General features: G+C 38.0%; 32 protein-coding genes and 1 long non-coding RNA gene across 62 annotated transcripts; 14 read left to right on the forward strand and 19 right to left on the reverse strand.

The window, feature by feature from the left end:
- Positions 1-1,629: 1,629 nt before the first annotated feature.
- On the forward strand, positions 1,630-11,372 carry tmem269 (transmembrane protein 269). 2 transcript variants are annotated; one of them, XM_056732847.1, is made up of 7 exons: positions 1,630-1,832; positions 3,519-3,582; positions 7,579-7,726; positions 7,957-8,054; positions 9,040-9,183; positions 9,397-9,597; positions 9,950-11,372. In XM_056732847.1, exons 2-7 carry the CDS (start codon positions 3,558-3,560, stop codon positions 10,057-10,059), a joined length of 726 nt encoding a protein of 241 aa, XP_056588825.1. In that variant the 5' UTR covers positions 1,630-1,832; positions 3,519-3,557; the 3' UTR covers positions 10,060-11,372. The 2 variants fall into 2 exon arrangements, with proteins under 2 accessions (XP_056588825.1, XP_056588826.1); XM_056732848.1 differs by having other exon boundaries at positions 1,632-1,832; positions 4,923-7,726.
- A 761-nt stretch (positions 11,373-12,133) lies between these two features.
- On the reverse strand, positions 12,134-15,748 carry si:ch73-206d17.1 (tyrosine-protein kinase STYK1). 3 transcript variants are annotated; one of them, XM_056732836.1, is made up of 10 exons: positions 15,591-15,747; positions 15,209-15,301; positions 14,875-15,021; positions 14,546-14,731; positions 14,007-14,065; positions 13,734-13,808; positions 13,408-13,625; positions 13,274-13,314; positions 13,070-13,166; positions 12,134-12,985 (listed from the first exon to the last, which is right to left on the reverse strand). In XM_056732836.1, the coding sequence occupies exons 2-10, from the start codon at positions 15,252-15,254 to the stop codon at positions 12,817-12,819; spliced, it is 1,038 nt and encodes a 345-aa protein (XP_056588814.1). In that variant the 5' UTR covers positions 15,255-15,301; positions 15,591-15,747; the 3' UTR covers positions 12,134-12,816. The 3 variants fall into 3 exon arrangements, with proteins under 3 accessions (XP_056588814.1, XP_056588812.1, XP_056588813.1); XM_056732834.1 differs by having other exon boundaries at positions 13,884-14,065; XM_056732835.1 differs by having other exon boundaries at positions 13,884-14,065; positions 15,209-15,748.
- A 982-nt stretch (positions 15,749-16,730) lies between these two features.
- Positions 16,731-117,959, forward strand: magi3a (membrane associated guanylate kinase, WW and PDZ domain containing 3a). 6 transcript variants are annotated; one of them, XM_056732808.1, is made up of 22 exons: positions 16,731-17,694; positions 77,827-77,943; positions 82,844-82,963; positions 90,130-90,336; positions 94,339-94,507; positions 95,905-95,984; positions 96,286-96,376; positions 98,239-98,354; positions 102,356-102,547; positions 105,009-105,575; positions 107,815-107,846; positions 108,543-108,780; positions 108,858-108,952; positions 109,286-109,478; positions 110,045-110,242; positions 110,977-111,162; positions 111,354-111,450; positions 112,003-112,108; positions 112,576-112,713; positions 112,843-112,981; positions 114,919-115,014; positions 115,612-115,745. In XM_056732808.1, exons 1-21 carry the CDS (start codon positions 17,388-17,390, stop codon positions 114,972-114,974), a joined length of 3,444 nt encoding a protein of 1,147 aa, XP_056588786.1. In that variant the 5' UTR covers positions 16,731-17,387; the 3' UTR covers positions 114,975-115,014; positions 115,612-115,745. The 6 variants fall into 6 exon arrangements, with proteins under 6 accessions (XP_056588786.1, XP_056588787.1, XP_056588782.1 ...); XM_056732809.1 differs by having other exon boundaries at positions 96,319-96,376; XM_056732804.1 differs by lacking the exon at positions 114,919-115,014 and having other exon boundaries at positions 115,612-117,959.
- Positions 117,960-118,748: 789 nt separating this feature from the next.
- Positions 118,749-128,697, forward strand: LOC130409127 (lysine-specific demethylase 9). The gene is made up of 7 exons (XM_056732813.1): positions 118,749-119,368; positions 120,024-120,652; positions 122,736-122,873; positions 123,822-123,964; positions 124,054-124,221; positions 124,322-124,430; positions 124,834-128,697. Exons 1-7 carry the CDS (start codon positions 118,774-118,776, stop codon positions 125,401-125,403), a joined length of 2,352 nt encoding a protein of 783 aa, XP_056588791.1. The 5' UTR covers positions 118,749-118,773; the 3' UTR covers positions 125,404-128,697.
- On the reverse strand, positions 128,220-140,295 carry ptpn22 (protein tyrosine phosphatase non-receptor type 22). Its single transcript, XM_056732812.1, has 28 exons — positions 139,868-140,295; positions 137,716-137,824; positions 137,418-137,494; positions 136,604-136,699; positions 136,414-136,452; positions 136,058-136,129; positions 135,677-135,736; positions 135,403-135,545; positions 134,561-134,627; positions 134,410-134,487; positions 134,217-134,297; positions 133,936-134,051; positions 132,684-133,192; positions 132,507-132,596; positions 132,286-132,357; positions 132,126-132,197; positions 131,926-132,053; positions 131,352-131,379; positions 131,190-131,267; positions 130,869-130,940; positions 130,719-130,784; positions 130,477-130,607; positions 130,167-130,194; positions 129,900-129,962; positions 129,688-129,818; positions 129,530-129,560; positions 129,143-129,253; positions 128,220-128,697 (listed from the first exon to the last, which is right to left on the reverse strand). Exons 1-28 carry the CDS (start codon positions 139,967-139,969, stop codon positions 128,636-128,638), a joined length of 2,712 nt encoding a protein of 903 aa, XP_056588790.1. The 5' UTR covers positions 139,970-140,295; the 3' UTR covers positions 128,220-128,635.
- Positions 140,296-140,429: 134 nt separating this feature from the next.
- Positions 140,430-143,333, forward strand: LOC130409142 (uncharacterized). The gene is made up of 5 exons (XM_056732841.1): positions 140,430-141,246; positions 141,403-141,735; positions 141,811-142,122; positions 142,203-142,329; positions 142,517-143,333. Exons 1-5 carry the CDS (start codon positions 141,189-141,191, stop codon positions 142,650-142,652), a joined length of 966 nt encoding a protein of 321 aa, XP_056588819.1. The 5' UTR covers positions 140,430-141,188; the 3' UTR covers positions 142,653-143,333.
- A 450-nt stretch (positions 143,334-143,783) lies between these two features.
- On the forward strand, positions 143,784-147,357 carry LOC130409529 (membrane cofactor protein-like). Its single transcript, XM_056733560.1, has 7 exons — positions 143,784-143,800; positions 145,042-145,121; positions 145,205-145,393; positions 145,543-145,719; positions 146,448-146,639; positions 146,867-146,940; positions 147,129-147,357. Exons 1-7 carry the CDS (start codon positions 143,784-143,786, stop codon positions 147,144-147,146), a joined length of 747 nt encoding a protein of 248 aa, XP_056589538.1. The 3' UTR covers positions 147,147-147,357.
- Positions 147,358-148,679: 1,322 nt separating this feature from the next.
- On the forward strand, positions 148,680-161,574 carry LOC130409129 (complement receptor type 1-like). Of its 6 annotated transcripts, XM_056732816.1 has the most exons (15): positions 148,680-148,838; positions 149,373-149,474; positions 150,155-150,343; positions 150,448-150,547; positions 150,660-150,739; positions 150,823-151,011; positions 151,163-151,339; positions 152,220-152,411; positions 155,533-155,727; positions 156,952-157,140; positions 157,988-158,011; positions 158,331-158,360; positions 158,481-158,544; positions 159,632-159,698; positions 160,161-161,574. In XM_056732816.1, exons 2-14 carry the CDS (start codon positions 149,411-149,413, stop codon positions 159,693-159,695), a joined length of 1,557 nt encoding a protein of 518 aa, XP_056588794.1. In that variant the 5' UTR covers positions 148,680-148,838; positions 149,373-149,410; the 3' UTR covers positions 159,696-159,698; positions 160,161-161,574. The 6 variants fall into 6 exon arrangements, with proteins under 6 accessions (XP_056588794.1, XP_056588796.1, XP_056588797.1 ...); XM_056732818.1 differs by lacking the exon at positions 159,632-159,698; XM_056732819.1 differs by lacking the exon at positions 156,952-157,140.
- Positions 161,575-161,843: 269 nt separating this feature from the next.
- On the reverse strand, positions 161,844-166,854 carry atp6ap1b (ATPase H+ transporting accessory protein 1b). Its single transcript, XM_056732827.1, has 10 exons — positions 166,698-166,854; positions 166,378-166,504; positions 164,534-164,608; positions 164,253-164,446; positions 164,099-164,130; positions 163,876-163,961; positions 163,497-163,738; positions 163,302-163,352; positions 162,960-163,188; positions 161,844-162,647 (listed from the first exon to the last, which is right to left on the reverse strand). Exons 1-10 carry the CDS (start codon positions 166,826-166,828, stop codon positions 162,438-162,440), a joined length of 1,377 nt encoding a protein of 458 aa, XP_056588805.1. The 5' UTR covers positions 166,829-166,854; the 3' UTR covers positions 161,844-162,437.
- Positions 166,855-167,649: 795 nt separating this feature from the next.
- gdi1 (GDP dissociation inhibitor 1) lies at positions 167,650-173,590 on the forward strand. Its single transcript, XM_056732828.1, has 11 exons — positions 167,650-167,933; positions 168,686-168,793; positions 168,894-168,993; positions 169,329-169,463; positions 169,559-169,757; positions 169,895-170,026; positions 170,130-170,229; positions 170,330-170,501; positions 170,906-171,050; positions 171,426-171,480; positions 171,575-173,590. The coding sequence occupies exons 1-11, from the start codon at positions 167,889-167,891 to the stop codon at positions 171,725-171,727; spliced, it is 1,344 nt and encodes a 447-aa protein (XP_056588806.1). The 5' UTR covers positions 167,650-167,888; the 3' UTR covers positions 171,728-173,590.
- A 154-nt stretch (positions 173,591-173,744) lies between these two features.
- On the reverse strand, positions 173,745-187,318 carry itih6 (inter-alpha-trypsin inhibitor heavy chain family member 6). Of its 2 annotated transcripts, none has more exons than XM_056732811.1 (18): positions 186,385-187,318; positions 185,343-185,378; positions 183,517-183,671; positions 182,020-182,130; positions 179,730-179,977; positions 179,436-179,602; positions 179,229-179,345; positions 178,812-178,983; positions 178,365-178,633; positions 176,759-177,911; positions 176,602-176,634; positions 176,488-176,505; positions 175,864-175,917; positions 175,516-175,536; positions 175,266-175,316; positions 174,969-175,082; positions 174,512-174,892; positions 173,745-174,177 (listed from the first exon to the last, which is right to left on the reverse strand). In XM_056732811.1, the coding sequence occupies exons 1-18, from the start codon at positions 186,463-186,465 to the stop codon at positions 173,915-173,917; spliced, it is 3,444 nt and encodes a 1,147-aa protein (XP_056588789.1). In that variant the 5' UTR covers positions 186,466-187,318; the 3' UTR covers positions 173,745-173,914. The 2 variants fall into 2 exon arrangements, with proteins under 2 accessions (XP_056588789.1, XP_056588788.1); XM_056732810.1 differs by having other exon boundaries at positions 179,436-179,605.
- Positions 187,319-187,434: 116 nt separating this feature from the next.
- On the reverse strand, positions 187,435-200,800 carry pfkfb1 (6-phosphofructo-2-kinase/fructose-2,6-biphosphatase 1). Of its 3 annotated transcripts, XM_056732825.1 has the most exons (15): positions 194,317-194,573; positions 194,100-194,229; positions 192,397-192,522; positions 192,175-192,271; positions 191,978-192,044; positions 191,781-191,855; positions 191,447-191,503; positions 191,239-191,360; positions 190,932-191,139; positions 190,520-190,666; positions 190,328-190,432; positions 190,113-190,242; positions 189,969-190,031; positions 189,722-189,786; positions 187,435-187,718 (listed from the first exon to the last, which is right to left on the reverse strand). In XM_056732825.1, exons 3-15 carry the CDS (start codon positions 192,479-192,481, stop codon positions 187,659-187,661), a joined length of 1,281 nt encoding a protein of 426 aa, XP_056588803.1. In that variant the 5' UTR covers positions 192,482-192,522; positions 194,100-194,229; positions 194,317-194,573; the 3' UTR covers positions 187,435-187,658. The 3 variants fall into 3 exon arrangements, with proteins under 3 accessions (XP_056588803.1, XP_056588802.1, XP_056588801.1); XM_056732824.1 differs by lacking the exons at positions 194,100-194,229; positions 194,317-194,573 and adding an exon at positions 200,651-200,800; XM_056732823.1 differs by lacking the exon at positions 194,100-194,229 and having other exon boundaries at positions 194,317-194,574.
- Positions 200,801-202,193: 1,393 nt separating this feature from the next.
- Positions 202,194-203,832, reverse strand: si:dkey-78k11.9 (P2Y purinoceptor 1). The gene has a single exon (XM_056732842.1). It carries the CDS (start codon positions 203,735-203,737, stop codon positions 202,793-202,795), a length of 945 nt encoding a protein of 314 aa, XP_056588820.1. The 5' UTR covers positions 203,738-203,832; the 3' UTR covers positions 202,194-202,792.
- Positions 203,833-204,528: 696 nt separating this feature from the next.
- On the reverse strand, positions 204,529-208,881 carry ccn5 (cellular communication network factor 5). Its single transcript, XM_056732840.1, has 5 exons — positions 208,749-208,881; positions 207,519-207,732; positions 207,088-207,336; positions 206,134-206,363; positions 204,529-205,761 (listed from the first exon to the last, which is right to left on the reverse strand). Exons 1-5 carry the CDS (start codon positions 208,818-208,820, stop codon positions 205,477-205,479), a joined length of 1,050 nt encoding a protein of 349 aa, XP_056588818.1. The 5' UTR covers positions 208,821-208,881; the 3' UTR covers positions 204,529-205,476.
- A 7,562-nt stretch (positions 208,882-216,443) lies between these two features.
- On the forward strand, positions 216,444-228,968 carry ada (adenosine deaminase). Its single transcript, XM_056732837.1, has 11 exons — positions 216,444-217,175; positions 220,844-220,905; positions 221,168-221,284; positions 223,057-223,200; positions 223,353-223,468; positions 223,857-223,981; positions 224,876-224,947; positions 225,699-225,800; positions 226,466-226,533; positions 227,034-227,163; positions 227,444-228,968. Exons 1-11 carry the CDS (start codon positions 217,125-217,127, stop codon positions 227,546-227,548), a joined length of 1,092 nt encoding a protein of 363 aa, XP_056588815.1. The 5' UTR covers positions 216,444-217,124; the 3' UTR covers positions 227,549-228,968.
- A 686-nt stretch (positions 228,969-229,654) lies between these two features.
- pkig (protein kinase (cAMP-dependent, catalytic) inhibitor gamma) lies at positions 229,655-246,585 on the reverse strand. 2 transcript variants are annotated; one of them, XM_056732849.1, is made up of 3 exons: positions 246,286-246,585; positions 232,927-233,105; positions 229,655-230,431 (listed from the first exon to the last, which is right to left on the reverse strand). In XM_056732849.1, the coding sequence occupies exons 2-3, from the start codon at positions 233,075-233,077 to the stop codon at positions 230,349-230,351; spliced, it is 234 nt and encodes a 77-aa protein (XP_056588827.1). In that variant the 5' UTR covers positions 233,078-233,105; positions 246,286-246,585; the 3' UTR covers positions 229,655-230,348. The 2 variants fall into 2 exon arrangements, with proteins under 2 accessions (XP_056588827.1, XP_056588828.1); XM_056732850.1 differs by lacking the exon at positions 246,286-246,585 and adding an exon at positions 243,247-243,427.
- Positions 246,586-246,681: 96 nt separating this feature from the next.
- Positions 246,682-249,909, reverse strand: ttpal (tocopherol (alpha) transfer protein-like). 2 transcript variants are annotated; one of them, XM_056732838.1, is made up of 5 exons: positions 249,872-249,909; positions 249,051-249,539; positions 248,617-248,810; positions 248,413-248,523; positions 246,682-248,150 (listed from the first exon to the last, which is right to left on the reverse strand). In XM_056732838.1, the coding sequence occupies exons 1-5, from the start codon at positions 249,888-249,890 to the stop codon at positions 247,872-247,874; spliced, it is 1,092 nt and encodes a 363-aa protein (XP_056588816.1). In that variant the 5' UTR covers positions 249,891-249,909; the 3' UTR covers positions 246,682-247,871. The 2 variants fall into 2 exon arrangements, with proteins under 2 accessions (XP_056588816.1, XP_056588817.1); XM_056732839.1 differs by lacking the exon at positions 249,872-249,909 and adding an exon at positions 249,613-249,852.
- Positions 249,910-250,709: 800 nt separating this feature from the next.
- On the reverse strand, positions 250,710-256,872 carry hnf4a (hepatocyte nuclear factor 4, alpha). Its single transcript, XM_056732826.1, has 10 exons — positions 256,685-256,872; positions 255,242-255,416; positions 255,009-255,103; positions 254,356-254,462; positions 253,952-254,107; positions 252,829-252,916; positions 252,566-252,718; positions 252,204-252,440; positions 252,002-252,121; positions 250,710-251,698 (listed from the first exon to the last, which is right to left on the reverse strand). Exons 1-10 carry the CDS (start codon positions 256,797-256,799, stop codon positions 251,556-251,558), a joined length of 1,389 nt encoding a protein of 462 aa, XP_056588804.1. The 5' UTR covers positions 256,800-256,872; the 3' UTR covers positions 250,710-251,555.
- Positions 252,604-273,711, forward strand: fitm2 (fat storage inducing transmembrane protein 2). Of its 2 annotated transcripts, XM_056732846.1 has the most exons (3): positions 252,604-252,741; positions 271,576-271,645; positions 271,870-273,711. In XM_056732846.1, the coding sequence occupies exons 1-3, from the start codon at positions 252,708-252,710 to the stop codon at positions 272,450-272,452; spliced, it is 687 nt and encodes a 228-aa protein (XP_056588824.1). In that variant the 5' UTR covers positions 252,604-252,707; the 3' UTR covers positions 272,453-273,711. The 2 variants fall into 2 exon arrangements, with proteins under 2 accessions (XP_056588824.1, XP_056588823.1); XM_056732845.1 differs by lacking the exon at positions 252,604-252,741 and having other exon boundaries at positions 271,462-271,645.
- Positions 266,686-268,513, reverse strand: r3hdml (R3H domain containing-like). Its single transcript, XM_056732774.1, has 6 exons — positions 268,480-268,513; positions 267,716-267,846; positions 267,249-267,363; positions 267,009-267,115; positions 266,802-266,917; positions 266,686-266,722 (listed from the first exon to the last, which is right to left on the reverse strand). Exons 1-6 carry the CDS (start codon positions 268,511-268,513, stop codon positions 266,686-266,688), a joined length of 540 nt encoding a protein of 179 aa, XP_056588752.1.
- A 298-nt stretch (positions 273,712-274,009) lies between the features above and the next one.
- Positions 274,010-278,796, forward strand: LOC130409144 (protein lifeguard 2-like). Its single transcript, XM_056732844.1, has 11 exons — positions 274,010-274,180; positions 275,129-275,213; positions 275,484-275,649; positions 275,741-275,794; positions 275,965-276,015; positions 276,280-276,319; positions 276,553-276,590; positions 276,979-277,066; positions 277,159-277,254; positions 277,393-277,446; positions 277,625-278,796. The coding sequence occupies exons 1-11, from the start codon at positions 274,166-274,168 to the stop codon at positions 277,775-277,777; spliced, it is 840 nt and encodes a 279-aa protein (XP_056588822.1). The 5' UTR covers positions 274,010-274,165; the 3' UTR covers positions 277,778-278,796.
- Positions 278,797-279,153: 357 nt separating this feature from the next.
- On the forward strand, positions 279,154-285,372 carry senp1 (SUMO specific peptidase 1). 2 transcript variants are annotated; one of them, XM_056732814.1, is made up of 18 exons: positions 279,154-279,752; positions 280,039-280,100; positions 280,174-280,373; positions 280,614-280,698; positions 280,782-280,965; positions 281,094-281,241; positions 281,350-281,468; positions 281,679-281,965; positions 282,070-282,133; positions 282,209-282,247; positions 282,377-282,461; positions 282,547-282,690; positions 282,921-283,052; positions 283,225-283,428; positions 283,539-283,618; positions 283,758-283,842; positions 283,939-284,034; positions 284,125-285,372. In XM_056732814.1, the coding sequence occupies exons 1-18, from the start codon at positions 279,616-279,618 to the stop codon at positions 284,185-284,187; spliced, it is 2,214 nt and encodes a 737-aa protein (XP_056588792.1). In that variant the 5' UTR covers positions 279,154-279,615; the 3' UTR covers positions 284,188-285,372. The 2 variants fall into 2 exon arrangements, with proteins under 2 accessions (XP_056588792.1, XP_056588793.1); XM_056732815.1 differs by having other exon boundaries at positions 280,192-280,373.
- A 355-nt stretch (positions 285,373-285,727) lies between these two features.
- rbms2b (RNA binding motif, single stranded interacting protein 2b) lies at positions 285,728-305,964 on the reverse strand. Of its 2 annotated transcripts, none has more exons than XM_056732831.1 (14): positions 305,833-305,964; positions 298,776-298,939; positions 293,971-294,029; positions 293,566-293,657; positions 289,828-289,985; positions 289,538-289,617; positions 289,307-289,416; positions 288,944-288,990; positions 288,721-288,814; positions 287,542-287,592; positions 287,347-287,457; positions 286,989-287,069; positions 286,810-286,897; positions 285,728-286,684 (listed from the first exon to the last, which is right to left on the reverse strand). In XM_056732831.1, the coding sequence occupies exons 1-13, from the start codon at positions 305,902-305,904 to the stop codon at positions 286,817-286,819; spliced, it is 1,200 nt and encodes a 399-aa protein (XP_056588809.1). In that variant the 5' UTR covers positions 305,905-305,964; the 3' UTR covers positions 285,728-286,684; positions 286,810-286,816. The 2 variants fall into 2 exon arrangements, with proteins under 2 accessions (XP_056588809.1, XP_056588807.1); XM_056732829.1 differs by having other exon boundaries at positions 285,728-286,687.
- A 5,583-nt stretch (positions 305,965-311,547) lies between these two features.
- Positions 311,548-396,025, forward strand: lrp1ab (low density lipoprotein receptor-related protein 1Ab). Its single transcript, XM_056732791.1, has 89 exons — positions 311,548-312,124; positions 327,894-328,016; positions 338,995-339,132; positions 345,291-345,410; positions 345,527-345,655; positions 345,748-346,002; positions 356,402-356,564; positions 357,221-357,443; positions 358,145-358,334; positions 358,472-358,615; positions 358,722-358,958; positions 359,076-359,256; positions 359,355-359,586; positions 359,780-359,969; positions 360,184-360,312; positions 360,463-360,603; positions 360,759-360,884; positions 361,042-361,158; positions 361,367-361,447; positions 361,539-361,706; positions 363,638-363,820; positions 364,090-364,287; positions 364,671-364,916; positions 365,083-365,280; positions 366,889-367,093; positions 367,177-367,341; positions 367,482-367,726; positions 367,822-367,953; positions 368,602-368,829; positions 368,919-369,093; positions 370,128-370,222; positions 370,322-370,465; positions 370,582-370,725; positions 371,084-371,209; positions 371,303-371,434; positions 371,551-371,685; positions 371,778-371,907; positions 372,013-372,139; positions 372,243-372,394; positions 372,545-372,669; positions 373,241-373,615; positions 377,462-377,651; positions 377,781-377,985; positions 378,143-378,332; positions 378,798-378,923; positions 379,002-379,130; positions 379,225-379,344; positions 379,426-379,539; positions 379,613-379,762; positions 379,866-379,988; positions 380,105-380,221; positions 380,321-380,449; positions 381,208-381,330; positions 381,430-381,570; positions 382,075-382,262; positions 382,352-382,535; positions 382,934-383,019; positions 383,125-383,244; positions 383,331-383,518; positions 383,619-383,824; positions 383,910-384,098; positions 384,194-384,342; positions 384,465-384,558; positions 384,645-384,761; positions 385,747-385,866; positions 385,959-386,081; positions 386,161-386,286; positions 386,372-386,488; positions 387,135-387,241; positions 387,364-387,496; positions 387,640-387,762; positions 387,935-388,057; positions 388,149-388,280; positions 388,359-388,496; positions 389,300-389,419; positions 389,537-389,814; positions 389,888-390,066; positions 390,716-390,822; positions 390,924-391,043; positions 391,191-391,367; positions 391,451-391,591; positions 391,707-391,874; positions 392,042-392,203; positions 392,320-392,491; positions 392,589-392,690; positions 392,844-392,914; positions 393,159-393,252; positions 394,265-394,409; positions 394,488-396,025. Exons 1-89 carry the CDS (start codon positions 312,028-312,030, stop codon positions 394,626-394,628), a joined length of 13,641 nt encoding a protein of 4,546 aa, XP_056588769.1. The 5' UTR covers positions 311,548-312,027; the 3' UTR covers positions 394,629-396,025.
- Positions 396,026-397,067: 1,042 nt separating this feature from the next.
- Positions 397,068-433,155, reverse strand: fmnl3 (formin-like 3). 3 transcript variants are annotated; one of them, XM_056733027.1, is made up of 27 exons: positions 432,616-433,155; positions 419,963-420,046; positions 419,084-419,164; positions 418,716-418,792; positions 415,256-415,339; positions 414,735-414,869; positions 414,219-414,327; positions 413,649-413,725; positions 412,979-413,072; positions 410,963-411,037; positions 410,768-410,878; positions 410,522-410,671; positions 408,623-408,724; positions 407,711-408,053; positions 406,439-406,531; positions 406,152-406,276; positions 405,867-406,069; positions 405,540-405,774; positions 405,234-405,302; positions 404,105-404,185; positions 403,897-404,026; positions 403,661-403,821; positions 403,484-403,585; positions 402,835-402,927; positions 402,568-402,691; positions 401,020-401,144; positions 397,068-398,874 (listed from the first exon to the last, which is right to left on the reverse strand). In XM_056733027.1, the coding sequence occupies exons 1-26, from the start codon at positions 432,727-432,729 to the stop codon at positions 401,053-401,055; spliced, it is 3,144 nt and encodes a 1,047-aa protein (XP_056589005.1). In that variant the 5' UTR covers positions 432,730-433,155; the 3' UTR covers positions 397,068-398,874; positions 401,020-401,052. The 3 variants fall into 3 exon arrangements, with proteins under 3 accessions (XP_056589005.1, XP_056589007.1, XP_056589006.1); XM_056733029.1 differs by lacking the exon at positions 414,735-414,869; XM_056733028.1 differs by lacking the exon at positions 401,020-401,144.
- Positions 433,156-434,141: 986 nt separating this feature from the next.
- esyt1a (extended synaptotagmin-like protein 1a) lies at positions 434,142-444,926 on the reverse strand. The gene is made up of 31 exons (XM_056733666.1): positions 444,396-444,926; positions 442,839-442,880; positions 441,786-441,920; positions 441,617-441,690; positions 441,459-441,531; positions 441,216-441,305; positions 441,055-441,110; positions 440,616-440,736; positions 440,166-440,342; positions 439,676-439,758; positions 439,303-439,351; positions 438,993-439,082; positions 438,807-438,908; positions 438,651-438,722; positions 438,437-438,523; positions 438,192-438,341; positions 437,927-438,082; positions 437,672-437,848; positions 437,498-437,580; positions 437,345-437,393; positions 437,150-437,239; positions 436,984-437,079; positions 436,776-436,847; positions 436,608-436,694; positions 436,323-436,469; positions 436,025-436,152; positions 435,812-435,910; positions 435,358-435,489; positions 435,170-435,275; positions 435,039-435,088; positions 434,142-434,934 (listed from the first exon to the last, which is right to left on the reverse strand). Exons 1-31 carry the CDS (start codon positions 444,750-444,752, stop codon positions 434,907-434,909), a joined length of 3,258 nt encoding a protein of 1,085 aa, XP_056589644.1. The 5' UTR covers positions 444,753-444,926; the 3' UTR covers positions 434,142-434,906.
- A 1,090-nt stretch (positions 444,927-446,016) lies between these two features.
- LOC130409520 (uncharacterized) lies at positions 446,017-447,186 on the reverse strand. The gene is made up of 4 exons (XR_008904861.1): positions 447,075-447,186; positions 446,936-446,962; positions 446,399-446,421; positions 446,017-446,318 (listed from the first exon to the last, which is right to left on the reverse strand). It is a non-coding gene; the product is annotated as an uncharacterized LOC130409520 (long non-coding RNA).
- A 711-nt stretch (positions 447,187-447,897) lies between these two features.
- pa2g4b (proliferation-associated 2G4, b) lies at positions 447,898-452,124 on the reverse strand. The gene is made up of 13 exons (XM_056733137.1): positions 451,919-452,124; positions 451,153-451,281; positions 450,966-451,071; positions 450,806-450,875; positions 450,620-450,712; positions 450,239-450,302; positions 450,085-450,163; positions 449,918-449,996; positions 449,688-449,821; positions 449,299-449,393; positions 448,961-449,088; positions 448,801-448,854; positions 447,898-448,622 (listed from the first exon to the last, which is right to left on the reverse strand). The coding sequence occupies exons 1-13, from the start codon at positions 452,004-452,006 to the stop codon at positions 448,557-448,559; spliced, it is 1,185 nt and encodes a 394-aa protein (XP_056589115.1). The 5' UTR covers positions 452,007-452,124; the 3' UTR covers positions 447,898-448,556.
- Positions 452,125-453,166: 1,042 nt separating this feature from the next.
- erbb3b (erb-b2 receptor tyrosine kinase 3b) lies at positions 453,167-470,835 on the reverse strand. Its single transcript, XM_056733451.1, has 28 exons — positions 470,367-470,835; positions 465,813-465,964; positions 465,548-465,728; positions 464,098-464,217; positions 463,940-464,002; positions 463,706-463,824; positions 463,461-463,602; positions 462,885-462,998; positions 461,970-462,087; positions 461,265-461,338; positions 461,077-461,167; positions 459,876-460,090; positions 459,614-459,746; positions 459,436-459,529; positions 458,714-458,871; positions 457,816-457,869; positions 457,594-457,735; positions 457,072-457,191; positions 456,886-456,984; positions 456,611-456,796; positions 456,362-456,517; positions 455,967-456,042; positions 455,726-455,872; positions 455,540-455,637; positions 455,201-455,377; positions 454,970-455,041; positions 454,559-454,820; positions 453,167-454,406 (listed from the first exon to the last, which is right to left on the reverse strand). The coding sequence occupies exons 1-28, from the start codon at positions 470,443-470,445 to the stop codon at positions 453,532-453,534; spliced, it is 4,317 nt and encodes a 1,438-aa protein (XP_056589429.1). The 5' UTR covers positions 470,446-470,835; the 3' UTR covers positions 453,167-453,531.
- A 1,038-nt stretch (positions 470,836-471,873) lies between these two features.
- Positions 471,874-510,745, reverse strand: si:dkey-151g10.3 (serine/threonine-protein kinase WNK3). Of its 7 annotated transcripts, XM_056732438.1 has the most exons (26): positions 510,273-510,741; positions 504,082-505,148; positions 490,294-490,466; positions 489,944-490,164; positions 488,274-488,431; positions 487,879-487,967; positions 487,578-487,797; positions 487,138-487,441; positions 486,864-486,988; positions 486,470-486,691; positions 482,632-485,679; positions 482,194-482,234; positions 481,967-482,096; positions 481,764-481,880; positions 481,555-481,650; positions 481,427-481,475; positions 481,142-481,294; positions 479,322-481,009; positions 478,941-479,193; positions 476,697-476,782; positions 476,106-476,434; positions 475,743-475,972; positions 475,434-475,532; positions 475,178-475,359; positions 474,023-474,529; positions 471,874-473,575 (listed from the first exon to the last, which is right to left on the reverse strand). In XM_056732438.1, exons 2-25 carry the CDS (start codon positions 504,769-504,771, stop codon positions 474,056-474,058), a joined length of 9,177 nt encoding a protein of 3,058 aa, XP_056588416.1. In that variant the 5' UTR covers positions 504,772-505,148; positions 510,273-510,741; the 3' UTR covers positions 471,874-473,575; positions 474,023-474,055. The 7 variants fall into 7 exon arrangements, 5 of the variants coding, with proteins under 5 accessions (XP_056588416.1, XP_056588417.1, XP_056588415.1 ...); XM_056732439.1 differs by having other exon boundaries at positions 471,874-474,529; positions 479,082-479,193; XM_056732437.1 differs by having other exon boundaries at positions 471,874-474,529.
- An 889-nt stretch (positions 510,746-511,634) lies between these two features.
- On the reverse strand, positions 511,635-515,877 carry fam3a (FAM3 metabolism regulating signaling molecule A). The gene is made up of 10 exons (XM_056733211.1): positions 515,553-515,877; positions 514,713-514,765; positions 514,510-514,617; positions 514,396-514,419; positions 514,154-514,277; positions 513,573-513,631; positions 513,416-513,466; positions 513,244-513,328; positions 512,660-512,786; positions 511,635-512,411 (listed from the first exon to the last, which is right to left on the reverse strand). The coding sequence occupies exons 2-10, from the start codon at positions 514,723-514,725 to the stop codon at positions 512,313-512,315; spliced, it is 690 nt and encodes a 229-aa protein (XP_056589189.1). The 5' UTR covers positions 514,726-514,765; positions 515,553-515,877; the 3' UTR covers positions 511,635-512,312.
- A 494-nt stretch (positions 515,878-516,371) lies between these two features.
- On the forward strand, positions 516,372-521,749 carry idh3g (isocitrate dehydrogenase (NAD(+)) 3 non-catalytic subunit gamma). The gene is made up of 14 exons (XM_056733212.1): positions 516,372-516,452; positions 516,815-516,862; positions 517,177-517,188; positions 517,310-517,407; positions 517,665-517,780; positions 517,884-517,944; positions 518,134-518,266; positions 518,629-518,762; positions 518,846-518,948; positions 519,356-519,502; positions 519,760-519,854; positions 520,053-520,113; positions 520,532-520,656; positions 520,862-521,749. Exons 1-13 carry the CDS (start codon positions 516,387-516,389, stop codon positions 520,631-520,633), a joined length of 1,176 nt encoding a protein of 391 aa, XP_056589190.1. The 5' UTR covers positions 516,372-516,386; the 3' UTR covers positions 520,634-520,656; positions 520,862-521,749.
- An 11,430-nt stretch (positions 521,750-533,179) lies between these two features.
- avpr2aa (arginine vasopressin receptor 2a, duplicate a) lies at positions 533,180-540,843 on the forward strand. Its single transcript, XM_056733835.1, has 7 exons — positions 533,180-533,505; positions 533,929-533,982; positions 535,982-536,352; positions 536,432-536,677; positions 536,875-537,021; positions 537,514-538,114; positions 539,052-540,843. Exons 3-7 carry the CDS (start codon positions 535,984-535,986, stop codon positions 539,240-539,242), a joined length of 1,554 nt encoding a protein of 517 aa, XP_056589813.1. The 5' UTR covers positions 533,180-533,505; positions 533,929-533,982; positions 535,982-535,983; the 3' UTR covers positions 539,243-540,843.
- The last annotated feature ends 5,224 nt before the right edge of the window (positions 540,844-546,067 follow it).

The raw sequence follows: 546,067 nt of genomic DNA on the forward strand, positions 1-546,067 counted from the left end.
GGGACAGACCACATCAACTATATCCGCATACATTTTGCTAAATATATTAGCACATTGGCATTGTGTACACTGAATACTACGTTGACTACATTTATAGAATTTTTTTGCCTCGGGAGTAATATGAATATATAGATCTATGAATATAAGATATGTCCGCCAGCTCGTTCAAATGTTTAAACATGCCGTTATTTCACCAGCTAGACAGCAAATGCGTTTGACATTGAAATGAATGGGCGTCAGTGCAGCGTTTGGAAGTATTAGTCACGAGTTACTTCCGCGTTCCATTCTTCCAACGGACGTCTATGCGAGTGTCGTAACTCTGTTTTTCAACGACTCAAGAAAGAACTAGAACTATGTTGGCGTCATTTCCGGTGGAATATTCCAGCGAACCCTGTTATGCACAAAAAGTATAAAATACCAAGAGGCGAAACTCAATTGAACGATCCATTGCAACACTCGCGCCCAGCAGCAGCTCTTTGCTTCCGCAGTGTCGGGGTGAAAATGACTCGGCAGTCCAATAGGTTTCGCTGCAGCTATGGCAATGACAGCTGCTTTGTTTAAGAAAAACTTTTAATTAGTTGCAATTCAACCGGAATAATGACAACACATAATAAAGCACTAGATTAGAAGACATCAATTCCTTTTAACAGTTTGTTTGACAGACTTTGTGTACTTCATGTCAGTCTCGGTTGAAATTCTGTTAAGTCAAGTATTAGCATGATAAACCCTGAATTAATACTAACATATGAAATATCATGAAATAACATATGCATCAGAATTTTGGACAATAAATAATTTTACCAAGAACATAATTATATATATATATAAAACTGGAACATAACAGCTTGACTGTTTAACTGTTTTGGCAGTATTATATTAATGTCCCTTAAGAAACTGTAAATAAAACCTTTTTAATGTAAAAAAACAGTCACTGTAGACCTACAGACAAAATTATTTAATTGTTCAATTACGTCAGACAGCAAAATCATGTTCTATGATCATTATCATCATTGTGTTTGTCTTGTTCCAAGGGATTAAACGTACAATTTATATTTACGACCTTGTGTAGTTCCACAACTGATGACATAAGACAACACAACATTAACTGTGGGTGAGGTCATCTTAGGTTACAAAAACGTCACCGTTTCTCAGGAGGTACGCAAAAGTAAGTCATCATTTAAATGAATTCAGCAAATAAATGTAATAAGCTCATTCTAAAGTAGTTTCATATTCATATAAATCATTGTGGTTTTAATGACTAGGAATTCCTAAAATGACTTAAGTTTACTACTAGAGAAAGGAACAGTTCAACTTAGCAGGTGGATAAGACAGCACCCCACTTCAAAACATACTACTTTTAAACTTTTGTAAATAATCACACGCCATGCTTTTTGGGAAAACGATGAAAGGCAAGACTTGTACTGTCACATTGATAGTTTTTGCAGTGGATTGCCGAACATTACTTTCTATTATTCCACTATGACATCTCTTTTGGGAGCATTCCGTATGTGTCCGCGTCCTCCAACTGGCATTTTCACCCCAAGATGGCGGCTGCGCTACCGAAGCGCCACCTAGTGGCTGTTCATGAAAAAGCACCAGAGTTTCGCCTCTTGGTCTTCTATACACGCTGCTTTGCCTTTAAAAAGAGCCGCGCTGAAAATGGTCAACGCATTGTGTTTGGCAGACAGTGGTGTGTGTTTACTCTGTCACTCTTCTATTAAAGGTTGATTTTTTTGGGGGGTAATGTTGAAAATATTGTGTTAGTGAAGTTAACACCATCAAAAGGCGTGTCCACGTTCATTTGAGTCGAAGAGCTTGTTGTTTAAAAGGAGGTAAGTTTTTTTTAACATAAGTAGAATCGTGGTTTAGATATGCTTTTTAAATAAGACGTTTTATAACAAAACAAATGTAAATATTATGAACTGTAACTTCATATTAACATAAATGCATAATAATATGGTTGTGTGCGCATGTGCTCCGTTAAAGGGCTTTATATTTTAACTGCTCTAGAATATATCTTGTACGATATAATAAAGAGAAAGTATTTTTCATTGAAAGCATTATTTAATACAGTGTGCCTATAATAAAGTGAATAAAGCATTCAAACGTGTATTTTTCATGCACAAAGGTAAGTGCGTAGGGAATTGAGCACACGTCAAGCCAATTCCTATTTTTTGCTTGTGGGTCTTAACTCGAAAGTTATATTAAGAGACGACTGGATTTACTGTGTATTTTCACAGCAGAATAAATGCTTATGAAATTCAATTTTATTTCATTTTAAATAAAATAAATCATACGACTACTTTTGAACTGTGGGCTATCTTAACATATACATAATGCGTGGCTACTATAGGTTGTACATCACTCGTGAATATCGTGAGTACAAAATGCGTTCAGAATAGCAGGTGCGTCTCTCTGTGGTTTATGTAACTAACGTGTTGTCCTGTGTTGTGGCTAGAAGGGACGGAAGTGATTCAAAATTTCGCCATAAAAGAACAATAAACTAAATAAGCTAACGCCTACACCACACCTACCCAACCTTAAACCTGACCTTACAATAAAAAAATGTAATTAAATGTGGTCAAAGTGACAAAAATGATGCTGTTTTGAAGTGCGCGTGCCCAGTGGAGGTAGCTGTTTCCCTTCCAGCCACTACATCCGTGGTACTTAGGCAGCAGTCAACGTGCACTTTAGTGGGTGTGTTCGATTCGCGATGCGCTCCACAGTACTGTGATGTCAAATCTACTCTGCTAGATCTGCCCAGAGAATGATGACGAACCGATGATTCGATTAAACATTTGTATTTATCTTTTTTACTCTATCAGTGTTAATTACTTCATAAATTGATGACGCGAATTATTAGCTGCGCTTTAAATGTGATTGTTTGAAATCGTGATGAGTCGCTAGAATATTATTACGGAGTGTCTATTTAACTTAAACTGTTGTAAAAAGTCAATTTATTCATTAGGTTTAGGTTAGGGGTGTAGGGCTTTAATATCTCAATAAGTTGCCATCATTTTAATATTTTTTATAAATGTACACTTATTTACAATATATTATTATTGCATAATGTTTAATGCACAACAATACTGAGGTGAAAACAGTAACATTATCTGCCGCTTTTTATAAGTAGGCCTACCAGAAGCATCTTACTAGTCCTAATATTTCTACTTTATACAAAGAAAATAGGCCTACAGCTATTTTCGGTGAGTGTAAATAGCACATTGCTTAGAAATACTGCTATTTTCAGTGTAAACAGAACCTACTGCTATTTAAAGGGCAAATACGCTCCCATATTATTATGTTGGCTAATAATCATAATAAATGACTTGCACAGAGTACACTATTAGAATGTGATATTATTCATTACAACTAAAAAAGATAGATCCTTTAATAAAATCAACAGTGGTTTTATTTGAATAAAGTTATGGTAAGCATGTTTTCGGCTGACTGAGTATCAACAATAGTATTTAATTTTTCTGACGGCCCATTGTAAACATGTTTTTGCATTGGTTTAGTTGCTGTGCTGTTTTGCTTGAAGACATTTGGAAACCAGCATGATCTTCCTAACTCCAACATCTGGTATGTAGATTAAAAACCGAACTACTATTAAAGAGACATATTCTGCTGTTGCTTCTCATAGTTGGTTTTCATGTTTCAGTAAGAAGTGTGCAAATTGGCTTCTTGTGGTTAGTTATGAAGCAATGTCTGTTTGACATCAGACTGCAATTTTGTGATGTTGTTAAAAGGGTTTTCACTTTCTGAATTGTAGTTGTTTATAGTAAACTGTATAGCTGTAGATGTTAAGAAACCATTAACCACTGCACTTTACAAATGGTGCTATATAGCACTAAAAGTGGTTCTTGGCTCGTAATCAAAGGAGAACCACTTTAAGTGCTGCATTGAACCACATCTTGGTGCTTTAGTGGTTATTCAGAGGTTCTTTAGGATGACTGAGGGGCTAAACCGGTGAAGACCCATACACCACCGCTTCCGTATAAAGAACCTGTTAAGCCCCGGGATGGTTCTTCAGCGGTTCTATATACAGCACCTCAGTCATCCTGAGGAACCGTTAAAGAACCTTTGAAGATCCATTGAAGCACCAAGATATGGTTGTTTATACGAGCCAAATACCACTTTAAGTGCTATATAGCACCATTTTTTAGAGTATTGTGGTATTAATAAATGTTCCATACAGTAGTTGCTTTGGCTAGCAAATGTTTTCCAATGTACGTTATTAAACTATGTTCCAGAAACACATTTTCCTTCTGGGATTCTGTCATGTGGAATGGAGGAACCAGACAAAAATACTTTTCAAATGTTTTCAAAGTTCACCTGACTTCAGTCATTCAATTGTTTTACGCTTTGGACAATGTGAAATGTATACTCTAATACTAAAGTCCATTAACAGGTAGTTTATTATGTTCATGTGTCCAGTTCCAAAAGTCTTCACACCTACCTCAACGGAAATATATTTATAACTGCACAAAAATGTTTTGTGTACCAAAGTTTGTTTTTTTGGACTACTTCTGGACTACTAGTAGTTCTCAGTCCATTGCTGATGTATTTTGTGCAAGGCATTTTGTCTTGTGTGTCTGTTTATATACACATAATGCACCATCCTGACTTCTACCACCGAAACACTGTATATAGTGATCACTTTACTTTTAAAGCAAACTTACCTTCCATTGCGGTGCATTTCCTTGATTTTATTTGAAATACTTTCGTAATAATACTTGCTGAAAATGGAAATACATATCTCACATGCTTTGATAACCTGACAATCTTTATGAAAAAAAAACATTTAATTACACAATGGGGAGGTCTAGCTGCCTCTGAATGAAAGTAAAAACAAACCTTGACTTCTATGGTAAATTCTGTGTGTTGGCATGTGCTGTGTCTCATTGACTGTTTTCTTTCAGATGAAGAATCGCTTGAAATCGACTGGCTTTGGAGTCACATCAAGTTCAGGGTACAAAACGCAATAGTAGGAACCCCAACTTTGACAACTTTCTTGATGTCTTTGTAAATGCTCGGCAATATTTTAAGTAATGTAGCAGTCAGCTTAATATACTTAAATGACAATTCACGAGTTCGCAAATGCAGATAATAATGCAGGTTAAAAGGTATGCGTATATGGCGTGCTGTCCAGCGAGAGGGCTCCGAGCCTGGCAGTTTCTTACAAACTCGGAGTACTCTCCCCCTGTCCGGGGAGAGGGCTCGAGCCCGGTGTTAGGCTGAACCCAGAGCGCTCCCCCCACTGTCCTGCGGGAGACAACGGGCTCGTGGTAAGGAGCCGGGGTGGTGGAGGGATGCTTGAAGACTGTAGAGAGAATGCAGGTAAGACAGCTTTGTCTATTTGTAGTAGTTCTCTCTTGAGCTGATAGGGCAGATGGTGTGATTGCTGATGGCAAACCAGCCGGGTGGGTTATCTGCTCGTGCTCCTCCCTAACTTTGTTAATTAAACATCACACATTGTGCATGTCTTCTTGCATAAACGTATGCTTGTTTCACAATGCACAATGAAATCTTGACGTACAAGAACAAACGTTGGGTCTGTCATGCACACAAATATCAAAGTGTCCTTTATATATCCGATTTCTCCACATCCACATCTGCAAGCATGGAGTTTACGCCTTTGTCCTTATACAGCAGACTGAGCTTATAACATAATGAATTTAACATAAATTACACTTTGTTAATGTTTTTAGAGAGATGCTCACTGATTTACTCCATTACAAAGACTTCTTTGTCTGACTTCATTGAAAATCTCTACAGCGTTTCAGAAGCAACAGTCTCAAGCACTTGAATCTTAACAAGACCTACTAGCTTTGTGTTTTGATAACATTTAATGCAAATTGTCTCTCTCTTTGGAATGAGACGAACAAGATAGTGCTATTTCAATAAAAAACCAAAATTTACCTCGAGAGTTCAGTTTGGTAAGAGATTAGCACTGTTTGTTGTCTCATGTGCCAAGGAGCAGAGGGCAAGTATCCAGCTCTCTGCATTGAACTTGGATCAGAGTGTCATTTGGCAACATGCTGATTTCTGTCTCATTGCTATTTCAACCAATTTATATACAGTAAGTATGCTAATAAATGACAGCCATGCTTATGTGCGCAAATGAGAGTGTGCATCCTGAAGATCCGATTTGGTAAACAAATCGCAATTGTCTGCAGTGTGAACGTGTTTTCCTGGTGACCCGGTTGTCAGTTAAGATATCTACTGCAATAGTTGTAGATCAATATGTGACGTGTGCTTTGTGAATGAAAAACAGCACTAAACCTAAAACCTCTTTCTTTGATCTGTTTTGAAAACTATGTTGGTATTTTTTAATGAATTGAGGGTTTATAGACAGGGACAGAGTCCCTGTAGATTATTTCTGATAAGCAAAATAAATAGGTAAATTACAAGCTAGCAAATTAAAATGATGTCTAGCAAGTATGATTTGGGGAAACTAGTATAAGATTCAGGGGCGGATCGTCCATCTGGACCACCGGGAGTTTTCTTGGTGGGACGCCGCTCATGTTGGCAGCCTCAGGAAGGCGATTGCTAACAGACCGGGGGGACAGGAACATAATCGTAAATGGATAGAGGGGGACGCCCCTAAAATGCGACCACCAAAAGACCAGATGCAGGGGAACCGAAACGCTTTTGCAAACGGACGGGTGTGTGTTCGGCTGCTCTTGGCGTAAAAGTCCAGGGCAACTTTTTAGTCCTAGTCCCCCCCTGAGAAGAACCTTTACTTGGCTAAACTTAAATGTGACAAACTTACATGACCTATTCAATAAACACAGACCGAAAGTTAACTTGTGTGTGTGTGTCCAATGAAGACGTCTTCAAATCAAAGAGTAGTTATTGGCTATTTTATTAAATTGTTTTGATCATACAAATTAAATGGTGAGTATTGTATCCTTTTTGTACTAGCAAATTATGTTTGCCAAAAACACACCGTCTAGTAAAAAGTTTTTTTTATCACTCATTCAAATATTTATTGTAGGTCTTTTACTTTTGCTATTAATTGAATGGTTTATATAGTACAGTAAAATGTTTGGTCTGTGATGGATGACGTCTATGGAAAAGTTATATTTATAAAATATAATATAATTAAACCTTACAATTGTAAAATTATTGCAAACTTATCTGATGTCGGCATAGTTTTTGTTTGTTTTAGCTAATTTTTAGGGGAGCTTGAATTAGAGCTATGGTGAGGTTACATTGTGTATTTTATGTGTATATTATGTTTATGACTTTGTTGTTTCTCATGCTATTATGCCAGTGTTATATATTTGTGATGAGGCTTGGGTAGAGGTTATTTAAATGAAAGCATAACCAAATAAATGTTTTAGAGAGGATAAGTAAATCATTACAAAAAGGGCATGTGTACCTGTACTTTAGCATGATAAATGAGACTTGGTATGAATAAAGTGTAACAGGTTGCTATATTTTCTAATCCAGCTGGTTATAATTTTCTGAAAAAAAGTTATGTCATATTTCTTTAATATACTGTCACAAAGCCCAAACTCTTCAGCCAATAGAAGCTCTTGTGTAACTTCTGATGTTTCTTCTTGGTCTCAGCCTTTTTCCAGGATGCTACCAAACTGCTCCTGAACGAAAAACCTAACTGGGTGCATCTAAAGGAGTTTGCCCGTAGAAATGCTGCCAATGCTCTCTCTGTTGCCAACCTGGTCATGGGAATGGCCTCAATTCTCTGCAGTCTCAACGGGTAGGCATTTATGTTTGATTCTGACTGTTGTTTTTTCGTAATCTCATTTGAAAAATGTATTACTGTCTGTATACGACCGAATGCAATATTATAAATAATGTGTATAAAAACAATTTACAAGTGTAAGATTTCAGTCAAAAGGTTTGGCCCCAAATGTATTTGTTTTTTCAGCATACATGTGGTATTGGACTTTATGGTCTCCATAAATGGACCAATGTTGTTATCTGCAGGCATCATCATGCTGCATGCTGGCTGGTCCTGATCGGTTACCTTCTGGATTTGGCTGATGGAGCAGTTGCTAGGCAACTTAATGCCTGTTCTGCACTAGGTGAGTAGGACTGAGTGTCCTCAAGGATAAGTGGAATTAAATGGGGACAGAAGTGATTGTTGACCACAGTTTAAATAAAAAAACAGAAAATGCTTTCACATTTGTCCTAAGTTTCTAGTTATTTGATTCCTAAGCATCATCAAAAAAGTGTTTTCATATACCTAAGCTGTATTCTTAATGCTATGTTAAAAATGTGATGAAAGGGATAATTCACTCAAAGATTTAAATAATTTGATCATTTAGTCACACTTATATCATTCCAAAGCTGTATGACATTTTTCCTGCAGAACACAAAAGAAGATATTTTGAAGAATTTTGTTAACCAGATGACATTGGCCTCCATTGACTTCCATTGAATGGACAAAAAAACACGAAGACATTTCTCAAAATATCTTCTTTTCTATTTTACAGTCACCTACCGATTTTAAATGATGCGAGAGTAAATAAATGATGACAGAATATCTTGGGTGAGCTCTTTAGCTAACACATAATAAATATGAAGTACAGCTATCTTAAATGAATTTGTAATTGTTCATTATATTCAACTTTTTCATGTATTAACATTTTATACAAAACTAAACAAGCAGTCATCTATCTCTCTGGACTGGGAAATCATGTGATTATGAGCGTGTCCACTCGGCTGCCTCAAAAAACTCTCACTATGCCAAGTCACTTGTCCTCCTATGCTTTGTGTCCCGCTCCGTTGTTTTGCATGACCTCACACACAGTGTTATTTTGCTGCCCTGTTGTGTCAACTGAACAGTCATTTTGCGATGAAGCGGCCTAATGCTGGGGATAATGCACTGATTGTCTGTTTGATACGGATGCTTTGGACCCCCTGCATATCTGACATTGTTATCGTTTTTCACCATGCTGTTGACATTCCAGGCCACTTGTTTGAACCCACAGCCAAACGGGGATGAAAACATTCCCCCTCCCACCTCATTGGAGTGAATCTAACGTGTTTTTTTATTGTGTATCGCAGGTGCAAAGTTGGATGATTTCGCTGATTTTACAACATTTGGAATTGCGACATCATTACTTTTAAGGACACCCAATCTGCTGGATAATATTCTGTGCATGTTTTACGCGCTGTCAGTCTTTGTTCGCCTCTGCTTTTTTTCTAGTGGTGAGGAACTATAATTTAATAAATACATGCTCATCACACTAAAATCAGAACCACTGTAGTTGCCACACCCAATTGTATCACATGCATACTATAGAAGTTCATCAGAATTATTTTAATAAAAAAAAATAGACATATACCATCAATTTAAATACATACGTTATAAAACATTGAATAGATTGGCAGAATGTATCTAAAGGGGTCTGTTTTTTGCAGGAATTCCCTTTATGTACCGTGGCCTACCATGCATCTACTCATCTGCAATTCTAGCTTGTGTTTCTCTACTAACTGGAGGAAATATGACGGTGCTGAGAATCATAGCGGTGGCTATGATTCCTTTTATGGTGAGCCAGACGTTTTACCCACATGACCGAGTACTTGAGTCTCAGGCGTGGAAGAAGGTGGTCTACATTGGAGGTAAAGCTATTCAGAGAATTGTTTAATTGTGAGGCAGGATTCAAGATTTGTAAGGCAACAAAATTGATTTAAGTTTACATTTATGCATTTGACAGATTTGTTTAGATAAAGTAGGACCAATTTTACAACATTTGAAAAGTTACGACAGCACACAGTATCTGGTTTTGTCAGTTCTTACTGCGTTTAGGAATCTTTGGCCAGGGCAAAAAGATATCTCTGGGAGCCTAAAACCAGATATATATTAGCGTGATATCTGATTTATGATATATTTTATAATCAGTACCATGAATTACCTTCGTTTTTTGGTGACAAAACAAAAAATGTAAGCAAAATTTGTTCTCTTTCACTATAGGAATTGCCATGGTGTTTTGCTTCTCCTTCCCTCCAGCATGTGTTTACTACTTGTTATGGTCCGTTTCCTACATACTGTTTCCAACAGCCCTGTGGAGCTCCAAAGTGTAACTGGCCGGAGAGGCCGATTCCTAAAGCCTCCTTACAGCTGAGGAAGGACTGTGCAGCTTTTTTTGGAACCCACAGTGCTTCATGCAAAGGAAAATCAAACCGACTGAGAAACATATTTTTATTTCAATCATTTTAGCTGTGGGGTTGTATACCTCATGCCCTGACAAACTTTTAGTGAGAGTTATGGACACCTTCATTAGCTGCTGTTGTTTTTTCAATAAGGAAAATAAATGGGAAATGACCTCTGTCGTACACATATTGACATCTGTATGAATAATCAGAATGTTATTTTGTCTCATGAAACAGAGGTTGCAGGGTGCTATGCATGTTGCGCAGTTTGTCTGTACTAAATCAAAACCGTGGAGGCATGAAGCAGGACACATATTCAAGATTCAAAATTTGCTGTGGAATTTATATTTGTAGAACTGCTGCTTTTTTGGTTGTTGTTGAAGTAGATCAGAACAAGTTTTGGGTTTTTTCATTGTGTATATTTTAAGATTTTTATTTTGTGTACTGGATTACTGATAAAAAGGAAAGGGAAAACGGTTAGATAGAGAATGATCAGTGTGAGAGTATGCACAAGTCAAAGCTTAAATATAACAAAACTATCTGCTTTCTTCTAATCACATTACATTGGACTTTTAATGAACTGTGATAATTAGAATTATTTCAAAAGTAACATGAAAGATTCACTGAAAATGGTTTGTATCCATCTGACTTACATGTGAAACACTACAATATGATTAAGGCAGTGGTTGTCATCATTTTTGTTTTTTTTTAATGCCTGGTTAATGTGTGCTTGGTGAAATACTGTATTTCCTGTATTGTATTAAGTAGGCAATCATGCAATCAAATTTCAAGAACATGGCAGTTGGTGTAATTTGACAAAAAATTTAGCATCCCAAAGTATACTGCTGGGTTATTTTTGGCCTCTGTTTTGATAGAACTAACTGTGACTATGCCAAAAATTTTAGACCCCACAGATCCAAGATTTAGATCCAGTTCATTAGTTTGTACACTATGCATGGTGTACGATGTCTCTTTATCGGGACAATTACTTTGTTACTCAAAGATAGTCAACTCTATTGTGAGTTAAACATAATACAGAGACAAGAGACGGAGGGGGGGCAACGTAAGACAGGAGAATCAAATGAAAATGGTTTGTTGGGAAATTTCCGTTGCCTTTTCATTCAACCCTTTACGGTTTACATGTTCACTGTGAATATGGAACGTAGCAATTTAAAATGAAGGCATTGTTTTGTTTTTATGTGCACCACTTGTGGTTAATTTTTATTAAAATGTAGTGGTGTTCAGCGTTGTCTCTTATTTTATTATATTTTTTTTATTTCCCAGTATAGCCCTATATGAAATGTGGGCAATTTGAATTTTGATGCAGTACAACGAAAAAAAATATGTTCGAAGTATCTAATTATGAGATCAACAGCATTTAAGTTTCACTTTGATATGTCCTTACCAGTGTTGGGTGTAACTAGTTACTAAGTGATTAGTTACTGTAATTTAATAACTTTTCCCGTGAAAATGTAATGTAAGGAATTACTCTTATTTTATCTGTAATTTAATTACAGTTATACTTCTGATGTAATTGAACTAAATAATGTGTAATATTTTCTTGATGGTGGATAGACATCAAAATTCTAACTCCAGCTTTAAAATTTATGCTTTAATGTATACTTCTCACATTTTTATACTTTGGTCAGTTAATAAGAATAATTTTTGTAGTTATTTATTAATAATTTGAATTAATCAAATCTGTTTCATGTTTATCCTTGAATCACTTCTAATCAAGGTTTATGTAGCATATAGAAAGTAATTTAATACTTTTTGTAGAGAATAATTTGTACAGTAATCATATTACAATATTGAATATGTAAATAGTAACTTGTAATTATTTACTTTTTCAGAGTAATTTACCCAACACTGGTCCTTACTCAGTCAATGTTACATAATATCAAGATATTTAGGCTACATATAAAGCATGAGCTGAATGTATGTATATCACTAAAAAAGACTAGCTTGGTGGTTTTTAAACGAAGAAGAAAAACTTCTGTTAGTATGAATTAATATACAGCTTCTTTTGAACTTTTTATTTCGCTCTTAGGGAAGATAATCAAATTATGTATTTTTTAAGTATGCCTATTGAATGTGTCATGATATGTGTGACAGTTGAAGCTACATTTACACTAGTAGTAGTCATTGACTTTGGGTACTAAACAATTAGAGCAAAGCTAAAATACATTTATGAAAATAACAATGAAGAATTCCTTAACTTTGTCACAAAAGTTCACCACTAGAGGCCGCTGTGTTGTTGGCATTACTGGTCATTACCTTCCTTAATAGTTTCAAGGAAAGTGGCGACATCTAGCGGTGTTGTGAAACATTAGAAAAATTACTCATGATTTTGTTGGTTCAACTTAAAAAAAACAGGAAACTTAGTTGAACCAACAAAAACAACAAATTTTTAAAGTGTGTAATGTCAGTGGAGATTCTTTCATTATTTACTCACCCTCATGTCATTCACAACCTGTAATATTTTCTTTCTTCAAGAAGATATTTTGAAGAATGTTAGTAACCAAACAATATTGACCCTTGACTTATAAACACAATATCACTGAGACATTTATCAAAATATCGTCATTTGTGTTCTCCAGAAAAAGATACATACAGGTTTTAGATTACACGAGGGACAGAATATTTGGGGGTAAATTCATATTCACTGTTGGTCTCTGAATGTCCCACTCATGACAGGCCTGCTTTTCTCTTGTATTCACATATATCTATTGGCGGTTCAGAGCAAAGAGCTTTTGTATCTGTGAGGTGGATGTAGGAATCCAGAAGTCTCATAATGCCAGAGTACACAGGCCGGTCCTTGAAGTTCCACATGCAGCAATACTTAATGAGGTCATATCTGCAAGAAATTATCATATTATATTTGTTACTTTGGTATCAACTGCTGGAAATTTAGTGCTGACAAAAAAGACAAAATCCTTACAACGGAGCTCCACAGTTGTCTGGTCTTTTTATTCTGTAATGAGCTAAAGTGTGGGGAAGAACTTCAGACGGTTCCAGGTCAGGATAGGGAGGAGAACCTTTAAAAAAAATCATGTGATAAAATTCTTTGATGAGTAACGCTTGTTTAATGTCACAAATATAAACCAGTCAAGAACATGTTTCATAAACAATTTAATAATATTACCAAGGGTTGTCAACTCATAAAGCAGGATTCCAAATGACCATCTGAAATAATAAAACAACCTTAAAATATCTCAAACATTTTCAGCACTTTTTTCAAATCATTTTTCATAGTATTTAACATTTTGGCAGATTTACACATCACTCCTGTCTGTTACGGGAAGCCTCATTATCCGCTCCGGGGATTGCCATTTCACTGGCACCTTAGCTTGCAGTTCCTTATCCACTGTCTTTGTCTGTCGGCTCTTAAAAGCAGAGTTCAAACCCGAGACTTTAACAGAAAACCCTGAGCCGATTAACATATTCCTGGCTGCGACATCCCCATGGAGAATCCTGTGATATGAGTGCAGATAGTCCTAAGAAAAAGATACAATCTGTATGTTCTCTCAAGCGTAACAAAGAGTTATTTTATGTTACTTATATATACTTATTATATATATGTCCACATGGTAGATGGTACTCACCAGACCTGTTGCTACCTGTTTAGCTACCATATAAACAGATCTCTCTGAAAAAGACTGCAAGTTATCAGGTCTGCCCTGTATAGTAAGAGTCAGATTAAGATGTCAATCAGTGATCATCAGCATGTGCAAACTCTCATCAAACAATTTTACCTCTCGCAGACTCCATAGGAAATGCAAAAGGTTTCCTGGAATGCTCGCCTCCAAAATGAAATACATGGGCGTCCGTTGTGTCTGGCAGTATAACATTTTCACTATGTTCTCATGTTTACTTACAGCAGAATGGAATAGGACCAAATCCACAAACTCCTTAGCATCGTGTTGATTTGTTCTGTCTGAAACGTGAATATAACATAGGCGATCATTCAGTGTAACCATACGCCACAATTCTTATGTTCTCAATTGAAAATGCTATGCTTTTACTATGAAAGAAAGTCAAAACCCATAGAGATAACCTTAATAATTTGTATAACTTAAGTGGTATATAGTGTTTTACTATAGTAGTATCTGTTATATTGACTAAAGTAAATTGATAAACTTTAATTAATTCTATAGTATACTTTACTATATTGCTTTTTTATTTAAAATCTAAAGTGAATATTATAGGAATTTTAGTACAGTTTACTATTGTAAATACTATAGTCAACCACAGCAGTACAGCATGTGGAAGCGAGCATATGGAAAACAAAGAAAAGTACATCAATTCATTGTTTAATTAAATCCTTTTAGAATGATTTATTTGTGTATGCACTTCAGAGACCAAACAGAGGAAGGTCATTTGTCTAAAATGTTGTTGTCTAGAGCTTTCTCTGTACCTTTTAGAGTTTTAATCACTACAGCGGTGGATTGGTTCTCTTGTTTTAGCTGACCCTTGCAGATGGGTCCATAGCGGCCCGTTTGAAAGACCTCGACCCCCTCCAGGACGCAGTGAGCAGGAATCTCCCATGGACCCAGTGAATCATGAACAGGCCCAGATTCTGTGTTCAAGGTTACAGGTTCCCCTTGTGAGAGATTATACAGCAGACTTTAAACAACAAAGGCAATAACAAGAACTACACAAACAATTGTGGTTGAGAGAATAAGACGTGTCTATTTTAAATGCAGGTTTCTTATAATATTGATGACCGTAGATTTTTCCTCATACCGTTTTCAATTGTAGGGTCCGAGCTGGTCTGAGATGATAATCTTTTGCTAACAAAGCTCCATATTATTTGAGACACAACTATCAGTGTGCTCAGAGCCAGCAAGCTTGGAATAATGATGAGTGCAAACGGACCTGATCCTTCCTCATCTGTCCGTTCATGCAAACACAAAATAAAGACAGCATGCTGACTATTTCATGCTCTGACAAATGTGAAAATGTATTTGAAGCATGTTACGCTCAATTACTTTGTCTCGAGAGCATCCGGTTTAGATTAAAATATTTAAACACTATACTTTTTACTTTAGCACCGAGAGGAAAGCAGACTTATACGTACAACAAAATGGGTCAGAGGAGCTGTTGCATTGAACTTGTACAGCCATGTGTCACTTCGCCATTTGCCACAATTGACAAAAGACAATAGCTTAACCTGACGAATAAAAAGTGCAAAAACATCATGTGATTTTGCATATTAGAGCATTATGGCCCAAGATTTAAACTTCGTTGAACTAACATGCATAGTAAATCAAAATTGATATCATTGAGGCGAGTTTTTCTCCCTCCTTACCTGGCCATGACTTCTCATGAATGGCAAGTTGTCCATAAAAGCTACTTATTTGCATTGTAAAACACACTATACAATTAAATATGCATGTATCTAATCAACTCAGCCTTGTATATTATGTGAGAAGACACCAGCAAGGACAGAGCATCCTTACCTTTCTTGCCTTTCTAGGATCGAGGTGGCCAAATGAATCCTATAAAGACCTCTCTGGCTGCTTCTGGTAGAGACCACAGGTAAGTCCCATTTCTTATGCTCCACTTCTACCTTAAAGCTTAGCTGGATTTGTTTTGACTTTCAGAGCAATGACCGTGATGGCGACTGCACACCTCAGTTAATGATTGACTTAAACACTCTACACAATTCTTTTAACTGTTGCCATGAGCTTTGTGTTTCAAAATTGAGAGTGGTCCTGGTTAAAGTGTGTGTGGTGGTATGTTCATATTGCATAAATGAACGGGCCTATTATTAATTATTTCACGTATATAAATTGTCATGTTATTTACAGTTCTCTTTTTAGCAAACTGAAATATGAGTTGAGACAATTTGTAAGCACTGTGGCACTTAAAGCAAAACTTTAAATATGCTAAAATGTAAAAATAGCACAAGTAATCACTATTTTTTATATAATATTTTAATATTGTGATTCTTAGTAACAGGTGATTTGAAGAGGTACAGTACAAGGCACAGATGTCGGAATATTTGTTGTGTGCGCAAGTTTAGACTACAACAGCAGGTGGCACTATCATACAAAATCAAGGCATTTTTAAATCCGGAAATGTATGTTGTTTTATTTTATTGTGCTTTATCATACTTTAAAAATCCAATCGTTATGCACTTCAGAGAATGCGCCACATCGCACAAACTGATTTTGTAAAACACTACACTTATGCAAATGCAAATGTTCTGCAAACATTTGCGTAACAGGTGGTGTGAATAAAAAGCTGCACGTGAATTACACACCTGTGTTTCTGACAAGATCAATAAACAAGTTTGTTTTCATAACACATCCTGCTACCATAATCTTCAATTATTGTTTTCATAATCTAAATCCGCGCAGAGATCTGCATAAGAGTTTTACAAAAGTGTAAAATATAAATAGCCATTATTCTTTATTTATTCATTTCTTTACTTATTGCTTAATGAAGTCAAGCCTTTTATATGAGAGCTGAGAAGTATGGTAGAGCGACGTTACGTTTGGCACGGTGAGAAAGTACGAACTCCCGCCCCGTCGCTCTCATTGGCTCCCCTGCGTTCGTTCGCTCCGTGCATCGGCGTCAACGTGCGCCACCGATAGTCAATGCCTTCGTTTGGAAGCGAGGTGAACGCTAAAACGACTGCAAAGTTGTAAAGCTGTGCGTAATATCATCACAGAACGGACACCGGGCACTGACAGCTCTGCGTAGGAGAGGACGTTTCCCGGAGAACTCAAAGGTCGCTGGATACCGGACGATCATATAGTTAGCCGGGTATTCCCGAACCAGGTATAATGTTGTTCCTCGTTCGTTCCCCGTGAACGCGCCGGTTGCTGATGTCATTAAAACAGGTGCGCGAACCCAAGTTAACAAAAGGGTCGCCCTAGGATTACATACGGATGTCATTTTTGTCCGATGCGTTTCATTCATCGCCGATATTACGCAGCGATTTGAGATTGTGTTCTTTTCGTATGGCGGGATAAAGCCTCGGATGGCAGCGTATTTCCTCGTTTTTCTTTCCTAGAAAGCGTTTGCTCGGAACATTTGACTCCCGATATCAGTCGCTAGTCCTTGGTGAGGAGCAACGTAGTTAAGATTTTAAGGTAAATTTGTGCGATTTTGACTGGGATGCGTCACCTCTGAAGTTTTGAATACGTTTTACCTATTCGACCAAGAGATGGGAATCGGACCGATCTGCATCACCGCGCTCTGAACGGGAAATTAAAACTTGTTTTGTTTAAAACACTTAAGGATTAACCATGTCCAAGACGCTGAAAAAGAAGAAACATTGGTCCGGTAAAGTCCAGGAATGCGCTCTCTCGTGGGGTAACGCCGGGGAGCTCGGCGCCGTGCTGGAGATATGCGGCGGCGCCGAACACGGAGAGTTCCCGCACCTGGGACAGGTGTTGTCGGACGCGGTCGTGTGCCATGTCGGCAGGCTGCCTTGTCCGGGAGACGTGCTGCTGGAGGTGAACGGCACGCCTGTCAGCGGATTGACGAACAGAGACACCCTCGCCGTCATCCGCCACTTTCGCGAGCCTCTCCGTCTGAAGACTGTAAAGCCAGGTTCGTTTATTTGGTTATGGTTTTATTGTTGGGCACGTGCCGATACCTCACGTTCTGTTTAGAAAGGCTGCTTTCGATAAGCCGCAGTCTTATACAGCTTTACGTTTTGTTTTGCTTGAACTTAGAATCTGTCTTTGATTAAATGAAACTCCCAAGTGGATTTAAGCGAATCCATTTATCATAGTTACCACAATGAAGAGGAAATTGAGCCTATCCATCATGGGGAGGTTTTGGTGCCGCTGGTGAGGGAGATGAATGCTTTCTGTTTTTTATAATTGTCTCTTTATAGATGCATTTCATCTGTTAAAATGTGTTTTCTGCTCAAGATACGTCTGCTGTTTTGTTGGAGACGTGTAGACGATTTACAAAGGGCACGAGACCTGAGCTTTCAGGACAGGTGTAGGCATCAGGTGTGGCTGTACCTACGGATAAACAGTTAAGAGCAAGAATGAGCACTATCTTGTTCTTAGGGTGTAACCTCTCTGGTTCCCTTGCAGAGAAGAGAAGAAGAGCAACGGCAACAATAAAACCTTCTAATGGTTTAATGTCTTTAACAGAAGCGATAATAGTCTGGTGATGAGATTTCATGTGGCGAATGGGAACCAATAGAATAGAGTAATTCTTACTGGATTTTGATCATCTTGTTTGGGTTAAGTATATTATGGGTTTCTTGGTATTCTGGTGTCACTACCTAACTAGCTCATCCCAGTCCAGAGCATCATGATGCCATAGGTATCCAACCAATTCAGCTGGAGATTTTGTAAACTCTTTAAACATTTAGTGCCGTCTGTAATCCTCTTTGCCTGCAGCGCAGATGTCGTCTGACTTCTTGGCCCCCCTTTCTGCCCACCGTCCACCTCATTTAACATGTTATACTGCCTGAAGCATCACCATTTGGCTTCTTTATGCCATTACAGTGCTGTTTTTAATATGTTTGTAATTAATGTGTGTGGTTGTTATGAGTGCTGTTTAAATCTGTCGTGAGTGGATTATAATTATTAATATGAAAATGAAGCAGTTCTCGCATTTCATAACGGCTGTGAATTGGCATTAGTTCAGGCGTTAGTATTGGAGGTCTCCGTCTGATTATTTTGAGGTAGTACGAGTTTAAATCTGCCAAAGCCTGCAGCTTTGAACTGAATCCAAGTCTAATTGATTCAATTATTGTGTTGGGTGCTGTCTGGCTACTGACTCGGCAAGAGAAGAGTGGACACCTGAAATTGTGTATTTTATGAAAGTCCTTACGCAACAAAAACCCTGTTGTTTGATAAAAAAAAAACATGATTTTGGAGAATTTGCTCTTTGATGGTATCGTTGTTCAGAGAAACAGTTGGTCCTGGCCAAAACTCATATCTTTGGTTGCGCCAAGGTTGGTATGTCAAGAATACATTGTCACAGTGTTTGTGCTTCTTCAAATGGCTTGACTGTAGTTATCAGTAAAATTGCTTATAGGTGAACCATGAATGCAAAACTGTATCAGCACATCAGCATCAGTCATTTTCCAGCTCGTTTTTATAAAAACTTTTCTATCAACTTTATTAAATAAAAGTCGGGTTTCCAGAAAGTACCTGTGTGTGTGGGTGGGTGGGTGGGAGCGTATTTTCTTACAGTCCCTCAGTTTATGTTTAATTCATACCGTCACTCAATCATTGATGAGTCCACTACGCTTCATTGAAGAGGTCTGCTTGGGGATCATGTGTTACCAGGAGACTGCTTAAGCTTAAATTTGAGCCCCAAGTAACACTGCCAGTCTGCCACAGTGCTCCACACAACTGATATGAAGCCTAAGAATCTGTATTCGAAGGGTTTCTTCATGGCTCCCTTCTGAGTCTAGTGGTCAGACAGCTGCAAACACGTCAGTGGACGTGTTCCTGGCATCTCCTCTGTGAGAATCAGAAAGCAAAGGAGCATAGTTTTAAGTTACAGTCAAGTGGTGCTTAAGATGGTAAGAAAACAACAGATGGAAGTAGGAAAAGGAAACCGAGCATTACCACCAGGAGATGGATGGCTTAATTCCTAACTGACGTATATGAACTGGCCTCTCGGTCTTATTTTTTGCATTGTTTGGCTGTCAGAAACACCTGTAGATTTCATAAAGTAAAATGTGTTCTTTTTTGGGTGGGGGAAAATTTTGATTCTCATATGCACCGTGGTGCAAACGAAGAATTGTAAAAGCGTTTTAAACATGTTTTTTGTCTGGTATTGTTCAAACGAACAGGTGGTCCTGCCCCAAACTCACGCCATTGGCTGAGCTGAGGTTGCTATATCAGGAATTCATTGTTTCACAGTGTTTATGCTTTTTCAAAGGGCATGCTTTAGTTTCTTAAATATTTTTCTTGTAGTTGGACCATTTATAGGAGAATTGATCAAAACAAGATTATGAATTTATCCTTAACGTAAGTGTATAATGATTTTGTTAGACAATGTGCCAATTTGTGGAAGTTAACACGCAGTTTTAATGAGTCTTGTTAAATGACTATTTTATACTTGTTTTTATGTCAGACAACACAAACAGAAAATATGTCAATGAGAACGGCTTTATGGTCTACTTTGATGCATTAAAATACAGTATGTGACAGTTCAGAGGTTATAGGCAAAAGTGTGTGATCACCACCAGATTGGTGGTGGTTGAGGAGATGCCCCTTACCACGTGAAAGCACTTTGAGTGCACTGGCAGAAAAGCGCTATATAAATGTAATGAATTATTATTATTATTAATTATATTCAACATGATGACATCAGAAATATGCAAATTAGTATTTTGAATTGAGTCATGACCCGAAGAATCGATTCTGAATCGACAGGTAAGTGACCAAACGACTCCCAACCTTATTTTCTATCATTCCCCACAAATGCAAGATACACGTAATTAAGTTCAGTTAAACTTCACAGCCACTGTTTACTGTAAACAGATGCATTTTGTTTACTCATTGAGTGCTAAACATGACTTTATAGGGGAAATTACAGTTTGCTTTGCCAATTATTAGGAAGCACTTGACATACGCTCAGGGTCTCCATTTATGGACCCTTTGGTCTAAATTAAGCTTTATTTTTGCAACTTCTTACATCTTCCTTTATGTGAATCTAACGCAGTTGTTGCGCATGCTCAGGGTCATAGAAGATAAGAGAAGTGTTGTTTTAAATGTCTAAAGCATAGTTTGTGAGTTGTGTGTGGCGGTTTTATGATTACATACCGAAATGCAATTTGATATGGCTAGGTCAAGATACAATCTGCAGACGTTTCACGTTATTGTGTTTTTGATTCTGGTTTGGATTTGAGGATGGTGCAGTCTGTCTCCTTAATGCAGTTTAACACTTCCTTTAGTCTCTGAAAGCATCATTCTTGCAAAAATATTTAGGAATCAAAGTTTTCTGCAACGTTTTCATCGAAGTTATGAAAGGAACCTGATCCTTTGTTATTACTGCTGTAGACTCTTTAGGTTTTTAAAAGAGCCGAGTGTAGTTTGCTGTGTTGAGGAGAAAAATTTACTCCGTACTGTGAAACCTCCTATCAGTTCCTCTTCTGCCCAGTGGACTTGCCAGTGGTTCATAGTCATCACTTCTTTTCCAGTGTCATCTGTCTCGTTGGTGTGAAGCTTCTTGGCCTCCTACATATTCTCTTGGACCTGTCATCTCCTCCTCCGTTTTCCTGCTCTTCACCCCCACACCTTCTTTGTCAGCCGTGGCGCTCACACATATTTTGTGTAATAGTGGTTGGCAACGAGGTCTATGAAAACTGTAAACACACAAAAATCTGTGCTATGAGTGATAGTTCAGCCAAAAATGTTAATTCTTTCATTATCATCTCAAACTTGTATGACTTTCATTTTCTGCAGAACAGATAAGGAGATATTTTGAACGCTGATAACCAAAAAACACCGGTTCCCATTGACTTCCATTGCATGAACACAAAACCACATTGTCATTTTTTTGTGTTCCAAAGAAAAAATGTTGTTTATCATTTGAATTGAAAGTTGTATCGACTACGCAGCATAATTATGCTTTTTGTTTTGTCTTCGGACCTTTGGTCCTTATTCACTTTCATTGTTTGGAAAACTTGGAAAAACTGTTCTTTTACTTTTTGAGGGTGAGCAAATGATGACAGAATTTAAACCTTTGTGTGAACTACATCATTAAACTAAAATGTCCTGTGTAGTCATCAACTTTTCAATTCTGCTATGAATATCCTCACCGTAGTTTTGCATTCGTATCAAGCAACACTGATGTTACACATCCTGACCAGATGAACGATTGTGGTCCTACATCTGTGAAATTACGACTGAAGCCATTGTCTGAGTGTGGCCTTGATTAACCGCAACGGTGCAATTTCCACACATTGTGTTAATGTGCGGAGGAAGAGTGAGAGAGGGTATCATTATAATGAATCACAGACTGACTTACATTAGTCCTTCTGTCATGATGCTGTGTGGCATGATCAAGCACCAAATGTCTTGTCGTTGGATTGTCTTTGTGTCAAAACTTTACTTGTGTTGATCATATTCTCTTTTTTTTAGCAGTGACACCACTTTTATTTGTTAGAGAACACACTTTAATAAACAGTAAAACTCTATTGTTGAATTCAATTGTGTTGCTTATTGTTAATATTCGGTGAGTTTCCAGCTTTGATTCCATGTCACTCTTGTTTGAGTTACTTTGGGTGAAGTCAGACTTATGCTGGTTGGTATATGGAGTACACAGGGTTTGTATAACAGAACGTGGTCTGTTGAAGTGTTCACAGTTTAAAATAAGTCTGTCAAAACCAGCTGCTGTGGCCATTTAACTTGGACATTGTTTCTCACATATACCTATAAAATCATAGCACAGCTGTTTTAGCAATCTGGTGAAGTCTGTGTTTCTCACTGTGGGCTTTAATGCTCATTGTTAAGTCACCTAAACATATTCGTTCTTATTCTTAACGTTACATAAAGCACACTAGCCAAATAGGATTTTCTTTTTTGTGGTCTTCTGTTGGTTTTGCATGTATCTTACTATTGCAGAAAGTATCTTTTTGGTTTTTAATTTAAAGGTTTATTTTTTTGTGTGTATTGTTCACACCTTTAAACCTACTTCAGTCTTTAATACTTGTTTTATCTAGAGGACTAGCTTTCCAGTTTTGTGCTGATCTTTGAAGGGCCAAGAATTTTAATGGTATTTTTTCATAAAACAGTGCATTTCAAAGGCAAACATCAACCGCGGTAGCTACTTTCATTCTGTCAACCTGTAGACGGACCAGGCTGGTGCGTAATTGGCTGTAATATTTATGGGCTTTAACTTAATTTGTAAAATTAGCATTTTACCTGAACACGCTTTCTAAATTCAGCCTGCACTTACCGAATCTGTCATATGGCGTAAATGACAACGCTTTCCTTTCGCACTTCTTGTGTGGAATAATTCTGGAATCTAGTCACACGCACCCAGCCGCCCATCCATGGGGGATGTGCACGCCAATATCCAAGATAGGAGCATCTGCTCGGAATATTAAAGCATATCTCCAACCTCTCCTGGCAGAAAGCGTCTCACGCTCTCCTCTTATCAGGCTTCCTGTCAGGCGAGCTGAAGAAGGTAGAAGACTTCTGTTGTTGCACTTGTCTCTGCTTGTGATGTGGTGGAACATTCCACCATTCCGGCACTGTTTGTCTGCCAGAGACTTAATGACGAGTGATGACATGGAAATGGGAAAGCGCCTGCGGGAATGAATCACATCTGTTAGCCACTGTTTATCTTTTTGTCGCATTGGAATGGCTAAGATCACAAGGTTATTGGAAATGACATTGAGTGATTTCTATGGATTGGTCATGATGGTGGACTATTTGTCCAACAACCAAATGGCCACATTTAAAAATGAACAAATGCACTTTTGTAATGCTCTGTTCTCATACTTCTATAGATTGTGTTACCTGTGAATTGAACTCGACACCTTGGTGTTGCGAGCACAACTTCGAGCAACCATGCTAATTGAGATACTCTTTCTGTTTTCATGGATCTTTATTATGCCTGCGCTGGCATGTAGCGCACACCACCAAGGAATGAAAAGTGATGGCCTTTTGAAATCTTAATGCCCACAAATAACTTGCCCTTCTCTTGAGCGCTCCGTGTGTGCGTAAGCATGTTTTTGCATGAAAATGAGAAATTAGGACAGGAATATGGATCGTTCCTCTCTAGTGGCCTTTTGAGATGAAAAGTAATTACACTGATAGGATTTGTGTGGTCCTGAGGGTTGTATAGATGGTAGCTATTTGAATGCTCACTTTGAGCATCCCGACATCAACAGATGTTTCCTGCCGCTCTGTGTGTACCGTTTGCACAGGTGCTTTATTTGACTTTATTTATAGAAGGCTTTCTTGCCATATCTCTGGCTTATTTCAAATGATTGTGTGAGGTTCACTGCTGATATCATCTCTCACCTGCATAAACATCCCCCCTTTCACCCCCGTGTTTGTCGGACTGCAGTGAAGGACAAGGATGGGAATCTAAATTTATGTTAAACTCATACTGAGCGTGTTATCGCCGCTAATCTCAACACGGCTGCTGCGGCACTCGACTTAAAACTGCAATGTTAAGGTAGAGCATCCTTTATTTGTGTTACTGTTGAGAGAGTGCTGCTGTCAACAGTAGTATTAGTTGTTGTTATTATTATTAATATTATTACTAATCCAAATTAATAATGAATAATTATATAAAATAAAATTATAAAAATTAAAATTATTATTCGAGATCTTCATTTGACATGTTGTTTTAAGAGTACGGAAGTCGGTGATCTGAAAATTTTCAGTTAAAAATAAAAAAAACGTCTTATGGAGCAGATACGTAAATAAGTGTCAATATCTGTCTCCTTATCGCGACGCTCAGTGAAAAGCTTATAATAATGATTTATATCTTGAGCTGAAAAATGTCATCTTAGCGTCATTTGTCTTTCACACACATAAAGAAGTACGTAAAGTAACCTGCAATTTTACGTTTCTAACATTAATGGCCATATCGTGGAAAAAGTTACAAATCACAACTTTAAATGTCACATCTCAGACTGCATTATAGCGGTAGCAGTTTTTGAGTTATCAGTAGTCAATCTTAATCTGAAATGGATGTCCCAGGGACAATCTTTAGATGATGGTAACTGGTATATTTTTTTCTAGCCTTGCCGACATGGAATAGACGTTCCACTTATCTTATTCCGGCAGCTCATCTCTTTCGCTCAACGCCCTGCCTGCATGAGATTAGTACACCACGTCCTCATCAGAATTCACGGACGGCTTGATCTCTGCACGGGCTATTCGGATAGCCGAGATGGTTAGGTCTGTTAACAGCTTATTGATCTGGGTAGCCTTGTCCTCAGGCGTCAGCCTTCAAACCCTGGCTTTGAAGTTCAACTAAGGGTCGGGTGAAAAACGACCAGGACCTTTGTATTCCATAGTGAATGTTCTTAAAGATGAGTGCAAATGTCTTTTTCACATGAAGCTACAGAGAACATGTGTTAGCGGCCCACTTCAATGTCATTTATTTGCATTAATATCATCAAAGTAAATGGCTCGCTTCAAAACTGAGAATGCTCACGGCAGCCTTTGATGCTGTGAACAATCGCTGAAAGTTCAATGAGATTGTGTCTCTTCTTTTCAGCGTTTCTTTTGTAGCCTTGTGGATGTGTTTGCACTAAGATAATGAACTCTTTACTTTGTCTTTTTTGGTCTTTACTTGATGAACTGTTGAGTCATGAATCACTGCTTAGTTTGTTAGTGTTTTGTTGACAGGCAGTTTTATGTAGACATCTTGTGGAACGCATTGCGCTGTATCTCTCAAGGTTCATTCTCTCTTGATATTTTGACTGAATTCAAGAGAGTTTCCAGTTGGGCAAAAATATCAAAATTTTCACATCCACCGACGATCATCCAAGTTTTCAGTGACATGATGATGAAGGTGAATAAATGATGCCTGGATTTTCATTTTGGGGTCAAATATCCCTTTAAATCTGGCATGACCTAAATAATGGATTTTTTCAATTTTGTGTATATTTTTATAGTAATTTTTTATGTCATGGTTATGTTATCTGATTTTATTTGACCTTCATTTATTATAAAAACAGAAATCTCAGTTTAAAATTTGCATCCTCAGACAAGCAAAAGTTCTCGCAGTGCACTAACATAAGCTCTCATTGATGTAGTGTCATTCTGTCTGGGTTTAAATAGCAGGTTTTTGTGGCCATTCCTCGCTCGGCGTGCCTCTGCTCTTAACAAGCCCCCGTTCACCTCCCTGGGCCATCGTCCTCTTTAAAACGGATAGGAGAATCTCTTGACTGAGACTTCTTCATATGCTTTAGATGCTTGAATAGCCACGGGTCCAGATTTTCCTTTATTTCAGAATAGGCTTTCTGGTTTGACATCTGTGGTGTGCAGTACACACTACTAAACATTTTTCAGTTCTTTAAACAAGGCCTCTGATGCATGTATGTTTCCCTGGCATTAAAGACTCTGAAGTGCCTTGAAATGTGCATCTTTGTTCAGTGCATTGACGTACATTTTTCTGAAAAAGAAAATTATGGTTTTGCATAAGTGAGTTGCTACACTTTTACATTTAAGCCATTAGTGGCGACTGGTGGTTGATTCTCTAGATCTTAAAGAGCTTTTGATTGGTCAGATAATTTGATGAGAAGCCGAATGATGTCATAAAAATTGATATTTTTTGCTTATTAAAAAAAATTGTTGATGTGAGAGTGTAAGTTTTGTATGTATGGCCTCTTCTAAATGAACACAAAAATTGAACACCAAATAGGTGAACAGAGTAGATAGTTTGAAGAATGTAGGAATGCAAGCAGTCGTGGGGTACTTTGACTACCATTGTTATTTTTCCTACTATGGTATAATGGTGGCCAAGAACGGCTTGGTTACAAACATTCTTCCAAATATCTTTCTCTGTGTTCATCAGAACAATTACATTTATACAGATTTGGAACAACTCGAGGCTGAGAAAAAGATGATTGAATTTTTTGGTGAACTTGTCCCGTGTGGTTATGTTTTTACAATATCCATGTGTGGTTTAGATTTGTATCCAGTGGGTTTTCTTCTAAAGAGTAGATTGTGATGTTTCAAATGTGTTGTTGCTGTGAAGTATACAAGCGTGGTCAAGAATTGACAGAATGGCTCCTGTTGCGAAAAGCATTATTTATAGTAATGCACATAGTTAAGTCTGTATGACATGAACCAATGACAGCACAACAAGTGACATATTAAATGGTTCAAATAAAGAATGACTGGTGCATTGAGAGTCCTTCAGATTTATTCTGTGTAACACACTGATGTCAGCATCTATCTGCATATAACTAATGTTTGTGTGAATCGAGAATTGAAAATAACAAAGGAATGTAAAGAATGTCTGTGTATACACTGTTCCAGGGGGAACAAGCTCACAATGGTGTATTGTTAACAGGTGTTTGTTCTGGATGTGTCATACAGCACTGCATTCCTCCGTGTGGATTCAGACCCTGAAATGAAGCTACTACTTGTTCATTGTTTCCATTGTAAGTTGCAAGCAGACTTGCTTTGGTTCAGTCAGGTTAACTCAAGGCTGAAAATTCCCTCTTAGCTTGCCGTAGTGACGTGGGGGTGTTTCAAAACATTAACAGAATGTTGTCAAACTTCAAGTGCGCTTACATCACGCAGGAATGTTGACCTTTAAGCAGGAGGAACGTGAATTTGCGCTCGCTCCCTTTGTTTATAGAGTCTCGATACAAAGGAGCCGTTTGTTAACTAAAACATTCTTGCTTTGACCTCACAGCCGTAGCTGGATTCTAAAAACACGCTCAAGCCCGCATGGGAGGGTAAAAAAAGCATTTTGTCTCTCTTCGATGGAAATGTCTTCGATTAGCTGTTTTAAGCACCGGCTCATGAGCTGCCATCGCTCACTGGCTGCAAACATCAAGGGAAAATGGCCAACGTCAAGAAGACTGCAAATGAGCTCCTTGGGGGAGGCTCACGAAATTAGGCCTCTCGCCGATTTAACACTTTTTCAATTGGAGAGCTATAGATTTGCAAGCACCTCCTAGATGATGGATAAAGTTGAGATAGTTGTTGACAGCCAGCCCCCCCCGAGAGAACTACAACCTGCCTGACCCAGATCCAAGGGTGTAATGAGAGGGGTTTTGGACATCTGGCACCTTGGACTAATTCTGGGTACTACTTGAATATTGACGATTTCCGTTATAATTCAGTCCATTAGGGATGATCTGAAAAGAACTGTGTTTCTAAAGTTGGTTTAGTCACAGCACTGTCTAATGCTTATGTGCTTGTGAGTCTTTTTGTGCAAAAAAAATCTTGAAATTTGACATTACTACTTTTCAGTCTCGTTTCCTTTCTGTGAACACAAATCTTCTTATGAATGAATCATGATATTAAATAAGCGGTAGGTCTGTGTGAATCCAGGCTCTGTGTGTACGGATCGGGGTGAATCTGACTCCAGCTGCCTCTTTTTTTTCTCTAGCAGATGCACGGCAGCTTGGGTCTCGCTGGGAGAGAGTTTTTGGGCAGCTGGAGCAGACCTTGGCCCGCTCTGTTCCTTTCCGCCAAACTGCCAATTTAGAAACGACTGGCTGACAGCAGCAGACTTCTCTTTGGGAAAAGGGTAGTCGATAAGACATTATGGACAAATTTATCAGTGACTACTTTGACAAGCAGCCGAGAACTGATTTATTTTTCTTATTACTTTACCATATTTTTATTTTATTTTGATGATTTGATGATTTTATTTATTTCATAAAAAATTAAATGCTTTGATATATATATATATATATATATATATATTTTTAAGTATAAATAAAGAAAAACGGAAGATAACCACGATATAAACCTGTTGCCGTGAGCTATTAATGCTGTTTGCATCCCCACAACTCTCCAGCATACATAATGAGAAATGTGCTTATGATTTAGTACGCAACAAAGCGTGTTGCTTGTCTGCTGGCTAATTATACTCAAGGTTTTATCCTAACATCATCACAACAACAAAGCAATCACTGTCGCCAAGAGAAACTCTTTTACCAAATTTATGAAGTGCCACCGCTATCATGTAGACCTGCCGGCTTGCTTACCGCTTCTGCCTCATTACAATTAACACTGTTTAGATTAGCTTGAAAGACTGGAGACGCATCTTAGCCCACAGTACCTTCGGACCTCCCTCTTCGTATTGCTGTGTGTCGGGCCCTCCATTTGTTTATCCAGGTTTATAGACGCGTTTTATCGCCGGTTCCACAGCCAGCTCTGTGATATGCAGATACAGTTTATAACCAGCGTAAGTGTCTCAACTCACCGCCGTAAGCAGAGGTTTATATTCAGAATTGGTGATCGAGGGATGTAAACATTGCTCATGCTTATTTTAAACACGGCTGTTTGTTTTGTTCAAATAATTTTTTTTCACGTCAGCCATTTGTAGTTATAGTTTGGTTTACCACACTTTTCAAGATGGGTTATTAATTATTAGTTGCTGTTTTATCCTTTTCCCCTCTGTCATCTTGGCTCTTGATCCCAGTAAATGAGCCCAGGGCGGGTCAGCTCAGGGGTCAGGGCCCTGACCGTATCCCTTTACATGGTTCTCACTGTCACCGCTCGGGTCAGTTGTATTATTGGGAAGCTCCTCCATTCATTTATCTACCTCCGGCTTGTGATATGAAGCAGCAGGGCACATAAGCATCACCAGCTCTTGGTTTTCCTCTCTTTACGATTTCTGTCTTTTGTCTTCTCTTTGTTCTTCTTCTCTTTCTCACTTATCTTCTCTGACCACTCATCTCTCACCCATCATTTATATCATTGTCTTCTTTTTAGCTCTCTTGTGCTCACTCATTCTCTCTCTCTCTTTAATTTCACTATTGTTTATTGTTCTGTGATGTGGGGAAGACAGGAAGCTGAATAAATTGGGCTTTTGTTTCAGGAGTTGAAGGGGGCTGTTTATATGGAGGAGGATTGTATGGTGATGGAGAGAGGGAGATTGTCACACAGGAGACAGTCTCCCTCCCATTAATGATATTGATTACTTGCAATTAAAGGAATAGTTCACAATCAAAATGAAAATTTTGTTTATCATTTGCTCACTCTATTGTTATTTTAAACTTGTGTGATTTTCATGTCTTCTGCAGAACACGAAAGACGATGTTTTAAAAAATGACTGTAACCAAAATCAGTTTTGTCATTAAAACCGACTTGACTTCTATTGTATGGACACAAAAACAAATGCAAGTCAATGTGGACCAACAGTTTTCTGTTACTGACATTCTTCAAAATATCTTCTTTTGTGTTCTGTAGGAGAAAGAAAGTCCTGCAGGTTTGACAGGAGGGTGATCTGTAGTCATTGAGCAAATGATTACAGATGTTTAAATTTTGAAGATTTTTATGTTGAATGGTTTTATTTAAAATGCAGTAAATCACAAAAAAGATGACTTGCCGGCTTGACCCAGAGAGATATATGTGGGTGACTTAAGGTCAAATTCTGTGTTCAGCATGAAAGCTATATTAAAGCATGTTCGGCATGACCCAGCAGTAGAAATAAAATGACTGCGTATATTTAATTTGTATCCGAGGCAGCCCAGCTGCTTTTTATTCTGTGGAAATGAAATGTCACATGCGAGCGAACTTAAACGTTGTCGTTTTGTAACAGTGCGTGTCCTGTTTTCATTGGTTGCACACAAGAATGATCAACATACCGATCAAGTGAACGGCGGTTCCTGTTCACTTGCATTGGTTTCGTGTCTATACAATAAAAGTGAATGGGTACCACCGTTGTTTAGTCACAAACATTCTTCAGAATATCTTAATTTGTGTTGAACGGGAGAAAGTCAGGTTTGAAATGACAAGAGGCTGAGAAAATGATAAAGGAATTGAAATTTGATCATCCCTTTAAAGCCAAATTATGTGTAGAGTATTTTCATGTTACAGAAGGGTGAATGTATGAAGGTTTTAGGGTCGTTTTTGGTTCATAGCCGTGTTGTCTACAACGATCCTTCCTGTTTCGACTGATGGATGAAAAATGACGGAGGCTGAAAACTAGCTGCTCCAGTTTGTGGGTTTCGGGGAGTAACTGTAAGTATTGTGTTTCTGCACAAAGCCTGTATTACCAGATCGCTCCATGGTCTCTAACAAAGCAACATCATTCCTTTTACACTTGATGGAAAGGGAGATAAATGTGTTGCAGACTTTGCACAGAGAGTTGCTGTACCCATTTTAAAGGAATTAAATACAATCCATAGCTTTTTGAGGAAAAGAACTACGCAAACTAACCAATTACTGCAACATGTTCCATTCCATTTTAGTTATATATATCCCATTATAACTGTAATTATAATCCCATTATAAATCCAACCACAGTTTAACCTCTGCAAATCAGTTCACTCCATGTTGCTTGCACTCCGGGCGACTGTTTTCTGCGTAAGAAATAGATGATTGTAATTAAATCTTAATACGGTAAATATTGCCTGTTGTTTATATAAAATCTTTCAGTGTAAGCGCAGATTTTTTTTAATATCCCAGTTTTGTTACAGATGGAATGAGTGCAGACGTTGCACAGTTTGGAGTAAAATTTAGCATTTCACAAGAACAACCTTATCAATATAGTTTGACATATGTAGAGCTCATAGTCTATATGGGTGTTTGAGCCATACATGACTTCTTCAAGCAGATGTGAACAGATGAAGAGCTTTGAAGAGAAGCCAATTAGAATCCTTTGTCATCTTCTCTTGTATAACTTTGCAGCTGCCCAGCAACGCTCAACAAATCCTGCCATGGACCCTGGACCTCCTTTGAAGACCATTAGGGGCTGTGTCCACCAAGGCGCAATTACGCTGCTCTAAACGGCAGGAGCTTGGCTGAAAACGCCCGCTGCAGATGCAGCGTTCTGCCAAAAGTTGAGCATTTTTCAACTCTGGGCGCCTGTTAGAACGCCGGCGCTGATTGTGGTAAAGAGGGATTGCACCAGCGTTGAGCGCGAAAAAAAAGTCAACTGATGGATTATTTTAAAAGCATGCCGTTTCCGTTGAGAACAATTGAAAAAAACACATCGGCCGCTGGCATAAACGCCTCGGTGGACACAGCCCCTTAATGCTGTAAAGCAGCTTACCTTGTAAAGTCAGTTGACTCTGCAAATTGTGACTTCTCGCTATAGGTTTAATAGACCAGTTCACATACTCACAGATCAAGGCTCTGTGTTGTCACTGGAATGTTAAATAGTCTTTTTGGTTAATTACTACCTTAAGTATTGGATGTTTTAATTATTAACTAGTGGTCACAGCATGCAATATTAGCCACGGCTTTAGTTCTGTATCTGTTGTCCTCACAGAATATTTATGACAATTACTTATGTTCGCTGTTAGAATCGGATCAAATCTCGCTCTTCGGTTATTATGCTTGTTGCATTTCATTTATAGTTAATGCATCTCGCCATGCCAAGCAGCAGCGTGGTTTTAAGCCCACAATGAGTCATTTTACTACCTACACGCTGTTGCAGTTTGGGCTTGTGTAAAAGGACTTGTGAATGGCTGCTGTTGTTTATTGCGCTGTTGTTTGGTCAGCAGGGAGCACAATGAAGTGAGCTATCTCTTTGTCAACAATGTGCAGTGGACAGAGCGCTCACCGACAGCTGCCATGGCTATATTAACCTTTTCTAAAAGACAATGTGTAGATGTTTACAACATGTGCCATGTGCCATTTACATGCAGATTGTGTTTTTGGAGTAAGGCATTCGTGTGGGCTCTGTGGGGTGTTTCTTGTGCCGTAGATTTAGTTTGCTAGCTATTCATTATAGGAACAGAGATGTTTTTTGGTTCCACAAGTAACCGTTGGAGGTCCGTGAGTGCTTGGAAATAAGTCACAATTTCCCAGAAGATTCAGTGCTGTTATGTTTTACTTTAACGTAATGAAGCTAAATTGGATTTTGATGGAGCTGTTTGACTCTTTAAGTCAGTGTAATGGTACAAACATTTAAAATGACTTTCATTTCAAGTCTTTACTCATCACTAAAGCTCTGTGAAGTATGGAGTAAACAAATGGGTGGCCACAATTAGATAGTAAATAGATGCTTTATGTGAATGGATTACATTTAAAGAAGCGGAGATTTATTTAGTTTACAAAAAACACTAGTTTGAACTATAAAATGGCCATCGTTGAGCTGGTTTTGTCTAGTTGTAACATGAATTGGCTTTGTGCCAAACAGAAGTAATTACAAACCAAAGGCGCCTTGTAAAATCCAACAGGTGTCCTGCAGACAGAGATTTTTAGGAATGGTTGGAATGCACTTGTGTGTATTACTGGAAAAAACATTAAAGCTTCCTCACGTTGCTGCCAAGTTTTTTTTTTTTGGATTTGTGGATGCCCCATTATTTACAAGCCATGCTAATACAGTCAATGTTTGAACGTGGTTCTCCATCGCTTTGGGTTCCCCACGGCCGTCTTTAGAGAGCTCTTCCAGAGCCAGTTTTCAATGTGCTGGACATGGTTGTTTGTCTGGGCAGGCTGTGCCTAAATCTCATTCTTCAAGTCTGTCCTTCAATTGGGCATGTGTTTACAGATAAGACCAGATCCTATAATGCTGCTCAGGGCTTCCGAAAGTGCAGTCACAGTTTAGTCCGAAGTGTTAAATTGGCAAACAGAGCGAAAGGTATGACGACTGTCTGAATTGTGAGCGTTCAACAATATTTGTGAAATACTCTTTTGCGTGGATTAGTGGCATGTCAAAAATCGGTTTGCAGTCAATATATATTAAAGCATTATGAATATCTCATATATTGCTGTATTAGCGAATTTAAATTATTAAATGTATTTGCTAAGTTTTGTGTTATTATTATTATTATTATTATTATTATTTGTAAAAAAAGTGTGTTTGTGTACTGTGTAAATGTACTGTTTATTTATATGTAGGCTATATATTAATACCCCAAAATACATGTTTTTAATTAAGGTACATGTTTAGTATTAATAGTATGTCTAAATATTAGAGATGCACAGATATGTCGGCCAATAACAGGTATTGGTCAATAAAAGCAATTTTCACATTATCGGCCATTTGATCGTTTAAAAACAGAAGATGATCAGGGCCGATATATCCTGTCAATCAAAAGAGAACAGGAAAATGCAATGTGCTGTGTAAATAGAAAATATGAAGAAACATCACTATTTTGATGTTCAATATTAACAGTCATTATTTTAATTAATAACATCTAGAAAGTAAAAAAAATATGAATTTAGTCGTCAGAAGTGTGTTGGCATTGGCAGATATCACTCTGAATAATCGCTATCTGGACAAATTTTTGTAATGGTGCATCTCTATGAAATCTAAATATATAGTTAAATATAAATTTATAAAGATTTATAGATTTTATAAGCATGTGTGCATTTATTTATACATATAAATATACACAACACACATTAACACATTTATTTTTAAATCAATTACTGATGATTAATCGATTTGACTGCACTCATTTATTTCTGGCTCAGGCCTAGAACAGATGCATATAAAGGTGATGCTTTGCACCTCCAGCTCTATTGATTCCTGTGTTTATGCCGGTCTGCAGTTCGGTGGCCTGCTCTCGGTCAATACTGCAATAAAGTTTTAACTCTTGATTCCCAAGTGGTGCACTTGTGTTGAAGGACATGTCCGTATGGTAATTGTAGCCCATTGGTAACCTGCTGGTCTGGTTAAAGTGTTCTGAGAGAGAGAAAGAGACGCCCCGCCAGGCAGAACATAGCACTTGATGTTGTTGTGTTTGTGTTATTGCTAACAAAAGATTGTGGAATTTTGATTGAGGATTTGAATATGGGTCAAGGGGCACTGGTTGCAAGAGGCAATCATTCTGTGATTTAAGTAGCGTGTGATAACATGCGTGTAAGAGCCTCCTGTATGTTTCATGGCACTGTTTGGTTTACCTGGGGGTTAATGATTGATGAGGCAGAATTTAATTGGCTAGCAGGTCAGGATGATCAAGTGATGCTTGGTTGTTAGATATCACTAAACCCTTCACTAAAAAGACAAGTGCATTTATCAAAACAATAGATGTTTTGTGCGTATTTGTGTCCTTTTTTTCTCCTCATCTAACAGGAAATGATGGCAGTGAGCTGGGAATGTTGCTGCAATTAGCATAAGGCATCATGGCCCCCCTTTGTTGGGCTCCACACACATAGGATGTAAGACAAACACGGCGGACCTCACCAGATAAGCAGCTATCATCGCACACTTGATTTGCACAGTGTGTGCTATTTATGTTTTGTACAAGGTCGTCATATTAGAATGCTAGATTTGACTTCGGGTCACGCGCAGACCGGTCACCTGGAAAATCTGCAGGTTTATCCTGAAAAGAATACCTGAAGCCATTAGCGCGCTGATTTGGAAAACTGTATGCAAATAGATTTACAGGAGCACACTAGTACATTGTGCTTGACCAGTGAACCATCATGTCATTTTTCTAATGGGAGAAAACGAAGACCTGTTTAATTTACTGAAATTGAGGTGTGTAGAGTACAAAATTGTCCTCTGCATATAGTGGCCATTAGCGATCAATATCACGGTTTCATTTAAGATGGGGTTCATTATGGGAAAATAAAGGGGTCTTTAGAAAGCTAGTACTTGGAGAGAAGGTACAAGCTCATTATTGATTTTAGTGGATGGCTTTGTGTTAGTTCTTATGTTTGCAATTTCATGTTCCCAGAGCTGTTCCCAGAAAGCCAATTTAGGGTTGCAGTTAATTATTGTAAATGAATCACCAATAGTATTTGTATATGTGCAAGGACTACAACCTGCTCATGTTTTGCCTTTCCCTGTGTGACTATAATGGCAGAGAACCGACAATTCAGTACACCTGTACTTCTATAGGGTACATACATGATAATCATTGGCGAGATATCGATTGTGTTCTTAATTGGCTTCTTTCCAAGCTGCAGATCTGGGCACAAACTGTCAAGGGAACGAAACAAATCGATAAATGAATCTTTCAGGTTTGCAGCTGGTAAGCAGTAACCAACAAGCAATTTAGAAGCTAAAGATTACCGCCCCATGCTCATACTTCACACTTGCTTAACCTTTAAGATTCTTTATTTCAATTAGTTTTGGTGCTGGGTAACCACTGGAGCTGCTACAGCCTTTTTCTACTTAAAAAAATTAATCTGGGTTGAGCTAGTCTCATGTTTTGTCAACTTTTCACTGTAAAAATGAAGATTAGCGAGTTAAAAGGCATTTAAAAGAACAAAAAGTTTCCGCAAAAATCATTATTGTATCAGGTCGGTATTGAAAAGTCACTTTTTAATTTTACGCAAAATTTGATATCCGGTTATATGTTATTCTGTGGTGTTTTCTCTACCACATTATACCACAGTCTCACTTCTCTCCAGAATGCGATAGATCCGCTCAACCAATCACAGCACACCATTCCACCCATTGTAAACAGTTATGGCATCCTAGTTTCCCTGATCTACTTTGTGTTCAACAAACAAACAAAAATGAATAAATTTGACTGCATTGAACCTGATCTGGTTTCTGCTGTGGGGAAGAAACGTAAACCATCGAAATCCAATCATTTACATGAGGAGATTAAGACGAAGAGGCACTAATTTATAGCATTAATAAGATGACCCGTTGAATTCTTTTCAGGAGCGATGACAGATTGAATGTATTTCCAGTCCAGTGCCAGTATGTAAGATTAGGATTGTTTTGAGTTCAGAAGCTGTCATATGTGGATATGAAAAGTAACTTTTGTTGATTCAATGGTAATTTTTTCATAAAAAAATGTCATGGATTTATTGAATTTTGGGGGAAAATGATCAGTTTTATAATAAATCTTTTAAAATCAAAATCTGGATTTGAATTTTTACGTTACCAGAACCTAACGATGCTATGTGAAACTATGAAACAGAAAATAGTGGTTTTCATCTTGCAACTTTCTTGGTAAAAAAACTTTTTACTCCAATTAATCAAAATTAATTTTTTGTGTTTTGGAACACTATTCATATATTCATAATTTTAATAAACAATGTAAATGTTACCGTAAACATTACATTTCATATTTTGTATAATAACTGTAAAATGTACTGTAGGCTAGTTTAAAATGATTACATAAGTATATTTTAGTGTGATTTATTTTTTAATAATATGCAGCATGATTGTACATTTACTTTTGCTGTAAATATTGGTACATTTTTTAAGGTAAAATGTTTTAGTCACCCTATTATTTACGAAGGTGTACGAGCCTTTTTGATGGCTGCTGACTATTAAACACGGATGTGATGAATGTGGAGTAATGATGATTTGCTTTTAAAGGTTAACATCTGAAGGCTTTTATAGATTGAGAGATCGAGATCCATTTTAGACAAAGGCTAACAAAAAACTGAAAGGTGAAAGCGCAGAAACAACAGGTGCAGGTTGCCACAGCAACAGCATCACTTAAAGGCACCCGTGGCTTTAGGGAGTGTCTGACTGCACGGTCGCAGTAGGATGTGACTGTTTTACAACCGGTCCAGCTGGGCCTTGCTTAACGTTATCCTTATCTCAGAGGAGAAGTGGCAGTCAGCACTGCAGTCGAGCCTGCTGCTCACTCAGCAGATCTCAAACACTTCATGTGGATAAACGCTTGGGTCTTGCTCCCAGTCCACTGGAGGCCAATATCTGTGTTCTTAATCCCCCAGCGCACCATCCGTAGTCACCTGCTGAGTATTTAGGCCACATCCGTGGAGAAATGTGCTGGTCTCACCTAAATGGCAGGTTGATCGGCCATAGTTCTCCAACCTGACGTTTCTATCATTAGGTCTATTGATCTTGGATGAGTGCCGACTAGTCTCAGGTGGGAAGACAACCTAGGTATTTATTTCTATACTAGTAGCAGCTCCGTAAACGTAATTGCATCTTTCTCAAATGTAGCTTATTGTAGAGGGAAATGCCAAATATCCCATAATAAGGTAATTGGGTGGTAGAAACAGGCAGAACTGAATTTAAGAGTCTGGGCTTCTATAATCTTTGCTAACAGGTAATAAATGGATTCTAATGGCACTTGTACATAATAGGAGATGCATAACACAATTTTTACCCTTTTTAAACAGATTTTCTGTATCTAATAAGGTTTCTCCCCCGTTTGCTCTTTAGACACAACACATATGTTCTGATCTGTTTGGATAAGAAGCTTTGGAGTCTTGGGCTAATTGGCTCAGATGAATGGAAGCAGGACACACACCAATATGTTACTTAGTTATAGGGTTTTTGAGGGGAGTTTTGCCTTGTTGCCACATTAAAGGATTAACAATGAGTAGCTGACGTTTATTTTTTGTGTCCTTGTGCCCTCTTCGTGACCTTTCATAATTAAGAGTGTGATGATCTATTAAAAATGAGTATTGTTCAGGCAAAAAGTCATACTTTACTCTTTCCTGTTTTATTTCACACTGTTGTGATGCACAAAAGCGTAAATTTGTTTCTCCTTTGCCTCAAGGCTTCAGCGTCATGGTGAAGTTTCCCGTTTCTCTTTCTGTCGCTTGGCATCGGGCTGACGCTAACATAATTACTATACCAACTGTTGTAGATACAATGACAAGTCAATTGTGAAGATTGATTCGTTCACACTGCACACAATCCCAATTTGGTTGTCAAAGTCGCAGCGCATTAGGAAAAATGTATTTTGCTTTTGTCAGCCACTCTGTTGTGTTTGGCGTAATTCATAGATGGGCTGATTTAGACCCGAGATGGACAATGCAGGCTTGCACAATGCACATTGACGAAAACATTTGGCACGTTAGCTGTGCATCGATTTTCCCCGGGAGTTCTTTAAAAAAAATCTAAAACATGGGAGCAAAGCCAATTTTCAACTGGATTACATTAATCCTACTGGACATGTTTTTAGGTCAGGCAAAATCTGAAAGCTCCAATCTGGCCGGGACGTTTGGTCCAGGAAGTTCTCCATATAAACAGGTTTCATCCGGTCAGATCCATTTAAATATTTTTAAGACCACAGGGTTTCGTAATCAACCACCAGCGGGTAAGATTTGTGGGTTGTGTAACATACCCCCTGGCACCACCTGTTTTTAGATCATAATCATGATGTGATTTTGGCTCATCATCACAGGAAAGATTCGCTTAAGGAGCTTACTTTAATCTAACTTTATGGCCTTCGGTTATGGTAATACCGTAATTATTGCATGTTGTAACCAAATGCTGCAGTTTAGCTTGGATAACTTGGAGGCTGAGAAAATGCTAATTGGGGTGTACTCTTTAAATTAAGCTTGGCATAGGCGTTTTTACTACAAATGAAATGAATATCTGTATTTTTTGCATATCCATTCAAGGTCAATTTAGCTCAACAATCATTTAAAAAAACACTGGAATGAGAACTACCCGAATCTTTTTTTTCATATCTTCACTCCTAACAGGTTCTACCACCCTATTTTCCATGCATTAAAAATGCCACTGTTGCCTGTTATGTGTCAGGTTAAGTCACACAATTGCTTCCCTGACTGCACGTGCAAACCGGATTATATATTAAGGCTGTGAATTGACCTGTCATTGCTTAAGTCAGTCATTAGGTTATTGATTGATGACACTTCTAACAGAACCTGATTAGCTGTTCATTGTCCGTGTTATAATTGAGCCCACCTCTGTCCCCCTCAAACAAGCGCTTCCAAGGTAACAGTCTGTCTTTGTGGTGGTGAAATGTTTGCGAGATCTGTTTGTGAGTTGCAGTATTTAACCTGTTGGTTCAGAGAGAACATGACTGTTCACTTTTTCCCACAATTGATGTAGTTTTTTAACTGTGAACTCCTACAAATATGTTTTGTGGTCCTTTAAGCTTAAAAAACTTAAAGGGACGGGTCAATTAGATAAAAATAAAAAAAATCTTCATTTCTTACCCCTCGAGTTGTTCCAAATCTGATAAATTTTGTTGTGCTGATGAATGGAGAGAAGGATTTTTTTGCCACCATTGATTACTATAATGGGAAAAATGACAATGGTAGTCAAAAGTGCCCCAGAACTGTTCGCTTTCCTACATTCTTCAAAGTGTATTCTTTGCGTTTAACAGAACAAAGAAATTTATAAAGCCATTTTTCCTACTATGGTGGACAAGAACTGTTCGGTTACAAGCATTCTTCGAAATATCTTTCTCTGTGTTCATCAGCACAAAGAAATTGATGCAGATTTGGAACAACTTGAGGGTGAGTAAATGATGACAGAATTTAAATTTTCTGGGGGGACTGTTCCTTTAAATTTAGGGGTGGGGCTTCAGCATTGCTTTTTTCTACTAGTTGTATGTTTTTTAAACATCGTACAAGTTTATTTGAATTGGCCACTTTGTAAAATAGTTCCTTCAAATTCTTGTGAGCTCAGTTTGGTTTAACTATACATGAGCTGTATCGATAGGGCGGTGATTATACAAAAGACAAAAAACTGTTGCATGTTTGAAAGGATTGATTTGTCTGTAAGATATAGAAGGTTCTATAATGACCCTGTGTGTGTTGTTGTGGTAGTACAGATGTCTCAGAGCGTCCGTCTCGGTGACGGGCCCCTGCAGACCCAATCAGGCCGTCCCAGCAGAAGAAGAGGTTGGGAAAGGTAATTGTACTGTTGCCCTGACCTCCCACTTCCCTATCTCTTCCCTCCTGTTTGTAACTCATCACTGTCCCCAGGCATTCATCTTTCTCCAAGTTTAACTGCCAACCTCTGAAATGTATTCTCCAGGCGTTTCTTGGAGCTCAAACTCATTCAACACCTCTGCCTTTCATCGCAGGTGGAAAAGATAAAGGTCCTCGTTGTTTTTTCTGATTCGTTCTGCAGGATGGCTTTGTTTATAAGGAGCACTAGTGTAAATGTCAGCGGATGAGTTAATTGTCTCATTATCAAGCTCATTTCTATATGACCCTCATTAATTTAAGTGCTGATGAGATTCTTCTGACTTAAATGTGTGGGCTTGTGTTGATGGTGGAGGGAGAGCATGTTTTTGGTGTAATTTTGGGATTGGCAGGACTGTGTCTCTAGCGGTTACTGCATCGTTTAGAAAAACACTTGGTAGTAATGAATACTTGAGAGACCGCTGGCTTGGTAATATGGGACAGGGGTGGAAGCTTGGAGGAATTTGTGACAAAGCTGTGCCAAATACCATTGTGCTTAGTTTCTTGTTGAACTTAAAACTTGCCAGTAACTTGCCTGAAGACAGAATCTTTTTAATTGCAGTGTTATTCTTGATCCTTGTAGAGTAGTGGTTCCCAACCTTTATTCCTTGGGCCCCCCCACGTACATATATGACAATCGGAGCCTGGACGAGAGCCTTGAGGGAACACGCACGTTGCACCGGTCTCGCATCTCTCACGGAGGAGATCAGAATAATAAAAGGCAACAGGAGTGTACGACGAGAGAGGACCAGGCCTGGATTTATTTGTTGTGTTTTATTATGTCTGTGTGGCCGGCAGTCGACCGTGAGGGAGGGGATTCTACTTTCGTTTTGTGGTTCGTTTATTTTAATGAAAGTTGTTAAATGTTTGCTGGTTCTCTGCTAATTTTCCTTTTGATTTTTATGTTGACACAAACGTTGACGCCTGACAGAGGACGATTCTCACGTGAGTCTCATAGCGAGAACAGCCAATGTCAGTGCTTCCAGCTACCGCAAAGACCTGTGTGAATGTCTGCCGATGGAGCCGGAAATTGAAATAATTATTTTATATAAGATATAATTATTTTTGACTGCGTAATCTTGGCATTGTAAACACATGATTTGTATATAACATGACTAGTGGAACATTTTATGCAACTTTATTTAACCTCAATGTATGTCAGCTCCCGCGCCCCTCATGTGAACTCTGGCGCCCCCCTAAGGGGGACGCGGACCGCAGGTTGGGAACCACTGTTGTAAAGGAACGCAGTCTCATCGTAATGCATGTTTTTTCATTGGCCTGATGACATGCTCAATGCCATTGTTTTCCTTAGGAACCTAAGGGGGTAGCTGGGAGTGCCTCCTGTTGTTGAGGAACCTTCCTTCCAGGTTTTGTTAGCTTTCTGAGGAAATCTGCTGAAGAATATGCCCGTCTCTGGAGTCATTCATTTCTTCAGTTTCTTTTTTTGTTCTATAGAGTCCCTTGGTTCTTGTGTTTTCTTTGTGTTGATGCACGGTGTGAATGACATTTTGTAAACCAGTTTGCTTTTATCTTCACTTTGGAAATCTCTTGTGTTGAAATATTAATAAGTCAGTGTATTTCAAGTGCTTGATTATACAGTTCAGCGTGGGGGCCAAATTTGTTAAAGTTGAAAGTGGATCAAAGAGATTTAAAAAAAACCAAGCTTCAGATCTTTTTTGTTTGCATAGATGAAGAAGGCAGAGAGCTTCCATCAAGACAATTTGTGGAATCATATGCATTGCTTATTATTATTTATTTTGAGTTGCTGCAACTTAAAAATAAAGTTCACCCAAATATTCATTTACCCACCTTATTGTCATTTTTAACCTGCATGACTTTCTTCAGTAGAATGCAAAATTCGATTTTTCTTGAAAGATGTGGGTAAACAAAAATAGGTAATTTATGGGTACAATTTGTTATCACCAAGATTTTCAAAAAATCTTATATACTTGTCATATTCATTTCTTCCAAAAGATCCTCCTTAATCTACCACATTGCGCCTTTAAATGATTGGTAGGCTATTTTGTGCCATATATTTCACAGCTTTGTCTGGGACATGTTCTAAAATTTGGTGCTATCTATGAGCTGTCCTTTTATGTAGAATAATGGTGTGTAGTTTCTTTTGAATTCAGAATATGAAATGGGAATGTGTACTGAGTGGATAAAATACAGAAGATTAAAGTTGAACTGTTCTTACTTTCATAGCTGATAAATATTTCCTATTAACATGCTCAAAATTTTACCATCTATACCACAATGCAACTGTCCCTCTGGCTTTGGCGTCTGTGATGTCACTTCCTCTCCCATAGCTATAATTAATGACACGTGATGCTTTCCTGTCGCTCATCTCTTATTGAAGGTCATTCCTCACTTTGCTTTTAAGTGTATTGTGAATTTCCCATGCCCTGCAATTCCCCCCCCCCCCTTCATGTGACAGAAATGTATGGAAGCTATCCAGCATAAGAGCCTCACCAGTTCCTTATGATGCACTTTGCACCCTCATTCTTGCTGAATATACAAAGCACACTTCTTCTCCTTAACCTTGATGTCCACAGAGCCCATTCGCTTTTGCACATCAATAGTCTTCTGCGGTCTTTGTTCCACTCATCTCCATTTAACACACAGCCGGCTTTCTTAGGATTAGCTCCATAAACCTGCCATGGCTTCTGTCTCTCATGATGTTGAATGGTTCACAACAGAGGACAAATGGTGACTCTTACATAAATGCAGTGACTTGCGTCATACGGTTGGTTGCACGTGCGGATCCGTACCGCATTGTAAGTATCAGGGCAAAATGTCTGACATCTGCGAAAATCACAGAAATGCGTTTACGTGCGTCTGGAATGCACATCTGAGTGATTTACTTTATTGATCAATGGTGAGAAAGCTACTTCAATTTTTCTCATATTCTCTTACATGTTTGAAGCGTTTTGCTCATTCCGTTGCATTTGTAACCTTGAATGGATGCGTGGGAAACGGGTCTGTGAACAAACCTACTTTCACAGCGTTTTTCTAGAGTCAGACTGGTGCATATGCAGCTGTTCAGAATGACGTGGTACGTTGACCTGAATCATTATTGCTATTCAAAACACAGGGCTCTGCTCAGCGGTTTCTTCCTGTCTGAGAGCCAGATGTTGGGGGGTAATGTGACTTAATGGCCAGCGCGAGAAGCGTGATTAGAACACACCATTTGAATCAGTCACACTGATGAATCATGGCGCGGAGGAGAACTGGGTTTACCTTTGACTTCAGGGCGTCAACCCTGCCTCTGCCTTCTGACCTCTTGAGGGAATCCATCCAGAAATAAAAATTCTGTCATTTATACATCCTCATGTTGTTTAAAACTTGTATATGACTCAAATGGAACACAAAAGAATATATTTGGAGAAATGTTTTAGTGGTTTTGTGTCCATACAGTGTTAGTCAATGGGGAGCCTATATTGTTTGATTTCCAACGTTCTTCAAAATATCTTCTTTTGTGTTCTGTAGTAGAAAGAATGTCATACAGGATTGGAATGACATGAGGGCAAGAAAATCCAATGAATAATTGTATTCTTCCCCCAAAATGAACATTTTCACCTACTCGTATTGTCCTAAACTTGTGATCCCGAGCTTGTTTCAAGTTTGATCTTCATAAATGTACTGTATCAAAGAACATGCAGGGCTGGGGAAGATAGCGCTTAGTTCAGGGTAATTGGATGGCAAGGCGACTGGATGAGGCAGCCGTGTGTCATTTCCTTTTCAATCCCCTTTCAATTTGTCTGTTAATTTACAACAAAGCCAACAGCAAAACATGAGATTGAACCTTTTTACGTTAAGCACTGTTAAGCATAACATTTTACAATGATGACCAAATGACCTTGTCTTAATCCTTGACTAATCCTGCACCAGTAGCTAGCGAGGATTCTTTTATTATGTCCGAATTATTCATGCTCCAAATAACTCGATTGAAGCCTATTGTATGTTAATCTCAGTGAAGACGGTTCACATGCTCAACCAGATTGTCTGAGCCTTGTTTATATTGTACGTTTAGAGCAGCGTTTGTAAGCCTTTTCAGGTTTTATATTGGTTGTTTAGTACATGAGACTGCCACGTTTTGCGCTTTAAAGTCCCAGTTAAAATAAATTACAATTCCTATTTGTTCACAAAATATTGCAGCTTTTATTGTAAACTGCTCTTTTTTTTGTGCCCTCATAATCTGAAAACGCAGTTCTGCACTTTAGTGACCATCCATCTTAAGTAACGCATGTTGGACACTTGGGCGGAGTCCCATTTCAAACTCCAACGGTCGTTTAATACATCCAACAATTCACAATAAAAATGCAAGAGACGGCCACTATTTTTCTCTTTCGAAATTCCGTTGCGCCAAAATGAGGAAGTAAAAACGCAACCTTACGGTTCCAGAGACTTTAAGTCATTGGGATGCGTGAACTTTGTAGATTTTGTTCCCTTTTAAGTTTCCTTGCGCTTTATTCATCTATTTAGTTCACAATTGATGATATTTTTGTCTTCCTTTTCAAACAATAGCATTCATTTTGTCATTCAATTTTTCAACATGTCCATGTTTAGTTCAGATTAAAGTATAAATGATTTTTTTGTTGACGGTCCTTTTAAATTGAACGCTGCAGTGAGAGATTTACTGTAAATCCACCCATGTATTAACTACACAACACAAAGGAAGTCTTGTCATAGGCCTCCTTTTGTTTGCCCGGTGCTTTTGTAACACCCTGTACCTGGAATTTGAGTTATGTTCAGCCAGTGGCTAAAGGAGAGGAAGCCGGCTGGCCCTTGTTTACACATGCGCTTGTGTTTATTTTGCCATATGTGCGGAGAAACATGCAGAACACATTGTATTATTACACGTTTTTGGAAAATATACGATAGAAGTGAGCTTGATCTTTCTTCCATATCTGCTCCTCCTCCTTCTCACCCTGATCTTTAATGTTGTATTTTCCCCGGGATGTGAATTATTCATTCTGTCACCAGGTTTGAGACACTAGTATACTGTTATGTTCTCTATGATTAATCGGAGCGAACGTTGATGGAATTGAAAGAATGTGCAACTGATTCAAAGCGTGAAATACTCCGACGGTTAATGGAAAATTGCCACAACTCCGCAATTACAGAGATGCAATGCAGAAAGATTGTGGCATGATGTACCCAGCACCAGAGAAGAAAGACAATGAGAATATCTGCCTCTGAGAGGGTTATTTAAGGATGTGAAAGTGGAATGTGGAGGTTTGTTTCATTTGAATACGGTCCATCTGGAGCGCATCAAGGGTGTGTGAGCAGGCAAAGCAAATTTCCCACAAGCGCCAAGTAAATGATGCTTTTTGTGTGACACGGAGCGGGCTGGAAATATTTAGTTCAGCTGTGCGGGTCATTTTAATCTTACTCTGTTAAGAAATGTTGGATTGTAACGCTGCTATCTCGAATGTTTTATTCAAGGAAGAAACTTGAATGCACTCCTGTACAAGTTTGAGATGAATATTAAAACAAATGGTTCACGTGAAAGTTAAAGCTGTCTGCATTAACTAAACCTCGAGTATAACTTTCATTACTATAATGCAAGGAGAATTCAGATGCAACTCTATTCCATGTAATTCAAGAATTGCATCAACTCATTGATTTGAATTTCTTTTGCAAAACAAAAATATATGTTGAAGCGTCCCCACTGAATATAGACAAAATTGCTGAGACATATCTCAAAATATCTTCCTTTGTGTTCCACAGAAGAAAGAGCAACATACAGGTTTTGAGTGACATGAGGTTGCATTAACAGAATTCTATTTTTGGGTGAACCTATGCCTTTAAAGAATCATAAAAGTCATCTATATAACTGATTTACATTCGAAGTCGTCTTAAATGTCATTTGCTAGAATAAAAAAAAAAAAAGGAAATGTCTTGATGCATACATGATAGAACATTATACACTATAAGAATCACAGTTATGTGAGTTGATCACAAATTGTTCATTCTTTGGTTAAAGATGCTGCTAAAGTCATAAATGTATGACATTTAGCAGCATCTAGCTGTGAGGTTAGGAATTGCAACCAACGGCTCACTCCAACCCTCCCCTTTCGAAGACCTAAGGTGGCTGACACAGAACTGAGATGTCTTTCAAGGTTTGCTTCTTTGCGAGGGAGATAACGTATTTAAGAAATGTGACATTAAGTCTGTCGAGCAGTTTGTCTGTGAAGGGCTAGGGGACCCGCGCGGTGTGTAGGTAAAAATAGCTCATTCTAATGTAATAAAAACACAACACTTCATCATGTAAGGTCTTTATACACTTATGAAGACATAGTTGTGTAAATTACATTGCATTTCTGTAAATATATCCTCCAAAAAATTGACTTATTGGACCTTTAAACATGGCTTTAAACATAATAAGGTGTTATATTGCATTAATAATATTGCATAATCATTTTCTTACCTCAGAGTACCACCATTTAGTTAATAAGTCAAAGAAAATGATGCTGTCATGTTCTGTGCTGTCAAGTTTCAGGCTCTACACTCATCATCTCAGGAAACGGCAATCCCTTTAAAGTTATCGCTCTGAGGATGTTCCTCATTCAAAGCTATTAGATTCGCCTGGATTTCGTTACTACGCTAGGACAGGTTGCAGAGGCGTAATTGACCCCCACTCTATCATGTTACACAAGTCCCACGTCTCGACACTGCCTTTTCCGCATGGCTTATATCTCTGCAGGTTTCAGTCCTTCTTTACAGGTATCTTTTTTCCATTAAAGGGCTTTCAAAGCAAACCTATCTCTGCAGACACAAGTTAATTAAGTGTATCGTTTCTCTGGCAAACCTCTGGAGTTCTGCTGGCCCGAGCCTTGATTTATGCCCAGCCTTGTGGACTGGCTTTATACACTGCAGCATGGCTCTGCCTCTACAGCTCTGTTCTTATATATCCAGCCTGCAGATGTGACAGAAACCGACGAGATGCAAAGTGTCCAGGATTGCTGTGTTTTTAACTTTAAAATGAAGTTTTCACAAGGGACTTGTTAGCACAGTTTGGTGGTGTGAGAGCTAAAATTGTTGCATCATTGTTTGAGCGTGCGAAGAAAACAAATGCAGCTGAAAGTGCATTATAAATGCAGATTTTTGTTTATATATGTTGCTTCAGATTTAGGCAGATATATTTGTTTTGTGCATATTCGTCTCCTGTAAGGAGAAAGGTTTTTTTTTTTTTTTAAATGTTTTAGTTTTTTTTATTACATCAAGGCATTGAATGTCTAAACGGTTTCATTGGACGCACACTCCTAGCTTGAAGTAAATTCCGGTCTGTATTTGTTAATCAGTGGCTAGGGGCTAATAACTATTTATATTTTAATACATTAAAATATTAATATTCATTAATATTAATATAATTGTATAATGTTTATTTTATAATGTCTCAAATAAACATTTGTTTGAATGGGTTGTGTAACTGTGTCGCATTTAAGTTTAGCAAAGTAACGGTTCTTCCACTGCTTACCCAAAATAATACTGGCTAGACATACTTTTAACTTGCTAGCTAATGTAATTTACTTATTTCTTCTGCTTGTTTTCAGAAATAATCTGCAGGGACTCTTTGCAGAAGTATAAGATAATTTATACTTTCATGGAAGAGCAATGGTTTAAAATCTATTAATTCTACAGATTGGAACTTATGTACAGGACTTAGGGTTGAACAATACATAAAAATGATAAAAATATAAAAAATCCATATATGCAAAATATGTTTTATGTAGGCCTACTGCAACATTGAAATCTTAGCTGTTGTGGTTCTATGTTTTTTTTTTCTTTTTTTTTTTAAGTATATTGATTTTACAAACTTATCTCAAAAATAACACACTGCACCTTAAAAGCATTGTCATACCACCCATTGCATTATTTAGCAAGTTATTATTCAATATTCTTCAATATTGTGCAAGCCTAACCGGAATCAGTGGTTATTTTATAGTCGAATAAGATTTTCATGAAAAAGAAAGTTGAATATTTTCTCTACAAATGAACGACGTCTTGAAGTGCCATCCCAAAAAGGAAAACGATCGCTCTCATGAACCTTCTCTGGATCCGTTCAACATTTGTGCAAAGAATCGGCTGAAAACGCATGTCTTCCGTCAGCGCCTGACCAATTTGTTCTGACTTCTATCGCTTTTCTACTCTTTCTACCCTTAATAAAAACGTAACTTTGTATACTGTTGCAGGCTACTGAATATCAGTATATGAGACAAGTTAAAAGCGTCTGCTGAATGACTAAATGTAAATAGTATTTAAAGAAGTTTTAGTTGTTGGCCAGATAGATCCTCAGGGTCTTGATGCAGCCCTTTACTCCCCAGTTTCCTCTCACTCATTAGACAGTGTTGAGATCCTTGTAAACATGCCTCCAGATGTCCAGCCTCACAAAGGGCATCAGCTTCGCATTGTGCTTCCTGCTGTGGGATCTTTTATTCCCTCCTGTGTGACATCATGACCTGACAGCAGAGGTCAGAGAATCACATCTCTCATATTGTAGTGAATCCTTGTTAAATCACATTGTATTTCCCATCGTCATCGGGAATCCGGGCTCTCAGAAATCCAGAATGTTTTAGAGGAAGTGGTTGCAGTGCTGGCAACTCGAAACATAACTGCAAAGTGGAACCAGAGATGCAAGTTAGAGCAGGTCATTAAAATGATGGGTTGTGTGGATCAGACGTTTATGAGAAAGTGAATGACAGAGTGACCTTATGAAATATAATTTTGAATTAAAAACCTTTTTTTTTAACTGTGCTAATGAAAGTTTGTCTGTGCATGAAAGCGACGGCTCGGGGTTTGGTAAACCATCTCTATTAGATAATTTCATTTTTTATAAAATGCCCACTGTGGATTGATTTCTGATATATTTATTCACGCTTCCAAGGCAAACTAAGTTAGTAAGCATTTACATTTAGCTTATTCGAAAATATGACTGAAATAGATGGATATTGTATGGATATTATGCAAGTAAATGTTTTCTTATGATTCTGAAGTCTTGCACTAGGCAATCTTGGTACTGCGTCTTTTCCAGTGTAAGCGGATCAGTCAGCATAGTAAAAAAGACTTGAAAAATCTCTGTTCACGCGGTTTATTATTAACAGTCCGCAGGGGCCAGAGTCGAGTCAGAAACTGAGCTGCAAGGTCTCACATGAAGGAGTCCGGGCTCCCACACTAGCAGGGCCCTCGCAGCACACAGTTCACGGCCCCTGAGGCACGCTACTGTTCTATTGTTTGTGTTATTTTTAGCTTGACCTCAAAGAGCTGAACTTTGGGAGCTGGTTAGTGCTCACCAGAGCACGAGGAACATAAAAGATAGACCCGGTCCCATAAGCTTATGAGGATACGCACACTGTGTTGACATATAAAGGGGCCATGTCCACCAAAAAACTTTTTATAATATAGTTATTGTAGTTTTGTTTTCATTTGTATTGTAGTTTTGCTTATATTTTAAATTAACTTTTATTTTTATATTGTCAGGAGTTTTACTTGTCAATTTCAGTAAATATTGTTGCTGTCCATATTTCGTGATTTTAATTTTTAGTCTTTTGTCACGCTTTATGGTTGCCACTAAGTTTTGCAATAACTAAGCAAAAAAAGTATTAAAAAGTGCTTGTCAACCTTTGCAACAAAGTATTTAATCATTTTTCCATTTCCTTAAAACGGCTTATTTCGACCTTTGAGGATTTAGAAGAACAGCAACAATATGCTTTTGAAATTTTCTTTTATCTTTATTTATTTATTTGTAATATGTTAATTATAATTGTTTATTATTTCCGTTTCAAGGTTGTTGTTTTTTAATTATTTTAATGCCTCAACTTATTAGACTGCTGATGCAACATTTCAAATTTTCATGTTTTTTTTAAAATAATATTTATGCTGATATTTTTTTATTTCAGTTGTCAGAAATGTTTGAATAGTTTTAGTTTTGTCAAACTCAAAGTACGTTTGTCATAATAATGTTGATGATTGCTCGACGTGAGGGGATTTTTATACAGTAATTTTGTGTTGCAAAGTTCAAGTTTGGCAAACTTTGAAGATCAAATCACAACGTGACCTCTCGGTACAAAATGTTTAAAAATGGAGGAATCGCTCCCGCCCATCTTGAACGAATTTCGCATGCTCAAAGTCTAGTGTGACCGTGGAATAATACACAATCTGACTCGCAGCATGTGCTATGATACGATGCAGGTATTTGAGTGATTGGTTTTAAATTGAAGAAACCTTCACTATTAAAACTTTGTACAGTCAATAAAAGTTACACAGTCTTAAAACTTTGTAGCAGTCAATGGTTCATTGTATACATTCATTGGTAAAATGTGAGGTACATCCCTAGTAGTGCTTTTTGTTGTACTTTCCATAGACTGTACCCGCTCCACTCTGTCTGTGCAGGATTGAGTTTCAACCTATTCAGCCCCGGCTCGAATAAGCCAACCTATTTCCATACGCTTGCTTTATTTCTGCCGAGAGAGACACCGAGACAGGCTGATCTTTTATTTGTATGCGGGTGCTCCGGTCCTCTGATTACTTTTCCCCAGGGGTCGACGGAGTAATATGAAATTTGTCTCAGCAGGTGATCGACTAGAAACAAACATTCAATAAGGCTTTGTCACTCACATTGTGAGTCCCGGTGGAACGAGAGCATCTCTGGCCACATGAGAAATCGAGGGAAAACAAAGACTATGCAAAAAAGCTTTCTTTAAGAATGAAAGGCATTGTTCTGGCACCCTGTGAAACAGATAATGAAGAGGCTTGGATGATTATTTGATTACATATAAACAACAGAGCACTTTTCAGGGGATATGAGGCTTTTCGAACAATGCTGTATTTTGCTACGCTGCTGCTTTTGTCATCTTGCGTTCTTTGAGGAGACCAATTCAGTTAGCATGTAAGCACAATAAGTGGGACGGGGTATGATGAGGGACACAGTGGATGGGAATAGGAGTGGCACATATGACATCTCTATTCCAGCGTATGGTTACGATCACCTGCAGGGGTGGAAGGGGTGGCCATCTTGTCTCAGAATAAAAATGGGATACACTGGGACTGGGAGAACGGCTGGTGAGGACCACTGAGAGAGTGACTTCTTCTGTTTTGTTAAATCACATCAAACAATAACATTTCAATATCCACTTCTCGCAGCTAGTGGCCACACGTTTCAATTTTGCCGATCTGCGCTGGCTGTGGCGAAGATCTTGTATTGTCTTAAATAATTGAATGCAGGCCTGTAACTCAATAGCATCTTGACCCAAATGTCTTCCAGAATTTGAAGCCGAAGATGCCCAGATTCTCCCAGAATGACTTGTTAGATAATTAGCTAAAGTAATTAATGACTGAACGCATGGATGATGCTCCTGCGGGGTCGGGGGGGTCAACGGTGCTTAAATTCCCAGCCCAACTGTCCTACTATTGCAAAGGACAAACTGAGTGTGGGTGGATAGATGCATGCTGTATATTTCACAAGTCGTATTTAAATAGATATTTCACCCCAAAATAAAATGTTGTCATGTATTCACTCTCACGTGGTTCAAAACCTGTACACGACTCAGTGACACAAAAGAAGATATTTAGAGAAATGTCTCAGTGGTTTTGAATCCATACAATGGAAGCCAATGAGGGTCAATGTTGTTACTATATTTTGTGTTCAGCAGAAGAAAGAAAGTCATACAGGTTTGGAATGACATGAGGTCGAATACACGTCGCATTTATAGACCTGCACCAAACTGAGGCTGAATTTTGGTTTTTTCAGAATGTGGCTCAATGTTTTGCTCTTTTGGATATTCATCTTTGTTCAGCTCTGTGAAAACTTTTCCGCCCCATGAAATTTTCTCTACCTCTTTGAAAAAATGCTTTTTTTTCTGTTCCTGAACACATTTAAAACTCACAAAGCTATTCATGTGAAGCTTTAGGCACAAGATTTGCTATGTCCTCTAGCTGAAGCTACAACAGTGAGAGCCGTTTTCAAGTGAATATGACGTTTCAGGATGTGTGTAGTTTTCATTCTTTGCGCTTATAGCATTCCCTCAATGAGACCTATGATGTGTGTTTAATGCCCATCTTCCATCAGGTTCTAGTTAATATCACGCTCACCTAACAAGCTTATGTTGTTTGGAGAGCTCTGGTCATTTTTGTCTCTGAGGCATCACAGCAAATGTGAATTGTTACACATGACCAAAAAATACAGATTACATTAGATCTAATCAGTCATGATGTTTTGATAATCTCTCTGCTGACATCCGTGTTTGTAATCGTGCGTAATCGATGTCACACATGGCCGACTGTTAATGGTTTGAATCTCTGCGTATTCTTACACTTTCCAATTTTTTTCTATTAAACTAAATTAAACAAAACCAAATAGAAGTCAGTAACACTGAAGCATTTTCATCAAGTTCAATTTAATATGAAGAGTGCACTAGCAATGCCAAATTGATGGATTCAATCCCACGTGCTTGCACATAGTAAGAAACAAATGTATAATACAATGCAATGTTAGTCGCTTCGGATAAAAGAGTCTGCCAAATGCTTAAATGTAAATGTCAACACCTATGAGAAAGCCGTTTATGGGTCGATTTTCCTAAAGCTGTGAATCTGTGGCATTATTAAAACATTGCATAAGACATTTGCTTTACATTTGCTTTCCCATCAGGAAAAGTCACAGTGAAATTCAAGCTATTGAAAACGGCAATGTGATGCGATTAGGAAGCAATTTGATTCAGACTGTGCATTATCAAAATTTCCCCATGATTTACTCACCCTCGAGGTATCCTAATATGGGTTTCTTCTTGAAGAATAATTCAGTCAGAGTTATGATACTACGTATCATTTTGCTTCCAAGTGTTGGAGTGGAAGTGAACGGTTGTTGACTGCTCCAAAAAGTGCATCTATCGATCAAAGAACTGCTCGACACGGTCTAAACAAAAGTCTTCAGTGCGAATCGATGCATTATATCCATATCAAGAGCGCTATAAACATGGATGTCTAGCGTCCGTCATCTCTCGAATGCACGTGAACAAGAGGCTTGTTTTTCCAGCAAATGACGGTGACGAAATCTCACGGCAGAGAAGAGGCTATCCTATTGGCTGATAACGAAATCCAACGTTCGTCTCCGTAATTTATGACATGCCTGCGTCATCTGGCAGAAAAACATTTGAGAGATGACTCAAGCATAGATTCGCTTCAGAAGACCTTTGTTAAGACCACGGTGCCGTGTCGAGCAGGTCTTTGATTGTTGGATACACTTTTTGGAGCTTAAAAACACCCTTTCACTCCCATTCTACCGCTTGGAAGCAAAATGATAGGTGATATTATTACTCTGACTGGATTATTCTTCCAGTAGACAACCATATTCGGTTAAGATACCATGAGGGTGAGTAAAACATGGGGAAATTTTGATTTGATGGTGAAATATCCCTTTAACCCAAATACAGCACTAGATAAAAATAAAAGTTGTCGAATTAAGTCTACAGTTTCTCCACTGCCAAAAGCCAAGCTCTTGTGGGAAATAAATGACGTTCATACTTGATGTATCACGTTTCAAGTGGAACAGCGGTTGTAAAATCTAATGAGGATTTGTAGATGTCTGTTTTCACTTGTCGAGCAGTTGAGTCACTGTTTGTTTTATTAATCATCCTATTTCATCTTTTGCCGAATCAGCTAAACTCACATAAACAAGTGCAGATAGATTCAATATTTTATAATAGTTTACAGAGCATGAGGCATAACCGCACTTCAAAAACAAGAGATCAAACCGCAGCGCTTATGTGTTTGGTTTCAGTGAAGTTAGTATTGCTTCTCTTTGATATTAGTCAAGGACTCTTTTTGATGTTTGACAGTTCTTTGGTCTAACTTAAGGCATGATCTGATTCTTGACCCAATCCCTCGATCCCTAATAGCACATTTCTCCATCATGGCAGATGGTTGACATTAGTTCATTGCAAAATGGGGTAGTGATGTAATCCCCTGTAGTTCATTAATTCACTCTCATGTCTTTAAAAACCTGTATATGACTTTTTCTGTGGAACATGAAGATATTTTGAGGAATGTTTTGTGTTCATACAATGGACGTCAATGGGGGTCAGTGTTGTTTGGTTACCATTCTTCAAGATATCTTCTTTTCTGTTCTGCAGAAGAAAGTCATACAGGTTTCAAATGACAAGGGTGAGTAAATCGTCACAGAATTTTCATTTAAACTATCAATTTAAAGGCGGGGTGTCCGTTTCCGAATTACCCTTGTTTAGACAAAGTCAGACCGAGTACCAAAACAACCTGGCACTTCTCACAAAAATAGTGGAAGGCCACTTCCTGGTTCTGATTTCATCTAACGGAGCTTTATCGATGAAGAGGACAGCACTGTGTGATTGACAGAGCAATGTCAGGCTCTTTGAGTAATACCGATAAACAGCGAGGCAGCTGTTTGCTACGTCTAAAGAGGCATCAGACACTTTCCAAAGTGGATGCTCGGCCCACCAGGACTTGAAATCACAGATGTGTGATTTGCAATAGTTAATCGAAATAAATAGACAGACAATGTGCTTTGTTAGTGTCCTTCTTATCTTTTGTAGAAACAACAGATTATCTATCCTCCTGATGCCACACAAGCCAGTCGGCCTCCCAAAACACATGTTAATATGTGCGGCGGTAGGGTGTAATTTCTCAGTGTTCAGGACTAGTGGTAATGAGTTGTTCAGGTCGTGTTATCTGTCCTTGCTCTGTGATTGCAGCTGCTGGCCGTCGAGCAGAAGGCCTTCCATCTCCCTCCAGAGTAATTAGTGCTCGCTAAATGTTGCACGGTTCCCTGAATTACCACCTTATACAGCTGGTAAAAGTCATTTCAGTTGTGCTTAATTTCTACCTTTGCAATGAACATTTAAGTGTAATGTGCAATTTTATTATTGCTTTTTTGTCTGGGTTTATCGTTTTAAGCTAATGGCAGTTCAAAATAGAGATGCTCATACTGTATTTAAACTGCCGTTGGGTACTAAACAAGAGCAACAGACGTTTCTAAAGGACATAACCTATTGTACAATTTCATGTTGTGTAATATGAATCTTCAGCTGTGGAAAAAAGAGCAATTTAATCAGCAATTTTACATGTATTGTAGCCATTCCAGTCAAATGGTTGTTGAATTTCCACAAAATCAAACCTCAGGAGTGACTTAATGTAATGAGAATGACTGACAGACTTGTTTTTTACTTTTCCAAAACGCATGTAAAACTATTACAGTTGTATTGCTTAAAAGTGAATATGAAGTTGTTTGCTTAGCAGTATTTGAGGTTTGAATATCTACAGAGCATCTTCTCTGTTATATTGACCTGTTTCTCCATTTTTCATTTTCTGCAAATAAATGCATATAGAAAAAAACATTATTAGAAATTAGTGAGAAATATTCTTAGCAGTTATCATAGTGAAACAAAAATGATCATTATATCTAAACACATACCTATAAATAGTACATTATAAAGATAAGCTATTTTGAAATGTCTCTTAATTTTTTCCGCGACTGTATGTGCCAAACCTATATGACTTGATATTTTTTTTTTATATTTCAAAGAATGTTGGTAACCAGACAACACAATGGACACAACTGTGACATTTCTCAAAATATCTTAATTTGAAGACTCTTATGTTGGTTTTAAATTTCATTACGGTGAATAGACAGAATTGTTATTTTTAGGTGACCTGTCCCTGTAAGATTTTTCTAATGATTAATTTTAAATGAATCTCTTATGATCTCAACCGAGAGCTTGCAAAACCAAAAATGTTTGTTCATTTCCAGGAATACAGATACTGACCAAACATAATCTAAATGCAATGCAAGTCGCTCTAGATAAATTTCTCCATTAAATGCATAAAACATTTTCTGTATGTGTGTTCAAACGGAGGCTTCGCTGAGATTATGTGCCTAATTTAGGAAGTATTCAAAAAAAAGTGCAGCACCGGCAGAATTTGAACCGCAAAGGTCACTTTGAATGGCATATAAACTCACTCCATTCCATAATGTGAGTTTTATATGCTTTGCATGAAGGACCTTTGTTTCCTCTATGGGACTCGACTCAATTTCTGCACCGCCATCATTGACTGTTTCAAGTGTGCTGCCAGAATAGACAAATAGTGATATCTAAACTGAATTACATTCTTGCTGTGTCTCATGTTTACGCCCGGAGGAGGCTGAGAAGGCGATAAGGAAATAAGTGACCTTCGTGTTATTCTGCTGTTAATGAATGGACCGTATACATCTTAGAGATACAAATCCGATTTCTCCTATGGTTTTTCAATTTGTTCCAGCACTAGACATGTTTGGACCGGTTGTGTTGTGGTTGTTGATGCCTTTTTTGTAGAGAAATATGACATTGAGTCTTTGTACCCTATATGTATTCATAATATATGTCTATATACTGTGCACATTAATTTAAAATGTATAAAAATTGTGCATGCTTCAATAGTTTTCCCTAGGCTTTTTTGAGTGTATCCCTGAATTATGCCGGTATGGATCGCTGAATATCTGACAAATAAGATTATTGCCATTTAAATGAATTGAATGTAATACAATTTTAATGGTGGATCTTAGTATTTTATGACCACTGATCTAATGGTGGCTGTTTCCTTTCTCTTTCATGCACACATGCGGATCTCCGATGCCCATCATTGCAGGTAATTGGATTTTGTTTATTCACAAACTCTGCATCAGGCACTCTTTCCTTACGCATGCTGTATGTAAATAGCTATACGACCAAGAACTGAAGCTATTTATCTTGTGAATCGGAAAATGGCTAATGTAACGGAGTCTGAATGACAGATTTTACTCCTTGCGAGAGCTATTGACTAACTGTGAGGGAATAATTGAAGTCTCGAGTCTTTGGTCATAAAGAATTGAACACACACGGCTTGTAGTCGCAGACAGCCTTAGATTTACACCAAGTAGCAGCCTTTTGAAATTATTCTGTAGCCATCTTTAAGAAACGTCTGAAAACACATCTCTTCTGTCAACATCTGACTGATCTGTTCTAACTCTATTTTCTTCTCTACTCTTTAAAAAAAAGATATGAATGAATGAATGAATGAATGAATGGTTCTGTATACTGTGTTAGGTTATATGACACCAGTCTTCTTTTTGATTGCACTTATGCTTTTGTTGTACTTATGCTGTCCCAATTGCTTCCATTGCCTACCCCACCTGTAAGTCGCTTTGAAAAAAGCGTCTGCTAAATGACTAAATGTAAAATGTTAATGTAAATGCATAAAAATATACCTAAATGCCATTTTTAAATTAGAGTTTACCTACGATTGACTTTTTTGCTACACTGTAAAAAAATCCAACTCGCAAAATGTTCTCCCTCCAAAGATAAATAAGTAACTTGAACATAGAATTTTTTAGTTTAATGAGACAAATTATTGTTTTACATATACTGGACAAAATTAGCCAAGACATGTTTCTAACAAAGATTATTTTGTGATTGTATTTAGATTCTCAAGGTTTTGTCCAAAATGCGTCAGAAAGTTTGCCCAACTTACAATACTGTGTATTCTAAACAAACTTTATTGCAAGAGTTTGAAAGTTCCAAAGATGCATTGCAGCATTTTCAATTCTGATTTTCTTTAAAAGATTAGTGTTTTAATTCTTGCTGGCTTAATTTTTGCTTTTATATCATTTTTACTGTTAGTTATCTGTTGTGTTTAGAGGTTTTTAATGAATGATGGTTTTCGAACGTTACCATGGTTGAGTTGTATGTGTTCAATGTTGAGGTGTAAGTGCATAAATGCACTCAACACATACTGTTTAAACAGTTATTTGATCAAATTTTTGGTCTGTTTGAGGCAGAAAACATGTCCAATTCTAGTAAAAGACAAATGCATTTGTTTATTTATGAATAATCGATCTATTTTTTCTGTTAATGTTCAGCCTACAAAAATATTAAGTTCTGTTGTTCATAAGTTAACTTGACTATGTTATGACAATTGATGCCCGATGACTCCTGAGATAGGCGCAGGCTCCCCGTGACCCGAGGTAGTTCGGATAAGCGGTAGAAAATGGAATGGAATGGAATGTTATGACAACTAATGACTTGAGTTGGGAGGACTCAAGTCTCTTGTTTGTTGAGTTAACTCAAAAACGTGCTTGCGATAGGTTGCCTTATTATTTTAAGTTGAAAACATTTTTTTTGCAGTGTTTATTTAATCAATCATATAATTGGCAGTCTAAATGTAGCTCTCTCCTGTAGATGTTATTTCCATCTATCATCCACATTCCTAAGAAACATCTCACGTCGCCCTCTTTAGTCTTTTTTTTACCCACGTCTCTAGTGAGGAACATCGGTTTGAGATTTCTGCTCTCCAGAGCCTGTAGAAGCACTGGTGTCAGACAAACCTACACATAAGCTCAGAGATCCTCTACGGACCGAGCTCCCGTCACACAATCTCCCCTGAGATCAGGTCTGCAGCCAGCCATCAAAGACAGACATCACGTACCTGCTCTGAGATACAATACAGGAGAGGAGCAGGAGATGAAATTTGTCTACCAAGATTTCCTCAGCATCTATACAGCGTCTCCTTATGCCTGTTGTGCACATATGCAGTCTCAAATCATTTAATTTCTGTTCCTGTTACAAGGTTATTACTAAAGTGAGGGAATCAGATCATCACGTTTGTTATCGGTGTATCTTTTACTGACCTGACATGCATGAGCAGATAATAAACCCCGACGTGAGATGCCTGAAAATAAGTTAGAAGACCAGTTTTCAGACTTTAAAGGATGAACTTTCTTTTGATCTGTAAGCTCGTATAGATCACACTCTTAAGAATGAAGGTGGCATGGAAGAAACCATTTTGGTTCCACAAAGAACCATTCAATCAAAGGTTCTTTAAAGAACCTTCTCTTTCTTACCTTTTTATAATCTGAAGAACATTTTTACTCCAAAAAGAGCCTTTTGCGAAACAGAAAAACCTTTTAATGGTTGAGTGAAGAACATTTCTATGGCATCGCCTTCATTTCATCGCCTTCAAAAACCTTCATTTTTAAAAGTGCACTTGTAAACACTGGTCCAGCAGCACTTCTGGTTTTGTTTTTTTATTGTAATTTTTATTTGACATATAATATCTAAGAGATAATTGTTTAAAATTTCGATTTGGTTAAAGATGTTCTGTTAGTTGCATTTTGTTTAAGTGTCTGCGCTCACCCGAAGTTCTTGAGGATCAGAGTTGGGTGTTGTTTACATCTTCCAAACAGTCTACACTACACTCTTAAAAAAAGAGTTTTCTCAAAAGGTTCGTCGATGACATAGAAGTCGATGACATCTTTGTGGCGAAAAAAGGTTAGAGAAACATAGTTATTTAGTAAAAGAGAAAGAACCAGCTGATTCAGTTTGTTAGTTGTCATTATAAGCTATCAAAACGAAACAGTTTTGTGAGTCATTTCGGGCGACTCAAAACGACTAATTTTGTTCATTTGGATAAACATCGCTTGCTCTTTGTTTGTTATCATGTAGCACAGCAAAAAGGTCACGTTGTGACATTTATTGATGTCGTATTATTTTGTCAAACTTTGACGTCTCTCTCTAGACTCAATTCAGACATCAAACATACAGCTCGGCTGTAGATTCAGTAGCAGAAAGAAAGTTTTGCTGTTGATGTTGGCCTACGCTTCTTTATTGAACAGCTTCTATAGAGGCAGCAGTCACAGACAAACTTCAGCAGTCTCCCTCACACACACACATCAGATTGATTTTCCTCACCCCTTTGATTGCTTTTCTACCTCTTCATCTAGTCATAAGTCTTATCGTTCCACCACCATCCTTATGGGAGCTGAATTTATCCAGTAAAAACAATACCGAAGGAGGCATTCACATGCTAATCTGACTCTGGTGGAGTCTTTTCTCTTTGACAGGTTTGGAGTGCATCATTTCTCAATTATACAGACGTACAACTCTTTTAGCTGAAGACGTTCCTTAGTTTTCCCTGATTCCTGTCACGTAACAACAGGATACATGTCATTAGCAAGAAACAAATGTAATCATAATTTTAATAATTAAGATTAAAACAAAGCTGTTTTTTTAAAGCCTGTGAGATGTTGAAGCATTAGTCTCTCTAGACTGAAAAGCATTGAGTACACAGACTTGTTTCCTCACTAGACTTCAGGTTTATAAAGACCCTGAGGATTTGAAAGATTATGTTTCCACCTCTTTATTTTTTTTATTTATTCCTTTGTTGAAGGTTAATCTAGCGCAGAAAATCCTGCCAGGACCGACGCTCGACTACAAAGTGTTTAGATTGCAGATGCAATTACTGTTTCTTTGCAGAACTATAAGAACTGTTATTGTTCACATCAGCGTTCCCATTCAGGGCAGCAGATGATTGCACCTGAACTATCAAAGCAAGTTGAATACGGTCTGCGCCAATTGATTTATTATTTTCCTTGCAAACAGTAAGAAATTTAACAATCTGGAGACATAAAGACTAGCTTAAAGGAATTGAGCCCTTAAATAAATCATCTCACCTCAACAGGATAATCTAACAGGTTCAGTAACAAGTTTCTTTAAGAAAAAAGAAGAAGCTGATGATGCATATAAACTAATATTGGCTCTCGGGTACTGCCAACGTTGCTGTGAATGGTCCGTACGGCCTACAGAATAGCTCAGAGTCTACTATCATTAAAGGATTAGTTCAATCGAATATCAAATGAGAAATTTGTTAATTATTTATTCATTCACTTGTCGAACCCATATGCTGTTATTATTTCGGTGCAACACAAAGACAAACGTTATGCAGCAACTTCTGCCAACCAGTCCTAAAACAACAGTGACCGAGTTTTAAAAATGCCCAAATTAACCATGAAAGTGTTAATTTAATGTGTACAGTTAATATAAATATATAACAAATATGAACAAAGGACTGTTTTGGAATATGTTTTTGGAATATTGTTTTTTTTTATCGTTTAACCAGGATTATAGGATTATTCTGTAATATTATTTTATTTTATTATATTTCTGTTTTAAAAGAGTGACCGTGACAAAAAAAACCAGCATACAGTTCCACATATGGAATGACACGAGGGGGAGTAAACCGCTACTGAATTTTCATTGAATTCAGCCAATGGTGGCCAAGAACTAAAAGTTTGGCTAAAAGCATTCTTCCAAATATATTTCTCTTTGTTGATCAGACAAAAAAATACAAATACAGGTTTGGAGCAATGAATAATGACAGAATTTCAATTTTTGAGTGAACTGTCCCTTTAAGTGTCTGTGAACCAACTTGGACTGGGTAGAGAACACAACCCTTTGTTTTTCTTTCTATAGCGGTTGGAATATTACAAGGATGCACCATGCAGTGTCCTGAGTTTGTTTCACCACAGCTGGTTTAGTTTGCAGTGTAATGCGTCCTACCTTTACCTCTCCCTTACAGTAATGATGTGACACGAGAGTTTGTTATTTTTAGGTTCATGCAAGCTTTGAACGTTTATTAATAGCAGTAAATGTAGGTACGGTTCAGGTTTATTATCAACATCAAGAGCTGCCGATTGTTACGTCACTTCCATCGGATCTGCACAGAGGATACGAAAGCATTTAGTTTGCTCGTGCTGAGTGAACACACTCCAGAGCGAAAAGGGACACAGAAAATTTGGCTTTCAAATATTGAGCTGCCAGACTAATATTTGCTACAAGACCAAGAATCTAGTTCGGAAACCGTTTTGAATGCTATGCTTCTAAAGGGTCATAACATAAGATATTTTTGGCAATGAAACTACTGTATTTTTCTGAACTCAAAACTTGAGCGGGTCAAGGAGGAATATATCCAAAACCGATATAAAGAAAATTAAAACAATTGATTATAGCACCATCTGAAAGCTTCTCCTAATTTTGTGATTTGTATTTATTGCTATAAATCTATATTATTAGTTACCCTTTATGTTTGTTACTTGCAAATATCTAACCAATAAAAAGTGCTTGTCAACACAGTATTTCCTGATTCAAACATTTCAGTGTTTTTCCATTTCCTCAAAAACTGCAAATTTGGACATCTGAGGTTTTAGAAGGACGATATTATGGGGAAAATTTAATACGACATGCCCCTTTGACCACTGTTGTCCACGCCTTCAACCAAACTTTGAATTAACATGCAGTTACACATGGGCAGGGTTGGCTAAAAATGTGCAAATTCCTATCGATGTGCCTCATGTTGCCTCTCTCCCACTGTGCCTATTAGGAATATTGGCTTTAAGTGTTTGTCTTCCTGATCTTAATAGCTCTCAAGGTCTTCTATCCACAATGTCTATGCGCTCGCCTGCCTGTTCGTCTCCATGGTGATTAATCTGGAGGAGAGAGGGGGAGCCCTCGCTTACCTCTGTGATTTTGGCAGAAAGGTTCAAGATGGGCTTGGAGGGTGCCTGTGGCCCTGCTGATTTGTAGTTTTCTCCTTGCCCTCTTGTCTGTGCCCTGGGACTTGGGCCTGATAGACGAGACGGTGATAAACTGCATATGATTTACAGCCAGTACAGGTAAAACTAAACTTCAAAGGGGCTTTAGGATGTATTAAAGGCAAATTTAATAGAAAGGCATTTGTTTTAGGCTGGTACGAGATACAAGCCACATTTGCGAAACACTATTTCAGCTTTTCTCCATCTAGGTAGATAGGGAGCCGTACTTGAAATATCTGCCTAGGGGTATTGTCAGGATGTCTTGGCAGGACTGACCTGCTTTTGAAAGGATCTGGAACTAGCTTTGGCAGATTTATGCTGGACATTATTCACGAATCACATTCATTCAGCTGAAGCATCACTCGCGACTGACATTTGAAGTGCAAAATGGCACGAAAGAAAGTAGTAGAGCAAGAACATGGGCCAATTTCAAGGGCATTAGGAAACCACTGCAGGTCAAGACGTGTTATAGCTAAGATCTTTGAATGTGTGAGACTTCACAGGTCTTTTAAAAACCTGTGATCATCTCTGAACGTTTCATTCTCTATGATGTTTGGAACAGCAGTAATGGTGTTGCTGGTTATAGTCATCTCTGCAGATTGTTGGAATTGGTCTTCTCATTCATATATACCACCTGTTTTGTTATTACTGTGACTTCATTTATGTCTGGCCAGTATTTTCATCCGGGATGGATTGGGAAACCACAGAGAAATTATCGTAAATAATTTAGTACCCGTTAAAGGGACAGTTCACCTAAAGTGAAAGTTCTGTGATGGTTTACTCACCCTCTTGTCATTTCAAACCTGTATGACTTTCTTCAACAAGAGACAAAAGAAGATATTTTGAAGAATGTGGTAACCGAACAATGGCGGTACAAATTCACTTGCCTTGGTTTTGTGTATACAACAAATATTTAATATATTAGAATATACAGCTGTGATAAAAATTAAGAGACCATTCCAAATGTTTATTAAATCAGCATTTTAACATGTATTGTGGTCAGGCCAGTGTCAATTGAATTGCAAGAAAATCGAACCTCAGGAGTGACAAAGTCATCCAACAGCAAGAATACTAATGATAAATAATTGATGATAAAAATCATGTTATCACATGAAAAAAAAGATGTACTGATGTACAAATATTACTATTATGTTGCTTCAAAGTGAAGATGAACTAGAAAAAATGAAAAGGATCTGAAAAGATAGAGATCTTTTCTAGTAATTCTAGTAAAAAATAGTAAATTCAGTGACACTGAAAATGTTTATATTTGATATACTTTGTTTCTTACAAAAGCTCACTATACTTTATTTAAAAAGTCTAGCATATGTAGCATGCTCTAAACATCTTCAAATGAACATTTGTGATATGACTCCGCTATCCGTTAAACCACAGCTTACAATCCGCAGATGGTTTTATGCACCCTCATAACTCTCAAATTGGAAACACCACTTGTACGTTGCCAAAACACGTTGTTTCCCGGCACTTACAACGATACTAAGCACCTGTGACTGCATGCAACAGCCGGTCGCAATAATATTTTGAATGCTGTTTCGCACATGCTAATTCTTGCTGCCGCATTTCATCCCCGTGCCGTGTTTCAGCTTGAAAACATTTAGAGCTGGAAGGCAACATCAAACCCGCATGAGCTTGAAGTTGATTCCATGATTTACTGCATCAGCAGTAATCTCTGATGCTGTGCGAAATGGAAGCGGCACTTTACTTTTCATTAATGCCTTTGAGGGCGTTGACCTCTTTCTCAGACTGCTGCCTGTTGTCTTATATGGTGAGCGAGAGAGAAAGACCTTGCTGTTGTGGCCTCTATAAATTCTCGGCAAACAGTGTATAGTGAGGTGGCTGAAAAAGTGAGATATAGTGGGTATTCTTCTTTGGACACCTGTTCATGCCACTATAAATCTGAGACATTGGAGGGCATCCAGAAGGTCCGGCAAGGCCTTTCAGGGCGAGGTTATCTTCTTCTGCCAGAGATAATATAAAACTGTTTCATATGGAAGCTGCTCTATTCAAGATTACATTTTCACCTTTAAACCCCATAACAAAATTCAGCTCTGGACTGATTTGTGTAGCGAGGCTCTTCACATTTCTGTTTAGTTCTTGTTTTTGAATCGAGGTGGCAAATAGGATGCAGAATTGAAATTGATTATTATTGTTATGATGTAAACTTCTGCTTACACTACTGAACAAATAAATAAATCTTGTTTGAGGAAAGAAAATAAATAGTGGGAAATATTTTAGGGTTGAATTACTGCTGTTTTTCTGTTGTCAATATAAAACTGGAGTGTAGTGTTAGGCCAGTTCACTTCATCATGAGTTAAATGGAGCTTTTTCATAAAAAAATTATTTCGGTGTAACCGTTTAATATTTATTTACGTCTGTATTTGTTTATTTTTATCTTTATTTACTTTTTTTGTTTCTTTTTCTTTTTAGGTATTTATGTTTATTTTGTTTTTATTTTTGCCAAGCTATTTTGTTTAAAGTCAAAGTATTTTTTATTTCTCATTCATTTTCTGTCTCTCTTTATTTCTCCGTCTCTTGCTTTCATGTGAATTAGAAACATCTAGAGCAGATAAAATACAGTAGTGGAGTTCAGTTCTTTTTTGCACCAGACATTTGCCAACAAACATAAACTTATACAATGGAAAAGTAATAGAAAGTTGTTTGACTTTAGAAATGCTTCGAATGCATTCTTCACCCTGTACCCTAAATACCATCCCCTTGGTTACAAAATTCAGAGGAGAAGGATGGAGGCACTTGAGGGTTATATGTCTGTTACTTTCTCCTTTCTCTGTCTTTCATCTTAGATCTTTCCCACAGTTAATCCTGTTTGGTAATATTTTCAAAGAGAGAGGATTATGTTGTAGTGAGCTATGAATTTCGGCACAGTTCACTCACAGTAAATTAAATTCATCATTGTTTCCTAAAGGCTTGCATTTTTCCCCCTGGGACAATTTCTCAAATAAAATCCAGTGTGCTGTAATTTAAGCCTAATGGGTTCTGCTCACCTAGGAGCTTTTATTTTCCCATTCAGAATTTTACTGATGAGACGTGATTGTTTCAGAGGCTCCCTCATATTCTGGAGAGTGAAAGTATACGTGTTATCTTAACTAAAGTATAAAGAGAACATAATCTGTATAGAGACCGAGTACCCGGCCTGCTGTTTCCTCAGCTAGACAACCTAGTAACGCACATGGAAGTATTTTAATGCCATTAGTCTTTGAGGCAAAAAAGCATGTTGAATTACCACTAATCAAAAATAAATCTGTCGCATTACCAGTGCTAGCATGTTTAGAGTCTGCAATTCAATACGGTTGTATAGTTAAGCTGTGAATATTTCAAATTGAAACATTTCGCACACAATTTCACAGTTTAAAAATTCAATAAAGAAAATTCACCTTGTTTCTTTAAATTATATATATTTTTAATTCAATTTCACTGTTTAAAATGCCCCTTTTAAATTTCATTAAAAAAAATTCAACTATTCAACTTTAAAGTACAACCTTTAATATTCGACAGACAATTTTCAGGCCATATTATTTCGGTTCAAAAATTCGCTTCCATAAATTCGGTGGTTCAAATTCGGCTTGAAATTCAAAATTTCACATCTGGGAATCCCAGGAGAAGCAATAGAGAGCCAATCCACCGAAGCATGATGCCAGCAAGCGGTGCAAGTCGGTTCTGACGAAGACCAAAGCAAAAAAATGCAGATCATTTTAATATGCTGGCCGCACAGTCCACTCATCTCCTCCATTAAGTGAATTTATTTGTTCTCATGGACCTCTTGTGCATTATCAAGAAAATATTTATACACGTATAAAAGGTTTTATTTTTAAGCTGAATACTTGATTTTTTAATTAAATTTAAAAGGTGAATTTTAACAGTGAAATTGGGTGTGAAATTGTTTCAATAAGTAATATTCACAGCTTAACTATGTAACCGTATTGAATTGCAGAATCTAAAATGCAAGCACTGGTACTGGATTTATTTGTGATTAGTGCTAATTCAACATGCTTTTCGCTTCAAATACTGATGGCATTACAATACTTCCATACACACATGTCTTTGTTTTTGAGTGAGCAGTGTTCTTATTTTTGGCCTACAGATCCATAGTGGACTCAGTGTAGTGTCGTAGAAGAGAAGATCAGTGTTCTCTTTGCAGACAGACAATCCGTGAGAATCGATAAAGCAGAACTATTAGACCGCAGGTGTGTAGAATCATCCCCGCTTTTATATGGGGGACCCTGTGTCATGAGAGCTCTGATAACATGTAATAGGAAGATGAAAGTACGGTGTCACTTTTAGTCTCATTGGTAAAATTGCACCCATGCAGCTTCTGTGATTGAAGCTGTTCCTGGCGTTTCATGCGGTGCTTATTTCCTCCAATAATGAAGCTTATATGTGTTTGTGTCAGACAGTGTTAGAGAGTATCAGAGAATAATTGGAACATACGGATGATGGAAAATCTCAAAGCAATATCTGTGACCGAGTATGTGGTGTGAAAACGGATTATCAAATACTGCTTGTGATTTTCTTTTAAAATGTTTTAAAATTGGCTTTGGGAAATTATCAGTGTTTTAAGAACGTTGAACAGCATGTGGAGAAAACCAACAAGAATCTTGCAAAACCGCAAAGCGGATGTGAGCTAAATGAAATGTGCCCACCCAGTGGGTAAAGATTACCTCATTAATATACATGAGGCAAGCTGATAAGGTTTATTATGTGTTCCCCCTACACACAGTTTCTATACCCCTGCTATAATCAACGCTACAAATGTGGAATCTGAAATTTGAAACAGTTTTATGGAAATAAATTAAGTTATTTTTTTCTCTTTTCTGGGTGGGAAAAGATGACATGGCTTGAAAATTGAATTTGTTTATTTGTCCGAAAGAGACTTGCACCTTTTTAGAAATGTACACTCCAGGCCTGGTAATGATTTATTGTTTGCCGCTGATCGATCCGACTATTTAATAGCTCGCCTTTCATTTTCCAGAGGTCTGATTCGATTCAGACTTTTGCAGTATTATTACATACAGCTCTGATCACCTGCTTTTGTCAATATGTGACTTAGCCCGTCATAGTTTGCTGAATAATGCCATGTATTAAAGAGTAAAATAGCTAGAGGTATCTTTGTATAGATTTAATTATATTAACATTAAATTATATTAACATTTAACAAGACTTTTAACAAGGCTTTGCATCCACATTGTTCGGGAAAAAGAGAGTTTGGTGATGTCAGCCAAAAGAGAAAATTTGTTTAAGATGTGCCCCGTTTTTCATATTTTGATGAAAGATTGTGAAAGCTTTATCCACTGATCAAAATCAGTCATGTAAAGATTTTTTTCATAATTTATCTCACCCTCATGTCATTGCAGACCTGCATGACTTTCTTTCTCTCTTATGCAGAACACATAAGAAGATATTTTGAAGAATGTTGCTAATCAAACAACAATGACCCCCATTGACTTCCATTGTATGGACACTGAACCACATTTCTCAAAATATCTTCTTTTGTGTGAAAGAGTCATACACAGGTTTTGAACGAAATGGTGGAATAAATTATTTTTCTAGCTATGAGGTTTCACAATTTGGATTTCACTGCATTTTACATTTACAGAAGCACAGAGGATAGTTTTTTTTCTCTAGAACTGGCCTGGATACAGGATTCCTGTCTGAACTCTTTAATTTACTCTGGTGTTAGGGAACCACCCCTCAACGGCCTCTGAACTTCTGTGCTTCCCAGGAGCACAAGACTGATGTGAGCTGGACATCGAGATCCATTGCTACTAGCCCTGGTTGCTTCACAGCAGCCAACTGGTGCGTTTCTCTAGTGTGCAGTTACCGTGCCAGAGAGGTGATGGATGGCTTTAATGAATCTGAGTAGCCCCTCAGAGAACTGCCACATCCCAGCCGAGGTGAAGAGGGAGATTTGCGACTGCGAGATTCAGTCAGTCTGACAGTGGAAAACATTCCTCTTCCTCATAGAGTCGTGCTGGAGAGCAACGTGGCGCGTTGCCACGAAGAAAAGACACTGTGTGGTTTTGCGATTAATACTGTGGTTGTGTGCACTCGGTGAGCTCAGATATAAGCACGGATACGCTCAGATGCACGTGAGCATGATGCAACTTTTATTCACTTGCATTGTATTGTGTGTAGCTGATGCAAGGGCCCGTGAATCCATAGATCTAGTTATACAAATTGGTGTGGTAAAGACTCTTAGAGAGACACTTGAGATGGCCCACAGGCATTCAGAGCATATTCAGAAGAGACGGAGAGAGGAAAGACAGTCTGACACCACAAGTATTGCATCAAATCAGGGCAAGAGGACAGCTGAGTCATGGATTCACACGCAACAGTTGGTCGCTGGTATGAAACGCAGAGAGTTCAATTGGTTAGGAATATTATTAAAGAATATTTATATTCTTTATATAGAAAATAATATAGTTGTACCTATACAAAGTCTGAGACCTCATTGAAAATCTTAAACCTTTGTTTGGATAATTTTTTTTATAAAATTATACATGAGTATTTGACAAATATACCATGAATCTGTACTATGGTGTGACATGGCAAAAATGTAGAAAACAAATAAATAAAGCAATAAGCCCCACGAAGCAGTGGGTTACAGTGCATTTTATAACAGCTAAGGGCATTGTGACACGAAGCGTAGTGCCTAAAACCCTGTAGCGGTTATAAAATGCACTGTAACCCACTGCTTTGCGGGCTTAATGTTTTTATAAAATGGTTATTCCATATACGTAGCAAGGTTTCATAAAAAAAGTACATTTTCATAATAAAAAAATAAAATAAAGAAAAGGATATTTAGGCTATGTGGTGCCGTTATTTATCAGGGCATTTTATAATGGATTAGAACTCCGCCCATCCAATCAGAATCAAGGACCAGGACTGAGAGTTTTATAATAATATATTATTTTCTATCATTTTTATTTATAATATAACATGAGAGATGTTTATCTTCATTGTTAGTTTTTTCAACATTTTTGCTGTCTCCACTATAGGACACATGTACAGTATATTTGTCATCTAGTCATGTGAAACATAAAAAACATGTATAGTATGACATTGAATGTTCTACATTATTTCTAATGAAAATTTAAGGGCAAAATGGGGACGTTCCAAATTTCTTCCAAATTTTTAGTCTTAAAAAATTATGTTATTAGCATAAGTTGACTGTTTTTTTAATGAAAATGTTAATAAAAAGAAATGACTAAAATGCCAGGTAGAAATTTCCACTTGTGATCTCACTGTAATATATATATTTTACAATCATTTTTGGATAGAAAGAAACTGTGAATAGATATAATATAAATATATTCTATAATAGAATAAATATTCATATCTTCTGACTTCAAGTGTGTTTGAGTGCCACCGCTGTCTGTCTTGAGAGAGATATCCAGCCTTCTACGTCATGAAATGATAATTCTCTCCCTGTTTCAAAAGCATGTTAAAAAATCATTTCCTAACCGCAGCAGGAGCTCTCGTATAAAGACATCTTCAAACAGCGCAAACCCAGCTTTGATTCTCCTCCACCTATCTATGTCACTTTAGTCTTCCTGTGTTTCCTCAATGATACATGCAGAACCTTTAAGAGCTCCTGGATGTTCTGCTATCACAGAGCTGATGGGAAAGAAGTTCTGGATGCTGCTGTGCACTACAAAGCTCTAGAGAGGAGGCAGCCTACCGGCTCGAGATCTTTCTGTTCCTCATGTCTTCTCATATGATGGTTGTTTCTTTCATATTTGGCTTTCTGTAACACCAGGGGAAGGGTTATGAATATCAGGAGTGCAGTTATGAGTGTTCTGAAACTGAAAGTAGGGGAAAAGTTGCTGGATAAGGAAGAAGGTGGAAGTAACATAAACATAAAAAAGTGTGTCTGACAGCTTGCTGCTCAGTTGGTGAGTGAATATAACATCAGTGCTTTGTGCTTTTTTAAAGTGCTTTCAATGCAAACTGGTTTTAGAAAGGGTTCAAATGCACCATATTGTCATGTTTATTGATCTTATCCAAATCCAGCAAACTACAGAAATAAGCATTTGTGCAAAATACTTATTGTCCTACGTTGAAATAAAAAGGATTGTGGAATACCATTGGCATTAAAGAATACAAATGGGCTACCTACAATATCTGACCAAATGAATTTATCTTAGTCATACAATGTGCCTTTTTGTCTTTCAACCTCAATATATTGCTTTGCAAGCAGCATTGTTTAGTTTTGGTAACAGACGGTGACTATTTGAGTCCTCTCTCTCAGTTTTTGTCCATTTGGTCAGAGTTGGCGCTACGCTGGGCATGATCACTGCTGGCTCATCGGCACGCTGGCATTTCACTCTGATACTGTGCCCTGAGGGTGCTGTTGTTTTTAGGGTCTGTGTGGGAATTATGGGCTTTTAGGATACTGACTGGTAGTGAAACACTGGCACTTGTGATGCAGACCTGTTTCATCTCAAGTTAATGTCTGTGGTGTTGTGGAAAACGTTGAAGCTTTAATTGCCATCAAAAAGTCTACAGTAATAAATCGTATCGTTTTACAATGTCTGTAGTTGTAGATTTTCTGTGTATTAAAAATACACTATGAATAAATATTTTATATTTTTTGTGGATTGTCCAGTAATAGTCTTGATTCAATTTACTTAACATTTAAGGCCCGCAAAATTCATTGATGAAATATAATACTGTATGCGTACATGGAATAAATATTTTATAAACAATTTACCAAAAGTTATTTGTCAGACTAACTTCAGTATGCTTTATTCATTATAAAGTACACCTTTTGGATGCTTTCTGGGTATAAAACTAAGTGGAACATGCCCATTGTTCATGCTGAAATCTGTAACTTTGATTTATTTTTGTTAAAAAAAAGACGAATGAATTATTTAGCAAGTACATAATGTTTTGAAAACTGTCTCCATATCTAACAACGATTCATGTAATCTTAAATAATTTGGTTTACAAAAATGAACCGTGTTTTTTATAGTAAAAGTTTAGTAACAGTGTGGGTTTTTTGGGGGTTGTTTTGATTACAATTAGCAAAATCACGGTTTTGCTACAGTATCTATGTATTTGTTTTAAGTGTAATAATACCATGGTTCATTTCCGTTAGAGAAATTTCTAAGTTGAGCTGTCACGTCGAATTTTGCGAGGATTGTCCGTTTGTTCACCTATAGGTGAAGATGAAGTAAGATGCAATTTTATGTTACAAAGATTGAGACAGAGGCAACATTTGCAGAATGCAGCTCTCATATGATAAACTTTGGTTAATGAACATAACATAAATCCAAAATAAGATATTAAAGAGGCTCTAACACACTGGGTTTCTGCCAATCTCATATTAATCTTGAGTACTTATAGAGTAGTATTGCATACGTTGTATCTTCGAAGAGTATTGAGTTTGATCACATTTATAAAAGATAGATACAGCTGTACGATTACTTCCAAAATCATACGGCAAGTGTGGGGGGGAGGGGTAGGCTGAACTAAAGCACATTGTCAACAAAACACAGACATCAGTTTTACTCACCGAATGCGGTTCATGTCCAGCATCTTTTAGCGGCTCCATATATCAGTTTCAAACAATCTCCAAATCCAGCATATATCAACCATTTATATAACATTCATCATCCAAATGCAGTGAACCGACAAACACCTGAACATCGCAAACATACGCTCTCGCTCTCTCTCGTGCACACAAGTGAAAGAGACGTCTGCGCATGCTCCTTCTCCTGCTCTCCATGCTGCTGCGTAGGCATGCCGCGCGCTGGGTGTTTTTACAGAAGAATAACCAATAAGGCACTAAGATTTAAAAAAAAAAGTTTTATATAGTCAGAAAAAAATCTGAAACCTGTAGGATCGCTGGGGGATCTGATGTTGAGCACAGAAATACTATGTTTTTTGACAAGTTCAGCATGTTAGGCATGAGAAGACTGCACGTTTAACATTGTGAAGTAGTCAGAATGCATGACACATCGTTCCAGCACCCCTTTAACAAAACAAAAAAATCACGTTGGGCCGGTTTGGTTTTCTCACGAAAAGGAAAGAACCTCTTTTTTTTTTTAATTAAATCTGAAATTCCCAACCAAAATTTTAAGTCTGCTGATGCACACTTAAGCTCTTATAAGCTAACAATCAATGGCAGCAGGACTCAAGTTGCCAAGCGGCTCTTTCTGGCTGTTAATTAGCTCTCCACTGGGCTTCCCGTGAATCTCCGCTGCACCGCTGTCATAAAACGGCCTTGTTAGTTCCCGGTGATGGTTTATCTGTGGCATTTATATGGCCTGTCCACTAATTGAAAAAGTTTCTGTGTGTTGATTTTTTTACAGCGGTGTTATGTAAGTGGTTTTCTGTACTGTAACTGCGCATTGTCTGTTTGACCCAGAAGTGAATGGCGTATGTAGATGTATTCTTATTGACGGTCATGTGAGAGCTGCACTTTATTTGTAGATCTTTTGTTTAATATTGTCAAATATTAGAGGAGCTGTGCCTGAAGGTGTGCTTGGAGGTGCTGTGGAACGTGCAGATGTGTTGTAGATAAGTTGCTTTCAGTTTACTGTGTTAAAATATAGGCACAAGGCGGCACGCTGGTGCATGACGTTCCTATGAGCCGTTTCAGATTACAGTCTTTGTTTGCTGTAGGTTCACATGTCTAATAATAAATATATAGTTGAATATTAAAAATACAGTCAACTGAATTGTGTTTAATGCTGCATTACATTTATGTGGCTAAGCTTTTATTTAAATGTTATTTTTCCATCCAAATATTTTGTGCTTTATAACAATGTCTGGTAATAGTGCCAACACTTTCCAAGTGCCAAGTGTTTTATTTGACTCAATTGAAAATGTGACTGTTAAAAATCTATTGACTGAAATATAATACACATAATTATGTCTTCACTGGTGTGTAAACACCTTACATAATGAAGCGTTATGTTTTTATTACCTTAGAATGAGCTGTTTCTATATCTACACACACTGCGGGTCCCCTTGCATGGAATTCGCCATGTTGTTACTACAGTAGCCCTAAACGGAACTACTCTACGGAGCGCATTTTTAAATATGTTATCTTCCTTTAGCGAAGAATTTAAAATGTGACAATCCACCGTAATGCTTCGAAAGAGAGGGGGTTGAAGTGAGCAGTTGGTTGCCATTCGCAACCTCACCACTAGGTGCCACTAAATTTAATACACTGGACCTTTAACATTATATTTAACTTAAATTAACAGCCATTTGTCAATTTTCCAGTTGACGAAAACGTGCCAAAAGTAGAGACTTCAGGTAAAAATGACCAAATTAATTTCTATTTCTATAAGACACTTAACATCCAGCCCTCACAGCCTCATTTTCAAACACTTCAAATTGAGTATACCGTCCAACCTGACTGAGGTCTATAGACCGTGATCAAACAGACTCCCTCTCTGACATTATTAACTTCCCTCATAGCCAGGAGGACAATAGCTTTTGTGAGGCGGATGACGAGTTAGTCAAGGAAAGCAACCCAAAGAGGCTGATGTGTAGTTAAAATCAAGTACATCTTGCCAGATCTTGTACCGCAAACTGTGAGCAAGAGGTTAAATAAAGAACCAAAGAGCCGTTTTAGTTCCTCTGAGACTAGTCGTGTTTTTTGTGTCCACCCATCATTTCCATGGCTGACCTCTTTCACCTTGATCGAAATGGCCGTAATGCCTTGATGATGAGGCACAAAAGTAGCTATTGTGTCCCTTGGGCACCCTGGCGGTACAGTAACTGGAACTTGGTGCAGCCTAGCGGGAGACATGGAGGGTGACACCCAAGAGACATGACACAACCCGCTAATGCTACCTGACAGCGTAGCAACAAAGAGCGCCCTGTTCTGTAAACAAAGACCGAGACGACTGTGTGTGTGTGTTTGGGTGTGGGGGTAGTTCAGTGTGTATGTGTGTGAGAATATTTGTAAATTATATATAAATGACTTGGCTTGATTCGAAACTCATTCTCATAAGAATAAAATAAGAACTGCAGTCCTTTAAAAATGTTTTTGCGAGTGCCCCCCCGGCATACTCCATATGGACTTAACAGCTAGTTCATAGAAAAATGCATTTGGGACAAAGAGTAGCGCATTCGGGTTTTTATGAATTGCAAGCGTTGAGAATTTTGCTAGGGAACACACGGACCACATTCCAGCGTGCTACAACGTTTCGAAGAACGATGAAGCAAGGCCATTGTGGCCTGACCTAAATTCTTCCCATTTATTCTGCTTTTACAGCATCCAAAGAATAACACAATGTAGCTCTTGGACCTTGTCAAGGGTCTTGACTAAAACATGATTCGAAAACCATTCCTAGCTTCGAAAGACACAATGCATAAAGAGCCCGTTGTTTCACATACAAGTTCGCATTTAGGATCAAAAACAATATGAACTTTACATTTGCATAACAAGATTGAAGCTTATACAAGAGTTAGCTTTAAGCTGCCGTAGACAATTGTTTTATTTTACTACTGAATACTTCTGCCAACCATGGGTAGCATTATGACTTCTCAAGTGCAACTAGCATAAATATATTTCACTTTGTGTTTGCTGAATTGTTGTATGAAAGCAGAGTACTGCTGAAGTGGAATGCAAAACTGTGCTCGATGCATTGACGTTATTTAACTGAAAAAGGAAGTCATGGGGTGGGATATATTGAGTGAATCCTCCCCTTTTAAAATAGCCAGTAGCGTTTAGCTTACCTCACAACCAAGAATCTGATGAAAAGCTAAAGTGCAGAATGATGTCACAAACTTTGCTCCAGACTCATTCGTATAATGACCTCCATAAGGCCAACAATTATACTAAAAGTCCCCATGAAATTAAAATGGATGTTTGAGCTTATGATTTCCAGGTGTTGGTGGCCAAAGGCAGTGATATCAGCGTTCATGGAGTCCGGGGGGCTTCTAGACACTTTTAAGGACAAACAGTATGAGTCACAGAGAGCAGCTATTGGTTCCAGCTGGACTCAACAGAACTGGTCCAACAAGCCGAACCAAGACGCTCACTATAAATCATGTTTAATACTATTAGAAATGAGGAGCGTGTGATGTTGAGTGCAAAATGAAAAGCTGTAATGTCTTACTAAACAGCCACGGAGGTGGAATTAATACCAGAACTCTAAATGAGAATTATGGACCTCTCGAGTGCATTTAGATTGAAGCAAATCAGCATGCGTCGAGTCGACCAATGGGAAGAGGCCGATCTGCAATCACAGCGAGCCTGTCGTATCGCTCCCCGTGAGAGAGAATCGCTCGGGGAGAGACTTGTTGTGATTACATTGCATTCTGAATTAGCAGGAGATATCACAACATGTTTGCGTTTATTCATTCTTAAGACACAAATGGCCTAGTCGCCACCTCGCTGCTAAGGGAAGAGAAACATTATTGGCTAATTTAAAACACATGGTGTCACACCGTTTGTGAGAGGGATAGTCTAATAAAAAAGGAAAATTATTTAACATTGGCCCCCCTTGACTTCCATTGTATGAACACAACCACTTGACATTTCTCAAAATATCTTCTTTTGTGCCCCACAGATTTATTTTTATTTTTTATGGTATATTATTGATAGAACTGCACATGCCATAATGCCAGTATCGTATCAACCCCATTTTTCAAGTATGAGGGGCTTCATGTATAATTATAAAGGAGTGCCAGCATGTGTGTGTCGGGGGCCGCGCTCTGATTATACGGGTCTATGAAGCTCGGCAGCTGCAGGGCCAAAACAATGCTTATTGATGCAGCAGGCATGTGACTGGCACCGTTTCAAAGCACATCCTCCCCACCCAGAGGAGAAAGCGTGGCGGAACATCACGAGCTCCGCGATACCAACAGCTGGAGACCGACGCTGCTTCGGCTAGGTGGCGCCCCTCCCTCCGGTGTGCTAGTCGCCCGGGGGAAACTCTGCTCCTGCTTTCTCATTTGGGCGGGTTTCTCATCCCCTCGGATGACTTGCGTCGCCTACACCCTTGCCTGAACTCCGCCTAAACTCCTGAGTTTCCAAAAAGTAGAACCTGGATTGTTTTTTAATGCTCGTCGTGCATTCATACATCTGGATTCTTGTCGAAGGAAGCCAGTAATTACATTTTTGTCGTGTTGAAACACATGGACCTCCTGCCGAGATCTTGTCTGCTGCAGCATCATAGGGTTGTCATTTTTTTTGAGGGAAGAGCGGGATGGCTTTCGCTCGTTTAGCCTGATTTAGTCATATTCACCTCATTTTATATTGACAACGTGTTTTGTGCGGCACCCACACGCTGTCTCTAAAGAGCAGGATTAAACAGAATCAGTGCTCGTGGAACTTGGCGGAAAGTTTCCGCACAGTTGGAAACGCCCGTCATTCTTAAAATTCCCCTGCTACGAGTGTGTTTGTTTATTTTTTAGCTTATATAAGTGTGCTTTAAAGGACTATAAAGAGCACTCGGAGCTCTCTTTAACACATTGTACTATGTTTTAATCTGTTCCATAGAGAGATTTTCGATCACAACAGTTCTGAACGAATTTGCATATTCAATCTGTTTTCTAATGAGCGTAATCGATCCTGGTTACATTCTTAAAGGAAGAGGTCACCCAAAATTTCATTTATTTATATACCCTTCAAAACCTTTATGTGACACTAGGAGTTGTGTCCATACAATGGAAGTCAATGGGGTCCCAATGGTTCGCTTCCCAATATTCTTCAAAATGATGTTATTTTTCTTTTCTACATAAGAATGAAAGTCATACAGAATTTTCTTTTTGTGTGAACTGTCCCTTTAAAACTGGTTGTGGGTCATTATGATTGATATCTCATTGCATATAATTTTTTTAGTAGAAACATCAAGGTCTGTCACCAAAAGGAACATTTTAAATTACATCTACATTAGATGCTTTCTTCCAATCTTGCAGTGCATTAGAAGTATTCATTTTATCAGTGATTCCTGTATTGAACACATGACACGTTGGTCTTCCAGTTGAGCTGTCTCTCAGAAACACATTACAGTTCTGAAGTCAAATGCATTGTGATGTCAGTTTTTGTGAATAGTAGACCTTATCTCCTAAAAGAACTCCTCCTCAAAGTACTTTAATTGACCTTAATGACTTTTGTCTTTGCAGGTAAGGTGTTGAACACGGATCTGCGTCACTACCTAAGCCTGCAGTTCCAGAAAGGCTCCTTGGACCACAAGCTTCAGCAAGTGATCAGAGATAACCTCTACCTGCGCACCATTCCCTGTGAGTCACACGCTCTCTGATCCTGCTACTGTCTCTCTATAGTCTCTATAACTCATTACAGGTGTAAGTGCAGGTCACGTTGAGAAGATTCCAGCATAACACCATCTGATCCGTGTCTTGACTTGCATTTAGTCCTGCATTTCAATGGGTGCCGTAAATGCTGATCGTGCTAATGTCATCACTGTATTTTCCATAGTCACCTACAGTATATACTTCATGCTTCAGCGCCGTTCTGTCTTCATCCGGGCTCACCTGTTAGTTCTACTGCATTGCATAAAGTGGTTTTTAGTTGTTCTTTATTTTCTGTGGTACACAGGAGTGGTTAGATGTTTTGGACTGATTCCCTCTTCACTTATATTGTATGGAAAAGGATGCTGTATGTAAATGGTGACTGGGGCAGTGAGTCTTTAACATTCTTTTTATTTTGTGTAGAAAGGATGAAACAACATAAGGGTCATTTTTTTTGTCCTTAAACTTGCCTTTATGAGCTTCACAGATGCTTTTTTCTAGGTACGCAACCTAAAAATGAAAAATCTGTCTTTTCTTTTAACTTTAAGTTCTGTGGGACACGAAAATCTTGTCACTCTTTTTCATCAAAAAAAATCACCTTTTAACTTTAGCCTATATGAAAAAGAGTATCCAGGATATTCTTCCAAAAATTGTTCGGGGGTGTAAAATAATGGAGTATACAGTTTTTAGACTGTAAGTCTGATAGTCAGAATCAAAGGAGTACGTTCACTCCAAAATAAAATATTTAATTAATTACTCACCCCTGTGTAATTCCAAGCCTTTCTTTTTTTGTAAAGAACACAACAGAAGATATTTTGAAGAACGTTTGTCATAACAACATTGGCCCCCGTTGACTTCCATTGTACATACTAAAAACACGGAGACGTTTCTCAAAATATCTTTCGTGTTCCACAGAAGAAAGTCTCGAATACAGGTTTTCAAAAGCATGAAGTTGAAGAGATGATGACAGAAATGTTGTTTTTGGAAGAACTATCACTTTAAGGTTGTTAAATCTTAAAGTGTAAATGTAGCCCTAATACCACATAATTATTTTACAATGATATGAAGTAATTGTACGTTACTTATTCTCGTAAACTCACTGGAACAAAACGGCAACCATCTTTGACTTTTTGGCATCATTGCCAACACGCAACTACATAATCACCAAATGTGCTTTTCTTTCGTCACTGAATTTATGTTCTGGCCTTTAACCAGTGAATTAGTGAAACACATGCCTTCATTCCTCAAACATCTTTAATTACAGCTTTTCCTCTTTGTAATCTTTTAATTTTATGCGGTCTGTCCCAGGTGGTTTGGAGAATGTTGGTGTGGTTAGAACAGTTTTTATTAAACAGTCCTGCACCTGGCACAAGTTTGGGGATTGTAATGAAGACCAGACTCGGGCAGATGTTTCGGTCTCTCTGTGGATCAGCATTGCATAAAACACAAGCTCGGTGTGTGGGCTGACCTGTAATCTCTACTGTCATTAACATCCGCAGTCCTTGTGACGGGCCATCCGAACTCATGACTCACTATTCTTCATTCACGCTTTTTCACTTCAGCGTAACCATTCACAACAGGAAGAAAGCTAGATGATGGACAGATCTAATTATATTTAATAGTGCCGGTAGTAGCAGGTTTGTCAGAGCGAACTGTCAGAGTTCATCTTCCAGACTTCAGTCTTGTAAAATAATCGAATTATGATTTAAATGCGAGTTATTAATCACAATAACGTGGAAGGACAGCGAGGACCGCCGTGTCTTTTACCGGAAGCAGTGTTTAGTACGTTGCTGGACTGTAAAGGCAAATTTCCCAGAACTCAGATTCTTTTAATGCACAACTGTAAATCTTGCTTAGAATAACAATAAAGATCAAGTGAGTGAGGGATTTTGTTTTTGGTCCTCCAAGACTCTTTACGGAAATAGAGCGTTAGTTTTTCATTAGAACAATCAAACATGAAAAGAACGTTCTTGGAGCGTTAGTTTTTGGTTCCCATAAACAATAACCAAAAGGAAACCAAAAACTAAAGTTAGGGGAACGTTCTGTGGTTCTAGGATTCTTGTCGATTATGTAGAGAGCTCCAAAATACTGACACTGTAAGATTGGCTTAACTTGTTGTGTGAGTATGATTGTCTTTCATTTCTAGATTCATTTTACAATGCTAGTTGCATAGACAATAGACATAACACATTTCACCTTTAAAGGGATAGTTCACCCAAATATAAAAAATATTTAATCATTTATCTTATCATTTCAAAACTGTATAACTTTCTTTCTTCCGCAGAACACGAATTAAGATATTTTGAAGAATGTCTTTAACCGGCACCTATTATTTGTTTTGTGTCCATACAATAGAAGTGAATAGGTGCCGGCACTGTTCGGTGATATTCAAAATATCTTCCTTTATGTTCTGCAGAAAAAAGAAAGCCATACAGGTTTGAAATGACAAGAGCGTGAGTAAATGGTGACGGAATTATTTTATTTTTGGGTGAACTACCCCTTTAATAAAATTCTAGGCCTGTATGAGTTTCTGACTACTGTAGCCGTCCAAGCCTTTGCTTAAAGAACTCTTATGGAACGGAAGCTTCACATTTGTCCCTCTGAAGACAAGGACAGAAAAGTCATAAAAGCCGCATCGTTGGAAATAAAGGGAAAAGGAGAGCGCCCCGAGTCCAAATTGCCACATAATCCTTGAAGCTCGGCTCCCTCCCTTCCTTCTGCTGCTGGCATTAATATCCGTTATAGCCTGACGGTAACCCCTCTTCACCTCATCCACAGATAAAACAAGGAATGCAGAAATGAAAAAGTGCTTTAGGTCATTGATCTTGAAGGATTGGTCGGTGCACCTGAAAAGATTTACAACTTTGCTTTTAGACTCCTAAACATGTAAGAAATTTCAAAGCTGACCATCAGTTCAATAAAGTACGAGGATAATTTATCACGCCCTAAATGTCAGAAAATAAATACTTTAAGGAAGATTGAGTGTGGGATGTGCTTCCCCTTATTATAAAATTATAGTTTTTTTGTCACATCACTATGTGCGAGTTTACATTACAGTGTAAACAGTACAGTTCTGTGTCATAATATACAGTTTTAATGCTGAAATGTCAAAGTACACCTTTATTGTAAATTCTGCCTTTAAATTATGGAAATGTGATTATGCTCATATTCAGGATAAGATACCTTGAGTTTATGAAAACAAGAATCATTTACAGCAAAACAATACTTATAAAGAGACTGTGCATTAGTAAATTATGTAAACCCCAATAATAAACAAATTATTCATAATGTTCTGCAGCGCTGCGTGTTGAAGTGTGCCAGGCTGTGTGCCACCGTAAGGGCTGGTTGGTAATGTACTTAGGCAGCTGGCAGTGTTTCATGTGGTTATGTGCAGAACTCTATAGCTAATTGTTTTTTTTTATCCTCCTCCAGCAGAGAAACTGTTTGTGTTCCACAGGAACCGGTGTGTGACTGTCAGTCAGGTTTGACTTTATAGATGGAGCAAGCAAAGTGTAAAATGTGTTTATGATTGGAAAAGGAGACTTTCACAAGAGCACTAAATATTCTTTGGAGATCTGGGAATCTCTCCGGCATTGTTTGGTTACGTGCCTTGATTGGTTTGTGTTTTAAAGGTGCACACAGTGGACAATAGAGGTTAACCTGGGTCAGTCATGCTGCTTGGTTGTTCAAAGAGAGAGTTTCTGTGTTCACTTCCTCCTGCGAGAGAGAATAAAGAGTGTTTATATGACAACGATGGAGAAGTTTTTTCATTGCGTTTTTAAAAGGTTTCACGTACACACAGGACTCCATTGTCAAAACAATCTGTATTAACACAAATGCTGCATTGAGCATGTCAGCGGCCAGTGGGTGGCGATGTCTCTTTGTGAAGAAACACTACATGCCTGCGCACACATGCATAGCCAGTTTTATGCCAAAGGTGCTTTTATATCCTATAAGATTGGTGTATGTACATAATGTGTATCCGTTGCTCGTAGTGGTGCAGTAAATCTACTTTTTGCTGGAGAAACGTTAATACGTATGTTGCGTAGCACAAGAGACACAAGAGACACAAGACCGCCATCATTGTTTTGGGCGCTCGCACATGCCTTCCAAATGAACACGTTATACGCATGTGTGTGGCGTCAGCGTGCTCATAAAGTTCCGGCCTCGCAGTTTTCGCAGAGAAAATATTTTGTAATAATGCAGCATTGGTGAACAAAAAATGTGTGGGGAACATATTTTGTAGTTTAGGGGAGACCTTGTTTAGGTTTCCACTTTCCAGCACATTTTAAATTCCCTAAATATTTTGTTTTGGAACCAACATTTGGTATCACTTGTGATATATTTTTTTTACATAACATAATATTCAGATGATCAGTGCCCTGATTTCTTGTATTTAAGGCTGGGAAATGTAGCTTACAATGTTCCTGGTTTTCTCATCTTGGACAGTTTAAGCAAACACAACTAAATATTGTCATTGTAAAGTGACACTCATGAAGGTCAAATGCATGTTAACCACAATAAAATGTTATGAATGTAATAGTTCACCCAGAAATGTCATTACCGCGAAATCATCATTGTTCTTAATCTGTATGATTTACATTTTTTTATGTTCCATATAAAACATGAAAGCATTTGCAGGTTGCGTCTTGTGTTAAATGGGAACTGGAGCTTTCAAGATTTAGAATGATGAAAAAACACCATAAAAGATTCATTTAAGTGATTCGTATGTGACTCATGCACAATATGACGTATAATGCCATTTGCTTAGCATGATGAATAGAAAGTCTTTTTTGGGTAAAGACAACTCTTTTTTTTTTTTACATGCACTGTACAAAGAAGCATTTTCACCTACCATTTTGTGACCCTTTGTCATGTTTGTTTTTGGTAGGTACCACAAGGCAACCTCGGGAAGGGGAGGTTCCAGGAGTGGACTACAATTTCATCAGCATGGGGGAGTTTCGTGTGTTGGAGGAGAGCGGGCTGCTGCTGGAGAGTGGAACCTATGATGGTACGGAAAAGTGTGTAGGAACAGAGAGTCAAGGTTCATTTCTGTGGGCATGATGTTATACTGAATGAACATAGCTTAACTAACTTCATTTTTTGAAGGAAAGCACTTGCACGCACTGCAGCGAAAGGATTTGAAGTGTTGAAGTTTTATGTCGGCTTTAGGTTTTGCATTAATGAAATGTACGTCAGTTGTGATCTGCACAATATACTAAAAAAAGAGAAGATCAATCACAGTTCAGTATTTAAATAAATGCAGAAAAGGATTATGGTGACATTATCACCCGTGGCTAGATTTAGAATGGCATTGTATATGAAAGTCAGTGGGAGATTTTCTAACTTTAGTCTTGAATTTAATATGGGGTTTTGATGAAGCAACCTGAGGAAGAGAAGGAAAGAGATGAAAGGAATAACAAAGTACCGCCTTACCAGCACTATAACTAGGTCATCTCAGTTGATGTTAGAACATTGCTTTCTTTTATTCTTAATGTATTGCTCTTTAATTCGATGCATTAGCATAGCAGACGTTCATGTGGGTTACATTACCGTGTAGCCGAAGCAATCAGTTACTGATTCATAACGTGTTTATATGTTAATGAAGAGAGACAAGCTTGCTGATCGGTGCTCTCGGGCGTTTGTTTTATTTCGCAAACAGCTCCCACTGACTTTCAATAGCAGATGGTGTATAATATCCTGCGATTTACATCTCTCTAATCCTGCAAGCTTTTTCGCTGATCAACGGAGTACTATAAGTGTGCGGTGAAGTGTCAGCCTTTGGGCGCGTGGGAAGGTGGCTGGTTTGGTTAATGATCCCGGGTGAGTCGCCGGGTGGCCTTGTTTAATGGGATGGTTCAGCTGTAGTTCCCAGGGTAAAAGTAAATCTGGTCTATGTAAATGTCACGGGGAATGACTTTTACTGGGGCGTTTCCTTGTACATGAAACATTTGGCTTGTTTCTTGGACTCGTAGGGTTTCAGAAGGATGGTGTTACACTCGTCAGTTATGGTCAGTAGTTTCGTGTCCCCCCCGTTAATAAAGTTTCAGATGAATATTATGCTTGTAACATACATGATTTAAAGGGCATGTTAATGTGTTTATAATATTGCTTGTATATAGGCTTGTTCAGAGTACGTAAAGGTACCTGTTGGGCAAATAAGTGTTATTATAGGAGCATTTCACTTCAAAATTGGCCCCCATTGACTTTTTATTGTAATTTTTATTCCTACTATGGAAAGTCACATGATATCGTGTATTTGCATATCACGGCTATCCTTTTGAAACCTTGCAAAATTGAACCAATAAAAGTATTTAAGAGTGCTTGTTAACATCAACAACACAGTTTCTAATCATTTAAAAGGTAAAGCGTATTTTTCCATTTGCTGAAGAAGAGCAAATTTGAACATCCGAGATTTTGGAAGGTGAAAAGCAATTATCTTTTTCAAGGTACAGTGACCCCCGAAATGCATATAAATGAGCTTCACTTTGAAATGTGTGAACGGTAATGCATTAGAAAACAAAATGCGTATCTGACAAAATAGCGTTTATTAAAAAGAACCTCGCTTTAAAAACCTTTTATCAAAATATATAAAAATCAAAATGACAAAATCGTAGACATCTTGTTGTGATGTGAAGAACTACACATGTGTAAACTAGGGACTTGTAACCATTTTGCTACTAAAGAACATTTCTACCGTATGTGCCCCCTTACATCTCTTTCTCTCAGCCTTTCCTGTCCTTACAAAGCTCAGTGGGGAAACAACAAGGATGTTTTATACTTGGTTTATTTTATGCGTGTGAAGCAGGAAGTTAATCCTCAGACTTTTTGATCTCTTGTAGTCCTGAGGTCAGATGCCTCTCCACACTCTTAAAGGACTCCAGCAGCATTCACCAATTACCTTCAAAATTCAAGGTCTTGGTCAAGCAACGACTCTGAGCTGGATGGTGTTTTGTGTTCATCCAGCTCAGAGTAAGGGAAGTTATTGACAGGTGAACATGATGTAATATATAGTAACTGGTTTGCTCACCGCTATGCTGACAATACTGAAGTTTTAAGGTGTAAACTTTCAGTGTCATGTTCCAATGCCCAAAACACTCAATTCGCGCCATATCATTCGCCGCAGGATATCCCATTGCGTCTTTGCATTGACTTGCCATGTTAATCACTCGTGCTTAACGCTTCTTTCACGTTTGGTTGGAACACACAGTAAGACTGTGTCCTGACAACTAGTCCCACTGACTTGTTCTTAGTTAGGGCAAATTAGTCTTACCATATGTAGTATTCTTAATTGTGAGCAATTGTTGCCCATTTTCAATCAAATGATACTTCCTCCTAACACCTCCAGTACTGGTTCACAAACCAAGATGGCTTGACTTGACTCCTCTGACTCAAGTACATTAATAATTATCCCATAAACCAGTTACGATCAATGGAAGATGTTAAAAGATGTTCTTTAGCAGAAATTGAATTTATTTTATTATACTGCAAGCTGCTCCGAGTGGGTAAAGGTTAGAGTCTTCGAGAGGAGTCAGATCACATTTAATGCAAGTTTAAGATTGTGTGTTGTGTACCGAGAGAGTTAACATCATCCAGGGAAAATTTCAGTGACAGGTCTGTATTTGTAGTGCTAGTTGATCGTCATGGGTGAATCGTCGTCCTCCGTCAGTGCATCTGGGACGGCGGAGACAACATGATGTTATTTATTTGACACGAAACACTCACATTTTAAATAACTACCTGCTATCAGACCGTCTCTCTCATTTCTCTTGTGTGCTATTCAGTGTGAAAGGAAGGTGGTTTCAAATCACCCCTCTCCCTCCGACAGCGGCCAGCCATCACCCACAGATTAATGTTAACAAATATCACAGATCTCGGTGGACGACCGTCCCCTTCGCTGCGCCGCGCGTGTGTGTTTTTATGCTCATTAATCAAGGATGGTGCATTGCGCTGTTTGTGAGCGATCCATCATGCTGTGGCCGCTGTTTGAGAGGGGACCCTGACGGCTGTGACATGGCATGATTGTGGTCATGATTTGATCGCTCTTGTCTACTGCGAGGCATGCACAGGTATAATTAAGTCAAAGCCTGAAAAAATGACTTTACCGTGCCTTACTGATCTAGGGGTATTAGTGCAAATTATCCCAAATGTGTGGATTGCATTATTCTGATCCTTGTGTTCTAATTCATGTAAAATAGTGATTTTGTTGCTTGTTAAAAAACATTGTAAAATGATTTACTCTTCTAGATGACTTAAAGGTGCAGTTTGTAACAATTTTGCAGTAAAATATCCAAAAACCCCTAGGCCATTGTTATATATTTTGTTTAGCGGAGTACTTGCAATTAGGGTTGTCACAGTACCATAAACATGTCGTACGATACTATTCTAGCTGAAATATCCAAGTAGTATCACGATACTGTGCCATGTTCATACAAAAAGATACAAAAAACACATATTTAGATTAAACATTGTGTATTAACTATAGTAAACTGTATTAGACTTTTCACTAGAATATGTTGTTGTATTAACTGTAGTAATTGGATAAATTGTAGCAAATACTGTAGTATACTTAAATATTTACTATAGTAAGACTAGTTTCTACAAATTTAAGTAGTTTACTGTTTTTCACGTGGGAACTAATTTACATGTGGGACAAATTTCATTGATACAGCAGTCTTTATAAATGGAAATATTAGGCAGAACTAAGACGGCCACTAGGTGGCGTTAATTTTTTCACGCAGTTAGTGAATCATTTAAGCAACTCGTTCAAAATGTTAATTTGAATCATTATCACGTCAGAGTCATTCAAAATGCACATTCATTTAGTAGATAAACGCAGCAAAAAGGCAGATTTAAGTGTTCAAATAAATATTACTGCGCATATGCATCATTAACTACGGTACTACGATACTACCGTTTCAAAAATAGAGAGACGTCATGGGTATTTTGAAGCTTTAGCATCGCAGTGCTACCGTAGCACCGGTTTACCCTGCAACCCTACTTGCAATACCTCAAATGTTTCCAACTTCTTGCAAATCGTAAGAAAATCGGCATTCTAAACAGTAACACGGGGCTGTGCAGTCGCCTGTAAATGGCGTCATATCCGCGTAACCCTTTGTTACTGCCTTTACTGACGTAGAAACTGCATTACAACAGTGTCGTGGACAAATGCGGAAGTAGTGTCAACAAGCCATTAGCTTGTTTCGAGCAGTCACTTATTTATGGACCACAATTATACGTAACATTTATAAAACTTTATCACTTTACCTCACCCGCGAACATGAATTCTCGTTCCCGTCTGAATGCTCCTTCACGGCATCATCACACTACGCCATTGTTGTTGTTTTGATCGTGCGCCATCTAGCTGCAGTTTTTACAAACTGTATCTTTAACTATAATTTAATATGAAAATTTAATTTATCAGTAATTTTATTTTTGATTTATAGAGCTGTGGAAAGCTGATAGCATGTAGTTATTTCAAATGTGAGTGTTTCGTGTCAAATAAATAACATTACAAACATAAGCAATACAATATATGAATACCAAAAAGACAAACTATTACAAAGTTTGTGAGTAATTTCAGATTAATTCTTAAGAATTTTGTTGTTTACTATTGTCATCTTATTTTTAATATGCTGTACAAGTTGTATCGACCCATAAAGACAAATAACCTATTTTAATAACAAATTAATTATGTTCTTAAACATGACACGCATGTTAGCAGTTATAATATCATGCAACATTTTTTGTTGTTTGAAATTGTTGTTTTTCAACGCGAGTTATATATAGTACATCTTTACATCATAAAATCAATGTGAGTGAATCAGCGTTTGCACATGTCTCACTCTCTCTCGATGTGTTTAGTGTGCACTCACAGGAAGCTGTGTTTAAATTAAAGTGCATTAGTGTATACTTCTGTTGTACACAGATGTTTACAACACAGTTCTCTAAAAGCACTGTCCATCTTGTAAGTGCTTAGATGTCCACAAATGTCTTAAAGAATATACACCTGCGGTACCAGGTTGTAGGATAGTCACTCATGCTGCTTTTAGCAGTTTTATTTACTAGGTGATTATTTTATAAATACATTTAATGTGAAATCTTTCGCATTCTTGTTTTCAATGCTTAATTGTTGAGTTGGCTATTGAAAAGGGACTTCATTGATAAATCCTCTGGCTGTTATTTTATCAAATATCAACAAATACAGCTGTGAGTGAATTATTAACGCAATAAAAATGTGTTTAATTGAAATAAAGCATTTATTTTAGGAATACATTAAAGGCAAATCCTTATGGTGAGATTTTGCTAAATTTACTAAATGTAATATGTGACCTGAAACAAAATAAATGATTCAACGTGTTCTTTATTGTGTCGGCTCTCAGCGGTGTCTTTGTGATGATGGTTGGCTACAATTTTATCATTTTTATTTTGTCGTCTTTCAGATGGGAATTGTGCTCTGTTTAAAGCAATAACCTTTTCTTATTTCTATCCGGTCCATGTCCCTGATCGTCTATAATGTGACGGCATTCAAGTAGATTGGGATATCACAGTATTTGACAGCGTAATGTTAGTACATGTACAGCTCTCCGGATCCCGAAGCTGTCGAGAACAGCAAATGAATCAATAATTCTCAGAGCTCTCGCTGTTTCTGTCCTTCTTTCTCATTTGGTCGGGTAGCCTGTGTTATTGTGAATTGTTGAGAAAGTAGGTCAGCAGCTTCCACTAGAGAACGACATAGAATGATACATTGGTTTGTATTCACATGTGGTCTGGTGATACCTTTCATACATCAGGCATGCATCCAGGACTCTAGAGAATATACTTATGAGACAGACCTATAGATGAGCATAGATCAGTCAGGCTATGTTCAAATTGCTTTATAGCACCGTGTTGAGACTTATGTACAATGGTTGTGTATTTATTTGTATGGTTGTGTGCAATATGTAAAGTGGATTTTTGTTGGCATAGTTCAGTGAACTCTTACAGATATTTCCTGCTCGGCGTGTATGGAGCACTGAAAACTACATACAGCGGAGACTGTGAATTAGATCACAGCTGTAATCTCCAGTGAGGGGCCGTTTCCAATAAATAAGAGTAAAATAGCAGAGCACTGCGTCTTGGTCCAGTGGAGCACCGCAGGGTGCCGAGCTGCAGTGTTGACGAATAACAAACAAGACTTATGAGCCTTACTGAACAGTGCGAGGCCGCAGGATATACTGCAAGTTCAGTTGCATTACGATGCTGTTCTGCAAGTTCAGCGACCAGCGAGTCTGAAAGACAAAGTGCTTTAGGAAGATTTTTCAGTGTGCCTGAGGTTTGGTTATTTATACACAACACACTGCATATGACACATCTATAAATCATGTCTCGGAAAACTGAATTACCTCAACCCTTCATTGGCTGAACAGTCAGAGCAAGTGCTGAGACACGTTCAGGTGTGTGGCCATGCAGATGATTCGAGTTTGTGTCCGAGTTGTCGTTTTTTAGTTTTGTTACCAGTTTTTCACACCATCTTTTTTGTGTCATTTTTTTCATAATAAAACTACCATCATTAATATTACTAGTACTATGATATTGTTACTTATTATAATTATTAATATCAAAATTTAATGTGCCCAAAATTAAAATTTTAATGTATGTAATTCTTTCACTTCTAACAACACATTAAAAACAAATAAATATATTATATTTAAAATATTGTAGTATTTTGTGCCTTATAATAATTGATTTATTACATCAGTGTAGAATCAACTGTATAGGTTCACAATCAGATTTCTTATAGTTTTTTTCCAGTTTATCAATACTTTGAATTAGCTTTTATTTTAAAGTTATAGTTTTTATGTAAAGTCAAGTCAAACTTTATTTATAAAGCACTTTTTCGAACAACAAGTATTTGCCAAAGTGCTGTACAAACATAAGCAATACAATATTAGAATATTTAAAAGACAAACTATTAAATCGTTTGTAAGTCATTTTAGTTTAATTCTTAGCAATTTAGTTGTTTGCGTTTGTCATTTTATTTTTAATATGCTGTACAAGTTTAATTTGTTTTTATTTCATTTCGTTTTTAAAAATAGTATTTAGTCTGATATTTTATATGATTTCAATTAACTGAAATCTTTGAATAGGTTTAATTTTGTCAACCATTATAACCTTTCTATAATCTTTTTTCTTTAGGAAATTATTATGGCACCCCAAAGCCACCAGCAGAACCCAGTCCAGTGCAGCCAGACCTTGTGGACCAGGTCCTGTTTGATGAGGAGTTTGACACCGAGGTCCAACGCAAGCGCACCACGTCTGTCAGTAAAATGGATAGGAAGGACAGCGCAGCCCCGGAGGAAGAGGACGAGGAAGAGAGACCGCCTATAGTAAATGGCCTGACAGGTGAGACGGTGAAACCAGCCATCAAGTACATTAACTCAATAAGTTTTGAACATAATGTATGTAGTTTCAGTATTGTGCAGTATAAATTATCCGGAAGGGAATAAAAAAATCAATACTGTATAAATGGGTACAGATGCGACTCGGCACAGCTGAAAGATTTGTAACTTTGCAAAGCCAGGGTTGGAAAGTGATTTTTTTGCAAGTCTATAAAACCAGGTTTTCAAATGTGTAATTTTTAAGTTTTATGGTAATTCATTTAATCATATGATTGGTGCCATGTTTTTCCCTGAAATTTTGCAAGTTGAACAATTGTATAATTGTATAAAGACAGATTTTGCCAAGATAGTGTATAACTAGTGCATAAGATTTGATGCTGGTCACTTTTGGGAACGTACAAATTACATCACTGTGGGTTTCATGGATGTGCAGTCAGTATTTGGTAAACTGAGCTTGAACATGGATTTTGAACAAGCAATTGAAGTAAGTAAGAAAAGGCCCTTAAAGGTCCAGTTTGTTCGCTTAGTGCTACTGTAGAAACAACATGGGGAATTCCATGCAAGGGGTTCAGTGGAGTATGTAGATAGAAATAGCTCATTCTAAGGTAATAAAAACATAACACTTCAGTATGTCTTTATACGGCTCTGAAGACATAGTTATGTACATTATATTGCTTTTCTGTCAGTAGATCTTCAAAGATGACACACTGGACCATTAAAGGGACAATTCACCCCAAAATGTTCAAACCATGGAACACAAAAGGAAATGTTAGCTTCAGTCCCCTTACCTTTCATTGTACGAAAAAACAGAACAGCGTCAACAGTCTTTCTCACCAAAGAAAGTATTTTTTCTTTAACTGTAATGGGTTGGAAACATCATTAGGGTGAGTAAGTAATGACACATTGGATGAACTACTTTAAAGTAGACCGCATGCCTTGTCTACCTGAGTTACCGCAGCGATAAACCAGTGGAATAAAACTCATGTTGAATGAACGAGCGTACGCCTGGTATCACTTCAAGTAATGAGCATGTTGAAGAGGGCGTTGTTTACTGTGAGGCATAAAAGTGTTTTTGACACTAATTGTACCAACCACTGCACTCTTCTACCTTCTCATTAAAAAGCTTTCTCGGGCTTATTTTTTGTCTTTAACAGTCATTTTTTCTGTATTAACGATTGAGATTTTGGATAGATTTGGCAGAGACAATAGTGTGCACTCCTGCCACCCACATGCTGTAAGGCTGGTGAAATTGATATATTAATAAGTGTTTGTTTTCAGCTCTCTGTTGATACACAAAGTCATTCTAAAAATATAGTTAATAATAGTTAAATTAAAAACAATCCAAGATTATAATTTTTTAAAATGGCGTCATAGCATGTGTTTTTGGGAACCTCACGAATAAATAGTACATTATAGTACTTTGACTGAAAATGCTCAATGATGCCTTTGTAGCTTCTATTAAAACCGAATAAAGATTAAACTATTTCAGTTTTATAAAAGCCTTTATATGTACGGCAGCAGTGCTCTGTATTTCATCTGGATGCTCCAGTGAATTCACAAAATAAAACAACCACAGTTGCTGATGTACATCTGTTGACAGACAGAAGCACTTGATTTATTTTAGAATGATGTCAACTGAGCAAGATTTAAACTTGTGACTTTGCACATCAGCTCATGTTCAGGTAAAACTGAAATCTTAGAAATGTTCCCTGTGTGTTATCGTGATAGCTCACCATGGGAACTGCTGTCGTATCCCATAATAAGTGGCTTCCCTTCTTATACTCTTAATGTAACAAGTTTTCTCTAGATTTACTTTTGTACAGAATTAATGAGTATTTCATAGTTTTTTGACAAGTCCACAGATAAAATCTCAAATTATAATTTTATTGAAGCCTACATGAAAACATAAATAAATAAATCTGTCATCATAATTGCAAAGAACTTTGTCTGGGATTTAACCTTCTAGTCTTTCTCATACGTCAACTATTACATTCATGCCAACAAAACTCTAATCCTTATGTTACTGAAAGCTCTGGAAAACCAAAATAATCGTGCAGTATTTCAAAGGGTCAACAGCGAAAAATCACTTCACCACTACGGCAAAACAAGTTTCCTGTTGAGCTACGAGAAGTTTTGTTGGCTGTGTTCGTCTGCGTGAATCCATTTGGACCAGATGCCTCACAGCTGTTCTCCATTACGGTTGTTTAGTTTTAAAAACCCTCTGGCACAACCAATTCCCAAGTACGAGAAGCAAATGGCAACAGCATCTAAATTTTGCCAAGCGCAAATTTCGCAACCCGTTCTTTGCCGCGGGTCCACATCCAGTGGCATTTTCAGTTTTGGGCCGTTTTGTGTTTTAACAGAATGTTGCTTTATCCAATGAATTGTTGTTATGTTTGTATATAAACATATAGGATAGATACGGCCTCCAACAACTTTACATGAATATAAACTCATATGGCCTCAGGCTATAAATACTGTGTGGGACGCCGGTAATTGTAGGACGTGAATACATGCTTTTTCCATAGCCTTCTTTGGAAGCAAACCTTCACTGTTAGCATAGCACAAGACCACTTTTAACACATCGTGTTGGTCTGCTTTGTACGCAATTTTTTTAGCAAACACACAAGCAAGCAGAGTTCCTTTTTATTTCTTTCGCTGCCCTCTTTTCTGTGTTCATTGATCTCTACCTCTTTCTTCACTTACCCTCTCAAGCACAAAAGGTCTCATACGATACTTGCTTTCGTGCGCACATTTTCATGCGAGCGCTTGTGTCGTAAATGATGCCGCCATGGTTACGGCACAGAAACCACAAGTGCTGATTCATCTGGCACCCGTGCTGCGTCGCCAATAGGGAATCATTAAGATGAGGGGGCTTTGATCATGAATGTGTCAGCAAAATATTATCAGACTTGTTATTCGGATATGTGCATTTTCCCCTTACATGGTGCAAATGTGTAACTAGTATATCTACGATGCGATTATAATTATTATTATACTTAATATTATGTAAACAATTATTTGTTCTGCCAAACACTAGGAAAGATATTCAAAAGAATGTCAAGTAACCAAACCGATTTCATCCCCGATTAACTCCCATAGTATTTATTTTCACTACAATGGCAGTACATTTGTTTTGGTTACTGACATTCTTTTTAAGATATTTTACATTGTGTTCATCATTACAAAAACATGTATAGAGGTTTGCAGCAACCTCTGTGTGAGTAAATGATGAGAGAATTTTCATTTTTGGGTGAACCAGTTTAATATACATAAGTCAAAATCTGCTTTATTGTCTATTCTGCCACATGTACAGTACATACATATAGAGGATTGAAATTGCGTTACTCTCAGACCCATGGTGTAAACAAATAACAAATAACACAGAATAAAAAAAAATATAAAAGTAGATTATACATATATGTCAAATATTATTGCAAGCAGGGATATTTAAAAACGGATAAGATAGGTAAAGGGATAAGAAGATAGGAAAAATAACTGCATGAATTTAATAATTTGTGTCATTCTGTGTACGGTACTGAAACCCCTGGTTTGTTGTTTTTCTGTGTTCAATTGAGATATATAATCTATAGCTTAAGTCTCATAAGAAGGCTGTATTTCAGTCTGGTTTGGTTAAAATGCACGTGGGTCCTAGAGTAAACACACTATGAAAGAGGTGACTTCCTGAGGGATCCAATTTCTCCCATTCATCTCCTCCCCTTTATTTCAGCCCTGCCTCTTTGACATGCAGTATGCATGTCACACACACAAAGACAAACACAAAGAGACACACACTTTCGTCTCAGATATCAGCTTCACGGAAGCATTGGTCAGCTTTGGCCCTGCAGCTCTCCTAACATGCAAATCCTGTGGCTCATGTTGTCTGATTCTGTCGCTCACAAGAAAGTTGGAAACCTTGTTCTGCTGTATTACTCATGTATGTTCTCTCCACCTCTTTCTCTCTCACTCTGTCCCGCTCACTGGTTTGTTTTCTTTCCACTCACAGAACACAAGGAGGGACCCGAGTGGAGGAGGGCTGTGCCCAGCTACACACAGTCCAGCAGCGGTATGGACTTTCGCACCTGGAACAGCCTGCCACGTGATGAGAGCCAGGAGCCATTGCCCAAGAGTTGGGAGATGGCCTACACGGAGACGGGGATGGTCTACTTTATTGAGTGAGTGTCTTTTTCGTTTATAGAAAGTACAATCTTTTTGACGGCATTCTGCCAAGTTTCTCATTTGAATTTATGAATCATATTCGAGTTAACAGGGGTACCACCAATGTTTATTTTTTAAGCAAAGAAATATTTCTGGTTCCACATTTTTTATTGTTACTGGACTAACTGGATCACGGGAACTCCTGCACCCCACATTAGACACTGTTTGAAACCGAAGCAGCTCTTTTCTAGCCCACTTACATTGAGGAAGCTATGCTAGCTTGTGTTTTTCCCAGTGTCCATTACCTGTGTCTGTGGTCACAGCCGAACATCTCTCCAGTCCGCACAAAAGAAGAGAGACCCAGCAGATCAATAGTTTATTCTCAAAGTGCCACAAACAATCGGCTAAGTGAAGCCCTCCCAGAAGGCCTTGCTTCCATGAGCGTGTCTGTCTGCGTGAGTCTCGGAGGACGACCTGCACCTTGTCATTAATATTTCAGGTTTTCGTTTTAAAGTAGACTCTCCACCCCTCCCGAGAACAGACAACTTGAAGTGGTTTTTGAAAAGGACTCGATAACGTTTTAATGTGATAGGTGGCATTTTCCTCTTTAAAAAAAATGCTGAGGGAAAACAGACTGTTTGTAAACAGTCACTGAGCAGCAAATATTATATATATATTATTATTAAGAAAAATAGCAGACCCTCGAGAAAATTAACGATGGTTTTATTATTGTAACAGAAGTAACTGTGATTTGGTCTTTAGCATATGTATTGTGATAGTTTTAGTACAAATATATGCTCGAACTAGGTTTTAATATTTTACTTTTTATCTTTAACAGTTTTAATCAAAAACCAAGTTTAATTCTGTACGTTTTTTTTTTTTAAGTAATCCATATCGTTGCTGTCCTTCCGAAACCTTGGATGCCCAAATTTGCTTTGTTCAGGAAATGGTGCTTTTAAATACTATGTTGTCTAGGTTGACAAGCACTTTTATTGGTTAGATATTTGCAAAAAACGGTGACAAACAAAAACGTGACTTTTTTTATCAAGAAATATGTAAATACACGGTTTCAGAAGGACAGCAGCGATATGAGTTGTCATGATATTCAAGGTTTGTGGGATTCAGAAATGCCACATTATCGACAGCAAAATGGACCGCCGTGTCTGATCATTTATTTTTCAATCATGTAAGCGAATAGAGGCTGTGAATTTATTTTACAGCGAATTTATTTGACAATAATTTCACAGTGTTTGTTTTTTTCTTTTGGAGCTTGACAGCTGGTTTCTCAAAACAAATTCGGAGCGTTTCATTTTCATTAATCGGCTCCTTTAGATTGGTGTAATGTAATAAAAGAGCACGCTTACTATGCCTTCCAGGTGTTGGTTTTACTTATGCTTTTCCCCCTTATGTGTAGTCACAATTCCAAGACCACGACCTGGCTCGATCCACGACTGGCAAAGAAAGCCAAGCCTCCAGAAAAATGCGAGGAAGGAGGTAAGACAGCCTTCCGTTATGAACCAAACATAAAAGTACACAGGCTGAGGCGCTAGACATTAGCCTCTATCTGTCCCGTAAAAAAAGCCTATCAGTGTGTCATGTCATGAGAGTGCATCCCCACACCTCTAACATCACAGGAAAACATTACAGTCATTTCTCTCTTATGATGTCTTCCAAAAAACATGTCAAAATTCAGGCAGACGTCTTTACTTTCCTGATGTTTGGCATCTCATAAATAGACTGTCAGAAAATCAAACCCCCTAGAGTTTAGAATCTGTGTGATTTGCATCTGTTTTAGCCGCCTCTGATGTGCCTGACTGCTTCTCTGTAGAGCTTCCATATGGTTGGGAAAAGATTGAAGACCCGCAGTATGGGACTTATTACGTGGAGTGAGTATGCTTATATTATTTATGGCCTTGTAAGAATGATGGATGGCAGATTTCTGTCCACAACATCTTGGTTTACTTTACTAATGTTTTTTTGTTGCTAGTTTGCATCTGTCTTTTTGTTTTCTATGCATATTTAAAAGAAAATCCTGCTTTTAATTAAATTTTGTAGTAGTAGTTTGTATGTAACTGACAGAAACATAAATCAATTTGGTGTAAAATTGTCAGGTTCGGAAACGCCAGACCGATCAAGATCATCTATCGATCATCATATTTGCCCGTTTTCTGCTTTCAAAGCATTGTGGGATATCACATTTTATGAAGTTAGCTGGCAAGACAGCCAAGACGCGTCAAAGCAAAGGACGCCAATACAACGTTCGTGTAAGGTCATCACTGACACTCCACAATGTTTTTGCAAGAAGGTCAACAAAACATTGCTTCACGTTGTTGTCAAGTGAATATGGCATGACACAACTTCTCATTATGCATTTCTCAAACGATCAAAAGCGCGAACTTTAGCAATCCGCTCGCTCTCTGTGGATTGGGTGGATAAATCTCAGCATGAGTCATACACAGCGAAAACGCGAACCGCACCTTTCTTCTGCACATTCACAGTATGCAGACTTATATACCGAAGTATCCGCGGCTGTTAAAAGCTTTCCCGAGGCTCACACGAGAACAGCAGGTACAACCGTTAAAACAAAACCACATAATACAGACGGAGTTCAGTCCTCAATTTACATTCGGCCCGGGGGGGTGGGAGGGGCCGACGCTTAGGATAAAACTGCAGGGTACAGCACAAACCTCTGCAGGAAGCAAAAGTGTGTGAAGCTTGTGTCTTTGGAAATTCTTGCCAAGGGAATATTAATGCATTTTAGCAGCTTATAAACAAGGAAACAAATGTGGTGTTGTAGAGGAGATTGAATATGCACAGCGTCATAGAGGAGATGTAGAGTGTGGCTTTGTGTGGTACGTTTTATGATTTATTAAGAGATTCATTAAATATTCTGTTTATCTTTCTGAAGTGTAGAACGTATTTATAAAATATAAACAAGATAATTTATACTAAAAAGGCATTGCCTTAGATGATATAATGTCTGTTTTCTGAGAAGATTAAGTCATTTATTTTTCTAATTTTGAGCATTAACTGAACAAAAGCGATTAAATCTAACCAGGAATTTATTTTAGTATCTCTAAAGGGATAGTTCACCCAAAATTTAGTCATTTTGGCATCATTTACTCACCCTCTTGTCTTATCAAACCTGAATGGCTTTCTTTCTTCTGTAGAACATAAAAAAAGTATATTTTGAGAAATGTTGGTAGCCAAACAATGGCGTTACCCATTCACTTCTATTGTATGTACACAAGACCAATGCAAGTCAATGGGTACCGCCATTGTACAGTCATCAACTTTCTCAGAAATATTTTCATTGTGTTCTGAGGAAGAAAGAAAGTCATACAGGTTTGTGAATTTTGACAGAATTTTCTCTTTAACTATGAACTATCTCTTTAAGATTTAAAGCATTGAAGGGTTTTGTTCACTAAATGTTGACCACACAATTTAATGTCGCTTTTTCCATCTCAGTATGTTTATTTTTACTGTTCATTCACCAATTTTTTGTGGTGAAGGAAAAAGTGACTGTTTGGTTAGCGATACTTTGTAGACCGCAAACAGGAAGAGTTGCATGCGCACATCGCTTCACCTTCTGGCTCTGAGACGGTTTTGTTTCTCATTCACCCTGACTGTTTGCATAAACAGATAGCCATCGCTAATGTTCCTTCCTCAATGCATGTTTGTGTAAGCGAGTGTGTCATTGTATCTGTCGTGTTGAGTTCTTTACACTGACTCTCACTGTTTCCTTCAGCCACATCAATCAGAAGACTCAGTTTGAGAATCCTGTGCTGGAGGCCAAGAACAAAATCGTCCAGGAGTCTCCATCCAGTCAGCCAACAGCAGCAGCTGCAGAACCAACGCCCTTAAGTAAAAACAGAAACTTTTCTCTTCATTATTCTTTCAACCTTCTTACCACCAAGTTGTTTCGTAGCAAACAATATCAAAACCAGTAAACTTTACAGTCTGCTTGAGACCAGCCTAGACTTAAAGACATTTTTTCAGTTGGGGTGACAGAAAACAATAGGACAAAGAGGCAAGAGGAGATCAGGAAATGATAAGCAGAGCACATTTTGGCATTTCTCCTTAAAAAATCTGTTGTACACCGTGAAGATTAATGCAATGGATTGTGGGACTTGGAATAGGCTACTTTACTATTTGTTTCCTGTGTGGTAATGCTATAGAACGATTAAGAGCATGAATGGTAATAACAAAAGTTGACATTGAAGGCGGATGTCCGATAGCCGTTGTTGATGTTCAAATCACCGAAACATACACACCTCTACCTCTACCCCCATCTTTCACTTTTGTCTGCGCTCGGCTTTATTCTGCAGAACACAAAAGAACATCATTTGATGAATGTTGGTTACTGAACCCCGGTAGTGCCCATTCACACGCATTGGTTTTGTGTCCCTACAATAGAAGTGAATGGATGCCAGCGCTGTTCGGTTCCCAACTTTCTTCGGAATATCTTCTTTTGTGTTCTGCGGAAGAAAGGCATACAGGTTTAAATTGACAAGAGGATGAGTACATGAATTTTTGGGAGAACTGTCCCTTTAAGGACTCTTTATTAGACAGTATGTGTAAGACTTGTCCTGCTGCACATAATTTAGTTAGCAAGCAAAGGGTTTTCATTCCAGCCTAATATAGTATTTATTCAACAAACCAAATGGAATTTGACATCCAGTGATCACTTTGCAGTTTTGTTTTTCGGCAAAGAGCGGCTTTAATATTTTGATAACCACTCTTGTCCTCGACAAAAGAAAACGTATGAGTTTTAAGGGCCTGTGTCAATTAAAATAATTTATCTGGGAATGGTACGACTTGATTGTACCAACTAAACTTAGACAAGTGCACTCTGACAAATATTGTAATTTAATGGAATAATTTAAACCAGTGTTTGGGTCCATATTTTCCCCAACAATGGATTGTAATAACCCAGCATTTAGATTTCAGTGTGTGATTTTTACCCCAGCAATTTTATCAACTAAAACGTCACGATTTTTGATCCAGTCTACAGTGCGAAGGGGATTCACGAAGTGAAGCATTTGCATCAGAGGAACATCAGCAACATCTGTGCTCGATATGATCTCGGCTAATCCCAGAGGCTCAGAGATTCTTTTCTCACATCCAACAGTGCTGTCATCTGACGCGTGTGCGTGCATGTGTTCAGTTCCACTCACCTACACCATGTTTGTTCGTTTCCGCTCACGTTGATGGTGTTCTGCTGTGGATTTAACATTAAACATCCTTGATCTGTCTTCTCATGTGACATTTAGAAGTTAAGTGTCAGGACTTGAAGCACAAATCCTCTCTTTAATAAACGCAGCACACGTGACGTGAGAATAAGCGTGGGCCAAATCAATGGAAATGATTCTATATTTTGAGCGCACATTGCGTATTGGATTGCAGGCAGCCATAGAGACACAAAGATTAGATGAGCTTAAAGGGAATTCTGTTCTCATCTATTTAAACCACAACAGCGAGCCATTAGAAAGATGGAAAGGCAGTTCTGCCCGGTCATTTGTTTTCTTCCACCCTTGCATCATTTCCAGACTGACCTGAACGATTGCATTGGCCTCTGTCGGTCTGCTTAACACATGACTGAGTTCAGATTCAGGTTGTTCAAGGGTAAAGCGGTGAGAAGCAGAACTCGCCTGTTTGTTGTCTGGACTCCCTTCGTCTCTTTGTCTCCTGTGTCCTCCGAACACTGATTTTGCCCTATTCCCTACGGAGCGATGGTGGTGGATGTCTGCTCCGTCTCATTAGTTGTCTCACACGTTGCCCCGCTATGCTATGCTATGCTCTGTTTGCTGGCCAGGACAGTTTAATGAGCATTGGGCAGGAATGACGGCACTGTTTTGCTTTACAGATTTGATCAGCTCGCTTTAGGCACGGGAGTTTGAGCTGCGCCGAATAGAATATAAAAAAGAAGCCAGAATATAATAGAGTAATAATAAGACGTTGTAATACGATGTTATTTTAGCCACAATAATGATGCAAAAAATGTATGAATCATGCATTTTGTTCACAGACATTTCATACTACACCTTTATTATATTCCGACATCGGTCTGCTCCAGGAAAGATAATGATGCATGACATGCATAATAAAGTAAACATAAACATCAAGCCAACCCTCCTCCCCTTTCCACAATTGCTTTATCGATTAATTGCGAAAACGACGCAACAGGCGGGAGAGAGAGATCTAGGATGCAAGGATGGCTGCAGGCCTACCATCATGGCACAATAAACTGTGACGCTCACATGGGCGCTGTGCTATATGGTTCAAATATGTGTCACGGTTATTATAATCAACATAATCCATTTTCCCTGGGCTAGTCCAACTCATCAATGTGGTTATTATGCAAATCCAATTCCCACGACACATGGTGAGATATCCAGTCCGGCTCTCCTAATGAGATTGATGTGGTCTCATCTGATGCTGTTGGCACTCTCAAATGAGCCAAAAATAAATCATACGGCTGCGTTATTTGAGTTATAAATGGCTGTAATTAGACTACGAGATGCCATTTACTGTTGATCCAGAATCAGCATGTTGAACATCTTCATCTTAAGAAAACAATTACAGGAAAAGGTCAGAACTGATCTCATGCTAACAGAATTATGTTGTTTGGACTCTTAAAAGGTGTAAAAATCTAATAACAAAAGGAGATGTACACAAGAGTAGAGACACTGAAACAGGATAGTTAAGCCAATTTTTTTTCTCATGTCGTCCCAGGTATAAATGTTCTTTTGCTGGACACAATTTGAGTAATTAAAAAAGTGCATATGTCCATCATTAATGTAATCCTCATGACTCCAAAGTATTCATATGTCTTCTGAAGGGAACATACATTTTTTGAGCGTATTTAGGAAAGATAGGTCACGTTAGTTTTTGATCATGTATAAATAAGAAAACTACATTTGTAATGGCGGCACGCCGGCTACCCGAATCTCAGCATCGAATCTCATTGGTTCTCATGCGTCTCATTTTTGGGTGAACTAATCCCTTCAGTTAGTTTTGTTGTTGTTTGTGTGTTTGCTTTTATACTTGTATATGATTTCATCAGGCATCAAGCGTTTTCCACAAGTTTTAGACGTTAATGGCCCCTAAACAATACACACCTTCTGCAAACATTTCTTAATTTCTTCCAGATGTAGTGGGGACATGTCCCACCCGCAAATTATGTCTATGCACAGCCCACAAGTGCATCATCAATGTGGCTTAAATCCAAAATTCATGTTTAAGTTCAATCTTAACTTAATAGAGGTTTAATGTGAAGGGGTCACCATGACAACATCATTCCTGCAGTTTGCAAATTTGCATGCTTCCACTAAACCTCACAAAATTAGATTTAGAAAAAAATAGATTATTCGCTCATCCGAGGATGTTTCATCAGATGAAAACTCTGTTGCTGAATGCTTTAACAGCCTTTGAGTTGTATTTCTTGAGCTGTTATTAATTAACAGAGTTCTTAAGCAGAACAATCCTGTTAATATGTTCGTGGTTGTAAATGGCGAGCGGCAATTTAGAAAGCGAGTAATAAATTAACTATAATGATAAATTGTGTTGTATGTGGATATAATTCACTCAGTGGACTACATTCTCTTTCTCACGCTCTTGCTCGGTCTTCCTTTCTCTTTGTTGAATTATTAAATATAAATGACTATTAGAGTTCAGACCCCCTTTGAGTCTGTCAAGTCTTTTGAGGACGTTTTATGAAGTTTTGTCTCATTTAAAATATATATACCTTACTCTCCATAGATGTTACAGTAGCAAAAGGGAGTCAACCCTATATTTACACTTATGGATGTTGTTTTTATACAACACATACTTTTGGCCTCAACGTTCTTTATTCTCTCTCTTAGATGAATCCGGTTTGAGAGGATTTACACGAGAACCGTCTCAGTTACAAGGGGATATTCTGTGCACGACCCTGAAGAAAAGTCCTCTGGGATTCGGGTTCACCATCATCGGTGGAGATCGGACGGACGAATTCCTGCAAGTGAAGAACGTCCTGAGAGATGGACCGGCTGCGCATGATAACAAAATCGCTTCTGGTAATTCCTCTCGGCTCCTATTCATTTAGTTCAGAGGCAGCTTGTGCTTATTTTATGAATATTGATAAGTCATCCTTCAAGCAGGCAGCTCATTAATTGGATCTAAGTACCTCTAACCACATCAACAACCCGGCTCGTTCATGTCTGTCCCTGCAATCTTAAATTGTACGACGTGTGGTGCATCGTGGGATACTATTTGGCCAGACTCCATTGCTTGGAGCATTGCCGGGTTGCCAGATCCCCTGTAAATAATCCTGCGAAACGCAGCGTGATTGCATGGATAATGGTAGAATAAATCTGTGGGTGAGCATCAGGGGAACTGGTGGTCCTGCCGCGTCGCATCTTGTGATAATTGCAGAGCTTAGACTAACACTATTACAATGTGAGGAAACAACTGCCTCTGTGCTCGAGCTCCCTGGAGTCTTTAGTCTTACATAGAATTGGGAAGTCATTTAACCAAGATATATACGTGTTGGAATCTACACATCCTTCAGCCAGGCACACTCATTTCCTTATGCAAATGTATACGCTTTGTCAACAAGCCATTAAACCATATATGGTTGGTTATCAGGTGTTGTCCTCTGTTTGATATTATAACCCTAAATTTTCTATAAGTTTATTGAAGGAATTTTGAGTGCAGCTGTTATAACACATTTTAAAGTAGGCCTATGAAACTCGTATGTATATTTAGTATTAGGCTAATATCTGCTACTAAGTGCTTCAAACTAATTTTCTTTATCTAAATTCTTTTTTTTAGATCTTACGTCACTGACCTTGTAAACATTAACTGATTATAGTTCTTAAATATGGTGATTGCATTAAAGGTCCAATGTGTTATGCAATAAAAAATACATAACTATGTCTTTAGAGGTATATTAAGACCTTGCATAATGAAGCGTCATGTTTTTATTACCTTAGAATGAGCAATTTATATCTGCATCCCCTTACATGGAATTCGCCATGTTGTTTCTACAGTAGCCCTTAATGGACAAACTGCTCTACAGAGCGTGTTTCGTAATTGTAATCTCCTTTGCAAGGAAGCGAAAATGTGACATCTTAGTTGTGTGTCAGCCACCTTAGTGATTCGAATGGCGGAAGGGTGGAGTGAGCCGTTGGTTGCAATTTGCAACCTCTCCACTAGATGTCGCTACATTATTATTTTAACCTGTATGCTAACCAAAACTCTGTTTACACTGATAGTCCAAAACTGATCTTTGTGCGTTTCTGATTGAAATCTAATCATATTTGCAAGTGTAAATGGCAAAAAAATCAAAATCCGATTTATGCAAATCAATTTCAAACCGCTTTCATTTGTGGGTAAAAATTCTGTTTCTGTGTTTTTAGTTTGTCTTATGTAAATACGCCCGGAGCTGTTGATGAAACAAGGTTGTTGTCGGTGTGCCAATGAAGTAGTTCATCTCTGCGGCTACACGTTATCATATTGTAAAATCATATCGCAAAACCCTCCATGTTGTTTTTGGTGTAGGCCAATGTCATAGTCGTAAAAACCAATGCATATATTCCGTAAATCATATTCCAATTAGATAAACCAATCAGATTTTGACTGGCAGTGTGAACGAAGGTGTTGGGTTAATCCAGCCAGTCAGATCGGGGTTGAGGATTTCATGCCATTTTTTTACTTAACAAAACAAAACATCTGTGGGTGGTCAGTCAGTGTGCTGAAACACTGCACGTCCTTGCATGACACCTCTGCTGCGCCACTGACAGGATTTACCCAACATGCCAATATAATGAATAGCAGGAAAACACAGATAGAACTATTCCTTGTGTAAAAGAAAACAGGTTCTGTGGGTTGCAAATTAGATGCAGTTCACAGATGGAGTGGTGCTGTATCTGCAGACCTGCTCTGCATTGATCATATTGCTTGCTGAGCTAACAATCCATGCGGCGAGGCGAGCCTGGAAGGATGCCATTGATTGGTTCGGGGTAGAAAAGGATGCAGGAATCCCTTAACGCCCTCTGCATAGATCAATAGACACACTTACCAATAGATAGACTGAACCAACAGGCCGGATCATTGACTTCAGCTCAACTAATGGTTATGTGGGCACTGACTCTTTATCACTGCATTTCATACTAATAAACACTTCTCTGTAAGACGTAGGAGCCAGGACAAAACTCTTGCTTATTTGTGGGAAAACAATTCTTATTGAAATTATTAACAATTCTTATTAAAATTCATATTGAAATTATTGACTCAGTGGGTTGCAAACCCGCTGTGAGCTTTCTATTGTCTGAAGGGAGATGCTGAGGCACTGTTTATGATGACAGTGACATTTCTGGAGGGATTTTCTGTTTGTTTGTTTGTTTGTTTGCGTTGCAACTATTGCATTGGCTAGAAATAGTTTTGGCAAGTTGCATAATTTTGCTATTTAGAGAACGCAACATCCCTAGCATGTTTATTTAAAATGTATATCATTTGTCTTCCTCCCTTGTTTAGGTGACGTCATCGTGGACATAAATGACACATGCGTGCTTGGCAAGACCCACGCAGATGTGGTGCAGATGTTCCAGTCCATTCCCGTGAATCAGTATGTTGACATGGTGCTGTGTCGCGGATACCCGCTGCCAGAGGATACCAACTCCAGCGAAGAGGGCACCGGGGACATGATGCCCGTCGTGCCAGGGATGAACGGTCTGCCCATGCATTCGGATGGCACCCCCTCCCCCCAGGACCTTCATTACATGAACACTGATGGAAGACACCCAGCGATGCCCAACGGCCGCTACCCGGAAGCGGGGGAGTCCACCCTGCTGCAGCCCGAGCTGGTCAGCGTCCCTCTGGTGAAGGGCCCGAGCGGATTTGGCTTCGCTATTGCGGATTGTCCTTTGGGACAGAAGGTGAAGATGATTCTGGATGCCCAGTGGTGTCGAGGTCTGCTGAAAGGGGACGTTATAAAGGAAATCAACAGGCAGTATGTGCAGACCCTCAGCCACGCGCAAGTAGTGGACATCCTGAAAGATTTGCCAGTGGGCAGCGAGGTCAACCTGCTGGTGCTCAGAGGAGGTGAGTGTGGAAAACGTGATGAAGAATAGGCTTGTGAAACAGTGTAACATCATTGATTTGCGTGGTCAGCGAACTTACAGTAATGTATTATACATTATGTGCGGATTAATATAATGGCTTCTTTGAGGTTAATTACTTTTCTTGTGAAAGCTTTTAGAGCAAAGTTCTATAGCAGAATCACTTCCTTCTCATTGAAATCATTGTCGAGGGTTTATTGATCGCTCAAACTTTTAAATCTCCGGAGCTCATAACCAGCTGTGGCTGTAGACTCCCAGATCAGACACTTTCTAAATGGCAAATCTTGAAGATGAACCAAGTGTCAATACAGAGCAGTATTCATGATAGGGTGAGTGTAGCAAAATAATTTCAATTACTTCGTACTGAATACTAGACATGTGTCAGCATTCAATAATAATGTTTATCATCATTTCGCTCAATATTATTAAGTAATTATAATTCTAGTTTTCTATAAATCAATATATATAATTAAATGTAAATTGTAACACACAGTACATTTTCACAAAGTTGTGTTTAGCTGTAATTCTTACTGTTTCTTTATAAAGTTAAAAATGCTGAATACAAAAATCATATATATTTTTTACCATCGACGGTAATTACAAACAACGAAAAAATATTTTCACACATTTCGGTATTATTAGTCATACGCAGAAATGACAAGGTACTGGCATAACAAATGGCATTGTCCAAAACTTTTTACATTTGAGTGTTTTTATCTTACTTATACGGTCCTCACGAAGTTCCAGATGTAGTCACCCATCGTCGCTTCATCCCACCTTCCCTGTGCGACAGAAAGAGGTTTTTTGACAGTGACAATTAGAAAATATTTTTTTAATATGTGAAATTTGTTACGTTTTTTATTTGCTATACACCAATATATCGTAATAAATATTAGAAGCTCAACATGTACTTCAGCTAAATATTCACGAAAACATTGATGCTACATGAAAATAAATATTACCACAGTAATTATCACTATAAAGCAATATAAATAAGTTTAAAAAAAAATTTACCCTTTAATTTATTTGTGGATTATTTAAATGCTCTTAAAAGCATAGTTCACCCCAAAAATGTAAATTATTTTATAATTTACACATGCATATGTCATTCCAAACCTGACTTTCTTCAGCAGAACGCAGAACAAATTATTTTAAACAATACTAGTGTCCAAACAACATTGACTTCCTTTGTAGGAACACTAAATCACTGAGACATTTCTCAAAATATCTTCTTTGTGTTCACAGAAAAATTAAAGTCTGGTTTTGAACGACATTTGTTATACTAAGCCTCTCACTTGAACTTTAGTTTGTGCTGACCAAGATTATCAATAGTTTATATAAAACCTCTGATCTCATGCTGTTCACCACAAAAAAAAGTAATGAGCCCCTAAAAAAGTGAACTGGAGGTTATATTAGCATTCACAGCAGTGGGCACATACAGACTGTACACATCGATCTATATTACGTCTGGTCTGTGTTGTGTCTGGAGCCCAGGTGAAATATCAGCTTAAAGTTTCAGCTGTCACAGCGGCCCCGCCAGACTGTGGTTACAAAGGTCAAACATGTTTGTAAACCACGCATCATCTTGGACTCTTGCGCAAACGATGTTATAAATACCTAAAGAAGAGGTAGATGTTCTTCAAAGATGGCGTTTCACAAATTAAGGAAGATTTACGTGTGTTTCGTGGGATTCATGTTTGTCGATAGTTGCACATACAATACACACACATTACCACACATTGTATATGGTATTTCTAAACGGAATGTGGATTATACTGCCACTTAGTGGCCACTCTTGATTCTAGTTTTTGTTTCAAGTATTCAAAACAAAAACAAAAAAGTCATTATTTGCTCCGAAAATGAACAAAAAACACCACAAAAGTGGTGATTTTTATCTCGTGGAGATTGACAGCTCCTGGTCACTATACAGTATACTGCCATGATATCTTAAGGTTTTAAACAATATGAGGGTGAATAAATAATGCCATAATATTTCCAGAATAGCTCCAGTACTTTTTGGATTTTTAAACATTTATACATTTTGGTTTAACTGGTTCGTCATTTCCACAAAGAACCCTGGAATTGAAATGCCTTATACTTGCAAACCTTTAATATTGCCATTAAAGATTATAAATGTAATGTCCAAGCATTTAATTTCCAACTTACTTACATTCTCATCTCTTTATTACCTCACCTCTTTCTATTTCTGTTCTCTCCTGCAGGTCAAACGTCTCCCGTGAAGTCTCTGAAACCTGTGAGTTCAGCTAAATGTCTTTTAATTACTCAATCTCTGGGATTAAATTCAGACGCACATTAGGGAATTGTGATTTAATGAAGCCGCGTGAAACAGAGATGAAACGGGGGAATTACTTATCGGGCTCGCTGGCGTTCCTTCTCGGTTCCTCATAATATCCTCGCAGTCGTACATTATTCACGAAGCCAGTGCCAAACGCTGTAATGTGTTTTAAGAGCTTGATGTGGTTAATAACCTCAAGGCAGACATGAGCATCTGAACATCTCCGCAGTCAACAGGCCTTTCGGGAGCTTTTCTCATCACAAGTGTTTCCCATGTTGATCTTTATATAGGCATTAATGTACGGTCCTCTATAACATCATATTACATTTAGCTTGATCACACGCATGCTTAAAGACGTGACTCATAAAGACATACTTTTATCGCTCTGTGTTTCCAAAGGATGCGAGAGTAGGCAGAATAATGAAGATGTTTGCATGATGGGTACACATGAACCGTGAGATGCTTCCCCTAGTATGAGAGTAAAGGAGTGGGCGTTGACATTGCTATGATATATTTCACCTTTTTAATTGCTTTAAATGACAGTCATCTTTTACGATCTTTTTCTTCCCCAAAAATGTGTTAAAAATATTCCCAATGTGAGAATACGGTGAAAGTAAAGTATTCAGGCTGTGTGTTTCCTTCTTTTTGGTTCAGATCACTTCTGCTATCCCCATAACCCAGAAGCAGGACATTCCCTCAATTCAGAAGCCAGACATTCCCTCAAATCACAAGCAGGACATTCCCGCCAGCTCCCTCGGCACCGAATCCCCCAGTCCGGCTGAGCCCGCCCCACAGACCCTCCCCTTCCCACCTCATGCCGTCCGCTCCAGCTCACCTAAACTGGACCCGTCCGAGCTCTACCTCAAGTCTAAAGCCCTGATGGACAGCAAGCGTGAGTTCAGCTTCCATTTGGGCTTTTCAGATGTTAGCATACAAATGAAGAAATTAATATTTCGATGTAATCTTCAGCTCTCAACACTAAAGACCTGGACGTGTTTATCAAGAGGAACCAGGAGACTGGATTTGGCTTCAGAGTGCTGGGTGGAGAAGGGCCGGATCAGCCGGTGAGTCTTTACTTGACCTGGAATGCTATTCAAGGTGTCCTCCATATCCCTTGATCATTTTTTGCTTGTTTGTCACTGGGTTTTGCAAATATTTAACCATTAAAAAGTATTTTAAATAGTGCTCTGACAACACGGTATTTAATCATTTAAAAAGTACAGTGTTTTATCTATTTTCTGAAAAACAGTGAATTAGGACATCCAAGGTTTTTCGAAAGACACCAACAATATATCAATTACATAAGTATTTTTGCTAGACAGAATAATAGGGATAGTCGTAATTTCATGTGCAGCATGCATGGCTGTAAATCACGTGACCCGCATTTATGTTATCAGGTCTACATCGGTGCCATCGTACCTCTGGGCGCTGCGGAGAAAGACGGCCGGCTGAGGGCCGGCGATGAGCTCATCTGTATCGACGGCGTTCCAGTCAAAGGCAAATCTCACAAGCAAGTCCTGGAGCTCATGACCAACGCCGCCCGCAACGGGCAGGTGATGCTGACGGTGCGCAGAAAGCTCACATATACAGGTTTGTACGGCTGTGGATGTATATTGCTTTCAAAGTTGTACGTCCTCCGGGGTCTCATTCATATCCGCGACTGATGTCTGGATAACGTTTCGCTCCATTAATTCTGAGGGAAAGGGCTAGTTGAGCTATAAAATAAGAACCACAAAATCAAAATTTAATGGCTGGTGGTTTCAAAGCACAAGACTATTTATGTGTTAGCAAAACAGTGATTCAGGAGCACAGAGAAACCATGAAAGAATTCATTTAGGGAGCCATTATCATGTTTAACTGAAAAGCAAATTTTCAACTCTTGCTTTGTTTCAATTGGATTTAGTTTGCTTTCTACATATTTTGATTTATATTGTTGCGGTTTACGAAGTTATCGGCATTTTTTGTGTTTGCTTTTATGGTGGTCCTTAAGGGGATCTGATGTGAAAACATGATTTAATCCATTAAACTAAACTAGGAATGTTGAATAAATGCTACATTCTTGCGACCATTTCTGCAACATTGTAAACAAAAGTGTTTGGTATATATATGAGCATAGATCTATTCTCATTTGAGTCTTTCACTTTGCCATGTTCCAGCAGAAAGAGAGGAAGATAATATGGCGCAACCTCAAGCTCCACACTTTCCTGCGCTAATGAATGGGTCGCCCAAGCCGCCCCACATCGAGGTGCCCGGCCACGGCCACCCTCAACCCTACGACGTCACCCTGCAGCGCCGAGACAACGAAGGCTTCGGATTTGTCATCCTCACATCTAAAAACAAGCCTCCAGTGGGAGGTCAGACGTTCTTTTCAAAGCATTCCCCCATAGCTACCATATCATCTGTTTCTCTTCTTTGAGTTCTGGTTTTGCCGTCACCTCCAGACAGTGCACCTTGTTCTGCCTTGTATTTGACGCTATCTGCAGACACGCAATGACATTTAACATTTTTGGCTGAGATCTACATTGTGCCTTTCATTCAGTTGCTCAAAGGCGTGTGAAATACCTGACGATGAAAAATCCCGAATAATTCCATCAAGGCTAACTTTGCTGTGAAGTATTACAATAATAAACACAGAGCTATTAAAAAAACGATATTGTAGAACATCGATGCTTGAGGCTGTTACCATTAGATTTGAATTAGTAAAAAGGATGTGGACGTTCGGAAGAATTATTGTGGAAATTATAGCATAGAAGTAACAATAGAAGATGTGCAAGAACCCGGAGGTCATGGTCAATTCCTGCTTGAAGATTTACCGTGTAATATGCAAAGTGATTGTTTTGTAATAATGACCTGCTGACTGTAAATGACCTGCTTTTTATAAAACAGTTAGTTTCGGTAGCATTATTTTATTAGTTGCTTAAGTTTGTTGGCTAATAAATGCCAACATTTGTTGTCTAAAGCAAGTTTTTGACAGATTCCTAAAATATTTGGGTTTTCTCATTATTATGACATGTGGTCTAATAAATGTAAGCCCTGTATATTCAAAATTATGTAAATGTAATGTTTATTGATCTCCTTTTATCTTCAGTTATCCCCCATAAGATCGGTCGCATCATAGACGGCAGTCCCACCGACCGCTGCGGTCGGCTCAAAGTGGGCGACCGCATCTCCGCCGTTAACGGCCAGTCAATTATTGAGCTGTCACACAACGACATCGTGCAGCTTATCAAAGACGCCGGAAACGCCGTCACTCTCACGGTGGTCCCCGAGGAGGGTGAGTTTCTGGGAATTTTCATTATTTTTTGTGCACAGTTTAGCTGGTGTAAGGAAGCGGTAAATTGGGTATTTCTCTATCGCTCTGACAGAAACGCTGTTCAAGCATTTCGCGAGGATTTAAAGTCTGGACAGAGTTCAAAAAAAATTGTACGCGTGTCCACCACGCTGATAATCCTATTTATTTTTCAGAACACAGCGGCCCTCCGTCAGGCACCAGTTCGGCAAAGCAGAGCCCAGCCGCTCAGCACAGAGCTGTGGGACAGCAGCCTGTCAGCCGAGATGACAGGTACAAGCTCCATCCCAGCAGTTCATTCAATCATTGTAACACACACACACAAAATGCCGCACTATATCCTCCATAGGTTGGGAAAAAAAGAGATTGAATGTCTCTGGTTTTACCGGTAACACTTTACAATAAGGTTGTGTTTGTTAACATTGGTAAATTCATTAACTAACATCACACCATGATTTTGAAAGTATCTTTGTCGTAAAATCTCGTCAGTGTCGTCATTTTTCAAACCTAAGAATTGAATAAACTCTGCAGAACACAAAAGAAGATATTTTGAAGAATGTTGGTAACCAAGCAACATTGGCTCCCACCGACTTCCATCGTATTGCAACAAAACCGTTTCTCAAAATATCTTCATTTTTGTTCCACAGATTCATGATGTTTTCAATGACATGAGTGTGAATACAATGCAGATTTTTGGTGCACTATATTCCTTTAATAGCCTGAATTGCTTGTCTTATAAGTGAGCAAAACCGCTCTTAGCTCTTCTGTGACGCTTTCGAGTCAGATTCGTTCCCTAAAGCAGCGTTTAATCATTTGCTGATGTAGGAACGGAATGGAGACTGAGGACAGGAAGGACACGGCGGCCCGAGCCGAGTACAAATCCTCGCCTCAGGGTGAGATGGGACCTGTCATCACCTCAGGGCCGAAGCAGGTGAGATTTACAGGAGACAGGAGCTGTTCGACAAGCAATGATTCGTGTTAAGCTCGCAGTAATAGAGTTCACTGATTATTATGCGACTCTGGCAATCGGCTGATTTTTATGCAGCACGCGTCCGGCGGAGGTTAAATTAAATTCTTAAAGTTTCAGATGGAACATTTGGCACCTTTGGATTCAGTACTATGCACTTATGAGTTATTGAAGACGCTTAATGCAGAATAAGCCGAATATAGTGGTAATGACAGAGCTGAGAAATGCAAATCAAGTGTCGTTTCTCATTAGCGCGGATAGGTGTGGTAGAATAGTTTGCATTTTCACGAATATTAGAATGTTATGTAACATTTTGGGGTTTTTAATGAAAGCAAGGAAGTGTTGATCAATTGCATAGTTAGTTTAGTGACTCACTTACGTAATGTGAACTGTTGGAAGGATTAAGAACTCTGTTTCTCTCTGTTTGTCAGGGCTGTTTTCCGGTGGAGTTGGAGAGAGGACAGAGAGGATTTGGCTTCAGTCTGCGGGGAGGGAAGGAATATAATATGGGTCTCTTTATCCTCAGATTGGCTGAAGACGGTCCTGCTCTAAAAGATGGCAGGATACATGTGAGTTCTCCCACAAACTTATTTGTACTGCTAAATGTGTTTGAGCCCACTCAAATTCTGAGAGCGCATATAACATTAGTTCTGTTTTTTCTGAAAGTGACAAATACATCTTTGTTCATGTCATCATAGGTGGGAGATCAGATCGTGGAGATCAACGGTGAACCCACGCAGGGCATCACACACACACGGGCTATTGAGCTCATCCAGGCTGGAGGAAATAAAGTGTTGCTGCTTCTGAGGCCTGGACTGGGCCGGGTGCCTGATCATAGTAAGTGTGTATATAACCTGACTGCAGATTCTGCTCTTAACAAAAGCATTACAGTCATAAAAAGAGCTCTCGACCACATCTTCAAGTTTGTGTAGATGTGCTGAAACACTCTTTTGAATTCTGTCTGCATCATATAGCGAGAAAATCCGTTCCCCGTAGGCCGGCAGATACTCTTTTGAAAGACGAATCAATTTTTTGAGACGTGTTGGATTAGTACAGCTGTTTCAAAAGCCATTTGAATTTTTGGTGGCAGCGTCATTTTTCTTCACATAACCTTTTTAAGACACTCCAATAGCTATTGATGCTACATTAATACCGTTGTTTAGAAAATTATGTTGACGTCAACTCTGCCACAAAGAAATTAAACGTTATTAATAATCACTTAGCTTTACAAAACTAGGGATGCACCGAAATGAAAATTCTTGGCCGAATTTGATGTGAAACACTTGGCCGAAGAATACCGAATATGTATTTTTTTGTTGCAATTTGACCATTTATTTAGCCTATTTTATCACATTATATTTATATAAATAATCAGAATATGCTTTTTACTTTTTGTATTGCTTTTCAATAAAAATAGAAACACAACTATTTAATTTAAAATATTTATTTAAAACTGAACATTTTATCAGCAGACAATCGGAAAACTAAATCACAATATAACTTACAAATAAATGACGAAATATTTGGTCATCTTTTAATGGCTCTTCTTGAATAGCCATAGGCCATAACTGTCTGCTAAAAGACTGTAACTGTATATTTATTAACTTTAAATGCAACAAAGTGGATGAACCCACAACAAATGAAAGATGATGCACATCCAAGCACCTTTTGCGTCTTTTTCAGAGTGTTTCCACACTGCCGACATGTTTACTGCTTTAGTTAAGGTCACGCGTCTCTAACTAAACGCTCACGTTACGTTGGCTGGGTCAAAGTTCGGTAAAAATGCTTCGGCCTTTTCACAAATTCCCTTTTATGCCAAATTCGGCCGAATATTTTCGGTTGCCAAACATTCGGTGCATCCCTAATCAAAACATTACATGCATATTGATCACTTACCACAAAAGTGGATATATGAAGTGATATTGATTTTGGAGCAGCATTGGCAGCAAAACATATATATAGAATTTAAAATAGCATATAGATCACAAATGTATTAACATCGCAAGAGATAACACGAAAATAAATCATGGTGGCACTACAAACTAATTATATCAGTTTTTTCTCAGTAAGTGATGTCATTTTTAATGGGTTAATGACAAAAAATCAATTTTAACCAAATATTTGCACAAAGTGAGATTTTTGAGAACCTTGCTTTGATTTTTTATATAAAGCGGAGATATTTTATATACAGCCATGCAGAAATTAAGAGACCATTCCTAATTTTCAGGATTTATAGATGTATTGTGTCCATTTCAGTCTGTTGAGTTTCGAACAGAGACAAAGTCACACATGAAAATTGCGATAAAAATCAAAAATATTTTGAGGAACTTTTCCTAAATACATGCAAAAAAAATGTGTTATACTGCTTAAAAGTGAATATGAATTTGAGGTCTGAAAAAAATAGAGACCATCTTTTCTGTTATTTTGACTGGTTTCTCCGGTTTTCATTTTCTGCAAATTTGTATTGAAAATTTGGAAGAAATGTTGTTAGTAGTTTGCAGAATAAAAAAGAGACTATAATAACCTAAACACATACCTAAAAATAGTGAATTCAGAAAAACTGAAAATAATTTTGAGATTTGTCACTTAAATCCATCCATGGCTGTATGTTTGGCTTACACTAAATGATCAAATACTTTTAGTGGTCAATGAATTTAGGGTGTGTGTACTAAGACCTTTCCTCTTTTGATGCAATGCCTGTCTCAAACGCTGTCACTCATGCTTTCTGTCCTGCCACCGGTCTATGTACCTCTTTCTCTCTCTTCCTCATCCAGGTCTGAACTCTTCCTCCTCCACACTGTGCTTCCACATGAAACCAGAACATCACTAAAGGCTTCTCTGCCTTTCTTGGTCTGTCCCTAATCACTTTGGTAAACTTTGCATTCGTCCTTTACGCTTCTCTGTTTATGTTCTTTATTTCTACATGTATTTCTTGTACTAGAAAGATGCATCTGTGTAAAGAGAGTTACATCTGTGGGCGAGTGAAACTAAATATAATCTTGGCACAAGACAACAGTACACTCGAGCGATAGTGTCATCCTACACCTAAACTACCTCTGAGAATATGAAGCCCATATCAGGAGCTCCTGTCATTGTTTCATTCTTTGGTTTCTATAGACATCTCACAGTCTCACGTCTGTAGCGTGACTTCTTTATCTTGAGAGAAAATTGAAACTTCACTCTTTGTCCAACTCTCTTTCATAGCCGGTTCAACTGCTGATGTGTGTCACGGTATCAGGAGGACAAAAGCCACCGAAGGCTGAACACTTTGAAAAGTGTGACAGTTTAATTGAGAACGTCTCTGCTGGGATGCATTTCAGAAGACAGTTATATTACGTTCAGCCTAGCTGTTTACAAAATCAAATACGCATTGTTTATAGTAAATTGTTTATGAGTATAAACAATGTTTCATCCCATTTGCTGTCATTTCCATGTTAACTTTCCCTTAAAAAAAATTTTTGTTTCAGATGTTCAGAAGGATATGATGACAGGTCCATCTCCAAACTCTCCGAGATATTCTGCATCCAATGAGCCGTCAGCACCAGCATCTCCCCCATCCTCCACCTCTCGTTCGACTGAGATCAACCCCTATACATCTGAGAACCTCCTCGACCCGACAGCTGCTTCTCATGGGCTTCAACAACTTGACAGAGACGCCAAACACCAAGCTAGAAAGAGTGACTCAAGCATGCCTCGTGACAACAATGACAATTTTGCCACCTCCCAAACGCTGGATAGATCACGCTCGGATGTGAAGGAACGTTCGCGCAGTCCGAAAAAGAATGTGGAGAACAAGAACGGTCTACAGTATCTTGATGCTAAAAAGGAAAGAAACCCTTACGGGCACATGGAGAGACGAGATCGATCCCCTAGCCCAAGGAAAAGGAAAGGCGAAATTGGGATCAGACAGGAAGTGACTCAAAAGGGCGTTAGTGGACAGAACAAAGATAGGAGGTACAAGGAAGAAGACACGCAAAGACAGGACAGAGAAACGGGCGAGACCAAGGTTGAGGTTACACGAGGAAGCAGCGATGGATATCAGAGGGACCAGGTAGCAGAGCCTCAGAGATCTCAGAGCGGTACCCTCAACCGAAAGGACCAGAGAGAGAGCAGGCTCAAAGGATCAACGCAAGAGGCCATTCAAGAGTCTACATCTAAGAAAGCCCCTATAACCCCGGGACCCTGGAAGGTGCCCAGCTCGGCCAGGGTTCAGCCTCCCGTGCATGGAGTCTAATGCATTGGCGGTAAAGTTAGAAGTTTGAAGAGAATCAGGATTGTGGTGGTTAAAAACAGTTATCACTGTGTAACTTTCGGTTTTTTGTATGTTCCTATCAAATAGTATCTACACTGTTGACATGCGTTGTTTAATCAGTGTTCTGAAAAGACTGCTTCAACTAACAAAATGAGAGCCATCGGTTTTGTTTTGTGCCAATCAGACTGCAGCTACGTCTCTCGGTTCCTGTGAATCCCTGTCGGGTTGGTTTGAAATGTCTGGAAACAATGAAGGATGTTTGTTTTCTGTGAAGGTTTAGAATGTGGTGTACAGTGTATAACTCTGTATTAATTCTCCAACTTTTGTTTTCCCGCATGTCCTTTTGATTTTTTTATGATTCTTCAAGATCCAGTCCAGGATTATGTTCATTGTAGGCTTGGCAAGTGTTGCACTGATTCATTTTCTTTCACGATCGACACATATCTATCTTTAAAAGACCAGACACTTGTGGTTAAGTATATTGTTTACTATCTGTGTGTTTATGAAGACGCATATGTAATTTATTGAAACAAATATTACGATATAAACATATACATGTATAGAGATATAGATATTTGTATCCATTCTGAGCCAGGCCACTTATTAGTGTTCCAGCTTGCTGATAATACTTAAGGCTTCCTACCAAGTATAGACATGTATTTTTTCAGTGCTGTAGCTTTTACAGGTATTCTCGGTAGACCGTTTAGCAAGGTGTGTACATTTGGGGTGAATTCAAGCGTTGGGTCATATCATTAAAACATTAAGCAGAAGAAAATATATCTTTATATTTTTGCATATGATCCAATCTAACATATATTATTTTCCTATTCTCTTAAGCACATTTCACTTTCCGATCAAATATATTGACATTGTTTTCTCAATAAGGTCAATTTTTATTTGAAGTGTCTTCTCACATCTGTACCTTACAGATCATCCAGATGTCTTACACCCAAAGGAAATGTAGCTTGGTCTAGTCTATATAACTTGTCCAAACATGGTAGATTTTATTAATGGGGCTCACAAATATTCTCACAGGTTCAAACTCAAGATACAACAGAAATTGTGTTGACTGATCTGGTGTGTGATATCTGTTTTTATCCATTAACAGTATTTTTACCTGCATCAAACAGTGAGTATCTTAGTCATAAATGCAGAACAGACATCATTTAAACATTACATACGCTACAACGGCCGAGCCAATCGATAGTGACCATGAAAAAATGTGAATACTTTCCAAACGGATTGCTTCTCGATTAATAATCTCCGCGGTTTTTGTAGCTTGTGCATCTCATGAGGTTGTATGAATGATATTGTGGCCTTGCATTGCTTTATCTCACACAAAAAGCCTTGTGGTCTCTACATTGTGGTAGTTGTAAATGTTTATAAAACAATGTACAGCACCTGTATAAAAACTTGCCTTTGTGAGGGGTAAAAAGAAATAAAAAATAGAAATCGCTCCATTATTTTTTTAAGTAATCGAGAGTATGAGAATATATAGAGAGTGGAAATGAATCCGGTCATGACGGTCTGTTCATGCACTGATGAATAAAGATTTACTGATTAAAAAAATCTGTTTCCTTTTTAATGCTTGAATTGAATCTTTTATGGGGGTCCCTGTGTCTCCACCATGAGTTTTTTTTGTCAGGTCAAACAATATTATATGAGCGAGATAAATTACTTTTCTTAATCTAATTGGCTTAGAATAGAATTTGATATAAAGGGTGACTAAAAATTGCTCTTGAAGACTGAAAAAAAAATTAAATGTATCCCATATAGAAAATCCATGCCAGTTCTAATGCCATAAATCATTTTTAAAAACTGCAATAATGATATAGTGTTTAAAATTTGTATGACTTAATGTGTCCAGTTTATTTAAGGAATAAATTCTAGTCTATTTTACCTCTTATGGGGGTCCCTGATCCCCTCAAATCGAGCGGAGCCCTAATCCCTTTAATGCCCATTTTTATAAAAAAATAACCATTATTTCACTACACGAACGATAGTTTAACTAAGATATTTGTATTAAAACCAAAGTAACCACAAAAGTCACATTCACAATAGTAAATTACCATAATATCTGTGGTAATTTTTATTAAATAAATTATTTAATAAATTATTAAATCCGCCCAAAACATATTACACCACACACTATAATATAACTCATCAACGGGAATACGGATCCACCCTACGCCTGAAGATGGCTCCAGCATGACGTCAGCTACCGGACAAGGTGCGTGCAGTCGCGCACGCATCCCTTGAAGACCGACGGAAACGTCACAAACATGGCGATTGTGCGCATGTGCGCAATGACCACGAGAACTACAAACGACAGTGCGCTGATTGGCTACAGTGCGTAAAACTACAGATCCCAGTAGACATGCGCAGAAAGTCCCTTTTAGAGCCTTTTAAATTTACGGGCAAAATGGCTGCACAGGTCGAGTTGCTGCGCGTCAAAGTAGAGGAGAAGAGCAGGGAGAGCTTTGACAAAGCTATCAAAGACAAGAAAAAGAAGAAAAAGCGGGAATGTTCGCCGTCCGACGACAAGCGAGAGAGGTCGGAGAAGGAAGTGAAGAAAATGAAGCTCCATCACCATCAACACAACCTCCAACATGCCCAACAACGCGTACATCCACCGCACCAACAGCAGAACAGTCAAGCGCGCAACTTAATCGGCAAAGAGCAAGCACCTGTGCAACATCGCCTTAACCACGATCCCCCCCATCACGGCGCCAAGAAGGAATTGCCCCCCGGCTGGGCTCCGCGGAAAGTGACGCCAGCGGCGCACGTCCCGCAGAAGACATCGGTGGCCGCGGTCCTGCCGCCTTCCCCGCTGTTCACTTTCACGCCGCTCAAAGTAGCGAAGGCCAAGGACCCCAACAACAAACCTAAACGCGTCGATAAGGACGCGAAACTCAAGCCCAAGAAGGAAAACGCCGAGGCGAACGTGAAAGTGGGGGAATGCAAGAAGAAAGGTACGTTTGACGCCGTTTGCACGTTAGACCGTTTTTTAATCTGGCCGTGTTCCACCTGAAGTCTGCAGGGAAAAGTCTCGTTAGCCTCCGCTGCTAACCCGTGACCGAGCACGCTCGCGTGAACGCCCCCGGTACCACGAGCGCCGTTTAAATGTATTTACTTAGTGTAAACATTATTATTTTATTATGAGAGTGCATTTATGCGTGTTATTAGCTGAGAATGTTTGAACTGATAGTATTGTATCTGTAAAAATTGTAAGACTTTTATATTAATATATTATCTCTTGTGTATTAATGTTAGTACATTTCTCTTAGAAGTGCAATGGCGTTCTTGATGTTTGTAATGTCTGCCAAAATTAGTGTTATTACGGTAATCTAACACACAAAATACCATATTATTTGCACATTAAATATAGTAATCGTTTAGTTTAGTTTAGTTTTTCTCCTCTAAAATGTCAAACCATCTCGTAGAGTTGGTGTCAATGCTGTTTTATTTAAAAGCGTAAACCAATGAGAAAAAGTCTCAAGCACTTTATTGTGTTAGCTATATTTTATTGTACATTTAACAATTGTCCACAGTTGTATTGTTTCTTGGTCAACAATGTTTTCAGAATAGAGAATGAAGGCATCGCTGACAATCTTTTGATCTTTTCAGAACTCCATAGTGAAAATGGAAAAAGTCAGACGTTGGAGGAATACCTCCTTAAGAAAAAGAAGAAGAAGAAGCGTAACCGTGAAGACGAGCGTGGCAAGAAGTTACGAATGCACAGTAAAGAGGTCCAGACGGTGTGTTTTGGACTTTCAGGCGATCCTCCAACTTCTGAAGACCCTGTGGGGGTTAAGTACCTCAAAGAGGAAAAGCCATGTCACCCTGGCTTAGGTGAGTACCACACTCCCAAAGGTGTCAAGAAGCCCTTCCTCACGCATCACGACCACTTCATCCGCAACTCGTGTCTTCAGACCAACTCCTGTTTTAGTAGACTCATACATGAGGAGAAACAGCCCAACGGAGGGGCTTTGGTACTGCACGCTTACGTCGATGAACTGTCTACACTGGATCCTGGGGACACTGAAAGGTTTGCTCAGGAGTTTCTGGATCTCGCTTTTGCTGAAAACCCTAAAGGAGCAGCTCGGTATGCTCTCGCTGTGGTGCACGGAGCAGCTGCCTACCTGCCTGATTTCTTGGAATACTTCGCATTCAATTTTCCCAACACGCCGGTGAAAATGGAGATCCTTGGCAAGAAGGACATCGAGACCACCACTATCGCTAACTTCCACTCCCAGGTAGGCTGGTTCTGTGTGTTCTTTATTGAAGTAAATGCTGTGTTTTATTGGATGGGATCTTCAGGCGTTGAGTTTGACTTCAATAGAAGATACATCATATTTTTAATACTGAGCACGTTTGTCGAAGATTGGCAACACATTTATCAAATACATTTGTTATTTTGACTGTTTGCAAATAACATTCATTACTGAGGTCAGGTGCTACAGAAAGTTACAGTTCAAAGTACATTACCGGTCTAAAGGAAACGGTTCACCTAAAAAAAAATGACTTGTACTTTCTTTAGTTGAACACTAAGCAATCGTTTATTATTTAAGTGCTGTCGTGTTGTCTTATATGGTTTTTATAATAAAAAAGCCCATTCTCCATTTATTCCAACATTAAAGTACACACTAAAAACTGTTGTGTTATAAACACTGTGACTGAACACATTTTGTGTTCCTTTTAACTAAAGATTTTGTTGCCCAAGCTTTTATTATATTTTACATAAAATTAAACAAAAATATCTTATAAATAAGGAAAGTGCAAAAAAAGCTCATGCCCGGTATCACAGACAAGGCTTCAGGCAAGTCTCTGACTAAAATGTATGTTTGAACTGACTTGAACTAAAAATAACTCGCCCTGACATATCTTAAAATACGATGGTGCAATTGCTTGTCTCGGGATGCTTTTTATAACCAGCTAACTACATTTTTGTCATCATTTACACAACTTCTTGTCATTTGAAACCTGTATGACTTTTATTGTTCTGCATAACACAAAAGAAGATATTTTAAAGAATATAGTTAACCGGCACCCCTTCACTTGCATTGACTTACTCAACTCAACTTTATTTATATAGCGCTTTTTACAATTTTCATTGTTACAAAGCAGCTGTACATGAGACACATTGAATACAAGAAAAACAAATAAAGGCATATACCTGTGAAAACAACAAAAGACAGACATAAAAGTGCTCCACACACACAATATGCATACATACATACACACATTGACATAGACGCACACACGCAAACACACTCGCACACACGCACGGTGAAAGCACACATTTGAGATAAGGAGAGAGGACACTTACAGTGTCCATACTATGAAAGTGAATGGGTGCCGGCATGGTTCGGTTACCAACATTCTTCAAAATATCTTCTTTTGTATTCTACGTCAGAAAGAATGTAATACCGGTGTGAAATAACAACAGGGTGAGTAAATGATGACAGAATTTTCATTTTTAGGGGAACTATCACGTTAAGTCTGTGAACCTGAATGAAAATTTCATAAAACATACAAAATGTTATTATTTAACACATCCTTTTTGACTTCATGGGTTGATAAATGTCTGAAAAGCAACAACGTGTTTGTTAGAGAAAACATAAATTTAGCACTTGTAAGCTCAAAATATGAATAATTCCAGCACGTTGGTAACATTAAATCTTATTGGCTCTTGCATGTCTCATGACTAGTTGTCATGTTTCATAATGAGACAATTAAGGTTCAATGATATTTAAATTTTGCACTCTGGTCTGTTCTGCTCAAAATATTAATGGTGTTGTCTCACAAACATATCGTTTCCATTGACTTTTATTAAACCCACCAATGCAGTTCTTAAATGATGGAATGAATGGTTACAACAAGATAAAATGTCTGCAGTGCAGTTTCATATAAAATTCATTGTTGGTGTAAAACTGAAAAACCCGAACATCTGGATTTGCATGTGGGTGAGTCAATTATGAGAGAATTTACATTTTTAGGTGAAAAAAAATCTGCTTGTTACTCAAATCTAAACTTTATTACTTCTCTTTGTATTCTCACTAACTAAATCATTTGACATTATTAAATACATTTTAATCAAATGCAGAAGGTTAGCATACTTTCTAAAGACAATATCATTTTTAAAAAGTTGTTTAAGGCTTTTTTCAGGCATCTATTAGCACAAGGTGTAACCGTAAATCTGTTTATTAACTAAATACACCCATCCCATATCCTTTAATCCTTTAAATGAACGGCGGCTTTTGGTTCGGCTTATAAACACATTTCAAGTGTATCTAAAACATTGTAAAAAGTGTAAGTGGGAATGTTTTAATCTTGCAGGTGAGCCGGACATACTGCTCTGGCACATTCAGAGCGGGTCCCATGAGGCAGATCAGTCTGGTCGGTGCAGTAGACGAGGAGGTGGGCGATTATTTCCCAGAGTTCTTGGACATGCTCGAGGAGTCTCCATTTCTAAAGGTTAGAAAATGTTCTCTCACAGAAGAGTGAGTGTAAAAGGCCATGCACACCGATAGTTTCACAGTGCAAATGCCGCTGTGTCATGTAATGATGTGCCAAGGGAGATTCTAACATTTGGTTTCATATAAATGAAATTAGTATTTAGGTGCCTTTCACTTTTCTCTTTGACATTTTTGGTTTATAATTCATGTCTATTAGCTGTAAGGTTCATGCCTATAAACTAAATATTTGATTCTCACTAAACCACTGAAATATTTCACATTTACATCTATGCATTTGGCAGAAACATGATGGCAGTAAAGACTTGAATTATAAAATATACAATTCGGTAACACAAAAAATTCTTATAATGAAGATAAGTGTGTTTTAAACACACACAAAGAGATTTACATTACGTTTGATTTTATGTAAAGAAACACATATACTAGTACCCTTTAAATGGCAAGTTAACAAATTACTTTATATATTTCTAGTTAAAAAAATGATATTCTCCTGTATACACAACCTTTTTCCCTTCTCATTACCGATACAGGTATTTTTACACAATATTCTATAAAATACAATTCATTTATGTCTTCTTGCTTCCAATGTTGACCAAATTTGTAAGACACTTAAAAGCATCTGCTAAATGACTAATGTAAATGTATTATTATATATGATTAATAAAAATAATGAGATTAACAGTTTTAAATGGTTTCGGTAATGAGAATTTTTAAGGTCTTTTTTGTCATATTTTTTTTCAAATTGTGTTAAACGAATGCCTCAAAACATGTCATACCTTGTTTTAAATGAATATACAGGGAATTTGTTGTCACAAGTGTTTTTAAGAAAATAATGTTTGACATCTTAAAACCAATATTGTGTGAGAATCACCCAAATAACTTGTCTTGTTCACAAATAATTTACCCTTTTTTTGTGTGCTCGACTTCATTTTGTTTGTCCGTGCAGATGACTTTGCCATGGGGAACTCTATCCAGTCTAAAGCTTGACTGCAGGTCCCAGAGTGATGATGGTCCCATAATGTGGGTGAGACCTGGAGAACAAATGGTTCCTACGGCTGACATGCCCAAATCTCCATTCAAAAGGCGAAGGTATGCTCTCATAAAACAGCGCTTTCTCCAGACATTCAGCTATTTTTGTACCAGCTGAGCTCACGAAACCCTCTTCTTTTTGTTTGTAGATCTATGAATGAGATCAAGAACTTGCATTACTTGCCGAGAGCCAACGAACCACGTGAGGTTCTGTTCGAGGATCGGACGAGAGCCCATGCGGATCACGTTGGCCAGGGCTTCGACTGGCAGAGTACAGCAGCTGTGGGTGTCCTGAAAGCCGTGCATTTTGGGGAATGGTGAGTAGGTTTAACCATCTGCTATGCATGTGTGTGCAGAAAGCCACGTCTTTGTAACAGAAGATCAAATGGCCTTTGATATGGCGCTTTGTTTCTCTAGGAGTGACCAGCCACGAATAACCAAAGATGTGGTGTGTTTTCACGCTGAGGACTTTAATGATGTCGTTCAGAGGCTTCAGCTTGATCTGTATGAACCACCTGTGTCACAGGTAAGAGTTATTTTCCCAAAAATATTTTTATGCACTTGAAAGAACTCTCAGCTTATAGAGGTTTTACGTGCTTTTATGAGAAACATTTTTTTGACTGTCAAGAATTCAATTCCACAGATGAATGACATGCTTTGTTTTGGAGATAATATTTATCGTGAAGTTTTAAAGAATATTTTATTAATCTGCTGTTTAGCAATAACGTGTAATTGATCCTAATGTCAGGAATTTTAAAGTTGCGCTCAGGCCTTGGAGAGTCAAACTGCAAAAGCAATTTCTATTTTTTTATTTTATACAACACAAAATTCATGAAAATTTTCTGGTCAAAGTCTCTTGGAAACCTTTATCTGAGAGTAGGCAGGTCTACTTATAGGTCAGCAATCCCATAATGCCACTCTCTCTACAGTGTGTTCAGTGGGTGGACGATGCCAAACTCAACCAGTTGCGACGGGAAGGTATCCGCTACGCTCGCTTGCAGCTCTGCGACGACGACATCTACTTCATCCCCCGTAATGTCATACACCAGTTCAAAACGGTCTCGGCCGTGTGCAGCCTCGCGTGGCACATTCGCCTAAAGCAGTACTACCCCGAGGAGGCGGAGTCTAAAATGGATAAGACCACTGACCTGTGCTCTACATCCTGCCCCCCCCCATCTGCCTCCCCCGTTCACCCTGATGCCAAAGTCACTTCATGTGCTCGGCTACAAACGGACTCTGCTCAAGGTGGGGTTGCCAAAATGGACGAGCTGGTATTCCAGCGGCCCACAACGCCGCCCAGAGAGTTGCAGCCTGCACCTCCGCAGTCTGCTAAATCCGCCCACTCTCCCCGTTCGGGGGTCGGCGCCGGTCTCGTGGCCCGCCCTCTTTTCCCCCCAACACCAGAGCCAATGCTTCCACGGGTTCTCGCCGAGCCTGCTCCCGATTCCTCACTCAACATCAGCAACACCCAGTGCCGGTCCACAGATTTCCCTAATTGACTTCCCAATCGTTTCTTGCGATGAGAGGCGGGAATTTCTTTCGCCTCATGGACTTGACTGACATTCCACAGTGTAAAAACTGATTATTTCGTCTTTGCCTAAAGTGATGAAGACTGTATATTTTTCTTTTTTAGATTTTGGTGAAGAGATGCGAGTCCTTTTTAGGTTTTTCTCAGCCAAAGTATTTAATTTGAGATATATTTTTGCTGATAACTCAGTATTGTTTTATATTTGTTTATATATAATATAAGTGAGAGGAATTATCTCTCCAGAGACTTTTCATGTCGTTTCCTGGGCTGTCATGTGTATCACGTTGATCTTCTAATTGGTTTTTACAAAAAAAGTGCCTGTCACGAGTGGAGAACAGCAATCTTGTTTTAAAGAAATAAATAGTCTTATTTTTCCCGCGGCTTACTCTCACTATGAAGTATTTAAGCGAGAGCGTAGATATAATTTACAAGCAGAGAGATTTGCTTTTTACTTGCCATCCTCTGGGTTTTATTATTCCGCTACGCGTGAAGGAACCACGTCATTATTTTGAATAATTAATACATAGAGGCGATTATTCATGAGAAACCTGTGCATTCGATTACCTCACATGAATGCAGGATTTAGGATTTGGCCTCTACAGGTGGGTTTTTCATTTCATTTTGTTTGTTTTAATTATTTATTTTTGTTCAGAATAGTCATGACGTGTCTTTTAATATCATTGTCTTTCATTCATTCATCATGCTTTCTGTGTGTTTTATTTTATTTAAACGCCATTGTACTCTTTCAGATTTGTTCTCCTGTTTTTATTTCGGAAAAGCCAGACATATGTCATTTAAATATGGGTATGTAGTCACGTTATCAGAACATGGATTGTAAACGTAAAACCAAACCTGCGCTCAGGGGCAATATAGTGATGCCTTTTCATTCGATGAAGTTTTGTTTACTGCTTTATTGTGAGTTGACACATGAATTTGTTCATTGTTATATCTAGCTGTTGAACCTTTGCAAAGCTCAACAATAACTCTTACCTGTGCATTGCTCTGAGTTTTATAACATGCCCTTAATTTATAACTTATTTTGATTTTACATGTGATCTTTTTAGAAAACAGATATTTTAAACTATACTTTATGGGTTACACTTAAGTTTTTGTCTTTTTTCGTTTGTCCTTGTCATGTCACTTTTTTTTAATCCCAAACGATTAAGCCTTTTGCTTTGGCCAATTGCTTTTTTTTTTTTTTTTGAAAAATAGTACAAATATGACCTCAATATACATCAACAAGGTATGAATAAATGTTGTCTTTAATCATTTTTATCCGCGTACACGAAAGCTGTTTTTCTCCATGAAAAGCATTTGATATTCTTTATAACAGAAGAAATATGTGCTTTTGCATAAGAATTGTTTCTTATGTATTTGACAGGCATTCTAGGGTGACTATGCTATCCAAATTAAGGCTAAAATACAGTACAAGACAGTACAGATTTTGCCCAGATTTTCAGTCTGGACTTGTTGCAGAAAGTCTGTGCCTGTCTGCAGATTTGATCAGTTAGTGTGTTTCTATCTGAAACTTTCCAAAATTCTTCAAGTTTATGATGTCTAATATAAAAAATATCTGAACAGATATTTAAGTCTTGTAGTGTATTCCAGCCATTAGTCTTGGAAGAGTGCAATTTAGGTTCACCTTCAAGTGTAGTTTTGTGTCCATGATTTTGTTGCACATGTTTATGTGGTTGTAACATTTTTTCTATAATGGAATGAAGTCTTAAGCAAGCATTTATTGTTCTGAGGGTTTGTTCTGCTTCCGGCGCCAAGTGATGCTAGTGAATGATCTGAATGTATTTTCTCACCAGCAAACTATGAGGATTATGGTTTGAGCAAAATGAAATCAAATGCATCCAGTGTAAATTAGTGCCTTTAAAGTCTGGAATTGTCTACTGTTATAGTAACTGATGCTATACCAGTTTTGAAAAGCAGTAATCGTGATGGTATAAGTCTGGCAATAAGTAAAGATTGGGTATTAATTGGTGTCTCTTAAAAAAAAATTAAACCCAGTTGAGTGTTACAAATTCGATGATTCAAGAAGGTCACGGTTTATTGGCCACAGAAGATAAGTACGTATGAGGAAAAATGGCACCAAATTCCCTTAAGAGATTTAGCAATTGTGCAATATACATTTTTTGAATTTATATTATAATTATAAAAGGATCAAAACTAGTCTTGGTTGCATTTACAAATAGCAGTTTATCTTCACAATCAATGACTGAACTTAGATAGCCAAACCAAATTGATTTTGACTATGTAAATGTCATATACATCCATATAACTGAAAGCTACATGTTTATGTTCCCTGCTCAGTCATACATTAGCTATGCTTTCATAGCTTTCAAGGGGATTCATGATATAGTAACATGATGATGTTCTTCTCAATTTTGGCAGCAAGTATCTTTTTGTGTTGATCAGGTTTTTAATTGTTATTTGTAATATAGGAAAAATCCACTTAGGGATCGAGGCATGCTCTGTGTGAGTTTGATTCACCATTTGCTCTGTTTGATATTTGTACTCAAGTTTATAATTTCATTGATTTTTAAGGACAAATTGATGGTCAATTATGATAGTGAGAGTAATGTTTTGTAAAAGCTAAGTTACATTTAATAGAACTGTCATGTGGATCTTTTCGATCGTGTATAAATGCAATGGAATGCATAGACCTTCTCTGTATTTTTTTAAATAAACAATTTTATGAGTCTACCCAGGTGAAGCCATTCTTAAAGGGACTTTGAAAATATGGGAATGAGAACGTCATAAACACTGTCACAGACCATAAACTTGACTAAAAAGTTAACTTTTTATCAATAACAACAGTTAGTTATTAAGGCCAACATTATGTGACATAAAACGGGCAGGTAACCTACTTCTGTATTATTTGTACATGTTTAATTTTTAATACAGTTATTGAGTTGCTACAGTACTATTCATGTATACATATTTAATAGATAGAAAAACTGCATGTGCAACACACATTTACTATAATAAAAAGCAAATATTCCTGTATAATACCTTTACAAGAGGTCGTAATGATAAAGTCATTTACATAGGCACAGTGTTTGTAAATGTCCACTTATTTTATGCTTTCAACTGTTGGGGTACTGTTCCTAAATTTTCAGCTCTCCTTTTTCTGAGACTTAAATAAATCTTTTACAGGCAGCCATGTTACTGATAACTGTAATGTGCTGTTACTTCAACTAGACCCATGTTTCCGGCTTTTTCCGCGGCCCCTTCGGCTTTCCAAAACGCAATCCAAAAGCTGTGGAGTAAGCCAAAAGAGAGTTTTCGGTGTCATTTGAAGGTGTCAACATGAAGTGTGAGAATGTAAAATCATCAATTTCCTGGCACTTTTATTTGTTAGTAACGGTCCGTTTTAACTTGGAAATCAAAACAGGCAGATAATCGATTTGGGCAATATTTACACTCGCCCAAACAATAACCATATTTATCAGTTCTTTTAACCAATTCTTTTAGTTGACCAAGTTAGAAGGTTTATCATTTTGGAAATAGCCCGAAACAAAGATAGATCATTTTTGAATGACTTAATAAATGTAATGTAGTCTATTATCATTTAAGTAAAAATGGCATTATTTCCTCTTAAAATAATTAATCACTTTAATCTTTTGAGTACATAGGTTATAAGACACTTACACAAAAAGAATGTGTGAAATATCAAAGATGATAAATAAGTTTAAAATGCTTACAAAATAGAAATCCAGCTGTGGCACCATAAGGTGGAGGTGCAGACTGACGCGGGACTGGAGATGGACCTGTGGGCGGAGCTGGGGGTGGAGCTGTGGGCGGGGGCATTTTTGCTGCAAAGGACAATTACATCAGTTATGTTCGACTTTATTTACGACCAATTGTCATTTGACATTATTGCTCTCAAATCAGTCTTGCAGTACTATGAGGTCATGCTCCGATCAGTCTGTGTAACACCGCATGGAGTTGAACAAACGTCTATAACTTTTCCAAAACATTTCTTATACTTTTACATAACTACGTTTTAAAACCACAGAATACATTTTCTTTTCATTTTGTTCATTTCAATAGAATTAGCTACATCATCATACAATTAATTTTATACATACCCTTCTGTCTTCCTTTTAAAAACTTAATGCTCTGTAAGAAAATAGAAAGTATTTGTTAAACATTTATGTATCCGACGGTCAGTCTATCCAAACTGAAAGTGCATTCATTATATATTTGAACTATGTTTATTATGTCATTGGAGACTTTAGAGTTAAACCTTGGTCCTGGCCTTGCTGACCAGTGAAGTTTTCTCTTCTCCTCTGTCCGACGGGTTATATGCAGGTCCGGCTGCAGCTTGCTTGCCGATGTGTGCCACCTGGAGCTCAACTGCATTGGGCACAGGAAAAGCTAAAAAACAAAGGTAATCTTGGTAATGCCGTTTTCCGAACTGAGATCAATCAGTGTCAAGACATCTAAGCTGTCACTCACCTTGCCTTTCAGTTGCCATGGTTACAGGGACTTGTGGAGTCATTGGAGCCACAGATAAAGGCTCTGTAGAAACAAACACAGCTGTGCACACAGATCTTATAATAGAGCAGCATGTTTATCTCACAAACATTACGCTGCAATGGAGGTCAAGTTTACTTGCTTAAGGATGTGATGATATTGTTGTTTTTACCACTCCATGAGATATTATAATGACAGGTAGTACGTACAGGAGGTACAAGAAAGTACACAACGGAAACATAGGCCTACCTTGGTTTAAACTTTTAGTTCTGACGCTCTGTTGGAAAATGATATATATATTAGCTGCCAAAGTTGAAACGACTGTTAGGACTATCAGTAGTTTATCCAACCAAGCATGTATAACCCATACAATACCAAATGAAAGAAAATTGAATATTACATTCTATTCTTTAAAACTACATGAATATTGAAGTATGTAATCATCCTTTCTAATCATTATAGGGGACATTAAAGTTCCTCTAAATTAAAGAATCGTCCGTTTATTTTTGTTAATATATTTATATCATTTCTCATAATATAAAGGATAGTGAGAAATAACCTTGCTTCGACTCCAAGAATATTCCTGTAATAATCTGGGTTGAGAACTTCCTGACCATTCAGATGAAGTCCCAAGTCTCAGTCTCTGCTGCTCGGTCTCTTTTGACAGACAGGGGGCGCTGTTGAGATGCACTTTAAAGAAAACAGAAACTTTATTTACCGTGCCACTTATACAAAATGAAGTTTTTATGTAAGCTGTAAACTGATGGCATTTTCCCTTTAACGGATGAGGTCATACTGCACCTTTCTCGGTGGGAAAAATGAAAGATTCGGCCGTTCTTTCTGGAAGTGGAGGAGTTGTTTCACGTTCTTTATAAAAAGAATAGAGCAGGTGCGTGTTGAGTTCAATGCAAGGCTAGATTCATTTTTGTTTTTTGTTAAATGGAATCGTACCTTTATCTGAAACTAAATCAAAAGTACAAGTGACCTGATCACGTGGTGGGTTGGTGTGAAGCGATGCAGATTCTGAAGTCAAAAAAAGAGAAGTAGAGTTTACTAAAAATTATTCAATCAAGATTGAAATTGCTGGAATTTCCAACTTCCTCATGTGTATTCTCAGCATGTGCAGCCTCTGTACAGTCTAGAGTCAAACACTAGCAGGGAGGTTGTACATATGAGTTGCTTTATAAAAGAAATAAGTAAACATTCAAAACAAACCACTTAAATTGATATTGTAAGGGGAACTCAATGAAACACTTGAAATGTGAGTCTTACCGGGTGAATGTGAGAACAGTAGAGGAGGAGGGCTGTGACTTTTCATTGGAACGGGACTGAAAAGAGTAGACGGTGGTGCTGTAAAAAAAGCTTTCATGAGAACAGTTCTGCTGGTCATGGGCAATAAAAATAAGTAATCTGCTGCTCTTATATTAGACTTACCAGGAAGTGACATTCTAAGTTTTAAGCTCTAAAAAAAGAAAAAAGGCCTGTTACTTACTTTCATTTTGTTTCAAATGTGCTATTTCTAAAATGCTGAGTTACCATTTTTAGCGGCCTCAACATACGTTATGTGGTTCAAACCTTACCTGCGGTAGAGCTCCACAAATAATCTATAACTGTTGAATGGTTTTAATTTAATTTACTAAATGAACATAAAATAAAATATTAATATTAATGAAATATAGCAAAACTTAAATGCCATGGTTAAACTATGGTGACTGTTGCAAAACTGTGATTGATCAGATTTTTGGTCTGTTTTGAAGGTTAATTTCACAAGTGTTTGTTCGTAAATGAAAAATGTTATGCAATAGATTTGTGGTTTGTTCTAGTTATATGGCAAAACTATTAGATAGATATAAATGGAATTGATATTCAAGCTGCCATCCGTCCTGGTTGAAAACAATCAAAACTGTACATAAGTGTTGAGTCATTTTACACAAAGTAACCTGCAATTTTGCGTTTTTATCAGAGATGGCGATAGAGATAAGGCTTTAAGAAGTCACATGAACATCACCTTGCTCCTAGACCAGGTTCGACTGAAGTCCGTCTGAAATTCGTTCGCTTTTCCGGACCATTCTGAAGATTTCCCAAATCGCAATACAACAGCTTGTGGCTTTTCCTGCATCACATTTTGCACCAAATCTGTTTGACGAGACGAAAAATTAAATAAAGAACAAACAAGTTTTGAAAATAAATCGTCTAGCGAAGCCATACCCTCATCCATGGCCATTTCAAAGGACTCTGGAGTTCTCTCAGGCAGCGGGGGTACAGGCGAGGGCGGGCTGGCTTTGTGCAAGAAATGTCCTGGATTATTTACAAGTATACTGCACACATCTGTATAGTTCTGTGATGGTCAGGGCTGTAAAATACTTACCACTTTTGTTCAAATCTGAGTCTGAGTTGATCGGGATATTCAATGTCAACAGATCGCTGGCATTACTGATATCTTGAAACAGAAGATTTTGGTGTTAGTTATATCTTCTAAAATATTACACGATTCTTCAAATACTTGATTCTGACTGGTCAATTGCTCCATTAATGTTTTTATAATGCGTACAATATGTGCAGCCTCCAAAAAAATCTTTCGTCATTTACCATTAATTTCATCCGCCAGTATAAACGACTCCAGAGTCCTCTCTGGTAAAGGAGGAGGTGTGTCTTCATCGGACGTTGGTGTTCTTGCACCTAAAAGATAAAAAAACAGTGTTTGTGTAGCAGCGTTTGAGGCGACACTGTGGTCACGTGTTTGATTCACTTTTTCAGTTTCCACACCTAAGTCATTGTAGTCGTATTTCGGCAGGTGTTTATGGAGCTCTAAACAAGTGTCCTCAATCCAGATTTCAGGTGTAACATTGGGACTGTGTCCAGTTGGTGGAGATCCAGGATCAAAATAAGGATCTTCAACAGTGACACAAAGGCCGCCGGGTTTTACAGGGTTGAGGTCTTTTACAACAAGTCTAAAATCTGAGTTCTCTGCCCACTCGGCCATTTTAGGACTTGCTTTCAGTTCTTGTACTTGGCTGGCCGGGTAATTAAAACAAATAGCTTCCAAATGAGTTTTAAAACTGGTGGATGGCTCCGTTCCCTCCGATCCACAGGTTGTGACGTCCATTTGAGGAGTTTGTATTATGAACGGCTTTGTCCATTCACTCATTGAGTTTGGCATGTGTAAAGGAGTTTGATTGAAGAAAGCACCACCTTGGCAGAGTGATGGTGCACGAAATTCTAGCAAAGAGTCGATGTTGTGTGTGTCATTCTTTGACATGTTCATCTCATGACTCCTATAAGAACAGCAAAAACAACAGCAAAAATAGCTTTTGTTATGAGGCATCATGATCCCAGGACACAGTAAGACAGTAAATTGTAACTAAAGTAAGATTGTTGTCGAACGATGTATCGTATTATGATTCTAGATGTTGTGATTTCTAAAGCACTATGTCGAAATAAATATGGTGGCACCATATTGCATTGTAAACGTAACCTGTTGTGAGTTTGGGGCTGGGCTTTTTCTTTGTCTGACAAATAGCATATTCAGGAAGTATTGAATTTCATATCTAGAAGTCACATTTATCCTTGTCACAAGTCAAAAGTGCCCCAACCCAGAAAATATATATTTTTATTTTTCAGTGAAACCAATGTAAAATGCAATGTGTTTAATATTTTTGATTTTAACTTATTTTGCATTAGGATTAAAGTCTAACTTTTTTTAGAAGAGTGCGAAACATTTTGTTTCCAATTATTTGATTTAAAATTGTATAAAACAAAAAAAGGATGTATAACAATCATAAGCCTTCTTTCATAATTTTTTCATATTGAGTACAAATATGATAAATGTGATGTGTTTGCGCGCGCGTGTGTGTTCACATATTACGTGCTACAAATTTGTAGCATTCCGAAAGGATACAATGTTTTTAAATGTAACATTTTTTGGTCAAGAGTGACTGAAGATGACCAGAAGGTTAAAACTTTCATTATTATTTCCATTTTCTTTGTGGAGTGGTGAAAAACGCAGTTTTCTTGCTACCTGTGTTTAGTCTGCATCAATCCTCTGAAGTCTTGTCCGGTCTCTGACTCTGGTTCACTGAAATCTGACAGTTCACTTTCACTAGTTGTGTGAACGGGTGAGGAGGGGGCTGAAACCTGATTGACGTAAAACGTTATTAGATGATTCAATAAACCCAAGAGTGTGACCAATGTTCTGCTTACGGCTTCAATGTGTCATAAATTAGTGCAAAATACAGAGACAAATTCCATAACCTGTGTAATTAAATATGTGTGTTGAGTAATAATGAAGCCACATCTAACCTCTATGTTTGATTCATCCATTATCTCCAAATATCTATCAAACAGCAGTTTGATGGTTTTGTAAACAAGCTCATATTGCTCCTAGGAGAGAGAGAGAGAAGTCAAATAACGGAAACACTGCAAAGATGATAATCTCTGCATTTTAACCTGTAAATATAATAATCTTTTGATGATTGCATGACTAAATGGATACCTTGGTTTGAACCACAGAAGGCCGCTGTGTACGCATTTCTTTTACCAGGTCAAAGATGCTCAAATTCTCTGGAACCATCTAAACAAAAGCAAATAAGCTCACCACACTGTCTGTTTAAGAGCACTTTCAGAAGGGTGTTTTGAAATTATACCTGTCTCTTCAGTAGATTCCAGATGTAGTCAATGACACACAATACACCTGTTCTTCCACAGCCTGCGCTGCAAATCCCCAAAGAGTCGCAAGAAGATAAGCCAAAGTGAAAACACAATGCTCTTTTTATCGCTAAAGTAACTCAGATTACTACAAGGTTTAAAATCAGCTAAACAACACTGCACTCTGGTTTTATGTGTCAGCACACTCAAAGGAACAGACAGATAAAAAAACAATAGCAAAACGTTGTAATACATTACTTCATTTTTTTCTGATAGTTTAAAAATGCATAATAACATTTTCTGCAGTCCCCAAGCTTGTATGTCCATTTGACCTTCTTAAATTGTTCTTACGGATGGTGTAAAGCTTGGTTAAGTTCATGGTTGATTGGTTAAGAGATTTCCAAAGAATTGTTTTCTAAACATTATAATCAAATCAAAATCACGGCAAATGGCCCATGCAAAATTTAATAGAGACAATCAGCATTTGCACCTTTTCTTGACTCAAATCTTCTTCAATAGTCATTAAAGTATCTGTAAACACACACAGTGGCTTCAGTAGCATTAGCTGTCATTTTAATACTTCGCCGAGAGACGACGAGTATTTGGGTTTGTCTGTTGTTGGTCAACCACCTACACATTTCCTGTTACAAAATGGTGGTGGTAGCATGGGGTCTGAGAATAAAGCTTGTTTCTCTTTGACAGAAAGCACTATGTTGAGAATCTGTTTCAACAGAAAGCACCTATTTGATTAAAGACCATATTTAAGACCACAATAACAACGTTTGATCTTGGCTTTCATTACAGACATTAATCTCATACGATATCAGTTTAAGGGATTCACCTGCAGTGAATGCAGATCGGCACGTCCTCGTGATCTTGGTAAATGCGCATGTCCTGCAGCAGCTGCAGTATTGCGGGGATGGAGTCGGGTACTCCGTGATCCGGCCAGTTCACGAAGTGAAGCTGCTTCATTGAGCGAGACTCCTGAAAAAATAACAAGGGTTATACGTCTCTGCACTTACGTATTGGTGAAAGAATATATTTTTATAAATATCTGCATTTGGTGAATAACAACAACATGAACATGGAACCGTGAACTTCCAAGGTTTACTTACTTTTTTATATGTCACTTTAAGCGTCCTTGTGATATATTCTCCCTTATTTTCGTCAGACTCCTAAACAAGATCACATGTGTAAATGACTGGGATGCTCAACACATGGTATTTTGGATCAATTTTGTCAGTACATGCACATTTTAACTACACCTACTGTTCAATTCAAACCTTAATGTTGCATCATTAGTATTTATATATTCTTTTAATTCATAAAGACCAACTGTATTGCATTATTGTGACATTTTGTTAAAAACGCTTTTCTGAATGATTTTTTTGGATCATGGTGTTTGTATTTTTTTAGATTATGAACAGCCAACTAACACATAGTACAAACATAAGGACAGGAAGTGTGGTGTGAGTTGAGGAGGAAGTGTCTCTTACATATTGTATGGTGAAGGGCTCACATGCAAACACATCTTCCTTTGACTCCGGCCAGTAACGCTCACATTTTTTCTGAAAGAAAAAGAAAAGCAGAATTCATCTTCAACCGTACCCTTTCTGAGCTGTAAAAAAAATGATATGCAGAAACAACGGTGCAAAACAACATTGTAACTAAGCAGGTTGTGAAAGCGTGTGAGGTCGAGATAAAAAAGAAGGTAGAAGAACTTTGTGCTTGATAAATTGCTTCACCCCCTTGATGCAAAAAGGATGTGGTTATTAAAAGAGACGTTTTCTTTTCAGAAAAAGTGACTTTCACAATTTTCCTTTAACAAAGTTTATACTCTGTTACAACTTACCCGTCCCATTTCAAACTCTCGGCAAGCCATCACCACCACCTGCAGAGAGAGTTATTATTGAGGCATTACAGATTTTAACTGTTTTGAGGTTTAAAGTAACATGCATGGCTGGCTGACCTCTTCTGAGATTAAATGATACAGGAAGTGGCATTTGTGTGAAATGGTCTTGTACTAGTTGACAAACGCTCACCTGCACATTGTATTCCCACAGCATTCTCCAGAAGTCAAGCACTGTGTTTGGAAGTGGACCCTGTGTGGCAATATATGCCCTCGGCCCCATGACCCCCTGCAAAAAGCAATATCATAAACATGAATACATTTGAATAAACCATACAATAATAAATGAAAAAACTGTCATTTCAAAATTATGCTCAGTTTTCTGAATTTATGTGTTTAGGTTTGACGTTTATTGTTTCATTCTGTGAACCACTAACAATATTTCCCCCCTAAATCTCAAATAACAATATCGTCTCTATTTGCACTTTATTTGCAGAAAATGAAAACTGGAGAAACAGGTCAAAATAATAGAAAAGATGATCTGTATTTTTACAGACCTCAAATACTGCAAAGAAAACAAGTTCATATTCACTTTTAAGCAATACAACGGTTATATTTGTACATGTCTTTAGGAAAAGTTCAAAATGTGTTTTTATGTGATAACCTGGATTTTATCACAGTTTCAGGTGTCTTGTCACGCTATCAGTCTTGCACTGAGATTACGTCAATCCTGAGTTTTGTGAGAACCGTGAGAAAGATAAATTTACATTAACATTTATGCATTTGGCAGTCGCTTTTATCCAAAGCGACTTACATTGCATTTTCTTATACATTTTTGTTTTCTAAGTACAAGAATCCCCTGGGATCGAACCCACAATTTGACGCAATGCTCTTACCAGTGAGCTACAGGAAAGCTATTTAAAGTGTGTGCAAACCTTTGACTGTTTGTGATAGTTATTAGATATAGGATGTTGGCAGGCTTATAGTAAAAATAAAACAGAACTTACCTTAAGAAAACTAGCATTGATGTAGTCTGAGTCATGTTTGGATGTTTGTAGGGAGAGCTTTACTCTGCTATGATCAACTGTGCATAAAAATAATCAAATATATAAAAATATAGCAGTCATCATACACAGACTTGTTACTTTAAATAAGTATTCTTTTGATAAACTATTATTTCACACAGCACATCATTAAAATGTGTTATTATTGTGTTTGTCCTTCACATTATAAACCAACCAAATGGATTGCAAAATCACAATCTGTTTTGGGTTTTGAGATGTAAAAATAGTATGTCATACTCACATGGTACAATGTCTTTGTATCTGTTTTTCTTAACATTATCTTGTTTGTCTGCCGCTATACTCGGGTAAGTCCTCTCTGCACGATACTTAGTAGACTGCCTCTTTAGTTTCTGTTTTGACCATATTACATAATATTGTTATACTTTTATTTTTATTAATCTTGTTTTCATTCTTGTACTGATGTGATTGGTTGGTTAAACCACATACATTTGAGGAAAGGTTGTATTTCTAAATAATCGTGGGCTTAAATGTTAATATTAAATATATGAAAAATGAACATTCTTTCATCGTTTACTCAGAACACAAAATACTAACTCCTGCAGAACACAGAAAAGTTATTTTGAAGAATGTTGGTAACCAAACAAAGGCAGTACCCATTCCCTCGCATTGGTTTTGTGTCCATTCATTTAAATTCAATGGGTACCTTATTCGGGTACCAAGGTTCTTCAAAATATCTTCTTTTGTGTTCTGTGGAAGAAAGAAAGTCAACCCGGTTTGAGATGACAAGAGATCACCGAATTTTTATTTATGTGTGAACTATCCCTTTAATTCTGTTTTTATACTAAAACCTTATAAACTTAACCTTAAAATGTTGTGTTCCAAACACTCCCATTCAACATCCAACTAGTAAGCTAAAAAAATCTGCATGAAGTTCTTGATAAAATTGGCCAAAACAACACATTTGACAAGATTTGCGTGTGAGATGAGCCGTTTCTCTCCTTTGTCTCTGATCAGCATGCACCTTCACCCTAAGACTTTCCAACCACATCTTTTTTCACAGTACAAGAAACATTTTTACTATACGTGTCCAGCAAACGCAGAGCAAATATAGTGATTTGAGTAATTATCATGGGATCTCTGAGCTGAATTACTCGGGGCTGCACATGAGGAACAAGCCATCACTGCGTGTAAAAGCCTCATGTTTTAATGAAGTGTTTTTCTATCATTGCACAGTAAGATTAGACTTTCTAACATTTATCTACACGTGTGTCTGGTATCAGTGTTTACTGTGGCCAGGATTGAGAACTGCTAGTTCTGCTCAGACTTTTTCGCCCTGCCAAATATACAGTTTCTCTTCCTGCTCAGAGCTAGTATTAGGACTCCATTAATGAATTACTTTTGGCAGACATTGGTTGTGGTTCACACCGCAGACTTGTGTGCCAGCAGTCCAGTTTGATAGAGACAATAAAGCCCATACCTAAATCAATGTCCTTCCACTCAAGAGTAGAGGAGGGTCTCAGCCTCAGACCCCCACAGTCAATGCAAGTATACTGCACGCTTTATGCACACATTTTAAGTATTAAAAGGGATAGTTCACACAGAAATCAAAATTCTGTCATCACTGATTCACCTTTGCATCATTCAAAACCTGTGTATGACTCTTTTTTTCCATGGAACACAAAAGAAGATATTTTGAGAAATGTATCATGCCAAGTCAATGTTGGACAATGTTGTTTGGTTACCACCATTCTTAAAAATGTCTTCTCTTATGTTCTGCAGAATAAAGAATGAGATGTGTTTGGAATGACAAGGGTGTGTAAAGAAAGAAGTTTTATTTTTGGGTGAACTATCCCCCACGTATATATCACATGATAGATGACCGTGCATTATAATGTTAAAATTATAACCATCAAAAACTGTAACTACTTCATTTTTCCGTTTGATGGAATGGATCAGCCAATCACAAGCAACTTCCTTTCTGTCACCAGAACAGTTCTCATGGAATGATGGTTGACTTCCATGGGAAGTCTTGTCTTGTAGAGACAAATCTAAGCAGGATTTAATGACTGGTTTTTGTCCATAGAAGTCACACTTTGGAAAATGTCTCATTAAGCAAATACAACTGATAGATTAGTCTACTAAAAAACAATAAGCTCGAAGTGAGGCTTTGTGAAAGAGGAAGTCCACACTAGCCCTTTTAAGCCAGTGCATCAACGCAATGGTCAGACATTTTGTGGAGTACAAATGTACTATGCACATCACACAGCGCACATTCAGCAACACATATGAAGTATAATGGCATGTTATTTTATCGCAAACGTATATTTTCCACCTCATCAGTGTTTGCCTACTGAAATGAGTCACATGCTTTTTATAATGGAACCCCGCAGTGCCTTTTGAAAGAAAAAACAAATGAGTCAAGACAAACTTACCAAAAACTCTCCAGCAAAGCCGTTCTCTGCCCCTTCGTCTTCTGCTTCCTTACCGGTGATTTGGGCCAACAAGCCCCTCAGAATCTGAGTCTGGGGGTCCATGGCATGGTTTGTGACAAAGAAACGTCTTCTGTCATATCAGAGTATAGCGGTGATCAGTGGGCTTCTGAAAAGTGCCCATGTTTCAGTTTGTCTCGCTTGTCGCTCTGCTCTTGAGTTGAGGAACTGCGATCTGTCGTCACGGAAGCAGTGACAGCAACAGTTGACAGGTTCTGTGGTCAAATGTAAAATATCACTGTGGCCCTCTCCTCCCTCGATCTCTCACTTTGGTCCCTTTCTCTTTGATACGTGTCGTTGCTTGTCATTCTTTCTCTCATTGTGGCCTTGTCTCTTTCTGTATTTCTTGTTTTTTTCTGTCTCCAATACTTTGAAGCAGAAGGTCCTCGAGCCCTTCTGCCCCACACAGGAAGCTTTTGTGGGTGGGTGTTTGTATATGAAAAAAAATGGCAAGGGTGTCTGTTATTGCTGATGGCTGTCAAGCCAGTTTGATAACATTCACAACATTGAGGAAGAACTAGAATTTGAAGCATGCTAAAATGAAGTCAGACCAGAGATGCCCTCAGGGAAGCAGTCGCTTGCAAGAAATATTTTGGAGCTGTGTTACATATGTCATCATAAACACTTACCCATATTAACTATAAATAAATCATAATATTTAAGACCTGATAGTTAATTATGTGAGCATTTAAGTTGAAGACCATTCTCTTATACCAGTTTGTTACGTTGGTGTATGAAAGCCTATCGTGGGATTCCATCTAGTGGGTAAAAGTAAAAGTGCAGTGTCACATTTTTTTCTTGTTCTGTAGTTTTGAAGGTCGATACTTTGAAACAATTCTCTATTATGGCTTTTTAAGGATTCGATAAATGCATTTAACAGAATGATGAGAATCTAGAACTTCACATTAGAAGTTCAGAAGTCTAAACATTAGACTACATGAACACGAAGGAAATATGTTTATTGCATGATTTTTGTTTTATATTTATTTACAGTATTTTCCAATCTCACCTAAAGTATTGTGTGCCTCTGTATTCTTTATTTATAATTTTGATACATTTTGGCATGTTACAAGGTGAGCCCTGCAACACCTGACTATTTTAGTTGAAAGAAGGATGTACTTCTTGTAAAACGAAAGGTGACTTTTGTCAGCAGGCTACATGGAACGTAAAGAACACATTTGCAAACCACAGTTTTGTCCAACGCTGCCCAACATCCTGTTTGATTCTTGCTAAGGTACATCAAACTGCTCACAGCAACGCATCAATGCTTCAACATTTATCTAAAAATATGAAGGTCATGTTTATACTGCTTTCAGTCCAGGGTAAGTCTCTTATGTATTATGTATAAAGGGTTTTAATGTTATTATCCGTCTCATTTGAATTTGCATTAGTTAGAACATATTTGTAAATGATGTACGATGGAAAAAGAGCGTTTTCACATAAATTATCATAGTTCATTTTGTTTTATTTTTGTCTAGTAAGTGTGCAGCTTCAGTGTGATAAAACAATCATTCGAGGCACAATAGGAAGCACTTTCTCTGTCTTCTGCACCTACAAAACAAACCAGTTCAGATTTAACAAGAAGTACTGGTGTGCAGGAGACTCCAGAAGCTCATGTGAGGTTCTGATGGACACCGATGGATTTTCTCTAGTTAACTACAGAGACCGTGCTCAGATCATTGATGCTGTTTCTAGAGGTTTGACTATTCGTTTAAAAGATTTACAGTTGGATGACACTGGAACCTACTGGGTTGGGATTGATAAAATCTATGCTGATATAATGCTCAGGATCCAAGTTATAGTAAGAAACGGTAAGACTGTGTTTTCATTATGTGAAGTGTGAAAGACTTCAGAATAAACTGAAAAAATTCTCTACTTCGTTTCAGAGGCTGTAATAAATCCAAGCGTTTGGCCTCTTAGTTTTGTAGAGATGACATGTTGGGGACAACCTGTTACGTTTCGATGTAGGAGTGAGAGAGGAACGGATGTGCGTTACACTTGGTACAGAGTAGGACACCCTAACAACATTGTCCTCCATCATGCCACTGATATGAATTTCCAGTGTTCAAACAGCACTGAAAATACACAGTTTTTCTGCTCGGCTTATAATGATGTCAGCCGCCAGAACAGTGAAATATTTACTGTACAACACCTGCAGCCTGCAGACCAGGGCTGTATGTATCTCATCACATCCAAAAGTAAGTGTGACTTGTAATTTTTATACACTGTATTAATTGCCTGGTGCAACTTTCCATTGTTTTCTTTCTTTCCCATTTAGCTCTCAGTAGCTATGAATGTATAAGAAGCACAACATTACCCACAACAACCATGCAAACATCCGAGAATCTTTGGACCTCTGCCACGGCTTCTGTCTTCACAGTTAATCGAAGAGTACGTTTTTCATGGTAAGAACAGTTCAATGGTTATATGTACTCTTTTGGGGTTAAACACAGTAAAATTAAACATTAACAGTTCATATTAAATACGATAATGGCTGTAAAAACGTAATTTTACGTTGGTAATTATACTAACACATAATGCTGTTTCCCCTCTGTAAAAATATACGTATAAATTTGGTTGTTGTTTTTGTAGGTCTGGATTGCCATTGTGGTATGAATGTCTTCGCTGGCTTTTCTCTTCAGCTATGTTCACTGTCGTATGTGCAGTGCACATTTGGACAAAATCAAGATGCAGGAGGGTTCAGGGCAAACATCACAAAGAGATCTGACTCAGAACCATAATTCTGTATTGCATACTCTCTATTCCCTCAATAGAAACCAAGCCCTGTTTTATATCACATTTATTATGAACTACAAGAAATTTGTTTATTTTTGTGTTCATCTACCTTTACATTGTTTTGTAGAAATTCATCCTGTCGATCTCTCTGAAAAATATGTCATTAAAAATACGCATTTTATAACTATGTGGGGATTATTTGTGCGTGGCTTTGGATAAAAAGCTGCTGGCTGTTATATCCGGATCTTGACCCTAAGTCCTCATACTAAGTCCTAATACTAAAGATAAAATTTGTGGTCTAAAAAATATGGTGAAAACTTCCACAAAAGAACAAAACATTTTACAGTAAATACCCTTCAAGACACATAATGATAAAATAAATACACCGTGAGTTAGTAACATCACACCTCACATAGTATTGTGACCCTTTACTTGGACTTGATGAACATTTGCATCTCTTGGTTGACGAATTCTGTTCAATGTTTGAAGTCAAATTGCCTTACACAACAAGCATACTGCCCCATAAAATTCCCCACAATATAAGGGTGAGGCAAAGTTTGTGAAACATCAGTACACTTACTCAACAGGAAATGATTACAGGACACACATGATTCCTCTACATTTTCAAAGTCTCCTTAAAAGGAAGACTACAATAAACCAATTTAGTGAATGATATAAAGGCTGAGTCACAAAATGATATTCAGTGAAGCAATCAGATTTAAAATGATAAGGAAACAGCGAAAGAAATAAACCAACACATGAATAATTGTATTGTTAATGTTTGACATCCCCCACGTGAGTCAGAAGCCCCACCCCCGTTGAAAACGACGTGCTCTGCAGTGGGTTGAATTGACGGAAATGTTATCTACCCTGAAAATCGCCTGACCCATTCTGACATAATATTTATACAGGCTTTTATGTTGATACACTTGAGTTGAGAAATCTCTTCCCAAGAGGTAAGACTGTGCTCTCAGCATGTAGCGTAGTCCACCATATCTAATGTATACAGGAGAGTTAAAATGTAAATGACAGCTGTGATCTAGTGTACGTTAATTTAACGTTATATGTGAATCTGTTTCATCAGAATTTGGTTTATTAACCTAAATTTCATTGTTTATACTTAATGATTATTGTTGAACGGTAAATCAGAAACGCTGTGTTTCGCGCCCGCGCTATTTTCGAGTGCGTGACCACTTGTCTCAGCTCAACTTTATTCGCTAACTACACACACCTTCTCGTACTTGGTGACAGTTAATACAATAAAACCTTGACAGTCTGCTAAATTAATTTCAATGAGTGTGTTTTGAAATAGGAATGAGTCACGAATTTCGAATATTCGATTAGTTTTTTAATCATAGAATTTCGAATAGTGTGTGCGATCTTAAAAAAATCGCCGTGTTTTCACGCGTAACGTGTTCATGTAACCAAAGGCTGGCGCTGCCAATAATGACGCACCTTAAACCTAAAGGCTGTCAATCAAGAGACAGGAGAGGAAACTTTTTCTCACAACAATTGTTAACGAAGTTACGCACACTGTAGACCCGCGTGGTATGACGGGAACGATAAATTGAGACGGTGTCAAAAAATGTGTTCTGTGTGGGGGTCCTTTAATAAAATAAAAAAATAAAAAGTGCCAAAGCTTGCTTATCATGGATCAACAACCACGATGCACAATCATTTGAAGGCGAAGCACCCAGCAGATCCATCCACACGTCAGAAATCAGTTGCTAGTTTTATGGTCAGACAAACCAATTTGGATGCCAGACGGGCGAGCAAATAACGGGTTTAATTACTAAAATAATCGCTTAGGATATGCTTCCGATCGGCTTTGTCGGAGGAGAGGGCTTTAAAAATCTTATGGAGTTTGTACAGCCCGAGTTTACTGTAAATCTAGAAAAACGACCACTGCCATACTGGAGAAACTTTTTCATGACAATAGAAATGGAAGCATTTTGAACTGTTAATTCATGAAATCGTTCCGGACTGTCTATAAATCCCGTCATTCGGTTAATATGTTTAACAGTGTTGGGTAAGTTACTCTGAAAAGTAATTAATTACTAGTTACTCATTACATATTCAATAGTGTAATTAGATTACTGTCCACATTACTCTGTCCAAAAAGTATTTAGTTACTCATTACTGATTACTTCTATATCCTTCATCAACCTTGATTAGTTAAGTGATTCAAGAATATACATGAAACGGCTTATTGAATTCATTCAAATAATATTATTAACTGGTCAAAGTATTACAAATGTGAGAATTATACATTAAAGCGCAGATTTTAAAGTAAGACTTTGAATTTTGAAGTCAATTATAAAAATATAAAATTTAAATTGTGTGTTGTTTAATATTTGATAGTCAAAGGGTATTTTTTTCAGATATACAATTAGCAGTTTTGGGCCAACTCAAAGAACATGTCGAGCTAATGGCTGGGATGGTAGAGATCTTGAGTGTGAAGGTTTGGACATTTGAATGTGATCTATTGAAGAAGAGCACATATCTATTTATTCTATCTATAATCATATCATTCTTTCTCTTAAGCGGTGAAATGTCAGTCACCTCAAGTAATAGAAAATGGGCGGTATGATGAGCAGGAAGATCCAGATAGAAAATATGAATATGGAGATGGGGTGTACTACAAATGTAACCCTGGGTTTAACCTGATTGGAAGTGATGTAATAAAATGTTCTGATGATGGAGAATTTCAGCCAGAGCCACCAAAATGTATTGGTAAGTTATTGTTGAATGCTTACAAAAAGTTGTCACTAGACTTGTTTTTCTGTTTGGGGTATATCCCACAATAATTTTACTTCTTAAATGTATGAATGTGAGAATAGTTCATATTAATTAAAGCTTTGATGTGTTTTTTTTTTGTCTAGTTGTATCATGTCCAGCGCCTATCGTCCCAAATGGGATACGAATCGGTGGAAAAGCACCTCCCTACGGTCTGAATAACTTTATACAGTACAAGTGTAATGATGGCTATGACATTATTGGACAAGATCATATTACGTGTACAGCAAATGGATGGAGTTCTGAACCACCGCAGTGTATTGGTAAGACTACAGTATGGACTATGCTGCCCTACAAAGGCAAAGTGCAGTAACTACACAAACACTGAAACTGAGAAAAATGCCTTCAAAGTTTTCACACCGGCCAGTCATTGTAGCCAGTAACTGCAGTTTTGACAATCTTGTTTCTCTGAAACGGAACAAAATACCTCTTATTATTGCCCTTTGGGAGTGTCACAATTGATTGATCGTCGAAACATGAAAACTTCTTAAAGAAAAAAGTTCACAAACATAAGACATTCTGTCTTTATTTATCCATAGTAGAACACAAAAAAAGATATTTTGAAGAATGACAGTAAGCAAACAGGGCACATTGTAATTTTTCCTACTATGGTAGTCAGTGGTGACCAAGAACTGTTTGGTTACAAGCATTCATTCTCTGTGTTCAACCAAACAAAGACATTTATACAGATTTAGAACAACCCAGGGGTGAGTAAATGATGACAACTTTTTTATTTTTGGGTAAGCTCTCCCTTTAATGCTGGGTTCACACCAAATGCAAACAATCGTTCAAAGTTTATTTTTGCATGAGTGATGCGATCTTACAAATATTTTCAACCTTTTCAACGCGCGTTGGCATCTATACGTGTCTGTGCATTGATTTTGTATGTAATTTACTCGCGCAAAACGCTTAATTCGCGTTTGGTGTGAACCCAGTGTATGTCTTGTATCAGACCATTCTATATATATTATTTTTTATTTCCACAATGTAGGGTACTGTGAACCGCCTGAGTTTAAAGAGGATGTCATCATATCCAAAGCATCTGAAGTCACTCAGAAATACCATGAGGGAACCAGCGTAACATATGAATGTAAACCTGGGTATAAACAAGAGGATTTGAAGGCTTCTAATAAAATTACGTGTGAAAATGAGAAATGGTCTCTTCTGGAAATGAAATGCATAGGTAACTCCTGCACTTACATGCGCGTCTTATTGTTTCAATGCTTTTTTTTGTGGAACACAAAAGCATATGTCTGGATTCATATAAAAAATCATGTGTTTGTCATAATGCTATGTTGAGTAAATTATGAAATGGATTGAGTTTGGATGAAGATTTTACTTTGGAGAAAATACTTCATTACTTTATAAAGCATATTTCATACTTTTACTCCATTACATTTCAAAATCTAGACACAACATCCACACAAACATCTGAGAATCTCTGGAGCTTTGCCATAGCTTCTGACCTTCTGAATTTTTTCAGGGTAAGAACAGTTCCATTGTTATATGTACTCTTTTGGGGTTAAACACAGTAAAATTAACATTAACGGTTCATATTAGATACGATAATAGCTGTAAAAAATATATATTTTACGATGGTAATCATACTAACACATAATGCTGTTTTCCCTCTGTAAAAATATACGTATAAATTTGGTTGTTGTTTTTGTAGGTCATGATTGACGTATGAGCAGTGCACATTTGGACAAAATCAAGATGCCGGAGGGTTCAGGGCAAACATCACAAAGAGATCTGACTCAGAACCATAATTCTGTATAGCATACTCTCTATTCCCTCAATAGAAACCAAGCCCTGTTTTATATCACATTTATTATGAACTACAAGAAATATGTTTACTTTTGTTATCATCTACCTTTACATTGTTTTGTAGAAATTCATCCTGTCAATCTCTGTGAAAAATATGTCATTAAAAAAACGTATTTTATAACTATGTGGGGATCATTTGTACGTGGCTTTGGATAAAAAGCAAACGGTAAACGTAAAGTGTGACATTTTTAAGAAGGAATGTACAACATTGAATATGGTTACGAAAAAGGTTTAAAATTATTTCCATAACCATTATTAACATTAGAATTGATTAAAGTACTCTAGATTCCTTACAACAATGGCTTAAAACAGTGCTTAAATATCCTATTTGGCTCCTGGCTGCTATATCCGGATCTTGACCCAAGTCCTAATACTAAAGATAAAACTTGTGGTCTAAAAAATATGGTGAACACTTCAGCAAAAGAACTAATCTGAACAGAACATTTTACAGTAAATTCCCTTTAAGACACATAATGACAAAATAAATACATCGACTTACAACCTAAATGTTACTTATAACAATTTACTTTCCAAACAACAATGCTAAAGCACTGGTATGACTTGGCAGGCAAAGCATGCAATTAAGTGGACATAAATAGGAGCCTACTCATTATGGAAAATGAAAGTTAAAACGATTATATTGTTTTTAGATGGTGCTTTCATGCTACTTTGTTCCTGTAAGAGTCTTCTAAAATAAAAACAAAGTATTTTTCTGCATGCTTTGTCTGTCAGCAATGGTAAATAAAATGAATTTCGGTTGCAGTTACATCTGCTGGCCACTGGATGAAGTAAACCCCATAGATTTGAATTTAAATTCTTGATAAAAAGCATCTTCCTTTTAAATAGGTTTAAAACTGTGGATAACGAATTGTAAATTCTTTTGAGGCATTTAGGTTATCTTTAACTTAACTTATTTTACTTGAAGCAGTATACATTAAACTATGCCCAGTATGTTAATCAACACCTGGTGTTTAGTACATTTTTAGTTAATAACATCACACCTCACATGGTATTGTGGCTCTGCACTTGGACTCAAAAAACTTGATGAACATTTGCATCTCTTGGTTGACGAATTCTGTTCTATGTTTGAAGTCAAATTGCCTTACACAACAAGCATACTGCCCCATAAAATTCCTCACAATATAAGGGTGAGGCAAAGTTTGTGAAACATCAGTAAACTTACTCAACAGGAAATGATTACAGGACAAACATGATTCCTCTACATTTTCAATGTCTCCTTAAAAGGAAGACTACAATAAACCAATTTAGTGAATGATATAAAGGCTGGGTCACAAAATAATATTAAGTAAAGCAATCAGATTTAAAATCATAAGGAAAATGCGAAAGAAATAAACCAACGCATGGATGATTTTCTTGTTAATGTTTGACGTCATCCACGTGAGTCAGAAGCCCCGCCCTGTTGAAAACGACGTTCTCTGCAGTGGGTTGAATTGACGGAAATGTTATCTGCCCTGAAAATCGCCTGAGCCATTCTGACATAATATTTATACAGGCTTTTATTGAACACTTGTACTGAGAAATCTCTTCCCAAGAGGTAAGACTGTTCTCTCAGCATGTAACGTAGTCGACAATATCTAATGTTTACATGAGAGTTAAAATGTAAATGTCAGCTGTGATCTTGTGTTTACGTTAACTTAACGTTATATGTGAAAACACAGACTTTGGCTTATTAACCTAAATGTAATTGTTCATACTAAATGATTATTGTTGAAAAGTAAAGCGGAAGCGCTGTCCGTCGCGCCCTTCCTTGCTATTTTCGAGTGCGTGACTACTTGTCTTTTAGCTCAACTTTAGTCGCTAACTAAGCACACATCTTCTCGTACTAGGTGACAGTTAATACAATAAAACCTTGACAGTCTGCTAAATGTATTTTAACGAGTGTTGTTTGAATTGTCGTGAGCTCTAGATCATTTAAAACCCGTATGTGGATTATTATGCTAATTTAGCCGCTAAGGCTAACGGGCTGTATTGTCATAGCGAGTGTTGACGTTTGGTTATTCTTTGTTACTTTAACGTTACTTTAAAAGGACATTTGCTTACACTGTGTTTTCGTTTCATTTACTAATAGCAAAAAAGTTGTTGTTTGGAACTTGATATTCACATACGATGGGATATAAGGTGCTCACTGTTGCGATTTTCCTGTGTCTTATGAAGCGTGCTCATGTGAGAGGTGAGTGTCTCTTTGTATTTGATCTAAATCACCTGCCATGACATTTTTGGACTTTGTGCTTACACTGATGAATAAGATTAAGACACATGATCCTATTCAGGGCCACAGTTGCCCTTAATCTTAAAACATGTCTACGAACACGCATGACTTCTAGTCAGCAGCTGGTGTTTTTGACCCCAATTACCTCATATAAATAAAACTCCTTCTGTATTAGTCAATTATTTAACACTATAAAAGATAGTGTTGTGTAGTCTTTAAAGCATTCGACAACAGTCGTGTTGTGTTCTCTGTGCTCACCTTAATGGTGCTTATTTGTTTTTTGCATGTTTACACAAAACAGTTTCCTTTGTTTTAGTCTTGTAAACCCAGTTTACAAGAGTGGTTTTAGTACCATTAAATTAAACTTGTTAATGGAAATGTGAATGTGAACATTTCCCATTGTGCTGAAAAACTGCCTTGTGAAATAGCTAAATTCAAAAATCACTATTTATTTTCTATGCATGCGTCAGCATTTTGAAAAAAGACTTAAGTCGGTTTACATGAGGCTAAGTCAAAATGAAGGTCAAAATGGAGTTCTATCCAGAACGAGTAAATAAAGATATTAAGGATTGCTCGCAGAGCTGGAGCTAAACTTTGTCTTCTAGGTTTCTAACCACCTTCTCTGTCATTTGTTTTCATAGCACAATGTTCAAAACCTAATTTTGAAGGGAACGTGGTCTTATCAGACAAAGACATCTCGACAAACGAGTTCCCGGATGGATCCAAAGTAACGTTTGTGTGTATAACTGGATACGTAGCAGTTGGAGGAAGATCTAGATCGGTTACATGTAATGGAAACAAATGGACAGAACTTGCTCTCAGCTGCACAAGTAAATACATATTTATCTCTGCTATGTTTCTATTTTCTTTAGTTTGTTCATAAGGGTTATGGAAACAAATATAGATCACTGGTGAATAACTTTATCCATTGTAGGAAAATCTTGCGGAAGTCTTCCAGACGTCATTAATGGGAAATATGAAATACCTAACGGTATTTTGTTTGGTGACTCGGTTACAGGTGTTTGTAATACAGGGTAAGTGAAACATGAGGTTAGTTTTTTTATGCAGTGTGTTGTAATATGAAAAAATATAAAATTTAAATTGTGTGTTGTTTAATATTTGATAGTCAAAGGGTAATTTTTTCAGATATACAATTAGCAGTTTTGGGCCAACTCAAAGAACATGTCGAGCTAATGGCTGGGATGGTAGAGATCTTGAGTGTGAAGGTTTGGACATTTGAATGTGATCTATTAAAGAAGAGCACATAACTATTTATTCTATCTATAATCATATCATTCTTTCTCTTAAGCGGTGCAATGTCGGTCACCTCAAGTAATAGAAAATGGCTGGTATGATGAGCAGGAAGATCCAGATAGAAAATATGAATATGGAGATGGGGTGTACTACAAATGTAACCCTGGGTTTAACCTGGTTGGAAGTGATGTAATAAAATGTTCTGATGATGGAAAATTTCATCCAGAGCCACCAAAATGTATTGGTAAGTTATTGTTGAATGCTTACAAAAAGTTGTCACTAGACTTGTTTTTCTGTTTGGGGTATATCCCACAATAATTTTACTTCTTAAATGTATGAATGTGACGATAGTTCATATTAATTACAGCTTTGATGTGGTGAATTTTTTTGTCTAGTTGTATCATGTCCACCGCCTATCGTCCCAAATGGGAATCGAATCGGTGGAAAAGCACCTCCCTACGGTCTGAATAACTTTTTACAGTACAAGTGTAATGCTGGCTATGACATTATTGGACAAGATTATATTACGTGTACAGCAAATGGATGGAGTTCTGAACCACCGCAGTGTATTGGTAAGTCTACAGTATGGACTATGCTGCCCTACAAAGGCAAAGTGCAGTAACTACACAAACTTAGAAAAATGCCTTCAAAGTTTTCACACCGGCCAGTCATTGCAGCCAGTAACTGCAGTTTTGACAATCTTGTTTCTCTGAAACAGAACAAAATTGAACCAGGAGACTGGTCAAAAGACAGAACAGATGTTACAATGCCCATTTCAAACCTTATCTTAATTTAGACCCAATGTGTAGCTACTGCACTTTGCCTTTGTAGGGCAGTATGGATAACCACACACACATACCTCTTATTCTTACCTTTTGGGGGCGTCACAATTAATTGATCGTCTGAACATGAAAACTTCTTAAAGGAACAGTTCACAAAAATAAGACGTTCCGTCTTTTTTATCCATAGTATGAAAAATGTTTGTTCTGTTGAACACAAAAGAAGATATTTTTAAGAATGACAGTAAGCAAACAGGGCACATTTTAATTTTTCCTACTATGGTAGTCATTGGTGACCACGAACTGTTTGGTTACAAGCATTAGTTCTCTGTGTTCAACCAAACAAAGACATTTATACAGATTTAGAACAACTCGGGTGAGTAAATGATGACAACATTTTTATTTTAGGGTAAGCTCTCCATTTAATGCTGGGTTCACCCCAAACGTGAACAATCGTTAAAAGTTTATTTTTGCGTGAGTGATGCGATCTGACAAATATTTTCAACCTTTGCAGAACACAAGATTGACGCACGTTGGCGTCTAAACGTGTCTTTGCATTGATTTTGTATGTAATTTACGTGCACAAAACGCTTAATTCGCGTTTGGTGTGAACCCAGTGTATGTCTTGTATCAGACCATTCTATATATATTAGTTTTTATTTCCACTATGTAGGGTACTGTGAACCGCCTGAGTTTAAAGAGGATGTCATCATATCCAAAGCATCTGAAGTCACTCAGAAATACCATGAGGGAACCAGCGTAACATATGAATGTAAACCTGGGTATAAACAAGAGGATTTGAAGGCTTCTAATAAAATTACGTGTGAAAACAAGAAATGGTCTATTCTGGAACTGAAATGCAAAGGTAACTCCTGCTCTTACATGCGCGTCTTATTGTTTCAATGCTTTTTTTTGTGGAACACAAAAGTATATGTGTGGATTCATATAAAAAATCATGTGTTTGTCATAATGCTATGTTGAGTAAATTATGAAATGGATTGAGTTTGGATGAAGATTTTACTTTGGAGAACATACTTCATTACTTTATAAAGCATATTTCATACTTTTATTCCATTACATCTCATAAATGCATGTTTTTTTATACAGAATTTAAGTACATCTAGTACATTCCAACTTTTATAATTAAAAATACTTAAGGACAAGCTCACATCTACTGCATTTACCTCTGATCTTTTTCTTAAGTATTAAAAGGTAAAAAACAAGATTTATTCATGAAATGTAGTTAAGTAAAAAATATTTGATATGCTTGCTTAATATAGTGAATTAAAAAATTCCTAAATAAAAAAACTATTATAAATTACAATTATCAAAAAAGTTACTTGAGTAAAAACACTTAAGTAATGTCCACCTCTGATACTTGGTAACATTTCCAGGCTAAGCAACATTAAGATCTGGTAAGAGAGAGCTACAAACCCTTTTTGAGACCCAGTTTACACCTGCTATTAGGATGCGTTTAAGGGGTCCTGCATTAAGACATCAATCAATCATTTTGACATTCTGGAGGTCTGTAGTGGTTCTTATGCCAGAGGGGCATCTTTATAGTGCTTGGAAGAACTATTAACAGAAGTACATGTTTTTCTATTATCTTGTTGTTTACGTTTCTGTTGGCCGGCTTGCATCACTTCAGAGTATATACTGCCAGTGGATGGCTTAGGGTGTAACCAGAGGGTCTTAACTTTTTTATCTCGTGAACAAGAATTGATCATTTCACAATTAAAATGCAAGTAAAAGTTTTTGAGGAATACTTGCTGCCTATTCAGTTTCTATTAGCATGTTTCCTGCCCAACGCTTTCAGCTTTGTTATTGGTGGTCCAGCTATGAAATTGTAGAAGGTCAAGAGACTTATTTCAACTGACATATTGACAATCAACTTTTATGGCAAGTTCTGCCAACCACGAGGAATGGTATAGAAAAAAAATTCTTGCTTCATCCAAAAGGATATCATTTAGTCATCAAAAGGTAAGTTCTTTAGGATCTAATAGGCCGCTGTGCCAGCTGATTTATTCTCGCCACTTCTGCCAGTATTTTCTTGGTGTGTGTTAATGTTAAGCTTTGAGAAGATTCACTTGTCAATGTGAAATTGACAAACCCTGCAATCATTTAGCATGTTTGCTGCATATTCATTTTCCCAAATAAACCATAATAAAGTTTATTTTGGTCTCTTACATACATTTGATAGGCTCGCTGTTCTCTGCCTGCTCAAGTGTCTGTGTTTTTGCTGTGAGCGCTGTCATCATGCATTTACCCTCATCATGTTCAAACCTGTATATGACTTTTCTGTGGAACACAAAAGAAGATATAAAAAAATGCCTCAGTGGGTTTGTGGCCATAGTGGTAGTCAGTGTTGTTTGGTTACCAACAAATATCTTTGAAAAAGAAAAGCAATACAGGGTTGAAATGAAATGAGGCTGAGTAAACAATAAAAGAATTAACTGGGTTTTATTTTGGCGACTTACTCTTTCTGGGCAGTTTGCTTGTTGCTTTTCTAAGTCAGAACTTGCCTCTTGGTTATTGGTTATTGAAGAAATTGAGAGTGTGCTCATTGTGTTGTACATTGATTTCAGTGGTGTATTTTTACTGTTGGATCTGTATGCTAACAGGCTCCTGCACTGTTTTGTGGTTGTAGATCTGATTTAGGATCAGTCTTAAAGGTCTAATGTGTAATATTTTGGAGAGTCTATTGACAGAAATGCAATATAATATACATAACTATGTCTTCATAGGTGTATAAAGACCTTAAATAATGAAGTGTTTTTTGTTACCTTAGAATGAGCTATTTCTATCAACATACACAGCGGGTCCCCACATTCGCCATGTTGTTTCTACAGTAGCCCTACACAGACAAACTGCTCGAAAACAGGACAACATCTTTGTCCTGTGAGGGCCGCAGTAGTGCTTCAAAAGGGAGGGCTGTAGTGGACTGTGCCGTTGGTTGTGGGTTACCTCACCACTAGATGCTGCTAAATTTCATACACTGGACCTTAAAAAGACAAGCAATTAAACTGAGTGTTTATTTCAGAACTAATAGTTTTGTTACTAATAGTTAATAACCGCTTTCCTGTGGCTCAGTGGTTAGAGCATGGGTTCAACACCAGGGTCATGGGTTCGTTTTCCAACATAGTCAGAAACAAATGTGTAGTTTAAAACAATTTAAGTTGCGTTGGATAAAAGCGTCTACCAAATGCGTAAATGTAATAGGCTAAAAGTTCTACTAACATCTCAAGGTACCGTACACATTACCATAAACTGCTCTCTCTTACTTCATCTCAGTGTTTTATTTCTAACTCTTTACAGTCGTGACTAATGAGGAACAATATAATTTTGTCAATTATGAGTAAAATTCTATCTTGAGTTTTTACCTTTGCTACCTACTAATATGATTCTGGATTAATCTACATCATGTATTTTGTTTCATTCATCAAGTTCTCTAAGCATCTCAGAGTTAGCTTCTGAATTTCTGAAGCACCTAGGACACATTTTTTTTTTCTCTTATGGCTATTGCACATCGAGTCTGAAATTTTCGCACATTAATATAATAAATACGATCTTATGTTGTGTCAATCACATTTACACTTTTGTCCGTCATGAAAATATTTTGACTGGGTTTGATTTTCTGCGTTTTTCCGCATACGTAGGAAGCATTTTGACAATTCAGAGACACCGTACAAACGATCGCCAAATACGAAAAAACGTATATGAAAATTTTGGACTGTATGTGCGAAGACCTTTCGTCTTGCTGTATGCAAAATAATGGCAGTAAAAGATTTGTTCAACTAAGCATTGAAAGCATTGTAAAGTGATGTTGCCTATAGACAAAGTCTTAATCTTTTGATTCAGCCAATCGTCAAAGGTTTACTACAAATTGAAAAATGAACCAAGTAATAATAAAAGATATAACTAGAATAGTACTGAATTTGTTACTGGAAATTCGTGTCAAAACCATTTTTGTGTTTCCCTTCATAAAGGAGTATTTTGTAAGCATCCTGTGATTGGAAGGAATGTAACCATATCCGAGCCATTTGATTCAGAGACTAAGTTCCTTAATGGATCCATCTTAACATATGAATGTAAAACTGGTTATGAACCAGTTGATTCAGAAGCTCCTAAGTATGTTACCTGTCAGGACACCGAATGGTCACCGCTCCATCTCAGATGCGAAGGTAACCGCTGCCCTTACATGCAGGAAAACAGACAACTTACGATCCCCATTTTAAAGTTGGTGATGTTAGGTATCAATTAGCATATTTTGGGCGTCTTGCTTCAGACTTGTGTTTACTCTATAAATTGTAACATAGTCACAGTTAGGGCTGAACGAGTATTGGTCAAAGGATAATTGCAATTATTTTGCTCAAATTTTTAATCACGATTAATAAACACAATTATTTTTTCAGTTCAGAACTTTGCTTTTATATTTGCTTCAGCATGTATATCAGGCCTATACTTATAGCCAATTAATGTTATAATCTGCTGCCTGCCATTTTAAAGCATGCAATCAATCTAAACACTCCACCACAAAAAAAATACATTTAGTGACCTTCAGAATAAAAGCTTGCTAATCAATTTTTATTTCTTGTTTTTTTATAAATCATTACTAACGGTCAGCTATAATTTTTGTCAGTGGGTTTTGCAAAAAATGTATTGAAAGGGTACAAATGCAAAGTGGCAGTTTAAAAGATACAAGCTTTGCAATGAATTTCTGACCTTATCGGGAGTTTTGTGTTTGCTTTTAAAACATTATTATCACAACGATTATGCTCAGGAATCATAAATCGTTATCACGATTAAATAACGATTAATCGTGGTTCGTGCAGCCCTAGTTACAGTATTGTTTGTCGAAGTCGCCTTTAGCTCCGTTCCTGTTTTCTTCTCAAACCTTTATTTAAACCTCCCTGTATTGATCTATACTTGTAAATAAAATCAGTTGAATTAATGAATTACTTCACCCAAAAATACTGGGAAAAATTGCTTTATAAATTATATTTGTTTCGTTTTTGAAGAATGTACGTAAGCAAACAGTTCTGGTGCACTTTTGACTACAGTTGTCACTTTTCCTATGGTAGTCAAATGTGGCCAAGAACTGTTTGGTTACAAGCATTCTTCTCGAAAATCTTACTCCATGCTCATCAGAACAAAGACATTTATACAGATTTGGGCAACCCGAGGGTGAGTAAACAATGACGGGTGTTTCATTTTTGGGTGAACTATCCCTTAAGGAAAAAGCATGAGACCAATTAAAACAAAAATGCTAATATGATAATGCTGCTATAATAATGCTTTGACCTGATTGATTCTTCATAATCCAAACATTTTTGTGACTTAAAGTGGCTCTTTACAGGCTCCATTTTTAGATGACTGTATTATTTGTGTTTATCTCCGCAATATAGGGTATTGTGGACGACCTGAGCTTAAAGAGAATGTCATAGCCAAACAATTAAACTTGGCAAATAAATTCCGTGAGGGATTCAGACTAGAACTTGAGTGTAAATCTGGTTTTAAACCAGTTGATTCAAAAACTTCCAAGATAATTACATGTAAGGACACCCAATGGAAAGATCTGCCCTTCACATGCTCAGGTAACTACAGCCCTTACTTGTGCTTCTAGTTGTTCTGAACCTTTGTGGGTATATGTAGAAACAAAAGCACTTGTTTGCCCCAGAAGAAGCTGTTAGATACCTGGTTTTGAGTTTTTTTGTGTAAAGCTTGAAATAGTCAGCTATGTCATCAATTACTTTTTTCCTGTGAATACTTAATGTTCTGTCTGCCGATGTGATACTTGTGGCAATATTTGGTCATATTTAGTGTTGTCTGTCGAACTGACAGTTTAGATTGACAATCACAGTATTGCTTCTGAGAGTGTTGTATTTGGGACTATCCTAACTTTGCTGTGTTGTATTGTTCGTATTACAGTCATGCATCTGTAATGTTCCACATGTGTTGAGTTTATTTCCTAGGCAAAGGTTTCAGACAATGATACTGTCACTGTTGTCATTCATTTTAAAGTCAAGCATCACTTGAGGGTTCAGATAGTTTCTGTAACATGGTCCAAAATTACTAGTATAAATGGTATTGTGCAAAAAATAACATTATGGGCCTTATAATGATAAAATAATAAAAGTAGCATGATTTTATCTCAGTGCCTTTTGGCACTGTTGGTCTGCAAATACTCAGAATCATTGTCAAGGGGCTTTGGCATTTGACATTTTTTAACACCTTGATAAAATATTGACCTGAATTGTACATGTCAGAAAGTTTTTGCGCTCTCTTACATGATTTCAATGTTGTTAAAATGATCTATGTTATCTGCTTAACGTGTGCTTCTTATGGAAATAAGAAGATAAAGAAAGTGATAGTGAAGTGACATGACATGTGATGTAAGGTTTCGTACACTGTAAAGTTGAATTCTTTTCCTTTTTTTTTCAGCCGATTCTGATCCTACTTCCTCAAGTAAGTCTCATTGCTCTGTTAAAAAGTTTATACTTGCATCCTTAGAATAATGAGTTCAGTTCACATTCATTCAAGAATTATCAGAATTACCATAATTATCTATAAGGCGATTGTTTGTTTTTTTGCGTCCCAATTAGAATTTCATCATTTTGTAGTACTGCACTGTTTATTGAAGATGTGATTTGATCACACGTAGTTCCTGTTCTGTATGAAATATCTGCGTTTTATTTTTAGGATGCTAGCATGACAAGACCATGTCTGTACCTTTATTCTTAGAATATAGCTAATTGATGTAATTTGTTATTTTTCTATTTTTCAGATGGACTATCTGCCGGTGCGATATTCGGGAGTAAGTATTGCATTCAGCTCATTAGTTTGCCAACTAATTGCAAACTTGTATTTTTATCTTTTTACGATTGTGTTTTTTATTAGCAATGGAAGAGATGTAACTTTCTTTTTTCTTTAACAGTTGTGTTGCTTTGTATGACTGTGGTTGGGTGTCCATTTTTGATTGTATATCTCAAGAAAAAGAAGTAAGTTGAATTTAACATTTTATCTCCGGTGGCCTGCATAGATGCTTGTCAGATTTATTGGCTGTTTTTTTTTTTTACACCAAACTTTGACACTTTTGAACTTTGTTATACCACTTACACTGGGTCTTAACCAGACATGACTATCAGTGACAAGCATAAAGCCATCTTCTCCATGTAAATCAGTTTCTGTCCTATTCAACCCCATTAGCAGCAAGTTGTGTAAATTAGCAATACAAGCTGTGCAGTGTATTGATAATTATATGATATGTAGATTTTCAGAAGTAGCCCACATGTCCTGAACGGCTGTGATTTTCTCTCAGCACTTTCAAGGCAAATTGCTTGTCATTAAAGTCCTGTATCATCTGGTCAGTACACTGTGTTTTGAAATGATCAAATAAAACCATACATTATTATAGTAATAAACTTTTGACATTAAGGGTTGCAAAAGGTAAAAGGTTTGGGGAAAATTACCAGAAATGTTCCATGGGAAATGTAGGCTTTTTTATATTCACGTGGCTTTCGTATTACGCTTCAGTGTGAGCCGTTTATTTTTTACACCCAAAAATTCTGTCTTCGTGTACTCACCCTCAAGTTTTCCCAATCTGTTTACGTTTCTTTTTTCTGATGAACAGAAAAATAAGATATTTTAAAGAATGTTGGAAAGCAAACAGTTCTGGGGCACTTTTGACTACTATGGTAGTCAATGGTGGCCAAGAACTGTTTGTTACAAGCATTCTTCCAAATATATTTCTCCATGTCCATCAGAACAAAGAAATTTGCACAGATTTGGAACAACTCGAGGCGAGTTGATAACGACAGAACGACAAAATACCATCATAAAAGCAGTCTGGCTAAAATCTGGATTTTTTAATCCTGAAGTTCCCTTTAGAATATCTTTTGGAAATTCTTTTGTTGCAACCCTATATGTTAATAGACTTTGTTTTGTTTTGTTTTGCTGCTTTGTTTGGGCGCTGAAGGCTTTTATGTGTTTGACTATGGGGCTAAGGTTTCCTGAGTGGATGGTGGGGTGAGGTTTAGCATACTTGGCTATTTTGCACATTTTGACCTCTAGACTTTTGGGTTCCAGCTCAAAACATAACTATTCACAAAAGGTGGCGACTAGAAATGAAGACAGAGATTTACCACTTTGAATGGTAAGAAAATAGGCAACTACGTGAGTTTATTCCTAAATTGTTATTTAGAGGACAAGAAGTGAATTAATAGAATGATCACATGTGTGTTCATCGTGACAGTGCCCTTTTCCTTGAGTCGTATGCTGTTTCACATGTAAAAAGGGCTTTTTGCGTAGATATCTTAAAAACACAAAGCAAAAACAGCTTGGTTTTTTGAATGTTATAAAAAATATTTGATTTTTCCCCCCTTGAAATACTGTATGCTTTATCTGAATTTGTCCATCTACAGCCTGACGCATCTCATTTTGACTAACAATAACTTAATGTGTCATGTACTTTTATATTTGGTTTTACTAAAACCACTGGATGCACATGGGAATTATGCATGTTGCATTGTTCCTCGAAATATTTAACATGATTTTTCATTCCTCCTCAGCACATGAATCTCCTTAAAATCATTCACCTTATTGTATTCTTTTACAGATCTGATAAAAAACCTGCACAAAGTGCTTGAGGAGAAACAATCTTTACCACTAAGTGAAGATACCTCAAAATGTATCGTTCACACAAGCACGTTTCAGGACTCCTTTCTAACACAATCTTCTCTAGAATAATCAGACACTGTTGTGTGGAGTGCCCTAGCTTGTTTTCACTTCATTTTTCAAAGTTAATGTGTGCATTCTCTCTCTATATCCTGGAAAAGATCTCCACACAAGTCTGGGTAACTTTACTTTTATTAAGTGTTATACAACTTACAAATCTGATTTCCTGTATAACTCGACAATGATTTTGTGATTACATTTCTTCCTGGAAACCAAGTCAAAATGCTACTTACTCAGTCTAAAGCTATTTAAATTCAACCCCTAGATCATATAAATACAATAAAATACTGTACATAGGAGTTTCATTTGGAGAAAATAATGAAAGTAGTGCATGGATTCATGCAGATTGTGATTTGCTGTGCAAAATTTGGTTAATCCTATAAATGTGTTGAAAGTGCATTTTCCGGCAAGTAGAACAGAACATAAATTTTCCATTTTGCTGTGTTTTAGCACTTAACATTATCCATATGCCACTGTACATAGAAAGGCCACAAAACAGTTACTTGTTGTTAGATCTATTAGAGCAATGATGAAGGATGTTCTTCTTCTGTTTAATGCGAGTCTGTTTGTCTATTTGTGTAATTTAAAGTTGTTGAATGAACATATTTAATGCCAAATAAGACCATTTTTTCCCCCTGTACAGTAGTTTTATTATTGGGTCTTTTTGTTTTCGAATTATTGTATAAGAGTTGGTCTTAAGCATTGTAAAAATGAAACAAATTGTGATGAATAGTGCCTATTTACAGTGACCAGTTCTAGGACTGTAAATTCTGGAATTATTAATATTCATAAAAAAATAAAAGAAAAATCAATGTAGCTCAGGCATATTCACTTTAACATGGATAGAAGTTTTGTTATTCCTTTTTCAGTATTTAAACTTACCAAGCAAAATGTGCTGGTCATGCCCCTGTACATTTGCAATCTAGCAATACCTGGCGTAGGTAGATAAAAAAATTAACTGAATTCACTGAGCTGTGTGTGTGCTTTTAAGGTTTTTATAAACTTGTGTGATTATTTTCTACTGAAGACTTAAACCACTGTTAATCTATAGCCCATATGATCATTCACTCGTTTTAAGATCTTGCAGTTCTGTTGCTTATGCTGCCTGGGACACTGGCACTGAAGAGGCGGTATAATATCTTTGGGTTTGAGTGTCGCTTGGGGATCCAGCTGTTCCTTTATATTAGCAACATAATTGTTTCCTTCATAATCACTGTGGACCCAAGAAGCAACTAGAGCCAAACATCTGTACGTCATTGATTGTAAGACAAAATAAAGATATGCTTTCCATTGTATTTTGACTTGAATTGTTTCTTGTATAGACTGCTCAGACCAATGCAAATGTTAGTTGCATATTTTAGAAAGCATATTTTCATTGTTTACAATGAAATTGCTCCATGTAATTCTGAAACTTTTTTGCAAATGTTATTTCAATTTCGAGGTCTTGCAGCATTTTAATTCAGAACTGTTCAGGTAAATCACACAATGCTGCACTTGATCAAATTCTCTGCTTAGTTTGACCATTCTTAAATTTTATCTGTGAGAAATGGAAAAAAATGATAAAAAAGCTTATTGGTTTTGTAATTAAGCTTTTTATTAAAGAGATGGTGTTAGAAGTCCGTAGAATATATTTTATGCTCTGTAAATTGTCAAAATAAATCTCTGCACGTTGAAAGGCACAGGCTTATTAATTTTCAAAATCAATAATCAAAAATGGTACAAATTAGTGATTCCCAATAATATACAATTCATTTTTTCCAAAAATTCATAACTTTACGACAAGAGAATGAAACCCCACCCCTTTATCTAGTACATTTGGTATATACATATTGGCAAATCTCATAATTACAAATAAACACACAATTCAACCATCCAATTTAAAAGACAAATGAGATAAATAATAGTACAAAAACAAGTTGATCACAGAAGCCAAAATGTAATTTCATTTTACATTAGCTTGACAGAGCAACATGTGTATATTAAAACTAATGTATCAAACCTTTTGAAACTGGACCATTCACATGAAAAACAAGTGAAAATTATTCTCTTACCACTTCTTACAAGCCAACAAAATAAACATACACATTTAAAACATTCAAATACCTAGATCCTGAATTAACTTACAAAATCAATAAATGGCTGTTTTTCCTGACTCAAATCATTCATTTAAAGGCACTGATATAGCCGGGCCTTTTGGATCGTCAAAGCGGTCCATGGTGCGAACTTGCATGATCATGTGCAGGCCGTAAGTGAGGATCAGGACCATGAGGAGAGTGGTGATAAGGCCCATCCAAATCCCTGGAGTGAAGAAACCTGCACAATCACTGGCATATGAAAAATTACCAGATTGAAGATTGAAGCCTTGGATCTGTTGAAAACAAATGACATATATATGTTATTCACTCTACTGATGTTGACCCAACAGAAGCTATGTAATGTACGAGTATCAAGCCATTTTATCTCTGTCAAACAACTCATTTATGTGCAACAATCTGTTTCAAAGAGTACAAATACTTTGGCACTTTTAAATATTTTGTCTGATCAAAGGGCTCTTTTTAGGCTGTGATCGAGGGCAAAAATGACATTCAGTTTTAAAATAAAAGCCATCTAATTCCGTTATGCTGACAAGAAAATGCCATCACCGATATACAACTTGTTTGAACAAGACCTGAAGCAGTACCTGAAAATCTGTGAATGACAGCCTCCAAGGGGTATCCCTTACAGTAGGAACAAGCAGGGGGCTCTGTGTGCTGCTCACATTCTGGCAATGGAAAGAATACTCCGCAGGTGAATAGATACCACCACTACCATTAAAGACTGATGTCTGCCCATCATGCTCTATCACCAACTGCTCCATGACGCTCCAGTAACGAGCAGACACTGGAAAGAGGCTGTTGCGCATGGAGAAGCTGGAGGTTTGGGAAAGAGATCAAGTTCAAATTCGAGTGTGTATATTCAGTGTCATTGGATTTAATCTTGCGTCTATCACTAAAATTTGACAGATTATGTGTTGAATACTCACATAAGGCGAAAAGATTTGGCCCCAAAAACATTTTGGTAATTTAGGACGAGTCTGAAAAATAAAGGCAATGCATTAAAAATAATGCATTGATTTAAACAGAAAAGTACTTTTCTATTCTTCTATTCCATGTATAAAAGTCACACACATCTGGTTAGTAAATGAAGAAACAATTTTGTATTTTTTTTCTCTTCTGACCTTGAAAGAGTTTGGTTGCAAGTTGAACCGTTCAAGGTGGCAGAACCATTAAATGCCCCTGGGGCCAGATCAACGGACTCTTTATCATTAGCAACAGTGAGGTTTTCAGCCCATAGCATTATACACGGCTGTCCTGGTATGTTTTCAAATGTAACCGGAGGTTTCACAGATGGCTGTGGTGGAGCCTGAAGTAATGAACGTCCAATGGCACTTTCTTCCATTATCGGAGTCTCCTGAATGATCTACAGAAAATAAATCACAAAGGTCTCAGCTGGACGTTTTTACAGTTCAAATAAATGTAAACACCGTTGTGAATTGAAGATGAACACCATGTGTGAAGAGGAACTGTGAAGAACCTTTAAGGGCTACGATGACTTACAATGGAAGGCTTCAGGCTGGTGTATACGGCTGTATAAGGCACACCATGAGATTCAAACATGCCAAGAACCTCTCCGATGATTTTATCTAAAAAAGGACAGACATTACATAAACTGTACTTTTTTTAAACACTTAAAATTTTGATTAAAACGAACTCAAATATGCAAAACATTATCAGTGGATTATGATGATTTGCTGAACAAGACAGAAATCCAACAACTCACCATTTTTAAGGAGCATTTCCTTTGTCTCAGTACTGACATTTGAAAAAAAAACAAGGGAATGTTAACTTCCGGTGATTGCTTTGTGAGAATAATACTAATAAGATAACACTTTGCAAAAGCATTTAGAGCTGTGAATGTTTTATAGCACGTTTACCCAGCGGTGTAGGGGAGGTGGACAGCCAGCAGTGAAGGCTGGGAAGCATTTAGCTGAAATTCTTCCAGAGTGCTCGGACCGATGTGGACTGCTGGGATGCCCAGCTCTCGCTGAAAGAGTTCCAGTACTGAATCTGATGCTGACCAGACAAGAGAAGGCAACACCAGGGGATTGGACGATGCCTGAAGAGCTGCCTATTTAAGAGAACCGATGACTCATGTTTAACTTTTAACATGTTTAATGCTTGAGAGAGCTCTTGAAAATATCAAGAGAATACTCACCTCTATGTTGGAAAAGGCACTATCTTGCTTGTTCCCATACACGCCGCCGTAAACAGTGAAGTCATCTACACTAAGCTGTATAGTCAGGAAATTATTCAAAAAAACACTTCATTGTAAGACTGCAGAATTGTTTTTACAATTAATGTACACGTACAGTACAGTATTCAATCTAGACATGTATAAGTACAGTATGTGTATTCCTGGGCTCGTACACATGACATACACACATAGCTATAATAACAATGTTCTACCAATGGAACCACTGTAACATTATTTTCTTTACATATGGACAACAAAACCAATCTTATGGGTCAATATTTAGAAATTAAGATGTTTACATTATCTGAAAGCTGAATAAATGAGATTTCTACTGATGTATGAGTTGTTAGAATAGGACAATATCTGACTGAGATACAACCATTTAAAACTAACGAATCTGAGAGAGCAAAAAAAATCAAAATATTGAGAAAATCGCCTTTGAAGTTGTTAATAAGGGGCACTGTGGCAGGCCATACACTCACAAAAATTAAGTTTTTATATATTTAAGGTAGTAAATTTACAAAATATCTTCATGGAACATGATCTTTACTTAATATCCTTATAATTTTTGGCATAAAAGAAAAATCGATAATTTTGACCCATACAATTTCTTTTTGTATTTTACTCAAAATGTTCCCGTGCTACTTAAGACTGGTTTTGTGATCCAGGGTCATATATGAGCATTATCACTCTTTATAATCAATTATAGTATACAATCAATAGCCAATAATTATTACATAAAACTGTGGATCACAGTGTGCACTCCTATAACACTTTTGCCCATCACATATTGTTCAATTATTAAATGCATCCCGAATAAAAGTTTGTGTTTAAATCATATATCTCTATGTACTTATATACTAATACAGTGTAATAATTTTCTTTTTATAAAAATATACAAATACATGCATATATATATAAGAAAAATATACGAATTAAAATTTTAAAGTATTGGTAAATATAAATAAGTAATAATTTTCTATTTATAAAAACATACAAATACATGCATATATATATAAGAAAAATATATGAATTAAAAATTTAAAGTATTGGTAAATATAAATAAGTAATACATTTCTATTAATAAAAATATACAAATACATGCATATATATATAAGAAAAATATATGAATTAAAAATTTAAAGTATTGGTAAATATAAATAAGTAATACATTTCTATTAATAAAAATATACAAATACATGCATATATATATAAGAAAAATATATGAATTAAAAATTTAAAGTATTGGTAAATATAAATAAGTAATACATTTCTATTAATAAAAATACACAAATACATGCATATATATAAGAAAAATATATAAATAAAAAACATTTAAAGTATTGGTAAACATAAATAAGTAATACTTTTCTATTTATAAAAACATACAAATACATGCATGCATATATATAAGAAAAATATATGAATTAAAAAAACATTTAAACCACAGTGGAAAATATAAATGAGTACATGTAAATATTTCCTAAATATGTATACATGTATGTGTGTGCCTTTATAAATGCAAAATGGATTTGCAACTACAAACTTTTATTCTGGATGCGATTACTAGAGATTAATGTTTTGACAGTCTTTTTAGCATATCACAGATGTACACGGGTAATGAAACACTGGTTTGTCCCGGGGAAAGATTGATGGGGAAGTAAAATAGTTGCTCAGTGTCACACTATACTGACAAATCCAGCAGCTAGAGGAAAAATACAGAGAAGGGGAAGCTGCTGTACTAACACCCTAATTGCTCCACATTGTAATCTTATTGCCAATGCCTTCAAAATAGAAGTTCTTACCTTATCTTGTAGAAAGAGTAAAACATTATGTGGAGCAGAATCTAATGCAGATTTTAAATAAGACACAAGATGTCCATCGGACACTACATGACCGGCTGGGTCTTGGGTGAGATGTGGCAAGCTGTACCTGTAATGACAAAGTTGCTCATTCAATAAAATAAAACACACACAAGGTAGTCAATGATCATGTAGTCTTGATGTCAATTTATCTGCCTAAACACATCGTACAACAACGTCTGTTGACTAATCTCTGTAGTGTATAGACGATACACATGTAAAATGACACAAACTAATCATATAAAGACAATCATGTAACATACCCGTCACTGGTCCACATGAGCAGCGGCACTTGAGCATAACAGCTATAAAATGAAAATATAAATAACAAAACTGAAGCGAAGGCCATTGTTGAAAAGCTACTACACCGCGTTTCAACGTCAACTTCCGTCATTCGGTTTTAAAGAGTCACGTGAATAGCAGAGCAGCGATTGTCATGTGATCACGTGGTTCGGATCATGTGATTCTCTGCTGATTCTGTCCGCGATGCTCATCCGTGCTGCGCAAGTTTAACATTATATGAATGAACCACAGTTGAGGTGAACTCATTTATCGAAAGGGTTTTTTTAAATGAGGGACCAAAAAGACTCCCAAAATCTAAGGCCATAATTCATTCTTGTGAGGAGATAGTAATACAAACTCGTCTGCTTATTCGTACCTGGAGTTTATCACATTGCACGAAGGATAAAAAAGCATTTTTATAAAAACAATATTGCTCCCTACCACATGTAGTTATAATTTGCGCTGCGTGTTTATTTCCATACAGAGTTAAAACACCTGGACCGCAAAGCCCACTTTTATAGACTGGAATGGCGCAGGTGATTACATCATATCTTACTTTAAAAAATAGAACTATTAGAAAAACAGAAATCATATGTGATGACAAAACCAAGTGAATAAACATCATACTTATATTCATTACGTTAATGCGCGTATGATTTAAAGGCGTTTAGACGATGTTGTCGGCGGAGGAATATCGTGCACTGTGGCTGTGACTGCGCCTGGTGCCGTTTAGCTCTGTGTTTGGAAACAAAAGTCCCCAATTGTAATAAATAACACTACACGGGTTGCAAATCATCACTTCTGTTTTTAAAAAGCTGTACTTAAATATGGTTTATAATCATCATTCATCTACGGTTTACCTCAACATTCACCTCTGTTTCGGGGGGGCGGACTATATTGTTTCGCGCATGCATCAACGCCGCTGGATCCGGTGCTACTACGGCGGTCAGGGCCATCTTTGGTTGTATTCGCCGGGTGGACCTCAGTCAGTGATCAATTGCGATAGTTATCAAATTAAGCCAGCGATAGGTGTCTGCAAGCGGCTCGTTTATTTCCATCAAGTCAACTACCCCTTTAGATATTCTGCGTAAATATTCAACCGCATCAACACCGTTTTGAAGATTTTCTCCGCGGAAATTTGACCGAAGACGGGAGATCCACTGTAATACAACATGGATGAGGAATATGATGTGATCGTATTGGGCACCGGACTTACAGTGAGTAAAGTCTCGTTAAATGATCGTGTGCAAAACCAGAGACGTCACCCGGGGCTACTGAAAGAGATCAAGATCGTGCAGACGGATGCTCGGGTGCGGATCGTGTCCTCACAGATCCGACTTTACGAATAGATGCGTTAAATGAACCCGAGGGCCTATTGCTGACGCATCCTCTGGACCACAGCACCGTAGCCGATGTGTGACAGCATCCCCTCCGCACAATTCATCCCAAATTGATCTTCTGGGATCTTCGCCGACATTTTCAAAGCGTTTGAGGGCGCATCTTTGAAATGACATGATGTTATTAAAAAATAATGACTGATTCTCTTGTTCGGTCACTAAGGTGTGGCATCAGGTATCCCGCTCGCTCGTGCGTCGCTACAGGGAAATTTCTCCGTTTATTGTAGATATTTTATTAACGGTGTTCAGCCGACGGTGTGACTCGTTTAGTCTCGGTGCTTTATTGCTTCAGTTCTTATTGTAATATTCACAGCGTCTTTTCTAACTTGACGTTAAATAAAAATGTTGTAAATAAATAATGTTTCGTATACAATAATATAAAAAGAACAAACAAATGCTTTAATAAAGCTATTTCCTTCATGGATGAGAGTGCAGCTGATCTGGGCTGGGCTCGTAATGTGGGATGGGTGGGGTGACTCGCATCCCTGTGTTCAACGCGGAAGTCAACAGATGAATAGAAACGGAGAAAAATACACTGACTTGTTTCAACTAAACGATGTTTATACATACAGGAGTGCATCCTTTCTGGGATCATGTCCGTGAATGGGAAGAAAGTGTTGCATATGGACAGGAATCCATATTACGGAGGTGAAAGTTCCTCCATCACACCCTTGGAGGAGGTGAGGGTGCCTGACCGTCATTCTTAAAAGCACACACATTTGATCATTACGAATGCCAGTTTTTTATGGATGCTCTCACATTTAAATGTGTTTTTTGCAGCTCTATAAGAGATTTGGGATTTCAGACAGCCCCCCGGAGTCGATGGGCCGGGGAAGAGACTGGAATGTTGATCTAATCCCTAAATTCCTGATGGCCAATGGTATAGCTAATCATACATTTATTGTCCGTAATTGTTGTCCTTATTACAAATGTCTTACACATGAATGATTTAACTGTTTATTATAATTTTAAAAATCATGTATTTAAATGAAGAATCCACTTTATCTCATGTACTCAATGCAATGTTTGTATTTGATTCTGAATCATGGCATCTATATGACCTCTTGCATTGTACATAAAAATACTGAATGCACATTTAAGTAACAGTTGTTAGCGCGACCAAATGTTTTATTGAATTAACTGTCCTCCTATTAAGGAAATAGGAGAGTTGTAATTGTGTATAGCATCCTAAAATTGTTTTCTATCTTCGTTAAGGTCAGTTAGTTAAGATGCTTCTATACACTGAAGTGACCAGATATCTCGACTTTAAAGTGGTCGAGGGAAGCTTTGTGTACAAAGGGGGGAAAATCTACAAAGTGCCTTCAACTGAGACGGAGGCTCTAGCTTCAAGTAAGTGCAGGTGTTACATTTTAGAAGGTGTTTTTTAACAATAAATCAAGAAATGTATAATTAACAAAATGATCATATTGGTTTGTTTTGTTTAGACCTAATGGGAATGTTTGAGAAAAGACGTTTCCGGAAGTTCCTAGTTTTTGTGGCCAACTTTGATGAGAACGACCCCAAGACGTTCGAGGGTGTTGATCCCAAACTCACAACAATGGGAGAGGTGTACAAGAAGTTTGATTTAGGACAGGATGTCATAGATTTCACAGGACACGCCTTGGCCCTCTACAGGACAGACGAGTAAGTGTCACTAATGTTATATAACCTCCTTGGGTGGATTCACAGAACTGTGGCACCACTTTTGCATACAGAATCACCCACAATGCAATTCATAATTTTTGGCATAATATCAATGACAATATTCTTTCCTTTTTCAGTTACCTTGAGCAGCCGTGTCTGGAGACCATCAATCGGATCAAACTCTACAGTGAATCTCTGGCACGCTATGGGAAGAGCCCTTACCTGTACCCGCTTTACGGATTGGGAGAGCTGCCCCAGGGATTTGCTCGGTCAGTCATTCAATGTTAATATTTGTTCATACCACTGAGTCATTCTGAAGGAATTAAGTTTTGAGTGTAATTGTAAGGTTTTCTTCCTTTTACACTTAAACAGGTTAAGTGCAATTTACGGTGGAACCTATATGTTAAACAAACCGGTGGATGAGATAGTTATTGAGGATGGCCACGTGGTGGGCGTGAAATCTGAAGGAGAGGTGAATATCAAGACAAGCATTTTGTATATTAATTTATTACAAAAATACTTTGAATTATTACAAAGTAATAATCTATGTTATTTTTCATTGTCTTTTGTAGATTGCACGCTGCAAACAGCTCATCTGTGACCCCAGCTACATCCCGGACCGTGTGCAGAAAGTAGGCCAGGTGATCAGAGTCATCTGCGTCCTTAGTCATCCCATAAAAAATACCAATGATGCCAACTCCTGCCAGATCATCATTCCTCAGAATCAAGTGAACCGCAAATCAGGTTAGTAACAGAAACTTCCCTTTAAATAGTTTTTATATTGAATAAAATTGTGCTGTAGAATCAGTAGTGTTGCAGTTATTATCAGCATTTTAAGATTAAAATATCGAGGCTGTCACACTTTATATGATCATAAATGCATGTGTTAGCATACCATCGTTCCTGTGTTATTGCTGAAGTGATCGTTGCTCCAGCAGCAACAAAATCTAACATGTATACCTTGAATGCATTAAGTTGCTCTAGATAAAAGTGTTTTCCAAACGAATAAATTAAAGATGTAAAGATGTACGTCTGTATGTGTCACCACTAGAGGGTGCTGTCTACGTCATGCATATTTAAAAGTTAGCTGGATGGTGCAGCTTTAAAAACACATAAATTGAACGTATATTTTTGTTGTTTTAACATAGATATCTACGTGTGCATGATCTCCTACGCTCATAATGTGGCGGCTCAGGGGAAATATATTGCCATTGTAAGCACCACTGTGGAAACCTCGGATCCTGAAGCTGAAATCGAACCCGCTCTGGAACTTCTTGAACCCATTGACCAAAAGTCAGTTTACCTAAAAGCTGCCTTTTCTGTTAATATGAAGCACTTGTATAGCATGCTGGACCTGATGTTTTGAAAAAGTCCTTTGGACTTCATGTGATTTGTGAAAGTTGCATATACATTGATAGGAACTATAGATCTGTAGAAGTAGACACAATTGATGGCTCATGCTTAGATGTTTGAAATACATTTTAGAGACAAATGTTCCTTAAAACTAACATTTTACAAAAAAAACGAATTGGGATAATAAAGGAATAGCCCTTCAGTTTGGTTTAACATGTATTCCTGGTGGCACCTCATTGTTGGTTGAGAGATGTAATGACAATAAGGAATAATATATAATGTCAATTTATTATTATAACCTTGTCATTTTTGCAGGTTTGTGGCCATCAGTGATATGTATGAGCCCACAGATGACGGTACAGACAGTCAGGTGAGCTTCACTATCATTCAGTCATTTCTTCTGGACATCAGTCAGTCATGTTCAAAAAATCTGGAAACAACCCGTGTTGATGTTACTTTTACAGGTATTTGCATCACGGTCTTACGATGCCACCACTCACTTTGAGACGACCTGTAACGACATCAAAGACATCTACAAGCGCATGACAGGAAGTGACTTCGATTTTGAGAACATGAAGCGTAAACAGAATGACGTCTTTGGAGAGGATGAACAGTGAGAGGCGTTGATCTCTAGGAGCAGAAGGGGAGATAGGTCAGGCTGAATTTGATTTACATGGGCCGGGTTTGGAGAACACAAGAGATTTAAGAATGTTGTGAATCTTTTTCAACTGTCATTATCTCCCAGAATGCTCTTTGTCTTGAAGCCCCGCCCCCGTGTATTCCGTTCAGATTCACACAGTTCAGCACACAGACACAAATGCTCTATTGCTCACATTCCATAATTCACCTCTCTGCACTACAAAGTGGGCGACATGCTAGTTTAGAGTCGCAATTTGCATCGTTTCATGCAAATATCCTGTTGAAGTGAAACGTGTCTTTTTGTCCTGAATATTGCCCTCGACTGAAGCCCACACATGTGAAAAACTGTGACTATTGAAGGAAAGACTAAATGAATCGCATCCACTTTAGTGAAACATACCCAAACTCAGACTGTTAGTCCCAAACAGAAACAGCTTCATACTTCAACAGTTTTCCTGTATTTAGGTTTCCTGTGTAAGTCTTTTAACACTAATAATTCAACACTCCAATTCGACACCTGGATGCAATATGAAAATTGACATATTCGACATATTTCAAGTAAAAAAAACAGCTGAATGTTCTGAAAGGAACTGACAGTCCCTTTGGTGTGTATCATTTCAGTAGATCTAACTATCACTGACTGCTCTTTCATGTTATTTAATTGTCTTTTTTTGGGGGTGGATTTTTCTGGACAACTAAATCAAATGAGGTGCATAATATGCAGTATAGAAGTGAATTGTAAGCCATTGACTTGTAACTAACATTTTGTCTTTGTACTAACTTGAAAAACCACACACTTCTTATTGATCTTGTTCTAAATTCCTCTTTCTTCTGTAATCCCGGACGTTCATAGTCTTGAATGATGACAGATACGGACATCTGTTATTTAATGGAAATGTTTGTGAAAATTTGAAACAAGACGATCTTGAGAGCAAGCATGAGCCTTGAATTTAAGAGCGTTGAAGGAATTGTGGAAGGAATGGCAAAAATGAGAATTTATTAAGTATCATAATTGCTATTCTGGCTTTTGGACACCTGAGAACACAGACAGATATTACGCTAATATTTATTTGTTATTAACACTACATCTCTCCTTGTGAACATCTACATCTTCTCATTGTACAACGCAAACTACATCATTATCAACGACTGACACTTTTACACTCGGCTGTTAGAAACCACAACACAAACTTTGAAATACTGAAGCAAGATTAGTCATGTTCACCATCATTGATATCTGTTGTGTAAAATGTCTTAATCATGCTTATTTCTATTTTCTATTGCCATGAATAGAAGTTGACAGTAGTCTGCTGGACCAGCTGATCATTGCTGTACTGCTTTCAGTGTAGAATTTACAAGCACTGCTTTTGTCATGTGTTGTTTTTCATATTCGCCTTGTTCAGAAAAAGCCTCTGACAAAATCTTTGTTTGAAATGGAAAACAAGGAGTGAGTGGCAGTTTCATTACATTCTTGAAATTTATCGGGCCAAAGTCACTTATGGCCTTATTGATTCACATAGAATCCTATTTAAATCGTACATTTTCTTCCTTAGTGCACAAAATTTGCGATAACTGGAATCCAATAGAATTAAGAATTGCTATGTTTGGACATTATCGTTTGCACCTCTCCAGCATATTCTCTCATATGTTTGGATAAACTGTTTTACTTTTCTTTTGTACTGTATTTATTTTTGCTTCGTCTTTCATTTTCATTGTTGAAACGATAACTAAACATCTAAAAAATCTGACACAAGCTCGATGACTATAAGTTGTGAATTTCATCTCGTGTTTGAGCAGTCTTGTGTAACAAAAATAAATATGAATAAAATGAAACAAACTTGCGTTGGTTTAAAATTGTTTTTGTACATGTTCAATTTTTTATTTCTAACCAAAGACGAGCGTCTGATTTTAAAGACTAATTTACAATAGTTTAGTATCAGTCTATATCTTCACAAAGTGATATTTTGCTATATTATTTTAAATACAGAAAATATATGAAATTTTATCTTTTATTTAAAATGGATGCATATATACACATATTTATGCAAACTTAATAGAAGCTTTGAAATCTTTGCTTAATGTTTTAAATCATTTTAATCACAGTGAGAATACTATTTTTTTGCACCACCTCTAACTCTGGAGATACAGAAACATGGAGGGATTATTTACAGGTGATCCACGACGTAGCTCTGATAGGAACTGCCCAAAAGTCTCTCTACATCTACCCTTGATACGACCCAACAATGAGCCGAGTGTCGTTTTCTGGATGAATCCTTCAGGTTTTTGTCCTGTAGGGTGACAGGAAAATGCTCATCTCCTTTCTTTAACAATCCCATGGCCAGTGAGCCGTTCTTATTTGTTTGGGCGTGATGAAAACCAGCATGGTCTGTGACCTTTATCACCTCTATGTGGTTTTGTAGAAACTGGCCTAGAAGGGAGAAAATGTGAAATCAGGTTAAGGCAATTAGACCATCACAATATGTCATCATTAAATAAATCATAAACATGAAACATAAAAATGATTCCAAAACCAAAGGAATTAGCAACAAAAATAATAAAAAAAGTATTATTTATATAAATAATATGACAAAATATTATAAATAAAAATTAAATTAAATTAAAAACATTTATTTTATATGTTGACAAAAAATGGTGCTAGTAACCAACAACCATAGAATTAAAATTCAGCAAACTAATCAAAACTGAAAATACAAATTAAACCACAAAATCCCTTACTATTTCAATAAGAAAATGTTGCCTACCCAGCAGCCCTTGACTTCGGTGAGAAAGCCCCGTGCCATCAGTAATATAGAAGCCCAGGTGCTCCACCTGAAAGTATTTGGGGTGATTATAGCGATGGAATAGAACGAGAAACTTCACCTCGGTCCCAAGATCAATCCAACAGCTGTGGCGTTCATTCAGTGTTATTCTCAAGCCTTGTTGTTCTAAAGATCCTTGCTGATTGGTGGGCAGCATCTCAAGCCCCTTCCCTTTGATCTCTACTTCCACTAAGTCCACTGTTAATGTGACCATATAGCCACTATTGGCAGTAGTTATGGTGATTCTGTCAAAGAACGTTCGAGTACCATTCTCCATCCCTTCCTTAGGAGGAGCCAGCATCAGATGCCCATCCACAATAATACCTGGGTATTAAAACAGGTCAGAGCAACAGAATCTAAACATTATAACAGTCATACATTGCAAGATATAGATTTATACCATTGTCTGGGTCCTCCAGGAGGCGTAGCACATCATCAGCCCTTCCATCAATGGTAAAACACAAGTTCTGGTGCATTTTTGGGAGCCGAACAACAAAGTGAGGGTCTCCATCAACTTTAAGTGACACATGATGATTAGTTTACATCAGACATTTCTTAATTCGACTTCATTCATTTCATGTTTTAAACTGTATAACAATTACAATGTGATAATTATTTACTCACCTGCTTTTAACAAGAATGTTTGGCGACAAGGAAATAAGGAAAAAGGACAATTTCATTCAGTGTAGTGTCATACCTGATGAAGAAAATACTCTGGCTGAGCTTAAATTGAGTGAGTCGTCTAGGTCTGTTAAAAAGTAGATTATTTATGTGTTAATATAACAGATTTTATTATTATTTTTAACATGAATAATAATAAAAAAAGTAATAATTTTATATAAATAATCATAAATAACATTAACATATATAATACATTTATTATTTTTTATATAATTCTTATTCATATTGTTATATTAATAGTAAATGCTAATAAATGTTGTTCTCACCAACAACCTCAGCATCTGAATCTGTACAAAATGAACCAAAATAATCATACCTCAAAGTACACTGTAAAAGTCTTACATTTTAAAGTGCAGTCAACTTGGTTTTTCAAGTAATTTCAACGTAGTATTGAAGTGGTGAGTTGCAGTAACTTATATAAAAGTAAAAAGTGAATTAATATGGCTTAATTTATTTCAATTAAGTGAAATAATGTAAAAGCGATTTACATTTTTAAATTGTACGTTAAAATAACTTGCACAGCCAACTTGATTGTATTTAAAAATTTAAGGGAGCAAAAAATATTTCAAGTGTAGTTAATAGATGGAGCACAGATTCAAGGGTTTTCAACTTACATGTATCATAATGGATGTTGTAGTCATAGTCGTAATCTTCAGATGCACTGTAATCTACAAATCAATATCACAATGAGGCACCTTTGGCCATATTAAAAGAATAGAGTACGGCAGTGATGACGTATTTTTGTATGCAAACCCTGGAAGCAAGTTTTTTGTTAAATTGCCTTAAATAAGATCTGTGGTTAACAAAACCTCAAAATATTTTAGATTTATTTTATGACATAAAACACTCATTCGCGGTAGACCTATCACAGCAGACTAGGGTAGTAAAGAGGAGGGGATTAGATCGATGAATCACGGAACGAATCATTTGACAGTCAGTCAAGAAGCAAGGCAAGAATAACCACCGATTATTACAAAAATGTTTTTACACCTATGTACTGTACATAAACTTGTTGTTGGACACTCCATAAACCAAAGTAGGACCTTAAAAATCCCCAATTATGTACTTTTTTAAGAACATATATATTTTTTGCGATCTATTGGAAAAATGCATGGGCTTTGTGCTCGAGGGAACCAGTGCGGCACCAACTTCAGGGTTAGCCTAAAAAAATACGTCATCTCTGAGGAACTCTATTTCGTGCAAAACGACCATAGATAAACCTACCATAGATGACCTACCTTTAACAAGAGCGATATCTGTACAAGAGCAGGAGGACATAAAAAATGTAATTTATATTTCTGACACTCTAGCCTGATACGTTAAAATACAAGATATTAACTGGACAGTCATACCTTTCTGTTGAATATGGATGATAGAAGAGACGTCTGTCACACAAAACAACATTATATCATATCAATTATAGTCATTCATTTAGCTGACGCTCATATCACAAGCAACTTATACTGCATATCAAAGCTTCATATCAAGCAAACTTGTGAAGAAACTCACCCAATACACGAGAGGCTTCCCACAAATTGGGTGCATCTGTCATTCCAGGCATAGGCATAAAACTCGGAGCCATCAGTGTGGCCACCTCCAGCTCAACATCTGAATCTGTCGTGGATGCTGTTTTGGTGTGTGGTGTCTTTGGGTTTTGCTGAAGTCCTGAGGTAGTAGAGTTCTCAATGTCGGTTATTGATGACTCCTTCACAAACGGTGCGGTTTTACCTAAGGTGGCTTGTGTTGTGGTTTTGACCGGTTGAGAGGAAGAAGTGGTCTTCACTGTGCTGGGTGGAGTCTTCAAACTCTTCAAAGTGTTTCTAACTACACCTGAGGTTGCTGGGGTTTTAATGGTGCTGGGAGGAGAGGACGGTTTGCTGGAAGGTGTGGTAGGAGTTGTGTTAGGATGCACTGTAGTGGTCTTCTTCAATGATAACAGATGGGAGAGAGAGGTGTTGGGTGGTCTTCCAGTGGTATGAAGCCCTGAGGGTGGCGGTTGCACTCGTACAGATTTCGTGTCGGTGGGTTTGCTTGGTTTGGTAGTTGAGGAAGAGTTTGATTTTTTGGGAGATGTCTGATTTGTCACATCTGCCGAACCTGATACGATACCATCTGCAGTCTTGCCAGTTGTAGTCGTCACGGAAGAACTAGTTGGTTCTGGTTCATCGATATCCGGTTTTACCACCACCAAAGACGTGACGGGTGTAACAAAATTGTACTTTAGAGACAAATTGGTGGCTTTATCCACAAGGAGACGCTGTATGAGCAAATCGGTGGTGTTCATTTTAGCCACCAGCAATTCCTTAATAGTGAAGTATGCCCAGAGTCGATGCACAAAGCTGGGAATACCATCCAGCGCCTGCGGACAGCCCAGATATGTTGTTGTATTTACGACTGCTTGAGTCAACGGAAGCTCGTTCTCCATTTTCACCTTTTGCTTTGAGTCGCTCGCTGTCAGCGTAACCTTCAGATCTCGTACGCCTGGCTTAAGTCGTCCTGTAACCACCAGTTCGGAGCCTTGGAAGTAGTTGGGGAAGAGAGTACGAGTGACATCATAAGCCTGATCATGCAGATAGAACAGCTGGATATCTGAGAGGAGAGGACTGGCAACTTCATCGTAGAATCCTTTCAACTGATTGGCTGCGTCTTCATCCTCATATACCTAGTTAATGACAATTATGCAATTTGGAAACATGAATCTGAAGTGGCTTACAGTAACATAATTAAAGGGATAGTTTACCCAAAAATAAAAGTATTCAGTCTTCATTTACTTACACTCCTGTCAAACCTGTTTGACTTTCTTTCTTCTGCAGAACACAACAGAAGATATTTTGAAGAATGTTGGTAAACCGTGACTTGCATTAGTGTTGTGTCCATATAATAGAAGTCAATGGAGACCAACTGTTTTTGGTTACTAACATTCTTCAAAATATCTTCTTTTGTGTTCTACAGAATATAGAAAGTCAAACATGTTTAAAAGGTCAAGAGGGAGAGTCAAGGTTGACACAATTGTTTGCTTTTGGGTGAACTACCCCGAAACATTTATCCATTTTTGTAAATATTGTCACGGTTTTCTTGTATTTTTAGTAATAGTGTAGATCCCGTTACCACTTACCATCCGAGCCATACCACGATTCTCCATGGCCAGCCTCCTCAAAAGAGGAAAATCAGCATCGTCTCCAAAAGCCAGGCCAAACAATGAAGCTAAACCCAAGGCGTTCTGTGCATTTTGCAGAATCACATCTGGTTCCGTCATTCCAATAGTAGCTTCTCCATCAGTCAGAAAGATGATCATGGGAACACGGTGATCAGTGGGTGAAGATGAGGGCGAGGTAGGATTCAGTAGTCGGGCCGCAGACAGCAGAGCTGCGTTGATGTTCGTCCCTGATATGGTGCGAGAAGAAATAATGTCGTTTTTAGTTGAATGTTGAAAAGATTTGCGGCTCATGAGTTTGTTTAGACGCTGGTAAACTGGAATTTAAAGTTGCTTCGCTAAAGAACGCATGCCAGCATAAATCAAATTGGTCAACAAGGTAATATGAGATAAAGAGAAACCACCTACAGCCGTCTGCGATTATGTTCCTGACGAATTCCCTGGCATCTCGCACATTCTGCCGCGTGGCCCGGACGGTGCGTCCTTTTTTCCAGGTGTGGACCTTATCTGAGAATGTGATGAGATTGAAGTAATCACCCTCACGCAGGTCGCTCAGTATGGTCATCATGGCTGCCTTAGTCTGCAGTCAAATATTACAAAGAAATACATCATTCAGTGAAGATTTAAAAGTTCAAGTCATAGGATTTGTAGTAGTTGTCAACCATAGAACATCGGCTTTCATTGACTTCCATTCTATGGACACAATACCACCAAGAAATTATTCAAAATACCTTATTTTGTTTTCCACAGAAGAAAGATTCAACATGAGAGTGAATAAATGATGACAGAATATTTTTTGCGGTTGAGATGCGGTTGAGATGCTACCTGTTTGATTTTTGTGCCGATCATAGAGCCACTTATGTCAATGACAAAGATGACGTCTTTAGGAACCACTGGAAGACCTCGGGGTGCGAAGAAATGAACAAAGTAGCCATCATCTACCTGGAGAGAAGAACCGTGATAACATTACTATTCCAGATGGCCACCAACCCTCATTCTCTTAGCACCAATGAGGTGAATAAGTGTGAAGACCTGGATGTCACCCATGGGGTCTTTGAGTTCCACGTCGTATTGAATGATAAAGTCTGCATGGAGACCTCTGGTGGAAACGTTTCTCTGTTGCTGCATGTTGGGATTGTAGCGCACATGTGCACATTGGGGATTCTGCTCGACCTGAGTTGAAGGGGGAGGTTCTGCATCTGCTAGAAGATCAGTGAATCAACTTATCAACAATACTTGCATTTACACTGAGGAAACAAACATAGCCTATGTTGCATATCAAAGCGATGAGTTTGGTTAGATCTTTGGAGGTTTCTTTCAGGGTACCTTGAAAATTGTTGGTGAGCAGTCGACTGGTCCGTAGTGGCAGAGCTCTGACAAAGCTGAAGCCCGTTCTCTCCGCTATGCTGACATCCAGAGAGAGGTTCTGCACGGGCTGCCCAGGCCGCAGACCAAGAGTGAGCTCATAGCGTCCTAGTCGACGTGACAACAGCTCCTCGTAAGACAGCGAGAAGGACACACGAGCCCCGGGTGGCACATTGACTGCAACACGAAATTTCTCGATCTCCCGTTCCCTTCAAAATACAGATAACGATACAAATAATGATATTATTGAATTCATCCTTCATTTTCTTTACTTTATGTTTTCTCTTTTTTGAACAATGGATCACACTCAAAATAGGGGTATAGAGAGTACAGGTATACTTAATATAATCAACCGGAAGTTGCGATCGTTTTTATTTCCGTGTTTTGACGCATGTTCGAGTGAAATGGAAATTCTAATAAGAAAAATAGTGGGCATAACTTTCGTCTTTCTCTGCGATTTGATCCGATGTATAAAAACAAAAATTGGACTCACATTTGAAGGGGAGGAGTTAATGGATGCTCCGCCCAAGCCGTCTAACAATTAAGATAGATAGTTATTACAGGAAGGAAATGCTTTTTCAGATTTTAACTAAAGATTTTGAGGGCACACACATTTTGAAAAGAAAAGGACCCACATTGATAAACTATTGACAATAAACACTGCAATAATTCACGAAAAAATAGGTATTGTCATTTTTTACTTTACTGGGACTTTAAGGCTTAATTTTAAAAGGGTGCTGAATCATTTATGATATCATTATATGTGTAGAGTTGACAAAAAAAATCAATAATCATTGTTTTTAACATCATGGTTATTGTCAATGCCTGTATACTGTGACAGGTACACTGACTGTATACTGTGTGTGCATCATAATAAAACATTATGTAAACCAAGTAACATCTGTTAAAAAAGGTTAGATCTATCCAGGAAAAATGTATGGTATCAGCAGTTTTATCAACTTTTCTTATGTTTGTATTTAAATTTTAGACATAAAAAGACAATTTATAACACTCAGTGAGATTATAGACCTAAAAATTAGGGCAGTAATACAATTAATCGTGATTAATCGCATCCAAATATTTATATTAATTTTGCAATTATAAACACACATGTACACATATTTAGGAAACCTTTACATGTTTTAATTTACACTCACCTAAAGGATTATTAAGAACACCATACTAATACTGTGTTTGACCCCCTTTCGCCTTCAGAACTGCCTTAATTCTACGTGGCATTAATTCAACAAGGTGCTGAAAGCATTCTTTAGAAATGTTGGGCCATATTGATAGGATAGCATCTTGCAGTTGATGGAGATTTGTGGGATGCATCATGCTCCCGTTCCACCACATCCCAAAGATGCTCTATTGGGTTGAGATCTGGTGACTGTGGGGGCCATTTTAGTACAGTGAACTCATTGTCATGTTCAAGAAGCCAATTTGAAATGATTCAAGCTTTGTGACATGGTGCATTATCCTGCTGGAAGTAGCCATCAGAGGATGGGTACATGGTGGTCATAAAGGGATGGAGATGGGCAGAAACAATGCTCAGGCAGGCCGTGGCATTTAAACGATGCCCAATTGGCACTAAGGGGCCTAAAGTGTGCCAAGAAAACATCCCCCACACCATTACACCACCACCATAATTGCATTAATGAGAAATTGAACAGGTGTTCCTAATAATCCTTTAGGTGAGTGTATATTTACAAATATTTAAATTACATGTTGATTTACCAATGATTTAAATGATATGTAAATGTTTGTTAATTTTTAGATTTTTCTTAAATATATGCATGAATGTGTATGTGTTGATAAAAACAAAATGAATGTGCACGGTACACAGATATTATATTATGTAAACACAAACTTTTATCCTGGGTGCGATTAATCCCGACAGGCCTAATAAAAACGAATGTGGGTTGCATATCTCAGGTCACTTAGTTTTAAAACTATTCAGAAATGTTTGAGCTAAAAATGAAAACGATTGCAATCTCTAATGTCTGAGCAAGTGTGAGCACTGTCTGAGACAATGAAAAATGTCTTCTGGAGCTCTAAAAGAGACACATGTGGAATGACGTTGGGTGAGTTTGTGGATTTTAATATGTATTTATTTATCAAATCGTATTCTTGTTGGAAGGTAAATGAAATGTGGTCTGTTCCAGTTTCTAGCGGAAGTCCGCTGACTGTAATATTGCCAGAGAAACCAAATCCAGTCCCACTGGAGAAGGTATTAAATAGATTTTGGACTCACTTAGTGGCAACAAGTGCTGCTGTTTTCCCCTGCTTCTTAGCTGCGTCATACATCTTCCTGGCAGCATTTCTCATCTTCACCTCAGACACATAGACTTTACCATTTGATGTGCTGGTGGGGGTCATTGGAAATAAAAAAGAAGAATCATACCAGAAGCACACGTTCAAGTTCATTCCGACAGTCTTAAAACTTTTTTTGTATAATGATGTCTTACAACATATTCAATAAAGAATGTTCTTCTCACAGGTAGGTTTACCCATCAAATTCAAACACACACAAACAGGTAGCGACATTGACGAAGAGGTGAGCGGAGAAGGTCATTTCCCTCAGCAAACACAGTAACTGGGAAACTCTGGCATTCACAGCAATTCCTCTCACGCAGAAGCATAAACACTTAAGAGTTCACCAACACTGGGCTATGCATACAGTCTCTGTTTGTATTTCTCTATATGAGGGTCAGGGAAGGAAAACGCTAAAATAAGGTCTGCCCCTTTAAGCAAATACATTTAAATAAAAATCAACAAGAACCAACCAAAATAAACCAGCAAGCTTGAAAAAGACCTTGTTTGTAATAGAGCGAGTAAATGGACAGTTTAAGGCACAGTGGAAAATGAGGCGCCGGCATGTATGTGTGGCGATGAGACGTCTGGGATAGCTGTGCATGTGACATAGGGAACACACAGAGCTCTCAGTAATGTTACAGAGCTTTTTTACAGCAGCATTGAATGCACTGCAAAACCTTTTTTGAGTAAAGTGTTGAACAAATGTGTATCCTGAGTTCACTTTGAAACTTTGCTTTGTGAATGGGTGTATGCGTGCATTCTACATATGTACGTGTGTTTATGTATATGTTCAAGTGTGAGTGTGTGCACTTTGGCCAGGTTCCTTGGTAAACCATGCTGGGTAAAAGTGAACAGAGCCAGTTTCCCTCGTTTTCTCTATTAGCTTTTCTTGACAAAGCCTGCTATTCATCTGCCCTGAACGTTCTTTACTTTTGACTTACATCTGTTTCCAAATCCGGTCCCCGTGTGCTTTATCAAGCTGTTACGGAGACTTATTTGTTGGAATTTGTTTACTCATAGCACTTTTCTTTGGGGAAAGTGGCTTACACTTATGAAAATAGGTGATTTACTCACTAGGTCTCTTACAGAGGTTTCTCAGACGAACATTTTATGGACGTAAACGTCAAATTATGTTAACTTCATGAAGAGTTATTTTGGTTAATTATTTCTGTATATCTGATTTCAGCATCAAAACTGTTTTGCCCTTTTGATCACAAAGCATTTCTTTCCACATGAATGAATCATTAGTACAATTTCAACCCTGCTGTGTTTATTCATGATAAAACTGCAAACTTTAGCCAAATGATATGTCTTTGATTGTAATTTAACTAATTGTCAGGGGCATGTTTTTCCCTAATCTGTTTTTCAAACATAATTTAGCGGCTGAACCTTGGAAGATATGCAAAATGCCAGACAGAAATGTTGTGTAACTCACATGGTAAAGTTGGAGATAAATGTGGATGGAGTCAAATCCAACTCAAAGGCAGCTTCTTTAGTGATGTGGAGTTGGTTCCACACTGTGCTCTCCACTGTGGTTAAAGCATAGCGAGATACTACAGAACACCGCACATGGTAATCTGTCACCTTTAGCTATAGGGGCATAACAAACACCAACATGGCAATAATTCATTACTGTATATACAATGTGAAATAAAACAGAGTACGGGAGACTAGGATTAGTATTCACATTTTTCACCCATTTAAAATAAACTTGAAGAGATGACTAAAATTTTTAATATTTATATTATTTCCTCAGAATAAAGATTAATTAGTTAGTTAGTTAGTTAGTTAGTTAGTTAAAGAAACATTCCTTTAAAAAGCAGATAACAGGTGTTTTAGCTAAACTAATTTAAACCATTATTTTGATAGGATAATCAAAATAATAATTTGATATGAAATAACAATTCACAAAAACAAACACCTTATAGTTAATTAAGCCCTTGTGACAACTTTGTGTGACAAAGTTTTATTATTAAAAACTTATTGGAGTGCATGATCATGTTAAATAACTTTAACGGTACTGATTCTGTTATTACTTTATGATCTTTTAAGGTTGAATAAAATGTATCCGTCGAAGAAAAACTTACTTTAAAGGCTATAAATAGCATTCTACTGTTGATTTATTAACACTTTTGAACTTATGTCAAAGCTGGGTATCCAGTAGATTTAAATCTGTTTACTTGAACTTGATTCAGACCACATTGGTCTGACTTGAGAAAAGCCGGTCTACCCGAGATTGTACTCTCTTGATGGCAGTGCATGCAACAGAGCATTGCACAAAGCTACATTTTTATAAAAGGATAACGTTACAACAATGCAGAGACATATTTATAAGATCAACAAACCTCAGAATAACGTCAGAGATTTTATCCAGGGCCTTAACCTGTTTCACTCTGGGCTATTTTGGGGATTTCCGCCTAAATTTGACTAAATGAACACCATATCCAAATACAGTGGTATACATATTTGGTGTCATATTCCAGGAAACCCCTCCAAATTTCCTAAAGCACTGCTGAACGTGATAAACATTATTGTATGTGCTGTCAGTTCTATGAAAAGACACATAAATAAAGGCGCTTTTTGATTTTTTTAAGTGTATTACTCTGAGCCTGAGAGTCCAAGGAACCTGTAAACAATTGTTCTTGATTCCAAATGGTCTCAACAAATAAAGGGAAAAAATCTTATTTTTCTCTATCATGTGGAATTGAATTATTATTCTAAAGCAACCCAAGTGTCCTTTTTACGCAATTTCCGCAAGAATTTGACATAGCCAATTTAACAGACCCATAACCACAGTGGTATAAATTGAATATTTTTGTGTAATTTCACATTAAACCTCTCAAAATTGTATGTAACAAGAAAAACTTGGTGTTAGGTTTGCTCGTGGTGAACGCATGCTACTTTTGTTTTGGTCCACCTCCCCTGTTGCGCATCGCCATATCTCAGTCTCTGATTCGCCTATTTGATCAAATGATGGGTCTACATAGAGGTCAGAGTTTGAGCTTCCAATTAATATGTATATCATGTGGAAAGATAGACCATCAGATATTTTACTGATTTTTTAACTTTCCACGCGTTTTGTCACGTTGGTGACGCAGCACGTTGATGGGAGACATTGGAAAACGCGCAGACGGGTCCGAAGAGTTAACGAAGTAAAATTATGAATTGGTCTTCTGCTTTTATTGCTGCTATAGCTCAAACAAACTCTGTTTCACTAAAGTTTTATATAAAGCAAAATTGTACTGTTATTGTTATACTTACTGTTGGTTTTGCTGTTGAGGCTTGACGTCTAATTCTCTAAAAAACACAAAATAATACATTAAGTACAGTGTTTTTGATAGCTTCTGTCTTACTAAACGTGATGCATGCACATTAAAACATTTTAAGGAACAATATGAAAGAAACTCCAACTAAACATTATAACGAAAAATCTGTGTTTTGTTAATTAGTGTCACAGGGATTCATATTTATTCATAACTTAGTAAATTAAATAAACAAAATAGCGTTTTAGGGGCAAAGAGCTATATGAAGAAATACTTTCAAACCTACTCAGTTCATTCACAGATGCCGGTGGTTTGGTCTTGATCGTACATTAAAATGCACTGAATCAAAGCCATTCATAAAACGGGTGGAAATGTAAATAAATGTACACAGGAGGCAAATCATTTTACACGCAATATATTGCTGGGTCAATACATTACCACATCTGCGGTAGGTTTCTGTAAATGCAAATAAATAGCTGAACATTGCACAGTAACAGTCTTTTTTACAAATAATTGCTTTCACAGATTGGCCTGTTTCATTACATTTTGCATCACAACTAAACAGTTGTTAAAAATCCTTACAGAAAGTTTTCGTTTAAACATATGCTTGACATGTTAAGGTCTCTCAATGAGCTTCAAGAATAAAACAGTAACAGCAATTTTCTCATTTAACCTAACTTATAAAACGAATACAAAATGCATTGCAGATATCTAGTTTGCCTTTCATAATGTGGACCCTACGGAAATCTCGTATTAAACTCAACTTATTTTAGAACAATGCTGTTGTTTTTTAACGACATGTTTCTTTGAGTTTTTATTCGTACTATTAAACGCGCACGTTCTTATCGTTCGTGCGTTTTTACGCGTAATTATGTCATAAAGCGCAATTAAAGCACCACTATCGGTCCCTCGACATAAACTGTATTCCACATTCATTTCTCCAGATAAACACAAACACAAACAGACCAAAATATAATATCACAACACCGTTATAACTTGACAATATCAATAATGATGCTGTTTTAAAAAAAATGACATACCTGGAAAGGGACTGTCCGGGCGCATCCAAAGGAACCAATGGTCAATGCGATCAAAACAACTGCATGAACACTTAAATCCATTTTGCCGGTGTCAAACACTGCATTCAGTTTGGACTTCGAAAGTCAGAGCCACTGTTTTACCCCTAAGACGACTGCGTAGTCTTTTACAGACCACAGAGTTGTTTATAAATGGAGTAGTAATGCCCCCTCCCTTACAAAAAGATCCTAACATTGATACGGAAGGCCAAATAATGCCATCGAGACGTATGAAAACATTTATTTGTAACCACGCAGTGACTTTAAGCACAGGTTTTTCTTGGTTTCTAAAGTTCAAGGTTTGGTCTTTTCACGCGTACGTGGTGGGAATTCCGCAGTCTCGCCACGGTTTTGGGGGCCAAAAGGACCACAAAATATTAACCCCTGAATGACTACAATTCTGAAGGAGATTTTTGAGAACCAGCCAGTTGGTCACCAGCATATTGTTTTACATCAAAGATTAGGACAAGTAGTCCTAAATCAGTGCAGAAAAGTGCTTTTATCTGATATTTTGGTGGGGACGTTTATTTACAAATCTTACTTGGCCTGAAGACTCTGATACTTTAATATATAGCAAAGAATCAGTTATAATGCCTTGAGATGATTAATGTTATTTTTGCATTTTATTTCTGTTGTTTTTTATTAGGTTGGTTGCTGTCCATGGTACTAGTGAGTAACTGAGTAAGCTCCTCTATAGTTTTCTGAATAATCTTAAATATCTAATTGTTAACACATTATTCATTGAATAATAAATAATACATATTATCAGCATTCTTTTAATAATACTTTTTGGTTGAAACAGGCACTTTAAAAACAGCAGAACACAAGAAAAATGTCTCAAGTTAGGATCAATGGTACGATTATTTACAATATGTAAATGTATACTGTAAATGTTTCATTTAACATCCAGTGCTTTCAATACTGGAAATTTAAGCAAAACCAGATAACCTTTTGTACCAAGTGATCAAAGTCATGTGACATAGGCTTACACTTGATTAATGGCCTAGAAATAAGTTAAGAATCTTAAATGTTTGTTTTTTAATTTGTTTTATTACATCAATGATTTAAAACCCTAAAAAAACACAATGTTTATAATGTTGACGAATGTGGATGGAGGATTCTTAAATCTTTTAAAATTTCACACCAACTGTTGACACATATTCTGGTACATGTCTTTGATTTGGCAAAAAAAAGTTCCTGCATTGAATGGCTTCACTGTCACAGTTCTTCCCTTCAGGTCAGAGATGATCAGGGACAGTCCGGAGTGCTTCTTCTGTATTTCTTGTTATATTCACATCCTAGAATCCAAACAGTAAACCCAGTACATTTACATCTATGCATTTGGCATACGCTTTTATCCAAAGTGACTAACATTGCATTATACTATACATTTGTTTCTAATTATCTGCAATCCCACGGATCGAACACCTGACCTTGGCGTTGTAAGAGCGTACACGTGGCTCAGTGGTCAGAGCATGATGCTAGCAACACCAAGGTCATAGGTTCGGTCCCAGGGGATTGCACATACTGTGAGGGATAATTTGTTGAGTCCCATGCTGATTTTGTAAGTTTGAATGCTTACAAAGTAATGAAGGGTGTATAATTTTTATGGTAGGTTTAATTTAAATAATAGAATCTGAATATTAATAAAAAAAATCAGGGGGAAAATGTATATAAAGTTTATACATTTATTTGCATTTCAGTAAGGAAAATAAGTATTTGACCAACCAGCAATAATTCTGGCTCCACAGATTGGGTATGTGCCTATATGGACCCCAGCTTAGTCCCGTCACTTTAAGAAAGTACTCCTAAATAAGCTTGTTATGTATATAAAAAATGCCTGCCAACAGAATCTGTATCTTCCATTTCAACCTCTCCACCACCATGGTCAAGACCAAATAGGTTTCAAAGGATGTCAGGGACAAGATTGTAGACCTGCACAAACCTTGAAAAGGCAACAGAAGCTTGGTGTAGAAGTAGACAACTGTTGGCACGATTATTTGGAAATAGAAGAAATACAAAATAACTATCAATTGCCCTTGGTCTGGAGATCCCTATAAGATTTTCCCAATGGGGTAAAGATGATCAATAGAAAGGTCAAAGATCCGCCCAGAACTACACGGAAGAAGTCTGTTAATGATTTCAAGACAGTTATGACCACAGTTAGCAAGCAAGCCATTGGTAACACTCTATGCTGCAATAGATTAAAATCCTGAAGCACCCATAAGGTCCTTCAGAAAAGGCTTTGGAGAAAGTGTTGGAGACCAAAACTGACTCCTTTTTTTGGAGGGAGAGAAAGGCTGACTATGACCCAAAGAACACCATCCCTTCAGATAAGCACAGTATTGGAAACAGTATTTTTTAGGGCGTTTTCTCTGCTACGGTTACAGGATGACTTCACCACATTGAGGGGCTGAGGGACGGGCCCATGTACTGTAAAATCTTGGAAGAGAACCTTCTCCCCTTAACTAGATCACTGAAGATGGGTCGTGGATGTGCCTTTAACATGACAAAGACCCAAAATATATAGCCAAGACAACCAAAGAGTGGCTAAAGGAGAAGCACATTAAATGTCCTAGCCAGTCTCTTGACCCTAGTCCTATAGAAAATCTGTGGAGGAGGCTAAAACTCCAATTTGCTGAGCGACTGCCAAGAAACCTTAAAGATTAACAGAGGAGAGGACTAAAATGTATCCTGACACGTGCAAACCTGTTGACCAACTATCAGAAATGTCTGACCTCTGTGCTTGCCAACAAGGGTTTCTCCACCAAGTACAAAGTTATGTTTCGCCCGGGGATCAAATACTTATTTCACTGACTGAAAAGCAAATCAATGTATAAACTTAATAATACCTTTTCCCCTGATTCTTTTTAAAATTTGTCTCTCAGTTAAAATAAACTTTCCATAAAAATGATAGACCCTTAATATTTTGGTAAGCAGGCAAACTTACAAAATCAGCAGGCGATCAAATAACTATTTCCCTCACTGTAGTCAAAAACAAATGTGTAATACAATGCAATGTAAGTCGCTTTGGATAAAAGTGTCTGCCAAATGCATAAATGTAAATATATAGGGCTTTTAGGGCTATAGGGCCTTTTTAAAATGTAGCACTCTTGCAAAGCAGCTTTACACTTGTTACAAAACTGTACATATACAGTCGTATAAACACAATTAAAAAACAGGAAATTAAATCTATAGAATGCATGGGATTATTGCAAGTATTTTAAAAAGATTTACACTGGTGTTGCTAACTGAAACAACTGGATTGTTAATTGAAAAAAACTGGAGGTTTCTGACTTACGGAAGGTTTATCTCTGTGTGTATTCACTGCTTTGACGTTCAAATAGAACGACTCCACTTTGCATCCTAAGACATAAATATGATGTACAAAGATGAGTATGCACTCCTTAACATCAACAATATATAAAATATATACAGTAATGCTCATCAATTTAACTCTATTTTTCTTCTACTTGTTTCTTCTTCTCAAAAATCATCTTTTAATAAGAAAAATACATAGTTACAGTGCAGTGTAGCTGTAGACTCACCATAAGCTAGTGGAATGAGTTTGAGAACAGTATGCAGAGGACACTTCAGATAGGGAAGATTATCTGTGAGGAGATCAGACGTATACTGTAAAGACAATAAACTGAGGAACTGAGTGTGTTTTACAGTCAGTAAGTGTTTCAAACCTGCGCTCTTGTCCAGAAAGTAGGCCAGAAGACAACGCATGACTGCCTGGTGGCAGATGACCAGAACATTCTCCTGTCTCTCAAGCTCCATTATGACGGGCTCCAGGCGGTGCACCAGGTCTTCATACGACTGCAAAATACACAATTTTGCAAATAAGCAACACTGATTAATGTGACGTTCAGGGTAGTTGTGGCAACATGTGATGTGGACTCACTTCACCCTTTGGATATCGGTAGCGGTATTTCTCCTTGTCTCTCATTGCAAACTCCTCTGGATAATTCTCTTGAATCTCCTCATAGGTCATCTCCTCACAAACGCCCTTGAATGATCCGCGAAAATCAATTAATCTATGATAAGCAGCGTTTTATTGCATGTAACATAAACACACGATACATGAAAAGCTTACAGCATCGATTTCATTGAGGGCCTTCCACTGCTCGTACGTAACGCCTAACGCCTCTGCTGTCTGTACGGTTCTTTTCATGTGGCTGGTCCACACCTTCAGGTCCTTGATGGCCTGACCCCTGATGAACTCTGACAAGGCTGTAGCGTACTAAAAGATAAAAATATAAAATCATTAAGACTCAAAGAAGATCTGTAAAAAAAATCCAGCGAAATCGCACAAAATCAAATCACACAATGAAAAATTTGATGATCTTGTTTTATAATAAAAATCCAAGATAATTCAGGACTATTCCAAACTTACTTTTTAAGAATCATTCAGTATAACGCAAATATAAATACACTTTTACCCTTGAGCTGTACGGATCCAGCTGTATATGCTATATGCTTCGAAGAGTAAATGCGTTCAAGATCACCTTTTGGCCCTGTGAAGAGAGGTCTGAATCTCCACCAATTTTTCCGAGTAGGTTGAGCTCACTCTCACCGTGCCGGCTCAGATAGATGGAACGAGGAGTGACGTGGATGTTCATGAGATAATACACTATGCGACTCTGTATGTGGTCCTGGACCCGGTTCACAAGGTACCTTGAACCCGCATTAAAGATCTTGATGTAGGAGATGTGTCTGTTAAAAATGGATGTCAAAGTAAAGAAAAAGAAACAGATGAGTGCATGTAACAAAACATAAAGGTTCTGCTGTAATGTTGCATGCAATTGAGTGTACTTGTCTTTTTCCTCGTCTAGGGACACATAGGACTTTTTGTAACAGTCAATACGCTTCAGAAAGTCCACCAGCGCTTCCTCTTTGTCATAATTTTCATAATCTGGGCTGCTTATCTTTACTTGCTGTTAAAACCCAACAAAAGGACAATTTGATTAAGTTGTTCTCAACAATAAAACAAAACCGTGACCGGACAGTTGTGTAGTCTTACCGTTATATTTGCCTCAATGATTTCTGGGTCATCACAGATGGATTCAATGAAAAACACCTGGACAAGACATTTGTTAAATGGTAAATGTGCTACAAGCGGTTTTATTTGGAACGCCAAATTTACGTCCTGAAAACCTGACAGGTGAAAGAGTAAAATATCGCCACCTTCTGTACAAATTCCACTTTACAGTACAATATGACTATTGACAACCATAAACAGCCAAGTGTAAGCTTCATGTAAAACACGAAACCATAAATAAAATGAAAGAGATGGAGTAATGCGTACATTTAGACACATTAAAGCTTTGGTCAATTTAGCAAAACTCTGCACCTGCCTTGTAGCCCTTCTCCTTGGCAAAACTGATGATGATTCCTCTTCTCTCTCTTGTAGTGTTGGTGGCATCAAATACCTTTAAAGAAACAAACCAACTTTAAAATTGAATACTAATCCAAAATGTATCGGGTGAGTGTAAAGTTGCTTTATTATATTTACATAACATATATAAAATAATGCATATTTTTCTTGACTCACTGCTACTTGTCCCTGGTGCTTACTGAAGTAAGTAGCAACGTCCTTAAGAGCATTTGAGGCACAGGCCCTGAACACATGACACACATACACAAATGCTGTTTATCTCTATATATTAGGTGAAAAAGGACTTTATCTTGACACATTAAAACTTCTAAATGTAAAGCAATGTCATTTTGCATGTGAACTTTAAGTCTTGCCTGCGGATTTTCATGGCCTCTTCATTGTCTGGACAGAAAAATTCATAGTTTCTGTATGTCTGAACGGCCTCTCTTCGATACTGACCCACATTAAAGACTAAATAAAAACATGCATCATATGAGACGAACATACACATTTTTCAGGTCTCACACTTACAGTGCTTATATAAGCACTGTATATTAATACTGCATGTCCCCAAGCAATTCGAACAATGCAATTACCTTGAGTTGTGACACCAATCCAGTTGAGGTACCGGGTTAACTTTTTAGAGATGTAGGTCTTTCCCCTGGCTGGCAGTCCAACCATCACAATCACTGTAGGGCAGTTTGTGAACTGGGGTCTTGAGGCTGTTGATCAGATGACGTTTAATATCAATTTTGAGTACAGGTTTGATCATTTCAGAGTTGGAGATGTGCTTTACTAAAAACATGTGAATATAAAATATCAAAGCACTCGTTCTCGGAGACCCCTTCGTCTAGGAGAAATAAGAAAAGAAAATGAGAAGAGCACAGCCATCTTTGCCAAAGGAACATACAATAACAGGAGAGCTGTATAAATGATTCAGATATAGAGGATGTAATTATTTTTTTCGGCATTTTAATTACTTCAAAACCACAAATGAGGGCATGGGCCAATTATCCCGATAACACAAACTGGATGTGCTGAAAGCGGTGTTGCCAGATTGGGCAGTTTCTGCCCTATTTGGCTACTTTTGAACGGAGAAAAATGCAATGGGTGGGTGAAATTAGGGAAGCTTACGAAATTAAAAACCCACCCGAGCAGATTGACTTTTCTTTGCTTTTGATTAGTCAAGTTATTTAAAAACGTTTGAAAAGAATGTGTAGTGCAGTCATAAATACATCATTACTTAACACAACCCTTATTGGATCAGTTTAACCAATCATGTCTGGGATAGGGAGACCTCACCTGTCAATCAATCTACAGTTGAGATCATGTGATGGCTCGTGAGTGATGGGGTTTTGGCGCGATAAAGGACCAGATTTTTTATATTGAAACGAACGCAAAATGGCCCTAATACGACTCGAAGACATTGTAAATATGACTATAACTGAATTCACAGCAGTTGAATGATTTAATACAAATCTAACTGAATATGAGTTTCAACAAACGTTACTTCTGTTCATCATGGTCGTCCTTGACAGCTGCTGGACTTGCTAAATTTTGCATTATATGTTCTGCAATATATACTTTACGAAAGACGTACTGTAGTTCTGTCAGATGTTAAGGCAACTCTCAAAGGTTAGCGCATTGAGAGGTTAACTCTCTTTAATGCCACATTTGTTCCGTTAGTCCTGTTTTCCTGGTTTAATTATTTTTTCATCTTGTCATAGTTCGTTTTAAGGAAATAAAAGGGTCATTATCATCGTTGAATGACATTGCAATACATTTCTATCACATTATTTTGGCAGTTAAAATCCGGGCTTGTTTTTCTTGGAATGGGCGGGTTTTATCGAGTCTTTGGGCTGATAATCGTCCAACCAAACTGGCAACAAGGCTGCAACTCTCAGAGGCGACATTATGACATTATCCCCTTCTACACCTCCGTCTCTCTCTGTGGGTCTCTGGAACTGTCAGTCATCTGTGAACAAGACTGACTTCATCCATGCTTTTGCTAGCCAGTCTGACATTAATAGGTCTGAACGAGACATGGATTCGTCCTGAAGACTCAGCCACACCCGCTGCTCTCTCCACAAACAACTCTCACTCTCCCCGACAAACTGGAAGAGGAGGAGGCACATGTTTGCTATCAACAATAGTTGGAAATATTCCACACTGTCTTCTCTATGCAGCAACGATTCATTTGACGCAGTTAATATCACACGCTGCTCAGTGTTGTTGTAGTTTTACGCCCCAAAGGTCCTTCAACTTCATAGAAGAGTTAGATGTGCTGCTCTCATCATACCTAGAGAAACCCTTTTGATATAAGCGTCCACTAAATGACTTAAACACAGATGTAGAATGCAGGGGGTCAAAGTTCACAAAGCCAGGTTGATCATCTACAAGACATTACTGCTTTCCTTACACACAAACAACTGCAGAGAAGAAAAACAAAGCAGTAAATAAAAAGAGAGAAAGAAGATAAGGAAATGGCAGGTGATCAAAAGTGTTCCTTCACTCACACCCTCTTCTTTGGTTTAGGGAAGTCTTCATCCAAGGCACCCAGATCTTGTGCACGGGTGTCTGTGTCAGCTCCTGTTCTGAGGACATCTCGTTGATCTGTGTGTTTACAAACTATGAGCACATGGTTGAGTTCCCATAAATTGCGTTCGACCTCATTTGTTATCGACCTCACGCAGCGCCGTGCAGAACGAGATTAGCTGCTGCGCAGACGAGGGAGGAGTTGAAAAACGAACCGCCAAGTCGGACACCTGCTGCTTTCCGTAGTGACGTTAGCGCCGTGTTTACTTTTCAAACGCGAATGGATGAGATAGTGGATTTGTCCGATAAACAAACATTTTAAATAATAAGTAGAAACCATGAACACTTCATATTGCGTATGTGATGTGCTGCTTAACACTGTGTGACTACATGTCATGGTAAAAATAAGCATCGAATTACCAACGGAGTTGAATCAGTTTTCGTTTCATTTTCATTTATTAGACGACACAAAATAACATATTATGATAAAACGAACACAGTTTAAGCTGTTTTATAAACACGAATTAATAAGTATTAGTCGAACTGACGGTGTTAGAATAAACCCGAAACGCACGTGATTGTAGTCATGCGGTGTATCCAATCATGAAACGCTGTGACGTCATCACAGCCTGAGATCGCGGCCCTTTTAAAGGTCTCATGAACTGGCCTTGTTTATTGTTTTACGTTTGTGAATAATGGAGGCTGTTTTGAAGTGCTTTGGTATAATTTCGGGTGCTGGGTGATATCTATAAGTTACCGGGAGTCTTGTTTGTTTATTTATGATGGAAACTCTCGTAACATTTGAGGTTCGGGATCACCGGTCTCAAGTGCAGACAGGTGCGGTCATATATCATTAAACACCTTACAACTATAGGCTATGCAAACTGTACGCAAAGCCTTGCCATCACATCCGGGAAATAAGTCATTCAATTTGAGTAAAATCATCCCGTGCGAATGCGTCACTTGAAATACTGACGTGGGGAGGTCATTTATAAATCACAGGAGGTCAACAGATAATACTGATGTCCTGCGATAACTGTGAATGGTGCTTATGTGTAACCTAACATTATGTCTCGAAGCAAATTCAGTGAAGAAGAACCAACTACAAAAACTGCTATCCAATCAAAGCAGAAGTTTACTTATAAAGTCTTCAATGCGGAATGTCTATTATGGCTCAAAACCAGTGTAGAAAATGGCCTATTACTTGATGATTTTGATTTTCTTTAATGTGAAAATCACGCAGACATTATAACTAGACCTCATACAAACAATAAAAAAAGGCCAGTTCATGGGACCTTTAAAATGTGAACTCTGAATTGATTTACACCGAGATGTGAAACTTTGAGTTCTGGTTTCAGAACAGCTGGGGTGTATTCCAGAAAGCTGGATATGTGACATGCCAGGGTAAATATAAAGGTTAGTTAGCTGATAAACCCAACTTTCGGTTCCAAAAACTACCCAGGTACATACCCAGGTAACTTTCTGGGTATGTAAGTAACCATAGCAACTCACTCTCTGAAGATAATTTGCTCCGGAGCAGATTATGTTCCAGGTTTAGTTCATTTTAAGGAAACATTACTAAACTTCAGAGGTTGTCTGAGCGTTTTGATGAGCGTCAAGTGGGCGTGAAAGCACCGATTACGTATAATATATTATAATTTTACATTAATATTACAACTGCATTTCCAATCTCACCCATCGGAATTCAGCATTCACAATTTTTTTATTTTTAACTTTATTATTTAACCTTTTAAAATGAAATAATCTTTAAATGAAATAATGTAAACTGTTTACTGTTATTACTTTATGTATTTGTGTTAAAAACTGTATATACTTTGAATTAGATTTAATAAAACATCTCCAAATATCACTGGATAAATATACACACCTCACAGTTGTAGGATGTTTATAGAATTTTAACTACATAGCGATTGCATATCATTACTCTTGTCCACTTATTAGACAATATTTGATACACTGGGTCAAAGTTATTTGTGGCCTAATGGTAAGCGAGCCAAATTAAAAACTCAAAGGTTGCAAGTTCGATTCACAGGCTTGCAGGTTTCCAAGGCTTCATTGAGTTACCATGGCATATTGTTCACATATTTAAATTCTTATTATAATTTTAAATCCATTTACATAAAAAATACATAAAAAAACTTAATGTTGTTCATAGTGACTGTATTCCTTTAAAATGTCATTTTCACCCTCAGCCTCCTCCTACAGTATTGAATAATTCTCTGTTTCCACCTCTTTCAACATTTGAAAAGCCATGGCCTTTTAGCAAACAAAGTCAAAAGAATAAAAATGTAAAAAATGTCAAAAAATACAAACACTAAATGTGTTTGTATTTGAAAGGGATATACTGTATATATGCTACATGACATATTCGACATGTGACTGGACCTAACATTTAAAATGTTTGACCAATGTAGTAGTTTCTAGAATTAAAATAGTCTCCATTAATATTAGTACATCAGCAACTTTTGCAAATAAAGCTGATACAATGCAAAGTCCGTTTTCAGAAAACCAAATAAACTTTTATTTTTTAAGAAACATACAAAAAAAGGTTTAATACTGCCTTTAAAATTAGCAATGTTATCAAGTATACATACGTAACACAATTTTGGCAAAATACCATGGTAGACACGTTAAAGTAAGTTAAAAACATCTCAACAAATCTACAGTTTATGTAACAAAGATAGCCATGATGAGTAAATATTTATAATATTATAGTATGAAAAAGTTAATATATTTAAAATATATATATATATATATATATATATATATATATATTTAAATAAATAATTAATTCATACCTTTTATAGTTTAATAAACACATAACTTAAACAATAAAATTTTATGAATTTTAATCCCGCAATTTATATACTGATGCAAATTTAAGTCTTCTGTGAAAAACATCTGATTTATTATGATGTTTTACAGTAAAAACGTTAAGCTTCCCGGCTGTTTCCATGGTGACTCGTGAAATCTGTAATCCTCACAACGTCTTCATGTTGTTTCTGTAAACACGCATTAACTCTAGGTATCTTTTAATCTTTATGATTAAACTTACTCTTCAAACGTGTTCTGGAACTGACATACCCAGAGCAAGCAAGGTTTGGGGTTAATCAACTCAGAGTTCTGGGTTTAGCTGACAGTAAATCAACCCTGCTTTCTGGAATACTCCATTGCTCCCGATCAGGCTAGTTTCACAACGTTACTATGGTTACTGACTCTGAGTATGAGTAACCTCTCTTTAAGAAATGGGCTTGAGTTATCCTGCTTTCTCGGGTTTGACACGCCTCTCATACATTCTGAAACGGAAAACCCAGAGTTTCCCACATTTCAGAGTTAATATACTCAGTTTTGCTCTCAATATACTCAATATACTCAATATACTCAATATACTTCACTATTGTTGTCGCACTAAACACTGCGAGCCAAGACGAACAAACTTTCTGGTGAAATGGACATCGTCATCTTTGATAACAGGTACGTTGGACCTTCACGCTGCACTGCACAGACATTAATGACCTTAAAGTACCGCGAGAGCCATTTGAAAGTATACGGCGTAGGCTATAACACCTCATAAGGACTGAACACAGCTATTACATTCGATCACAACTTTGGTTGCAGTCAGACAAGGTTGACAAGTCTTGTAACAACCTGAAAAAATTTACCTCAATAAGCTTGCCTCACCCAGATAAAATAGCTATCTTTGTATTTTTAGGTATGGACCCTAATAAACTGGTGGTGATTCTGGTGCCATGGGGATATAAATCTATAAACTGCAAAATATTTGACCTATTTCAGCTCAAAAGTCAAATAGGCTTTACAAGTAATTTGAATTTAAATTATATTAAACTGAAATCAAGTTCTTTCGCAAAACTTCTCAGATTAAGTTGCAATATTCAAAACTTCAAAAGCCAATAAAAATAAACAATTTAAGGCAAATTGTCAAGTACAGTATTTTTTTTACAGTGTAAAAGTAAGTTATGTGACTAGCTTTAAGCCAGTTAAGCCCAAAGATGTATCTCACAGAACGTGAACACAATGTCATGTCATGGTATTCTTGGTCTTGCGGCGGAGTCATGACATAGCCTTAGGTTTTATGTGGAGAGAGAGATTTTTGACCTTTCGGCCTTCTATATTCTCTCTCCGGTCCTCGTCTCTGTTTCCGCCATCTCGTTTCCTTGTTATCTTTTCTTGAGTGTTTCATCACCTACACCTGTCCCCTTGTTAATTATCCTTGGTCTGTCCCCCTATATAATATCCTCGTGACTATTGTCCTGTGCTCTTTCCTTGTTTTTTGTTGCTTAAAGTATCTTGTCTTTCGTTTTATGCCCCCTCGTGGGAAGTCTTTGATTTTGTACTCTGCCTTAGTTCAGTTTTCCCCCATCGTTGGTTTTTGTTTTGTTCTTATTTTATTATTAAAATCTGTCTTGTGTTTCCACCTTCATCGTCTGCCTGCATCTGGGTTCTTTCCCCACCCCATTCCGTGACACACACACCTTTAAAAATTGTGTACCAAGTAATACAACACTGTTATCTTCATTTGAAAGACCAAGGTCTATACGTGTGTATATCATGATAAGGTCTTCAAAGTGCTTCATGCGGATGTTTTTTTAAGCTTTTCAGGATGTGACAAAAAACAAGATTAACAAAATATTAGAGACAATGATCATATCTCCTGTTTCTGCTGGACGTACAGATTCTGCTACAAAGGGAAGTAGTAAATGTGATGATGAAAATGAACAGGCTTACTGAAACAGCAAAAAAACTAGTTCACACTGTGGACATTGCAATGCATATCATTCAAATCTGGGAAATAATTTCAACACGATATTAATCTGTGGAAGACAGACACGTATATAGATGCTGGTTTACAGTCTAGCTACAAATTGTAAATGGTTTGTTAAGAATTGTATACACAGATGCGGAAAAAATTGAGAGACCATTCCAAAATTATTTTCAGTTTTTACAAATTTAATATGAATGATCATTTTTGTTTCATTCTGTGAACTGCTGACAGTATTTCTTACAAATTTTAAAATAGTTTTGATTTGATTTCTGGTTGTTGCAGAAAATGTTAACTGGAGAACCAGGTCAAAATAACAGAAAAGATGCTTTGGATATTTGCATATCGCAAAGAAAACAAGTTCATATTCACTTTTACAACAGTGATATTTGTACATGTGTTTAGAAAAAGATACAAGATGAGAATGTATATGCAGCATGTGAAACAGATTAAGTTGTCAAAAGGTCTAAGTAAGGTTAGAAATTTGATACATGTACTGTTTAAGGTACTCCGGGAACTTGGTTGAGAAATACTGTACTTTTTAAAATATCTTCCCATGGAAATGATGTGGGGGTCAGTCTTGTGAAACAGGAGATCAGTGTTGAGCAAGCCTATATGAAGCCAGTTGTTGAAATGGCCGGGACTCTATTCGGGTATTATCTAGAATTTCATATACATAAGCATAGTTGTTGGAGGTTATTCCTGTATGTTACGTGGCTAAATGATGGAAGTCCATTACATTTACATTTGATAGGCCTACAGCAGAAAAACATTCAGGCTCAAATAATAACCATTCGGAAGGGGAGATAAACAGAAGAATACAATGAGAATGAAAAGGGGAAATAAACTATACATGATAAGGCAGTGGTAACTTTAAAAAAACGTCACCCATATAAATAAATTGTTTGACATTTGCCTTCAAACATCAAGATGATTCTTAAACACAGTGCGGTTGCCAGATTCTCACTGTCTCTCGTGTGACTGTTTACATGCATCGTGTTTGGCTTTAGCCAGGCTGTCCATCTGTTTTGTTGTCATGTTGTCCAAAACAGCTTTCCTTAAACCCAGGACCGGTATGAGGGCTAAAAGACAAAAAGATCTGCTGTTTTGCTTTTAGCTGCTCATGCTGCTAAATGTTATGTATGTTTATTTGTGTTGGAAATGCAATAGGACTCTTGCCTCTTATAGCTTTAAGTTATTCTAGTTATGTCTCAAGCTTGCAGTGTGCAATTATTCAACATTTACCTACATCGCAACACTGATATGTGACACTTTTGCCCCTCTGTGACATCTTTACTAGATGTCATACGTAACATCTATGTCCACACGTGCAACACGAGAAAGAAATAAACAAGTGACCGCGTACGGTATTATGTAGCAGGTCATGATTCAATCATAGATTTTCTATATACACATCTTTGCCGTTTCTTAATCTTTGCACTCATCTGCTGCCAGCTCACTTACTATTAAATATTTCCCTGACAGACAGTTTAGTCATTGTAATCTGTACTCGCCTGCACTGTCGCAACGGGTTCGCCGGCGAAAGTCCTTTGGTAGTGCATCCATCATTCAAGAAGACGAGCAGAAAAGCGTAACTGTTATTCCCAGAGTGTTATGGACGCCGTGGTATAGTGCACATGTGTTTCAGATGGTCATTTTAATGTAACTGAACCTGAGGAGCTGGTGTTTTGCTCCCAATCCCCCCTGCCTGATGACACACAGACATATGATCTGTGCAGCCTGGCCTTGTCCTTTAATGTCTGCCAGAACATGGGTTCACTAGCTCGACCAGCACGGATCTCAGAGGTTACGAAATGTTGCTGGGTTTTAACCTTTGGTCTCGTTGTCAGCCAACTACTGCACCCCATCATTTAGTTTACCGTTTCACAAATACATAACACTACAGATGGCTCAAATTTAAGAAGCTATTATTAGGAGTTTGTATAAAAAGAAAAGTAATAAGTCTGTGTGTGTCGTATAATCAAATTACTACTGTTGGAATTTATGCAACGTTATCAAACCGTAATCCATTAGATAGACTTCTTTTTGTATGTATTGTGTCATTTCTCAGAGACTGATTGTATAATTTGAAGGGTGCCAACTTAAAATAAAGTTTATGAATACAAATAATTTGTATTTTGACATATACATACAGTAGCTACTAATTAAGAACAAGAACTAAGAATTGTATTCGTTTGTCTTGATGTGCCGCTTAATTTAAGCATAAATGAGTTTGTATTTCTACGATACAAACAGTTAAAATAAATTCATGTGCACTTGATGTCTTAATTTTGAGTGCTACTTAATTTTTAAGTTCCTGCATACTGTGGTATGACAAACAGTTTTTTAATGCAAACATGCGCTGTCAATTATTATTAATCGCATCCAGAGTAAAAGTTTGTCTTTACATAAAATATAGTATGTCTGTGTACTGTGCATATTAATTTTTAATTTATAAATACAAACACGTACACACAAGTGTATACATATTTAGGAAATATTTTGATGTATTTTTTTTTATATTTACAAATAGTTATTTTTATATGTTTACATATAGGCATGTCTGTATATGTGTTAATAAATACAAAATTAATATGCACAGTACACAGACATATACTATGTAGACACTTTTTTTGACAGCCCTACTTGAACCATGTAGGCTACAGCGTGAAAGTTAACATCCATGCTTGCAGAAGGGTGTGATAGGTGTTATAAAGCCTTGCCATATAACCACAAAATAATTGAAAACAAAGTTGAGAATCAGCAATTTAGCTCACTTGTCGCTTACATGTCACATAGAAGACTTGATAGAAAATGTGACCCTGCCTCTGAAATCCAGCCTAAAATCTGAAAATTAATGAGAAAATTAGCATCAAAGTTTGATTTCAACCATTCATTTTACAATGATTTCATTTTTTGACATATAGATAGACTGTTCTTTACATTAGGTAAGATTATTTTGTGTAGAAAACACTCTACAGAAACATAGAAACAGAAAATAAATTATTTAGAATTTGTTTTATTTTACACTTACAAAGAGTAATGAACAAAATGAAGAAACAGAAAATACACATAAAAATGGTTACTATAGTTAATCCATGAACCATAATTCTACAGTAGCCATACAATAGTTACAAAAAACTATGGGTAAATTTTTTACTAGAAAAAACATGGTTAAGTTTATGGTACATTCAACTTGTTTTTAAAGTCAAGAATTCTTTTCAGTTTTTTTTTTATCCTTTGTAGACTTCAAGTTTATTTTAGTTTGTTACATTTGGATGAGTATTTATTCCCAGGTTTACTTTTTATTTCTTAGGAAAGAAGAGATTTATTTTCATTTGACACAAAATTAGACAGTGCCCCTGTTTTCCAGTATTTGAGGCACAGCTTGAGCTACACCTAGGCTGTTCTCAGGAAACACAAACCGTTACAAGCACATTTCCTGTCACACGATGCAAATGATGCACAGTGACGGTATCTAATGTGGAACAGTGAATTACAAATACAACCAAAATAAATGCGATAATAATCTGTTTCAATCAGTTTCATTCACTGATCGTAGACAGGATAAGCAGACATGACTTCAAGGCAAGAAAAACTGAAGTTATGACAGAAAGAATCCATTCATCAGATGGTGATGCACTCATCTTCCTTAATTATGTTCTTGAATTCCTCCAGTTTGCCAGGCTCCGTTTATGCCGCATGCAGCAGTTCATAAGCAGTTCATCACTGTTGAAGAGGTAAACCAGTGGGTTTATGGCACTGTTCATGCATGCCAGTCCATTTCCAATCTGGTTGGCAATGTAAATACTGGAATACCATTTGTGACATTTGCCCAGTAACTTGTAGATTCGAGTTACCAGGTTGAAGTTTCTGAAAATATGATAAGGAATGAAACAAATAGAGAACAGCAGTGTCAAGACCACGACCAGTCTAAGACATCTCAGCTTCAAAATGACATCCGTTTCTTTCTTTGTCATTAGAGTAAAAGCCACATGTCCATAGCAGCACAGCATTATTAATAAAGGAATCCCAAATCCAAAAACCGTCCTTCCGATGCTGTACTTTAGGTAATCTTTAATATAGGCGTCTGAAGTAGTGTCAAAGCAACTCGTGTTGCTGTTGTCGGTTTTTATAAAGAACAAATCAGGCAGACATTGAAAAAAGACCAAAAGCCAAACCAGCGAAGCAATCATCACTGAATGTCTCGCTGTTATTCTTCCCTTGACTCTTAAAGTGTGAACGATGCCCAGATATCTGTAAACGCTGATGCACGTGAGGAAACCAATACTGCCGTAAAGGTTCATACAGAAACAGAACCTCACGATCTTGCAGAAAACATGTCCAAATGTCCATTGACTGTTCGATGCATAGTAAAACACCAGGAAAGGCAAAGTCAAAATGTATAAAAGGTCAGCCAGACACAGGTTGAGGACAAAGATATTTACGTTACCCATTTTTTGCCAGTTCTGATACACAGATTTCAGACCAAAACAGTTGCCAAGTAGTCCAAGTGTGAAAACGGCAACGTACACTGTGGGTAAGAATCTGTGTGTAAAATCAAAATTAACCTTTCCGCACGTAGAATAGTTTGACTCCATTGTTATCACCAGAAGTAATTTAACGCGACACGTTTGTGGAAGTCAGATATTCTCACATGTGGAAAGCTTTCAGGAAGTGTGCATGGTGAGTAATGCATTACTTGAGAAGGTAAAACAAGAGTTAGATGGCAAATAAAACTAGGAACTAGCCTTTAGAGATTATATGTATTTTTTCCATGGAAAATTTCAACACAACTCTTACATTATTATATCTATAAAATAAATCATAATGGCACAGCAACCCCCCCTGTAAGCTTAAAGCTAATTCTTGCCTGCCCTTCCTTCAAAAAAACAAGTGAGGGCAGTCTAACACTTTAGTTTGTGAGCATCCTCAAGTCTAATGCTCATGCTATTATTCAAGTAGATTGTATAATAAAAATAAAAACTCATCAAAACAAGAACGTGATAATGATTTTGTGACTCGAGAAAACTAAAACAAATCAAAGCTGTTATATTTTAGTGTCTTCAAAGGAGCTATCACCTTGCTTGAATTTGCAGAGTTATCATTTATGAGCCAGTTTCTTCAGGTCTTACCCTGAGATGTTTTTTAAACAATATTGAATTGGTTCCCATCTTTTCCTCATTAAGTCCAAATCATCAATTTCAAAAAGTGTTTATAAATACAATTTTAGTTTTCTAAGGAGAGAAGTTATGTTTTCATAATTATATTTGTGTCTACAAAATTTTCAATGGTATTATACTGTACATAACACATAATTGTACATCTGCAGTTAAAGAGCACATAAAGAAAGTTTAAGAAAAACATACAACGCAATAAAATCTTTATTGTTGAAAAGGGGTTGATGTGTGATTATGGTTGTTTATTTACAGTCTATCCAGATTTACATTTTTGACCTGTGATGTGGTGAGTTCTGGGATGCAACCTGAACCAAATTCCCAAACAAATTTCCAGTATTTTAGATTCCTTAAATCAAGGTATTAAAAGTACATCTCATACTAAAATAAAAGTATTTACAAATATGTACAATAAGTATTTGCATTCATTGGTAAACACCAAGACTAGTGCGGGTCCAAATACAAGCGTAATACAGATAAATGTGCCAACAGGCTAAATGTCACATCACACATAACCAATTCATCGCTAGTCAAAGACCATATGTGACCCTGGATCACAAAACCAGTCTTAAGAAGCACGGGAACATTTTTAGTAAAAGACAAAAATACATTGTATGGGTCAAAATTATCAAATTTTCTGTTATCCCAAAAATCATTAGGATATGAAGTAAAGATCATGTTACATTAATATATTTTGTACAATTCCTACTGTAAATATATAAAAACTACATTTTTGTGAGTGGATGGCCTGCCACAGTGCCCCTGATTAACAACTTTAAAGGCAATTTTCTCAACATTGTGATTTTTTTGCACTCTCAGATTCCTGAGTTTAAGACGATTGTATCTCCGCTATATATTGCCCTATTCTAAAAACTCATATATCAACAGAAATCTTAATTATTCAGCTTTCAGATTATGTACAAATCTCAATTTTGAAAAATTGACCCATAAAAGTGGTTTTGTTGTCCAGGGTCACATATGGAGTTCTGCTTGAAATGCACCCCTAAATGCCCCTTGATGATTTCCTTTTGTTATTTCATATTGAGCGAAAATATATATTTTTCAAATGATATCTTTCAATAAGTTAAGACATGAACGCCCAGCACATCTACTATCTACTAAACCCAAAGGTATGAGACACAGGGCTCATATGTGGAAAATGTCTAACCCCGGAAAGATATTCCTCTATATGTTCCAATAGCTGAAGAAGGGCAGTTGTAATGGCACATGCAGGAGTTGATGGTCATGACAGCCTGATTGAACATTTTGCCCCCAGGGCAGCGGAAAGTGACCGTCGTGGTGCCAGTGTGGTGTGGAGTGCAACAACGGTTGTCTGTACACTGGCCGCAATAACGGGGCATGTAAGACTGTGTACTGTAACAGCCCTGATGGGAAAGCAGCAGAGGTCTCGCTGACCGGTAACTGGGCTGACATTTTCGTCTTGACCCCTGAAACATAGAATAAGCAACTAAGCTAAAAATTATATAGCCTTAATACAAATAAAATTGCTAAATTTCAGCTTAATGGTGTTAGCCAAAAATTCACAACACAAGACACACTGTGGTCGCTAAAACTGTTTATCATTGTTCAATATGAAACTTTATTGCTGGTTGTATTGAGTTTTCCCTTCTAAAATAAAAAGTCTATTCTTCTTTCTTAGAAATGCGTGATTATATGGTTAATTATTGCATTTTACTATTTGCAGTATTATCTATTAACATCAGATTTTTGGATCATGACCCATCACTCAAGAACTGGATTAAAGGAAGTTTTGCATGCAAAAGCCTCCCGCCAACATTACAGAACAGCTTTGGACTCACCTGTGGGGTTCTGTGCAGAACAGACGGACATGGTCGGATCGTACACAAGCGTCTCTGCATCTCAAGTCGGCAGGCTGGGTTTTGATTGGACACCCGTGTTGATATCCCAGACCCACAGGTTTGTGAACAAGCACTCCATTCTGAACTATGGTCTACACAGTTGGAGCTCGGCCTGGTTTGAAATGTACCAAAGTTTGGAGGCACGGACTGCTCTGTGCTGGAAGCTGATGCTAAACCAAAAACAATTCAATTATTAAACGTTTATATATGCATTCTGATCTCAATAAACCTTGTATTTTGAATTGAATTATGATCCTCTCTTGTTACAGTTAGATAATCGGTAAGAATGAATACCTCCCACCCTCCGAGATAAAAATCAGCTATTGTTGGCAACACTCCTCTAAATTTCTTAAGTGTGCAGAACACTTAAAAAGAACAAAATGTACCATTCTAGTGGACGTAACTTAGGGGACATTTCCTTTTAAATCTTTTCTGCTGGCGTGTCACTCTATGTCTGGCTTTTTGGGGTTTATTGTTGCGTTACAAAGACATGAGTCTATAGTTATGAATCATGGAAAGTTGCTTCTGTAGCCAGCTTGTATTTGTGCTTTTGGGCTCCATCTTGGCCAGACACGTTCAAATAAATAGTCAAAATCCCGGAGCTGGAATGTAATTCTCAGATAGCGATTGGAAGAAACATTCAAAACATTTATGCAAAATCCCAAAAGATGGAAGGCATCTTATGGAAAGCCTTCTGCCATAAACAGTAGGACGCATGCTGATTAATCATTACAAAAACACATTTTTAAAAGACGACTAAATTCATGACTAAAGACTTTGAGATTTTCCCTGATAAGATGTGATTACATGAAAAACGATATAAGATGAATATCCTATGAGTCATGTAGTTGGAATTTGTTAGCTGGACACAAACACAAAGCAACTAAAACAAACCTCTGAGAGCATCCTCAAGCACACTGTTGTCCATATTTTCACACACCCACTCTTTACAGCATTTTCCGGGTGGTTGAACCCTCCGTGGGTGAGGGCAGTCTGGGCTCGGCAGACGAACGTCCTCACCGCACCGGGGCACGCAGGTCACCCCTCCACCTGAACAGCGACACTGGAGGGCACAAGACGGCTGAAATACCTGCCCCTCCTGGTAAAAGACTCCATTATGCTCGCATCCCAGTTCCTTCTGACCTTAAAACAAATGATCATACGATCTGAATGTTGTCCTGAAATACTGATGTGGTTGACTGCTTTTAGGTAGAGTATGTCAAAACCACATAACACGGTCAGTCACCACATGAACATCTGAACTAAACAATACTACTCCGTATATTGTAATAGAAAATAATAGAAAAACTTGTTTTGGCACTCACTGACACACTCTCCAGGGTGATCGGGTAAGCTGGCGCTGTAGTCACATTGCAGACCCCTCTGGGTGTCACACAGATATCGTTCAGTGCACGCCTCACCCTGCTGCCGGGCACACATCCTACAGCACTGACACCCATCCGGAATGAGAGGAACCCCCTCTGGACACACTGGTACAGGGGTACACTGACACGGCCCACCGCACTGCTGGCAGCAAACCTATGACAAGAGTAGCATCCTTCAGAGAATTACAGTCACACTGTAGTGATTTGAGGGGATAGTTCCCCCCCCCCCTTAAAATCTGTTATCATTTATTCCTTCCATGTATGTGACTCTTCTTCTGAAGTAAAATCAAAAAAATATATTTGGAGATAGGTCTTAGTGGTTTTGTGTACATGCAATTGAAGTCTATAGGGGGCAGTGCTGTTTTGTTACCAACATTCTTCAAAACACCCTCCTTTGTGTTCTGCAGTTGAAAGAAAGTCATACCGGTTTAAAATGACATGAGGGAGAGTAAATGATCAAATAATTGAATTTTTATTAGATGTTCTGTAAATCTTTTGATCAATCTAGTGTATTCAATGCTTATATTTGTATTGTGTAACTCGAATAAAATGAGAGAGTTCACCCAAAAAGTACTCACCCTCGTGTCATTTCAAACCTGTTTGACTTTCATTCTTCCACAGAACGCAAAAGAAGATATTTTGAAGAAAGTTGGTAACCGAACGGCGCCGACACCCATTCCCTTCTCTTATATGGACACAAAACCAATGCAAGTCAATGGGTGCTTGTTAACAACATTTTTCAAATGTCAAGAGGATAGACAGAGTTTTTAATTTTGGGTGACCTATCACATTAATAGCATTGATTGTTTTTATATATTGCTTTGGATAATTTTGATTTTGATACTAATATTAGGAGAAACATCTGATGGTAATCAAATAGCCTACAGTAGGTATTTCCAAGCTCTGGGAGCATTATAAACATGCTTTCAATCATAAAACAGTGTTACAGCCAACCAACAGGTTTAAAACTATGAGAATCTACCATTTGTACAGAACATTCACTGCTTTTTTAATATCAATGCCCCATTACACACAGTTTACACAGAAAAAATTCCATCCACTGACTGAATTTTCAAACAAAACCACCACTCCCACCCCACCCACCCACCAAAAAAACAAATCACACAAATGTCTCCAGCAAAACATGCAAATGATGAGAGCAAATCTTACCTGTGAGCCCAGGTAGAGTAACATTGCCCATGCAATGAGTTTGTTACTGTCTCTCTCTAGATTCCCCATCATGCTCTGCAATGTATGTTTCACCACAATGAGATTTTCGACTTGTGTTACTGTTTGCTCACTGCCTGGCTCTGTGCACATGCACTTTTATAAAGTCGCCCCTATGATGTCATAGCCTGTCTGTAAACAGCGGCTGGAGCAGCATCAGAAATGTTTCAAATTCCACATATCCGTTACCCATTTCCACAACCAGGAATTACATTTTCCTCTGCTTGTCTGCTCTGGCGTGCAAGGTGAAACAATAAAACATACTCATTTGGAAGAGAAAACACACAAGACTTGTTTTGGATCACATCAGAAACTGAAGACATTAATTTGAAATTAATTTGCACATTGAAAGTATTTGAATGATGGTTATTGTTTATTGAATCACTATAACAAATATTTTTGAATTCTAAACAGGATCTATATAGATACTAATGCATGGCTTTAAAAAAGGTTTAAGCTTTGAGTATACTTCTATTACATGAGGTGTTCAGATGGGGAAAAATGCAGGATGACCATATGTGAAAGACTGTTTAAAAATAGATCTAAATAGAAATCTTTTTAAATCTTGTGTTGTAAATTCAGCTGGAGCACATATGGGCAGCCAAATATAGCAAGTGATGTGACTATTAGTCCAAAACCCTTTTCTGTTTATTTTATTACTTTAGAATGTAGTGTAAAGGTCAGTTTTAGGGATGAGGCAGCAAGGTTCTCTCTTTGTTGTTCAAAGACAGTCATTCGTATTCAGTGTGTTTTCTGCTGTGAAACATGAAGACTGCCAGTCAAAGTAATCAAAATATTATGAACCTATAAACGTTTTTGTAAAAACATTCATAAAAGTCCAGAAGAAACATGTTAGGGACAAGCATCTGAAATTAGAAGGTCAGGAATGCGTGAATGTTCTGGGAAGATGATTCACAAAATATTTTCTAAATGTTTAGAGATTAACTGGGCAAGACAAGCAGATGTAGAAGAAAAGCTTTCTCTTTTACTTCTCAAGTCCAGACAGCTGCGTTTACACGTACAGTTAGAAAGCATGTAGATTTCCAATTCTGTCTCATGGAAAAGTTGTCACTTACATGAGTTTAGCTTTCATTGCCTGCCAGTTGACTTTAGTTTACAGGAATACAGGATACAAAACTGGCGGATTCTGATTCTAGTGGATGTAACAGAATAATTCATCTGTGTGCTTTCATTTAACACCTGCTTTGGTACAGAATTAAAATCCCAGTGAAACCCTGAAAACTAAATGACAGCAATTTTATATTTAACGTAATTGTTGTCATTATAGAAATAAGAATTGCAGTGCAACTGTTTATTTGCTGATCCTTGTTGTGCTAAAATGACACAATCGTTTCAGTCATATGCAATTTTCATTCTTCCTATTATATAAGAAACTGGAGCAATCCCCGATAACACGGTTTATCTGGTTTAACCATATAAACTGAACTTTAAACATTTTTAGGGTTTGCCAGATACTAGACTTAATGTTAGAAAAACCTTTGTGCCTTTGAGGTTTGAAGAATTTGGCCACATCTGCAGATTCGGTGCATGCGTCATAGTTTCTGTAATAAGTTGGAAAACTAGAAACAGATTTTTACTTTGTATTACTTCTACTTCTAAATACAACATATCAAACATCAAAAAACACATCATGTTCAACGACCAAAATATAACAAATGCAAAATATTAGAAATAAAGAAGTGTAACATGAGATATCTTTGGCATGCAAATGTATTTTGCATAACATTTTGCATTACAAATTTTCAGTTATTATTTACATTTCGATCTGCTTCTCACACAAAGCTATCACATGGCTTCAGAAGATCTCTGAAAATAACTGTCTGCGTTACTTACAGTTGTATTCAAAATTATTCAACCCCCACCGAAATTGATTGTTTTGGTCGGTTTGACATTGATTATGATCATTCAGTCATCCTGCTTACAATTAAATTAAAGAGGAACGTGTAGGTCAGACAAATATAACATTTATAATGAAATAACCACAAATGTCTTTTCTGAGCTCACATCATTATCATTTTTATTCAACCCCCAAGTGACATTCAATTTTAGTACTTAGTACAACATCCTTTTACAGTTATAACAGCTTTTAAACGTGAAGCATAGCTTGACAAGTGTCTTGCAGCGATCTACGGGTATCTTCGCCCATTCATCATGGGCAAAAGCCTCCAGCTCAGTCACATTCTTAGGCTTGCGCACTGCAACTGCTTTCTTTAAGTCCCACCAGAGGTTCTCAATCGGATTTAAGTCTGGTGACTGCGATGGCCACTTCAAAATGTTCCAGCCTTTAATCTGCAACCATGCTCTAGTGGACTTGGAGGTATGCTTGGGATCATTGTCCTGTTGAAAGGTCCAACGTCTTCCAAGCCTCAGGTTTGTGACGGACTGCATCACATTGTCATCCAATATCTCCTGGTACTGAAGAGAATTCATGGTACCTTGCACACGCTGAAGCTTCCCAGTACCTGCAGAAGCAAAAAAGCCCCAAAGCATGATTGACCCCCCGCCATGCTTCACAGTAGGCAAGGTGTTCTTTTCTTCATAGGCCTTGTTCTTCCTCCTCCAAACATAGCGTTGATCCATGGGCCCAAACAGTTCTAATTTTGTTTCATCAGTCCACAGAACACTATCCCAAAACTTCTGTGGTTTGTCCACATGACTTTTGGCATACTGCAGTCGACTCTTATTCTTTGGGGACAGCAAGGGGGTGCGCCTGGGAGTTCTGGCATGGAGGCCTTCATTACGCAGGGTGCGCCGTATTGTCTGAGCAGAAACTTCAGTACCCACATCTGACAAATCTTTTCTCAGTTCCTCAGCAGTCACACGGGGACTTTTCTCCACTCTACGCTTCAGGTAGCGCACAGCAGTCGAAGTCAGCATCTTCTTTCTGCCACGACCAGGTAGCGTTTCAACAGTGCCCTTTGCCTTGAATTTGCGAATGATGCTTCCTATGGTGTCTCTTGGTATGTTTAACATCTTTGCAATCTTCTTATAACCATTGCCCTTCCTGTGAAGAGTAATCACCTGTTCTCTTGTCTTCCTGGACCATTCTCTTGACCTCACCATGTTTGTAACCACACCAGTAAATGTCTAGAAGGAGCTGAGTATCACAGTCATTTTAAAGCTGCCTAATTGGTGCTTATTAGGTTTTATTGCTGCTCCCTGATATCCACAGGTGTTTTCAATACCTGATTGAAAACACTTCATTGAACCTCTGTTCTTCAGAGTGGTAGTCTTTAAGGGGTTGAATAATTATGTCAATGAAGAATTCACAAAAGAAACATTTACTACTGTATTACAAAACTAATTGATGTCATTTTAGTTGCTTATGGTTCTTTAAGAAGTCCTTGTAGGATTTCATTCTGAATACAATTACAAATGTACACTAAATTCCCTAAAACCATTTACAGCATTGGGGGTTGAATAATTTTGAACACAACTGTACATGATGGTCATCCTGTGAAGCTCATACCCTCTGTTTCAAATCTACTTTCATTGTATAGCAAGAGGCAAAGATATTCTGATAAACTTCTCTTTTGTCATTCCATAGAAAATGGGATGTCAAGGGTTGAGACCTACATGAGGGTGAGAAAATCATGAAAGAATTGTTTGGGTGAACCATGCATTTGAAGAAAGACATTTTTAATATATTGTTAGTTTACATCGAAAGACATGGATTGTTCAATAACAAAAGCTCCCTGTGTACAGAAAAGTAGTACAGCTTTCAGGTTAATTTCAGTTTCTATTCATTTGAACAACCCCTTTCTCACACATTAACCTCAGATCTGACCCAGATGTGATGCCAAATGTAGACAAATCACCTGCTAAACATCAGATCCTGTTCTGTGATGGCTGTTCCAAGCAAACTATGTAGATGTATGTAAATACAGCAGTCTTAAAAGAAAAGGCCTTTGTTTGTGATAAGACCAAGTTCCTGAGACGGTGTCATGAAGTGACATTTCCTCTGCCAACCACAAGAAAACTGTCAGACAGCACACACATAATTTTTGTATTGCAGCAGCTTTGGGAAGAGACTGCAAGTGAACTATACCTGTATATATATTGAATCTGCGAACTCTTTTAATATAAATATTCAGAGTCACTGCATTTTCAAACAAAATGCTCCATTAAATAATCGTATACTTTTAACAAAATTATACTGCAATAATACATAAATATATTATACAGTATTTTTGCCTTGTTCACCTGACCGATCTCTTTTCTACTCTTTAAAATAATAAAACCATACCTCTGTATACTGTGGTAGGCTATATGGGACCAGTTTTTTATTGCATGTATACTTTTTGTAGTCTTTAAGGTGTTCCAATTGCTTCCATTGTTTCCCTCATATGTAAATCGCTTTGGATAAAAGCTTCTGCTAAATGACTAAATGTAAAATGTAAATGTTTTCAAGAACAAATATCGAAAATACTTAATTCAAGATACATTAACATGGTGGGCAGAATACATATTTAGTACTGTTTCCTAAAAACAATTATTAAAATGAAGCGAGTTGCATCAAATAAGAAAAAATATCTGCCAATGGGGGTAAAAACTTTAATTAAACTTAATAAAGATACAGAACGTATTTATTTTTCTTCCCCACTGGCAGATTTTTTCTTCATGCATAAACTTAATTGTGATTTTCTTCAGAAAACTAAAGTTTACTAAACAAAACGTATCTCAAAAGTCATTTTTAAGTGGACTGCAATGGGAATCAAGACAAAACTACAAAAATCAGTTTTTTGCACAGCATTGGACATTCACAGAATGAGGGTGGATTACAGTTTTCAATAGCTGGACATAGACCGATACAGTATTAATGACGACCACATTTTTATAACAGCTCATAAAATGGTATTCCTGTGGGAACACGGATGTTGGTTTTTCAAAACACAATCCAAAGTAACCTAAGAAAAATGATTGAGGTCCATATCTTTGAGTTTAGTTAACACTGTGAAACCTGTTAACTGTCGGAGGCCTTTTCAAGCCTACACATGAAAACGCATGTTGGAACTAATATGGCAGTAACTCATGAATTCTTTCTAAGACAGACTTACGGTTGGTCTCGTTCGAAAAAAGAAAAATCACACACACACAATTTTTTTTAATGTTTTTCTTTGATTAAAAAATACATTTAAAAAGTCGCATAAGGATAACAAAAAATCTAAGCACACTCTTTATAAAAAATAATAAATTACTCTCCCTACATAAATTATTTAAAAAATTAACTAAAGAAATCTGTATTCTAGTCTTAGACCTTTCCAATGATATATAGTTTGTAATGATTCAATTAGAAATTACACGAACAATATTGACACAAAACTTAGGTGTCCCGTATACGGAACGGGTGACAGTTATCAGGCTACAAGATCTTTAGAGAAATGGTTTTAAAGAAACCTGAAATCAAAGATTTAAAAATGTTCTACAAGACTTAACATTTCACATTACTGGAGCTTGTGTCTTAAAATAAGTAAAAACAAATAAATGAAGGATAATACATGGATTCATTGTAGCAGCTACTTACTAGTTCCTAACATACTGTTTAGCTGGAAAGGAGAAAATCTCGACAACCGCCAACCCACTGAAAGCCACTTGCACAAAAAGTAAGAGACATATAATAGAATGCTGATGCATGACATCTCAAACGAAGAATAAGTTAATAGTTAAATGAAGCACTGAACATTAAATAACCACATTGATTTTGTTACAATTAAGGTGTTTTGATTATACCCAGGATTGAATCGCAAGTACAGGGGAAATACAGGGGATTTCACGCAGACATGAATAACAAATGAAATTCTTAAACTGTTAGATAGGGGGTGTTCTGCAAAAAGCCACAAAAGACAGAAAACCGATTGAAATAAATTGCCTCTGAATAAAAGAATGTTTTGATATCTTCCCCCAAGCTTTACATCTCCATGTGTTAAAAGCACACAGAGTAATGAGGGATTTATAGAAATCATGGGGCGACCACAATTTCAAACAGTTCCAGCAGACTGATGTATGACACATTTAATGGGATGTTTTTGCTGGTTGTGAAACAGAGAAAGGCCCATGTGGCTTCCTGCAGCGAGTTGTTGGATGAGGCCAAGTTAAACAAGCATTGATGTTTGGGAACATAAATGTTAACTGTTTTAGCCATGCGGTCATTGTAATGCTGCATTCTTTCCAATGCGTCACATTTTGCATGTTAAAGTTAATTAATTAATGACCTTTTCTGTAGATCTATAAGTAGATCACTGGATCGGCAGCCCATATTTGATCCCCAGAGAACACATTTATTTATAAATATATAAGTCCACTCTTCAAACGTTACGTGCAAATATGAAGTAAAATCCCAATAATATAATGTGTGTACAAATGCCGTGGACCTGTACTTATGCAGCGTTCAAGACAAGAAGTAGGATATTTACTAGATTTACTTACATTTAAAGTATTTAGAAACATTAAAACAATGTTACGGCATGTCTGGAAAAATTGTCCGTAGGGTGTGAGTGCGTGAGTGAATGAGTGAGTGTGTGTGCCCTGCGATGGGTTGGCACTCCATCCAGGGTGTATCCTGCCTTGATGCCCGATGACTCCTGAGATAGGCGCAGGCTCCCTGTGACCCGAGGTAGTTCGGATAAGCGGTAGAAAATGGATGGATGGAAAACAATGTTACCAATAACTTAGCAGCATTAAAACATTACAACTAGGCTTATCTAACAATAAAAGAGCCCGTCACGCTAGCAACGCTTAGGTCATGGGTTCCATCCCAGGCACGTACTCCAATACTATACTGTACGATTTGAGTCCCTCTGACCCTTTTAATTGCATTTTATCTATTGGGTCACCAAAATCTATTTTTGTATCAATCGAAATGTCTCCTTTAATACGATTTAAAAACACGACATAGATTTCATATTTATATAAGAAATAATCTTGACGTTTTCCGTTGACGCCACAAAAATAACGCAACGTAAGGCGCTTTGGACAAAAGGACAAATGCATAAATCTAAATGTAATAGTGGCCAATAAAGGCCTGCTTTAGAAGCCGCACTCACCTTTAAGAATAATAATCAGCAATAACAACAAATAATCTATAACAGTGACCCCGAACCAGTGTTGGGTGTAACTAGTTACTAAGTAATTAGTTACTGTAATTTAATTACTTTTCCCTTGAAAAAGTAAAGTAAGGGATTACTCATATGTTTTCTGTCATTTAAATACAGTTACTTTTGATGTAATTAAACTAAATACTTTGTTAAATATATGCGTGTGCAATAGCGTAATTGACTTCAAAGTCTTACTTTCAAATCTGTGCTTTAATGTATAATTCTCACATTTGTAATACTTTGACCAGTTAATAATATTATTTGAATGAATTCAATAAGCCGTTTCGTGTATATTCTTGAATCACTAAACTAATCAAGGTTGATGTAGGATATAGAAAGTAATTAGTAATGAGTAACTAAATACTTTTTGGACAGAGTAATTTGGACAGTAATCTAATTACACTATTGAATATGTAATGAGTAACTAGTAATTAATGACTTTTCCAGAGTAACTTACCCAACACTGCCCCGAACAAATATCTAAATCACATCTTCCTTTTTATGTGTCGATGTGTGTTGCTGCAATACTAAAATAATCCGCACGAGGGCGCCAACGTTTCAAACGTGGAAGGCGTTTATAACTAACGTGATTGAACTGCCATCGTTTTCTTACTTTGACGGACTCTCACCAGGTCTTCTTTCCCTTTAATTTCAGGCATAACTTCGGAAATCTCGGCAGGTTAAACCAAATTTACAGCATAACTTTAACAACCAACTCAGTATCAAACAAAAGCCCAACCGGAGCGCAACAAAGTGTCAATCACACTCACAATAGTCCTTTCACGCAATCGTCTTGTTTCGTTTGGAAACCTGTCTGCTGCATCCAGCGACGCGATGCGACCAACGCGGAACGCTTCCGAGTGTATGAAGTTACTAATTAGCAGTTTTGTAGCGTCACGTCGCGTCGCTCTCAGCGTAACATCGTCTTTAAGAGATTTTAATAGGATTATGATCGTAAATCTCCTCGTCCGTCAGTGTCGTGTCACTGGATACAATTGTCACTTTCTTTCGAGCGTGTTCAGACGCGTTTACTGTAGAGGCGGAGCTGGAGCGCGTACAGTGCTCATATTATCGCTTCATAACGCGTGGACTGGAGTATAAAACAGTGAATGGGGAAGCTCAAGTTCACAGTTTGATCTGACAGGTCCAGGAGTGCGTGTTTTTCAAGTTCGGTCACGATACATAAACGCTTCGATTCACGACAATGGCTGAACATTGCGAAAACAGTGGAAAACCTGTATTTGATAAGCCTAAGGTTAGTAGTGCTTGTGTTATCACATGTTGAATGTGCTTTGATGTGAATTTTAATTCGGCGCCTAGTGTCTATCATAAGGACCACATTAAAATCTTAAGTTAAATGTCCACTGATGTGTTAGTTGATCCATTCTGGTCTTATTTACATATTATTTTACAACAGTTTTGAGTCATCTTATTTGAATGATGCATTGCAGTGTATATTTTTAGTTGCACACAGTCTTGTTCATTTATGATGGGCACATAATGCAATGGCCAAATACACAGAGAGTAAAAAATGAGCGCTCCAGGAAAGCCTTTACACTGTAAGGTACATACAGAATGTAGGAACTGCCCTTTGAGTTATTGCACTGACTCAGCAAGCAGAAGTCATTCTGGACAACTGATACTGAAGCATGCTGATAAGCAGATAGTATGTGGAAGTGTCTGTGAAAGGGAGTGTTTTTCTGGTATGGTTCTTGGAAGACAGCGTGCGATATGAAATGCTGACAGTGATATCTCAGAGTCAACAATTGTTCTTCTGCGTGTGTTTCGTCTTAAATTCAGGTTCACAGCATTCATCATTTATGAATAGTTAATGTGTTTTTCATTTTTCATTGTCTTGTGTGACTGTGATGTAGGGTTGGGAATCGAAAATCAATTCCAATTCTGGAATCACAATCGAAGGTTAGATATCGGATACTTGATATAAAATGAAAATGTCAATTCCTCTTATCAAGTTTCTGTTTGCACATTTTTAGAAAGTTCATTTGATAACTTGTGATCTCTCAATAAAGGCCCTTGACCAATATTCACCATATTTCTACCTTGTTTAACCATAGTTGATGGTATTTGTAGTAAAGCATGGTAACCACATATTTACAGTAGTTTTATTATTGAAACGTCAGGTTAACCTTTTGTGGTAAGGCCCCCCAAACATAGATTTAAGATCTTAAATTTAGGATTATAATAAAAACCAAAGACCTGTTCAATTCCTGCTATCAATGCTGGAACATCAGTTTCATTGGGTTAGTGATATTATTTTTCTGATGTTTGATTGCACAAAATTATTTATGGTACATTTCTATATTTCATAAAATGCCACAAAAACGATGCCCGCCCTGGACACGCCCTGGGGCCCCCAGTTTTAGATCCACACGTTTAACTATGATATTTGTAGATAGCTATGGTAATACAAATTGGAATAAATCTGATAAAACTTGGTTGCTTTGTGGTAACATGGTGGTAAAGATATATATATATTTCTTTTTACAACGTTGCAATCGAAACTGGGAATCACAAAGAATCACAATCGATAAACAGAACCATCAAATTGACGTCAACTTTTTCAACGACTTTGCTTTGAAGCTCAAACGTCTTGCTCCCAGATGCTCTCTGCGGTAATAATCTGGACCATCAGGTTTTGCACAAATGCTTGTCCGTGACTGCATATAACCACAAAGCTATGCGTTCATTAAACAATCAACAGACATACCAAATACTAAAACATTTGTAAATTTATGTACATGAGAAGAAGCATTTGTAATTGGTTTTAAATTTCTAGACTTAACTGTATAACAAAATGACACTTTAGAGCTTAATTTAGGTTGAAATATCAGTTGAATATTTACACATTAGTCAGCAATTTAATGAAAGGGTGTTTCCTGCTTAACACAGGACTGTGTACTCTTGAGATAGCTTATTATAAATGCAGATACTTTTATTGTTTATGTTTTAAGAGAATGTTCTCTCTTAGTGAACTAGAAAGCAAGTTATCACATTTGAGAACACTCCTATACAAACTACATTTTGGTACTAAATTAGGTTCAACCTGTGTATCAGTATTAGTGTTTATGAAGAATTTTCGTTTTTGGGTGAACTGTACCTTTAAGAGAGTCTTTCGAGGCTCTTTGATGATGTGAGGCTTTCAATCTTTTCAATATTTAAACAAGATGGCTGACTCCGTCTTCAACAACTCTCCACTTTGTCCTTCAGTGACATTTTAAGGACTATGGTTCAGTAGTTGTTTCTAATGCAGATATGGAAAACATGAAGAGTCTTCTTAAGAAATATGTTTGACAGTGTGGTTGGGCGAGACGCATTTTTTTTCCACTAAGCATTTTCTTTTGGTAGCAGATGCTGACAAGGCTCATGAAATGACAGACAAAAACCGCTGTGGTTAAACATGTGGTATTTCACAAACTCATGATCTCAAAGGAAAGCATTGTTCATCCTCTTTTATAAATCCAGTCTTCGTTATACTCTAAAGACACTGAGTATTGTAATACTGGAAATGAGTTTAAGTTAAAATAATATACATTGAATTATTTACTGTCCCTAATGTCATTCTTGATGCACATGCTTGTATTTCTTTACACTGTAAAATAAACGGATTATCATTTAACTTGCTGATAATCTTTTACAGGGAGTTAAGCCAGTGAGTTGAACTTGAGAACCGGATCAATGTGAAGACTGTAGTAAATAGAGTATTTTATGGTACTTTGGCACTTACTTTTTATGGGACGTTTCTATTAACTATTCCTATAGAATGTGTGGTCGCTATAAATGATACGAGGAAATAATGACAGAATTTTCACGTTTGGGTGAACTGTCCCTTTAATACGCTCAATTTGTTCGGCTCTAATGCAAGCAAACTGAAATACATTTGTTTGTAAATAATTGTTCTTTTAATTAAACGTAATGCAAAATAACCGGGCAGGCAGGGAGTGTTCATGTCACGTGCTTGAGGAAAAGATTGCTTCACTTCGCTCCCTCTGGGTCGCTCACAGCTCCCTTAACCTGATCCCACAAGTAATCGAGACCTTAAACCCAATTAAGTGAAAACAGGACAGGTGACATCATCCTTGTTTACTCCAGTCAAAGGCACCTTCTCAATGCTTTAATAGTAATGCATCACCTTGATCTTATTCTTGAGTTTTTAATATGAAATGCAGTCGTTTGCACTTACAAATCAATGCGGTTTTTGTATGTAATTTTAAAGGAGCAGTTCACCCAAAAATGAAATTCTGTCTTCATTTACCCTTAAGTGTTTTCCAAGTCTGTATAAAAAATGTTGCTCTGGTGAACACAGAGAAGGATATTTGGAATAATGCTTGTAACCAAACAGTTCTTGGGCACCATTGACTACCTTAGTAGGAAAATTACTTTGTTCCGTTGAACACAAAAGAAGATATTTTGAAGAATGTAGGAAAGCAAACTGTTCTTGGGCACTTTTGACGACCATTGTCATTTTTCCTCACTTGTTCCTCTTTCCAGCTTGTTTTGGGGATGAGTGTTTGTTTCGCATCTGCTGGATTTCATTCGGTCATCTGTCTGCATAGTTCATCATTACTCAACACATTGAAGACATTACATTGCCTTCTCCCACAGCACTTTCTGTCCTTTCAGAGGAACTCATTTCACCCAGCTGTGCGTTTCACATTCTAGATTCACTCCAAGAGGAGTATTTCACAACTGTGCGTGATGGAGACTCCTCTCGCCATGACAGCCTGAAAGCTGAGCTCTAAATGTTTGATGAATGTGCCTTCGCTCCAAGGAATAAACATGTGTCTGTATTCTAATGGCTGTAATACTTCAATGTGACGTTTGTCAGCTGGTTCAGTCCTTCAGTTGATTTTCCGTTTGATTTCTGGTTGCCGTTGATATACTGAATACGTTTCTTTTTTGCAGATTGAGCTACACGTGCATCTTGATGGTGCGTTTCGAATAGAGACCATTTTAGATGTGGCAAAGTAAGTGACAGATTCCCATTTACAGGAAATCATTTATTATTGCTTATATAACATCTTCGTAATCCCCCAATTCCTCTTTAAGAAATAAATATCATGTAAATGAATCATTATTTAGTCATGTTTTTCTGTAATAGACTTTGAGAGCATTTTGATGTTGTTTTATTCAATTTTGGGGTCTTTTCTTCAATGTTTGACAATGATCTTAATCTCTTAAGTGTAATGTATATCACAACCCGTGTCCACTTCTCTATCTGTGTCTCAGGAGGAGAAAAATCACTCTACCCGTCGAAGATAAAATGAGAAATCTGTGCACAGTAGCTGAGCCGTCCTCACTTAAAGAATTCCTTGGCAAGTTCAATCACTACATGCATGTCATTGCGTAAGTAGTTGAGCCGTGATAACATCTGCTGACTATATAAAACATGTTCTTTTGCTGTTGAAAGACCTTGCATGGAAGACCATCGTTTTGACTTCCAATGTTACAGACGCCTGTAGATGATGCACCCTAAAGAACAGAATAACCTTTCCAACGTCCGGCGTATATCTTTACATGCAGCTCATGCGCTAGCACACATCGCACCTTCCCCTTGTATCGTCATGGCAACTAAAATATAATGTCCCCTACCTCTGCATGGGCTCTTTCTGCTGTTTTGGCCCGTGCGGACGATTTTCTCTAAAAGAGTTTCTGAGGGTCCAATAATGTGGAATTTTCTACACGTGTCCACTGGGGTTCAACCTTTGTTGACATGCTTGATATTGAAAGAACCCTCGTCCCTTGAAGCTTTAAAAGGCTTTTTTCCCCATAACAGCATTGGGAACTCACTGGACTCTATTGTGTAATGGTTCAATGCATGTTATGTGACGCAAACATGCTTTATTGCTACCCATAAACTGCTCTTTTATTTATCACTTTTAAGAATAATGTTTATTCATGGACAGATTTACTTTGAGCTGTGTAAAAAAGGCAGAAGTGTTAGGGAGTTGTTCAAATGACCACAGGGCCTATGATCCCCTGTCAAGTGAGGGTGGTTTTGGACAAACCGCTTTAGATGTTTTTATAAGCATCCAAAAGAAACACTCGGTTCAAAAAGTAAATGCAATAGTTTTGTCCAATGACATTTGTAACATGAAGACATTAAAGCATTTTGCTTTAGACTTAAATGTGATGGGGTTCATTGACATGAATATGATCCAGGTGACGCATTGAGACAATACAGCACGTATTTCTCGGGTCTGTTTTCCACAGCGTTACTTTTTAACAGTAATTTAAATCATAAGCTCATTTTGGGTCCAAAAAGATCAAGTTAGCTGTAATATTTCATGACTTTTTTACCTTTCTCAAACCGATAAACCACTCATAGAAAAATAGTAGCCAATTTTTTTGTAGGTAATCAACCATGGCATTTGTAGTAAAACTTATACATAACAAATTCACCAAAAAACATTTTAACAAGAAAGTTTCTAAAGTGACTACTTGAAACTGTACTCAAACAATACACCAAAATGCTATCTTGGACTTTGTAAAATGTTTTCTATATTTCTATAAATGTAAGTATATTGATGTATGAGCTTTGTAATGTCTTTAACCCTTACAATGTGTCTGTGCCAGATGCGACGTGATATGCGACATAGAAAAAACGTCACTAGACCATTTTGAAAGCACCTAGTGTTTCAGTTTTTTCCCCCCGTTTTTATTTCACTTTTATAGTTAAGTCTAAAAGATGTTTGTTTAACGTTTCGATTCAGTTCAAAATGTTCTGTTGTTGTGTTGTTTTCTAATGTTTGTGTTATGTAAAAAATAGAAAATCAGTTATAGCTCATAGCGGTTCCAAAATGAGACAAACATTTTAAATAACACAACAAGAGACCTTTTCAAGTTTGTTTGGTGTAGACATGTTGTAAAGATGTTAATTTCAGTTAAATATATTTATTTAAATGCAAAGTGACTTACAACTGAGAAAACAAGCAAAACAGACATTTCATTCTGTGGCGCAAACAAATACAATTACACAATTCTCCAGAAGACTTAAGTCTGAAACACAGATCAATGTGAGACACACATGTGAAAACAAAAGAGTACATCCATTCCTTAGAGAATGTATATAAAAAGTTCACTGTGTCTTATCTGTCCCGTGTTCTATCTATCCACAGGGGTGATAGAGAAGCCATCAAAAGAATAGCTTATGAGTTTGTGGAGACAAAAGCCAAAGAGGGAGTGATCTACGTTGAAGCGAGATACAGCCCTCATCTCCTGGCCAACAGCGGTGTGGTTCCTATACCGTGGAACCAAACAAAGTGAGTGTACCCTTGGACAATGTTTTCATAACACAATAATATTGACATCCACACGGCCTTTATGGATATCACGGATGTATTTTCACAATAACAATGACCTGTTCTTGCCTTTGTTCTTCTGATTCCTGTCTCTCCTCTCATCTTCCTCCCAGAGGAGACATTACTCCAGATGAGGTGGTGAATCTGGTGACCCAGGGGTTTAGCGAGGGGGAGAAGGCCTTCAAAACCAAAGTCAGGTCCATTCTGTGCTGCATGCGTCATGAACCAAGTAATGCACTCTCACATCTCACCCCACCCCAACAGAGTGTGCTGTCTGTTTAAGAAGCCACGCCATGAGGTTAAAACCCATTAATCCACAGATGCTCTCCAGGAAGAGTCTCTTTGGTGATGCAGCAATGGCTTTTATCATTATGACAAGAGAACATGTCACCTGCAGATTGTCTGAGGGGTTTATTCCTTGTAGTTATATTCCTTAGAGAAGGATCTGTTCATGTAACCCCCATGAGCAAAACATATATCATTTATCATAAATCATTTACATTTACAGAAAAATGCAAATATTGCATTTTTAAAATGTATCTTTCTAATAAAGATTTGATGTCTGAGTTTACTTTACATTTATGAAGTTACTAAAAAAGGATTTATTCTAATGGCAGGTTGGTCTATGGACGTCATCGAGCTTTGTAAGAAGTATCGAAATGATGGAGTTGTGGGAATAGACCTAGCAGGAGATGAATCCTTGAACTGTGAGTCAAAGCCAGATCACAAGAAGGCTTTTGAGGTAAAAGTCAACATATTTAAACTTCAGATTGCAAGCTGAGAAAATATTTTTTCTGGCAATTCCAGCGTTGTGGACTGTTTCAGTAAAAACTTGAAATATGAAGTCTAAAACCAACAAATTTGAACATCTGACCTATATGTATGATGCTTTCATCTTACGACATTTGCATTGAATTGGCCTTTTTTTCTTTTATAAAAAGCTAAACGGTCGTCTTTTAAAGATCACTGTTAACCTATTAAACGTTTAACTTCGGACACTCAATGGTTGGCTCTTATTTAAGATAACCTCAGTGAAAGTACAACTCATCTTTATTATGCTATAAAACTAACTGCACAGAATTTGCTGAATTTGAAAGAACATGCGTGATAATAGTGTTTCTTATCAACATGGTTCGTTTTGCCAAGGTCTTTTTAACATTCCTTACAAACATATTCATTCTGGAGCTTTTTTCAGGTGCTTCACACATACGGTATAGTTTTGGCAGTTATGGTGTAATGTTGAAAGTCACATTAAAACTATTTGATCATTGGATCGGTTTCAAAGTGTACTTTGTGATGCAGACATGTTTAATCAAATGTTTAGATAACATAAAAACACACACATCTGCTGGTTGCATTAGTGTGGTTAGTGCCAAAAATTCAGGAAACAAAACAGATGCCTTGTCGTCACGCGATCTAAACTGAAGTTAGCAAACACTGTTTTTGAAAGCCATATAATCTGTTTATTTCATAGGTCAATATGTTAGAAATAAGGTGAATAGGTTTGCACATGGGTCCATGTTTTGGCTAGAAATGCGGTTATGGTTGCATTTGGAGAGTGAAGTCTTTCCTTGTTTGTAAAAATAGACGTTACTGCTTGACTAGCCGTGGCTTTACTGAGTTTTGTTGTTGACAGGAAGCAGTCAAAAGTGATGTGCACAGAACAGTACACGCAGGAGAAGTGGGCCCTCCATCTGTGGTTAAAGAGGTGCGTGTTCTCTATTGATCAACATTACTAAATTATTAAGCAAGAACATTATTAATATCAATGTACTAGTAGACTTGTAAGCATACTATTTAAAAACAACTTGGGAATAAGTTGCCCGAATTTTTGTTTATAGAGGTACACTTTAAGTGTAACATTAGTATACTTTGACTACATAACCATGTTTTTCATTTTTACTGCAAATGTAATACGAGTGAACATATTCTGCAGGTGTACTGTAATAGTTCATTGCTTGTAGTAACACATTTAACTTGTACTTGTACATTTTCTTTAAGTGAACTTAAAGGGATAGTTCACCCAAAAATGAAATTTCTGACAACATTTGCTTACCCTCAGGTTGTTTCAAATTTGTAAAAATTTGAACACAAAGATATTTGAAAGAATGTTAGCAATTTTCAGCTCTGTGACATCATCCACTACCGTAGTAGGAAAAAAAGATTGTATATTTTTTCTTCTGTTGAACACAAAAAGATATATTTTGAACAAACACCGGTTCTGTGGCACAGATTTTTTTTACATATGGTAGTCAATAATGTTCCAGAAGTGAAAATTGCTCACATTCTTCCAAATATCTTTCCCTGTGTTTATCAGAACTGAAATTTCATGAGAGTGAGTGAATGATAATATTTTGTCATGTAAGAATGATATTTTTTGGGTGGACTATCTCTTTAAGTGCAGCTTTCAAGGCATAAAATGATGTGCCAACTTGCACCACAATGTAAAATCCTTGCAGGCTGTTGACGTTCTAAAAGCAGAACGCATTGGACATGGATACCACACAATTGAAGATGAAGCTCTATACAAAAAACTGCTTAAAGACAACATGCATTTTGAGGTACGCTCCCACACAGTTCCAGGAATCATATATGAGTTAAGACATATACATGTAATCTCATGTTATTAGCCTGATAAAAATGCCATTATCACACGTAACGTGATAATGCAACATGTACAAAGTGCAAACATAATAATTACCCAATTTAAGTGATAAGTCATGATAATATACAACTTATATATAACACCTTCAAACCTTGTATATAACATAAACTTTAACTTGTGCAACTGAAAAATGCAAAGCACAGTGGATTGTTTATTTAAAAATATCCCAATGCTCTCTTCCTTTGTGTACCACAGTGTATAATAATCACAGATTGATTATTAATTTATATTTCTCTTATCAAAGTCTTTGTTAATAAAGTGCTCCATAAGATGAATTGGTTGTGTCTGTTTGTGTGAGACACTTAAAACGTTCAGTGGGGGTCAAGACACCCAGGAGCCAGATTTAGAAACACTGGAGAGGCATTTGCAACTATGTAAACGCATACTGCCATCTAGTGGACAGTATTCAAACACTTATGTTTATAAGCATGTCACTGGACATTCTCTCAGTTTACTAATATTTATATTTAGCATCCACAATATTTATGAGATGTTAAAAGGAAGTTAATAGTATACACAATGTTACCATAATACCGATGTGTGTGTTTTGTCTCACTTTAGATGTGTCCTGTCTCCAGTAAGCTGACAGGAGCTTGTGACCCTGATTTTACGAAACACCCTCTCATCAGGTAAAAATGTTAACAATGCATCTGATCACAGGTTACATCACATTGTTGTGATTGTTAGATGTAACTCTAAATTGATTAAACTTGATTATGGTTAGGTATACATAATAATAAGAATACTATGTATGTTAAATAATAGTATTAATATGTATACTAAATAAATGCATTTTAAATATATACTTCATTAAATGCTATAGTATATTATATATTATATAAAGACTTTGGTTCCAAAATGAGATGCCTATGTTTTTTACATTTTACACAATAAAAAAACATGATTTTTGAATTATTTTAGTTATCTCATTTTGAAACAAAACTCTTTATATATAGTATATAACACTCTTTTTATAATAAATAATAATACATTGAATAAAAAGCTTAATTAATACAATTTATAAAAAGTAGTAATAATAAAATGTTTCATGGGTTTATCAGTTTTCGTCTTTCATTTATATTATATATATATATGTATATTTAATTTTACATATATGTTTTTTTTTTAGATTTAAACAGGACAAAGCCAACTACTCCCTGAATACAGATGACCCTATGATCTTCAACTCCACCCTTAACTCAGACTACCAGGTGGCACAGAAATACATGGGTTTTACTGAAGAGGATTTCAAGAGATTGGTAAAATACAATCCATAAATAAAGAGCATTTTTATTTTATGTAATGCTACGTTCTTTAAAACAGTGTGATATCAAAGCCCCTTAGGGATATATAATGTTAGTATTAAAACAAAAAGCATCTCATTTGTGTCTTTGATAAATGTTTAAATAGTGATAATAATGGAACAGCAAATTCATTGAGTGCACCAGTAGCTTTTTTGTGTATTGGAGTTCAAGGTGTCCACATAATAAAAGGACTTGTGAATGCATTGAGTGAAACTGTCCGCTTCCCCTCCCACAGAATATAAATGCAGCGAAGTCTTGCTTCCTTCCCACAAAGGAGAAAGAGGAGCTTCTTTATCAGCTCTATAAGGCTTATGACATGGTGAACGACACCAGCTTTTGAGCCTCCCACCGCTTTATACAGAGACGCAGTCTGCAGAGCCTTTTGAGATGTTTGCCTTTACATGAATGTGAGAGTGGGCCCAGAGTCCTTGAAGCGTGACTCAAATATCTGGAGAACTCTATGAAATATTTTGTAAACGACACAAAATTCATGGCAACTTTGACATTTAGAAGTACACGTGCGCTCTGTCCACATAAAAGTTGCATTTGTCACATTAATATTACATTTTAGCTTGCTGTATTTTTTCATCAAATGCTGTCGTCTAGGAGCTTGAGGGACATTTTTCTCATTGCATTTTAATGTTTATAATCTAAATATATTGTATTTGATTGCATATGATCTAATGGATGTAATGTATAACCCACTATACTTCACGTTCTCAACAGTATATGGGCCTTTCTACAGAATCGGTGCAAAATCAGTTGCAAACATCTTGAGTAAATTGGGGGGTTTCCAGACTTTTTTATGCATATTGTATTATATCAAAGGTACACATTTTTAGTAATTGTGAAGTTCATTTTCATATTGAAATTTCAGAAAGTTTTGGATTATCTTTTCCCTCCCCAAATTTTGTCACTACCGAAACACAATAATATATAATTTAATAAGGATTATATTTACATATTAAGGTTTTGTCTAAAGTGGTCATATGACACGGCTAAAATGAATATTATCCTTTGTTTTAGATGTTATTCGACGTGTATACACAATTTAAGGTTAAAAAACACTGTGTTTTCCACATACCGTGCATGTTTGGATCTCTGAATTGCGCAGATTTTTAACAAAGCTCATCGCTCTGAAAAGCGAGGTGCGCTATGATTTACCATTTAAAATATCTACTAAAAAACCTACAGCTCACATACTATATCACTACTAAAATACTAAAGAGTTTTGTTTATTAGTTTTTTTGTATGTGGGACAACAGTTTGCACGAAGTCTGTAGAATGGCCCATATGTGCCCAGAAACCATGGAAGATGTGAGAAAAAAGTTTGTGAATCTTAAGAACGTAATGAAGTTTAGCAAAAACATTTTGTTGTACAAAATTATTCAGGACTGTGTATGAAAGGTGCTATATGAATACATTAAATGGTATATTACATAGTATGTTAAATACATTACACCTGTACTTATGTATTTCACCAACGTCATCAACCCGTATCATTAAACCTGATTGCTGTGGTGCTTGTTTGATATACAGTATATAAACTATAGGGTAACACTATAATAACCACTTTGTTGCCCTACCTTTGTTCTAACACCAGAGGGCATTTACCAATAGACTTACCTCAGGAATTGTGTTTCATCTATCTAAAGGCTTAGAATAAGATTGCTAGTTAATAATCAGACTAGTGAAGAAAAATGGTCAGGGCTGCATTTTGTGATGTATAATATGAAATGCATTAAACAGTTGCAACATAAGGAACTGAGCTTCGTCACTTACTGTATAGCCACCTATCCATACAAAGGATTTTGCTTCTGAAATGAGTGTTGTGTAGTTCTTCTGGAAGGTCATAAAGTAAAAAAACCAAGTAAATGAAACTGTACTTAAATGTAGATGATCTTGACGTTACTGGAAAGATGTTTTCCTTAATTTGAGAAAAATGCAAATTCCTTTGAAATCACACCCTGAGTATAATCTGTGAATAGTATTCCATAAAAAAGTCAACAGCCAGTTTCACATCTAGAATTGGAAAAATCCCAATAAATTACATTGATTGTATTTGTGTCATCCAAAAAATGTGTACATTTTATGGTCCTACTGTAGAAAATAAACTTAAGGAACCATCTGTGGTTCCTCAGATGCCACACTGACCGAACTCCCTGGAGAGCTTAAGATACTTTAAAAAGACTCAAATATTCTTTATATTTATATACTCATTGACCATCAATATACATTTAAAATCCCTTGAACCCTTTTTTCTTTACCATAGTTACTGTAAGAGCCGCTCATTGGAGATGTCTCGGAACGGTGCAGTAGTTTCTCAGAATACTGAAAGCATATCTAGTTTCATGGGTGGGTTCAGTTTTTGTGGCATCCAAGGAACACCAAACATTGCCACAATCGACTTATTTTTAGTCTACAATCATTAACGACTCTGAAAGCATGATGTCATTTCTGTTTATTTTGAGGTACTTACATTTATAATCACAATATAAATGCCATGTGTTCCAACGAACTGTGTTTCAGAGTTTGACAAAAACCACAACAGTGCCACGAGCAGAAAGCAATAACTCAGATACTACATAAATATTGTTAAGTATGTTGCCTATTACAGTATATAATGAAGTATAGAAACAAAAATCTTCTGACCTCAGGAAATATTTTAGATTTCCTTTCTATAACAGACCTGCTTCAACTGTAGTGGTCATTGTTAAAAAAAAAACGAAAGTTAAATTGAGCCATCAGCTCACAAACTTCAACAAAAGGCTATATTTGGTACGATTGATATAGTGTACTGTAGCTCTGAGGATTTGTCTGAACAGTTCAAGTTAAAGTTTTGGATGGAAAATTATCAAAACTCCTGTGCTTCTGTTCGACCTCAGATAGAAAAACAATATTCCCTCATCAGCGCTTAATGCAGTCCTAGTCGGATCCATCCCGTGTGGTGGTGTTGCAAAGGCAGTGTCGTCGCCCGTCTAATAGGCACTCAACCGCACGCAACGGGTGGAGCTCCACCTTAAAGGCAGTCTATGAGAGGAGCTCTTCAATGCTGCCCAATGAGCAAAGATAAGGAGAGTTTGTGATAAGGACAGGAGAGAACTCCCAGGGTTTTCTCTCCTCTAGGTCATTCTTCGTGTTTATGACGGACCCTCTTTGCCCTGATTGTCCTGGCTGCCAGATGCCTCTGCTTCAGGGGCTGGAGGTCCGGAAGCACCTCCCTCTATAAGACATACATGACAAACTTTACTTATAATGCATATATTAGATGGAGCAGTCACTTAGTTTGAAACCAGCCTTAATTTCTATAAATTAACTGAAGTTAATTATTTTAACTCTCAAGTCCTGTCTATTTTGTTAGTGTTTTTACTTTGGAATAATGTAAAATAACTACATTATAAAGGCATCTTAAACTACATTTAAGGGCTGTCAAACGAATTATTTAGATTAATTGTGAACACAGTAAACCTCTGTTTCTGTTTACATAATATATGCTTGTGTACTTTGCATTTTAATTTTGTATTTATAAACACATATTTAGGAAATATTGACATGCATTTATTTATATTTACTAATAATTTTAATTATATATAAACATTTGATCATTTTTATATATTTTCCTTAAATATATGCATGTATGTTTAAGTGTTTATAAATACAAAATTAATATGCACAGTACACCGGCATATTTATTCTGGATGCGATTAATCTTTTGACAGCCCTACTGCATTTCATGAATACATGTTGTTTAATCTTTAATATTTCAGTACAGTACAAAATCGAGTATGTTGTTATTTTTACTTGATTCAAAGAAAGTACTAGATTTCAAAATGTAATTTAATGTAAAACCTCAAAAATGTATATAACTTCTATCATTTATTAATGTAAAATCTAATAAAGTACAGAAGACACTTGAAAATGTACTTGGATTGTGCAGAAATACTTCACTACTGTTCAGCTCTGTCAATATTTATAAGATCTGTGACATATTTTCTTTTGCATTTTACAGTGCTGACCAATATTGACCAAATATACAATTTGTGAGAAAATCACATTAACATGATGCTACAGTATACCTGTTACCAGTGCTCGAATTGAACCAAGTCTTATGGGGGGTCCCCCCACAAGACTTTTTTTGGTGGGGATCATTCTCACAACATACAATTTATACAACATACACACTATATTTTAGAATAATATGCATAACTATATAATACTTATGAAAAACAGGCCTACATAAAAGAAAAGGCTTTTTTTGGTGCGTGGCGTTTCAAATATAAAGAGACAACTAGCCATTGTAAATAATTCATTCCCCAAATTTACAATACCCATAGCATGAATTTAATCACAATAGTCAGTATAATTTTTACTCAAATAAAAATAAAAATATCCGACGGATCCCCTTAAGTCTATTTGTTACCTCTTATGGGGAGTCCCTAATGCCTTATGGGGGTTCCCAGATAACCCCGTCCCCCTTCAATTCGAGCACTGCCTGCTACCATGATGTGACAAAAATAATACCTATATATATATATATATATATATATATATATATAAAGTTTTCTGTTCTTTTTTAGAAACAGAAATGGATGAATCACATATAAGCACACAGAGGCATATAAAAGCATATGGATTGTTTCCTTATGTCTGAAATATCGAATATTTCTGCAGTATATTCTTGACAGAGTCTTAGTCATGGGAAAGTATCAGGTTATTTCAGCGCGATAAATAGTGCCAAGAATGTGAACTGAGGAAAATGGGTCAAATAGAGACAGATGTGGCTCTTATTTCAGTTAGTAGGAATGGGAAAGTTCCCATAAGAATAGGAAACGGTCAAGGAAGCGGTTATTGTTGAGAGGCCAGATAATACATCTTTGTAAGGCCTGACAGCCTCTATTCTACCTCTGCAGACCTTCGTGTGGACACTGTGTCCTTACAGAGCAGGTCATGGATAACAAAATAAGGGTCAGTGTAATGGAAAGACTTTGGCTCAGTTTGTGTGAAGGAATTATATTTTTTGTCAACAATCTCTGTGATATGCCAGATGTATTATAGTCTTATCTTATTCACCTTATGGCAGTCAAAAGACATTATCAGTTCTTTCATCACATACTGTAAGAATAACTGGCTGAACCAGTGCTTTCAAAACATCAAAACAATAGTGAAACACTGCCATAAAACCTTAAAAACATTTGCTTCCATCACAGCTTAATATACAGAATGCATCTATATACAGTATTAGCCAGGCATAGATCAAACTCACAGAAAAGTATAAACACAGCAGCTTGCGCTATTAAAGGAATAGTTCAAGTTCAATCCTGTGTCAATTTTGTTGTTCTGTTGAACACAAAGATATTTGGAAAAATGTTTGTAACAGTTCTGGGGCACTTTTGACTTTCAAAGTAGGATAAAACTACAACCATGGAAGTCAACAGTGCCCCAGAACTGTTTGGTTTCCCACATTCTTCAAATGATCATCTTTGATGACCAACAGAACAAATAAATGTATACATGTTTGGAACAAATGTAAATGATGACATAACCTTTATTTTTGGTGAACTATCCCTTTAAAACATTACTCAGACACATACGCAGTAGCTCAATGACCTGAGATTACTTGAAAACAACGACACACAAAAATTCAGCTTTAAGTTTGTATAAAATCAAAAGTAGATTTTACAACAGAGGCTAAAATGATCCATTAAAAAGTTGACCTACCTGCAGCTTTCAGGTCCATCTGAGCCATGTCTTTGGTTAGTTCCCCTGTCCCCACGGTTACACCCTCTCCTTTGATGTCCGGCACTGCGTTCCTGCGACCCGTCCGATCACAGTTTATAAAATCTGAGTATGACGCCTCAACGTCCATCATCTCCTCACGATATGCCCTCTCATAACACCTATAGAGAAGAAAAAACAAAGACAGAAATGTAAATATATATTAGTATTCTCATTTAGGGAATGCAAAAAAAGTTTCTTATTTAATCTATATGATGAGCTCTGCTAAGGAAAATCCTAACGCACTGAAAGCAAGCTTGAAATCTCACAGCTCAGTAATACCCATGACAGAACGCACGGTTTGATGAATTGGAGTAATTATTACTTCAGGGCTTCTATTTCCACGCTTAAGTTAATAGATTCAGCCGCTGAACTCATTTCGTGGCCTAATTATAAATGATAGCCAAAAGCACTCATCCAATCCACGCCGCGCTCGGGATTCGTTTCACGCTTGTTTACACTCATGGTTTCTTTCGAGTAGCCGCGAAAGCTCGCAAATGGAGTCGTATTGGCACACAAACAATAGCTAAAACCCCAAGCGATCGATTAGACACTTTTTGGAGCTCTTTGGAGCACTCGCTATATAAGCGCAGCTCATCAAACTGCTTTCAAGAAGCCTCGACAGGGGCTGGTGTTATGCTGAGAGAGTGATCCTGCATCGAAAACACATTATCTACTCATACACGTTCTGATCAACACAGAGAGAGATATTTGGAAGAATGCTTGTTCTTGGCCATTAATTGACTACCATAGGAAAAATGACAATGGTAGTAACCCCAGAACAGTATGCTTTCCTAAATTCTCCGAAATATCTACTTTCATGTTTAACAGAACAAAGACATTTCTAAAGTAATTTTTCCTACGATGGTAGTCAACGGGCACGGCGGTAGAAATGTTACATCGTATAGAGGGGGCAACAGAAGCAAAGGGGTATTCCAGAGGAATGTGAGAGGTCAGGGGGAAAAACATAAATAAATGTGATGCTATGCGTTTGTAACAGCGCTGGTGAGACAGCAACAGGCAGAGAAAATTACAGAGTATAAATCATAGTGCAAGACGTTCTTATTCTTCTGCGTCCATCCCTCCCCTTTCTTCTACTTTTTATAGACCTCCTACCCTACTTTCAATGCTGAACAATCTGAAAAGTGGGAGGGACATTTGATATGAAACTTTATGATCCTGTCCCAAAATGTGGGGAGGCGACTGTAGGAATTTCTAGTTTTAATAGTTTCTGTGACCCTGAGGAAGAAAGCTCAAATAGAGTATCATGAGGGTGCGTGAATCAAGTCGAATATCTGGAATACTGCTTTGAGAGTAATGCGCCGCCTATCTTAAATTCTCATTGGTCAACAAATGCCTATTTAAAATAAACAGCAGGAAAAGTTACTTGTGATCAGAAGCCATCAATAGTAGCGATGCATTTTCAGCCATATCGGTTTCGGATGACAACCGATCATTTTTAATGTATCGGTATCGGCCAAATACATGATCTTTGAAAAAACTAAATATTACCTTGTTTTCTGCAGACTTGTTTTGACGTAATAGCGGTTGTCCACTTTATGCCTTTCAGGCATCTTCAATATTTAGATACTGTATAGCGGTCAATATATCGGTTATACGCTGGCTCAGCTACTCCGTGACAAGTCACTAAACTGAATAGTAGCCCTGATAAACTCAGCAAGGGTAAATAAAGTTGACTATGTGCTACATTATCTAGGGTCATATTCAAGAGGCTCTGCAGTCTGTTCTGCACCTGTTTGGTATCATATCACAGCCTGCGCACATTCAACGCTTGCTGCTGCCTGTTTTATCAGGCTGAGTCATTAAACAGAACATCTGCCAACACCAGCACACCCGTTACCCGATATGCCCAACCTCACTGTCAACCAGGACCTGACCAATTTCACGTTTATACAAACTCTGTTGGCCTCCTTTACCCCGCTGTCAACCTGTTTCCAGTCTCTGATACGCATTCTCACATTCCCTACAGTAGGTAATACACACAGAGAGAGTTTTTTTTGTATTGAAATGATCCGGGTTTGCACCGGTCAGTGTGAGGTCAGAGTAGGTGATGGAGTATCTGGGGCTGCGGCCTGCGTAGACACCGTCCCTCCAGACAAGGAACAACTCAAGACCGGGTCACGTGAAGTTCAGACCTTTATGAACCTTTTTAAGGAGACCTTCCAAAAAAACACAAGCCGTGCAGTATTGAAATATACACACAGTGTTCCAAATACATTAACATAGATTTAATTTTAGGTGAAAATTATGACTTTCACCGCTCTTTACAAAATAGTAGATGCATATACTCAGATATTATAGTAGTCGATTTAAAAAAAATAATGCACATATATAATAAATATATGATTTAACATTCTAAATAATTTTAATCTTCCTGATAATAACAAGAGGCAGACATGTTGTCCTTTAGCTTGGGAACCCTCAAGATAAAAAAATCTATAAATAGTGAATTTCTCTGAGACTGTTGCGCCTGGCTCAGATGTACAGTGTTCGGTTTCTTCCCATTTACTCTTCCAAATTACATTACAATGAAGTTACACTATGGCTCGTATCACTAACCCGGTGCAGTTTCCTTGTCGTGTGGCCCATTTAACTGAAACGATCCCTTAATGTGCTGATGGTGTCACACGGGGGAAAAAAATCGGGAGTCATTTGCAGCATCAGAGGGCAAATGAGTGCACAAACCTCAAAAGACCCTGCTGTGTACCACAAAGACAACAGCACAGCCTGTAGTCCTCATCAAGGACGTGGATCTCACAAAAACAACAACTTGAGCAATGATGCGTTTATGATTTGCATGAGTTTGTTTGCCCGCACTCCTAAACAAATCACAAACTGAGGTTTAGGATTTATTTACATTTACAAAAAACAAAACGAAGGCTGTGGGGAGTCTCTTTCGCTCTGGATACTGGATATGTATGGCAGCTTAACAGTCTGTACAGTCCACTGGGTACATGTGCTCATTGCTCATCTCCATTGTCTGTCTTAAAGGTACAGTGTATTAAAATGAGCAGCATCCCCCCTCCCTTTCAGAGCACTATGGTGGCTGACACAGAACTAAGATCGTCATGTTTTTGCCTTTTTTGCTTAGAAAGATAATGTATTTATGAAATGCTCTCTGTAGGGCAGTTTGTCCATTTAGGGCTACTGTAAAAACAGGATGGCGAATTCCATGTAAGGGGACCCGCTAGTTATGTAGCTACCTCTATCTAAGGTATAAAAACATAACGCTTAATAAGGTCCTTATACACCTCTGAAGACAAGGTTGTGTATATATTGTATTTCTGTCAATAGATCCTCCAAAAAATGAGACCTTTAATTTTCAATGTTTTTGTTGTTATGAAAGGTCATGTTGGACTGTTAAACTGCAGAGAATCCATGGCTTTCTCCATATAAGAGCTAATCCCTATATAAGCCAAAGTGCAAGCTGAAAAGAAAAGACGAAACAACTCTGAAGGTGATATCATTAAACCAGTCTGAAAGATGACCACAATCTATATGGACAAATATGTCCTTCACTTCGCCTGTAGCTTTCAAGTGTAGAAACCATCAGAAACACACGATTAGCAAGTCTCCGGCACTCTCATCCATCAACAAAACTGGCAAGTTGACCACGGGGAGTGTCAATGTATGCAATAATACAGACGGCTTAAATACTTTTTGCTCATAATTGCTTCACTTCCTCCATCAGTCCTGGCTTAAAAGCGCATGCCGTTCTGTCTTCAGAAATGCACAAGACCACTCTCAGCACATTGTCCAGTCAATAAAGAGCTTCTTCTGTACAGAGTGGAGGAAGATGGGACCCTTGAGACCAAAAACTTCTTATGCTAGAAAGGCCCTGAAACACACAAGTGTGAGAACTGAAAGTCCACTTTAGATCTATTTTAATACAGGGACCCTCAATCATGCAGTCAGCTAACCTAGAGACCCCCTAACCATAATTTTGCAGCCAGAACTCATGGATATCAGTATGCGTGTTCTCTGGGAATCAAAAGTATAGGGTACCAATATCTCCTGATTTCATTAACATTAAACCAGTTGTAACACAAGAAGAGTCAATAAAGCCGCCCATGAGTCTCACTCAGCATGGATAATCTTTGTTCTTGGTGTCACTATGATGCTGTGATCACATAACAACACATGCAGCTGTGGGCACCTATTATAACAGTCGGTGTGAATCAATGCACCTGCAAAGCACTACATTTGTAGTCCTCTATCCCTGCGGTTTTTGTCGACTGGTGAATGAGGATATTCTGTGTAACGGGAGCTCTTAGAGAGGATGAACAAAGGCCAGAATGCCCAGTGGAGGATGCGAGTCGACTGCTACAATTCTGCTGGGAGCGTTTATGCCACTGAGTGTAATGAAAACATTATCCAGTGTTGAGGGAGGGTACAGTAGGTGATACCCGAACATGAGGTGCATTTTGAAAGGAAATCTGTTTAACGAATAAAACTACAGCTAAATATGGTCATGGGTTCTTTAATAAGCAAAAGTGATTATATTTTTAAATGGTGCTGACATTTTGGAGATTAAGGTTTAGACTGAAATTTATGTTAAGATGTTGTCAAGTTTCACACATTACTGAGTGTAAGGTCATTTTATATAGTGAGCTACTATGTAGTTATAAAAACAATTATAGTTAGGAGCCAGCATTTGTGACAACTTGCCCCTATACAACTACACATACAAAATAGTGTAATGTATAAATGTATAACAACGCTTTTTGAATTTAGATTTTGGATAAACAAATAAAAGAATAAACGTATATGTGAACGGATAAACAAATAAATTCAACCTTGCTGAGAGAAATTGAAACCTAATAGAAACCATCACAGCCGTTCTAATGGTTTCCATTAAAATCCCATTATCATTATCTTTATCTTTATAAAACCATTACAAAATTCCTTTTTGTGTTGTGTTTTGGGCATTGTTCCAAAAGGATTAATCTGCCGCCACCAAAAGAATCCATTACATACCAGTAGACATTTATACTTTCCATTAAAACAAATACAATTCCCATTAGCATTAACCATCAAATCCATCAATTTTCTTTTGTCTTTTTGGTGGGTTGTATTGTATTCTTTCAGCAGGGAGTCCTCTTGACAGCGAATATGGCAAAACACATAGACTATCAATGAGAACTAAAAAAAAAAACCCGAACAAAAACAGTGCTAGTCACGTGTTTTATGTACTGTGGGTCCACAAAACCACAACAGCTCAAACGCCCATATGGTGGACAAGCATTTGCATGGAAAATGACAACTCCCTTTTCAGATTTCCATTAAGAACGAATATACACTCAGCCTACATCAAAAATCTCAGCCCTTTTTAAAAGGAACAGAAGAAGAATAAGGAGTCTTCTGATGTTTAAAGCTCCAGGTCTGGGCAAGAGAACAGTTTATGTAACAGCTCCCAAGGAATGAAGCTTAAAATGTCCCACGTTCAAGCAAGAGATTCTGGACACCAAGGATCTGCATTTTATCAAGCTGAACGCATTCCAGCTCATACTCCGCTGCTCTTCAGATAAGTGCACCGCCTCAGCTCACGCTATTTACTGAGCTGCAGCTTCAATGAATGAAAACATACAATTGCTCACTTGACGTCAGTGGATACTCTTCTGAGAAGGATAAAAACAACCAGGGTTAACACAAGCGGGTGCATTTCCATTTTCGGGCAAGGAAATTGTTTTTCATTGTGAAGCATTCCATTCAAGACATAAATAAATAAAAAATGGATGCTGCTATTCTTTCTCCTCCTTAAAGGGTCTGGCTTTGTGCGTGATTTTCCAAACGAGCATCAAACGAGAATTTCCACACTGGTGTTGTGTTTTAGGAACGGTCACCTTCTCCTGCTGTCAGAGTTTTTCGTGCTATCACGACTTTTTAAATGCCAGCCTCATGGTCCCCAAGCACTTGGGCTCGGCTCTCACAGCCTCTTATCAGCATTTTGTAACATTTCAAAGCACATATTCACAGACTCCGGAAAAGGTTACGAGCCCCCCCGCAGGTGAACTTTGCTGGTACGTTAGATATACCGGCCAGAAAATGTAAGAAAAGATGTATAGAAGATATCTTTTTGGTACAAGCTTAAACATAACAAATATCTGATCGATTTGGTCTTGTGCCTCCAATGAAGCTAACATTGCTTGTTAATTTAAATCCACATATAAACACAAATATTTCATGAGAAATGTTTCCTTTTTACATTCTGTTTATCTGAGCAGTATTAGCCTCAATATATAAACAACCAGAAACCCAGGCAGCTGGCATAGATCAGATGTCCAAAATCCATCCCTTTAATGCCAGCACTGACAGTTTGCATGACAAACAAAACAGCTCTGATATGTGTAATGATTACAGGCATATTGGAAATAGAGCTGGCAGAGAAGAGACTGCCAGGCCTACAGTGTTTGGAAGAGTCTGTGGTGCTACACACGTGATGCATCCCGCATCCAATCCTTCATCTTCCAGACCCCAGCGGGACCGCCACCACTCCAACTGCGAGGACTCTGCAGAGGATCAAGATAAGCACTGCAAAGCAAACGCAAAAGTTTGTGGTTTCCCGACAGACCATTTCGAGGACGTTTTTCCACATTGCCAGCGAGACTCTTTTACCCACCAGGGCACCGTCTGAAGAGCCGCCACTTTACCGCAAGCTTTTCAAAGCCACTAAGAAGCAATTAAGTGATGTTTGGAAGTGATGCTGAAATAGAGATTAAAGGTCTTTTCCAGCGCTGGTGCCGCCCGCACAGCTGTTCACCTGAATATTTGCTGTCATTTGATGAAACAATGTGATAGCATTTTAAAAGGCTGCGTGAGATGAAGGTGCTCGGCTGTTGCCTCTTTACTAATGCAGAAATTGATAGGCTTCATTTTCTTGTGTGGCCCATCAGCCCTTTTGATATCATAGGAACTATTAAATAATAATGAGGACGCTGCAGGGAGGCCGAGTCAAATGTTAGGGCAGGTGGGGACCGTTGAACTTTAGAGCCGCCACGCAACGACACAAATCCTTCTTTAATAATTGCACATCATCCGCATCCAACACAGCCCCTACATTATTTGCTTAGCGTGGGTGGACGCGTGGTTGTGTAGTGTTTGCCTCATTATTTGAATAACAAGAACCTCAAAAGTAGAATCAGACTTCATTGAATTAAACGCTCACAATGTCTTACAGTCATGACTGTTGAAACTGAAGGACAATGTGGTGATTTTGAATGTAACTTTCAAAAACAAAACCTTGCTGTCCTTTCAAAACACGGATGTCCAAATTCGCCAATTTCCAGGAAATGGAAAAAGAATGTCGTTTTTTTAAAGGTCCAGTGTATGAAATTTACCAACCAATAGCTCACTCCACCCCTTCTCCTCCCTTTCGGAGCACTACGGTGGCTGACACAGAACTAAGATTTCGCCACATTTTCAATTTTATTGCCGAAGGAGATTACATATATTTACGAAACGCGCTCTCTAGAGCAGTTTGTCCGTTTAGGGCTTCTGTAGAATCAGGGGACTCGCTGTGTATGTAGATAAAAATAGTTCATTCTAAGGTAATAAAAACATAACGCTTCATTATGTAAGGTCTTTATACACCTCTGAAAATATAGTTATGTATATTATATTGCTTTTCTGTCAATAGATCTTGAGAAAAATTACAGATTGGACCTTTTTAATACTTTTTATTGGTTAGATGTTTGAAAACCCAGTGACAAACAAAACATTATTGTCATGGCAGCATTTAAACTCAGACTTTCTTGTATACTAAATAAAAAGAAAAATTGCTGGACAAATAGATTTCACAACGTCATGCAGAACTACTACGGTTTCAGGAACTGTTTTATCTTATTTCGCCCAAGACATCAAGCCATCAGACTGTCACCTCATATACATTAATGCATGCACAGCTATAATAAGCAAGCACACCCATTTTCAAGCGCCTGACAATGACTGTGATACCGGCGAGCTAAAAAAAGAAGGTTTCCATTATCCTTAATGAAAGCACACAAGAGTTTCACTTTAAAACGCTCTCAGCGCATAAGTAAAGGTCTCAATTAGGCAATCGTTTCCCTAACTGCTAAAGTTTCCTTTTGCGCCACTTTGGAGGAAGTAAAACTATGTGCCGATGAAAGATGACAATGTTTCTAACGTCAAAATTAAAACAGAGTTACGACACGCGAGCGCACGGAAGGCAGTTTGCGGTCAACAGTCACAGTTAACCCGCCTGTGAATCATCAGTTCTGAAAAATGAGAAGAGAGGAAAAAACATATTGTTTGCTAATTGAGATGGTTCAAATCACTGCTTGAACCAACAGTCGAATTCTGTTATTAGACATAATTACCACTTAGTGTTTCAATACGGCTAGTGATCCATCTAATCATTAAAAGAGAGAAAAGCAGAGCCTCTCTCTGCTTTTCTCTCTTGTGCGCTAAAATGGATTTGACTCAGACTTTGGGTTTTCCCATGAATCAGACATTAGACTATGACAGCAAAGACTAAAGGCAAGATTCAGCAGCACTGAGTCATGAACAGGTGGTGGGTTCAGATTAAAACAGTGGAAGTTAGTTTTATCACAAAACATTTTCTTTTCAAACCTAAACTGAGATATATTGCATACAAACAGTCGAAAGTTCACTACTGAAAATAATTGTGTTGTTTGGAAAATGATGTTTTCGAGCACAAATTATAGTCAAACCAAATGCCACACGAAATACACTCACCAGCGTCTCCACCCTGCTATTACAAGCTGCACAAAACATGACGCTTAAGATAAACAAAACTGGCATAAGTGAACGAAACTATTGCTTTATTTACTTTCTAGTGTTATTCCAAATACATACGCCGTTATTTATTTACCTGGAACAAAATCATACTGCAACTCTTGCCATACAGCAGTTCATAGCTATTATGTTTGCATGAAAATGTCTAGTGTGTAATTTTGTGCAGGACCCACTGACAGAAATGCAATATAATATACATAACTATGTCTTCAGAGGTGTACGAAGACCTGACATAACGAAGAGTTATGTTTTATTACCTTAGAATGAGCTATTTCTATCTACATACAGTACACTGCGGGTCCCCTTACATGGAATTCGCCATGTTGTTTCTACAGTAGCCCTAAATGGACAAACTGCTCTACAGAGCATGTTTCATATACATTATCTCCTTCGGCAAAGAAGCGAAAACTTGACAATATCTTAACATAAATTTCAGTCTAAACTTAACACAGATATTGTATGTCTCTGAAAGATTTGATATCTTATTAGATGTTCAGATTACTTTAATGGTGTTGACAGCCATATGTTTATGTGTTCCACTCAAAACAACAGCAGATGGGTTAGGTCCATCATGAAAGAGAGCAAATAATGACAGAATTTTCATTGTTGGGTGAACTTCTCTTTTAAAGGTCATGATATTGTCTCTTTGACAGGACCTTGTTACACACATCTAGTTCTGCTGTTGAATTGAACACAGCCTTAACAGGAAGCAGGTGGGATGTGTGTCCTTGTCATTTATGACCTCCTCCTGCAACTACGGTCCGACTGCGAGACAAAACCACACTGCACAATACAGTACCTCTAGTGTGCAGACAGACAAAAAGTGAGATTAGGAACAGAATATAGACGCATTAACAGATGTTGTACGAAGAACAATGCATTTCTAGACAAATTTGAAATGCAAACCAATCCATGCAGAAATGGTAAATCCAAGACTTATATTTTCACAGTAAATTATGCGGAATATCCCAAATTAGAGAGTACCACAATAACTGCTGATCCCAGAACAGATTTTAAAATGATAATTGCTCATAACACATAACCACAACACAAATCTATAATAAATGAACCCACAGCTATTGCAATATTAAACAGGCCAAACCAAAATGTTTGGGAAAAACGAATCGAAGTAATCTAAACATGGGTTGTGTCAACATTTTTGCAGTTTTGTGCTAATGCACAATATAAACGATAGTTTAATGAGTATGAGTAATATGTAGGCGAGATCTTTGGTATAATCCCCCCAGTGCCCAAAGCTTTCAAACCCAAACGCCAATTAAACAGAAACGTCCTGGAAAAGCAAACCAAGCTGAACAGCTGTAAAGCCTTAAACACCCCCTGTCCCTGTACCACTACATGTGCCACCCCATCCTTAACCCCTTCTAACTTCCAACTGTCAATACTTCAAGGCAAGCTAGCTACCAGTATCCAAACTTACAGTCACGGCACACAGCTTCAATTACTCACCAAACGCTAATAACACGGTGCTACAGAGCTCTCCGAGAACCTGAAAAAATGCTGTTTTATTTTAGTCCCAGCGAGACGCAGAAAGCAGCTTCCTCTGATCCTGTTTGCGAGCAAGCCATATTTTCTTTCTCTCTCCGTCTCTCTTTCTCCTTCCCGTCTCGCTCTCTCCCTCCGCAGCGAGTGGATCCCACACAGCTGCAGCACGCCTCTCTCCCACAGACCAGGGAGGATGTGGGCGTAAAGTGATTTGATTTGCTCTGAGTTGTGAAGAGAGGAAAACAAGCCAAGCATATCCTGGGAGAAGCTTTTAAACCTTGAATGACAATCTGAATGAATCTCGCCGGCAGCTTAAGACAAGACGGATAACTGCAAACCCACACTGACCATGTCTATATGCACGTGAAAATTGGAATTTATCAGCACCAGTTTTATAGGTCATGTCTGCTAATTTGAATGGACCACAAGTGTTGTAAAATCAAATCTTATGTATAAATGAGGTGTCTAAAACACTGCATACGAAAATATAAGAACAGCTCACAACATATAGTCAGTGGCTACACTAAAAATTGGTAAACTGTCAAGCCAGATTCCTTGAATATAAAAAAAATTCTATAAATGTAATTTTATTGACACTATCAAGCTGTAAATGTCATGTGCAATAGCATTAATGACCTCATCAGCTCTCTCAGCAGGCTATAATGGAGTTTAAAATGGCAGTCTAGCAACAATGATAAAATACGAACAGTCTTCTCGATTAGGCAATGAAGACAATTTGTGCAATTTGATGGAAGTAATTGTAAACACCAAAATATCTGGGGATGACAAACAGCATTTCACCAAGGTTTAATACTTTCTCTGTTTATTATGAGACGACTAGAAGTAAACCATTGGTGGTTTGACTCTGATGCTGCCTATGTGGCACTATCACAACATTATGACTGACGGGATATTAAGTGTTAATCGCGATTTATCGTGCAGCCCTAATTTGTATTCATGACTAATGGCGGGACTATTTACTAGCCCATTCACCAGAGTCAGAAAATCTTTTAAATAGAGAAAAAACAAATGCAAACAAAAGCCCTCGATGAACACTGTGTGCCGACAATGACGTGAAAATCTTGCCCGAGCCTGATCTCACCATGCCATGCAAATGAACTTTTCACTTTAAGCAAAGAGCCTGAGAGTACTTCACCAATCAGAGTGCTGCCAACAGAGCTCAGACTGCTGCATGACAATGAGAAATGACAATGGTCACGACACAACTCTGAGTGGCACTACATACCATTTCATCAACCCTCTTTAGAGATGAAGCTCAACGCATCATGATGACAAGAATAACATATTTTAAGTCAGAAGAACTGAACTCATGACACACCGGGGATGTCTACAGTAAAAGCTGACAGCTGAAACAAACGCACATCATGAACTTCAATTCAACACGGATGAATACAACCCCTTATTACATCAAATATTAACACTGCATTCAGAACACGCCTCAGAGGCAGAATAGTCTAGATCTACTTACACAGCTCACATGACTTTAAAAAAATTATAAGGACCATGACAACGCACTGATTGTTTAGGATAGTTTTGCTTCAGATTGTTCATTGTTGACGTGAGACTCATCCAAAAGCCTCAGTGAATCAAATCCATGTTGTCTTTGAGCTCAAGGGTTCCTCCTACTCCTGCGTTGCCAAAAGATCCCATGAATGTACTTCCCACAGCCCCATTAGAGAGGCCCAAGTGCCCCTTTAAACGTCGTTCCAGAAATGTACATCTATCCATTTTCTACACCTCATTACAGCAGGCTCTATTCTTTACAGGCAGGACCATCTAACATCATGAAAATGTGGATCACAAAACCAGGAACTTTTTTAGTAAAACCCCAAAATACATTGTATGGGTCAAAATGATCAATTTTTCACTTATGCCCAAAATCATTAGGATATTAAGTAAAGATCATGTTCCATGAAGATATTTTGTAAATTTCCAACCCTAAATACTTAAAAACATTATTTTTGTGAGTGGTAGGGCCTGCTACAGCACCTCTGACGGACAACTTTACGTGACCCTGGATCACAAAACCAGTCTTAAGTAGCACAGAAACATTTTTAGTAAAAGTCAAGAATACATTGTATTGGTCAAAATAATCACATTTTCTTTTATGCACAAAATCATAAGGAAATTAAGTTAAGATCATGTTCCATGAAGTAAATTTCCTACCCTTAATACTTAAAATCGTTATATTTATGAGTGGATGGCCTGCTACAGTACCTCTGATGGACAAATTTAAAGGCGATTTTCTCAATATTTAGATTTTTTAGCACCCTCAGATTCCAGAGTTATAAATGTCTGTATGTCCGCCATATATTGTCCTATCCTTATCAACTCATACATCAATAGAAAGCTTAATTATTGAGCAATCAGATGATGTAAAAATGTCAATTTCGAAAAATTGACCCATAAGACTGGTTTTGTTGTCCAGGGTCACATATAATTAAATATTCAGATGTTTCACACTTATTTTAGTGAAGTGCTCTACGCAAAGCGTTCCTAATATTTGGACAAACTGACAAATACTTTCTCCTTCAATTTCTTTAGCCAATAAAATGAACCCCTTTATAGAAAGAAAATTTTGCTTACGATTACCGTATATACATTAACCAACGTGTGCGTTTATATGAAAACAAACACACTGTGAAACAATAACCAAGTAAAGATAGGCTAAGCAACCCACTTTGTTTCGAGAAAACGTCCACAATTACAATAATGTGCAGCAGAAAATAGCTTTGATCCGCAAACACTGGAAGAATGTTCAACGTTAACGTAACGCTTTAATCTTGAATTTCAGTAAAACCGAACTACAAAAATCACAAAAAAACTAACATTTAAACAGCATATTTTTCCTCATTTTAGCGTAATCTTTGAAACACGAAACACATCTTTGTCCTCTTTTCCATCGTCTGTTTAGTCACTACCAGAGCGCCACGGTCACCACTAAAACTATGTCGGCTGGTCAACCATCATAGCACTACTAACCTCGATCGTCTTCACTTTCTTCCACTTGTTACTACGCAATCCACTTTTTGTTGGAATTTCCATTCATTCCCGATCGGTCTTCCCGCTTACTTCTAATTCTCAATATATCGGCTCCCACAAAAAAACATAAACGGGTGAGATCCCAGTCAAATCCAACGACACTCTGACAGTCTATTGAACACAATGAAAAGAAGGATAGGGCTTCAAACAGCTGTTTCCAAAATGGAGTTATCCCGCAGCCAATCACACTCCGCCTCCTCTCACCAATAAGAGCACTTCGCGTGCATTATAAAATAGTGCATATGGACATTAGCAACATGAGGAGTGGGAGTACGTGACTAAGTTACCATGGTAACCACAGTTTCCTCCAAACACCACAGTAATACGATAAAACTGTGGTAAACCGTCCGTCTCTGCGCATCAAATCACAACAAAATCGACAAATATCACAAATTAACATACTGTGTTTTACGATTGTCACAATAATGGCAGTATTGTGAGAACACTGACAAACAGCCAGTGAATGTTACTCCAAAACAAGACTGTAACACCAGATATAGGAGGAAGTGTCTATCAAGTGGTGTTTGTCTCCATCTTCTGGAAAATCCAAACCATACAGCACAGCCAACAAAATCCGACTCTTATCCGAAAATAATCGTGTTTATTGTGTTAACAACTACTACAATCAGACAAAATAAAGTATTTGAGCAATAACACATGACTACAATACTGAAACTGAGGCTTTAACATAAGGTATAAAATGTGCTTAGCTGGACCGATAAAACGATATCCCATAGTCTTTGAAACACCACGCAATTCTCTATACAACATCTGTACAATATTCTCATGAAGTATTTTGGCAAATAACAATATGGAAACACACACTGAGAACTTTACATTGGCCACTTCTTTAAGGGACATGTGGCTGTGACATAACTCAGAATACTATATACATTTAGCTTATCCACATCATCTCAAAAGATTCTATAAGCACAACTTTCTGACTCACCTTGACTTAAAAAACACAGTTGTCTGTAATAATAAATTCAGTAATGCACAGTTTTTGTTAACAGTGTAAGGCAAATAACAGTTTAAGAGCAGTGCTATCCACAAATGAAAAAGAAACAATCATTGTTTTTTTTAGACCAATCTATAGTATAGAATAACAATATAGTTGTATAACTATATTAAACCATATGTGAGTTATATAATGCATTTATATGTAAGTACTCAAAGTGTTATTGCTTTGGATTTCATTGTCATGACCCACTACCACCAATGTCCAATCTACAGAAAAATGTAGATTTTATTTGCGTTTGACACAAAATGTAAATTAAGGCAAATTTAAAAAAATATATACATTGATGATATTTAACACAAAGTAAATACAAGAAAAAAAATACTGATCACTAAATAATAAAATCCCAGGTTTTCCCTCTGAAAAGAAAGATAATGTGTGATCTGAAGTATGCTCCAGAATCAAGTTTTTAAAATGCAGATGACCAGATACAGAGACCTCACTTCTTGACATAAAACAGTGTCTGTATCTTGACCTACAAAAGAACCAGGGACAAGGTCACTAGAGGTCAGTAACAATAGTAAAGCTGAGAACGTAGATGTCTGAAAGAGTCCTCTCCGTGAGCTCCTGCTTGCTCTCCCTCAAACAGCATGGAGTCTGGAAGAATTACTCCCTCCAGAGGATCAGGCTGACAAAACTCCACCACAAACTCTTCCTCAGCCTCCAGCAGCGTTCTGGACCAGGCTGACATGTCAAGTCTACCAGACACTCCTCCATACTCTTCAGGCAACACAGATGGAGGGATGACTCGGTGGAGAGAAGCCAAGTCTGAGCCATGTAAAACGAACTGCGGGAATCGACGGGCCAAAATTACATCCACCTAGTCATACTATTAGGCTACAGTTTCGACACATGGTTCATATTTTAAACACATTCAGGCAATGCAAATACATTTTATTCATTCATTTTATTCTATGAATAAATAATTCTTTTAAGGGTATAATGGTATATGTTCATTATTAAATAAATCTGTTTATTTGTGTACATCTACTTGAAAAACACTAAAGAATAAAAATTATTACAATGTATTTCATGTTAAAGTTACTCACCCTCTCTGCCATTTTCTCTTTAAGAAAGGGCTTAATTATGGCAAAAATACCCTTGAAGATACGTGGCTCATTTATAATATTTACAGCTTTTATTCTTATTGGGAATCCATCCTGGAACACAAAAGCAGCCATTCAGTGTTTCAGCCTGAATCATAACTTTATTATAACTGATTGCTGTACTTTAATGATTTGGTAATGTTTTACCTGAAGAATGCTAACAACTTTCTTTGCCAGGAGAGGACCTGGATTAGAGGCTTGAGAGAGACCAACCCCTGCATAATCCACCAGGATAACAATTCCATTCACTTGGGTTTCCTCTGGCTGAATCAGCTTCTCTAAAGTCAAATAAATGGCCCGAACGTTGTCCACAAATGGATAGTCATTAGGTCTCCATTTACCTACAAAAAAATGTGAAAACTGCATGAGCAGACAATGAAAGGTGTTGCTTAGATAAGCAACATTCCAATTGATGATGTGGCATATTAGTTCTGGTGCTTTATTGTGACACAAATGTTGTATCTATTCTTCTTTTTACATTAATATTAGGATGTCATAGTCATATTTCGCTTTCACATTAACAGCACACATAATAGTCTGGTGAACTCTATAAAAGACATATTCAACGGTTCAACCGTTACCTGGACGTAAACACAGTGTGTACCGTCCTTGTGGATCTGGTCTGGGCAGGACGGTGAGAAAGCCCAGGTCCAACACATGCTTCACTGCGGAGGGCTTCAGATCCTTAAACACCTCAGGCCAGGCTTTCCTGCTGGCATGATAATTCAGAAGAAGCTGAAGGGCTCGGTCATAATCAAACTTTCTGGCCCTGAGGAAGCGCAGAAGAAACGCATCATCCAAGCGCGTTCTCAGATTAGGGTGGTCTTTAAGTATCATATCCCTTAATGCCTGGACATCCCGGGGCCTCCATTCTGGCTTCTCCTGGAGCTGCTCCCGTGCCTTGGCCACCAGCTCAGGAGTCAGGGTGCAGGTGTAGATGGGAGGAGGAGCGGCCGGGAAACCCTCACCTGTCACATCTTCCCTTGTAGGGCCGACATCAAGGAGACAATTTTGGTCTTCCATGTGCTGTTCTTGGATCAGTGTATTACAGGTCTGAGTATGTGGCAAAACTGACAAAATGATGACAGAGTGAGTCATACAGATTACAGAATATGAAAAATAATGCAAGCATTACATGCATACCAAGATCTTTCACAAGGAACAGCAAATAACGTATATCCAACCACAAAGCACAAAAAATTGAAATATATTTAATATCTGGTGTTAAACAAATACAATGTTATGACCCTATTGGGCTCTAATGTGTTGCTCGAAAAAGCCTTATAATGCAGTTTATGATCAATCTAAAAACACCGACAGCAGACACTGGTTTTTATTGGTTTAAACTGAAGCACTTCATGTAAAACCGAATATAACTCAAGCAGTGAACGTAACAACCTACCTGCCCAAGAAATCCGCATTCAGTTCCGTGTACAGGGAGAAGCCGTCCTCCCATTGGCTAATCCACACCACGTGATGTATGATGTCAGACGCTGAGTTCGCTAATCGCTAACCTACAAAAATACACTAAAAGTCAACAGATGACACTCTTGGGCTGCGAAATAAAAAAATTGACAAGTTGTCACACTTTACCCGCCAGGTGGCATAATTGCAACACTGTAAGTTATTATTATACACATTTGTATGCGTTGGGTTCGGTTTTTGTACCTTATAGATAGATAATTATTTCGTGTTCGTCGTCATTCAGTCGCATTGTGTGAACAGGTCTTCGAGAAAGGCGCGATTCCACAAACGTCTGTAAATGGAATTGTATTGTATAATTTCCCCTGATACATTTATATTGAAATGCAGATGTGATAATGTGAGTAATTGACAAATATGATTCACTGACTAAGATTTCTTAAGAGAATCTATCAGCATGTGTAGCAGCCTCATGAATTGTTTTATTGGCCGTTATCAGTGCTAAGCAGCGCAAAAAATCCTTGACCATGCTGTGCCACGTGTCACTCTTCTTTTATCATCTTGTTTTGAAGCTGATTTTACTGCTAAAGACGATCATGAGCCTGAAGTGCTGCTCAAAAAAATTCGGTTTTGTCATATAGGATGAGATGACATTTGATATTAATACATAACAGAGTTCACGTGACAAGAGGTATTAGGATTGCTCTGGTTTGGATGCTGGTTCAAGCTGGTCCATATATTTATACTTTTCAATATATTTTTCTACTTGAAAAACCAAACCACAGATACATGAGTGGGAAAAAAACAGCAGACGTTGTTTTGTAAAAATATAACCATAACATTTAATATCAGTTTGTAGTACAAATTTCCATTCTTCCTAAAGGTGGGAAGTGTATATAGATCTTAAATGATAAATGGATGTTTTCAACTAGAACTGAACACAGTGTGACATCATACCATAAAATACACATCACTCACTAGTCACAGTAAAGGGGTGAGCATGAGACCCAAATGTTTTTTTAACTTCACAAATATTTTAAACCATCACCATGACATCATGGGCTCATTTACGATGACTTAGAAAAGACTAATTCCGTTCATTAAAAAAACGGAATAATCGTTATATTTACAATTTAGGTACAGAAAAAATATGATATGCACATACTCACGTCTCAACATAAACAAAACAATTTTGGTAAATAACATTTCCGAGGCACAAAATGTATTCTATCAGGCCACGCCAAAAGTTGTATAAGAGTCAGTCATTTGTAGCAAGTTATTAAAATACTGTACAATAGAACAAACAGATGATCATGCTTAGAAAAGAGGTCTGATGTAACATTTATGGTACTCAATCCAGGCAAATCACAGCGATACAGTTAAGCAAATGTAGTTTGGTTCTTATTCATATCTCAATTTTTTGTAACTGAAGTCTTTCGTTCGGTCTACCGGCAATTTGATATTTTTATAGACCTTGATTGACTATGGCATTAATTAGATCCCTGCATTTATTCACTAAAAACCTTTAATTTAAAATATATAACAGTACAACTCTGACCAAATGTCTCACACAACTTACATAATAGAACCTAATAGAAGTACCATACAAGTTAAAAACTCTCTCTCTTAGTTCTTTAAATCTTGAATCTGTGTGTCCTGTGTAGTCAGATGGCTTCTTGTTTAGTGATGGTCAGTTGAGGAATTGAGCTTGGCTGTTTGGGCACCGTGGCTATAACCCCTGGTGCCATTTTGTAGTGATCAGAACCTGAGACCGTGGGGGGAGAAGGGATTGGCGTTTCCGGAGTGGCTGTACAGAATGAGAAGATACATTAGATCAGCGGAACCTTATGTTGACTACAGTATGTACATAATTGTATGGTAACATTGAAAGAAAGAAACCATTGGTTGATGCAAAATAAGCACCCTTATGACATTTCTGATGGCATTAGGGTAGGAAAGAATTACAGTAACCTTCTTTGACAAAGTAAGCCTGATTAGTTTTTACGATTCTGCTAAGAATTTCTCCAACAAGCTGGCTACCTGAATCTCACGTCCATGAGAAACATTATAAACTTTAAGTCCAATACAACTCGAAGATACAGATACTTACACATCTGTCCATTGTGTAATGGAGTGGCCATGTTGGTGACTATGACATTGTTACTGAGGTGCTCTTGGACCAGATGTGGATGTAGAGAATGGTGGGCATGAGGGGCTTCATTTGCAGAACCTGATAAGAAGAGTTTTGAGTCAATTTTTCATGAACACAAAATTGTAATGTTCAGAACTGTCAGATCAATTGTTGTAATTACCTCCTAGAAGCATCTCTTGTAGCAGGTTGTCTATCTTTGCCATTCCAAACAATTTAACAAACTGGATTTGCTCAATCATTTGCCAGGTGATACTCTGTAGTGTTGGCAAAAGAAGAAGCAGTTCTCCAAACCGCCCCCTTGAGTCATATTGGCGGTCATTGATGTAGTCCTCCAAACTAACTTGAACTTGGTATCGCATGCGTTTGATCTTACTTGGATCACTTAAACCTTTGGCATCTAAATGAGTGGAAAAAGATTACCACGTTAGATATTTTCTAAAAACTGACAAAACATAAATTGGTTCAATTCTGTATTTTGTTCAGAAAGTTGCTTTGGTGCTTTTTTCAGAATGATTTATCTACCTGGATCAAAAAAGACAATTGCCTTCAAGCAGGCATATTCATTGTCGTCGATCTGAAGATCCTGGAAGGGAAGAACTAACTCATCCAGGATCCTTATAGCCACCCGGCTCACCTCAAGCTCTGGGCAGTTTCGAGGAATTATATGATCATTACCTGTGATGGGAAACAAGAGAAAAGTAAGGTAAAATCTAGAGTCAGTCAGAATGTCAGACAATTCGGATATCCTGAAGTCTGTTACACTTATATATTGCTCTATTACTTACCTAATAGTAAAATATCTTTATACAACATGGAACGTTTGGCCGCTCCTAGTAAGAGATGTTCTCCAGCATGAGCACGCAGTAAAGCCACCTGAGATAAGTGAGAAGAAGTCAGCTTTAGGACCTAGCAAAAAATGTTGTTTATAATAATAGTTTGTTGTTCCATTATTAAAGTGAAAGTTCACCCAAAAACGAAATTCTGTCATCATTTACTCATCCTCGTGTCATTTCATACCTTTATGGTTTTCTTTCTGCCTCAGAACACAAAAGAAGATGTTCTGAAGAATGTTGGTAACTGAACAGCACTGGACCCCATTCACTTCTATTGTATGGACACAAAACATGCAAGTGAATGGGGGCCAGTTAACAAAATTCTTTTAATTATCTTCTTTTGTGTTCTGCGGAAGGAGGAAAGTCATACAGTTTTGAAATGACAAGAGGATGAGTAAATTATGACAGAATGATAATTTTTGGGAGAACTATCCTTTTAAAACACAGAAAAAGTCTTCTTTTTTAAAAGACTGTCTGAGGGCTGAATCAAACAGGTTTTGGTGAGTGCCTGTCGGTTTTTTACATGCATGCTTGTGTGAGAAGAGACGGTGTGAAGCGCTCTCACCCTCAACTAAAGCACATGAATCAGTTACCATGCCTCAGTGCTTGGGATGTTAATGATTCTGAATGTATCAAGAAGAGATGCAACTTTCAAACCAGCTCATCATATTCTAACCAGAGCCGTCAAAATACATTAACCACCCAAACCGAGGATCTCTGCGCAATTTTTCCGACTACAAAAAAATCTGACAAAATTTGACAACAATATCCAAGTAATGGCTAACGCTTTACAAAAATGTTCAACTCATTAGCTTTCATGCATTGGGTGTCATGATCTTTCACTGAACCACTGGTTAATGTTAATATATATGTTGTTCATTGTTAATTCAAGTGTGTTTTTTCACAATTTATCTAATCGATATAAAGATACATAAATGCTGTTTAATATTTTCATGGTTATTTGATGTTTCTACAAAGCTGAACATTAATGTAACGTGTAAAAATTCCCATTCGCTCAAAAAAATTCGAATACAAATTTTGGAGCTACTATAAGATTATGAGGTTCTCATCTTACCTGGTCATCCAGCGGGAGATCACAGAATGCAGGAATATATTTGGCCCATTCCACCAACACCAGCAGTTGTTGCTTCATAGACTCGCACACATCCATTATTGTGGCTACCTTCTTCGTTCTGATGTCACCATTCATTATAGGTCCCGGTGATGAGATCTGCGCCACAACATAACAGCAGAATGTTGTTACACACATTTATAAAAAAAATCGGTATTAATTAGAATAAATAAATGTCAGGGCCTCTAATAACAGTAATCGGAATTGCAAAAATAATGTGCACAAATCTGGTTCATAATTTATTATTGGCGCAATAAAAAAATGCCATTTTAAAAACTTTTCGACTTTAACTTAAGTTTTTGATCAACTTTATTAAGTGTATTCTTCACACTTGGTAAAATACACACCTGTCTAGAAAGAACATCAGCCTGAATGAGTGCATTTATGGAGGGTAAACTGCTGTCTTCATAGCTGGATCTTCTGGTGCTAATCCTGTCTCTTTCATTCTGCACAGCTGAGGACAACAACCAGTTTATTTCATTACCTACACAAATATAATTTTATTTTCACAGGTGTGTGTTTTACAATGTTAAAACATTTTCTTGTTATCAGTATTGGTAAATGCGACCAAGTTCAGACAACCAATCGAGATTGAGCAGACACTTTGTGGGGTGGGGGAAGTGGTTCCTCAAGGTTGAGCTTTTTATCAGTGTGCGGTTATGATGGCTCTAAACTGTTTGTTCAGCATAAACCAGACATAGACCTCAGTGCATTGTTGAGTGAACATTAACAAAATGTCTCTCTCTCGCTCACTCTCTCCTCGCTGTTGCAACATCATTCGCACCACCAGTGTCTTTCCTCATCTTTAAACTTTTAAAACAGGCAAGATTTAATCTCCGGCTTTATTTATCTGCTCTCTAGAGCTCGACTGGTAAGACCACTAGCAAACACCAAGGTCATGGGTTTGATTCCCGGAGTACACATGTACTGATAAGTTGTACTTTAAGTCAATTTAGTTTCGATTAAAAGATGCATTATTGAGATAACAGCAAGCAGGTACCTTCTTTCTTCATCCCAGCTCGAAAACATTTCTTTAGTCTACAGTACCGACACTGATTTCTTTTGTCTTTGTCGACTATGCACTGTCTGTTGAACCTGCACACAGGAATAAAATATAAAATGATTTATAGTTAAGATGCTCAGACTTATATGTCAATGAAATTTCAAGGGGTGATTATTTGCAAAATGCTGAGATTCATATCTTATTTAGGATTGTTTGGCATAGTTTCTGACCTGCAGGAGTACATGTGGTTTTTGCGTACGCTGCGTCTGAAGAAACCTTTGCACCCATCACAACTAGAGGCACCGTAGTGCTTTCCTGTGGCACGGTCCCCACAGATGGCACATAGGGAGCCCGCACCTAAGTGGTTGGCAGCATTCAAATTGGCACTGTCAGCTGGTGAGGAGTCTGAAAATACAGCAAATACATGTACTCATTAGTGCTTAATGTGATAAACAACATGCGAATATTGCATTCTTAGCATTTGGATTGCGGACTGAATCAGATACACTCCTGATTCTCTGACCAATCAGAGGGGAAGTAAATAGGCGAAAGGTTATGGAGTGCAAAATACTTTCAAAACGACATTTTTACACCTAAATCAATTGGCAGTAGGTAATCGTGATAAAAATGTGCTGGATAAGTAATCCACAAGTGATTATGACTAAATCTGTACAAAAGCTAAAACAAGAGCATGTTAGACTGTGGAAACTCTCATTAGTGCTGATGACCCAGTAAACACATTCCACACAAAAATCCATTGAGCTCGTGTTGGATATAAGTTCATTTTGAAAAAAAGGGTTATATGGGAAATCATTCGATTTTAGACAACATATTTTTTTATTTTAGAGCAAGGGAGCATTTAAAGGTAATGACATTAACTCCTGAGCAATGACTCGGCTGATCAAAGGCAAATTGTGATAAATGAGCTCTTTAGTTTAGTGATTAAGTGATGATTGTCTAAAGAATCCGTTTTTTAAATCATGTCACACATCATTTACTTGACAAGGATTTTTTGATGTATATATATATTATTAATATATGTTGAATTAACACCATTAAACTGAATGTGAATGTAATTGGCTTTTATATTTGCTTCAGTGAAAAAGATATACAAACAGTACGTGTAAGTTAACCTCAAGTGTCAGTGAAATTTCCCCAATTATGTATAACTTTACCATACGTATTAGATTACAGGTTGATACCTGTTAGATATCAATTTGTTGCATAGAACCTCGACATGGGAGATTTAGCTGCGAAACATTTCCACGACGCTTTCTCAGCAAAATAATCATTCACACCGGTGTCAAACCTCTGGTTGAAATACTATCCAAACAAGTCATTTTATCCGAAGCCAACTGTATGAGAACAAGACACAGATGGTCTTTCGTCTTCTTGTAGACCATATCAGCAAGACTGAGCATGCTCTTCTTATCAACTACTAAAAATTGCATTTGTATCAGCTTTTACACCAAGTATCAGCAGCTCAGCCCAAAAGCGTACGAACCAGCTAGTCGTCCTCGCGCAATGCAGCCCTAGAGGGATGACACTTCCACTAATTATAAACCATCAGTCCTGTTAAACATATGCCACCCACGCTTGACCATAGTTTTAGTAGCCTATATAAGTCACCAAAGGTCTCAAAGTTCACCACAGGGTCTGGGTGGATGACTCACCTGTGCTCATTGCAAGCACCTGCATGTTCTCAAACTCCAGAGTGGTGTAGGCTGGGTCCAAGGCCTCGCTGTAATCTGCCATGTCCATGTCTAGTAGTGGTTTAGACAGACGCATTCTCAGCTACCTGATGCTGGGGGAAAGACTTGTCTTCTCTACACGGTTTGGACACCCCCTCATAGGCCAAGTCCCGCCTCTACGAGGGGTAGATACCTTTGAGTGACAGGGGCCATGTCCTCAAGGGCAAAGATGAGGCTTGTTGTGATTGACAGGCCGGGGCCTCCTCCCAGGGCACGGCCCCACTCTGGAACGGGGTGGCCCTTATGTTAATCATTAAATTGCTAAATCAGAGTTGTTTTTTAAAGATGGTGACATGGAGGTTTTTTATGGTTTTATTTTGTCAGTAAATTGTTTCCTTGCTTTCCATATCATCCATATCAGCACACGGGCTCCGTAGAACCGACGCAGGTCTGGGATTTGATATTTTCCAAATATCCCTGCCATTTTGCAATGTGCAAATTAGCACTACCACAATAAACATCAGCAATAGCACAATAAAATCGTGGCTTTAATGTAAAAGAGATCATTGTTCCGTTCAACATTCAGGACGTGATAAACATCTCACATTGCTTGAATGTTGTTCTCTAAATCGAACGCATACGGAATTTAGAGAAAGCATGATGCGGTGACACCTGTAATTGTTGTCGCCACACATTGGCAGATTTAAGGGTGATATAATTTTGCTCAGATTTTGCCCAGAATCGTTGCAGAAAGTCTGAGCCAGTTCGCAGATTTGATCAGTTAGTGTGTTTCTATCTGAAATTTTCAAAAAGTCTGCAAGTATATGATGTCTAGTTTGAAAAGAATATGTTCAGATTTTAAAAGTCTTGTAGTGTATTCCAGTCATTAGATGTATTGTAAAAGATTTGGTTGTGATTTTACAAACATTCAAATGTGGCGCAAAGGTTTATCAACAATGAGATTAAGACACAGTCGGTCAACTCTGAAGCGGTGAATTTGTAAAGTGATCAATGTTGTCCTAACTCTTAACGGAGAGGATAAAACTATTTGTTACTCAAACAGGAAAATGTGATGGTACAGTTACGCAAATACCAACTTCAAGTACATCCATGTAAGAGCCAAGGCAAATAGAGGCGAGCGAGCATATTTGAAGAGTAGAAGGCAACCAATAGGTCAGTGTTCTACAGTTCAGACTACCTACAAACTTCTGAAACCAGGATTGTGAACCTCATATCCATCTACCAACCCACTGCCACTGAAAAAATTAAGAGACCATTTCAAAACTATTTTCAGTTTTTCTAAATTTGAACTACAAACCATATTTCTTAAAATAGCAATATTGTTTCTATTTGCATTTATTTGGGGAAAATGAAAACTGGAGAAACAGGTCAAAGTGACAGAAAAGACGCTCTGTATTTTTTCACACCTCAAATAAATACTCAGAAGGAAACAAGTTCATATGCACTATAGAACATATACAATACAACAGTAATATAGTTAAAAATATTTTTTATGTGATAACCTTAATTGTTCATGTGTCCAGTCTTTCACATTGCTGTTGCATGACTTTGCGTCACTCCTGGGGTTTGATTTTGACGACTGGAATGGCACATCCAATACATCCACAAATAATGTTTAAATGAAAATGTAATGGTCATTTAATTTTTTGGTGGCTGTATCTACATTCTGAGTCAGTAAACAACGTAACTATTACCCGGTGTTCTGTACATTTCAAAGCCTACGCAAATATATCAATCAATCATGTTTGATATCCTTTATTTACTGTAGTTGAGTCACAGTAGTGTGACATGTTTAATCAAATTGCAGTATTGGGGGAAATTTAATTGAGAGAATGTGAGATTGTGTGTTTATGTTGAGTTTGCTAAAACATTGTTCTTTATCTGTAATTGCACATCTCAAATCACTGTCTCTGTGGAATAAAAGTGCTGAGCTAGTTTAAATAGGCTGGAAAACACCTAAAGTAAATAGATCCTTGACTTCATTATATTTCAAGGACATTTAAGGAACATTTGAGAAAGAAAATCACATTCACCAGAAGAAACATGTCACTTTATATGACATACGTATATGCTAGAACCACACAGGTTGTGTTGCCTCTGAGTTTGCATTTGAAACATAAAATTTCATTACATACTTATCATGTGTGTCAAATGATGACAAAATGACATTCCCTGCTAAATCTGACAGCACAATTTATACATGGTTACTATGACCATAACATTGTAAATCAGGGTGAGGTAAGGAGAGAGTTCTGAGCAATGATCTTTTATGTTCGACACATTTTTTAACCAAATAAGTTACGGATTGCAGCTTTAATTGAAACTTTTCAAACAATAGTTAGCAAAATGATTATAGACTTAACTTCATGTGTGTCAAATGATGACAAAATGACATTTCCTGCCAAATCTGACCTACCAGCTCAATTTATAAATGGCTATTATAACCATAACATTGTAAATCAGGGTGAGGTGAGGAGAGCGTTTTGAACAATGATTTCTTTTGTTCGACATATTTTTTTTCATTTTTATACCAAAAAAGTAGCTTTAATTGAAACTTCTCAAACACTATAGTTCGTAAAATGTGTATAGACTGTTTAAATGAGAAATTCGCATACAAATGTCTTATTTATGGGTTATTAAAATTTATGCTCACCTCACCAGAAATTAACCTTAGTAATGACATTCCGTGTACAGGAGTGACTCACAGTGCACAAATCTTATCTGTTTCACCATTAAATTTCTTATCACAGAGCACATCTCCATGTTTCAACGGAAGAATGACCTCTATAAAGTCTAATTGGCAAAGTTATGGCCCTTACTCGCATGCACTGAAATGAGCAGAAGCTGATAACTGCATTAGATCATTACCTCACACGGAGTCTCTTGCTGAACAAATATATTTGAAAGATTTGAGTCTGTGAAGTCTTGCTGATGTGGAATGAGATGGGTTCGGCTGTTCATTGATTAACTTATATTCATGTCACTCTTTTTAATTAATGTGACTGGTTATTTGGTATTAATATCAATAAAGTTGAATCACACCTGTAATGATTCCATCCTCCCCCCAATCCTATTCTCTCTCTTCTTTATTGCTTTTTAGTGATAAACTTAACCAACTGGCTCACTACACGAAACCTTTCACTGTAAAAAAACGGACATGATCGGATCAGTCGGTACCTCCAACCAACAAGATAATCACTGATGGCCCAAGACAGATGTTTACATGCAGCACGGTCCAAGCGTACTTTGAGTCTCATCACAGATGACGATACGACAGCACTCGTCTTCCGCCTGTGATACGAGACAGCGATGTCAAGTCCTGCACTATAATCACTCACCCATACAGCCCGGGGCTAAAAGTCACAGGGTTGCTCACAACTGATGTAACTCCTCTGCCTATTTTCCCCTTTGAAACTTCAAACTCCAGTTTGTGAACAAAGTCCTGCCTATCTCCACAATAAGGATCTCCGACCACTGACCAAACTCCATTTGTAACCGCTGCCTATTTGTACTTTCTCTCCAATCACTCTTTTTCATTTCACCTGTCTGGCCAAATGGGACTAACATGTAGGACTAGAAAAGTGTGTGCAATGCGTAGCTGGTGGATTTGAATGCCTATGTGGAATAACACACTGTTGGAGTACTTGGGAATGGATGTCTTAAATGTGGAATATGTGTTTGGTTATTTTACATTGTTTTGATGAAACTTGATGGGAGGTGGAGGGCAGCAGCATGCGTGCCAAATTCGAGGCCAGTAAAAAAGCCTCAGTGGATTGACTGGGTTAGATGGCACAGATATGTGAGTATGGCGACATAGTTGAGCACACCACAGATTGTCAACAGATCGGTAGGGGACCACAGAGCTCTTGCCGTTCTTGCGTTTTTTGGGCAAGAATATTTGTGCTTACACAAAGGACATCGTTTCGTGTATGTCATTTGCATTTTTGGTTTTAATTGTGGTTTGGATTTTTTTTGTGTCGGGCTTATGTGTTGTTATACTTGTGTACTGTATACTTGTATTACTGATAAGCACGGAAGCTCCTCCCCTAGGCTATGGTGCTTTTTGGTGGCCTGTCAAATTCGAAACAATGTTCAGATGTAATTTATTCCAGATATTTTAAACAGAACAGATTTTCGTGACAAATTTTATTCTCTTCTGTAGATTTAATATTTCCGGGTGATCTAGTGGAGACACCCTTTTGTGTAAGGATAATCATAAAACTTATCTGAGAATAAAGTCTTTAAAGCATTGCACACCATTTGATAGTCCAGACACTATCAGCTCCACGAACAGAGAATCATCTCATGTGACATGGCAAACAATGTGTTCAAGCATTGTTAAGTTTTAAATACATAAACTAGGTGCAAAACAGGTGGAGTAACAAGCAATGTTCATGATTTTGTCAGTGATTCTCCAGAAACAAACTGTCTTTTAAACCAAAACCTTACAAGCACGGTTTTACAATGCTTTAAAACGACTGGAATTCATGTTTTTCTTGGTGTTGAGAAGTTTATTTTCGATTTTCAGTTAACTGTAAATTTTTAAGTATGTGCATGTTAAGTCCCAATGCATTTAAAAAATCAAACACAGTAACCAATAAATGTCTAGCTGGTATTTCTTTAAAAAATATACTAAATAACTCAGGGATCGCCTTCTTCGTAACGATTAACTGAGACAGTTATCTGCGAAGTTCTTATAGTCCTCACCCATCAGGGTATTTGTAGTCTAGGTAATCATAAACCACTATGGCCCTAATATTGCACAGCCTCCATAAAGCATTCCAGTTTAAGACTCAAAATCATTAGGTTATAACACATTTGGCAAATAAAGCACGTTTTACATTGGTCAACCTTTGCTGCGACTCGCAGCTTATCTCTGTCTTTGCTTTCATCAGAAACACTATAATGCCACTGAAAGGATTTTTCCCTGATGGACTGCTTGATTGTCAAATGATCACAGCTTTGCATTAAAGGCTAAAATAAGAAAACATACAGTGTGCTACCGAAATGATCAAGCTACTTTGTTTCTTTTATTCTGTTTCAAAAGCTCCCTGCAAGTAAACAATTGCGTCAATAAACATTTGGAGCAATGCTCTTTGTAAATCAATCACATCTGTGATAAGACTCTTTCAATGATTAACTGTGTTTTTGCTGAGAATCAGTTTGCCTGTTGACCCAATCACATTTGCAGGCTCAGTGATGCTGCGTGGACAGTTATCACTCACTCGTTATCATCAATCAATCACCTTTTCATCATAGCGTACAACACATTCGGAACATTTTGCCCAAACAAGTTTAACCTTACCCCAGTTTATCAAAGCTAAAGAGGCCAACATGGTTTATAAATTGGTCTATAATCAGTTAATTGTTACTGGGGCTTAGTGTTCTTTTACTTATTTGTTCTGTGTGGAACAGTACATGGAAATTACACAATAGTATAATGAATATACTGTATTGCTTTTCCAGCTTGATCACGGTTTAACCACTTGAAATATATTATATAAGGGATAGTTCACCCAAAAATTAATAGATGTATGTATGGTATAATACAGCCGTGGAAATAAATGATAGACCATTCCAGATTTTCATTTAATCAGCATTTCTAGTCTGTTGAATTTCAACAAAATCAAACCTCAGGAGTGACAAAGTCATTCAAAAGCAATGTGAAAGACTCAGAGCATGTGATAAAAATATATTACCACTTTTTTTACTTTTCCTAAATACATGTAGAAACATTACTGTTGCATTGTTTAAAAGTGAATATGAACTTGTTTCCTTTCAGTATTTGAGATGTGAAAAAACACTGAGCATCTTTTATTTTGACCTGTTTTAATTTTCTGCAACCAAATGCAAATAGAAACAATAAGTTTGTATATTGTTTGTAGTTCACAGAACGAAAGTAAAATGATAATTTTACCTAAACACACCTATAAATTGTAAATTCAGAAAACAAACTAAAATAATTTTGAAATGGGCTCTTCAATTTTTTCCACGGCTGTATATAGACTCAACTGAGGCTTACAATTCGAAACATATGTTTACTGACAAAATATAACTACACAACTAAGATATTTAAGGAAACAAATCTGATACTGACGTTTAAAAGCTCCTGTTACTAAGCAGCTCCCCCATGTGGGGAAATCACTGTCCTACATCAAGCCCTGCTGCTTTAGCCCCAGGCACAAAATGCCTCACAGCCTCCACTAACATTCAGCATTTAACATCAAGAAAATGTATGATTGTTGTTAACCTAAATACTTCAGTTTAACAAACTCAAATGACTTGCACTGTGTGACCGCAACGATTTAGTGCTAAACAAGACTCACGACCAATCTTGTCAAATAACATTTTGTTTAAGATTATGTTGCATGTATTAAATATGTTCGCTATTCAGTTATTATACCTCCTAAATTCCAATATCTGCTCAAATTGTGCATGTGTTGTTTAATAACTCCCTTCACACATTGAAACCAAGTTACAGCTTTTTGTGAGTACCACAGTAGCAGAGCTCGCTCTGTTCAGAGAGTAAACAAACTGCACATGTCTGCCCTAAAAATCTACAGTGTTCAGTTCTCACTACTCTCAAAGTGCCAGAGTTTTTGCAGTCTTCACACTCCTGTACCTGGTGTGGTGTTGAAGCGCCCTGTGCCATGTTCTTCATACATCCTGCATTAGCTTGTAGTCCTGTGAGTCGGCAAGGACCCCTGCTCCTCAACCTCCTCCACAGAATGAGCTTTCCATTCAGTCTCCTCTGTGAGCGTGAGATGGTGTGTGCAGGCTACTGTTCTCACTGCACACGTCGACCCTCAGCTCGCTTAATCCCTTAATGCCTGTCACAATGAGATTTGATTGCGGGCTCAAACACGCGGCCTAATGGTGTCAAGTGTAAAAACATAAAACTTTCACTTCTCAAAGCCACTGGACTTCCTGGTACACAAATGCACAGAAAAGATGCTCTAATGGCGATGAGTATGTCATCATTCTTAATTGAATAATGGTCCATGGTTATGAGGAGAGAGACAGAGCTACAACACAATACATATGGTGCATGAATTTGATTTCCCACAAATATTTATTTTCGCTGCATGTTCTTCTAGAAGCATCTTGATCTCAAGTGCAAATCAAAGTACAAACCAGAAGTCTCTGTGGAAGTTTTGGCAACAAAACATTCACTTTAGGTGGTTTGTTGGTTTTGGTTGCTATACTTTAACAGCTGAAGCTGATGGACCTGCATCACAAACTCATTCAACATTTGAGGGCAAACAGAGTTCCTCGCTCGAGAGGCGTCCGAGAGCGTTTATTGTGTTTACTTTTCGAGGGTGATCTTACAAAATTGTGCGAGTTGTAACAGGACATTTATTTCTGTTCTCTTCTCTAATGTTTTTCGTCCTCCGTGGTTACTGTGAGGAAGAAGCCCTTATATTTGACATCATTAGCTGTAAAATTGAGCAGCACGCAGACAAAAAAGAAGAGCTTACAACATACAATGACTAAATTTGTGCTGATCATCTGAGGCATTAGTAACATATTTGTTTACGTATTCTATATAAGACGAAAAATGCGAAACAATTTATTTGCTGTAATGAAGATGCATCGAATGCCATAATACTTTTATTACAGTATTTTATTTTTTATGAATTAAATCCACCTATCAGAAATTGACACATGCAGAAAATCTTTTTGTAGGCCTATTTTCCTTAAATCAACACCTTGTTTGGGTTTGTTCATTCTGGTTCATTTACTAATAACAGCAACGCTCGCTTTGTTCCAGCACAACACTTAAACCAGCAACAGATCCCAGGAAGAAAAGAGGAACTGCAGCCATTCTCTCTACATTATTCATCTTCCTCTGCAAACAGGCCGTGTTTACCAGTCATCATGGATTTGCCACACCTCCCAAATTACAGTCGCTCACTAAGAGCTCTTGCGAATGATGATACTAGCTAACACACTGGATAAAATCTCAAAATGCAAAAAGCCAACGACATGTTCCACCACGACCATCTAGCTCATTCACCCAGAGTGTCCTCCATGTTTTTTTTTCTGAAAGCCGTTGTCAAAAGAATGGAAGAGATGGTTTACTTACCATACGGTAGATCCATATGGGTGCTAACTTGAGCGTTCACATTGACCATCGTCTCTTATGCTCCCCACAAGTGTGTTTTTAAATGTTTATGAAAGTTGAAGAAAACGCACATTAGTTTTTCACAGCCCTCTGTGTTTCTGGTAAAGGTGTTGTTGGCGCAAGGTAAGGCCGGTGCTCCCTGTTATCTTATTGATTTTCCTAATCTTGGCAAATGTGGGTGGAGAGGTTAAACAGTAACCAAGCTAGTATAGAGACCAATCCATATGACAGCCGTAGCTATGGCAACAGGATGATAGAAACTCAAATAGGCAGTTTGTTCTAATTTCTCTTCGTTTCTCTGAGTCTGCATCTTTTCTTAATACTTGTCGCATTCGGAAATGAATCGTTACGGGTGAGAAGAGTATTGTTTAGTAAAGGAAATAGTGGGCATGGATAAGGTGTGTTAAATGTAAGGAGTGGAGAGAGTCATTTTGAAAATGCTGACTCTTGAGATGTCTTTTGAAGATTAACGTCAACATTGCTCATTTTGAATTTACTCTATAACTCATCCGGATCTTGAACCTTAAGTCTTTACATCCTCAACTTAGTTTCTTAACCATAAGACCACATACTAACTTTTCTATACAAATGGATACATCTTATTATTTACATTAATTCATTTAACAGACACTTTTATCCAAAGCGAATGTGAAATGAAAGTGCATAGTATTAATGTATGCAGTAAAAAAATACAACGGATACAGTGCATTAGGTCAGCAACTTTTCTCACGAATATAAAGTGATGCTTTCAGGTGGAAGTATAGCATTACACTTTCACTTTCAAGTAGCTTCATGGGAAAATTGGTGTTTTGAAACTTTAGATTCCCCATTTGTGAAACAGCGATATCATGAAGATAGAGACACTTTCATCCAAGAGCGTCCCTTCTTATGCTGGAATATACTTAATATATTTAAGACTTAATACCACAATAATGTAAATAAATGTAAACTCTAAATGATAAGTAAAGAATCACTATTCAGTAAACAGCCGGAGAAAGAAAAATGTTCCCTGTGGGGTGATTTATGGGTTTAAATAGCTTTTAAAAAAAGATTTACATCAGAACTGTCTTTCTCAAACTGACATCAACACATTAACGAGGTGATAAAACTGTTTTTATCATGGCTCTCAATGCTGATCTGGGACCTGTTACCCACACACAGCATGATCGCGGTGTCCTGAAGAGTATATTTGACTTGTTTGACATGTCTTCAATACACATTGGTCACATTTAAGTGCTTTGAGAGAATAGGCAAATAAAAGGTCTGTTTTTATAAGGACAAATGTGTTGACAAGGTCACCATGCTTTCTGTATTATATAAATGCAATACACATTTCAGAGAAGATAGTAACTTGGAAACCACTGAACGCAAAACAAGACCCATTCTGAAAGAAATGTATTATTTGTATACAAAAAGAAAAAATAGAAGAAAGTGATTTACTCACAATGTGATGCAAGTACAAACAGTGCAAACCATCCAAAATCTTAGAAGAAAAGGGGGGGGTTAAGGTATAAAACATTTTGAAGGGGTAAATGGGTGATGTGGGAATATTAACTGATTTTTACAGCACATTCTCCTGCACTATATGATGTTCAATCTTTAAAAGACTGTATATTATATTATTATTATGATGCATTATGAATAATATGCTTTAGGGGTTTTCAATGAAATCACGATATAAAAGCTCCATGAAATATGTTCAATCTGCTCTTTTAATAACAATAAAATGTTTTTCTTTTACTGTGTTTGCACTTTAGAAGTGTCTGAAACCATTAATTCTAGATCTTGCTCTGGAGTCACATTGCTTTTTATTGCATGAGCCTCCATAGCTGGCAGATCATGCCTTATACGGAGCCTCTCCAACCCAGTTTCCCCTGAAACACAAGTATAACATTTCTTTTAAAAACATAAAATAATAAACATTGTTTTGGGCCGTTGTTAAATTATTCTCAGTTTACAGAATAGTTGCAAACCAGTAGGGTGAACTGTTTCCATGTGCTCCCGAACACATACATTTTTAAACACCTGGTGAAAGCACAGCCAATCTTACCGCTGGTGGCCCACACCATCTGAAACAAAGGGTCATATTACTATCCCATAATATCTCTGAGTTGTCAACATATGCAAAAGGAATATAATTATTTAGTATTTTAGATACACCTGAGTGTAGTGTAAACAGACAGAGCTAGTGCATCTACTGGGGTAGGAGAAAGAGTGTCTCTCATCATACCAAGCTCTTACCAGCTCAATGATAGACATGTATCTGCAAAATAAAATAAATTTTACCGTTAACTCCACACAATTTTAGGAAGTTACAACAGGATCAGAATCACAATGTGGCAGCTGCTGGGGGAATCCCTATAATACCGTGGTACATCATTATTTGCAAGTCTGTACCTTCCAAAATGATGGATATATTCTGCCCAGCGTGCCGCATAACATGAGGTGGACCATGGTCCCATATGCACTGAGGGGACCAGGACTCTGCAGATTTAGCCAGTCTTTCATCCCACTCCTTTCGAGAGAGAGAGAGAGAGAGAGAGAGAGGGGAGAGAGTGAGAATTATAGATAAACAAATAGAGTTATCAATAGATCTATGGCAAGGCTGGAAAAGGCACCTATAGACGGTTTATCTGATGTAGCCTAGATGGCTGGCCCGTAGTTAACTTTTTATATTAATATTAATATTTTATTGATATTGATTCTTTGCGAAGATCCACATGAAGTTAAGTTTATGTGGTTAAAAATCGATAATTTATAAAAATATGTCCTTATACACAAAAAAGTGTTTGTTTATTTGAGAACATTTCTAGAAATATTACTAATGTTAAAAAAGGAAAAACACTAGGCTATATAGACTGCTATACCATATATTCCATATTGGATGCAGGTGGGAACACCTGTGCGCGTGCGGGGATGTGATTATCCAGTAAAGCCCTCACGTCTCTGTCGGCGATGTATTGTTTTCCGCCGAGCTCGAGGTGGGCTGATGTCGGTTCTGTTTAGCAGGCTCATCATCATCGTCTCAATAGTGAGAGGAAGCAGATCCGTTGAGCTGGATACCGACACAACTGCTCGTGTCGTGCATAACACTGTCCACAAAGTGCAGCAAATAACAGCTGAGCGCTAGCCAGAGTCATCATTGCACCAGGTGCTTTCTTTATCTGTGAAAGAAGAATCCAGTGAAATAAAACTAAGCCATGGGATGGGAACAGAACGGCCCATTCCAAGTGTGGCTTGATCCTGACATTAATGGAAAATGCATAACAGCTATCAAGGGGCTGATGTGAGGTAATAGCCATGTGTGCGTGCGATTTTTAGCGTTGTTAAAAGAAAAAAACCTTATAGAGATTAGAGTGTTTTTTGTATAAAAAACAAGGACAATGTAATTCATCTGAATATTTTAAAATACCATCATTTATCAAGAAGTGCAATTCAAAATCTTAAACATTTTCAGCAAAACAGAAAAAAAATAAGAAATGGCTTAAATGATAATATTTTAACAAAAACCCTTTAGCTTTTGAAGATTGACCATCTTAACTTTGGAAAAGAAACAAGCAAGCAAAGATTAATGTGAAACACACATGCTGTAATGTGAACATATCAAATATTGTAGTATACACAGGCCTACCTATGCTTGAAGTCCTGTGGTGTGTGATCTGCATGGGTCCTCAGCTATACAGTCTTCACAGCATATACCATAAGAAGTGATTTTAGAGCTTTAGCATGGTTTGGAGAGTTCTTTACTTAAGCTTTGGCTTCGCGAACAACTTTTTTGACGTGTGGCGGAACCCAGATATCTGTTTAAATATCTGTTTATTTTTGCGATACATCTTTTCATTTTACAGTCTTATGACAGTATTTTTTTATAATGACAAGCTTTCCTCAAACTGCGCCGGACGACAGGGTCAAGGTTCATCTTAAGGCCTGTTTGGATGACTTTCTATCGACCTTTTATATTGACAAGAAAACAGTAACTTGTTCTGTAAAGACACAAATGACATCAAGTCTCAACATACACAACATAACAGCCCTGACTGTTTTGTCTTTGTACACAAATTGCTCACAATCAAGTCATGCCGTAGGCACGTTTGAAAACATTATGCCTAAGGTCAAATGTTGACAGCTTATGTGTTGATATGACAAATGCAGATCTCCAAGCTACAGCACAATGAGCCCTTGTGGAGTGTAACATTTATAAATAACATCAGACATGTGCCTGTTAATTCTGTCACATACTTAATACTGCTGTCATCACAGATCAAAGGAGGTGATGAATGTTATTAAGTGCTTTATGTGCTTATAAAGGTACCAGCTGTGCCACCATCTCCTCCAAAGCAATGAAAAGAGCAATGGGGGATTTCTATGAAACACGTCATTTCACACAAATCTCCATGGCTGTTCAGACCTCCATTTCGAATGTCAGCAGTCCAAACTTTCTACTGGTGGCCAGAATACAAACTTCCTAAGAGATGTAGCTGTTCATGGTGATGGATGGTTTCAAGGAGAACAGAGACAATGAGTCTGTTCTGACCACTGCTTACAAGAATTTAATAGCGGTACACATTTCTTATTTCTTACTGATATAGCATATACAACACAAAAACCAGGATTGAGCATTTAACAACCTGATGGAATTCTACTTGCTTGCAGCTGCATTTGTGTCGTTTTAAATACAACTAGGTTTACTGATCATATCAGAAGAAAAACAATGTAAACCTGTAAAAACATTTGTTTTTATATCACATACATGAATATCTGAATTGAAATAAAGAAATTGTTCTATTGATTTGTTTTTCCAACATGGTAGCCCCAAAACGCTCTGAGAAAGAGCAATAATTCATTGAGTCTGTGTGAAGTGGGTCACACTTTGGTGGAACAACTTTAAACAGACTGGAAACAATCCAACTTCCCCTTACGTCTATGAAATCATCTTGACTAGTCTAGATGACTACAAAAGTGTTTTTTGGATGGCATGCCATCTAAAAGGTTTTTAAACACTTATGCATTTTATTTCACATAAATGTATAGGCTTTGGCCATTGGACAACATTAATGATCATGGTGTGCAAGTTTTGGCTGCATGATCAAGAAACTCAAATCACGTCACAGCCAAAATCACAAAGAAAATATTACAGTTTGAATGGATGTAACGATTCACTCAGCTCACGATGCGATATAACGATTCACTCATGATTTATTTTTGCAAAATGAGTTGAAACAAATTAGAAATGAACAACTTCCCTTTCATTAATTCTTAAATGCTAAACGTTTCTGTGTATAATAAAAGTATGATTTATTTTTAATAACAAAACTAAACTGCAATTTTAAAACAAAATGAATAATAGAAACGTCTCTTTAAAACAAACAAACTAACACTGTCTGTGCTTTTCTTGGATTTTTTTGCATTTAAGAAATATCAGCATGTCCACGTTTAGGTTTGCAGTGAGAATGGCGGCCCCTGCTGTTCAGAAAATGTATTGCGATTGGTTGCACACGTCAACCGATTTAAATCGTCACACATGTAATCGATTTTCAACTGAATCGTTACATCCAGTTTGTGCTAAACATAATTTTGAGCACTCATCAGCATTGAATTACTGTACATGTTTGACCATAAGCAGCTGGCACGTTATTAAATGTAAACCAAATGTATTGCTTTGTTGATAAATCCTGATGTTGACTATCCAGCATGATGTTTTATGCGGCAATGACAAAACACCAACTAAGGAATCTAGAGCAGATTCCCAAAGAATTGGGAATGAAAGAGTGGAAAGTCATTCAGCTAACCTGTCAATCACTTATTATAAACCACCAGTAGTAAACATCCTGTCTCCATCCTGTCTCTTATATGTTATCATCCCCCATTTTCAATTTTTTTCAATAAACTCATTCATCTTTATTTTGAATCCTCTTAAATTGCACATTGAACATAAATGTCTCGGATTATTCTTAAATAAAATGGATTTATCAATAAATTTTCATCCTAGCCAGGGGCCCTCAGTTATCTAAGGGCTGATAGCAACCCATCTTAATAATTGTAACATTTTGTTGAATGGTAGAAAGATGGATTTGAGCTCAAATAAATAAAAATGTGTTACTTTGGACTACAGCTTCAAAGCCTCGTTTAAAAGGATTGACTTGTGATATCTTTCCCCCCTAAAATCAAAAGCAAATTTAGTTATTCAAAACTATATTATAGTGCCGTCTATTGTAGATCAAACGCCAACATTTATTACCACAGTTGGAAAGTTGACAATAAATAACTCATCCGACAATACTTGCAAAGAGTTAAGACTCGTGTTGTAATTATTGTGCCATATTTGTTCACATTTTGACGTCACAGATTACCAACATTCGTGTTTGTCATAAATGATACTATGGTGAAGGGTTTGCTCTTGCTTATTGGTGAGGAAATGCTGACGCGTAATAGGAACCGCCCAATAGTGGAAGTCTATCTTACATATTAAATACTTTTCCGTGACGTTTCGTAATAGCTATCCAATGAAGATGGCTTTTCTCATGAATATTAATTGATGCTCCTTCGCCATAGTATGATAATAAACGAGCGTGATTTCTGTTTCCGCATTCATTCACACAAGACTCACAGGCCACATAGAGCAACATGGCTGCTGCCGGCAGCATAGCGAACAAGTTGATTTTGCTGTGGAAATGTCCTTACACGCGTACTTATTTACCTCATCTATTCCTTTTTATTTCCGTTTTAGGATCACTTTTAAAATATTTGGAGCTCGTGTCGCAGAGCTACTTCAGTAACAGCAGAAACGTTTTAAATGTGTAAGTATCGATGTGATCGCTATTTTCTAAACTTGCTAAAACACTGACTAAAAAAATCAAACAAAAGATTTTAATATAACTGTGTCCGAAAAGACAAATAGTTTAACATTTTAAAGTGCTTTTCTCGCTGAATGATACACATGACATGCCATTGACGATTTTATATGACATTGGCGTTAAGCTCATCGTATTTTTGGTCTCTGACGTCACCTTTTTCCTTTCAGATATTTTGTTAAGGTTTCGTGGGGATGGACCCTTGTTTTACTCCTGCCATTCATTTATTTGTCCAACTCTTACAAGAGAAGCCGCGCGTTTGTCCTGAAGCGGCTGACGTCACTTCTGGTGGCCACCCTCATCTGGTACATCTGCACCGAGTCCTTCTTCTACATTGAAGATGTTACAGGTGCATGCCAGTCAAATACCATTCAGGAACTTGGTGACATAACTACGAAGGCAGCATGCAAGAAGGCCGGATTGATATGGAATGGCTTTGACATATCCGGACACTCTTTCATTCTGACTTTCTCCGCTCTCACCATTGTGGAAGAAATGGTGGCCATGTTACAAATACCAAGTTCTCACAGAAACACTTTTCTTGATTGCCTTTATATAGCACTTAATGTGATCGTGGCTATCTGGTTATGGATGTTCGCATGTACGTCCGTATATTTCCATCATTTTATTGACAAGTTACTGGGCACCTCGGTTGGAGTATTGGGGTGGTATGTGACCTATGTTGTTTGGTACCCGAAGTTTTCTTTACCAGGTCTCCCTCCACAGCCAAATGAGCAAAAACAACATGCTTAGTGTTAGAACAGAGTTGCATATCTAAACCATGCCATCACTTATACTAACTCCGTTATACACTACAACAAATGTCACGCATCTGCTTTTTTTGTGCTTTCTGCTGAAAGTAAGCATGGGTCTGCCCGTGTGCGGTCGTAGGCAGCTGGTGTTCCTTAAATGACAATCTGTAACACGAGAGAGGTCACAGATCCTTATTGTTGTCTCCAAAAGTTCTGTGGATCTACACACACAGAGTTGGAGTTGTAAAACTGACGTTTTGCCTCAACATCAGTTTGTTAACTTGTATAATCCAACCTGCAATCATCAGCTTAGCTGCCTTGATGTTTAATGGCTGAGAATGTTTCTTTTGGCACTAATGTGCGTTTATAATTTATTCATAATTTTGAACAAAAACATGTACTTGTCTGACAGTAATTCATGTATTCAACAATTTTGTTCCAGATTTCAATTTATACGCCACACCCTTGTATTAAGTTTTGTCAAGAAAATTCTTCGTGATTTATGTTTTATCAATCTAGCCGAACTGTTCGATCATAATGGTGCCATTCTTAAAGGGATAGTTTTCTGTCATCATTTATTCACCCTCATATCAATTCTAATCTGACTCTGTATATGACAAAAGAAGGTATTTTAAGAAATTTCCATACAGTGGTGGCCGATCTGGTTACCAACGTTCTCCAAAATATCTTTTGTGTTTCACAAGAGCTACTGTATGGAATGAAACAAGTTAGTGACTGAATGTTTGTGTGGGGATGGGTGAGTAAATGATGAAAGAATTTTAGCATAAAGTTAATATAAATAGTAAATAACAAACATATTTTGTTATTTTCACGTTAGTAGTAAAAGGCTTAATTATTTTAGATCTTTAGATTTTGGAAGATGTTCTCCTATGAGACAATGTACTGTATGGGACCTGAATGTAACTGGATTATTTGAGAACAATGTAATTTTAACATGCATGCTAGATTCTGGGTGTATAGCTGCTTATTAGTATTTCTAACAGGTTTGATGGTCTTTGTAACACTGGAGAGTGGGAACATGCTGCCTATGGAGGGAACACCCATTATTAATTTGTAATTTTGGTCTCTATTATTCGATAACACTACTCTTGCAAAATTGTTGTAACAGAGAATGGTTCCAAGGGAAGCAAAAGTCAAGAGAGTTGCAATTTGATGATTTGTTCCACATTTTAATAAATTGTCATGACAGAATTCAGTTTGTATCTCATGAATAAACTGTTCTTTCTTTGCTCTGTTTAATGTTGTTGGTTTTATTTTGAGTGTAACAGAATGTAAACTAAATGTGTTCCTTGCCCTTATTACTCTTGCACGTGGGACTGAAATATTCTGGATCTCTCTAGACAAATCTTGCAGCACTAATTCACAGTGTAACACAGGGGGAAGGCTGCCCCCTCCTCTGCCAGCTCGATTGGTACGTTCCATGCCTCCGTCAATGGTGCTTTAATACCTAGATCTTGCTAGAATGTGCCTTTTACAGTGAGGGAGGGGGGGTTTGACTTCATAGACCTGCTACGCTGGAGGATTGGATCATTACAGTCGTGGAGGGGGTTTAATTCTTAAAAGAACTGCGCAGCATCACCATTATTATCTGCGTACAGCATCCCAGACAGGTGAAGAAAGTTAAGACTATAACATAAAGACACACCTTGCATAACTGAGAAGAATTAAACAGGCTAGGTTTAAAACTGTCACAATGACGCAGGGAAAGGTAAGAAGCATTTTATTCTTTACATATTTTTTGATATTTACATTGTTTTGAGATTTTACAGTTATTGGTGTATTAATATTTAATTGGGAACCTTTAACCAAAAACAATGTATTTCTTTTTTTGTAAATTGACAGAGATACAGAGGCAGTTTTTTTGCACTGTTCTAGTTTTATCCATCCCCATAAGGGACAGCTCTTGGTTACAAAATGAAAAAATCCAGTGGGACCATTTGTGCCTAATGCATTTAAGCTGATTTGCGTATCTTTGAGTCACTTTTATTGTGCAATATATATTTTCTGTGTTTGGTAGATTTTTAATGTGTTCATGAGTGAGCCGCAAAGGTTGACTCAAAAGAGGATTTACGTAGTGTGGTTAGTTTCTACAACATGTTTACTTCCATTTGTACAGAATACACCTCATTTTATAATTTTGTTAAATTAATGTGATTTCAATTATATATCAAGAAACAAGATCCTTTAATTGTTAACAAGATTTGTTCTCATCTGCTTAAGTTAAGTGGATCAGGATGTTAAGGAGGAAAGCCTCTTTTAAGGTGTCTTGTAGTATTTACCTTCAGTCGACTCTCCCCAATACAGTGACTCAGTCATCCATAAGTAATGAACAGATCAATTACTCCGACTTTCCATTGGGTGCAACTATGATTCAGCAACGGATGCCCAGTGCAGTCATTGTTGTACGTTATTGTATGACTCATAATAAATGTGTGAAATTTAGTCCTATTGTGGCCTTTCACCTATAAAGCAGGTTATACATGTTAATCGACTTTATCAGTTAAATGGGAAGGTTAAGAATGAATGTGATAGGCTCGTAGTGAATGCATGACAGAAATAATCAAACAGTTGATTGTGCGCATATAATACAATGCTAATGTTTATTTACTGTATCTTTAAATGTTTATACGATCAAATGATGTTTATTTGTGTACAGGTTTCAGTAACAAGTAAGTCAAACAATGACTCAGACAGTCATACCCAGGCCCCGGCTCCTCCATCGTATAATGAGGCTGTTGCTGGTAATTTTTTTTTAAATATTTGTACGTTTAATTTTTCTGTTTTTTTCATAAACATCCATGAATGCAAATGCAATTTGATCACAAGTCTACGCACTACAAGGACAATAATTTAGTGTAACTCCTCATCATATTCTGACATTAAACTTCAGCATTAAGTATGCAAATGTTTACAACCTGTGAGATGCACAGTACTACATTAAGAGTGTTTGTATTAATGACTGTTTTGTAATAGATGGCATGATTTGTAATACTTGTCTACTCTATTGGAAGGTGAAAGCCCTTGTTATAGTGGATCATATTCTGGTGATGGAGAGATGCTCACAGAATTCACCTGGGATGACCAAAATATCAGGAGGATATTTATCCGCAAGGTGTACACCATCCTGATGGTGCAGCTTTCTATCACAGTTGCTTTTGTGGCGCTTTTTGTTTTCTGGTGAGTGTTTATTGGCCTATATAGGAGATAAAAATATATATTTATTCAAAATATTTGATTGAATTACAGTCATGTCTTGTCTGTCTTGCAGTGAACCAGTGAAATTTTACATTCAGACCAACCCAGGCTGGTACTGGGCATCATAGTAAGTTTATTTCATTATTTTGGGTTCAATCTGAGAAATTTGCTTCGACTCTAAACAGTGTGGTATAATTATATGTATGCCAGCTTTAACTAAATTGTACTATTGAAAAGTGTCAGTGTATGGCATGTATTTTTCACTGTAAAAATGACTTTGTATTTTCTTATCAAAAGTGCAGTGTTTTTTGTCACATATCTCACCCTGTCCTGCTGCCGTGGCCCTCGGTGAGTCAATACCTTAATCTAAAATGTACAAAACCATTTTCATATAAATTCATTGTATATCAATAATCTGAAAAATATATATACCATTTATATATTTGTATCATTAATTTGATGAAACATAGGCTACTATACTTGTTCAAACAGTGACATTAAATCAAAATGTATTAAAACATAACCTTGACAGCACATTTACCTATATCATCAACAAAATTGAGAACAGGTTTTCATTTAAAACCATACTTTCTATCCTCATCAAACCTACAGGAGGCAGTTTCCATGGAACCTGATTCTGCTCATAATCTTTGTAAGTACTTAACTAATAAATATTTTGTTCACTTAGATTCATCTATTGAATATCAAGTAGGCATAGAGCCTATTATGCTGCTATAAAATACTGCTTTTTCTCATTGTATATGGGAAACAGAACAATTACATCCATTTTCATGATTATGTATCACGATTATTATGAAAACTATTTTTACATTAAAAACATTTTTTTCTTTTAATATCTGTTTCAATACATCTCTCCTCTTTCAGACTCTGTCACTTTCATACATGACAGGGATGTTGTCCAGGTAAAGTTTTGTCACACACAAGTGTATCACTGTTTGTCTGTTTCCCTTTTTTATGCAAACTTTACTTCTTATGCAACTATTTGTGTATACATACACTGTACAAAAAAGCTGGTATTTTAGTGTTTTGAAATACGGTAAAAAAATGACAAATTACAGAAAAAGACTACAAAGGAAAAAGATATAATTTTATGTGAAAAAACTTTTACTTTACATTAATTTACTGGTGCCCCTGCTGGCAGAAAAGTACAGTTTTTACAGTTTTTTTTACAGTGTAATTTTCTGTTTATTTACCTTCGCATATACAGTAACAAAACACAGTGAATGATACTATCAAATCTTTTGCTTTAATTTTTAATGTATAATCTCTTATATCTCTTGTATTTATTAGCTACTACAACACTAAATCTGTCATCATCTGCCTGGGTATTACAGCCTTGGTGTGTCTCATCATTACTATTTTTAGCTTCCAAACAAAGGTTCGTAATTATAAACACATTTTTCATAATTGCAAAAATTTCTTTTTTGATATGTATAATTTAGATGCTAAATCACACAAATGTTTTTACAGTTTGACATTACTTCCTACCAAGGCGTTCTGTTAGTTTTCTGTGCAACGTTGTGCATTTGTGGACTTGTCCTGGCCTGCGTATTGCCCTTTGGATATGTAAGTTTTGTAGTTGCCATGGATCTTTTACATTTATGCATTAATATACATTAATCCAAATGTTGATTTTCAAATGTATTAAAATGTATTATCTACTTTGATTTACTTAGTTTTTTTATGTACTTGTTTATCCAACAGGTTCCATGGTTGCAGGTTGTGTATGCTGCTTTGGGAGCTATACTGTTCTGCATGGTACAATATATCTCCTATGTTAATATAAATACATCTTGTAAAACTGTGTGTGCGCAGTGTCATCTTTGAATGTTTGTTAATGTCTGTATTGTGCAAGTGCTCTTTTAAAAATAAAATAAGATCAGACTAGATTAGATGAATCATTAATTGTCATCTCTCTTCATCTTTTGCTGTTTAGTTCCTGGCATTTGACACACAGATGTTGATGGGAAGCAAGCGGTATACCATAAGTCCAGAGGAGTACATCTTTGCCACCCTAAGCTTATACCTAGACATTGTTTACATCTTTTCCTTCTTTCTCCAGTTATTTGGAACTCCCGAACGAGCATAAAATTTATTAAAGTTCTTGGAGATTTCTTGATGTGCACAGGCCCATGAATTTCAATCGATTTTTTTTGTCTGAGCAATCCGGTCTTCTCCAGCCTGATATGGATTTACCGTTCCCCATTGTTGTGTTTCAAACTAACCCCAACTTCTCTCCGGCTACAATGTGGCACACTTTCGTCGTTAGAATTAGGGAGGTCTTCAATTGCATATACTGTGCAAACATATGTGCTCTCATTGGTTGAATTTTGACAACATCCATGTAGTTGTAAAAATCAGTGTTATTAGATGCACTGTCAACATCTCAGCGTAGGCTGTCACAAGCACTTCAGTACTGCTGAAGGATCTCATTTGCAATAAAAGTGTATTTAGCTTTTGCATGAAAGTGAATATTTTTGCTAGATAATGTGCACAAAAAGCATATGTTAAAGCTGCTTTAAAGAATGAGTTTATCCATAGAATATGTCAACTGTTTTCCTGTTTGTCCCTTCAAATGTTTATTTTAATTGATGTATCTGCATGAGGACATTGAAAGAAATCATGAAAAATGATGGAGATATTGTGCTTAATATTTCATATCACAGTCTTATTTAGTTTTTTATGATTGGCTGACATGCAAATTTGCATTTACATTATATACGTTTTCGTATATGACATTTTTTGAATTTCATTTAAAATGTTCACTGACATTTTAAAGTCACTGTTTATATTTGTTGTTATGTTTCTATCACATCCAAAACCTTTTTTTTCCATTCTAGAGAGTTCTTATGTACTATCATAGCTCACATTTATATTTTTGAAGAATATGGGGCTGTGAATAATTTAGGAAGTGAACGCAGTTTACTTCAAGAAATATGTTTGAAATGCAGTGCTAAATTTAAGATTTAAATATTGGTTACTGCAGTAAAAACTGTGTTGTCTATCCCGTTGTTTTGATTGTGAATATCAAGTAAAATAATGTGTTTGAAAAAAAAACGTGACGTATTTTCTCTTGAACAAAAATAAAGAATTCCATTTACTTTTTGAGTGGATTTGTTTTTGTTAGTTATTAGAGCTATAAATAATTAAATATTTTGTGTACGAGCACCCTATTTGTGTTAGGCTGTGTAGCAAGAATGCTTTCACATAACAAGAATGTAAGTATATACTTCGCTCGAACACAGATAAAACACGCCTATAACATGCTGAGAGATCACATAAACTGTATTGTTTTGTATAAATTTGCGTTCACCGCTAAACTGACATGTTGTGCGCATTAGAAAAGAGTCTAAAGCTGAAAAGATTCAGCGCACCGCTTGCATCATTCAACCATTCCGCTTTCGAAACACTGCGCACGTATGACGCGTTTCCGCTCCTCTCAACCAACCGGAGAGCCTGATTTTAGCATGTGCTCTTCAGCCATGTTCTCCTTTTAAATAAGGAAGAAGCGGGAGGCAATAATGCAACTTTGTGTACTCAATATCTCATTCACATTATCCTCACGACTTCCAAGAATTACTAGTCTGTTAAGAAAAAATAACCAGAAGAGATACTAACGCACGCGAGAAGCTCGACCCTTCTTAACCCCCAGATGTAAACATTGGCGGGCTAGTGTATCGAGCGTTAGCAGCAGCTTAACGTTAGCTGGTTAAGCTAAAGATCAGCATTGTGGACATACCTGGACTGGGCTGGTTTAACTTAGTCTCGTTTGAGTCTGTTAGGTGAACGATCCGGCTAAGTTACCTTTACTTAAAAAGCTGGTTAGCGGTGGCGCGCGAATGAAGGGCAGGGGGAGCGCGCGTTTGGGACTGCGCTGACAGCCCTGTGGACAAATCCAGATAGTGTCGAGGTTTCAAGTCGTTCATTATGTTTAATAAGTTCTACGAATGGATCGGAACCGGAATCGCGAGTCTGCGAAACGGAGGTCCGGCGGGTGACGGTCACTCCGGTACAGCGAGAGTGGATCAGGACGGGACATTACTGAGAAAAAGACCCTTTGAGTGGTAAGAAAATATATTAATGTATCATGGAGTGTTGTGTGTATTGTTTAGACTCAAAATAAAAGTTGTGGGCGTTTGTTGTCGGGTCATAAGCAGGAATGTTTTGGTTCGGTCAGCGCGAACTGTTCTGGTGACGTCAGAAAACCGTGCGCGTCTCTTAAGCACCTGAGGAACTCTTAACTTTATAACGTTGTTTTGAATGTGTTAAATTGTTCAGTCTTTGTGAAAACCAACGTGTATGATTCTTAGATTTGTTGACTCTAGATTGTTAAATATTGTTTCTAAATAGTTTAGATGATGGAGGTGCAGTTGATCAGGAGGAGGAGAGGGTGGTCAAGAAGTTCAAAATGGGTAAGTCACGCAAATACATAAGCCAGGCCGGCTTAAAAGTAACAGTAAACTCATAAACATAAATGTCTTGAAGAAATATTTATGACCACAGGGAAAAATGCAGCCGAAGGAGTAAAGACCCAAGGTTCGAGTGTTGCGGATTGGGTGCGAAACAACGTCAGTCCCTCCCTGACTAACATGCTTCCCTCTTCACCGGGTCCTCCTCCAATAGGAATCCCATCAGTACCATCAACCAGTGCTGCTGCATCAGCATCTTTGTGGGCGGAAAACAAGGTACATGTTTGATCATAAAGTTGTGGGTTCATGGGCTCATCATTTGGTGGTCGGCGGTACAAAAGTTCATGTATTCAATCTCAGGCAAATGCATACTGATAAAAGAGCATAAATGTAGTGTAAATGTAATTTCTGTAGGTTGGGAATGACATCACGGCTGTGAAAACACATTACAAGATGCCTTGCAATGCATTTTTATCTTTTATATAAGTGTACCTCAGTTTTGTCTTTGTTTTGCAGGTTGGAGAGAGGAAACACGATAGACTTGAGGACACATTTGTGGCTCCATCTAGTGCAGTCGAATGGAGGACCTTCACAAAATCTGGTAAGAATTAATACAAATTCACAATGTCAGCATTTTTGGCAAGTCTGCACACATCAATATTGTTGAGATTTTTTATTTTGCAGATTCTTTAAGAACTGAGGAGTCTGTGACCATATCAAAAGTTGGCAGAAGACATGTTTGTAAGGACCATCTACCCCACGAGACACACAAAGCCAATGGGCACTCTTTTAATTTACCATCTGTCCCCACCCCGAAACCATCTCTCTCTCCCCGTCTGGGCAGGTCCCTGTACCACCGGCCACACAGGTTTACAGAGTTTATGATCATTTAAATATTTCGCCTTTGCTGTCTTAAATCAATGAAAAACAATATTTTTCATACGTTACTGTCGAGATGAGATGCGAATTTGTGAAACATACTTTGTGTCGTCGTAGCTTACTGTCGTCCTCTGAAGCAAGTACAGGAAAGGCCAACTACACCAACTTGTTTGAGAAGACCTTTCCCATCCGAGTGGTCCAGAGTCCTTCACACGGCAGCTCGAATCGACTTTTCAGGGCGAGAACACGCTGTACGGCACAGGAGGTTAGGCACTCGCAGTACTCAGAGCTGCTTTGTAAATTAAATAAAACATACAAAGTGACATTTACAAACTTTTCCTTAACATACTTTTTAAATCTTTGATTTGTATAGTCTGTGCGTGCAGAAGAGAAGGAAGTTTACAGGCAGCTCCTAGCCATGGTGTCCGGTGGCCAGTCGTCCTTTCTTCGTGACGGAAGTTCTCACTCCAGCATTCGATCACAGCGAGATTTGTGAGTATCTGATTTAAAACATCGTATTTTAATGTATTATTTTCTAAATGTTTATTTTTTATTTTGGTATCATGAACAGTGCTATGTTTTGGTTGCAATTGGATATTACAAATATAAAGATGCAAAAGGAATACAGATTGTAAAACCCTTAAAGTACATGTTTTATGATGCGTCTCCGTGTTTATGATTGAACTTCCGGTTTTGTTTCAGCTCAAGCTTCCTGACATCCAGTCATCGTCTTCTTCAGTGTTCCTCTCCAGAAGGCTCGGGGGCTGGTACGTCCTCATACGGGTTATCCAGTCTACCCCCTAGCCCCCAGCCAGAGTCTAGCCGGGGTTCCAGTGCACTCCCTAGTCCTGGTGCCAGCGCTAGCATTCCAGAGTACCATCTTTGGGCCTGTGACCCCGAGCCCACCATCAAAGGTCAAATGACCCTTTTCTCAGCTCCATCACCAGCTGCACTTCAGGATACTTCTTCTCAGGACACACAGTCGTCGGGTGAGTATTCAGGTCCTTTTATATTGACATTTTTATCTGTGTATGTAGGATTTTTCTGAATCTGAGGTTGTGTTTGAGTGTTTGGTTATTTGTACTTGCTTTAGCTCATGATGGAGATTCAGTCATTTTTGTCAAGGAGCAGCAAGGAAAGAAGTCAGAGACCTCAAGGTAAGAGGAAAGATTCGAATTTGGCTTATATCGCTTATCTTTTCTTCGGGTTAAGCTTGTTTTATCTGTTTTTAGTGTGCCATGTTTCCAGGCTGAACTTTGGATCAAGGAACTGTGAGTAACTTTAATTTTTTGACTTTGTCCCAAAATCTACAATAAAACTACAAAAAAAAAAACTTTTGTGTTTTCGGCCTCTCTCGATTATGAGAGATACTCTTAAAAATAGTTTTCTTGTGTATGCAGGACTAGCCTTTATGACTCGCGTGCACGGGAGCGACGGAGGTTAATTGGAGAACAGGAAGCTCTGGCCTCTAAGCTCCAGCGTCAGGTTAGTCAACTACTCCTTGTTCTTCTCCTTACACCTGTGGTTGCTATGACCATCCCACTTAAACTCTTGCCATGTGTTTTGTTAGCGCATCTGTGGAGAGGGTCGAGTAGCCCCAGCGAGCGTGGAGCTGAAGGTTCGAGTCCCTCTGGAGAAAGAGGTTCCTGTTGCTACTGTTATCGAAGTTTCTAAGCCTATTAAGGAAGAGCAAGAATTCCCAGAGCTAACTGAGGTAAGGGCTTATAAACCGTTAACATCGAAATAACCTTTTTTAAACTTAAAAGCATCAGATGTTGTAATGACGATGGTTGAATATAGAGTTTACATATTGCACGGCTCTCTGGAATGCTGATCATATAATGATCTTATTTAAGACTATGAATGAATTGACTGTTATGTCACCGTTTATAAAGTCACATTAGATGGTTGAGGGTTGTGTTTGACACCTTGTCATTTTCACAGGATATGGAGAGGGAGGTGAGCATAGTTTGGAGAGGCAGCAGTCAAGATGAGGTGCTCAGCGAGGGGTTTCGCCAAACCATCACCAGAAAGGACCTCCTGACGCTCAGCAGCCTCAACTGGCTCAATGATGAGGTCAGAACTTCACTATATTAGTTAGGATGATATACAGCAGGGTGATGCATGTAAATGTTTATGTCAGTCTGAATTAGGCACTTTAAAACAGTCCCATTGAAATGTTAATCGCATTGATTTTTTTGGCGTTGAATAGGTCAGACCGACTCTGAACACATTTTTTCTATTTCAGGTTATTAATTTCTACATGAACCTGCTGGTGGAACGCAGTAAGCAACCTAACTTACCCTCTGCTTACACCTTCAACACTTTCTTCTTTCCCAAACTGCGGAGCTCTGGTTACTCTGCTGTCCGCCGCTGGACCAAGAAAGTGGACATCTTTTCTGTCGACATCATTCTGGTGCCTATTCACCTGGGGGTACACTGGTGCTTATCCGTAAGTAACCATTTGTAAAGTGGATCACCTCTTTTTGGAAATCAGGATTGTTTGTTTGAAACGATTCTTCTTGGTTTAGTTGAGACTTTTGTTTTGTTGTGTTTTGATAGGTGATCGATTTCCGCAAGAAGACTATTACTTACTTTGATTCCATGGGAGGAAACAACGACGAGGCCTGCAGTATTTTAGCGTGAGTAATGCCTGAGGATTAAAGGATTGAACTATTCTGCAAAAATTGTCTTTTACAAATAACTCCCTTAATAAACCCTTGAGAAATACACGTAGTGCATTATGCATGTCAAGACTTGTTACTTTGTGTTTTTGTGCAGCAAATATCTAAAACAAGAAAGTGTAGACAAGAGAGGAAAGGACTTGGATACTTCAGAATGGACTTTAAGGAGTAAAAGACGCAACGTGAGTTTCCTGCTTTTATTATACCAGCATTATTTAGAGCTTCTTGTTTTAAATTAGACAAAAAGCTCCGTCAACATCTTCATTGGTAATCCTCAGGAGATTCCTCACCAAATGAATGGAAGTGACTGCGGCATGTTCACATGCAAGTATGCCGAGTACATCACCAAAGACAGGCCAATCACATTTACACAGGTGAGCAGGGGAACCGCCCCTTTCCCCAGAGCCGTCAATTAATGTTGGTTATAGTTGTGTATACAAGAACCAATCATTTTCTTTTTTCAGAAACACATGCCCTATTTCAGAAGACGAATGGTTTGGGAGATCCTCAACCGGAAACTCTTGTGATTGGACACAGCTTTTGTACAGGACATCATTCTGTGTCTTTGTATTGACACCCCTGTGCTCTTCAGGAATCAGATTCCCTCAGCTTTAGCTGCTGGATCAGTCTTTGCATATGTTCAGCACACCAGTCGATTATATTGCTGTCCAATTGAAACGTGGGAGATCGTCATGCACCTGTAGGACACTGATGTGTCAGGCTGTAAAGTTCAGGGCAGTGGTTTCATGCCCCTTTATTGAGCCATATAACGTGACATATTGTTGCTTAGCAAGCAAACAAGATTTGACCGTGGAAGGATGTCGTTTTTTTATTTTTCGTCTTTCATCTGTGGTAGCTTTCATTTATAAGGCCTGTCTTGAGATGACTTCAAAAGATTTAGCTTTGCATCAGACTTTTTGACAGGTCTCTCAAATCATCTGAAGTCATAAAAGTTACAGTGATAAAAAGATGGATTTTGAGTTTCATGTTTCTCTACGTTCTAATAGAGGAGCGTTGGTGTCATATTTACACTCTAGTCCACGTAAAATAACCAAAACTGACAATCAAAGACAAGCTCAGTGTGTTTGGTTGTTATGTTTGTCCATTTTATTGGCTGTATGTTGCATACAGTTGAACCAGTTGGTAGTCCTCAAAATGTCTGTTTTGTTCCGTTACTGTTGAACTGCAGTGCTTTTGACTTCAGTATGGTTTGGGATAGCTTTCTTTCTGCAGAGCCGGTGGTTTATTATTATCAGTATTTAATGAATCCACCTAAAGAGTCTTATGGCATTTTGGTCATTTCAGAGACAGGCCGCACTTACATTCTTTTGCAAAATTCTAACAAGCCCAACTGCGTCATCTTGTTTTTTCTGGTCTTTCTTGATGTTACTCTGTTCTTCATTTATGTAAGGGAAACTATTTTTGGCAATTTGCAGTTGTTTCTAGATTTTTGGCCAGGGTATTGACGGTTGTTGTACAGTATATACAGTGACTATACGGTAAATCTGAAGACATATTTAATACTGCTTTTGTACCTTTTATTATCTGGTTTTGTATGTTGAGCAGATCTTTCCGGGAATAAATTCCTAAGGTTATGTGTGTATGAAATGAGAAATGAAATAATTTCAAAGTTTGTTTTGTAAATCTTTTTGAAAGCTTGACATCTTTTGATAAAAACAAGCACAAATATAAGGATGAAATGAACTATCAAACCTTGTTTTCTTTTCAAGAAGCAAATGCATAAATAATTATATATTTATGGTGGTGGTTACGTTGACTAATGAATATATATATCATATATCTATTTAGTAGATGTTATAAAATAACAACTAGTGATTTCACCTGTTCACATGATAGAGTAAGACCTACTATGTGATATTTTCTTAACATGTTTTATATTTATAGTATTATACTTGAACAATTATCCTGTTCCTAAAATTTTAAGTTACATTCTGCCATCGTGGATGTGTATGTAGAGCATGACGCAAATAATCACTATTCGAGATTAAAATCGTGTACATCATCACAAGAAAACAGTGTTTCACGAAAAAAATGAAGAACTCTTGGTTTTCATATATTGCAGTTTTATATCTCAGGGGACAAAGCCCAACAAACACAATCCTCATTATTAAAGTTCACCAAGGCAAGTTAATTAATTTACAGGTCTACAACGTTGGTGGAGCACTCCTTACAATGAATAAAAGAAAATACATAACTTATGTATGAAGAGGCAAGAGGGAACCAATGGCATGAAAACAAAGTCATACAAAAGTTTATCATCCAAATAATTCTCTTGGAAATTTTCCTTAAAAAAAATCTTCAAATACAAAAATAAATCTCAACATTTAAACAGAGAATGATCTAACAAGATAAAGCAGCATTTTGTTAGGAATAGTTATTGTTCTGAGGGGAATATGAGGTCATCATTTCAGAAATCGGAATTGTCAAGCTTGACATAATGAGGGCATTACGCTCTTGGACACGGCATGGTTTCTGTAGATCTATTAAAACAATGACTTGGCTGCTGGTTTAAAAGCAGGTTCCTCAAAATTTCCTTAAAACCGATATTCAAGAAAATGCAGCAAGATCTTTGCAAAAACATTGTATTTTATGTACAAAATTCCTCCTGCAGCGAACAGTTCGAAAGCAAATTTAAGAGAACTTTACAAAAAGATTTGAAATCAAATTAAAATGACACGTGGTGTTGTAACTTTGCTTCATTCTGGCTTTGCAGAATGTTTTAGAAAATAAAGTTGCAGAAAAATAAAATATCTCAAAGTGTGTGTGTGTGTGTGTGTTTCTGTGTTAAAAAAGCTTATTTGCTTTTTGCGACATTTTAAAGTCACCTTTCTCCATCCAAGTCTTTCGCTCTTACTAAAAAAGGTTTAGCTTCATTATCGGTTGAAAGAAATCACAATGTCTGCCTTTCTTCACTAGAAAGACACAGGCTTCTTGATTCTTTTTCACAATGTCCATTCCTTTCAACATCAAGAGAGATGGTTCAAAATCCAATGTACTCCATCACTTCTAAGAACATAAAAAGGTGATACATTATCTGTTTAATTATAGGGGAGTTAAAAATTTTGGGAATCAGAGGATTGTTTTTCTCTCTGTCCATGACATTTCCAAATCGACAGGACTTAACTCACCTTCTCATCACTTGCCATGCTGGTAGGAGTATGTTGTGTGGTCTGTGGGTGTCTCTATGGCAACCTGCTGCTGTTGGATGCTATTTTCCTGCATGTGGCACGAGGTCAGCATTACCGACAATGAAAGCGAGCTTTAAAACACTTCAAATAATTCAGCACGCAAACGTTTTACACTGTACCTCTGCTGTAATGCTTGAAGGAGGCACTTGGGCATATTGTGGTATGTAGGTCCCTTGCATAGTTGTGTTTGCAGGCATATACTGAGGAAAGACAAACACGTTTACAAATTGAAGTTAAATGCCTATAATCACAGATACTTCACATTAATGTTTTAAGTTCAGTACAAGCACAACAAACAAAAACAGAGGGTTTGAAATTATTCCCCGTTGTGATAGCACTCACATTGTTATTTACCCACGAGCGTTTGCTTAATTAGCCTGTAGTGCAAAGTCGTTTTTTTATAAAACAGCTTTATGAATATAATTATGCCTTGATATTTTCCATTTGTATGATATTTTCAATGAATTCTCTACGTACCGTGCCTGTGCTGCCCAGGGTTAGATGGCTGAGCTGCTGTGTAAGAGGCCCGATTATGGCAGTGGGTTGGATGGTCATAGTGTGATCCACTGTGGGCGTCAGTACGGGACCCTGTGCACAAAGGCAGAGAGATGGGAGGGACGTCAGAATGTCCAAAGTGATTTATAGGTGAGGACATACAGTGAGTGTACTTACTGTGGGCTGCATGAGGTAAGACTGGTGATGTATCCAGGATGGATTGTGTACCTGAAAAACAGAGATTTGTTCGGTAAAAACAGAAGATTTAGACCCACTACCTACCACCCGGTTGAAAAAAACATGTGCTGGTTCGATCTGGTACAAAACCAGCACATGACCAGTTTAGGACCAGGTTGTGAGCTTAAACCAGCACAAACCTAGCTAACCAGCATATAAAAAAAAATGTTCAACAGTGTGACAGCAAAAATCAATAATACATTGAATATTCTTTGAATATAGTGATTATTTGATTTTTTGAAGTTTAATTGGTGTATGATGAGTCTGACATTTACTTTATAGCTGCGTCTCAATTCGAAGGCTGCCTCCTCCGGAGATCGCATTTGTCGACAGCATATGTCATTCGAGGTTGTCTCTTTTCGGTTCAAAACATAATAAAATTAACATTTATTTATCTTAAGAGTATTCATTGTAGTTTCAATCTTGCCTTGAAATGTAAAGATTGCTTTTCTAAAATAAAACCTGAAATAATAACCCTCGATAACGCATGCGGTCGAAAATGCAACCTCCACAGGACGCAGCCTTCGAGCTTATAAATCACCAGCCAAATGGCTACTTTTACAATATAAAAATCTATAAAATAATCAAACAATCTGCATTTAGTTTTATTAATATTAAATTAAGGTCAACCTGTATCTCCTTTCATCATTTTAGGTGAGTCTTCGCTATACCTTTAAAGTCCAGGTGAAAAAAAAAAAAAACAATGCCTATTTTTTCAAGAAATATTGCAGCGTTTATTGCAAACTGTTATCAATGTGGGTCATTCTCTTTTTAAAACTTGTGAGCCCTCATAAACTTCAGTTTAAATCTGAAAATGCACTTCGGTCCTGTAATGTGTATCCGTGTTAAATGAGGTACGTTAGACGGCTTGGGAGGACCATTCGTTAACTCCTCCCCTTCAAATGTCAGTCTGTTGCCAGCTCCATTTAAAAATGCAACGCCTGTTTTTAAAAAAGATCGCAACTTCCAACTCACGGAAGCTCAACGTTAAGCACACCATTCCACAGCTTGAAGAAAGGATGCGAAAATAAAGACAGAATTTTCATTCTCTGGTACTACAAGTGCGGTATACACATTAAAGCATCCCAGTAATATGGCGCCCACCAAAAGAAGTCATACCTGGTATGTGGATACAGGTGAGTGCATGTATGGAGAGATTGAGGTCTGAGCAATAATTCTGTTTGGACCAATGCTGTAGGAAGGAGAGTAGAACCTGCAGGGGGCGACAGAGACACATTTTAACAATCCGAGCTTTCACAATAGTGTCATTGCTAGCGTGATGAAGCACTGCATCTGAAGTGAAGCAATATTTCCATTGTTGAGTGATAAACTCTGAACCCACCCATTTTGTAAAGAGGGGTGAGGGTCGTAGGTTAGCGTCATCCCACCCTGTATTTGCGTGAGAAAGAGAGAGTCAAAACTTATACTAGAAAATAGAGTCAATACTTAGACAAGAAAATAATTTAAAGGTGTAGCTCACCCAAAAATGAATTCTCACCCACATGTTACTTGTAAATCATTTTTTGGTATACAATACAAAACTTGAGAGAACTTCTAAAGAATGATTTTTATCGTAGTATTCTTTAAGAACTTAACAGTCTTGATTTGCAAAAAGTGAGGAAATAAGAATAGAATTTTCCATTTATGGGCGAACTGATTTTTTGTGTTTGTTTAATGTGACAATGATTTAAAGCAGCTCTCTCACAGTGTCGCCCTCTCTTGGCCACTGCCGCCCATTCGAGTGATATTTGCCCTGATTCAGCCGCTTCTTCTGTCCTCCATCCGCAAATTTACACAGCAAGGGTTCTATAGGCACTAAAGACGACATTCATCATTTCAGGCTTTGGCTTTCATAATCGATCAGTCATAATCATCCAGTCAACATAATCCCCCGTATAAAAATGAAACCATTCAGGCCGCCACACAAAAGTGTTACCTGCTACTCCTGGAGGAGTCTTGATGTATTTGCCATTAAAATGTTGAATGATGGCCTCACATTTCTCAGTCGATTCCATCCTGACAGAGTAATTGCAAATGCAAAATGAATCAAACATTAACGATGATCTTGTCAGATGATATGCATGAGTCTCCATAGAGTCAGAAATTAACCAGAGCCTACAACAAAATCGTTCTAACAAAAGTGCCCCAGATATTTTAAGAGAGGGTGCACATATCGCCCCGTGATAGAAGTATCTGTTATTGAACTAATCTTTTGGTTAGGTTTACCTGGCGAATCCCACTCCACGGCTGGTGCCGTTTGCGTCGCGTAAGATTCGTGTGGAGATCACCTGACTGAAGGGTTTGAGCATGCTCTCTAACTCCTGCTCATCCATAGAGAGAGGCAGGTTGGAGATGTACAGGTTGGTGGGGTCCTGTTCCTGTTGCTGCAGAGGTCATGAGCAAGAAAAGTTGAAGAACGTTTTTTTTTCCATATTTTAGAATTATCAAAACAATCACACAAATGTACTTTGGGAATATGACTAGAATGATGCTGTCGAAATGCTGCGATTCACATCTATTCTGGCTTTATATTGGCTGGTTATTCTTTATTATTCAATGTTCCCAGTTATTATTAAGTCATTTTATTTTAGAAACATTCTCATTAAATTAAGCAATGCCTTCATAATTACATTACCCACTACCATAACACAATCGTAAATAGACAGAAGAGAAACCAGAGTGGGGGGCGGCAATTTTTTACGGGTTTAAATAAGGGGTGTGGGCAAAAAAGCTACAGGATCACTTGTATAACATGTTTGCGCACTAATATATTTGTCTTCTTATTAATTTTAGAAATGTATGCATATGCCTTCAGATCAAAGGATTTGTGAAATCTAAAACAAACATTTTACACAAGTGACTAAATCTTTAAACGCTATACATATATTTTGTATATTTAATGTAAAACATATTGCATTTGTAGGTACAAAGGAAAGATTGTGAAAGAGGTTTACGGACGAACTGCTGATCCAGCAGCCACGTGTATTGATGTGGTAAGTTTGTTCAGGTGATAAAACTGGTTCTGCTTTTGTTCCATTTTGGTGCACAAGTTAAAATTTAAGTTCGTCTTTAAACCGTAGTCAGCTCTTCTAAACATTTTGCTATAGCCAAAAATCTTTTTTTTTATGTAAAAAGTGACTTTTAAAGGCCTGTGCGGAGTCAATTATCATATGAAGATATAATTAGCATCATTTGGAGCTGAAAGTATGACAGCAAATATGCAAACACCACACGCTGGCATCTCTTCTAACCTAAATTAACAGCCACATCAAACTGCACAAACTGCCGCAATAAGCACGAGCAGAAGTTTGCAGTTCAGTATCTGAAAACCCCTTAATCATATTATGCAGCTCCAATTAATTTTTTCATTTTCACTGAAGCGTGAGTAGTGTTACCTGCATAAACAAATCAGACAGGCCCTAAAGATAGCTGCAAGATAGCAAACCTCCAATTCACCCTGCTGCTATTTTGCATATTCATTGCTTTGGTGTGCAGATGAGATTAAAATATGAGCCCTAAATACATTAGCAGTTCATCGCTGCATCATGAATAATAAATGTCTAATTGCGGTGACCTGCGATGAAGGTGATCTTTGCACTGATCTAATCGCATCTCGAGAAGGGCGGGAATCTCACTAAACCTGTACAGACATGTCCGAGTTATCAAATTTTCTTCGTACAGTGAACTGCGTTTGACAAAAAGAAAATGAAGCTTATTTTAGGACCATGAAGATCGCGACATTATTTTAAAGACATCTAAGCATAAATGCTACTGCCCGGCGATCTCATTACCGTGATACAAAAAAGTTATTTCATTTTCATTCTCATATAATGTACAAAATTAATAAATTGCCTAAATGGTATTTATTAACATACATGTAATACTTTATCTAAGGAAAAGAGCTTTATTGTATTGCTTTAAGTAAAATTATGTATTGTAAAAAAATACATGTAAATTGTTCATAAAATATGAAGACAAAATATTGTAATAGATACTATAATGAGACACTATGGAAATTAACCTATATATATATATATACATTTATTCTTATATAGGTTAATTTAGAAAAAATCAAAAATTCAAATTTTCTCTTTATTTTTCTTATATAGGTTAATTCAGAAAAAAATCAAAAATTCACATTTTCTCTTTATTTCCACGGCATACATTTCTGAATTCATTATTTATAGTTATTTAATTATTTATAGTATACTTTTATCATTTTTGTTTTATTCTGTGAACTATTAGCAATATTTCCCCACAATTGCAAGTACAACTTTTGTTTCTATTTGCATTTATTTGCAAACTGGAGAAAAAGTTCAGAAGTAACAGAAAGGATGCTCTGTATTTTTTCAGACCTCAAATACTGCAAAGAAAACAAGTTCATATTCACCATAAGAAATACAAGAGGAGTATTTGTACATGGATTTATACATGCAATTGTACAAAAAAAATCATGTGATAAGCGCCTAATGGCAACAATACATCTTGAAATTAATAAAATCAATTTTTAATGGTCTTTTAATTTTTTCTGCGGTGGTATAAACAGTATATATACACATATTTTAAAGATATCGTCCTATTGCAGTCGCCACACAAACATATTTAATAGACTCTTAAATAGGTCAGGTCACTAAAAGATTCAAAAAAGAGCTGTGAAGAAGATCTGCGGCTGATGATGACAAGGAAAAAGGTTAAAGGTTGCCCTTTCACACTGATGCGAAGCAAAAATACTCTACAGCAACTTCAAGAGAAACCACTAAAAGGTGAAATATCTGTTATAAAGGCACGTGGCTACAAGAGCAGGTCTGAGTGATAGAGCAGCGGTCGGCCAGGGTACGAGCAGCGCAGTGCTGTGGTACACAACGGAGGCTCTGCCAGCCGAGCTGCTCAGACAGTGACTCAGCCACGATTGAGAGAGAGAACACACAACCTCTTTGAGAAGCAGGAGAACCTAGAAGGAGCAAAACAAGCCGAATACTGTACTCCTCAGGCACTTCCTTGGTAGAATGACTCAATGCATGAGCCTAATGGAGACACCGGCTCCGTTTTCATGGCTCGACACCCACAGACGGGCCAAGCGTTAGGTAAAATAATCACGCCGTCCTACACCTCGGTGATTGGCGGCAATTATTTTCAACATGAATTGCTTTCCCTTGTAGATAAGCTGTGAATGTTGTGTGTGGGTTGGGAACACTTTAGTTGATTCATTGAGGATAAAAACAATTTGTCCAAAACGTTAATGACGATGCCTGTCTGTGCTAAACTCACGGGTGTTCTGGGTGTTGCTATGAGGTTCCAAAAGTGTTTTGGTGGTTGGTGGATCAATTTTAGGTGGTTTCTAGGGTGTTTAGGGCTTGGGGGAACCCTATATGCCTTTCCTTAAAGGAACAGTTCACCCCCCAAAAAAATCTGTCATCATTTGTTCCAAATCTGTATAAATGTCTTTGTTGTGATGAACACAGAGAAAGATATTTGGAAGAATGCTCGCAACAGTTCTTGGCCACCAGTGACCTCCATAGTAAGACAATTACAGCGGTAGTTAAAAGTGCTCTGGAACGGTTTGCTTTCCTACAATCTTTAAAATCGAACAAAGAAATTTATAAAGCAAATATTCCTACTACGGTAGTCAATGGTGGTAAAGAACTGAATTGTTACACGCATTTCCAAATCTCTTTCTAGTTGTATATCAGATCAAAGCCATTTATACAGACTTGGAACAACTTGAGGTTGAGCATTTTTGGGTGAATTGTTCCTTTATTGTTAATGATTCTAGAATCAATAAAGAAGAGAATTGGGGGTTTGTTCAAATTCCATAACCCGGTATGCTTTAGCAAGCACCATTAACAATAAAACAACTGGAATGCCTTTGAAGCTCAAGGGTACGGCAGAGGTGCTGCTTTGTCTAAACTGTTTTAAATATGTACTGTTTTTATAAGCAGGATATTTAGTTCCACCGCCTCTTACCTTTGCCATCTGAGCCTGTATTCCACTGGCCTTTAACGCCGTAACTGCTTTCTGTGCAGAGGCTGGGCTGTCGAAATCCACAAAGCCATAGCCTGAACACACACACACACACGGGATCAGTGATCACTGCTCAGAGTTCAGTCGTTAAGCCAATAGCGTTGCCTATCACTCCTTTGCACCTTAGCTCCCTCTGGTAATCTCTGTCCCACATGAGAAAATAGCTACAAGGCCAAGTTTAACCACACACATGAATGCAGTGGTCCACTTGACAGATGCTGGGTTATGCAATAACAATCCCATTTCTGTTTCATCATCACATTTGTCAGCGATAAAGAAGAGGAAGTTTAATTGAAGAGTACTCAAATGTGAAAGATAAACAGCTATATCAATAACATAACATCTTACCTTTACACTTGTTGATGGTCTTGTCGAGGATGGCCTTGGTGGACACTATTTTCCCAAAGCTTTGCATCATAAAAAAGACAAAAAAATTCTGTTTAGATGACTGAACCTATTATTTAGTGTATAACAATGTAATAACCGTGTATTAACAATGGGTGGGTTTATTACCATGTAATAAACACACCCAAAGACGCTTTCTGGTGGGTGGTTGATATTTTATAAGGTCAAACATGATTTGGAGGAGCCAAAGTAATCTAAGCGGGGGCACACAAACTCATAAACGCAGGGTACCCGCACCATTCACAAACATCCCAGGAATCATTTGCATTGGATATCTCGACGCGGTGGAGAATCTGTGATCAAATGGTAACATTCATTGAATAATGGATGCCGTACAGCGATCGTATCGTTTTCCATATCTTAAGAGGCATCGCAGCAGCACGGCACAGGTATACAGTGGTAGATTTGTGCATGTTTATGGATTAGAGGAGGCTCGCAGCAGTCTGGGGGACGGGGAGGGCCATAGGGGTTCTTTCCAGGCATGTGCTTGCATTGTAACCTGAGAGTTCTCCTTGTATGCTCTGTGTGGCTCTGGCTGGGATCCACAACAATCGACTAACAATGCCCTCTGCTGCGCTCCGCCTCATCTGGGTCCTACTGCCCCTGCACAGCATCCCAGACAAAAATCTCTGAACCAAAGTCAGATGCGCTGCTTAAGTGTCAGGAACGTTTTTCAGTTTCCTGTGTTAAATACAGAATTATAATGATTTAATAGTTAAATCTGAATGGAAAAAAGACTGGTGTCTGAAGGTGCGACACAGGAAACTGTGTAACTTATGCAATGCAAAGCATTGGTTCAAATGTATTTAGATTTGTAGTTAAGTAGTTAAGTTTTTAGTTATATGGATGGTTATATACATAACTACAAGTGAAATGCTGTCAAACTAACATTAAACGTTTGCTGCAAAATCTTAATATAGTGTTTAGATGACTGGTTTGGATTTAACAGGTTTACCCAAGTTATTCTAACAATTGGTCTGTACATGTCCCTTATTTCACAAACTGGCATTGCTTGATGCGTTTTTCTAAGATGTACACCGTTTGGAAATCCTGCCCCTGTGCAGCTCAGGGGTGGAGGGACAGCTAGTCATGTGTGAGAGCAAAAAGTCACGGTCAAGCAAGCGCTAGGAGCTGAGCTGCAATTATAAGTGTGCGGATGTAGCTTGACCCTTTTGCAGGAATAAATCAGTACTCGTATTGACCTGTTGTGGGGGGATTGACAGTGTTTACTTTTTATTGTTCATGCAAATATATGTTTATATTGATTATAGTTCATGCGTAGTATAGTTTATAGTTTTAATAAATATGTAAGAGATAATGTTCAGGCAGCCGGTTGTTATCGCAGGAATAAGCCCCAAGCGGAGGGTCTTGTATCACAATGAAGGGTCTTATTTCGCGATAACAGCCGGCTGCTCGTTAATTATCCCGTTTATTACACGGCTACTTGCCACATGAGAAAAAATGGAAATGAGATGTGAAATATTTTATTGGCCCATTTTTACCGAATGTAGACCTACCGCGAAGATAACTTAAGAAACGACGTTCAAATGCGAACAGGCAATTTGGCTTTATCATTTTTAAATATAATTTTTTTAATTTGTCAAAAAAACTGTAAAAATCATTTGCTGTATCCGGGTTGCCGTGTGTTATTAGTTTTGAGAGGTTGTTATCTGAGAATAACGAACATGCAAATGTCGCAACTGGCCAATCGTAATCAAGAATTCCAACAAGCAGTGTAATATACTTAACATACATAGACATTTTGTATTAATTATACTAAATGTAAGCTATATACAGTATGTGTATATCACAGAATATCTTATTTAATAGCGTTTATAACCATAAACATACGGATTATAAAATTATGATTTTTTTTATTTGCTGCCCTGGAGCACAAAACCAGTCATAATGGGTATATTTGCAGCATAGCCAACAATACATTCTGTGGGTCAAAATGTAAGATTTTTCTTTTATGCCAAAAATCATTAGGATATGATCTTTGACGATCATGTTCCATGAAGATAATTTGTAAATTTCCTACCATAAATATATTGATTTTTATGAGTGGATGCAGCAAAAATGCGAACACAAATGTCCAGAAACACACCTACAAACTGGTGCCCGCTCTTTGGGAATTATCCACTCAAGTTTGGTATCTATGTTAAGCTTAGAATTTCCGCGTTCAGGTTCTTCTACTTTTCACAAAGTCTTTACAGCGGTAAGCCAACAGAGAGGGTTAGGCATCAGAGAGTGTTAAAACAAACCTGTTTCCTTTTAGCAACAGCCTCTGATGGACATCTTTAAAGGAGATTTTCTCAATATTAAGATTTTTCTGATAAGATTCCAGATCTTCAAATAGTTTTACCTTGGCCAAATATTGTCCTTTCATAAGAACTCATATATCAATGGAAAGCTTATTTATTCACTAAACCATTTTGACTGGTTTTGTTTTGCAGGGTCACATTTAGCTTATGTCCAGATAAAGATGCAATAAAAACCAAATTAAGAACTAAGGGTTTTTAAGCTTTAATCACAATTAGTTTTTTGACATTTTGTTTAGATGAATATATGTTAATACATATTTTGCTATAAGAGCTTCATTAGGACAATACTAAATAAAACAGAGTGTGCACAGTACAGTATGTAGACTTTGTCACAGAATGTTTTATGAAGAACATGTTTACTTTTCTGAACCTCTTATTTACTATCTAGAGATGTCAAAGACAGTGGTTCATTTCCCAGCAAAAAAATGCATGGATTAATAAAATGCATATCAATTGCACAATTGTGAAAAATAAAACTATTATTCTGTGCTTTCTATAAATGTAACAGTAATTATTTGCTAAGCCTTCTTTACTAAGAAACACCTGACATATTTTCCCTCTTCTCTCTCTCACACTCCCCAAAATCTACTCTTTCTTTCACTACTCCTACATACACACACCAGTAAGTTCACGTCTGCTCTCTCTCCCAGCTGTTACCCTTGTTTGTCTTTCTCTTTCCCCCTGGGCTCAGAGTTTCCTGTAGGGCTGGGCAGCCTCATCTCAGGCGTTTCTTCCAGAATGCTCAGAATGAGAGGGCCTCTCCAGCACTGCCTCTAAAATCTCTGCACATTCGTTTCACAACAGCTTAACTATATGACCGGTTTGATTACAATTAGACATCATGTTTTCATTGGCCTACAAAAGTCACATCAAATACACATGCAGAGTTGGCAACTATTTCTTTGGCAGTGTGATAAAAGATTTATAAGTTATAATAAAAGATGAACTGAAAATAAAACAAAAAGGAAAAAAAGGATACGACCTGACTACAATTTGTTACAGCAAAAATATAATAAAAATTTAAATGGGCTTTTAAAGGGAAGGTGGTGCAAAAGTTTACCATTATATTTTTTTATGATGCCAGGTTATATACAGAAAAACAAGGTTTTTGTGTCATATAATCAAGAATGCATTTTAATGTTAACTTTGCATTTTGCAACCTCTTAATGTTAGAAGAAAAAAAATGAAGCCCTGTTGTACTTTTATCAACCCTAACAGGAAGTGAGGTGCGGGAGGGGGGGTCACGTATAACTGCAGAACCACTGCAGTCGGACAACAGAAAAGAGCTCTGTTTGAAACCCAAACCTCTGCTGACTTTGCCACAAGTTTGTGACGCTAAGTCCCACATTCCACCGAAGTGTCGTCTAACATGAAAGCAAAGAATGCACAGGTCTAATGGTGTCAGAATGATACTATTAGAAAAGATTAAATTTCAAGATGGAGTTCAACCCAAGATTCACACTAAACTGTTATAAATATGTAAAAATATTTCATGAATAAAAATGTATGATTTGCAACACATTCCGTATACTACATCAAGATGCAAAATAAGCCATTTTAAAAGCATTTCTAGCGTAATTTGCATTCATGTCAACATGACCTGCCAGTAGAACATTCTCAACCTCTCTGTGATGGGTCAAATCAGGACGCTCAAAGTTTGAATCTTGTACTCCTCCTTCTTCTCAATACTCTCTCTGCACCCTGACACTACATGCATGAGTCCTACACAGCAGGTTAAACACAGTCAAATGAGTAGGATGTATGAACGCCCAGAATAAAACAGAACACAAAGCAGATATTTATTAGTTCGCTATTTAATCTGAAACATTTGAGATAAAAAGATATGATTTATGATTGTTCATTCCTTCGGAATGAAATAGATAATGTCAACATGGTGGATATGTCTAGGAACTGTCAAAAATGTGGCTCTTTATCATTGAGTTCATGCTTTGGAAAAAGGGAAATTCATACAGTCTTTGTCTCTGCCTTCGGAGGCAGCATTTCAAGGTAGGAAGGCATCAATGTTAACTTCCTGTCTACTGAGATACCTCCATCAGGCCTTCAATGTTCCACAATTCTATGTGTTTGCTGACGTTGGGAATGTGATTGGTCGAGCAGGGTCGAGTTAAAAAAATAAAAATGGCGGCCGAGAAAGCCGCTATAGCACAGTTTTTGTGTAAATAAAGTTATATTTTCTCTTTTTACAAATTTTCTTTGCATTTTTATCGAGAACAGAATTCCGTCACGGTGCCTATGAAGGCTTTCCTAATGCCTTTCTCGGAACTGCCTTCATGCCTAAATGCTGCCTCCGAAGTCATCGCCTCATGAGACAGCGAGGCAACAAGTCAGCTGCCTAAGCCTTCGGACGCAGCCTCTGTCACATCATGTTTGCGTTAAGTGGAAGGATTGGAAAAGGACACTTACGGTTGACACAGTTTGACCAAGTCCTGGTCTGTAGTTCCTGGATGGAGACCGCGGATATAAAGGTTGGTTTTGCTAAGCGGATCCCCACCAACGCTGCCTCCATTACTGCTGGTGGTGTTAGGACTGGGCGGCGCCATCTGCTGGGTGGAGGAGGCATACGCCTGCTGTTAAAACAGAGATTACAGACAATTAATCATGGTTTGAAAGATTAACCATCACAAGGCTTTGCTAATCGTCTTAAAAGGAAATGACAGTGTTTGAATTTCCTCTTGGCTTTCATCTTGAGTTAATGGTCAAATAGCTACTTAAGGATAGTGTTGGTTAACTCCCACTTTTTACAATGCAGTCAAATCCAGATGGATCAGTTTTCGTACATGAATATCCTGTTTGATGCTCTTTTTTCCAAAGTACGGTCAAGTTGAACACAAAAGAAGACATTTTCCAAAATTTAGGAAAGCAATTCTGGGGCACTTTTGAGTACCATTTTCACTTTTCCTACCATGGTTGTCAATGGTAGTCAAGAACTGTTTGGTTGCAAGCATTCTTCTAAATGTATTCAGTGTTCATAAGAACAAAGCAATTTATAAAGATTTGGAACAATTCGGGGGTAAGTAAATGATGCCAGAATTTTCATTCTTGGGTGAACTCTCCCTTTTTGTCTCCACAATGTTCTAACATATAAAAGCACTGTAACTACAGGGCTGATTCTGAAAAACACATCACAGATGTAAAGTAGATTGTGAATGTGGATTCGCGTTGACTTTGTACAATATGGGTTAGAAGAGGCACGCAGATTTTGTCTCCAAATGTTGTTATGCCCAAAGCCTGGGGCTTTTCTCCTCTTGAGAGGTTCTGTTAGCTTTCTAATTAACTGCTCATCAGTCAGAGGGTCAGGCAAGGATGAAGTATTTCATTAGTCAAGCCTGTGAAATCAAATCTCACAGAGGGAACAATGGGCCAGTTTAATACATGCCACAGGTTCATTGGTTTGGCTGAGATGCTTGGAAAGGAGAGAGAAGGGCACATCCAAAAGCGTTATGTCATATATAGTAGTCCTCTCCCCCCGAGCTGGTTGAACTGGGCCGTCTAATTGAGATCTGAGCTTGTTAGCATTGAGAGCTAATCCCTCTCATGTGCTGGGTGCAGTCAGAAAGCACCATCTCATTAGAGCTGCCTCTGCATGGGAAAACAGATGACTGAACCGCTGCCCCCCGCTAAGCCCATCTGCCCTGCAACCCTGTTCAAGGTTGAGTGGTGCTGCACACCTACAACCAACACCACACAAAACACTGTATGAGAAAAATTAAGGATGACATCAATAAAATTGATAATGATGGATGTGTCGTGCAATTTTATGAACAGCTGACCTAAAAATAAAAATCCTGTCATCATTTACTTCCAAATCTGCATGAATGTCTTTGTTTTGATGAACACAGAGAGAAGAATCCTTGTAACCAAAGGATTTCTTGGAAAAGCAAGACTCCAAGCGTAAAAGTCAGTAAGGCTTGTTTTAACCGCGTACGATCGCATAGTTCACTCCTGACCCTTATGAAATGTATACGAAAGCCTTTCCATACAACCACGCTTGAACTCGTGTTCTCGCCAAGCATGTGACATATTACACGGATGCATTCCTGCCAATCCACAACCGTGCTGACATAGATTCACGCATCACGGCCATCCCTCACGTGTTCCATCCGATGCGGCTCCTCTCAGTTTACTTCAGTTCGGGCTGAATGCAGAACAAATCCTTGTCAACAACTAATCAATATCTGCAGACCTGCCCTTGAACATCTCGGGTGCTCCATAATGAAATCAGACAGTCTTCCTCTATTTGCACTTGAGAACAGCACTGCAGTGGAGCCCGCTATAGGCTCCCGCTTCATTTCCATAGATATGCGCAGCGTGGTAATGAGAGCATGGTTTGCATCTCTCACGATTACTCTGATGCAGTGACACCAGGGCAGACTCCAGGGAAGGCTATGAGCTTGTGCTCACAGAAAATAGAGGTCACAGGAGGCAGTAAGCAGCTCTGAAGGGTTAGCAGGGGATCTGTAGGGATGGTACCAGGTGTGACTGGAAATAAATGTTTTGTCTGTCACTCCTAGCTGCATACGGTGTAATATTTGGATTTATTTGGAATATGAATATTTACCTATTGATACGCACTGCAATGCAGTATCTTGCAGAGCATCTTAGTGGGTAAATATATAGTATGTTTAAAGGGATTATTCTTCCAAAAATGAATCATCATTTACTCACTCACTTGTCATTTCAAAACTATGTGACTTTTTTCTCTGCAGAACACAAAAGAAGATTATTTCAAAGAATGTTGGTAGCAGTGGCAGTACCCATTCACTTCGATTGAATGGACACAAACCAGTACAAGTCAATGGGTACCGCGGTTGTTCGGCTACCAACATTGTTCAGGATATCTTCTTGCGTGTTCTGAAGAAAAAAGTAAGGTTTGAAATGACAAGTGCGTGAGTAAATGATGGAATCTATTTCATTTCTGAATCAGTGTATGCTAAATCCCTTAAAGTAATATAATTGTAAAACAGTAAATCTACAAAAACCTTAGCGTATTTTGTCACTACTAAAGTTTGAGGGAAACAAAAAATTTTTTTTCTTGAGAGACATGCACGGAGACTTGGGTCCTATGTTAGCGGTCTAAGCGAATTGTCTAATGAAGTGAACTTAGGGTGTGTCTGAGTCCACTTGCTCGTTTAAGGACGGGAAAAGGGTCGGTGCGTCAGGCGTATGGTCTAAAAGGGTTGTCCCTATTCTTCTTATGAGTCATGGTTGTGTTTTGGTTCAGTGAACCAATCAGAGTCTCATCTCTGATTCCGTTTAAGAGCCAATTGTGCTTGCGTCATGGCGGATTCGATATTTACAGGGCAGAATTTGCAAGAGCAAGACTGGACACTTCTCTAGAAAGGAAACCTGTTCGTGGAAGAGGTTAAAGCCGAGCAGACCATCTACAGGACAAGCCAGCTTTTTATATTTATGTCCACAATAATAATCTTTTACATTGTAATCTATTGATTTGTATTATTTGACATTATTGTGTGCTACTGCGCGTGCCTCTGTGTGTAATAAGCAGAATGTAGCACGCTTCCGGCCGAAGCTGTATCCCTTCTAGCAACAACCCGCTCGTTGCCATTGACTTCTTTTCTGTATCGTGACGTACTGTTTATCTGAGTGAAACGGCTTCTTTAATAAGAAAGTATGTAGGTCCGGCTTTTCTTCCTTCACATTATGATTGGTTTGTTGTTAGTTTGGCCTGGAGGGGGGGGGGCTTAAATGCCTGGCCTTTGGTCAGTGAGTATAGTCCTACCTTTCTTTTGTTGCTGACATCATTTGGTGAAGAGTTGTGGTTGAGACGGGGAGAGGAGCTTAATGTTTTCGATTAAAGATTACAACACGTGCAAATGAATGTTGAAAAAATAATGGTGTGCACGGCTTAATCATTTATAATAATCACTGCAACACTGTGTAAAACACTTGTTTCATTTTATGGTGACTTTAAACAACTAAAAAAATATTGCGGCATTGACTTAATATCAGGTTTCGGTTGGTCAATGCATGGCTCAGTCTGTTTGCAGACCAGCACGCCAATGGGCGCACAAATGGGCGCAAATGCATTTGCTTTTTAAACAACGTAGCGCAGGATGTGAAAATGAAAACTGCGTCAGGCTGAAACTAGCAAAAAACATGTGCATCGCGCCTGGCACCACATTACACAGAGTGCATGATAGGGCCCTTCGTTTCTTAATAGCAAGCATATGGTAATAATTCTTATGAAATATACAGTGTTACCCAAACATGGTCCATTGGATGAAAAGTAAAGGGGGGCAGGGAACTGCATGTAAAAAAATCACTCACTTTCAAGAGTTCCCAACCCTTTTCCAAGTTTCAATCACAAATCAGAATTATATTTTGTCAGGCATTTACTCAGCCCTTTGTTTGCATTTGAGAAACACTTTGGCTTATAAAAGAAATGTCAGAATATAAATCTTTAGTAGAAATAAATGTAAAAAATGACTTTGCATATGCCAGTAAACCAGGATTCATACAAAATGTTTGAGATGGGAATTCCAGGAATTCCAGGTCATTTATGTGTTCAATCTGCATGCCAAGATTGTGGGAAGGAGGGGAAGGCTGCTCAGTTTTCAAAGCTGTGGCTTTTAGCAGTGTTCAACTGACATATCTCCTGAAGGATAATTCTGAACACATATTTAAAAAGCAAAAGCCGCAGAAATGTTCGGTGTTGCAATGAACATATATACTTTCAATATCAAAATCGGCCTAAAACTTTATAACGTTTTGCGTCTGCTGTTAAAATTGTGTAAAACGGTGGACGATTATAATAGTGTATTCTGTGACTATATTGCGTAGCATTGTCAATACACAGATTTAGTTTGACACATATTTTATACTAAAAGCGTGTGACAAAGGACAAAGAATCTTTGGAACATTTTAATGTGCTACCAAATATTCATACTGTATAAAACAACTTGCAATGTTTTGCCGCCCCACCGAGTGTTATTCTGCGCCGGATTTTATTCCGCCAGAGTTGACAGCAGTTGGGTGAGTCAGTGCAGCAGTGCCTAGCAGATGCGCAGGGCTTAGAAAGCCTAGTCTAAATTTGGGGCACTTAAGGAAGAAATTACAGACCAGTGGCTGAATACTCTCACAACCCAAAACATTCTAGAAAATGTCCCTTGATAACTTATATGCAGACTGTTTTAAATGGACGCTTCTGGAGAGTCTGCTCAAACCAGAGCAAAATTACAAAATGATCAGATCATCAGAACCATTATTCTGTGGAACACAAATGGAAATATTTTGAGAAATGTCACGGTGGTTTTGTGTCCAAAGTCAACGAGGGGCAATGTTCTTTGGTTACCAACGTTCTTCGAATTATATTTTGATGTGTTCTGCAGAAGAAAGAAAGTCATTGGTTTGAAATGACATGAGGATGAGTAAATTATTAAATAATTTTGGGTGAACTAGTACCTCCATAAATCACTGTATGTATGTATTGTATCTACATTCCACAGCAGTGTATCAGCAGATACAGTCTTAGTTAAAGTGATGACTAACATGTCTTCCTCTGCCACCAAGTTTGTGGGGCACTGTCTGATGAATAGGTACGGACGGCCAAATCCCCTCAAACACAAAGCCCACCTGCCCAGCTCAGCTTTCTAACCTACTACCTACGCTTTCTACCCCAGCGTTCAGCAACCAGGTCCCCGCTGTGAGAGTTATTGAGAAAGGATGCACCATGGGCCTGGACACCTGCCTGCTCAGCGGCTGGCACTTCTGCTGTTTGTCAGTTCAACATTTTGTGGAGCAATGCTCGGTCTGCATGTTTACTCAACCTATTCTTTATATGCTTGTTTTTATAGGACAAACATGAAACGATTCTATCATGAAAGGTTTTAAAAATGAATGAAATTTCGAGACAGATCTGAAAAGCATTTGTAAAGCCTGCAAATTAGATGCAGATATGCAGAAATGGTCGCTACCGTCACAGCAAGATTAAAGTTCAATGCAGCCAAAAAGAAAGTAAAGGATTGCAAAACTATACACAAAACAACCAACGACTCCTGACATTAGTTATTGTGACACAGCTATAGGTCTAAGATTACATGTTATAACAATACAATATAATATTAGACAAGACCAAAAATGTGTTTGAAACTAGAGAATACCTCTGTGAATTCTAGAATGCCTTACAACAATAATCTTTCCCTGCCATCATCGTTACGTTGTTGCACAATGAGATCTAACAATACAGTTAAACACATTCCACCCAACTCAAAAGTTCTCTCATTTCTTCAAATAATTCAATGTAAATCATCTGCCACAAACTTAACTCACGACAGAGTTAGATTTGACAACTGCTGGTATACAATATAAGCGCTGTTCTTGCTTTCTGTGGCATGCAAAGTTGTGAAGCTCAGATGAATTAACAACACACAGAGAGCCAAGCTGGACCAGGTCAGAGTGTACACTTATAAAACTGACGATGACTATATAATGTATCATATCTTAATGTGATGTTTACGGTACGCTACACTGTTTACACCAGTTAAACAATGGTCCACAAAATGATCTTTACAATTGCCTCTTTCTCTTTCCGCCGTCTTTATTGCAACATCAGTTATAATCTATGATGACCTTGTCAGGACATTGAAGATGCCAGATGATAAAGACTGCTTTGTATAAATATGCAAGATTCACAAATCTTCGCGTTCAATCTTAAATCTGTGAGGACCTTAAGTGCACAATATACGTCACACCTCTTTAATAAAGTCAGAATCATTTTTCATTGTGATTTTAATGCCATGTCTCAAAACATAATATCTACTGAATAAATGCCTATTGTGAGTCTGAAATAAAGGTCATTGTGTGCTTTACAAACAATAAAGGTTTTTGATAAACCTTCATTTGCAAAGCATGCTCAAAAATGAGTAATTGACATCTTTTAAAAGCTCTCTTGTTTTATCATCTTAATTTAACTTGTCTCTCTTTGAGCAATGCTGCACAAGCACCACAACACAGATCTTGTACCCCGGCTCTCTTCATCCGCAAAGTCAATTCGAAACCTTAATGTTTCCCGTCATAGTAGTAAGATATTTAGGGGTGGGGCAAATGACACAACGTAAAACTTGGTTAAAGTCGTTTTCTTTTCCCCTCAAGACATCTTTAACGAATCCCAATTAATCCTCTATTCTGTTACACCGACATCGTGTCCCTATACAGCGCGAACCTTTCGGCTCGTAAGTTCAGTGGGCTACTGTCCGTGACTTCTCACCCAGCCGACAGTGTAACAGATAAATCAGCTAAATTAAGATTTTAAATACGCGCTCACACCACTACGTCGGTACATTATCCGGCACCATCGCGCAACGACACAGTTCAATCTTACCCAGGTTCCACTTTCAAGGACACTGCAGCTCGCACTGTGCAATTACACAGACAACAGAGATAAGCGAGACCAAGGAGCCTTTTCTATAGCTGACGTCTCCGCGTATGTTCATCGTCTTACCTTTTTACTGCTTTTGCTGGTATAACTGTTATACGGGTTGATTCCTGTCCTTGGCGGCACGGAGAGCAGCATTTTTACAACAGCGGCAGCGCTGTGTCCGGAGCGCCCAGTACAGCCAAAACAGTCAGCTGACGTCAGCCGGGAGTCTGGGGAAGAGATTGACTCGCTCTTACAGACACACTCACACCACTGCTGTTCATTAGCACTCATAAAGCAAACAGCAGTAGATATTCTGTGTTAAAACGATATAAAAGTGGCAAAGATAACATTTTAATAGCCTGTATAACGAGGTGTTTGATGCTCTTTTTCATTTCATAGCTTTCCCTCCCTCTTTTTTAACGGGATCTCTGCAGCTTTTTTCAGACGCACTTGACTATAAACACACATTAAGACATAAAACTGGGTAACATTTTACAATAAGGTCACAATCATTAATCATTAATTAAGGTGTAGAACATTGGAACGGTTATGGGTTCGATTCTGCAAAATGATGAAAAACACGCATTTGCTAAATGTATATGAAATGCAGGAACATTTATATTACACTTAAACTACATACTTTAAGAGCATTGATTTGTCTTTGTTTATGTTAGTTGATACAAATCCAATCATTTTTCACGCATTTTTGTTCATGCACTGTGCATTGACTGATGTGGACAGATTTTTGTTTATTTTAAATATGCATTCGTATGTTGACGTTAACATATACTAAGATTAATAAGTGCTTTAGAAGTATTGTTCATTGATAGTTCATGTTAGTTCTGCATGGCAGAATTAAGGCCGTAAAGAAGACAGAGCGATTTGACCAATCAGATTGACCAATCGTACGAATTCTTGTAAAATAGACAAGAATTCTTGTGACGCTGTTGGAAATTAAACCCAAATCTAACTTTGTGTTGTTGAACTAAACGATACAACAAAGAATAAGTAGACAGACCCTTATTGTAAAGTGTTCCCAAAATTGTGATAAAACCATTTAAAATTGCATCATGTTTATGACTCTCTGTGAAAGCATTAGAAAGTGAAAGCGGTGAGCAGTCTACACCACATCCGGTGTTGAGTAGTCAAAGTATCACCCATCAAACCCCAAAATGACTTTGAATCATGAGTCAGCCCACAGTAGAAGCGAGTCATTGACCACTAACTCATCTCCTCCAAATCACAGCAACAGCCAAAGAGTCGACATGTTTATCTAAAGTCAGATGAGTGGCTAATGTGGGTGGATGGCTGGTTTAAAACTCAGACGTCTTTGCTTGGCCACTGCAGATGTGTTGATGCAGATGAAATCTTTCGCCTCCGGTCTTGTTCCGTCTTCGCTTCTCTGGCGTTTTGCATGTTTATGTTTAGATAAGGGCTAAACATACAACATTCCTAAGGTGTTGATCAAGTTAAGAGACAGATTTACGCTTTATGTACTGTATGTTTAAACGTTCAGTCGTGTTGGATTTCGCCAAGAATTCCTAGAATGTATCTAGACTGGGAGTGTGAATGTATAAATCCATACTCAGAATTGATCTGCGAGTCGAGATTTACTAGGCGGATTTTTCAGTCTAGCACAGCAGTTTGCTGGATATATCAATGTTTCAGATTAGGTAATATAGAAAGAATCGAAAGAGAACCGTGTGAGTGTCTCAGCTTGTTAGCTTTCCAGGTCAACTCAAGGTTGCTGAGCTTTTGATTTACATATGTACACAAAAAAGGAAACACTTTGGCCTCCACAGTGCAAATACATCAGAAATATACTTTTTTTAAAAGAGATGCAATTTGCTTGATCAAACAATATATTAAAATGGCCATAAAAAATGATGATGGAAATAAATTGTGGTGATGTGATCATTTTTTACAATTTTATTGGTTGCTTTCAAAAAATTTACATCCCAAGAGCAGATCAGTAAAAAATCCTCTTCAGATACTAAAACACTGCTGTATCTATCTAGCTGGCATGAGATTAAAGATGAGGTTTTGGTGGGGGTGGGGAGTGTCTTTGGTGTTTGTGCATACCTTGAATTCTTCGGGTGTTGTCAACACGGCCCTTGCGGTAATTTTGTCCCATTGAAGCCGGGATCACTTCCTGACCTTCTATTTAATTTTCATTTGAGGGAAATACCATGTGAACATCATTGAACAGACAGCATTGTTGCCTCTAGGTCGTGTACAGTGTGTTGGGTTGCATTGTAGGCCAACCATTTTTTAGGATTTCCTTTTCTTAAATAGCCTATGAGATAAACAGGACAGCACGCCTAATCCGAATATTTGCAATATCCTTTCAGTGTCACCAAATCCAAACACGGGCTGAGCTCGGTGACATCTGCACTGCAGAGCAGAGAGATTCACAAGCTTGATTTATGCAACTATCCATCTTCCTCAAGGCTGAGGGCCAGAGGAGTAATATTGGCCTAACAGACATCCCAGAGTCTAAACTGTGATGTGATTTACCCAATGTTCACGCGTGTACACAAACATCAACACGCACTGGAGAAAAGCCCCTAATTGCCACCGATTCATGGCATATTTGGGTAATGCTCACAAGTATCACATTGTGTTCCTTGTATGTAATGTACATATAGAAAAACTAGATGTACACGCGAAACACCAAATAATGTGGGTGTGGATAAAATTCACTAAATCATTATGTGGATCTTTTGTAACTCTGTCTCTTGTACTCTTGACTGTCTGCAGCAGGTTGGTTGAGTCTGGGAAAACACACTATTCCACTCCTTCCATCCCCCCCAATTGTACCCGGCTTATATGGATAGTGAAGGCGGGGGATTGTGTGCAGATGTGCTTGGAGAGTGGCCAGGCGCTTTGCCCTGAGAGAACATGTGGTCTGGGACTGTTTACGCTGGCACTGTCTCAAATCAACCCCCACACAACATGTAAGCCCTCACAGGACACCACACACACAGCTCTCTTTTCTCCACCGCCGTTCAGGAACTTTTCTGCTTACTGATCGACATCAGCGTTTGTGTGGGATAGTCAACCCCCCGCCCTTTAAAAAATGTCACCCTTTTACCCTCGAGTTGGAAAAAACCTGTATGGTTTTATTTCTTCAGTATAAGTTTAGCAGGATGTCTTTCTTTAATAATAGTGGATGGGGACCAGGGACTGTTAAAGGGATAGTTCAGACAAAAATAAAAATTCTTAAATCGTTTACTTATCCTCATGTCATTTCAAACCTGTATGACTTTCTTTCTTTTGCAGAACATATTTTAAGAACCTTGGCAACCAAACAACATGGACTCCTTTTGACTTCCAGTGTATGAACACATTTCTCAAATTATCTTAAATTCACTTTTGGATGACGTGTATTTTCCAAAAAATGCTTTTATTTTATTTCCAAATTATCTTCAGTAAGCGTCTTCAGACGGGCATCATTATTCACAGAAACAATGTGGCGCAAGGAATCAAGATGAATCTAAATGGCTCACACGCAACTGAAAAAAACTTCACCCAAATTGGCGGCCAGATCTTGTGCTGGGCGCGTTTCACAGACTGAATGCACAGACTGTCACAGATGCCTGAGGGAGAGGAGGTCATTAAGCATGCATGGTTGTCATGCTGTGTCAGACGAATAGCTTGTTTAGATGGATTTATACCCCGATGTACAATGAGCTTTATCTCCACCCCCAAGCCTTTCTCTCGGTGAAGCATGGAGAATAAGGGTAGATGCATGCTGGTGCACGTGAACGGCCAGACATCTCTGCTATGCTACTCACAGATGCTCCGTGCACATAACTGAAATGCTGCTCTTCATCCACAACATCTGCAGGCTAACTGCTTCCTTAAAAACGGCAGTACTCCAATACCACATCACACAGTGACTGCGTCCCTTGTTTTGAGGTCTTTGTGGGCTGCAGATGTCTTTTAGCTGTGTCAGTTTTTTCTAATGAAAAGCATTTTTATAATTTAAAGAGATTTTGTTATAGGAATAAGAAGTGAAAATGTTCTTTAAATTGAGCTTTAAAACGGATTTATTTAAAACATTGTGACTTTAAAGCGGCAAATTAATTAAAAGGAAATTTTGAAAAGAGTTGTTTCGCATTACGCACGTTTGGTAACACTGTGACTCATATATTATGTGATATCATTTGAGCATTAGATCATTGAAATGGACTTCACCCAAACTGTTAAATGACTTGTGTGACCCACTGTGACCCTGTTGTGCAGCACATCTGTAGACAACCCAAGAAAATACTTAACAATGACTAAATAACTGTGAGTAGATATGTGACAGAAAGCCTAAGCTGGACTTCATGCATCATTCTCGGCTGGGATTCAATGTTAAGTTCACGTTCCCAGGCTTTACCGTAAAGCAAGTGACAGCTGGGTGCATATGGAATATCCCAGTCATTTTTGGGTGGGTTCTGTAAACCTTTCAACAACTGTGTGTCTCAATGAGATTTATAACGTGTACTCTGCAGAAACAGAAAGAACGCTGGTGTGTACTGCCATCCACTGGAGAATAAAAATAGAAAAAAAACACAAATCCATCCCAATAATTCCATGCATTTATATTTATTTTCTCTAAACCTATTTCTATATTTAAAGCATTGTTCACGTGCATTTAATTATTTAGCGATTTTGTCTCCATAACATAAAGACACGTGAACTTGAATATGTCACAAAAGGGGCATCAAATTATACCTGGTCTGAAATAATTTCACACATGCAATATTAATTATAACATTTTAATTTGATTATTATATCTAATCAGGTTTTATGTTGAGTCCTGATGAACATGATTCAGATCGTAGCAATTATTAATGCAATGACATTTGTTCAGCGCTAGATGGCCCCTAGTCATTTGTGTAAAGAAAAGAGACAAAAGGCGGACAATGAACAAAGAGATAACCACGCAACCTCTCTCTTTAAAATTCGGTATTGTGCTTTATTGCCATTGTTTGTAATTATAGATTTGTATTGTTTTGCCCAAGTATTTGTTGCTTAGTAGTGCACGGTACAAAAAGTAGGTTATATTAAGCAAATAATAAGGCACATGTATTAATAGTTACAATTAACTAAGAATGGCAAGCTAGAAATTTAATGCAAAATTACAAAACTATTACAGTATATGCTTAATTATTAATAAGTAATTTAGTACTTATCCCTTCTAAAAGCAACAATTATTGCAGAATTGTCAATTTTGCTATCTTTATGATTTCTGCATGTGGCCGTTTATAATAACCAGATGGCATCTTAATTATTTTATAATTCTACACATAATACTGAGTATGTTGTTGCTGTAGTAATAACAATAATAAAGATCAATGTATATATTTTTTACTTTTTTATAACAATATATTTTGCTATTATTTTAACAGAAACCTTTTATTATTCAGATTACGAAACTATGCCGCCAAAAGCTGTCAATGAAAATGCATTACTGCGATCCATGAGGAGAGAGCCAAGATGGCTGCCCGGTGGTCCGGTTTCCACCGAATAAATGAGAAAACCAATTGGCAACTGCAAGCTGAGGCGCGCATGCGCAAGAGACCCGTGCCGCGACTCATTTTTGTTGTTGTTGCCAAGAGTAAATACAAAGAATTATAAAGTTGAGTACTTATACATTTCAAGGAAGAGTACACATACAGTAAATTAGAAAATAAATTACAAGTAAATGGTTTGAAAAAATAACAACAAGCGTATCAGTTTTTTGACTCCCTTTCGAGGTGGATGACGTCATGTAACAAGCCACAGTCGAGTCTCCGCTTTCCCCCCTCACTCAAATCGTAGCCACCAGCATCAGAAGCGGTGGGGTATAGAAGCGAGAAGCCTTTTTTTATTTTTTCGGATTGTAAACAATTGCACCACGGACCGCCAACTGACGATCTTGCAGTTTTAATTACCCCGGTTTGGCTAAAAGAATGATTTGATACAAAAGAGGACCGCTTTGATTTTAAGGCATTTTTAAAGACATTACACACCTCTGTTTGCATGCTGTTATTCAGTCAGAAATATACATGACCGTGCATTCGCACAACACCTCGCCTCTTTAGGCTGAAAGAGTCCTTTCATATTTTGTTAGCATACATTCTGCCTTCTTTGTATATTGTCTGCTCAGCTACGTTTGCTAGCGTACCGGAGAGCGCAAAAAACAACAGGCACGGCGGACGATTGTGAGGTTTGGATGAGGCGTTTGAATCCAGCCTTACTAGCGCAGCCTTTACGTGAACAATTGCGATATTTTCATAGGCAATGCCACCTTGCAATGCGAACATGCTGGCTTCTGGATTGCTCTATCTTGGATTTTTCCTTACAGTGGAGGTCGTAGATCCGACACCATACCTCGAAGGTAAGTAACCGCGATTAAACGTCTCATTTTGTAACGTTATGCATGCATTTAGGACACACACGGGCTGCAAAGTTTTCGAAGATGGCCTGGTTATAACGGCCAGACTACGTCGCGAAGAAATATCTATTTATTTGTGTTGCTCCTTTCGACACATTTCGCACAGAATACATTGTGTAAGGATGAATATGAACGTATTTGTGAAGTTGTGTTATCACCTGTGCTGTGATTGCTACATCTGGCTGATCGTGTCCTTAAAGCTATCCTCGTGTAGGCTGCTGTTCATTTATTATGCAACGTTCGGCTTGTTACAAAGGCTGTCAGTATCAGTATTTGGGTACAGAAGGTACAAATCGCCCACAAGTGCTGTTTTAAGCGCGCTTGTGCCTCAGGGCGATAGATTGGAGATGTGGGAGTCGAGCTATTTCGTAATAGCGTAAAAGGCCGGAGATGTTCGCGGGAGCCGTTTTTAAATTTTAAACGACTGTCAACTGTAATTCTCTGCTTCACGTCACTGTGGAACGGGATTGTTCCAGAATTGCGCCGAAACGGCCTGCTCGATGCGAAGCCTCGCTCGCCACTCGTCGATTTGCATGCAGTGGACACGCTCGATATTCCCGCATTCTTAGCGGTCTATTCAAGTGCGCGAACGAGACATCCTCTGGTGCTTCGCGAGCACCTTATGAGACTGTAGTCGATCCTTTTCATGTTTTGTTTGGACGTAAACATCGTTATCGAATCGATCTTATTTTCAGAATGCGTGGTTTATGTAGTACGATGGACATGGTGTCTCTGTTCCCAAACTATCCAGGATTACGTTAGATATCATATCTGCATGTGCTCAGTTCTTTATGGGGCCACTTTTCAAGTAGTACGTCACGTTACCTTTGACGTCTATGACAGGAAAAATGTCTACATAATAGACATCAAGATAACAGTGGAAGCAATACATCTAGTGTGAATAGAATTAGGAATTGGGTAACATACACACACTATTGGGTGGTTTATTCGTAGGTGTCAGACACATTCGGTCATAAAGGGCCCACAAAAAGATTTTCATTTTTTTGAAGCTATAGAAATGCTGATAACTGGAAGCATTATGCCTTTGTGACATCTAATGTTACATAAATTATGCATCCATACCTTTTAGTAGGGCCCAGAAAGCTGGCCTGCAAATGGCCCACATTTTGTGGACGTCAGAATGTTCTTCTTATGCCTGTTAGAAAAGCGGGAAGTCTAAGCGTTTCGGAGAATTTCATTAAATAGCCTTTCCTTTGGTAGCGCACATCAAATGTCAAAACTTCCTTCTTTATGTGCACTCCTTACTTCATTTTTTTGGAAGATTTTGAGAATTAAGAAGTTTATTGTGATTCCTGAATTGTTTGACATGCGTGACACTACCGATCCAGCATCATTTATATCATCCCTCTAATTTTGACTGTCAGTCGCGGTTAAGTCAACTGCAGAGTTTTGATAATAGGTTTAGTGAACCTCTTCGGACTTCTGATAAACTAGACAGGATTCTGTGCCTGTGGGTATTTTTAATGTCCGGCAAGGCAAAGATAACTGTCGCAACTATGCACGATAAATTATCGACCATATCATCCGATACCGATATCATTAAAAATGTCCATTTATCGTCCGAGACCGATATGGCCGATCATATATCGTGCTTCCCTAGGATCATTTTTTTGGGCAGATATGTTACAGCTTGTAAACTATTAATAATTTCCTCTGGTTGAACCACTTCAGCTGCATGCTGCTCACAATTAAAATCCAGTACGGTAGTGTCTTTTTGTCATGATCATTCACTTAATGCTTTAAGCAAAACATTGTCAGGGCTCGATATAAAGGACTGCCCGGGGCCAGGATTGGAGATCCTCGGTCCAGTTGGGAGAACCGTCACTTGCCCGATCGGGCCAGTGCTGTATCGTCATGGGAAATTATAATTTGTAAGATTTTAAGACTTGCCTATTTAAATATTTTCAAGAAGATGCAAAAGTGGACTGTATTCGGTTCTCACGTGCTGTTTGAGTTAAGCTCGCAGCTGGAATGCCACATCAGACAATGGGCAAAATACTGAATTCAGTTCTTTTTCATGCTTTCTAACACTTAATCAGATATATCGACACAAAATGATGCCAATATTTACCAAGTATCCTTCTAAAAAGCATTCAATTATGTTTTACAGGAACAAAACGCATGTGGAAACAAAAAGCGTGTGTTACATTTATTAAGATACGTTCATCTCTCAAAGGGGCAGCAGTATAATGAACATCTCAGTTTTGTTCATCAAAGAATGAAGACAAAAAACACTCAATGCTCTTTACTGATTAAATTTTAACCTTTGTAAGATATTTAATAAAGTGAAGAGTATAAAGTATTTACATAATTTAGTTTCTGTACACGATAACTACTATTATTAGGCCAACCTAAAACACCTGAAATGCACTGATTATTTGTATGTTTGCTTTATTACATTTATCAGTGCTATTGCACATACTTTTTTGGTTTTTAATTTGTTTATTAAATAAACATTATACCAGAAAAGTTAAAGATTCTTATATTAGTTAGTGGTCTTGGTGACGGAGGTGGGCCTGAGTTCATGTGTTATCCTGCTCCTCCCTCCTCCTCCAGTCACTCTGAAACATCTGGAAAGAGGAGATCCATTAGCTTGGAAAGCATATGTAACATTAGGGGAGGAGCTAGAAAACAGGCCATTAGTAACCGGCATTGCCCTAACTCTAACACTCATAGTCTTGGGGTATGAACATGTGTCTCAAAAGGCATCTCCTCACTGTTAGATCAAAGTTTTGGCATGTGATGCAAAGCACTGATACAATGTCCATGTTAGCATTTGGCTCCATGGATTGCAGGGTGACCCTTACGCTGGATCAGGCGTGGCCAGTGAGTGGGCCCAAACTCAGCCAGTGACTCCAGGAAAATCTCATGGTTTCACCGCTGCCTCATGTTTACACGTTCAGATCCATTTTAAGAAATAAAATAATGTGGATGTGTCACTAAAATGTAAAAAGAAAATTGCACCATGTAACATTTTTTATTCTCTGTTTCTTCCACTTTTACCAGACGGTTTAGTGTAAATTATTTGCAAAGGGGAAGTGTATTAATATGTTTAAAACTGGTGGTTTTATAATGCACACATTCTTTGTATCTGGATACTCCAGAGGTTTCTACAATACTCTAATAGTCCGAAATAAGTGCACGAATCCTCCCACATTCATGCATTAATACATCTGCTCATACATTTGGTGTTCATTCAGCCGTATGTTTCTCCCACACCATCTGAGGAACGGAAAGAGCTGCATTATAAATGTCCGGATAACATTCTCATTGGGGCTTGAATTTCTTTTGTTGTCACTGTGGATTATTGTTAATCAGTGTTTTCTTGCGTGTCGAAGAGCTCATGAATGACAGGGTCTGTTACACAACCTTGAATGAAGACTGTTTGCGCGCCAGATATTTAAATGTGACCACTTGAGGAATGCTCTGGGCTCAGTACGAGTTGATGTTTTGAAAGCACCTCTGAAATGCTGTCAATTACCACAGGAAAAACTTTGCACTTTTGCTTTAATTTGTAAAAACAGACGAAAATTATTTCTACCGAAACGTGCTGTCAATGGAAGTCTATGGAGCAAGGCAATGGTTCAAAATAAATGTTGAAATACATAGTCACAACGAAACCAAATAACAATCAGCAATGTCTTGACTCATAGCCTTGCATTGTACTGTCATTTTCATTTTGGGTTTTTTGGTTGTTTACTGAGCAATAGGTAAAACATCCACAGTCTCTAAACTGTCTGTTTAGCTTAACTTGTATTTACCGCAGAGCATTCCTTTAAGAATAATCAAAGCTTTGAATGGAAATATAATTTAAGGCAGTTTGTTTTTATCGGTGTACAAAAATTGTCTCTTGAAAAAAGAACAGATCAATGTAATGGCATTAAATTGCCCAGCTGGAGTGTCACCACCCAGAGCCCGCAGAGGCTCTAATCTTTCTCTTTTAACCTTCCGTCTCCCTGGAAAACATGCTAGATTTATCTGCCACTGATGACTAGACCTGGATTTGCACAACCGACTAGACCGACTGGTTTATGCGTTTATAGTTGAGGATGAAAGTATCTTGTTGACCGTGGTGGCTGAGTTTGCTGTAATAGATGTTTACTGTTTGCAGCATTAGTGTTTACTCTATTCAGCTGCTCGAATCAGAAGGGCATGACTGGATGTTGCAAAATCCAGGAAGGTGGGAGCTGTTAACATGTTAGTGACCGGAAACAAAAGTGGGTGGTTAGCAAATGCTTCTGTCAACTCTTAAGGTACTTTTTAGTTTGAGGTTTAAAGTTTTGTCTACAATGGCCCGAGTTGTGTATGAGGACGTGATGGCTTTGAAGGTTGTGTGCTTATGATCCTGCCTTTCTTTTTTGCACGAGGCGCAAACATTGCAGCTTAAATGTTGAGATCAATTGACATGCAGTGTTGGGTCAGTTACTCTGAAAAGTAATTACAAGTTACTAATTACATATTCAATAGTGTAATGAGATTAAAGTACAAAGTACTCTCTACAAAAAATATTTAATTTGAATCAACAATTCAAGGATAGCAATGAAACAGATTATTTAATTAATTCAAATAAATAGTAAATACCTACATAAATTATTCTTATTAACTGACCAAAGTATACAAATGTGAGAAGGATACATCAAAGCATACATTTTAAAGAGAAACTTATAATTTTTATGTCATTTCCAGTATTGAATATATTACACAGTATTGAGTTCAATTACATCAGAAGTAACAGTAATTCAATTACAGAAAAAAATAGGAGTAATCCCTTACTTAACATTTTCAATGGAAAAGTAATTAAATTAAAGTAACTAATTACTTGTAACAAGTTAGACCCAACACTGTTGACATGTTACCTCAACATCCCATACTGCCATACTAGAACTCTTTGGCATATACTTGCTCTTTCTTCTCGTAAGTATTTGTTTTTTTGAGGTCTTAGGTGGTTCCAGAGCTAAGGCATCACTTTTGTTCCTGTGCTGAATTTGTTAACATAAAAATTATAATATTGTATACCAGTTAGCATATGTTTTTTACAATAGCAGCCACAACATCGAGTCTCAAGGAAGTTCGTAACTATTTAAACAAATTTGATTGAATTCGTATGTATTTTTATGTTTTATTACGGTTTGCTTTCGCAACATTATGTTTGGGGTGGGATAAGGGAAGGGGCTAATGTATTGCTTGTTTTCTTATAAGCGTACGTTTTTGTATGATTCACATTTGACAAATTTGTAAGAATTAGTCACCTCGTACAATAGTCACAAATTTCTGTGAGATCAGGTTGGAACATCCTACAAAATTATATTTCTGTTCTGTGGACATATATTGCATTTTTATACAGGTTTCATCAATGTAAAGTTTGGTTTTTTTTTTTCATTTTATTGGTAAACTGTTCCTTTAAGAGACCATTCTCCGGTTTTTCTTTCAAATCTTCAGAAGGCACTAACTTATGGAAGCTTTTGTGTTTCAACACAGTGTTTATGGGGTCACTGCTTCTCACAAATCCAGCATCTGTCTGAGAAGAATGTTAAAGAATAAGTTAAAGAGATAATTAAAGGTTTTCCAGAATCTTACACATGAAGGTCATGAAAATGACCCTGCCTCATTTGTTCTTTTGTGGTTGACTTGTAATCAACCACCATTCAGTTCATTAGAAATGACTAGTATTAGAAAAAAAACAGGTGTTTTCTGTTCATCATAACTCACCTTTAGTAGTTTCATTGGTTTCGTTTTCACCGGGTAACATGTCTGGGCGACTTCTCTGTGCTGGAGGACAATCCACATAAATCCTTTTTATTGCTTTATGTGCAGTGCCAGTTTTAAAACATACAAATAAGGCTTGAAACCCTTTGTTATTTCTTTGTGAATACGTGGAACAGGTATAACTGACACTTTGGTAGGATCATTAAGATTTAACTGACAGGAAGAAGAACCGGTTTCTCCATGCTCAATTTGGAGTTAGACCATTTATGAAAAAACTATTTGTAAATGCAGTGGAGGTGGTCGGCAATGTTTGGTTTACCAATTATATTTATTTCCCTATGGGCAAGAAACTAAAAAATCCCAATAAAGTTAAATCTTGCTCTTCCTGTTTTAAACGTCTTACAGAACAATAAATCCAATGTGCACTTTGGAAGAGAAGATTCCACCTATCTTATTTGCTCACTGATAACACATTGACAATATAATAACTGATGTATATTTGGATAGTGTGTACCTTCTTTAGAACCTCAAAGCTGTAACAGCCATTTAAAGCCTTTGGTTTTTATGTAAGCACAGAGGTATATTTAAGAATAGAAGCGAAGTCATTTGGATTGAGTACTGGTCTAGATAATAAAGTAGATTTAGCCAGAGATATGAGACCTCTCCATGAGACAGAAACGGATATCCAGTGTGCAAAATCCGGCTTCACCTTTGCAAACATGGATACAAAGTTAGCTTGGTATATTTGCTTAAATTAAGTCCCGCAAAATTATCATCATGGAATGCAACAGTGTGCTACTATGGAACAGAACTGAGGTCCTGTTGAGAATCCGGCCAAAACCATTAGAGCCTGATATTTAGATAAAATAAACTTCATTTGGTGCCTCATGCAAATCAAGCAACAGTAAACGCTATTCATCCTGTAATCTTCCAAAACCAGCTTCCTCTGCCGTCAGTTTTTTACACCCATCTTGTCTGTATGCTTGGACATTTTAGTGTGGGTGTTTGTAGTTTGTGTGGGTGTTTGGTGTTTTTATGTGCAAGCTTGGTCATGTTGAGATTGACTGTTAAGTATTGATCTTTAAACTTAAAGGATTCATTAAATGAGCACTTTGAACAAGTTGGTATGATTTATTAGGGTCTTCATGAAATGTCTGGAACATATTCTCAATGGCTGTGTTAACAAAACCCCCTTTGCATCGTTAAAAACAGCTCTGCTCACAGGAACCCTGCTCACAGGAACCCGTTTTGGTGCATGTCTCTTTAAATGATAATGAGTTACAGCGCACCCCCCTTCCATCCGGCGTGTCAACACAACACACGTGTAGTACTTCCATGGCAATGGTTTAGCTAAATTATGTTTCAAGAACTCCCCTGCGGTTAGTTTTGTTTTAAATGTCTCAAATCATTCCACCAGAGACTAAAAACTCGGTCACGGCTAACCGCGCTCATGTTGTGCATGTATGCTTGCCTAAAAGAATTATGTGGATTTTTACGCTTGTCTTTGACAAGTTATAACGTTACAAACACAACATAATTGCATTACTAGTATGCTGTGACATATTTTTCAGCCTAGGGACGAATGATTTGAGACGTTTAAAACGTCACTATCCGCAGTGTTCGCCCCTGTTCATTAGCAAAACAAACAGCTGGCTGCAGCTGAAAATATTAACGCACATAGTGTATTAACATACACACAGCTAAACTCCAAGTGCCCATTTGCCAAATAACATATCAATATAGAGTAAGTTTATCACTAGCTTTGAATGTTCTATTTAACCCGTGACCGACTTAGCTCCCTTCGCTATCATTTGTTTACGTTATCCTCCTATATATACGATACTTGTACGTCAGTTCAGACTGTTGATAAATACTACTTTCATCGGCAGCTTTGTCTCGTTCAGTTGGTCTCGATTCCTCTTGAGAAACAACTTTGAAGCTAATCCTACTTGTACTGTCCCAGCTTGATTAAATACTCAAGCTTGAAGTGAAACGCGCAAACAAGCAGGTTTTACTTATGGTTTCTGAGGGATTTCCAATAAAAATAAAAATAATCCACTCCTGTCTCTTCCTAGGTTAGGACTCTGTTCAGCAATTACGTTGCATGTTGTCCATGAACTTTAGCCACGGCATCACGTACACCGCTGTTGCTTGTGAAAACAACAATGGCGGCTGGGCTGTGGGAGGAATGGTGTAGATTGAGGGGCGGTAATATTATAATAAGAGCCTGCGTCTACGTCACATCAGGAGCGAAATCTAAACGGCTCGATTTCTCACATGCTTGCAGAGAATGCTTACCAAAACAAAATTACTGGGATCTTGTTTTTCGAGTTTTCTTGGATGCGACGGGGACCTGATCATAGCAATTAAACACAGCCAATTTTTGAATTTTTCATGCAATGGATCCTTTAACAGTGCAATTCAGAATCTGTGTAAACAATTCATCACAATCCATTGATAAGTGAAAAGACTTTATAATGATTATAACTGATAGCATTAGCAATAGCAAACAAAGCTTATGCTGCGTCCAAATTTGCCAATAGACAATAGACAATAGTCAGCTACCATAACTTCCTGTGTCTTAACCAAAGTGACTTTGACAAAATTATGTTATATAAAACATAACTTTTATTCAACAAAACAGAAATGTTTTTTTTATCAAATAAAGTTTTTTTATTTATCATTTTCAACAAACTTTTCAGCCCACAATAGCCAACTGAATTAACCAGTCTTTCTAAATGAGCAAAGCTCATTCACATCTTGCGTTCCTTGTGGTTCACTTTATAAATGATTCAATGATCTCTTATATTCGCTATTGACTGAAAAGTTCAATAGTTTAAATGAATCGGTACAAATGAGTCATTCGTGTGTGAGTCATTCTGAACGCAATGTGCGTTCATACGGGCGAAAACTGAAAATGTTAAGAAATTTCAAGAAATTAAACATACTTAGATGCAAAACAAACACCCTTGAAACACAGCTAGCTCTTGTTTTGCAACTCTATTTAGCACTTGAGTGTGCTGATAATGAAACGCCGCCTCTGCTTTGGAGTAATGCCGCAACTGCAGTAACAAATGACAGTCTCTTAAATGCATGTAGCATTTCTTGTGAAGACGCCCAGCATAATTTTGGCGTGAGTTTGAGGCGACATGACATTTGAAAACCCTGGTAATGTTAACGCTATTCATTTATGTTTAGCTTCCTCTGTCACCTGCAGTTCTGTGAGGCAGGCGGACATTCCTAAAGGGAGGAAAGCAATGCGAGTTGATGAGAAACAGCTATGTCTCCGATGTCTTTCAATGAATTTTCTTTCTCTCTATGCTAGAGTCAATATAATCGACAATTTATAATTACAAACAGGACCTTCAGGAATTTTCCTAAGAATGCAACTGCTTGCGTAACGGAATTCCTGCATAAGTAATAAAGCACAGTGTTTCATGAATCTTCAGGCATTGTAAAGGGAAGTAGATCCATGTACTTGTCATTTCAGTTTGACTTTCTGTTTCAAAAATCGATAGTGGCTTCCAGAGACCCTCTAAACCCAAGAACACGGCTTTACGAGCCCATGTCCTTACAGAGGACGAGCCTACAGATGAAATCAATTAAAAGGTGCTGGAATATGTGGCCGAGGCCTGGAGATGATTTGGAGGGGCGGTACGCCGAGTGGGGGGAAGCTGAGACTTGAGGGGCGGAAAGTGGGTCATGCGCTGCACAGCTGGCCTCCCTGACGCCATGACATATAAAGGTAGTGTGGCATTTGCTATCCAAATAGGAACTTTAGATGAGATACGTCGTGTAGAGTGTAACCAAAAATTACTTTTCACTCGTGCTTTAAGTCTGATTTTCTTTTTAAAGTTGAGAAAAGTGTAATTTTTTGTTAGTAAAACAGAAAGGCCTAAACTATACACATGACTCATCATTATTCGATTATGACATTGATTTGTAATTAACCAGCACTTTTGATGGATTATACCACTAACGGCTTAGTCATTGTTATATAAATCATGGCAGAGACCTCCAGCATTAGCAAAAGGTGTCCACAGTATCATTAATACTAGTAAATAGAGATTTAGTCAGTCCGTCCTTTCATTTCGAGTGCAGGCCATGTTCCTGAGTTTCTGCGCCACAGATATTTTCCAAATTGCTTGTCTGATGCTTTACAGCTGATGTCTATAGGGGCTCCCACATTCCAGGTATTCCATAAATAAACCAAAGACCTGCCGTGGTTTCGATTTAGACACCATGTTTATTGTGCCATATTATCTTTCATCTAAGCTGGGAACAAAGGCAGGGCAACATAACAATTGCAATCCTCAAATCTTGGCTTCGAGTCCTGGGACCAAAGTAACTCTTTTTGTTTCTGTATGAGCAAGGAATATGATTACAGTTTTGGTTTGCGATATTTCAATATTTTTGATTACAGCTTTAAAGGGATAGTTCAACTTAAAATAGAACATTCCTTCATTTACGCACCCTTATGTCATTCCGGACCTGTATGACCTTTTTTTGTCCAGAACATAAAAGATATTTTAAAGAACCTTGAAAACCAAGCAACATTGGTCCATATTAACTTCAACCATAAAAATATAAACTGTATGAAGACAAAGGCAACTGAGACAAAATTACATATTTTAGGTGGACTTGGAATATCCCAACACACATAGGAATGTGCTGCTATTTGGTAAAGGATGGCAGTTTTTCCATTTTAATGTACACAAGTTTTCACTGTATGTTGCATATACTGACATTTAAGTTCATTTTACTATTACTATATGTAGGAAGACAGTTTTGGGACATGGTCTCCTTCGTCGGATATAGTTCATCTGAGTGAGCTTAAAGTGTGCTTAATAAGCGAGATGTACAAAACATGCAGTAGTAATGTGGATCTCTAAGACCGGAGTTGAGAACCACTGGAGTGTAGGACAGCATGAGACCTGCAATACATGAAACTATTGCCAACAGAAACTTCTATGGATGTTTTGGAAGAAAACAGCGTGCGAGTCATCCTGCTTTTAGCATTGAGGGTACATGGATATGCATGCACAGAGAAAAGTTATGTGTAAATGATTGGTTTTTAGCCTCAATTCATTGCAATTTTCCCTCATTAGACACTGGCCTCTTTTTACACAATACACCACAGAGATTTGTCCCAGAAAATGAACAACTCAGGACATGTTTGTAAACTGGTTATAAAGACAGAATAGAAGATGCGAAACATTTTTTAAAGAATATGTTGTCGTTTTAAAATATATAGTGCAGTCATTTCTAGGTCTGTACCAGAATATTCGAATATTCGTTTGGTGGGTTGTAGGGATGTTGCGGTTTTCTGTAAAAAATTGAACCGCGCGGTTCTGGCGAATGATGACACAATTATAATATGGTTTGTACGAAATTATAATGCGTAAAACAGACTGACAAAGTTCAGCTAATGTTTGTTTGTCGATGGATACACATTTAATAGGCTTACCCACAACAAATCATATAACGTAGACAAATTTTAACTGGATTGACGTATGCTGTGAAATGACCAGTCATTTATGCTTTCATCACCCGGGTGTTTTGAGTGGACGAGTGCAGGTGAGACTTGTACTGCACATGTTGCTGATTAAACTAGAACTTTTTAACCTTGCCAATTTAAACATTTAAGTGTAAGATCATGCACAAGAAAAATCGCTTGTGTGCTGTGAGGAGATCCGAAGCGCGCATAAGGAAAGGATATTGAGTTGTCTTTGAAGCGCTTAAATGGACAAATTCACACACAAAGTAGGTCAACATGCCCCCCTTGTCGAGTATCTTAACAAACATAGTAGGTTATGTCTTAACTTAAAAAACAACACATCGTGCATGTGTACAGTATCAGTGTACTAGATCTGATTCATTCCTATTAAAGCGACGGCAGCATAAAAGTCAAGGAAATCACTCACTGCTTGTGACTAGATAACTTCTAAATAACTTCTTTAACTTCAATTATGATTCATCTTTATTTATTTTTTACATATGCAATGTTATGTTTTTTTTATTACTTTAATCCATTTCTACCTTACAAGGTATTGTACAAAGTATTTTATTTTCTGCTTTGCTCTGTTGTTTTATTGGTGCTGTTACTTGTAGCTTGATTATTTGTTCTTATTTTTATTTGTAAGAAGTCCCTTTTCCCTGAACACCGAACCGAAATCGCGACCCTAAAAGTGTGACACAAACCAAACCGCGAGTAATTTGAACCGTTACACCCCTAGTGGGTTGGCATTCGATTTTTTTGAGATTCAAATATCATTTTTTATCCTAACACCTGGCATCCACCCGAAGTGGTTCGCATTCGCACTTGAATATGAATCACCCATAAGTGAACGTAATGATTTAGTTAATTTGAAGGAGAAGAAAAGAATGCCGAAGACCTCGGTGTGTGGGAACACTTTAAATTCAAGAGAAGACAAAGGCAGTGTGCCAAATATGCGGTTTGAAACTGGCCTACCACAACATCGTTCTGTAAGTAGTACGCCTATAAAGATGCTAGTTTGTGATCTATTTTGTGCTCAACTTTGTGCGTGTTGCGCAAATCTGCTTATGTTATCAAAACAACAACTCATGCCCATCATGCGTTTAAATCCGCGTCTCTGGCCCAGTTGGCAATCAAACTGCGTTCTGTGCCTGAGCCACAAACAAGAAATACTCAAAACATTTTTCTAAGCGATCTTAATACAGATATTATACGAAATATTATTTGCCATTGAAAACAAAACAAAACAATTTTAATGTCAGGTGTGCCAGTTCCTGATAGCACTGTTCGGTAGTTTGTTAAAAGTTTATTCATTCTGTGCGTATTCATCCAGTCCCTTGGGTCGACATAATAAAAATGCAAACAGACAGACTGACACAGAGATTCCTGGGTTTATTAGAGAAAAGAATATGCTCAGACCTCTCCCTCCAAAGCTTTGAATATTCGCTATTAATTTCTACCGAAGCTTCGAATCTCAAAAAGGGGTATTCAGTACAGCTAGGCCCCTAGTCATTCCCTAACCCTCATGTCTTTCTGTACCTAGTACACTCTTAAAAAAAAAAAAGAAGGTGCTTCAATAGGTTCTACGATGCCAAAGGGAACCATAAATGTTTCGTAAATAACCTTTAACATCTGAAGAACCTTTTTGTTTCAGAAAAAAGTAAGAAAGAGATAGTTCTTTGAAGAACCTTTGTTCTCCTAGTCCCCATGACAGTTCTATTGTGTTGATACTTTTCTAAACTCGTCTTTTGATGTTTTACAGAAGACAGTCTGGTTTCCTCTCAATCTCTGTGTAGAAACAGCATTTGTTATAACAACTTACGGCTGCTGTAGTTTTGAGGCCTGGCCAGTGTACCTTTTTGGGATGCCTCTGATGTTTGCAGTTGGGTGCCGTCCCGGAGGGACAAATAAAAGCTTTCTTCATTCCCCACCATACACCCAGATGCTCTGCAATGATTAACAGTCCCCTTGGATTTGCACCTTCAAAAACTTGTCAGTAGTTTGGCTTTGCCTTTGGAAAAAGCAGTGGACTGAATTAACAATCCGGATCTCTGTCTGAAATATTTCAGAGAGCTTTGAAAGAAGGTGAGCACTGTGGGAAAAGTGTCTCAAGCTCTCGGTTCCCCTAACGACCCCACAACCTCCAATTAGAGTCGCGGGCTCTCATCGCGGCCACCCGGCGTTGCTGTGTGATCGTTTGTAAAATTTAGACGTGCTGTGTTTTTCGGGTTTGGTTTCGGCCGGTAGCCCGAGTGCTCTGAATGACCAAGTGATTGGCACCTGGAAAAGCCAATCATGGTGTTTATGGCCTCATAGAATCAATCTGATTGGATCTACTTTAGTGGATCAATTTTATGGGACAGTTGACCCAAAAATATAAATTCTGTCATCATTTACTCACCCTCGAGTTGTTACAAGTATGTATAAAGATATTTGAAAGAATGCAAACAGTTCTTGGACACCATTGACTAAAATCGTAGGATTTTTTTTTTCAACAGAACGAAGAAATGTATATAGCATCTTTTCCTACAGGAATACAGATACACAGTAAATGCCTTTTAAAAATAAATGTATATTTAATTTCCCATTTTGGGAACATATATCCAAGCTTAACTTTATACAGAAACAGTACCCACCGTTTCACTTTTATCCCGTTACATGACCGTGAATTACCTCACTTCATATAACAGAACTCAGACGAGTTGAGAAGTGTCTTTTGGATAACAGAAGCAGTCTGGCTTTCTCAGCACTTTTGAAAACGTACAGAGACGTGACTGCGCTAAACACATCCCCCTTCTCTCTTTCGATTGCAGTCACATCCTCTCCCCCTCGCAGCTTTCCTCCTCCTCTCTTTCCGAAACACCTCTGCGCCTGCCAAGTGTACAGGGAGGTAAGTGTTGGAGAGGGACGGCGGAGTCCTGCCGAGAATCACAATCAGATAGTTGACGCTGTCCTCATCAATGCGCTGCTCCTTGAAATACAGTGTACCACCACCACGGTCATTGTAGTCATTGTAGTGTTTGGTACAAACTTGGCAGAAACACTGACTGGTTGAAAAAAAGGAGCCAGTCTGTGAAAGGAACACCATTTGTGTTCTAAACACAAAAATCTGCTAGAATGGGTTTGGAAAATAAATGAAGTTTTGTTTGTATCCTAGCTCAATGCTTTAGCAGTCCTTAAGTAATTGAGTTTTCTAACATTTAGCTAAAAAAGCATTGGGATTTTGCAGTTTCATTTGTGTACTGTCTTTAGAGAAGGCCTGTGGTCAGCTGTTGGGCCGCACCCATGGAAGGTATTGACATGGGAACTGCAGTGTTTTACAGGGGTACAGTGGTCGGCGGGACAGACAGACTGAGAATAGTTTAATTACATCTGCGGTGCATCTCTGACTTCTGGCCGAGCGGGCCGGTGTGAGCAGAGGGCCAATGCCGGATCGCCCGCAGTCCTGAGGCGGTTCTGTGGTTTACCTCAACAAACTCATCAGATTGACTGAGCAAAAATACTCCCCTGGACACCGGATTCCCTGGGGTTAGACAGAACTGACGCATGCTCGGCCTACCAGTAATAAAAAGGCCTCTGTCTGCATGTGGAGAGCAGACATCTCTCAGGTTATAAACGGCAAAATAAAACCACTGTTTGTGGGCAGAACGTAAAAAATGTGCATTTAAGCACCTATGGTGAATTAAGTGGGTTAATGTTACAGCTTTGTGATGAGGCTTCCTGTAACATAAAGCCTGGTTGTGAACTTCGGGTGACCCAGATGTACTTCTGTGTTAAAACCAAGTATCTTTGGCATGAGGAATGGGAGGCTCAGCAAAGTCTGCGACCGCATGCGTTGGGTTTCTCTTCCCAAAACTTCAGTCTCATTGAGGTATTGCTTTTTCATGAGTGGTGTATCTGAAAATTACACTTGCTGAACCATTTGCTGGTCGACCACTGTTGGTTTTTCAATGGCTGATGCCGTTTTTTGTGTTTGGAATATCCGTATTTTGCTTTAGACAAATTGTATCCACAACAGCTTAAAGGGTCAGCCATCCCCAAAATGGAAACCCTTTCGTTATTTATTCTACCTCTGAAATCTTTATGACTTTCAATTTTCTGCACAACACAAAAGAAGATATTTTAAAGAACATTGGTAACCAAACAACATAGCCCCTCATTGACTTCCATTGTGAACACTTGACCACTGAAACATTTCTCAAATTTTCTTCTTTTGTGTTTTACTTAAAAATGGTCATATACAGGTTTTCAAGAACATGCATAAATGATCAATTAATTTTGGGTGAACTATCCCTTTGGAAAAAAAACTGTTTTTCCATATTTTTACCCAAAATTGACTAAACATTAAATACCTTTTGCATTTATGAACATCATTATGGCACAATTGTGTGAATTGTTGTGATCAGAAAGGATTGACTCTCGATATATTTAATATATTTTGGATATTGAAATCGATATACATCCTCACAATCTCTTTCTCTCTTTCAGTTCCGAAGACATGCAGCCCAAAACAGTTTGTCTGTAAAGACCAGGTAACCTGCATCTCCAAAGGCTGGCGATGTGATGGAGAGAAAGACTGTCCCGACGGCTCTGATGAGGCTGCAGATATCTGTGAGTGTGTGCCGCGTTATCTGTCCAACGCTTCTTCAGCATGACATCATGACAGGAACAATTATTATGATTGGCTTATCTCGGCAGAGCTGAAATACACCGGTTGTGGCTTGTCATAAGAAACTCAGGAGTCAGTTAGAGATAACATTTTTGCTACAACGGTTGTTTCCTGTTGACACACAGATGTGCAAAGGGTTTTTGAGTGCTGTTACATATAGAGGTGCTTAATTTTTATATTTTTTGGAAAGAAACAAAAATAAGAAATCTGTGTTCAAAATTGTCCCCATTTTGCATTCTTGGCTTGTAATAATGATTTAGAATTTGAGCTTTCGGGTACGATTCTGCAGAAAATGTCAGGTGTGATTAGACCCACGTAGGGATGTAACGATTAAATATATATATAACGATAAAAACGGCATATTTTAGTTATCATAAAAAGTGTAGAAATATATCGTTACTAACGGTTAATACTATCCGGCATCAGCCAACAGTATAACAGAGGCGCATTATGAAAAGCGTTTTTTATGTCAGGAGTGCAAAATAAATGTTATTGATATGAGATATACATATTCTTCCTCGTCTGCACCCGTTTATTTACGATCACAGGGATTTAAGTCCAAAATGTGCATTTTGTGGGAAATAAAGATATACTGAAACACGTTTTCTACATATTTCTTTAGACAGTCTGATTATTTTGAAGCTCCGTTCTACTCTAATCAGTTTCTTTGGCGTTCGCTCTTATGACTGCAGGTGTCCCCTGGGTCCTAAAGTACAACCGATTACTCACGACACATGCAGACAGATGATTTTCTGATTTGTGTTGTATTTACATTTAAAAAAATAAAAATGAAAAATTACTTGCCTCAGGTTGTGTTCAACCTGAACAAGAGAAAGTTTTACCTGATAACCCCATACTGCCAGAATGAATATTAATGTTATTTATTTGACTTTCAGCAAGTCACATCAATATAAAACTTGGTATCGATACTTTTTGGATTTTCCTGCACATTGTAATAAAATCACGATAAAACTGATAACTATGGTAATTTTGTTCACTATAATTGTGATGTGAAATTTTATAACGTTGCATCTCTCGACCCACATATGGATAACTAGGTAAAGTAACCTGCAATTTCATGTTTCAAACAGAGATGGCGATCTAGAGGCAAAAGTTATAGTATAATTTATTTATTGCTTTATAATTTAGTTTGTCAAGATATAGATCAGTACAGATGACTGAAATATGAGCATGTAGTTACGTGTTGTGTAGGGTAGCGTATGGGGCTCAAGCCAGACACACACCCGCTGAGTGTCTCTCCGGAGAGATGGCACTAATTAAAACGGCTCTGTTTAGTCTGACTCGTGGTGTGCCATCCCGTCTGACCAGGTGATCTGTGTGTGTGAGCTCATCTCAAATACACAAAAACAGAAGCGTGGCCCCTGTCATTTAAGAGTGACCTAAATGTTTACAGCACACAGACCTTCCGAAGCGCTTCACTTCACATCTGTCACATTAGCCAGACACTCTCACAGCGGGCGGCCGTGATGGTTTCACCATCAGTTTGTTTGGTGGTTTACTGTCCAGCAGGAGAAAAGATAGAGGTAGGCAAGCTTTCACGCACAACCTTCTGTGTTGTAAATGCGGCTGCTTCTCGTCCTCACAGGCTGATAAGCAAAAGATTTCGCAAGCGGATCCAGGAAAGTCCACGTAAACACGGTCTATGGCTGTGTTTACTGGATTCATTCAGATCCCTCATGTTATGCCAATTTATTATGTCTTTTTTTCTCGCTCTTTAGTCACTTTATTTCTCTTTGGTACCTGTACATTGTCATCAGACAGTCATGATGCTATGGAAATTGTTAACTCATGATTGATGTATATAGGAGATATACATCAATCTTTCTTCCAAATATCTTCTTTGTGCTCTGCAGAAGAAATTAAGTCCTTGCAGGTTCGAAGTTACAAGAGGGTGAGTGAATGATGACAGAGTTTTAATTTTTGGGTGAACTATCCCTTGGCATACTTCTAATTGAACAATAGCTTCAAATTCAATTCAGTTTTATATAGCGCTTCTCACAATGTTTCATTGATGCAAAGCAGCTTTATAGGAAGAATGACAAAAATAAACAGAAGCTAGTATTAGTATTAAAATAACAAGGGTCCATCTTTGCTCTAGATTGCAAATTCGAGCTTTCGAAACAAACGGCCCTTAAAATACAGTAGACATCCTGCATCAATTGAACAAGTAGTTCCTGGGTCTTTAAGAACTGACAGCACATAAACATCAAAGTATTTTCCACCCGTAAACAAACTTTCTGCTGTGATCCCCCATGTGCCATTTGAGAAGTGGCACTAATATAATTTCAGTGCTGCTAATGCAGTTTGGCTGAACAGACAAAGAGGCCTTTTCATTAAACGGAAGCTCTGACCTTCTGATTTATCTTGATCTGTTTCTGCCAATTACACACATTACACACTCAATCCTCTTTGTTACAGCCATTTCCAGCGTTTCAAATCCAAGAGAAAATCATTACCAGCCGTCAGCGTATCAAATGAGAATGTATATGTAAATTCAGATTTAGTGTCATGTCTAATCCTGATCTTAACCAACACTGTTTTATGGTTAAAGTCTTTTGAAAGTCAGTAGGTGCTGTTTGCCAGATGTCCCGGCATGCAACACCACATATCGTAAAAGTTTTGTTGTGTCTTTTCATTTAGTTTTGCATTTAGGTTGCATAAAATTTAACTCTTTCGTTTTTAAAATGTACGTAGGCACATTTCTTCAAAACAGGTCTTGTGGAGTTAAGGTGTGCCGTATGGTCATAAGATGTGTTGGGATTCGAAGGTTTCTTGTTTTCAACTTCAAGTTTTCTAGTCAAGTTAATTACTAACTAACTGACCCAGCTCCCACCAATATTGTGGTGCCGAGACACTATAAATCTCTCTCTGGCTGTCTCTCTCTCTCTTTCGTCTCACTTTCTCTCTGGGAGAGATTTCAACAAGCCTGGCAGCTCCGTTCGCCCAATATAGGACTTGTTTATTTCTTTAAGTAGGTCAGTATATCATTAGAAAAAGCACAGAGATAAGAGAGGAGTGAAACCCGGAACTCTTTACTGATAGAAGACTAGATTTTATCGCCATTTTAAATGCACTTGAACTTAGAAGAATCTTCAGTTCAAAGCACTACAAATATTTTTCTTCTCATAATGTTACCATATCTAGAATAATGTTTTCGTTTGTTAACACCAAGAGTTGATGTATTTAGTTAAATCCTCATTTTGGGGGTAAAACAAAGAGACTTGCTAAATATTCATTACAGATGTGTGAGGAGAATACACTTCGCTATTGATTAATAAATGTTTTTTTGTTCTACAAAAATAACCAAAATTGATTAAATATCAACTTTTTCTTTGGCTTTTTAATGAAAGAAGGTTTCCAATGAAAAAAGTAAAAAACATATCACAAATGGAGCGAAAGAAATATATAATATTCATTTAAAAATCTAACACACTTTGAATGAATATACACTAAACATTAAGAATATCGGTTATGCGGTTGTGGACAATATTTTGAGATAATTTTGAATATGCTGATTCTGCTGATAATTTTTTGGGAATTTCTTAATTTGTAGAATTGATTTTTAGGGAAGTTTAAACGTAATATGCTGAGCTTCTGTGAGAAGTATGTCTTAGTGAGTCACGGTGCTTTTTCATTGTCTTTTATCTTAATTATACGGTGGTTCCCAGGTGTCTTACCCAAGCTGCAATTACCCTCCAGTGGTAAAGACAGATTCGCACAGTTTGGCTGTGTCAGGACATCACACTGCATGCTTGTGAAGCTCATCTGAGTCATCTTTCCCAGGCTGATTCAAAAAAACACAATAAGATGTCTGATTCTCTTTATGACATTTTTTTATTTCTTATTTTATTTTCTGTTTCACTTTCGGTTTATTTTCATCTTCTGGACTTTTGTTTTGTATATAGGCTCTGTCCCAAATCCATCCATCTTCCTACATACACAGCATATTTAAGCAACACAGTTTCTCTTTTTTACTTACTATACTGTGGTATTGTAAAACACGAATGAAGTTGTGATGGTTTGAATTAGCTGCGCCTGGTTTGCTATTTATTTTTAACAGCATTAAACAAGAATGTTTTTTCATTCTGTAGAATATCAGAGAATGCTTTGATGGCCAGCATGGCTGTGGTTGGGACAGCAAACAGCACCAGATGTGTTCAGAAAAGCTACGCAGAGAGAAAAAAAACTTTCATCTATGTGGGTCACTTCAGGGCTACAGAAAGATTTTTTAAAGAGACGCTAACTGCCCCAAATGTTTTTGTGAATCAGCAGTCTTGTTTCAGAAAGCTCTGGGGAATGGAGAGCGATCGGTGTGGGCTCACATGCATCTAAGAGCGTATGTAAATGCCGTCTTTTTTACATTCTGATGCTGTTACAGAGTCTTTGATTGAATGGTCCAGGAGGAGTGATTATTCAGTGTAATTTGCAGTTGTGTAAAGCTTCTACCACCCACGGCCTCCCCCGAGAACACTGATGTCTATTTGCATCATTACAGCCATTGGTTTAACTTTGAAAAGGTTGTCAAACATGTGACCTGCAGATGCTGGTTTGATCTCCCTAGTGATTTTTGTCCTTGATTACTAGAGGACCATTGATAATTTTGCCGAAACGGTGTAAAAAAGTTGGATGACTAAAGGAATATTTCACTTAAAACTGTAGTTTTTTTCTAGAGGATTTACCCTCATGCAATTCCAGATGTGTGAGACTTTCTGCAGATTTTTTATTGTTTAGCCTCCAAACACATTTATTCATGAATGGTTTGGATTACTTTAATGATGCTGTTTTTGATGTATTTGCTTTTTACAGCTTAATTTTGGGACCTATATATATGTATGTAAAGTATATATGTGACCCTGGACACCAAAACCAGTCTTATGGGTACATTTTTTTTTGAACATTTCTTGTACACAATATACGCCGATATCGATAACCGGCAATTTGTTAACATTGGAAGCCTTTTACCAATATATTGGCCAATAAAGTATTTAAATATTTATTTAACATTTTCTGAGACTAAATGAACAAAAGGCAAAAAGTGCCCAATTGTTTTTCTTTTAAAATATTGACTGCAGAAAACAAGGTAGCCATTACTCCTCTTTTTTTCTCCTGAAAATCATGTACCAAGCCTTCTTTACACTAGTTAAAGATTCTTTAACTTTTAAACTTCTCTGGTATCATTTTTATTTAATAAACAAACTATAGATTTTCTTCCAGAGCACCCAGAAAAGTCTTCTCAATAGCCACGAGTCTAACAGGCCAAACAAAATGCTTTTGTTTCTATAATTTACACGTTCATAAATATCTACATACTGTAACTATATCAACAATGTTTTGCTAATAACAGTAAGTGAATCATCACGTCAGAAAGATAGTACTGGACTGGATGGTGAGCAGTGTTCACCTGAAGTAGTTCAACCTAAAGGTCTTCTTGGGTCCAAAAATCTTTACCCGCCCCGAAATGACCTGAATCACTTTTACCCAAACCTGACGTGTATAAATTATATTTTTTAAAATAAAGACACGAGACAGACCCAATATTTTGTGTTATTGTGATTTCAGAATTTGTCTTTCAGTTGTAACTAGTGGATATGGAAAAACTAAATGGGTCAATTCAAATGAAATTGATAGGACAATAAATAGTTGCTCCTCTTGTTGCAATTGGCAACTCTGGCAAATTGCGCAACAGAAAACTAAGGATAAAGACGCAGTTTAATCCAGATTTTCTGGATTAAATTAAATTTGCCTATACCATCCAGCCACGCTATGTTGCAAGAGAGGTGGTTGGAAACTGAACGCACACACAATCGACGCACTGTTTATGTACGGGACAGTTCGGGTCTTCTTGGGTCTATTCAGCCAAAACGTATTTATTTTAAATTACCAGAGATCCAAAGACACTAATGCTATACTCGATCCCTGTCTGAGACACCCGTCTTTTAGATCCGAACCCGCTCGGGTCAGACCTCGTGTTTTGGGTCATAAGAGGACCAGTGAAGACCTCTAGTTCAACAACTTTACTTGCAGTATTTGAGTTCAGAAAAAAAACAGAGTATATTCTGTTATTTTGACCAGTTTCTCCGGTTATCAATTTCTGCAAATAAATGCAAAAATGAACAATATTTTCATTAGAAATTTGGGGGAAATATTGAAACAAAAATGATCATTTTACCTAGTACATTTTAAAATCAGAAAAACAATCTCTGAATTGATTTTCATTTTTGATAAAACTATTCTTTAATGATCATTATACTTTGTTAATGTTTGATGTTGAATACGGTAAGTCACCATAGAATAAAAATAAGCTTTATTATCTTAACCTATGTGTAGAAATCATTTAAAGTGATAATTCCACCCAAAAATTTGAATTCTTTTATAATTTACTTACCTTTGTGCCATTTCAAAACTGTATGACTTTCATTCTTCTGCAGAACATTGTTGCTAACCGAACAACACCGACCCCCATTGGCTTCCATTGTATGGACACAAAACTACTTTTGTGATCCACTGAAGAAAGAGTAATATACAGGTTTTAACAGGCATGACAGTGAATAAGTGAATAAACAGAAAAATGAACATTGACATCGCACCTTAGGATAAACGTAGGAAAAATTCATAAATGATGAAGAGATCATATGTTAAGGAGTGTAACAGAATTTGCGAATGAACACAAATTTTTTGAATAACTTATTAGAGGTTAGGTCTGTAGAAGAACGACCATGGTAGCCGAAGAGTTTAATGAGTCTTCTGGACAGCAGAGACAGAGATCAGATGTGCGTCTAATCTGACCCCATTCATCTGTTAAAATGCCCTTCTGCTGTTATTGGGAACGGCGAACAGAAGGTTCGTAAAGGCACGCTGGGTTAATGACGCGTCATCGCTGACCCTGAATGAGCTGATCAAAGACAGCCTGAAATTAAGCGTCAGAAAACAGACTCCGCCGTGGCGGAGAAGAACCAGGCAGGTCAAGGTCAGTTCGCTAAAGTACCAATTTGAACTGTCTGCCCCTCAGCTTCCTGTTTAGAACAAGAAATAAATTATTCATGATTTTTAAAAAATATAACACGCACATGTCTTGTACATTGTTGCGTTTATTTTTCGTGAAAGGCAGGGTTGCGATATGCACCGGGAAAGAGTCTCAAAGATGTTAGCACTGAAAGCGGTGCAGGAGGACAATATAAGGGGTCTGCGAATATGCAAAGTGTTCATTGAAGCAGCGTGAATGAAAGTGAAGCAGTGACAGGCCGCTTTAGTGGGGGGAGGAAATGGTGCGTCTTTCACACACATACAATTAACAAAAGCACAACAGGGAAGCCAAATAGGTGGTCATTATGTAACTGAGGGTAAGGTTAGGATAAGGAGAGTTTAGACACGAATACAGACTGCTCGCATAGTGTTTAGACTCCCCGTTGGTCTGCTCAAGTGTTTAAATAAAGCTCATCTTGACAACATGAGCCCAGGAAACTTCAAAGTCACAATTCTCCCCTAAGAATGCAGAGTCAGTTTTTGTTACTAGGTCAAAAATCTTTATATTTATTCAGTATCACATTCACAGTTGCTTATGCTACTAGGGAATTTTGTTAGATTGTTCTTAGTGATTCAGTTCAGTGTCATTCAAATCGACTTTTGATTTGATCGATTAATTCATTTTTTTGTCATTTAAGATTTTGAAATTCTAAATAACTTCAACGTCCGGTGACACATCATGACTAAACTAAATTTAGCCTGTATGACGTGGTTCGAGCTGTTTCATGGCCTGAATGAAACTTAAATCTGGTGAAAGAGCTGCAAATAGTCTTAATCCAGATCCAGTCTCATTGTTGGTTAAATAGGGGATTGCATTACCTAGTTATTATGGAGGAAACTGAGTAGTCATGATTTATGGCTTTGTGATGTGTTTACTTACATTCACATCCTGTTTCTCCATTTATCCCGCTCTCCCTTCAGCTCTTGTTTTGGTTCTTGCATAGAGGGAGCAGCCAGGTTATTTGAGTAAAGCTCATTGGGTCACAATTTATCTCCAAATCAAGAAAGATGTTCCATATTCGATATCGTAAAATCATACATGAAATACAGCCGTGTAAAAATTAAGAGACCATTTCTAGATGTATTGTGGCCAGTCCAGTGCAGTGTCTGTTGAATTTGAGCAAAATCAAATCCCAGGGGTGATATAAAGTAATCCAACGGCAATATAAAAGACAGACAGCATTACAAATAGACACATGAAAACTCATGGTCACATTAAAATAATTTTTGAACAATACATGTACAAATATTGCTTTTGTATTGCTTGAAAGTGAATATGATCTTGCTTTAATTGCAGTATTTAAACTCTACAGAGCATCTGTTTGACCTCTTTCTCCGATTTTTATTTTCTCCACATAAAAACGAACAGAAACAATGTTTAATTTGAAATTTTGGATAAATGTTGTTAGTAGTTCACAGAATAAAACAAAATAATAATTTTATCTAAACACATAGAAAAACTGAAATGGTGCTTTCAAATGGTCTTTTTAATTTTTTCCACTGTTGTAAGTGTTTTTAGGACCATTAATATTTATTTTGGACATTTTTTTTCTGTAATTGATTCTTGATTGTCATTAGATTCTCATTTTTGTAATATAGCGATGTGATGATATTTTTATTTTATGGTAAATTGTCGAAATTTATTATGATGTTGATATATAAATATTTTACATTATAAGCATACATTTTTTTTAATTGAAAGTATATTATTGATGATAAATGAAATTTTTCACTTTTCAAGCTTCAATAAGCAGACTGGAAAAATGTTTCTATTCTTTGATGATGGACATATTCAGGTTTCATTGCATTTACCCATTCATGTGGATACGTGCTCTTTGATGTTAATGTTATGTAAAGAGTTAATTAGGTACTTAATTAAAACTAATTTCTGTTTATTTGTGATTGTCAGCTCAACAGTGTGTGTGTGTTCTCCCATCATGCCTTCTGTCTTTGGGTTTTTTTTGTCCCACATTTGCTGTTGTTTTTAGTGCATGTGCTTCAGGGTGTCTATGGCACTGCAGGAAGGAAGCAGTAGTCGTCTGTATGAGAGAACTCCTGTTAGCAAACGACCAACGACTTCCAGTTCACTCACAGATCAGAGAGCTATCCCCCTAATCCATTCTTTCAGAACATCCGGCCGCCTCGATTATTTCCTTTCTTCACAAAACAACATTTTGTGTGCCAGTATTGCTCCTTTTACTTTAATTTTGTCCATAGTACGTTAACATTTTGTTACCATTTAGCTGGTACTACATCAATACAGTTAGGTACCCTGCCTATCGCCAAATTTGATGATACTTTATCACAAAAAATCGATTAAATACACTTTTCTATTTTATTAATGTAAATCGCCTTTAAGTATTCCTCAGTTAAGTAAACTTTGCATGACGTTTGTCAATTATTCAAGTGAACATTAGTAATAAAGCCAAAGGAATGAATGGACAGCGAGAGCTTTTCTTTTTTTATTCTCAAGAAAGTGAGTGGTTTTCTTTTTTCTGTGTTTGACTACATTAAAGTCATAATAGCAGCTATTCGGACTGCCTTTACACAACAAACCCTAATGCAAAGGTCCGGCCCTGACTGTGTTTGCATTCATGCTTTCCCAAGACATGCATTTTGACCCAAAAGTGTATTTCAATTACATACCGCCTTTGTTTGAAGCAGGCGGTTTTCCCCAAAAGCAAAGGGGCGGTTGTTTTGAATGGCACTAGTGAAGAGAGCGGAATTTAGGTTATGCTTGAAATTTTACCATCTAGCCTAAAATTCCCAAAGCTTCATTATATTACACAGATCTGAAACCTCAGAGCCTGTCGTTTGCCCCAGTAGGTTTTTACAGATTACTACAGTAATAGAGACCATCAGCTGTCATAAATGTGCTGAATAAAATCTCTGTTCTGGGGATTCTTAACTTGCTTCAAATGGCAAAATGACTAAATGCAAATCGTTTTGCGATTCAACAAAATGTAAGTTGCGTCAGTGAACTCTGTCTCTCTCTAACATTTCTGCTCCGATTGTTTTCATTTATCCTACTTCTGCATCGTTTTCTAAAATAAACAGAGCGCGCACGTGACATTGTTGAAAATAGAATTTGAAGATCACAACGTGACCCTTGGTATGAAATGAAAACTCTAGGGGCCTCCCACATAAATGTTTTTCCAGCCGAGCGTCAACGAACCAAATAAACACCCTGGATCCTCCACTTCCGTCCCTGAAGATAGTCGCACATATGCTGTAGAGAGACCTAAAGGACCTTCAGAAGAATCTACCCACTAAACCTACAGTGCAATGCAAAGCCAAACTCTTTTTCACCTATATGGGAGTTGAATTCCCCCCCGGTACCTTCCATCCCCCCTTTCTTGTGTGCTTTTTTTTAAATTGGTCAGCAGATGTTATGGTTAGAGGTGGAGGGGAAGAGAGAAAGAGGAGGAGGAAGAAAGAAAAATATCCAAGACAAACAGTTTGCTTTGCAGTGAGGGCCGTACTGAGAGAGAACGTCCTGGGCCAGTGGCGATGCTCAGCAAAGTTGACATTCTCCTTTTGTTTCTTCTGAACAGGGAGAGGGAACAAGTTACAGTCGTACCAGAAAGCGTTCTAAACCAAAGACAATTTTCAGTTTTTTAACTTGTGCTGTAATATTTTTGTCATGAAGAATACCAGTGGCACAGAATTTATACCTGATTCCTTTAATAAAGTATTAAATCAAACACATCTTTTAAAGATTCATGTGTTGATTCGATCACTTGCTAACCCTGTCAACGTAACTTCAGTATGAAACCCATGACCTGTTAAACTAGCTGTGAAGGATTTGAGTGGAAGTTTGTTTCTTTAGGTCATTGAAATGTGCTAACTGTTTGTTTGTTGTGTCTTTCTTCGCAGGCCATCACACCCAAGTGTCGCAGTGCCCTCCCAATGAGTTTGAGTGTCGAGGAACAGATGTGTGTATTCACCTGAGCAAGCTGTGTGACGGCACCCCAGACTGCACAGATGGACGTGATGAAGGACCGCACTGTCGAGGTGACACATCTGCAGACACCCATTAGCAAATTAGCTATTACTTCTTGTAAAATAAGTTTTTGCACATTTTTCACAGGATGTAACAAGGTAAATGATCGTGTCAGTGTTTGTATTAGTATCTTGGATAATATCAGTGTCACTTATCAGAAGTCTATCTTGTTTGTGTACAAAGTCTAGAGATACTCTGGCTCGTTGAGTTGACCGGTATCTTTTAAAGCGATGATCCTCTTAGAAAGTACCTTGATGAATTGAATCTCATTTTTAAGTAAAAGAGGTTTTTGAGAAGTTGAAATAAACAGTAGTGTAAGTCGAGGTCTGGATACATAAAAACATCATTCTCCCCCTGCTGGAATGTTAGAATGACAAACCCGGCCTGACGCCGAATGATAAATAATGTGCTTTTCTGACCTGACCCCCATCCTGCGGTTTGAGCTTAGACACACACGCTGGATCAAATGGCGACCCTTTGAACCTGGAGGTAAACACTTGCGCGCTCTTCCACATGAACCGCTCACGTTCAGATACATAAAGGTGCACGGAAACATACGCAAGCACGCCTTTCCCGTTGAATGTTTGCTTAATCCTGCTTTCACAGAAATGTTTGCAGTTTCACAAGCATTCCGTTGTTGGCCCCGAACAGATCCAGAGTTTGTGCAAGAGACGTTTTCATAAAAACTTTGCCAGTGTGTATTTCTTAGTAATTATCACAGAGTTGTTGACACGGGGAGTGAGGGATGCCTGACTGCTATGTTAACAATGTAGCGATGTACGGAGTGCAGAACAGGATTAAGAAATCCAGTAATGGAACATGAACATATCTACCGTCGTATCAGCCACGCTCATCTTAGTCTGGGTCATCTTACCTGGGGGGACTGTAAATTCAACCCTTTCGCTGAACGGAGAACAGTTTCAATGTTGGTTCTTTCTGGCTGGAGTAAACGGTTTGGTATGAAGTTGGAAAAAGTTTGCAAGTTTCTGCTGAAATTGTCTGACTAATAAAATAACTTACATTTCTAAGTAGCACAACAGAAGATTTTATTTTTTAAAAATGGTGAAATCCTGTAACAATCTGTATTATTAAAGAAAATCTGAAATCCGTTATTGAATCAGTTTGTTTGCTTGTTTTATTAAAATTTGAGTAATCACTCAAAAGTCTATTCAGATGCACCAGCACAGTTGTTTTTTATTTTATAAAAGGGTTAGATGCAGTGCTTGATTCTGATTGGTCGACTGCTGTGAGTGCTTCACATTGCAATTCTGTGTATCAGTACGCATACTTAGCAGTGTAAACAAAACATTCTGTTGCTGTTTACAGTCAATCAGCGACTTTCTTTCTAGCGGTTGAAAGGCAATGTCTGCTTTATTGTCGATTCGTACATATAGAGGATTGAAACTGCGTTACTCTCAGACCCATTGTGCTTACAAATAACACTACACAGAATAAAAATATATATTAAAAATACTGACAAATACAGATTATATATATAAAAAATACAAGCAGGGATATTTAAGAAAGAAAAAAGAAGATAGGTAATGGCAGTTAGAGTACAAACCACTGAAACAGTGCAGATGTGAGTAAGTTCAAAGAGCTTATTAGTCTGTTTGTATTGTGTGGAAACCATTTTATAAAACCAATAAGGTACTCGAGGCTAGTGCTTTATTGTGAATAAATCACAGTTTTGTGTCGTGCCTAACAACGCTCTTCAGCTGTGATTTATTCACAATAAAGCACATCCTCTTGTACCTTACTGCGTACATGAAGTATAGATTTGTTAAAGTCCCAGTGAAATAAAAAATGAGCATTCTTATTTTTTCATGAAATATTGAAGCGTTTATAGTAATATCTTATCAATGTGGGTGATTCTCTTTTTTAAATTCATGTACCCTCATAATCTTAAAAATCCACTTCTGCGCTGTTACGACTATCCATTTTAAATGACGTAAATTGGACTGCTTGGATACATCCGTTCCAATTCAAAATGCAACGGCCGTTTTTATACATCCAATCAATTTGCGGTAAGAAACGTGAGCCACGCCCACTAATTCTTCCTTTGAAATTCCCTTTCACTCGGAAATTCGCCAATATACGGTGGTAAAAATGATCGCAACTTACAAACGGGGACTTTAAAGTTCTTGAATATTGGCCTATTTCTTACAGTCTTTGGATATATAAGTGAACACTGTTAGGAACATTTTATTCAAGAGTTTATATTTGCTTTATCGTCTTTGTACTGTACTTAAAATCCAATTTCCACCTCAGATTAATACTCGCTGATGTTAAACTGTGCATAATGAATATAAATGTATATTCCATAATCGTGTTTTTACTTGATGTAACATTGCAATAACTAACTTTCGAGTTTGACTAACTTTTGAGTTTGTAGTTTAACTTGCAGGTTTTTAAAAGCAGAACTGCTTAAAATGGAAAGTGTAGTTTACCAAAATACAACACGCTTTCCCAACACACTCTGTTATCCATTTGACAAGAGTAGGCCGTGATATCTTTATGTAACACCTCTGTTAGCTTTATTCTGTGGCTGTGTCTCTTCACACAGGAATTGTGCACACATGAAGGCTGATACGCAGCACTTACAAGCCCTTTAAAACAGAACTTTGCACTGTTATTGGCAAAGCCATCGCACCTTTCAGCTTTATCGGAGCTGAGCTCTCTGTTCTGGCAGCAGCCTATCATTCTGGGCAATTGCTTATCCATTTGTTTCTATTCAGCTGTAAGGCATTACAATGTTGTCACTGCAGTGATAGATGAGTTTGGCTCCGATTGCTGCGTTATTATTGAATCACAACAGGGTGGGTGATCGCAGTATCGATGGAATCACAGAGTACTTTTAATGTCGCAATTTATTTCTAATGGAACTTTTTAAGTTTGGTTTCTGGTATTTAAATTCTTGTTTGGTTTAGAGGTCAATGAACTTTGCTTTGGTCTCTTGTGGGGTATGTGAAAACACGTCAGTAAAAAACAAACATTGCCTTCTGAACATTTTGCTCTTATGTTTTTGCTGAACACCCCCCCCCCCTTCCCACCAAACAAAAATTAAAGTTCATTGACTCCTGACAAGAGATCTCTCGCAGTCTTCAATTTTTCCCATCGTCACCATACGTGTGTACACACCCACACGCATGCAGAGACCTGTCTCCAGACGGTGATAGTGAGCCATCTAAAATATGATAGACAAACATCCTGCTTAGAAATAATTGTAAGAAGATGCTTCGCATCAGATCCTCTGCCATAAGAATTAAAGTTCCCTTTGTTATTTCGCAGTCTGCAGTAATGCCTATACCATATGGATCAAATGGTAGGAGTAAAGAGAGTCAATTTGGACATTTTGTGGCAGATTTTTGCTTTATCGCTGATTTAGATGTATGATAAAAAAACTTTTGATCAGTACGATGACATAACAGTACAAGACCACGCCTACATGGAAATTGATTTTTACCATTAAGAATACTTTTGCATGCAATACACATCATTGTTGTCACCAGCACATCAAAAGAGGTGTCTAAATCAATACTTTTAGTTAGTTCCTGGTACAGTCATCACTTATCAACTTATCAAGTGCCAAAGCGAGTATATTGAAACTTTCATCCGTTTCCTTTTCTGCTTGTGAGTCATTGGGAACTGACTGACCATGGACCTGTTGTTAACAGCTGCGTTTTAACAGGTTGAGCGGTTTGGATACAATTGGGCTAAAGAGCGACTTGAGGTCTGACTGCCCGTATTTTCATACCGGCTCTCCTTTCTCTTACTTTACTTATTGCATTTTCTCTTTCTCTTATCATTTTTCTCAGCACTTCATTATAAAGGCAAAACAGGAGGACTATGCAGCAGTTTAATAATGCCCATAAGGTAAAGCTTGTCTGTTGGAATTTAGTGGAATATTTCACCCAAATATTACAAAAATTGTCATGAATTATCTCCCTCTAGTTGTTCCAAACCTGTATACATTTCTTCGTTTTGATGAACACAAAGAAAGATATTTGGAAAAAAGTTAGCAGCTGACCGTTCTGACGCACCATTGACTGGCAGTCGAAAGTGCCCCAGAACTGGCAGCTTTCTTGAATTCCCCAAAATATCTCCTTTTGTTTTTAAAAGATAAAAAAACAATTTCGAATATTTTTTCATGCGTAAAACCGAAGAATGTTTATTTTTGGGGGGACTGTCCTTTTAAAATGCAGTTGTGTGTTGGAGGTCATTTCTTATATTCCACAGTTAAAGTTAAGCTTTGAGATCTTAAATTACCATGAAAGGGGTTTTGACTATTTGTACTTCAGTTTTTAAAATAAACGAAGTAAGGTGTTGATAGAAATGCACTTACGATGTATTTCTTGGGTCAGTCGTTGTACATTTGCACATTTTTAATTTAAATGTCTAACTGTCAACAATTTCTTGCTTGTTTTTACAAACCTCTGTTGTTGATAGAATTTAAGTTGCATTTGACCCAGAAGATTTCTTTTCATAGTGAGTCATGATTCGGCCCACACAGATTCAACGCACTAAAAACTGCATAAAGTTTCTCAGATATTGGAAAACACACACAAGCTTCGACATATTGTATGTTCAGAAATATTTTGGTTAATTTAAAAATCTTTCAAGCTGTCGCTATTGCTTATCTTGCTGTCGCTTCAAGCTGATCAATTGAATATGTTTTACCATACCAAAATCAATTCAGTAAAATTCACCCATAATCAATTCAGAGAGTCTGAAGAATTACATACTGACAGAATTGCAACTAGCCAATCAAAATGCACGCTGTCTGTCAAGTGCTCTTGTTTGTATGTTTGAAGTGGGTTGTGGGTGTGAGGTCAGTGCTTACACAGACTGGAGAAGGATGAGGGAATTGATTCGATACAAGCTTCAGTGTTTTCCCTGCACATCTTCCCCTTGCTACACATTCCACAAAAGCACCATTGTACCACACAGCCGCAGTCTTTTATTTTGTGCGATGAGGACTTTTACTGTCCCTCTGTGTATATTTGTTAGTTGTGTGCTAGAGCCACTCCTTCAAATTAGCAGTCCATTGTAGGATGATTGTTCCTGAACATTGAAAGTATTGCCATTGCTGGTATTACATGTCAGTTATTCGCACGTTGAACTTTCTATACATGCCTCACAAATGTCTCCTCTGGTCACATGTAATTGGATTTAGCTAAGATTACTTACTTTATTAAAAAATAATTATTACTAGAATTTTTAGATATTCAGAAAAAGACTGATATCATCAAACTTAATCCCTAGTTCATTTCAGGTTGCATGGAAGCTTCTTTAAAGAATATTGCCGTTGTGATCTACTTGTTAAGCGTTCCCACATCAAACAATGTGACTGTTTTTATTGTTTTGGTTGTGGCTTTGAGATAGAGGAGACCAGTATGTGTTTTGTATCCGATGGGCACGCGGAGGCTTGTTTTCTGTCTGAGCGAGTTCACACAGCAGTCGGTGGACAGTGATACAGTATTTGGCAGTAAAGTTACACCCACAGTATGAAAGCAAATTCACTCATCTGTGTCCACTCCATCCTTTTAATCATACAGCAGCAGAGTCCCATTTTGTGCTTTAATATTTTGTCAAGATATCTCCTCAATGCTCTTATAAACATTAAATACTTTGCTTGTTTTTACAATATGTTTTGTTTTGTTGGTATTAGAAAAGTGATGTTAAAACATGACTTCCTTAGTATATCTAGATGTTTCCTGTTTTTTACTGCATTTCTTGTTCTTAAACATTTTCAATTTTATTAAAAGGCACCAAAAAATGTTATTGAGAAACTGCAAAATTATCAGTGTTCAAAGCTGTATCCTCAGTTTACCCCGATTCATAAGGGTAACCTTATAAAAAGGATTTTTAAGTTGAGTTATCTTCACGTGGGTTTAAGTCGAAATCGTACCAGACCAAGTATGTGACGTAGCATGCAGTTTTATGTTTCAAACAGAGATAGCGATATAGAGCCAAATGTTACGGATTGCAGCTTTATATAAAAAATTAATATGAGGGAATAAAATGTATAATGGGATTATAAAAGCAAATAATGATGCATTTTATTTCCTTTGTTCAGTCCTAGTTAGAAGTACTCTGATCTCTTTGATATTTTAATTTCGTCTTAATCCGAGTATAATCTCATTGTTTCCTCTTTTCTTCTCTATAGAGTTTGCTCATAACTGCACCATTATGGGCTGTCAGAACAACTGCTCGATCACATTGTCAGGTCCCAAGTGCTACTGCAAAAACGGCTATGAAGTTGGAGAGGATGGGAAGATTTGTAAAGGTGAGTTTTAACCCGTACCCGTATTGAAAGTGACCTCTGTCATCAACTTTTTTTATAATGTAAGGAAGAAAGACTTGCCATGAGGTGACATGAGTCAAATGTTTGCTTTTCTTTAGATTTTAATGAGTGCGCTGTATACGGTACGTGCAGTCAAACCTGCCACAACAGCGAAGGCTCCTACACCTGCAGCTGTGTGGAGGGCTACCTGCCTCAGCCAGACAACCGCTCATGCAAGGCCAAGAATGGTGAGGACCAAACGCACACACACTTCAGCCGATCCCTTCATCTGCATTCACAAAGCAGAATTGGTAGTGACAAGACCCCATCTGTGTTTAAGACCCTGTAGATCGGCATCCGTACCTCCTGATAGCCAACTCCCAAAACATCCAAGCCACCTCGCTGAGCGGAGCCAACCCCATCTCCATCAACACAAAGCAGACCACCGCCATGGACTTCATCTATGCCCAGGAGACCGTGTGCTGGATTCACATGGGTGACTCACCAGCTGCCACCCAGCTCAAGTGTGCCAAGTTCCCCAACGCCAAGAGCTTCACAGAGGAGAGGATCATCAACATTTCTCTCAGCCTGCATCGTGAGTAGCGTGTTCTTGATGATGTGTTGTTTTCACCGTACGGGTGTCTGGTCCAGATTAGGTTGGTTTTGATTATTATGTAATTGAAAACCAAAATGAAAGGAAGAAAACAGACAATTAAATTGTTTATTGCTATTATTTGTTAGAGATTTAATCATCAGCCCAAGGCTGGATGATCCAATTCTCTTAACATGTAGCGAACACATTCATTGGGTGTTCCAGTATAAACTCATCTCACGAGCACTCCTTGTTTGTCACCGGCCGTAATTACATGTTTTGCTGCTAAGGTTGACGTGGATTTTCCCATGATGTGTTTTACACTCGGTTCCCATCTGCAGAAACAGGGAAAGGTGTTAACTGCTCTGTCAGTGTTTATTACTTTTCATTCAGCTCAGTCTATGATTAAGCTTAACGTTTGTCCGGAAATCTTATAATTAGCGTCTGACAACATGCGCTTTGTCTTTGCGTGTTGACAGTGACATGTTTGTTCTAGATTTCACAACACAACGTTATTTTGGATATTCTGGCCAAACAATTGAACCAATTCATTTACTACCTTTCGGAGTTTACTTTTGTATTCCATTTATACATTTTGCAAACAATTAACAATATTTATAAGGTATATTTTAGGGAGTGTTCTCTAACCGTTATTAGGGCCTTGTTCTACCAGTTGGGCTACGCCCGAGAGGTTAACATGTGTTGGGTGAACTTAAACAAGAACAACAACTCCTTCACATTTTTGCCCTGTAGGGTTTTTTCTCCATTATTAGTTCTGCGACTGGTTTTGTTCTTGGCTGTGTTCAGGCAAAATCAAACAACCTACTTGTCTTTAAATATTGGTGAAATGGTTCCCCTTACATTTTCCTTGTTGTCAAGACCTTTCCCGTAGATTTCACACAACAGCGTGCTTGAATGAACCACAAATGCGTCATGCACACAAGTGATGGGAAAATAGGCCAGCAATGACCCATGATTCTCCACACAACTTCCTTCTGAAAGAAATGCATGCTGACATTGCATTTACTCACAGCGGCCACATTTTGCATCTTGAGGTGTGGTCGCAATCGTACCGTAGCCATGTGTACATTTGTTCAAATTTATAAACGGCACGTTGGAATGCTTGACATTTGCAGGTTCGTTATTCCCAGATAATGACAATCACGCTGTCGGGTCTTATTTCTGTGAAAACAACCGGCTGCCTGTACATTATCCCTTACATATAGGGGGCAGTGGGGTGAGGTGTACCACTTTTTATTCGCGTTGTCCTCTAGTCAAGGAGAAATGAGTAAATGAAGTAAAGCTAATGAGGTATAACTAATGTGCCTGATTATATTCTAAAATTAGAAGAACGCATGGGTACCTGAGTCATAGAAATATTACTCTCCAAAAATAAGGGGATAAGTTATTATTATTATTTTGATATTATTCACATTTGAATGAAGTAGCAAATAAATCAAGTAGAAACTTTGCACTTTTTATAGTATCTTTATTGTTTAGAAGCCTTGACATTGATTTTTACATTGTCATTTCTATAATTGTAGGATCTTCTTTAAAAAAAAAGTTTTGAATTATTTTTTCTTAGATAGAAAGTATAGCATGTCAAAAAAGTAACTTTCTTCTTTTGTGCATTTCTCAATAACTGTCAGATATGGTGCTGTCTGTTTAACACAAAAGAAGATATTTTGAAGAATTATTGAAATCAAACTGGAGTTCTGGAACACCGTTGACTACTATTTAAAAAAAAAATGTATTGACAGAATTTTCATTTTTGGGTGGGTCTTAAATGGGGTCAATATTCAATTAAAATGTATTTCTATTGCGTTTTTCACAGTTTTGCATTGTTGCAGCTTTACAGAAAATACATTTTGAAACACATTGTTGAGACACACAGATAAAAACTGAATAGAAATTATAAAGAACACTATAAAACTGAAAAAATATGAAATATGTAGAATGCATAGGATTATAGTATACATGGTATTGTTGCAATACATTATACCCAGTGACGCATCTTAACCCTCTCCCCCCTAGATGCTTTTATCTTTCTTTATTATTCCATCAAAGGTGTCATCTTTACTTAATGAACCTAATGATTCACTTTAGTCTAAGAACTATGTTGATGTGCATGTAGTTAAATGGACATGCGCTGCGAGGGATCCTCAAAAGCAGCTCAGACTTAATATAGACTGCTGTCTGATGAGGATATGGAATAATGGATATAGAATACAGCGGCCTTTAATATACCTAATCTTCCAAAGACAGCAACACCATCTCTCTGTCGCTATGAATGGGAAGATAAGGCAGTCACCTACACTCGAAGGAAGCAGTTTTGCTGGAAGGGTGCAGAAGGTGGGACGACCGGTTTGCACACAGTGGTTTATTGTTACTGGAAATAATCATGGCCTGTTTACATCCTCGGACTTGTAGAGGTAGCTCACATTGTTGTTAGTGCTGCTTTCTAAGGCTAACATGACTGTTATCGCAGCATATACTTCAGTTTAGGGATATGAACAAAACTTTTTTTTAAGAGTAAAGGGCTTTATAGAGAGCCTGAGTTCTGTGTTATGTCTGGCCCCCTGATTTCAGAACCATCAACAGGCTAGACAGGCAAGAGGAAACTGTGACTCACAATCTCTTTCTGTAGCATTTCTGTCTTGCAGAAGTGAGCAGGTGATGGGCTATAGCTGGAGCGTCAGATGGGAGTGATTCAGAGATCTCGTGTGCACGTCCTTTCTCGGAATAGTTGTGTAATATTTCGGGCCTATTGTGATTTGAGGCCTGATCGAGTTCATTTGAGTAATCCAGCAGACTAGGATTTGGCTTTCGCAGGCTTCAGCTGTCTACCAGAGCGCACTGGTATGCACCCCAATGAATCATCATGACTCCAGAACCTGCCCTATTGTTTTACTTGAGGGGTAAAGGTTTAGCTGGTTAGTGTAGATCAGTTAGCCCCTTGCTGGTAGACACTGAAATTACAACATCTAGCACTGTGTGCAACGCAGACTCCAGGGTGCCCACATGGAGTTTGCTTAGTGGTTTTGTGTACACATTTTTTTTATTTTTAAATGCCCATGAGCAAATGTGGCAGTTTTTAAAGGTAGGCAATATTAACAAAAATAACTTCTGTCCTTAGTTATAATTCATCTTGAAACTTAATGCTGGACATACCAAAAGCAACACCCCTCCACACACGCATACCTGAAAAACTAACTTAATAAGAATGTAATCTTAACTTTTTTACTAGTGCAAAATACAATAAACTTGGTAAATAATCTGGACTTTGATATATATGACACGATAATATTTTGAGAAGGTCAGTCAATCGATTAATCGTGATTAATCGCATCCAGAATAAAATTTTGTTAACATAATGTGTCTGTGCACTGTGCATATTAATTTTGTTTTTATAAACACATTCACATAATGCATATATTCAAAAATATATAAGATAAACATCTAGAAATGTTTATATAATATAATATAAATTATTGGGAAATATGAAAAATATATTTAGATATATGCCTGTGGTATTGTGTTTATAAATACAAAATTAATATGCACAGCAAGGTTATTTAAATTTACTAAAATTAAAACTTTGGAAACATTTGTGTTCATTGAAATTAAATTAAATATTGACCTAAAAATTATTGGAAAAACTTAACTTTAAATGTAAATTTAAATGTTGCCTAAAAAATGAACTGAAGTAATTTTAAAGCATTAAATACATAATAATAACATAAAAACTAAATAAACCACTAAATAAACTAAAATAAAACTAAATAAATATGTAGGAATCTTTGCTAAAATCAAAATCAAATTGCTAAAACTTAAACTAAAATTAAACTAAAAAAAGAAAAACATATTTCAAATTTTATTTCCTGGTTAATCGTTTAACAGCCCTAGTTTTGAGTTTGTAAAATCTTAGAAATTCTATAGAAATCAATTTAAAATGTTCTTTCTTAGACAAAAAAGCATTATTATATCTTCTGAAAGTGAACAACCATCTGAGAACCTTACTCCAAACCACTGTTATATTCACGTTTGCAATATATTGATTTATTGTGCAGCAAAGTGATAGAATTAACTTTTATATTTTACTATTATATTCACATGATTAGAGACATTTATTTGTGCTGAACAAAGCAAAGCTAGGTTTTGTGAAAGGTCTGGAAAGCTAGTGAGACAATTGTTGAAATAATCCATCGTGCGTTAGCAAACATGAGCTATTCTTAAAACTGCAGGTCAGCTTTTACACAACCAATGGCATTACGGATCAGAATTGATGAAGTGGTGTGACATCCTAAAACATGACTAAGATCACATGACCGAACGATTTTCATCAGCAACACTGGCCACTTCCCGCTCAGCCAGCACTCACACTACTACAGAGCTTTCCTGAAGGGTCTTCTGGCCTGGTTTTCAGGCTTTATGTTTATGGTGGAGAGCGGTCACAGGGGCACATCTGGACTGATTATCTACCCAGCATGCAGCAGTAATAAATCACTCCTCTCCTAAAACAAGGGCACACGAGTCGACTACAGCCCTGCCAGTATAGAACAGTAAGAAATATACACGGTTTGATTATGGTCTCATCAAAAAGATTTATCTATCTACCCCAATGCTCATTCACACGCTGCAAACCGGCCACATAGACTCATAAAGATGCATGGTCTCACACACACACACACACACACACACACCAAAGAGCAAAGGCAAGGATTGATTTATAGGTCCAGTTAGAGGGAAATCAGAACTTTGATAACATGTAATTATCTAATGCCTGATGGCACAGGCCCTCTGGATACAGAATAATGGAATGAGGATGCTATGATTTATGGCCTCTTTGAGGACGTTTTGCGGCTGGCTTTGTGAAAGGCCTGGAAGCTACATAATTGGTGATGTCTTTGAGGACATTTTTAGACTATCAAAGGACACTTAAAAGCATTCTGACAGTTTATGACCGTTTAAAGACCCCATGAAATCAAAATGAGAGTTTTGTGGGTTTTAATCTGCTTGTGTTAGCTATGCCATCTACATGCAAGTGTTCATTAAGTCGTTGAGGAAAATGTCATTTTATTTGATACATGTATTTGGAATTTGCAGGTTTTCTCCTGCAAACAGAAAAATGGATGAAAAGTAATAATGACTTTTCAAAGTTATTGCACTATCCACACGTTTATATTCTGTAGTATCCTCTCTAGGAAATACAACTGACATAAGTGTGTGTGGTCCTGAACCTGTTTGTTGTGGAAACATTTGATCGTGAACCTAGTCAGTTTTGTTCCCAATGAAATTAACAGTTTATATGTTGTAATAAAATATAATTTTTTCAATGGAAAAATGGAAAGTTCTTTGATGGTTGGGTGTAATGGATGGTATATAATATATGTACAGTATAAAACTCATGACTGTGAAAAGTAAATGGAAACATAATGTGTGTGGAATTTGAGGACAAATTTGTATATAAGCGTGGGTCAAATCTGAGAAAAAAAATAGCAAACTTGAAACACTGTATCTCAATAAATCATCAATATTTTTTTGTCATGCATCTTTTATTTGTAGTCAAGCATTATGTTTGTCACTGGGTTTTGCTATATATCTAACAAATAAAAAGTATTAAAAAGCGCTTGTTAGCTTGGATTAATGTTTAATTATTGCAAAAATATATTTTTATTTTCTGTCGCAGTTTTGGAGATGCAAGCTTTCAGTCCCACAGCGACAATATGTTTGAAGGTTTATTTGCGCATATCTTCACTGTCCTTTTAAAATCTTTGGAAATAGTACTTTTTAAATGATTAAATTAGTGGTGGGCCAAGACTCTTATCGCGCGATAAAAAAAATGTCGCCGTTAATCTATTCTCAAAGTTGGGTTGGGAGCTGGGTCTATACTACGCAAGCTATGATGACTTTCACCTTGATATTTTAGCGCGGATGTATACCAGCTTAACTGCACTGTACGGGGCGAGAACGAGATTTTTCAACTCGCGTGATTCGCGTCATTCGCGGAAGCAGAAGCCGCCTCATCATCTCATAACCAGGGCTTCATTCGCGCGATTCGCGCCGCAAGTAGATCTATTGGCTCTTTGCATTAACATATAAATCACTCGCGCTTGACACGCCATTCGCGTTCGGTCTGAACACAACATAACGTTACTGTGAAATTACCGCATCAAACGTGACGTGCTAACATGGATGCAGCTATGAAGCCGCCGGGTTTGCTTCAGGGAATATTAATTTTTAAGAAACTTCCCAATAGAAACATCGACAAGACTAAGGTTGTTTGCACCTTGTGCAATGAGGAATTGGTTTAAAAAAAACACTTTCTCTCAACAGGTAGTGGTCTAGCTTTAGTTGAAACCAGTAACTTTGTATTGAGATCTAATGTATTATGGCTCCTGTATGACATATCGCTTGTTGCTCCCTCACTCTTTGTAAATCGCTTTGGATAAAAGCGTCTGCTAAATGACTAAATGTAAATGTACTGTAGGAGCTCTTCCAGTCTCAAGTACCACCTAAACGCAAATCATCCCTTAGCTAATGCGGAAGTAAACACAAGTTCATCTTATTGAACATAATTTAATTTTCATCACCAATTATCATAGTAGAACAGCTTTCTCAAGCAGTTTGTGATGCATTTTGGAAACAGGAGATGAGCCCCTGGTCTAATGCGCCACCTGGCTTGAGAAACCGTTATCAAAGACTTACTTTTAGTCATTATTTGGGTAGCACACATATTCTGAATGCATTCGGCAGAATTCAAATGAGCCATTTTAATCTAGATTAATCTAGATTAATCTTGGAATTAATCTAGATTAATCTAGATTAAAAAAAAATAATCTATGCCCACCACTAGATTAAATACTGTGTTGTCAAAGTTCACAAGCACTTTTAAAACGTTTTATTGGCTAGATATTTGCAAAACCCTGTGACAAACATAAAGGGTGACTAATAATAATGATTTATAACAATAAATCCTAGAGATACAAGGTTTCAGAAAGACATCAGCGATAGGCTGTTTTTTGTCTGTTGTCTCTTGTTCTTTTATTTTATTTTGTATATTTATTCAAGTTATCTAATAATGCTGTGCATTATTGTTGCACTTTACGTTTATGAAACCAACCAAACAGCTGCCATTTTCCAGATATTATGCATCAATGTTTATTCCAAACATCTGAGTTGTACTGTAAGTGTTGGAAAGAGTCCATTCATAAGAATCCCAACACAGCGTCCCAGGCCACGAATACACACATCGCTTTGTTCGCTTTACCCTTCCCAAATCTCTCATGTTTCTGCCACCCAGCCGTATGTCACTGATATAGTTAAACCTCAGTTTACAGGTAGCTGTAACCTTGTCTTATATACCACATTCACACCGGATAACTCTGTAGTCACATTCCTCTATTTGTATCAACTCACGGTAACTACAATGAAATCTGAGCATTACTTTCTCTTTCTGCAGAAACATCTGAATTGCTTCTTTGCCCAATTTTGTTTGAAATCACTTGTAGTGTTTCGCCTGTTACCTTTTGCCCGTACAGAGCCGTCGTTTTTTGTCTCGGGCTCTGATCGGTTACAGATGTTTCTTTCAAGCGTTGTTTCCCAGTTGCTCTCTTCCAGAGAAAACAGGGCAGAAAGATGAATTACCCGTTTGGATTTAGCAGGCCTCCACATGACAGAAGTGTCAATACATTTTAGCTTGATAAAATGTTCTGGGCAATAACGTATCTTTTACAATTTTGCGCAACATGTACTGCCTGAGTTTGTTTTGCAGGCGCTTAGCGCTGTCTGGAGGCAGCATGGGGGGGATTGTTGGGAGGTAGTTTTGCATTTCCCGGCAGCGCCTGTTTACTGGAGCCGAGTGGATTTTGTAGAAGCGTGTGAGAACAGTCTGTGTCTGATTTACAGAGGCTCGCTGTACCGGATTGCACAACAAGGACGTGTCACTGTGTCTGAATATCATTAGCGGATGGCCGCTGAACCCCACCACCACTAGTAAAGGAAGTTTTGGTGGCAGCTGTTGCAACACTAGGCATCATGGGAGGCGCTGGGGTCCGGCTCTCACAGCTGGGGTGCTCTGCACTGCACTTACAGAAAGAGTCTCATTGTCCGAGAAGAGAAAGTTAGTGTTTTTTTGGTAAATAACCATTTCAAACTCTTTCCCAGAATCGAGGATATCTGGACAGCCAAGTCCAACCTCCCGATGTGTGCGGGGAAAGGTGAAGTAATGGAGAACGGCTGTCTGTGTCTTTTGGCTGTGTCAGGTTTTTGAATTTGACTCTGAGGTTGGGGAGGTTTAGGTGGAGTGGAATAACCCACGGCTGCCCATAAATAACACTCACACACTTTACCCCAAAGTGTCTCACCTAGTGTGAGATTTTCATTACAGTGCTGTGTTTAGAGTGTCATGGAAAACCTGGGTATGTCAGGATATTCCAGGCCTGGAGAAGTCATGAAAATTTCTACGTTGAATTTTTTTGTTTTTTAAATTTAGTTTCACAAGTATATATTTTTTGTACTCTCTATAACATGATTATGAAATCCTATTTTAATCTGAACTGAAATGAAATGGATTCACAGGAATTCAGGTTTTAGAGTTTTTTTCTGTTTCATTGGAGTGAATAATCATCTTGTGACAATGAGTCATGAGTTTGGCAGATACACACATTGAAACGCAGAGAAATGCATGAGCACTCAATAAGGTTTTCAAAGGAAAGTAAAGCCAGGGCCGATTTGTAAAGTTCATATTGTCTCATTTTTGTACACCTAGTGTTCTTTGAAGCCATTTAAATGAGTGATCGATATCTACGGAACGGAAGAAACATCCAAAGACAAAGATATTGTTGCAACAGATGTCTCGACCTACCAAAAGATGTTTTTATTTATATATAGTTATTCTGTCCTTACTAAAAGTTAAAATGAGAAGGAAACACATGTTTCAGAGGGTTTTGTTGTAGTAATTATACAGTTTTATTACAGAAAAAATATAGTTTCATAAAATAACTCTTATAACACTATATTTTATAACTATTTATACCACGGGACTGTGGAATGCTTGATTCTAATTGACTGATGAAGGTTCGACAGGTGTGCATTATTTTTCAGTCAAACGCACACCTATGAAGTAGTCCCAGATCTGTCGACCGAATTACAGTTTGATATCACTGCGGCAAGTTTAATCGTTATAACGGATTTAAACTGTAGCTAGTCCACCACAAACAGCATTGAAAACGATTTCAATTTCCAGAAATATCTTTTAATATTTATGGAAAGTACGAACATTTCGGCAATTGGGCGAAAGCTGTACTTGACAGTGCAGAAGATGACAAAAAAGATGGCCAACATCAAAGTCAGCAGGCATTAGCAAACATCATAAAACGGTCGTTGAAGAATAACTAGACAAGATTGAAGTTGGGTAGGTAGAAAGATGTTGAAAGAGAGGGGGGCAAACACTTTAAACAACCACCTGCAAACTTTCTATGCAACTTTGAGAACTTTAGCTGACACTAAATGACTAAATAAACATTGATTGAATACTTGTTCCGTGTTTTCTACATCATGCCTATAAGTATAAAATACCAACAAAGTACTTTGTAAATTTTGAAAAGCCTACTTGTTTTGAAAAGCCTTTAATATGACGTCTTTGAATTACGGGCAGCTTCGGATGAGAAAATAGTCCCCCACTCACAGTAGCATAAGAAGAGCGGCAAACATAACAAATCTCTTAAAATAAAACACCTGAAAAATAACTTGTGATGGTAACCGTGGTATAAGCGGAATAATTGACTCCGGTCCTTTCAATTATCTAAAGTTAATGCACACCCGAAGTGAAACGGCCACTCCGCTTCGATCACCGCCTCGGGGTGTGCATTAACTTTCGATAATTGAACGGCCCTTCGTCAATTATTCCTTACTTATGTATAGTTTTATAATTACAAATATGGTAGATTAAATATAGATAGTTCAGCCAAAATTGAATGTTCTTGTCATTTCAAACCTGTATGACTTTGTTCTGCAGATCACAAAGGAAGATTTTTTGAAGAAATGTGAAAACATTTACTTATTATGTATGCATTCAATGGGTGCACCAACATTCTTCAAAATATTTTTTGTGTTCTGCAGAAGAAAGTTATATACATTTAAAAATGAAAAGAGCACTTTATCCGTAGCTCTTCTGGATGCTTTCTTTTACACTTTCTTCTTTTTTAGCCAAAGTTTTATATTCCAACCTGGTGCAGCATCTTTCTGCTGAGTCAGACAGAGGCTGCAGTTAAGACTACGACTAAAAATAAAGCAAATAAAACTAAACCACTCTCTTCCTCTTCACCCAACCCCCCCCACCCCCCTCCCCCCCATTCTCTTTGTCTTGTCTGTCTTTCCTCTCTGCCCTTCACACACTCAGATGTGGAGCAGATGGCCATCGACTGGCTGACAGGAAACTTCTACTTCGTGGATGATGTGGACGACCGTATATTCGTGTGCAGTAATGATGGCTCCACCTGTGTCATCCTGCTCGACCTGGAACTTTATAACCCAAAAGGAATCGCACTGGACCCTGCAATGGGGTGAGACGTCATACAAGCCCCTCTCTCCTAAAACCCTTCTGTAGACTGTGAGGTGGATCATAGCTTAACAGTATAAATCTTGCCACCTTTAGATCTATGCAGACGGGTGGGGTTTTGTATTTGTTGACACTGCACTTACGATTTTGCACCAGAAGTTTCAGTTCCTGTTGGTTTTATTTAATTTGTCTATCATGACATAATCAGCATTCTCACTTCCTTAACCCCAATTCTACATTACAAGATAGCTATTAAAAAATAACATTAAGTATGTGGTTATATAGTAATACCATATTATAATGCAACAAGTCTGATACTAATATTTTTAGCTCATATAATTTTTTTTTACGAAAAAAACCATTTAATGAACTTTTTTCTGGCAAATTCTCAATACTTTCAGAAAAGAACTGAAATACACAAATAGTTATACTACATTGTGAAATATTGACAGTTATTTATTCATAATAATGCATCTGTTACATTTACAATTTTATTTTGAGTTGTTCTGAGAAATACAAAATAGCCAAATAGATTCAGGCAAAATTTTGAAAACATCATAGAAAATAAATGACATTTTTACTATGACACTGGTGTGTAATTTCCTTTCTATACAGTTTTGGTATAATAATTCTGTATTTTATTTTCTCCTCTTTGTCCAGGAAAATGTTTTTCACAGACTACGGCCAAATCCCTAAGGTGGAACGCTGCGACATGGATGGGCAGAACCGCACAAAGCTTGTCGACAGTAAAATTGTCTTCCCTCATGGCATCACGCTGGATCTGGTCAGCAGGCTGGTTTATTGGGCTGACGCTTATCTAGATTACATCGAGGTGGTGGATTACGAGGGCAAGAACAGGCAGACCATCATTCAAGGGTTACTGGTACGAGTGAAGTTTCATGCTTGTTTGAATGTACACACACACACACTCTCCCTCTCTCTCCCCCCTCTCTCTCTCTCTCTGTCTCTCTCTCTCTCCCACCCCTCTCTCTCTCGTAGTCACTTGTTGACGTCCTCATGCTCAATTGTGGAACAGAGAACATGACAAGATTGACAAAAATAAAAGATTAGTATGAGCTCATAGCCTTTCTCAGCAATGCACGATAACATTGTGCAACAACCTTTTGAGTCACATTTTGGACAGCATATCGCAACATAATTCCCATATTCTAATATGTGAAAAATTATTAATAAGTCAGTAAGTGACCCTAAACGTCTGGACAGTTGTGTTTATGGGTAATGTATATAATGTCACAATACACAGACAACCCAGGCTATTGCACTGTCTCTCCTACACTTAAAGGAACAGTTCACCCATAAATTGAAAATTCTATAATCATTTACCCTCATGTTATTTCAAAACGGTTTGATATTTTGAGGAATGATGGTATCCGAATAATGCCAGAACCCATTCTCTTCTATGGTATAGACACAGAACCAATGCAAGTCAATGGATATTGTCGTTGTTTGGTTATCAACATTGTTCAAAACATCTTCTTTTGTTTACTGCAGAAGGATGTAAGTCATACATGTTTGAAATGACAAGAGGATGAGCATATCTGTATTGTCTCTCTTTTATTGCAGATAGAGCATCTCTATGGTCTTACAGTGTTTGAGAATTATCTGTACGCCACCAACTCTGACAATGCCAACATGCAGCCCAAGACCAGCGTGATCAGAGTCAACCGTTTCAACAGCTCTGACTTCCAAGTGGTGACACGTGTAGACAAGGGCGGGGCTCTTCACGTGTACCACCAGAGACGCCAGCCTGCAGGTATGTCGCCCTGTACATTTCAATTTTACTCATTTGTTTACAATTTTGTAGAGTCAGTACATGTACACCGTAGATGAGAAATCTAAATGTATCCTCATTGTAGGACTCATTTGCTACTGGTTCCTTTTTCCTCACAGTTCGCAGTCACGCCTGTGCTCCGGATCAATTCGGGAAACCGGGCGGCTGCTCAGAAATCTGCCTGCTAAGTAACAGTCACAAGAGCCGATCCTGTCGCTGCCGGTCTGGCTTCAGTCTGGGCAGTGATGGAAAGTCTTGCAAGAGTAAGTGAAATCCTGTCTTATGCAACCGGCTTCCCCCATTATAGACATTGTGTTTACTATAAGTGAATAAAATGAGTTTCTATAAGCTTGTGTATTTTCACAACAGAACCCGAGCATGAGCTCTTTCTGGTCTACGGAAAGGGTCGACCGGGCATCATCCGCGGCATGGACATGCATGCCAGGGTGTATGATGAGCACATCATTCCCATTGAAAACCTGAACAATCCAAGAGCACTGGACTTCCACGCTGAGACCGAATTTATCTACTTCGCTGATGCCACCAGTTACATCATCGGCCGGCAGAAGATCGATGGTACTGAGAGGGACATCATAGTGAAGGACGGTAAGTGCAGAACAACTATCGAAGATCCTATAGCTGAGATTTGGTAAAGTTCTTTTATATCTGTTCCCAATTCAGTGTTGGCTTCGTTTTGAACCCATTCGTGTCTGTATTCAACAGGTATCCACACAGTAGAAGGTATAGCTGTGGATTGGATGGGACAGAACTTGTATTGGACTGATGATGGACCCAAAAAGACCATCAGTGTAGCCAAACTAGAAAAAGCCTCTCAAACCCGCAAGACACTGATTGAGGGCAATATGACGCATCCCAGAGCCATAGTAGTGGACCCTGTTCATGGGTAAGTCATTATCATCTCTGAAGAGTTTGTTCACCCATTGTTTTGATATTGTGTAGGTAGCACAGATGTCCAAGAACATTTGTTTAAATTCCCAACAGAATGATGTACTGGAGTGACTGGGAGGAGGAGCCTAAGGAGCCTAATCGTGGCAGTATAAAGAAGGCCTGGATGGATGGATCAAACGCCGGAGTCCTGTACACGTCTAAAACTGTGCTCTGGCCCAACGGACTGAGTCTGGATATCCAGCAGGGCGCCCTGTACTGGGTAGATGCCTACTATGACCGGATCGACATGGTGCTTCTCAACAGCACCGACAAAACACAGTCCACGGTATGGAATAGAATGGGCTTAACATTTCTTATAGTGTTGAGATGCGGGGATTGCAAATGCGAAGAACTTGATTTTAGTATTTAGTGAGCTTAAACATACAAAAATGCAATCTGTAGTATTTGATAGTACAGAGAAAAATGTAACATGGGGCAACTCAAAATCATACAACCAACATTTTTTTCTGTTTGTTTAGTTGGTTTATCAGGGACAGGAGCTGAACCATCCCTTTGGCCTCTGCCACTATAAGAACTTCCTCTTCTGGAATGAATACCGTGGTGGTGGTATCTACAAGCTGGACCAGATCACCAAGAAAGTCACACTGCTACGCAATGAACGACCGCCAATCTATGAGATTCGCACCTATGACGCACAACAACAGCAAAGTACTGAACCCTCTGAGAATTTCTGTAAAATGTTGGCGCTATTAACAAAGCATGACACGCTAGCGCTTTAATGTGATTGTTTTGTTTTGTATGTTTACTTGTACTGACAGTTATATATATAATTTAAGTGGTGATTAAGTAATGAGATCAAAGACGGTGGGATTTTATTGCGTGTTTTATGGGGTTTTGCTAAGGATGTTTCTGTTTTGTGTAGTTACGGGCTCCAATGTGTGCCGGGCAAATAACGGTGGCTGCAGCAGTCTGTGTTTGCTTACGCCCACCGGGCGATCCTGCTCCTGCGCAGACGACCAGATACTAGATGCTGATAACAAGACCTGCAAAGGTAATATTATTATGTTATGTTATATTTTTACGTTTATTTTCTTTTTAGTATTTTTCATTTCAATGTTGAAAATTCTCTTAACATTGGTTTTGGTTCGTTGAACTAAGAGATTTGAGGTTTAATAATACAGTGTTTTTTTACTGTCTCCAGCGAACCCTTCCTACGTGCCGCCTCCTCAGTGCCAGCCTGGAGAATTTGCCTGTAAGAATAATCGCTGTATTCAGGAGCGCTGGAAGTGCGATGGGGACAACGATTGTCTGGATAACAGCGACGAGGCTCCAGAGTTGTGCCGTAAGTCTTGACCTTTAACCTCTCATTTCAGAAACGTAAGTCTGAAGTGCGGTCATGCTGCAGTGTTTTAAAGTAGCTGGTAGATTTCGTCTGCAGGGATTGTAAGTGCAAGCTTGAGACTGTGAAATAAAATGAGATCATTTGTTTTGTTGCAGACCAGCACACCTGTCCTGCGGACCGCTTTAAGTGCCAAAATAACCGCTGTATCCCCCTGCGCTGGCTCTGTGATGGAGACAATGACTGTGGCAAGGATGAAGATGAGTCCAACAGTACCTGCTCAGGTATTGAGAGATCTGATGAATACAGTACATTTTCATATTCAATTTCATATCTAGTTAATGCTGCTGTTTATTTGTTGTTCTCTGCAAAATTTTGTTTGATATATCGAAATCAAAAATATTGTTGACAAAACAGTTGTGTTTCGTTGTCTCTTCCCAGCACGCACATGTCCTCCTAATCAGTACCCATGTGCCAGTGGCCGCTGTATCCCCGTCTCCTGGACATGTGATCTGGATGATGACTGTGGCGACCGCTCTGATGAACCAGCATCTTGTGGTATTTACATATGTGGCCTTGCCTTTTTCCATTCTTTAAATGTAGATGGAAGAAAAATTGACCCAAGAATGGAAATTCTTTTGGCATTCAAATTGACTTCCAACGTCTTTTAAAGAACGTTTGAAGTCAAACAACATTGGCCCCATTGACTTCCCTTGTATAGACACAAAACCATTGATACATTTCTCAAAATATCTTCTGTCTCCAGCATATCCCACCTGCTTCCCCCTCACTCAGTTCACCTGTGCCAACGGGCGCTGCATCAATGTAAACTGGCGTTGTGACAATGGTAAGTTTCAAAATCCGTAACTTGAATTCATTGCACTGCTTTATTATTGCACTGCCGTCCAAACGCCTCCACTACGTCTGTGCGTCCTCAGATAATGACTGTGGGGACAACAGCGACGAGGCCGGCTGCAGTCATTCGTGCTCCAGCGTGCAGTTTAAATGCAACAGCGGTCGCTGCATTCCTGAGTACTGGACCTGCGATGGAGACAACGACTGTGGAGATTACAGCGATGAGACTCACGCTAATTGCACCAATCAGGGTGAGTTTGAAATCGGATAGAAGGAAGTGAGTCTAAGACGGAGATTTGTTTTGATGTTACGGTTGCAGGTTCTAGTTTGAGGTCAGAAAAACGATCCACAATCAAGTCAAGTGCCAAACCAACCACACAGAAACTGTTTTCTTTTAGGACCTCACGTATGTGCAAACTTTCACACTTGAATGTTGAAGCCTTTCAGATTTTGGTCAAAACCGCAGCAAGTGACTGCTTATTAACAGCGACAAATAGCGATTTCGCAAACTGTCCTGTCATCCTGTCTTTTTTTTAGGCTTGCGGTGAAGTATGTTAACCACAAACGCTTGAAGAATGTCTGAGAGCATGACAGGCAGTGAGAGTCCCTGCTGTGGTTCTGTGTTAATGACTGTTCTGAGAGGGATTACACAAGTACAGATGTGCCGGCATGCTTGATGCACGGGCCACAGGAGTATCCGCACACATGTGCATTTTTGCGTTTATCACGTCACATGTCTTGTCCAAGTGGTTTCTTTCTCACGGTTAATTGGGGTGCGGTTGGCCAGGCTGGGTGGAACAGGAAGAGAGGGTTACGTTACGTTATGCTTGTTTTGGGTCTGGGTTCTGTCCTTTGCCTCTCTAATCCCTATGGCATGCTGCTGCTTAATGGACTCAAAAAATCAATGGCTCAGAAACAAGCCAGAGGCCTAATGAGAGCGCTCGGCCTTATGGGAGACTGACGGACTGTTTTGGTGTGTGTAGGGATGTAACTGTAAGACATGAAATGTTACATTGTGTCATTGAGGAAGGGTTTGTAGCACTTCAGATTAGTGTTGCTAGAACTAGCGGTATGTTTGTGCGATACAAATGTTTTTCACAAAATGTTTTGTTTTACAGTACATTGTTTTAGTTGAGCTACTTTTCTTATACTATACAACTGTTTTGGTTTGTTTAATAATTTTAAGAACAACTTGAAGCAATGTTTATATTCTTAATGACAAATGTTGCAATGAAAGCCACATGCAAATGTTTGAAATTAAATACTGCTGCAATTCGTAACGTTAGCCTCAATACCGCCATCTCTGTTTGGAACATAAAATTGCAGGTTTCTTATATTTATTTGTGTTAAAGACGAATCTTCTGCAAATTCGTAGCTAGCAACAGAAATGATGAAACATTACCGCTTACCGTTGTGAATTGGGGTAAAGGAGGAAAAAAGGGACAGTTCACCCCAAAAAATACACTAGACACCAACTTTAACCGAAGTTGTTATCCCGTATGTCTTTCAAAACCTGTATAGAATACATTTTATTTGATGAAAAAAAATATTTTGTGAAATGTCTCGATGGTTTTGTGGCCATACAATGGAAGTCAATGGGGCCTTGGTGTTTTCGGTTAAGAAAGAAAATCATACAGGTTTTGAATGAATAAGGGTGAATAAATGATGAAATAATTTTCATTTTTGGGTGAACTATCCCTTTTCCTTTAGAATCAAAAAATTCCACTGATTTTAGAACCATGACACTTTAGTTTGGAGTGTTGTGTGTGTGAATGAACTCGTAAAGGTCTGATGTCATAAGGGTCGGACCATCCGGGAAGATTCCCGAACTGAGACACACTTCTCTCTGTTCACGTGCAGAGTCTGGTTTTCTCCATTACTCCTTTGCCAGTCACTGCCAGACCGTAACCTTTGCTATGCTGGACTTTGAGCCTTTATGTTTGAATTCTAATGATGGCCGTCACAGTGCCAGCCCTGGGCTGGCGTTCATGAGAAAGTTTGCTTTGGATGGGAATCCACTGTGGTTGTGCCTCACAATAGTCACATTCTCCATCTCTGGGAACTGATTCTTGACGTCAGAAGCCCGACTCTCATTATCGTAAAATAATAGGATCTGTGTCGGGGCTTTTGTACGTGTGGCTTCTATGCTCTGTAATAAGTCTTCTTTTTCCTTTTTGGGTAGCCACGCGGCCTCCCGGCGGCTGCCATACGGATGAGTTCCAGTGCGGAGTGGACAGCATGTGTATTCCCATGCGTTGGCGCTGCGACGGAGACTCGGACTGCATGGACCTCAGCGACGAGAAGAACTGCGAAGGTGTCACTCATATGTGCGACCCAGCCGTCAAGTTCGCCTGCAAGGACTCGGGTCAGTACCGCACATATTTATTATTACATCAACACAGAAAAGATTGATTGTTTCTTTCTCTTGATGTTGTAACTGATTTTGACATCTGAATTAATGAAGTTTACTGAGGTGTCTGGTCACATGATGTTATGCATGATGAGACGCCCCCCAGGATACAGGAAGTCAAAATGTCTCAGTCACAACTTATTAGTTGATGTCACAACTCATCAAGACACAGGGACTGTGTTTGGCATCGCGTTCCCATCTTACGTTTCTCGGTTTTGTTTTAGCTCGCTGTATCATTAAGGCCTGGATGTGCGACGGGGACAGCGATTGTGAAGATAATTCTGATGAGGAGAACTGCGAAGCGCTCGTGTGCAAGCTGTCCCATCACGTCTGCGCCAGCAACGACTCCATCTGTCTACCTGCGGAGAAACTGTGTGATGGCAAGGACGACTGTCCCGATGGATCCGACGAGAAACTCTGCAGTAAATCACATGCACAAACACAAATATGCTCAAGGGATATTTCACCCCGAAATGAAAAAAAAAACGGTCATTTACTATTCACCTTCATGTGGTTCAAAACTTGTATATGACAGAAAAAAAGATATTTTGAGAATTGTGTCTGGTTTTGTGTCCATACAATGGAAGTCAATGGGTTTGCTAACCCATGTTCTTCAGGATATCTTTTATGTCGTTCAAAAGAAAGTCAGTCATGAAGGTTTGGAATGACATGAGGATTAGTCAATAGGTTGTTAGTAAATAATGACAGAATTGGTAGTTTTGGGTGAACTGTCCCTTTAAATCTTTCAAATTTCACACAGAATTTCAATATGAATTCAAAATGAATCACCAACTCTGTTTTCTAGACCTTTGCTCGGTTGATAATGGAGGCTGCAGCCACAACTGCACCATCGCTCCTGGTGAGGGCGTACTGTGTTCCTGCCCGGCTGGCATGGAGCTGGGTACCGACAACAAGACCTGCCAGATTCAGAGCTTCTGTGCCAAGCATCTGAAGTGCAGCCAGCGCTGCATGCAGGAGAAAGCGACTGTCAAATGTGCTTGCTATGAGGGCTGGGCGCTGGGGCCGGACGGCGAGAGCTGCAAAAGCACTGGTGAGGAACTGGGAGAATATTATCTGCAATGTTATCTGGAGTGTATTCGTATGTGATATGTATATATATATGAGGACAACGCTCTCAAAAGCATAACGGTGATGGTGTCTTTTGGAAATGAAGTTAGTTGTGTGGATTCCTGATTTGCAGTGTTCATGTTCTTTAGATCCATTCAAGCCGTTCATCATCTTCTCAAACCGACACGAGATCCGACGAATTGACTTGTACAAGGGAGAGTTCAGCGTGCTCGTGCCGGGTCTGAGGAACACCATCGCTCTGGATTTCCATCTCAACCAAAGCGCCCTCTATTGGACTGATGTGGTAGAGGACAAGATCTACAGAGGAAAGCTGTCTGAAAATGGGGGTAAATCATTTCCTAAAATGCTCCTAAAGGGCTTTACAGACCCTATGTGGATATTATGTAACATACATCGAGTTAACATGGTAATAATATGACATGCACAGATTATACTGGTAAACAATTTCGAAAAAAAATTATTGGTAAATGTTTTATTAAAATAGTGTGAGAAACAGTATAATTGTTCTGTAGATTTCAAGTGAAACGTTAAAAATGATTTTCTCTGGTAATCGATCACATGCTATACATTTTGTCCGTAAACTTTAAATGTAAACCCAAAATATTCCTCTGTAGCAAATGCCAGTCAGAGTTTTTTTTATTTGCATTATATATTGTTTTTTGTGTCGTGTTTATGAAGTCAATGATGGATTTTGAAATTGGCGACTTCAATAACACTTGTTTTATTGTTTTAAGGATTTCCAAGACTTTGATGTTCCGCTTTATTTTTCCACATTGTTTTGATTTTCTTCAGCATACCAATTAAGACCAAAAAATCACAAACATGTTCAGTCCACAAAGCCACAGCATGACTACATTTCTACAAGATGTGTGTGTCTGTTGGAGTGCGATTTGAAGGAATTTGAAAGCCTCTGTCTTTATTCATTTGTCTCACTGCTAGTTTGCGTGACTACGAGGAAAGTAAAAGTAAACAACATAAGCACCATGTTAAACACACTTTATATCTTCCTCTCATTCCCATTTTTTCTAAACGCAAAAAAGTATCAGATCCTTGAGTAAATATATGAGCAGTATGGCTGCCAACAGTGAGTCTCAAAATGTTTTTTTGATGGATTCGAGAACCCATGCTGTCTCTGGGCCTTTAATGTCTTCTTCCTTGTGAAGAACTGAAGGGGTGGCCATGAGTTGGGAATCATTTTCATTCCTGCACATGTTTAAAGCTAAAAGCAGAGGGTCATTTATTGCAGCGTTAGTTTAGCATTGGCTGTGAGACAGGAATCAATATCCAGTGGGGTCTGGAAGTCTAGAAGCACTAATTTTATTAGCTTTTTAAGGTTGCTTTTAATCTCAAATGTACTTTTTTAAATAATGACTATTAAAAGTGCCGAATGCTAACAAATTAATATTGGCTTTAATCATGTAATTTTTTTATTAAAGCGGCGGTTACATACTAAGTTTCTACTAATCTCATATTAATCTTGAGTAGTATTGCATACTTCGTATCTTCGAAGAGTATTAAGTTTGATCACTTATATAAAAGATAGATACAGCTGTACGATTATTTCCGAAATCATACAGCTTATGCATGGGGGGAGGGGTAGGCTGAACTAAAGCACGTACAAACCCTTTGCCAACAAAACACAGACATCAGTTTCACTCAACGCATGCGGTTCATGTCCGCTATCTTTTAGCATTGGTACTGCTCAATATATCAGTTTCAAACTATCTCCAAATCCAACGTCATAGCCGCTGTTTATATAACATTCATAACCCGAATGCTGTGAACAAACAAACACCTGAACTTCATGAACATATGCTCTCTCTCACTCCTGCACACAATTGAAAGTGACGTCTACGCATTCTCCTTCTCCTGCTCTCCTTGCTGTACTGTATATTCTGCAAGTCCCAATAAATCACTCTCTTCTCCTATTTCAGCTCTCACCAGTTTTGAGGTGGTGATTCAGTATGGTTTGGCCACTCCCGAGGGGCTGGCTGTGGACTGGATCGCAGGTAACATCTACTGGGTGGAAAGTAACCTGGATCAGATCGAAGTAGCCAAGTTGGATGGAACCATGCGTACCACACTGCTTGCTGGAGAGGTGGAGCATCCACGTGCCATTGCTCTTGACCCAAGAGATGGGTAAAACAACCGTGTCTTTATTTTTCAGTCACGTGAGGAGCGCGTAAGATGTTGACCATAACAAACATGCCTCTTTTTCCCAGCATTCTGTTCTGGACAGACTGGGATGCCAGCTCGCCCAGGATAGAGGCAGCCTCCATGAGCGGGGAGGGCCGTCGCACCATTCACAAAGAGACGGGGAACGGCGGATGGCCCAACGGTCTCACTGTAGACTATCTGGAACGCCGTATCCTGTGGATTGATGCAAGGTATACACACACATACACCAGTAAAATAGAAGCAAATCACAGAAACCAGATAAAGAACTGTTAACTTTGCTAGGTTGCCAGTCAAAATTTGCTTACGGTGATGCTGATCTTTTTGATCTTCTCCAAATGTTAATGTTCAGATCTGATGCCATCTACTCTGCTGCTTACGATGGTTCCGGCCTAATCGAGGTGCTCCGGGGTCACGAATACTTATCTCATCCATTCGCTGTCACTATGTATGGAGGGGAGGTCTACTGGACGGACTGGAGAACCAACACTTTGGCCAAAGCCAACAAATGGACGGGACACAATGTCACAGTGGTGCAGAGAACAAACACACAGCCTTTTGATCTTCAAGTGTTCCATCCATCTAGACAACCTCAAGGTGGGAAGACTCGATGTTTAATTGTCACAGGTTAATGAGAGGATTGGTATCTATCGCATAATAAGCTGTAAATATTTCTTCCTTTTTTTTTGTAGCTCCGAACCCGTGTGCCGCTAATGACGGGAAGGGGCCGTGTTCTCACCTCTGCCTCATCAACTACAACCAAACCTTTGCTTGTGCCTGCCCACATCTCATGAAGCTCAAGGAAGACAAGCACACCTGCTACGGTAGGCATTGCCCACTCTCAGACTTTTGTCCAATCGGATGCTTTTTATAGTAAAAATCCATTGGAAGCTTTTTTTTACGTTATTCAATTAACAATTAAATAAATGCGTCATCAGTTTACACACTCACTTTTATTTCCCTTTGTAGTCTCAACATTAGCTCAAGTTCATTATCAACATGTCTAATAATTATTGAAAAAAGTACTACACTGTATTTGACATCATATCTACGTAGTCTGTATCGTACGATATTGTACAGAAAAGAAAAATGGAGAAACGGGTCATAACAATAGAAAATATTCTCTATTTTTCTGACCTCAAATGCTGCAAAGAAAACAGTTCATTTTTACTTTTCTGGCAATACAGTTATAACAGTCATATTTGTACATGTATGTAGGAACTGCCTTTTTTATAGTTTATCACAGATTTCATGTGACTTGTCATGCTGTCAGTCTTTCACATTTATAATAAATGTATATTAAAATCATTTATTTGTAAGGACGTCTGGAAGTGAAATCCAAAGGTGTTTGGAATATTGTTGTATAATTCAAGTCATTGTTAGGAAGCCTTATCATGGTATTGCTATTTACTTGTATTTATAACAATGCTTATGTTAATGTTGTCTCTATTGTTTCTGTTTTTCTTCTCCAGAGTTCCGTCAGTTTTTGCTCTATGCTCGTCAGATTGAAATCAGAGGAGTTGACATTGATAACCCCTATTACAACTACATCATCTCTTTCACGGTTCCCGACATCGACAACGTGACGGTGGTGGATTATGATGCTCTTGAGCACCGTATCTACTGGTCAGATGTTCGTACACAGACCATCAAACGAGCCTTCATCAATGGGACAGGAGTAGAGACTGTTTTGTTTGCTGGTGAGATGACCAAAATCTTTCACTGATTGATTTTTGAGTCTACATTATTTTTGAAAATAACCAAAATATGACTTCCGATTCTTTCCTAGACCTTCCAAATGCTCAGGGTCTGGCTGTAGACTGGGTCTCCAGAAATCTCTTCTGGACCAGCTATGATGCCAATAAGAAGCAGATCAATGTTGCACGACTGGATGGATCCTTCAAAAATGCAGTAATCCACGGACTGGATAAACCTCACTCTTTGGTTCTACATCCTATTCTGGGGTTAGTTGAACACCCACAAATTCCAATTTGGACTTGTTTGCTTGTCCTATAGGTCACATTAGAGATTTTGAGATTAGCATATGGTGTCAGTATGATTCTGCCATTAACAATGATAATTAGATCCTCTCATGAGTCATCAGATAATGTCGCTTCTCTTCCACCTATTTGTAAATGGAGCTGTGCTTATTGTAGGCATAATGTTAATTGCTCCCTCGTTTGCTTCGATAAAAATCAGCAAGATAAATACTATAAATGTAAATCAATATAGTGACTTTTGAAGAATAGTCAGCATAAAAATGAAATTCTAATATAATTTACTTACCTTAATACAGCTTTAAAATGACTTTATTTCCTTGGAGCACCTAATGAGACAATCTGAAGACATTTGCATTCATTTCGGAGCTTAATGACATTATCATGGGAAATAAAGTCAATCACTTTCTTCAGAATTTCCCCTTTTGTTCTTGAGAAGAAAGTAATATCGGTTTTGGAACAACAATGAGTGAATGGGGACAAATATGCACTTTGCATTCTGATACGTTCGCCACGATTCCTCATACTCTCACTTCACTATCTGTCTCTGTGCGGTTGATTTGAACCAGATGAGCTCGGTTGTAGTTTCATTCTGCTTTTTTCTGACGCACCGGTTTCTAATAAAACCAGTGCGCATGGGCATGCCGACAATATACGTGACTCGACCTGATTCTTTCCTCTGTGGTATTGTTTGATAAATTACTGTTTACTTCTCTTTCACTGGCAGTAGATGACAGAGTTCATTCACGGACAAGTAAAGTTCAGTTGATTGAAAACCTTCCTGGCATTTACTTTTAAACAAACTTAAATAGTGTCAGTTTTTTCCCATCTTTAATCTTAAATACCAAAACCCCAACAAGCCATTAAGGACTCTGTGCTCTTTGTAAATCATTTACAGATTCATATCTAGTTTATGCCAAGACTTGTTCTCACTGAAGATTTATCATCTATATGGCACAGCCTCGGTTGCTTTTGAGCTTTAATGTGTTGTTTGTTTACAGAAAGCTGTACTGGATCGATGGAGAAAACATCAGCATGGCCAACATGGACGGCACCAACCGCACATTACTTTACTCCAATCAGAAAGGCCCAGTGGGTGAGCCACCTGTCTGAATGCTTGATGTATACCTTTCATTTTTCCAAGACATGGCTGCTGGATGTGATCTTATGCTTTGTTTACTTCTTCCTGTGGCAGGTCTGTCCATAGATTTTGACACGGAGCAGCTGTACTGGATCAACTCTGTAAACAGCACTATTAATCGCTGTAAACTGGACGGCTCTGGCCTGGAGGTCATAGAGGGTGTAAAGCTCACCAAAGCTACAGCACTTGCCATCATGGGTGAGGAAGCATCGGTTGCCATATGTGCAGATTTCAGAATCAATAATACAGTTGGTTCTCAACATTTTTGGTGTTAATGGGCAGCTTGGGTGACTTTCTGGATGTTTTATGTTCAGGTGAAAAACTGTGGTGGGCAGATCAGGGTACGGATCAGATCGGAACATGCGACAAGAGCGATGGAAAGAATTGCAAGGTCCTTCGAAATAACACCTCACCCATGATGCACATGAAGATCTACAATGAGACGGTGCATCAAATAGGTGTGTTTGCAATCTTCGTTTTAGATTTAGATTGATCTGTTAACAGTTAGCATTTTGGAAATTTAAGATTAGAGTTGTTCAGCGATCAGCTTAAACGTGAGGGAATTGCATTGCAATTGATCTATTAACATACTGAATTGTGATTGGTCTATACTGTTAAAAATAGTTAGCCATCATTATAGTGTGTGTTCCTTTGTTACTTTCTGGGATATTTGTTTTATTTGGGAAACAATCTGATATAAGTTGACCAATATTTTTTTAAGTCCGTTTTTTCTCTTATGGGCTTATTTTGCTGTAATAACAGGCTTAATTTACCCCAAAAAGTTTAACAATGTTCTTTTTTTTGTTTTTAATTTAGGTACAAACCTCTGCAGTAAGAACAATGGTGACTGCTCTCAGCTCTGCCTGCCAACTTCGCCAACTACAAGAGCTTGTATGTGCACGGCGGGATACAGCCTAAAGAGTGGACAACAGTCCTGTGAAGGTCAGATCTCACAGATACAAATACATCAAGGCATGACACCTGCGATCATATGACTACAGATTGATCACAGTGTCGTTGCACTTTTATTTGAAGGCATGGGTTCCTTTTTGCTCTACTCCGTGCACGAGGGCATTCGTGGCATCCCCCTGGACCCATCCGATAAATCTGATGCCCTTGTACCAGTGTCAGGCACCACTCTAGCTGTGGGCATTGACTTCCATGCTGGTGAGTTGCATTGAAGACAATCATCTGTTATAGGCTACTGCTCATATGTTTTGAATAAGATATCCATAACAAAATATATACAGATTTTTAAAGTGATCAAATTAATGTCTCTGTAGAGAACGACACCATCTACTGGGTTGATATGGGCCTGAGCACTATTAGCCGAGCCAAGAGAGACCAGACGTGGAGAGAGGATATAGTGACCAATGGAATCGGACGTGTGGAGGGCATCACTGTCGACTGGATCGCAGGTGCGCAAACGAGCACCATAAAACCATACTGCACAGATCTGTTGTAGTCATATCACATTTATTGCAATTGTGTTGTGTTTTTGTGTAAATAGGAAACATCTACTGGACTGATCAGGGCTTTGATGTGATTGAGGTGGCCAGACTCAATGGCTCCTTCCGCTATGTGGTCGTCTCTCAGGGTCTGGACAAACCACGTGCCATCTCTGTCCATCCAGAGAGAGGGTGAGCAAATGCGCCTCCATTCTTTCTACTGCATGTGAAATGAGATATTGCATGACCTCACGCACAGCCAAATTCTTTGCTAAATACATTTGTGTGTGTACGCAGGTATCTGTTCTGGACAGAGTGGGGTCAATTTCCGCGTATCGAAAGGTCTCGTCTTGACGGTTCGGAGAGAATAGTTCTCGTCAATGTTAGTATCAGTTGGCCCAATGGAATCTCCATCGACTACAAGGTTTGTAGATACGTTTTCTTATTTCGCAAGATGCATTAGCAAAACGTCCAATCAGGCATGTGACAAGCGCAAAATTAATTCAATAACTCTGTCTGATGTGCAGGAGGGCCTGCTGTATTGGTGCGACGCTCGCACGGACAAAATCGAGCGGATTAATCTGGAGACAGGAGAAAACCGTGAGCTGGTGCTCCCAAACAATAACATGGACATGTTTGCTGTGTCTGTGTTTGAAGACTACATCTACTGGAGCGACAGGTGCAAATGCAATATTTCTTTTCTATCATTTTTTATTCCCCCATACTTTCTTTCTTTTCTTTTATGTAATTTTTTATTCTAGAGCTCTAGCTTTGTCTTCTGGGTAAAGGGGATGGCGGTAATGAGCGGTTTGTTATTTGTTTCTGACAGGACTCATGCCAACGGCTCCATCAAGAGAGGAAACAAGGACAATGCCACAGATATGGTTTATCTTAGAACAGGCATCGGCGTTCAGCTCAAAGATATTAAAGTCTTCAATCGTGCCAGGCAGCAAGGTTAGTACTTTATTAAACAAACAACGCTTTATAGAGATGATGAATGTAGAGATGAGCTCAGCAATGCATCACATATTACGTATTTGTGGCTTACAACCAGGCCCAGATGGAATTCATCAACATTTTATGCATTGCATTTAATTCACATTCATACATGTGGCACGCGATTTCATCTAGAACGACAAGCTAAATGTTGTTTTTTGGGCTGTCAAACGATTAATCGCGATGTTTGCGTTTAAAATATGTCTGTGCACTGTGGATAATAATTTTGTTTTTATAAGCATACACATAAATATATTTACGAAATATTTACATGTATTTATTTATATTTACCGATAATTTAAATTCTATATAAATGGTTATTAATTTTTATATTTTATATAAAAATATAAATAGATGCGTGTGTATGTTTATATAATATAAGATTAATATGCACAGTAACAGATATACATTATGTAAACACACACTTTTATTCTGCTTCCGATTAATCGCAATTAATCGTCTGACTGCCCTAGTTTTTGATCTGTAAGAATGATCTGTTGGATAATTGATATCGCACTTTGTTTTGTAGGTACCAACGTCTGTAAAGTCAACAACGGTGGATGTGAACAGCTGTGTCTGTACAGAGGTAACAGCAACCGTACTTGCGCCTGTGCTCATGGCATGCTGGCGGAAAACGGACGCAGTTGCAGAGACTACGATGGCTACCTTCTGTACTCTGAGCGTACGATACTGAAGAGCATTCACCTGTCGGATGAAACCAACCTCAATGCCCCCATCAAACCGTTTGAAGACCCAGAGCACATGAAGAACGTGATCGCTCTTACATTTGACTACAGAGGCGGCGGGGGGAAGGGAGCCAACCGCATCTTCTACAGCGACATCCACTTCGGAAACATCCAGCAGATCAGTGACGATGGATCCGACCGCAAGACCGTAGTAGAGAGTAAGTGTGCAGTAAAATCGAGATTCTCAAAGGGATAGTTCACCCAAAAATGGCGATACCCATTGACTTCCATGAAAACCAATGGAAGTCAATGGGTACCTCCCTAGTTCGGCTACCAACAAAATATGTTCTGCAGAAAGAAAGTCATTCAGGTTTGAAATGACAAGAGGGAGTAAATGATGAAAGAAATTTCATTTTTGGGCGAACTATACTGGTACTTTTGTTATGGCAGAACAAATCAAGGTTTTTCTAACCACATTTTATCTCCATACATCAGTAGGCCCGATTTTTTGTTCTGCGTTGGACCTACTCTATAGCCTCTACGCCGTAGCCTACGTGTCGGTTTTCATTTATACTTCTACGTTGTTGTCCGTGTCCACAGACAATGAGCAGTAGGAGCCAATGTCCATGCGCGTGTTACTTGTGAAACCAAAACAGGAGCCGAAGAAGAAGCAGCTCATTTGAGAAGCATTAGCAGTGATAGCGCCAAGTAAACAGTCACTTGCAGTGTTGAAGATTTGAGATGTTTAATACACAAGCACAAATAAACATAAAAGTAAACATGACTCTATCGCAGAGTTTTTTTACCTGAGGGGAGGAGTTCTAACAGACCAAGCGCTTGCGGTCCGCGTAGGGTCTGCATTGAGTTGACCCGTTGTTACATTTTGGGAGAGGTGGGCATCAGGCTACGCCGTAGGGTACGCGGCTCTGCGTATGGTACCTCGTAGGTCGACGCTCGACTATAAACTGATCTTTAGTCCCATTGATTTAGTTTTTATAGCATACATATATTTGAGGCCTCTGATGGTCTCTCCGGTACTTCATTTATTGGCATGGTTAGGGAAAGTGTCCTGCTCCACCGGGTTAAAGGGCTGAACCATCGCTCTTCTTGGCACACACTTACAGCCTCTACAGCGCATTCGTCCCAGTACCAACAGCTTTTGCCGGAACTTGTGAGACATAAAAGCATAAAGCACCGGATTGGATATGACAGAGGAGCTGGCCAATAAGCGGGCAATGACGGTGAAGTCCAACTGTATGTTTTGCACACCGCAAGCCAGCAAGAACATGAGGATGTAGGATGGCAGCCAGCAGATGGTAAAAGCCAACACCAACAGAACCGACGTCTGGGTGACCTGCCGTTGGTAACGTTCCAGCTGTGGCGCAGCACCTCGCATCCGCGTCCTCTGTAGGAATCTGTAGAGCTTGCCGTACATGATAACGATTATAATAAGGGGCAGAGCAAAGCCAAACAGGAACAAAATGGTGCAGTAGACCACCTGACTGAGATTCGATAGAAAGGCAAAGCAGTAGATTGGAGTGGATCTCACGGTGCGGAATGCAAACTGAGGTGCAGCAAGGGCGATTGCCGGCACCCACATAAGGATCGCAGAAAAGCGTAGCCAGCGCTGTATTTTTAAACGAAATGTCCAGGTGGGGTGCACAACAATGAGGTAGCGAGTCACAGCTAATGCGGCTAGTGTCAACACGCTCGCCGAGCTGCAGGCCACGCCCAGGAAACTGATGGCTTTGCACAGCAGCCTGCTGAAGGGCCAGTAGCCCAGTGCTATAGCAGCGGTGTGGAAGGGCAGGCAGATGAGGAGCAGTAGATCAGAGGCGCTCAAAAGCAAAAGTAACATATCTGTCCCTTGAAAAGACTGTAGTCCGTTTTTTCTCCTGTATCCGGTCAGGATATAGATGACCAGAGAGTGGCCCACCAACCCGATCACCATGACTATTGTGTCCAAAGTAGGAACCAAAACCCGTTGTAATTGCCATGGCAGATTATCTCGATGGCTGTTATTCATTTTGACTAATCCTTTGAGGATTGATCATTTGACAGTGGTGGTCATGGAGAACAGCGCAGTGGAACACATTTATGCTCGGTGATCGCCGTCTGTTTCAGGCTAATAATTAGCTTTTCTGAAAGTTTATTACTTCCTCCCGTGGTGAGGCAACATCGGAGTTTTTGTTTGCATAGGGATTATTGCATTCTCTGGAGAGCTGGGTGTGAGTCTTTAGTGTTGTGAGATGCATCTCGCTGAAAAAAGTTAAAACCTGTATTAGCCTTTATTATAACATATCAATATATAGAAGTGCTTATATATCACGCTAATTCAGTGGGGGATTTTTTTGCATAGTGTTAGTCGGACCTGATCTAAATCTTTATCCACTAATCAGATGTGGTTCAAAATGCACTTTTGAACAGTACAAGTATTTATGTGGAATTTATTGGATTTAAAGTCTAATATAGGCCACATACACACGAAGCCAGAGCTTTCCCTATCTGATCTTTTATTTCCTTTACGTTGCGTCGTCTCAAGAAATATCTGCTCACACACAAAACCGCTAAACCGACTCAAAACGATATAATGACTAATAATATTGAACATCAAACTAGTGATGTTCCTTTCCTGTCCTCTTTTGATTGAAAGGATATAGTGTATCTGCCCTGATCAAATTTGCAAATTTAAAATATCTTTTGTGTTTCACAGAAATTGATTTCTGGAAGAACTATCACTATAAGTTATACTGAAATAAAAGCATTCTTGGACAAATACAAAATTGAGAATTCAGATTCAGACATTTGGACCAAATATTAGCTTATTACTTTTAAAGCAGTTAATAAATTATGAAAGCTTACCATACAGATGTGCTAAATCCTTGCCTCTACACACTTGCTTGGGTGAAGCCAGGAAACCCTTAATAAATGATTTTTTATCAATCTACAAACATTGATTCTTAAAGCTAAGTGCTCATTGCAACTTTCCTCTCACAATCTATCAAAATAGTCTTCCTATGCCATCCATTTCTTCTTCTTGGCTGTTCCAGGACGTTGGTCAAAGAAAGATCTCTTACTATAATTTTTAAACAGCACACATCTCTCCTCAGCATATTCTCAGAGAGTTTCTGTTGTAGAGAGAGATAAAAGTAGTGGGTTGGACTCCAGTATTTCCCCAAGATATTGATCGACAGATCAGCCATACGCCTAATTACCTTCAAGGTAACTGATGAAGTCTCATAAAATGGCATCTATTAGGTTGAAATACCGTCTTTCTTGGGTGGACAGATAATGTGATGCATTGGATCATTATTGTTTTTTCACCAAAAGTAAACAGCACGGTTGAGTAATCGCTCTCTTTTATGAGGTGTAATTGCTATCGTAAAGCAGTCATTGGTGGGAAGCTGATGATGCTGAACCCTCAATGGAGATCATTTTTCTGAGTCCTTATCTGATGCACTAAACGATGCTCAATGCTTGCAGCGGAGGATCTCGCATTGGCCTTGTGTGAGGGTTCTCAAGCAGTTTTCTTTTATCCTTTGAAAGAGCTATAAAGAGGCTCACAAGGAAAGGGTCTTGTATGCGCAGTCACCCATCCGTAAAATGACCATATGACACTAAGCTACTTAAAACCTGCAGACATCATGGGATTAATCCATTCACTGGCAACCACTAAAACGTTTAAAAAGAGATGTTTTACAGCTTAACTGCCTTTCCAAAGTGTTAACCGAAGAATACCGTCCAATTTTACATATAAATAGTAATCTCTATGTGCACATAGTATCTCGCTTTAAAATGCACAATTTATTCCTGAATCTTACAGCTGTAATTTCTGTTATTACCTCTTAAAAATATTATATACTATCGTTTTGTCTGGTATCAATGTAGATAGTACTATACAAATGAATGTGAATTGAAGTGAATTTGATCAAGTTTTATTCCAATCCTGAATCAAATGGGATTTTATAAAGCGGTTTCTGTTGAAGACTTTGTTGTTTTGCCACATTTTTGTTTTCAAGCAGTTGAGTTACAGACATTTTTACAGTTGTTTCTTCTCTTTATAGATGTAGGATCAGTAGAAGGTTTGGCTTATCACCGAGGTTGGGACACACTTTACTGGACGAGCTATACCACATCAACCATCACACGTCACTCTGTGGACCAGAGCCGCTCTGGAGCTTTTGACAGAGATACGGTGGTCACTATGTCTGGAGATGATCACCCCAGAGCCTTCGTTCTCGATGAGTGTCTATAGTATGAATCTTCTATCAATTATATATTGACGCCATGTTTTAACGTTTTTACCAAAAATATAATCCTACCAAAATGATTTTTTTTCACTTTTTTTGTATCTGAATCTCTAACTTGTGTTTTTTCCTTTAGTCTTATGTTCTGGACTAACTGGAATGAACAGTCTCCCAGTATCATGAGGGCGTCTCTTTCTGGAGCCAATGTTCTTGTGATTATCGGCAGTAACATCCGCACTCCCAATGGTCTGGCTATAGACCACCGCGCCGAGAAACTGTACTTCTCCGATGCCACGCTAGACAAGATTGAGCGCTGCGAGTATGACGGCAGTCATCGCTTTGTGAGTTCCTCCATACTTGCGTCTGTTTTTGTGATTTCATAACAGCTTTTTATAGCTGTTGTTATTTTAGTTTTGCGCAATATACAGTATATATTTAATGCACTTTTGCTTTAAGTGAAAGTGCCTGTCAAATAAAGTCATCTTTTTGTGTTCTCAGGTGGTTCTGGAAAACGAACCGGTTCATCCTTTTGGTTTGTCTGTGTATGGTGAATACATTTTCTGGACGGACTGGGTGCGTAGAGCTGTGCTCAGAGCAAACAAATACGGCAGAGACATGAAAGTCCTTCGTGCTGACATTCCACAACAGCCAATGGGCATCATCGCTGTGGCCAAAGACACCAATAGTTGTGAGTTTTGCACTTATGTTCATCCATTATGAGATGTTACTAGGGTTACGCAAAATATGTTTTTTATGCATACATCAAAAAATTTATCTATACAATTTTTAACATATAATAAACGTTTTGTGGCCCAAACTTCACTTCCGGTAGACCTCTACGAAGAATCAATAACTGTCGGGTAGTTTTCATTTAATATAATTAATATACAACAACATATTATTAATATGAATTAAATATATAATAAAATAAATAACCAAACACAGACCTGAAGTTAACTTCGGGCCAGACACGTGTGCCTTATGAAACTGACTATACTTGGTCATCTTTTACAAAGGTCATGTTGTACCTTACATTTATGTTGGCATTGAATGAATATTTATAATTTAAATGATTTTTATTATGGAATATTAAAAACTATTGCACAGTCACAGGAAGTTAACATATTAAGGGTATACATTTGTGTGTTTGAAGGTGAATTTTCAGCATGTCTCACCAATAACGGAGGCTGTCAGGATCTGTGTCTGCTCACCTCAGAGGGACGAGTCAACTGCAGCTGCCGCGGAGAACGCAAGCTACTGGGAGACAACACCTGTGTCGGTGAGACAGACAGACTCATTCATTTCCTCAAAACACGGCTGTATTACAGTTTAATCTGAGTATGTTTCTCTCTCGCAGCGGAAAACACCACTTGTAACAGCGTCGATGAATTTGAGTGTGGAAACGGCGACTGTATCGACTACAGCCTGACCTGCGACAGTCTCGCACACTGCAAAGACAAGTCCGATGAGAAGCAGTCTTACTGCTGTAAGACAGTCACTGAATCTCAAATATTGATCATTTTACAGTAGGAATGTTTTGAATGAAGAATTGATCTTGTGTGTTTTTTTGGCATATGCAGCTAACCGTATGTGCAAGAAGGGCTACCGGCGCTGCATCAACGGCCGCTGTATCAAACACAGCTCCTGGTGCGACGGCACAGATGACTGCGGCGACGGTTCCGACGAGCTCCCCTGCAACAGTAAGTGATGCACGTGTTTATAAATCTGAACTGTTTAACAGCACTAGCTAGTTCTCACTGGTTGGTTAATGTTTGTCTCAGTGACTCTGTGCGGTGCGGCCGAGTTTCAATGCAAAGATGGATCCTGCATTACTAACTCCAGTCGCTGCAACCAGGTTGTGGATTGTGAGGATGCCAGCGATGAGATGAACTGCAGTAAGTAGTTTATTCGCTGGGAACCATAGAATCTCACAAGGAACATGTTACTAATTTGTATGTCAACCTGTAGGCCCCACCGACTGCTCTAGTTACTACCTGCTCGGAGTGAAAGGCACGACCTTCCAGAGGTGTGAGTTCACTACGCTCTGCTACGCTCCATCCTGGCGCTGTGACGGCTCCAATGACTGTGGTGATTTCTCAGATGAAAGAAACTGCCCAGGTCAGACAAACACATTCATGCATATTTTACCCAGCACTTATGCATTTCCTCACTGTCAGTACGAATCTAATATGAGTGAATGTTATTTTTCTTTCTCTCACAGAGAAGAGGAAGCTGAAATGTCCAGTGAACTTCTTCGCGTGTCCGAGCGGGCGCTGTATTCCTATGAGCTGGACGTGTGATAAAGAGAACGACTGTGAGAACGGAGCAGATGAGAAACATTGCGGTTCGTGAAGACTTGAGCTCATTTTAAACCTGATTTTGTGTCTCTAGGGGTCTACTATTTGACTTTAATGGTTTTTGATTTAACAAGAAAATTTTGTTGACATTCTTTTTTTACAGACAAGTTCTGTGCACCAAATCAGTTTGAATGTGCAAACCATCGCTGTATCTCTAAATCGTGGATGTGTGATGGTACTGATGACTGTGGAGATGGGACAGATGAAGACAGCAGATGCAGTGAGTTTCATTATTTGATTAATCAACCCTAAAACTATTCTTTTTCCAAACAGTTTCTTTTGGGAAATAATGAAATTGAATTCTGTTCAATTCATCCAGAGGCTAGAACATGCAGTCCGGAGGCCTTCCAGTGTCCCGGCTCCAACATTTGTATTTCCCAGCGCTGGAAGTGTGACGGGGATAAAGATTGTCCTGACGGGGCGGACGAGGGCATTAAGGCTGGCTGTGGTGAGTTGGGCGCAAGATCTCGAATATGAGTTGTTTCTTGTCCTATAAAAGTAACTTGATATGTAGGGTTTAGATTTCAGACTTCATGCATGCTTATTATTTGACGTAGGGTCCTCACAATATACCGGAATTGACAATATCCATATTAATAAAAACTATGATTGTACTGTAGATATTATGTACTACATACTGTATATACTAATAAATACAATAATTTATTAAGTTAAAATAATTCAGCACCTGTTAAAAATGATTTGCCTTAAACTCAGCATGAAACGGAAGAAGGGATTGTTTTTTCTTTCGTTTCGTGACATATGTCCGACATATATATATACATCAATGTCATGCCCTCGTGACATTCCTCATGACCAGAAAGGAAGAGATCTCGTTTCGAGGGAAGGGGGGAGGATAACGTTTTTGATTAAAGATTTCACATGCAAATTCATTTAAAAATAAAAAAGATAAATAAATCATTTATAATGAATATTGCAACACTGTGTAAATCAATATGAATTGACATTTTTTATTGCATGCCGATATATGGTGAGGAATTCTCTCTGTGCTCTCATATTTTGAGTGTGATTCATCGGCCAAAGTGAAGACACAAAATATCGACATAAAAATGGATTTGACTGACAGCATTATTATTTTTTCTTTAAACATTTATTTTCCGTATTGCAATATCGTTGTTGTGATTTCTTGTAGATAAAATCTGCTATCCTGACTTTACTATTCCCGATTTTGATCTTTTTTTCCAGTATTGAACAAAACCTGTGACAGCTCTGACTTCCAGTGTCAGAATTTTCAGTGTATTCCCAAGCACTTCCGCTGCGATCACGATGTTGACTGTCGCGATGGCTCGGATGAGTCACCGGAGTGTGGTAAGCATTGTTTAATCTGTTATTAGTCTTTTTGCATTGGTTACCCAGTCTAATATCTAAAATTGTATTTTCGTTTGAAAATTGTCCTTGCTTTAATAGAATATCCCACTTGTGGGCCGCATGACTTCCGCTGTGCTAATGGTCAGTGCCTGAAGCAGAAGAACTGGGAATGTGACGGAGAGTTTGACTGTAGAGACCAATCAGACGAAGCCCCCAAGAACCCTCATTGCTCAGACTCAGGTCAGCAAAAAGCACTTCATGGAATAGTTCATCCAAAAATGGAAAATCTGTCAATAAATGTCTTTGTTCTGATGAACACAGAGAAAGATATTTGGAAGAATGGTAGCAATTTTCAGGTCTAGGACATCATCCACTACCATAGTAGGAAAAAAAATAAGTTATTACTTTGTTCTGTTGAACACATAATAAGATATTTGAAGAATTTCGTAAAACAAGAGTTCTGGGCCACCTTCGCATACTTTTTAATTCTTCCCACTATGGTGGCCAATGATGTCCCAGAACTGAAAATGACTAACATTCTTCCAAATATCTTTCTTAATTTATACGGGTATGCAAATTCATTTTCATTTCTGAAAGAACTATCCCTTTAAGGATGAAATGAAGTTTTGCTGATGCTATGCTAATGAATCGTCGCAATTAATAGATAACTCACAGATCCTATATTGATCTGTTTGTCTTCCGATTGATTTATTTTCACGAAATTTGTTTTCTTTCTGTCCACAGAGAGGCGCTGTAATGACACTGCTTTCCTGTGTTCGAACGGCAAGTGTTTGAACGAGACGCTGCTGTGTGACGGCAACAATGACTGCGGCGACGGCTCGGATGAGCATAACTGCTTCATTAACGAATGTCTTAACAGCAAACAGAGCGGCTGCTCGCAGCTTTGTGAGGACCTCAAGATTGGCTTTAAGGTACATGATTCATACACCTTACACATAATGCATACATGAATTACTGTATATAAATGGGTGGAGGTGTGACGTGCCTCTCGCTCCCGCAGTGCCGCTGTCATACGGGTTTCCGCTTGAAGCTTGATGGGAAGACATGTGTGGATGTGGACGAATGCACCACCTCGTACCCCTGTGCCCAGCGTTGTATCAACACGCACGGTAGCTTCCACTGTCTCTGCGTCGAGGGCTTTGTGCCACGGCCCGATGATCCCACCAGCTGCAAATCTACTTCTGGTGAGTCTATCCACTCGTGCTTTTATTACAGACTGTCCAAAGTCTCAACATAGATTGAGATGTTAAGCCTGTGGTGTACTTCCGAACGCACAGCTTTGCAAAGTATACTGCTTTTGACTCGTATGCGTACACACAGGTAACGCATGCACATTACGACAAACAGCAATATCTTTCCAGGCCTACAGGGGTCAGGTTCTCTTCTACCTTAAAAATGGAAACGCGCAAAATGGGAACTATACTTTGGACTTTATGCTAAGTGTTTTGTCACCTGCATTTGAACAGTAAAAAAAGTGTGTTTTGTCGAACAGTTCACCATTGAGCTCAATAATTGTTTAGGAATTGATGGTACACATACATTTGTACTCATAGTGTTTATTAATACCGTTTATAAATTACAGAAGAGGAACCTGTACTCATCTTCGCTAACCGATACTACCTGCGAAAGATTAACTTGGACGGGTCAAACTACACAATGATTAAACAGGTGAGATGGATCTCTGTCTTTAAGATCCCATGACAGTGAAAGTTAATCCATCTAACTGTAACTGTAACTGTAATATCACATGTTAATTGTATGTGTGTATAACAGGGGCTCAATAACGCAGTGGCTCTAGACTATCATTACGCAGAGCAGATGATCTACTGGACGGACGTGACCACACAGGGCAGCATGATCCGCCGTATGAACATCAACGGCAGTAACATACAGGTCTGTATTGTAAAGAATGACCTTTTCCTGCAAAACTCCTTTTTCTGATTGGGTGGTGCGTTACTCTTTCATTGGCTGTTGGACAGGTGCTTCACAGAACCTCTCTGAGTAACCCTGACGGTGTGGCTGTGGACTGGGTCGGGGGAAACCTGTACTGGTGCGATAAGGGCAGGGACACCATCGAGGTGTCTAAGCTAAACGGAGCTTATAGAAGCGTGCTGGTCAACAGCGGCCTACGTGAGCCAAGAGCTGTGGCTGTGGATGTGAGGAATGGGTGAGTCCTAGGCTAGCTAATGTCTTTTGTATAGTGTATTTGATAAGTTTGCGGGCGTGTGAGTTATAACCTCATCTCACTTTGGTGGTTTTATCTTCAGGTATCTATACTGGTCAGATTGGGGTGACGTGCCGCACATCGGCCGTATTGGCATGGACGGCACCAAGCGCGAAATCATCATTCAGGATAAGATCACGTGGCCCAACGGCTTGACGTTAGACTTCATAAACGACCGCATATACTGGGCAGACGCTCGTGAGGACTACATCGCTTTCGCCAGCCTTGACGGATCCCACAGACACATTGGTGAGTGCACACACATATACCAAACGTTTGTTTCATTTGATTTTTATGTTTTTTTAAAGTGGGGCTTGTGATTCCTTTCCTATAGTCCTAAATCAGGACATCCCTCACATCTTTGCCATGACCCTGTTTGAGGAGTACATCTACTGGACTGACTGGGAGACCAAGTCCATCAACAGAGCTCACAAAACCCTGGGCACCAACAAGTCCATGCTGATCAGCACCCTGCACAGACCCATGGACATACACATCTACCATTCGTCCAGGCAATCTCAGGGTGAGAAGATATGAATGTGCTGTAACATCGACATGTTTTTTATGAATGTGTGTTTGCGGATGCGTCTAAGAGTTCTGATGTGTTTACAATCGCAGTGACGGATCACCCGTGTCAGGTGGATAACGGTGGATGCAGTAACCTGTGTCTGCTCTCACCTGGAGGAGGCTACAAGTGTGCGTGTCCTACAAACTTCTACCTGGCCGCTGATGGAAAACAATGCCTGTCCAACTGTACGGCCAGTCAGGTGTGTGAATTTGCTCAGGGATGGTGAAGTCTGGTACAGAAAGATTAGATAAATGATCTGGGATTGTTCTGGAGAGTTTTGTGAGGTTTATCTGAACTCTTTATCTCTTTCTCTGACTGTAGTTCGTCTGTAAGAACGATAAGTGCATTCCCTTCTGGTGGAAGTGTGACACTGAGGATGACTGCGGAGATCGCTCGGATGAGCCTAGTGATTGTCGTATGTATCGTGACTTTTAAAGACATTCACCATGAACACTTTCTGATGTCATATCTGACCTCTCATTCTGTGTTCTTGGGTTTTAGCTGAGTTTAAATGCAGACCTGGCCAGTTCCAGTGCGGCACGGGTTTCTGTACCAACCCGGCTTACATCTGTGATGGAGACAACGATTGCCAGGACAGTTCTGATGAAGCCAACTGTGGTATGATATCCAATTAAATATTTTTCTCACAAGTTAACATGTTATACCGTTTATTATAGCGTTTATAACCAATAAAGTAATGATTACCATGCATCTTTTTTCTGGCTTACATATTATTTTGGGCTGTCAAGATTGTTAAATTTGACTGGCGATTCATTGTGTAATAAATAATTGTGATTATGCCGAATAATTGCAATTATGTTGATGACTTGTCTGAAAAAGAATTGCGATTAATTGCCTCATAAGTAATTGCCATAATCCCAGTTATTTATTAGATGATCAATCAGCATAATTGCAATTGTTTATCAGACAATTATCAGCATAATCGTAATTATTTATTAGACAAGTAATCGCCATAACCGCCATTATGCTGATTGATTATCTAATAAATAATTGGGATTATGGTGATTACTTGTCTAATAAATAATTGCAAAAAATGGTGATTAACTGCAAATAAATAATTGCAATTATGGTGATTGTCTATAAAGTAAGTCCAAATATGGCGATTAACTGTCTAATAAATAACTGAGATTATGGCGATTACTTGTCTGTTTTGCAACTTTGTCAAGTATAACAAAGTCATTACGATTAATTTCTTTAATAACCAAAACAATTGCCGAAGCGACCACAACTAAACATAACTAAAACTGAGATATGAGAATGGTGTCATCGGTTTCAAATTGTACGGAAAAATCTTTAAAAACGGATTAACACACAAACATTCAAAGCAGATATGATTCAAATGATGTAGAAATATCATCTGAATGTAAAAGTAAGTGCAGAGCAAGGATGTAAATGTGCTGGAGAGACTGAACCCCGTTTCCTCTGAAAGTACACAATAATTCTGGTTAACTGAAATCATTGCAATTAGGTCAAATAATGATTATTTAATAGCTGAGACAGCTGTAATATTATTTAAATAATTCAATTATGTTGGTTATTTCACTGTTTCCTAATCTAAACATTTTCTAACCTTTCTCTATAGAGATCCATGTTTGTCTGCCCAGTCAGTTTAAGTGTTCTCATCCCAGTCGCTGTATTCCTGGAATCTTGCGCTGTAACGGTCAGAACAACTGCGGCCAGGGAGAAGATGAGAAGGACTGTCGTGAGTACTAGTTCTTGGCTTCCTGCAACACACAATGAATTTTTTCTTAAAACCTGCGGTCTGATTGGCTGTTATGTGTTGGTTTGTTGTAGCTGAGGTGACCTGCGCTTCCAACCAGTTCCAGTGTGCCATCACTAAACGCTGCATACCGCGCGTCTGGGTCTGCGATAGAGACTACGATTGCGTAGACGGTTCGGACGAACCGGCCAACTGCAGTAAGAACCATCTTTTTGGAACTGTTTACTTTTTTCCACATATTTTTAGAGAAGGTCACTGAAACGCTTGTTTCTACAGCCCAGATGAAGTGTGGCGTGGACGAGTTTCGCTGTAAGGACTCAGGACGCTGCATCCCGTCTCGCTGGACGTGTGATGGAGAGGACGATTGCGGCGATGCATCGGATGAGCCCAAAGAGGAGTGTGGTACGCCATGTTCTCTCCATTCCAGATGTTGACTTCTTCTCAAAGTATGTTCGGATGATTGACCTTCTCTTTGTTTCTGTGCTAGATGAGAGAACATGCGAGCCATATCAATTCCGCTGTAAGAACAACCGCTGCGTGCCCGGCCGCTGGCAGTGTGACTATGATAATGACTGTGGAGATAATTCAGACGAGGAGAAGTGTGGTAAGTACCTGCGCCAATGGACGCGCTGAATCCGGTGATTTATTCTGATGTGTGATCATGTGTCTGTGGGTAATTGTACTGTCCTATGTCATGGCTCACTCGCATTGCTCACTGCTGCATCTCACGTCATCTTGTCTTTATTCTTCATTTCACACTGACACATTGGCCTGGCTCAGAGGTAGGTGTCTTCTCCTTCCAAACCACCTATCCCAGCCCTCCCTCTCCTGTCTTTTCATCTTCCTCACCTTCTGTTTGAGTTCGCTACAGAATTGGTTAATTGGATATTCTGCCCCCTAGTGGTGAAATTGTAGTGTTACATGTTAAAGGCTGTTGTTAGAATTGCAGATCGTGGATAAAATCTGATTCATTCTTTGTGTTTAAGTTGGACGTTTGGCTAGAAATCTCTTTGAAATTATTTAAAAAATCATGACAATTTATTGGCCAATGGGTGTGAGGATCCTACATGAAGAATCCATGATCTCTGTGTTTGTGTGTGTGAATTTAAAAAGCGACTCCCTTGTCTGCAGATTTAACCCTTTGTTTCCACCTTTGACGTTACCTTCTGTCATTATAGTCTATTATATGTGCTGCTTTGGTGTGCTTTTTTCTTTTATAAATGATTGGTTTGTCAATCTTTTGCTCTCAGTGCCCCGTCAGTGTTCAGAAAGTGAGTTCGCCTGCACAAATGGACGTTGTATTGCTGGAAGATGGAAGTGTGATGGAGATCACGACTGCTCAGATGGATCTGATGAGGTACTGCAAACGGGCATAGCATCTATAAATACAGAGCATTTTTTAATTTCAATAATAAGCCATTTCTTGTATGGACTAAAGCAAGGATTAGTATATGATCACGATCTGTGTGTGTGTTTTAGAATGGCTGTGATCTGAAGTGTGATGAGGATCAGTTCCAGTGTAAGAGCAATCATTGCATCTCTCTGCGCTGGCGCTGTGATGCTGATGCTGACTGCATCGATGGCAGCGATGAGGAAGGTTGTGATATTTCGGGTAAGTGTGCATTTGTTTGTCTCTATATGTCTTTCTGAAATATTGTTGGGTCAGTCATGGAGCATAAATTATTCTACCTAGTTGTTTCCTAAAGTGTTTCATAAGACATCTCACATCTGTGTTCTTCTCCTCTTATGTGTCAGTGGTGCGACACTGCCCCCATGATGAGTACCAGTGTAATAACACATTGTGTAAGCCTCTGTCCTGGAAGTGCGATGGAGAGGACGACTGCGGGGACAACTCTGATGAGAACCCAGACGAGTGCAGTAAGAACACGCTACCTGTCATTTTTAGTTGTGCTAAATTCGTTTGTAAGGCGACTTGATGTCAGTTCATTTGTTTAACCCATTCATATTTTCACCCAAGTTTATTGAAAGGAGACACAGATTTTAGAGCACCGCAGCACACGGTTCAACTTCGTTTCTTTCCGTATTTTAGAAAACTTCACATGCCCACCCACGAGAAATTTCCGTTGTCAAAATAACCGCGTGTGTCTCTGGAGTGGCAAGCGGTGCGATGGCGTGGACAACTGCGGTGACAATTCAGATGAGCTCAACTGCGGTGAGTCTTCCGCTCTGACCGGCTAAAGTGATTTTGTTTGACACCAATCGTGCTGTTGTTTTCATGACTGTCCTGTGAATTGTTCCTACAGAAGTGCACACGCCCACATGCGATAAAGACCAGTTCCAGTGCAGCAACGGCAAATGCATCAGCTCTAGCCTGCGCTGCAACTTCTTCAATGACTGTGACGATTACGGCTCAGATGAGATCGAATGCAAGACAGGTGAGTTGGTCTTTTCCTGGCACTTAGTTTATTTTGAGATGTTTCTTGAGCTGACGTCATGTGTGGTTGTGTTTTTAGACACCATGCTGAACGACTGTAAGAGTAATAAATCTCTGTGTGGAGATGGCGATGAAGCTCACTGCGTAGTCAACGGCACAGACACATTTTGCTCCTGTAAAGCAGGCTTCCAGAGCGTCACGCACAACATCTGTGAAGGTAAAAAACACACACCATCTGTCGTGCTATAAAGCAGGGCTTTTCAAACTGTGGGACAGTGGCATGAGGTGGGTCGTGGAAAGTCACTTGGCTGTTAAATGACAATATTTTTTGATATTTTACCATAAGATTATTTAGTATTTCATCTTAAATTTAATTTATTCTATGTAGAGAAATAAATCCTACTCTATTTTAAGAGGATGACTGTGTATTTGCTCCACATATTTACATAAAAAATATTTTTCTGGGTCTCGAGATAGATTTTACCCGTCTAGGTGGGTCCTGGAATGAAAAAGTTTGGGAATATAAATAGACGGCTTTATTTGTGTGAAATAGTCATTCACAATGTGAATATTAAACTTTAACTGTTAAGACCTTAAAGGGACAGTACACCCAAAAAGGAACATTCTATTATTTGCTCAACCTCTTGTCATTTTCAACCTGTATGACTTTCTTTCTTCCGCAAAACACAAAAGAAGATATTTTGAAGAATGTTGGTAGCCAAACAGCGCCGGCACCCTTCACTTCTACTCTATGGACACAAAACCAGTGCAAGGGAGTGGATGCTGGTGACCAACATTCTTCAAAATATCTTCTTGTGTGTTCTGCGAGCTTTCCTGTAGCTCAGTGGTAAGAGCATTGCGTTAACAGCGCAAGGTTGTGGGTTCGATCCCAGATTGCAAATAGCTATGTAAAATGTATAGGATAAAGCAATGTAAGTCGCTTTGGATAAAAGCGTCTGCCAAATGCCTAAATGTAAATGTAAATGTAATGATATAAACTGTAATCTGTTGTTGTTTCAGATAAAAATGAATGCAAACAGTTTGGTATATGTTCTCACATGTGCAACAACACCAAGGGCTCTTACAAGTGCAGTTGCCACAAGTACTTCAGCAGGATGAACAACACATGCAAAGCTGACAGTGCGTGCTGTTTTTATTCTTTAAATCGCATTTCTCAAGCTGAACGGATTTAAGATCAGATATGCCTCTTATGTAAGGTCTTGAGTAAGGAACTTTCTATTTTCCTATCATCTCCAGGTTTAAACATCAACAAGCAGGTGCTCTACATCGCAAACGACAATGAGATCCGCAGTCTCACTGGAAGGCTGTTTTACGAGCAGACCTTCCAGGGCGACTCCAACATACGCATCGACACCATGGATCTGCACGTCAAGACCAATCGCATTTTCTGGACCAACTGGCACACCTCCAACATCTCCTGGTACCAGCTGCCGACTCCATCTTCATCATCAGGTCCCTCTTCAAACTCACACCGTAACAAAAGGCAAAGCGAGGGGACCGTCACCCACCTCGATGTGAGTCCCTTTTCCTAACAAGCTTCAAACATTTTGGGATCCCCAGTCAAAATTTTCCATGTGGCCTCTGTAGATTCCAGGATTAAAGATGCCGCGTGGCATCGCTGTGGACTGGGTGGCCGGTAACCTCTACTGGACCGATTCGGGTCGTGATGTCATCGAGGTTGCTCAGATTTCGGGCCAGCACAGGAAGACGCTGATCTCTGGCATGATCGACGAGCCTTACGCTATAGTAGTGGATCCACAGAGAGGGTAGGAACCATTTGTGTGATCTAATGTGTGTTTCTGACTGTGTTCCTGCTATCTATTGGCTGTTTTTGTTGTTTTATTGTTGTTGAATGGATTCAAATTATCCTTTCGCTTTTAAACTGTGGCATTTGTTTGCTTTGGGAATGTGAAGAACTCTCTAGATTACAGTATCTTGTGTATTTCTTTATCACTACTTTCAATATGCATTTCGCAATTTTCCATGATTGTTGTAGCTATTCAAAGGAATAGTTAACTTACAAAATAAAAAAACTCATTATTTACTGACCTTGTTGTCATTTCAAAACTGTACGACTTTCTTTCTTCTGCAAAACACAAATGACGATATTTTGAAAAATGATGGTAACCGAAAACCGTTGGTCCCCCAATGACTTCTATTGTATGGACACAAAACCAATGCAAGTCAATGGGCACCAATGGTTTTCTATAAACAACATTTTTCTAAATAGCTTCTTTTGTGTTTTGCAGAAGAAAGAAAGTCATACAGGTCCAAAAACAAGAGGGCGGGGCTTATCTGTAAACAATAACAACATGTTCATTTCAATTGTGAACTTTTCCTTTAAGATTAGTTTTTGACTTGATATTTTACTTCCTACTTGTTTGTTGTGATAATGATATTCATTTCATTTTTCAGAACTATGTACTGGACGGACTGGGGAAATCACCCAAAGATTGAGACCGCATCCATGGACGGGACTCTCAGACAAACTCTGGTCCATGAGAACATCCAATGGCCTACAGGTCTGATCGATGATACACCATATAAAATGCGTATGATGCTTGTAACATCATTGTATGAAGACGAGATTGGAAGGTTAACGTACGTGTGTGTTGCGAGACAGGTCTTGCGGTGGACTACTTCAATGAACGTCTGTATTGGGCAGACGTCAAGCTCTCCATCATCGGCAGTGTGCGTCTGGATGGCTCTGATCCCGTTGTGGCTGTATCCAACATCAAAAACAGTTCAGTGAAATGTTTTTACTGAAGGCCATACAGGAACGATGCAATATTTGTGTAGTGTATTGACCGAAAAACATTGAGCTCTAGAAAAACAACCTGCTTTGTTTCAGTGCATGTTTTCATCATGCTTCTTATTTTTCGGCTTGCAGATCTTCTCCACCCGTTCAGCATTGATATATTTGAGGATGACATTTACGGAGTCACTTACTCCAAAAACGTGCTTTTCCGTGTTAACAAGTTTGGCAAAGGTCCCGCAGAGAACCAGGAAATGGGAATGAACCATGCTACTGATATAGTTCTCTACCATCGCTACAAACAGCCTGAGAGTGAGTGTGTTCGGGTCTGGATAGGATTCATTTTTTTAAGGTGAACATATGAGACTCTAAATCTGTATGTTTTTTTATTGCAGTGACTAACCCATGTGACAGGAAGAAGTGTGAATGGTTATGTCTGCTCAGTCCAAGCGGGCCGGTATGCACTTGTCCCAATAACCACATCTCTGACAATGGCACTTGTGTGGAGGTGCCCCCAGCCACCCAGTCCCCCTTCAGTAAGACCCCCGAACTGCTTCTACAACATAATCAGTTTAAAACTAATGACAGACTGAAATAATGGAGTAAACATGTTTGAAAGAGCAAATTAAAAAAAAATGTGTTTTCCTACAGCGCCTTCCTGCAACATACAGTGTCAGAATGGCGGCACCTGTGATCTGAACTCATGGAACCAACCCAAGTGCCGCTGCCCCAGCAGTTACAGTGGAGAACGCTGTGAGATCAACAGATGCAGAGATCACTGTCTGAACGGAGGAACCTGCTCGCCATCACATCGCACAGGTACACACAGATACACACAGATACACACAAATACACTAATCTGCTGGTTTATGATTCTGGAGCGCATATTTGAAAAAGAAATTGCTTGTGAATTCATAGGTTTGCGTTTTTGGGCTGCAGATTTATGTCTTCAACTACCACATAAATGTAATGTCATCTCTCTTCAGGTGCTCCTACCTGTCGCTGTCAACCCGGCTTCACTGGGTCCAGATGTGACCTGCACACCTGTCAAAACTACTGCCAGAACGGAGGCAACTGCACCGTCAACCAGGGCAACCAGGCCATCTGCCGCTGCCCAGACGGCTTCCTGGGTGACCAGTGCCAGTACAGTGAGTTTCAGTCCTCAGGATTAAAGAAAGTCCTTCGATTTGAACATCAGGAGTGGAAGCCTCAATCGTTCCCTCGTGATTTGAATATAGTAAAATCGTGTCTCTGTGTTTGGCAGGTGGATGTAAAGACTACTGTAAGAACGGAGGCGTTTGCATGCAGATGAACAACGGCACTAAATTTTGCCGCTGTCCCGAGGCGTTCTTTGGCTCACAGTGTCAGCTGAACATGTGTGAATACTGCGGCGAGGGGAAATGCGAACCTATGCGCAATGGAGGAATTACGTGCCTGTGGGTACCAGCACTCTCGACGGTCTTCGAATGTGGGTTTTGAAATGTTTTTGTGCCGTTTGTAATGTTGTGAATGTATTTCTGTTTTTAATGGTAGATGTGCTGATAACAGACAGCAGCGGTCTTGCTTAACCTGTGAGAACTTCTGCATCGAGGGCCAGTGCTCTGTAGACCCCGCTACTTTACTGCCAAAGTGCAAGTAAGAAATAAACTCAAGACATTCATGGCAGTCTAAACGTCTAGTTATTACGGATTCATATAACACTATTATGATATCATTGTCCAGTTACCTTCAATCAAAAATGCAGTTTGGATATCACGAATGCTTTAAAATCTGTGTTTTGTTTTAAAGGTGTCATTCAGGCTGGGAAGGTTTCCGTTGTCGTGATAGAGCCTCCCCGTCTCAGACCCCGAACTCTGGAAGTAAGTTTATCTATCGTATGGATGGCATACATTACAAGACTTTTAAAATCTGAACAGATTTTTTTATACTAGACATTTAAAAAAAGTTTCAGATAGAAACTCTAACTGATCAAATCAGACTTTCTGTAACAAGTCCAGACTGAAAATCTGAGCAAAAGTCTTGTAGTGTGTTTTAGCCTGTACTCTCTCTCGTTTTGTGTCTTATCCCTTAATTCTGAAATAATTCACGTCTCTCTGTGTGTAGGTACTCCGTCTGTGGTCATCCCGGTGATGTTGCTGCTCTTATTGGCTCTGTTAGTTGTCGCCGCCATCTTGTGGTACAAGAAGAGAATGAGCGGGTGAGTGCATCTCAAGAGCAACTCGGGCTTCTCGAATACCTTTTACTGCATTGATCAGATCTTTTCCTTGTCATTTTCTTCATTTGTCTTTAGAGCAGCAGGGGTCTTGATATATTTATATAATACATTTTAATATCCGACTACAATGCAACGTTTAGCTGAATAGCTGGAAAACATCTTGGCTTACACTTTGGTTGAAGTTGAATCAGTTGAACTATGATTTAAAACTGTATTACTGACTTTCTTCCATGAGAGACCAAAGAAGTTTAGCAAAATGTCTCTCTCCTCAATTCAAGTGAGAGACTCCCTGCAGTACCATTTAGATCCCCTAGGGGACTCAAACCCCCGTTGAAGACCCCTGACTTCACACCCATCTATTATTACGCTCTCTGTCTGTCTGAGTGTTAAACTGCATCTTTCTGTCTCTCAGGTCTGTGAGGCAGGGCAAGCCCGGCTCCAGATGTTCGCGGTAACTGTCTCTATAACAGCAGGGTTCCGTTCTAGTCCATCATCTCCTTCATTCTCTTCTTTCTTTCACTCTCCTGCCTGATCCTGTCGTGATTTTTACCGGTTCAACACAGGGATCTATTAACCGACACGTACAATAGATCAACCGGTTGCTGCAAGACGCAGCAGCGCCTCTCGTTCTGTCCCCCACCCTTCTTCACTCGCCATCCCGTAGACGTGTGCCGTCTCTATCCGTTTGTCCGTGAGAGCAGTGTCGCTGTGCTTTGAAGTGTTTGGCACCCCATTGGCCCCCCTGGACCATGTCTTGCGGATATCCAGCTTTCTCAAAAACCCCGCAGAGTCGCTCACTCTGGTTGGCAGTCGCCACTCGAAAGCAAATGGATGGTGCCACAAAGCGTCATGGCTCCTTGTTGTGTGTGTTTCTATGGCAGGAGAGACCCTGGTGGATGTGTCTTGTGTTTGTGACATGGCTCAGCCTGCAAAGGGTGTTGCGGAGACTCGGCTAAAGACTTAACTTCTCACTCCAGTTTGTTTGTGTCCACAGTGCTAAAGGATTCCAGCACCAGAGGATGACCAACGGCGCCATGAACGTCGAGATCGGAAACCCGGCTTATAAGATTTATGAAGGAGAGCCTGACGATGACGCAGGGGAGCTGTTGGACTCTGAATTCGCTCTAGATCCTGATAAGGTACGCTTATATAAGCCACGTTGAAAATGTGACCAATGTAGAATGATAGTCACGACCTACGTGCGTTCTCTCTCACAGCCCACGAACTTCACCAACCCCGTGTACGCCACACTATACATGGGCGCACATAACAGCCGTAACTCTCTGGCCAGCACAGATGAGAAGAAAGAGCTGCTGTCAGCTGCGGGCGACGACGACATGAGCGACCCGCTGGCTTAGAGAGGCCGGACGCAGCAGACCCTTATGCCTTTACACGTCAGAGGAAGAGCCACACGAGAGAAAGGAACATTGTACAAAATGTAAAAAAGAAAAGAAAAATGAAGGACAATTTTTGTATGTGATTGCAGTATTATATTTTATTCTTCTGGTCAACAACGAAAAGCATTTTCTACACGTATATTTTTTTTCTTTCGGTAATACAAAAACTCACCTAGTTTCTAACGCCTCCCCGGTTAAGCCGCTACCTCTGTGCTCAACCGGTTGCCAACAACAATTTGGGATTTTTTTCAGTTCGTTTTGTTTCAAGTTTATTTTTGTATGAATTGTATAGAGAACAAGGAAGTTTCTTTTGGGAAAGCGAAATCGCCAAGTGTTTATGTGTAATAATAAGGGAGGGGGATTCAGATTGTGTGTTATGTCATACGGCTGAGGAATAATATGCCTCGGCAGGTGTGTGTGAGAGAGCGAGTGTGTGCGTACATATGCGAGATACAAGAAAATGGCTTTTATTTCTATACTGTTATCTCAGAGAACAACGCTTACAATGATTGTCTTACGCCTTGCACAGATTGATTTTATATATATTTACATATATAATTAACAAAGTGTCTTGACGAATATACCCAGGAATACAAGCAGACACCTGTACGAATAGCAGTATATAGCTGTCTTTGTTTTAGCTTTGTTTTGTTTTTAATGGATGAAAAGACGCAAAACGTTGGATGATTTGAGAACATTCCAGAACTGTTTCCAGGGTGTGTATCAGTGGCCTTGGTGTGTATGCAAGCAATCACGTGTCGAGGTACGAGGAGAGAAACGTTTGACACAGAGCAGGCCTCATATGACTCGTTGTCTTCCAGGAGGCCTGAAACTACCACGATCGCCAAGCTTAGCGTCCGCTCTGGTGTGGCTTCGAGAGAACTGTTCCATACCACTTCAGTGGAAGCCGTACGTCACTTTTAGTTCATAGTTTCGTGTCTTATGGACTTTTGATGCTAAATGTAAGTGCATTCCTGTGAGGTTCACGTGGATCCAGTAATAACTCACTGCCTTGCTGCTATGATTTCCATTCTCATCTGCCTGACCTGTAGAGAGATACAGCTGACCTTCCGCTGCTTCTTATGGAGGTAATCTGCCATAGACTGTCGTGCCATAGGCTAATGCATGGATCCAACCACACGAGAAGCGATACGTGTTAACAGTATTCATCCCAGCATCTGGACTTAACATTACGCGTCCGCTATGTTTACGATCAAATGTAATTTTTAGTACTTTTTTACCATCACGGATGACTAGTTCCACACAACCCTTCAACCGTCTCTGTAGTTTTGTTGGTTCATTTTGTTTTTATTGTTTTTTTATATGCAAAATAATTAAACTGCTTTTTATAGTAGAAATGCTTTGTGACTCAGCTTTTCTTTTGGAGAGATGGGGGATGATTCTTTCATTTTCAGAGGTGAATCACTGAAAATTGCATAACAAAATAATGTATTCAAAGAAACAGAAGGGCAATTCCAGCATTATGGACGTGACATTTGGCGTTTTGGATGTGACATAAAAAATCAGAGAATGAATTTGTTACGATTATATTGAAACATCGGCTTATGTTTAACTGGACCCTTGTTAATATTTTTAACATCAAAAAATTTCAGTCTATGGAAAAATAATATATAAAAAAAGGAAAATGAACATGTGACATAACGGATGTGACAAAAAAAGGACGTGTTTTTGGGGAGACAATAAACTTTGTAGCATTTCTGTAAAATAAAATGTACAATCCTGAAGCAATAATACCCAATGAATGGAGAAGGGATGCCTCTTTATGAAATATTAAATAGTTACTTTATATTCATTTTCATGTGTCCATTTATGAGGAATATGTAGCGTTATGGATTTGACAATCCTGAAAATGGTACTTACCAGACTATGAATTATCATGCATAAAAAATAAAACAAATGCTTTACCAATTTGAAGAGATCTCACATGGGTATTTGAACCACCAGATGTTAAAATCTGTGCTGTTGCCATAGTAAAAACCGCTGGTAAAAACATATTTTTTTGTGGTAAGGTTGACATTTTCATTTCAAGTCATTTCTGGGGTGATGCTCAGTTTAAAATTACCGATTATTCAGAGTGATATCTGCAGATACTGATAGTTTGTTGGTTATATTAACTCTCATTAACTAGATTCGTATATTATGTTAAAATGAATTTTCTTCAATTTCTGAATGTTACTGATTTTCGACAGTTTAAAACTATCGCCCAAAAGTGATTATAGGCCAATATATCGGTGCATCTCTTATTTAAAACCTAGACGTAGTTTGTTATCCCAGGAGTCATGGGATAATATTATACAGAAATTCACAGAATTAAAGAAATGACTATATACTGTAAGAATATAGATATTTTTCTTGAAAAAAATTGGAATTGAGTCAAAATGAAGTCTCAAATATTTTATTTTCCATTGTCATGTTTTCAAATCGGCCTATAACAGAATATCAAGTGAACTGTTGCATTCATTGGTCCATATCAACCAAACTTCCACACTTTGGTACATTCATATTTATTTGTGCTTTTCCTCCAAAAAGGCTAGATTTGTTATATTCTGTAATTCAAAAAGTTACAAAAATAATAAGAAATGTTACTGTTAGTGTTGCCTTTGTTTTTCTCTCTTGAGTTTCAGTTTCTGTGCAGTTTACAGTTCTGTACTATATTGCTCTGCCCTCTGTACTGACTTTCACTTAAGGCTGAAGTCACTGTGTCTGGACAATCATTGAATTGATGCTTAATGATAGTGCAAAGAGAACAATTCTTTGATTAGGAACCAACAACATAATGTATACATTATCAAAATACATAGAATAGATTTTGGTTTCAAGCGAACAGAAGTAATATGGGGGTTGTCATTCATTAGTTTACTGGGCAGCTAGGGTGAACTAGTGTACGAATTATCCCCAAGAGATTTAACAATTTCTTAACAGTTTGATATTTTTAAAGGGAGTAAAATATACGTATATACATAAATCAGTGTGTCTGCAGCATGGAAGAACGGATGAGCACACTTTTCTCGAAGCTTTCATGACATTGAACAAGCACTATGTACAGGATTTTGGTACGTGCAAGTCAAATTTACAATTACAGTCCATTTAAAGACCCCATGTAATCACTTTAGAAGCATTTGATAAATTTTCTAAATAAAGTAGAAAGTTTAGGTGACATCAAAGTCTTCCTTCTATTTTTTGAGAGCATCTGATTGCACAATTACATAAAATGTTGGGCCGAGTCATTTTTAGTTGTTTTCCTGGAAGATAAATACTTCAATACATGTAGTTGCTATATAAGTTAATTCTGTCTCATTTCAGGAGTACTCTACAATAGCATATAGACATCAATGACAACACTCTAGTCGTGATGTCATGAGGTCTTTAAAGTCCGCATGAGGACAGAGGCACCATCAACACAAGGCACATGGTCAGTTAAACAGAGCACTCATTCAGGCCCTTTCATTAAAGCTGAAATGCACATTATATATACATTAAGTATCAAAATGTTACAACAAAATGATTACCAAAAAAGTATAAACTCAGATACAATAATATAGGTTATAAGAAATAATACTGACTCAACAGAAAGGCACATCTTTGTAACCGTAGTACTGATCTAGGTTAACATACTGGAGACAGACTAACCTGCTGCAGGTAAAATAGGATTAACAAATATTTTGAGTTCATAGTTTATAAAGAACTGTACAAACAGGGTCAGGAGAGGACGTCCGCTCTACCCCACTGTCAGAAAGTCATGCTTAGATTGCACAATATAAGGAAACCCATGTTAATGGGCGTGAGATCCCGTTGGCAGGCTCTTCATGGTCGGCCAGGGCTGCCGGTGTCTTTTCTTTGCAACCACTTTTTCCTGTGCGAACACGCACGCTCCTCAGGATTTGCGTTCACGAGAACAGGGTGGCAGCCCTTTAACGTCTGTGCTTTTATGGCTTTGTTGAGAGAGCCTCCAGTGCAGAACCCAAAAAGGATTTCCATAAATAAATAACAACTTCCCCACCCCTACAAATGAAAGACATTGGTTTGGTCCTGCACTTCCCTCAGTCACCGTGAATTGCAGGAAGACGCCATTCAGAAGAAAGCGGGGAGAGGGTAGCAGTGGGTGAGTGAGTGAGGGGTCTTTAGGGTCGCTTCCACCCATTCCGGATCACCGCGTCAGCTCGCAGGAAGGGCTGGCTTCGGAGATCTGTGAGTGGGGAAGGGAGAGAGTTAGATCAGGGAACACTCGGGTTAAAAGGGTCATTTTTAGATTTTGAGCTGACTGCAAATAATCGCACAATGATTGGTTACAAGAGGTGTGAGAACCAGTGATGTTTGATAGAAAAGACATCGTTGGTTCTCACGTCTTATGACCGATCACAGCTTGAATTCTTTTATCCTTTAACCCTCTGGTACTTTCTTAGTCACAGTTTTGATCCCAAAATTGGACTGTTTAATCATGGACGTGATTTGAAAAGGCAAAACGGTCTCAAAGAATAGTCACACGTGTGGTTCTAGGCCAAAAACGTGTGCTTTAGAAAATGAATATGAAAATGAAAAATGTGTTTGTTTTATTAAGTAAAATTTGCTTTAAAAATGCTGTGAAAAAATGTTACAATTTTTTTTAAGTAAAATTTACTTAAAAAAAACTGCACAAATAAACACAAAGAATTAAATAAATCGTAAAAGTTGTTTTTACAGTATTATTGACTTTCACTTAATATCGGGATGGTATGAAGCTTGGTGACATTTATGGAACTTGCTATGTGATAATGGACGTGATTTAGTCTAAATGGAATAAACAGAATCTGAAAAATACTGTGTTACAATAATATTATATTGAAAAAAGTATACTGAAAATAAATAGATCATAATATTTGCGTAAATATTGAAACTATTAAATTCTTTAAAAATGTGAAATATAACAGAAAAATATTAAACCAATTATATTAAACCGATTTTACTGAAGAAAACTAAAGAGCACCAGAGGGTTGAGTATAAAATATCCAGTTATATCAATTTGACTATATGATTTTAGTTTCATTTTCAGGTAATATTGAGTAATGACACCCTTCAATGACCCTTCATTTATAACATACACTGTACAATCTTACCAAAGACAAAAAACTAAACAAAAACAAAGAATGAAAATGAATGAAACACTTTACAGAATCCTTGAGGATGTTTAGACATGTGACAGATACGTACAATGTTCAGCAAGATCTTGAAAATCATTGAAACAACTTATTACCAGACATAAATATACTAGAATTACAGTTCTCAAATACCACTGTATAAGCACTATTTGTAGATCTTGCTGAACACAACACAGATGTGCATGCTTGTGATGATAATAGCATGATAATATCACAAACATGAGAGCCAAACAGTGCAATGCAAAGACAAAGTAGACATAAAGAAGCATAACATGCAGCAGAGATTGAGAGATTTTAATCCTTTCCAAAAGACCTAAATACTGAATGACACTAAAAATGTAATACTTTTGTATTCTGTTGCCTTGTGATATAATACAATTTTAACGGATAAATGGAAATGCTTTGACTCTAAAAATGCTGGGTTGTTTTTACCCATGGGTCAAATATGGACACTTTCTAGGTTAATTTAGCGCAGTTTGTCCTTTTTTGACCCACCATGGGTTGAAAATAACCCACCATTTTTTTAAAGCATATTTATCAAAGCCTTTGCAAAGCCATATTATCATTTAAGGTTGAATAGAATGCAACACTGTACATTTGGCCACATAAGCTTCAGCATTGTAGCGCTGTATATGAGGAAGCACTGCTTAAGCAACTGAATTGATGGTAAAAAGGCCAACAGGAGCGAAGCGAGGTAGAGCTCCATAATGCCTTTCTTACCCTCCAAATATATTGTGCTCAAATATACTCGGATTAACCCCTTGTTCTGCTGGAAAGGTGGAAGAGTTATGGGAGAAAAGATGAGAGTTAGGAGATGACAAACCAAGTGTAATATAACAAGAACTGTTACACATACCAAATGTCTCTGGACAATATGACAGATGAAAATAAAAGGACTATATGCTAAGTATACCTAGCGTTTAAAAAAATCTTACAAATAAAGAAAATCACTATGTATAGTACTCATTTATGAAATCATTTATTAAACATCTCGAACGTTTAATGTATTTTATTTCATTTGTCATATTCCACTAAGAAACATTTGGCCAGTCCCATTTTCCAACAACAACAGCTTGTGCTTTTCCCACAATTCCATTGTGCTTCGGTTAGTAGAGGATTCTGGGTAACCAGAGTGATAGAGGTTCATGCGAGTGTTGTATGCATGCACGTTGGGACAGGTAAGAGAACGGGACAACCTGCGGCATTAGGGTTTTTGGGGGGTTTGGGGGCTAGCAGATGGACTCGTCGAAGAGGTTGGTATCGCAGAAGAAGCGAGAGCCCCGTTTGGCCGTGCGGGCAGTGAAGGGCACACTCTTCAGCACTGGGGGAGGAGGGAAGGAGGTTATATCGGAGGTTAAAGAGGAGCAAACGTATCTGTATCTGAGGAAACTTGCTTTGGTCCAACCGCTACCTGTAGATGTTCACATTTCAATTAAGCTAATGTTCAACTGATAGTTCACCCAAAATTCTGTGATCATTTATTTACCCTCTTGTCATTTCAAAGCTGCATGACTTTCTTTTTTCTGCAGAACACAGAACGTTGGTAACTGAACAACTTTGGCACCTATTGACTTGCATTCAGAGTTTTTATATATATTTTAGTTTTATTAATATTTTAAATAAGCTTTATATCTTTAGTTTTTATGTTACGTTTTAGCAATATCGCTATATAATTTTGTCATATTTTAATTTATTTGTTTATTTTGCTATATAATATTAATTAATTTCTATTTTAGTTTTTGTCTATTATTATAATTTAAGTGCAATTTATTTTTGAGGCAACATTTCAGTTTTTCCAAAAAGGTTTAGGTCAATATTTTATTTGATATCAATGAAGAGAGACGTTTTCAGAGTAGGAATTTTAGTAAACTAAAAGAACCTGCTTGTATGGCAAGTGAATGGGTCCCATCGCTGGTTAACAACTTTCGGTTAAGTGTAAATGATGAGAGAATTTTCATTTTTGGGGGGTGAATTATCACTTTAAATTCACACAATGAACTTAATGCATAGAAAAATATGATGATATGATTAAAGTTACCTTATTATAATTATTAAGTATAAAAGTCTGAATTCTTTTTGCTTCACCTAATTGGAGTTTAAACAACTGTTTTAATGTGGGTATAAGAAACTTAAAACGGATATTAAGAATAAAATACTAAATGCAAATGTAAAACGCTTCTATTGTACATTTTTCTTAACTGAACTCAATACAAATGATATTATCAGCATAACCATGCTAAATATTTCTAAATATAAAAATTCTGTATTTTTGTGCAGATGGTCACTTGCTTATTTTATGACAGACATTAAAATATTGCAGAATGTAAAATCGAATAGCTCTTTTATTTTATTCTGCACTAAATAAGAATTTAATTTCAGATTTTCAGCATAGCCTCAGGTCCCACTGTACATGTTAATGTTAAGTATAATGACGCTCCCTAAAAAGCATTAATATCGATTAAATCCTGATTTCTTTGTGACCGGGGGTGGCAGGAGAGGACATACAGTATCTGTCTTCTAAAAACGAAAACATTCTTACATTTTTCTAAAAGACAAATTTAAATGCAATGATCCCTGAGATGATTCGAACGTAAAAACACCAGGTCGGTTTTAACTGATGTGCATTTGAACGGTGTGATGACTGAGCTGCAGGGGTCGTAGTACAACGTAACAGAGGGTACACTGCTGGTGTGGAGAGCTGTGGACCACCACAGTGATTCTGGAGCGTCGACTGCCCCTCCCACCTGTGATGATGTCTTCAATGGTGCCGTCTTTTCCCTCATACACCGGCCGGTGGTCTTTGGCTTGTCTTCGTCTGAGCTCTGCGATCAGTTCCTGCTGCCCTTGCCTCTTCTTCTGAGCCTGGACCTGCAGAAGTAATATAAACCAGGAGAAAAAAGATGTTTCACTGCTCACATTAACCAGAATTGCGAGATTCAAAAGTATTTTTTGAGTAAAGCATCAGGTTTGCCTCTACTGTCTTGGATTCAGATTGTGTTTGTTTAGGTCACCTTAGGGTCATGCTGTTTGGCTTCCTGCGCTAGTAGTTTCTCTCTCATGGCCGCTTCCTGCTTCTTCCTCTGTTCATTTTCATCCACAGCCTCCTGTAGAGAAAACAACACAAAGATCCATCAAAAAGGTGAGCGTGTCCTTCACGCTGCGCCACATGCAAACGACGACCTCCTATCTTCAGAACCACGGCAATCTGTGAGTATTGTGATCTGAATATAGACACATGGATCTTGGACCTTTTGCGGTTCCTCGTGTGCGCTCATAAATCCGCCGGCAGAACAATGTGAGGAAGAGGGGTGTGTATGCGTCCGGGACAGAGGCGGTACAGGCCAACCTCAGTCTAAACACAACAGCTGCCCTTAAACTCAGCCCTGCTGCCCCTTCCTGTTATTCGCCCCGGGCTAAGGTTCGCTGCTCCTCCACCCCTGAACTGTGATGCTGATACACTGACCAGGAAGACTTAAAAAGGGCCTGACGACAAGGCGTCTCATTCAAAGTCTGTTTTACTACCACTGAACGCTAGTCAGGTTGTTTCTCGCTTTTCGTTATGTTGAGTTTATGGATTTCCAACAGCATTTAAACACACAAAGCGTTTTAATATGAAGAAGTAAATGACACGCAGAAGTAAATTTGTGAACCATCACATACCTTGTAAGCTCTGATGAACCTGACGAACACTGGAAATAACACGGAGGGCGGCGTTGTCTTTGGACTCTCTCCAAAATAAAGCACCACATTGTTGAAGGCCTCCTGGAAGTAGATTCGATGAGAGATTCAAATAATCATTTGTAGATGCTTGAAAATCTGAATAGCGTGTTAAGCTACCTCAGCAGTCTTGGCATCTTTCTGCAGTTTGTCCAGCTGGGTATCGCTGGTCTGCAGGAAGCCTTTGAGAATGGGATGATCGTGTTGACTGCTCTCCTTCCTGACCAGCTCCATGCCTTTACCGAGCTCCTTAACGTCCAACAAAACGTTCTCCAGAGAGACTGCGAAAATACATTGATTCAGTAATGATTGACATATCACAGTATGTGTAGGCAGGAGATTCTAATGGAGCAGACCTGCCGCAGCTTTATCCACAAAGTGCAGCTCATTGTAGAAAGTGGCCAGTTCGGGATATTTCTCTTTTACAACCAGAGCAATGTAGTGCAGTAATGTCATCTTCCGGTCTGTAGATTTAGTATCTAGCAGCTGAAAGAGAACAACAAGGATGAGAAGAGCCGTTTTTATATCACAATATATCACAATAATACTGAGGTTATGTCTCACCAGATCCAAACTCTGCAGTTTGAAGCCATACACAGACCCTCTCTTACTACTGTTCATGTAGTTTCCCAAAGCAAGAATGATCTGTGTGGAGAAAAAAAGCAGTTTAAAAAACAGCTTAAGTCATTTTGTTTGTACATTAAATTCCATGATGTAAATAACATTGTGTCAAAACATATTTAGTGTTTGGGGTGTAAAACGATTAATCGTGATTAATCACATCCAAAATAAAAGTCTGTGTTTACATAATATACTGTATGTCTGCATATTGTTGTTCTATTTATAAACACATACACATACATGTATATGTTTAAGAAAAATGTAAAAATCAATCAATGTTTGTAAATATTTTCAATTGTATATTCATATTAATAAATGTATATAAACTCATATATATGTATATGTGTTTATAAATACAAATTAATATGCACAGAACACAAACTTTTATTCTTGATGCGATTAATCACGATTAATCGTTTAACAGCCCTAATTTACTGACAAAACCCTTGTCAAAAAAATGTTTAGGATCCAACTTTTGGTTATTACAGTTTGAATTTAGTATTATTAGTTTTTATTCATATTTTAAATAAGCTTTTATTTTTAGGTTTTTAAAATTGTTATTTTAGTTGAATGTTTAACAACTTTCTTATATGCTTTTGTTATTGTTTTTTTATGTTGCTATGTAAGATTAATTCACTTTAATTTAATTTTTGTTAATTATAATCATTTTACTGCTTTCAACTTATTTAAGTTTATTTCTGAGGCAACATTTCCAATAAGGTTTAGTGCGACATTTTATTTGATTTCAATCAACAAAAAGCTTTCAAAGTTTTAATTTTAGTACTAAAATAACCCTGGATGTAATGTCAATGAAATAATTTTTATTTCAGCATTTTAAATAATTCATTTCAGTACGATAAATGAACATTTGAGTACTGTATTTCAAAATCTTTTTGCAGAAAATGTTTTCAGCAATGCATTCCCTATTTGTTACATTTTATTAATCAAAAACTTTGATGCTCAAAATCTGCATAACTTTTTGAGAATCCAGCCTAGATTTCACAGTTGGGTGAAATTTTGGAAAATGTTGAGCAGTGATACACTGAAAACTTGAGAAATGCGAGACACTTACTTCAAGTATCTTCTTTAATTTTGGAGAGGACTTCACGGAAGCTGATGCCGCAATGATGGCATTGAGTTGCTATAGATTAGAAAAGGTTTGTCACACAATGATCACATGATCTTGCCTAGCACATCAACATCATTCTAACCTAAAGCCCAAATTTCAATCCAAAACTACAACAACTACTGTCAAGGATGGAAATGCTGTTCAAGCCCCTCCCTTACACCCTCAATACAATTGATTCATATATAATTCACAGTGAATGGTCATTCTTCAGGAAAAAAACAGCAAATTTCCCAATATGTGATTGCTCACCGGTGTCAGCATGTTGACATTATCGCTGAAGTTTCCCACAAATGTGATGATGCTCATTCTCTGAGTGAGACGTTCAATCTTGCTGAAGAACAGCATGAAGCGGTCCTCCTCAGCCAGCTGATCCAGAGGTCTTCTCTCCCGCTCATACTGACGCATGAGTTTGCTCTCGGCCTCAGTGGGTAGAAACCGCATGAGACATTCAACAAAATCCACCGGAAGAGCCTTCAAATCAAACCTGAAATCACAATCATTGTCACGTCAAGACATATGTTCACAAAGTTAAAACCAAATCAATACCAAAGCATTATAAGGAGTGTGAGTACGTACGTTTGAATGGATTTGCAGATTTCCTCCGTGGTCTTGTTTGCCTTGCGTAGAGTGATGGCCAGGTTCTTCGAGCGGTTAGAATCCAGCAGCTGTACTTTGTTCACGACCTTCTGAGACACTTTGCTCTTTGAAGTCGACACATCCACCACAGGACCTTGAGCTTTCGTCTTGAACAGCTCCTCAAACTTCTCTAGATCCAACTCCTACACGGCATCAGAACAAGAGCGTCATGAAATGAGCATTGACGAAATGAAAAACGGCTCCGTGCGTTTCACGGTCACGCACCTCAAGCACACGCTCATCGTCGATCTCGTTGAAGACGGTGCCGTTGATCTGGTTGGGTTTCAGCGCAGTCCAGTTGAAGATAGGAAGGCGGAACTTGGTTTTTATGGCTTTTTTAATGCGAATGGCTAAAGGACCAAAAGAACATTGGGATTGAAAAGTCAACCTTTACAAATTCATTATAAATAAAATATGTATCCATGTGTACACAGTGATTTTGGTTGTCTACATATCACAGATAAATTAATGCAGTGGCTGATGTTTTATTCTTTTTTTAAACTATGCTTTACCTGATAAACCTAAGCTAAGGATAACTGATGGTGATGATGATCCAGATATAGGTAGAGGTGGTGGTGGAGGAGGAGGGATATGAATAAACTCCACTGTGGAAGAAAAGACACATTGGGAAAACATTAAGCATCATTTTCATTGACACATTCACTCACTATTAGTCTAATGGGTTTAAATGAATATTGAGCGTGAGTCCAGCTGTTTCCTCAGCAGAACTGCACTTTAGCTAAAGGAAAGAGCCGAGCTTTTCCTCTTCCTGCTAAGGCTGTGATGACATATATTTAAGAGTTGTAACACAACCGTTTTTCTGTGTCAATCATATTCTACAAAGACAGTATTTTGTCTTGAATCTAAAACTTTAAAGAAATCCTCACGCGGCCATTTCCAGTGACAGGATGTGATTTGGCACCATTCCAAACATTTTACAGAAGAAAAGCAGGTTGGGCTGAAAATAACATCTCTGAACTCAAAGCTATACACCCGCAGAAAGAAATTACGAGACCATTCAAGTTTTGTCTTGAACTGTTCCTAAAATACACGTATGAACATTAGTAGACGTGTTTACAGTCTATCAAGTTACATTTTACTGCTGCTAATAAAAAAATATGTATTTATGTTTGGAGTTTTGGATAAATGTTGTCAGAAGTTTGTAGAATGAAACAAATATGATAATTTCCCCTAAACACGTATAAATCAGTGGCGATCGGTGACTCCTCTTCAGGGGAAGCAGGGATTTAAAATACGCGTTCAGCGCTTCACGTGAACCTATGTGCATCACGCATCATGCCAAAATACGTACCTGCTGCAGACGCGTCGAAAGGGTTTATGATAAAAGAGATGCTCGTGTTCAGAAGACACTGTGTTAACACTCAACTAGGATTACACATGAGACTAAGTGAGTATCTAGCAAACGGAAGCGTCTCTTTTATTAAAAAAACAATACATGTTTTCCGAGTTTAGCGTTACTGCTTCCCATGAAGAGGAGTCATGGATCGCCACTGCTATAAATAGTACATTCAGAAAAATTAAATAATGTTAATGTTTTCTGTGGCTGTATACAATGTTGTATTTGTTTTGGGGTGTTTATGTTATAGCCAATTAGATTTCTTCATCATTCGCTTCTCAAGTCAGTTAAAACCTGGGAAACAAAACACTACAAAGTGGCATGAAGTTTAAACCTCTAACCCTAAACACACACACACACACATCTACATCAAACGGCGTAATCTGTCATTTTGTTGTCAACTTCATATTTTTCCTTATCTCACTACCTTCTGAGGGGAGGGGTGGGGCAGGTGGAGGTGGTGGCGGAGGCGGGGGAGGAGGCGGAGCAGCAGCTTCTAAATCAGCAAAAGAAGTGATGCCTCCGATCCTAGTCACGCCTGCAGAAAATGAGCCCAGGTCTCCCGGAGGAGCTCTAGTCACAGACCCAGCACCACCCAGAGGCTCAATGGCAATGTCTCCATCAGGCTGTTTTCGCAGACGGATGGTACCCTGCTGCTCCAACTCCAGCAAACGCTTCTCAATGTTGTTGTGCCTCTGGAAAGCAGCATCTTTCTCCTGGATCATCCGTCTCAGCGTGTGCACCTGTGTGTTGGCTGAATCGTTCGTCTCCTGAAGAACCAGCATGTAGAGTCACATGATAATGTGAGACCAGTCAATGTTTGGGAGGATATATAACACCTGATTTTCTCACGTAGCACAAAACTGTTTTGTAATGACTATTTTTGTCTTGTTTTCCAGTAAAAATACTAAATGATTTATAATTATTAATAAATATATTAATTGTGTTTTAAATTATTATGACATAGATATTATACATTATTAATGTTCTTATTTGGAAAGACAAACTGACTAAGATACTAAGACTTCTTTACAGAGACTTCACCTTAAAATATTTTCAAATAAAAAAAATATATATAAGCATAATAATTATAATCTTCTTAATAAAAAACGTAACATTTTGCCACTGTTTTGCCAAACCACTGTTAAATACATTTCTTTAGTTTAGACAAAGACACAAAAACCTAAATAATAATAATAATTACGGTGTTTCTGTTGCTTAATTCATTTAATCACTTAATTCAACTAATTTACATAATTTTACATAAATCCAATACATAAATACAGGTAGCATGTCTAGCACAAGCTAATACCGTGTTTATGTACTTAAGTGGTCATACCTTTAAAGAAGTTAACTCCTTGTCTTTGTGTAATAGTTGTTTCTCAAGGTCTGCTACCTTCATCATGGTCTCATTTTCAACATCTAGAAGCTTCTCTGTCACCTAAAACAAAAGGAGAGCGGAAGAAAACACGACAGAATTGGATGAGTGAAAACAGAATGCATCAGCACTGATCCTATAACACGGTCCTCTCTCTCTCTCTCTCTCTCTCTCTCTGATCAATCCAGAGAACAATTACAGCAGCATGACACAGCATCACTTTCACTTTTGAAGCTGCAGAGATTACACACACAGTGGAAAATTTGGGGAATTCTGATGTCCTCCCCCAGCATATGCTTGAAGTGTTTGCTGTGTCATTTGTGTATTTCAACACTTTTCAGCCCACAGTCAGACCCACTATGGAGTCAAGATTATCGAAACAATCTCACCTTTTGTTTTTTTAGTTGACTTATAACTTTTTTAAGAATGATATCATAAATTTAGCCCTTACTGCTTAACAATGACAAAAAAGCATTTTACACTTTTATTTAAGAAGTCTAAATAACATGATAAATTACAATATGGAAGACATCATGAGTCAATAATTATTCTGTGTATCTGGCTGAATGTTGTGGGTTAATATAACACACTGACACTGTTTACCCTCTGAACTCTAAATGAACTATGATAGTAGCCATTAAGATATTTAAAGGTAAAGTGATCATTTTATAATTTAACAGAAAATAAATCTGTTTAATGAAATAAATACAATTAAAGTGTGTAACCTACCTGTACAAAACCAGTCTTATGAGTAAATTGACCCTGTACAACAAAACCAGTCTTATTGTTAAAATGTCCCTGGACATTAAAACCAGTCTTATGGGTAAATTGAGCCTGGACGACAAAACCAGTCTTATGGGTAAATTGACCCTGGACGACAAAACCAGTCTTATGGGTAAATTGAGCCTGGACGACAAAACCAGTCTTATGGGTAAATTGAGCCTGGACGACAAAACCAGTCTTATGGGTAAATTGACCCTGGACGACAAAACCAGTCTTATGGGTAAATTGAGCCTGGACGACAAAACCAGTCTTATGGGTAAATTGAGCCTGGACGACAAAACCAGTCTTATGGGTAAATTGACCCTGGACATTAAAACCAGTCTTATGGGTAAATTGACTCAGGACATTAAAACCAGTCTTATGGGTAAATTGAGCCTGGACGACAAAACCAGTCTTATGGGTAAATTGACCCTGGACATTAAAACCAGTCTTATGGGTAAATTGACTCAGGACATTAAAACCAGTCTTATGGGTAAATTGACCCTGGACGACAAAACCAGTCTTATGGGTAAATTGAGCCTGGACGACAAAACCAGTCTTATGGGTAAATTGACTCAGGACATTAAAACCAGTCTTATGAGTAAATTTGTAGAAATTGAGATGTTCACATAATATGAAATCTGAATAAATAAGCTTAATATTGATGTATGAGTTGTTAGAATAGGACAATATCTGGCTTATATACAACTGTTTAAATCTCTGGTATGTGAGAGTGGACAAAAATCGAAATATTGAGAAAATGGCCTTTGAAGTTGTTAATCGGGGCATTGTGGCAGGCCATCCAAGCCACAACAATACCGTTTTTATATATTTAAGGTAGGAAATTTACAAAATATCTTCATGGAACATGATCTTTACTTAATATACTAATGATTTTCGGCATTAAAGAAAAATTTATCATTTTGACCCCTACATTGAATTATTGTCTTTTACTAAAAATGTTCCCGTGCTTCTTAAGACTGGTTTTGTGATCCAGGGTCGAATATAATAAAATAGGCCCAAGTGTTGATATTCTAAAGTCAATGGACATTGTTCTGGTTTGTGCAATATAAACATACAACAGTAATGTGCTCTTACATGTGACAAATGTTCCTCCAGCTCTTCCACCTTCTCCAGTGCCACATTCTTTGTTTCAGCGTCCTCCAGCAGTCCTCCAACATCAAACACATTGTCCAGGTATGCCTGAATCTGCACCGATAGCTTATCGCTCTCTGTGTGCTTAGATTTCTGTGAGGAAACACAAAGATCTCTGTTTAATGTTTATGTACAATGTTTAGGAACTTGACTGTTTAAATCTGGCTTGTGGATTTTTTTGACTGGTACCTCTAGGAAGTCATCGAGGCCCAGCTTAGTGAACTCATACTGCAGATGTACACGAAAGTTCATGTCCTCCACCGAATGGACCATGATGTTGATGAACTGCATACAGGCAACCTAAAACACGAACATGTTTATTTACGCATGCAGATTTTCTCACACACACAAGTTTGGAATACAGAAGAGCATTTTTGGACCTACCATGAAGTCGATGTTTCCATCTTCACTACGAAAGTACTCCATCAGCTTCTCAAACCGATGTTTCTCCTTACACACCTGTTGTGAACACAAATGTATTAAGTTCCTATGAGTGAACAGATTAAGATATAAATAAAGCTGAGCTTGAAGATCTTGGATCGCAGTCAATTATGAAAGAGATGTATTATATAGGATCTAAAGTAGGCTACTATGGACATTAATGGAAGAGGAGATCCAGTTAAAGGGACAGTTCTCCCAAAAATGCAAAATCTGTCATCGCTTACTCAACCTCGTTGTCATTTCAGACCAGTATGACTTTCGCAGAACACAAAAGAAGATATTTTGAAGAAAGTCGGTAAAAGTCACCGCTGGCACCCATTCACTTCTATTGTATGGACACAAAACCAATGCAAGTGAACGGGTGTCAGCTAACAACATTCTTCAAAATATCTTCTTTTGTGTTCTTCGGAAGAAATAAAGCCATACAGGTTTGAAATGAGTAGAGGGTGAGTAAATGATGACAGAATTGTAATTTTTGGGTGAACTATCACCGTAGCCGTTACACCTTACCAAGGTAAGAAAAAGGCAAGACAGAACATAAAACCTGGCGTTTTGTAAACATGGCTTTATTAAAATGATTAACTACATCAGCCTGCACCGGCTTGTTTGTGTACATAATGAAATAATGGTGGATTGTTAAATTCACGCCTCTAAATTCAATGTCAGGTTAACCACAGACTCTTTGAAGACTAGTTTTGAAGAAACGTAGCCATTACATTTCTCTCTGGAAAGCAGCGGGTCCCACATTGTTGAGACGGTTGTGTTGATGAGCTCTTATGGTTTCTCAGGGCTGAGACAGGCAGTTACGTGCTAAATGGCCCGTTTCCGGTATTTAAATGACTAGGCAAACGGGTCGAGTCTGCGGGCAATTCAGTCCCCCGAAACACTGATCCTTATCAGGGAATTAATGATACGACTGGCTTAACATGTGGTGTTTTCCCACAAAATGCACACTGGATAGGGAGGGGGGAAATGATTCTGGTATTAGATATGGCTGTTTACAGCTCTGTATGTAAAAGAATAAGCAAAAATGTGTGACCACAAACAAAACAACTATAACACAGTTTTAAAGCGACGGTTCACCAAAAATGAAAAATTCTTTCTTCATTTACTCACCTTTGAGTTGTTCCAAATCTGTATCTGTAATCTCAATTTCTTTGTTCTGATGAACACAGAGAAAGATATTTGGAAGAATGCTTATAACCCAACAGTTCTTGGATGACATTGACTACCGTACCACATACTATGGTAGTCAATGGTGGTCAAGAACTGTTTGGTTTCAAGCATTTGACCCAAATATCTCTGTGTTCAACCAAACAAAGAAATTTATACAGATTTGGAACAACTGGAGTGAGTGAGTAATTCAGGACAGAATTTTTATTTTTGAGTGAACTATCCATTTAAGGGTACGACTGTACTTTTTTATGGGGTTTCATCTAAACCTCTTACCGTAAGTATTAAAAAACACGTTTTTGAAAAAAGAGCTTAAAAGTGGTTCTGTGTCCATACAATGGAAGTCAATGGAGTCCAATGTTATTCGGTTATGATCTCGAAATGTCTTTCTTTTTTGGCTCACTCTTGTTCGAATCAAAGGTAAATCATCAACACTATCGTAATCGGCTTAAACGCATGCGAGTTGTCTCGAGTTGGGTAGCCAGGTGCGCACCCGGGTTCACTTGACAGCTTTCACATATCTTTCATGCGAACCGTGCCCCATTTTGAACTAAACTTCAAGTTTGAAATCTAATTTTGGGCTGAATTGTACCCTTATTCTTTGGTAAATATATGGTCTGAATTTGCCATTGGCATCCAAAGTATGAGTCATTGGCCGTACACCCAAGCTTGTCCCAAACATTTTTGCAACCTTGCATTCAAAGGGTGCAAGATCACATATAGTTGCATTCAAAACACCATCAAGGTTTTTTGTAGTACACATGGTGTAAATGTCCCAGCTTCTACCTCTTTGAAGTTATCAAACGCCGAAAGGATGATTTCATGGCCTCCTCGCACCAAACACACAGCAGCTAGCAGTTCCAGGACCAGCGCCTTTGTTCTGAAAGCACAACAATAGCCTCTGTGAGCATTCAGGCAAAATACTCGACAGAGCGAGATTCCCACAGTAACAAGTGTAACGTTACCAACGTGATAGATCATTACCCACCCACACCTGCTTAGATCTGTCCTTCAGGGAGAACAGTAGCTTTGTGTCCATTGTTATACAATTTTCAAAATCAGAAACATGATAGGAGGGGTTTATCACCGCCTTTCATCTTCAGCTTCTCAGAAGGGTCATTTATGATGTTAAGTAGCTTCAGTGTTTTTTATACTGTACATGTTTATAGGCATACGTTTATATGTTGATATTGAATAAACAGTCATTGTAAAGATTTTTATCAAGATTTTCAGCTAAGTGATGTTAGCAAAGTCAAGGGGTCCGATCCTTCAGCCTGCAGTCATGTATCATTAATCCTCTCAGAGGGTTTCATTCATTCCTTACAAAACTCTAATAGCCAACTTCATAGCAAAAACTGAGACAAAAGACTTTTGAAGGCTTTGGTTCAGTTAGTAACACTACCTGTGTGATGATGAAATCACAGACCTTTGTGAAGATTGTTAAATAGATTCTTACCTAGGGTTCTTGTTGTTTAAACTGAGGGCAATCTCATTGACAGCATGTGCGTGAGACATGACAAGATTGAAGCCGTACTAAGGTAAGAAAAAAATGAAAATCATGTTAATTCTGACATAAATGTTTTACATGTTTCACTGTTTGTAGTTTAAAGGTCCAGTGTATGAAATGTAGCGGCATCTATTGGTGAGGATGCGAATTGCAACCAACGGCTCACTCCACCCCTCCCTTTCTAAGCATTACGGAGGTTGACACTGAACTAAGATGTCATCACAATTTCGTTTCTTTGCTGAAGGAGATAAATTATTTACTGAATGCGCTCTATACAGCAGTTTGTCCGTTTTAATCTTCTGTACAAACAACATCATTCATCTAAGGGGTGTATGCAGATAGAAATAGCTCATTCCAAAGAACTAAAACAACGCTTCATTATGTAATGACATACTGGACCTTTAAATGAAAATCATCAGTTTAGATTCTTTTGTAATACCACTAGAGGGAGAAAATCCTGTTTTTTTAACAGTTTGCTTTAACCAATTCTTTTAACCACCACATCATTGCATCCTGTACCTGATAATTCATGATCGCCCTAAGACACATAATGCACACGTGCACATCATCCTTTTGACTGACTAATCTGGAGTTCTTGACGGTTTTGCTGTTGGGTAGTGTGCCATACCTGTTATAGAAATAAAAAAATCACTTTAATGTGATATAACACACACACACACACACACAATTACATTTGCATGTGCCGTCTAACGTTACCCTCAGGGAGTGTTGCTTTGACTCATTTGGTAAAATGATGCATGTGATTATAGTTTCTGTGTAAAGCAGTACAAAAGTCAGTCATAGTGTTAACAAATACTTAGAATTAATCACCATAGGACACTTTCAACGAATAGTGTGCTATTGGTGTTGAAAAAATACCTTTTTTAGAAGCCTTATTGTGTAGCCTATTAGTAGAAACTAACAGTTCATAAAAATGCACAACAAACTCAGAACTGGCAAATGCAAGATATCAACGTCTCAAAGCAAGGCAGTGCACAGCAGCAAGCACAAGCAGGCCATACACACAGTACATACCGGAGGACGGATTGCCGCGCAGAGCGCACCAGCGTATTGCAGCCGTTCTGGTGCAGATCCTCGATGGACCTGCTCCAGGACTTAGTTTTGTCCAGCAAACAGTCATCCGCAATCTCCAGCGCCTCAAAGTCCAGCCTGAGCCGCGCATACGGGGAACCGCACATAAGGAAAGCGAGGGGATAAGGGTGGGGAGGGTAAGCAACAAAGCTCGGTAATGGGGTCCAGGGTTATGCAGACAGCAGCACAGGACCATCCGAGTATATTATAGCATGGCATATCAAAGCTTAAAATGCTGTTTTTGTGTGTGTGACCCTCCTATAATGGGGGACCACTCAGACAAAGATTTTGTCCAAGATTGAACAATCAGCGAGTTCATAAATATAACAACATTAGAACCCTTATTTTCGTAGATACAAATGTACTGTATATTTTAAAGGCCATGAGGCATGGACCGGCGGATGGGAGTGTTTTGATCTTGTGAGAATGTCTGTGGTTGGTTGTTTGGAGGGCGTGTCACTCACATGACAGCACACTGGGCGAAGGAGAGATACTCCACCAGAATGTCCAGTCCTCTGTTGTCATCATTGAGGAATTCACGAACCCAGCTGTCACATTAAAGAGATAGATGTTAAACATCCAACTGAAATCAAACAATGTTTTTTTAAATGCTTAAGAACAACTATTGCTTGTCCAAGGTACAGTATTAAATATCAATCATATGTTGACTATTTAACTAGGTTACTGTTGTAAATGAAGTTATTATTTTGTGTAGTCGACTATATATTCACCAAGATTAGTGAGCTTGTCTAAGGTACTTCTAAATAAACAAACATAAGAAAAAATCTTAAATTATTAAAGTCCTAGTGAAATAAAAAAAATAAAAAATTTATGAAATATTGCAGCGTTTATTGTACTGTAAATAGTTTATCGATGCGGGTCACTCTCTTTTTAAAATCCGTGTGCGCTTAAGTCTTTCGCTAAAATCTGAAAATGCACTTCCTTCCTGTGATGACTATCCATCTTAAATGACTATTAGACGGCTTGGGCGGAGCATCCATTAACTCCTCCCCTTCCACTGCCAGTTTGCTTCAAGTTCCATTTTTATACATTTTATACATCCAATCAAATCGGAGAGAAAGACGAAAGCCACCCCCACTATTTTTCTCTGTAAAATCTGGAAACGCGTCAATATACGGAAGTAAAAACGATCGCAACTTCCAGTTCAAGGGGACTTTAACATCTTTCAGATTCTGCATGGCAACTGTATACACTGCAAAAGTAGATTTCTTACTAAGCATTTTTGTCTTGTTTTCTAGTACAAATATAAATAAAAGTTCTTAAATCAAGAAAAGTGACCTAAGATACTTAGTTTTGTTTTATAAAAGAAAAGGAAGTTAACGAAGTTCAAATTAAAATTAAGAGAAGTTTAAATTAAGAATTAAGTTTGTTTAAAACACGCAAAAAAATCTGCCAGTGGTGTAAGAAAAATAAAGTTCAATTGGGTACTAAAGAAAAAAGAAAGACTAAATTAATGCTTATTTTTCTTACCCCCTTGGCAGATTTGTACTTGTCTTAAACATAAATATAAATAAATCTTTCTCTCATAAAACAAAAACTAATTATATCTTACATCACATTATGTGTCAAGTAAATGTCTGATTTAAGAAAACTCTGATATTTGCACTAAAATATAAGATAAAAATGTTTGGAAAGAAATTCATTTTTGCAATGTACAAGTATATCTTAAGACGGCCTCAAATTCATTTTTTTTATTAAAAATGTTGTAAACATATTTTGCATACTTGATTATCACTTCTATATCCACAATAATACAAGTGTAAAATATCTTGAATGTCGGATCATGCTGACTTTAAACAGACATTTTCTTCCTAAAGGCAGATCTGACTTGACTGACTTGGCAGAACAGCGCTGGAAAGTCTAGAAAATAGTCTAGCTTCAAATTTCCTTTATTTAGCTTCAGATTACTTAGAACACTAAGCGAAAGGAATTCCCACCATGGAGAGAACAGGAACGTGGAGGGCAAAAGCCTGAGAGAGAACCCCGGAGAGGAGGTTAAACATCAGACACAAGCAATGTTTAGACTGCTTTTCTAACACAAACATCCACTTATATATACATGCATTCCTCTTTTTTTCTGCCTGTCTCTCACATTCTTTCTCATTTAACCCTAAATAGCTAACTGTAATGATAACTACAGTGTTTGTCTTTATTTATTTACCATGATGACGTTTCAAACCAGTCTGACTTTCTTTTCTCTGTGAAAGTCAAAAGAGATGTTTTTGAAGAATTGCACTAATTGCATTTTTCGTGAAATACATGAATGGATTGAATTTGAATAGGACAGTTAATTTAGTTGTATGAAGATGGATTAAAGATGCACCACCAAAGTGTGTTTGTTTGTCTTTTGCATAGAAGTTGATTGACAGGTCTATTATCAATGTGGCCAAAGATGCTTTAGGAAAGAAGCTACCGACCTCCCAAAACAGCACACAAAAGACAAAGATAAGCTACAAAAATGGACTTTTCGGACTGTAATGATGGTGGGGACTCGCTCCATCATCAGCTTCCTGTTTAGCACCTCCCCCTCCCTGCTCCCCTTTACACCCTTTTCCTGTCCGGCCAGATGCGATTGTCTTGGCAAAGCAGAAGCACATCGGAAAGAGGCCAGGGATCAGGCACATGCAATAAACAGTCTTCTGTTCCATTTCATCTAGCCCCAAAAATCTCTGTGAAAATAGCCTTCCTATTCTTTTACTTCAGTTGCTGATGAGAAACACATCACTGTTAACTCTTAAACCAGAAAAGGATGCTAGTGGCTATTTGTGGCTCACAAAGAAGACAAAGGAAGTCATTTATAATCATCTTTGTTTTCTCAGATTTTGTTAAGATTGTACATTAAAGAGCTGATTCAGGTGACTGGATCACAATGGTGAAGCTGTATAGTTACAATTAAAGGCACAGTATGTACATTTCGCCACTGGAGGTAAAAAAACAATGACAAATGCGTAGCTTGATGACGCTGTGGATGATGGGAGTTGTAGTCTTCACATCTACAGCCAATGGAAATCAATCGGACTTGTGTCTTGCATTGAAAATCGGAAAATGAGGAAAATGTTAACATGCGCTATCAATGAGCTAGTTAAAGGTCCAGTGAATGAAATTTAGCTGCATCTAGCGGTTAGGTAGCAAGCAGCAACCAACGGCTCACTCCACTTCTGCGCCCTCTCTTTCAAATTGCAAGTTGTATTCAGACATTTTTTGCACTATTACATATTTTGCAAAAATGGTTAACAGCACAGACAGTGTGTCCCAATAAATAAGGCTATCAGCCAGCACAATTCATTCTTGGTGAATTCCTCATATTGTTTTTTGCATGCGTATGTGTTGTGTGCCCAAAAGAAAAGCATAATAAGGTTTCCAGTTGACAGTGTTTCATTGTTTATTTCTGTGTGTCGCAGTCTCAATGTTTGTGAATCTTTGTGTGTGTATATCTATTTGTAAGGTCTTTTCACACACTACAATGTCGGATGCTCCGGGCTTCCTGGTACTCCACCATACACAACCGAGTTTCCTGCTGGCTAGAGCTGTTAGGGGTGTGCGTGTGTGAAGTACAAGATGAATAAAAACCATCTGGGCTCTATAGACTGATCTTTAAGCACAGGGAGGCTGTTGGAACAGCAGGGATCTGCGCACAGGCAAAAACACTACATCTAGCTTTCTACAACAGGAAGAACAAAGAAAGAGTGATTCTTTACAGGCGAAGGCCAAACAATACCACAGCTTCCCGTCTATACAACCAGCAGCGCTATTGTTCTCTAACACTGTACATAGGTGCCTCATAACCTCACCGCCCTGGTTACTGGAGGATCATGGGAGATTTGCTTTGGGGATGTTAGAAGAGATCAGTAGATGGTGAGATGGGAAGGAGGGATTAAATGAGCGAAGAGAGGAATTACTCACCCAATGTGATTGGTTCTCAGGGATATTTCCAGCTCCCGCAGGACTTTGGTGGATTCTTGAACCCTCCTGCGGAATTTCTGAACGGAGGAAAAAGCTGATGATTATTAGCGTGTTTGGGAAAATAGTTGAGTAAATTATCATAATAATAAACACATTGACTAATGCCGGGGTGAAACCGGTCCTGCAAAAACAATTTGTGGTTTACTGCTCTACGGGGTCAACACTAATTTCATGTATTTGAAACGAAATGATTTTATTTTAAATGTTTAGGAAATGTTCACACACTACCCCTGTTATCATGCAGACGAATAATGATATAGGTTATACATCGTGGAGGATCTTAGCTGACATTTATCACAAAGACTGACCTTGCGTGTGACTTTTGGGTCTAAATACCCCCGTAGTTTCTGGATGTATGTATGGGGAGGATTCTTCACCTGGAAACGCTCCTAACACAGAAGTGAAAGAGACATTTACAGCCAAAAAAACATGATTATGTTGTTTGCTACCACAAACGGTTTACTCAAAAATAAAAATTGGTCATCATTCACTCACTCTCATGTAATTCCAGCCCTATATCAGAGACTTTTAAAGTTTGCTTTCCATCCCATTATCATGAAGAAAACTGAAGCTTTAACAAATGTAAAAGTACCATGGTTCATATGAAGTGTATATTATATTCCAAGCCGTTCACCAGGGTCTGATTAAAACTATTCACTGAAAAGTTTGACATTCATCCTGGCTCTCTCCTTGACATGTTCATTGGGGGAATAACTACTCTCATGAGTCAGTCAGAAGACTTGGAATAAATCATGAGTTATACACTGAGCATTTTTTATGATATTTGTTAAAGACGACTTTATCGGACGCACGTCCATGGCCCGAAGTTAAAATCCAGTCTGTGTTTGTTTATCGGTCTGGCTAATGGCTGTTATAACTATTTATATTTTATTTATTGATATTAATATTCATTTTTCATTCATATTATATTTTAATTTAACAATTTGTTTAATTTATTGTATGTGAATGTTATTAAATAAACAATTTGTTGAATAGGTCTAGTGTACCGGAAGTTTGGGCCACAAAAGCGTGCATGTGCAGTAATTTTGTTTATGAATTTAACTTTGTGTCTTCATTTGTTAGTACATTATACTTATTCTAAAAGGGCAAAAACAGTCTTAGGAACAGCGTTTTTTACATTACAGAGACGGGTTGACATAACAAAAGTAGAATTGTGAGGATTGTACCTGGTCACAGATAAGGTCCCACTTCTTCTCATTATCGTACTGCCGTAGGAGACGTGCTTTGTCTGGGGGCAGGTTCATAGAGTTCTGAAACAGAGAGAGTCTGTGCATTAGAACAAACAGGAAGTCATGCATTTCTCTGCATAACTATAGCAAGAACCTTGGAGAGGTGTCGCTGTGCTCATTTTCTTGGGGTCACCGCGGTTTCTTGTCTGACACAAAAAACCTTTGCCTGCAGCCTATGACCTCACTTCCTGTACTGACTTCCATCCTGTTTGAGGTTATATTCCCCTAAAGGGCCTGAGACATCAATATTTTTTAAAACTCACAAACTCAGTTTCACTTAGTAATCATCTCAGGTCATGTTTACCCTAGAAATATATCAGCAGGTAATTGTCTGGGTTGGCAGATCTGTTCAGATGTGGCCTGTAAACTGTCAACTCCTGTAAACACTTGAATGAATTTAAGCATCCTATTAGTTTACTTGTTTTAAACAAACAAAAAAAAAGTATACTTTCAGTCTGTTTTTCGGTACCTCTCAGAAATATACTATAGTTCAACCCCTTGACTTTCCATAGTAGGAATAAAAAATACTATGATCAAGTCAATGGGACCATATTGGGGTGAACTATTACTTTACAACACACTTAAGGGAAAGTTCAGACAACATTTTGTATTTTCTTATTATTTATTCACCTTCATATCATTCAATAATATTTAGCAAAATGTATCAGTAGTTTCTTGTTCATACAATGGAGGCCAATGGCTTACTCCTGCCCTCCCTTTCCAAGCGCTACGGTGGCTGACACAGAACTAAGATGTCGTCGCATATTTGCTTCTTTGTCAAAGGATATAACTTATTTACGAAACGCACTGTATAGAGCAGTCATTTCGTTTGTGTATTATATTGCATTTCTGTCAATACATCCTCCAAAAAATTACACATTGGACCTTTAAGGGTAATACTGTTTTTAACCGGAGACTCTACTGTTAGATTTAAGTACACTGTAAAAAATGATTCTGTGTCGCAGGAGTTTTCATGAAATGAATTGGGTAAACTTTACTTAATAGAATTGTGATATTGTTTTTTTAACCAAAATTAAAAGTTAAAATTATAGAAATATCTCAGAATTCTAAATGCACAAATAATTGAGTGAATTTGACTTAATTGTAGCATGTTCAACCCACTTAAACTTGTATGAAGGATCTTTACTTAATTATTTTGTGGTGGAACTACATGAATTATTTAAGTTAAAATCCCTAACTGAGCAGTGAATTTAGAGTTCCCAGCATGCTCTGCATGCGACTGCATTTGGAGAGTCATTTTTGTGAAAAAGTGCTATTTTATGTGCTTTAGAATGAAATGAAAGACTTGATAGTGTTTATTGTTCCGTTGTCTTTAAGATTTAGAAGATATTCAGTTTGTATTTCTGAGTTTCGTGGTTACCATCTTTCAGAAGTGTGCTGCTTGTACTTAGTTTGTGGGAGAGCTTGTGCAGTGTGTTTTTTCATGTAGTGAACAGCAATGCTGCTAATGTCAGTAGTGAGTCAACTCTCAGCTTACTTGTACATCATATATGTTGTGAACAATAATAAATATTAATATGAAGTTAAAAAAGTTCAAGAAGTTAAATCCAATGCTCAAATGAGTAATTCTACTTCATTTTTTAAAGTTTATCATGTGACCTGCTTAATATTGTTACCTTATTTTTTTTTAAGTAAATACCTGTGTTATTTTTTACAGTGTACACATAGGCATCTGATTGTCACAGCATGTAACCACTCAGTGGTTTTCCCTTTGAAGGTGTTTGTTCTGTAGATGCCACTGGTGCCATATCAACACCCAGCTCGAGCATCTGTCTCCCGTATCCCCTCACTGAACTGATTCATTCACTGAAAAAACCCAACAACTGTACAGAAGATGAAGACTTCACAGACTGCCAAAGCAACATTACTAAGTAAAATTACATGACCGCTTTAATATAAACAGAACATTTTTCCAGTAGTATCGAGTTGATTTGTGGAAAGCTAATGATGTGGGTGCTGTATGTGTTTGAGAAAGAATGCGTTTTATGCAGTTTCCACTGCAAAGTGAGTGCATCTTTCCACAAGACCATATGAATCATATTTGAAGACACATCTGGTGTATGCAGTACGTATGGCACAGTTTGTATGAAGTTAAGTCATGAATCAGGTGTCGCTCAGCTTCCGGCACTTTTAATACAACAGCAGACAGAATCAGCCGATGAGCCAAATCAACATTGTAGTAAATTTGTTTCATTCCACTGGCAGACATGCAGATTATGACGACAACGGTTCGTAATGTCTGAAACAAAATTTAAGTAGAAATGACAACGTGCAGAAAAGACTCTAGAGAATGTTGTTTGGCTCTGTCTGTGAGGATCTCCTCCACTGTTTTGTTTTGTTTTGTTTCATTTATTTTCGTTGTTGCCGACGTTGAGCCGTCCAGATGTCCACAGTTACAAATGGAATGCGTCCTGTTTATAACTGTAATGAATATGGCTATAAATTATCCCACTTAATCTTTTCTATCACATTGTTCTCCTCTAAGTTCCATTTCCTTTGAAAGAGTTTGTGTCATGTACACAGCAAACAAATGTCGGTTTTCAAGTTCTGAAGCTTAGTGGATTGTGGTTCTCTCTCTATATCTCACTTTCTCTTTTACCAACACAAATGTCAAAGACGGAGTAGGCGCCTCCTACACTTGCTAGTATTTAGCATTTTTAGAAATTACGTAAACGACAGCCCTTTGTGATGAGCTCACAGCTTCCCAACATTTCATACAATAAACCTCATCCAAGTGTCTATTGTTCTTGAGGAAGAGCCTACGAAAATGCCACTGTGCATGCCACGTTAATAGGAAAGAATCCAGTCTTCAAATGAAACCAACTTTATGGTATTAAACATTATGGAAAAGCCAACGACACACAAAAAGAGACATTTCATAAATAAGATTTGAGTAATATCTCAACTGTTTGTCCAGCAATGAGAATGAACAGAAAGCAAACAGACTGAAGTCAAATAATATCACATGTTTTTTCTAGCTCTCTTTGTATTATCTATCCCAACAATAGGCTTTTTGTTTTCATTTTTATAGTTTATATTAAAGTAGAAACATCTCAGCTGACATTCTGAATAGGAAACTTCTAATCTAAATAGTCGGAGGTTGGATCTGACCATATGTCTGTTGCCTGAGACCGCCTGGTGACCATTTGTTTGTCTGATATGTAATTAGGGCACAGTTAGGTTCCAGACTTCTGTTCTCATCATTCAGGATCACTGATAACAGGGGCTCCGAAGAACTGAGAGGGGTCTTATCTGATCTACACCAACTCCCAAAAAAGGTCCCTTTGTGTTCTGGTTCAGAAATGTAGTTATAGGAACACAGGGACATCAAATCAAATATGTCTATTGTGTAAGATTCACTTTTCTAATTCAGTTCTGCATTATTTACCCCGGGGGATTTCGTAGGGCCCAAGACCATCCTGCGCAGATATTATTAGCTCAGCCCCTAGGGTGGAGAATAACAGCCTCATACAAATGAAACGAAACTCGCATAGTGAACAAATAGCATGTATTATACAGAAACGATTGCATAACTAACTCATCAGATTAAAGTTCATGAAGATTTAGATGTTTGTTAAACTGAAAAAGAAGAAGTGAGTTGTCTTTTCCAGGCCACATTCTGAATATAGCAGTCTTGAATGCTATATGCTACAAAACGCACGTAAAAGGCCTTTGGCACACAATAATCTGCTCAAGTTGCCAATTTTACAAAGATAACAAAATTAACACCAAAGATAACGAGACATAGATGGTATACCCACAAAGCAATGCAAAATTTGGCTAACTGGCAACCCCTAATCTAATTTTGCTAATCTCATTTGACTTTTCCTGCAAAGGTCCTGTCTTGTTTCCCTGCCACTCTGAGAGTAGAAAAAGAGACCTACATCTGAGATCTGAGACAGACGTACTGTTATTTTTAAGGGCAGGAGCAATTCTGAGAATGTTCAGAAATAAAACATAAAATCAACTCCCTACAGCTCTTCACTTCCAAAATAGAGCGAGTCTACCCACTCCAAAGACAAAAAGAGCTACTGTTTGATCCAGTTTAGTTTGTGAAAGGGTGCCTGTGCGGACAAAACAAAGAACCATTCCCGTTTTCTGGCATGTCGAGTTGTTTTCCAAAAGATTATGTTGAACAATAGACTATGCTCAGATCAGTGACTTCAGCTACTCGCATATTGAAGAATTCATACTCCTGTATTTTAGTTTTTTGGAACATGTATTTTATGTATTGTAAGTGTACGATACAAAAATATGACCAAATAAATATAAAGAAGAAAAGCGTTGAAAAGGAAAGGCACATGGTGAGACAGCGGTGTTATTAACTCATAATATAATAAAACCAGTAAGTGAAGGGAACAGAACTTCTGGCTGATGAGCGAGAAAGACAGAGCGAGAAATAAGCAAAGAAAGACGAGGGTACAGAGGACAGTAGCTTGACTTCTTGTTGGGTATCAGATTGCAGAGAATGAGGAGAAAAGCTCCGGAGACAGAGAAGAAAAAGGGAAAACAAATCCCAGTCACACAGCCCCGCTCACAGAAACACAACATGTGATGGAAAGCACAGATCTGAATAGTTTGTGTAGCCAGACCTTTGACTCCAGCAAAAGATCTGATGACCTTTGCAACTTAAATCATGCACCAAGACCCGGCAACTTAGACAAGAAGAGTTTACTGACACATAAAACTTAAAAAAACAAGATGTTTTTAAATGGGCACTATTAATCGAAGAGCTACTACAATTATTATAGGGATAATTCACAAAAAATATGAATTCTGTCATCCGTTAATCTCCCTCGAGTTGTTCCAAGTCTGCATAAAGTTCTTTATTCTGATGACCACAAAGAAAGATATTTAGATGAATGCAATATAAATAGAAATATACATTTCTTTGCTCTGTTGAACACAAAAGACGATATTTTGAACAACGTAGGAAAGCAAACTGTTCTTGGCCACCATTGATTCCATTGTAGGAAAAATGACAATGGTCTAAAGTGTCCCAGAACTGTTTGCTTTCCTACGTTGTTCAAAAGATTGTCTTTTGTGTTCAACAAAGCGAAGAAATTTATATTTCATATTTATATTGCATTCATCTTAATATCTTTCTTTGTGGTCATCAGAATAAAGAACTTTATGCAGACTTGGAACAACCCTTTGGTAGTCAATGGTGGCCAAGAGCTGTTTGTTTACAAGCATTCTTCCAAATATCTCTCCCTGTGTTCACCACAACAAAGAAATCTATACAGATGTGGAACAACTTGAGGGTGAGTAAATAAAGACAGAATTTTCTTTTTTGGGTAAACTGTCCCTTATAAATATTGGTGGTGGAGCAACGTAAAAGTGTTCTCCAAAAGTCACCACTTTCTCGTATTGCTCTGTCAAATATTAGTCTTCGCCAGGGGTACAGCTATGGTATGTTTAAAAGAGGGTCACGCACTTTTACAGCCTTATTTGGCCGGCCCTCTGTCCATTCCGAGAGGCCAGTGGGAGTTCACGTAAGAAAAAGTTGCATTTATAAACATAATAAATGTTAATCCATTTTTCGCCCATGCACAGCTTATGGATGTCTGTTCCCATGCTTGCGTCCAACATAAGCTCTACATAAGCCCACACCACCCCACAACCCTAAAAAGCTAATAGTGCTTTACGAACTCAGCTAAATGACACTTTGGCTACTTAGTAACCAGTAAGAATGCCGTCTCTGACTTCATCTGGGCTGTTTTAAAAGCACTGTAGTACAGGCTGGGTGGGGGGTTGGTTAGGGGTGTACGTGGGATCTCATAGGCTTTCAATGGATCTAGCATGTGTCAAAGTTGACCAGACCGGAGCAGACCGCCAGAAACACACTGTCTCTCCGTCCGACGGTCTCCCGTGTACAGCTACTGAGTTTCACCTAATGGTTCCCCACAGGCACTGAATGTCAACGCAGGGCTTGAGGAGCCTTGAGTTTAGAAGAGTTTGAATGGCTACAATATCCATTACTGAACACATAAGAACTAAGGTCTGCCAAGGCCTGATGCTTAAACATTTTCCTCTTACTTTTCCAAATATTTTTGACGTTTTAGCAATTTTTTCTGTACAGTAAGAGCGACTTTCCAATGGAAAATCAGACAAAAATACTTTCATCTTGCTATATTTTGCCTTTATACTCTGTAATATCTTGTGTACATCCAAACCAAACAACAAACCGTATTCCACGAGACCCCAGTTTTTTCCCTATGTGCCAAAGTCAAGACAAATCTGAACAAATGATAGTTGATGACTCCTCATTTTTAATGACTGGAGTCTTGCTCAGCAACATCACCACGAGGAATGACATTACCATCACGTGTAAATCAGATCACATTATTGAGCGAATGATGGAAAACACCCGATCACAAAATCTTGGCAATTTTTTTTAACATTCCTCTAACCACATAGAACTGAAAGTAGAAGGTGCAACCTCGGCTGACAGAAGCATCACGTGGCCCGGGGCCTTCCAATGCTTTCGGTTAAAAGCAACAGTTCACTCTTGGTTGATCGAAAGGGGAGATCTTCAGGAGGCAGGGCTTTTCTCAGAAATTCTGCTACTGAGCAAAACACAACGAGTGTGAGAAAATACCGTTCCCCATTCATAACACCGACACCCAATCTCTCAATCTGAACCGGTAACTTGAACCAGACAATCACAACAAAGCAAATCCACGCAACACAAATACCTCATCCGCAAAAAGAGAACAACCACCCCCACCAGATGTTTATACAATAATACAAACAATCCCCATTCCAAGTCATTCAGCAATCATTAAAAAAAATATATTAGTATTTTTATTATTATTAATACACAAAAAACCCTTTACTGTTCAGTAGTTTCCATTGCCTCTGTTCACACCCCCTGACCTCACCACTGTTATTAACTGTGAAAGAGATTGAAATGACTAAAACAAGCTGTGCCAGTTCTTTAAACGTGTCCGAGAACACTGAAAACAAGACATGTTACTCAGAGGGTAAACACAGACCTTGTAAAGTCTCTTAACATGATGCTGATGTGACCATTAACACCTTGACAGTCTACAGCAGCGATGTGCCTCACACAGGATCGGGCACCATAAAGACAGCTTGTGGCTTTGAGCAGCATGTTACAAAATTGTAAGGCTGGACATAAAAAACACATTCAAATTGTGGAAAAAGAAATTTGATAGACAATCATGAGATGTGTGATAGATCAGCCGAGGAAAAAAGACCTGTCTATGAAGTAGAAATGCAGCTACTTATAAATCTTTCCTGTAAGGAGGAATTATGTCAGGAATGTCGGGTCAGTCAAGATAAGGTTCCAGATGCGCATCTGATCTACATAGTAATAAGATGCTATGAAATGGTGACCAAATGTTTCTTTTAACCAAGTGAATGTGTCAGATCGCGAGTAATAAACTCAGAACTGAGCTTATGCTAAAGCAGATATAGCTCATGGTAAATCTCAGGCTCGGGATCACACTTGAAAAGAGGATGTCCTGTTTGTTTCTTCGGGTGGACACACAGGAGATGGGTGGGGGGTGCTGGGTTATAGCGGATATCCACAGAGGAATCCAAGTACAGGAGAAAGCTACATTTGGCATAGATGGAATAGAAGAAGTATTCTTGTATACACAAATGAATATAAATACACTTATTTTGGAGAAAACTTGTAAATGAGCAAGCAATGAATGTTTTATTATACATGTAAACGTGTTTTTTTAGAGAAAATGTGTAGCAGGACCATGCCTTTGTCACGGTGGTGCGGTGACTAAATTCTCCCTGAAATTATAATGACCCCAGCTTCCAGAACAGAACGAGTCAGCACCCACTCAGTCCTGGGCAACCTTTAAATATACGATTGACAGAAATACGTTTTCTGAATGTTTCCATAAAAAGAAAGAAGATCTTCTACAGTCATGAATGTCACGATCTTGAGCAACATTTATTTGCGCTCATCAGTGTTTATCTGCAAAAGGTTAAAACTCCTTCAGCTTTGCGGCAGTTCCTGCAAACTGCAGAGTTAAATAGGCAAGCACAAAGGACTCGGGGGGAGAGGCCCTCGCTTTAAAACAACACACACTGACAGAGCTTCTATTGTACTGAAGAGGAAACCACTGCTGAGTGGACCCTCAACACAGCTGCACGAGAACAACACACACACACACACACACCTTCATTCAAATGTAAAGGGTAACAGCTAATAAACAGCTAATAAACAATATAATAAAAACAAAATAAACAAGTTTTAAAATGATACATGAGAAATTCACCTGGGCTTAACCAATGATAAGGAGATAACCTCACCTGAGGCCATATTCACAAAAAATTAAGAACATTTTTAAGGTAAATTATAAGAAGTTTAAAAGAAAGTGCAATTCTTTAAATTATAATTTTTTAATCATATACTCTCCAAACTCTTATTTTTTAACCCAGGAGTAACAAGATAAAGAAACAAAATATACTTTACATCTGAATTAAAAACAAAAACTGTTTAGTGAAGCCATCCCTTGATCTTTCTGCTTTAGAATAACACGATAACTTGAAAAAACGTGCATGATTTTAAAATAACAAATTAATCCTCACATCTTTATTCATCTCAATTATTCTTTTTGAAATATTCCTGACAAACAGTTGTATATAGATTTCATTTTTGCACGAGCCGGTAAATAAATGGTCACTAAGTGAACTCACTTTAAGGGCCTCACACAATTACCTGTCACACTTAAACAATGCCTGTGTGTGAGAGTCTGTGGTTTGTTGGTCGGACAAGGATGCTCACAGAGAACAGACTGAGTCAGTATTGTGACGAGGCCATTGGAAAGACAGATGTTCACTCCTACAGCACAACAAACAAACAACAGCTTATTCCTCCCCACCTGCAGACTCTATTGAACTGCTCTGACCGGCTCGGACCCGACACACAGACTGAAAGGCCAATCTAATGAAAATGATTTAAGTTTAATGTCCCATAAACAGGGCCCACAGCTTGACTCCATTATTTCCACTTGAGTGACACATATCAATCGGACGTGACGGACAGCACTGTGTCAGGGGTCAGACTGACGGGCGATGAGGCTGACCGGGTCGCCTTAAAACTTTAAGCACTTGTAACTCATGCATTTTGTACTACATCAAAGAATGCAGAAGCAAGGTTTTCAAAATAGCCCAAAATCAAATCTCTCTGACTGTATTCACACAGAAAAAATAAGCACAGTGGTCTTTGAAATGGCACTTTAGTAGAGCATTCTGTTAGAAGTGTTAAAGTCATTACAACGGCACACAGTGGCAGACAGCCAGTTCAAAGGGAATTTTCCCTCTCTAAAGTTCTCCCGTGGCTTTAACCGAGAGCAGACCACAGGAATCCGCCGCTGCGCAGTCGAGCGGGGGCACTTTGTAAGAAGATATCGTGCACGCACATTTCCTTCTGCTCCATCACTGTACCTCAAAAAAATTACACCTCCTGTCGCTTTGACAAAAACACAGAGCCATATGGAGAAGTTTAGCAGGGAAGCCAGAACCCAACTTCAGTTTCAGACACTGAGTGAAGCGTAAGAGATTCCATTACCGTAGAAATTCCATATGGATTCAGTGTTCAACCTACATTGTTTAATGTCCCTGAACATAAAAGGAGAGGATAGATAAAGTTCTGTATATCTGGCAATAATGTTGCCAATTTTGTGTATTTTTATCAAAAGTACAATTTCATACAGTATACTGACTACATTAAGTTACACAAAAGTGATTTGCACTTGTAAATTTGTAGATTTGTAAATGTATTTTTTTTAATCAAATACAAATTACAAGCAGAAATATTGTTGATTTTTATCCAAAAATCGCCCACCCTGTTATTGCAAACCTGAATGACTTTCTATCTTCCGCAGAACACAAAAGACATTTTGAAGAACATTGGTAACCAAACTGTCCCCCATTGAGTTCCGTTGTATGGACACAAAACCACTGAGACATTTCTCAAAATAGCTTCTTTTGTGCTACACAGAAGAAAGAAATCGTCCTACAAGTTTTATTTTGGGGTGAACTCCTCCTAAAAACACAGCTACTTTTACCACTTTTCAGTGTATGAGAAAGAAACCGTTCGACAAACCCAGTAGCCAATTTACTAAACTCAATATGCATCACTGGAGTAACCAATTGCAATGCAATTTCTTCCACCAACGAGGCAAAAATATCAGCCAGCTGTTTCCAGCCGCAGAGAACTGAGTTTCGATCAGCCAGACAAAGGCAAAAGAGTAAAACGAGGTATACAGCACATGCTGGCGTTTTATTAAAAGTGCACACAAAGTCGCCTGATGTAACCCAGGGGTCTCATCTGGAGATCCATCTCCACACACAATCCACCTCCTGTGCTAAGCTCCTGTTAAAGCCATTACCGCATGGATATTACTGCTCTGGCATGGCCTTCACCTATGACATCATTTTACGCTACCATTATCCGTCTGAGCAAGCATCTGAGGGAGGAGAGATGGTACGAGCAGACACAACCACACACAGAGGGAAGTGTGCAGCACAGACGGAGGACTGAAGGGCGGAAGTGATGCAGCGATGCTTACATCACGGATTGAAGCATGCTGAGGTTGTTTAATTTATATATAGACATTTTGCCGCTGTCAACCCTGTATTTCGTTTAAAAAGTACAGTGTTTTTCCTTTATAAAGGACTTTTTGACAATCCAAGGTTTTGGGAGGACAGCGACCTATTAGGAAAGTTATTGAGGCATAAGTAAACATACGTTTAGATGCTGGAATGATATGGGCTTTATAATAACCAGTAGAGATATGTAATGGTTGAAAAAAAGTACATGCACATAGAAATGGCCGATTCTCAATCACTTCTCTCTTGCAATGGCCAGATATAGTGTCTGGCAATCTGTTAATTCACAAATGTACACAACTTTCATTGGAAAAAGAGATTTTATTCAGATAGTATCAAACACTCTCAACCTATGTGACTACTAGCAGGTTTAATAGTGTGAATCATTTTCCTGAATGATGTCAACAGACACACTTTAATGTTCTTTTATCAAAATGAGACAGAGGCCGGCACACGCACACTGTCCGATAACAGCTTCACGGCACGAATGTTATTCATAATGTTATTCTTTCCCACAAATTTAAAACAGTGGGAGAAAGTCTGGCTCAACTTAAATGAGACAAGGCTCTAAAACTGACCTCGGTTCCACCCTGGGATGGTCATTCTTTCCATCCACTGTCTACTATGGGACGAATAAGGACACTAAAGTGTATCTCTGAACAATAGTGAATTACACATTATGTTAACTGCTTGTGCAGTATTTAAAAGAGTCAAAGTATATCATTTTCCAAGCCGAGCACAGATCAACAGCTAGTTATCATCAAAGAGCAAAATAAAAGTATTCAAGTGTGACCCTGGATCACAGAACCAGTCTTATGTAGCACGGGAACATTTTTAGTAAAAGACAAAAATACATTGTACGGGTCAAAATTATTGATTTTTCTTTTATGCCAAAAATCATTATGATATTAAGTAAAGATCATGTAACATGAAGATATTTTGTAAATTTCCAACCTTAAATATATAAAAAACTTATTTTTGTGAGTGGCCCCTGATTAACAACTTCAAAGGAGATTTTCTCAAAATGTTGATTTTTTACACTCTCGGATTTCTGAGTTTGTATCTCAGCCAGTTATTGTCTTATTCTAACAACTCATACATCAATAGAAAGTTTATTTATTCAGCTTTCAGATTATGTAAAAATCTCCATTTCAAAAAAATGATCCATAAGATTGGTTTTGTTGTCCAGGGTCACAAATGTTGATTGAGTAACTAGGCTACATAAACACGTGATCGTGAAAGATGTAACTGCGTATTTAATACAAATGTCAACTCGTATCTTACTGTAACTGTTTCTATCAAGAGCGAGACGGAGAAGGAGGGGGCGGATCTTTCACATCTCTCGCTCGTAGGAGTTTTGGGGGAATTCAGAAAATGTTGTTCTGTATGAAATTAATTTCATTACCCCTTACAAAATAAGCCCTTTGCCCATACGTCACCGCGCCAGACAAAACATTTGGCACGCGACGTATTTTTGGTGTCGACGTATTTCACGCTCGCGTGGAATATCGCATCATTTGTCGTGAAGTTCCAGAGACAAAAGGACCGGAGCAGAAGCGTGCGAGAACAAAATGGGGGTGGGAGGACTGGCCCGGTTTAACATTTGAAAAAGTCATAAAGCAAAGCCGCTAAAGTTGACACCACGCACTTCTGACATACGGAATATCAACATCACACAGACGTCAACATCTGTCGGGCTGTCACGTCATTTAGATCATCTGTGAGATGCGATGTTATATGTTAAATACTGTAAAGTTTGGGACGTCAGTGAGTTTATTTAGAAAATCTAGCGGTACTTATTTTTTTCCCCATTAAGAAGTACAACTTAATGTTTATGTTGTTTTTTACATAAAGGAAAGCCATTTAAAACATATATATTTTGTTAAAAACATAGTGGAAAAAAACGTGCTCATATGGTTAAAAAATACTTTATACTGTAGGCTACTTTTAGACGTATAGTTACTCACCAAAACTATGGCAAACCTTTCTTCAAGTTCAGTTGGGTCGGGCATGGGAACCTTCATGGGCATTATATGATGCTTCAGCTCGGATTGCCCGTCCACACTCTCAATATTCCCCATATTTAAAGTTTGCGATGATGTCCAGATGCAGAATTCAGATGCTCCGTGTAATGTGTGCGCTTTCGGCGCCCAGTGCGCTTTATAAATCCAATGTATATCCAATACGTGCGATCACATTCCAACGTTGTTGTGTTGAGTTAAAAAGTCAAATAAAGGTCTTACGTGATCCGTCGCAGATCTGAATCCAAATAGATCTGAATCTCATACAAAAATGTGATTTATAAAAGTAGATAAATCACGCAACTAGACAGAAATGCCACAAAGTATCAATTTGTTTCACTCCCGAAAAGTATTGTAGATGTCCGAACAATCCATGTCAAGCAGCCAGTCCTTCTTTTAATTGTAGTAACTCCGTTGAGTTTTTGCTTTATGTAAGGAGTTTCTGATTGTTTATCCTCAATTACTTTGCTCCATCCAGAGTACTCATCTGTTAACTGAGAACGTTCGCAGTGAAAGCTATACACGAGCGATTAAGCCCTCCCATTCTTATCTACACAACTGCAAATCGAGGAAAGATGATCTTTTATTTGTCTCCTGTCGCCACCTACTGGCCGAACCCTTAAATTGCGGCAGTAATTAATTCCAGTATCTCCCGAGCCTGCGGTATTCTAATGACGTCATTCATAGGTAGGCACAGTCTGCTATTCCTTAAATTCCAGACAATGAATATAACAGCTGTTTATATTTGTGTGTTATTTTAAGCCCCAGTGAAATAAACAATTACAATGCAAGTATTTGCACGGCTAATGCAACGAGGTTTCTAAACTTCATAGGACGTTCAAGACACCTCGGATTTCGAATATTTCTCACCACAACCCGGAAATAATTTATTGTTTGTACTTTTAATGTTTTAACACAATTAAATATTGAGTAAAATAAAAACGGAATCGCTCATCATGACGTCACAATATTTAAGTCACCGCGCCGCTACGTTGGTGTGAACCTATCTGAATTCAGTCAAAAAATGGACGATTCACCGTCTTCATATTTGAGCTCTCACTGTCTTCTAAATGTAAACACACTATAATCAAGTAAACGGTTGTTTAAAGTGCCGAATGTGCCCGATTATTAAAGAGTAATTCAGTTTCACTTATCTTCATTACAGTAACGCAGAGCCTGCAAACTTCAGAGGGGTGGTTTGTTTTGGTTTAAAAAAAAAGAATATAGGTCGTAAGGTTTTTCACATGAATTATGTGCACTTGAAAACATACTTTAGTATAAGTATACTACAACTATACATTTTACAAATTAATATTAGTATTCGATAGTAAGTATCCTAAAGTAGTATAATTACTAAATTACATTCTAATTTATTTACAGTTTCCTATTAAATACTATACAGTTTGGGAAGCACTGCTCTAAGCTTTAGTTAAGACCCGACTCAACATCAAACAATACAACAAAGCAGCATAAAAAGTGCAAATGGCATATTTATTACAACTGTAATACAAGCTCTGAGTGATGGTGCAGAAGAACTACATTTCATTGTCTCTGTGTCCTTGTCTTTTGTCTACTCATACTTTCCTACAAGAACACATCTCAAGTATTTTGTAACATTTTTGCGTGGACGGCTTTCCCTCCGAGACTTGCAACTAAAATATTCATGCTGCTATGCTTGTTCAAACATACATTATAAAATACTTCTTTTATCTTTGGGAAACATGTAATAAAATAAGACTCTAAAATACTAAAAAATGTATCCTTTGATTTAGGTTTCTTTATAGACTTCCTTAAAAAAAGCACAGAATACTGATGTTGTGGACTTGGACTAAACAAGTATAGAATTCATTCTCGTTGAAATGTTAAAACAAAACACAATAAATGCTGAGCAGGACCGAAGCACCAACTTTCCATTGTCACATTTTCAATGACCCATAAAGTAACAACTGTAACAACCTGATCCTACAGGATCACAAAGCGTAACCTAAAAGGATAAAGCATAAAAGGTAAATACATAAAAAAACTCAAGGTGCTTTTAAGTGCTAACATCATTTGTTTATAATGGGAATCCAGCAAGGCACAGCTATCCCACGATGCAATCCAGGCACAAAGGTCACTCTGCTTTTGGAACACTATAGCCCCTGCTAGCGTCAGGGTAAGTAAACCTCTGTAAAGTTAGAGAACTTTCTCTTCAAATGATTGTTAACAGATCTTTAAGTCAACATGGGAAGTCCCATTCAGTTGATCTCATTTGACAAGTCATACCTGAAATTATACAAATAAAAAATGAACGTGAACAAACATTTCTCCGTAATCCGATCAAGTAATCTCTCGAAGTCAATAAAACAGAAAACAAAACGTGCACGTACCACTGTGTCAATCCTGCTTTGAGATCTAGTTGATTCAGGCCTATTTGAAGCTGAAACACAAAAGAAGAAACTATGTTTAGACACACAACATACATTTGTAAACCCAAGTAATTTTTGACAAATACACTTACCTTGCCAATAAGCTCTTTCTCACGACTCATAAAGGAAACACTGTTTTTGACAGAGAGTTCGATGCATCTCTGTTTAGCCTCATCAAGGGACATGTCAAAATCAAATCTGTAAGAAAGGTCGAAAGATGAAGAACATTCAGTTCTCACGGTCCTCAAGACGTGATTTTATAAATTGTATTCCTATTAACCTCTCATTGATCTCCGGGTTGAGATTTCTCTTCTTAACACTGGTCTTCTTTTTGGTGGTCCGGTTTTTATCCGGAAGAAGAATAAACGAGACGTAAGTATCTGGAGGATCCTTGGAGAAGGATGGCAAGTTCCTTTAAGAAAAAAACAGAGAATATTAATTTAAGACAATTTAAGAGGCTCTATTATATGTAAGGGACCACATATCAACCGTATTGCAGTAAGTATTGGACATTTAATATTATTTTAAATATTTATTATATTATGTTTCTTCGTATTTTTTCTTGTTTTAATGCTGGGTTAAAATCTGTTGTTTGACTTAAGACCTAAACTTTTGATTTGTGCTATATTCTGCCACCTAGTGGAGTGGTGCTGCATTACACAAAAGCCAACCTTTCCCATAACAGATGCCATTGTAGACGTACACTTTATTTCGTTTTTATTTATGACACTTACCTGCAGGCATGGATGTTGATCACCAATCTGTTCTCGTCAGATGAATAAGCGACGGAGAGCTTCACCTGGGCATTCCCACTCACAGCAGCATCTTCGCTTCTTCACACGCATATTCATGCCCACACCCACATCAACACATAAATATGTCAGCTACGGTCTCATTTAATGTTAACATACTGACGCAAGCGAAAAACAGATGTTTCTGTATCTCACCCGGGCAGATTTCTGTGTCGCAGTTCACGATTGGTTTCAGCAGCCGCATCTCCGCTGGGAATGATGTCAGTCGCTTCTTCTGCAGTGGTTGTGATGTCACTACACTGTGCCAGCTTGCTGTCTAAGAGCTGTTCAAAGGCGGAGAGTTACAAAAATTGGAGAAGAATACAGTGTTGTGTAAGTCTGCGACAAATAGTGCTTTGCTTAACATGTCTCCATATAATTGACATGAGCATATCAGACTGACGATTTATTCTTTATTTTTGTTTGTGATCCATGTGCGGGATGAATGTCTGACCTTAAGTTCAGCTCTTAGCAGAATCTCACTTTCAGGCATGGCTCCATCCAGTGTGAACCAGTGGTCCAAGACTAGATCCTTCTCATCCAATAGCTCCCTGACGGGAAGCACGAGAGCCCCCAGAGGCTGACCCCAGCTGTGAGAGAGCTGCACACACACGTACAAATAATATAAAAACTTGTAAAAAACACAACAGAGCATATTTGACAGTGTAGAATATTTGTATTAATTGTGCCACTTAAACCAAATTTCAATTTGCCATTATTGGAAAATACAGCTTCTCACTTTGACTATGAGTGTGTCTTCTTTTGGATCATGAATCAGGAAGTGAAAAGCCTCATCCCATTGCGGAGAAGTCGAGCGATTGGCAATCTTGTGAAATAAAAAATGTCTTCAGCAATAAATCACTATCTTGTAGCATACTGTAAATATCTCAGGATTCAGGAGTCTTACTTTAGTGCGGTAGGATACGTTTTTGATTGAAAGTTCAGCTCCGGCTTTCGGCTCTTTTCCGCTCTTCTTTAACTGTGGACAACATTGCATGTTCAATGAGTACAGTTTACTGAGACAAAGCTGCCACTGCTCCAGTCTATTCATATTTGCTGCCATATATTCTGTCGCCAGTTTGTTCAAATAGTGAATGAAAATAAAATGAACTCACAGGAAGACCGTGTGCTCTCTCAATGTGCACAAACAGAAGTGCGACAGATGGAACAATTTTATTCTGGTAGGACTGCAGAGAGTTGTAGTGCATGATCTGGATACAAAGCACACCGTCATATCAATGTCTAGATAAAGTTAAAGAGTTGCCAGATATAAATTGTTACCTTCTCAAGTCTAATGGAATCTGACACCTTAGGCACCCATTCCATCACCAGATGAAGCCGTCCAGACTTCACATCATTCAGATTATACCACTGAATAGGGAATCAAAACCAGACACCCGAAAAACATCAAGAATGTTTAAAATCTTATTAAGAAAGAAATTAAAATAAACATGCACAGGACATTGACAGACCCACCTGATCTGTGAACTGAGAACTGATGAGGTCTTTTAGGCTCATTTTGACTCTACAACAAGATAATAAAACATTATAGGAACAACACCAACATTATGAAGCAATATGGATGACACATTAGCAAAAACATAAATGTTTAGCATTTGTTAATCTAACCTGCCCAGAAAATCATCCTGATCAATGTCTTTATCATACAGGTCAAACTCCACCTCTTGGCCCGGGAGCTGTGTCAGGATCACCTACAATGAATTATAAATACAGCAGAGATATAAAATATGACATTAAATAAACATCTAATAGATTTCAAGATAAATCCATCAGTGCGTTTACCTCATAAAGTTCGTTCCAGACGGGGTTGAGGTTTTCTTTGATGACCTGACTCTTAAAGGCCACTCCTCCCACTCGGATCTTCACATACGGGTCACTCTTTCCCTTCATCATGCCACCCATTAAATTGTCCTTCGCAATGAGATTCTCAGCTTCTGCCAAGTGGATTCGCAGCACACCCTACGTTGGTGTAGTATGCATGATTATTGAAGTGGTAAAATTGAATGAAAGGATGTTATAGGATCTTTAAAAGCTCACCTCAGATGCAAAGCCGCTGTCTGGACTGGTTTGATCTGGACGTTTAAAAGTGGGGGACACAATTGTTCCAGGAGACACCACTGATTTAATATCCCCTTCTCCCGGCAATGGAGACACAGGTGAGGTGGGGATAGCGTCTTCATTCAACCACAACACCTATAACAGCATAAAAAAACACAAACCTGTTAACAAATGAAAAACTTTTCACAGAAGGTCATTCATCACGGTGCTTTAATGTAGAATTTTATAAAGAATCCTTGTTGACCCTCAGCAAAGCTGTAAGGTAGATCCGGCTGGCCGTTCCGGAGCTGTCCAACTGAAACCACTGATCCATGCTCAGCTCCGGGCAGGAGAGCAGACGGGAAAACGGGATGGTCAGATTGCCCAGCGTCATGGTCTTGTCATCATCTTTCACCTGGAAGCGAAGATAAACATATACAAATATTTGCATCTGGTGTGTGCAATTTTCAGGGTTTAATTGATATTTGAAATGATAAGATCAACATATACCTGGATGTCGATGTCTTGTTTGCGTGGGTCCTTTATAAAAAATGTGAAGGCCTCCTCCCACACTGGATTATTGGTTCCATGGGCCGTCTAGATTCATTTTTCCAATTATAGGGATAAAGGTGAAATGTGAAAACGTGGAATGGAGGGAATGTAAGGAGTATGAATATTTCATAAACTTCAAACAAGATGTGTGACAAGTCTAAGGACATCATACCCTGCTTTCTTTGGTTGTTTCCTGAACAGAAATCTGCACCACAGGGCTGGGGTCCTTATTACCTTTTCTGAACTGTATACAGGCACAATATATTTATGGTAAATTATAAAGTGGCATTCAAATAAAAGCGATTAAATAAGGTCAGGTCTATCTTACAGGTAGATCTTGGGCCCGGTCCAGATAAACAGTCAAAATGGCAGCAGAGGGAGGATCTGCTGTTTTACCGGTTACTGTGATTTGTTGATTCCTTTGCAGCACCTATGTAATAAAAAAAGGTTTACTCTGCATATTGATGAAGGTTATTATTAAAAACATGTGTGTTTATAGTCTAGCAAGTGAGACCTCAGTCAGGCGGTCTGCAGAGGGCAGTAGAGAGAGCCATTCAAGCCTGAGGTGAACCTGACCGGATGTTGCATCCTTCAGAGTGTACCACTAAAACCACATTGAAAAGTGCCGTTTGAAAAATAATCCTCTCTACAGATTAGAGACAGCCATTACTACATCGACAGAAAAATAACGCTAAGGTTCATTTAAATAAGAAAGTAAACACTGTAAATAAAGTATTGAGGAGAGCAGGAGTTATATCAAATAGAAATTGTTTATAACTAATATTATGAAACTGTATAAAATATCAAAATATAAAGGAACGTACCTCATCCAGAACTACTGCTTTCTTAACAATACCTAAATCTAACTTCATTCTGAAACAGATCCAAAAAACGACAGAAAGTAAGACGCTTGCACACCCACGAACTACTCAATTTGAATTCACTCTCTATTATTTTCATTGTATGTCTCAGCACCTCTGCTTTGACTTGGCTGTATACACAATCTTTATTGTGTAATATCACAATATTTACTGCAACTAAAACAGCAAGGAAATAACATCTTTTGCTTATGATGAAAGTTATTTTGAAACTCCAAATATTTTACAGAACAAATATAATTCAAAGTTTTTCATATATTCATGTAAGAATATCAAATTCAATATTGAGTTCACATATGTCAATATCCCAAAATAATACCTTCCGAGAAAGTCATCTTTATCAGGGTCTTTATCAAACACCTCCAGCTCCAACTCCTGACCAGGTACTTCATGAACGATGATCTAAAAAAAACCACAAGTAGGCGATATATCTGATAAGTGACATTGGCTAAGTTGAATTTGACATGTAGCAATAATGTTGCACAATAATTGTAGTATCCGGAACTTGCATAGCGCTATTAAAATTTGATTATCATCTTGAACTTTTTAACAGTTTATAAGCACTCATCTGATCTCAGCACATGATAGTCACATCGTGCACCATCATACTTTGTTTTCCACGCTATCGCCCAGGGTTACAAGAATTTAAGCAGAGTAAACATCGACATGGTATGAGTACTTCTACAACCCACAGCTTCCCTTTCCTCAGAAATGTGACACACTTTTTTTCAGCTACCAGAGCAAACACAAATACCACAGAGATCACATGCTACCCATGCTACCCATGCAGATCTCTCTCTCTCTCTGACCTCGTACATCTCTCTCCACTGAGGATTTAGGTTGTTGTCCACATGGTGAGAGGTGAAGGTCTGCGTGCCAACCCGGAGCACGGCATACGGGTCAGACTTTCCAGATATAACGCCTTTCACGTAATTATCCTTGGAAGCCAGGTTTTCTGCCTCCAACAGATGGATACGCACTATACCCTGCAGGAACAAAAAAACAAATAAGAGTGTGAGGAAGGTGTGCATTCATTCGCATATGTAAATAAAGGAATGCTTCACCCAAAAAGAATTGACTTTCATGTTGATATTCATGTTTTCAGCAAAATACACCTTTAAATCTCTTGCGGAAATGATCTTCGCATTTCTAGTTAACAATCATGCAAGATGACACAATGGAAAATTTAAGTATACTTGATGGATTTCTAATGCTTTAGACATTGTTAAACGCTCCATTAAAGCACAGTGAAGTGTTACCCGTGGAAGAGGGGAACGAAGCTGTGCTACGTGAAGGTTGGCCACCAAAGGCACAGTGAGACGATTTGGAAGAACCAGGAAAGAGGCGATTGCATCCATTATCATTGTGTCCGACATTACACTGAAAATGAATGCAAGGGGAGGTGGTTCTTACAGAGAAAATGAAACAACACAGAAGAACAAACAAAATACATCTAAATGACAGCATGACGGCCTGTATTTAGTGTAACTACAGTGCGCTAAGATGTACGAAATATGAATCTGATGATAAAAGGAAACTGATTTCTGACTGCATGTTTCCCTGTTCCAAGCTTTGAATAATCAGGCCGGTGCTACACTGATTATCAATGAAGGAGGCAAATGAGGATAGATAGTATCTACAGAGTACTAAAAGAGTTATGGTTGATTCAAATAACCAATGCGAGGCATATCTACTCACTTCAGACCGGGTATGTCTAATAAATTGGTCAAGCCGGTCCAGTTGATGTCAAGTTTCTGCAGAGAACGTAGTTAGAAGAGCAAAGAAGTCAAAATGTAGTGAGATAAAGAGGAAACTGGTTCAGAGTTCAGATCTGATAAGGATTCAAGATGTTGACTAACAGGTCTGCGAATGAAGAACATGGTGACAGCTCCAACGAGAGGAATATCTCCAATGAGAGGTTCCAGGATCACCCTCAACTTTCCATGGAGCTAGAATAAGAGAGATACTGTTTCAATGTCGCATTGCACTCTTTCTTATTTTTAGGCATTTGTTTGATGCTTTCAACCAATGAGACCCATAGCGCAACCAACACATTGCTCCCTAGCTCATGCTTTACCAACTAAACCACAGCAAGATCTTACCTGAATGCCCTTCACCCCGGCTTTACAGAAGTACCTCTTCACCTCAACATCAATCTCTACATCTCCAGCATAACTGCATAGAATAGACAAGAGATATTCGATTTTGTGTCTGACATCTTTGAAAGTTTATAATATGGCTTTAATAACAATAGTGTTACCTGATATAAAGATCAAGTATCACTTGACGCTTGTCATGCTCAGTGTAGGCCTTTACCCCAGCTACCTCAATGGCCTGTTAAAATAATGCTTGTTTCGATTTTTCATCAAAGAAAATAAACATCTTGGAGCTGAAATGTATTGAAAGTGTGAATCAAAACATTCGTGTACCCTGTCTCCCAAGTCAACTTTGGTGAAACTGAGAGTTTGTAGATGAGGGCTGGCAGATCGGATTGACGGAGCAATGGTCTCCACCAGCAGCTTCTCCAGATACTGTCCAATGAACGGCCAGGCCTGCTGTAATATCTGTGAAAGTTGAAACTCATGTCAGAAAGAACGGCAATCATGAATTTGTGAAATTTTGTTTTCTCAAAATAAACAAAGCAGCGTAAGAACCTCTGTGGTCACCTAAGGCTAAAAAGAGAAGAACATATGCTGGGACAAACGCTTCATTTGTCAGTCAAACCACAAACACTGAACCCATTTACATCAGTTCTTTTGAATGCAACTGCACTATAGAAGCCTACATAGTTCATCAAAGAATGAGAGTCGGTTTACTGAAATTATTATTTATTTGGTATACTCTTCAGATAAATGCTTTGGTAAAGATATAAAAGGTTCAGCAGGTTTACTGTCACACTCACAGAGAGTTTGCATATGTTGACAACTCTGAAGTGTGTTAAGGATGGTCTAAGTGATTGGGTAGTCAGTTTCAGTAACACATACCACAATCCACCATCACCACACATCCCTGCCCCCATTATGGCCTTATACAGTTTTGACTACTGAGTAACTATTACGCAAGTATTAAATCCTTGCACTTTAAATGGAGAAGGAATGAAAACATTCGCAATGAGCTGATATCCAAGTAATGTGCAAAAGATCATGTGACTGCAAGTTTGGAGCGTTTGCGAGCCAAGTTTAGTGTCCTGATAAACTCCCACAGTCTTGTTTGATATTGCTCTCAAGAGTCAGTCTCTGAACAACCATGTTACAAGATTCATTATACCAGGTATTACAATGATTATTGTACCCTGTGGATACTTAAAGGCAAAGTGGATCCATTATGGCAATGGCAGCTGAAACGATGCCAAGCTGTTTGACTACTTATCTTCAGCCACTGGATTGAAAACACACACACAGCCCTCAGGGACACAGACCAGAAACAATGAGAACAGAGGCTGCAGTCACGTGTGAGTTAGTTTATTTAAACACAAATAATACCTTGTTCATCCAATCAACCTTTTCCACGTCTGGGAAGTTCACCTGTAGAAAAATAAAAAACAATTTGACTTCTCATGTAAACAAACATAACAGATCAGGGTTACATATGCCGTATGAAGGAGATCTCTTATTTTGTAAACTATACAAATAACGTGAAGGACGGGAAGAGGTTTTCAGGGAAGAGCTGAGCTGTGCATTCACAGAAAGATTCTTAGCTATTTTTGGACATGTTCTTGAAATGTATTTTGCCCAAAAGCATTTAATTGTATGCCGCCAGAGAACATCGCAGAAATAGACCCAAAACTCATCTTTAGTGATAGTGATTAAAGTCCTGGTTATAAACAAACATCCTGTGTTAAAGGAAAACTTGGTGAAAGGTCAACTCCAATTTCAGTATGAAACAACAACAAAAGAAATGTTATATTCTATAGCCAAGGATTTTAACCAGGAAATATTGTAGGTATTCTTTACATAATCCACATACAACCTTCTTCTTTTCTAACGGATTATATTCAAAACCTGCATTTGGATATTGCGCTACTGTATTTGGAGAGAAAATAACACTGTTGGAACAACATGGTCATGGAAGTAAATATATTATGTCAAAGTGACATGGTGGTTGAACTATTCCCTGTATTAGTAAGTTGTGTGAATGTATAAACAACTGACCATCATAACATGAGTCATCAGCAGTCAACTTATTACTGAAGTTTAAACTCCTCATTTGTAGCAGGATGTGGGTACGTTTATACAAAACACATTAATCTCACGATATGCAAGCTACTGAGATAAAAGTGGAAATCTGCTTGTTCGAATAATCTTCCAACCATGTTTGTCATTCTGCTCTGACCAAATTATCACTGTAAATGGTCCATTTTGTCATTTCGATGCCAATGACTTGGTCCTCTGAGACTTGATGTCCAAATATAGCAAGGGCTGGACAGACTTTGGAATGTAGAGATGTTAATGAAGGATGTCAGACGAAAGAAAAGAGAACAGAAGGCTTATGGATTCTGCCAAAAAGTGCACGTGATTCTTACGAGAAAGAGACAAAGAATGTGATTTGCAGGCCATCTCTCTTATCAAAAAGCTGTTGATTTATTCTGTTTAAGAAGACAAAAAATGTAATATTCTCTGTTAATGTGTTCTGGAATAGCATGATAATAAAATAATTCCTTAACAATTTAAAGTATAGCTGAATAAAACTATCAGTATGCAGTCTATTAAACTATTAAACTAGTGAAATGTGTGTGATTAAATAAGTGACAATATCTCAGATTAAAGAATGAACGCATTGTTTTAAGACCGCTAAAAGGTTACATTGAAAGAGTCGGAGATCATCAGTTCATCAAAAACATCTCACAAACCAGTAGAGAAATATCGAAAAACAAACATGACAGCTGTCAATGGAACGAGAGGACCTCAATATCGTACCTTAGGATAGTAAAAGTAGAAAAAGAAGATTCTGAACGACATCTTTCCATATGCGCACAGATGCAAATAATGTGTTGCGCGCTTCAAATGCTTAACAACCCGAACAGTTTATTAAAGTCTTACCCATGCAGGTATCTCCCGTTTACTTCTAAACACCCGTGTGGTTGTAACATCCTCCTCATTCTCCAAAAAATACATCGCGCTCTGCAATCGCGCTTTCTTTCCATCGCGGCTGTGCTTCCATCCCGTGTAAACTACAAGACAGAGCAAAACTAAACTGAGGCTGATTCCGAAATACCCAGCCAAGTAGATCACCAGTAAGGCACCGAGACATTTAAAGAAAGACCACAGAACGGACACGGCGTGTTTTCCCGGAGAATCGAGAGGCTGCGCGTCTTCAGCCAGGGCCGAGTCCGCAACCTCCGAAGCGGCACCAGTACGCAGCCCGGCATCCTCTGATGGCAACGACTCTTTCGCCATCAAATCGTTTCCTAACGACGTTCACCGCTGTGTATTACAATCACAACCTCATACTATCTCTAAATACTGCTAGTAAACGGCGGTGTGCTGTTTTTTTATAAATTGAAAACGTTTCATTCGTTCACTATCTGATGACGTGCGCTCTTGTTGCAGACAGTGGAAGTTGTGGATTTCTAGTTTGCTTAAAAGAGGGCGTGTAAAGGCGTGTTTTAAGCCAATTGCCCTCTTTTCAAAACCACATACAAAGAGAATGTTGTGATGTGGTGCTCAGCATTTACTTGTGATATTTGAGCAGTACAGGAGACCTTGAAGGGCGTAAACAAATTGAGTAACATATGTTAGAAAACAGATTTTGCGTATTTAACTTTGATTACTACATATAAAAAATGTGTTTTTTACATGCGGGTCCATTGAACAATAGTGGAGAATGGCCCGTTTACGTGTAAAGTACAGAAACCTTCAAAGCCCGCAGCCTGTTGACATAAAAGTTGAGTTTTACCTGAAAAGGGTTGTGTTGGCAGCCATTTAAAATACCTATTCCTGGAATACACTTCAATAGAGTAATAGTTCATCTAAAATGTAACAATCTCTTAAATAACTTGTCAACATCAACCTGCATGACTTCGGCTTAACACATCGGCGCCATTGACTTCACTTATGCGGAGACATTTCTCAAAATATTGCGTCGACAGAAGCCATGCACGAATTTCATCAAATGAGGGTGCGGAAAATTTTGACTCAACCACGGACAAACACCCAAGTAAAGGTAAGTTCAAATGGATACAACAAATTGAAACTTTTACCATTAATGTATCCTCATGCCATACACCCCTGTATGACTTTACTCGGCAGAATCAGATATTCAGAAGAATGTTGGCAACCAAACAATGTTGGTGTTCTGCATGGGAAAATAGTTATTTCGAGGTAAAACTCCTTTTAAACAAGATTCAGTCCCGTTGATAAAGCAGGTCAGTACCACAACGGTTTACATCCATTTGGCACACTTGGTCAAAACGACTTGATCCAGTCAAGGGTTTATTTTCGGTATGCTGTCAAACTTATTGCACCAGGCCACCAAGTCAACTACACAAACACATCAAGTCTAATGGCAAACTATAGGCCATTAAAATATAAATGAATTCACAGCTGGGCACGTCACACTTGGAAAAGCCCTTTGTTTAATATAAGGAACATAAACCGCTGCAAAAGATTAGGTACTAAACCAACACATTTTCTATAAACAAAAGGATGACATTGGGCAGCATTTTGTTAAACCAAAATTTATTGAAGACATTAACAAAAACAAGCTGAGCCGACAAGTCTGAGGAATGTCCAAAAAGAGTTCACAGGATCATCAAGACCAGGATGCTTCCGCAGAACCAAGTGATGGAAACCAAAGTCTCTTGAGAAGATGGCTGGGCTCACAGGTGGTAGATGAGTGGATCTTTAGATGGGCATCCAGCAGACTCTTGCTTGGTAGATTGGAGTAGAAGAGCACTCAGCTTCAGCAAAAGGGGTCCCGTTTACTTAGACCTCTGCCTCATCTTTCTCCTTTTACGCTTCAGCCTAAATAAAACTCAGGTTTAGACTTCATTCATGATGCATTAGACAAATGAGACATGAATACCGCACTATGACAAGCTCACCTGCGCATGCGCTTCTTACGCCACTGAAAACAGAAAAGTCATTATTAAAAATGATGCACACCAGCATTATTAAAGTCTGTTTGGAGGAACTTGATAACAACAGGCGCACGTTTCAAAGAGAGCTCACGGCCGCCATTGCACAGCATGGCCGTTGAGACCGAGAACACACCTCGTTTATTCTCCCGAATGAGCAAAGTCTATATTTTAAAGCATTTAAAATGGCTAAATGCACTTTAAATATCACAAAGTCACCAAAAAGATGTACGAACTCCTTGGTAGACTTTGACGCAACATAAAGGTCCATCAATTATGCTAAGTGTAGTAGGCCCAATAATTCAATATATGAAAATTTACGAAATACTAGCAGCATACTAAATATTAAAGCATAATAAACTATTAAAAAAACAACTTACTACTTAAAACAAGCGTGTTAAATTGCAAAAGACAAACATAGTTTGGACTAGCCAGCAGTGGGTTAGCAACATTAGCCAGATAATGACGAACTACAAATAACCACAACACAACATTTCTCCTTACCTTTGCTCTCATGATGAGAAGATTGATCTGTAAATAAACAAAGAAAGTTAAAGATTTAGATGGATGATGAGTAAATGCGTTGGATTGCTATGGATTGTAATCCACTGCTACACAAGCACAGCAGATGCGACTTCCTCACCTCGTCAAGAGAAAGCAACGACTCCAAGAGATCGTCATGTAGGAGACGGGGTGCTTTATACTGCTCGATTACGTCATTTGTCAGCGACAGTAAACGTGCTGCAGCTGTCAATTTAGCCTCGTGTTAATCCATTGGACAGGATTTTTCAGTGCGTTTACATACTCTTTAATCATTATTAAAGCAGCGTTTATATATATGAAGCACAGATATCGTACTTATTTCGTACTCATATTTATTAGTAAATAACTTGTGTTTTAGTAACTGCAATGTTTGCAGACTTACAAATCTTTAAATTGATATATTTGATTGGTTAACGTTACTTTTAAACGCTTAAAGAGTAAACACTAATCAAGTACAATGTAAACTAAGAGCTTGCAAACAATTACAAATGAGTATAAAGCTTATTTAAAGTAGTATAAAAAGTGGTTATGTGAGCGAATCAAATATGTAATATTACTGCAACACTATTAAATGTTTCAGCTTCGGAAATATGAGGTCCTGCTAGATCTTTCCAGTGGTTCAGTGGTTAGAGAATGGTGCTAGCAATGCCAAGGTTATGGGTTTGATCCCAGTGGATTGCACAAATTCAGAAACAAATGTTTAGTGTCGCTGTTTGCCAAATGAATAAATGTTTCATGTGACAGCATTTTGATTCAGTTTCCACACATTAGAAAAAACACAAAAGAGACTTTCATAATTTGGCTTGTTCAATTTATTAGGTGTACTCTTACAAAATGGCAGGATAATTTGGTCAGTTAGTTTAGTCAAACAATTATTTCAGGATTCATACCAGTAAGCTGAAGGAAAATCTACAGCAAGAGACTCTGGAAAAGCTTTTGTAATTTGGGAAAAATTACAAACATGAATGCCAAATGTCATCCGACAGATATGGAAAGCTTACCAAATTCAATAACAGTGCTTTCGTTGCAGTTATTTTGCTATATTCGAGCTGTAGTGAGGCAGTAACTGCTTCAAATACTCTTAACAGGTCATCGATACAAACTATAATAATTACTCCCAATTGACAAAAACTCATTACAAAAAGGCAATCTTCAGACCTAAAACAGGGACCCTATCTGAAATTACACAAGTCACACTTTGTAGCAGTGCTGCTTAATATATGCCATTGTTACACTTTTATTGTTCATGATGGCTTTTACAAGGTGGTGAAACTCTTCAGAGGGTCAAAAGATCCCCAGTGTTGCCTTCTGTAAACAATTAGTCAGTATCTACCTGCTCATTTTATCCTCCCGATCATATGAGTAGCAACTACTCCAAAGAGAAGCAACCAAACAAGAGTTTGGAAACTAAGTAAACTGTACAAACTCTGCAGCAGTCTTATATAGCTAATGAGGAGGTATTCAAATAAACAGAAGGCTTGGCCAGAAGGCCTCTGATTGGGGCAGGTCATAATTAGCTTTAATGATTTTTTCTTTGGGCTGTGCAGAGGCTATGTCAGTCATCTTGGTTGGCAGTGGGAGTCTATGCAGCAGCTTCGCTCTCAGCCTCCATTGGCTGTCCTGTAGCGCTCTCTGCATTTTTCGATGCCTGGGAACAAACAAAATTCATTAGATTTATAAAATCTAGATGCTAAATCTATCTAGTTACTTTGACTTGGCTAGCAGGACACCAAAAGCTTGACCTCTCATGATAAAAACCCTTTTACATAAGGCAATACTTAAAAGTGTATTGTATAAACCATTTATTGTATTTAAATTGAACAGACCTTCTTTTTCTTCTTCTTCTGTGCCTTGCGGCTGGCTGAGCTTTGCAACAAGGCCTGCAGAAAACAGAAGACAGCATTTACCAACAGCCTAAATACTACATTGCACTAAAGAATCATACCGTTTAACCTTTTTACACATATTCCCTTAATTGTTCCTTACCTTAAGCTCTGGATCTTGTACTTCATGCTCAGACTTGTAAAGCTCTGGATCATAATGTCCACTGGTGATACGTAGAGGACCATTGGCCATCAGCATCACCGTAAACTTGAATTGTGCTACAAATTCACCTTGAAAGAGAACAAACGTGAGTTAACAGACCATGACAGATCATATCTTCCATGACACCAAACTAACTGGTGATGCAGCAAATTTGCTAGACAGGAATTATTTTCATTTAGTTGCTTGCTTGCAACCTTTAACCTTTTCATCGTCATACTTAGTTGATCATTTCCAACATAAAATAATGAAATTGTATTACTGTGATACTTATGTCTCACCTTCCTTCTCATGCAGGACACTGAAGGGTTGAAGCAGCTCATGCTTGGCACACTCAACTACGCCTAGCCGAGCTTTAGCCTCATCCTCAAAAGCCCTGATAGACAGAAAATGACAGACAAAATAAAATGTGATGAAGGACCAAAGGTAAATAGTTTTGGTTCAACACCCAGGGAGTGTACTTACTGATAAAACATCTACTTGAAAACTTTGAATAAAAGTATCTGCTACATGCATAATGCATGTAAATATATAAGTGATCTAATATATTGTAATAAAGCATCAACTCAATGTTTAATACATAATGTAAATATGTTAATCTAAACTAAATTGCTAAACATAATCCATTAGTGGTGAGAAAACCATTAAAATGCCATCTACAATTCAATACCTTAGAGTGAATGGCATGGTATCAAATCGACGCTCCACCTCACTAAAGAACATCCTGGAAGTCTTCATCTTCAAGCCATACTGCTTGCTAGGGTCTCGCTTGAAGACGGTGGTTCTCTGGCCAGAGTCTCTAGCCTGCAGAAACATGATGTGATCAGTATTACTTGTGTTAATGGAAGACATCTCAGGAACACTAACATTAAATACATGTAAAAAATATCAGATTTTCACCTTTCCCTCTCCAGTGCTAATGAGAACATCCACAGCATACACCTCATGCACCTCAAATTCTGCCTTCTCATGGTCCTTCCTGAAAGCCAACAAGGACAAAAAGCATTTAGAATTAAAGAACAATAAAACAGCTTTAAAGACCAAGATCTGACATTTCATGTCCTCACTTTTGCTGATCACTGGGGTTCTGAATAATTGTCTTCTCTCCATCAATGACATGCTGCTTCAGTTGATGAGACAACATACCTGTTTTCAGAAACAAACAGGGCTTTAATGCCTATAATTCAAATAAAGTTAGCAGTTCGTTTTTAGTCAACTCACCCTCTATAGCTGTGCATTTAAATGACTGGGCAATCTTGTTCCAGGCATCTGTGACCTGAGTGTTCTGAGAGACCAAGAAAGAGAATTAAACAGCAACTGATCTATTATGATTTTTATGAAGATTCATTTAAACAGTAAATCAAATTTAAAAGACCATTAATTTGCAGACTTATAAAACATAGAAAGAAGATAACTGGGATTCTCAAGACTTAATAAAAATGAAGGGTCGGTTCTATATGAAAATTCAGTATAAGAAAAAAAACTGTGTCTTGTTACACAATAGTAATTTAGGGTCAACAATTTGTTTTAAAAATGAACAAATGAAATTTTATGCTTTTATTCATAACAGATAATATTTAGATACGAGTCATTGTAACTAACCTGATTTCCAGGCTTAACCAGCCGGATAGCAGCTTCTGCACACAAGTGAGCTGCTTTGATCACATCCGCCTTGCGTCCTGTCACAGGAGCATCCTAAAAAAGTAAGCAAAATAATGCTTTATAAACTTCGAAACGTCACACTAACCGTAGGACGAGTTCTGTTGCAGCCAATAAAGAGTGCAATACCTTGGTCGCACCAACCACAAAGCTGTGAGCGATGTTGGAGATGAAGCCATCCACGTGCACTCCAATGTCGCTGTGTACAAAAGTAAATGACAGTATAAGCAAACTTTGAAAACAACCTGAAGAAAATATATACATACAAAAGCACAGAAAACAAACTCACATTTTAACCAAGTCACCATCTTTAAGTGTGTAGTCTGGATCACTTTTCAGAGGTGAGAAGTGGCACACACAGTTGTTCACAGATACACAAGTGGGAAAGGCAATACCTGTTGGATAAATTCACCACATTTAAAAACTTAATATTCAAGATTTTGAGGATTTTTTCGAGTTTATAGACATATGTTCACCTTTCTTGATCTCTTTTTCCTTTTTGAACACCTTGCCCGTTTCAGCAGTGATGAAAGCATCTCCTTGCTCGCAGAGGCTGAGCACAGACACGCCAGGCTTGGCTGCTTCGATGACAGTTTTCAAAGCCTCTGTTTGGAAAAAAGTTTGATAAAATTGAAATATTATGTTCTTCCACAACACATCTTGGAGCTCTTTCGAAATCAAAATCCACCATTATCTATTCTAAAGGAGATCTATACACATTTAATCAGTGAGCAGTTCTTGGAATAGTGGCAAAGTTGACTGGCCCACAGATTGACAGTGGCAGCAGCTTGCTCAGCATTACTATTAAACTTAAAACTAGACACCAACATAACACATTTGGCCCCGTTGTAAAGAAGTTTATACATTATGAACAACAACGTGAGGACAATATGAAATGGCGATGATATGTCACGTATGATCAATTACGAACTTCAAAACTTGAGCACGTTCAGCGCCAAAAGTCGCTGCATTACAACTAACGTAACCGCTAGCTGGCTAATATGCTAACATAAAAATACTTAACATTGCACTTTAGGTTATACAATGTTGGTTCTTGTTTTGCCAAGTATTGTGATCTCAGTCCAAATCAACAAAAAAAAGCAGGAAAACACTGGCATTAGTTCCTATCTCACTACAGTTCCTGACACTAGACAAACACATGGCCGAGCAGCGAGCTGCACCGTCGCTCGGTCAAATTCAACCCTTAATCCCGCATAAAGCGACGATAAGAACCATGCTTACGATTTGCTATGTCAGCCCCCATCTTGTACTTGGTAACCACCAAGTCATCAGCAACGGTCTGCTCCTGCTGGTCGTCGTCTCCTGACATGGTTGTCAATAGTGAAATTCAAGGGGAACTCGTAACTTTTTTCCCTCGTTTCGCTCGTGGGATGATGGGGCACGCTTCACATCTCACATCCTGCGTCACCAGCACCAGCCAGCGAGCAGCCGTAGAAACGTTCAAGATGGCCGATTTCTGTGACGCATTTCAAAATAAAAGTACCAGAAAGCGCACTTGGAAGGCAGACGTACACTGGTTCACAAATGGCTCTGAAGCTTGTTAAAATAATAAAATAATTCGATTTATTGGAAGAGAATGTATAGACCATTACTTAATTCTTATTTTTGTATTGTATATGGTTTTGGTTCTTGGTATGTTTTTTCTTTCTTCATGTGCCTTGCTTCATAATTATTTATGTACATTTATCTACGCCATTATAGATGTATATTATGTTTAATATGTTAAATAAATGAACAAGAAATCTGTCATCATTTACTCACCCTAAGGTTGTTCCAAACCGGTTAAAAATGTATTTTGTTCTGATGAACACAAAGAAAGATATTTGGAAAAATGTTAGCAACGGGCATATCTGGGAAATCATTGATAAACATTACCATAGTATGAAAAATGACCGTGTCCTTTTTTTGTTCTGTTGGACACAAAAGAAGATATTTTGAAGAATTTATTGAAGCAAACCGTTCTTGGTGACCTTGGACTACCATTTTAATTTGTCATACTATGGTAGTGAATGATGTCCCAGTTGTTGCCTAATGGTCAGAGACATGAACTTGTAACCCAAACGTTGCCGGTTCGAGTACCAGCAGGGATAGTTGGTGTGGGGAGTGAATGATCAGCGTTTTCCTCCACCTTCAATACCACGGGTGAGGTGAGACACTTTAGCAAGGCACCATTGCTCCTTTTATTAACACCTACAAAGATACATTTGTAGAAGATTGTCAAATTTATTATAGTCTCGCTGGTAATAGGTAATCTGCCAAGACCTTTTAATTTCCCTGGGTTGGTAGGATTGGATGTTCTTGGTATTTGTTAAAAATGTGAAATACTTGTGTAAAGATTTTGTTGTCAATTTAATTTTACAAAATATTTTAGTATATTCTTTTCCCCTATGTGCATATGAGTACGATTCTAAAATGATTGCATATTTCAGCATAAAAACAACATAAACGTATTAAAAAGATGACAAACAATACATTGTATGATTTTTTATTGATTAAAAAATCTAAATAAAATAATTGATATTTTACAAATTCATCCGCTATAAAATAGTAAGCTTAGTCATTATCTTACAAAAAACAGACATATAAAACCTTAAAAGTTGGACTTTGAGGACGTACAAGTGGAGGTAGGCTGACCTTCAACAGGATAAATCATTTCATACTGCAACTACACAGCATTTCACTTAATTTGCAACAAACGAAAACATATAACTATATACTGTGTTCATATGTCCTGAGAATCATGCTGGTAATGCCTTATGGATAAGTCTTTATTGTTTCCATTGTTCATCCATCACCTTGTTTGCATTTTTCAATTGAGGTCTTCACTTCAGTTTTTACGTGCATACAGTATCCTGCTTGTGGAAAAGTCTGCTGTGCCAGTAGTCCGGGTTATCAAAAGAAGTGCTTTGCTCGTCTATTCCATTATACACTTTCATGCAGGACCTGAGACTGTTTTTTTGAGACTCTTCACCTACTACTTGCCTTCCTTTTCCAGGAAAGTTCTGATACTCTGGCTGATCTCCTTCACCGCAAGGTTGTCCAGAAGCCTCCATGTCCACATACTCACCATGCCGTGCATTGCTCTGAGAATCTTCTCTGGCCTTCCGTCTCCCGCTCTGTGTTGTTGTCAGCCCAGGAACCTCACTTATATTTTGGTAAACTCCTTCTCTGCTAGCCGTCACATCTGTACTGCTGGTTCTCACGTTTAAGGTTCCTACTCTTTCCCCCGTAGGGTTCTGCTGGTGTTCTGGTAGACTTTCTGTCCGTATGTCCATGTATTCATACTCTACTGCCGTTTCTTGAGGCTGCCTCTCCACTGAAAGGTTTTCCTCTACAGCACATCTCTGGGAGGGAAGTCTCTCAGAACGGTTCCCTTCATTACATGTTGCTGTTTCGACTGGACTGTTTCCGCAAGCTCCAGACAACAGGATGTCTTCTTCAGTGGGATTGATGCCGTTATCCGACTGCTCGGTTTGTGTTGTTTCCGAGTCTGTTTTCTGCTGTAAAATGCATGGATTTGCTGGTTTGGTAGGGGAGGATTGTTTGTTAAGTAACGCAGAACGTTCTGTGGTGTCTGTGGGTGAAGGAGAGACCTGAAGGGGCTGTTTATGCATTAGCTCATACTCTTGTGTGGTGTCTGGTTTTGGTATGGAGAGGGTAGACTTGGAGCCTCTGGATAACCTACTACGATGAACAGCGCTTTTGGAACCTAAGCAAGATGGAGGAGAAAATATATGACATAAAATGGCATGCATTGGAGTCCTTACGACAACTCTATTTGTAGGGAACAAACAAAGGCCTGGAATGCTCAATTTTACCATATTTTGCGACATGTCTAATAACACTTGATTCATTTTGTACCTCTGTCTTGGTTGCGGGTGTCTGTGGGCAGCATGTAACCATTAAAGTCCTCGTGTACACCGTCTAGGCCTGGAGAAAATGGATCCGAGGCCACAGACACATTGGTAGACATGTAGGCGCTGTCCATACGGCTGCGACCCCTGCGCAGGCTGCCCGTTTGTGAAGCAAGTTCAGCCATTTCAATGTCTCCCATTGTCCCCCTGCCCTCTGAGCACTCTGATTCTGTCCTCGCCGATCCGGTTCTTCGCCTCTGGGCTCGAATCTGTGTTTGAACACATCATGTCACATGACGTCACTTAATGTGATCTAATGCATATTTAAACTGTGTTATAACCAGAGCACATTTGACTTTACTGCCAAAAGTCGTGTCTAACTGTTTTTAGATTGTAGCACAATGATACGGCTGCTGACCTGTCTTGGGTCGCCCCCGGGGCCAGGGGTCATAGGGAGGTAGCCCACCGGTGTTATATGTTCTGAGGTTCCCTGAAGAGAGAGGGTATGACCTTGTTGAGTTATATTACCAGCATTGCATTTTTCAGAGAGTTTTTTTAAATGATGGATGTTTATGTAGTGTTGAGGTTGAGGTTGTTATAGTCAGATGATAATTTAAAAAACGTAAACATAGTATCGCAAACATCTCACCTTGTAAGATGCCATACGGAGGCGAGAATGACTCCTGGCTGGTGACTGGAGGAGAGGAGGTGTGTCCAACCCATCCCCTAATACCTCATCATCTTCATCCTGCATGTGTGTGTCTAAATGTGGCCCTTTGACATCACGTTGGTGGCTTTCAACTGCTCCATTACAATCCTGAGAAACCTACAAAGAGAAACCAAAATCAACCATCAAACACTGCACAGGTGTCACTTTTTGAGCATCTTTAAAGAAACAGTACACACAAAATAAAAATTCTGTGGGGGTGAGTAAATGAAGACAGAATTGTAATTTTGGGGGGAACTTTTATGTAACTTGATTTCTTACTTTTACCACAAGGAACCGTGGTGGATCCCTTGCCATTCTTGTAAATTCATTAGCCAGCTCTTTAAACGTAGGCCTTACGTTCTCATCAATCATCCAGCCTGGTGATAGAAAGGATTGAAATAAAAATTAAGAACGAAGTGCTGTTTGTGTATTAAATCATTAAATATTAATCTACTATTTTCTTACATTTGACCATGACCATGTAGACATCTATAGTGCAGATGTGTGGCTGAGCCAATCGCTCTCCCTTTTCAAGTAGACCTGGCACATCATGGGGATGCATGGCTAAATATGGTTCAGCTCCGTATGACATCATCTCCCATACAGTCACCCCTGGAATAAGAAAGTTCCTCTTGAATAACTCAAGGTTCAGAAATAGATGGATACACACATTAGGAAGAAAGAGATAAATAGTCCTGGGACTCACCAAAGCTCCACACGTCACTTTGATGAGTGTATCTCCTGAAAAGGATGCTCTCCAGTGCCATCCATTTTATTGGCATCTGAAGAAATAGACCATTTAAATTGAACATCGGCAAATCTGATGACTGTTTGTCAACATCTGTCAGGGTTGTTTTAATTGCTTTAAATTCATTTACACATATTTGTCACAAATGGAAATGGTCTTATTATAGTTTGAAGAGATACTGTTGTTATCCACTTTAGTGGCTTCTGTTTGTGAAAGGGTTAATACTGACTTCTCAATGAATGATCACCTGCACAATATTTCAGTTTATAAATATATAAAAGAAACATTTAGCATATAAATAATTCTCTTATTACAGTTTAACTTAAAATTTAAGTCTGTGATGTGTAAATCACCTTGTGTTCACTGTACACATATTTCTTGTCATCTGGATAAAGCAAGTCTGCAACCCCAAAGTCTGAGATCTGCACCATGTAGTCACTCTTGAGAAGGACGTTGCGTGCAGCAAGGTTCCTATGGACTATGCAGTGCTCCTCGAGATAGTACATGCCCTAAAGATAAAAATCATGGGCCGGTAAGTATTTTGTAAACACAAAGCCGCGTGACAAATGTGACAAATTTATTAGTATCTCCAGCGATCTCACCTTAGAGATCTGCACACACCAGTTGAGCAGACGCTGGGGGTCCAGGTCTTCTTTATGTTGTTGAAGGTGTTGCAGTAAGGATCCTTGAGAGCTGAGTTGAGTGACCAGCTGGAGACTTGTGCCCGGACAGATACCAAGCAGACGCACTAAATAGGGGTGATCCAGACTTCCCATTCCAAGCATGTGCTAGAGACAGAATAAAAGGTTTGTTTTGAAAATCTGTGATAAATAAATAAATGTATAAAATGTACGTTAAGTGCAAGCTACTGTCTTACATCAGTAATCTCTGTGAACGTCTGCCGGCCACTGCGGTCTTGGATGGTCTTGATTGCCACTGGGATTTTTACAGAGTCTCCCTCAGGCATCCAAAAACCCTGAGGAGAGATAAAATAGGTTAAATCACATACCAAGTGCGGATTGCACTTCCCAAAGGTAAACTCAAATGTGGGGGGTGTTCCAACCTTATTGACTGTGCCAAACACTCCATATCCCAGAAGTTTGCCCTTTCGCAGCTCTTGTGCTTTTAAAATTCGAGCGTGAACTTTTGTCCCCTTCTCTCCTGGATCCAGTGGCTCTATACTCTGTTTTAAAAGAGGATAAATGTGTATCAGATGATGTAGAAGGTGCATTGGCCCATTACAAATATTAGGGTAACACAAATTTCATTGCAAAGGTTAATAAAATATCAAACCAAGTGATGTCTGCAAACCAATGACGTTTCTTAGACTTCTTTGCAGTTCCTTTATAACCAGTTGATCTTTCATAATCATGTCTATGTTTTTTTTTAACAAAACCCGATGACATTCATACACTTTCCGGGCCACTGTTTATATGCTACTCTCCATATCGAATATTTTAATATACCATGAGTCACTATCATTTTTACAAATGGCTTAAGGTCAACGCATAGGCTCTGCTATCTGCATTTAATGTACAGACAAATCGTAGTACATACAAATGTGTGAGAACTTTAAGTGACATACCTCACCACTCTGCAGGTACCTCCTCAGAGCTCTTTTACGGCGGATTGCCAGGCGCCTGTGATACAGCATGCCGAGCACAAACAGTGCCAGGAGCACAAGGATACCAGCGAACACGCCTACAGCTATACCTGCAATCTGGGGGCTGAGAGAAAGATACCAGGTAAAGGGACTCATTAAAAAACTTGAAGTTTCACATTAAAACCAGTAGAGGATGATACAAACCTGTTGACTTGGCGGTCTGGATCTATACAGTATCTTAGTGTTGGGCCTGTGCATCTGAAAAGAGAACAAATATTACTGTCAATAGTGTGTAGTGATCATGGGCTAAACAGACCTATCAAATATAACAGTTTCAGCTACTTCTTATCAATAGTATTGGATATAAATTAAACAAGACAGTACAATTTTACAAAAGTACATTTCTGGTCTTCGTTGTGAATGATTCACTGATACATGTTATTTCAAAGTATTTTATTTTCCTATTTTATTTGAGATCATAATAACTTATTCATTCCCTTGATGCGTGAGCTTTGGGATAAAGTTAACAAAGGGCTGAACACTGTAGCTATTAAGGCACGGTTTTAATAAACAGGTCTGACTCCATTTCAGTATACAACAACATCTATCTAATGTCAAATGTATAATGCCTCGCTTTATGCGATTTCTTACTTGTTTTTTCTTTGTAAGGGTATCACCTCTCGAGTACATACATTAAAAAATTGACTTAGTACTTTTTCAGTACTTCGTAGGTTTTTCAGTACAAATATCTAAACATTCATAAATCAAGATCTCATAGAAATTTTATTTTTCAAAATTTATACATAAATAATTGTGAGTTTATGCTCTTTATGTTTAATTTTCTTAACGCACTTTGAAATATTTTTCTTATTTTAAGCATAAACTCACTTTATTTAGATATGTTATTTGGAAAGAAGACTATATATCATATGTCATTTTGCTTCAAAAAATAAACATATCTTGATGATGAATGTTTAGATATTTCAAATAGACAATAAAGAAATTAAATCAGATTCATTCGATGCGTGTAACGTTATGGAAATAACTTTGTAGTTCACATTGACTTGAACTTAAGTGCACATCAGTATGTGTTTGAGCTTACCCTCCTGTACAGTTAATGTGACAGAGTTCACAATGATCCGCTGTATTCGGGTACTTAAATATGGTCTGACCCTTCTCCCCATTCACTCCATTGGGACAGCTGGAGACACAATGCGGACCATCCATCAGATGGGAACACACCACACACTGATCAGCACCCTGATGCAGAAATATAACACACAATGAGTTACATATTAATGGAATTAATATTATAGTTCTGTCAGCCGCTGAGCACCTGCACTATGACACACAGTTTCCTTCATTAAATCAGAGTTTATAATAGTGAAGTATTGCAGCAAACAGCCTGCAAAGCCTGTTTGGCAGGTTACCGTAATCTCCAAACACAGACGGTACCTGTAGGTTGGATGTTTTATCGTGAAAATATTCTTGTTTACGTCATTAATAAACCCTCGAGCACTATCGTACACTGTGATTTGAGGTAAAAGTCAAACAGGCACTGGTAAAAAAAAACTTGGATACCTGCCATGTAAGCAGGGAAAAATTGTTAAGACAAATGTGATGAATCTGAGCTGTGCTAGTTCCGAGAGGACACCCAGAACGCATTATTTTATCTGCGAAAGGGACACAACACATACGACGAAGTGTTTTGAAATATCACATGCCTAAAATGGTTTGAGACATTGACAGATGCCAAACATGCCATTCAGCTATGTTGAGAAAGACAGGAAACGACTAAAAACAGACAAATATGGTGTTGCGTACTTCTCCATGACACGTTTGTTGCCCATTTTGAGGAAGACACTCAGGGTGACAAGCAAGACACTCTCCACTCGGTGCTGCGAACTCCCGCGGCTCACTGTGGACACACATATTTTGTGAGCCACACTGATACGATAGAAGACATACAGTATGAAGATGAATGAACAGTATCCGGACTGACCCAGTGTACAAGTTGCACTGGGCCACACAGGTGCCATGTCGACTGTGATTCCTGCACGACAAACACTGCTCCGGTCCCTGGCCCCAGCATCCTGCGTCCGAACACAACGGGTCACATATGTGGCCCTCTGCTTCTGTTGACACAACACAGACATAGCAAATGTTTGTTTGTTCGCAAGTTAACGACGGATGACAAAATAATAAAACGCACATGCGAAATGAACAACACGTCATCCACGGTCAGGGGAAACAGGATGTCTCACCACATTGGTCCTTGGGTTTGTTGTCCTTGATGTCGTTGTTAGAACGTCTGCTCTGCCGGCGGCTACCGGTGAAGATCTTGATCCAATCGACGGTGTGGTGATAGCATAAGTTTTTGTTGTTGCTGATGTAAACACTGCCATCGCTGACCTCACGAAGAGAACGTAATCCAAGAGATGTGAGGGAGGGAATCTTCATCACCAATAAAGAGAAGGGTCTAATGGAATGAGATAAAGAATAAAAGAATAAACATGCGCAGCCAAAGTGAATTCTTTTGAGAAGTTGTCTGTCACCATCCCAGAGACCAGCAGCACCAGACAATAGCAAACCAAAGTATATGAACTAATTATGACACCCATCAAAAGTCAGTTGAAATATCTGCTCAAACATGCTTTATTATCTTAACAGTAACATTTCACAACTTATACAGCTGTCATCATTTGGCACCCGCAGTAGGAAAAAACCAACATGAGTGTGTCTGAGAAAAAGTTGAAGATACATAGACAACAGCTTTCAGACAGTTAGTAAAGCAGCGGTTTGTGGGTTGCAGGCTGTACATACCTTTTAGAGCTGGGGGGACAAACATAAGCATGTGTGAAGGAGGGGTAGAACGTACAAAAACAAAAGGGACAAAAAACAATGGTGAGACGCATGCACAGACTGTTAAACTGCAGGAAAACAAAGCAATAAACACTTAGTGGAGAGAAATACATATTGGATTAAATAAACATATGCGATGTGAATGGGATATGACAAAAAAATGTGAGCAAATGCATACTTAAAGGGACAGTTCACAAAAAAAACATTTTCTCACCCTTGAGTTGCCCCAAATCTGTTTAAATTTCTTTGTTCTGATGACCACAGAGAAAGATATTTAGAAGAATGCTTGTAACCAAACAGATCTGGTCACCATTGAATACCATAGTAGAAAAAAAACAATGGTAGTCAAAAGTTCCCCAGAACTGCTTCTTACATCCTTCAAAATATCTAATTTTGTTTTTTACAGAACAAAGAAATGAATAATGGTGTTGTAGTCAATGGTGGACAAGAACTATTTGTTTACAAGCATTCTTCAAAATATCTTTGTCTGTGTTCAGGAAAACAAAAGAATCAATACTGATTTGGAGCAATATGAGGGTGAGTAAATGAAGACAGAATTTTCATGTTCCTCGAAAACACATAAACTCAACATATTAGTCTTACTTGTGCAAAGATCTGCCCTGAATAGTAGTGAGACTGGAGAAAACGGACAGATCATTGAGCTCATCAGGCCAAGACTGAATATTCAAAATACCTACAATTCACAAACACACACTGTTGAGTCTCAAAGCAATACTAAATAACTAAAAAACTATTATGAACGGAAAAATCAGTCTAAGCCAATATCATACCGGTAACTTCTCTGACGGTGTTAAACACTGTGAGTTTCTCGGCCTCCAGGGGTGGTATGTCATGATAGCTATCTCTGCAGAATAGAGCAGAGCTGAAATTAGCATAAGCAATCATAGTAATGGGCTCCCTGTCGTTCCTCATATGTCAGTGTTGAACTGCAGGGGCCAAACTGCTCTCTATTTATTTCTCAATAAATAACCTGTGATATGTTATGGAAGATAGTCAAAGAATGGGAGCTGTGGATTGTGTGAATCACATGTTTTGGCCTTATCAAAACCTGATCTGACACTACTGGGGAAAGGTCAGGAATATAAAACATATCAAGATCTGAGACAACCTATAACAGACTGATTCCACAGGTGCTATAAAAGTGAGCATTTATATAATATTGAAGCCTGAAAGGATAAGGAAACACACACGCACACTTTCTGTCTCTATCTGAACGAAAACATTTTTATAGAATTCAATTGTTTTAATATACAGCTAGTTATAACTTAACCCTAACAAAAAGCTTTTAAAATGATTTACTGTATTTTTAAAGTGTTAAGAGGACATCCCCATTCCCAAAGGGAAGTTTTGCTTCTATTTGTCAGGTTTTGCTCACTTTTGGACAAATTATTATTTATAGTTAAGTGGGTCAACAAACACAATAAGACTAAAGAGAAAAACAGCCTTTATGACAGTGTTTATTATGCACGTCTTACCCTTTGATACCCAATATCATAAAATGTAAACTGCCTTGGATCTTGGTACAATTGATAAAGCTGTCTATGTTCCTAGAGTCCACAGTCTCTCTGTGACTGGCTCCAGTGCCTTCACATACTATGAAAAGAAAGAAAGAAAGAGAGAAAGAGAGAGAGATCGAGAGAATAAAGAGCCATAAGTATTATCAGTGACACTCTGTGCCATACAGAGCGCAATACTGTATGTGCTTTATTCTGCAACAGAATAAAATAAGCTCATCTGGTGTGAAAAATACTCAAAAGGATATTATGATCAATTCTGTGCTTATAATACTTTTGAAAAGTTTCGAAACACGTGACTGAAATGTTTCTCGTGATCTTGGAAATCGTTCAATCTGAAGGTATGTGTTTAAACATTCAATGTGAAAATGTGACGACATCTTAGTTCTGTTTCAGCCGCCGTAGTGCTTCAAAAGGGAGGGTTTAGGGGTGGAGTATGCCGTCGGTTGTAATTTTTAACCTCACCCCTAGATGCCGCTAAATTTCATACACTGGAACTTTAATTGTTAAATGTTTGAAATAACGTTTGTTGACAAAAATATAATTGTTTAAGACAGTAATTTCATCCATTATAAATATTTTATTTTATTTAAACTTTTAGTTAAACCTTTATAAAAGAATGTTTTATAATGAATGACTAAATAACGAAGAAAAAACAGCCTATAAAAGCCCATAATAGATGCAGATGTAGAAATTCCTTCAATATTGTTCAAAAAGCTTGATAAAATGAGTGACAAAATGCCAAGAGTATGATTTAGCAAATACAACGCAAAGGGTGGCAACTTTAAAGACACCAAAATATAACAATTTGAGGCAGTGTTTCAAAACTTTTGAACGGTACTGTATGTGTAAATCATGACTAGATAGACACTTCACCTTTGGGGCACAGGCCAATGCAAGATTCGCACTGTTTAATGTCATTTTTCTCTTTTTCCGTTTTCCCTGGAGGGCAACTGCTCACACATGCGCTGCCATCCACAACAAAGTGTGCTAGAGAAAGAGATTAAACATTAATAGCATCATATTCAAGTAAGTCTATAAAACCCCCCTGACATAACTCATTTGGGAAACTCACTAAAGTGATTTTTACACACATAGCGAGTGTGTTAACTCAAAGCCAAGAAGTATAACAGACTGCTGTTGCGTGGCAAGGGTTAAACCCATGCCATGTTTACAATGTTGATAATTGTCGTCCATGGATACGCCAGTGCAGTTTCATTCATTTTCAATGAGCCATATCATTCAAATGCCTCATTGAACGCATTCACAGTATGACAACAATCATTTACTAGCGTCGCTCAACCCGAGTTCGAACCAGCTTTGTGTTAGTTACATCACCAGGCGACCACTGCTCCAAAATAAAACAATCACTTATTTTCTGGCTCATGCATACCTAAATGGCTCCTTTTCTGATTCTGTGCCATGAGATGAGCAAAGTGAGTTATAACTCACCAGGACATTTGGGAACGCAGATTGAACCAAACTGGTACATGGCTTCAGAATTGGGCTCCAGCTGAAAGGTCTGTCTGTTGTATACCAGAGGCCAAGGGCAATGCGGTACACAGGCACCTGAGTGATTGACATGCCGACAAGCCTGTATCAAAGAAAAAAGTATTAAAAAATAGTTTTGCTCTTTTATAAAAGATGTGGAAGATTTTGTGCAGTGACGGCATAAAGGCAATAGAGCCAAAACTCACAAAGCAGTCAGTGTCCCTTGGCCCAATGCAGCCTCCGGCACACTCTGTATGGCAGCACTCATTGGGTTCAGTCCCAAAACAATGGCCGTGGCACTGAGGCGCACACACTGTTTTTGTCACTGTAGCATACACAAACAAACCTCAGCATTAGCTTTGAGACGCGTTCTGTTTACATGATTTGCTATGTATGATTTTACAAAAACTCATAACAACATATGCATGTAAGATACTTACATTTCTGGCATTGATCTTTGCTTGGACCCCAGCAGTATCCTCCACATGTAGGATCACAGCGTGCTGTATACATTCATTCATTCATTTTAATTGCATAAATGAAAGTAAATAAAGAATGGGATTCATGTCAAAACACAATTTAATAACATGACACAAACCTTTATCTCCATTGTTTTGGATCTCGATGCGAGCATCACCGTCTCTGACAATGTCTTGCCATTTGATAGAGAGACTCAGGTTCTTGTTCTGGACGATCTGCACTCCACCTTCCAAGATTTCTGGAATTTCAATAAACACAAATCTGAATTATTTGGAGAATGTAGAAAAAGGCAATCCGATCTTGAACGCAAAAGACACTTGCAAAAATGTTAAACAAACAAAAATTCGGACAAGAGCGTATTAAGCACGGAGATAAATCTCACTTCCCATCAACTGAAAAGTAAACAGGGGTTAGAAGCGGTTCTTGGAATCTGGGAATGCTGGCGTACTGATAACAATAGCGTGGACTTATGTGTTGTCTTAAGAGCACCTCTGCTGATGTCCCAGGATAAGTCTGAACAAGCCTTACGGTATAAAACCTGTAGTATGATTGATGTGATGTACAAAACACAGATAGTACTGATAGTTCTTTTGAGTTTCTCTGTGTACTGCATGTGTGCAGATGTGGCAGATTCCTCTCCTACACATTTCTGCAATTACCGATCGTCAAAAAAATAGGCAGAGGTGGTGCCGATCTTGTACACAAAAACAGGCATATGGTGGCTTAACCAACGTGACTTTGACATATTAAAAGTTCTAATAAAATCAGATGAAAAGGACAGTTATTAAGTTTTTAAATAAAACATTACTTTTATTCAACCAAACAGACTTTTTTTAAATCATTTTTTTATTTCAACTAACTATTCAGCCCACAATAGCCATCTGAATAAACTTGAATTTAACTTGATAAATGAGCATGGCTTATTCACATCTTGCATTCTCTGTGGTTCACTTTAAATGATTAAATGATCTCTCATATTCGCTTTTGACTGAAAAGTTTAATAGTTTAAATGAATCGGTTAAAATGAGTCATTCGTGTGTAAAGTGACTCGCTGTGTAAAGTATACGCTGATGCAACGATCCAACTGCACAGCTAAAGACATTACAAAGATGTACGTCATGTTACTTTAAGGAATTTCAAGAAATGAACTATGATGCAAAACAAACAGCCGTCAAACACAGCAGCTCTTGTTCTGCAACTCTTTTTAACGCCTTAGTGTGCTGATAACGAAACAGCGCCTTCACTGTGGGGTAATGCAGCAACTGCAGTTACAAATGACAGTCTTTTAAATGCACGCAGCATTTCTTGTGAAGGCACCCGAGATTTGACGGGTCATTTGACGGAGGCGGCCGCCTCCAATTTCTCTACGCAGGAAAAACCCTGCGCGTGACACCGCATGTACTAATCTTCCACATCTATTTGTTTTAAAAATACAAGTCTTAAAGGAACTTCCTGAAAGCATTCCTGTTATGTTAAACAAGACTTCCGTTTTGCACTTGGATAAAAAATGTTACTTATTTTCAGGTCTTTGGCTCCTTTACTTGTATTTCTATACAGGTTTGTCTTACCTGTAAGGTTGGTGAGACCCAGACCTTCCAGGCCATGGTGGCCCTCATGGTTATGAAATACAGAAAGGGCCCATTCTTTTTCATACAGACTGCTCCCGCGAATCACTCTGAGCTGGTTTAAAGGAAGCTGGCTGAACTGGTTCATAGCAATGAGGATGTAACCTGTGACCTCTCTGATACTCTTAAAGAGATAAAGAAAAGCACGATTATGTCACATCTCATGATTTGATCGGGCTGTCCTGTATTTGCAAAATGATTATCTTACCCCAAGAAAGGAGAAGTCGAGGTAATCTTCCATCTGTGTGATCTCAAGGTTGCCAATAACAATCTCACATCCGGTGTAGCGCTCCTTTAGGTTGTTGTAGTGTTGTGCGGGAGTGCCTGTGGAGCTCAGTGCATTCTTGGTGCCTGTGCAAACTGGTGGCAACAGAAATCAATGCATTTAAATGATCGTTTTAACTGCTATTTACAGGCATGGTTCATCCAAAATGAAAATCCTGTCATCGTTTACTCATTCTCATCCCATTGCACATCTGTATGACTTTGAAGATATTTTGAAGAACGTTGGTAAACAAACAACATTGGCCCCTATTGACTTCCATTGTATGGACACATTCTTCAAAATATCTTCTTTTGTGTTCCAAAAAAAAGTCATATTCAAGTTTGAATAACGCGAGAGTGAACGAAGAATGATTAGTAAATTATTTATCACAAACACCATCCAAACACCAATTATATATAACCGAGAATATTCCATATATTGGTCGTGCATTGTAGCAAAACAGAACTTTGCATTTTCATCCCTCCAATTTCAAGAACAGTCACAGAAGCCAAATATAGTCCTATTGAAGTGTCAGCATCCACACAAGGCATCCACTCATAGCTCGCATAAAGACTTCGTGCAGTGGCCATAATACAAGGCCACAAAACATAATGAGGGCAAGGTCAGAGGTCACCGAGATGCCACAGAGTAACATGTACTACAAGAAAACTGAAAGTCCACAACTAAATTTACAAAGGGGAGTGCATGAGAGCTTCAGACAGAGATGGAATTCAGGGTCACTGGCCTGAGGTGCAAATCATCATTACATCCGCTGAACTCATTGCTTAAGTGACACGACACAAACAAGACTCCCTCCTTTTCTGCTCTCTCTTTCTCATTCCTCCTCTCTCTTTATGTCTCCCGCTCCCTTGATGTGCCTCCCTTCAGAACCACCTTTAAAACACACAGATATTTCCCTGACTGTACTGTAAGTCATAACTCTTGTGTGTACCGCAGTGCGTCTGCAGACTGGATTGTTTCGTCATAAGCACGTGTGCACTGTGTGTTCTCAAAGCTTTGCTAAAGCTGGCTATGTGTCTGGTTAACTGCTCCTTAAATGATATTGACAGCATCGGTGTTAAAAGCAATTTAGATTTTTTTATGTATTCCTGTAAAAGCATATAAACATATTTCTTCTTTCAAAGGACAGCCTTTCTGCATTCATTTTTAGATGTGGGGAGAAGTGGCAAGAGAATGGAGCGTGCAATTCTATTGATGTGGGCATTTTTTTGTCATAGGACTTATATGGTATAATTTAGAGACTGGCAGAGTCTTATGTTCAGCTACATATCTGGAGCCTTAGGCACTATCTGGCTATTCGATCTAGAGGGGCATTATTAATGAACAAAGCACAGCATTGTCACTTAGCTATAAATGTGCGGCTCTGTGAATGTGTAGCTGTGATTGACTGTGACTCTGTGTGTGTGTGTGAGCTGAGATCATGCAACCAGACAATAGGATGAGTGTGAACGTAGTACTCCATAAAAGGGGAGGGGGCAGTTTCGGAAGACAGGAAGACATAGGGGTATAATCTATAGATGGTTTCAACGGACACATGCGCCTGCTCCTAACTTCTGGTCGTGTTTGTTGATCGGTTTATTACATTTTTATAAATATTATTATAGACGAATACAAAATTAAATTGTATTATAATTTTATTAAATAAACAATTTGTACAATTTTCTGTATATTAATCTTATTAAATAAATAATTAGTTGATTGGGTCGTAACTTTGTCGCATTTAAGTTTAGCCAAGTAGCCGGTTCTTCTAGTGACCCAAAAGAATACTGGCAAGACATACTTTTAAATTGCTAGCTAATGTAATTGACTGGTTTTGTCTTTTGCTTATCAGAAATAATCTACAGGGACACTTTTCTTTGCGGATGTGTACCGAAGGTGAGTCTGGGCCACAAAAATGTGCATGCGAAGTAACATGTTGCTTTGAAACCGTCTTTAAGTGAAATTCATCTACTGCTGTCAATGCATGAATACCTTTACTTCTGCATAACTCACAGTAATGGATAAAATGTGTTCTGCTTACAGAAATTGCAAACCTCTAAATGTCTAAATTACCTGTTTTTCAGGAAATGGAAGAAAAAAACACTGTACTGTTTTACAAGCACTTTTAATAATTGGTTAAGTATTTACAAATCAATGATAATAAAGATTGGTGGCCAAAAAATGGAGATATGAGTTTTCATATTGTTGGCATGTTAACATTGGTAAAAAGTGCATGCCTCATGTGCTTTGAATGTTATCTGTCCAAGAGTCTCACCACATTAATGAATGGAATTTCAGTGACATAGACTGCTGAATGAAATTTGAGAAACACCCCGGTACAAAGGGCTATCCAGACATGTAAAAGTGTACACACCCACATGACTTGTTCATATTTGCAGTTACATAGGTTATTGTCTGGATAGCATGCACGAATTCACACAAACACACTCGTATATCCATAATGCCTGGACACCGATAATTTATGGATTCATTTCTGTTCACTGACACACGTAATCTTGAGTCAACAACACCACAGACTGTGAGAAGTGGCCTTTTTATGGAACATATATTAGGGTGAATCCAGCAATGCACATTGATTATAGTTGAAAGAGGTTTAACAGCTTGCAATCAAGGCGGAGACTGGCCAGCTTTGACAGATAGAAGAGTGAGACAATAAGAAGTGAAAGAACCCATGTCATTAAATAAAGAGCCACAGTGAGACAGTAAACGAAAAAACGGCAGGCTTCCAAAACATACACCCACACCCATTCACGTGAATTTCTGCAAGTACAGACTGCTCCAAACTACAAGCCATCATTGGAAAGCTGTCAATGGAAGGCACACATAGTTTGGATCTATTTGCCTGGATATCTGCTAAATGAATCGCTGCATTCCATATTCTGCCGTATTAGTCTATATGCACATATGTTGCGCAATCAGGAGATTTTTTTATTAGGTCATTGCTGATGTCAACCATTTAAACCTTCCTCCATCTTGGCCTCACTGACAGGTAAAGGTGATTAACAATATTAACTAACATCCTATCAAAACACATGTGCGCTCAAAAGACGTGAACTTTGGAGCCATGACTGGGAAGGAGTGATTAAAGAGTGCTTTATGATATGGCAATATACCCCCTCGCCTTGTGCTTTTATAGCTTAGATACAGATTATAGACGTAGTATGACGGGTGGCAATACAGGTGATGATGTGATTGGGGTGGGTCTTCTAAGACCTCCATTGCTTAGGGTTCATAATAAAATAAGTAATTGTGGGGAGACTGTTGTGGGAAGGAGCTTGTTGTATCCTAAAGCTGTTTGAGGGAAAGCTGGGTTAATCATTTAAAGAATGTTGATGCGTCAACTCAACATGAAACTATTTAAGTGAATCGATCGGACTGCATAACAATAGTTATGAGTTGGCCCACCTGTTATCTGATGAGATTTCAAACAACTGTTCATACAGAACACCTCACGTCATCCCCATCCTGTTTCTTAGTGCCAGTTTATACGTTATAAACAAAATGAAGATCTGATCTAGGGTGAGTGCCAGTTATAACCCACCATAATGTGTAGAAACCATTTCACTGTAAGCCCTACTGTTGTTACTTAATCAAGTAGTCATGACTAAACATTACTTAACATGTTGGGTATTGGACTTATTTAATTAAAGATCCCTGCTGGAAAAAACTTTAAAAAACCATCACAGAATGGTATCCATTAAAATACCATTATGAACCTTTAGCTTTTCCCAATAAAACCATCACCTTTTGGGATATTCCAATATGATTTCATTTTATTTGACTGGCTCCCATCTGCCAGAAAACATCCCACTAAAAGAATCCATCACATAACAGCAGACACCATTCTAGTTCCCATTATAACCACTACCAATACAAATTGTTTAATAAATTCAAGTGAAATTAAATCAGTTCAAAATGCATTGAGGAATACCCATAAGCCCTTGCACCTGCATATTTTGATTATTTATGTTTGGTCAAAGTATAAAGACTAAATCAAGTTAAGTGAATGTACTTTTTTTTATAAATTGAGGGGAGGGCATTAACTAAGTCAACTTATTAGGGTTTTCAGTGTATGTGACATATGATGCAAAACATATTTACTATACATGGTACATATTTATAAGTGATAAAAAAATAAATGACTAAAACGATAATAAATGGTATTGGACTATATGGGTATGTCACAACAAAAGACGGATGCCTATTATTTGCCAGCCAATCTGTTTAAAGGTATACGCAACCCATTAAACTTTAAAAGATGGAATTGGACAAAACCTAAAGTGTACTGATGGGCAAAACACATGACTAGAAAATATAACAGTTCGTTTTTAAACATGCATAATTTTCACTAACCATTACACGTGGCAACCGCATTTTTAACCCAAGCAAGTCAAATCATTGCCAAACCAGTACCTTTAACACTGTTAAATAAATATGAATATCATGTAACATAAAACAACTTAAACACTCCAATACCTTCTTGTGTTTGTAAAGTGGCTGGCTGGAGTACACACAGAAACATGAGCGCGCCGAGCGCGAGCACCTGCTGTCTCATCTTGACTCGCGAGTGAAGGGTCTTCTGGAGCTCCCACGAGCGCACATGGGCATACCAAAACACCGGATAAAAAATGCTCCGGTGTTGATAAAAGATGAAGAGTGTACAGGTTGTCCTAAAATATCTGCAAAATATCCATGAAATTCCTCTGCTCGGTTCTTTCTCCCTGACTCCGGTTTGCGTAAATCAATCCAGTTATGTGATCTAAAAGTTCCGGACTTCTTCCATCGAATTATCCCACTTCTGATAACAAAGTATTTACGGTGTTTAAATGAGATTAGGATACAACTAAAAAGGAAAAGAAGTTGAACGTATGACGCACGCGCATCACCACTCCCTCAGTGTACACTTATAATGTTCAGTTTTGGACTGGCCCGAATCACAGCATGCACGCGCTTCTCCACCCAACAGCCTGTGACTCACTTATATTTACATGCAATAAACAGCATTCTTTAAGCACGTAACCAATAGTTCTGGTAATTATTTAAGGGTAATAATTCTGCAGGTATCACACAGACAGACTCTTGTCTGCTCCGTAAGAAACAGTTTTATGAGAGGGTCGGTCTTGCAGGGGGTCTTGGATGGGTTTCTTGTTCACAGTGAAGAGGATTATTGTGCTCTTGCGTTAAGCCCCCCATTGATGCATACAGACCGAGCTGTCACAAAAGGCACATTGTCGAGGGGTTTGGTGACTTGTGAACCCGCATCTCTGATCTCAACAGACTGTCCAGTGTACAGTGGTAAACACACTCGCGTCTGAATCGAAGAAACGCGTTAACGCGCATTAAACGAGTTTCCAGATCAGCACTCTTACAATTCATCCTTATGTGACCAAGATAGTTCAAAAGGTCTTTGAATGTGATGGAAAATGCATTTTCCTATATTTGTCAGTATTCTGTAGCCCAGAAGAGGGCTGTGTTGGCAGCGCAAAGGTCATGGGTTCGAGTCCCAGAGAACACACTGTTAAAGGAGTGCTTCTCCCTAAAAGGAATATCTGCAATCACTTCCTCCCCCTCTTGTCATTTCAAACCTGTTTGACTGTGTGATATTTTGAGAAATGTTCAAATGGCAAGACGGTGATGACAGATTGGTTCTTTTTTGCGTGAACTATCACTTTAAACCAAGCATGCGTCTTGCATTGTAAATCGCTTCTAATAAAGCGTTCACCTGGCGAACTTTCGATCCTATCTGAAATTATAACCGTGTGCGTAACTGCTGCATTAATTGTCATTGTCTTAATATAAAGATATGCAGAAAACATCTTTACGTTTACACATATGAATTTACATTTTTTAAATAGTGATATTTATTTTCACAATGTCACGTGTTTAACTTCAATGTGAGGACTAGACTGTACAAATGTGAGACCTCTACTGGTGTCACATAGTATTATATGTTCAGAAATTTCCCATGAAAGGATCTTACACATTGATGTTGAACATTTGATGTTTATTTTTGATTAGTTACAAAACATAAATAAAATCAACGGCTGAATTAGTTACAATTTACAGTAGCTAAACCACCAGCAATAAATTTAGTCTCCTAAAGATTATTTCCCACTTTTATTATGGGGGCTCAGTCAAGTAATTCTAGGGTCCCCCCTGGTTTTACTTCAACCATAAAACTGCAGGATGATTTGGCTTACAATAAAAAAAACATTTGCACAGAATTTAAATCTGAATTTAGCATCTTGTGGTACTCTCAGGCTGAAGGATAGTGTGTAATGTTACAGGCCAAGGGAAAACAAGACACAAGACAGTGTTTGGGATGTGTTTCTTATCTGATAGCCACAGCTTTCTCAACACGGAATAGTACACTGTTTTACATTTTTAAAACCCCTTTGCAAAATACAAAAATAAGGCTTTCTTTTAAATTACATTTTGGTAACACTTCAGCAGAGGGTTATCTTGACATCCTCCATTTATACAGATCAAATTGATAATGTTCAGGTTAAGATACAACAGCCTTGTTACTCGCCACATCTGTACCAATGTTTTGGGTTTGTTTTTTAAAAACAGGACAATACTGGAAACTGAATTATCACAGCCCTCTGTAGGCAGGAGCCGTGTTTTTAACATCAAAAAGCATTAGCACAATTAAAACAAATGTTTCCCCCCCAACTCATTCTCTATTCCCAAGGCCCTTCAATACATTCCTTTATGTTTATCTACCAATGTTGAAAAATCCAAAGCATTTGTCATCAAAACCATAGGGTGCCTCATTGAATTTAATTTCCCCCCAACAGAGCGCACAGTCAAGTTTTAATCATGGGTATTACATGTTTTTGAATGTCTAGCCAGTTGTTAAAAGCGGGTCTTGTTGCTTTGCTGTGTACTGTACATTTAACATGTGTGCCTTTTGGGTTTCCGCTCATTTTCCAAGGCTGGATATTTAGTTTTAGCGGAATGACATACATGAGCTTTATAGTATGGAAACATATCAGAAAGGCATCCTACTTCTGGATGTTCTCCCAATGTCCGATTTGCTTGGCAGTTCATAAAATCATATATTTGATGAAAAGTACCTCTTTTTGCCAGTGTTCTGCTGATGGGGCATGTTCACAAAAAGAAAAACTCACAGTTCACAGTTTGCCTTGCACAGAAGCACGTTCATACAGGGCTGTGCAAAATACAGAAGAACAAGAACAACCTGCGTTCACTTCACTTGAGCTTTCGGAACAGCTGTATGCTCTTTCACTCTTCACCATGGAATTAATGTTAATATTGTAAACCTTGAAAATATGAACTTCTGCTAAAACAGCGAGGAAAATACTGCACTCCTATTAGCTATGTTCGATTGAAACCAAATGATTTTTCTCAGAATCAGAACACAGGGTTTTAAAATGACTGGCTATTTATGTGATTCTATAAAATATTCACTAACCTAAAACGTTACTGCTATCTGTCTTTGTAAAATATAATACATGATGAGCATGCCTTATCCGTGCACAACACTCCACAACAGTGTTTTCACCGTTTCTCTAGCTATGATGATGGTTGCAAGGTTATGGTTTACCATGCTCTGCGCTGAAACATGCTGCTGTCGCTTCAACCGTGTTTGATCTCACCGCCTGCTGAATATGTTGTGCTCTATCTTCTCGAGATGGCGCTTTGCTGTCTGGTTGTCGCTTCTGTGCGTATATATAAAAAATATTAATTTTAAGCTTTACCGATCACAACAACACCGAAAAGATGAAAGATTTTAAATATCTAATTGCACTTTAAAATTCAAATTTAAAATTGTCCTTTCATTTTTTCTAGCATTGATAAAATAAAAACTAAGACGATCATATTGCATGTCGAACACGTTTGCTTCCAACATGTCGCTATATAGGGAGAGTTAGTTCAGCTCCAACTGCTGTAAATTGGATTATGAACTTGTGACATTGCGGAAAAACACGGAGGATATGTATTGAATAAATGCAACACAAACACACGCGCACACAAATACACACACTACATAATTTATACACCCCACACACACCAACACTCAACACTTGCTACTTAATCCTTCCTGTACAAGATACTGTACATAATCCCTCCGACAAGCTGTCAATGTGAAGTCCTCCAATTCATACCCTTCTCTCCATAACAGCACGTTTGCCTCCAACTCAATGTGGTCCTAAAGAGGTGGTGGGATTGGGGTGAAGTTTGGCACTGGAAGGCAGAGCAGCGGTGCAGGAGCATGTGGAGGAGGAGCATGAGCAAAAAGTTGCCGTGGCAACGGTGTCTTGATTGATAGCTGTAGAGGCAGAGGCAGCTGTGATGCTGGTGGCAGGGGGAAGCAGAGGCCCCGCTGTGGTTATCAGAGAGGGGGAGGTGCTATGGGGAGGCAGCTGGGTTTGGCATCCTGACAGGAGCGGGACCTGTTGCAGGTGAGTCTGGCCGTAATGCAGGGGCTGATGGTGCAGGACAGTCTGCAGATGTGCATTCTGCTGGGGTAGAGGAGTGACGGGAAATTGCGTTGGAGGCAGCTGTGTTTGTCCTCCAATGACGCTATACGGGGTCGAGGCTATTGTAGACAAGGTGACTGAAACAGGAGCAGCTTGAGGAGGTGCCGAAAACCAACCAGATGCAGCAGATGTCTGCAAGACAGAAACGTATTGAATCTACATATTACATACAATGAATAATATGAGTGGGCCCAAAAGTCTAAAACAACAGCAATAGTGTGTATTTAATCTCTTTAAAGTCAGAAATAAAGTTTTATATAAAAAGTTTATTACAAGTTAACAAGACAGGAAATCCGATTAAAATATTAAGAATTCTATAATTCTATATAGCTACATTTTTAAATATATGAAGAGTTTGGTTCCAAAATGATTATTTTCTTATGTGTTTTATTGTGCTAGTAAGCTGTATATTTTTAGTTATTATGGTTGAAATAAAAACAAGTCAACTGAAGATATGAATTGGAATGGCACAATAAAATAAACAGGATTTATAAAAATCAAATGTAAACCGAGTTATCTCATTTTGAGACCAAACTCTTCATATATTACATCATATTACATCATATCACATCGCATTTTTATTTGCGTAACGGAGGCAGCGTTGCTATGTCTATAATCTGAAAAACCTTTTTGTGATCAATTAGATAAATGCTAAAAAAAAAACTGTCTCCAGTAGTCTCAGACGTTTGAATCCCACTGCTTTTAAAAAATATTTAACCCAAATAGGCAAGTCTGCAACTGCATGTTTGAGTCACTGCTTTTATTTCATGAATGCGCTACCTCAGCAGGTTGGCCCCACCCTCCTAACTCTTGCACTTGTTGAATCTGTTTGATTTGATTTAGCGAGGGTTTGGGTTGAACAGGGAAAACAGTTTCTTTTGACCACTCATCGACAAGTTTGTGCAGATCATCTGTGAATGTGCTTGTTCCTTTGGCAGAACCCTGGGCTGAGGGACTCAGGTCTGAAATAAAAATAATTTAGGTGTTATACAAAGACGCCACTATTCAGATCAATTTCCGCTGGCGGGTTACTAACCTCTTTTAGTGGTCAGTGAAGGGTTCTTCTCTGGATTGCAGTATGAGTGGAGTCTGCAATGCTCCCCACCTGAATAACTGTTAGATTGCTGAAGACTCCCTTGAGTGGTTTCATTTTATAAAAGAAGGGAAAACAGTCATGTATTCAGTTATTACGCTAACAACCATATGTTTATTAATTCAACACCAAAAATGAAAATCCAAGCATCATGTACAGAATATAAATAATGTCAGATGCCACGTGAAGGCATATCAACAACAAAATGTTTTTTTTGGGGTGGATTCAAGACAGTCTGTCAGAGAGTGGTACCTTGGTGTGTGACTCCGTTGTTGTCCATGTGTGAGTGGGGTCGGGGCCGGAGCTTGACTTTGTTGGGTCTTGGTCTGCGTGGGGAGATGGCCAGGGATGCGTTGGAGAGAGGAGGGGTCCGGGGCAGGGACAGTGACTGTCTGTGGTCTTTAAGAGAGTGAAGCTGTCTGTACAACTCCTTCAGTTCTTTGTTCTGCTGTGCCTGCAGGGACACCACCTCTTTGATGTGTCTAAAACAGACAAATAGATATACAACCATGAAAATGTATAGACAATATCTTTATTCTCACAGTACCCTTAAGAAAAAAATTACAAAGTGGTACTTTAAAAGTTAAATCCCCAACATTTGCCCTGTTCTCTCACTTTTCTCTTAGCATATGCAGCTCTCTCCTCAAATCATCATCCTCCACCTCACTCTCATCATCACTGCTGCCCAGGGGGGAGTGTGCGTGACTCCTTGGTGGGTGGCTGAGCGCGGTGATTCTCCTCTCCTCTTTAACACCGTCCTTTGCTTTATGTTTCCTCCTCTCTCGTTCTAGGTCAGGTGACACGGGGGAGCTGTCTGTTAAATCTTCATCTCTCTTTTCAGCCTGCGTGATCGAGAAACGCCCCACCTTTCTCTGCGTGACCCCTTGGCTTGGTACAGCTTCCTGTAGTGGTGGGGGCTCTTTGGGGTGGGACACTGGAATCACCTATGAGTCCAACAGATGGGAGTAAATCGAGTTTTCATTGAGTTACACACAGTACATGTACATTACATTGAAATGTCTTTGACATTTACATTGTTTTTTTGTTTTGGTTACACATATTTCCAGTTGGGAGACTTCTGAAACATTGTGTTTAAAAATGGTTTAAAAATCCAACATAATCACAAATATCAAATGTTTGTCCTGTCAAGCTAGTAAGGTTGAGCTATTCCAGTACATCATGTGCTGTATAACTGAATAATGGCACCTGGAAACGTCCCGTGTGTGAGAAGGGCTGGACATCTGTTGATACGTCGGTGTCTTCCCTCATCCCCTGACAGTTGGAGTCACCATCTTATGAGAAAGAAAAACAGAGAAAGACACAAAGACAAGGGAACACAACGACAAACATAAAATGAAAAAGAAACAAAGAAAGAAACGAAAGGCAAAAACAAATACATATCAGGTATAGAACACCACACAGACACACAAATAAGCACACAGACACCAAAAACGACACCACAGACACAAAAAGATTACATTAATAAGCATGGCACGCCCTCATGATATGATATCTTATACTAACAAGCATCCATGCTTGTTCACAGGGGATGAGATTAGAGTCAGAATGGTGTATTACACCATCGTTGGCATTCAGTGGACATAAATACAGATATGATTATCATCTCAAACGCCATGCTGAGTGGATGCAGAGTGTGATGGGGAATGAGTGTTGGAAGGCGTGGTAGGGAAAAAAGCCATTTTATGGAAGTGATTTCTGCAATTTTTAAACATGGCAGCAATAAACAAACACAAGATGAAATTTGCCCCATCCATCCACATTCACATTCATCTGTCAGATTTTAATATCACTGTCTGACCAACTGTGATACCCGTCAGCATGTGTGATGTCTCTAAGAAATGGACATATACTGTATGTTTAGTGTGAATCATTCCAGCCATTATTTAGTTTTTGTGACACACGACCACTAATACACACATATGAAGCTGACCATGTATGGCAGGATGTATATAGCCGTAATAAAAAATGAAATTGAAAAACAATAACTGTATTGTTAAGTATGATATATTTGACTAGATTTTTAAATACACAGATATATTTTATAGCTCTGGCAAAAATTAAGAGACAAATCCAAATTTGCCTTTATGCACGTGAATGCCAGTACATTCAATCCCAACATTAGCAAACCTGTTTTTAAATACATAAAACACTAAAAATTAACTTCAATTTTCTTCAAATAAATGCAAAAAAATATATATATATAATTTTATATGTACAGAAATGGACATAGTGCATAAGAAAATTCAGAAAAACTCAAAATAATCTTGAGATGGTTTCTTAATTTTTTCAGAGCTGTATATATTTGGCTATGATATGTTCAGGCTATGTTGGAAATGGCATACTACCATATTTGAGATCACATTTAATTTGTAGAATTTAGTATATAATTAAGTAGGTTCTACCTTTTAAGCAGGCAATATACAGCTTATAAGGTACAGTATGCGTTATGCAGTGGGCAAGTATCCCATTTTAACATAGCCTCGGCATGTAGCAAATACAAAAACAGAACATTTAAAAAATCTACCCAGGTAGGAAAGAACAGGCTATTATTTAAAATCTGATAGACATAAAACTGTGGCCAGAAGAGAAATGACATTCGGAAAATGTTGATTTACTTGGTGGAAACAGACTAACTTACTTGCTAAGACTTTTATTCATATCTACACAGTGTAAATGGTGAATAGAATTCGAATTGAACCTGGACCAGATACATTTCTTGCACCTGCTTTTTCTAACTATTGACACCACTTAATTAAAGTGGGTTTAATGGAAAATATAGGCAATGGGATCTTGTTTCATATCTCTGTATTTACTTAACTAACAAATAGCAAACAGGTGCAGTGTGTCTGTTCTGTGTAATTTATGAGCCACCACTCTATTCTACTCTTATGTTTGCAGGTGTTCTGGCTATACGAATCTGTATTCAGGAAGGTGAGGGGTGAGGGCACTGTAATATTGCACTGCATACGGTAGGACTGCAGAATCCAGGTAAGGTGCACAAGGCTCATCCTTCTTCTCAGATAGTCCTCCCTTTCTACACTCCTCTGTTCTTACCCCTGGGTAACCCATGCAGACAAAACACAAAAGGAGACTATACAACATAAAGGTTAATAAACATCAATTTTGCACGCACAAAAAAAAAATGAGCAAAATGTTTTGCTAGTGTATGTTATGATATCAATCAGTACAGACTATGCACATCAACAACCACGTCAACATGAAAAAACTATTAGGATTAATAGAATTAATTCTAGCACTCTTATTAATTCTTATTAATTCTAACAGTGTTTTTAAAATCCCTATCTAGCAAGTTCAGGTATATTATTTTGGCTACATTACTTTTAATCTAAACACTTGTTTTAGGTCAGTGCCCAACCACCCACAGCCCTCAATCGCTCTCTCTCGCGCGCTATTTCCTACGGTCACTACCTTGCTGGACTCTGGGCTTCTTGAACAAGCTGGTGGAGTGGCGTAGTTTGCACGCCCAGCTTTTGAATTTGCGAGTCCAGGATTTCTTGCTAACAGGATTTCTGATACTAGGACATGTCAGGTTTAGGCCAAAATATCCACCTCCTTCATTGTGCTGCAGCTGCTCTCCAGGCCACAAGGGGGCAGGCTGCTGAGAGGAAGAAGGCAACAGAACATCTCCAGGGGTGCAGCTTTCAGATAGCGAGGGGGCGGCCTGGACAACACACACAAAAAAGAGGAGAGGATCAAAAGTTGAGAAATACACAGAAACATTTATTTATAACTGCCGTTACATTACATTAGAAAAAAATCATCCAGCCTCAACATGCACACCCCACTTACGCTTACTGAGGTTTCACTGGGCACAGATGGCGATCCGGGCTCCTGTAGTGGTGTGAGGAGAGAGCAGGGAGGGGATGTAGAGGAGAAAGATGAAGCAGGCTGACGTTGCACAGCACCAGAGGAGACCGGAGCAGTCGGACCCATCTCCTCCTCACTTGCACTCTCCTTTTCCCTCTCTGGAGAGGTGGAGGAAGAGCGAGGGGTAGTGGAGGAGGTGGAGTGTGGAGAGGTGTCAGAAGAGGTGGCAGGAGGAGGGGAGATTGTATTGGGGGGCAGCGAGTGGGGCTCTGAAGTCTCATCACTTCCCGCTAGGGTGGAGACTACAGCAGATGCAGAGGCGGAGTTAGGGGCAGGGCCGGCAGTACAGCCACCTCCAAGTGTTGCGCCACTGTGCTCCTGATACAGCAAAGTCCTTAGCTTCTCATCCAACGTCTTTATACGGTTGTCCACAAACTCGATTTTAGGGGGGCCTTCGCTGTCTGACTCAGCTACTGAGGAGGGCTGGGCTGGAGACGGGGTGAATGTGTGGGAGTGGGTGGGGAGAGCTGTATCGGAGAGAGGGAGAGGTGGGAGAGATGTTTCTGAAGAGGGCTGGGCAGAGTGACTGATGCGGTCTTCAACGTTGGCTTCACCCATGGACAACTCCAACTCAGAGTGCTGGAAAGATGTTTGCTCTTGCACGGCTTGTGGCACTGAGGTTTGTGTTATAGGTTCGGAGTCTTTCATATCATGTGCAACCTGCACCACTTGTGTTTGCTCAGTAGGGAGCTGCTGCGGGATCGCAAGATGACACTGTGCTCGTTGCTGTAGGGGATCCTGAGTTTTTAAACCATGCTGTGGGTTTATGGTCAGCATTGTTGGGACCTGCATTGTCTCTTGAGACACGTATTGTTCTGCAGGGACTGCATGTTGTGGAATCATTGCGTGCTGTTGCATCTGGTCAGAAATGTTTTGCTGCAAGAATGCTGTCTGTTGCATTGCCGGTTGTTGAGATTCAACTGGTACCTGTTGGTGTGGGACCTGTTGCAGAACAGACTGCTGAACTTGGTGTAGCTGTGGCTGCTGGGCTGTTGGAGGACCTCCTTGTTGCAGAACCGTCTCAATTGGGATTGCCTGCAATATTATTTTTGACTCTGTGTGACCTGGCTGATGCAGCTGAGGCATAATCTGCTGCGGTTGAGTCTGCATCTGTTCGGTGGTGCCCGTTGTCGACTGTATTGCCTGGGTGTCTTTGAGTTGTTGTGGTGCCAGGGTTTGTTTAAGTATCTCTGCCTTCTGAGAGGCTGCCATTTGGGTTTGAGCTCCCAACTGCTGCAATGCATCAACACGACCCACCAGTGATGTTGGAGGTGTCCCATAAGCAGAAACGCTAGTGAGAGGCTGTTCAGCCTTAGAAATGCTATGAACTTTTGCTGCCGTATCTCCTTTATCTGTGACTGCTGGAGGAAAAGGAGAGGCAGGAATGCTTGAGGGAGTAGCAGGAACTGAGCCTGCAGTCAAGGGAGCAGAGGAAACTTTCTCTACTTTTGGTAATGCAGGAGATGCCAAGTCATTTTGTGTGGCGATGGCTGAAATCGAGATGGATGCTGGGGCAGATACAGTAGATACTGGAGGAGATGCAGACAGAGAAGAACTTGGGGAAGATGCTATCCCGGCAAAAGACTCTGAGCGCTGAGGGCTCTCATGGTCTAAGAAAGCGTTATACAATGAGAAGACAGTGAGCCTTATTTATCAGATATTGAAACGTCTAAATTCATCTAATTTCAGTTTAAACACAAGATGGAAAATATTACAGTCTCATACTGAATTGTATTAAATACCTTTCTCAGTTTCTGTGGATTTTGGAACTCTGCTTTCTCCAGTTGGAGGGGGAGTGGAGGCCCCCTGGTTTGAGTGCGAGTCGCGATGGCGAATTGTTTGGTTAATAAAGAACCGCCACCGACCCACTGGTGAAGACTGTGTAGCAGAATCAACTACGACACATAGACAATGACACAGAAAATGTACGATGACATGAAATAGTATAGTTAAGAATTACTTGTCTGTATTTTAACATAAACATCAACTTAATTCTTTATTTATAAATAAACCAGATTGACTCTAACCTGGTGCACTGGAAGGAGTGCTCCCATGGAGCTGCTCCACTGACCCAGTCTAAATAGACAAAGACATTTTATTGAAAACAACAAAAACTACAACACTTTGTGAGTTTGTGAGGTTGAGAATGACAGACCTGGGTGCTTAGAATTCCTTGAGCTTTTTTAACAATAGCCTTCAGATCATCAGCAAATTTCTCTTTTTCTGGCTCAAGAACAAAGTCCTCCTCCACCTACGCAATGCCCACATCAAACAAAAAAGCCACAATTAGCCAGCAAATATGTCACTTTTTATATTTCAACTTTGAAAGCAAATGTATGAATCTTTAGCTGTTGAATATCTCACCATGTAATCCGCAATGTCCTCAGGAGCATCTCCCTCAATGTCAAACTTGAATGTGACCATCTTGTTGCTATGGGTCTCCAGCTGACACTCCACCATGTTGTCCCCGGTGTTTGAGACCTAAAATATAAATAATTTGTTTCATAAGAAACATTGAAATAACAGTGAGAGTGACTTGCAGGACACACAGTTTGCGATAGGCATACCTGCAGCATACTGAGCTGAAAATGACTTTTTTCAGTCTTCTGACAGGACAATCTTCTCTGAGATTTTGGCTTTTCTCCTCTTCCACTAGCCCACACCAACTGTGAATCATCTCCATTGGCAGAAACCGAGCTGAATAGATGAAATATAAAAAAATCGGTCAAGCTTTTGTTTGTGCACACGCACACAAACATCTGTAAAGAAAACAGTAGAAACACTATAATCCTACCCAGATGAAGAGCTTCTGTTGGCAGCTTGATTTGCACTCTCCTGTTAATCCAAGGAACAAGACGAACAAACAAACACACGAGATCCAGCACATACCAACAGAAAAACAAACAAACAAAAAAAAAACCATCAGTTATATAACGACTGCAAATAAATAAGCAAATAATACAGTTAATTCCAGAACTAAAATAACAAACATGACTACAAAACATCCTCAGAAACAAAAACGAAACAAAAATCAAAACAACTCTTTATGAAATGGTCTAAAATTTAGATTTTGTAAGTTTGTTTAATGGAGATGTTTGGTAGTTTGGAAGTTCAGTGGGTATCACACCTCACATGTTAATTAAATCAGAAATCTCTGTTTGCCTTTTACCTTCATTAAAGTGGAAAAATTGTGGGATTGTTTGACGTAAATCAGATTAATGTGCTTTTGTACCTGAGCAATGCCCAGCAATGCAGCATCACTGTCTGCCAGCGAGGTGGTAGGCAACACAGAGCCATTATAGTCATGGGACTGTGAAGCATTGACAGTTGGAGGGGAAGGAACTGGCCTGGTCTTGGTTAGCTGTGCCTCTGCAGGAACTGACATTTCTGACACCGGGAGAGTCGGCTGTACAGTTGAGAGAGTGACGGAGGGTTGTAGGGAAGAATGAGATGGACTTTGGGGCATCTGTGGAGGTTTATAAGCAGTCTGCTCTAAACTAGCTTCTACGTAGGTCTGCGTGTTGGTAAGAGCTTGTGTTTGGACATGAAACTGTGCATTTGAGAGTGCTTGTGGCTGCATGCTAGTCTGTGTGTAGGCTTGAACAGGTGGTGAGGGGTTTGGATTTTGTTGGCTTTGGGGGGTAGTGACTGGACCTGATACTACCTGACTGTAAAGAGGTACTGTCCTGCCTTGTGTCTGGGGTATCGGACTTGGTGTAATATGTAGAACATGTTGAAGAACAGTTTGAGGTTGACAGGGCTGTTGATGGAGATCTTGGGGAAGTACAGCGACTGGTGGCAGAAGCTGTTGAACAGGTTGGGTCTGATGGTGGTGCACATGATGGGCTTGAGACTGTTGGGGGGCTTGAGACTGTTGGGAGGCTTGAGGCTGTAAGACCGTCTGCATAGAAGCTACATTCACTGGTTGTTGCAGAGCTGGTATGATTGGCTGCGGTTGAGCTTGGGCTTGCATTTGCTTCACTTGTTGCAAATAACACTGTGTTGAAGTGGCCATTGGATCTATGGCAGTTGCAAGGGACACCGGAGATAGCACTGTTTGCTGATATTGCAGAGGCTGTTTCACAGTTTGGGTGAGGTCTAGCTGAACTGATTGAATGGTTTGCTGAGTTACAGCTGCTTGTAAATTCGCCGTTGGCAGAAGCGTAGACGCAGCCTGTCCTTGGGACTGCAATGGAGGATGCACAAGAGACGCGGGACCAGGTGGCACTATCGGAACGTGACACTGGAGTGAAGCTCCGACTTGAGTTTGGACCATCTGAGATTGTGCTGGAAGGCTTTGCCCCTGGGAAACCATTTGTGGTTGAGTTGAGACAAAAGAGGGATTGTGTTGCACCTGGGTTGGAGATGTGATCTGTTGGGATGGTTGTGGAACTTTCAACTGGTTTGCTTGGAAGTGTCCTCCTATGGACTGTGGTACAGAATGGGGCTGCAACAAGATTTGTCCTTCCATTTGCACTGACGGTTGAGCTGATATCTGGGGTGGTATCTGTTGCTGTAAAAGTATTGGAGCTGGAACTTGACTAGGTACCTGTGTGTTAACCATCTGTGGTGGAGCTTGAATCATGGTTGGAATTTGTATCTCTACCAGAGGTCTATGTGACTGCTGAGGGACGACTGCTTGCTGCTGAATTAGGACCTGTTGCTGTCCTGCGAGTTGTTGGGAAAGACTTGAATGAGATTGTGGTTGTGGAGATATTATTGGCTGGGGTTGAGGTATTTGAGTAATTTGCTGGATTGTTTCTGGTTGTTTCAGTATGTTTGGTTGCTGCCCATTTTGATCTACCAGAGCAATTTGCTGGTCAAAATGTTGTTGCTGCTGCAATAAAACTTGTGGCTGTAATTCGATGTTGTGTTGTTGCATTAAAACTTGCTGCTGTATTTGTGACTCTCTCTTTTGTTGCTGCTCAGTCTGTTGAAAAATTTCTGTTGGCTTCTGTGTTTGAGGCTGTGAAGTCTGCGGCTGCTGGTGCAGCTGTAAATGTACCGTCTGCTCTAATTGATTTGGCTGTTGAAGCGATTGCTGTTGCTGCTGTAAAATATTTTGTTGCTGTTTTAACAAAGCTTGTTGTTGCTGCTCTAACTGTTGCTTATGTATACTGGCTTGCTGCTGCTTTAACTGGAGTTGTTGTTGTTGTAGCAAGGCTTGCTGCTCTAACTGTTGTTGCTGTAAAAGAGCCTGCTGTTGCTCGTGTTGTTGCTGCTGCAAGATTGCCTGCTGTTGCTCCAGTTGCTGATACAAAACCTGTTGCTGTTGTCTTTGATGTTCCACCTGTTGTTGCAAAATGGTTTGTTTCGGCTGTTCGATCGTCTGTTGTTGTAGCGCTTGTTGGTGTTGCTCCATCTGCTGCTGCACTGCCATGCTTTGCTGCAGAATAATTTGTTGTTGGTCAACTTGCTGCTGAGGCGGTTGACTATAAACTTGCTGCTGACGTTGTTCAATTTGATTTTGCAAGACGGCCTTCTGTTGTTGATCCAATTGATGCCTAATAAGAAGTTGTTGCTGTTGTTCTGCCAACTGTTGTGGCTGTAGAATTGTTTGAAGTATCGGTGGCTGTTGTACCATGGTCTTGACAATATTCTGCTCTTGTGATTCAGCCATTTGTTGCAAATAAACTTGCTGCACCTGCTGTTGCTGATATTGTTCCACTGGGGGCTGTTGTCCTAAAGTTTTCTGAACTTGCTGCTGTATCACTTCTTGTTGGGGTTTTTCTGCAGGATGTTGTAAGAATACATGCTGCTGTTGGTTGGGCAATGTTGGTTGTTGCTGCTGTGACAATGGAATATATGACTGCTGGGAGGAAATGGAACGTGACTGCTGTTCCTGAAAAATCACCTGCGGCTGTTCTACATGCTGCTGTAACAAAACAGTTGTTGGCTGAACCTGATCTATCTGCTGTGGTAACATTACTGCTTGGTGGGATGGGACTATATTTGCTTGTTGTTGTTGTGTTGGATATTGGACGTTCAGTTGTAGCGTTTCGGGAAAATCTGACATGGCCTGTTGTTGTGGCTGAACAATGTTTTGCTGGGGCACAATGTCAGTGGGTTGAACTGAATCAGTACTAGGCTGGGTCTGCATAAGGGGCATAATGTTGCCTGCTGATGCTATGGGCTCTCCAGCAGGGACAGGGGCAGTGAGGACAGCCATAGGGGCCTGGGGAGTAACTGAGGGGATGTAAGACTGTGACTGCAAAGGGGAACTGTGTTGAGTGGAGGCATCACCAAGCCGAGGTTGTAACATCTGTGAGGGTGGGAGGGGCTGGTGGTAAAAACATATTTGGAAATTATTTGTCAAGGTTAGATAGGGGTAGAAGGATAGACAGAAAGAGTAAGCATTAGTGTGGTTCATTAATCACCCAATAGAAACAGGACATTTTGGTAAGCAAGGTAAGACAACATTCTGTGGGTACATTTATTAGGTTATTGCTAGACTCTGTTCTATAATAAAAGCTTTCCTTTCATTTTGATTCAATGGTAGACCAGAAAATTCCATAGACAAATGTCTGTTCAAAAGCAATACAGAAGTTGGCAGGACTAGGATAATAAGGATATATAGACTAGGACATTTTGTAAGCAATTGTTATTTTTGAATATTGTTTGTATTTAACTGGTGAATTATAAAGTAAACCATTTAGCATGTTAGCAACAAATTAGCAGCTCCTATGGTTCAACTTATTTATCAAGTAATATCACAGTGAAATTCAAACAAAATTATGCTTTCTAGACCCAGTATTAAAAATTTAGGTCACCAAACATATAACTCGGCGCATGACCTACATCAAAGTTACAGACTGCATAGAGCGGCCATGTCTATTCTGTATATAGAAAAACTGAAAAGAATTACTGCAATTTACACTGTCATAAAATGCAATACATATGAGGAATTAAATACCCTAGATGACACTCAACATATTGATAGTGTAAATAAAGTCCCCATGAATTAATTTGTTTTAAATATGCAAAAGTGTGTCAAGTGTATTGAGAGAATACATTGGGGGAATAAGAACATCAAAGGAATAGGAGAAGCTGGAAACAAGGAAGACAATCACCTGAGAATATTGTTGAGGCACACTTAAAGGGACCTGTGATACCATAGTGACTGGCTGAATGAAAGTCTGCGCCACAGGAATGTTAGGTCCACCACCACCACTTTGGCCAATGGAAAGGCTAGAAATCCCACCATTCTGGCCAATAGGCACATTCTGAACCCCTCCGCTCTGACCCATAGGGAGCAGTTGGGGATGAGACACAACCCCTGCACCTTTCACTCCCTAAATAAAATAAACAATTCTTATCCCACCACATTGTAGACCATAAAGCAATTAAGCACTTATACTTCTTATCAAAACCTTTGAGTTAGAGTGGTGGCGGATACAGAGGAGTGATGACTGTATGTTGATGAACATGCCTTGAATGATTTTGTTATAAATGAGCGGTACTTACAGAGGTGCCTGTGTGGTAGCTGGTTTGAACTTGAACACAAGCGTTCCCTGACTCAGGGAAAGAAAAGGCTTGGCTTTGTCCACTTGAGAAAGGATCTCCACCAACGGCAGAAAGGCTGTCACCGTCTGAGTATGGAAAAGTGGAAAGTCAAACCACATTCATTAGATGCAAACAGATTTGAGTCGATACATCAATGTAGGCATCATTCAACTCAATAGGTTTTGAAACAAAGTAGTCATCTCTGATTCTACAGTAAATATACGGTGTTGTGCACCTTTGAGGCCAAATGCATTGCCTTGCTGCTGGACATGCAGGTCAACTTCTGGCAGGTCCTCTGGCTCCACCGGACCCCCAGCTGCTGCTGATACTCCAGGACCCAGTGAGGATGGGCAGGTGGGATGGACAGAGGAAAAAGAGGAGCTGAGAACTGAGGAGTCACGACGCTCATCCAGACTTTGCTGCTGCTGAAGGAGCTGCGTTTGGCGCCTTTCACGGGACTTCTTAATCAGCGTCACCCTATCTCTGATGGACTTCCCGACCACCTTTGCATCACTTTCATGGAAAAAGCCAGACTTCACCTATCAAACAAGAGATACAATTGGGAATAAATTAAAGAGTGTAAAAAAATGAATGACAGAAAAACACATAAGGGAAAACAGGAAAGGTATGTAGATTTATGAAATAAGCTAGTTTCCATTTTAGCCTTGTCCTCACCATCTCCAGCGCAACCTCTTCGGCACTGTCATTCTCCAGGTCATAGCTGAACTCAATGGCTTCATTGTCTTTGTGCTTGCCTTTGAGTTTCTTTGGATCCTCAACCCAGATCCGCAGGGCCAGGCAGTCTTTGCATCCCGTGTCTTCTTCTGCAAGTTCAACACGCACCCCGGTGTCCTCCGCAAAGAAGACGTGATTTAGAAGGTCTTTAACTGAGAGTCTGAAGGTGAGAGGAGAGAATTAAGACTGCTTCTTAATCACTCTTTACTTACAGAAGAACTTCCGCCGGCCATCAGCTTACCGCTCTAATCTGTTTTGGCGGATGCAGCCCTCAATGATCTCTTTTACCTCCGGGTCATTTACTTTATCAAAACTGGCTGGCTTGATACCCTGCATTAAGAGAAATTGTGGTGCATTAGCAATACACCACATGAGATAAACTACCTATGTACACAAAACATCTGGATGTGACACAAATATCAAACTGTAGCTTTCCTGTGGCTTAGTGGTTAGAGCATGGCGCTACCAATGCCAAGGTCATGGTTTCGAACCCAGGGGATTGCACATAGTCAGAAACAAATGTATAATGCAATATAAGTCGCTTTGGATAAAAGCGTCCGCCAAAAGCATAAATGAAATGAAATGAATAGCAACTGCATTTAAAAAGTAATGTTGTGTGTATGTGTAAAGGCTTACACTGGTGACTTTGCGGTAGATCTGTGCAGCATTTTGGCATTCTGAGTATGGATACTCTGATGTAGCCATTTCAAGCATACACATGCCAAAGGCATAGACATCCACCGATTCATCATAATGCTCCTCATACATCTCAGGGGCCATAAACTCTGGAGTCCCTGAGGAATAAAAACACCATTCGGATGACATCTCTCTCTCTCTGTCTGCAACTTTTATCATCATTTTCTACTGCAAAGGCTGTGAAGTTCTGACATTTTACTTTTCTCCTTGACAACAGCCCTGTTGCTATGTACAAAAATCACGAAAACCTCAATTTTTAAAATGATAATTAAGTTTAAAAACTATATTGGGAATCTTTATACGTCACACAGCTTTTTTTAACCTATCACGAAGTGAATACAATATGTACAAAAGCCCACATCATTTTTCAAACCAGAAAGCATTGAAGAAGGGAAGCCATTATAAATACTGTCAAATGTGCATCCTGGTATTACAAATAATCAAATAAAACATTTCAATATTTCAACAGATCTATGCAGCACCCTGATGTTTTTAGCATTGTTCACAAAACTTCAGAAAGCAGCTTGGGTACACCGTCTACTGATCATGCCAGCAATTCACCAAATGTGACACTGGACAACAAAACCAGTCTTATGGGTCAATTTTTCGTATAAGCTTTCTTTTGATGTATGAGTTGTTTGAATAGGACAATATCTGGCTGAGATACAACAGTTTAAAACTCAGGAATCTGAGAGTGCAGAAAAATCTAAATATTGAGAAAATTGCCTTTGAAGTTGATCATCAGGGGCAATGTGGCAGGCCATCCGTTTACAAAAATTAAGTTTTTATTTATTTAAGGTAGTAAATTTACAAAATATCTTCATGGAACATGATCTTTACTTAATATCATAATGATTTTTGGCATAAAAGAAAAATCGATCATTTTGACCTATACAATGTATTTTTGTCTTTTACTAAAAATGTTCCCGTGCTACTTAAGACTGGTTTTGTCATCCAGGGTCACAAATGAAGATCAAATGAGGATGATGAGCATAACATCATAATCTAGTCAAGTGCACATTCAACATTTTAAAGAGCTGAATCAGGTATCCGGATTACAGTAGTGGAGTGATGTGGCACTGTTCCAGTAAAGTGTGCCAGATCACAGTATTTTACTTTTTTTGTGAAAACATGAAGCGTGACAAAAGTTAATGGAAAGGGGAACAGACTTGCCAAAGCACCTCAATTCCCGCTTCGTCATAAATGGCGTGATTCTGTTTTTATTTTGTGTTTGTACTAATGTAAATATTCATGCCTGTACATTTCTCTTAGCAATTATTTTAACAAAAGAAATCAATATCAGGCATTGATGTTTTTATCCATGGACATGCTGCTGTCAATAATGTTAAACTGCAAGCAGAGCTCTTTACTGAGCTCCAGTGCTGCAAACGCAATACGAGTTAAAAGAGCATACGAGACAAAGGAAGAAATAACAAATCCTTCCACGGATTAAAGGACTCTCAATTGACACTCATACAACAATCATAGCCACTAGTGTGGCAGATCTGCCCTCTATTCAAGTGTCTAAACAAATGGTCATACTTGATTTGCCACACACGCAACAAAAATCTCTAAAGCCAACAAAAAAGAACAGAATGAAACGCACAAACCTATTACACTCTTGGCAAATGATGTGCGCATTAGGGTGGCAAGACCCAGGTCACCAATCTTTACAGACCCAGTGGGGCCTGTGATGAAGATGTTGTCACACTTCAGGTCACGGTGCACAATAGGTGGCGTACGGGTGTGCAAGAACTGTAGACCCTTTAGGATTTGCCGGCACCAGCTGCGTAAAACCTTGGGTTTCATTACTTTAAAGCGCTTAAGATACCTGTACAAAAAGAAAACATGTCACAGTATTATATAAACTAATACATTTTGCCTTCCACAGTGTATAGTATATTTTAAAGGCATAATGACCATAACGTTTTAAGAACATCACGTTCAATTAGATACTCACGTTTTGAGCGTTCCTGAGGTCATAAGCTCAGTCACCAGAACGATACACTTCTTTCCTTTAAGTCCTGATTCCCAGGAGTCATAGAAACGCACAATGTTGGGGTGCTGTAGACCTTTTAGCATTTCTGCCTCCTCCTTAAACCGCTGCTGCTCTGCCTTGGTCAGCTTTCGATCCTAACATGTGAACACACGTACCCCAAAAAATTTAAATGTTTATAAAATCTACATCAAACCAAATAATGACAGTGAAAAGCTTGGTTTCTTTTTTTGCAACGTTCTATTGGAAAATTTGCCATATCATATCAAAATCTTGCGAGAAAATGGTTGTTGTTTGAAATTATTTGTTGCTCCATTGCCACTAATGACCTGATGGTTAAAGCAATGATGACCGCACACAAACACATTGTCTTTTATTCCAAATCCTCTCAATGACTCAAAGATATAATTATTTCCACATCAAAGAGTGCTCTCGACCATCCTATTAATCATGTTAATGACCAAGTCATAAATATGACTAACTATTCTGTGACTTGATATAAATGTGATTTAAATTATAACTACAAAGTGCTCATATATTATATTGTATTGCCTATTAAATAATTATGAATCTCTGCATACTACGATAGCTCAGAACATTTTCAGCCACCTACTGCGGAGGGAAAATGTGTTCCCCTTTAAAAAATGTGCTGCGAGACAGGAATGTTTTGTATCCATTCAGTTTTTACTGCAAGAATGTAACTCTCTCAAATGCGAATCTGCCATATTTGGTTGTTTCAATTGTGGCATGTGGGGTGGAGGCAAAAATATTAAGAGGTGTAGACCAACGGCTGAGCACAGCAAAATGTTTGGTTTCATATGTGCACATGCAGATAAGAAAAACCCTCCACAATGCTGTCGCTCACTACCAACCAGGTACCAGCAGGTGGCGCTGGCAAAGAAGAGATGTGTGACAGGGAGGCAGGCAACACCCAGCATTCTCCTAAAAATCACATTACAACCACAGCAGCCACCTTGACGAGATTGCCACATTGTGGCAGATGCTGATTCAATACATTCCTTGGCAGAAGTTGGCACACAGCGGGGAAAATGCCACAGTGCCAACAGTAAGTACAACCTCATTTCACTGGCAAACATCACGCGCACTAGACGATCAGGCGCGCTGAAATGCCTGCCCTAAGCAAAAGATTGTTTTACTATACAACATAGATAAGAATTTACTCCATCACACTACTAATAAATTACATTACATTTATAATTAAAATAGTATTAATATAATGCATAATAATGCAAATCTAAATGGAAATATCCACACACTCAAAACAGACATTACAACCACAAAATGGCTTGTCAACTTTAATCTGTGAAATAAGCGAACATCTGAATTTATAGACTAAACGAAAATTGTTCAACAAAAATGATACATTTGCTTAGCTGCCAATGTCACCTGTACACCTGCCTCTCACAGGTCATTTAGCACATGTAGCTAAAAACAAAAGTAAGTCTTGAAATTCCTTGACCTTTCGGACTTCTCAAGCCTGTTCATTTACTTGACCTACCTACATGGATGAATTAAAGACTTTTATGTCACAAAGATAAAAACAGAATTATTGCCTTAATTTCTATTTTCACTCCAAGCCACAATAGAAAAACCGCTGAATTAAAGCAAGAAACTACAGGATTCTCAGCCTCGGAAAATCAACACGCCTGATCTTTTTTCATTTCTATAAACAACTTCGGCCTGGTCCTGCTGTCTATGGATCAACAGACAGGGCCGATTCTTGGAGGCAGTTTTAGAGTGTACAATCTGATTTTCCATGTAATGAGGTTTCTCTTGTTGAACATCCATCTATTAATCATGTCATTCTCCACTTTTTTCTAAATCCATCAATGAACTAGATGTTACTTTGAGGAAGTCTTCTGTGGTAGCTGAGGTTTCTTGTCTTAACTTCCTACTTATGTAAAAAATCGTTTGTTACATCTCATTAGTATCCTAGTCTTTCTCAGTTTCTCTTAAAAACTTATTGTTCAAACAATACATAATACAGCACCTTTATAAGTGTGCTTAATAACGCATACAAACTTTTATGTCACCGAAAACACGACCTCTGTTCCTTGAACTTTGACCGATCATTTCCACCACTAACACAAGGTTTCTCTGTGTTGACAGATGCTTCCTGCTTTGCAATGCATTTACAATTCATGCTGAGCTCTGTGTTTTGCTGCTATAATGCTAACATGAATGTGTGTGTGTGAAAGCGCTTCTCTGCATCCACACACAACCCCGCGGGTGAACTCAGTGCCGATGTCTGAGACAGTGTCTCGTATGGTTGTGCTAACCCTTTGACCTCTTCATAACAGTCTCTTGTCCTGTTATTGTGGCTTGTCAAGTGACCAGCTACCTGCGTCAGCAAAAGCTTGTAGGATTCAGATAATCATTAGTGATGTCATGTGAAACTATATGGGCAGATTCTCTTTAACTGTTTTACCAGGGTGACGATTTCCTGTTTTAGAAATATCAGATTTCTGTGTAACATGCTCAGACTTTTGACCACTGTCTGCACTATATAAAAATACAGAAAAACCATGAATTGACCAAAAATTGTCATTCCATTTAAAAGAGGTTTAGTTCACAATTTCTGCAGAAATGTAATACGTTCAAGTAATTCCTTATTTGTAGCTCTACTAAGGTCTACCAACCAGATCTCTTCCATCACTGTCTCCCATAGTATTTATTTTCCTTACTATGGCAGTAAATGGGGGATGAGATCTATTTGGTTACTAACATTGTGTTTAGCAGAACAAAGAAATGTATACAGGATTGGAAGAACCTGAGGGTGAGTAAATTATGACAGAATTTTTGGGTTAACAATCCCTAAGTTTTTAAACTGGCAAACAATATTTCCTGTCTACATTGGTAAAAACGTAATTTGAATGTGCATTTGTTCGGCTGTCAGTTAAGGTTATTGTAACAGTCACAAAAAGTGTAAAGCCGAGGACAGCCTGACCCACAAAAAGAGACACTTCATGACCTGTCACCTGTTCGAAGGTCTAGTTATCAGTTAGGTGGTCTATGCATGAATGCTCGCTGAACTCCAGCTTGGCTTTTGAGTGCTAATGAAACTCAAGAAGCGCATTAGTCCACATTGTATACACGTGAGCTTTTAAATCGAGTTTATCTGTCATTCTTCTTCCTTTTAAAAATCTAACTAAATCCTCTAGTCCCCATGGATGTGTAAAGCAATCATGCCTGCAACCTTTTTATTATGTAACATGTATGTCTGTATGCATGTCTGGGTTTAACATCGATGAAGAGGAAGGGGGGAATAGGGATGGCCAGCTCAAATTACTAAAACAGACACTGTAATACAGCAGTATACAGTGAAAGCAACATAATACCCACTGCTTCAGTGCACAGTGAAGACACACGACTGTATTCCTGCGCATGTGTATATCTACAGTATGCATTGTTGTGCATGTGTAGGCTTGGTTTGTTACTGTTAGCGACAGCAAACCAGTATTTTAGCAACTGGTTGCTTGGATTAGATTACAGTATTCTATAAGAGCACGGACTAACACAGTTATAACAACAAGCGATGGAAGATTCCCCATGTCCACACTCTCTGTGCATACTGAATGCAAAAATACTGACAACGTGACAGTCACAGCCATTCAGGACAAATGTAAATACTGTTATGCGGAACTAAGAATACACCATGGGTTGTGGGTACCAGGGCAAACTAGTAGCATGACAAACTACTCAAAATGCCCTCATACAAAGTAATAAGTCTTTAAGAAGCCAAATAAACTGTACACATGTTTCAATAAAATACATTTACAGACGGATGCTTTAATTTGAACTTTTATACTTTGAACTTTTATTACCTTTCATTAAAGGTGCTGTGTGTAATACTTATGAGGATCTATTGACAGACATGCAAATTAATATAAATAAACATGTCTTCTAGAGGTCATGACTATTGTTAATTGGCAAAAGTCCCCTCCAATAGTTTTTCCTGGTCGTGTTTGATCCAAATGCAGCAGGGAAATTTTAAAGCGCCGGGTATACTTGACTTTCCTCGTCAGTCTTGCAGAAAGGAGTGATGAAAATGACAAATTTCGAATAAAAAAACGTTCGCAAAAAGGTTTTTACGTTCACTTGAATAGGTTTTTCTGTTTTACGAAAAAGGGTTAATGTGAGTAATGGGATATGGAAACACATTTGTAAAATGAATTCCTCCAAAAAGTCAAGTCACTGCACTTTGAGACAGTGGGCCCTATCGTACACCCGTAAGGCACAGCGCAATTATTTTAGCTAGATTCAGCCCGACGCTGTTCTCATTTGCGTAATTTTGCGCATTGTTGCCACTTTGCTATTTTGAAGAACTGAAAATAGACTCAATAAACTCAAACCTGGTCTAGAGTAAACAGCGCAATATCTTTTGTTATTTAAAGGCGCCATTATCTTCCTCTGTGTTTAGCAGAACAAAGAAATTTATACAGGTTGAGAAAATTAAGCAAGATTTTCATTTTTGGGTGAACTATCCCTTTAAATGCCTGAGCAAAGTCACCAAAGTATTTCTTTAATTGCCTCCCAGAACTGTCGCGGCTGCTTTTCCCAAACAGCTGATACAAAAGCACCGCATTTACTGTGTTACACCTGCTTCATCTGTAATTATTATATATGAAAATAATTACATGCCACCACAGCATGTCAATCTGCGTTTCTCACAGCAAGTGCAGACCCGCCCACAACTGACGGGGTGAAAAGTTCTGAGTTCTGAACAAAATGAGCTTGTAATAACTCATAGCAAAACAAAGTGAACTTATCTTAAAATCTGCAACCGTGTTACATACAGTTATAAAGAATGTTTGCAATCAAACAGAATTGATACTTGTTTTTGTCAGGTTTTCTACAGTCTATAGTCTGTTGTGGCAAGGGATCAGCTGGGCCAGATTTTAGGATGCTTATATTCAGTTGTGTTTCTGTGTGAGTTGTGCTGTCTGTGCAAGCTTTTTGTTCGAGCCTGACAGGCACCCACTGTAATTAACTCCCTGGATCACCCTGTATACTCAATCACACGGACAGAGAGAACACCCTCCCAACACTGTACACCCCGCACTCACATATTACAAACAGACACAACACTGTAGTTCACGTGCCAGTATAGAGCTGCAGACAATAAATCTGATTCGTTCATTACGCCAACAGATACACTTGCAGAGCATTCAACTCTGTTCTATATGTCGGGGGTCAGGAAATGTATATTGGCATTTGGGAGCTTATAAAGGAAGCAGGAGGAACTGACATTTCTGTAACTAAAACTTATCGTACATCTACATCTATACATGCAAAGGGTAATATTAGTATTATTATTTATAAATAACTTCCCATAGTGCCTTTTGCATTGATGATATAACATACTTTGAAGCTTTTAAGGGTAGTGAGTCATTAAACACGCAGGCCAGACAGAACCATCTTCAACGAAGAACTAGGAGGCCGATGCATAATATCTGTCAGGTCATCTCTGCTTGGGTTATTTACTTGCAAAAACTGCCATATTCACATTATACGGGGTTATGATCCTGCTGCTTTAATCGCTAGTTCATTTATAGAGAATAAATAACCACCAAATTAACAACACAATATGCCTTTTAACCATCACTGTTTCACTTAGTGCGACTCATGACCAATTTGGTGGGAGTAAGGTAGCAAACAGCACTTTTCATTTTGAAACAACTTTATTTTTCGTAATTCATTCCATCTGCACACTGGTTTTCCTTCAATATACAGAATAAAATGCAGGGCTGTACAGTTCGATATATGTCAGATATATGTCATGCTATAAAAAAACGGGTCTGTGATACGAAAAAATGTAATAGTGTAGGATACGTGTGATACAGTTTGGCAGGTGCATTAGACAGAGCCGCTTGTTTGTGTGAAGTGCGTTTGTCGTTGTGCTTGTTGGTGTGCGAGGTTAACTAATGTCACACTACGTTTTTCATTTAGTTTAAGCCATTAAAACTTGTTTTCCGGCTAAATAGAGTCCATTGATCTAGAGCTCTATGATCTGCGCGATGTTGGAAAACATGGAAGGAATCAAGAAAGAGGAATTCTACGTGTTCTTGTTCTGTGTGTCTATGAGTGAATTAGTTGCACAGTGTAACATGTTCCAAGCGTGACACTCTGGAATTTGTCTGTATCTTACTATGCGAGGACATGAATTAGTTCTGGGGTAAACGATTATTTATGAAACGCTTAATCTAACGATTTTTTTATCGATTAGTTGACTAATCTAACGACTAATTGGACACTCAATCTAACCCTTATTTTTCTGTTACTCAATTAGTAAAAACCATAATGTATCTCAAATAAATACCAAAAAAATCTGAATAATATACTTTATTAAACAACAGTTATGCACAGCAAAACAATTTCTTCTTTACACAAAATAACATAAAAAAATAATTTTACTGGTATACAAAATGAAAGACCAGCCCGTTTACTCTTTACAGTACCAGCATAACTCTCTTGTTCAAAAAAATTCTAAAGTTGTAGTGCAAAAAAAACACTGTGCAGTGTTTAACACAATATAAAATTCCTGTTTTTGCGTGTATTTTGCGTGCATTGCATCTCTTTCTCAGAACAGGACCCCAAGGTTCTTTGCTTTGTCCTAGAAAACACGAAAGCAATACATATTAGAACAACAGCTTATACTGTGGGGTATTTTAAATCTACTCTCAACCTCATTGTAGTGCTATGCTATGATTAGTTTATGTGAATGCTAACGTGGCTGTCTAGCAGCTGTGCAATTTGGTGATGCTAGGCTAACCAATTAACCAACGTATCTTAGCTCTCTGTTCAGTTTGTTCGTGCTAGGTTAGTAGCAAACGTTCACGTTAGCTAACGTCAGCTACTATAGATAGCAGTGTTCTGAAGCCGTAAGCTAGCTTCCATTCAAGCCAACATTAGATGATCACTAACGTAAGCTAAACGCAGTGGTCTAGGCGCCAGTAGCTACCTAGCACGAACAAACTCCAAGGAGAGCTAAGATAGTTAGCTAGCACCACCGAAGCGCGCAGAGCTCAAGCTACACTACACAAACATGTAATTAATTTAGCCAACGTTAGTACTTACTTGTTATTGTCTCCTTCACGAGTGACAATGGGGTGCTTCCGTTTCAGATGCTCCAACATTGCTGTTGTGCTGGCGTGGTATGCCAACTCCATTTGGTGAAGAGCACAAATAACAACACCTTTACGTTTGGGACTAATTTTTAAGTATTCCCATACCCATGTTTTGGTCGCCCATGTGTGTGTGGTGAGAGGCAGCGAAGCGTCGACGCAAAAATATGACGTCAACGAAATTTTGACGTCAAGGCGTCGATGTCCCTACAGGCCTAACATGAATACATGAACTTCATCCACACAGTTGTACAGTTTATTTTACAAACATTTCACTGTTTGAGTGAACCTACTGTCAAACACATCGAAGCTCAAGCATATTCGCGATCACTGATGCCGGTAACGCGTTACTCTAATCTGACCACATTTTTCAGTAACGAGTAATCTAACGCGTTACTTTTTCCAAACCATTAATCAGATTAAAGTTATTACTGTGCGTTACTATTTTTGTCATTTTCCTTAGTAAAAATATATATTTTTTCTTTCTTGTTGCGTCTCAGGGAGTGAAGTCACGTAGTATTATGAGACAAGTCACGTTTTCAGCATGAGGACAATTTCACGTGTAATAGCCCCTACCTGGCAGCGACACAAACGTAAACAACAATGGAGGGAGCAGAGAGATGCGCGTTTCTAGTTGGAAATACAGTCACGAGTTTGTGTCTGATGAATGTAACCGATAAATTAACGTGTAATCTAATTTAGTTACTTTTAAAATCCAGTAATCTGAACAGTAACTAAGTTACTTTTAGAGGTATAATCAGTAATCAGATAACTGTGGCAACACTGTTCGCAATGCCCGCCAAAATACAACTCTTAATTTGAACCAGATGATAAAATAATTAACTCGTAGTAAAAAAATTTACTGTAGTAAACAGCCCAGTATACGTTAAAATTTACTATAGTAAGGCTTAAATTTAAATATAATATAGTACACAAGAATTTAACTGCAGTATACTGTATTTTTATGGACAAATTTATTTACTACTATATAGTAAAGCATTGAAAATACAAACTCAGAATTTTTTTAAAGGAAAAACTTAATTTGGTCAAAAATATAAATTATATGACCCTAATTTGTATAACATTAATGTCCTTTTTCAGTTACCTGTCTATATGTGATGACCTGCATCACATATAGACATATATAGACATTTAAAGACGTTAACAGAAGTATACTTGTGCTACAACTATTTGGCCTGTTCTACAAAACTTAAAACCTCTGTATTACAATTGCTATGAGCAAAAAAAGTTAACATTCAGCCGTGAAATGATTGTAGGAAACAAGAATCTGATGCCCAACAACTTAACAAAAGTGAGAGCAATCCCGGCCTCACACCTCAGCTGACGTGAATAGGTAATTTAATAAAAGACCAACCCCTGCCGCAGGCGTTCCACAAAGAACTCCCATGTGATTTAGTCATTCAACTAGTATCACACAGGTAGCACCTGCATAATAAGGACTTCATTAATAAAATTGAGGCATCTACATAATATGCTTCCTAAATTGGCATAATAAAACATGTTTTTTACAAGGATGTCAAGGGAGAAGAACAGTTCAAAACAAAACGAGCGAGCTGATGCTACAGGAAACGTGAGCCAACTGCAAGAGGGAATCTTTACACATCACTTCCGTCTCAGTGAGAACTTAAGTCTTCTATTGTTTACGCACCATCCACTGAAACCATGAGTGAGAAAGGAACAGGATGTTTTGATTGTAATGTCATAACCAATCACAACTAACTTCAGTTTAAATGCCAATTAGAATTATTTTTTAATCTAAAACCTTTACATGAGACACAGCTTGTTTCCCTAGTTTTATCCAGTGACAGACAAATAAGCTGTGCGATTAGTCAATACAATTTAATGTATATTTCAACTCATTGTTACCTCATGCTCTTACAGTACATCAAATAATGATGATTTTATTTATCAGCCATTTCAGTCATTATTTCTGAAGCTTTTGAAATATGAGTGAAATCTGCTCGCAAGGCCAACAGTATTTCAAAGTCTTTGGGGTAATAGCTCCTTGTGAGTGCATTAAACCAGCAAACTTTTGACCCTCTGAATGTTTTAGTGTATGTGTGGTTGGCATGAACCACTCAGCTCTGTGGGACTGATGTCATGTTAATCCTCTGTTTGGCTCATCATTCACTCACTGTGTCTCTCACTCCATCATCACTTTCAATTGTATACTCGCAATGTATGCTACTACTCACACATACTACATTCTCATTCACACAGTACTCATGACATCTAAACATTAACCACAGCACTAAAATCTCAGCTTGTCTTCATAGAGAAGTTAATAACGGCACGGTGTCAAACATTTCACATCTGGAATCTTCCTTATTAGGTAGCTACAAAGTTTTGTTTTGTATCACGTTACGTTCAAAGCAGCAGACTTGACTGCTGGGTTTCATGAGACTTCTGGGTTTTTCCTGCCTCAAAATGAGGTGGAGGTGGTGCCATTGTGATCTTGTACACACACATTAGGCCTACCATGTCTTTAAGTGGCTTAACCAAAGGGACTTTGACATATTAAAGTTCTAATAAAATTAGATGAAAACTACAATTACTACGTTAAATAAAACATTACTTTTATTCAACCAAATTAGGGTAATCAAAAATAAAGCTTTTTATCATTTTCAACTAACTTTTCAGCCCACTATAGCCAACTGAATTTACCAGTCTTACTTAAAGACTAAAATGAGCAAAGCTCATCCACATCTTGCATTCTCTGTTGTTCACTTTAAATGATTCAATGATGTCTTAGGGTGTACTCTCACTTATACCGGTTGCTCTCAACTGTGCCCATTTTGCAGTATTTATATATTGTTTATTACTGCATAATATAATTCATTAAAATAGACGTTTAATTTGTTCGTTAAGTACAAGTTAATTTTATAATGATAACATTTTTAGCATTTTGTGTTTTAGTGTGAATAAAAGACTATTTTACCTATATATTTCATCATTGAGGATTTCTTAAAAAAGGTAAAAAAATCTTGTCTCGTTCTTGTGAACCCAGTCTTGCGTCACGTCTCGTCTCGTCTCGTCTCGTGGGATAAGTGTCTCCTCACACCCCTACTGTCTAGGACTTGTGAAACCTGGAAACTTGTGACATCACTTCTTGTATTATGTTGCCTGATTGCTTCCTAAATTCGGTTTAAATAAAAGCGTCTGCTAAATGTAAACATAGTTCTCTTTGTAGTTTCATTGTAGTTCTCATGGTGTTTCAGTAGCTTTAACTGGTAGAGCATTGAGCACAAAAGGATGTGGGTTAGATTCCCCGGTAATACAAAAACTGATAATAAGAATGAACCTTGAATAAACTATAAGTGGCTTTGGATAAATGTTTCTTATGTAAATATCAAATAAAACAGACATTTTCAATATTAGTCACAAATAATTGAAGGACAATTACATTTTAATTGCACTAATTTTTATGACATTCATCACAAAAATGTCTAAACATTAACAGCTCAAACAGTAATTCCTATAGCTCCAACACATGACTTCAAGCTTTCAACACAAAGAAACCAAACAAACCACACGATACAGAGAGAGAACCGAGAACAAGCATCACATTGCTCATTGAGTTGCTACTTTGCTATTTCACTTTGTTCCTCTAATCATTTCCGAGCACCGTAGATCCATGCCTCTCTATTAACAAAATTACAGCCATTTTTAGGCATTTACATATCTCTAGAACATTTTCATCTATTCAACATCCTTACACTGTTTTTAAAACATCTAAAGCTGAATTACGGCTAAATCATGCCATTAGCCCACAGTTTATGTGCATAGTAGCGGAATCACCATAAAAGTACATTTAAGTGGTGTTATTGTAAGCCAGCTGCCGGAAACTGGCACCACATTGCCATTTTGAAAAAGAAACGCAGACTATTTATTCACGACAGACAAAGCTGAGAGGAGGTAGTAGGCCTGTAACCTAACAGCAGTATAAACAGCGCAACAGAACAATGTATCCCTACTGGGATACGGATAAGTGGACTACATCCAGGTTTCAGGTATTAAAATTCACAGTGATTCAATTGCAGCTACGCAACATTAGTAAAGAACAGTTACAATCGACTGAATTGACACAGATTCTGTCATGAAAATAAGAAGCTCATTCTTTAGAGAGAAGAGACTGAACATTAATGACAGCCTATTTCCCTTTAGGAATTTAAATAAGGTGGAACCATGTAAATGTTCATTCTTTGAATAAATGTACTTTGATCAGACCTGTAATTTACATGTTGCTTTAACCTTTTTAACAATAATCTGCTTCAGTAAGCCTCTTATGAAGCGGGCATTAACCTAAACAAATGGACTTTTATTTGCTAATAATCGTACCAAGCGCCATTTAATAGTGAAATGCGACAGTCCCTGAGGGACTTTGGTTTATGGATTAAAAAGACACGTGGCATGAAAACATTTCTTATGGCATGCTGGCAAAGCTACTGCACGTTACAGAGTCTGCTCTGATAGACGGTCAATCCAGCCCCGCAACAAGCGTCTACTTATGTACAGCCCTCTGTTGAAAATGGCATTAAAGGGCTGTACAGTGCAACATATATGTCTCGCATTAAAAAATCAGACTGTGTGAAGAATAAAAACCGGCCAAAATAAAAGTCTGGTTAAAAATTTATTTAGTTGTAGTAAATTGATAACCTGTAGTAAACACTATAGTATACTTCAGCGTTTTTTAACCTTAATTTAGTAAATATTAAAGTACGTAGAAATTTTACTGAGGTTTACTGGTATAGTATACTACAGGGCTCCAGACTTACTTTTTTTAATAGGAGCACTGTAGCCACTGCAAGCGATTGAAATTTTTAGGACGGCAGGACTTTTAGGGGCACAACTTAAATCAACCTGCAATGCAATTATTGACATTTTTCCCAAAAAAAGCTGTATTTCTTACAAATAATTTGATAATAAATAGAATCAACTCACAGAAATTATAATGTGCAGTTTTCTTTTCATTTCAGAGGGATATGACATTAGTCAATAACAGGGAAATACAGAATCTGCAGACTTTTTTGTTAATTCTGTGCGAAAAATCTGCAGAATTCTTTGGAACCATTTTAAATGCATTTACATTTGTACAGAAATGTAAAAATGTGTTAATATAGTTTTAAAATACTACCTGTCTATGTATTTATCTGCAGGTGACAGTGGTTTGGTTCTGCTCATCATTTAAAAAGAGGCAGAGCTTACAGAGACATTTTAAGGGCTAAGTAAAAATACTATTTAAACTCTGAATACACAAGACGAAATTAGTACATTTGAAAAAACAGAAAACCTGCATGTCATTTTGAATGAAAAGTATATATTTTATTGTTTATATTATTAAAGCAAAACGAGTGGCTCTTCTCAGTACATTCATTCTTGTTTTGTACGGATTGGAAATGATCCAGCGCTGTCTCAAATAATCAACAAATAAATGGCGTATTCTGAACTCATCCATGGTAGGTTTCGTTTAAACATCTCAAATATCATATCATTCGTCCTCAGACTCAAAAAATCCATCACAGCAAACAGCAAGTCGTAGTAATGCGCTCACGTTGTATCTGTTAACTTGTCAACGATGAGCTGAGCTGTGACCGACGCGACAACAGTGAGAAACATCAGTCACCCAGCCGCGCACGGCGGACAACTCCGCTCCTTCCCCTTCTCACACAGATGCTTGCGATCTACTCGTCTTTTCCCATGAGATATAACTAGAAAAAAATCTAAATTGGCAGGTCGCACATCCACGAATACTTGCTCGCGCTGTCTCTTAAAAGTGGTCGCAAAATGTTCCCATTTAGTCGTAGTCTGCAGCCCTGTACTACAGTATTTATATGTGGAAAATATCTTACTATTGTATTCAAAACAAAAATCATGGACCTAATTTATTTATTTGTATGAAACATAAATATCCTTTGTCAGTTCCTTGCCTTTTTATATAATGACCTGGACTTCAAAGATGACAATAGACGTATTACACTTGTGCTACAACTGTTTGGGCTGTGCTACAAAACTTTACTCTCTGTAGCACCAGTACTATGAGCAAAAAAACAGCCCTGCATTGTACAGCAGTTGGGTCCCTGACGCAAAACTCCATCATTCAATGGCGTAATTTGCGAGCTTTCCTGAAAAATGCGTTCCTAAGTGGGCAACAATAGGTCCAGCATAGTGGAAGGCAAAAAAATTCCACATCAAAACAAGAGAGCCTCTTTGAGCCTTGTTGTTCGTCCAGTTCATTGCACCGTGAGTAGGCCCGACCCCTCTCCCACGGTTACTCTCTGTGTAATCTATGAAGCTATTGAGCTTTGACTTTTTCTACTGTTCTTGCTGCAGTCAACTGTTACAGTTTCAGGAGAAACACGAGAGGCTACGATTTCACCAACAAGCTTGGAAAACACCCGAGCAACACCATCCGAATTCATATCAACTTATGCAGAAAAACATGATGCTAAACTAAAATTCCTGTTCAAGAAAAGCAGATATGCTAATCACTGCCTCCTTAAAAGATTAAAAGAAATTTTGAAACCTTTGCAACTCGGGTGAATGAATAAAGTCACCTTTACATAGCTTGTGGGTAAACATGTCTCACCTGAAGTTCACACCAGGCGACCTCCACCCATGTTTCTGAGTCCAGGCCTTTGTAAACGGTTTTAAATGCTCCTCTTCCAAGTTCAATGTCAAATTTAAGAAAACGACCACCAGGTGAAGTGGCTACGGCCTTCATCTCCGCCTCTTCCTCCAGTTCTCGATCTCTCTCTTTCCCCTTCAGAGTGGTCGCAGAAAGACCATTCTTATTAGGGTCCTTTGTGCTGTAATTGCCATCCTCACCTAAGGCGGCAGAGGCACTGGCGGGTAGCTGCTGGGCTCCGCTGCTGAAAACAGAGTCAGAGGCACAAAACTCCAGGTGAGGAGCGCTGTGAGGGGCGCCGGAGGTTTCCTCCACCTCGTCGTCCTCTTCACATATCTCCACACTCTTTCGGAAAAAGCGCTTGTTCTCCCGTCTCCGGCAGGGCTCTTGGACTGCTAGGGAGGTTGGCATGAAGAAGGTCAGAGGTCTAACAGGCGCCTCAGCTTCTTTACTGTCCTCCACTCCTCCTCCAGCTCCTCCTGATCTCCTTTCCTGCGTCTGGGAGGAGGTGAAGTTAGATGGAGTTCCGTGCATTCCCTGTCCCTCACGAGCAGCCCTGTCGCCCTGGTTATTCTCCTCCTCCCTATCTTCATCAGGTTTCTCTCCAGAGGACTCCTCCGTGGCAGTGGGTTCTCCTGGGTCTGTCGCCATGGCGATTGACCTTTCCCACTCCTCCTTCTCCTCCCCCTCCTGTGTTCTGGCTCTCTGTCAGTCTCCGTCTCTCTCCCTCTGTGATCAGCCTCTTACCCTTTTAATAAAGTTCCTCAGCTGTTCTTCTACAGTTGCGAGTTGTCAGCAACAAGTATTAAACGCTTTCTTCTTATCTGTTCTTCTCTTTTATGTACCCTAGAGTTCACAGATCATAGGGTGATTGTTTTCTCGGTGTATCCTTATCGTTTAATTTGTTTCTTTTTATTGTATTTTCCTTATCTCCATTTGCAACAGTTTCATCTGGCCTGTTCAGAAGTCACACAACCACAGGCAATTTGATCTCTTGTAATGAATGGTGGGTGGTTTTCAGGTGTATCCTATGGAAGAAAACACAGGACATTGTTATTTCGTAATTTGCTGAAGTAAAATCATTTCTAAATATTTATTTGACAATAAACATTATTCTTATTTTGTGGCTATTAAGGTAAAGTTAGAAAACCAGAGTCGCAAAGGAAAATAAATATTTTCATACATGAGCACACAACAAATTATGTCTCATAAATTGAAATCCCCTAGTTGACTGTCAAAAAATAGTTAAAAAAAACTATATTTTAAAATATTTTATCCCCGTGTTGAGAATAATAAACATGTAAATAATAAATCCATTAAGGCGCTTAGTGATCGACATTGTGAACAAGATTGTAATTGCCTAATTCTGTAATTAAGAACTCCAAAAGCATGACTGAAACTCGTGCTACATGGTGCATAAGAAATCTGAAAAAGTTCAGTTCAACTTCAATCTATGGGACGTAACATTCGATTCTGATTAATAATAAATGGCGGCATAAAGGCCCTTTAGGATTGAATAATTCAGAGGGAAAGGGGTTGCGCAATGAGTGAACAATATAGATTATCGTTAAGGGATCATATGCACTAAAATGGAATATTAATTGTAGTCAGCAGTATTGCCCCCTAGATGGGGAGCATTACAGCTTCTCATGTTTATAGTTAGTGGACTATCATTGATCATGGAGTACAGTTATCTAAATGATTGTTTGCCTTTTGTATATAAATACAGCAACACCTGCCACTGGCTCTCTGGATTAAATGTTCTCTTTGAATCATACAACCCACTCCTATCCCAATCTCCCTCTCTTTTTCTCTGGTTACATCATTATCCTCAGTTCTCTTGTAATTTCCATCTGCCCTTATCAGTTAGGTAAGTTTCCAACAGTGTAGTAAACACATGCTGATAACATGCTCGGTAACTGCTTCAGGGATGAGAAAATATGTCGCTCAGTCGCACATAATAAACCACTGAGAAAACAAGGGTGAAAGTGAAACAGCACCTATTATTAGACAAGTCTTGCATATCAATTTATGCTAGTTACAATTTGCTGAATATTTATGAATTGAGCACATAAAAAACTAGTTTAAAACTAAGCTGCCATTTGAGTTCACTTCTGTATTTACAAGAAATATTACGGAAATGTGTTTGTTTTCCTTTTAAGATTAATGCATGATTACCGGAGAAAAATATCTTGAAACTCAGGTTTAGCTGGCAATTCTGGCCTATCGAACATCAATCTGTAGATGAGATGCTACTAAAATGTAAGTTGACAGCGAGAATAGACTTTTGTCTGCTTCTTTCTCTCTTGCACACTCAAATGCAAAATTTAAATACACAAAGGATTGGCAGGGCAGTAAGTACACTTCTTACATATTAGACTAGTTAAAAATCTTACATTGGAAGCTGCCAATAGTCATGCTTCACCTAAAATGGACAATTTCTCCATTCTTCATCTGATTTCAACATAAATTACATGTCACATAACAAGTGTTTTTGAACCTGGCGTGTACTGCTTATGATTCACTTGACTGACATTAGCCAGAGGAAGCAGCATCATTCCAAAGTGATCACATCACAATAAATTGTAAAATAATAGTGAGTAGACTGTTCGGGTGTAAGAGGACATGGGAAAAAAAAAACATGGGAGGAGGAAGTTATGCTTTAAACAAGTTTATTTGCCTCTGTCCTCAGGGCAAGGAGTTCCAGCGAAAACAAAACACTGGGCAGAGTATTTACAGAACGTCAAGTTCATACAGCAAGCACATCATTCAAACTCATTTCTGACACAGTCAATTCAACCCAGGTCATGATCATATTCTATAACTGCAATGAAATGGCAACAAATCTGCTGATTTGACAAAAGTGTTGTTTTGAATCGAGGCTTTTTGGAGAGCACTGTTGTATTTGTCAGTCACTCATGTTCTGTTTATTTCGTCTTGCAAAGACAAAAGCTCCAAATAAGGCGCACTAGAACTAGAAGTGCCATATATAGTACACAAGGAATAGGTGTATTAATACAGTTTAACATGGATGCTGGATGGCATGCACAAATAAAGTTGATTTAAATACCAAATTGTGAATATAGATATAAAAGATTGATATCAAAAACAGAATTGTAAATACATCCACCCAATCAAACATTATAATAGCTTTTATGCTGTATTGCATCTTTAAACAGATCTTCCTGCAGAGCTAACTTGAAATGATAGTTCACCAAAAATTCTTTCTTCATTTACAATCATGTCATTCCAAACCTTTATCAATTTTATTCTTCTGCGGAACACAAATGAAGATTTTTAAAGAATGATGACAATCAAACAACACTAGCCCCGATTGACTTCCAATGTATTGACACAAAGCCTTTGAGACATTTCTCAAAAAAAATCTTCTTTTGTGTTCCAGAGTCATATACTGTACAAAAAATGATGACAGAATTTTTATTTTTGGGTGAACTATACCTTAACGCAAGTGAATATAAATGCTCAGCCTACAGGTACAACATTTTGAGTGTATGAAAAGCCCAGTCACCTCACCAATGTGAGTTTAAGTCGGGTATATCAACTTCCTTTTTCTCCATTCTCATCTGTCAATGAACCATGTTGAACTGATCATGACATACGCTGTTACACCCTTCCCAGGTGTATCGCTAATTTGAATATCCGTGCTCCCGATTTAATCCTCTTTGACATGCGCAGTGGAAAGACTTTCTCCTGCTAGATTTCTATTCGCAAACAGTCACATAAATATGCAAGTTCTTCATCTCCAGATCATATTGGGCGAGACATATTTTAAGCATCTAATAACTAATACACTTGACTTTTTGTGTTCAAGCTCTTCTTTAATGACAGTACAGCTAATCATTGAACTGTGTTGTTACTACGCTCGCTCTCTCTTACAATCACTGTCACAATGTACCCATAGAGCTATAAAACTTCAAAATCAACACACACTACACAAAATCAAGCCCTCTCTGCCTCTTCGTTTTTCATTGCTCTCTTCACTGGCATAACACAAATTAATCCCCTGGAACTGTGCAGGCTCTACCGATTTACTGAGGCAGACAAAGAGGTAGCCAAAACACTAGCATGTCTGTGTGTTTTGGGAGGGGGCAGATAGAAAGGTTGGGGGGAGGGAAGTGTTGAGCTAGGATGAAGTTAGATGAAAAGTCTGTATAAAGAGGGGGGACAGGAAAGGATTGCTGGTAGAGAGAGAGGACATCAAGGTTTAAGACTGTCCCCCCTCTTTTTTTACGGGGGGTGTGCTGAAATGGGTGGGAAAAATGTGTGTGAAAGAGAACAAGAAAGGGAGATGGAGGGGGGTCTCACACAAAAAAAAGGTGGGGAGATTTTTACGTGATAAAATACGTGCTGGTGTGAATGACAGCAGTGACAATAGCAGAAATTCTGCCTCGATGAAAACAACTCAACTTTGGGTGAGAGAGTGAAAGGCCGGTCAAGTAAATTTGAGTTTGATGAGATGAGGCAAAGCAATAAATAAAATATGGTGTAAGTGACTGACGACATTATAATTAAGTAGATGGAACATATTGACCAACAAAGACCAGATGTAGCTATTCAACAAGAAGTTTAAAACCCAGTTTTAAATGGCACTTACTTTTAAGTGTCAGCGAGGAATAATTTACAAACCATTTTTTGTATAAACTGAACAACAAATAAAGCATCTTAGATCCTTGAAAGTGGCGTCTGTCTTGTATTACCAGATGTATCTACTTAATTAACAGTTTAGTTAGCAACTAAGTTTGGTGCTGGGTTATCCCGTGGTGGAGAGGTCAGTTTGGTGACTGCAGATTACGCTTGGCTCGGACCTGGGGCTAAACTAATCATGTGGGAAAAAAGGTCTGCGTGTGGTTAAAGTTCTGTCGTTTTTCTGAACAGAAGGCAAACAGCATCAAAACATTCAACATAAATATTTCAGATTATGGTTATGTGCACGTGCTACAGGCAGTGATGTAAGTGGCCCAGATAATTTGCTGTCACAATTGATTGATTTTTGACCAATCACGTCTACACTCGGTACTCAAGCATAGTCAACTGCACGCCTATTTCTAGGAAATAGAGATTGTGGGCAATGCTTAAAATAATTCTTCCTCAATCCAACTCAATGAGAAATTGTTAATGTGTACCAAAATACTATAAAAAGAAAAACCAAATTGAATCATCCTACTAACCAAGTGAAGCGCAAATTCAGTGCATGGTGATGTTACGTTGAACTAAAATCTGAATATTGATGCTTTGTAATAAAGTACACCAAAATGACATCGGAAGGCATAAAGTTTGTTCTCCTCCCATTAAGAGAACAAAGAACAAACACAACAAACACGTTTGTCCAATCCAGGTCAAGCATGTGAAAGTGAGTGTCACTATGGTCACTGAGGGTAGGGAACACACTGAACCTGAAAAAAAGAGATGCTGCATTCCTCACATTCATTAAAGTTTTTCTGTGGTCTAATATAATCTAGGTTACATAATTTGCTCTTTTACAACATCGCTTTGTTTTCCTTGTTAGAGACATTACATTCTCAATAAGAAACTGTCATATATCTGCTTCTGTTAAGACAAAAAAGATGATGCGAAAGCAACAAGACTACCACAATATATATAAAAGAGAGGTCAATGGCTTGAGGTGAATGGCACATTGCAAAAACAACAAGCCAAGGCGTAAATACACAAATGTGCGTACGGATGTTACAACTTCTAAATTAAAGGCCCGATAGTGGATAGATTTACCATTTGCAAATCTTCTCAGCGCCCTGAATCACCATATTGTGGACTGATAAGAGACAAAACGTCTACATGCAGTACATTTCCTGTGGTACAGTTAGCAAAATATAACGTTAAAATGACGTTATCAACAGCATACACCTGTTCGCAGACAGAAGTAAAAACCAGACTACGTTACACAATAAGAGAAACAGTCATTTTGCACGCCCAGTCCAGTCCAATATCAATTTCAGCACCACCGTGTGTTGTTAGCGGCTAAGCTATGTTTGTTGTTCCTGTGTTTTAAAGAAACAACACAGCTAACGTTACTACAGACGCATTTTTTATATTGTACGTGGTGTACTTTATATTTTTAGCCCTGAGAATATCCAAAGCTATGACCGTTTATCTAAAATGTCAGTGATACTCACCGGTGTGCTGCATCCTCTCGTCGTTATTTCAACTAACGTTAAAGCAGCTGACCGGGATGCGTTCAACGTTTGTCAATTTATCTGCCACAAAGTCAACAGTTCGTAGGCATCTCGTTGGACATAAACGTTTTTAGTCGCGTAATTCTGCTGGTGGTTTCTCACACGATCATTTGATTCGCTTGTTGGAGCCGCGTCGTTAAATCCTGCAAATCCTCCTGGACACATCATCTGTTAAAAAACATATCGCTTTTCTTTTCTGAGAGATTTTTTGCGCACCTTTCCTTCCGGTGAGTGTAACGATAACGTATTCACGTAATATAGCGCGAAAGCTATTGAGTTGTTTTAAAAAAAAATGTACACAGCAACGTCCGTCGTTGCGGCATTCGTGACAGAATCGAGCACAATCGTTTTTCCTTTTTCGGTTAACGATAGAGACGCGCGCTCGTACCGCGTGCTCCAATCACGCGCGCGGCCGCCTCTTTCCAAACACGCGGGGTCGCGCGTCGTCCTAGTGAGCATCAGGGGAAACAATAAGATTTGGGTTTTGGACATTCTGGTGTTTCGTTTTTATTTTAATCGATCCGTTTGCATGTTTTGTTCTGCAGATGTCTCAGCGTTAATGTTAAACTAGCAAAAACAGAGTTCCCTACTAAACTATACTAAGTTTCAGAAGGCTAGATCAATTATCTCAGACAATTTCTGTAAGCTTTGATAGTCCTGCGTTTTCGCCTGTTTATAATAGTGTTTTTTAACAAGTTTAATCACGAAAGATATAGCCTAGTAAATGTAATTGTTTTATATATTTTTATATATATACCCTAACCCAAGGATTGTTTGACTGGCTTAAGGCAAAATTTTAATAAAAACATTATGAGAATATTTACATTAAAATCAATTTTTATTTTATATTATATATATATATATATATATATATATATATAATATATATATTAAATTTTAATAAAAACATTATGAGAATATTTACATTAAAATCAATTTTTATTTTATATTATATATATATATATATATATATATATATATATATAATATCCATCCATCCATTTTCTACCGCTTTATCCGAACTACCTCGGGTCACGGGGAGCTATATATAATATATATATTGTATTTACACTTTTTTAGACCAGACTTTAGATTTCATTGCAAGTTTGCTGCCCCCTAGTGTATAGAAACAGGTACTGCCGCTGTCCATGGTGCTTGTTTTAGTGTTAATGCGTTCAATAAAAAGCATGTCCCATCACTTATGGAAATATCGATTGCACGCAAAATGACCACATTGTTTATTCCAGTCACACATACACGTGTCTGAGTTATTATGAAATAACAGCCTTACATTCACCTTGATGTGTTACATTCCAGAGTAAAAATTAAGGGGTTTAATGACATGACAGCATAGCTTAAAACATTGATAACAACAATCACTCACATTCTCCAATGTAGTCATCTGTCTCTAGAAGTAAATGCATTTTAATTTGATCCTGCAACACCAAGAAACATCAACAGGCTGGATGGATACAACGAGTGTTGTGAAACGTGTGCACTCCAATTCTGCTCTTGCAACCCACCAAGAAGGATCAAACTGATCGAACAAAACCCAACAATCAGAATTGAATGTTTGTTGGTCCATTAGCCTTTACAAACAGCTGGGTAGACACCCAGTTGTGCCATGACACATTTTTTAATTGTATAAATATAGCAAACTTTTTAAATATTGTTTAAAATATGTAATGCGACAATACTTTTTGTGAAAAAACAAAAAATTATTATTCAATTAATTTATAATATAGTTTTATTTGTGTTTCCGTTCCTTCCCTTGCCTTTAAAATAATAACGCTTCAGCAATGCTGCAACCAGCTGTATATAAACCTTAAGTAAAAAATATCCACCCTGGCCCTCTTCATCAACAAAACATTTAGGTAGCTGAGTAATTTATGAGCTTTCACTTAAAACAAAATCAATTTGTACGAAGAGCTCTTCGTTCACTGTGATTGAGGTATTACAGTTCAAAGTCGCGGCAGGAACTTAAGTTTCCAAAGGAGCACGCAAGGGAACACATCCATCCATCTCCAGAGATTCAGGCCAGCCCTCATATTTATTACTGCTTTTACTGTTCTTCATTCGCTGAGAGAAAGAGGAAGAGAAAGGGTCTTTCAGAGCCAAAAGCTAAAATCAGAAAGTTCTACATTACTGTATTCACGATTATATATTATACATAAATGTGTATCAACAGAATGTGTCTTTAATACACATATGTTTTAAAAGGCTTTATATGCAAATGCACATAATTCACACATTACTCCTAAATCTGGACTATGAACCTGAGCTTGCACAATACAAAAATGATGCCTATTGCTTCAAGTAAATCCCACCTGTTCAAATGGGCTCTTGTTTTCTATTCCTTTGGCTCCGACAAACACCCAGCTGTCCCTGAAACTTAGTTCCTTTGCTGCTGTGCTCCCCAACTCCTCAAACAGCCGGCGGGCTTCTTCATTCAGCCTGTAAAAAAGAATACAATTCTCTGATTCATTTAAGCAAAACTGGAATACAACCTCATTTCTTTTGTAAACGCAAGTCAATTTTCAACAAAAGCTACAACCTACAAATAACAGTTCTATGATACAGTATAATATTTGTTCAGCACATATATAAAACATTAGTGTTCATAGCTTCCTAAGAGACATTCCACCAAAGCAAAGCATACACTAACACATTTACAAAATCAATCATTTAGCATGTTTAAAACTGGTACATAACATTGAGAGAGCCGTGCTTTTACATATGGTGCCACTCGACATTTTACTGCCTCAGTCAGTGTGTATTAGTGTGTAACCTAGAAATCAAACCCATACTCCTTGCATTGCTATGCTCTACAAACTAAAATGCATGTGACTGGTACAAGGCCAATAAGTAATCTGGGTTTAAATGAGACAGACAGAAAACAATAGACTCTTACTTGCTGGCTGGGTCATCAAATGAGGCCACGAATACTAGTGTTCCTTCATGGATTGGGCGAAGATACTTCAGGAGATCTGAAACATCTGTGTCGGAGACAAGGTGAAGGATCATACACATTTATAAGAAAACAGTGAACTGATCAAACAACACATGACTTTATATCATCTTACCTCCTGCCCACATATCAAATGCACTTATTTCCAAAACTTCTCCAGTAACCCCTTAGAAACAGAAATTGAATTAAAATGTGGTGATAGCGAATTAAAACAACTTACAATTAGTGCACACACATTAGCAAAACAACATTGAAGAATTTTATAAATTTACCATTTACTAAAACAATATTGAGACCTCTGCCAACATTGTTTTTGGCACTGCTGACAAGACTGTAAGATCAAATGAGAATCAAGTCAATAAGCATCAAAAAATTGCTTTTCTGGACACAACTATTGTATCTAGCACAGGACTACACATGAAGTTATGAATATTCTGGGTTAAATTCAAGTTGAGCTTTATCAATAGCATCCATACAATTGCTACCACCACATAGATGTTTACTATTAGGAACATTAAAATAGATGTTACCACATTTTTTGTTATTTAAAGCTAACCCTGTATGTAACATGGAATATTCCTTTAAGACTTTTTTTTAAAGAATACAAAGGGGCCACCAGAAAATGGATGAACTACAGAACATAGGCAATGAAAAAACAGGCCCAGTGCCTACTTGTATCACATTCCCTAATAACATTGATTCTGGCAGACATTGATGGCCAAGGAATGAATAACATGATGAATATTAGTGAAAGTAGAACGAAATAATGATGATAGTTGATAGTTAATGATGAAAGCCTGGTTTAAATAGAGAGACAGTAACACAGCAAAAATGAAAAGGTCAAGAAACTTGCACTTTATCTTCCACACAGATTTTGGGGCCGATGACATTGGCAGCCCCTGAGATCAGTCTGAATGCGAGATGTTTGGGGGGACATGCCGCAGACAGGCCACACTTGTACTTGCGTAGTCTTGGTTCTGCAGGACAGCATGATATTACATCAAATAAAATAAACAACAAGCAGCTCACATAAACACTTCTGATGGATTAACTGAAGTGTGATATCTGATGTTTTTCAATACAAACTAATTTTACCTGGAGTAGGCTCTTCTTGTCTACCTATAAAAGATAAAACTTCATCATTAATAATTTGTGGCAACTTGTTATAATCCTCATCAGGGTTTGTTTAGGGTAATACAATATCCTTACCATTAATGAGACCCCCTATTAAGGAGTTACTATCCCCTCCGAGCATAGAATTGGCTAGAAGCCAAGTGCAGCCCAAAAGCAGAACCAAACCAACCGCACGGAGGGCCACTGAGAAAGACACAAGAAGAAAACATTGTTTGGGTGTCAGTGTGAAAGAGAACATCATTTAAGACCATAAAAAACATGCATGGAAATGCACAGACCTGCAAGCCTCATGGTACATATATGTCAAAATCTGGACACTCCGGTTAATATTCTGTTTGGGGTAAATGAGAACATTGATTGAGAACATTGATTGAGAACATTGATTGAGAACATTTTATAACACGATTTAACCAAATAAAGCATAAGAAAGTAAGTAACATCTAAGAACAACAAATAGGCAATTCCAGGTTTTCACCACACGGAAGCTCAGATATTTGGTGGTTTAGATACAAATGCAAATTTTAACAATAACTATAGTATATACTATGAAGAGTCATCCCTTCCCCATGTATTGAGAATGCTTCTGGTTTGTGGATTTTATTTCACAGAAACCGTGAAGTATTTTATCCCAGAAAATGTATTCTTTTTTGTCACATCCATAACCAATGTATATTGCCCATATCTTAAATAGAAAGTGAGTATAGACTGTTAGTTTTTTGATGTCAGGACATATTTAACAGGGGTTTAGGAAAATAAACATATGGTTTAATCTATTGGTTATAAATACGTTCTCTAAAATTTGATATTTCAGAATTTGACAGCAAATATCACATCAATGACGCTGGAATGGAATTGCCCATATATATTTATACAAAAATTCAACCTAACTTTACACTTACCCATTCAGTAAAAATAAGCATCAAATGCATTCCTGAGTTTGACGTCATTTATGTACAAATAAGGGGATATTTAACATGGTTGACCTGTTCTTGTCAAGTGGGGAGAAAACCCCTATGGAGTTGAAGCCTAGACAACACAAGCTTCTTAATAATAGATGTGTCACTTTATCCAAAAAGAACTAACACAGCATTTGTAGTGTATGAAACAGACACGTTTACCTTTTGAACTGATTGACGACTTGAACCTATACAGCAGGTTTGTAGTGATGACGAAAGCTTCTGCTTCTCCTTCTTTCTCTCTGTCTCTCTGTCTCTCTCTCTCTCTCTCTCTTGGGGATTGAAACTGCCACGACCAATATACAAGCGCCTAACGCTACACGTACGTCTTAAAACATCAAGTTTAAAACAGACAAGTTAGTCGAAATACATGTTAGAAACTAAACCGAGAAATCGTTCACACAATTCCATGGTATGTTGTCCTCTACCCTCGAAGTGTACGTCAGTTGATTCCCCAGCCCGGTTTACACACTTCCGGTTTGGCGTATTGTGAACACGTGGTTCGTGTATGCGATGAATGCAAATTTTTTAGATCGAACGCAAATTAATTTGGATCCTATCAAATGGAGGTTGTCATATTGAAGTAAATGTTATTAAATCATTTCGGTTTGAGGCATTAAACGGACTCAGAGCATTTACGTATGATCTTGCATTTGTCAAAGGTAATCAAACGGAGAAATTTGATATGACTGAAGTGACACACAGTTACATTAACTTACGTAATTTGACGTTATAATTAACATACAGTCGTACATCCGTTGTGAAGTCTCTTTGTGCGATGTTAATCATAATCGAAATTTTCTAATCTTATTTTACTCATAAATCTTATTTTACTCCACACTAAAAAAAATAACCCAGGGCTATAAAATGTAAATTCTCTTTTTAGTTGGAAAACTACAAATTTATTTGGTAAAAAGGGAAAACAACCCGGAACCTTTCCTCTACGGTTCCCGTTTAACCCGAAACATTTAAGCGCTTGTACTCTTGACTCTCTGCATGATGGCCACTCTTACTAAAGCTTTAAAACCAATTTTTGGTGGGCGATTGGGAAATACAGCCAAGGCAAGTCGTTTATTTAAAACAACCGTATGGTCAGAAGTACATATTATCATTCTTAATGTTCTGTGTGAGGAATGAGCATGCCGTGACTCGTGACACTTATAGGCAAGGTCAAAATAAGATCGCTTGTATACAACAAATTACTTTGCATGGGAGAAGATAAGGTTTGATTTTTCGATCGAACTGATATTTACTCGATTGTTGCATTGATTTGTTATTTGGCAAAACTGAATGAGATGCCTACAGCTTCTTTTATATCTTCCCATTTAAGATAGATGTTGTTAAAACAGGCGACACACTGGGATAATGTCAGGGATGCTGTCAAACAAGTTGTATCAAATCGTTTAACCTGTTTCTCTTTGTAGGTCTTTGGTACAGCAATCAACAGCCAAAGAGAGAAAGCTACATCCACAGTGGGTTACTGTATTTACTGTACTACTAGTGTCATTAAAGGCATTCTTCACAATATGTCTTGCATTTACAATGTTTTGATTAATTTTCTGGGCATCCACGTATATTATAGTTGTGCTCATTTACTTATATTTTATATGTTTTATTATGTTTTTACGTGTCAACATATTTTGATAAAGAATTTCATTATTATTACTTGTTAAAAAGGGTACTGTCTACTAGTCTTTGACATGTAATTTATTTGAATTAAAATCTCTGCTGTTCCCAATTCTATCTCACTAACTGCAAAAAATGTTGCCCCTGCCGCCATGTAAAGGGACAAATAATAGTAAGTAAACACACACATTTTAAGCATTCTACCAAATGATCCAGTTATTGTCTACGTTTTGTTATTCTGGTTACACACGTATGTGATGAAGTCAATAAATTTTGTATATGTTTGTATGTAGCCGCCTCCTGCAAAGTATGGAGGTCGACACACTGTAACATTGATTCCTGGAGATGGGATTGGACCAGAGCTGCTCAACCATGTGCGGGAACTCTTCAGGTTTGTTACATTAGTACTTTTCTCAAATACAAACTATTTCTGATAAGTGTCTACGGCAAACCTGACTTAGTCAGCCCTTTTGTTGTTCAGAAATTTGGTCTTTGAGGTTTTCCCGTTGCAGGTCAATATTGTTAAGCTATTTTCAGATTTGAATTAGATGAAGTAGTTATTCACCTGTGTCTTTTTTTTTATGGCAGTATTTTGAGAAAAACTACTAGGTCACCATACTAAACAAATATTTGCTTTTGACTCATCAGGTTCAGCTGTGTTCCTGTGGACTTTGAGGTTGTCCATGTAAATTCTGCATCAACCAGTGAGGATGACATCAACAATGCCATTACAGCCATTCGACGCAATAGAGTTGCTCTTAAGGGTCTGTATTAACATGCATCTACCACTTAACAATGTTATATTTACTGTATCTGTCTGTTATAAGCAGCTTTAAAACATTTCCATAATCAAAATCTTATTTGCAGGTAACATTGAGACTGCTCACAACATGCCCCCTAACCACAAGTCAAGGAACAACCTTCTCCGGTAGGCCTGAGACACAGAAAGACAATGAATCTATTGATAACCATACAATTTTGCTAAATTAAAGAAGGTTGTTGGGCTACTCTGTTCAAACTTGATGGGTGATAGTCACAAGCAAAACGCAAATTCTGAGGCCGTGTCTAGACTGGTTGACCTCAGTTCATTCTCAACACAGCTGTCACTCTCTTTTAGCACGAGTCTGGATCTGTATGCCAATGTGATGCACTGCCAGTCACTTCCTGGAGTCCAGACACGCCACAAGAATATTGACATTACCATCATCAGAGAGAACACGGAGGGCGAGTACAGCAGCCTGGAGCATGAGGTCAGAAGTTTATCCGGCATATTCAACAGACATTTCTGTTTCTTTCACAGGGTGAAAACCATACATAATATAGAACTGCTTAATTGTATTTACTGGTTGCAAAACAAAAAATTATTATTAAAAAAATGTCACTATTGATCAACGATACTATTAAAACACAATAATTATATAATTCATAAATAATTAATAATTGGTTGGGTTTCTAATGTGACTCCTAGTATTTTTTCATTTAGTCTCTTTACGATATTAGTGGTTCCAACTCAATTTGCAACCCAAACATGACACTTATAAGACACACAAAACGTTTCCTCTCTTCTGTCTGGACTCTGGACTGATAAAGCCATATTCCTCATGTGTTTCAGAGTGTATCTGGAGTTGTGGAATGTCTGAAAATCATCACTCGCAACAACTCCCTCCGTATCGCTGAATACGCCTTTAAACTGGCCCGTGAGAATGGTCGCCGCAAGGTCACGGCTGTCCACAAAGCTAACATCATGTTAGTCTGCTGTGTCATCTGTACAGCTACCTTACGGTTGTGTTAATGTATGCATAATTTGTTCTCGTTCCTTCTCTTAACAGGAAGCTTGCGGATGGGCTGTTCTTGCAGTGCTGTAAGGAGGTGGCCTCTGGATACCCCGACATTCAGTTTGATAGCATGATTGTTGATAACACCACCATGCAGGTGACGTATTGATTCATACAAAATCCAGTCATGTCGATGTCAAATCAAATCCCTTTATTGTCACTCAACCATATACACTAGTGCAACAGTAGGTGGAAAAACTTGGTGCAGTTCTGACCAATATGGCAGTATGACAGATATGAGACAGAATTGTAGATTACAAGGAACAAAAGATTACAATACACATTTTCCTTTACACAGTAAACATTTAGTACAAGTGTTTAACCATAGTATAACGAATGACACATAATTTACAGGTTTGTATTATGCTTGACAATGTTAATTGATGTTGATATTAGATAACAAGAATTACTCAGACGTAATGATTGAAGCATTGTTGCGCTGTGGGTTGTTTATTATAACCAAAAATGGAAGGCAAACAAATCCACTGTATTTGCTTGTTTCAGCTTGTTTCCAAGCCCCAACAGTTTGATGTCATGCTGATGCCTAACCTCTATGGAAATGTGGTTAGCAACGTATGTGCCGGCCTGGTGGGCGGACCCGGGCTGGTTCCCGGTGCTAACTACGGGCGAGACTATGCTGTGTTTGAAACGGTTGGTCTGAAGCATGTGTCAGTTGTGGCTATCAGAGTTTTTGTTTATATTGCGCACACATCTGATTTGGTTTTCAAATCGGGTTTTTTTCGCCTGATTGTCTACATTATTTCACAAGAAGTGAAATCTGATCAATTTTTCCAGATTGTCTGAAAATATTGAGCGTATGTGCATAGCACACTTATTTGAAAGAAAGGAAATACCACTGCTTCATTGCATTGACATTAAAATGGTTAAGATATATTAAATGTGTCCAGGCCACCAGGAACACAGGAAAGAGCATTGCCAACAGGAACATCGCCAACCCCACTGCCATGCTGCTCGCCAGCTGTCTCATGCTAGATCACCTTAAGTAAGTTGTGAATATGAGATCATAGTTTTTTAAGTATCAGCTCATATGATTATTTAATTGTGGTGCATTTGGCTTTTTGGTTCTTGTACCAGAATTTTCCTTTTGTATAATATCAGGCAAATATTTATGAGTATAACTGGACTAAAGGCTTAAGTGGTGCTTAGCTTAGTTATCTGTCGATGTTCTGTTTATCCTCAGACTTCATGCCTTCGCCAACATGATTCGAGGCGCAATCCTCACCACCATGAATGAGACAGGGGTCAGTCACATACATCTCTACATGTTTTGGGTGTCGTCTCCTGACACACCTTTTATGGCAGGTTTTACAACAAACAGCTTGCTTCTCATAGAGGCGATGTCAGGTGTGACCACCTGCCTGTCAGGTTGAAAAGATGACAGTTGAATTTAGACAATGACTTGGATGCATTCATGAAATCTGTTCATACTTGTTATAGATGTTATTGAGGTTAAATGTTACGCTCTCAATTTAAAAACCACGATCAAATATTTTTTTAAATATTTGGCTGTCATAAAGGAATCAAGGACCAGCTTTGATTTTCAGTTTGACATACAAAAATAATTTACAATGGTTACGATCATTGTTTGTCATGGGCCGGTTTGTTTTTTTAATGTCTAACCGTGGCTTCAGTGTTCAAATTTGCTTTTCCCATTTGCAGTTACACACTCCTGACATTGGGGGGCAGGGCACAACCTTAGATGTGGTTCAGTCCATCATGAGGAACATCCAGAGCAGCGGCCCTCTCACTACGGAGATCTGAGTCTGTCACTCTACCATTGCTCGGTACTGAACAAGTCTTTTGTGATCAGACAGCAGAACTGTTGCTCATGGTTGGGAATAAAGCATAACAGTACAGCAGCCTCTATTTCTGACATACCAAGTCGACATAAGAGCTGTTTTATCATTCATGACCTTTTTAGAAGTTTCCTTATGATATGGCACATCTCCCTAGCTGCAAGTGACCTGTTGTCCTCTGCTTTTCCTACAGATGGGTCAGCTTCTTGAGCACCTGCACATCATTTTCTGTTTTAATGCTGCTTTCATATGAGCCAGGAGTTTTCCCCCTGATCCTTGCAGAGTCATCAGAGATTATGAGTGGAGATAGCATCACATAAACATCAGCGTACTTCAGCAATGTGCTTGTGATCATCTTGTAGGAACTGTGGTTTTAGATATTATAATGGCTATCCTGGTTTTATGCATACACAGTGTTTAAGGGTCTTAAATTGGGTTCTGCTCCTCAGTTGCATTCCTCATTCATGTTATCTTTAAAATCAGTATATAACTTTGGGTTACTTACTGACCCTGAGTAATACAGATCCTTCAATTGTGCATATTGTTGATTTATTTTACGTTTCTAACTAGGTGTCAGTGCCTCACAAAGTTGGACTTGCAATCTTTTAAATTACTTTATATTCCGTATGGACTATAGGTAACCTCTTATATTTAATACTTTACTCCTATTTAACTTAAAAAATGCTGGGTTGTCTCAGCCCATGGTTGAGTGAAATATATATGTTTTAAAGGTCAAGTCGGCTTTGTCCTTATTTTACAGCTTTAAATATTTGTGGTCTACTTTTGCATAAACCTGTTTAAATGTTTTCCTTTACTGTCTTGATGTGCTGTGTAAATCTCTGTTATTGGTTTTCGTCATATATATACATTTTTGTTTGTAAAACTGGAATCTTTCTGCACATTTTAAACGAGTCTGTGTACTTTTCATACAGATTCTTTGATTGGCATAATGATGACACTGTAAAGAGTTAACGCATTGTTGCCCGGACCACCTCACGCAACTCTTTAATGGCTCAAAAATAAACCACAAATAGAAAGAACAAATGGATGTTTTGCTTATTACACTGTCAACTTTAATAAACCAAGTATCTCACAGATGCCGTAACATTTCACTCAGATATAAACACAGACATGCCATGTGGAATATTTATTTTGAGATTAAATCATTCCATATTTTCAGAATATCCTCCTTTGATTTAGCATTCAAATGGCTTTGAGAAAGCGCTGTGACTATATGACATTGCTAATTCGAATCTGCATATGAACTAAATGTATTTGAAGAGATGGAGAAATGATGGGATGTATTCAAATTGTGCCATTTTGAGGTTGGGGACCAAAAGTAGGAGAAGGATTTATCAACAAACGTAAAAAGGATGCACTCTTCATAAATTCTGTAGTTTGGTCACAGACTCTTATACTGCCTTTAAAATGGTTTATAAATATTTCTAGGCACTAGGGGGCAACACCACTCAATAAAAATTAAAAGGATTCTCATCAACGAGCCATGTGTTCTTATCCTTATTGTCCACAAAATGACTGGTATGGGGTTTTGAACGTTTTTAGCCTGATCTAGGAAAAAATAGCACTCTGTTCTAACTGGAAATACTCTAGGACAAAATCAAACATCCTTAAGCATTATATAAATAATTCCTACTAAGGGGATACAATTTCTAGTGACATCAGTAAGAGAGAAAAAATACCTTCAAGTAATTTCCCACTGCCCTTGAAATCACTTGATCACAAAATCACAAAAATATGTGGAATGTTATTTATAGATTATGTAACTGAAATAACACGTGTGCAAAGGACTATTATTTTGTGGTATAATATTCTGTAGCCCTTATTCGTCAAGTGCATCCAAAAAACAGTCAAAGCTTGTGAAAGCAATGGAGGAATATTTTGAATCAGAGCATGTACTGTAGATTAATGAAGGGTGGTCAGAAAGTTTTTGGAATCATCAACATGCACACTTAGGAGTTGAGAATTTTAGACAAAATTTTCCAGAGTTACATCTGTGTGTTTGGGATTGTCTGTTGTGTGTATTAAGCTATTTAGTTTGACCTAATCCTCCATTTAAAGGTCGAGTGTATGAAATTTAGTGGCATCTAGTGGTGAGGTTGCGAATTGCAACCAATGGCTCACTCCCCTCCGTTTTTGAAGCACTATGGTGGCTGACACAGGACTAAGATGTTGTCACAATTTCACTTCTCTACCGAATTAGTATTTTTGAAACACGCTCGTAGAGCAGTTTGTCCGTTTAGGGCTACATAACAACATGACAAATTCCATGTAAGGGCACCCGCGGTGTATATGGATAGAAACAGCTCAATCTAAGGTAAAAAAAACATAACTTTGTACACATATGAAGACATCGTTATGAAAATTATATTGCATTTATGTCAATAGATCCTCCAAAATCCCCCAAATGATATCTTTCAATTCACCATTCACCTGGAGAGATTGTAAGATTGCAGTCTTTGCAGACCAGCATCACTTGTTTTGCAGTTGGTATGTTGTGATAGTGTTCTTGGAAAACATTGGTTACACACATCTTAATCCTTTTTTTATGGTAGTGTCAAAGATGGCAGCAGTGTTCTTGGAGTGTTCTCAAATATACATGTGCCAATATGAAATATGTGCAGTGTTTGTGCAAAGAGGTTTTTTGTTTTTTATACAAGATAAAAACACATTTTACGTATCAATTCCCACCTAGATAATTCCAAACAGTTCATGAACTTTCCTCTCTAATTTTTTATACTGAAAGTTTATATTCTGGACAAGCCAGTATGACTCAGAATATTGGCAGGCAAATTAATATCAAGGGAGCCGTATGGGAACAAGTTAGAGGTCTGATATCTTCTGCACTTTTAAACAACTTCAGTTCAGTGTATTCCTTGTTTCTAAAGTTATGTCCTGGATATATAAGTTAAAGTATCCTTGTTGTTTCATTTTTTTTCAAATCCATATTTAGATTTCACCTCCCTGCATTTTTGTCTTTTCTTTTTACACTTCGGATGTCTCATCTCACAAGACATTAAACAAACATTAGTTAAGGAATCTTCACCAAGACCTTTGTCAGATCTTTTTGAAAATATCTGTAATACGGTCCCATGTCCCTAAGCTCAGCATGTTTCTCTTCACCATAATTTCTGATCTAATTATACGTATTTTTTCATTGGTATTCAATGTAAACCGATACACAGAACGTTAAATCTAGTCTCAGTAGTCTTGTGGCGGAAAGTGATTTTTGGTGGATTCTATGTTGAAACTGAACCCATATGTGGTGGTTCAACTTCAAAGCTCCAGCGCTACTTTAGAGACAGTTTACCGGATCTGTACCTACCTACCCACACTTGTGCAAATCTACATTACCTCCAGAAATCTACAGGTACCAACGCAAAGACACACAAAATCCCTTTCCTGAACTTTCACGTATGTAACCTGATGATGGAATGATCTTTGCAAGCTCCATCAGAACAGTTGAGCCTCTTTCTTCCTTCAAAACACGCCGAAGACACAGCTGTTAGTCTTAAAAAAACATACCACCTCTCATATCATCATAACACTTCTCTGTGCACTTTCTGTTTTTTCGCAGTGTCTCACTTACAGTTTTGGAACATTGTATTGCATTGTTTGGTATTGTTACTGTACCCTTGGTTCTCGTTTGTAGGTCGCTTTTACAGATATAGTTAAAATAATTAAATATAATCAAATGTTCCCTGCAGAAATCTCCATGAATTATTCTAACGCTTTCATGATTTCTTCAATAAAACTATAAAAATAACTTCACTGCCAATGATAAACCTTTTAGGTTATAGTTACCGCCAAAGGAATGACCCTAACTGTGTATATTTACTGAAAGAGGCCCACACACCCTGTGAGTGAGAGAAAATTTACCCCACCTGCGCAGTAGACGTGTTTTGTCAGACAGGTGTCTGTAAGTTTGTGATCATTAGAAATGCCTTACCAAACAGAGCCAATTTTCGGACTCAGGACAATGACTTACATTGGCTGCTATAGAAATATGAGAAGACTAAATAAAATACACATGCCTGAGCATGATCTACATATAATGGTTGGCAAGGAATAAGAGAGGGAGAAACACAGTTCTCTAGAAAGAGAGGATGGATCAACTTACCAACTGCCTCATGGCTGTTTCCTGGCTGTTGGTAATTCTCTTTGAGAGAGCTTTACATCAGCCTCTGCTTCTGTCATATAACTCATGGTATACTTTTGCTGTCATATTACAACTCTCCCAATTTCCCCTGAGTGCTGGAATCACGCCATAAATTCTGTAAATGCATGACCTCCATGACGTTTATATAGACCAGGTTTTAGAGAGCACAACACATTAAAAAGGGGAATTCATCACTTTAGACGTCAAAGAATGGCTACATTCTTCATCCTATAGGCCGTACAACCTCCCTTATTTTCTGTCTCCACGTGCCAAAGGCTTAACTATGAATTAGAGACATGGGAAGCTACAACCGAAGAAAACAAAAAACATCACAGTATATTGGGTAAATCGATTTCTTTATCTGTTCTACTCAGATGTTAGTTAGTGTTTTTAACTCACCAAAAATGTATGTTTCAGGTAATCCAAAAAACCCCTATCTAGCATCATTGCCACTCACCAAGCCATGATGATAATCAGTTGTAAATTCTTATAGACGATTTCAAAGCAACATCTTTACTGCGCATACACACTTTTGTGGCCTTAATTTCTGGTACACATCCACAAAGAATAGATTATTTCTGATAAAGAAATAATAAGTAAATTACATTAGCTAGAAAGTAAAATTATGTTCATCCAATATTTACATTTACGCATTTGGCAGACGCTAACATTCCATTATCCTGACCTATACATTTATACATAGGTATTTGTAATTCCCCGAGATCGAACCCACAACCTAGCATTGTTAACGCAATGCTCTGACCGCTGAGCTATAGGAAAGCTATTATTATTTTAGGTCACCAGTAGAAGAACCGCTACTTGGCTATGAAAACGTCAAAGTTGCACAACCCACTGTTTAATAAAAAAATATTTAAAGAAAATGTAAAAAATAAGATACAATAAAATTCAAGAAATTGTTTATTTAATACAATTATTATGCAAGAGAATAGCATATAATATACAATATAAGATATAATATTTAAATGAATATTAATGTAAATTAGATCAAATGTAAATAGTTATATCAGCTACTAGCCAGACCGATCAACAAAAACAAAGTTAAATTCGGGCCAGGCACGTTTGTCCGTTGAAAACGTTAATAACTTGCACTTAAAATTTTGACTATCGTTTATGTTTAGTTTACTTTAAAACTTCTTTATAACGATTCTGCTCATTCCTTACCTACCTTACCATTTTCCATTGTAAAGGTGTTTTACCTATTTTAGGTTGTTGTTAAAATACTGTGCTATGTTGTATTGCTGAAGTGTTTTTAACAAGCCAATACCGTGTGGCTAACTTCCTTCAATAATTAATGGCGCTAGGCCAGTGCACAAGTATTTTCCATGTTCCTTAATGGTGCTGAAAGTGGTTCTGTTCTAAGTCAACTCAGTTTTTCCTTCAGAAATCCCTCACCTTATCCCTCATGAGTTGCATGCAAGTCGTTGAACATTTACATGCTTACAAAATCTTTCCTGACACAGAATAGTTGGAGTATCACATTCTGTTTGCCATCTTAAATTCAATGTTTTGTTTAGGCCATTTATTTGAGATTTATATACTGTACTTGATTGCAGTTTGATAGTTGCCATGAGGAATAAGGGCTGATGGAAATCAAATTCATCCGGTGAAGTTTATTGGCAGGCATATTCCTATGATTTTTCTTTACAGAAAAGGCAAAAATCCTATGTTTTGTGTTTTGATGTGACATGTTTTTTTTCCTTGCAGACATGTTAATGAAACTATGCCGTGGCCCTTCATGCTAGCTTTGTGATAATGTGAAACCCAGGTTGCTTTCAAAGATAATGTGATGTGAAGTTTCTTAATCTCGGTAATATGATCTCAGCTAGTTTGTCTGGTCTGTCTTTTCTTACCAATCCATTATTAAAGTACATTTAATACACTCAGACGTAAATACCATTAAACTCTAATACCCACACAAGTTTATACTACTAATATATTACTGGTGCTTCTTAAAAAAACTCTGCATTAAAATGTACTGACACTTCTTGAAGCCTGCTGGGACTATTAAAGTAAAATCATCCCCTTGACTGATCTATGAGCTTGTGTATGGACTTGTTGCACGTATTCTTCCGCGTTTTCCTCGATGCCGCTCAGTCATTTTTCGACTCCCCGTGAGATTTTGACTCCCCTACTTCAGATTGGTTCATTCACTCAGGATGCTGCATTGTGATTGGTCCCTATCTCTAAACCCCGCCCTTGAATCTAATATTAACCTTAACCTTCGTTGGGGAAGTCAGGGGAGTCATAATCTCACGGGGAGTCAGATTTTGATACGACACCGGCAACAGTGTTCAGTTTATCTACATGCTGAGGTCATTTCTCTTTTTAGGGCGGTCACTTAATTAAGAACAATAAATCCTGTTTGTGATGTTAACATGCTTTAATGTGGGTTTTTATGACAGATTTTAAATTAGCAGAAGTTCATCTTATATATTTTATAAATGTACACTCATTTCCTGAATAAAACAGCTGTTGTATGCACTCTGCAGCAGTCCGTCGCTTTCCTAAATCTCATGAATAGATTATATTTCATGCGACAATAAAATGACACCATACAATGATTGTTAAATGTTCTATGTTGAAATTAATTAGATGTTCATTCACATAGCAAAGTATTTAAAAATAGTATTGTAAATGCTATAGTAAATAGGCTAGTATTTTGAAATAGCAATAGAGCAGATCTATGGCCAATTTTTTTTGCCATTTATCCTTAAACCTAATAAATACACTTTTTTACAAAGACATTAACTTGCATTTACATTGACAGGATTACATTTGTCAATAAAAATGACACAACTTAGTGATCCAAACATTATAAAAACGTGTAATGTGTGTCTGGTCCGTGCTTTCTCACGCATGAAACACTGCATTATTTGAAGACTAGTTGTTAAATCCAAACAGTCCTGCTATGATTCCCTGTTAGTCTCCTTCAGCCTTCTGTGATTTACGTTCGGTGGTAAAATGTAAAACGGAGCTGTGTGTGAGGAGAAAAAGGGAAACACCATCGTTCACCAGCCATTTGCTTTCTCAGATCTTTTGAAGATTTTGTACCTAGTGATGTTTGTAATATTTCTTCTTATGTTGCTGATAATGTATGCGGGTAATAATACGATTTTTAAGCGTTGAGCTTTCTCATTGTAAATACATAACCGGAACCTAGTGAGTACGATTTCAAATTGGAATTACGTCACAAGGCTACGTACAAGTAGTGCATTGTGATGTAACAAAACAGCAGTAATACGTGATAGAGATCTACATTTTTTTATTTTGGTTTAAATTCACGTGTCATTTAATGTTTACTACAGCATCCATACCCCTCACCATAAACTAACAATACTGTAACCATTTTGTACATTTATATTAACCTTGGATATTATTTGTTTAATAAAACTAAATCACATCTAGGTTTTTAGATTTACACTGCTTCAAGAAGAATAAAACAATATTAAACAAATTCTGTGTAGGTTTTATTTGTTAGCAGCTGTTGTTTGGTATGCTCTGGTAAGTCAATTTCTTTTTCGGCCCATTAGCCATCAAACCCTTGGTAAATAACACAGGGTTAAGTACGGTCGCAGGGGTGGAGATTTGCTATACCTGTAATGCAGTCGAGCTGAGTGCACACTTAAACATGCTCACTTACAGTCCATTTCGTTTTTGGACGTGATCAAAAGTGGTCATTTCCTAACGGGCAAGTTGTTTACTTTGTAATCAGCCCTTCTATTTCCACCTGTTTGACCCATTTGTGTCGACTAGATCGGTCGCAAACATGATAGACATTATCTCATTTAAACATAATCCGCCAGTCACACAATCTCCACTCACGTGACTTGTTCTGCAATTTAAGAGTTCAGTGAGGACACAATTTTACTTTATGCTTTATTTATTTCACATCCAAATGTTTTGGAGGAGCCACTGCCTAGCTCCTTTGCCTCCACTGAGAATGTTTTTTTCAGAAAAACAGGTGTCAGTTTTCTTGTAAGCCATACATAATAACAAGACGATTTTAAAATGGTAAATACCTCATTTTATGAGAGGTTGTAGTAAAACCTGAATGTCCGCTAAAGGTAGTTGCTGAAATCATTAGGTCTGAAAAACATGACACAAGTTATTGTTGGACATAAACCCAGTTTGCCTTTAAGAGAGTTGGACAAACATATTGTGATTAAATCCGTGAATCATTTACAGCTGCATTCAATGCTTGACCAGAGTGGGTTTTCACAACTTTCCTGTCAATTAGTAAATGGAGACATAATGTTTTTGCTCTTCAGTGATGATGTCAACTTCTGTCTTATTCTCAATAAAAGCTGTTGAATGGCTGTGTTGTTGTAATTGTATGTAATAGAGCAAATAATCTTTTCCAAAACATCTTAAAATATTCCCTAATGCTGAGATGCATCAACACTATCTCAGACATCCAAACAAGACTAATGAAAAACAAATAAATTTACAACCATGAAAACGAGTTTGTTAAAATAAGCATAGCAGCCTATAAAGTTAAAAAGAGATTTACGGCACTGTGCTATTTCATTTCCTCTGCTAGTTGTGTAATTTGTTAAAAACAAAGTTGGTCAAAACTATGCGGAGAAGAGTAACCATAACTGGCCCTTGATATGGTGGCATCCTTTGAATAAAACGCTTTTAATTACATATATGTTCCTCACACACTTCTCAATAATAATCTTTCATATAAATATTACTGTGAAAAATTAATATTTAAGAACATATTTATTATCCTGTCAACAATTAAACAAAGTCAGGAACATACAGATATACACAAGCTTCACATTTTAGTATTCGACACAGGCATGCAAATCACACGCGCATCTTAACTATAGCTCCCACTTTTTTACCATCTTCCTCCAACTCCAACAGAGCTTCCTTTCAGAACAACACTGTTTTTCCACCTCCTCTCACAAATAAATACGATCATCCTCGTCATTGCGATAATGACAGAATTAAATCGACTTCCAAACTAAGTGTCAATGAATACACACTAAAAACAGGGTTTGTTCGGATCATTAGTATGAGAAGCAGAGTAGCCAATACATTTTTTAGTATACAGTTAATAGAGAACTTCTCAATGATTCATTTCCTTAGCTGTCTAATTGCCAAGACTGGTAAAAATACATTCTGGAAAATGGATCCTTCCATTTTTTCTCTGTTTCTTTGGGTTTGCATGTATGCTGAGATGCATTCATTTGTCAAGTATTTCCATACACATTAATCTGCCAATCTCAATGTATTTTGTTGCTTTTCTCAGACTGACTATTAAAAGGATGCTGAGCAAGAATGAAAAAGCTTTAGTTCAAAGCAAGTTTTAAATCACATGAAGCTGGACTGCCGTCCTTCATCTTTGTTCCTTTTCCTCCTGCCCCCCACTAAGTTAATGACTGCAATCAGGACAGCCCTCCGCTGAGCAGTATAGTATCCACATAGGAGAGACGGGGCTTGCACTTCCGTTAATATTTCTATGGGGAGGTTTAATTTTGAAGTTAATAAGAAATATAGCCCTTGTGACAACTAGCCCCGGTCAGCAATACATGTTTGCCTCTGTACACCTCCATACACACATTCAGTATTTATTCAAAGTTACACAAACAGGTATAGGTAACTACACATCCACACATGGTTAGCCAAACCCCAGACATGAGCTCTGGGTAATAAGGTTATGACTCATAAGCAAATAAAGGCCTTTTGTGCAGTAAAGTCACCTTCGGTAATGAGGGTCTCATTCGTTCATTCATAAAGAGGTTCAAAATATACAACTAAAATCTCATAACAAATGCCTTACTGATATTCAAGCAACCCAACTTGTGTGTTTCTGTATGTGCAGTATAATAGTCTTAATTTACACAGCATTTCTAGAATTTCAAAGAATAATGTTCCACAGTAAGATATCATACTTGGAATATAAGACTCAGAGACTATTTTTAGTGTTTTTATAAAGCTTGACAGACATGGTTCTTGGTTCATGGAAAATGTCTAATTTTGTGTTTCACAGAAAAGAATGACAGGATATGGGTTGAGACAACATGGGTGAGTAAATAATGACAGATTATTCATTTCGAACTATTCCTTTAACCTTGGAGTGGTTTACTTGCACTGGCCCGTAGACTCGTTCTGTTTTCTTTCTGTTTAACTTTCCCAGCCCCGAGAAAGAATCCTTAAAATTTCGCGTTTCTTTTTATTTTTAGTGTTTATGTATTCTACAAAAAATATCAAACCATTAGGTTTGTCTTTAATGGACATAGTAGTTTATTTGGGAAATGCTACTTTGGGAACCAAAGATATATAAAAGACACAAATCCACAAGATGAAAACATGATCCAAAAAACAAGATCCACAATGAGAATAAAATATTTGTAAGAACCTTGTAACATAAACATTGCTTTTTCAAATACAAAAGCAGTCATTAGTCTAAACTTGTTTGATGCTGGGTGCTTTTCATTTCATCAATGGAATCCCGGGAGAATATGATTTAAACGAAACAGTATCCTGTGTCTTTTCCTCAGATGAGACCTCACTGCTTGTCTGTTCTGTTTTGCCTTCTTGCATATAGCTTGTAAAGCCTCCAGACTCCAAACAAAAACCTTAAAACACAAATTTCAAATACTAAGATTATCTTTGATGACCTTTAGTTATAATAATGTTTTAGGTGATGTACAGTAGATTATTGTGTCTTGTTTATGATTGTATAGCTTCTGTCTTAAGCCGAATGTAGTTCTTTCTGGCAGAAAGCTGTGAAAATGCTGGCGTTGTATTAAATTGAGTATGTTTTGGGTCTTTCAGCACTTCTGTTGAAAAGCAGTTTTCTGATGACATGCGGATACATACACAGCCAAATGTCCTTTTTCACATGGAAACAGCTGTCACTTTTACTCCTGGCCAAGGAGGAAGGACTTTAAATCTTTATAGAAACACATATGAGTTCTCCGAGATGTGGAACAGCTGCCACTGTGAGGTTCTGGAAGTGATCCTTACGCTAAATCTCCTTGTGATTTATATTTGCCTGATTTGAACGGTTTCTGGCCACTTTGGGAATGTAATCTGTTATTTTCTTTCTTTATTTTCAGCTTGAAGCCAAATTCTGCTGTTAAAATACAAAATAGTTCATTGCTAGACTTTATGTCTTCGCTGATGGTGCCATGTCGTTAAACTTTTATGATAGTTTTGAAAGATCATTCAGAAGAGCTTGGCTTCCAGCATCTCAAAGAGAGCCTGATGTTGATGTATCACAGATTTGATTCTCAGGTTGAAGTAATAAAATATTATGAATTGAAATTTATTTAACAGAATTTGTAAAACTGTACAAAGTATCAAGTATCCCACACAATTTAAAAAACTGTTGAGGATAAAAACACAATAAAGCCTAAGGCTTATTTCCATTGCGGTCTTCGGTGGTAATAAGAATAAAGGCTAAATGCTACGTACAGAGATGACTAAACAAACGTACCACCTAATCACATATTAAAACGACATAATGGAAACAAACATACAATATAAACACAAAATCCAACCCCGATGACAACTAACTAGAATCTCCTATCAACCATTTTTTCAATATCCTTTAAAAATTCCTCAATTCTGTTATACTCTTTATAGATGTTGGCAACTTATTTCATGCTATTGCATTAGAATATGAAAACATATTTTTCACCACCAAGCTTCAGAATTTACAAGAACAAATGTTAAAATCACTACTGCTAGTGTCATAAAAATGTTGATTCCTCCCCAAATGAAAGTAATTCACTAAATAGGTTGGAAAAACATGATTAAGAAAGTCATACACAACGCCCAGGCAACCAACCCATGCAAACGAGGATGTTGTTTGTAATTTTTTCTTCATATTCTGGGAACAGCTACTGTACCAAAAAACTGTTGCATAATCAAAATTAATGCAATTTACTCCAAGCTACATTGTGTTTAAAGCAAATGCATGTAAATAATTGAAAGCATGTCTTTATGGATTAATATGAAACACAATAGTATGAATTATTTGACATTTTATCTGGTAGAAATAAAAACACACGTGTATTGTGTGACAGCTTTGTTCCACCGACTAAAACAATTGCCAGAAGTGGAGTCACACCCAGTGCAGGTAAATTTGAATGCTAAAGCAAATATTGGCACTGATCTCCCACTTTGAAAGCCACTTCATAACAAAAAGCTTACCAATTCTTTTTATACTATGTCACAGTGGGAATGGATGTATACAGTTGGAATATTCTCCGTCTTTTTCTAGCTCCTCCCCCATTTTATAACACTGAGACCTGAGAAATGGGTAAAGGGATCTGGAGAGACAGAGAGAGCAAGAGAGAGAGGGTTAGTAAGTGTAAGGAATATGTTTAAGCAAGGCTCAAATTGAGCTCTATTAGCGTGATTCTTCTGTAATATGGGAAATTAATGGTCAGACACACAGACTCTCAGGAATGATTGGACATTTCTTGAAATAAATGGCATGCTTTTGCTGGTCCATTTCTGCAAGAAGTAAAGCTCTTGGATGAAAACTTCAGCTTCACGCACTCGCATACTGTAGGGTGTCAACTGATCAACAAAGCAGAGTTGCAGTTGTGGAGAACTGAACGAAGGTGCTCAGAATACGTTTGGACTATTGCGCCTGATTTACAAAAAACATTAAAGTAAGTTTTTTTATTCTATATACTTTTTGACTAATCTACACAGCAACAAAAAAGGGTTTAGTCAATATTTTTGGATTGTTTTCTAGTAAAGATTAAAAATAAATGTATTAGATATAACTGGTTTCCAGAGAATACAGTATAATGTTTTTGGCAGAAAGTTGTATTTTGTCTTCTTTTATGCATTGTAAGGTGAGATAGTTTTAGTAAGCAACTCAAATGTTTAAAAAGTGGCAAAAAAATATTTAATAATACAGTTCTGTATCAAATGCTTATAAGTGTAATTTCTAATGTGCTAAAATAATAAGTGTATTAGTAAACAATTTTTGAAAAGAGCGTGTAAGAATATTGTATAAATGATTGTGTTACACTGTCAGAACTTTTGTAAAAATAATTCTACTAATATTTATATTTGATTTATTTTAGGCAAACACAATAAAGGGGAATTGCTTTAACAGTGAGAGTCATGCACTGACAGAGGTGAGAAGAATAAATATTGATCAATACTACTCACGTGAATGAATATGTGCAATTAAACCTGATTAAATCATTACCCGCACCTAACAAAAACAGTAATATACAATGCTCAGCTTTCAAAACAAAGCACTGCTAAAATGTTTGGTGTTTAGAGATGGACTGTATTCAATCTTTGAAACATGTTTGTATTCTGTATTCTATACTGTATACAAGCAGTTTACAAAGCAGAGTTCTCTGTATCATCAGTTATATTTAGCTCAGGTCAAGATTTGTGCACCACCATATTAGTGGATCGTCCACAATGGGACGGCTTCAAAGAAGGGAGAAAATGACAAAGCAAGGGTAAACTGAACAGCTCATGCATCAGATGCTTCAGGGGATGACCTTAAAGACCCATGTGACAGGGACAAAAGTGTTATTTATGACCAGACCTGAAACCCGTGCAGCAAATGACATTAAAAAAACATCATCAGCAGCTAAGGAGTTTCACAATCACAGAATTTGCTGAATGAGAATGTAAATTGAAGATAATCCATATTATTTCAGGTAATATTTTTGGGTTGTCCATGTCACAAATTTTTAGCGTGTAAGAATAGTTACTCATGCACTCATGCAGAGATCACTCCAAATTTATTTTCATAAATAAGTAATCAAATAATATTGATATTGTAGGTACGAGTTTGACTAAAATGATATTTTTTGTTTCATTCTGTGAACTAGTGACAGCATTTTCCTAATTAAAAAAGAAAATATTGTTTTTTATTCGCCGAAAACTGACACAACCAGGACAAACTGGTCAAAATAACAAATGTTTGCTGTTTCTGCAAAGAAATAAAAGTTAATTTACATTTTCAAACATTAAAATATTAATTTTATTGTATTTTAGGTTTCAGTTCAAATATGAATATATTATGAAATAAGCATGATTCATGCGAAACCTTCATTTATCTATGCAGTGTCTTAAACTTCAGTCATTTGGTGACTTTTTGAATTTAAATCCTCACAAAACATGCAGAAATGCAAAGGCAAAACTGAAGAGATCTCTTAATTTATTCCACAGCTCAATGTTTAAACATATTTAAAAAACATTGAGTGTAGTACCGCTTTTTATGTAGTACTGTGTGCTAAGCTGTTTATGTAAAACATTTACATAAGAATTATCCACATGACAAAATAATAACTAACTTAACACAATTGACTAGTAAACAATAGCTTGTCCATTTTACTTCACTATTTAGTTTCCTTGCATCTATGGCACTAATCATTTGTGTAACTCTCAGCAGTGGCTGTATTTGATTTTGGGATCCAACTTTTCACACTTTAGGACAATTAAGAGACTCTTACGCAACTATTACAAAAGATGTTCAAGAAGGCACTAGACTGTATCAAACTGATGTAAACTTTTGAACATAATGATGTGTTCATTGTTTTATTTTCCCCTCTGGAAATATGTCAAAATCTTTTATTTAGTTACTGAAGGGCAGCACATCATAATTGACTGTACTGTACATACTTCATGTCCTGTACCGCACGTCCTCCTCTCCTCTGTTTATTTGACTAAGTCAAAGTCTCAGGCTGTACCTCCCTTTCTCACACTGCCAGTCTCATTTGTGCAACTGATATTTTTGTTTGTATTATGTATTAGCAGGGTCAAGAAAATAAACCACATTATATTGAGATCAAAGAGCAGTTAATAAGAGAGGATAGAAGCAATAGAAACGGGATGATGGAATGATCAAAGAAAAACAGAGAGAGAACATGAAGACTATTGAGAGGAATGGGGAGTGGACATAACCAAATTGTGGGATTGTGGGAGTCCAACCTAGTTGGGGAAATATGGAAAAGAAAACAAAAAAGGAAAGATTTCAGTGTGTGATTTTCAAGATGTTTTTCCTACACTAAACACTTTTAGTATTTTCTTCAGGTAATAGACAGATCCAATTGAGAACCAACGAATTACAAACTGTGCTACTCGTGCTCACCCATTTTATTCTCTGTGCAGGTATGGAGACCAGTTCAGGAGAGGCAGGTTGGGATGGATCAGTCCATGCAACTGCTGGATGGACCAACTTCACCTTCTATTCACTGTCAGAGCATCCTGGACTCAACAGCACTTTCAGAGGTGGACAGTACTTCTGGTTGCCATCTCAAATCAGCTCCATCAACCCAACTCATGCCCCTGCTCTCCACAGAGGTCGGGACGTTTCTCTAGCTCGAGCAGAGATTGCAGTTCTGGGTTTCGTTTTCGCTCTCACAACACTAGGAAACAGCATTGTACTGTGGGTTCTGCTGAGGAGACGTAAATACAATGCACCCATGCACCTTTTTATGGTCAATCTGTGTCTGGCAGACCTCGTGGTGGCATTTTTTCAGGTAAGCTTAAAGTTCGCTGTTTAACCATACATGCTAAATGTAATCTTTATCAACGAATGTATACTGTGATGTTCTGCAGGTGCTCCCTCAGCTTTTATGGGATATCACAGAGAGATTTCAGGGTCCTGATGTGCTGTGTCGCTCAGTGAAATATCTGCAGATTGTGGGAATGTTTGCATCGTCTTTTATGATTGTTGCGATGACAGTGGACCGCCATAATGCCATCTGCTGCCCCCTGCAGGCTTACAGAGGAGGGGCTGTTTCGTGTTGGAACACACCTATCCTGGTGGCTTGGGGGATGGCCTTTGTTCTCAGTGTGCCACAGGTATTGTGGTTGTTTATACCATCTAAATTCTACTAAATATAGTGCACAGGTTATATGATCTTCTTTTCCACTTTGTTCTTAAATAATAAAACTAAGATGTTGACTGTAAATCGTATCAACATCTCGCATGTACAGTACAAAATGCAACGACCTAGAGGTACTTTGTCTTCTTTAATCGACCCTGTTTTGCCTGTCAGCTATTTATTTTCTCAAGGTCAGAGGTCGCTCCAGGTGTGTTTGAATGCTGGGGGCATTTTGCTGAGTCCTGGGGTCTGAAGGCTTATGTCACCTGGATGACTGTAGCTGTGTTTGTGCTTCCTACCGTCATTATCACCATCTGCCAGGTACTGCTAGTATTTTTTGGTCATTTCTTAACTCTAATACTCCCTATATGAATTCCTCTTTGTCTTTCTATCAAGACCCATCTTGATAAGTTCCACACTGCAAAAAAAGCAGTTAATGTCTGTCCTCTTTTGAGATCTGCACACCGTCAATGTGAGAAATTGAATGTGTGCAGACCAGGCTGAGAAATGCACTGGTGGGTAGCAGTATTTCTAACATTATTTTGAAGATCCTCTATCATGCATCGTACTGCTAATATTGAGCATTGTTAAGATTATGACCTCTGACCTTACTGAAGCGTTTCGGTCAGGATACTTCTATTTTAAGAGCAAAATTCTCTAATGTGCAGATGTTTCTTTCCAGCAGCTAATGTGGTTCCCAGGAAGTCAGCCAGAGGCCACTGACTGGACATAAACCAAATCTAATCAATGTTTTTGGTAATTATATACCGCTACCATGAATCAATAAACATATTCTAATGATTTGTGTGATAGGTACGGATTTTCAAAGAAATCCATGACAACATCTACCTGAAATCAGAGCGTGTGGTTTCTGCTGATATGAAGAAGAACATGGTTCTCTTTCACCTTCCCATCCTCAAGAAGCAGGCCAGCACGGTCAGAACGAATGTCAGCAATGGTGGAGAAACGAGAGATGACCCAAATAAAGCGAACAACAACAAGGGCTCCTCTCGTTCTAACGCATACAACTCTAAGGATTCACCAGATTCACACTGCCGTGAAACATCTTGCAAGGACAGCTACAGGTCCAGTGATGTGACTTCACAGGCTCACAGTTATAGTCCCAATCACAGCAGGGTTCCATCATCTGAACACTGTGATTGCTGTCAGACCTCACATGATCACTCTGTTCTCGAGAAGAACTCTTACAACAACACCACAGAGGATTTGAACAATTCCTCCAAGTCCTCTTTACCACCTTTCCGCCTCCCTCCACCTCCTACAGGCGTGTCTAAAGCCATGTCAAAAACAGTGAGGATGACTCTGGTCATTGTGCTGGTCTATACCATGTGCTGGTCCCCCTTCTTTATTGTACAGCTCTGGGCAGCCTGGGACCCCAACCCACCCTCCCAAGGTGAGAAATTAGCAGTTCTTCACACACATATATGTATATAAAATACAATAATGTCACCTATCTCGTCAATAATGATGATCCAGAAAATGTTGAGTCTATCAATGTGAGGTCAGGTAGGTATTTCCTACTGCAGTAAAGGTCTTGCAAATACCTTCCAGCTCTCCCTCTGTCTCCTCTACATCATGTATATTAAAGCCCATGTCCTAACCCCAATAAATAACCCAGTTCCCATGCTGCTCTTCCATCACTATCCAGATGTTTGAATCTCACCACCACAGGCTCCTCACAGCTGCTAATGTACACACGTAGAGTGCCATATGCGTGCTATTCCAGATCCTTCTCATTAGTTCCAGCTGTTTACTTGCATGAAAATGAGAAACACAGCAGTTAAACGTCTTCTTTGCTTGAATAGATAAATTCAGGGCCTGAAACTTGTATTTTTCAACAAATGAATCAATGCTTATCCTTCAAAAAATGTTTAACCTCAAACGAAGGCTCTAAAATAGTAATTGTTTTATTTGTAATCAATTTAAGGATTTCATATTCAAGCAGGCCTATTTGTAATTATTTATTTATCATACAAAATTATTTTGGTATGTTTTATTATATGATTTTTTTATTATACTGTATTTAACATTTTAGAGATTATACTTTTTACCGTATTTTATTATTTAATCAAATTTTTTATTAAAATAATATATATAATTTTATCAAAAATTAAATAATAACAAGATAAAATGTGTCATCTATGAAATAAAAAATATGATGATTTTTTTACATGCAATATATATACAAATAATTTACAATACATATAATTTTGAACATATTTGCATTTATAACAATGGAACAGCTTTAAGGAATGTGTGATTTTTTATGGCTGACCAAACATTGATTTTTGTTCATAATTTAAATAACTTTCTCTCTCCCTCATTCTCAGGTGTGGCATTCACAATCCTCATGTTACTTGCTAGTCTGAACTCCTGCACTAACCCGTGGATCTACACAGCCTTCTCCAGCAGCGTGTCTCGTGAACTTTTAGCATTGCTGCGCTGTCGGCCAAAGCCCCGCAGGAGCTCCCTCCACGACCACTCCAGTGACATCCATACTTCCACAACCAAGGACAACTAGTTCTAACCCCTACACAAATAACCAAGCCTTGCGCCTCCTGAAACTCAATTGGAGATTTATAGCTGCAGGTGAATCTGCCCAACGCTGTGAGATATAAATATTTAATGACATCTGCTAGACGTGGAGGATTCACATGATCCATTCAGAGCTGCATAAGAAACATACAGTATATGCATGTGAGAATAATGACAAGACAGGACCTACGTATCACATTACAAGAATTCATGAGAATTTTATACAATATACGACTAGCTGGACCATTGAATACATGACCGTTCCTTGTTTCAATGACCAGGAAAAAGAAGAGCTTTAGAAGACAAATGATATGATTTATTTACAATGCGTTTTATCAATTCTCCATTATTGTGGATGGGAGATGAAAACAGGAGTCTTAACTCTGGAGGAGGGACGGATCAAGGCTTTAACCCCAGAGCTGGTTGATTCATTCAGTTCTTCTGTCATAAGTCTTCTTTGGATTCAGCGCTTTCATGGCAAGGACTGTGGAAGAGTTATGTGATGTATGCGTTGAAACTGTATCCTGGGGACAGTTATGAACGCAGGCCAAAATAAATGAACAATCAAAATAAGAAGCATCGTAAAATGGAAATGTTAAAAATCAGATGAGCACAAGAGAATATAAAGACGCTTATTACGAAAATCCAAGACTTAAAAGTCAATGTGATAGTTTCCATATTGGACTAAACACAGCACATGTCCACAAACCCATCACAAGTTGTTATACAGTGACTGATTTGTATTTTAATATGACAGTTATTGAATAATAAGGAAACTGTGGGAAAATAATTATCTTAATTATCTTAATAATTAAGTGTTATTTATAGAGCACTTACAAATCACATTCATAGATGCTATAAAGACAGCATCATGGGAAGTCATAAAAATAGAGGAAATGAAATACAATAATATCATGTTATGTAGAGTTCCCTGAATGCCAGTGATACAGTAAGTAAACAGCTCTTCTCTTATAATAGTATGTAGAATGGTCACTTTAAAAGACCAGACTATGTAATATATATATATGGATATTGATGTAGAGATTTTGTTTTCTTTGTAAACAGTTCTTGTGAATTTTTTTACCTTTTAAGGTTAAATTGAAATGAAGGTACATAATTGTTATCACATCAAAGGTACAGTTGTTACATTTAGCAAAAGATTCACAATAGGAAACGATACAAAATAGTATGTTATGAAAACACTAAATCCATATTAAAGGGATAGTTAGCCCAAAAATTAAATCTTTTCTAATGTATCTACACTTATGTCAATTCAAACCTACTTGACTTTCTTCTGAAGAACACAAAAGATTATGTTGAAGAACATTAATCAAAAAACTTTGGCCACCATTGACTTCCTTAGTATACGGATACAAAACTACTAAAATATCTTGCAAAATCTCTTCATATTTGAAGAACATGAGGGTGAATTAGAAAGTAGGCTACACGTTCAAATTTATTGCAAATAGTTTTAATTATCAGAATCATACTATATACTTTATATTATATATTTATCATGGTAACATGCATGTCACAGTATAATAGTATTGTATTGTTGTGAATTATTATTTTTGTACAGCAATCACCTCATGTACATGTTTCGCAATAAAGGGATTTCCTTGTTGACCTGCTTCCTTTCACACCACAGAGAACTATAGGCATTGACTCTGCTGTATTATTTTATGGGCCTAATTACTTTAACACCTTGTAGCTTTTTTAGCATCATACATATTAGCATCTCAAGGCTGTAGTGTCATTGTAAAGGCAGAAGAACCCACATGCAGACAGTGAAGGTGAAAAACTTTATTAAACTAAAAACCAACAATGGGGCAAAACTTAAAACAGGACGTCAAAAAGAACACTTAACATGAAGTGAATTCCCATGAGGGGCAAACATAAACAAAGGCTAAAAATAACACAAATGGTAAGTACGCCGGGTATAAGGCAAGACAGGAACAAGACAACTAGCAAGACGGAAACAAGACGACTAGCAAGACAGGAACAAGACAACTAGCAAGACGGAAACAAGATAACTAGCAAGACGGAAACAAGATAACTAGCAAGACGGGAACAAGACAACTAGCAAGAAAGAAAAAAAACAACTAGCAAGATGGGAACAAGACAACTAGCAAGACGGAGACAAGATAACTAGAACAAGACAACTAGCAAGACGGAAACAAGACAACTAGCAAGACGGAAACAAGACAACTAGCAAGACGGAAACAAGACAACTAGCACGACGGGAACAAGACAACTAGCAAGACGGGAACAAGACAACTAGCAAGACGGAGACAAGACAACTAGAACAAGACAACTAGCAAGACGGAAACAAGACAACTAGCAAGACGGAGACAAGACAACTAGAACAAGACAACTAGTAAGACGGAAACAAGACAACTAGCAAGACGGAAACAAGACAACTAGCAAGACGGAAACAAGACAACTAGGAAGACGGGAACAAGACAACTAGCAAGACGGGAACAAGACAACTAGCAAGACGGGAACAAGACAACTAGCAAGACGGGAACAAGACAACTAGCAAGACGGGAACAAGACAACTAGCAAGACGGGAACAAGACAACTAGCAAGACGGGAACAAGACAACTAGCAAGACGGAGACAAGACAACTAGAACAAGACAACTAGCACGACGGGAACAAGACAACTAGCAAGACGGGAACAAGACAACTAGCAAGACGGAGACAAGACAACTAGAACAAGACAACTAGCAAGACGGAAACAAGACAACTAGCAAGACGGAGACAAGACAACTAGAACAAGACAACTAGTAAGACGGAAACAAGACAACTAGCAAGACGGAAACAAGACAACTAGCACGACGGGAACAAGACAACTAGCAAGACGGGAACAAGACAACTAGCAAGACGGAGACAAGACAACTAGAACAAGACAACTAGCACGACGGGAACAAGACAACTAGCAAGACGGGAACAAGACAACTAGCAAGACGGAGACAAGACAACTAGAACAAGACAACTAGCAAGACGGAAACAAGACAACTAGCAAGACGGAGACAAGACAACTAGAACAAGACAACTAGTAAGACGGAAACAAGACAACTAGCAAGACGGAAACAAGACAACTAGCAAGACGGAAACAAGACAACTAGGAAGACGGGAACAAGACAACTAGCAAGACGGGAACAAGACAACTAGCAAGACGGGAACAAGACAACTAGCAAGACGGGAACAAGACAACTAGCAAGACGGGAACAAGACAACTAGCAAGACGGGAACAAGACAACTAGCAAGACGGGAACAAGACAACTAGCAATACGGGAACAAGACAACTAGCAAGACAACTAGCAAGACGGGAACAAGACAACTAGCAAGACGGAAACAAGACAACTAGCAAGACGGAAACAAGACAACTAGCAAGACGGGAACTAACACGAACATGGTAATACGGACCACTACAGAAAAGAGAGCACAAGGGCTTTAAGTAGGGAACACTAACGAGGGAAGTTAACAATGTGCAGGTGAGGGGAATCAAAACTAATGGGACAACGGCAACAAGGGGGCGGGGCCAAGGCACTCACAGGAGGGATCATGGTGCAGTCTAAACAATCCAAAAGTCTCCGGAAATAACACAGCAAGCACAAAAGAACTGGCACTGTTAGGACCCTGTCCACAGAACTAGAAAACTACTGACAGGAAGAACAGGATCATGACACCTAGTGTTTTTTCAGTCATACTCTAAACTTTACGTGTGATTTTTATTTCACACAATTGCAATAGTGTCTTTAACTTGGATGACAGCAGTCTCTTAAAAAGGAAGTTAAATTCATCAAACCAATCGCCTTTATCACAGAGAAAAAAGAATGCCTGTACCCACAGCGGTATTAAAATAGTTCCCATTTATAAAAGTAACAAAAGATTGTGAGGGAAATATGGTTACAATATAACCGTAGAGGCCATTGTCAGAGAACCAGCAGATTCTTAGTAAGAACTGTCAAGCAGTGATAAACTATGTGTTTTTAAAAACATACTGTTCTGAAGCTTTAAACTGTAAATTTTCACCAAAGAATAAAGTAATCTAAAATGATATATGACGTTATTTTCCCTATCCTGTATGTTTTGCATTTTAAGGATGTGATTGCTGCCCATGTGAACAACCTACAGGATCAGTCCCAGATGTACTCACCCTCATGCCATACCATATATATGACCTCCTTTCTTCAGTTAAACTGATGCAAATAAACTATATATTAAAATGCTGTCGTGTTATCTTCTGTTTGGGGCACTAAAATGTTGAAAGCACATATCCTACCCATCATTAAAGAATTTCAATGGGTTTGTAAGAAAAAGTTTAGCTTGTTTAGCAGTCGATACGTTGTATCCATGCAGATCAGTGCTTTGAATTCAAATAGGCACACAGAGAACTTCACATGTTATTGTACAGTCTTGTGACTGTTTGTCATATGCACATTTCAAGACACACAAGAACCAATGAGCTACTGACAAAGTGAGAAATTATTTAACTGAATAGCATAACGGATGAGTAAATTAAAAAAATGTGCACGTTCATGTTAATGGTTCACAATTTGTTGTTCTCGAACATCAAAAACAAGTTTCTTGAAAAAGCTAAGTATAAAGATATGTCAAAAGGATAAATAAGTCTGCAACTTGAGGTAATTTTGAAAGTTTAATTGAACTTCAAACGACTTTAAAAAAGTTTAATGTTAGGTAAAGGTGTTTCTGTACTGCAGTTCGATATAGGCAAGAGCATTCCAAGACATTTTACAAAGTGCAATGTTATGCATTTAAAAAAATATTTTACATGTAATGTATTTCAGTATGTGTAGCTTTAATTCAACTTTCGTAATATTTTTGGTTCAGCTGTTCAATGTGCATATTTAGCAGGAAAAATAAGATATTTTGAAGAATGTTGGTAACTGGCACCCATTCACTTGAATTGGTTTTGTGTCCATACAACAGAGATGAATAGGTGCCGGGTTTTCAGAAGAAAGAAATTCATAAAGGTCTAAAATACTGCGAGTATACAAATTTTCGTTTTTGGGTGAACTGTTCCTACAATCTGTGATTAAATTCAGTCCAATTAAAAGGTAGTGCCACCATAGTTTGTAAGAAAGAAATTGGAAAATGGTTACAAAACATTTGACAGTTGTGAATCCTTGTCTAGGCGAATGGTGAGCAAACGAAAGAAGTTGAGCTGTATTGTTATTCTTCCCAAAAGTGGTTAAATATGAAATAAGAGTCTATGAGCAAATGAATGCAGAGGACACAAATCAGAGTTACCAAGAAGATTTTACATTTACATTTACGAATTTGTTAGAAGCTTTTGTCCAAAGCGATTTATATTGCACCGTTCTCATTTGTTTCTTACTGGGATTGATCTCATGAACTTGGGGTTGCTAGCGCCATGCTCTTACCACTGACCCAAATGAAACCATTTTAAATAAGTATTTAAAGTTTGATGAAAAACAAATCAATTTAGTAATTTCCAACCAGAAAGATAAAGCACATAGCTATACATTTATTATTGTGTAGCTTTTGATGATCTGGTCACCTGAGATATACAGTATATATTTTTCTAGAGATATAATTATAAATGTAGTTTTAATGATATATTCTAGGAAGTATTTTTAAACTGATTTATTTCCCCTCTGCCATGTATTTCCTGTTGTTACATGACATTCAAATTTGACATGAAAACGGAAAAGATACAAAAACAAACAAGTAAGCAAACAAAATACTTGCAGGATAAAGGGAGAGAACTTTATGTTCTCACTTGAATAAATGAAAATATTCTTAGATTCAAATGGATGTAATGGTCCGTCCCGTGCATTATACAGAAGGTGCAGTAAATACAGGCTCATACAGGCTGCACGTGGTATCCTTATTTTTCTCTGAAACCTGGATTATCCCTTGAATCCTGTTAAAACGGTTTCCTCTTAGAACAGGAAAGGAATGAAGACCTCTGTTAAACTTGTGTGAACTGCTAGGCAAGTGATCAGGCAGTGAACTTATTCACAGTTAAGATGGCAAAATATACATTCACTTGTCTGTAGTAAAAACCTAAAGGCCAGGGCTTTGTGAGATACAGATTTTGTTCTATTTGTTCTCTGAAACAGAATCTTTATTCTCCAAATAAAGAAAATCTTCTCAATTTGGATTTGTTGGGCACAGCGGTTTATAGTTGTTAATAGTTGTGATTTAGGAAGAAAACAGAAGGTTTCTGCCAATGGAATTTGATGCTATCGTGCCCAAGGCCATTCACTAATTCATTTCCATCGCTTTTATTGAATCAAGGGTTTTTCTGTATAGAAATGGACATGGAATGAGTAAACCTGTTCACGAAGAAGTAGGATCAGATATAACTTTGAACTTAACTAAGTTAACGGAGTTCACAAATAAAATCAGATGATAGTATAAAGTGACATCATAGACTTGGAATGGATGCTTTGAATGTATGATTTGTGCTTTCCCCAAATGCTGTGTCAATAATTTTTGGACATTCAGGTCAAAAATATGTTTGGGAAGAAAGACTTTATGAAATTTCATTAGCATTCCAGCATAGTCTCATAACAGAGTTTATCAAAAACAGAAGATGAAACAGCAGGAAATGTTTAACAGGAAATAACTGTACATTTTAGAGGCTGGAAACCTGAATGAAGAAGTTAAAGGCATTGAGTTCCTCTAAGACAGGTATTGTACAAAAAGCTGGTTTACATTAGGATTGTTATATAAATACTGAGAGTGAGAGGGCTGAGAGAATAATACACAATGATATTTACAGAAAGCTGCAGCAATAGTAGTTTTCAACCAACG

The sequence above is a fragment of the Triplophysa dalaica genome, chromosome 20 (genome assembly GCF_015846415.1).
Source record: "Triplophysa dalaica isolate WHDGS20190420 chromosome 20, ASM1584641v1, whole genome shotgun sequence".
NCBI lineage: Eukaryota > Metazoa > Chordata > Actinopteri > Cypriniformes > Nemacheilidae > Triplophysa > Triplophysa dalaica.

What these genes read in the sequence shown, in the direction of transcription:
- avpr2aa (XM_056733835.1), top strand. Translation starts at nt 535,984, where the DNA reads ATGGAGACCAGTTCAGGAGAGGCAGGTTGGGATGGATCAGTCCATGCA. An exon ending in TCGTGGTGGCATTTTTTCAG is followed by an intron (nt 536,353 to 536,431) that starts GTAAGCTTAAAG and finishes GATGTTCTGCAG; the next exon opens with GTGCTCCCTCAGCTTTTATG. An exon ending in CCCCAACCCACCCTCCCAAG is followed by an intron (nt 538,115 to 539,051) that starts GTGAGAAATTAG and finishes CCTCATTCTCAG; the next exon opens with GTGTGGCATTCACAATCCTC.
- LOC130409144 (XM_056732844.1), top strand. An exon ending in TCCTGCTGCCGTGGCCCTCG is followed by an intron (nt 276,016 to 276,279) that starts GTGAGTCAATAC and finishes TCAAACCTACAG; the next exon opens with GAGGCAGTTTCCATGGAACC. An exon ending in GAGCTATACTGTTCTGCATG is followed by an intron (nt 277,447 to 277,624) that starts GTACAATATATC and finishes TTTGCTGTTTAG; the next exon opens with TTCCTGGCATTTGACACACA.
- ccn5 (XM_056732840.1), bottom strand. Translation starts at nt 208,820, where the DNA reads ATGATGGGGAATCTAGAGAGAGACAGTAACAAACTCATTGCATGGGCA. An exon ending in TACTCTACCTGGGCTCACAG is followed by an intron (nt 207,733 to 208,748) that starts GTAAGATTTGCT and finishes CTCTTGTCATAG; the next exon opens with GTTTGCTGCCAGCAGTGCGG. An exon ending in TCACCCTGGAGAGTGTGTCA is followed by an intron (nt 207,337 to 207,518) that starts GTGAGTGCCAAA and finishes ATTTGTTTTAAG; the next exon opens with GTCAGAAGGAACTGGGATGC.
- pkig (XM_056732849.1), bottom strand. Translation starts at nt 233,077, where the DNA reads ATGATGGACGTTGAGGCGTCATACTCAGATTTTATAAACTGTGATCGG. An exon ending in GATGGACCTGAAAGCTGCAG is followed by an intron (nt 230,432 to 232,926) that starts GTAGGTCAACTT and finishes TATGTCTTATAG; the next exon opens with AGGGAGGTGCTTCCGGACCT.
- hnf4a (XM_056732826.1), bottom strand. Translation starts at nt 256,799, where the DNA reads ATGCGTCTGTCTAAACCACTACTAGACATGGACATGGCAGATTACAGC. An exon ending in ATCTCCCGCTGGATGACCAG is followed by an intron (nt 252,917 to 253,951) that starts GTAAGATGAGAA and finishes CACTTATCTCAG; the next exon opens with GTGGCTTTACTGCGTGCTCA. An exon ending in AATTGTCTTTTTTGATCCAG is followed by an intron (nt 252,441 to 252,565) that starts GTAGATAAATCA and finishes CCACTCATTTAG; the next exon opens with ATGCCAAAGGTTTAAGTGAT.
- pfkfb1 (XM_056732823.1), bottom strand. Translation starts at nt 194,404, where the DNA reads ATGTCCTCAGAACAGGAGCTGACACAGACACCCGTGCACAAGATCTGG. An exon ending in AGCACCAGGGACAAGTAGCA is followed by an intron (nt 191,856 to 191,977) that starts GTGAGTCAAGAA and finishes GTTTCTTTAAAG; the next exon opens with GTATTTGATGCCACCAACAC. An exon ending in ACCGATATCCAAAGGGTGAA is followed by an intron (nt 190,243 to 190,327) that starts GTGAGTCCACAT and finishes TGTATTTTGCAG; the next exon opens with TCGTATGAAGACCTGGTGCA.
- LOC130409142 (XM_056732841.1), top strand. Translation starts at nt 141,189, where the DNA reads ATGCTTCAACATTTATCTAAAAATATGAAGGTCATGTTTATACTGCTT. An exon ending in CCAAGTTATAGTAAGAAACG is followed by an intron (nt 141,736 to 141,810) that starts GTAAGACTGTGT and finishes ACTTCGTTTCAG; the next exon opens with AGGCTGTAATAAATCCAAGC. An exon ending in CGAAGAGTACGTTTTTCATG is followed by an intron (nt 142,330 to 142,516) that starts GTAAGAACAGTT and finishes TTGTTTTTGTAG; the next exon opens with GTCTGGATTGCCATTGTGGT.
- LOC130409129 (XM_056732816.1), top strand. Translation starts at nt 149,411, where the DNA reads ATGGGATATAAGGTGCTCACTGTTGCGATTTTCCTGTGTCTTATGAAG. An exon ending in TAGAGATCTTGAGTGTGAAG is followed by an intron (nt 150,740 to 150,822) that starts GTTTGGACATTT and finishes CTTTCTCTTAAG; the next exon opens with CGGTGCAATGTCGGTCACCT. An exon ending in TTCTGATCCTACTTCCTCAA is followed by an intron (nt 158,012 to 158,330) that starts GTAAGTCTCATT and finishes TCTATTTTTCAG; the next exon opens with ATGGACTATCTGCCGGTGCG.
- r3hdml (XM_056732774.1), bottom strand. Translation starts at nt 268,513, where the DNA reads ATGCAGATCACACACCACAGGACTTCAAGCATAG. An exon ending in CCACAGGACTTCAAGCATAG is followed by an intron (nt 267,847 to 268,479) that starts GTAGGCCTGTGT and finishes CCTGCTAAACAG; the next exon opens with AACCGACATCAGCCCACCTC. An exon ending in CATCCAATATGGAATATATG is followed by an intron (nt 267,364 to 267,715) that starts GTATAGCAGTCT and finishes CTCTCTCGAAAG; the next exon opens with GAGTGGGATGAAAGACTGGC.
- si:dkey-151g10.3 (XM_056732438.1), bottom strand. Translation starts at nt 504,771, where the DNA reads ATGGCGACAGACCCAGGAGAACCCACTGCCACGGAGGAGTCCTCTGGA. An exon ending in TCTACCGCAAAGTCACCAGT is followed by an intron (nt 487,968 to 488,273) that starts GTAAGCCTTTAC and finishes CTCTTAATGCAG; the next exon opens with GGTATCAAGCCAGCCAGTTT. An exon ending in CACTCCTTCCAGTGCACCAG is followed by an intron (nt 481,295 to 481,426) that starts GTTAGAGTCAAT and finishes TATGTGTCGTAG; the next exon opens with TTGATTCTGCTACACAGTCT.
- erbb3b (XM_056733451.1), bottom strand. Translation starts at nt 470,445, where the DNA reads ATGAGACAGCAGGTGCTCGCGCTCGGCGCGCTCATGTTTCTGTGTGTA. An exon ending in TGTTTGGCACAGTCAATAAG is followed by an intron (nt 456,985 to 457,071) that starts GTTGGAACACCC and finishes ATCTCTCCTCAG; the next exon opens with GGTTTTTGGATGCCTGAGGG. An exon ending in CACCCGCAACCAAGACAGAG is followed by an intron (nt 454,407 to 454,558) that starts GTACAAAATGAA and finishes CATCTTGCTTAG; the next exon opens with GTTCCAAAAGCGCTGTTCAT.
- magi3a (XM_056732804.1), top strand. Translation starts at nt 17,388, where the DNA reads ATGTCCAAGACGCTGAAAAAGAAGAAACATTGGTCCGGTAAAGTCCAG. An exon ending in CTACCTGCGCACCATTCCCT is followed by an intron (nt 77,944 to 82,843) that starts GTGAGTCACACG and finishes TGTTTTTGGTAG; the next exon opens with GTACCACAAGGCAACCTCGG. An exon ending in GGGCCGGGTGCCTGATCATA is followed by an intron (nt 112,982 to 115,611) that starts GTAAGTGTGTAT and finishes TTTTTGTTTCAG; the next exon opens with ATGTTCAGAAGGATATGATG.
- itih6 (XM_056732810.1), bottom strand. Translation starts at nt 186,465, where the DNA reads ATGGATTTAAGTGTTCATGCAGTTGTTTTGATCGCATTGACCATTGGT. An exon ending in ACCCCATGGGTGACATCCAG is followed by an intron (nt 179,346 to 179,435) that starts GTCTTCACACTT and finishes TCTTCTCTCCAG; the next exon opens with GTAGATGATGGCTACTTTGT. An exon ending in TCGGCACAAAAATCAAACAG is followed by an intron (nt 178,984 to 179,228) that starts GTAGCATCTCAA and finishes ATTTGACTGCAG; the next exon opens with ACTAAGGCAGCCATGATGAC.
- LOC130409529 (XM_056733560.1), top strand. An exon ending in TAGAGATCTTGAGTGTGAAG is followed by an intron (nt 145,122 to 145,204) that starts GTTTGGACATTT and finishes CTTTCTCTTAAG; the next exon opens with CGGTGAAATGTCAGTCACCT. An exon ending in TGAACCACCGCAGTGTATTG is followed by an intron (nt 145,720 to 146,447) that starts GTAAGACTACAG and finishes TCCACAATGTAG; the next exon opens with GGTACTGTGAACCGCCTGAG.
- fitm2 (XM_056732845.1), top strand. Translation starts at nt 271,473, where the DNA reads ATGGCTGCTGCCGGCAGCATAGCGAACAAGTTGATTTTGCTGTGGAAA. An exon ending in AGCAGAAACGTTTTAAATGT is followed by an intron (nt 271,646 to 271,869) that starts GTAAGTATCGAT and finishes TTTTCCTTTCAG; the next exon opens with ATATTTTGTTAAGGTTTCGT.
- idh3g (XM_056733212.1), top strand. Translation starts at nt 516,387, where the DNA reads ATGATGGCCACTCTTACTAAAGCTTTAAAACCAATTTTTGGTGGGCGA. An exon ending in TCAAGGAACAACCTTCTCCG is followed by an intron (nt 517,945 to 518,133) that starts GTAGGCCTGAGA and finishes ACTCTCTTTTAG; the next exon opens with CACGAGTCTGGATCTGTATG. An exon ending in CCACCATGAATGAGACAGGG is followed by an intron (nt 520,114 to 520,531) that starts GTCAGTCACATA and finishes TCCCATTTGCAG; the next exon opens with TTACACACTCCTGACATTGG.
- ada (XM_056732837.1), top strand. Translation starts at nt 217,125, where the DNA reads ATGGCTGAACATTGCGAAAACAGTGGAAAACCTGTATTTGATAAGCCT. An exon ending in ATCACAAGAAGGCTTTTGAG is followed by an intron (nt 223,982 to 224,875) that starts GTAAAAGTCAAC and finishes TGTTGTTGACAG; the next exon opens with GAAGCAGTCAAAAGTGATGT. An exon ending in AAGAGGATTTCAAGAGATTG is followed by an intron (nt 227,164 to 227,443) that starts GTAAAATACAAT and finishes CCCCTCCCACAG; the next exon opens with AATATAAATGCAGCGAAGTC.
- senp1 (XM_056732814.1), top strand. Translation starts at nt 279,616, where the DNA reads ATGTTTAATAAGTTCTACGAATGGATCGGAACCGGAATCGCGAGTCTG. An exon ending in ATTCGATCACAGCGAGATTT is followed by an intron (nt 281,469 to 281,678) that starts GTGAGTATCTGA and finishes GTTTTGTTTCAG; the next exon opens with CTCAAGCTTCCTGACATCCA. An exon ending in GGGTACACTGGTGCTTATCC is followed by an intron (nt 283,429 to 283,538) that starts GTAAGTAACCAT and finishes GTGTTTTGATAG; the next exon opens with GTGATCGATTTCCGCAAGAA.
- tmem269 (XM_056732847.1), top strand. Translation starts at nt 3,558, where the DNA reads ATGATCTTCCTAACTCCAACATCTG. An exon ending in CTTCCTAACTCCAACATCTG is followed by an intron (nt 3,583 to 7,578) that starts GTATGTAGATTA and finishes TCTTGGTCTCAG; the next exon opens with CCTTTTTCCAGGATGCTACC. An exon ending in CCTCTGCTTTTTTTCTAGTG is followed by an intron (nt 9,184 to 9,396) that starts GTGAGGAACTAT and finishes TGTTTTTTGCAG; the next exon opens with GAATTCCCTTTATGTACCGT.
- ptpn22 (XM_056732812.1), bottom strand. Translation starts at nt 139,969, where the DNA reads ATGGACCCCCAGACTCAGATTCTGAGGGGCTTGTTGGCCCAAATCACC. An exon ending in TCAATGCTAGTTTTCTTAAG is followed by an intron (nt 136,700 to 137,417) that starts GTAAGTTCTGTT and finishes TGCTTTTTGCAG; the next exon opens with GGGGTCATGGGGCCGAGGGC. An exon ending in AACTAAAAGTTTAAACCAAG is followed by an intron (nt 129,963 to 130,166) that starts GTAGGCCTATGT and finishes TTGTTTCTACAG; the next exon opens with AGCCTTTATCTGTGGCTCCA.
- si:dkey-78k11.9 (XM_056732842.1), bottom strand. Translation starts at nt 203,737, where the DNA reads ATGGAGTCAAACTATTCTACGTGCGGAAAGGTTAATTTTGATTTTACA.
- si:ch73-206d17.1 (XM_056732835.1), bottom strand. Translation starts at nt 15,254, where the DNA reads ATGGCTGTACAAGTTCAATGCAACAGCTCCTCTGACCCATTTTGTT. An exon ending in CTCCTCTGACCCATTTTGTT is followed by an intron (nt 15,022 to 15,208) that starts GTACGTATAAGT and finishes ATGAACGGACAG; the next exon opens with ATGAGGAAGGATCAGGTCCG. An exon ending in GGACCCTACAATTGAAAACG is followed by an intron (nt 14,732 to 14,874) that starts GTATGAGGAAAA and finishes ATCTCTCACAAG; the next exon opens with GGGAACCTGTAACCTTGAAC.
- lrp1ab (XM_056732791.1), top strand. Translation starts at nt 312,028, where the DNA reads ATGCCACCTTGCAATGCGAACATGCTGGCTTCTGGATTGCTCTATCTT. An exon ending in CCAGAGACGCCAGCCTGCAG is followed by an intron (nt 358,335 to 358,471) that starts GTATGTCGCCCT and finishes TTTTCCTCACAG; the next exon opens with TTCGCAGTCACGCCTGTGCT. An exon ending in AAACTGGCGTTGTGACAATG is followed by an intron (nt 361,448 to 361,538) that starts GTAAGTTTCAAA and finishes GTGCGTCCTCAG; the next exon opens with ATAATGACTGTGGGGACAAC.
- rbms2b (XM_056732831.1), bottom strand. Translation starts at nt 305,904, where the DNA reads ATGCTGCTCTCCGTGCCGCCAAGGACAGGAATCAACCCGTATAACAGT. An exon ending in GACCATCAACAAGTGTAAAG is followed by an intron (nt 293,658 to 293,970) that starts GTAAGATGTTAT and finishes GTGTGTGTTCAG; the next exon opens with GCTATGGCTTTGTGGATTTC. An exon ending in CACCCCTCTTTACAAAATGG is followed by an intron (nt 288,815 to 288,943) that starts GTGGGTTCAGAG and finishes CGCCCCCTGCAG; the next exon opens with GTTCTACTCTCCTTCCTACA.
- ttpal (XM_056732838.1), bottom strand. An exon ending in CACACTGTGTTTACGTCCAG is followed by an intron (nt 248,811 to 249,050) that starts GTAACGGTTGAA and finishes ATTTTTTTGTAG; the next exon opens with GTAAATGGAGACCTAATGAC. An exon ending in AAGAGAAAATGGCAGAGAGG is followed by an intron (nt 248,151 to 248,412) that starts GTGAGTAACTTT and finishes CGATTCCCGCAG; the next exon opens with TTCGTTTTACATGGCTCAGA.
- pa2g4b (XM_056733137.1), bottom strand. Translation starts at nt 452,006, where the DNA reads ATGTCAGGAGACGACGACCAGCAGGAGCAGACCGTTGCTGATGACTTG. An exon ending in TTGTGGTTGGTGCGACCAAG is followed by an intron (nt 450,713 to 450,805) that starts GTATTGCACTCT and finishes TTACTTTTTTAG; the next exon opens with GATGCTCCTGTGACAGGACG. An exon ending in TACAAGATCCAGAGCTTAAG is followed by an intron (nt 448,855 to 448,960) that starts GTAAGGAACAAT and finishes TGTTTTCTGCAG; the next exon opens with GCCTTGTTGCAAAGCTCAGC.
- fmnl3 (XM_056733027.1), bottom strand. Translation starts at nt 432,729, where the DNA reads ATGGGGAATATTGAGAGTGTGGACGGGCAATCCGAGCTGAAGCATCAT. An exon ending in GGGACCTTATCTGTGACCAG is followed by an intron (nt 419,165 to 419,962) that starts GTACAATCCTCA and finishes CTTCTGTGTTAG; the next exon opens with GAGCGTTTCCAGGTGAAGAA. An exon ending in CTGAGAACCAATCACATTGG is followed by an intron (nt 415,340 to 418,715) that starts GTGAGTAATTCC and finishes TTAATGTGACAG; the next exon opens with CTGGGTTCGTGAATTCCTCA.
- gdi1 (XM_056732828.1), top strand. Translation starts at nt 167,889, where the DNA reads ATGGATGAGGAATATGATGTGATCGTATTGGGCACCGGACTTACA. An exon ending in CCATCACACCCTTGGAGGAG is followed by an intron (nt 168,794 to 168,893) that starts GTGAGGGTGCCT and finishes TGTTTTTTGCAG; the next exon opens with CTCTATAAGAGATTTGGGAT. An exon ending in CTTGAACCCATTGACCAAAA is followed by an intron (nt 171,051 to 171,425) that starts GTCAGTTTACCT and finishes TCATTTTTGCAG; the next exon opens with GTTTGTGGCCATCAGTGATA.
- atp6ap1b (XM_056732827.1), bottom strand. Translation starts at nt 166,828, where the DNA reads ATGACGGAAGTTGACGTTGAAACGCGGTGTAGTAGCTTTTCAACAATG. An exon ending in GTGCCTTTTCCAACATAGAG is followed by an intron (nt 164,447 to 164,533) that starts GTGAGTATTCTC and finishes TCTCTTAAATAG; the next exon opens with GCAGCTCTTCAGGCATCGTC. An exon ending in TGCAACCAAACTCTTTCAAG is followed by an intron (nt 163,353 to 163,496) that starts GTCAGAAGAGAA and finishes TTTATTTTTCAG; the next exon opens with ACTCGTCCTAAATTACCAAA.
- esyt1a (XM_056733666.1), bottom strand. Translation starts at nt 444,752, where the DNA reads ATGGCGAAAGAGTCGTTGCCATCAGAGGATGCCGGGCTGCGTACTGGT. An exon ending in AGGTTGATTGGATGAACAAG is followed by an intron (nt 441,921 to 442,838) that starts GTATTATTTGTG and finishes CAACTTTCACAG; the next exon opens with ATATTACAGCAGGCCTGGCC. An exon ending in CAGGATGATTTTCTGGGCAG is followed by an intron (nt 437,394 to 437,497) that starts GTTAGATTAACA and finishes ATCTTGTTGTAG; the next exon opens with AGTCAAAATGAGCCTAAAAG.
- LOC130409127 (XM_056732813.1), top strand. Translation starts at nt 118,774, where the DNA reads ATGCGCAGAAAGTCCCTTTTAGAGCCTTTTAAATTTACGGGCAAAATG. An exon ending in TCTCCATTCAAAAGGCGAAG is followed by an intron (nt 123,965 to 124,053) that starts GTATGCTCTCAT and finishes TTTTGTTTGTAG; the next exon opens with ATCTATGAATGAGATCAAGA. An exon ending in ATGAACCACCTGTGTCACAG is followed by an intron (nt 124,431 to 124,833) that starts GTAAGAGTTATT and finishes CTCTCTCTACAG; the next exon opens with TGTGTTCAGTGGGTGGACGA.
- fam3a (XM_056733211.1), bottom strand. An exon ending in ACAAGAAGAGCCTACTCCAG is followed by an intron (nt 514,278 to 514,395) that starts GTAAAATTAGTT and finishes GCTGTCCTGCAG; the next exon opens with AACCAAGACTACGCAAGTAC. An exon ending in ATTTGATATGTGGGCAGGAG is followed by an intron (nt 513,329 to 513,415) that starts GTAAGATGATAT and finishes TCTCCGACACAG; the next exon opens with ATGTTTCAGATCTCCTGAAG.